The sequence below is a fragment of the Ostrinia furnacalis genome, unplaced genomic scaffold, assembly GCF_004193835.3.
Source record: "Ostrinia furnacalis isolate ACB-3 unplaced genomic scaffold, ASM419383v2 OfSCF0912, whole genome shotgun sequence".
NCBI classification, from domain to species: Eukaryota; Metazoa; Arthropoda; class Insecta; order Lepidoptera; family Crambidae; genus Ostrinia; species Ostrinia furnacalis.
Genome location: NW_021131151.1, coordinates 51,437 through 626,750, shown reverse-complemented (window position 1 = coordinate 626,750; position 575,314 = coordinate 51,437). Strand labels below are relative to the sequence as shown.

Genomic DNA, 575,314 nt, shown 5'->3' with positions numbered 1-575,314 from the left:
TCTGCTTCACATCTACTATGTTGCGAACGCATGAATGTTCAACTCTAACAATTTCATCAAAGTATGTTTTTCTAAATAGTTACTTAGTTATGTTGTACCTGGTATTAATTAATTGTTTTGCATGTAAATTCTTTAAAGTAGTAGTCTGCATTATATTTTCACTATGTAGGTGACAAGTAGGTACCTACTAGGTACTTGTCACTGTAGTGTAACATGTACGAACTGCGGAAAACCAAGCTTAACATTGATTTTTTTATCTGTATTGGTAGTTGTAATAAGTACGATTAGTCACAAAATGTTACTCTAATAATGCGGTCGACTGTACGTCAAACGAAATGAATATATTCAAACAAACATTCGTACGAGCGCTCATTACACGATGATCGTAATGACGCGATGACGGAGCGATGACGCGCGTCACTTACACCACACTTTGTGTAATTGTAGGCTCTGGAACGGACCATTATCCTTTTTTATTTGAACGTAACTTGTGATATAGACTCGTTTAAATACATATTCAAAAGTCAGGTTAGAAATGCTAAACACATTTAAGTCCTCGCACTAACATTTGTCATTGGAGGGATTATAATTGACAACAGCTTTAAAGTTTGGTTTGTCCAGTCAGTTCGTTCTAAGTAATAAGACAATACTTAGCACGAAGTTAGTGGACCAACCGAACTTAAACGCTGTTAGAACAAGTAACAACAATCCTTAGAAAATGTTACAAACGCTAGAAAGCTAACAAAACATAATATTTCATGATTAAAGTAGGTTAAACGACCTGACAAAGGTAGCAGGAAGGCGCTGGATGCAGGCCGCTACCAACCGTGCGATGTGGAAGTCATTGGGGGAGGCCTATGTTCAGCAGTGGACGTCCTGTGGCTGAAATGATGATGATGATGAAAGTAGTTTTCAGTTCAGTTGCTTTAGTTCCTTATTTAATTTATAATATCAATTTATTTTATTAGGTAAAGGGCAAAAGGGATGAACGTAGGTGCCATTATCATCAATTCAACCAAAAGACTTCCACTGCTGGACTGCCTCCCCCAATGTTTTTTAGATAAGCCAGTATCAAAACCAGCAATGAAAATGTAAATAAATATAAATATAAATATTTCTCATAGTTCCACAAACCGTAGCGAAACAAAAAGGTTTCCATTTCCTCCGGGGTGAAAGCACGACTTTTCCTCGGTCTATTTTTGGCCGGCTCATTTTCAGCTCATCCCGTACGTTCACATGCGTTTAAAGTTTCAACGGGACATCCCGTGAAGCGGCCAGGGCTGCCAACTATATAAAAAGTTATGTAAAGCCATATTTTACACTCCATTTAGGATGTGGTCTGAACTCCTGATATAGCACTGTTCGCATACCCACCAGAGTCAGCACTGAGCAGTTATCGATTTGCTATATCGGAACATACCCTTAGTCTTCACTGCAGGAGAACTATTTGCTCTGATTTACCAGAAGCAAATAGAGGATGACACAACGCCATAATAATCCCATTGTTACGAACGGCCTCTTTTGATAGCGTTTATGGTTTATACTTTTATATTTTTCTATATGTCCTCTTGTCATCTTGCTGTCTCTTCTATACCCTGCATTCCTGTATCTTCCTTTATTCCCTTTATTATTATATCGCTTTCCTTTCCTTGAGCCTGGGTATCATTTATTCCTTTTTTATCCCAATTCTTAACACCCATACTATAGATTTGCATTTTAACAGATACTTTGGTGTAGGTACCCACAAAATAGCTGAATTCTAAACAACAAAATTCGGTCGGGTTAAAAATGTGCCTACGTCAAGAAAAAAGACTCGATTTCTGGTGATTTAGATTTCAATAGTCAATAAGGTCACAATATTTAGTTCCATGAGCTATCGTCTGTACCTACTAATTTGGTTAAATAATGGATCATTTGTGTTACACTTATACATACATAGTTACAAACCTGTAGTTCAGTCTTACCTAAACCGTATGTTAGCAACCCTGCATCCGTGTGCCCTAGTGCTGTTTTTTTATTTATTCCCTCCGCAACGCAAACTCCGCCTTAGCACATTGATTTAAAGTCCACCATATGTGTAACTTTCACGAAGATTCTCCTAAAAGAAAGTACCAGGGAAAAAAGAGTTATGGAGCGCCCCAGGCGGCGGCGCGACGGAAACAAAATGTACAATTCATAATTATCGAGCTGTGCTGTAAGGATGTAATTATGTCGATGTATTGATATTGGACTTTTTTTATTTATTTTAACCAATTTCCAAGCAGGTACAGTTGAATCGTAAAAAACGATATTTAGCTCATATGGATATAATTAATAGCTTCCACGCATTTTACAAGGAAGAGATTTATGTAAACCGAGTTTTTTTGAGAAAATTTTATGATTGTATTTTTTCGTGGAGCTTCTTTACTGAGGTCACGGCCCTAGTTTCTGACTTCAAGCTACCATATTATGCGTCTGACATGATTGCTCAATTTATTTACGGATAATGATATTACTGCGGAATTACACTGAAAAGTATATCGCTATAATTATCAGTAATCATCGACAACATCACATCACTATCGCGAGCAATTACGCTCGCGATGAGCGTCACGTTTGCTTTACGCGCACATCAAAGACGGCAAGCCGCGCCGATATTCGCGCCAAAATTTCCCTTAATAGGCCGCTATTACCGGTACCACCTCACTCAGTAGCAATCGACGTTAATATTATTATAAATAAAAATATGCTTGGTAACTTAAGACAGGCACCTTCCAAAATTGACAGTTTCCTCTAATAAAATGCATAATGTTTCCAAAAAATATCCTAAAAAGCTATGTTTATGCTGGTTTTATTGAACAAAAAAAAATTATATTGTTTATTTAAACCTCGCTTTCGTGCTCTCTCCCCCGTTAAGTTAATAGCAACTAGTGACATGAATATGTAAATCATACTAACCAATTTTATTCTTTACAGGTAAATATCAACAATTAATACCTGCACTTCGCATCAAGGTGAGGCGGCGTTTTCTTTCACCCAAATCATTGCAGACCGTTTATAAAAGTCATTAATATCACATACAACGCAAAATGTAATCGAAGCCTTAATGAAAGTCTCGTGAGCATCAGTTCGTTAGCTCGCGCATGCGCGGTGTCGACAGCGCGATTTATCGACGCCGGCCCGCGACAAACTAATCGATATCGCCATGCTATTTCATCGAGCGGTGTACATCACTATTTTATTGTCTCGCCGCCTTCGTAATATGTGACGAGTATGATTTGTTGACTTTTTATTTTAATTTTGCAAATATTTAGCCGGTGTTGGATGGAATATGGAATACAGAATGCAGAGTAAGATGTATGGTATCTCCTAACATAATTTAAATATAAATCACATAAATACAAGTTATTTTGAACTCTAATATTATGATATTTTTCTGCTAAGCGTATTTTGTATGACAGAAGGTATGAACCTATTTTACTAAACGTATTATATGTCATGTACGTCTCTACATTTTACACATGAACAGGTTCGTGTCATAATTTTCTCTAGCCCAGGCTTTCAAGACTTAGGTATAGTAATCAAATCAAAAGTATGGACGGGTTTAAATAGTATTTTTTTAATCAGTTTATTAAAATAAAGAAAACTCATTTCGCAGTTTGAACTCATTAATATCCAGTTAATTGCACATTTCCCATCACAATACCAACGCAATTTCCTAATTGGAATTCGTTTGAAAACAAACCAATAGACAAAATAATTGGAATGCCTGAGCGTAGACGTCTCTATCTAACGAATTTCTAATTTATTGTGTGCGATAGCGCTCACCCCGGTTGTAAATCGTGCGCGCACGCATCTAATCTGCGGTGGCGGTATCTGGCGGCGGCTTTGCGCACTGATGCAGACGCGCCGCGCGCGCCAATATTTCTATTTGCTTTCCATGCGTTTGGACTTATCGGGTTTGCGCTTGGTGGTGATAACTAGGGCTGGCACGGACCTAGAAGATGGGATGAATAGGTAAGTTTAGGAAAGATAATTGAAAACTTCGCTAAACGACTTCAAAACTTGGCTATGTTGACGGGATAAGGAAGTTTGAAAGCAAGCTACTTGAAAAACCCAAACTAAATGTAGAGGGTCAAAATGATCATTAGTATCTTTCGTAAGTAAATAAGGGTCATCGTGTAAATGTTGATTTCTCTTATCTCAGTTTGTAGTGTTATCACTTAATAACAGATGAGAGAAGTCTTAGACCTAAAGTAGTCTCATAATAAAATAGATTATGGTTACTTCTTCTTCTTGTCTGACAGGATTGATGATACATGAGTTCCCATAAAGGTATTACAGATGTTTTCTTGTGATTGTAAAATTGACATTATCAATTTTATTGTAGCCGTTAATAGATGCATGTTTAACTTACATTCATTTTAACTAAGAGGATAGTTATAATTTTAAAAAGTAAAATCACCCATTCGTATTTTCCAAATATTTCAAATGTCCTAAGTTTGTTGGGTTGTAAAGCATCTTTATTCGTTGGGCTAATTAATGAATTGCACTAGAGTATTGGAAATAAAATAAGTGGCAAGTGGCAGCCCTAGTAACAAATGGCGGTTAGTATAGCACAGTAAGTGAAGTAATTATTTTCCTATAACAATGAACAGGTTAGGTCCTTGCTCCTGCGGCCACGCGTTTTGTCTCCGGACTTAGTTTTATTGTGGTTTTATATGGAACAAAGGTATTAAATGAACAAAGGGCTCTAAGGAAAAGTAGAAGATTATGCAAGTGTCTTTTTTAAATATCTAAAGCAGTGTATTTAGCTGAGACGGGGACCTTTTTGCTGCTGCAACGCCGCCTAACTTTCTCGATTAATTTTAATTATCATTCTTTTGACTGGTTCTGTAATGTTGACCGTTTGTTTTATGTATGTATGTGTAGTCATGTGGCAGCAAAATAAATGTTATTCTATTCTATTCTCTTTCATGTGACCTTAAAAGCCTTCTGAGTGAATTGCTATATTTTGGATAGGGATAGTAGCTTGTAATGTAATGTAAGTGTCTTGAATAAAACTATTGTCAAAAATCTGTAACTGGAGTTGTTACTTAATATAATGACCCCTAGCTGTTATAAAATAAATCATTTCAAAATATTTTTTTAATTTGTGAAGTTACAATACAGGAAACATAAATAACAACGTTGTCATAGACTCTACAATTTTAAATTAGTTCAATGTCCCAAAAAATGGTAACTAATTTCATAAAGTTTAAGTTAATTAATTAAAAGCGTTTTATAGGAAAGAAAAATCATTCAGTTTTCAAATTACCCTGAACTACAAGTTCTTAACGAAGGCGTTTATTACAAAAAGCACCGTCTCCTTACCACATCGAAAATTAGCCATAAATCGTGGCAAAGACCGAACAACACAGATATCAAAAACACTGCTCATCATTATCTCTAATTGACGTCCCCAACAATGTCGTCGTGCTAGTGGCAAAAACCGTAATCTATCGATGCCTTCAAGTATCGGTTTTTGCAACGCATGCCACCGCTCTCCCGATCAAATTGCACCAGAACAATGTCCCTCCAATTATAATATCGACCTTACTGCACAACACAACACTAACGGCACTCCGCACAACCAAAAAACCACTCTTATATTCAACCAATAAAGTCCAAATCAATTAAAACGCACCGAGCGTAAAACTTTATAAGTACTTATAAGCGCTTTACGCGGCAAAAAGCCTATACAGGAGTCATGAATAAGTCATGAGCAAAGACAAATAGTGTAGGTAAAGGTCAGTCGCTTTATTATAGATGCGTTCGCTCACCTGTTTGATTGGATGTCTTTGCCTGTGCTTGTTACCTCGTAAAAATCAAGCGCAGAAAAAATAGAGCAGTGTCAAGTCAACGATAATTTCAGATTACTCTAGTTTCCTATAGGCAAGGAATTCTAAGGAAAAAACAAAATCAACTCCTTCTAATTTCAAAAAATCATAATTAACACTGGCACAAAAAATAGGATTTCAGCCAATTAAAAATAATGGACTATCGCGCGTATGGTTGTTTAAAAAAGTTGAATGTTTAGATTTTTGTCTTTTATTAGTCTAATAAGAAATAATTAAAACCAATAAAGCATGTTAAAAGTATCGTAATGATCATTCATCATGGCTGAAAACACAAAATGTACCTACCTAAGTAATTTCAACAAAAAGTTTTTATTGNGGCTGGCAGAGACCTAGAAGATGGGATGAATAGGAAAGTTTAGGAAAACTACTTGAAAACTTGGCTGTGTTGTGTTTTTAAGGCTAAAAGGTTAAAAACTAAATTCAATGGTGGTCGTACAGACCTAGAAAATAGGAATTGATTAGACAAGTTTAGGAAAACTACTTAAAACTTGTCTATGTTATGTTTTTAATTCTTTATTAAAAAAGTAATTTTAAAGATGGAGTTTAAATAATCTTTCAGCACCTTTTGTGACTAAGTAATGGTTGCCGTGTGTATCATGAACTCTACATCAGTTTTAGAGTGTTATTAGCTTAATAGCAAATCTAATTTAGCCCATTTATAAATGAAAATTTTCTTGTGAATGTCAAACAACATTATTTATTTGTTACTAGGATAAGTAGGTAATAGCTATGATAAGCAAAATCACCCATTCATAGTTTCCAAGTAGGTATTTCAAATGTCTTAATTTTGATTGGATTGTCTTGTGGAAGCATCTTTATTCGTTGGATTACTTAATGAATTGCACTAGAACATTCTAAATAAAATAAGTGCCAAGTGGCAGCCCTAGTAACAAATGGCGGTTAGTATAGCACAGTAAGTGAAGTAATTATTTTCCTATAACAATGAACAGGTTAGGTCTTTGCTCCTGCGGCCACGCGTTTTGTCTTCGGACTTAGTTTTATTGTGGTTTTATATGGAACAAAGGTATTAAATGAACAAAGGACTCGAAGGAAAAGGGAGGAAATTATGCAAGTTTGTTTTATATCTTAGATGCTCTTTAATTTCACCTCTTTAATAGCTAGTATTTTTCATAGTTTTTTTATCCTTGGACATTTTACACTGCGCTTCTAGTCCCAAACTAAGCAAAGCTTGTACTATTATGGGTACTACACAACGGATATAAACATACTTAAATCCTTTTTTTATACATACATATTATACATAGTAAATAGGTATGTAGTTAGAGTGTGTTAAAAAGATTCTGAGTGAATCGATATATTTTAGAAAGAAAGAAAGAAATTAGATACCTTAACCTACCCAATGTAAGTGTTTTATTGAATGGGTAGGTACAACTGAATTGGTAAACTGGAATTGTTACTTAATAATATGACCCCATATCTATTATAAATCAAATTCATAGTATTTTTTGAATTTGAAGTTACAGTACAGTCCACATAAATAACAACGTTTTCATTGACTCTAAGCTCAACAATTTTAAATTAGTTCAATGTTCCAAAAACTTGTTAACTAATCTCATAATTAATTAAAAGCCTTTTATGAAAGAAAAAGTTCATTCATAGTTTTTACATTACACTGAACTACAAGGTCTTAACGAAGGCGTTTATTACAAAAAGCACCGTCTCCTTACCGCATCGAAAATTAGCCATAAATCGTGGCTAAGACCGAACAACACAGATATCAAAAACACGGCTCATCATTATCTCTAATTGACGTCCCCAACAATGTCGTCGTGCTAGTGGCAAAAACCGTAATCTATCGATGCCTTCAAGTATCGGTTTTTGCAACGCATGCCACCGCTCTCCCGATCAAATTGCACCAGAACAATGTCCCTCCAATTATAATATCGACCTTACTGCACAACACAACACTAACTGCACTCCGCTCAACCAAAAAACCACTCTTATATTCAACCAATAAAGTCCAAATCAATTAAAACGCACCGAGCGTAAAACTTTATAAGTACTTATAAGCGCTTTACGCGGCAAAAAGCCTATACAGGAGTCATGAATAAGTCATGAGCAAAGACAAATAGTGTAGGTAAAGGTCAGTCGCTTTATTATAGATGCGTTCGCTCACCTGTTTGATTGGATGTCTTTGCCTGTGCTTGTTACCTCGTAAAAATCAAGCGCAGAAAAAATAGAGCAGTGTCAAGTCAACGATAATTTCAGATTACTCTAGTTTCCGAAAGGCAAGGAATTCTTATATGGAAAAAAACAAAATCAATTCCTTCTAATTTCAAAAAATCATAATTAACACTGGCACAAAAAATATTTCATCCAATTAAAAATAATAAACTATCGATCGTATGGTTGTTTAAAAAAGTTGAATGTTTAGATTTTTGTCTTTTATTAGTCTAATAAGAAATAATTAAACATGTTATTGTATAAAAAAAAAACCAATAAAGCATGTTAAAAGTATCGTAATGATCATTCATCATGGCTGAAAACACAAAATGTACCTACCTAAGTACTTTGAACAAAAAGTTTTCATNTTTTATTGCGCGTCTCACCTCTTCGCTTGCCTAACTTTAAAAACTTACGTCATCGGATTTTGACATTCGCGCGCGCGGGAAAGACGTTTGACGCGTCTCATTGCGGCGACGAGCGCGCACTGAGCGCCACACCCCGCCCCGCCCCTCGCCCCGCCCACTCGTGGCCAACTTCACTACGTGGAAAGTGGAAACTCGGAGGCAGTGGGGCAAAGGCCCGAAGACAAGTTGGTGGGGCATGGAAGGCAACTATTCTTTTCTATGATCAATGCTCGAATGTACAGTTTTCTTGCGAAGTAGCTTCTACTACAACTACATTAAGACGTTTGTGTTTAGCTTATAATGCCTTCGTTTGTACTCTAGTAATATTGCTGTGTTGATTACGAACATTTGAATTCAGAAGGCTACATCTAGTAGTTCAATATGGTATGGTACGATTTTCTTAGAACGGCAAAGTCTTTGTTGTAATGGAAATCATAACAATTATCGTGTAGCTATTCTGAATAAGGTGTTTAAAGTTGACGTTTTTAATAAAGAATTGCATGGTTTCAGTGATACTAACTTACTTTTCTTCAATAAAATTACAGTTTAGAAGAAAAACGTTAAACATGTCGTACATTAATTAAGTTGAAAATTAGATTTTCATCTTGAAAATGAAACCCGAATTCGTGATTCGCTTTTTGGTTCTTCATTTCATTTTCGTTGGGGTTTTCAGAATTTCTGTGATAAAGCCAATGTAACTTGCTCATAACTTTACCTAATTATCCACATCATAGGTTGTCCAAAATCAATTCAATGTTTATATAACTACATATTTTATTTCTATGTCTTATTTTAATCAAAAAGAACGGTACTTTGACGTTGAAATGTTTTATGTCCTAGTGATTCGTCTGTCGCAGCGGTCGCGGATTTGTACCTCGTCAAATTCAAATTCAAATTNCGTCAAATAGTACACTGGGCAACGATTGGTCCATTTGTGGATGATTTTACTTGTAGCAATATAGTTAATTATTAAATTACGGCTAGGCACCGTAAGTTGACCAATTAGCTAAAATTCAATGCGTTAAATAGTACATTTCAACTGCCGTTTATTATTTTCCGAGAGTTGATCAACTACCTAGAAAATTGATCAACTTACGAGTCTTGTTATTTTCCGGTGACATATATATTTTGATGCCCATAGAGTAACAATTTTTTTGGAACAATGTTGTTCTCGGCGCAAAAGCATGCACCAGCCTATCAGGATCTCTAGTGTTCCTGGGGTATATCTCTGCAGCCCTTTTAAAATAATGCATATGTTGTTTCACAAAACAAGACATTTCATAAATGTATTAACGATAATCCCGGGCACGGGAGCGGTGCCTTACAACCTCTGTCTCCCGCCCGTACATTAGCACAGCTTCCTTCCTATCAAACCCTTATTATGTCTAAGTATCTATTGTTAGGCAGGGCTAGGGCTCTAGGGACTTAGTGTCTTAGGGAATAGGGACTCTAGCCTCACTAGGGAGTTAGTTCCCTTCCTGACCTCATATCCCGGGCACGGGACCGGTGCCTTACATACACTGCCTCCCGCCCGTACATAATTATATGAATGGCCCCTAAATGTTAAGTGATTTTATTTCAGGCATGCGCGCGAGGTGATTAGTGCGTATGGGCAGCCTACCGGACCTGACCGAGCGCTCGCGTCCGGCTGCCGGACGCGCCGCTGCCCGGACGGTGTCCGACCCGCACCGGCACCGAGCGATCATTGCCCAGGTAGGTATATAATGAATACATTACTTACACAAAAGACAATGCCGGAAATTGGCGTCTTTTTTTTTCGCGCGGCCATCGACCAAACTTTGTTTTTTGATTACAAAATAGTGTAATAAACCAAACTTACTATGACATGTATACCTCTAAACTCAGTCTGAACTGAGTTACGAGCATTAGAAGTTTGATAGCGCTATTGCCCACAGCGTCAAAAATTTTTGTAAGGGCAATTCAGTTTCTTTCAGTTCACTTTCCATACAAAATCATGCCATTTGTCATAGAAATGAGTGCTGGGGCATTTTTATAACCTAACCTAACCTTCGAGGTTAGTGCTGCTTTTACACTGCGCGGAAATTAGCTAAGTCAAGTCAAAAAAACAGGGGGGTGGGGTGGGGATGAAAAATGAATGAATTTCATCCCCACTCCTCTGTTTTTTTTACTTGACTCAGCTAATTTCCGCATAGTGTAAATCCAGCATAGGATTAGGAATTTAGGACCATGGGCGTACCGAGGGGAGCAGGGAGTGCAGTTGAACAACAGTTTCAAGGTCGTAACACACTTTCAACCCGGAAAGGGATCGTAACCGTATCAACTCGAGGCGGTCATCAGTACCTATTCTTTGTATGAAACTCCATACTGCTTTGACTTACTTGACTTATGGTTCTATGTCCCCTAGATGGGGCAGGGGGCGTCCACAACAGTCCTCCATCTCGTTCGGTCTTGAGCTTCTCGCTTGATCTCGCTCCAGGTCTTGCCGATGTTCTTCGCCTCGTCCGCTACAGTGCGCCGCCAAGTTTGCCTTGGTCGACCACGTTTGCGTTTTCCTTGGGAATTCCAATCCAGAGTCTGCTTGGGGATGTGATCGGGGTCCCTTCGGAGAGTGTGGCCAATCCAGTTTACTAACTTAACTTCATACTGCAACGCACACTTATCCGCACTTTAACGTCAACGCCTACACCTCGTGGTTGACAGCGTGCGAAAGTTGATACAGTGTTCATCCCTTTCACAGTTGATAAGTCTGCTATAACCTTTAAATGACATTCCTCCGCATGTAACTTTAATTACCCTAAGGCTAACCCTGAGTTGTACTATCTTAATGAGGGCTATCGTTTTTATACTTAACAGTTGGCACCCCTGGCGATTGACAGGACCTTACTCTACAGTGGCGCCATCTTGATGAGTGCAAATACGATAGTCCTCCTACCACTTTAGCGCTCACAAGTTGGCGCCACTGTCTTCGCTACTAGCAAGTGACAGGACCTTACTCTACAGTGGCGCTAACTGATGAGCGCTTAAACGATAGCCCTCATTTAACTTTAACAAACGTCAAACATCTCTTAGGCTGGGTTGCACCATCTTACTTTGACTTTAACAAACGTCAAAAATCTGTCAAACTCCATACAAAATACGCCGGTTATCGTTATAGTTAAGGTCAAAGTTAGGTGGTGCAACTCAGCCTTAAACTCCTTAGAAAAAACACCGGTTATTGTTATAGTTACGGATAAAGTAAGTTGGTGCAACTCAGCCAAAGGGTTTGAATTTGAGCATATTTTGTCAACAATTTTCAGATCCCAGTGAGCACGATATGCAAGAAGGAATGGCCGTGGAAAAAGCCGAAGACGCCGTCAAGAGCTGCAGTACCTGTCGCGCCGCGCCGGCGGGACTCCGCCACGTCGTCGCTCGGCGCCGCCTCCGTCCGCCGGCTCCTCACCAGACAACCCCCAAAAGTTCCCAAACCTGTCGTCCAGCGATTCACCCTTCTCTGTCTCTCCAGCGGTCTATGCGCCACAGCACTCCTCCCGTTCACTGCCTTCGCTGGAGCAGAAGCAGGGGCCATGCCACTCGCCATCATGCATGCGATAGCCGCCATTGTAGCTCCCTTCTCGCCACTGATTCTCCAAAAAACCGGAGTTCGAATTGTCATTGCCGCCTCCCACATCCTAGTATGTCTCTTACTGACCGCTCACACTGTTGCAACTCCACTGTCAATTCTACTACCGCTGTATGGCATTTGCGGCATGACTCTTTCTCCCATGTCACTGGCGCTGTACGTATCGGCGACATCGTTGTCCCAAGCGGCTGGCGATGAGACCAGGAGGAAGATCGCGCTCAGAAGAGCGTTAAGGGCGCTGAGGGCCGCTCAAGACTTCGGCCTTGTCGTCGGGTCGCTCATGCTCGGCGGAGCGCTGATGATCTGGCCGGAGGACTTGACGCCGCTCGGCCAGCTGACTCCGGCGCCGACGAACGCGTCTGTAAGATGGCCTCCTTCAGAAGAGTACTTTTTAGAAGATGATTATGAGGTAAATCTTGTTTGTTGTCACAATTCTCTCACCCATACAGGTACAACATAAAAAAGTTACATGTTTATTGAACACTATTTTTATTTAATATTATTTTTTAAAATAACATTTCCATACTAAGGCTGGGTTGCACTATCTTACTTTAACTTTGACAAACGTCAAAAACCTGTCAAACTCCATACAAACAACACCGGTTATAGATGACCCACGCTGAACTGTCCCGCCAAACTCAATGACAGGGGGGCGCTACCATCGTTCAACTTTATGGTTTCCAACATGGCAAAAATCGGAACCAGCGATTCGGTATTGACGGTGGCGCCCCGCTGTCAATGTCATCGATAGGACAGTTCAGTATTTTGGAACTATATCGTTATAGTTACGGTCAAAGTTATGTGGTGCAACTCAGCCTAAACGTATAGTTATAACACTCTTCAACGAGCGTATAACTTTCATCGGGGGTTCAGTATTTTGGGATAACCAAAACGGCATTTCCACGATACTTTGAATCCTTCCTAGTATCGGACGGTCATAATTTTAACAGGAACGGACATGCGGCGCCGCTGGTTGCCCCAACACCCAGTCGGTGGCCGGCACGTCGCTCAGCGCCGACGGGCGCCGGTGGCTGGTGGCGGCGTGGGCGGCGCTGGCCTTCGCCGCGATAAGCGCGGGCGTGTACGGCGCCCCATCGGCGCCGGCGCCACCGCCCGACTCGCGCTCCACCGTGCGCGACCCGAGGGCCCTGCTAGGGGCGCCTATGGGTCTCTTCATTGGACTGCAACAGGGATTCATTTATACTTCTTATATTAAGGTGAGAAACTGCTGATGTCCATTTTAAATACTAGACTATAGGACTCTAATCTAGCACTTAACTCAGTCAGTGCCTGAGGTATGGGAGCGGCACGACGGGAGGGTGTTTTTGGGACGTCAAACATCAGCGAAACTTCAAATGTACTTCAGATTTGTATTTGTATGCTCTGTCACGTCTTGATCCATGCCGTTCCCATACCTCAGACACGTTGCAGTTTCGTTGCAGTTGCATTTCACCGTCTGTTCTGGGCCTAAAGGATTACAATTGAAACTGTTTCAGTGGTACGGCGTGTGCGTGGGCGGCTGGTGGTGCGCCTGGCGCGCGCTGGCCGGCGCGGGCGCGTTGCAGGTAGGGCTAAAGCCTGGTCTGCGAGCACGTAGAATTTTGTCCAATGACCCCAAGCCATCCTTATCGCTCTCGCGTAATTATATTGCTGTCGCGACTGTGCGACGGGCGCCCGCAGTGAGTGACAAAATTCTACGTGCTCACAGACCAGACTATAGTAGATAATTATGCAATTATCATCATCATCATCTCAGCCATAGGACGTCCACGGCTGAACATAGGCCTCCCCCAATGACTTCCACATCGCACGGTTGGTAGCGGCCTGCATCAACGCCTTCCTGCTACCTCTATCAGGTCGTCGGTCCACCTTGTAGGTCGACGTCCCACGCTGCGTTTTCCGGTACGCGGCCTCCATTACAGAACCTTACTGCCCCATCGGCCATTTTCGAGAAGTGAGAAGGGGGGAGTTAATTAGCTAGTTAAAGGGTTCGCTGTCATCTGGAAACTAACAGGGGTTTGTGGAGCCGAAAGTTTGAGAAACCTTGATTTATTTGAATGTCACAAATTTTCACCAGAATTTTGATACCAAAACCCGTTCCTTTTGTTTCGCTTCACTGTAGCTCGATCGCTCGCCAGGCGTATTGACAGTGCGTGTAGGGTTGCCTGGCGTCCGGCTTTAGCCGGACATGTTTGGCTTTTTACGGTCTTGTCCAGCCAAATATTGTCTTGTCCGGCCTATCCGGCTTTTGTTAGGCATTTTACCCCCCTTTAGGGTAAAATGTCCGGCCAAATGAAGCACAGAGTCCGGCTTTGTTGATTTTGGACCTGGCAACCCTAAGTGCGTGTGTCGTCTTGTTTAATGATACCAAACTACCAACCCACATTGACTTAGCTTAGCACGCTCGCGTATTTGTAAAACGTTTATTTTAATATATTTTTTATTTCCTTCGCCCGCGGCTTCACCCGCGTGGAATTTTGTCTGTCACAGAAAAACATTATCGCGTCCCTGTTTCAAAAACCGGGATAAAAACTATCCTATGTCCTTTCCCGGGACTCAAACTATCTCTATGCCAATTTCAACAAAATCAGTTCAGTGGTTAAGAGTAGGCGCACACCGTTGAATTTTAGTTGGCCGATAGTTGTGCCCGATTTCAAATTGTATGAAGAATCGGCAAAATCGAATCGGCGTAGTGTGCGCACTCCCATACATGCCCATACTGATCAACAGCAACTAAACTATCGGCCGACGAAAAATCATATTCATTTATTTGCATTATGCATTTATATTCATATTCATTTATTTGCTCACTAAGTGTAGGTACATAAGGTCTTATAACTAAATACAGTGCTTAAAACTTAGTAACCTAGTTTAGGTATTGCAAATTTTTTGGAGGGCTGCATGCATGCTATATAATTATTTATTTTGTAGGTAAGTATATTATTATATTTTAAGTATTTATTTACAGTCCAGAGCGCCATTAAAAGTTATTCAGTTATAGTATAAGGAGATATAGATTTGAATGTCATAAATTTTCTCCGGGATTTTGATCTGGGAATCAATCGCAGGCGCTCGCAGCAGCCACCCTCAGCATGGCAGCAGCACGGGGGCGGCGGGGCGCGCTGGCGGCCGGCGGCGCGGCGGCGCACGCGTCGCTCCTGTTGGCGCTGCTCCGCTGGCGCGCCGCCCGCACCGACCTGGCGCTGCCCGCCGTGGCCGCTGCTGCCTGGGGCGCTTGCGCCGCGCTCTGGGACGTGCTGCAGGTAACACTAGCGACAGTAGGTCCCCGCGGGCGATCGATCACAGGTCTTCGACCTTCTTGGCCGGTTCGGGCGTCGAGCTTGTGCTCATGGCCCGTGCAGCATCTCGACTGGCTACTGCCAGTCGGTAGTTTTGTCGTCGCTTAGGCGACGGACTGCCTGGGCTTCTACCTGACACCACTGTCCCGCCCCTCGGCGCGGTACCAGCCCACCGGTGAGTCGACGTTGGTCGAGGCCCATTGAACGACCAGCGAGCGGGCGGTTCCTGGATGCCAGGGAGCTTTCAGGCAGTCATATGTTTGCAGTAGGTGTTGGTGCTGTGTTCTCTTGATGCGGGCGTTGGGCCGTCACTATTCTGAAGCGTGGCTTCGGTGCTGTGACGGCTGGTGCGGAGACGGTTGGTGCGGAGACGGGTCTCGCAGGCGCAGCAGGTAACACTAGCGACAGTAGGTCCCTGCGGGCGGCGGGCGGCGCACGCGTCGCTCCTGTTGGCGCTGCTCCGCTGGCGCGCCGCCCGCACCGACCTGGCGCTGCCCGCCGTGGCCGCTGCTGCCTGGGGCGCTTGCGCTGCGCTCTGGGACGTGCTGCAGGTAACACCAGCAACAAATAACAAGTAACACTAGCAACAAATCTCACCACCACAGGTTCTTCCTGCCTCACGGCGTACGAACCGAATCTCGGGAGAACGCGCGGGTACTTCCTCTGGGCTCCTTTCCCCGGGCGCTTTGCTTGACTCCCTACAAATTTCTCTGATCCATGTCTCTTCTCATAGTCAATTCTCCCCGTTCGGGCTTGACACCACAGATACGATACTTCGCGTCGGGCTGCTATCGTTGATAAATGTCATCGCTTCTTCTCAAAACTTCGGCTGATTGTGTGCCAGGAGTGCGCGAATCGCGCAGCGCGGTCCAGTCACTGCGACTACTCGTGAGGTCCTGGTGATAAACAGGTCCTTGCTCGGCTCTCCGTATCGCATCCAGCATCTTCTGTCGAGCTTCGTCATAGAGGTTACATTCCCAAAGTGCATGATCGCCGCTTTCTTCGACTTCCTCGCCGCATGGAATAGTGCAGACTCGCACAGCGTCATCTTGTGTAGGTAACACTAGCGACAGCAGGTCCCGGCCAGGCTGCCGCGGGCGGCGGGCGGCGCACGCGTCGCTCCTGCTGGCGCTGCTCCGCTGGCGCGCCGCCCGCACCGAACTGGCGCTTCCCGCCGTGGCCGCTGCTGCCTGGGGCGCTTGCGCTGCGCTCTGGGACGTGCTGCAGGTAACACTAGCGACAGTAGGTCCCGGCCACAACCCACCACCACCCATGGCCATGCCAACCTTGCGGTTATAACTGGCCGAATCGCGGGAGATGCGCTCGAAACTGCGTCTGCCGTAGCAGGTTGCACTCTGCCGCGCGCAACACTTAACTCCCTACAAATTCTTTGATCTATTTCCTTGTCCCTATGCGCTACTCTCCCCGTTCTGGGGCTGCGACTATCACAATAACGGGTGGCACCCTATGGCGCTGAACTGTTCGGTACTGTCCTCCTCGCATGCCACTTGTATGTACGCGAACGCCTTGAGCCGTTTGAAGTTCGCCTCTGATGCAACGAGATCGTGATTGTGGGACGTGCTGCAGGTAACACTAGCGACAGTAGGTACCCGCGGGCGGCGGGCGGCGCACGCGTCGCTCCTGCTGGCGCTGCTCCGCTGGCGCGCCGCCCGCACCGACCTGGCGCTACCCGCCGTCGCCGCTGCTGCCTGGGGCGCTTGCGCCGCGCTCTGGGACGTGCTGCAGGTAACACTAGCGACAAATAACAAGTAACACTAAAGCCCGGTCCGTGAACACGTAGAATTTTGTCCAATGACCCCTAGCTACCCATCCTTATCGCTCGCGCGTAATTATATTGCTGTCGCGACTGTGCGACTGGCACCCGCAGTGAGTGTGCGAGCGCGATAGCAACATAATTACGCGCGAGCGATAAGGATGGTTAGCTAAGGGTCATTGGACAACAATCTACATGCTCACGGACCAGACTATAGCAACAAATCTCACCACCACAGGTTCTTCCCTGCCTCACGGCGTACGAACCGAATCTCGGGAGAGCGCGCGGGTACTTGCTCTGGGCTCCTTTCCTCGGGCGCTTTGCTTGACTCTCTACAAATTTCTCTGGTCCATGTCCCTTCTCATAGTCAATTCTCCCCGTTCTGGGGCTTGCCACCACAAATACGGTACTTCGCGTCGGGCTGCTATCGTTGATAAATGTCATCGCTTCTTCTCACCGCGATTCCACCACTGACGCGCGTCGCGTTCCACCGCAAATCGCACCGTGATTTCATAGCCTTTAAAGTGAATTTGAAAGCCGTGTGGTGACGGCAGAAAGCCGTGTGGTGACGGCAGAGTAGAAGACATTTGTCACCAACCCCTACTCTTCCCGCGGGTGTCGTAAGAGGCGACTTAGGGACTACACATCAAACAGAGAATGGGCAGCAGCGCTCTCTGAAAAACTGCGATCTCCAACCCGCCTGCCAAGCGTGGAGATTATGGCAAAACCCCTCCACTATAGTGGAGGAGGCTCATAGTCCAGCAGTGAACTGTAAAGGGCTGTTGATGATGAGAGTGAATTTCTTTTCCGTCAGGCGGGCGCGTGCGTGGGCGGCGCTGGCTGGCGCGGCGCGTGGGCGTGGCTGCTGGGCGCGCGGCACGCGGGGCTGGCGCTGGGCTGCGGCGCGCGCCAGCTGCTATGCGTGCGCGCACAGCTCGCCGCGCTGGCCGTCGCGCTGCCTGCCGCGTTGGCTGCACACGCCGCGCTCGAGCTCAGGCAGAGGAGAGGTAATATAGCCCATCCATGGGTGATTCCATTGTCAAATATTTTGTAAAAAGGTTTATCTATATATATGTTACGGTTAATGTGATAAATTGAAAATTATTAATAATAACCGGTTATTATGAATAATTCCCGACAGTCGCGGTGAAAGTGATAAATTAATCACATTTAACAGTGATTATTTAATAATTCAACCTTAGTACTAACAAATTTCATAAAAGAGAACAACATCTTGTGTACGTGCTCGTGTACAGCCAAACTTTTGAACGTTTTGATATCATATATTAGTATAATTTGGCATAATGAGTTTGGAATGTTTTTTGCATAATATTACTTTTCCATGATGCCTATAACATAATGTTTTGATTTAAAGTGAAAAATAGGTTAAGGTGCGGCGGGGGTGGCCCTTGGGCCACCCCTAAGCCGCCTATTTAGTTTTATACACACATAAATGACCTCATATTAATCACATTTACCAAATCATGCGGTAATTATTCATAATAACCGGCGATTATTCATAATTTTCACATTTATCACTTTGACCGTAACATATATAAAAGAAAGTCGTGTTAGTTACTTTTGCTTATAACTCAAGAACGGCTGAACCGATTTAGCTGAAAATTGTCAGGGAGGTAGTTTAGAGCCAGGAGAAGGACATAGGATACTTTTTATCCCGTTCGAAATGAAAAAAAAAGTCTGCTTATTTATTGCCATTAAGGCGGAACAAAGTTCGCCGGGTCAGCTAGTATTGATAAAAAAATGTTATTATTAAAATTATTATTAATATAGCCCATCTTGGCGGGGCGCTCTACTGTACCCCGAAATATGTAGCATCTAGAACGTCAGATGACCATGACGCTGCCCGCCGCGCTCGAGCTTAGGCAGAGGAGAGGTAAGATAGCCCATCTTGGCGGGGCGCTCTACTGTGCCCCGAAATATGTAGCATCTAGAATGTGACCATGGCGCTGCCCGCCGCGCTGGCTGCGCACGCCGCGCTCGAGCTTAGGCAGAGGAGAGGTAAGATAGCCCAACTTGGCGGGGCGCTCTACTGTGCCACTACCTCAATACTACTACCTCGCCTTAGCGGGAGCTCTAACGTGCTAAAGAGCGTCTAAGACCAAGAAGGTGCCATGGCGCGCTGGCCGACACGCTGCCTGCCGCTCTAACTGCGCACGCCGCGCTCGAGCTTAAGCAGAGGAGAGGTAATATAGCTGATCTTGGCGGGGCGCTCTACTGTGCCCCGAAATATGTAGCATCTAGAACGTCAGACGTGGACAGACGTGTCAGCGTTGGACGTCCACCCACAAGGTGGACCGACGACCTGATAAAGGTAGCAGAAAGGCGCTGGATGCAGGCCGCTACCAACCGTGCGATGTGGAAGTCATTGGGGGATACCTATATTCAGCAGTGGACGTCCTATGGCTGAAATGATGATCATGATGATGAGAACGTCAGATGACCATGGCACTGCCCGCTGCGCTGGCAACGCACGACGTGCTTGAGCTCAAGAAGCGGAGACGTAAGATAGCTTGTCTTCGCGAGGCGCTACTGCTACGCTAGAGGAGAGCATACTGCGACAATACTACTACCTCGCCTTAGCGGGAGCTCTAACGAGCTAAAGAGCGTCTAAGGCCTCAGCCTCGAGTTTAGCGGGCAGCGGGGCGGGAGCGGCGGCGGCGCGGGAGCGGCAGGATCTTATGCGTAAAATGAAATAGACCGGTTCTAGAAAACAGCGGCGCGAGAGCGGGCAACAAGTTGGCCGTGCACGCCGCGCTCGAGCTTAGGCAGCGGAGAACTTGTCTTGGCGGGGTCTCTATTTTGCCTCGAGATATATAGCGTCCAACATGGGTGTAACAGTGTACGGTACCCAGCTTCTGGCCTAAGTCAGATAGTTTGACTTAGCTCCTTCAAAGCGAATTCCATGGATACGCCCATGGCGTCCAAGGTTACTGTCAGTTCACTTCTACCTACTCCCACAACCCATGTCTAGTCCGAGACAAGAGGAGAGCCAATATTGCCATCTCATCTTGGCGGAGACACTAAGGCTGGGTTGCACCATCTTATTTTGACTGTAACAAACGTCAAAAATCTGTCAAACTCCATACAAAATACACCGGTTATCGTTATAGTCACGGTTAAAGTTAGGTGGTGCAACTCAGCCTAACTGTACTTCGAGATATGAAGCGTCTAAAACGTCAGTCACTGCCCATGATGGCGGGGAATTAACAGAAAAAGGGATAGACTAGAAAATTCAATCGGTCTGTGGTCGCCACACGATAACTTCTACCCCAAACGGCCATCAGTTCTAAGGCCTCTGCCTCAAATTTTGCGAGCAGTGGAGCGGCGGCGGCAGAGGTCTAAGAGCTTTAAGTTTCCACCCACGCGGGCACGCTGGAACACTGTGAAATCAACTGGCGACCACATGCGTTTCGATTTACACGCCTCCGAGGAAACTCTGTGCAGATTCTGCCATACAGAAGAAGAAACGGCCATGCATGTTCTTTGCTCATGCGGCCCGCTTATGAGCAAAAGAAGTATCCATCTAGGACGACACATCATGCACCCGGATGAGATAGCAGATATCACGTTCCAAAGAATCTGGAAATTTATAGACTCAACGGGACTAAGCAGTGAACTCTAAAGACAAGGGCTTCCACAATAGATCAAACCTGGTCAAGTTGGCGCAAATGAAGGCCCAAAACCAATAATAATAATAATACACGCCTCCACTCTGAAATAAGCCTAATGCCTAATAAAATAATGAAACCACTCTTTCAGGTGAAGCTTTGCGCCACAGGTCCTAGCGAAGGGCCGCGGCGGCCGCGCCCGATGACGGCGAGGAGCTGCCGTGTCACGTGATCAGCTAGCGACCACCGTGCCGCAACCAAGACTCTGGCGTTTAGTGTGGTATATGCACAATGATTTCTACAAAATTCCCATTTGCCCCCCTAGGCTCTATTAAATGAATCGTTTTGAACCGGACGTAAGTCGCGTGTTTGCAGAACCGCACACGGAAAATTCTACTTGATTTGGAATAAAAATTACAATTACCAACAGTTACGTTACTCTAGCAGCCAAATCACAACCAAGGCTTTGGCGTCTAGTGTGGTTTATTAATTTATTATTTATTATACTCTATAATTACTACCAAATTCCCATTTGCCCCTAGGCTCCTTCAAATTGAACGTTTTGAACCGCGGTACAATAGCCCCGTAGTAATAGATCTTAGCAACAGGTTGCTAATTGCTACTATGGAAACTAGCACCACCTACCAGTTACTATGCAGTCTTGTAAAGCAAAACCTCGACTGACGTCCTGCACACAACGAAACATTGTCTCATTTGCCCCTATTAGTGGCGTTGATATACTCTGCAGCACTGCCATACCACGTGATAAGATTTTTTCCCAACGGACCCCTTGTGCTAAATGCCCTACTAAAGAATTTAAGTCCCAATAAATTATAATACACTCGCAAATAGAACAAACCGATAATAGATTCAGGATTATTGTTATTAACTTACTATAAATAGATAATTATTATCTAAGTCAATATAAATTTACGAGGCTATAGAAACTAAAGCCTCAAAATTGTGTACTAACATAATCATTGTTCATAATTAATGTAACGCAAAAACAAAAATATTGAATACTCATTTAAGGAAATGTTTTTGTGAATATTAAAATTTCTACGAATTGTTAACTTTTTCATACAAACATAATAATGTATAATTTATCTTAATTAATTAAGGTTTTTTATAACAAAGTAAGCTTCTAAGATTAAATTGTAGTAAGGGGGCGTCCATTAATTACGTGAGCCTTGTACGGGAGGGTGGGGGTCAACAAAAACCTCACTAAGTCTCACATGGGGGAGAGGGGGGGTCTCGGGAAATATCACGTAATTTTTTCCGCAAGAGATATAGTAAAATTGCCAGAAAACTGGGTTATCTTAAGTAAAAAAAAATATTTATGATGATAGTGACATTTTATTCTATACGGTATATTATGGTACGGTATACATATATGGTAGGGCCCAAAAGATAAGGAGACATGTAAAGTGCCCCATAAGGGCTACCTTTTATTTTTTTATTTTTTGACGTTCATAAGTGCCACGTGGTCTAAACTGAATAAATGATTTTGATTTTTGATTGATACCATCTAACTAGCTACATTATTAGTTATTTTTATTAGAAAGGTACAATTATTGTCTCACGTAATTAATGGACGCCCCCTAAGTGCGAATGTATTGAATTGAAAAATAAAATAATTATTATAAAGGTAATATTAATAATGTAAATATATCGAGGCCTTTCCTTAAGCCGTATAGGATAAACTGTGATCTCTTTCTATGTTCTTTTTATAAGACCAGTCTCGCTTTTAAGAATAAACACTTGCCCAATAATCAAACTAAAATTAAATAAATGAAACTCGAAATAAATTAAATCAGTCATATAAAAATGTATATTTGTAACACTAGTTTTAAGATCAATGAATACCTACATACTATGCCGCACTAAAACACCATAGTTCTGAGATTGGTTTAAAAATATGACCCTTATTATAACAACAATATGTTACCTAACTATTAATAATTATACTAATATAATAATACCCTGATACTCTAATCTGTATTTGGTATTTTGGTATATTATTTAGAAAATACATATACATTTCTTCCTTTTTCTTCATAAAATTACACTGTACACATTCTGATAGTTATTATTATACATAATAGGTATAGTAAAACATAATACCTGTTAAAATATTTGAAATTAGCGTGTATTTTTACACAAATTTTGTAAACGAACGCTAGTCAAGACATGTGAAATTGTGAACAGGTTTGATCATTGAACTCCTTTTTAAATTATGTAATGTATTTCCTTTAATTAATTTTATTGTTTAATCACTTCATAATGAACAAAATAATACAGGGTGTTCATTTTAATGTGTGCAGTATTATTGACGGCAAATGAGCGCATGCGAATTTTATTTAAGTTGTTAATTTCCTCAAAATGAAACTGAAACTGTAAGTATTCATTTTTTTTTAATAATCAACATGCTGTGCTCTAATTTTCCTAAACTTAATCTCAAATATTTGAATGTGTGTTGAATAACCGAACTGAATGTATAGACAATGTGTATTCGAGATAAAATTGTAATAAACTCCTTGTTGACAAAAAATATTTTGATTTTATCTGTCTTTCCCATTTGCCCCACCGAAAAAGTTTAAAAAAATATATCTATTTACCACTTAGTTATAATTTTTTTAAATTGATAAAAATATTATTTTCGTCATAGATATAAATCTATTCTGTTAAAAATAAAACAAAGAATTGGACTTAGGTATTACAATAAATGAAAACACATTTTCAACATTAACATTTATTTCTCGTAATATTTTAAATCTAAGCCCTAATTCATCGTCAATGATTGTGCTTGCTGCTGTTAAATACCTTTAAAAACATACATACATAGATAAATTTTTTGTGAATATTATGCTTGCAATGGATTATTATTATAGCTTAAGTTATTATTCATTCGTTATTTATTGAAGTTTCTTTTTTAATTTATATTTTTATCCGATTACAATTATTATGACTTATAACAAGCGAAACAAGGGAATTGTGTTAGTATTTAAATAATTCGGATATGATTTGGTTTCAAACACAAGAAACACCGATGAAACGCATTCTACTTTTTTTTGTTTATTGTAGGATCTTATATTGTTACTCGTTTGTGGCAAGCAAAAATCTACGACTTAGAAAGAGGGCGTATGATAAGTAGTAATGCAGACCCATATACATACAATTTAGTTAACATACATACACGAATATATTATTGTCTGATATAATTTTCGTCAACTATGCCTCCAAATCGTCAATTTCATTTCAGTGTAAAGTTAAAGTAGCAAATGCCCCTAATCTACAAGAAAACGTAGGTATGGTAAATGTTTACCTATTGTTTGTTTATATCTACTTGACTATGCCTTATTTTATAAGTCGTTACATAACTACTAATTCATTTTTGAACCAAAAAATGTCATCTTAGCCTTCATTCCCAAATGCCACCACTTGGTTTATCTCTGGGGAGGCATATGGGAATAATAGGCTTATAATAAAATTAAATGATTGTCATTTTTATACATACATTTTACAGTCTACCGTCATGCAAGCATATTTCAATGCAAGCAAATTTTAAGAACAAAACGAATTCATATTCGCATATTTCATTGAAATAAAAGAGAAGTAAAACATAAGGCATTTATTAATTATATTGGTAAAGTCGATTAAAAATGATATGTCGCGAAAGGAAACTTGTGAAAATAAAACATTCATACATAAGTATAAAAACAGGATATAAAGGAATAAAATAAAAGAAAATCATCAAAACGAGCCTTGTCTTTATTAAAAGTCTATTCGTAAAATAATCTAAAAATAGCATCACATAATTAATTAGCGAAGATAATGAAAACTATAAATCGCTTATAAATTAAAATAAGAAGTAATAACATTGTTCTAAAACAAAATACAATTGGAACTAAACGTACAACGAACTCACGATAATTTAGTAATACAGTAGTGACAATAGTTTTATCCATATCCATAACTGGCTTTGGACGCTTTCAAAATGTTTTTTTTTTTGAGCAAGTCACTTCATCAGTCCAGTCTAGTTCTATTCAGTAAAAACATTTTCTTCTGTGGTCGTGTTACGCCGTGACTGATTTTTTAAAAGAACTAGAAAACAGTGAAGTTATGACTGACTGAACTAATAATAATTAAACGTCATTATAAACATGGTCAGATTTAAAAAATGATAGCGTCCAATTCGCAGCTACGTTTATTAATATCGATCTTCTTACTTCACCTAGTTTGATATCCTGATAATTTATAAGATTGATAGTAAACTATCTAGTGATTCTGTGTAGCGTTAACTGCGTTTAGTCTGCTTAATAAAGCTAAATTGATCTTTTAAATCGCCTAAATTAGAATATCAAACTAAGCAGCATTTTAATATCAACGTTTTGTGACGGTAAAATCAATCCATAAACCTAAATAAGTGTAGGAACTGACCACAGTAATATCACGACCATCGAATGCAGTCGAGTAAAGGTCTTTCCAAAATGCAGTTTTCTGAGAAGAAAACTGTTTTGGCGTTAAAGTTTAAGCTCGACTAGACAAAGACAGGATACACTCAGCACGCCAAACACGAGGACTAGCTGTTCAAATGGTATTTTAACTTTTGCTCCGTGAATATTATTCCCAATCGTCCCCAACGTGAACACATTAGGGGGGATTTTGGGAAAATTCTAACTAGTTTTCGTGCTTGGCATATCAACTCGAGATCTATGAGATTAAAATACAGTCTAACTAAATCTAAAGAGTTATAAAACATGTAAATTAATAGATATTAAGACACTCGGCAAAAGTATTGATAATTTTAAATTTTGAGGGTACATATTTACATTGATTATAACTAAGTATTCAACTCTTATAACTCTTTAAAGTTTAGATTAAACTTTGAGACTCAGGTGTACACAAATAAATAGTCAGATCTCTTAGAGAATTAATAACGTAGTGTAAAATGCAAATAACGAACCACTTTCAAAAAATATTATAAAAATGCTCATTTGTAAGTAAATTGAGTAGATACGATTACAGAGACGACACGTCCAAACTAGAGATTCTGCCTAACTTCGATTCTCGAACAATAGAACATCTCGAAAAATAGAAAATATGGTAAGTATTTTCGTGTGAAAATCGAGTCTTACCGATTTAACACCGCCCGTCACAAGTCTGTCGCCATAACAACAATGTTAACAGCATTGTTGTGTTCCGGCCGTTTGAGGTAAGACAGCCAGTTCCTCTGTGGTTAAGTTTCGGGGTGAAGCTGGCTTCCACCTTCGGCCTGATCATCACTTACCATCAGATGAGATACAGGCCAAGAGCTTCCTCGTTGTGGATAAAAAAAAAACAAATTTTCAGCATCGAAAATCACTAATCCGCATTTTTTTCTATTTCGAGATTATCTCCATGGCACAAGAATCGAGAATAAAAGACGAATAAAAATGTTATTCCTTTGCCACATTATGAGCTACGAAAAAGAAAACTTTTTCCGCCTAACTCTATGGTCTCACGAATGTATAGGCGTTACTATTAGGGCATTTTAGTCTTTGGAGACAATAGAATATTGCCGTAATTTTGCCTTTAATGCGGTTTAACCTGACCGAGCTAAAGTCAATGTTCAGGTCGCGTGGACTGTCATGGGTCACGCTACCTGTCATTGGCCTTTGATCGCGCCGACTATGGCGATCTACACGCGTTGGTGTGGTTGAAGCATTAGTGAGACTCGCAATCACATTCCCTATAATTTTACTAACGATTTAATCATTCGACCAACAACTTTTTACATTACGAGTACTTCAAATCCCTAAAACCGTGTACCTATTACTCTATATCATTATTGTCCAAAATAAAACTTCGGCAAATAAAGATACTTTCACAAAACGGGCGCACGGCAGTTTTCCAGCCAAGTTGAAATCTGTGTGCATTGAAATACGAAAACTTCATATTACAATGGCATCCTAGAAATTATTTCAAGTTATTTATTAGTGACCGTTACAATACCGTTATCAGGTTGCTCAATTAAATTATTCACAAAATGCAACCTCAACAAATATTATCAAATGACATAATTATTGTATAATGGACGTAATGTTAAAACACAATGACTATTATTAAATTTAACATCAACTTTAAATGGCGATCTAAATTTACACTACACGAATAAGCGTTGACAAAAATCATAAATAATATTTTTTATAGTAAACAATACTGAACGAAGCATCTGACAACACTGTAAACGACAGAGACGAACGCATCCTGCGTCTCTTTTCCACGTATAAAACGTCAGTCATTCATGACTATGGCGTCCCAATTATAAACATTTTTATTGAATAATTAATAAATTAAATTAATTTATGAACAAATCAACAAAAATTTAAATTGCGAATTTGTTTGAATTCCGTTAAATATTTAAATGCATTGTTATCAAAAATTCATATCAATGACTATAGTGTGATGTCTAATAAATAAAACTTCTCACGCCATCCGTCGCCGGTGCACGGCAGCGCAGGCCAAGTTTGTAAAAAACTCCAACCTTACTACATTGAGACGCCATACAGCCCACTGGTTGACAGTCCACCCTTCGAATTGACACGCGGCAAATTAGATTCTAGCACACCGTAACACAGTTCGATTTACACTGGCGTATACTTGCCCTCTGGTTTGTAGAACATCTGTCCGGTGAATACTCGGCGGAAGATTTCCTTGAGGAGGAGGCCTTTTTCCTTCTTGATCTTCTGGAGGAAGCCGCGGTTCTCGTTGGCGCGCCGCGACAGATAGGGGAGGACCTCGACCACGGGGCCGTATGGGACGTACTTGTATGCTGAGTAGCCGGCTTGACCTGCAACAAAAACATTATTTATTAAGATTTTGATATTGAAGCCCTGGAAAACGAAAAAAGCAAAAAAATGGCGGCCATTAGGCTACTGTTTAGATCCGTAAAGCGAATTTGATAGCTGCGGTTCAGACCTGTAAAGCGAATTTGAAGAATGAGAAACTCATTGGCGTATTTAGTAGGGTTATTTTTAGGGACGCGAGCAGCAGCAGAATTTTCATCTATTCTTTGGACTGATCAGTTCACAACCGCAGTCAATGGTCCACTCCACGTGGGTACAGGTAAAAAAGGTCAAACATCTACATTCTTAAACTTCAAAGTTTTGTTCTTATGGAGCCTTTACATGTCTCATAATTTTTTTGCCCTACCAGCGCTTCGAAACCAACATTTGGCAAGTAGCTTTGCAACTAACTTAGTCAACATTCTCGGAAAGGCTGCAACCCTGGAGGAATGGCGACGGATTGTGAAGTTCGCCGTCAAACCAGGTCTGCCGACCAGGAACAAGAGTGTAGCAACAAAGAAGAAGATATACGTAATTAATTATACTATCGGAGGGACTTAGGGGGAAGGTGATGTGGTCGCACATACCCATATGCTAAATCTCAATGACTACTAAAACTGACTTAGCTGACCCAAAGTGAGTTTTAGCGTCCGACAATAACCCCCATATTCACTCAATATTCAATTCTTTATTGCATCTATAATGTTACAGAGGTGGTATGTATGGTTATGCTTGCTTAAGTGAAGCAGCAAATCGAACGCTCGAATGATGATTGAATAGAGCTCTGTGATTGGTTCGTAAGTCATCCTGTGCATCCACGCGCACTGTGAGACCTCATAGTAATGTTTGTGAATACGGGCGTATGAGTTTCGGGTCTGTTCTGCACCACCTGTCGCCAGTTAATCGACGTGGAGATCACACAGGTTAAAGCGCTACCTGAGTCGACGGCCATTTGGTCGTCCCAAGTACGCTTCACCACACGATCCTCTCCCATTCTTTCTAGGTATGTACCAATAAGAGTCTCCGGTCTGTTCTGTGTGAGTCGACGGCCACTTGGTCGTCCCAAGTACGCTTCACCACACGATCCTCTCCCATTCTTTCTAGGTATGTACCAATAAGAGTCTCCGGTCTGTTCTGTGTGAGTCGACGGCCACTTGGTCGTCCCAAGTACGCTTCACCACACGATCCTCTCCCATTCTTTCTAGGTATCCGAGAAGACTAGACCTCGTCAATGACTAATGGTGGTGTAGGGGGTACTTACCAAGGGGGAAGGTGATGTGGTCGCACATGCCCAGCAGCTGGCCGAAGCAGACGACCTTGTCTTCGGGCTTGATGCTGTGCTCCTTCATGAGCTGGATGGCGTAGCGGACGGTGTCTTCGTTGTGCGACGCCACCATTATGCCCAGTCCTGTCTTCTCAGTCTGTGGGTGGAAAAAATCAGAATTATTTAAGAGAAAATACATTAAACTTATAACGTATAACCAATGTGTGTTACCAGTGATAACTTATGGCTCGGAAACGTGGCCTCTCACTATAGGCCTTATACAGAAGCTCAAAGTTGCACAGCGTGCTATGGAGAGGGCTATGCTTGGTGTTTCTTTGCGAGATCGAATCAGAAATGAGGAGATCCGTAAACGAACCAAAGTCGCTGACATAGCCCGACGGATTAGCAAGCTGAAGTGGCAATGGGCAGGGCACATAGTACGCAGAACTGACAGCCGATGGGGCAGAAAGGTTCTGGAATGGAGGCCGCGTACCGGAAAACGCAGCGTGGGACGTCCACCTACAAGGTGGACCGACGACATCGTAAAGGTAGCAGAGAAGCGCTGGACGCAGACCGCTGCCAATCGATCAACATGGAAAGCATTGGGGGAGGCCTATGTTCAGCAGTGGACGTCCTATGGCTGAAATAATGATGATGATGATGACATTAAACTTACAACCTATGTTTTGTTATACCTACATGTATCAGCTAGCTAAGTAGGAACCATAAACCATAGCCTGAAGCAGTGCCACGAAAGTATGTCGCGCTTGCCTAGAATAGATTGTGGAGCGTACCCTAGGACACTAACTTATGCCATCTGTCCAAGTCCCAAAAAACTCCGGTCTTTTTATAGATGATAGGTCTCGCCCTCATGGTGGAAAGAAACCCAGATTACCAATTGCATATCGCATGAGCGAGATCGGGAGACTGACGACTTTGTTATCCGCTTTGCAATGGAGAGAAGTCGAATCTTAACTACGAACACCTCCTATGTTCTTCTGATTAATTTTATTGCGGGTCCAATGATAGTTAACTTTCCCTCGGAACAAACTTTACCCTCACTGGTTGGGTTTTTATTGGTGGTCAAGCTAGATCCTGGCTACACAGGAGTTGCAGCGGTGGGAACGAGAGGTGGGAATAGTCCCGTTGTATTTGACTCACCTTGACCCTGCTGAGGTTCTCCTTGAGGTAACGGTAGGAGGAGCCGGTGATGAGATACTAGGTATATGCTCGTAATCGTAACTTTCGTCCAACACAACAGATTCCGTTAAAGGCTGGTTTTAGTGTCACGCGGACCGTCCGGTGTGGACCCGCTTCGCACGGCCAATCTGTATGAACTTCTAGGGAGCGTTTTAGAGTAATGCGGTCCGGAGGAACCGCTCGCTCCCTAGCAGTTCATACAGATCGGCTGTGCCACGGTAATAATATCATACAGTATTGTAACTTCATATAAACAGACGAAACGAGAATTTACTTTCGAAATTCAAATCTCGGTATGCGCTCGGTATGCAAAAGTCGGGGATGTCGCGAATGTGCCGAATGGACGTCGGTAGCTAAGTGTTAAAAATAACAAAACTGATTGAAATTGACTGACAGTCATTTACGGTCAAAAACTAGTCACATTTTCATTTTTATTCAGTATGATTTGAAATAAAAATTATAATAATAAAATTAAAGTTTTATGCTGTGTTGCATAATTTGTGATTTTATATCGGTTGACGTTTCTTAATTTTTCATGTTTTTTGTAATATTTCCAATACGATAATGTTATTGTTTAAGGAATAAATGACTATGACTATGACTATGACTATATTGTATTAAACCAGCTTTTACCCAAGACTTCGCTCGCCCGAAATTAACGTCACAGCTCATTATGATTATTAAAGTTTCAAAATTATTTAAGTAGTTTTAAATAAATTAAATCTACTAATCACAAAACAACACACATATTTAACCTATTCCATTCACAAAGTATTTTGTTTGTCTAACTAAATAAAAAAATACAATCACAAAACAAGATAGAAATTCTAAGTAGGCAGATGTAATAAAACTGGGTACTGTAGGTGGGCAGCCCTATCGCATGTTGTCATACTGTGACGTACCGCGCGACTGTTGACATTTATTTGAAAAATATGGCCGAGTTGGAATACTGTATAGATAGTATTACCGTGGCTGTGCGGAGCGATGCGCACCGACAGTCCGCGTGACACTAAAACCAGCCAAACACTGAAAGTTTCAGATAGGGGGCGGGAGAGCCTTGTAAGTGCCTATTCACTCTCGTTTTGAATTGAAAAGGCCCGGATTATAGTGTTCGGGAAAAACTACAATGTAATGTCGGCCGTTTGGTGTAGTGGTTCAGAACGGGCTACTATGCCGAGAGGTCCCGGATTCGATTCCCGGCCGGGCAGAAATTGAAATGATGAATTTTAATTTCTGTGACGGGTCTGAGTGTGACTATGTATAATATTTATGTATTAAAAAAAAAAGTATATAAGTAGTATATCCGTTAAGCTAGCACCCATAACACAAGCATTAAGTTGCTTACTTTGGGGCTAGCTGGCGCTGTGTGAAATTGTCCAAAGATTTTTTTTTAAGGTAGGATTGTACGCTAACCTGCGTCTGGTTGAATTAGGTCGTGTAGAGTGCGTAAGTTTTAGATTGTGAGGCGTGACAATCCCACACTACTACTGTCCCTTTGCTACTGTTACTCGACTGACCTTGACCCTGCTGAGGATCTCCTTGAGGCAGCGGTGGAAGGAGGCGGTGGTGGCGTCCACGTTCTCGCACGTGGGGTCCTCGTAGCCCATCGCCGCCGCGCGGGCGCGCTCCTGCAGGAATTGAGATTTTAAGAAAGAAAGATACATTTATTACAATGGACATCACACAAATACAGGCAATTACATAGACATGACAGTGGCACATAATAATGGAAGAAGAAAAAAATAAAATAAAAACAGGAGTAAACTGAGCAGTGCCACCCATTCACCAACAAGATGCCCACTGCAACGGGACCCCACTCAGCATATGCCGTGGCCCACGGTGACGAAGGCCACGGCGCTGGTTTTCAGTGTGCCCCATGCCGAGTGAGGGTCACGGACCATTGGTAAAATAAATAAAATAGAAAGCTGCATAAAATTGTCTAGATAAACATACATAAACAGTAATATTAGTGCACAGATAAATACAAAAGGCGGGAAATCGGTAAGGATGATAAGACTACGTCTATTAAGAATACCTACTAATAAAAAGATAAAACTGTTTGTATAGGGGTTTTAGATGCATATTCTATTCTACCAAGGTTTTGTACAATGTTATGCTATGGAAGAGCGGCTTTCCTGTGACACAGCACAGATGCCTAAGTACTTAATCGAGGATGTCCACACTTAATTACCCTAAGACTAGGCGCAGACCACCGATTTTTAGTTGGCCGATAGTTGGTTCCGATCTTAATTTGAATGAAGAATCGGCCAATTCAAATCGGTGTAATGTGCGCACTTCCATACATGCCCACCCATACTGATCAACTGCCCGACTTAACTATCAGCCGGCGAAAAATCGATGGTCTGCGCCTAGTATAAGATTGCAGCGAATATTTACTTCACATTGCAACATACAACATTTTGATATTAAGGATTATTGAGGTCCGAAACAAATATTTTTATACTAATTTATTATATCAGAACATCCACGCGAATCTGAGTACGAGCGATGTATGAAAACAAATTTCGTTTAGGTGTGGACCTACATATAGAGTCTCGAACGAGCGCGTTTCGAGCGTTTGACTCGTGCTCGTTCTATTTTCGATTTGTTGGCGAACACGAAAGAATTGCATGTCGCAAAGGAAAGTGACTGTTATAGGCTCAATGTACGTCCACACTACATCGCAAGTACAGCGGCTCAGCTTGTACTGGTCTCATCTAGAATAGTTTCCCACCCACCTTTATTTCAAGGTAGGGTAAAAAGATTATGAGACATGTAGAGGTTCCTTAAGAGCAAAATGACGATTTGTAAGAACTATTTATTAGTCTACACAAATAAAGAAATTTTGACTTTGACTTTGACAAGTTAAGCCAGGTCTCCAGCGCCTGTTTTGCCCCAAAACATATTGTCAACATTCAACAAAATTGCCTGCAAAAATGTTGAATGATAAGATGTTTTTGTTTATTGGTAGGACAAAACGCGCTGGAGACTTGGCTTTGTTAAAAAACACAAATATTGAATCAATGAATGCTATATCTCCCCAATACATAAATGTAAATAACCCTTCTAAATGTATCTTTCTTTCTTTCTTCTTCTGGCGCAGGTGGGTAAAAACAGAGTAAATACAAATGAGTAGGTCATCTTCATAGAAACGCACGGGCGCGGTTTGTATGTGAGAGCGCCAACACGTATGCGGCGCGCACGCACACACTGGGAAAATTTAGCGGGGAGCTAGTCGTGGTTGCGCCGAATTTTGTCAGTGTGTGCGTGCGTGCCGCATGCGTATATTGGCGCACTCACACACAAACCGCGCTCGGTGCGTTTCTATGAAGATGACCTACTCATTTGTATTTCGTTCGTTCGTTCGTTTCAGCCAAATGACGTCCACTGCTGGACAAAGGCCTCCCCCAAGGTTTTCCACAATGCACGGTCCAGGCTCTTCCCGCGACCTTTACGAGATCGTCGGTCCACCTAGTAGGAGGCCTGCCCACGCTACGTCTTCCAGCCCGTGGTCGCCACTCGAGAACTTTTCTGCCCCAACGGCCATCGTCTCTACGAGCTATGTGCCCCGCCCACTGCCAATTGCTTTTTTGTATTTACTCTGGTAAAAAGGAGTGCCAAGTTCAATACAAAAATGCGCACTCACCTGCTCAATGTAAGCGCCGCGCACGAGCTTGGCGCCCCAGAAGAAGTTCTGCCGCGACGCCTGCTCCAGGTCCGTCAGGATCTCGTTGTACGTGTTCTTCAGGTACGTCTGGTACGTGTTGAATACTAGGAACTTCTCCTGTTCAACAAAAATGTGAGGTTTTAGAGAAGAAATAAAAAGTACGTCAAGAAGACAACATTAAGGGTGGGTTAAAATTAGGTGGTGCACCACCTAATTTTAACCGTACAGATGACCCACGCTGAGCTGTCCCACCAAACTCAATGACAGGGGGGCGCTACCATCGTTCAACTATATGGTTTCCAACATGGCAAAAATCGGAACCAGCAATCAGGTATTGACGGTGGTGCCCCACTGTTAATGTCATGCATAGGAAAGTTCAGTATTTTGGAACTATAACAATAACCGGTGCTTTTTGTATGAAGTTTGACAGATTTTTGACGTTTGACGTTAAAGTAAGATGGTGCAACTCAGTCTTTAAGATGTCCTGCACTAAACAGTCCCGTGACATTGACAAGGGTGCGCCACCGTCAATATCGGATTTTTGCCACGTTGGACAACCATATAATAAGACATTACCGGAGGGCGCTAATATCAATACTGGGTTTAGTTTTTAATTTTGACGTTACAGAATCGTGGGACTATAACTGTAAATACATACTACCTACGGTAATGTCAAAATGAGATCAAAAGTTGGTCTGTGGTTGAGGATTCCAAGTGATGCCCGCTTTCACCTTCGGATTTATCATCACTTTCACCTGATTCTGAAATGCCAGTGAATTTTGTGCATTACAGTAGTATGCAGAAATCCATTTTCATCTATCGGGTATACATGATACAAGCTATCTATCACAGAGGTACGTTTTCAACGATACTTGCATTCCGAAAACCTTTAGCGAAATAGGAAATATTTAGGCTTCCGAAATGAAATTACACTCGGCATCAAATAAATCGCACCTCCCGCGACAAGCACTTATCAAACGTATGCATCCCCACTTCCCACCAACATTGGTACCATTTGAAAGCCTAGTTCTAAATTTCATTTCATTAAAGGAAAGGTTTTTACCCCCAAAAAATGTGTCTATACAAGGATCCAGAGTCATTTCTGATTCAAAAAATAGGTAGTTACGCTATAGCCATTTTTTATGACTTTAAAACTGTTAAGTTGGGATTAATCGCTATCCATCTGTTAAAGAGGACACGTGAGATCTTTATTTGGTTTTATAACCATAAAATTGGTCTAATTGCTCCCAGAGGTGAGCCCAAAGTGAGGTCTATTTCCAAGTCACATTTATGGTAGGTATAATAATATGTTAATCATTTATTTAGAAACTAGCTTTCCGCCCGCGGCTTCGCGCGCGTAGACGCCTGGACCCTATGTTTTTCCAAAATAAAATTTAGCCTATGTTACTCATGGTTAATGTAGCTTTCGAATGGTGAAAGAATTTTTAAAAACGGTCCAGTAGTTTTTGAGCCTATTCATTACAACCAAACAAACAAACAAACAAAGTTTTCCTCTTTATAATATTAGAGTAGATGAAATGTATTTTTCTTTAAGGATATTTATTGGGCTTTCAAATAACACCAATATTGTTGGGGTACCATAATTGTGTCAGAAGAAAATATTTAAAGTTCGCGTCGCGGAAGGTGCGGTTTATTTGATGTTGAGTGTATTTGTACTGTATTAAAAGCTGTACTAACTTTGTTGTACCGGCGCATCATCTCGACGCAGATGCGCGATATGGCCGGCTGGAAGTACGTCTGCTCCGCGTCGATCATGATCCGCACGTCCACCTCGTTGGCTGCCTGCAATCATGATTAAATTCTTCATTTTATCATTTGGAAAAATATAGCATTTGAGCGGTTTGTTATTATTTTATTTTATTTTAACTTCATTATTTTCTGTACCTAGTTTCATTTAATACATAAATGAAACGAGCTTGTCTGTTGCGTGCACTTGCTGCTTATTTATTATAAAGTGTATTCTGTATTTTTCTTATAAGTGAATATAATTGTATTCTTTTAGAAAAATATATAATCTAAAACCATAAACCATAAACCATTAGTTTACAGGTATACGCTTCTAAATCTAGAATTCCCTACCACTACTTTGGGGAAACTGGGTACTCAGAGAGAAGTTATCATAATCAGTAAATATGATCATCGTCGTTTAAAACCCTGGATATTTTTTCTTCAATCGCGTTTTTGCTACAAAGGTTGAACATAAAGGCCAAACAAAACCTATGTTAAAAACCTACTACCGAAGGATAGGACGCGTGATTTTTATACAATATAGAAAAACAATTTCTTGCCAATATTTAAGACAAGTAGATGGAATCGGTCAACATTTTAAAATAAAACGAGACCTAACGGTCTTAGCAGCTCGCCCAACTATCAATTCATCTTACTAAAATTTATGAAACACTTAAAAAAAATAACTAATAAAGACACAATTTACCTGGATGATAACGTTAAGCCGACGGAGCATGTTGCGGAACATCTCCTCCTCCTTGGGGGATATCTGCGAGATGAGCCGCCTCATCTGGCCCGTCTTCGGGTCAGGCACCCGGAACGAGTCCGACAGGCCCATGTCTGCGTCCAGGATGTTCGACCACGGGAACAGATGAACGATACTGTGACGAAAGAGGTACGTTTACATTTACAATAGGTCATAACAATATCTTAGTACAGTAGTAACATAAGGCAACCATAGCGTTCCTTCTTACATCTGAGCATCGACTCTTACAAAAAAGTTTCGATAAACCACTTCAGTAGTACTAACATGCAGGTACGGACGGACTGTTCTTAGTACCTAGTAGTTCTTAACGATTTGGACAAAAAAGTAGTGCCAGCTTCCTTACTGAAGTAAAAATTAACAAGACTTAAAGACGTCTTATCGCATAAAAGAATACGAATTTGAAAATAATTAGACAAACAGATAGTTAACATGAATATAGATAAACTCTATAAAATCTCACAATCTATCAAAATCAAAATAACACACAAAGAAAATTATATCTGCCTTGTAGCTTATTTTAAATTAAACCCAAAAATTGCATTAGGCAGAATAATAATGAGTCTCAAGGGTCAGTTTCGCAGTATCAGCACTGGAGATGACACTCGGGACGTCAAGTACCATCCAGTCTGCATAGTTGATGACGAACAGACACGTCAGACCCATGTCTGGCTGGCGGCGAGCTAAGCGAGATATGCAGCCCATTAACAAAAACGAAATTAACGATGTAACAGAGGTTAATAATACAGAAGCTTCATCACTTAGGGTGCATTTTGATATCAACCGTTAACTTGCAACTGAAGAAGAAAAATGTTTTCTCTCAGATTTTGGAGTGTTAATAGTTACTAAAAGGAAGTAATCTCGATTAGCTAATAAGAATGTCTGTATATTTTACATACACGAGCTGCGAATGATGCCAAATCTTTAATTTCGATTCTATTTGAATATTTTGATAAGTCCCATAGTGACCTATCCTAACATACTTACTCTATTTTATAGATAAGCAATTTTTGATTACTATCATCCACGTCAATCCTGGAACGCTGCCAAGTGTGAGAGTGATTAATTGTCGAAATAACTCCGTCTTGGGACGTTGCCCTACCGCCACGCAACACGCGCGGAATATGACATAACGGAATGATGAGCAACAAACGCTATATTTAGATGTCATATCGACACCTGGGACTTGTGACCATGTACTTCCCGTGCAATGAACCCCGAAATCATAATATCAGCGCAGTGGTATTCACCATGATAAACGTGGTGGTGGTTCACTTGACAAAAAAAAACAGAATCAGATGGGATTTGAAATCACAACCTTTCGCTTGCACCTTTTCCTTCCGGACTTCCCTGAGCTTATGAACATAGAATTACGAAGACCTCGGTACACCTTGTCGAGATTTTACGGTGTGCGAGTACAATTTAGCAGGAGTATAGACCTGCTTAGTTTTCAATCCCACGAAATCATATTTCTTTTGCACCTCCAGCTCTATTATTATACTAGTTAAAAGACCATTATGTTTCCCCAAAATTGTGCAAATAAATATTTGAATTTAAGGAAGCTTACACGTTGCGACTTTTTGCAGCGATACAAACGGCTCGACTGTACTGCTGCTTTTAGTATCGTGTGTAGGTAGATGTTTTGCGCCTGTTACCTATTAAATATCGAGGCTGCATCGCGACTAAATCGCTGCAACATGTCGCAATGTAAAAGAGTTCTTACCCCTCCTTATCGGAAGTGATGCTCCTTATGAAAGCCTGCACCTCCGGCTTGGAGCTGTTGTCTCCGAAGTATCGCTGCAGATCCTCGATGATCAAGATAAACCGCCTCTGTGGTCTAGTGGTAAGACCACCTGCTTCAGACGCAGAGGTCCCGGGTTCGATTCCCAGTGGGGGCAAATTTTTCTGTTCGGTTTGGTTGGTGGTAGGGCTTGTTCTAAGTCCGCCTGGCTAGCTACCACCATCTTACCTAAGTCTGTCGCCATAACAACAATGTTAACAGCATTGTTGTGTTCCGGCAGTTAGAGGTAAGACGTAAGATAGCCAGTTCCTCCGTGGTTGAGGATTCCGCGTGAAGCTCGCTTCCACCTTCGGCCTGATCATCACTTACCATCAGGTGAGATACAGGCCAAGAGCTTACTCGTAGTGGATAAAAAAAAATATAAGATGAACCATATCTTACCCCTCTTTATCCGAGGTGATGCTCCTCATGAAAGCCTGCACCTCCGGCTTGGAGCTGTTGTCCCCGAAGTACCGCTGTAGGTCCTCGATGGTCTTGTGGTGCGTGAGCACGTTGCCGGTCCCGCCGGCTATCTGCTGCATATAGTTGCGTGCGCGCATGATCACCTCCGACAGTTGTAGCTGGAGAAATTATGAATGAAGGGAACACCGTTAGCTAATAAGTGATCAAATAAATCCTTTATTTAACCAAGGTTAGACATGTTGACACCACCAATCAATTGACGTACTTTTTAAAACTGTCAAAACGAAACTCTCCCATAGATTTTGTATGGCACTACAATCAAGTGACGTCACTATTTTGTCAACTCAAATAAACTACTTTTTTCAATTACAATGCGACCAAAAATCGTAATTTACAGGTAATTTGAAATTAATTAAGTTTTTAAGACCAGATTGAAGGGTATTTTTTAAAAAGATGTGGTTTCGAATTATTGGAGAATGATGTCAAATTGTCCATTATGAAGGGAACACTGTTAGCTAATATGTAAGTGATCAAATAAATAAATAAATCCTTTATTTAACCAAGGTTACAACTTAGTATTGCTAATGGTCCCCAAACTAGGTTACACCTGTCTCTTTTGGACTGGAGTACGAGGCTTGGAATTAAATGGCGTTGTAAATGCACTTTATACTAGTAACAAAAAAAAGACAATTTAAGTTTGAAAAGCCACCTATGCCATTGTAAACACAAATAAAAAGGAAAAAACTAATAAATAGTTATGCCCAATAATAAGAAAGTCTTTACTTTATGTGTAAGTGTGTGTTTTATGATGAGAGTGTATTATTTTTTTAAATAAAATTCCTGTACGATTTGTCTGCCACTTTTTTTACGTTATGCGTTCCAGCCAGCGACTCCCTTACCCTTAATGTATCTATATCAAACATTTCGTTCGTTTGTTTCAGCCAAATGGCGTCCACTGCTGGACAAAGGCCTCTTCCAAGGATGTCCACAATGACCGGTGCTGCGCTGCCCGCATCCAGGCACTTCCTGCGACTTCACCAGATCGTCGGTCCATCTAGTGGGGGGCCTGCCCACACTACGTCTTCCAGCTTTCAATCTTCTATTATTTCAAATAAAGAACTTACCAACAACTGCGGCCTTCCGAGGGCTGTCAGTTTGATAGCCATAAGTCCCGTGCTTTTGGTGATACCTGGACAATATAAAGAGTTTGATTACATTAAATATTACATTATTTTAATGATTTCAAACACAACGAAAGACCAGAATGAGACATTATTAATATTAAATAAATGGTACGAAATAAATGTTTTTTCTTTCTTTCTTTCTAAATACATCTCCAGGAATACCAAATGTCACCAGACTCACCAGAGCATTGATGGGATATGATCGCTTAGATTCCATTATCTCGTAGACCCAGGTTTAGATCAGCCAATATACTCGTACGTAGTTTTGTCAACGAGACCTTACAAATAAATACCTAACTGCTGAAAAATACTAACCGGCAACAGCGTCGATACTCTTCAAGAACGCTTCCATGTTCTTCTCGCAAGACGCCTCATTGAGGTAGAAGTAGGTCCTGGCGCTGGTGACCTTGTACCGGCGGTCCGCGAACCGCTGCTCCACGTGGTACTGCTTGAGCTGGCCCTCCTCCTGCTTGTCTCCGTAGGTGGACACTGAAGCGCTGCAATGGCCAGTGACAGTTGTAGAAGAACAAGTAGAAAGGGTGGAAAAAGAGGTGGGCATAAATCGTTTCATCCACGAAGACGCGCCCCACCAATTGTTGGTCGAGGGAAGCGCTGGGTGCGGGGAGTTTGATCCGAGCAATCCGAGCGTCATTACTGGTGTGCGTGTGCACTCATGGATGATTTAGCGTGTACCGATAACACTCAAACATTAACAGAAGAATGGTGGGGCGCATCTTCGTGGATGACACGATCTATAGGTATACCTACACTGTGATATATGTGGAATGAGAATACAGGATTTTTGACACAATCGAGGTGATTCTTGTGGAGAAATTCTTTTAGAATATAATATAACTAGCTTTCCGCCCGCGGCTTCGCCCGCGTGGAATTTTGTCTGTCACAGAAAAACTTTATCGCGCGCGTCCCTGTTTCAAAACCCGGGATAAAAACTATCCTATGTTCTTCCCGGGACTCAAACTATCTCTATGCCAAATTTCATTAAAATCGGTTGCGAGGTTTAAGCGGGAAAGCGTAACAGACAGACAGACAGACAGACAGACAGAGTTACTTTCGCATTTATAATATTAGTTGGGATATAAGATACTTTCTCCTACTTCTTACTGCTCTAAGTTCATTTAGAACTGGCTAACTTCAACCACACTAACGCGTGCAGATTGCCATCGCCGGTGCGATCATAGGCCAATGACAAGTCACGAGAACTGTCATGGGTCGCGCGACCTGTCATTGGCCTATGATCGCGCAGGCGATGGGGATCTGCACGCGTTGGTGTGCTTGAAGCTTTAGAGTAGTCCTTTCGTTCATATCATAAGATAAGTGAAAACCATACTAATGGAAAAAATTAGGGAATAGCGTGGCAATTGAATTTAAAATTGGTAAAGTACCATTTTGGCAGGTTTTTAGAATTTATGCTAACACGCTCCGGTATATTTTTTAACCCTTCCATTTCACGACTTTCTAAGATGAAGCGTCACTGTCTCTTACGTCAGGTTCTTAAGATCATTAGGAGTTTTAGCTTTTAGATATGGAAAATTTTGACATGTCGAACTTACAGGTGCATTCCACATATTTCAGCGCACGCAAAGGACGCGCCGAGAATAGTTCCGTCGACATAATAAAGTTGTTCGCTGCCAATTTTGCGGTTGACAACGTGCAGTTTTTGTACTCTATGACTAATTGCAGCAGACGGTAAGTCTATATTTTCAAAGGAGAAATGTAATTGCTAAGAATCATATTCATGCCAAAACAGTGGTCAAAAGGTGGGCTTTTTGAAAATATCTCTATAATTTTATGGTTCATAGTGTGCTGGTCACTAAAGCTTATGGTAAAGTGTTAGTCCTTTTAACAATAAAGAGAATTTTTTCAGAAATTGGCTACGTCACATTACACACAAGAAAATACATAGTATCTAGTATACCTAGTATAGTATCATTTCAGAGCAGTGTCTACACTGAGCTCTCAGCTTTTTTGCATCGCTGCGGCATACTTATACCTTAGCGCGCAGGATTTTCTTTCTTTCTCTTTGTAATGTACTATATCTTTCCTGCTACTCCTGTGTTTATTAATCTTACGTTTTGCTTCTTGTGTGTCAATGTGTTTTGCAAATAAACCATTTATCTATCTATCTACCTACATACGGTCAGAAAATTTGAACAAGGATCAAAAGTATAGAGTCCGTTTCCTACCATATTATGAATGTAACCAAGTTTTTTTGTGCCGCTTCTCCTCAGCACTTGTCCATTTATTGTCCCGAAGCAGTGGTAGGGTTAAAGTTATACGATGACGTGTAAAAGCGCTTTTTGCAGAAAAGAAATTACTTTTATGATTCCGGAGATTCAACTGTATAGAACTTTCAACAATTAAAATTGTATGTATTATGGCGTGACGCAAACGTCAATTGGCTTGCTGTTATTAGACAATTCATGTCCCTAAATTATTTCAAGAAGTACCTCTTTATTCACGAGACAATAGCCAATTTAGACGGGCGACATTATTGAACTGTTTTCGGCTGGACGTTAGCCAAATCATCTACGAGGTTGTTTAAAAGCATTTATTTGAAATATTACATTCTGTACGTACTTTTATGACTTCTTATTTTCCTTGCATGCTTTCGTCATTTGGCTTGAACAGTCGACTTCAAAATTCAAAGTGGAAAAACACGTCGACGTGTTGTCAACTTTTTGGCCACTTTGGGTGTCACAGACTATTTGACAGTGACTGTACATTTTTTTTTAAAACATAACCCTCCTTCTGGCGCATTCGGGTAAAAATACAGATAAATTGAACACAGAGCAACGAAGGCTGAAACTAAACTAATATTTTTAATTTTGTTCTCTCTGTACAAAATCTCAATCAACAAATTATTATTGCTTCATTGAATAACACTGACATTAATTTCACTACTTTCATTGGTCCAATTATAACTGCACTACTTGGCAATGCAAAAAACCTTGTGATTTCCTGTGCAGTCTTTATATCTACGTGTACAGAGTTCAAAATGTCTTGACAATCATCATTTCGTCTCCGAGAAGTCTGGCTGGGTGACCTAGATTGTGATATTGGGACTATTTTGGCACATGTTATGTGTCAATAACTTTCTCTAGAACGTGCTTTGGATCTGTAAAATAGTTTTAAGCCTATATTGAAGCTATCTCTATCTCTCTCTATACATTTAGTCCATACTTTCATACAAGACAAAGAACTCTTAGGCCCAGAACAGACGGTGAAACGCTACTGCAACGAAACTTTTGAGTTGCATCTAAGTTTCTGCCATAGCGTCCGTTGAGAGACCACACATGACGCATCCAGTTCGAAACTTTCAGTTTCAGTTTCATTCATAAGAATCATCAGAAAGTTGCAGTTTCGTTGCAATTGCGTTACACCGTCTGTTATTATGGGCCTTAGTTTCTCATTAAAAAATTTTGTTTATGAAATTGATACAATTTAGCGATAAATTGAACCCATGGTTTTGTCTCGGAAAAAAAATACAGGGACTGGAAATAGCGGAGCAGAAAATGTCCAAGTCACGAGCAAGAGTCACATTATACTGTTTCTAAGGGGATTCAGAACTCTCATAGAATAGCACTTTTGGTATGAATTTCTGTGACATACTGAATTTACGAGGACAAGTCGTTGACAGAAGCTAATGGCACCATAGATTTTGGTTGGGCAAATTAATTATTAGGCCAAGGTCACCTTTTATGTCACACCTTAGCTTAATCATACAGGAAACCACATTCATATCACGCTCAATTATAGTAATCAGTCACACATACCTACGCATACCGCTAGCACTTTTCATAGACGTTATTAATCTTCTTAGGCCATACCTAGCTCAGTACCACACTTCCCAATAGCTAGCTGTTACTATGTAATATTTGAGAGAGAAAATAGATGATTTCATCTTACTGATAGTGTAATAGATGATTAATTGTACAGTGACGTCATTGGGCAGAGAAGCCGTATCGGTCACGACATTGGTCTTGATTTTGGTTTGTTGCACAGTCAATAATGATGCAGTAATATTAGAAGCACCCGAGATGATGATATTAGTGGTAAACTAGTTATGGAAATCCTTGGGAAGGCCATTGTGGCAGTGGACGTCTTTATGCTGAAAAGAACGAACGAACCGGTAGTTTGAGGTGAGAACTTACGTGACGGCATTGAAAAAAGTTGACTTCAATATTTTGAGCAAACAAAATTTAGTCTATTCTAGAAGCACAATATTCTTGTATTAAAAGATGGTTTTTGATCGTTTTAGTTCTATTACTTAATTGAGTCAAAAGCAATCGGTTTTGAATAGGGTTTCTGATTTCTCGACCTATTTTTTTTCTCGAGTTTCGGGAATTCTCGAGGCCAAAGTCTCGAGTTTTCTCGGGTCTCGAGTCTTTTAATTAAAATTGTTGAAATCGGTTGAAATTTGATAAAAACACAGGTTTTTTAAAATCTAATATACAAATAAACTAAAACCCAACTACGTAAAAATGAACTGAGAAGATAGGAACACGACAAAGTGTTCACAAATGCAGTCGGAGACATAAATGACTATTTTTTTTTGTTAGTGATAAGTAGTTGGTGATAAGCCGTGTGGTGACGGCAGAATGGGCCTAATACATTTGTCACCAACCCCTACTCTCCCCGCGGAGGAGGCTCATAGTCCAGCAGTGGACTGTAAAGGACTGTTGATGATGATATGATGATAAGTGTTTGATCTCCCTCCTCCAACTACATTTGTGAACACTTTGTCTTATTTCTATCTTTTCAGTTCATTTTTACCCAGTTGGGTTTTTTGTTTTTATTTTTTTTACACTTTGTCTTATTTCTATCTTTTCAGTTCATTTTTACCCAGTTGGGTATTTGTTTTTTTTTTTTTCAATAATATTTTTATTTCCATCTTTTAGTTAAAGAGCATACATTTTGCAAGCTATTTAAAATCATTTATTGATACCCCACTCGATGGGTTTTGAGATATTTTTTTAATACATATTATGGCGCCAAAAGTCGGCCATTTTTATATTTTCCAATTTTGATATACCTAGTGTCACTCTCACAGTTAAAACAAATCTAACGATACCTCACATGCCATAGTTTATTGAGTTTCACAATATGGCATCCGGTAGTCGCCATATTGAATTTTTACTAACGTCATTTGTCTTTAGTGACACTCACCGGACTAAGAGAAATCGATTGACGTGCGAATCATAAAAATCGACCCAATAGTTTGGTCTCTATAGTGCTTCAAAAACATACATACATAGGCTGTTAGACACATTACCACTCCTTTGCGTCACGCAGTCGGGTAAAAAAGGAAAGAGTAGACCAGTCTAAAAGCAACGTTAACCTATTAAATAATTAAAAACTTACTTTTGTCTAATAAAATAGGCTTTCAAGAATATTAAAAGCTTCAAATTCGAAACTCGAGAATTCTCGAGCTCCGGTAATTTTTTTCTCGTCTCGAATGAAGCCAAATTTCTCGAGTTTTCTCGAGTTCGAGAAAGCTCGAGCAGAAACCCTAGTTTTGAAGCTACATGGGCTTGAGTTTGTGTTGAATTTGTAGCGAATTTAATTACGGTTGATTATAAAATTTTAAGTGTAGGTAAACAGGCCCCTTTTTCCCACTGGGCACTTTGGGCACGTGCCCAGGGCCCCGCAACCGAGGGGGCCCCCATCTGCTAATAAGACCTTTTTCCAGATGATAAGGGCCCCCCTTAATCCTTAAATGTCCAGGGCCCCTAGTAGGTTAAAGACGGCCCTGTAGGTAAATGTCTGATTTTTCCATGAGTCCTTTTGGTCTAGATACTCGATCGATTAGATAGATTTGAACTTTTGGTCTAAAGAAAGTACACTCTGACGAAATGTAAAGTTATGTTAGCATTGGCTCCATTCAATTTAATTCTCGTTCATCGAAGCCAGCAACTTTGCAAGGGTGATTCGTGTGCTCGTTTCCCTTCTTTTTCATAAAAAAAAGCTTTTTGAGCAAATACGGATCTCTGCGGTTATCTAAGCAATCTTCGAAAATGTGATGCAAGTAAATTGAAAACGCCTTTCTAGATTTCTTTGATTCCTAATTGATATTTAATGTTTATCGTTCGTAAAAAAGTAAATCAAAAGGCAAATGAAATGTATAAAAATGAAATAAAAAAATATAGTTAGCTCTAGTTTGAAACAAAAACTACCAAATAATAATTACGTACGTCAACTAAATAATAGCGCCAATTATACAAAACTTACAAACAACATTTTGTATTTAAGCAATCACTCAGTAGCTAACTGAGCACGAACAATTAATAAACGATGATTAATAAAACGAAGTTGAAAATGACCAACTAAATTGAACTAAAATGAAAAAATCTTTGGGGCTAAACGTAGGTAACAACTTTTTTGTATTCTCGATTTTCTTTATCCCTCTCACTCTTATCAAGATGCTGGTATGAGTGACAGGGACAGACAGATCCAAAAATACGAAAACGTTACACATTACCAACTTAAATACGCTACAAATCTAGATAAAAAAATGAAAGTGATCGTAAAAATACAATGACAATGACGAGGAACATTTCTTTTTTATTTTGCCGAACTGGTAACTTGTACTTTCGAATGAGACTAGCTACACGAAAACTAATAAGTAAGAAGCGAAAAAAAATGAAACATAAACCCAACGACAGCTATGTCGCGCAAGTTTCTTGGTCCGTTTACGAGCAACTCGTTCAGTTTCTCACTGGTCAAGCTGCCTCTGAAATAAGCGTAATACGTCCCTTCAGATCATCTGTTAAGAAAAAAATTTAATAAAAAAACCTATGGAGATCAAATCTGTTTAATCCGCCATCTTTTTGGCTGCCGTTTTACAACTTCTTATCATGTTTAGGAAGGATGCTAAGTTCTCTTTGAACGTTTATAAGTCGTGGATATATTTAATCTAAATTATTATTGACCGTAATAAAAACAAAACTGTCAGAAATTCGTCAATTTCCTAAATCAATATAACTTAAATTTAAATTATTGTAAATGTGAAGGTTTCTTCAGTTATTACAGCATTTAATAGCTCTAGCTGTCTGGGTTTTCGATTTCAAGACCCAAGGTATGGGATATTTTTCATTTTAATTACAAACAAGTATTTCTATGGACTTTGTCGTAACGAAAATGACATTCACCTTTTCTCATAAAATGTGCTTTAAGTAACTATGTTTCGTGAAGTTATTGTAGGAATTCGATTGTTGTAAGTGCCGATCGATCCTGGCTATTTACATAATATTATTGTAGGGGAGTTAATGGTTGGTTGCCTTAGCGATTATTCCATAACAGATGGAGTAAAAGGTATGGATTTCTGGACTAAAATGCTGAATAATACTGAAATATCACTTTTAGTCATCTAATATCCCGAAATCTAAAGAATTTTCCTTAAATATGACTAAGTACGTACACTTATGCGTCTTTATAGTTAGTAAAATTCCTCTCAGCCTCTTTAAAATCGTACAAGGATGCAATGTTTTCAGTAAACTCCGTCCACAATTATAAAACATTTGCATACATTAGACTTAGTTGCAAAGAAATCGCTTTTCAAAGAAGAAGGTCGAAGCTGACATTAGAATGTAAGATCACTATTTATTTACCAAGACATTTTAGCATCAGCCACAGTATAAAGGTATGTGCAGTATTGTGCAGTGCCTTTTCTTGTGATGCGGATTATGGCACGCGTGCGGATCTGGTCCAAATGCGAGCTGCCCGCATTTCATTATTTCGTATTTCATACATATTTTTTATATTACACGGCTACACGCACGCGGATTCCGCAAAGGACTAACGGCCGTATTCACAAACATACTATGAGGTCTCACAGTGCGCGTGGACGCACAGAGTGACACACGAACCAATCACAGAGCTCTATTCAACGCTGTGTCAATTTGCTGATTCATTTAAACAAGCATCGTTTGTGAATACGGGTGTAGTAGGTAAGACCCAGTTTCCAGTTCCAGATATGTTTTGGAAAACCAATGAGATTTCCAAAACGAAGACGAAATTGTTTATTCTTTCGTCTCCTTTCCTCTCCGCTTTGATGGAAACCGAGGCTTACACATACAATTAAACTGAATTAATTACATCTTTTCTTGATAAAGCCCCTATATCAAGCACATACAAAGACTAGTGATGACATCTGTGAAATTTTAAATTTGCCGTAGTACCTAACTGTACCCAGCTGTACCTAGTGTACCTAGTATTTAATTTCAGCAGTAGTAAATTAGGCGGCTAAGCTAGGCGGGCGATGAAAGAATTACTTCATTGAATTACTTCACCAAAGAATTGGCTTAGGTAAAAGTGATGATATAGGCATGTCATGTGCCTACAGCAATGGTGATGACCAATTGCAATAGGTAAGTATAAAATATACAGGAAAATCGCGTTTTACCGGCTCATAAAAAGTATACTTTGTCAATTAAATGACGTCAACTTTCCAACTGTGACAGTACACTTTAGTAAAAACTGTTTTGAAAATAATCCTGTGCTTATGCAATTAAAATTTAACTTTCAGCTTTTATAAAGTACGCAGACTTGGCACAAGCTGGGTGATCCACTCCATTCTACTAAACCCTTGCTGAAAGTTTAAACGTTTTGACAAATAGGTATATTCATAGAATAACTAGTGTATATCTACCTGACTTCTCTCTTCTCTGCCTCTTCTTGAGACAGGTCCTCTTCCACTGAGTAATCGAGGATCGATTTGACTCCAAATGAGCGCAGCCTGGAATGGAGAAATACATAAGAAATTGACATCGGTTGAGTTAATCACAACTTTGGTTGAGATAATTTAAGAGCTTTAGAAGCAGTAATAGTAGATAGACGGGGAATAAAACGGGTATGATTTCAGAAAGAAAGCTTCTTGATACCTTTGTGTAAAAAGGCACAACAGCTTTGACGTCGGACCAATGAAGTTCGAGGGTCCGATCCCCTTCGACCATTGGAATTGGGTGAATCCACTCCCATCACAGGCATCTATGTATTTTAGCTTAGCTACAGTAATGACGGAAGACGTAGTGTGGACAGGTTCCCCACTAGTTGGACCGACGATCTGGTGAAGGTCGCGGGAAGTGCCTGGATGCGGGCAGCGCAGGACCGGTTGTTGAGAAAATCTTTGGGGGAGGCCTTTGTCCAGCAGTGGATTGAATAAGTACCTAATCTATGCAAAAATGTGTTCTTTCATTGCCCTAAAAACTTTGTCATTTTGCGTCATACCTCTCGATGGTAGGCTTGATTTTGTTCTGGTCCTCGCCGGCGACGAACTGGCCGTAGAAGGTGGCCTTCATGATGGCCTCGAAGAGTCTGTTGCCCACCACCTGCCGCAGCCTCCTCATCAACTGCAACAAACAAGATTAACTTAGAAATGGCGTAGGTAAATAACACTAAACTTTACAACATTCATATCTGCAACATTCATATATGTTTTATTGGTTGAATGCTATTTTGCAACAGAAATATAGGTAAAATAAATATAACTCAAAGGTGACCGACTGACTGACATAGTGATCTATCAACGCACAGCCCAAACCACTGGACGGATCGGGCTGAAATTTGGCATGCAGGTAGGTGTTATGACGTAGGCATCCGCTAAGAAAGGGTTTTACGAAACTCCACCCCTAAGGGGGTAAAACGGGATTAACGCGTACGAAGTCGCGGGCGGCCGCTAGTCTATTATATTGTTGACAGCACCTATGCTTAACCATGTTTGGGGGCACGTTAATTAACTCGTCGGATTGAGCCCTATCGCCCCTGTCAGACGGATGCCTATGCATGTAGCAGTTCATTATAATTTGACCAGACAGGTCTGACTTGACCCACAATAATCTCAAATGGTAGAACGTGTATCGTCGTCGTTTCAGCCAAATGACGTCCACTGCTGGACAAAGGCCTCCCTAAGGTTTTACACAATGCACGGTCCTGCGCTGCCCGCATCCAGGCTCTTCTCGCGACCTTTCCCAGATCGTCGGTTCACTTATTAGGAGGCCTGCCCACGCTACGTCTTCCAAGAACGTGTATAATTAACTCAAATCGATTAACAAATGCAGTGCCTAGGTGCTCTGAAAACGTTATTTATTTTTTAATTACTACATTGCACATTGCCAGCCGCCATCCAAATGATTTACATACCTACTCATAAAATCGTGAATATTAAATAACGAGAACATGTGCCAAACTGACTCAGAAGGTAATCAAAAAGACTTATTACAAGCACCTAACTATGTTATTATTTATTTGACTAGCGGTGTTAAACAGTTGAAGCCAGGATCGTAACTGCCAATAAAAATCCAATAAGAAAATGGTAAGGTTGAGTTGCACCACCTAACTTTAACGATAACCGGTGCTTTTTGTATGGAGCTAGCCAGATATTTGACGTTTGTTAAAGTTCAAGTAAGATGGTGCAACTCTAAGTTTGTACAACAGAAAGTTAACCGCCATTGGAATTTGGATCCGCAACAAAAATGTATTTGGGCAGTCCTCCATTTGTCTCTGGTAAATTAGGTGGTTCTCCTGTTGTAGAGAAATGGCCTGATGATGACGTAAATACAAATAATTCAGTCTTATACAAACTTAACTTCATGTAAAGTGCAAAGATAGACTGTGGTAAAATAAATAGATTTTTGTTCTCCATAAGCATATGCGCAGACCACCGACTTTTAGTTGGCCGATACTTGGATCGGGTTGTTAATCAGTATGGAGATGAATGAACGTGCGCACATTACGCCGATTTGGTATCGGCCGATTCTTCACACAAATTAGAATCGGGCCCAACTATCGGCCAGCTAAAAGTCCGTGATCTGCGCCTAGACTTAATGCTGATAATGATGATGATGTAAGTGCAAAATGCAATATTTGATCTTAAACCAACATGTCTTACTGACTGCTTACTACTAACTACTACTGCATTCTGTACAACAGTCGACATTCCCACAACAATACCAAATACGCGCGCCCGAGAACAATTGACAGATGCGATAATGCAATATTGTTTTCTGTTTGGAAACGTCACGGCATCGGCACACCGCAGATTGGTCTATTTGCGTCCGCGAGTATTTCAAATATTTTACTACAAGGCCGCGACTAATGGCCCGCGTGATTCTAATAAGCGTCTTCTTGAAAACATTTCCTTCTTTTTTCGATGAATTCTTGTCAGTTAGGTAAATAGAGATGATCTAAAAATAAATTCAGGAAGGAAGGAAAAGACCCAAGTTCAGAAGGGGTATAAAAATTTCTGAAAATACTGATGCAAATTCTTACATTTTTGGGAATTGAAAAATGCTTCGGTATAATCCTTCCCAAATCGTAAATATATACGAAAAAGGATTATAAAAATCCTTTTATACACCTCTTATCATTTGCTATGATTTTTTTTTATGCAAGACAAGGCAGGTATTTGACCGCAATCGCACCTGGTGTTAAGTGATCCTGTAATCTATTTGGAACTTTTTTTCCAAAAATGAAGATGTAGTACATTTTTATCTTTTCTCAAAACTTTAAGATGTGTAGTAGATCTGTGTCACGAAAGGCAAGTTTATCTCTAGAAGCGAAATCGAAAGCGTTAGCGTGTTTGTCTACAATATTATATGTATAGCTAACTGACTTGAATAGACTTGGGTCTTAGCGTGTGACTAAAAAGTGATCATTTAGCAGCTTGTTCTTGAAGCGCGATTTAAAGATAATTTTGTTAAACCGCTCAGTTTTATCAAGTTAAAATTCAGTATTTACAATTTATTAGTTTTTCTGTGGCTCCGACCGCTTAGTTGGCAATTTCAAACAAGACTTTATTTCGGAGGGATGAAGATCAGTTCTTCTGTGGTTAAGGATTCCGGGAGAAGCTGCTTTGACTTTTGGGATGATCTTGGCTTGTCTTTGGCATCTGTAAGATGCAGGCCAAGAGTTTTCTCAGTGTGAAAAAAAACTAACATAATAATAAACTATACACATTACACAGGTACATAATAATAAACTATACAGACCGACTAAACTCTATAGAGACATAAACAAACAAGTTTTAGATGAAACTAAAAGCTATCCGTATAGCAACACGGTCTTACCTGGTCTGAAGGACACTCCAAGGAGATTTTTCAAATAAACCTTGTTTAAATTACAAAGTTACAAGTAGGTGAGACAATTAGAAGGATATCTTAGATTTGATCAAAGGCAGGACAGTGGAAGCGTTCATACTTGCGTCTTTCAATATCATTCACTTCAAAATCTGTTCAGTAGTTACTACAAAAATGCATAATATCTCATTGATGCTTACAAAAGTTAGCTAGGCTGTGACTTAAAAGTAATCTTTTGTCATTATTGTTCTATTCTGTAAACAACAATAATATTAGGCTCAACAAATTGTTGCAGATTTCAAGTTTCTAAGAAAAAATAAAGAAAAAGTAGGAAGGTAAAGATACTATGTTCCTTTATTATCCTACATACCGTTATGTTTAGAATATTAGCTAAATAAAATATTAAACAAATTCTAACAAAATGCAAACTAACTTTGCTCCGTGAATTAGGCAGGCCACTGTCATAGGACGTGATCGCCGCGTGATCCGAGTGTGCGAATTCGTTTTTTATTTATTTTGAATAGAGACACGCGGACTGCGCGTGGGCAGCTCTTAGGTGCACCCAGAAAGATCCTAATTCATGAATGAAACGGTCAAAACTAGAATCTGAAGTGTTTGTTATAACAAGCGCAAGAGCATTAGGTTTGCACTGGAGCAGTTTAACCTAACTTTGGACTCCTCCTATGTTCTTCTGATTGATTTCGTTGCGGGTCCATGGACAGTTTAACTTTCCCCGGGACAAACTTGACCTTCACTGGTTGGGTTATTAGTGGTCAAGCTGTAAGTAGATCCTGGCAACACAGGAGGCGCAGCGGTGGGAACGAGAGGTGGGAATAGTCCCGTAAGCGCATTATGTTAGGTATAGGTACTTACAGGTATCTACATTATGTAACAAACAAATTAACTTTCACATTATACTATCTCTTCATTGCAAAGAAGTGCTACTTAGTTACGTGGCATCATAAAATTATGAATAAACAAAAATAAAACATTAGGTAAACTTAAAAGCCAAATCTATATTGCATTCACATTAGTGCCACCTTAATCAACATGCACGTCTTACAATAACGGCCGGATTACGGGATTTTCCTGTCAATCATTGTTATTTATCACACCACAGTCATACAATTTAGTTATAAATCACCTTGTAAGCTACTATTGAAATAATAAACGGACTTGAATCTCTGATGAGATATCCTTCTAAATAAAAGAACACCCTAGAGATCCCTAGTAAGATCTCCCCTTATATCAGTGGTTTTCAACCTTTTTCATGACACGACCCCCCTAGCATGAAAAAAATATTTCGCGACCCCCCGACCACTCACTTTTTTTTTCATGCATTTTATAATGTTCCAAAGATGTTGTAGGGGCCGAATACTTCAATCCATACAACATTTACGCATTTTCATAATTCGATTTCTGATAATATATCTTTAAAACTTTACTGTTTTTTTTTACTGAGGTAGTTTTTACGACCTCTCGCGACCCCCCTCCAAAGGCTTCGCGACCCCCCAGGGGGTCGCGACCCACAGGTTGAAAAACACTGCCTTATATCATCGGGAAACCATCTCCTAGACTGCATCTCACCTAACATCAGGTGCGATTGCGGTTAAATACCTGCCTTGTTCTACATAAAAAAATAATCAAGGTACCTAAGGATGGTCCCCTGATTCCCATCTTTCACAATCCACATCTGACGAACGCACGAAGCAATTTAGGTTCTTACTTTAACGATTAATAAGAAAAATAAACTTAAAAACTTTCTAGTCTCTTTCAATACCGTCAGAATTTGAAAGAGAACACTAGAAGATCCTGGTTATAACCAGCATGCCTTTAAGACTAGATTGAAGTATTGAAGTATATTTATTATTGAGAAAGGAGTAAGGAGGACCAAAGAAAAGCCAGAAGACGTAGTGTGGGCAGGCCCCCACTACGTGGACCGACGATCTGGTGAAGGTGCCTGGATACGCACAGCGAAGGCCCGGTCGTTTTGGAAATCCTTGGGGGAAGCGTTTGTCCAGCAGTGGACGTTATATTTTAGCCAAAACGAACGAGCGAGCAAGGATGGTCAATCTTAGATCTCGCCCATCCAGTTAAGAATGAGCACAAGAATACACAAAACTTATAAGAAGACAACCCTATAGGTAATTTAACTGTATTATACGAGAGGCTACGGTGTGACGTAACGCCATTTCGGTCGTGTCGTGTCGCTTATCAAGGCCGAGGGGACAACAGCTATTTGATTGATATTAGAGCATTGTGGGCAGGTCATAACACCGTATTACGAGGCTCTGGGCCTCAAGGCTCGGATTTGCGAGGAAATTCTAGATAATACTCGTACATATTACAATGTTATCGGAACCATGGGAATTGTTGTACCTACAAGCATGTCCAATAAAATCCATTCATAATCCATTCAACAACAAATTACCTACTTACTGTAACGACTTGCTCGATGCGACAAAACGCTACACAATGCGACTAATGTAGGTAGTGCAGAGTTACATTTTTGTTGCAAAAATAGCACCAGCTATTATCACCAGCTGTTCCACATTGTTTGGTTCATGTGTAGTCATTTTCAGTACGTGATTTATCGCACCACACTTTCTCACCACTGCAGCCAGGCCCCTTTTTCCCACTGGGCACGTGCCCAGGGCCGACCGAGGGGGCCCCCTTCTGCTCAAAAGACCTTTTTCCAGCCCCTAGTAGGTTAAAGACGGCCCTGACTGCAACTACTGTATAGCCAGGATCTACAGCTAGACTTCCATTGCAACCTAACCAAGTCATGGTTGAGTAGTCCCAAGATAGCTGTCATTTTCAGTAGTGCCGTTCTTGTCCCATGCTGAAACTTACTATCTGGTCCTTTTTCCGGAGCCTTTCAGTATAGCGTAAAGCAGTGTTTTTCAACCTTTTTCATGACGCGCGCCCTAGTATGAAAAAATATTTTGCGACCCCCCGACCGCTCGCTTTTTTTTTCATGCATTTTATAATGTTACAAATAATATGTTGCAGGAATCGAATATTAAAATCCATACAACATTTATGCATTTACTTACATAATTAGATTTCGAATAAATCTATTTTAGTAACTACTATTTTTTAACTGAGGTCGTTTTTACGACCTTCTCGCGACCCCCTTATAGAAGCTTGGCGACCCTATAGAGGCTTGGCGACCCCCCAACCCACAGGTCGAAAAACACTGGCGTAAAGTATCGAAAGTAGCTAAGCTATAGAAGCAACGGTGTCGTACCCTGGTGTGGAGCTCAGAAAGACATCAGGACCTGACCGGAAAACCTCATATTGAACTAGCTACGTTTAACTTAAATAGGGCTGCAGGTTTTTGCACTGCCTTTTGGTTTACCTAGCATAACATTATGAGGCCTGGCATTATGATACAATCTCACTTTTTGTAATGAACTGATGATAGATAGATTAGGTTAATAGGCTTGATTGTAAGATGCTCACGCACGACAACTTAGACATTATTAATAATTATTCATCATCCGTAGGTAGGTAATACTGCCTGGTATTTTTTTCTGAATTTTCTTTCCTTATTTGTTCAATCAAATCACGCCTATATTTAGCTTTCAGTAGGGTAAAAGCTACCTATAAACAAAATTCGTGGTACAGTTTCCTGAAAAATACTAATTCTAGCTTTGAAATCGTAATTAGTTTTCAGTCAGTTTGCTTCGCGAACCTGACGCGACATTTGCTTCTCTCGATCGCTTGCAATCGATTAAGAGTTTGTGATAGCAATCACAACAACCATAGGGAACATATTTTAGCCTTTGCGCAGACCACCGACTTTTAGTTGGCCGATAGTTGGGCCCGATTTTAATTTGTATGAAGTATCGGCCGATATCAAATCGGTATAGTGTGCGTACTTTCATAAAAATCTCTCTCATAAAACTATCGTGACAGAGATTTCGAAATAGCTTCGAAATTCTGAATTAAAACTGTCACATAAGTATGTTATTTTGTCTACAGTTTCTGCAGGCTGTGGCCTGTACACTGTAAGTATAGTCACGCACGCCACATACGTAGATTTCAACGATTTAGGCGGTCAAAACCCAGTTTTCCAAAATCAATCTATTGAAAAATAAACCATGTACGCGGGTAGTACACACTTCCAGGAATACCATGGTACCTTTTTCAATGTTCAACGAGCGCAAATCTACCCTCTAGAGTAGTCTGAATGCGATAGTTCGCTTAACGTGTATGTATTTGTTTTCGGGCGCTCTTAAACTTACAACTTTTGTAAATTGCATATTTATTTTCAAAACCATTGTTTTCGAGTAACAGTGGTGGATTGCGATAATTAAGGATAGAGCCTATGTTTTTCAACAGTAATTTACTTAGTTTTTGTTTTCCTAAATATATTTAAAAATTGTCAAAGATAGCTGTATCAGAAATGAGATTTTTTTTTATTTTTTATTTTAAAGTGGTCGTTTAACTAACTTCAGGGTCCGTCCGAGCAATAATTTCTTTATTTTTTAATAGTTTACATATTGTTCTTAAAATCTGCAAAAAAATTTGCCGCGGAAACCCGCGCTTTTTTAAATTAACAGTATTTGAAGATTTGGAGAAAAAATTGAGCAAAATATCATTTTATTGCTATTTTGCATTAAATCCATTTACTTTTTATTTTAGGCCTGTCTGGTGCCTCGGGTACTAAAGTAGTTACTCGGAATTACTTATTTGACCAGATACAAAGGCAAAATTTACCAAGTTTCAGTGATAAACTTGATTTTTATGAAGATTTTCTTTTGAGTCGTTATGGAGACACAGAAAATGCTGAAAAGAGTTTGAAGCAAAGTTCTTCTTATGTGAAAAGCTAATTCAAGAAGAGGTGGATGAAAGCCAATAAACATGAAGAAGTGTTTTTTAAAAACAAGCCGCAGAAGCCCCGAACAAGCATTTCCGGTCATATCGGCTTAACTTTGCTAGAAAGTTTTCTAGAAAGGAACGCAATGTAGATAGGCTTTTATTAACATCAGACCCCTTGATCAGCTCCAGGAGACACAATAAGACCTTCTCGCAAAGCATTCCTTCCTGAAACAATGGAAATGTTGATGTCTGCCAAGCCAAGTAGCAAGTAGTGACCCAATGAGGAATGCTCTCAAAGTGAGATTGATATACCTACCTACTTATTGTTATTTTATAAAAATACAATAATTTGCCAAGTGCGTGTCGTTCCAAGCGCAGTGTAGAGTTCCGTAGTTGTCAGTCGTTACCATAATATATTTCATAAGCAAGCAATTACTTCATCTAAAGTCACTTTTAATATTTTCTTCTAAGGATTTTTTATTAAGTATGAAATTTTACACGAGTTAAACGACTATTACTCTTGAACTAACTGATCTATCTTAACCGTCATAGTTTTCTTTAAAAGTTCATGAAAAGCACTATTATTATGAATTTTTCCAAATTTTTCAAACCAACACTTTAGTTTTTAGAGGGGGGGGACGCCATTTTCGAAAAAAAAAATAACACTTTAAACTTTAATATTTTGCAAACGGATCACTAAATCAAAAAATAGTCTTAGAAACCCCTAAGTCATTTTAAATTACCTATCCAACGATACCACACACGATGGGGTATCAATGATAACAATGAAACTTTTTAATATACATTTTTTTTAAATTTCTATATTTAAGTGAAAAAATGTTTTATTATCATTAATAATAAAAGAAATCAATCAAAAATGGTTTATTTTAATTTAATTTTGTACTTATAACTAATTTCAAGCAAAAAATATTTTTGGCCGCCTAAATCATTGAAATCTACCTATGTGGCACGGTAATACTATAGTGGTGCAAGAAGTCTGCAACATGATCATGATCATTGACATAACACTTATGGCCTGCCATTCCTGCCAATGAACTCCACACAAGCGAAACTGGTTCCGCAACAGAAGGAATTTTAACAATCCTTCAGAAAACTGCAATCACTCGAAATTACACTTTATTGCCCAACGATAAAGTGCAAATAACATTCGTTGTTTACGCAGCATCGAAAATTGCAGGGGAACATCCATCACGCCAAAAGGACAACGCAAGGAGAAGTATAATTTATTTTATTTGCAACAAAGTTGAAAATGAATTGCTGATGAATATCCGAAACGAGTCTGACGGATTGGGACACGTGAGATTAATGGTTTTTTGTTCGGCGAAACTAGATTTGCAAATAAAACACATAAAGATACATACAAAAAGACTGTTTTGACGTGACACGAGAGTGGCATATGTGCGACTACTGACATAGTTTTTGATATTACGGTCAGAAAAAGAGCACTTGGCAACAAGACTAGTCGTTGAATAGAACGAAGGGGAAAATAATATTCAGATCACTGATGTCTTGGCTGGCTTTTAAAATTATTTGAAAGATACAGTCGAAGGTGACCATGACCATGACCATGACCAATTGACCATGATTCCTTGTTTCCCAAGTTAATATCATGCTAACGTCTAAGAAAACCTAATCTATTAATTTCAGGAAATAAATCCAGGTATGAAACCTTCTGGTTGTTTTCGCAACCTTGTTTGGTTTCGCACGCAGACGCTGCTGCCCGTCTTCTTCACCAGACGGGCAGCAGCGTCTGCGTGCGAAACCAAACAAAAAACTGCGATCGCCAACCCGCCTGCCAAGCGTGGCGATTAGGGCAAAACCCTCCAAAATGGTTGTACACACAATAAAACGGCCCCTAGTCCCCGGCGGCCCCACTATCCCGGACCACGGTAGCGGTCACGGTAACGGTGGGGCAAGGGGTGCGAAGAATCCCCGGGGGATGCCAAGCTACCAACACCGACGACCTCTGGCCCTGGCAACCTTCAACGCTCGCACACTGCGTACAGACGTGAAGCTAGTGGAACTCGAGGAAGAATTGAGCAGGTTACGGTGGGATATCGTAGGATTATGTGAAGTCCGAAGAGAGGGGGAGGACACCATAATCCTCAAATCCGGAAACCTGCTCTATTTCCGGGAGGGCGACCAGCAGTCCCAGGGTGGTGTCGGGTTTATCGTTCACAAGTCCCTTATCAACAACGTGGTACAGATCGAGAGTGTTTCGGCGAGGGTAGCATACCTTATACTCAGAATCACCAAACGGTATTCGCTGAAGGTCATACAGGTATACGCACCGACCACGGAACACCCCGACGACGAAGTGGAGACTATGTATGAGGATATTTCCAGAGCCATACATAGCTCCCGGTCCCATTTTACCGTTGTGATGGGGGACTTCAACGCGAAGCTGGGAATACGAAGCGATAATGAGCTGAAAGTGGGGCAATTTGGGTACGGAGAGAGGAACGCACGTGGCCAACTGCTGGCTGGCTTTATGGAGAGGGAGGGCCTCTTTATGATGAACTCCTTCTTCAGGAAGCCAAAACAGCGAAAGTGGACATGGCTGCATCCCAATGGCGCTACAAAAAATGAGATCGACTTCATCTTGTCGACGAAGAAGCATATATTCAATGATGTCTCTGTGATCAACTCGGTCAAAACAGGAAGCGATCACCGAATGGTAAGAGGCACATTGAATATCAGATAGTATAAGATCCCGCTATACAACGACCTTCACCGAGATGATTATTTGATGAAACATATTTTATATTCAATTTAACATGTCAATAATTATATTGCTTAAGGGTTGCCTAATAAATTTCAGTCCAGGATATGATTAATTAATCATTAAAAATAGATTTTTTTTTAAATATTTCATCGGTTTGACTATTAAACAAACTCCATACCAATCGAAAGTATGAAGCCCATAGAATATGCAAACGTTAGGTTGCCTATTCTTTTCCAGTCATAACTCTCGGGTTGCCAGGTATAAACAGGTAAATTGATAGAGCATTTTGCACCCGTCTGATAATTTAATCAAATTTAAATGAAAATAAAGATTATTTAATTATGAACACGGTGGTATAGGGTTGCCTGCGAAAAATCAGTCCTGAATGACGGTTGTCGAATTTTGTAAAGTGAAATTAAAACTGAAAGGTGACATTTTTCGAGTAGTTGGCAACATTTCGGAAAGACGAGTTGTATGAGGCGTTTGTGTGTCTTGTCAAGAGGTATCGCTTGGGTGAAGAAATTTCTCCAGTGTTGCCATGCTTTGGGAGATTTGGTCCAAAAATTTCGAAAGTGGAAATAACGACTTCCGGTCAAAAATTTGGATGACGCCTCCTGCAAAAGGGTCGTGCAAATGATATTTGACCATTTTCATCTCGATCACCTGGCAACACTGGCAGCTACGGGGAAAAGTATTTTTTTTCGACATGGGTGTCTTTAAAGTTAAGGACGGACAGAAGGAGATATGGCAGAAAAAATCCAAAAATGGGGTTTGGTCGGTTATAGGTACGACCCAGATTATTGGAAAAATCCGGAAATTCAGAAAATCAAGATGGCGACCGAGTGAGCGGTCATTTTGTATAAAGTTTCAGATTTCTGATTTTTCAAATGCATTTTTTGGGCAGTTGGCAACATTTGGGAAAGTCGAGTTGTATAGAGCGATTACGTAGTTTGCTAAGGAGTATCGTTTGGAAAAACAACATTTTCCAGTGTTGCCATACTTTGAAAGATTTGGTCAAAACATGTAAAAAATGGAAATAACGACTTTTGGTCCAAAATTTGGATGACGCCTCCTGCAAATAGGTCAAACTAATGACATTTGACTATTTTTATCTCGATTACCTAGCAACACTGGCAGTTACGGGGCCACAAAATTTTGGGACTTGGGTGGTTTTAAGGAATTGTTTCACGGGATTGGTTTAAGTAAGAAAAATAGTAAAAATGGGTTTCGGCGCGGAAAATGGTCTAGATTAAGCGAAAAATGCAAAAAGTATGGCAACACTGGAAAATGTTGTTTTTCCAAACGATACTCCTCAGCAAACTACGTAATCGCTCTGTACAACTCGACATTCCCAAATGTTGCCAACTGCCCAAAAATGCATTTGAAAAATCAGAAATCTGAAACTTTTTACAAAATGGCCGCTCACTCGGTCGCCATCTTGATTTTCTGAATTTTCGGATTTTTCCCATAATCTGGGTTGTATAACCGACCAAACTCCATTTTTGGATTTTTTCTGCCATATCTCCTTCTGTCCGTCCTTAACTTTAAAGACACCCATGTCGAAAAAAAATACTTTTCCCCGTAGCTGCCAGTGTTGCCAGGTGATCGAGATGAAAATGGTCAAATATCATTTGCACGACCCTTTTGCAGGAGGCGTCATCCAAATTTTTGACCGGAAGTCGTTATTTCCACTTTCGACATTTTTGGACCAACTCTCCCAAAACATGGCAACACTAGAGAAATTTCTTCACCCAAGCGATACCTCTTGACAAGACACACAAACGCCTCATACAACTCGTCTTTCCCAAATGTTGCCAACTACTCGAAAAATGTCACCTTTCAGTTTTAATTTCACTTTACAAAATTCGACAACCGTCATTCAGGACTGATTTTTCGCAGGCAACCCTATACCACCGTGTTCATAATTAAATAATCTTTATTTTCATTTAAATTTGATTAAATTATCAGACCGGTGCAAAATGCTCTATCAATTTACCTGTTTAAACCTGGCAACCCGAGAGTTATGACTGGAAAAGAATAGGCAACCTAACGTTTGCATATTCTATGGGCTTCATACTTTCGATTGGTATGGAGTTTGTTTAATAGTCAAACCGATGAAATATTAAAAAAAAAATCTATTTTTAATGATTAATTAATCATATCCTGGACTGAAATTTATTAGGCAACCCTTAAGCAATATAATTATTGACATGTTAAATTGAATATAAAATATGTTTCATCAAATAAGCATCTCGGTGAAGGTCGTTGTATAGCGGGATCTTAGACTAGAACGATGAAACCTTCTGACAATGGCACCTAAAGCTAAAACTAGCATTTTTTTGCTATTTTGCTTCGAAATGTAGGTATAATAAGGTGCTGTTACATACACGTCAGTCATTCATGTGACATAATGACGTCAGAAATGACTTGAACAGAACAATGTAGTAGGTGCCGCCGTATCAAATTAGACCATTAAACCACGTGGGCTGAGATTTGCCTTTTAGTTAGCACAATCTACTATAGTTACCATGCGACTAGCTAGTTTGAAGAACTGCTTAAAACCGGATTTAAAGAAGACGTACCAATACGGTCTAGACATGTTTAGCACCTACCACACGACAATGTAATACAAATAAATGTTTTTCACGAAGTATCCGAAAATTAGTGTACACGATTTTTGCATAAACTTTTCCATGGATACGCATGAATTTATTTGTTAAACAAACGAGAATCCATTAGATTTTCAATGTGATTGCTATTATCCTACGCAAATAAAGAACTTCAATCCGTTGCCTCCCAGCCAGCGTAGATAATTGTTTATAATCAAACAAACAAAAAAGGGATTTAGCATTTTAAAATTAATCTGAAAATTCGGAAAATTACGAAAATCGTGTCGCATTTCAAAATTATTCGTGTAATTTTTAAGGAAAACTTGTTTTCCTCATCAAAGATATCAAATAAAATTCATGGATTGCATCGCTAAGAAATGCTAAGGCCGAGTTGCACCATCTTACGAACGTCAAAAACCTGTCAAACTCCATACAAAAAACACCGGTTATTGTTATAATTACGGTTATAGTAAGTTGTTGCAACTCAGCCTTAAAAATGCTTTTAATGATTAGCACACCGTTGACGAAATTATTCACACAGTGACATTATACGACTTTTTGTCACATAAAAATTCACATGCCCCATTTAGAATAAGGCACTATTATATTGCTATTAGGTAGTACATAAGTGGGTAAATAACTAAAAATAATGGATGGTCACCGTAAAATCATACGTCAAGACATCTACGTCAGAATTACAATAGGTAATGCTGATCGGTTCCACAACTCATTTGTCGCTTATGAATAAATACCTAAGTAAACCATAGAAATATGTCTTTAGCTAACTCAATGCCAGTGTCTGTCTAGTAGACATTATGGTGCATAAAGAACTAGGTAAGTATCAGGCAAACATGCCACTATTTCTCTTCTTCAAAAGTTTCAAAAGTGATGGTGACAAAGAGCAATTTTTACTGATTTCTTTACGATTTTTATAGAATAGTTACTTTTTCAGTAATTACTATTTCATCATCATCATTTCAGTACCTATATGGCAGTCTATTGCTAGACTTAGTCAAGCCTCATGCAGCTTCAAGCAACACAAAGCAGCTTATTTATTATTTCTTGCTTTTTTCGTCATTACTACACTACGTTTACGTCATAGGTCAACTGGCAGATAATGCCTTATGGCTTTATGTAAGTATTTCGTTTTAGGTACCAATTAATCTGTCAAATCAAACTCCATACAAAAAGCTACCATTAAACTTAGTTACGGTTAAAGTAAGTTAATACAACTCATCCTAAGAATAATATTACGTAAGGTACCTATTCATTAATTATTCCATGAAAAAGGGCTATTTGAAAATAAGTGTCTAATAATAAGCCTATCCAATTGTGCTTACAGTCAACTGTAAGACAATTGAAACGTGACTATTGTAATGAACGTATGAAACTTTGTATCCAAGAAATAATCTTCAGTGATGCAAATAAAGAATCGTGATCAATATGTAGAGGAAATGAATATGTCCTTTTCTTTAGAAAATCAATGAAGCATGCTGATGTTCACTGATAAACTTGACAGTTAACAGTCATTGTAGTTATTGCTAAAGGAAAGATAAAACAACCACAAAGGTTACAGTATCTTTCCCTTTTAAGCTATGCAGTTATGCAATTTTAGTTAGGTAACCTACCTACGCCAAAATAAGTCATCCTACTTAACTAACTTTCCGAAATTTCAGAAGCAAGTGCAAACTGAGAATCGAACACAAGACCCGAGAATCCCGAAATCCTATTGGATGGACTATTAAGAACACAGATCATAAGGTTCGCGGAAAAAAAGTAAGTTCCTGTTAAAACAATAAAAAAGTTTTGTCTGAATTTTCTTAGTTTCAACTTTTTATTACTAAGCTGCTTTTACTTTAGCTTTTAAGCAAGCATATTAATTAACCGACTTCAACAAAGAGGTTCTCAATTCGGTTGGTATGTTTTTTATTACTAAAGTGTCTTTACGTTAGCTTTTATGCATAGGCGTAAGGCGATTCCTTTTTAAAAGTGGCTAGTTTTGGCACGCATTTTACAAGTAGGTAGGTTTCTTTTCCTCATAGAAACAAGCTGTAATTTGTCCATCCTTCGACAGGTTACGTAAACCCGGCCATGCCAAAAACTCGAAGCCGGTTCAGCACAGGTGTCTGCTCTCAGTCTGGGCTACCCTCCCGCGCGCATGCGTAGGGAAGCCTATCAAAAATCCATCGCCATTCAAGCACCGATTGCCTTCGATCTCCTCGATTACATGACAGCCTGGTACCTGCCTCAATCTTCAATCGATTGCCAAGATAACTCATTATGTTTTTTGCACTAAAACGAAGAGGAAAATTTCAGTTAGGTAACATTGTTAGACGCGCAGTGTAAACGCATCGCTGACTCGGTAAAATCACGCCGAAATTAGGCAGTCATTAATCACCAAGCGATCGCACAAGGACGGACGGAGAGTTATTTCAGACTGTAAACATTAACCATTGTTGTTACATAACGCATCAGCTGAGATCGATCAACTCACCATGGCGTTGTTCTCGACGATCCAGTTGACGGAGCATATCTGGTACACGAGGTAGGCGCGGACCAGCTCGCTCGTTTTCTTGCTTTTGAACGCATCCTTGGGGCTGTTGAAGTTGAGGTCTAGTTCGTCTCTCGTTGGGGGCGCGGAGGATAATACGCGGGCGCTCCGCGGCGCGTTCACAGCCAGACGTCGCAGCAGAGCCATCGTCGGAGCTCCGCGTTCACAAACACAACACGCACTCGCCGGCACCCGCTGACAACTGACAACTGGGCTGACGTCCGCTCGATACGGAGCCGGCGCGCGCAGCCGTTCCAATTTTAAAACTGTACGGAGGTGTGTCACCGGTGCGCGCTGCGATTGGACGTCTCGCCGGCCAGCACGCATTGAACGAAACAACACCAAGCACCAAGATCGCAGCGGGTTTTTTTTTTCGCCACATTCACAATGCATGAATGAACCAGCAATGGACAAAAGTTAACGGTCATTTCGACAATGGGATTGAGAAATAGCAAAAATCGATATACCCACGTGGTGCAGGGTAGTCATAACCTCAAAGTAGGGCACTTACATAATCAAACCCGTTCTGTGTATAAGAAAAGCGCAAAAATTACGGGGTTCAAGCACCCGCATTGACCTATAAACGCCGCAGAGCATGCCGTTTTAACAAGCAGTTTATTTCGATAAGGGCTCGGATAAGCATTCTTGTTTGGTCTGAGGAATTTTCTCACACCTGTATTCTAATTTTCTTAATTGCTGACTATTGTAATCTTCGAAGAATACTTCAGCAACAGAACTTCTGTTGGCCTTGTCTCGCATCTCAATAGATTTACAAAAACAATAAGACAAGTGAAAACAAGGTTTAGTTTATAAACTTGCGCGCATTTATTTACATTTTAACTACGAGCCGAGCTACGAGCGACCACCTCGGCTTTGCACGGCTAAATTATTGTTTACTCATAAGCCCTTGTGATTAGGTTCATGTATAAAGTTAAACCGTTCATTGTGGAAAACCTTGGAGGAGGCCTTTGTCCAGCAGTGGACGTCATTTGGCTTTGGCTGAAACGAGCGAACGATAAAGTTAAAACCTCGCCTAGAAGAAATCATTGGGGGAGGCCTATGTTCAGCAGTCATATGGCTGAAATGATGATCAACTGCTATATTGAGGAGTCATAATTACAATACAATTAAGTAACTACTATATGATCAGTTAACTTTAGACGCACCACTTGAAGGTAATGTTAACAGCTTTGTTGTGTTCCGGCATTTAGAGGTAAGATAGCCTGTTTCTTCGTGGTTGAGGATTCCGGGTGAAGCTCGATTCCACCTTCGACCTTATTTATTTATTTATTTATTTATATTAGGAAGACCATGAAGACTTATCATGAAGTCATGAGCGACTGAAGACTATCAATTGAATTTATACTTTTCTTGACTATCCTTTTCAGCTTCTTCATGTAAATATTAAGAAAACCCACAAGGAAGAACCGAAGAACATTGCTTCAAATATTACTTACACGAATAAATAATAAAGGTTTAATACCTACCTAACAAAAAAATTGCATAAAAGGTGAATATACGAAAAGTTTCAACGTTAAAATTTCAAAAAATACCTTCGTGTGCTTTATACAGGGTGGTAAGGACCAGCCGGATATTTTTTTTAAGTTGGTTTGGGGACCTATCTCACGAATTTTCATAACCTGTCAATAAAACCCAACCATTCTTCTTCTTGGCTGAGTGTAGTATCCAGGCAAACTGTGTCGTATACAAAAAAGTTACTATACTTACGGCGGACAGGAAAGTAAAGGTTGAGTTAATACCTATCACGTGAGCTATTGAGTATTTGCCAGTAATTATTTGTTGTAAATGAGGAGATCCGCAGGAGAACCAAAGTAACCGACAAAGCTCGCAGAATTGCTAAAATCAAGTTGCAGTGGGCGGGGCACATAGCTCATAGAGACGATGGCCGTTGGGGCAGGAAAGTTCTCGAGTGGCGACCACGGGCTGGAAGACGTAACGTGGGCAGGCCTCCTACTAGGTGGACCGACGATCTGGTAAAGGTCGCCGGAAGAGCCTGGATGCGGGCAGCGCAGGACCGTTCATTATGGAAAACCTTGGGGGAGGCCTTTGTTCAGCAGTGGACGTCATTTGGCTGAAATGACGACGACGATTTGTTGTAAAATCGCCAAAAATAGGGATATTTTCCGTGTCGTTACAGCAAAACAAATATAAATAATACCTACCTACCTATAGATCAGATATAGTAAACATCAAAAGTAAATAAGAGAAGTTCGTAGATTAATTCCTTACCTAGAATAATCTAGACAAGATGTATGGACTTACCTGAAACAGAAAGTGAGGGTTATATTTAAAGAGCGCTAAGGCTATGGCGCACGAGTGATTTTTTTGTACCTTTTTGTCACCGTGACTTCTTTTTACACTTTTATAAAGAGAAAAAGAGACATATTGTCACGGTGACAAAAATCATCCGTGAACGCGTGACAACAGTGGAGAATAAGGCCCGGTTTCTAAATAGAGATTTCCAGCTTGATTTATTGAATATATGAATTTATTATGAAAGTTCATAATTATTAAGTAAATGCAATAAATTGTTGAGTATTGGTTAAATATTGATATTATTTTACCCTGTAAGTGAGTAAATGTATATTATCACAAATACCTATTTAGATCAGCACCTATTTCAGAAATTTTTGAGGTAAATAACACATTTTTGTGAGGTCATGGAGGTATCATGAGTAGTACATTGAAATATTTATATAAGTCATACTTTCATGATAACTAAATAGTCATTTGGTGTATTCACTATGTACGAAATATTCATCACTGCGGTCTAAATGAAGTCATAAATAGCGAGTACCTAGGTAACTTGTATCGAAGCAGTGAATAAACTCAAAAAAAATATTTTGAACTCTTTTTACTTTTACTATAGGGTACAAAACCAATTGAGGGTTTTTAGGGGGTCGAGTGCAGTCGAATTACAACACTCTGATATTTAAAGATGTTTTGTTCTGCTTAATAAATGAGTCTTTGCGCGAACGAGTGACTTTTTGCACCTTTTTGTCACCGTGACAGTATACATATCTTTCTCCTTTACACTTTTTTTAAAGAGAAAACAAGTCACCCGTGTGCGCATAGCCTAATAATTAACAGAAACCACTAAATATGAATAAAACAAGGGACTTTCATGTATACATAGATATTTTTATTTGAAAAATACTTCGTGTAGCTAACAAACTAATCACAATATGGCATTCTACCGATAAGTTTTTACAAAATCACTTACTGCAAATTAATATAGCAGCGCTCACCGACACACACGACTGTCCACACGCACACACGTATGCGTACATGTACATTATCGCCGTCAATTTAGAATTTGTTATGTTGATCACATTCAAAAGCCTAAAGTAAATCGAAATATTGCTATCTTCGCTCTAACTGCCATTCCTTTTTGCATGGGCAATCTTTGAAAGAACACTTTTAGATTTCAATCAAGTCCGTAAAAAGTTTTTTGTAGATTTTTCAAAACTCACTTAAACCATCAAGACCTATGCCCAAAAACTAGGCAGAATAGTTTATGATCTTTGCCTGCTTACAGAACTTTAAACGCCAATTTGTGACTTTATATTTTTGCTCACATTCAATGTGTGTTATCTTCATTTGTTTTATTTTTATGTCAGTTATAGTAAAAGGTCTATTCGAGATCTTTCGAAGATTGCCTATTTTCTCTCGCCTTAACAATCTACTTTATATTTTCTAATAAATGCCGGTGTTCAACCCATTTTGGGATTTACAAAATACAGTTTTGGCGTTATTAAAAAAAACAACCGTTATATTTTACTTTACAGGTTCAGAAAATAAGCACTGACCTGTACCTCTAGCATGAACAACTTTCGTCTTCGAATCGTTTGCGTATTCGATAAAATTCGATACTCAATCTTTGAATTTAACGATAACGTGACAATTTTGATTCTCAAAATAAGTTTCGTGCAACCACATATCATACTAAGTTCACTTTACGACACGTTCACAATGGCGCTGTTGTAGTTTTCTTACTAAATCTTTTGATGGCGATTCGAGTACGCAAACGATATGAACTCGAAAGTTTTTCGTGCTAACCGTACTGCTTTAGAGACGTTTTAAACCTTACCAGCTTGATTTAAGATTCTTTATCGAAAAATCGCGAATAATTTTTGCTTCACTGATAACGTTAATTATTATTCGTCTCTATGAATAACTTTAAGTAGTATGTCTTTACTTTAATAAATATTTGAAAAATTATCGTATGTTCAGTACAATATTGCATCTATTAAATATGATTAATAAAGAATATTATTATCCTCAAAAATAATAATGTTCTATCCACCCAATCTATGTCTCACCCCTACAATATAATAATAATAAAAATAATTATAATCAAGTAAATAAAATCATTTTCTACTCATGCCTCACATATTGGCAAGGGAAATATTAAGCCGAATGGTTCAATAAAATATGTATGTCGGTGAAAAAGCATCTTTCTTAGGCTAATATTATAATATTTAATATATAGAATGACTAATATAATTCGACCAAATTTAAGACACAGCACACCTAAAGCCGCCCGCTGAATTTCGCGTGAAACAGTTTTTGCAATATCTCAAAGAATTATGTCGCAAATCGTTTTTCTTTCATGTGATAAAACAATCATCGGTCAGCCTTAAAGCCCGTGCGTCTGAGCAAATGGTCGAAAATTATCAATGTATGGTAAAACAAACACATCTAAACATATCTTACAAATACAAATATCTATTACATCTTAAAATAATAATAAAACTTAAAGCTAACTTTTAGATCTAATATGTACAATTTTCGTATTAAAAATGATATTATTGTGATTTTAGTCTATTTTCACGCTACATAAAAATATCGTTTGACGCACATACAACTGTAAGCTTCATACAATGTCGTAATTCCGCTTTTTACGTAAAATGTATAATAACGGAAGATGCACCGAAAATAAACTACACCTATCTTATTGCCAGCGAGTCTATTCAACAGAATATCGGCTACATCTATCTCTCTCACCTACACTAGCATTCAACAACGAGAAAGAGAGACAGTAGGGTCGAATAAAAACGAAATATTTCGCCTAGAAGGCCTAAGTTTCCCATTCGTTATCTAAAACTGCAACATTTATTATTATTTAATAAGGCTAATGATGAGTCTTCAAATATCTGACATTTGACAACAGTTGACACTTAATGACAAGCATGTCAACCAAGGTGTCAAACGTGCAGTCGCTAATTCATGTGTTTTGTGTCGAGTAAACGCAAAAATACACCGAATCCGTGCGCGTAGCATTGACATACACGATACAATAAGTTTAATGTAATATTATTACCACATATCATGGTTATCCAAGCACATAACATTTTTAATGCGAGAGTCTATTATTCTGTTATATTTCTGAAAAAAGATAGATGGGTTTTTTAAAGAAGGAATGAAGACCTTTTAGTGAACTCAAAATAAATGACATCCACAAAGGCGAAATCACGGGCAGAAGCTAGTTAAAAAAATAAGACACTATACACTTGCGTGACGTATTACGTGACGTATTGATTCGGTGTATTTCTGCCTTTAATTTGCTAAGTTCTGTTCTGAGTGAGATCAATCAACTTACAGAATGAGAAACTCGTATTCATTTAAACTAATATGTATTGCAATGACAACTACTTGGTTATATCTACAGAGAAATATCGAATTACACCCCCACTACTCGCTACTCGATATTATGACATAATCTGTAGTTAGGAGTAGTTATTAGAAAATGTGTAAAGAAAGAAATCTTGTAAAGTCCAGTCGCCGAGCAGATAGAATTTCGTACAATGACCCCAGGCTACACATCCTTATCGCTCGTGCGTAATCATATTGCTGTCGCGCTCGCACCCTCACCGCGGCCGCCCGTGAAGCATGGGTAGTTTGGGGTCATTGTACGAAATTATATCTGCTCGGCAAATATAATTTCGTAAATCGGTAAATCGGCTGTAAATGTGATATTTTGACTACTTTTCTGTTAGCTGCCTTGCACAAAATAAATAACCAATTCAAATTCCATTTTTCGCGAAACAACGCAGCTTCGTATTATTTCCTAATTTGTGCATGATTTAAATTTCAATACAGTTACATAAATAATATTATAACGCAACTCTCTGAAAGCTGAGATTCATCTCTATTAATAAATCTATATTTCTTTTTATCTTAAAACGTAATATCCTGCTTTAAATCCGTTTTAATATTAAAAATTAAACACGTCTAAATAATATAACGCAAAATAAGCATGTACTTATGATAAAACGTTCACCTTTTACTTTCGTTTCGAAATCGGTCTCTATTCGCGTATATACAAGGCCCAACTCAAAATGATAACTCCACTTCTGTACAAAAATAAAATAGGACACAAGACATACATAATATGTGTTAATTCTCATTATATACAACGCCTAAGTTACCTAGCTTACCGTATTGGTGTTACCAATTTATTGATAATATACTATTTTAATAAATTTAGTATAAAATTTTACTCCATTCAAAATACAACTTATTCGGCTATCAAAAGAACAGAATGTCTTGTCGCACACATAGATTAGTTCCTCATTATTATGTATTTATAGGCACAAATGAACAATATTGAGTGCCGTAAGCTTCTCACTATGACTACTTACAAGTAGGCGAGGGGTTATAGTCCTACATTAACGCTATCTATGTATAGATACGCCACGTTTGTATATGTTACGGTCAAAGTGATAAATGTGAAAATTATGAATAATCGCCGGTTATTATGAATAATTACCGCATGATTTGGTAAATGTGATTAATATGAGGTCATTTATGTGTGTATAAAACTAAATAGGCAGCTTAGGGGTGGCCCAAGGGCCACCCCCGCCGCACCTTAACCTATTTTTCACTTTAAATCAAAACATTGTGTTATGGGCATCATGGAAAAGTAATATTATGCAAGAAACATTCCAAACTCATTATGCCAAATTATATTAATATATGATATCAAAACGTTCGAAAGTTTGGCTGTAAACGAGCACGTACACAAGATGTTGTTCTCTTTTATGAAATTTGTTAGTACTAAGGTTTAATTTATCAAATTAATAATCATTGTTAATTGTGATTAATTTATCACTTTTACCGCGACTGTCGGTAATTATTCATAATAACCGGTTATTATTAATAATTTTCAATTTATCACATTAACCGTAACATATACACTACACTAGCTACACCTAAGAATGAGACAACTAGTGGTAAAGGCGTCTGGTTCGTAGAGCATTGTCTCTGTCATTATCCCCTTTAAAAGCAGGGTATATACATGAACGATTATTCGGAATATACATTAACAGAGAAATCAACAGTGTAAAATCAACTATATCCACCTCTTTCACAACAGTTTGTCTAATGTCATCTAATGATCGAAGTGGCATATCTATATAATAGATTTTTCTACACACATTTGGGGCAATATTCTTTGGACTTCGTACGAAATGTACAATACGAAAACGTCAAGAAATAGCTCAATATAAGGCAACCAGTTTTTTGTTCTTGACTGTATTTGTTATTACTGGAAATAATGAATTATTCATCTCATTTAGTCCGGCAACTTATTATAATGAGGGTTTTCGCGAATGAAAGATCCGCTAGATGGCGGGATGTGGATGTGGGATCTGACTGCTGCGTGATTGGTGGATTTTGACATACTTATCTGTCAATATCATGTCAAAAATAACCAATCATGCAGCATTTGGACCTCGCGTCTACGTATTGCCATCTGGCGGATTTTTCATTCGCGAAAACCCTCATTACTTATCAATAAAGTATTGAAAAATGTGACATTTCTTCAACCACTTCTAATCACCAGCCGATGTCCGAAAAAGGTGGTAAGGCAAGTTGTATTTGTATACAAAATGCCCTAAAAAGGTCTTCATACCGATGAAGTATAAACATTATGTGTCTGTATTGTTTTTCTTGACGGTTATCATACATTACATTTGGATACGAAGTCTCCAACCAAAGATAAAGACCGTACGTGAACATTGCCAAAAAAATCAATGAATATATTTTAATCTTTAAATATTTATGTTTTCAATACATTTATTAAAAATATTAATTTACCTATTGTTAGACCAACATTGTTACTCAAAATAGTAGACGCGATTCATTCTCACACCAAAAAAAGGGCAATGTCCACAGAACGACAGTAAAGTCAGCAGAAATAATGGATTGTCATGGCCGTATCCAGTAGGCAGTCTGGAAGTCGCTTTGAAGGAGCTAAGTCAGGCTATCTGACTTAAAAATCCGTCTTGCCCCCTCTTAGGCCAGAAGCGGGGTATTACTTGCCCCCTCCTAGGCCAGAAGCGGGGCATGACTTGCCCTCTCCTTGGCCAGAAGCGGGGTATGACTTGACCCCTCCCTGGCCAGAAGCGGGGTATGACTTGCCCCCACCTAGGCCAGAAGCGGGGTATGACTTGCCCCCTCCCGGGCCAGAAGCGGGGTATGACTTGCCCTCTCCTTGGCCAGAAGCGGGGCATGACTTGCCCCCTCCTAGGCCAGAAGCGGGGTATGACTTGCCCCCTCCCGGGCCAGAAGCGGGGTATGACTTGCCCTCTCCTTGGCCAAAAGCGGGGTACGACTTGTCCTCTCCTAGGCCAGAAGCTGGGTACGCCCATGTGGATTTTCATCAATCGATCCTTTCCATCATTTTTATATCTTAATTAATTTTTGACAATAACTGGAAGACGTCTCATAATGACAATTCTCATCTTTTCACGATTTTGTTAACTCCTCGTTTTCAAGTTCAATAAGAACCAATTTAAACAATCAATACTTCAATTTTCTGTTGATGATCCACTAAAATATACCATTATTTCTGTGACTTTACGAACATAATCCGTGCCCTATTTATTGCCTAAGAGACCATCTATCTAAGCGAAACCTAACACGCCTTTAAACTCTTTAACCCTACGAAATTGTCTTTTTTCCACTTAAAACTTTTATAAGTCAAAACCGTTTAGACCGAGTTGCAAAAAAGTGCAAAACAATAACTTTTTTGGCAGTAAAAGTATCACTGCATCCTTCAAATATCTTATAGATGCCAATTTTGTTGCGAGTAATAAAAAAATCCGCGCACACAAACTAAAAGTTCGTCTACATAGATGCAATGAAGAGTCAAGTGTTGACTAATTTAAAAATGAATCATAGCCAACATTTTGATGAATATCTATGACGCTTTACCATGTCTATTTTTCAGTCTACCATTCTGCCTACAGTATTACTTTTAAATAAAATACTATTGTATTATTGCATTACAGGCATCTATCTAGGGTTCACGCTTTGACATGTACTTTAATTTATAAAGGCCTTTAATTAATGCTTTGTTTGTCCGTAAGATATTAAAATACCGCTTAAAGTTTACAAAAACATATAAAGTATAGGGTTGCCAGATGACCGGGAAATCAGAGATTGTATCGAAATGTTGCGTCTCGTCCCGGAATTTTTACTAGTAGAATTGTCCCGGATTTGATAAGTTTCTACCTGGCAAACCCTAATAATGTACGCATTTGTGTTAAAAAATGCGTAGTCGGTTAATGCGCGTATACTAAAGTATAATTCGCAACTTCGTGAAACATTCGACTTATAAAAACATAGACTACAGACGTACCGTTTTCCGAAGGCAAATCTTTAAAACATACTGACTAATATTCCGAGGACTGTGTACATTTCGACGCCATTCAATTATCCCTACTTCTTTCTATACTGGCGGAGTCGCCAGTAGCCTATAATATAGCTATATTAATTTTCAAACACGAACTATTGTCGTAAGCAACATGCCCGCACGATTCATACATTCACACAAACTCGGGAACAGTTGCAGATTTAAAACTGTTCTCGGGAACAGTATTTTCAAATCACTTATTGATTAAATATGTGCATACGAAATGTAATAAGGGTAGACTACACCAATCAACTGATATCGTTTTGTATGAAAATAATGACGTTTCGTAAATAAATACGTAAGTATTTGATTTATAAATAAACTACGTTTTGAAATAAATCATTAACACTACAGTACACGCGCCCCTTTTTTTACACCAATACACGCGTGGCCTACTCTGGTAAGCCAATTTAAAATCACTGTAAATCAGTTTTTAAGCAATTTATAAATAAAATTACTATGTAAATGATAAAAGTGTTTATTAAAGTTCTTTTATAATCAACGTTTATTTATATAACTATTTGGGATAAAACATTATTAACAGATTAAAAAGTTGTAAATTTTTTGGACCAAAATTGCACTCTGAGATCCATATTAGCAGAAACAAAATTACTGAAAAAATATGATTTGTTTTTAATCTGTCATAGTATTCAACACTTTCTACTGCCTGGTACACGGGGTAAACCCATTTTTGCAAGTTTTTCGTTTTTTTTTGCTGAGTGATTTCGGGCTTTTGAGTAGACCCGCAGTTTTGACGGCCAATTTTAGAAAAGTGCGCAGACGCTAGCAACCCAAGCTTCATTGGCTTATTGACAAATTTAGTAAACGAGGCTTTCCTGGAATGCCAGCTCTCTGGCGCGAGTTTTTAAAAAGTTATAGCGTAAAATGTTACCCTGGTCTACTCTAGTAGGCCGCGCGTGTACTCTAGTGTTAATGGGTGACGCGTATATTGCCTTATTATTCATAAAACAATGTCGCTGTATTGACAGATAAAACTAGAAATAAACGTCAAATTCAACGTTAAACAGAAACTCAATAATATCGTCAACAAAAGTCTATGGATTATAATAAAATAAATTACTCCATCTCCAAAATCTGTTCCCGGCAACATAATCTGTTCCCTACTAAAGCCCGGTCTGTGAGCACGTAGAATTTTGTCCAATGACCCCAAGCTACCCATCCTTATCGCTCGCGCGTAATTATGTTACTGTTGCGCTCGCACACCCACTGCGGGCGCCCGTCGCACAGTCGCGACAGCAATATAATTACGCGCGAGCGATAAGGATGGGTAGCTTGGGGTCATTGGACAAAATTCTACGTGCTCACAGACCAGACTATACCATAGACTACCGTTCACAATCACTTTAAAATTTCGACACGAACCTAATATTAGTAGGAAAGAGCGCCACTAGTGTCCGGACCGCCGCCCCGTCGAAGCACTTTCTAGGGAGCGGCCCGCGCCTCGCTAGCTGTGGCCGGTCACCTGGAAGGAGAAAGCACGGGTTATTCGGGAAGAAATACTGTTAATTTAATGCTGAGTCGGTGGATGTAGTGTATGTATATCGATATAGGTACTAACTACGGGAGCAAATTGATAACACGGTGGTCCGCGACTGACTGGTTTATTTAGAAAAGAAACGCAGCGCGTCGACACTCGATACAATATAGATGCGTAGGTATAGCTATAGCATGAATACATCACAGTGGAGTAAAGTCTGTTCGCCGAGAGTTGATAAAAAAAAAATATCAGAGGTTCTAAACTCATTATAAATTGCAGCCCGCTTATTATTTTTGTCGATATAATGAAAAAGTTGGTAGATTATAATTATTATGTCTTTTAAATTTACGGGAATTATTCCGGTTAGGGCATACGTGGGGATACGGATCAAACACGTGGCGTCCATGTGTTGGATAAAAAGTATTTCATTATTATCAACTGGCTTATAGTGTATCCCAATGTTGGGCAAAGCCCTACCCACTGTCATACCATTCATTTCGGTCTTATGTAAAACACACATTGCGGCCCGCCGGCCGGGGCGCTTGACGACAGCTGCGTGCCTCGTACCATGGTACTCAGTGCGCGTTGTGACAAACGAGGCCCGCCATACAGAATGCGATAATTAAGCGACAGTCGCTATTGCAAGACATTTCATAATATTTATCAACTCTCGGCGAACAGACTTTAGGCATGGACGAACAGCATACTAAGGCTTGCTTAACTGAGTCAGTGTCTGAGGTATGTTAGCGACACGGGAGGATATTATGAAGCACATCTGAAGCCTCGCTGACGTTTGACGTATCAAAAATACTCTCGTGCCGCTCCCATAGCTCGGCACTGACTGAGTTATGCGTTCGTTCGTTCGTTTCAGCCAAATGACGTCCACTGCTGGACAAAGGCCTCCCCCAAGGTTTTCCACAATGAACGGTCCTGCGCTGCCCGCATCCAGGCTCTTCCCGCGACCTTCACCAGATCGTCGGTCCACCTAGTAGGAGGCCTGCCCACGCTACGTCTTCCAAGTCTGTTAGATCTAACTAAACATTATTATATTACGAGTGGTCACATGTAGTCGAGCTTCGGTGGGGTTCGATCTCGCGTTCATCGGATGTCAAGTTGGCCAGTCTTACCCCTTCACCATTCGGCTATCGTAGCTTTTAGAATCACCTCCGGGACCGACCGTTGTGGGAATCCGTGGGGGAGACCTTTATCCTTTATTTTATTACATGTTAAAAAAAGTTACGCAAGAATTCGTATCGTTTCTACACACGAACCGTATACGTACATTGCAAATTTTCGTAGCTGGGTCCGACGAAATTTTTGCCTGCAGCAAAGACGGTGAAATTTCTTAGCGTGTACAAGAAGTTGACCCTTAATTTCGAACTCCTATGTTCTTCTGATTAATTTCGTTGCGGGTCCAATGACGGGTTGGGTTTTTATTGGCGGTCAAGCTGTAGCTCCTGGCTACACAGGAGTTGTAGCGGTGGGTTTATTATACCTAGTCGGAGTCGGATCGTTGACGCTGGAGCGCAGCTTGGAGAGCGTGCGGCGCGCGGCAAACTCCCGTCTACCGTCTTCCTCGCTATGCTATGGGAAGTTTAAAGTCTTATATCCCACATGCCTAGTCGGAGTCGGATCGTTGACGCTGGAGCACAGAAGGCTCGCTGGGTTCTCCTTTGACGCCGCGCCGCCGCGATGTTACTTGTAGCGACATCTATCGACACGCCACCACATTCATCATCTAACAAATGGCGCTGAAACCTAACTAATGCCCGTTTTCACCATCAATTCCTAATTTTTAAGTGACCCCTATGGTAACACATAACAGGAATTTTGTTTTCATATGGGTCACTTAAAAATTAGGGATTGATGGTGAAAACGGGCATTAGTCCAACATTATTGTGATCCTTATTGCGATGGATCCTAAAATCCCACATATCTAAAATAGAGGGTCCCAACGCGATACTTTTTATATGAGTTACATATGTACTCACGGCATGTTAAACCAAACTCCCGCTCACCTAGGGTTGCCAGGCGTCCGGCTTTAGCCGGACATGTTTGGCTTTTTAGGAGCTTGTCCGGCCAAATATTGTCTTGTCCGGCCTGTCCGGAGAAATATTGTCTTGTCCGGCCTGTCCGGACAAATATTGTCTTGTCCGGCCTGTCCGGAGAAATATTGTCTTGTCCGGCCTGTCCGGAGAAATATTGTCTTGTCCAGCCTGCAGTTTTAAGTCTCATATCCCACACACCTAGTCGGAGTCGGAGTCGTTGACGCTGGAGCGCAGCTTGGAGAGCGTGCGGCGCGCGGCAAACTCCCGCCTACCGGGCAAACTCCCGCCTACCGTCTTTGGTTTGGCTTTGGTTCCTCGCTATGCTATGGGAACTAATAGGAAGTTTAAAGTCTCATATCCCACACACCTAGTCGGAGTCGGAGTCGTTGACGCTGGAGCGCAGCTTGGAGAGCGTGCGGCGCGCGGCGGGCGTGTCGTCCTCCTCGTCCGAGGAGATGACGATGCGCTGGCGCGGCTTCACGCCCGTCGCCTGCAGTTTAGAGTCTTATATCCCACACACCTAGTCGGAGTCGGATCGTTGACGCTGGAGCACAGAAGGCTCGCTGGGTTCTCCTTTGACGAGTGACGCCGCGCCGCCGCGATGTTACCTGTAGCGACATCTATCGACACGCCACCACATTCATCATCCAACAGATGGCGCTGAAACCTAACTTAGTCCAACATTATTGTGGACCTTGTTGCGATGGATCCTAAAATCCCACATATCTAAAATAGAGGGTCCCAACGCGATACTTTTTATATGAGTTACATATGTACTCACGGCATATTAAACCAAACTCCCGCTCACCTAGGGTTGCCAGGCGTCCGGCTTTAGCCGGACATGTTTGGCTTTTTAGGAGCTTGTCCGGCCAAATATTGTCTTGTCCGGCCTGTCCGGAGAAATATTGTCTTGTCCGGCCTGTCCGGAGAAATATTGTCTTGTCCGGCCTGTCCGGAGAAATATTGTCTTGTCCGGCCTGTCCGGAGAAATATTGTCTTGTCCAGCCTGCAGTTTTAAGTCTCATATCCCACACACCTAGTCGGAGTCGGAGTCGTTGACGCTGGAGCGCAGCTTGAAGAGCGTGCGGCGCGCGGCGGGCGTGTCGTCCTCCTCGTCCGAGGAGATGACGATGCGCTGGCGCGGCTTCACGCCCGTCGCCTGCAGTTTAGAGTCTTATATCCCACATACCTACTCGGAGCCTACACAGGATGACGCTGTGCGAGTCTGCACTACGCCCATGCGGCGAGGAAGTCGAAGAGAGCCGCGATCACGCACTTTGGGAATGTAACCTCTATGACGAAGTTAGACAGAAGATGCTGGATGCGATACGGAGAGCCGAGCAAGGACCTGTTTATCACCAGGACCTCACGAGTAGTCGCAGTAACTGGACCGCGCTGCGCGAGTTCGCGCACTCCTGGCACACGATCAGGCGAAGTTATGAGAAGAAGCGATGACATTTATCAACGATAGCAGCCCGACGCACACAGGTGAAATGTACGTAATTTGTGGCCAAAATTAAAAAAAGCAAAGTTACTCCGATTCTAAATTAGTAACCTAGTATAGGAACAAGACATATGGCGCCATCTATAAATGATATTTAAAAAGTTTAACACTCTTTATCCAGATACCCAAAACATTTGATTTAAACAGTTTTTCTTGTTGAGTAATTTTTATAATTTTTAGCTCTTGTTTAACAACTACGTTTAACTTTTATTTAGTTGATATCTATATATATAAAAGAAAGTCGTGTTAGTTACTTCGCTTATAATTCAAGAACGGCTGAACCGATTTAGCTGAAAATTGTCAGGGAGGTAGTTTAGAGCCAGGAGAAGGACATAGGATACTTTTTATCCCGTTCGAAATAAAAAAAAGTCTGCTTATTTATTGCCATTAAGGCGGAACAAAGTTCGCCGGGTCAGCTAGTTTGGTATAAAACATATGGATTCTATACTTCCAGGTTAGTTTATTATTTCTGTATTACTAAACAGTCTACATTACTTACTATGTTATAGATATATAGGTTTGAATAGAAGTCTATATTTTAAGAGTTTATTTTTTTTAAACAGTGAAAAAGTTCATGATCAAGCGCGATCAACCCGTTTCTTTTACATATTTCGAAAGAACATATCTATGGTTTTCATATGACACCAAAATTAGCTGCGTCAAACTGCGTCACCTAAACAAAATATTGCAAAACTGACAATTTCTATGAATTTTAAAAANCATTGTCCTTTACGGGAATTATTCCGGTTAGGGCATACGTGGGGATACGTATCAAACACGTGACGTCCATGTGTTGGATAAAAAGTATTTCATTATTATCAAGTGGCTTATAGTGTATCCCAATGTTGGGCAAAGCCCTACCCACTGTCATACCATTCATTTCGGTCTTATGTAAAATAAATCTATTACGTTTCACACATTGCGGCCCGCCGGCCGGGGCGCTTGACGACAGCTGCGTGGCTCGTACCATGGTACTCAGTGTGAGTTGTGACAAAGGACGCCCGCCATACAGAATGCGATACTTAAGCGACAGTCGCTATTGCAAGACATTTCATAATATTTATCAACTCTCGGCGAACAGACTTTATACATGGTTTTTTATTTTTTATAGCTTGAAAATATCTTAGACCTCCGTGGTTCTATCAGTCTGGCTCATGTAGCGAAGGCGAGGCTGTTCTTGAATAAAAAAGGAGTATTTTCGAACTGCGAAGTATGGCGTACTCTTAAATTCCAGTTTTGAAAAGTTTCTCGTGATGGTGTTGAGTAGATAGGTTCCAGAAGAAGACGGTGAGGCTGTTGAAGTGTCTTCTTCACAGAGAAAAGTCCAGTCTGCTTACCTCCTCAGTTCCGAAAGTAATAGTGTTGAGCAGACGAGCGCCCGTAGCAGAAGACTAAAAGCTCCCCTTTTAGTCTTCTGCTATACCTCCATACGTTGTGGTTACGTCGTGAGAGACAAGGAAGTGTGCGGCGATTCCGGTGCGGGCTTTCTTGTGAAAAGGGAGACGAGAAAGAAGCCTTTTTCTTTTTAGGGGAGCCTAAAATCTAGCTTTGCTTACCTTCTCAAGGTCCGGAAGCTCCTCCTAATAGTATTGAGCAGGCGCGCCCCCGTAGCGGTAGAATACGAAGGCGGGGGCGTGTACTTGGGCGGCATTCTCGTGAAAAAGGGTTCTTATTGACAGGGACAATGAAGTGTGCCTGTATCTCACTATGGTAGCCTCAAATCTAGCTTTGCTTACCTTCTCAAGATCTGAAAGCTTCTCCTAATAGCGCTCCCGTGGCGCTAGAGTAAGAAGACAGGAGCGTGAATTGAGCGTTGGGTCGGGCGCGATTGTTCTTGTCTTGCCTTTTTCTCTTACATCTTACCTTCTCAAGGTCCGGAAGCTCCTCCTAATAGTATTGAGCAGGCGCGCCCCCGTAGCGGTAGAATACGAAGGCGGGGGCGTGTACTTGGGCGGCGTTCTCGTAAAAAAGGGTTCTTATTGACAGGGACAATGAAGTGTGCCTGTATCCCACTATGGGAGCCTCAAATCTAGCTTTGTTTACCTTCTCAAGGTCCGGAGGCGTGTACTTTGTGGCTAATAGTGACAACAAAGTGTGCTTTCTTCTCTCATAAGGAAACTCTTACCTTCTCAAGGTCCGGAAGCTCCTCCTAATAGTATTGAGCAGGCGCGCCCCCGTAGCGGTAGAATACGAAGGCGGGGGCGTGTACTTGGGCGGCGGGCTGCAGTAGGAAGGCGGCGCGCAACTGTTTAGCTGACTCGTGCACGACCGTTTCTGTCTTCTTGACAGAGACAACTAAATGTGCTAGTATCTAAGGAAACCTGAAATCCAGCTTACCTTCTCAACGTCTGGAAGCTTCTCGTTGTTTTCAGCAGTCTGGCTGAAGTTGCGGCGAAGAAAGAAGAAGAATAGCCCCATCTCGAGAAATATGGTTTTCATGACAGAAAGAAAGTGTGCCTTTTTCTCTTGTAAAGAAACTTACCTCTTTAGGTCCGGAGCAGGCGCGCCATCGTGGCAGTGGAGTAAGAGGATGGGGGTGCTTCTCGAACCACAAAGAGTGCGAGTGAGTTTATCTCTACAGATTAGTGTTGCCGAACTATCGANATTGGCTGCTCAATAACAATTTTATAACTGCTACTTGTGCCTTTATAAGATAATTTGCATTATTGTGGTAGTCACTACTGTATGACAGTAACAATTTTGTTTGTGTGAATAGATGAAGTTTATACCTTTTGAGTGTAATATGTTTTTATGACTTTGTTATTGATTTAGTATTTTATGGAACAATCTTTATCACCTGTAAATATGTATGAAATGTAACTGTAAGGAAATGGTCTGGATATAAATAAATTAATTATTTTTGTTTGAGAGAATTTAATTTTCTTTCCAGACCTCAAGCCTTAGATGGGCCACCTGTATTGACATTTTATACAACAAATCCATGTCCACTGTGTGACATAGTTATGGAAGAATTAGAACCTTACAAAAGCAGAATTACTATTGAAAAAGTAGACATAACAGAGAAAGAAAATCTAAGGTGGTTGCGTCTGTATAGGCATGACATCCCTGTACTTTTCCTCAATGGAAGATTCTTGTGTATGCACAGATTGAACAAGGAGCTGTTTGAGAGAAGATTAAAATTAATTGAAGAAGAAAATTAAAATACTAGTCAAATGGCAATGGCGATATTCTCTAGAGCGTATGAATTTAGGCATTTAAGTATATGATATTAGCTACCAGTATTATCCAGTTGTTTGATTATTATCAAGGGTATCCCTTGAAAATGAATAACTAAAAACGGGCAACTAATCCTACTGCAAGACAGGAGTTAGGAGTATAGGTATTATTATAATTTTTAAACATTTTAGATGTAAAGGGCTTAGAAATTAAATTAATTAGTTATTCTGGATTTTTTTAAATTAATTTTTTTGCTTTATTGATGAATACATTTCGAAATGGATCTCCGCAATTTTTGGCACTCACGCACGAGATGCGTGCGGTCAATATGAGACTCGTGAAATATATGAAAATTGCTGCATTTATTTAGTTGAAGATATTTTTTAAATAGGTACTTAAAATGTATTTTTTTTCTGAAAACTGCGATCTTGTAAGTATATTTATGAAGGTAGGGAGGCATAATAATAATAGTAAGGTAGGATCATAAAGTTAAATATTAACTTTATGGGTAGGATCTATAGCACGGTAATAATAAAAAGTATACGCAACGCAAAGCAATCCAAGCAAATAAGGATAATATAAATATTCCTAAGTATATTTTTTGGTGAAAGCTACAAGGTATTTCAACCCATTTAATATTGTGTGTAAGGAGCATGGTAGGAGCGGAGCCTACATCTGCTGTCGCCGATATGACTCATAATCTTTCGATATATAAATTATACCGCTACCTACTCGTCAGACCTAATTCGAAAATACCCATTTACCTATTTAGGTAATCGACACAAAGCACGTAAGTAACAATATAGTTTGAGGTACTATTAAAGGTCCTGGGTTCAATCTATGGTGGGTCAGACAGGCTAAAATTATACTTAATGGTGATGATTGAAATCTACCCTACATAGTATTACTTTGTGTTGCTCTGTAATTTAGAAAAACTTAAGGTAGGTAGGTATACTTAAAGTAATTTAATGAAGCCTACCTAAAATAATTAGTTTTTCGCTCGCCGCATGTGACAGTGGCAACACGTGTTTCAGGTGTTTAAGTGGAAAAATCAAATTCTAACGTAGTTTAACTCAAAAAAAAAACTCAATTTTAAGCTTAGTTATTTTAATAAGTAACAACAGGTGACGGATTTATCTGGTAAAACAGTAAGTAGAATGGAATTAACTCCTCCCGATCCCCCGGATCCTCCGGATCCGGCCTCCTGTTCAATGGACATTTCTCAACCACTGTTTTCCCAAGCCGCAACAAAACGCCGCCTGGATTCGGAGGTTCCTTCTGAACCCGCGAAGAGATCCAACAACCCTTCTGCTGCAATGTCATCTCCAAGCAGCCAACCGGTGTACACGCACCCATCTCTTGTTATCGCACCAAAAGTCTACAGTGACCTTGACAAAGGCCCTTTTATTGTCCACGTGTCCCGCATCGAAACCGAGCCTAATGCCCCAACTTTCATCCAGCCAATTAGGTTTGGAAAATTTTTGGTCAATAACAAAATTAAGGACGTGATCAACGATGGTATCAAAAAAATTGGGAGAAACAGAATCTCTGTTGAGTTCACATCTGCCAGTGCTGCCAACAAATTTTTGAGTAGCGAGATTCTATCCCTTTGCAAGTACTCAGCAACAATCCCGACGTACAACGTGACCCGTATGGGCCTCATTAAACAGATCCCCTCCGATCTTCCNTAGTGTTGCCGATCGATAGTCGACTATCGATAGACTATCGATAGTCTATCGATAGTCAAACTATCGCAAGACTATCGATTGGCCTATCGATAGTATCGATACTGTCGATACTATCGATACTATCGATAGCTCAAAACGAGGCAATACTATTGAATATGTGCAATACTATCGATACTATCGATAGTATTGTTGCTCGTGAAGAATAAACTATCGATAGTATCGATACTATCGATAGTATTGTCGCTTTTGAATAAAAAGCTATCGATACTATCGATAGTATCGATACTATCGATTGTTCTAGACTATCGATAGTCTGTAAATTTGCAATAGTATTGGGTATGTTTAAATTCATTTTTACAATATTTCAAATGTTTCGCTTGACTTACCAACTAACTTATAACTAAAAATAATGATCTCACTTGTATTTAAAACTACCTGCATTAGTTAAGTACGGCAAATAAAATGTATTGCCAATTTTGGAAACACATAATTAAATGTTATGGTTAACTACATGAAATAATTCAAGTATTCCAATAACCCTATTGTTGTGCCTATTGACTATTATACCCAAATATTGTAAACGATACTATTGTAAATTGCCAAACTATCGATAGTCTAGAACAATCGATAGTATCGATACTATCGATAGTATTGATAGCTTTTTATTCAAAAGCGACAATAGTATCGATAGTATCGATACTATCGATAGTTTATTCTTCACGAGCAACAATACTATCGATAGTATCGATAGTATTGCACATATTCAATAGTATTGCCTCGTTTTGAGCTATCGATAGTATCGATAGTATCGACAGTATCGATACTATCGATAGGCCAATCGATAGTCTTGCGATAGTTTGACTATCGATAGACTATCGATAGTCTATCGATAGTCGACTATCGATCGGCAACACTACTACAGATCCAGTTGAAATCCAGCTTAGTTACTCAAAGAGGGGCATGTTTCTTGAAGGTCTTGCAGACGGGTTGAGTTTTTGAGAAGAAAGGGGTTTTTTGACAAGTAAATCTTACCTTCTCAAGGTCCTGAAGCTTCTCCTAATAGTATTAAGCAGGCGCGCCCCCGTGGCAGTAGAATACGAAGGCGGGGGCGTGTATTTGGGCGGCGGATCGGGCGCGGGCGCAGCACGGGCCGGGCGCGGCCCCACGGGCGGCGGGCTGGTGTCCGCGCCCATACGAGGCCGGTATAGGTTTTGGATGCGCTGGGGACGTGCGATGGTTAGGGTAAACTTTGGACACAAAAACTAAGTTTGCATCACAACATTAAAGGCAACATCAATAGGGATGTGTTTCCTGGGTAAAAAAGCAAGAGTTTTAAATTTTTAATTAGTCCGTCAGTTAGCTTATCAAAAACTACTCGACACGTATTTTTCACTTTTTAAAACTAATGAAAATGTAAAGAGATAAAGCGTGCCAAAGTTCTAAAAAAAGGCCCGTGACGTCAGAGTGCGTAAAAGTGCAGCACTTTGTGATGTCGCGCGGAACTTCAACGCACTATAATTATTTGTTTGATTGACAATTAAAAATATACGTGTCGAATATTTTTTTATATTAAAATTGACGGACTAAAAATTTTTTTTAGGAAACTAGCCTATTGTTCTTTGGTGATGGTGGACTTAGGGCCGGTTTCCACCAAAAGCGGAGATAAAGCGGCCATACGTTTTTTCTATAAAATTTGACGGCGGCGCGGGGCGGTAAAGAGAAATGGAAATAATGAAATCTGATTAGTTATTCAAAACACTTCTCCGATCCGCTCCGCTTTGGTAGAAACCGGGCCTTAAATTTTTTTTTTAATATGACGGGGACCCAAGAGTTAAAAATATAATTTACTTTGTAAGAGTGGGCGTTTAGAGCAAACATTCTCTCGGGGTTCGCAACTAAAACAAGTGACAGGTTTATAAATTTTTTGCCAATAAATCCCTCACATTCACTCATAACAGTTTAATATTATAAAAACTTACCACTTCTTCCGTGCAATTACTAGTTCCAAAATCCTAGCAGCATAAAATTAAAAAGAGTTTACAGCAAGCAACTAAGTTAGTAATTTAAAAGTTAGAAACAAATAGCTAATAGATCATATTGTAGTAACTAGTAACTAATCAAAGTAAGAAAAGTAGAAAGAGATAGGTAGATTTCAGACCAGGCGATATCTTAAATATGCATTACAAGTTAGTACCAGCCTAAATACATGAAGTAAAATTAGCAGGATTTTTAAATGTGCGTGATTATTTCAATATCCATTTCTCTCACTCTCATTTCGGGTTCAACTTGAGTGAAAGAGACAAACAAGCCTTGAATCTCACCTCTAGTATATCTGGGGGTCCTTTGTTCATGTAGCGCCATGTTTGTACGAATGCGGCTACGGGGATCAATAGAAGAGATCCTTGTTGTAACGCTACGGCAAGTTGACGGGTCCATATCGGCCAATATCTATAAGAAAAAACATGATTGTTAACATTCTGGCTTCGGGTTTACTTTTGGCTTAATTAAAAGTATTATTTCTCAGTCTATTTACCATAATATATGAACAAGAAATCATGCAGAACTTACCCAGCTTGTTTTCGCCAGCTGTAGAGTTGACGCTGTTGCCCCACACGGAAATCCATGACGCAGATGGTCTGAAATGAAATGGAAGCCATAAAACAGACATAGGTAATTTAAAAAAACTAAATTGATTGGACCGGCTAATGCTTTTAAATTCTCGTTAAAGTAAAGGGTCGCGCCCACGATGTCGAGCCAGTAGCGCGCGGACCACACGTCAGCCGGTCTAGGATGCGTGTCACGATATAATCTTATCGTCGTATAAGATTTTCGACGACTAATGTATGGGCTTATCGTTTAAAATCGATAAATGCCTCCGTAAAACTGACTAGCTGTAAGCGATACTTACGCACAATAACACCGGCAGCACCACAGTCCACGTGAAGCTCAGTAGCGCGGCGAGCGTGGCCGACAGTCGGTTGCGGGACGAGTATAGCGCCGCGACCACGACATCTGGCGAGTAGCGCGTGGACCACAACCACAAGTCAAGCAGCGATACTCACGCACAATAACACCGGCAGCACCACAGTCCACGTGAAGCTCAGTAGCGCGGCGAGCGTGGCCGACAGTCGGTTCCGGGACGAGTATAGCGCCGCGACCACGACCTCGGGCGAGTAGCGTGTGGACCACAACCACAAGTCTAGCAGCGATACTCACGCACAATAACACCGGCAGCACCACAGTCCACGTGAAGCTCAGTAGCGCGGCGAGCGTGGCCGACAGTCGGTTGCGGGACGAGTATAGCGCCGCGACTTCGAGCGAGTAGCGTGTGGACTACATCTGGCGGCGATACTTACGCATAACAACACTGGCAGCACCACAGTCCACGTGAAGCTTAGTAGCGCGGCGAGGGTGGCCGACAGTCGGTTCCGGGACGAGTATAGCGCCGCCACCACGACATCTGGCGAGTAGCGCGTGACCACAACCACAAGTCTAGCAGCGATACTCACGCACAATAACACCGGCAGCACCACAGTCCACGTGAAGCTCAGTAGCGCGGCGAGCGTGGCCGACAATCTGTTCCGGGACGAGTATAGCGCCGCGACCACGACATCTGGAGAATAGGGCCGGCCGCGGACCACGAATACGCCGCAAACCAGCGCGATGTGGATCACGCATTGCCACCACGAGCCGGTCCACACGTAGTCTATGAAGTGGACTATCTTTATGCCGGCCTGTGGACAAAGAATTTGCTTGTCAAAAACCAAAGCCTAATTTGATCGCTACTGTATTTGCCTCACTAGCATACAGTTACGTAATCTAATACCAGTTTATTCAAGATAAACAAAAACACGGATTAGCAAGTTGAAGTGGCAATGGGCGGGCACATAGTACGCAGAACTGACGGCCGATGGGGCAGCAACGGTCTGAAATGGAAACCGAAACGCAGCGTGGGACGTTCATCCGCAAGGTGAACTGACGACTTCATGGAGATAGCAGCAAGGCGCTGGATTTACTGGCAACTGGACTGTGGAAATCATTGGGGGAGGCCTATTGTCGGCCGTTTGGTGTAGTGGTTCGAAACGGACTACTATTCCGGAGATAGCGGGTTCGATTCCCGCACAGTACAAACATTTGTGTGCATGAACATAAATATGTATTTGTTTGTATTGGACTGGGTGTTTTCTATGTATAATAAGTATGTATTTACAAAAAAAAAGTATTTAAGTATGTTTATTTCCGTTGTCTAGTACCCATAGTACAAGCTTTGCTTAGTTTGGGACTAGAAGCGCAGTGTAAAATGTCCAAAAGATATTAATTTTATTTATTTATTTATATGTTCAGAAGTTTACGTATCGTCGTATCTCCAAGCTCTAAAGACTAAACTCACATCAGTGCTGATCAGCAATCCCATAGCCAGTCCAAATACGCAGCTTAGGAACGTGATGGTAGTTTCCCAAACCCGCAGCGCGTGCGCGTTGATTGCCATGACGCCTGTGATGACGCAGTGCCATATGGCAAGTTGCTGCGCGATGCCGAACATTATCAGGATGAAGTAGAAGATCACCGCCCATGCTGGGGACAGCTGAAACAGGAATTCAAATTCTAAAGGCTTATCTTAAAAGTCTAGGCCCAGACTACACTTTTAGTTGGGCCCAATTCAAATTTGTATGAAGAATCGGCTGATACCAAATCGGTANATCGGTATAAATAAAGGCTGATTTACACGTATTAAGTAGTTACATGTACAATAGGGATGTTTCCTGGGTCAAAAAGCAAGAGTTTTAATTAGTCCGTCAGTTAACTTATCAAAAATACTCTACACGTATTTTTCACTTTTTCAAACTAATGAAAATTTAAAGAGATAAAGCGCGCCAAAGTTCATAAGAAGAGGCCCGTGACGTTAATGCTTGCATAAAAGTGCCGCACGTTGTGACGTCGCACCATAACTATGTAATTATTTGTTAGATTGACAAATAAAAATATATGTGTCCAATATTTTTTGATATTAAACATGACGGACTAAAAAAAATTTTTTAGGAAACTAGCCTATTGTACATACTGTTTAAAAGCCCGATTAAACTATCGGCCAACTAAAAGTCTTGGCTAATGCCGCGCAGTGTGGCGCGAATTTTTTTATAACTTTGGGAATAATTTTAATACTAGCATAATACAAAAATAGTTATTTGGTTTAAAATTAATATCACATTTTCCAAGTAATCCTTATCACAATCTAGCTGGCGTTGGATTGAAGTCCAAAGGGAGCCAATATTTATCAATGTTTTGAAATCAATTTAAATAATATTAATAAATGCATTGTTCTATAATGCAAAGCGCCAAGCAGTAAGTTTAAATGTACATTTGCAACATTAATTAATACTCAGGTTGTCTGAAATATTAACCTGAAGTTGTTTATACTCGCAGTATGCATTTGAGCCTCTGGCACACTACTAATGCGAGTTCTACGTTTCGTTTAGAAATTTTAACAGCCATTTTTAATGCTATTTTTAAATTAAATCCCTGTCATCATAATTATATGAATTACACATACACATTAATGAAGGAATTACTATGTCATGTCAATGGAAACGTATAATATGGCGCCATATTATAAACTCGAGCTGTGCATCAGGCTTTACCGCTTGATAGCAGATTACCAGCTAATTACGTTCGTATTAACAAACTGGACTCATAATTTTGATCGCAGGTATATCGGTTAATTTAATTAAATGATACTGATGATACTACGAAGAGATCATTATTTGTGTATTTTGTGACTCCTAAAATAAGAAGAGCACAACGTGTCTCATAGATGGAGAAGCTTAGTGACAATGGTATGCTACGTTAAAAGAAAATGCAGTCAAATAAAGACTAACCCCCTTACTAATAAAACTTACACTCTCGTTGAACAGTGTTTTAAAGTGACATTTAGTATGGAAATGTCATTTTAAACCAGTGTTCAACAACTGTGTAACTTTTTATTAGTAAGGGGGTAAATACCGTGCTATGTCGCTAAATTCGCAGATGAGAGATTAATTAGTAAACTAGTCGTAACGTGAGTGTAGAGAGATATTACACAAATTATAATTATACGAAACGAATTCTAGATCCGTTTATTAATAGCCATAATTATGTTTGACACGCTCGCGTGACGGTATTTAAAGCGGCAATTTACTACAAAACGTGTTTTAACAATACCAGGTGCGTTAGAGAGGAAACTGGTTACGGTAAGTAGTTAGCTATTCGATATGTATTATGTATATTAAAGACGAGTCACATTATTTTCATAGACGTCTCACTTATAAACTACATAATTATGTTAAACTTCTGTTCTGTTATAATGTATGTATAAAATCGCTGGCTTTATTATTGCTCAATCTCATGTTAAACTAAGGTGTTTGGCGATTATATTATTATTCTTCTGAAAAGCGAATTTTTTGGTTACTTCGTTTTTAGGCAAGCCGCCAATGACAATTTCATCAATATTTTTTGTTTCTAAATGAATACTCACAACGTTAGCGGGCAACACTGCAAGCGTAGCCGGCACGACCTGTGTTGCCAGCTGCAGCGGTTGCCACCCGCTGATAGTTCGAGCGGTGTTGCCATTCTTCCACACCGTCACCCCGACCAAGCTGCTATAGTGGCCCATGTAGCGTACTGGCGTTGAAACCACGTTCCCTGGCATTGGTTCTGACATCGGCCACAGAAATTGCGATGATTTAACCGTTTCTGCAAAACAAATATCGGAAATAAAAGATTCATAGGAATTTACTTAGTACGTTATACCACCTAACGACTGCAACTTCACACACCAACATCAGGTAAGACGATGATGATGAAGATCACGGTCATAATATGAGTAGAATTTGAACAAAATTAATGATTGATACGAGTCTAAATTAATAACTATACTAATGCACATGGTTTGTAAAACAATGAGGAAGATGTAAATCAAAATTTATTCCCCTTTTTCAGCCCTAACAAAAACTTTAAGCTAAAATAAAACTAACTGTGAAAAAATTTTGTTGATATCACGAAAATTGAATATTTTATAAGCAAATCAATATGGGAACGCGCGAAAACTGATAGCACCCCTGGAATACGGGCGATGACGTCACACCGCTCGTTGGGCAACGACGGACGGGCGGCGCGGGTGCTAGCTGCGCTCTGTAAACTTATTTTCGTTCATTTCGATACATTTTTTATTTATATTAACCGTATCTGATGCCAACCAAATAATCTTCCGAAAGTAGATTTACTTATGGTTGCGGATACTTTCAGAAAACATGCAAAGTACCTATATTATTGCAGAAATCCAAGTGCTAAAACTTGCAAGGTAACAGGCGGATTGTCACAAGAATGAAAAGTATGTGTTAATACATTTTGTTCGTATAGATTTTTATCGATAACTCAAAGAAGCGACAACATTATTTTACCACTATAAAACATAGTCAATAACAAGGGCTAAAGTAGGTAGAGAGTTTTTAGTTTTGTCTTATTGTCTTTAAAGTTTCAAAGGATTCAATTTACTTTTTAAGTAACCCATCTGCGTGCGTGCCTCGTGTTTTGTTTCTCTATTTTTTGTCTACTGTTTCAAATAAAATGTCACTAAAATACTTTATAAAAAATGTGTAATGAAAAATATACAATGGTAGGTGTTTTGTCTTTAGGTAGGTACTCGCATTAAAATGATTTTTGCAATAATATCGACTGGTTTTTGTAGATAACGATTTCTCCCTTTTCGTTAACTTACACCATTTATGTATTTATCAGCTTTTCTTAGCTTTAAAAGTAATTTTCTGGGGCACTAACCATTGTATTAATTAGTATAAAAGGGTTACTATACAATATCTGCATGGTATTTTTTACTCCATAATTCTATAAAACTCGAAATGACTGTACGAGTCCATGAGCGCGCGAAGGAGCAATGCCATCCCGGCGGAGGTAACGGGCGGTGTGACGTCACGCGCTAAACGGTCAAGAGCGAGTTGATTTTTAAAACATCCAACTTTGAATGCCCATAGAAAATTCAGTTTTTGAGATATCGAAAAAATTCTTTCACTAATATTTTTTATATTTTATGTTTTATCTTTTTACATTATAAAATAATTACACTCATCTTCCTCATTAGAAATACTTCGTAAAAAAGAAATCTAATCAAGTTATTAATCGTAATTATTCATTTTTTCAACATAACAATGGACGCGAAAAAACTAGCGCATAGTTTTTCATTTAGCTTTAACATATCATTTGTAATTGCGCATTTTTAACCTCATGTTTCAAGCAAAATTGTACTGTAAAACTGAATAAATTCTGTATAATTTACCATAACTGCCAGGTATGTAAACGTAGCCGTAGTTCTTCAATATTTGCACACAAGTGTTCGCGAGGAATGCACCCAACAACAGAACCGCGAAGGTGAAGGCCACGATGCACGCGCTCTCCTTTTGCAGCATAGAACTAGTCTTGTTCTTGGCATTTTTGTGCGATGTTAACTGCATTATACACGCTCCTAATAACCCCCAAGTTAAGAATATCTCTTGAGCCGCCGCTGCCCAACTCTGTAAAATTTGAACCGTAAATTCAAACAGAAAACGTTCAATTTTCCTTAAAAAAATGTGTTCGAAATACTTACGTTACTGTTGATAAAGAATTCACTCCACTCAGTCTCAGAGAAAATATTTGTCACAGTATCGTACGGAATGAGCGTAAGTAATTTCGTGCATAACACAAGCGTGCCGCATATGGGCAAAAATATCAGCATGTAAACAGCCTGAAACAATTCAAGGTAATGTAATAAATAAAACATAATATGCGATCTTACATTACGGTACGATTTACGTAGTACTTATAATATATTATGACATGTTTACGTGAGTACGGATAATAAATTATTAAATTAAATCAATCATCTTTGTTAACAATTAAAAAATTAATTCAACCGTTTGATGTCGAATGCGCGATTCTTGATCAAAAATTATACTCAAGCTGTAAATTTTCGTTGATTACGATGCCACAGAACAGACAGATACATGTGTGAAACATGTTTTATTTTTCCATCTAGGGTAAAAAAGTGAAAGAGAACAAAAACCACTTTATTACACTTTGTTCGTTTAGTTAAACAATAAGTAACTAATGAATTGTTTATACTACACTAACATCTGCGATATACACAGCATTTACCTTTCCATATGACCGCAACCCTTTGCTAAGAGAGACGAATACAATCATCCACACTACAGCTAAATTGAATGCGACTTGAAACTTTATTGAGCCGAAATTCGAGGTATTGGACCCGATGTTCCTTTGTAGCACCTCCCCTTGGAAATACTGCGGCAAAGACTCCTGTATCTTGAATGTGCCGTTTTTTGTGCCAGGCTCTGTAATTGTACCAGAAATCAATCAGTAAACTTGCATCTGTATCTGGGTCGGCAAAAAGTAATTGTTTAGATGGAACGACCTTCACGACTACACTTCCGTTAGTCAAGTTTGATATCGACATTTTTTCATCAATAGACCGGGACGGAAGTTGAATAATTAATGCACTCACCTTCTAAACTGTAATCGTGTGGGAGTGCCCATTTGTATTTGTCATCTGACGTAATAAAAGAGTCTCTGAAGTACACGAATATCCACGACAGTCCTATTATGCTATAGACACCCAATACTGCTTGTATGATGAGCAATGACACCCCAACTCCTTGAAATATGGGCGATATTCTCCACATATCCACAGGGCCCGACTCTAGTACTTGGCCCAAACATAAGTATAATGTGAATAGTGGTATGCCAATCAATAATGATAATACAAAAAACTGTATTATAAAGCTCGCTGAAAAAGACGATCAATATTATTTAGAGTAAAACTAAAATAATTTTATCAAGTGAATACTTTTATCACTAATTCTTACCTCCGAAATGAACACTGAGAATAGCAAACCTTGAAATATTAAATATGCCTACAGTGCAGCTAAGACATGCCAGCATAGCGCTCATGCTGTGAGGCCACACTCCAAAAGGAGGTTCATCAGTCTCATCAATTCTGTAAAAGTTAGTAAACGTTAATTAATTTTAAGGAGAATCTTTATTACTCATTATACCTACTTCGTGCGTTATGATTCATAGGGCAATTTAATCGCAATTTTAGTGACACCAAATGACGCAAGAATCAAAAATTTCCTAAGGTGACTTTACCTCTCATCATTCAGACCAGCAGCAAGATGATTTGACGACGGAATAGCGGCCAATGAATCTATCGAGGAGCTAGATGTGCTAGTGCTCCTGGCCGTGCTTCGAGCCGTGTTGCGGCCGGTCCAGTCTCCCGTGGTGACGTCACTCTCTCCCGGCGACGGCAGCGAAAGAGTCCTGTTCATCAGCAGCGCCCTTCGACCCACGATCAAAGGGCCCGAGCTCCCATCAGCGCTCAAGTTAGCGGCCGTCACTTGCAACTGTATAGGTGCGCTAGTCGGCCGCACATTCACATGATGCTCCAAAAACAAAATAACTGGCAGTGTCAACGGCTCGCACGACTCCTGCGCCGAGACCGCAGGCAAAACTATTGGATCCAATCTTCTCATGGAATTACGCACATTGTTATTTGTTGCACTGGTTCTTTCCAATGACGACACCAAAGCTTGCCTGTTACTACCAGACAACTCTGAGAAGCTTTTGGACCTACCAAAACTGGTGAAGCTTGGTCTTTCATTAGTACTTTGTGTAAAATCTAGATCTTCTAACAGAGGGGCTGAAGGAGTGAGACCATGCTGTGCTACTACGACTTGGGTATTGTCTTCTATAGAGCTCTGCCCCTCGGAGACATCCGACGGTTCTTCTTGATTACCAATAACCTCTTTGATTTTGCAAATCAGATCTTCCTCATCACTATCAAATGATTTGGTGCCATCATCCAGACAAGCCAGTAAAGATTTATCCAGGACTTCATCCAAATCGTTTAAAATATCCATAAATTGGCACAGAGCTGTTGCTTGAAACTCCTCATCATTGATGTCACTGGGTGTTTGTGAAGAAAAGTTTGAATCAGATTTGTAGCATTCGGGTATTGTTTTCTGCAAGTCTTCTTTGAGGTCCTCATCATCTGAGGTTTTGTCTAGGTCGTCACTGCTATCGTTACTCTCGAAAATGCTGCTAGAGGCATCACTGTCTGCGCTGCTTCCTGGTAGATTTTCTCTTTGCTCATACCTACCGTCATTTACTACTTCCATTTTTATTGCATGACCTAAGTCATAGCCAGCTCTTTTTGGAGATAACCCTGCAACAATGGGATCCCAGATCACTCACAAACTATTCTCCACAACTATTATAACACACTTGTTTATTGTTGACACTGGTGGAATACATACAAAAATATTTTTTTGTTACAATTTTCCACAGCTTGTTCATACTAATGGGCAACTCAAAACCGTATGCTTACATATGAATTGTCTCACTAATAAGGCTAATTACAGCAACGCCCGTGAATGACGGACAAATATTAACATGGTAATGCAAACTTCATGGTAAACATGAGTAACTGAATGATTTGTTGCTTAAAACAGATATGAATCTTACTAACCCATAACTAAAGATTAATATTGTTTGACAAAATGATTTCACAGCATAAACTGTACTAACACAGAGATTAATGAAAGATGACAAAAGTTAAAAAATATTATATCACATCACACTGTAGGTATGTAAATCCATTGATGTCCTTACTTAGGCCCAGTTTTTTGATTCATAGTTAAAATAACAAATTGTTAAATTTTGCTACTAATGGTTAAATATTAACAAAATGTTAACTCATAGTTAAAAAATGTACTAAAAGTCTAGCTAACCATTGTTCGAAAAACATTTTTCTCTGATATTTAACCACTTGTCATTTGACATCTGTCAAACTTGACCATTGGTTATTTTAACTACGAATCAAAAAACCGGGCCTTAGTGTTAAAAAAGTATAAACAATAAATTATAGGACAATCAACATATCAGTGGTAACAATTAAAATAGTGCTTTCAATGCTTCTGTAAAATAGACCGTCTTTAATATTAATTCATTTATATTTTGAATTTTATCAATGTATGTTTGTACAGGCAGTATAATATGTAAGTAGACCACATTTTAACAATTAAATTTTCATGTAAAAGCTTTAGTTTTCGAAATTGAATTGAATCATTTCAAATAAATGACTCACCTCAGTTATGTGTGGTCAAGATTTCATTGTCAATTTAATCAGAATTCAGTCAATTAAGTATCAATTAGGTAATTTCTTATCAATCAATCAAGATAGGGCACAGATGCATCAAGTGCAATATAAATAAATACCTCGAAATGTTGCTGATAACCCCAAGATAAATGATAATATTATCTTTTATTACATCATCAGATTTCATAAAATATATTTTGCCATAAAAGAAAAATTGCTACCTACATTATTTTAATCATGAATCTTTTCAAAAATGTTTCAAGGAAAAACGACTTCAAACATCTTCTAAAGTCTCTGACATAAAGATCATAAGCATTATTAGAAATACATTGAAACTCTCTAATTATTTCTCTTTTGAAATTATTAAGTTACAGCATGTTTATAAATCTATATCTAAAAAGTAAATGTTTTATAAATTGTTTTACTTTCACAACTCAAAATAATAATTTATATTCATAACCAAATCATTTTAGACTACCAATCTTTTTAAGTTTTAAAAACATGTTACAATAAACAATCACTTTTGAAGATACCTCCTGAGTGTTTATTATAACAGTTTTTTCTTTAGATTCGATTAATTATGCATGTTTAATGAAGAAATTTAAAAAAAATAAAACGTTTTTAATAAGACTTACCTGATTTCCTGGCTTTTTCTAAGAAAAGCTAATGAATGTGAAATTAACGAAGACACACTCAAACTTAATTCACTTGACACAAGCACATCATTCCACGATAAAATGTTAACAAATCGACTTTTGTCGAACAATTAATTATGTGATTCGAATTCATTTGTTTTAAATTGTGATGATGATCGATAAATCTAAACTTAAAACTAAAATCGCGACCTCGGTTTGTATGGTCGTCAAAAATGGTCGTAATTAGTCGTAAAAGTATGTATCATGTTCCTTTGAATCCTAAATAGTCTTTATCAGTGTCTCAGAAGACTTCAGGTAACTTGCGAAATGTTTAAAGAGACCTCATTTACTGTGATTGTAGAACTTTTATGATGAAAAAGAACAGAACTTTTGACATTTTCTTCTTCTTTTATTGATGGCGATGAACTTGTGCTTTTTCGCCACTGTTCCGCCAATGTCACGTGCGCAGCTTTTACACAGTGATAGAATCAAATAAAATAAAATAAAAAAAAAAANGGAAAAAACCCTTTTGACATTTTTGAGATTTGACAAGTGACAGCTAGCTACGCCTGAAGTATTGCTAGCAACAAAAAATATTTTTAATTTATGTACTGTGGAATTAATAGAACAAAATAATTTCTTAATTATTTAGCTTTTGATTAAGATTACTAAAATAGTTATACAAATTGTGTTTGAACTCAATAAATTAGTATAAAATAACATTCCTTTCAATCTAGTTTGGAAAACGAAACGGTAAAATTCATTGCGACAAGTCAGGCATCCGGGGGTCAAAGTTTGTTTCAACAAAACTTGTTTTAGCAACTCAAGTTATCTTCGCCTTTATGTATATCGGAATTAGGGTGTATTTGCAACATTTATCAAGCAATATCTGTAGAGATAATTATATGTAAATACATTTTTATTTTTACAAAGATAAAGTATCATTCGCGGCCAGTTGTAATCATTTCATTTTACTTTTAGTTGCTTGTAGACGTTATCATAAGCATTCAAAATGATCTTATTGAAAGGAAGTAGCTTATTTAGCATCAAAATGCACCCAGTTCTGAACAAGGTACTTCTAACAGTTTTCCTTTTCGTTTTTCGTTAAATCCGGTACGTCAGCCAACAGTCGCTCATAAGTTGTCCAACTAGATAGCTGGCTGGTTTGCTGGTGGCCATACATTTCATTCATTTTTCGGTAAAACCCACTTAGTGTGTTATCATTCCAAGTTTTTGAAGTCATTACGTTTTTCTTTATTGTTTAGCAATTTCTCAAAGTGATGGCGGCGGCATATTCTTCAAAAGTTTCCCTCAACGATGTGGTGATAGCCTCTGCTGTCAGAACTCCAATTGGATCCTTCAGGGGAAGCCTGGCAACGATGTCAGCTTCAGAGCTTGGCGCCGTGGCTGTAAAGGCAGCCGTCGAAAGAGCCGGCATTCCTAAGGAAGAAATTAAAGAGGTTAGTTGATTGTGCACTTTCACTTAATTTTACAGTTATCAAGCTAATCTACTGTTAGAACTTTATGGTGCACCCAATTCCATTAAATGTAAATTTAATGTCATTTTAATCATGTGTAAGAACACAATAATTAGTTAAAAAAATAACATTTATGTAGGTGTTATCACTGACAGCAAGATTATTATCACATGATTGAAAAAACTCATTAATTTACAAATCAAAGATTATTACAAACTTGATAATATATCCATTTGGATATTAAGTATGTCAAGTGCTGAATGACGATTTTAATATTATTAAGATTTCATACATAATCAACATAAACATGATACATAATATTTAACTATTATTACAACATTTAACTATCTCTGGAATCTATGTTAGAACCAAAAGTATAACATTTTAATTGTAATCTTTACTTCTAGGTGTACATAGGCAATGTTTGCTCCGCAAGTATGGGTCAAGCTCCAGCAAGACAAGCAGTTATTTTTGCTGGACTTCCCAAGAGTACAGTCTGTACAACTGTGAACAAGGTGTGTGCATCAGGCATGAAGTCTGTCATGCTTGCTGCACAAGGACTACAGACCGGCGACCAAGATGTAATTCTAGCTGGCGGTATGGAATCTATGTCAAACGTCCCCTTCTATCTAAAACGTGGTGAAACCACATATGGAGGCATGCAGCTGGTCGATGGAATAGTATTTGATGGCCTCACAGATGTCTACAACAAATTCCATATGGGTAATTGTGCCGAAAATACAGCCAAAAAATTGGAAATTTCAAGACAACAACAAGATGATTATGCTATTTCTAGTTATAAGAGGAGTGCTGCTGCATATGAAATCAAAGCTTTTGCTGATGAACTTGTACCAGTTCCAGTGCCCCAGAAACGAGGAGCCCCACCAATTATCTTTGCTGAAGATGAAGAGTACAAAAGGGTGAATTTTGAAAAGTTTAATAAGTTGGCCACAGTTTTCCAAAGGGAAAATGGTACAGTAACGGCTGGTAATGCCTCTACTTTAAATGACGGGGCTGCAGCTCTTGTCCTGATGACAGCCCAAGCAGCAGAAAGACTGAATGTAAAGCCTATTGCCAGGGTTGTAGGATTTGCTGATGGAGAATGTGACCCCATTGATTTCCCTATCGCCCCGGCTGTTGCCATTCCAAAACTTTTGCAAAAGACTGGAGTTAAGAAAGACGATGTAGCCCTTTGGGAAATTAATGAAGCCTTCAGTGTTGTGGCTGTTGCAAATCAAAAGATACTGGAATTAGATCCCTCCAAAGTAAATGTTCATGGAGGAGCTGTGAGCATTGGCCACCCTATTGGCATGTCAGGTGCCCGTCTTGTGGTACACTTATGCCATGCTCTGAAGAAGGGAGAGAAGGGAGTGGCCTCTATTTGTAATGGTGGAGGTGGTGCATCATCCATTATGATTGAAAAATTGTAAGTTGGCTATTCATTGATGGATTGGCTGTTCAATAACAATTGTATAACTGCTACTTGTGCCTTTATAAGATGACTAGCTGACCCGGCGAACTTTGTTCCGCCTTAATGGCAATAAATAAGCAGACTTTTTTTTTTCGAACGGGATAAAAAGTACCCTATGTCCTTCTCCTAGCTCTAAACTACCTCCCTGACAATTTTCAGCTAAATCGGTTCAGCCGTTCTTGAGTTATAAGTGGAGTAACTAACACGACTTTCTTTTATATATATAGATTTGCTTTATTGTGGTAGTCACTACTGTATGACAGTAACAATTTTGTTTGTGTGAATAGATGAAGTTTATACCTTTTGAGTGTAATATGTTTTTATGACTTTGTTATTGATTTAGTATTTTATGGAACAATCTTTATCACCTGTAAATATGTATGAAATGTAACTGTAAGGAAATGGTCTGGATATAAATAAATTAATTATTTTTGTTTGAGAGAATTTAATTTTCTTTCCAGACCTCAAGCCTTAGATGGGCCACCTGTATTGACATTTTATACAAAAAATCCATGTCCACTGTGTGACATAGTTATGGAAGAACTAGAACCATTCAAAAGCAGAATTACTATTGAAAAAGTAGACATAACAGAGAAAGAAAATCTAAGGTGGTTGCGTCTGTATAGGCATGACATCCCTGTACTTTTCCTCAATGGAAGATTCTTGTGTATGCACAGATTGAACAAGGAGCTGCTTGAGAGAAGATTAAAATTAATTGAAGAAGAAAATTAAAATACTAGTCAAATGCTCTGTGATCAAAATGGCAATGGCGATATTATTATTCTCTAGAGCAGGGGTGGCCAACCGGTCGATCGCGATCGACGGTCAATCGCGAATATTACTTAGTCCAGTCGATTGTGGCAAGGCAAAAATACTTCATGATTGTGTACTAAACTGTGCTGTTTCATTAAAGATTTCAAGAAGTATGTAAGTGATAGATCGCCCAGGGTTTCGTTAGTAAACAGTAAATCTTATGTCTAATCAAGTTGGCCACCCCTGCTCTAGAGCGTATTTTAGGCATTTAAGTATACAGGGTGTCCCAGAATGGGCGAATCAAACTGATAGGGGAGGTAGCTCTACTATCCCTAAAAAATATGAAAAAAAAATAAAGCGCATGGACACAAAAAAATATTGTTTTGAAAAAGTGAAAATAAATCAGCTTTGCCTAAGTATCTGGCTATAATTGCTGCGTTTGGAGTTTATTTGTACTTTTTTCTTACTAATATTAATTGTACAATATGATCGCTTCGTTTATCTGTAAACAAACTTGAAAATAATGACTGGATTTCGAGTTTAGAGTACATTATTTATAAAAAATTCCGAACTCAATTTTTTTTCATATTTTTTAGGGATAGTCTTTGACGAATTAACCCAAGGGGATAGTACATTAGTAGAGCTACCTCCCCTAGCAGTTTGATTCACCCATTCTGGGACACCCTGTATATTAGCTACACCACCAGTATTATCCAGTTGTTTGATTATTAACAAGGGTATCCCGTTAGAAAATGAATAACTAATCCTATTTTAACATGTAATGCCAGACAGGAGCTAGGAGTATAGGTATAAGGTATTATTATAATTTTTAAACATTTTAGATGTAAAGGGATTAGAAATGAAATTAATTAGTTATTCTGGAACCTTTAAAATTAAATTAACAATATTTTTTCGCTTTATTGATGAATACATTTCGAAATGGATCTCCGCAATTTTTGGCACTCACGCACGAGATGCGTGCAGTCAATATAAGACTTGTGAAATATATAAAAAAAATTAAAATTGCTGCATTTATTTAGTTGAAGAGATTTTTTAAATATAATTTAATTTTTTGCTGAAAACTGCGTTCTTGTAAGTATACTCGTACTTATGAAGAAAGGGAGGCATAATAATAATAGGAAGGCAGGTATAAAAAGTATACGCAACGCAAAGCAATACAATCCAAGCAAATAAGGATATTATAAATATTCGTAAGTATATTTTTTGGTGAAAGCTACAAGGTGTGTCAACCCATTTAATATTGTGTGTAGGAGCGGAGCCTACATCCTATATGACCTGAATCACTCATAACTTTCGATTTACTTAAGGTTCGGCCAAACCAACGCGATCACACGCGATCAGCCGGCGTGCAGCGATGGCGACCAGACTTAAATGCATTGATCGCCATCGCTGCACGCCGACTGATCGCATGTGATCGCGTTGGTTTGGCCGAACCTTAACCCATTATTTCGAAATACCATAATATACCTACAGGGTGGAATTTTGTAATGCCACCTGGAGGGAAATTACTCTTAATACTGTAGATAGAAAATACTGAAAGAAAACATTCCTTTATTTTTTAAAAGAATGAGAACTGCATTCAAAGATTTTCGAAAATTTACTAGTTACCATACCATACAATTTTCTGTACAAAATTAAAATAATTTAAGATTTCATAGTTTTCCTTTCATTTCATCAAGTTTGTTAGAGAGATTTCATCCTTATACTTAACCCTATTACTTTTCTCTATGCTTAACCCTAACGATCGATGCAATAAAAATACAGGGTGTAATTTTTAACAGATTTTAGTTGGTTCGATTCCCGGGTGTGGCAAGCAAATTTTTGGAAATCTTTGAATGCAGTTCTATATCTTTTCAGAAATAAAAGAATGTTTTCTTTGAGAAAAAATCTATCTACAATATTAAGAGTACTTTCCCTCCAGGTGGCATTACAAAATTCCACCCTGTAAGTAAGTATACCCAGATTAATTCGAAATACCCATTTATTTAGGTCAGGGGTGTCCAAACTAGATGAGACCCAGAGCCAATAAAAATGACTAAATACATTGGTGGGCCGCAAAATATTTATAAAAATAAAATATTGGTAATAAAATATGTATCGTTATTTATTATGCACTTTTGCATTAGTCTTTTACAATTCTGTCAATCAACATCAACCTCAATATTAGTAGTAGCTAGGCGCAGTGCATGTTTAAGTAAAGTATATGTATTTCGATTAAATAAGCTTCATTGTTGAATATGCACTCTCACAAAAGTAGGTACTGCCCATCATCGAGCCCATTTTTTGCCCGAAATTCGTCAGTTTCGGGAAACGTTCAGCGAGGAGCTTAAAAATCAAGTCCTATTTCAGTTCTGCCCTTGTAAAAGGGGACTGATCGATCACACAGTTTCAGTTGATAATCAATCTTCACACTCTCAACTGCGATAGTTAATGGATGAGTGAAGAGTGCTATATCACTCTCAATTTTAAATCTGCAAAACGCCGTTCAAATATATTCGATGATTATTTCGTCCATGTATTTGAGGTGCTCCAAAAAATTACAGAAGATAAAAAAGATTCTACGGGCCGCAATAATCCAAACCGCGTGCCGCCGCGCCCGCCATGGTTTGGCCAGCCCTGATTTAGGTAATCGACACAATAGTTGTATACTACTAAAGGTCCTGGGTTCAATCTCTGGTGGGTCAGACAAGCTAAAATTATATGGTGATGATTGAAATCTACCCTTCATATAATTACTTCGTTGCTCTGTAATTTAGAAAAACTTAAGGTAAGGTAGAAAGTAATTTAATAAAGCCTACCTATAATAATTAGGTATCATTATTGTTATGCTCGGTGTTTCTTTACGAGATCAAATCAGAAATGAGGAGATCCGTAAACGAACTAAGTAAGTGCACTGACATAGCCCGATGGATTAGCATGCTGGAGTGGCAATGGGCAGGGCACATAGTATGCAGAACTGACGGCCGATGGTGGAGGCCACGCCACGTACCGGAAAAGGCAGCGTGAGACGTCCACCCACAAGGTGGACCGACGACCTGTTAAAGGTAGCAGAAAGGCGCTGGATGCAGGCCGTTACCAACCGTGCGATGTAGAAGTAATTGGGGAAGGCCTATGTTCAGCAGTGGACGTCCTGGGTATTTCGCCGAAACAGTAAATTTTCTGTGTCCAGGCAGGCGAACACATGTTTTTTTATATCTATCTGTATAAAACTATTTTTATGGGAAAGTTCATCAAAAGTTTTATTTGTTTTTGCTACTACAATAGCAGAAACTACAAATAATACCGTAGAAAAACTTAATCAAAAGTCGTTTTTCTAATTTCCTTGTTATGTCCATTACAGTTGTTTGCCTAAATGAAGGCTCATTATAACAAATTGAAGCGTAATTTAATTCTAATAGCACTCTCTTTACATTTGAGAAACGTTTGGCTATCGGAAAATAAAAACTTTAAATTTCAAATACTTATGGGAAGAAAATAAATTGAAGTTAAGTTCTTGTCCAGGTCAAAAGTATAATTTCCCTGGGTCTTCGTTTCGACCACTGTTGTAACGAAACGAAAAAACTTAGAATGTAACGCACTGCACCACTACACTCGGCCATTTCGTCCCAAGAGGCCATTGAGGCAGGACAGTATGTCATTGATCAGTTTCGCGACAAATCGCATAAATAGGTCCCTCCTTGGGTTTTTGTTTACTAAAAAGTCAATTTCTTTGGACGGTTTTTTGCAACTAAACAATGGATTAATTTTATTGTTTATTTACACAAATGTAGTGTCTGTAGGGGTAAACCCATGATTTAAATAGTAAATGCATAGGGTAAATAGGTTTTTGTCTGTGGTGTCTTTTAGGCATAAATCTAATTTCTTTGGTCCTAATTTCCTTGTTTTCCGTGGCATAAAATTACCTAGGAAATTATAAAAGACCATTAATAATTCGGAGTAAAGTTAAATTTTGAGTATTTCTTTATTGGAATAAGTTTAAAATATACATTTTAAGAAATAGGTATCAGAATAGATATAGAAAAACTTGTTTTTAACTCTTAACTCAATCTACTGCATTTATCTTCCTTAGTTGTTTAAAAAGGTCGTAATGATATAATATTCATTAGCATGAATGCTTGCAAAAGTACACAAAAATGGGTCGAACAAAAAAAAGCAAACCACAGAAGAAAACTTAGAGAAAAAAATATTTAAAATAATTTCCTTGGCTCCCAAAAATTTATGACCTCATAACTTTGTTTCTAAAACGAATTATGACACCCCTTTTAGATATATTACTTTAGTTTTTACTACTTAATGCAATGGGAAACAAAAAATAGTTAAAAACAAAAATAAAATTCGTGCCAAGGAAATTAGGCAAAATTGACCATTTTTGGCGAAATACCCTCCTGTGGCTGAAATGATGATTATTATTGCAATGATGTTGAAATTAATGACTGAGGTCATGCTGAGGTTGAGGAATCATATCAGGCTTTATTAATCTAAGCATATCAGTAATTATCTTGATTGACTAAGCAAGCAAATCAAGTTTCAGATTCATATTGTCCGGCAAAAGTATCTGCGATTCTGCGAGGTGCTGTGAGTGAGCAAAAATCTCAGCATATGGCCTTATGGCCAGCCCGATATGGAAATGGAAATCTTATCTAAGCCTTCTCCACATAAATGCTGACATACTGCAACTTTTTACGCTTTGACATGACACATCATTTCAGCTTCAGCAGTCTGTGGTGAATTTTTTTTGTATCTGTCATTAGTGTCAGTCGTTTTATTGCAAAAAATGAAACTCGTAATTTGGTAATTTTGTCGATAAAAATGTAATAAGTAAATCGTATTATTACTAATTACTCTTCAGATGTAGTGAATGAACTATTTTTAATTCATCTTCAATCAGTATTTTGTTTAAATAAAAAATAATAACATGGAAAACTCAGCAATACAAACATTAGAGACTGCTGCTCAGATGCTGATGGTAAGTTAATTTGGCTATTGTTTGTAGTTTTTAATTCAAATTTATATATCTACATCTTGCCTCTATTATGTAGAATAATTTCCACTTCGTGGTGTTTTTGTTTACCTATTATTTTTATAGGCACCGCCAGAAATGGTGTCATCGCAGCAGCGCCACCAGGCAGAAAGCGTATTCCTGGAATTCCGGAGCACTAAAAACCCCTACCAGCTGTGCAGGGAACTCTTGGAGAAGTCTTCTTCTGACTATGTGCTGTTTGAGGCAGCTGGGTTATTGAAGTCAGCGTTAATTAGAGAATGGAGCTTATTGTCTGCAAATGATATTTCATCCCTGAGGGAATACTTGTTGAATTTTCTTCTTAGGTCAGATACACCTCCATTCCTGAGAGAAAAGTTATTGCAGGTAAATATGATTGTCTGCAAAATTAAGGGAGTATTTTTTTTGGTTCACTGGCTAACAAATGTTAGGGTTATTATATAGACATTTTAACTGGATATTTAGTATTTTATATGTTACTTTCTACATGTTCTACATCTCAACTTATGATAAATTCATTAACCTCGTAAGACCGAAGAGCAAATTTTGTCGACTTCTAAGTATAGCCGAATGTGCTTTCAGAAGAACGAACAATTTGAAGTCGTAAACGCCGAGCACTTCGAGTAAAAAAATTTCTATGTTAGAGATTTTCTTTTGCACCCATATTTTCAGGGACCCTATATAATAGTGCATAGACCTTATTTTAGGTAAAAAATAATAAAAAAATGTTTTCTCTTAAAAGAACATTCGGTATTACAGACTTTAAAAATAAAAAGTAAATAAATTGTATTTTATACTTTTAAGAAAAACATTAATGTAACCTCCTTAATAAATTAATACTACATAAAGATACAATAATGATATAAATAAATGTAACTGAAAAGGCACAAGTATTTTAATTTTATTTAATGTTTCATTATTAGTACTTTTAAAAGTACTATCGGTTTTATAACATATAATAATGATAGGTTAGAATGTATAAGAAGTAAAGTGAATATTCATGTTAATTATAATATTTATTAAACTAAAAATCAGAACGTTCTCATGGTAAATTTTGTCAATCATATCATAATTTTAAAAGTCCAATATTCAATCCATCTCAATAGAAAAAATAAACAAAAATAAAACTTTCACCATCAAGACCGAATGTTCCTTGCAAAGAACTATTATTTTCAAACGAAAAAAAATCTTACAAAACTTCTTCGAATTGGTAAAAATAATTTTTTTGCTTGTTTAGCAGTATTTTAACTTAAATTATACTGGTTTTTTTATTTTTTTTTTTATTTGTGTTGAGCGGCTATTCTAGTTCAATAAAGTCCTAGTATCACTGCGACCGTTATCGATCTATTGTGATCGCCGCTGTTTTCCTTACAGTTCGCCTCCGAGTCCTGCATCCATTAGGAAGTGCAGTATCTTTTGGGGGGCGATATGTTTTACATCTTGTGGGCTTAGGATGTGTTTGCCCAGGTGTAAGCTCCGCTTGCGCATCAGAGGTCCGCAGTCCGTGAGCATGTGTAGTGGCGTTTCATCTGCCTCTTGGCACATCCTGCACGTTCTTGTTTCGGACAGTCCCATAGTGGACAAGTGCTTGTTTAAGCTGCAGTGTCCAGTGAGGGCTCGAACTAAGATGCGCATTTTGGTCCTACTCAGTCCTATGATCTGCTTAGAGCTTTTTCGATCATAGGCTTTTATGAGAGCTTTGGAATGAGTTAATCCTGGCGTGTCTGACCATGCCATAAAGGATTTGTTTAAATAGATGTTCTCCAGGGTCATTCGAGCGAGACTTTTGGGAACACCACAAAAGGGTTCTGGACCATATTGTGTTCCCTCCGCTCCCGCTCTGGCTAGTTCGTCGGCATTTTCATTGCCCTCGATTCCCGCATGACCTGGAACCCATCTCAGCGTTACTCTCCCGCCGCCGCCGCGCAGGCGCTGCAGCTGCTGACTACCCTCGCGCACGCGCAGCACAAGTATGTACTATTAAAGGCCGGTAGATCTATTCTCATAAATAAAACACTGGATACTAGAGATGAGACGTATTTACTAGAACAGATCCACACACTAGGTATTTTACAGTACTAGGCGAAGACTACTAAATACTTGATCCATCTAGTATTTTATAAATTACACGATTTCCGACCCTACCATCAAAGTAATAGAGGTTATTATTGCGTAATCCGTAGTCGTGTATTACGCGCACCTAGTATTTCTCGCTAAGCTTATGTGCGAACGTAGAGATTCACTCCGTCTCTGTCTAACCAAACAAATTTGAGCGCGACGAAGCAAACGCACACAAACGCAGTCAAACCATATTCATGTAAATAAGAAAAAATATGTAAATATTTTTATGAAATTGATATCTTTTAAATACGCCAACTTTTAAGTTGACAGTCCTAAGCCTGTAGAAGTATTCATACTACGGTTGTATCTTTTCAAAGAAAATTGTATTTTAAAGTCCTATTACGTGGATTAGTCCGCACTAGTCGCGTCAAGTATGCTAAATTACTACGTACTAGGAGGAACAGGTATTTGGATCGAGTATTAATAAATACTAGGAATAGGTGCACCTAGTATCAAATTTACCTAGTATAACCCATCTCTACGTATTCATAAAAGTTCCCACGAGTAGCTAGGGAAGTAATCGGTCACCCTCGGCAGAGCCCCGCATGCCCAGGGAAGAGCTGAATACTGCACCGAATCGCTCTGGTCTCGGGCAGGCACCGTTCAAGACTGAGCTCCCTCTCAGCCACGCGTTCATCGGCACGGTTCGCATCACACCTTGAATTAGGGGGAAATCGTCCATGGTACTTTCCCAAGGTAGCCATGACCACACTTTTTGAGGAGGCTAAGGACCTCAAGGTTTGTGGTATCCCTAGGAGAGGAAGGAAATGCAAAAGCAAAGCAGGATTGGGGTAGGAAAAGGGTGTTAAGGAGCATGGGATGCGTCTGACCATTTCCGTTACGTCTGTTTCATAAGGAACCAGACCAAAAACAGGCGGCAACCACGAGAAGGATAACAGTCAGGCTTGCCTTGAGGATCTACACAACCAGCGCTCTCCCTCAAGGCCAACACCAAAGCAAGCGGCCGGGACAGACCGTGCAATGAGCGAATTGGCAGCGTTACAGCGTTAAACGCATATAAGTAACACACCCTTTCGCTCGCCCCTTTTAATTATACTGGTTAGTTTTTCAATTAAACTACGTTTACGTGAAGAAAAAAAATTAATAGTACATCACGTCCTCTCGGAAGAACCACCTTGTCAAAGAAAAATGATAATTTGACAGTGACATTTTGTTTTTTTTACATTAATAAGTTCGGATACCTGATTTTGAATAGTTTAAGCCATATACTATAACTCTTTTTATTCAATAGGCGCAAATTTTTGAACTTAAAATTATCGCTAAAGTTTTAGTTCCTCTGAGGGCACATCCGGCGATACTTACAATTCACCTCCGAAAATGTCTCGGCGTTACTGACTACAAAGTTTCAGTTCCTTCTGAGGCACATCCGGGCTTACGAGGTTAAACCGAAGTGAACGTTTACTTGCTTATTATAGTGCCAATTCCAAATAAAATGCAACCCTTCATGAATTGTTGGCCTGAATGATACCTAAAATAAGTACAGAATTCTTGTTTTTTTCTTTTAGACTATTGCTATAATCATCAAGAGAGGCAGTATTGATGATGGAGGCAGAGAAAGGAGAGCATTAATTGGTGAACTAGAAAAAATGATTTTGAGCTCTCCTATAAGTCAGCAAAAATTGGCCTGCTCACTAATTTTAGCCATTATGCAAGAATATGCTATTACTGTAAAATCTGCCGATGTTGGGCTCATATGGGAAGTTCACTTTCGACTCAAGAAGTCATTTGAAGGAGTTGATTTGAAGAGGATATTCCGTTTTACTGTAGGTGTATTGGAGCAGATAGTACGCTCTGGACACCGGCCTGAAGGGGAGCAAGCTATGCTGACTAAGCAACTTCTGACAATTGTTGAAACAGTCTTGTGCTGGAGCCATGTCTCTCCTCTGCTGTCGAAGAGGTTAATCGGCGCATTTGAGGCTATATACGAAAGTGATACAGCCCCAGCATTGCGGTTAAGTCTAAGCTGGAGGGACACTATAATGCAGCCAGAACTCATTGCATTATTCTTCGAGATACACATGTACGTGAGGTCAAACCCGGAGTTAGCTAACCCGTCTTTAACCTGTCTAGTGCAACTGGCTAGTTTGAGTGGTGTTGTGGTCCATGTTGGTAATTTAAAGCAGCAGTATTTGGAGAACTATGTGAATAGTTTTATGAACATGATGGCATATGTTCAGCCAGTGGATAGGGAGATGCTTGGGATATCTGATATTCATAGGCGACTGATTCAGTTTTTCGCTCCCCAAATGATAGCATCTACTCCGCCAGCATTTCTGCAGAATTTGACATCTTTAACATGTACATGCATCAGGGCGTCAGTTGTTGAAGAAGTGGTAAGCATTTGGTGTAAAATAAAAAAAAAACATTTTTACTGTGTTAATTTTTAATTTGTAACTGTTTTTGTTTATTATTTTTTATACTTTTACAGACAAATGAAGACACAGTATGGAGGGAGTCTCTGAATAAGTTCCTGCACACATGGAGCTCCCTTGCCCACGATCCCGATGGATTCTCCAATGAGACCTTGATGAATCCTTGTATAGAAGTCTTCAACACTTACCTTCAATGCAGACTGGCACCCCCTGATGGGACTAGGTAAATAATTTAATTTATAATTTATTTAGAAACAAATCCTAACAGTACAATAGAGGAAAATAATTATTAGGTACACTTTGCATTGGAATAATTTGATTGTACAAGTAATTTGTTTATTTTCTAATAATTTTTGTTCTTCAACTGTTTCCAGAATATATTCATATTTTGGTTTGGTTTGAAGTTGATTGAGTGTGTTAATTTTATTTTTATTTAAATTATTCTTATCTTAGTTTTAACTTAACCTAATTTTTATATCATAGTAGAAGTCCCTTCAGGTTCAAAATTACCTAGTTGAGGAACTTGACAGTTCATGCTGGCTGACAGAAAAAACTAAATTAATCAACAGAGGCACAGCAGCTGAAGAAGAAGATATCAAAGATGACAACGAGGAAGATGAGCGGAAACTGCACAGCAACGTGTTGCTGACGATCGGAGCGATCGCCAGGAAGGCTCCAGCGCATTGCTGCCACGTGCTGTTTACATTGCTGCAAGATAGAAGCAAGAGGTTAGTAAAATATAGAGGTTAATAAAACTAAAGTCCGGTCGCCGAGCAGATATAATTACGTCCAATGACCCAAGCCTTCGTGCCTTCACCAAGCCAATCCTTATCACTCGCGCGTAATTATATTGCTGTCGCGACTGTACGACGGGCGGCCGCAGTGAGTGTGCGAGCGCGACAGCAATATAATTAATTACACGCGAGCGATAAGGATGAGTAGCTCGGCGACCGGACTTTAGAATCTTTTGCTTACTTGGCTTACTTCAAAGCAAGTCACCACTGAATCAGACCCTCTGGCTATTAATGATCCAAATAATATGAATTTGTTTTCAATTTGCAAAACACTTTTAATGATTCTGTCTGTACATCTAAATTACATACAGCATTTTGTAAATATTAAAATAATATTTTAATTTTTAATTACACCTCATTTTGGTACATACAATGTTAGACAAGTTTAAAGATTTGGCGCTTCTTATAGTTTACTAGCAACTTTGAACCCTACCACGCTACTAATAAATATTTATTTCAAAACAGGCTCGAAGGACAACTACAGCTAATGCACATGGGTAAACTGCCAGTAAGCAATGGTGAACAACTGGTGAGCCTGTTTGAAGACTTGCACTGGATCCTGATGATTACTGGTAAATATTATTTTGTCCTTGTTGTTTTCATTGTCATTGTTTAATTAAACGCTTATTTTAAAAGTGGGTTCATAAGCGGTCGACGAAGATCAGACTAGCTACCCTCGAATCCAAAGTCTGACACTGAAACTAAAGAAAAGTGGTTACTTGACTTATGACTTACTCAAGTAATGATAATCATTTGAATGAGTCAGCCGTCATTATTTATTTTTCATTCATACCAGGCATGTGCACTTGCAACATGTGTTATGTTTTAGATTTGGCATTTCCAATGCTTTCTTATGTATGTTTGCGGATTCCCCCGCCTAGACTCAATACGTCATAGAATGAGTAATTAGTATCGTAGGGAAACTTCGTGTTAAAAAAAAAAGTTGACGTAATACGGTAATAGGCTACTTTCCTAAAAATAACTTTTAGTCCGTCAATTATTATTAATAAATATTGGACACGTATATTTTTATTTGTCAATCAAACAAGTAATTACGAAGTTATGATGCGTTGAAGTTACGCGTGACGTCACACAGTGCTACACTTCTAAGCACGCCTTGACGTCACGGGTCTTTTCTTTTGGCTTGCTTTACCTATCTCTTTCAATTTCCATTAGTTCGAAAAGGTGAAAAATACGTATCGAGTATTTTTTGATAAGTTAACCGACGGACTAATTCAAACTCTTGCTTTTTTACCTAGGAATCATCCCTAAGGAGTAGCCTCGCAGGCTCACAGTAGTTTCTGAGATAACCGTAAATACTTTACCGAATTGTGTGTAAATCTTACGCGTCTCATTTCGATTTTAATTTAATTGAAATGATGAATTTTAATTTCTGTGACGGGTCTGGGTGTTTTCTATGTATAATATGTATTTATTTACAAAAAAAAAGTATTTAATCCTTAATACATAAACAATTGTTATGACATTAATTAATGCCGTCTGGGACTCAATCGGTTAAGTATGTTTATATCCGTTGTCTAATTCCTATAGTGTACAAGCTTTGCTTAGTTTGGGGCTAGCGGCACAGTGTAAAATGTCTTAGGATATTTATTTATTATTTTAATTTTATTTCAGGACATTTCCTAGCCATAGACTGCACAGAGGGTGAGACTGTGATGATACCACCGGAGATCATAAGCTACAGTATCAGAGAGAACGCCAATGTTGACGCTTCCCTCAGGTACTTGGTTGGGGAGAGCCATAGCACGGAAAATGTCGACCCGGTGTTGAAGTAAGTACATCATTTCTTATGTGAGCGAATGTTTTTTCTGTAAAACTGAAGTAAAGGGAAATAACAATATTTTACAGCATACACATGAATGACTAATGCCCGTTTTCACCATCAATCCCTAATTTTTAAGTGACCCCTATGAAAACAAAATTCCTGTTATCTGTTACCATAAGGGTCACTTAAATATTAGGGATTGATGATGAAAACGGGCATAATTCTATTTTTTTTATTGTAGGAAGCTCAACAGCTTTGTTTATAAATTGACATGTTACAGAAGGATCTACTTTTAACTCTAGCCAATTTCAGTCTCATAAAGCCTGGTCCGTGAGCACGTAGAATTTTGTCCAATGACCCTTAGGTAGCTTCCTAGACCCATCCTTATCGCTCGCGCGTAATTATATTGCTGTCGCGACTGTGCGACTGGCATATAAGTCAAATTGAAAGTAACAAAGATAAAAAACCTAAAAATAGTAATATCGTCACCTAAATGCATTACCGGTTACCTATGTAGGATTCCACTTACGCTTGTGAAGATCACCTTCAACCTTTACAAGTAAAGGATTGTATTGTTGTCATGCAAATTTAAATTCTGTATCTTTTCAACGGTTGGCTTTATTCTTGTAAAATCTTGATTTGGTCTCGTAAGTCGTATATTTTATTTCACACAATAGTCAACACTTAAAATGAATGAGACTGATAAGATAATAAGCAGTAAATAGACTATTCGCTTTTGTATACATAATTGTTTTGTATTCATGAATAGAATATGTAAGATCGCTTTGTTAAACTTTCCTCTTGCTTTGTAAAGAATTAGGATTGATGACAAAATACAAGGAAATCATGTTGACTGATCTGTTTTACATACTTATGCAAATCTTACATAATACAATTCAGTGAATGTATCTGATCTTCGTACACTTAAAATTTTTAGTATTTTTCGTCTATTCTTGCGCAATATTTTGAAATGAGCATAATAACATATTTGTATTCATCTGGGTGCTTTCTAAATAGATCTATATCTACAATGCTATCCATAAATAGCGTTAAGTTTTTTAGCCTTTATCTAGGTTGTTCGGACTTGTTCGCATGGTACAAGTTTTGTGTCTAATAGGTTCAAAAATACTAATAAATACTTTTCCTTTATTAGGTTGATGGGTGAAATCCTTCGCATAAGCGCGTGGGAATGCGCTGCGTTGGAAGCTGGTTTAGGAACGGTGTTCAGTCCAGAACTGTCTGCAACCATCTCTTGGCTTTTGAAGATATGGTCCAACTCTTATTTGATGCCGCAGACGTCAGTCTACTCTGAGGTTAGTTTAATAGTTTTAGGAAGAATTACTTTTGTGGCTATAATAAATTATAAACATGCAATGGACGGGGCACATGGCTGGTATAACTGTCAGTTATTTCTTGAGCCATGAACTGGAAAACATAGCGTGTGGCTCCCACTCGGTGGATCGATGATCTAGTGAATGAAGCATCTGGATGCGGGCAGTGCAGAACCGGTTGTTGTGGAAATCCTTGTGGCCCCTTGTGGGAGGCCTTTGCTCAGCAATGGATGGTAAAGGATTACCTTTGGTTGAAACGAACGTTTAGTTATACCAGTAATAATCGCCATAAAAGTTGTCAATAATTACCTTTTTAAAAAAATAAAACCGACTTCAAATGCGTGAACACAAAAAATAACTAAAAATTAAAAAAATTGCGTATAAAAAAGTTCATCCCCAATTTTCCACCCTTGGGGGTGAAATATTTTCTTCAAATTCGCATGAAATCACCCTTTTCATAATACCTATTCAACAAAAAAATAATCGTTCAAATTGATTTATAATCGGCGGAGATATTGCGTATAAAAAAGTTCATCCCCAATTTTCCACCCTTGGGGGTTGTTTTTTCTATTATTAAATTTAAATGGGACCACCCTTGAGGTATTACCTATACGCCGAAAAAAGATTTGTTCAAATCGGTTCATAATTGGCGGAGATATCGCGTAACAAACATAGAAAAAAAAAAACATACGGGTCGAATTGAGAACCTCCTCCTTTTTTGAAGTCGGTTGAAAATAGTATCGTGTTGTCATTTGTAATAAATTCAAAAGATTTTGCAACGTCAAGTGGCAAAAATCGGGACTAAAAGTCGTCGCAATTTTATCAACCCGGAAAGCGATCGTAACCGTATCAACTCGAGGCGGTCAGGATTCTTTGTAAGAAACTCCATACTACAACTTATCCACACCGTAACGTAAACGCCTCGCCTTGCGTTTGACAGCGCGCGAAAGGCGATACGGTGTTGATTCCTTTTCGAGTTGATAAGTCCGCTGTTAACTTAATAACCGAGTACCTATAGTTCCAAAATACTGGACTGTCCTATCGATGACATTGACAGTGGGGCGCCACCGTCAATACCGGATCGCTGGTTCCGATTTTTGCCATGTTGGAAACCATATAGTTGAACGATGGTAGCGCCGCCCTGTCATTGAGTTTGGTGGGACAGTTCAGCTTGGGTCATCTATAACAGTTGGCATCCCTGGCGATTGACAGGAGGACTATCGCATTTGCGCCATCTTCATGAGTGCAAATGCGATAGTCCTCCTACCACTTTAGCGCTCACCAGTTGGTGCCACTGTCTTCGCTACTAGCAAGGGACAGGACCTTACTCTACAGTGGCGCTAACTGGTGAGCGCTAAAACGATAGCCCTCATTATCAGACAAATGAAGCGTAATTATCTTGAACCCTGACCCTGATAAAATCAAGCTTTTATCTCAGATGTCGCCGATCCTAGAGTGCGCTTTCGGACGGTCGTCGCGCGGCGTGTCGTGGGTGGTGTCGCGGCTGGCCAGCCGCGCGGGCGCGTGCCTGCGCCACCTGGCCGCCCACCCCGCCGCCGCCGCGCAGGCGCTGCAGCTGCTGACTACCCTCGCGCACGCGCAGCACAAGTATGTACGGTCAAGTCCAGGGCCGCCCATTTGTTTAGGCCTCAGCCTCGAATTTAGCGGGCAGCGGCGCGGGAGCGGGGCGGGCAACGCAGACCCGTTCTCGAAACAAGCGGGCAGCTCGCGCGGCGCTTTAGCGGCGAAGTGTTGTGTTCGGGGTTGTGTTGTCGAGATATTTGTTTTTATTCGCAAACGAAATGTCTGAACAACGGCGACAATTTTATTTCGATTCAAATTTATTCCTAACCCTTGATTTATTGTGGGCAAAAGAAGGAGTGCGCTGCCCGCTCGTTGCCCGCTCCCGCGCCGCTGTTTTCAAGAACCGGTCTATTTGATTTTACGCATAAGATCCTGCCGCTACCGCCGCCGCTCCGCTGCCCGCTAAATTCGAGGCTGAGGCCTTAGGACCCCCGCCGCCGCCGCGCAGGCGCTGCAGCTGCTGACTACCCTCGCGCACGCGCAGCACAAGTATGTACGGTCGAGTACTTTAGACACACGCGCGGTCAGCTCGAATGGCATGGGTCGCCATATGAGGAGTTCATAATCAAACACCCGAACTGAGTCAATCCCGTTTATTTAATGAATGCTAAAATACAATGAAGCGACTTATATCTATAGGATAAATGAGCATACACATTAATACAAGGGTTGTTAGTACATACATCACATATGTACGGTCAAGTCCAGGGCCGCCCATTTGTTTAGGACCCCCGCCGCCGCCGCGCAGGCGCTGCAGCTGCTGACTACCCTCGCGCACGCGCAGCACAAGTATGTACGGTCGAGTACTTTAGACACACGCGCGGTCAGCTCGAATGGCATGGGTCGCCATATGAGGAGTTCATAATCAAACACCCGAACTGAGTCAATCCCGTTTATTTAATGAATGCTAAAATACAATGAAGCGACTTATATCTATAGGATAAATGAGCATACACATTAATACAAGGGTTGTTAGTACATACATCACATATGTACGGTCAAGTCCAGGGCCGCCCATTTGTTTAGGACCCCCGCCGCCGCCGCGCAGGCGCTGCAGCTGCTGACTACCCTCGCGCACGCGCAGCACAAGTATGTACGGTCAACTCCAGGGCCGCCCATTTGTTTAGGCCTCAGCCTCGAATTTAGCGGGCAGCGGCGCGGGAGCGGGGCGGGCAACGCAGACCCGTTCTCGAAACAAGCGCGGCGCTTTAGCGGTGATGTGTTGTGTTCGGATTTGTGTTGTCGAGATATTTGTTTTTATTCGCAAACGAAATGTCTGAACAACGGCGACAATTTTATTTCGATTCAAATTTATTCCTAACCCTTGATTTATTGTGGGCAAAAGAAGGAGTGCGCTGCCCGCTCGTTGCCCGCTCCCGCGCCGCTGTTTTCAAGAACCGGTCTATTTGATTTTACGCATAAGATCCTGCCGCTACCGCCGCCGCTCCGCTGCCCGCTAAATTCGAGGCTGAGGCCTTAGGACCCCCGCCGCCGCCGCGCAGGCGCTGCAGCTGCTGACTACCCTCGCGCACGCGCAGCACAAGTATGTACGGTCGAGTACTTTAGACACACGCGCGGTCAGCTCGAATGGCATGGGTCGCCATATGAGGAGTTCATAATCAAACACCCGAACTGAGTCAATCCCGTTTATTTAATGAATGCTAAAATACAATGAAGCGACTTATATCTATAGGATAAATGAGCATACACATTAATACAAGGGTTGTTAGTACATACATCACATATGTACGGTCAAGTCCAGGGCCACCCATTTGTTTAGGACCCCCGCCGCCGCCGCGCAGGCGCTGCAGCTGCTGACTACCCTCGCGCACGCGCAGCACAAGTATGTACTATTAAAGGCCGGTAGATCTATTCTCATAAATAAAACACTGGATACTAGAGATGAGACGTATTTACTAGAACAGATCCACACACTAGGTATTTTACAGTACTAGGCGAAGACTACTAAATACTTGATCCATCTAGTATTTTATAAATTACACGATTTCCGACCCTACCATCAAAGTAATAGAGGTTATTATTGCGTAATCCGTAGTCGTGTATTACGCGCACCTAGTATTTCTCGCTAAGCTTATGTGCGAACGTAGAGATTCACTCCGTCTCTGTCTAACCAAACAAATTTGAGCGCGACGAAGCAAACGCACACAAACGCAGTCAAACCATATTCATGTAAATAAGAAAAAATATGTAAATATTTTTATGAAATTGATATCTTTTAAATACGCCAACTTTTAAGTTGACAGTCCTAAGCCTGTAGAAGTATTCATACTACGGTTGTATCTTTTCAAAGAAAATTGTATTTTAAAGTCCTATTACGTGGATTAGTCCGCACTAGTCGCGTCAAGTATGCTAAATTACTACGTACTAGGAGGAATAGGTATTTGGATCGAGTATTAATAAATACTAGGAATAGGTGCACCTAGTATCAAATTTACCTAGTATAACCCATCTCTACTGGATACTCATCTTTCACATTATATTACCTTATTTTAGATACAATTATCACTTAGCACAAAAGCGCGCGGAGTCGTCTCCGCGCGTCCCTCTATTCAGACGTTTGATCCTACGTCCATATCACTATGACAGCATCTCATTGGCCACAACGATACCGTTATTTTAACGTTTTAGATTTCTCGTAATTAACAGTACGGTCAAGTCCAGGGCCGGCCATTTGTTTAGGACCCCCGCCGCCGCCGCGCAGGCGCTGCAGCTGCTGACTACCCTCGCGCACGCGCAGCACAAGTATGTACGGTCAAGTTCGTGTCTAGGGCTGGACCGTGAGTTTAGGACCCTGGGCAAATACTAAATAGACTAAGAGCTAGTGAACGCCAGACCTACGTCATTTTATACAATCTGAAAGTTTGTCAGCGTATGCTCCCAATAAAGGATATAATGTTGGTGAATTATGAAGTTTGGGTCATCGTGGCTTTGGGAGCTACCCTAAAAAAACTATCTGGCAAGGAGTTGGAACTGTCAAACCTGTCTGCCTGTTGGGGAAAATACTTCTAATTATTGCCCAAATATCATACATAAAAAATCAGATTTTATGGTACATATAACGTAAGTATAACTTTTACGGTGGCTTTTTCTGTATATTCAATAGACTGTAGTTCTACTAACGTTATAGGTACCATTAATAATCTGATTTTAAACCATTTAAGCGAACATTGTACAAAAACTGTCATTCTTGGACAGTTTTAAATAGTTGACATTTCAATTGTTAGTGTCCGACCGAAACAAGTTTTACGACCGAAACCGAAACCGAAAACGAATTTCGGCAACGGTGTCTATTTCGGCCGAAACCGAAACCGAAACCGAAAATTCCTTACAAGGCTCATATTTTGAGGGAAAAATTTCAGTTATTATAATCAGTCTTTATTATTTTCTCTTTGAATTGCATTAAAATTGAACTAAAAGTGCCTTTTTACTCTAAAAGGTATCAAATTATGTATTAAAAAAGAAAAAGAAGGATTTATAGTCTAGATTTTATTTAATTACTCGCAATATTCAGGACATCTACATAACCCGTCCCATGGTCGGGTCTTTTACCTTAATTTCTCAAAACAAAATTGGTAGTAGGTACGTAAGTTAGTATCTACTGTACTTGCCACTTGGATACCTTGGTGATAAATACCTACTAAAATGAACTTTGAAACTGAATCCATAATATTATCACCATGAAATGCACTAGATAGCCATTACTATTATAGTTATTACTACTTAACTAATGTTTGTTTACGTATAGCATTTGCGAACCAAAAAAAAATGTATAGGTTAGATTAAACTTGATTATACTTTTATCAGTCATATTGAATATTTTTTATGTTTACACCCGCTCTTATGTTATAACGACATAAAATGAGATAAAACATACCAAATTCAAAATAAATCACTCGAAAACTCGACACCACAACAAAACAAAACTAACAGCAAACAAACAAGCGAGTGAATTACGACATTGGCTCTGATCGGATTCATTCACTTATTCAACGCGCCGAACATGACCGATAACAGCGCGGAAACTCCCGAATGCACATTCGGTTTCGGTCGTAGTTTCGGCAAGTTTGCCGCCGAAAACGAAACTAAACCGAAACTCGTGTTTTTACCGAAACTCAACCGAAAACGAAACCGAAACCGAACATTCGGTCGGACACTATCAATTGTAGTTGGCTATGCAGTCGTAGTTTGAAGCTGTTGATAATAGCTGCTTCTAGCTGACCGTGTACGGCAGGCCTAAGTCTGTCTAGTGCCTTTCATTTGGTAAAGTGTATACTTCCACATTCTTCAATAAACATGTTCGATGTGTTTTCAGACAAAACCCCCTGGCCAGTTGCGAGGAGTTCCTCAACCTGGTAGCGTGGGAAGCTTCCGGGAACAACCTGCCCGGTGAACTGAGGAAAGAGTTGCACAGAGCTTTCGCCATCTGTGCCACTTATGCTGAAGGTTAGTGAAAAAGAACATTAATAAACAAGGCGAGAGTGAATAGGCACTTACAGGGCAGATATGTACCATCCTAGACTACATCTCACTTAACACCAGGTGCGATTGCGGTCAAATACCTGCCTTCTCTTGCATAAAAAGAATTCAACTGCCAAAATACTCGTACCTTTATGATCCAGAATAGGATAATGATTAAAGGATGACTCTAGACAATAAAATTGAATGCATTGCTTCAAAAATATACGTTTGTTTTTATCAACTTATCATACTTGCCCTTTTTTCACCAGGTTTTTTTTACCATCCTGGGAAAGCTCTCGGCTTCCATCTCGCCTGATGGAAGATGGAAGCGATTAAGGCCCGGTTTCTACCAATGCGTAGCGGAGCGGAGAAATGTTTTGAATGACCAGTCAGATCATTCTCCAATAATGAATGAATCCATAATGAAATCGGATTGGCTTCGCTTGGTGGAACTGGAAACCGGCCCTAATTTCCTTTCGTTCANTCACAATCATAGTACAGGAATATTTTTAGCACAAAGGTTACGGCTGTGACCTTTTTAGTTGTTTTTTTCAGACAGCACCAGCTTCTGCACTAGTCTACTTCTTGCACTTACATCTCACCATTTCCAGGCAAGCCTCGGCAGCTACGGGCAAACCGGTCCATGTAGGCTCCATCTTGCTATCGACTCTGGTCCACCCCCAACCAGTCGGGTAAAGGGAAGACTCGAGTCGGTTGCTTGCACCTGATCCTATACGCGAATCCCTTGATTAAAAAAATAAAAAAGAATTAAAAAAATACTTTTTGGTTTTTGTGAATTTTACTCAATATTTCAATTTTTTTGTATGAAAAGGCAAAAAGTTTGTTCTAGAAATAAATTCGCCATCCTTCAATTATCCGAAAATGATACCACACTTGCTATAATACCCATAGTTTTGAAGATATGGGCCTTAAAGTGAAGCGCGGCGGAAGGAAACTTGCCCCCCCTCCCCCTGCTACCACAGGGGGGGCTCCCGATGTCTACCGACGGAAATCCACTCAGGAGCACCCAAAGAACCACTATTGTAAAAATGAGCCTTCTATACCAAAGTGGAGGGGTTCTTGCACTAAATTCCCTACTAAGCGGCCATCAGCTCTTCGAGCTATGTGCCCCGCCCACTGCCACTTGATTTTAGCAATTCTGCGGACTATGTCAGTCACTCTGGTTCTCCTACGGATCTCCTCATTTCTGATTCGATCACGCAGGGAAACTCCGAGCATAGCACGAGAATTTCAACCTTGTATTTAAATAAACTGTTTTATATCCCTAGGAGATGTAAGGAATCGTCTACTATCCAGCACGGTAGCGCTACAGGAGAAGCTTATGAACCTGATCAACATGGAATCCGATACCGAGCCAGTGCGAAACATGCTAGCGGACACTTTGGATTGCTTCATTGGAGTCACTGAAGGAATGCTTGAGGTAGAATATTTTAGTGCATAATATAGACGTATTCACTCTATCACTCGTAATTTGAAACTATGAATGTCAGGTAATACTTGAATGAGAACAGAAATCACAATCTCTATTTTTTAAGAATAACCTTGCTGTCTTATAATATTTTTTCCAAGTATGTAAAGTTAAAATCTAGATGTGCACGCTAGACTATACCAAACTACCTACTCAAACCCAAGGTTTATATTTTTACTACCGTGTAATGGCTATGCATGCTCACGTGACTTCAAACGTCGAAACACAATATCCATAGAGAAGAAGAAGAGTTAAAATCATTTTGATGTCCTTACTATTTGTACAGCGCCTAGAACTTTCCATGACATTTCCATGTACACGTCCAAGAAGTTATTTATCAGCGTCGAAGGCAGAAAATATTACTTTTTTGGGAGAAAAATGTCGTCATTTGTTTTTTAGGTGGGAACAATGGACGAGCAGTTTATGATGCTGATCGGCGCCATAGACAAGGTCCCCGGGATCATATTCCGCTACCATAACTACCCTGGCGTGGTGTTGCCAGCTCTCAATCTATTGGCGAAGAGCGCCAAGCGGATGCTACACTCGGTACAGCCGCAGAATGTCAACAAGTACGTCGATGATTCTTATTGCGGTGGAATAAAGTTGTTTCTTCTTCATTGGAAAAAGCGTCGACAACAGCCGAGATCAATGACTTAACTTACACGTTATAAAATCTTGTTGCTTAGCTTTTTGAATAAAATTGCCATAAAATATTTCAAGTCAACTAAAAGTTATGTTTAGTAATTGTTATTTGTTCCAATAGGTTCCTAGAAGTGTGCAATACTACATTTGAAGTATACATGAGGTGGAATTCCGGGAAAATATCAAGCATTCCGCAAGATGCCGAAGAAGAAGCTTATGAGGTAAGGCCTCCGCCATAGTAGCGTCTTTCGAGCGTAGTCATATTGCTCGTACACGCGCAGCGTTGAAGCGGCGCTGACTCACACCCGTATTCACAAACGATGCTTGCTTAAGTGAAGTAGCAAATCGAACGCACAGCGTTGAATAGAGCTCTTTGATTGGTTTGTGTGTCACCCTGTGCGTCCACGCGCACTGTCAAACCTCATAGTAATGTTTGTGAATACGGGGGTCAGTGTTGCAGTGACGCCAATCAGGTGAGATGCAGGCCAAGAGCTTCCTCGTTGTGGATAAAAAAAAATCCGATCGCCGAATCTATGTAGCGCTGGCGTCGCCAATACAGCCGATCGTCGGATCTACGTAGTTTTGGCGTAGCTGCGTTGGTGGCCGCGTTGACGCTGCGTGGGCGTGGATAATTAAGATGACTAGGGTAAGGTGGGGCACAATGTTACACGGGGTACAATGTTACAATGCATATTTCTCCGTCCCTTTCTATATTTGATAGTTCAGCGGCTCAGTTCAGCAGCTCTTATGAGGTTGACAAACGTGTATACCAACATCATATAACTAATAGAAAGGGACGGAGAAATATGCATTGTAACATTGTACCCCGTGTAACATTGTGCCCCACCATACCCTACGCTTGAAAGACGCCTGTCCCTAATTAAATTGCATCCAACTTTCTATCTCTGAAGACTCGAGTGATTTTTGTCTTCGAATGGATTTTGGACCAAGCTTATTTATGTATGGACTTTCCAGGACATCTGCGCGCTAATGGAAATGATATGCTGCATCGCCCGTAGCGGGGCACAGCGGACGACCACGTCACCAGGCGCCGTCGGCGTCGGCGAGACATGTGCGCGTGGTTTGCGCCTGCTACTACCACTCATTACGCCGGCGCTATTGGCGCTGCCCACGCTCGCGCACCACGCCTACAGGATGCTGCGCGACCTGGACGCCGCCGACCAGGTGCGTGCCCTCCGCCGTGACGTCAGCACGTGACGTCACACGCGACACTGCTGGCGCTGCCCACGCTCGCGCACCACGCCTACAGGATGCTGCGCGACCTGGACGCCGCCGACCAGGTGCGTGCCCTCCGCCGTGACGTCAGCACGTGACGTCACACGCGACACTGCTGGCGCTGCCCACGCTCGCGCACCACGCCTACAGGATGCTGCGCGACCTGGACGCCGCCGACCAGGTGCGTGCCCTCCGCCGTGACGTCAGCACGTGACGTCACACGCGACACTGCTGGCGCTGCCCACGCTCGCGCACCACGCCTACAGGATGCTGCGCGACCTGGACGCCGCCGACCAGGTGCGTGCCCTCCGCCGTGACGTCAGCACGTGACGTCACACGCGACACTGCTGGCGCTGCCCACGCTCGCGCACCACGCCTACAGGATGCTGCGCGACCTGGACGCCGCCGACCAGGTGCGTGCCCTCCGCCGTGACGTCAGCACGTGACGTCACACGCGACACTGCTGGCGCTGCCCACGCTCGCGCACCACGCCTACAGGATGCTGCGCGACCTGGACGCCGCCGACCAGGTGCGTGCCCTCTGCCGTGACGTCAGCACGTGACGTCACACGCGAGACGCATTTCCGTTTCCATGGCCCCGGAGGGCATCATCGGGATGTAGTGGATAGGCCTCGCCTTTCCGGCGAGGAGTCTCAAATAACCCATTCGGCCAGAAAAAAAGAACTATTCCTAATTATAGCCATTGCCAGAACGCCACTGTTTTATAATTAACGCAACTTATTTTCTGTCCGCAGTTAACTACACTTCCGATCGGAGACTACAACATGGTGGTGACGGCACTACGCGTTGGACTTACCGCTGTCTCGTACGACGTGTCAACCCTCTGCTGCGACACCATAGTCGGGCTCGCCAACAAAGCGCGCACGCTAGGTGACGACAACCCATTCGCTTTGTCCCTTCTAACCCTAGCTGAACTGTTACTCATGCTGATCATCAAGATGGAAATCCCTCCGGACTCCATCCCAGCCGCGGGCGCCGCTATATACGCGCTCACGTGCGTCAAACCGGCGCTACTAGAAGGCCTCGCGCGTCAGCTGATCGAGGCCTTCGCGGTCAACGACCCCGCCAGCGTGCCGCGACTCGAAGAAGCCTTCGGCATACTCACCAACGGAGTCCTCTTCGACGGCCTCCGCCCACACAAACTGCGCTTCCAGGACAACTTCGATAAGTTCCTAGCCAGTGTGCACGGCTTCCTCATCGTAAAATAACTTCTAATAGACGACTGCATGTGATTTCTTCTTATCGGCGTCCTGTCGGTCATACGATTGGCGCGAGAGCAACAGTGGTATTTCAAAAAAGCTGAAGCTCTCGAACGCCGCGTACTTCCTAATATTGATTGTTTAACGACAATCGAACGAGGCCTAGACCTCGCCTTTGTGTAATCTCTAATTCAAATGCAGTAGCAACTCTGCAGGCTTTTATAGCGAATGACATTATGAAACGACGCCTCATTGGCGTCATCTGACATAACCTATTCATATCGTTAATGTTTTAACTAGATTTTAATTGTGATTCAGGACGAGCTATCTTAAACTCGACGCGGTGGCAAAATTAGCGTAATCTTAAAATATTAATGTAATTTTGGCATTTTTAGAAACTAGTTATTGAAATAAATTGAACCAAATGTTTTAAGAAGACTTGATTGTTAATATGATTTGCGTATTCGTGAGACTTTATTGCGTGTTCGAATGTTGATAAAATGTGTACTTAAATTAATGTCTTGAAAAGTCCCTCCACGGGCTGTGTAAACTTTATTTGTAATGAAACACTATTGTGTAAATTAATATTTGAGAGTGTATAATATGGCATATAAGCGCCATAAGCGGAAAAGGCTTGTTCTAAAGAAATATTCTTTAAACGTTTAATGGCCTAAACGTTAAACAGGGTGCTTTATGACTCCAAAATTGACTGGCTAAATTATTAATGACTCTTCTTTTACACTTTTCACAGTCGCATTTGGAGTCTGTAAAATTTTATTGTAGCTATTCTTCAAAAATTCTTTGCCAGTAACACAAAAAGTCAATTTTATAGTTTCGTCAGCAAATTGCTATCTTATGTTCACAACGAAAAAACAAACTATAACAAATCTTTAAAGTGGTTGTGAATGTGTAAAGTGCAGAAGTAAAGATTTACTGTGGTATTACATAATTATGAATATAGTTAGATTTATTAAGTACACTTAGTACTTACGGCTAGTTAGGAGAATTTGTGGTTTCTACTATGATAAGGATTTGTAAACTGTATTGAGTTTACATATTTTATGAGAAGTGTTAAAATGCACTTTCAATATTTATTGCAGGTTTTACTCCGTCTTATATATTAGCGTTAAAGTGTCTTCTGGAATGAGCCTCGTAATTTTTGCCATTTGGGCGGGTATGCTAATTTTCGATGCATTGTCTAAAGAAAGTTCTTTGTAATCTCAATTTCTTTCAGCCAAATTCATTAGAATACATGTTAAGTACCTCTTTGTCTCGTCACTGCACACGTAGAAATAAATGTTTCATAAAACTAGTCTTTCTAAATATTATGTCGCATCGCATCCAATATGTGTGATTTTACTGACGTTGTAAGTATTGATTTATCTGTTTTTGATATATTGTTAAGTTTATACCTTTCTCTATCTCTCTCTCTCTCTTTCTTCCTATCTATCTCTCACTCAGACATTTATGATGCAATCAATTTATTTTTAGACTAACAAGTCTACATTATTTTATAATTGTTTGCAAACTATGGCAATTTTTATTTATCATATCATTCCCACTAAGTAAGTTTTCAAACTTGTCTAATTGTGTGCCTATCGTTACTTGATAAACGAATAAGCAACTTTAATATTACTGAAATAAGAAAAAATATTTTCAAGAACATTTAATTTTATTAATCGTAAAAGAGAGTTGAGAGTAACATTATGTAAATCCTGTAGTTATCTCAGAGACTTATAGCAAACAATTTTATTGTATTTCTAGTTTCGAATATTCGTATTAATGAATTGTATGTAGCCCGAGCTTAAGAATCTTGCAATACCATAATTAAATAACGTTTTAATTACAGCCATATTAACATTGTCTTCCTGATATTTTCAGCCAACTTGTACCTGCTTGATATTTTAGTTTTATTTACAGTCAGGCTATTATTATAACACCTTGTAGCAAGTTAAAAGCTATTTAGTTATTGTTAATTTTATTAGGCGTAGAGATATTTAAGTTCCTTCGTGGAATGATTGTTTTATCAGTGAAACTAAATATCTACATAATGCCATGTTGTAAATACTCAGAACATATTTTAATACCTCCCTGGTAATACCTTTTCAATATCTGTATTGCATTGAATAAATTGTACAAATTTCATAAAGCATTCATTTGTTTAATTTTAAACATTATACCCCTCCTCTTGTTTATCTTCTGTTTTATTGATCAACGCATGCCTTGTTATTAGGGCCTCCGCTAAAACTCGGCCGGTTCTGTATCCAAATTAGAATAGAGGCCTGTACTCCAAATGGATTGAGAGAAATGCATGGAAATAAAGATTTAATTAGGTAGGAAATCAAATTCATAAATTGAATAATAAACTTTGGAACGCAAAAAATTCAACTAAAGTGAGCCAAAGTTTGGTTGGATCAATAGCAATTGCCTCGATCCCGGACTAATTGCACGAAAAAAAAGTAAATGTCATGACTGTCATTGTCAATGTCAATATCGTTATTATTTAAACGATTAATGTAAAAATTTATAAAATTAAATATATGTTGAAATGTATCAAAATGAAAGCTTTTTCGTAGAAAATTGTTTCTCGTGTTAGAAAAACATGAAAAATTGTCAAAGAAATGTAATTTAATCATAATAAAATTTCTTTGTCAAATAAAATTATGTCGTCTTGGTCGTTTCTCACGGAACGTTAAAATAGTAAGATTCTTTTATGTGTCATCTGTTTGTTTTGTTGTTTGTTATTTCCTCAAAAGTATTTTTATAATAAAAATGAGCCGTTTACAGCAAACCTCATCATTCAACTCATCTTCAGTGGCGTCATCCCATATTGATAGCCAAGACGACATGGAAACAGCAAAGGCTAAACATTTCGTCAAAGAGTTATTGAAGGCTCGCATTTTCTTAGGCCGTTACATTGAAAGGCGTTTAATTGACCAGAAGATTGGATACCGTGATATTATATTAGTGAGTGCCGCCGAAGTCGAGTTGAAGAGAGATTTAGTAGAAGCCCAGTACTCCTTAAGGTCTGCATACCCTAATACTTGGATAGGCATCGCGGAGTCTGAAACACTGGAGATCAACACGTCCGGTTTGTGTCTTTGTACGGAGATAGAAAACCAACCATTCGGACCTTTTTGGTTTCAAATCAAAAGTATTAAATTCAGAGATGTGGAAATTATGGTAAGCCTAAAATGCATCAGGTATATTTCAGAATCATTTTTGGAGATTGAACCATTACTGACTAGATCAAGCATAAAGAAAATCAAAGAAGCGAATGACACAAAACCAGATAGCAGTGTTGAAACATTGAGTGAGACTTACAATGATATAGTTGTAACATTAAAGAGTGCTTTATCCATCAGTAATGTTAAAGAATTTGTGACCTTTTTGTTTGCTTTTATAATAGCAATATTTACTGGAAGTACTGCATTTGTGAACTTCCTAGGAAACTTTATTTTGGCATTGATAAGAGAAATGTCAATACTGATAAAAAATTCTACACCCATGTTTCTGGGTTTGTTAGACTTCTTCAGTAAAATAGTTGGAGGATTTTACATACTGTTGGCTATGTTCTTCAAGCCAAGCAACCCAGTTCCACCGAATAAACGCAGCATTGCTTATAACCAGCGCTATCAACATCGCAGTAGCCACTTCAATGACGATGGACAGTTTGATTGATTTTGAATATTTGTACTAAGTACTTGATGTTAAGAATACATTTTTATTTTTATATTAATCATTCATAAAATGATTTGTATTGCATTTAAAAGGTTCCACTAGCATTTAATGTAGGTATCAATTGTAACTTCATATTTCAGCTTGCATCATGAAGGTTATCATAGTTATATTACAATACAATGCATTAAATATAATTTATGGATAAAATATCATATAGGTATTGGGCAATAATGAATTTCAATAGATTGGTGCTTGGTTAAAAAATTGTACAAAAATGTGTATAATTTTTCTCATAGCTGGTAACAAAGTTACAAATTCCCATTTAACATTCCTTCAGTTTTTGTACTAACCAAATATTCAAAGCTAAGCAGAAGAAAGCTATATTATGATACATCACTTTCTCTTTCCTAAAATAAAACATTTTTGTAATAATTTTGTAAAATAATAATATTCCTCATAAATAAAACTATTTGTGTATACAGTAAAGTAATATATTATTGTTATTGGTAATTTATTTAAATTTTATACTTAAAATTACAGCATTGTGATAGTGACACTCAATAGATTATTTGGATGTATTTTGACTGTTAATATTGTCCTTATTAGATGTTATCATTATTATTTATTTATTTTTTGTTGGGTGTTGTCTAATAGTCATTTAAAGTGCTTGTGAAATTTAATACCAAATTTTGAAAACTGGAACTATGTACACCCTGGTATGATTTATCACAATCTGGTATAATTTATTGATTATGCCAGAAACCCTGGGTTTACACAGTACCCTTAGATTATGTGTGACTGACTTTTATATTATGATTTTATTAGACTTTAGTTTTTATACTTGTTACTTTAGCAATTTGTTTGTTTGTGATATGCTTTTCTTTTTACTTTGAGTAAATATATGTATAATTTGTTCTATAATAATTCGAATTTTTCTTCAATGGGGACCACTATTACAGAACTTCTTACATCTGAAAAATAGAATAAAAATCGATATTAATGATGTTTCCAGAACCAGTTAAATGATCAAATTATTGGGAATTATTCCAACAAATTCTGGAAATTATAAAAAACGTTTTTTATGATGTATGAAATGCTTATTGGTTCTAAATGTTACTTTGAACAGTTTATTTGAAAGAAGTTTAATAATTACCTCTACTGAACTTTCTGGATCTACTGAGTAATCCTGAAGCATCAAAATTAGAAGCTGATGGAGGTTCAGGATGGGCAGATTGATGCTCTGAAACTAAAGAAAATAAGTATTAAGTACACAATATTACTTATCTTGTTTTTATGTAAAAAGTATTTTATCCTTTAATGGCTTACCTTTGCGTTTTGAAGTGTTTCGGAATTTATGAGGAGTTATACCCAAACATAATTTCGATTTGTTAGTTTTTCTTGTATTACCTTTCTTTATCGGAATTTGGGATGTCTGAGTCTTCATTTGAATAGGCTGAAAGTAAAATATTTAATAGATTTCTAAAAAATATTTATAATCGTGGAGAAGAATTATTTAAATGGTAGCTATATGTTTATTACCTCAGTTGCTGTGTCAGCGATTATAAGAGTTTTAGGCGAATCCGAATCCTTTTCTTTGACTACATTTTTGGATACAACGTTATTCAGTATATTCGTCACTAATATGTTCATTTCACTGTTATCGAACTCCACGAGCAGACGCTTGAACAAAAGCAGTAAAGTTGGTAAAAACGACATCAGTTCGAACTTCCCCGATTCTCGGTTGCTCATATTGTGCAAAAGTTCCAAATGAGTAAAAACTTCGTCTAATGTCATGAACTGCCGATATTGTACTAAAGTGTGCACTGTTTTCTTTCCAACACCTAAAAATAAGGATCTCCGTAAAAGTTGTAACATTCGCTGAAAGTGATTACCTTATTCATATGATTTCTTTACCTAAACTATGTTACAAGCACTCCGAAATACATAACAATTTTCTAATGTTTCGTACGGTGTTCAAATTTCGTCAATAAAGTCTGCTTGGCAAGACTTATTTCTAATATCAAATCTGCTTTGATCGTGGCCTAAGAAAAGTGTAGTTTGACTTTGAGGCCAAGTGCGGCCCTCGCTTTGGGTCCTGGTAATAAACTTCTTTTGTTTACCTTCATCGATTGGCTTGCAGTAGTAGGTTACATTTATATTCTGACTCAACGGTGGATTCAACAAGTTTAGGGTGGCATTTAGAGATTCTACCGTCTCGAATTCTATAAACGCAGACTTTTTTCTGATGACTTTCTTAATATCGTTAGAAACCTTTGAACTGAAATTTAAGTATCTTCTTCCTTCTTCAAGTTGCACAAGCTTGTAAAGAAATCCAGCTGTTAATGCCTGAAATATTCGTGTAGAGTTTTATTCCAAAACTAGAACTAGAAAAGTTTTCTCGTACTATTTATTTATACCGACTTCATTAATTTTTTTCTTACCTGAGTTACAGCATCTCCATAATAGTCGTTTTTACATGGCCACGAAATGTAATTTACAACTATGGAATGCTCATCGAATACGTTGCATAAATCAGCATGGGCGCAGCCTTGGGTTATTTCAACTTTTTCAGTGTGCGAGCAATCTGAAAGACCCTGTAGAAAACGAACCCATAAATAGGTAGTCATCTAAACAAACATCCAGTTACCAAACAATAAAGCCTAAATCCGATTTTGACCAAACCAGAAATCGAATCCGGGATCAACTACGTTCAAAGCTATTCCGCGCAACGCACGATAGCACGCTGGCACAGAAAACGAAGCATTCGTTTTAAAACTGAATGCACTTACTTCATTTAAAAATAAAAGCGCATTTTTAGTGTATCCTCCATTCATGTACAGAAACTTTTTGAGTATTCGCAAGTTCTTGATGATTTCTCCCGCCATACTGGTGCGGTATTTCGTGTCTTCGTTGAAGTGTATGATGAAGTCATTGTACTCGTGTTGGTTCATACAGTGACACTTTCTAGTCAGCCTTTTGTATATTGAACAGTCGTCTTCTTCTTCCTGGAAAATTCATCAATATACAGGATGTGCCAAAATTAGCGCGACACACACACTGCACACCGGACACGGAAGTACCTACATTGGCTTAAGGGTGCGTCCACATTGGGCGAACGGGCTCGCGCGGCAAACTTGACATCCTGCTCTATTTAAGAGCAGGGTGAGCAGGATGTCAAGTTTGCCGCGCGAGCTCGTTCGCCCAGTGTGAACGCACCATTAGACGCATGTAACAAGGCTGATTAAGTATGTCCAATTAGGGCCTAAGAAATAGGCTTGTTCGATGCGTCTATTCGTCTTGGCTTCATCTATTTTAGGACACCTAATATCGTGATAAAGTTATACCTGTATGTAAATTGAATCCAAAGTTTTGGCTTGTGCTTCAAGTTTTTTTATTGCGTTAGCTCCGATTACATCAGTGACGGACGGCAACTGTAATTAATTTATGAGGGCTTTTAGGAACCTTAAGTTCTAACTGTTCGACAGAACTTTCGGCATACGTAAGTACAAAATTGAATCACAAACCTCATTTGATTGGGGGATAGGTTTCAAAAGTTTACTCAAGTTGAAGGCATCGTTGGGATTGAAATTCTTAGCGTGTGTTTTGGATTGTATCTCTTCTAGAACACAAAGCAGCTTCCTTGTGCTTTCTTTGAGTTTTAATATAGTATCCTAGAACAAATGATGGATTAATTGCCTGTGCGGAAAATTACACTTAAAACGTGTAAATTAAGGAATGGTTTTCTAAAATAACATACATAGTTGACATGATATAGCTGTTCCGCAGAATCTTTACATTGAGAGCAGTTAATAGCATCTATGGCTTTCTGCTCGTTGTCCACTTTCTTCGACGACGCTGGACGCGAGCGCACACAGAAAGGATCAGCCTTCTTCGTCTGGCACGCAAGGGTAAGGTCTGGGTCCAGGTAGTCACCTAAATCACTTTCCTTAACTTTAGCTTGCTCGCCTGAACTCCTCTCATTTTGAACATTTGTGAATGAATACGTAGACTCATCATCTGTCTCGTAAGCTTCAAGGTCCATTAACATAATGAAATACTACTTGGGCTGAACTGTGGTTTCAGCGTTGAATTTGCAGAAAAATTTAAAAAGCAGGCATAACATTGAAACAAGTTTTTACATCGTTGAGGTGGAGTTATTAATTTACTTTAGTCATTTTTAAAGTTATATTAATATTTTAAATAACATTTTTCAATTTTGCCATTTTTGAATTTTGTGCCAAATAGAGATCTGTCAGTCTGTCAGTCAGATAAAAGATAAAATTCTGACAAAGTTTCTGGAGCAACTTCTAACTGAAGCTTTTGTCTACGTTTTTCGTTTTTCTGGTTTACGAAAATAAAAATCAATAAAAATGGTAATTTTGAGACCATTCTCAATTCCGTCCAACTATAATTACCTAATTATTACATTTATTGCTCAAAAATATGTTGACTGGTAGATAATGCCATGTGATTAGAGGTTTGCACCGGAGCAGTGAGTACCGGAGAATAACCGGTGATTTACCGGTAAAAGTAATCGATTGAAATAATCGGTATTTAACCGATTGATCTCCGGTGATCGTCGCATCTATTTTTTTATATAATAAAGTAACACAAATAAAAGACACATTCAACAATATTTTGTTTTATACAATTATTTAACATGCCACTTATTTACAACCTTGTTTCTTTCTAATTATATTATTTTTTCAGTCATTAATTCAAAACGGTCTTGTCCGTTTATGTGATTCATTTCACTAGCAAGTAACTGGCCAAATAATTTGTTGCAATGTTCGTGATTATTTTTGTAATTTTCTGTTTGCATTCCTTTTTCATTGCTCATTACTATGGGTTGCTTTTTTGGTATATTTCTAGCACAATCACCTTCTGGTTCTTCGTCAGAAAATTCATCCTTTGCGCATATTCTTCAAATAAATCTAAATAGAATAAAAAATAGGTAAATAAAATAAATTTAATAAATAAATAATAAAATAAAATAAGTAAAATAAAAATAAATAGATACTAAACGATAGAAGAAACATGTTACGCTATGATGCTGTTGACATGTTGTGTTTCTTAAATCAAAATCAGCATTTGCTAACAATATAAAACGTTTTTTTTTCTTAATAAATGATTATAATATAAAGTATATCAATCGCTTATTCTTATTTCATAATTTTGAATGTATAATTAAAAAATAGAAACAAAATTTCTTTATTCTCCGGTGATCTCCGGTTTTTACCGGAGATTGCCCAATCACCGGTGAATTCAATCGGTTGTTAAAATCTCGCTCCGGTGCAAACCTCTGCATGTGATTTACTGGCATTGTGATCGCGCTTTGTCACTAGGTTAGTACTTAATTAAGGTTTTAAATACCTAAAGATTATATAGTTCCAAAATACTGAACTGTCCTATGCATGACATTGACAGTGGGGCGCCACCGTCAATACCGGATCGCTAGTTCCGATTTTTGCCATGTTGGAAACCATAGTTGAACGATGGTAGCGCCCCCCTGTCATTGAGTTTGGCGGGACAGTTCAGCGTGGGTCATCTATACACAATGACATGGTATTCCTCAGTGATTTCCACTTCCAAAAGTTATGGTTATGGTCAACGAGTCACCTCGATAACAGAGGAGGAAGGGAACCAAAAGGGGAAGTTTCATCGTGATTGGGCATTGGGTAATGGGCTATAACGGTATTTGCATGTATGATAATCTGTGGTTAATTTGCTGTCAATGATTGTCAATGTCAGTTCCTATGTATTACTTTTCTCTATGGTCAGTTCCGCTGTCAAATTGCGACGCTTTTTTTGTTTACATTTCGCGTGAAACTTGTTGCAAAGTTTCTTGCTATTTTTTATAGTATTTCCAGTAATTTGTATGTTTATTATAAACTAGTTACTTTACTGGAATGATTTTAAATAAGCATGAATAAATATAAAAGCAAAATAAGTTACGAAAGTCCATGTGATTCAGATAACGATTGGACTAACTCTTCGGACGACTCGAAATACTCGGATTCTGAAAGGTAACTTTTGTTTAAATTCAGCGTAAATCAGAGTATGATCCGTTAAACAATGTAACAATGTTACGCTTATAAATCCACACCCTTTGATATATTTAATCACATCTCTGTGTACATGTACAGTTTACATTTAGGTTCTAATCTTAACTTAAAATATTTATAGTTCTGTACCTGAATGGGATTCCGATGTAGGAGAAGATGGTGAACTATTTTATATAAAAATTAAGCCTAATGATGAAGCAGGGAATGATGCAAAATCTCCACTTTTAGAGAACTGTGAAACTTTTAAGTTGAGGAATAATTTCAAGCGGTCATCCACCAGACGTTCCACAAAAGGTAATACAGTTAAAGCTATATTTCATTAATATGGTTGTAAATTTAATTAGGTATATTAGTAAGTACTCAAAAACTTTTAACTTTTTCAGGAAGAATATTCAAGGCATTAAAAGTGAAGAGAGCAAAGAATTTAGAAAGTAATAATGGACAAAAGAAAGATGCTGGTGGTACATCCGCTGCACAGGCACAATATAAAAACATCCTTGCAGAAGATAATAACAAGTTCATTGTTATACAGGTAAGTAAAATATAAGTGGTCACTTCTGACTTTCTAAGTGAAACTTTTCTAATGTTCCAATACTTTAATTTCAACAACATCAATTTTCAGGTCAGCAAAAATATGATCTTTACAAGTGAAAAAAACTGCCAAATTGAAAAATTATTTGGATTGAGCTTAGAAACTCATCCTGATGGCAAAACATTGATAGTTGCAGATTTCTTGGTAGAATCTAGAGCCATTTATTTACCAAGAGTAAAAAAAGGATACCATTTACAAAAAATAAATGGAATAGATGTAAACTCTTATAATATCAACAACATCTTACAAAGAGTAGCTGAAGATCATTGCAGCCCAAAATTAACATTCCAAATTCCATCTGGAGATTTTCATATTGGAATAGACAAATTGCTTACTATGAAAAATATACCAGATAATTCTCTCACTCAGTATTTAAAGGACTCAATGTGTTCAATATTATACATCTGTTGCAATGATGTTGAATACAACAGTAATGATGATAAAGGGGTACTGTATTGCTATCCTAGACCATTTAATCAGAACTTTTTGTATAATACTAGAGGTGCATATATCACACTCAACCATTTGGCTCCTAAATCATTAGGCACTAGTGAGCCAATCACTTCAACAGTTCTGCACAATGGCACACTCATAAATGTTTCATACACATCATACTATAGTGACTTATTGCTGATTGCATTTCCTAATAAAGAAGTAGACCTATTTGCTACAACAAGAATTTGTAAAAATATTGTCAGGATTTTAGATCTTTTGTATGGGTCTTTAAAAAGTTGTTTTACCAAGCCTAATAATGTTGATAAATTGGACAGTTTATTTTCTCTGATTTTTGTAACATCACTTGTTGGTATGAGGAATAATTCTGAAAATAAAACTGCTTTGAGTGTCACAAATGTTGAGGATTTGCTAGCTGCTCATGCTGTGACTTTGCCCTTGGAAGTTAAAGTACAAATTGATGATGCAATCACAGAATTGGAGGCTGCTGATTATCGAGAATGGGTATGTAACATAGGCCTTTTCTAAATAAAATAGAATCCAGAAAATTCTGGGATCAGAATAAGGAATAAATCTTATTGATTTATTTTTTTATAAAATTAATTAATTATTCTTTTATTGCAGACAGATGATGTGGAGAATTTTCAAAGACTGTATACTGTGATTGGGTCCTGTTTATATTACTCAGGCCACTTATTAAGTTCACATTTGCAAGATGATGACTTAAAAGAAATTAATGCCTATTTAAAACTGACTGGAATACTCAGACTGAGTGTGGAAAAGGAATTGGAGAAACTGGTGCTATGGAAAGAAGTATTTATCAGTGAACATAGAAAACAAAATAAAAATGATGGGAATGAATTCAGGTAAATAACATACATACAAGTTACATTCACAGTTAAGCAGTTGATTACTTGCTTAAGCATTTTTGTTACAAATAGGAACCCACATATTTTAAACATTAGATATAACATATCCCTTTTCAGAATACCTGACGGGCGGTGGTTTCTGCTTTTAGTGGGCAGGGGTCATTTCCTCTTAGCCACTTTGATGGAAGCAGGTGGATGCACAGAAGATGTAAGTATCAGCTAACGTAAACTTGTTTTATCAGTTTTTAGCGCGAACACCAAGATTCGGAAGAAATAACAAACCCATTCATCCCACCTATACAACACAATAGATCGTAGCAGATAGATTTCCGCTTCATTCTCTGGTCCACAATAGTTCCTTTGTTAATGGGGTATCATTCCTGTGTCATCCACACCACATTCAGTATTCCTATCTCAAATTGCAGGCTACTGGAATAACGCCACCGTCGCCTTTCTACGTGGAAGAATGCGAGAGCTGCTTAGACCTGCTGTACGATGTGGGCTTGAACAAGTACTTAGTGTCGTGGTTCTCATCAAACACGATGCCTCAGCTGGAGACATCTCCAGAGTACCTGACGAAAGTTGGCAGGAAAATACGAGATAACAGCAGTAAGTTTCAACAAATGGGTATTAATTATGACATTGTTTACCAATACTTTTTAGGCACGGGTCTATTCCCACCTCTCGTTCCCACCACCGCAACTCCTGTGTAGCCAGGATCTACAGCTTGACCACCACAAAAACCCAACCAATGAAGGTCATGTTTGTCCCGGGGGAAAGTTAAACTATCATTGGAACCGCAACGAAATTAATCAGAAAAACATAGGAGTTCGAAATTAAGGTTCAACTTCCCTCCATTGCAAAGCGGATGACAGATGACAAACAATGGTTTAAGTAAACCTTATCACTGATTGACTGACTGACTCATCATGAAATCTCAGAAACTACAAGTGCTAGGAGTCTCAAATTTTGCATGGGGCTTCCTTTAAGAACGTAGGTGCTCACTAAGAACGAATTTTACAAAATTCCACCCCTAAGGGGGTAAAACAGGATCCACGCATACGAAGCCGCTAGTCATCTATAAAATTAGATTTTTAGTTGTTTTGAAATGAGTAAAGAAAACAAATGACGCCATACATCTGTGCTGCTATAAATATGTTTGGAAAAACGCATAACAACTGCTCATAATAAGTATGTTATCTTTTCAGTTCACAAATCTGAGGGTACACTAAAAACTTCGACTCTAAAGCTTCCAAAGTTCCAGTCAGAAATGAAGAAGCGTCACAGTTCGTCTGAACAAATAAACATTGGTACGAGTACCAGCGATAACTCTACTAGCAACTTCGGCAGCCATCACAGCTTGTATAACCAGTGGTACAGTGCACCGCAGAAGCAGTATAGGCACTCCAGCAATTTGGATATCAGTTATTCAGAGGATTCTAACAGTTTGAAGAGCAATAGGTATTTTTAAAATATATTTTTATTATGTGCACGTTTCCTAAAATACCGGCACAACTGAAGCATATTGTTTACAGTAAATAGTGATAAAGCGTCATATTATCTTCTTGGACTTGTGACTCTTTTTCAGTCAGACTTTTCTCTTGCCGAGAGCGCATGAGCGATCAATAAATTCCTCTTGATGAGATCAATAACGGCTTATTTTAAAATAACAAATATAATTATATTTTTTCAGTGAAATCAGTGACGACAGAGTCCAAGGCAGAAGAGCGGACCGCGAAAGGAATCGTAGAGATTCGTCTGGATCCGACTCAGATTGGGATAGACAGGTGATAATAACAGATAATAACACATAACGTCAAGCCATGAGTAACTCATACTCGTATATAAAATGTTGCGCTGAGATCCGTGTTTTTCTATTTTAATAGATAATCGTTTCAACTAAAGGACTTCCACCGTTGGATTTCTCCCGCAAAGATTTTCACAACGATCGGTCTTGCGCTGCAGGTGCCCTCTGCACTCATAAGGTTGTCGGTACACCGATTGAGTGGGGGTCTGCCTATTCACTCTTCCGTGCTGTAGTCGCAACTCGAGAACTATTCTGTCCCACTGGTTATCAGTTCATATTAGAATAATATGGTCCCTGTGACATAAGTTTGGAAATTCTGCGGGTAATAAACAAGGTCAAAAACATTTTAAAAGACAGCTTAAGACAATCTAAGTTACCTTTTTCAGGAAGGCAGCAGAGCAAGCAGTAGCATTGATGTGTCTGACATAAGAAAATCCTTGCTAAATGAAATTGATCAAGTTACTACTCACAGGTTTGTGATTATTATTCCTTAGTTTTGAGCAACTGAGTGTACTAACACTGAAATGAACTAATAATAAAATCAGAAGGCTGTAATTGATTAAAAGCTTTTAAATAGAAACCGCTCGTAACGTATCTATTGTCATTTATACAAAAATATTTGTTCCAGAATAACAGCTGGCGAAGAGAACGTGTTATTTCACTTTATTCAGCTAGAGTCAGCAAAGGGTGTTCTGATTGCTCCCGTGAAAAATATTGAGGTCCAAGCCAATAATGTGTTATATTCACACATCATCAAATCTTTCAGGGCAGCCTGCACAAAAATACATGAATTATTGCAACACAATATAAGGTGATGACATCAAAATATTATTGTGTAGTTATTTAAGAAGTTGATTCAGTAATTTATGTTTTAATTGGAACTTATCTAATTACAGGTTTAAAACGAATCACGCGCCGGCTAATCCGTTAAATAAAATTCTTATCGCTGTAAAAGAATATGGAATGTTATTCCAAACACCGCCCAGTATTCTGAGCCAGTGTGGAATCAACAAGAAAAATGAGTCATTCCAGTTTTGGGCTGTTGGGTAGTATTATTTTATTTTTTTAATAAACTGTGTGTATTTTTAAGACGTTATTAATTAATTTTGTGTATTTTACAGGCGTGTTTTCAGCGAACCAGAGCCAAGAGAATTATATGTGTGCTATCACGAATCTGTTCCTCAGGATCTGACTGAAGTGGCGTATTTACTATCATATCTAGAATAATATTATTAATATGTACTCAAAATAAAATAATAAGTCTATTTTATATGAACAAACGCATTTTCAGTTACGATATGACCAGTGGCGGATTAAGAGTATCCGAGGCCTTAAGCACAGAGCCTGTGTAGGCCCTCTATTGCTTAAATGGAAATGGAAGGAATGGAATGGAAGGTATAAAGTATAAAATGAAAGTTCATCAAAATAGAAAGTGTAGTAGGTGAAATGTAAAACTTAAAACATTATTTTCCTTGCCTTAATCAGAGCAAACTCCGAGATTACATCGTCGAAATTTATCCGACGAAGTATGTCTGCCTCAATACACATTAATGCTAAATAATTAAGCTTGTCTGGACGGATTTTTGTTCTTTGCGGGTTCACTTTTTCTAATTTTATTTTTTTATGTAACCCTGAATAATGCTTCTGTTTGGAATTTATTGTACCCTTAAGACTCCGCCTTTATCNGGGAAAATCCTTTTGTATGAAAAATCTAAACCGCTTAAGTAGACCTGAAGTGATGCAGTGACCGCGCGCTCTCCGCCCTCTATCTCGAAAACGGTTCACCGTATAAAAAAAGTTTTTAAACAAAATTTGTAGAGAATTTAGTATTCTACAATATTGATAATAAATACAAATAGCAAAAAATCCACAGGAAATGAGATATTTCTAAAAAAAACGCAAAAAACCGATTTTTGTGATCGTTGACCTTGAAATTTAATAGTTGCTTACACCCTACCATATGTAGGTTTTGAGACAACTTTTAGGGTGTCAATATACACGTATTTACAGACTTACAGCTGGGTATCTCGAATTCCGAAGTGAACTTACTATAATGACTGGACTATTTCGCATTTATAATATTAGTAGGATTTAAACGGCCTTGTTGATATGCAGTTTAGTTTAGTGTCCGTGACTTCCACTCGGCATGGGGCCCACTGAAAACCAGCGTCGTGGCCTTCCCCACCGTGGGCCACGGCATATGCTGAGTGGAATCCCATTGCGATGGGCATCGCTGTTGCGAGTCGCAACCCGGTTGTTGCTCAATGGTTGTGAAACGAATCAACTTGCTCGATTTTGGTTCGTATATTTACGAAAGCCAATACACAATATTTTTGGTCGCTTTGCTTTAAAACCAGATTATAACAGAGGGACTTAATTAGTATAATAATTTATGTTGATTTATATTTATACAATTTATTTATTGAAGCTTCTCTAGCGCCAGTTGGTCTACCAGAATCTCATGGCAAACAAAAATATTGGAAAAGTGTGTTTTTCATATGGCAATTGTCTATGGTTTAATTGTCACCTGTCAAAGAAAATTATGAAATCTGTCAGCCGCTGCAAAAATTTTGTAATCTCTTCTTGACTATTTGTTATTTTTGTGAAAAAGTCGAAAAAGCTCAAGCAAGTCATATTGTTTTCAATGTGAATTGTAAAATAAGGCATAATTCAAAGTCAATCTCTGATTTTAAAGCGCGTCGTCGAGTTGACAGTAAGTTGGACTGAAATGTTTTGATACATTTAGTTTATTACCCAACTATTTATTATTATTTTTGGCGAATTAATTTGTTTCAAAAATTAAAATGAAAAAAATAATAATGAATTGAAAAATATTAAATATGCCATTCGATCCTATTATGTGTTCGTATTAATACCCTAGAGTTATGAGATATCAAAAGGAATACGTTGTATTTTAATCCCATTCAGAGAAATGTAGTGTTTTTAACATCAGGAAACTTCGCCATTGAAATGCTGGAAGAGCAATTTATTTACAATACCTCGTTATCTTGATCATCTATTGAAGAACAAGAAATGCAAGTGGAGTTCTTAGAATCGTTTTCTAGTTCTGAATGAAGTGATAAGTTAAAAGAATGATGCATTATGAAATTAGTTACTTAACCCATATATGCCCAGAGGCACGAAAACGACCCAACGGTACATGTTCTCTTGCGATGCCGATTAAAAAAAAACTGTGCTTTTGTTTTCTGTTTTAATGCCATAAATATAATCTTGAAAGAACTTCCTAGTCAAATATAACAGTTGATAAGTTCGTTCGCCTGCAGTTTTTTTCGAATTTGACATTGAACTTCATAGATTTTTTTGTTGTTGAAATTAGTGCACCCAGTCTCACAAAACTGTAAGTATTCTTTTATGTCTTCTGTTTTGAACGATTATTGCGATTGCAATAATGAAATGAATATATTTCTAAGGTAAATAAGTAAGAAGTGTTGTGAAAATATAAATATATGCTTTGTTATTTGTTACAAAAGTTCTGTTGGTCGAAAACGACCGCATGGGCATATATGAGACCAGAATGTATGTTTTCCTAGTATAAAGTATTTCAAATAAAAGTCGCGTTTTTTATATAATTAGTTTATAATTTCATCAAATTATAGCAAATAATGTAAAATAATGATATTTGGTTAATTTAGGAACTTTTATAATTACACAGTTAGTATACAATTTAGCCATGAAATGCTGCAAAATACTTGGTTTTTTTTTTGCATACTGCACAATTTCTACGAATCTGACCGGTGAGGATCAAATGCTCAGCACACATACCGCCTTTTAGAGGTATATTAGAGGGCATTGTGCGTGTTGAAGGTCCAGGCTGAGTTCGAGGCGATCCATTTGCTAGACGCAAAATTCTAGCAATTTACCTTCGAATCTCTAAAGTGTCTACAGATGCTTCAAGCGATCTCGCTATTATGGCAGAGTTATTGATGAGAAGGAAAAAAACGGTTTATGGTATTCTCACATGGTTGATTGATGTCACCGTCAATAATAACTCTGGAGTTTCAAAGATATATTGTTAGAAATTTGCTCCCAAAATATGGATCTCCTTGAACTCAGCCTGGACCTTCAACACGCCCAGTGCCGTCTAATATACTACTAAGTGTGAGGCGGTATGGTCATGGTGCTGAGCATTTGATCCTCACCGGTGAGATTCGTAAAAAATATGATTATGCAAAAACATTACTGTGAAGAAATCCAGTAAGTGCGGTATAAATCTCCATGAAAAATGTTTTGCAGCCTAAATTATACTAACTGTATTATTATTCAATTTCCTAAATAAACCAAATATGATTATTACTATACACTATTTGCTGTAATCTGTTCAAATTTGTGTACTAATTCTATCATGAATACGACTATTATTTGAAAATACATTATACCACGAACATCTATATTCTAGTCTCATATATGCCCAGGCGGTCGTTTTCGACCCACTGAAAAAAAAAATAGTTCCAAGTGCTGAAATCCAAAAACTCATCGTGGTTCATGATTAGGGGCATATATAGAGTAAATATACCAAATTACATAAAAATCTGGGACCTAAATAGATCTGGGCATATATGGGTTAAAGTAATATACGATTTATTTATTTTTCAAGACATTTTCCTATGTTAAAAACCTGATGTATAACAACATTCTTCATACACATACCTACCTAAAATGTATATTCGTAATTCATGTTCATTAATATTAAAGTCATAAAAATAAAAAATTAAACAGTATCAAGATCGTTTATTCCAATTTCCCCAGTATTGCTCTCAACAAAGTTTATTTTCCCTATTTGCCATGAGATTCTGGTACACCTATACTTGTAAAAATACTACATTATGGCGTATTGATTAAAGACCATAAAAATGCTTTCTTAAAGTTTATTTTCCCTCGCTCCAACAATGTACAAAATCAATGCGACAGCAGCGCCATCAGCGGAAATGATGTAATAAATATACCATAGACAGTTTAAATAATAAAAAATGCGTCATTACAATATAAGCTCTTTCAAGTTGCAATAAGAGTGATATTATATTTAGCAGATAAATTGTAGTGTAAAACCATCTTACAGCTCCATGAAAAAAAAAACTCAATGCTTCCGGTATCNAAAAGGTTAAAAATATCCTAATTTACCAATTTCCCGCACTTTCTACCATCACTCTATGTACCAATAGTAATTTATAACAGTCTTGCATGAAGCAAGTACCCAATTTATTTCTTACGATGCTATTAGATTTACAAACACAGTTAACACTGAAAACATTTTTTGTGAATACTGAAGGGATCAGAGAAGGGATATTGGTAGAAAATACGTTCTGCATCTGCTATAAATAAAACAAGGTATAGATGGCGCACCGGTTGTTGCTCAATGGTTGTGAAACGAATCAACTTGCTCGATTTTGGTTCGTATATTTACGAAAGCCAATACACAATATTTTTGGTCGCTTTGCTTTAAAACCAGATTATAACAGAGGGACTTAATTAGTAATTATTATGTTGATTTATATTTATACAATTTATTTATTGAAGCTTCTCTAGCGCCAGTTACTTGTAAAAATACTACATTATGGCGTATTGATTAAAGACCATAAAAATGCTTGCTTAAAGTTTATTTTCCCTTGCATTTAATCGCTCCAACAATGTACAAAATCAATGCGACAGCAGCGCCATCAGCGGAAATGATGTAATAAATATACCATAGACAGTTTAAATAATAAAAAATGCGTTATTACAATATAAGCTCTTTTGGGTTGCAATAAGAGTGATATTATATTTAGCAGATAAATTGTAGTGTAGAACCATCTTACAGCTCCATGAAAAAAAAAACTCAATGCTTCCGGTATCTGCCGCGTCGTGCGATTGGTTTCTGGAAATTCGATGCAGTGGCGAAATTCGTCATGGAGAAATAATTTTAGACCTCAATCAAGTATTGTTGACTCAAGGGACTAACTTTAAGTGTGTGTGAGTTTTATGCAGACTGTTAACCGTGAATTGAATTATGATAACCAAAATGCAACCTCAAGCGAATGTTGCCGTGCCACAATCTGTCACAACGCAGCCCCAACAAATAGTCGGTGTTCCAGCGAATGCCGTGATCCTGAAAATGTCGGATATTCAGCAAATATCTACAGTGGGTGAGTGTAAAGTTTATGTATTCATTTGTTTTCTATTTGTTAAATTTCGAGATCAACATTCACTTGTCATTGTCGTGGAAAATTTCGATGGTCATTTCCATGGGACAAGTTCTATTGTCTATCCGTGCGTTTGTAACGAACTAGATTTTATTCAGATGAATTATAAAGCTTGCTTTTGTTCAGGACTATTGGAACTGGCACATCGTGAGTACCAAGCGGGAGATTATGAAAGCGCAGAACTGCATTGCATGCAGCTATGGCGTCAGGATGGCACGAACACTGGTGTTCTCCTTCTACTGTCTTCCATCCACTTCCAGTGTCGCCGGCTGGACAAGTCTGCGCACTTCTCCACACTGGCTATCAAACAGAATCCTTTACTTGCAGAAGCTTACAGGTAAAGAACATTTTTAACCTTTGTTTACCTAGTTCTTATATCATGTAGTTGTATAACTTAGTTCACAATCCTGCTGAATGCTCAGTCATGTAATAATAACTTTTAGAGTAAGTGTATCATTTGGAACATTCATAATCTTATCAATCATACTTATCTTAAAGCCAAACAAATCCTATGAGTATGAAATGAAGATTTTGAAGCAGAATTTGTTTACAGCCTTGCTCAGTATTTTGCTTGTATTTCTTATTTTTGAAGAATGATTGGCAATGGGTACACATTATTTTGGCACCTTCTGACTATTAAGAATAAGGTCATTTTATTAGCAGGATCAATTAATCAATGCAAACATTACATCTAGCATTAATCTTATTAGTAAACAGCTTTAAATAGATAGCAAACAAGATGTTATCAATTGATACTAATTTAGAATTGATTACTCACTCACTGTATAGGTAATTATTAGAAATATGACGTTCTGAAAGTTGCATAAAAAGGCTTGAAAAGATGAATTTAAAATTTGTAGATAAATTTTATCTGTTACATCAGTTCATTAGGCAGTTATCTTTTTCACTGAGTTTTTAAAACCCACAAACATTACAATTTAAATCTTTATTCCTCAGTAACCTAGGCAATGTGTACAAAGAGAGAGGACAACTCCAAGAGGCATTGGAGAACTACAGGCACGCGGTGAGGCTAAAGCCTGACTTCATTGATGGGTACATCAACCTGGCCGCGGCCCTTGTGGCTGCCGGGGACATGGAACAGGCCGTCCAAGCTTACGTCACTGCATTACAGTATAACCCTGTAAGTATTTACAATAGAATAGTTTTTATTCAGGTAGTGGGGAAGCGCTGGACGCAGTCTGCTACCAATCGATCAACATGGAAAGCATTGGGGGATGCCTATGTTCAGCAGTGGACGTCTTATGGCTGAAATGATGATGATGATGTTGATGATGAGTTTTTATTCAGTACTAGGGCCTTTCTAGGGTGCTTATTTATACACACCCCAAATTTAGTTTGTTTATTATGTTTATTTATTATTTACTACATTGATATTTAATTTTGTCCAATAGATTCTTTGCTATCATATGATTATGTGAATGGAAAAATGATTCAAAGACAAATATTATGGCTTCTAGCTATACATACAATTATAGTATAAAAGTTGATAATGTGGTTTCAACGTTATGTAACTTAGGAAAAAAATATTAGTCAAGAGCAGAATATAAACGTTAATGTGAATCGGAAAATAACAAGTACAATCTGGCTTTAAGCCTTANCTGGCTTTATCATTGAACAGCTTATTTTTAATAATAACAAGGTTATTTTTGGTAAACATAAATGGATAGACATATAGATTGGTCATTGTTTACTTTTAAGATCTTTTGTGACCTTGAATTGTAGTTATAATCGTAACTTTGTCGCCGATTTCCGCGTCGATTACCCATTGTTGTTGGTTTTGTATGTCATCATCATACCCATTATAAATATTCCACTCCAAACTTCCACTGCCTGTTTACGTTTACGCTAAAGTGACACATTTGTTATTATGATGCCGGTGAAAAATGTGGACTAATTATTGTTTTTCAACAACATTTTTCTTTCACTCAGTTGTGTGAAGAAAGTTGATGTGTCTAAACTTAATAAAATACCTATTTTCTTTGTACATGACTGTGTTATTATGCATGGGAATATGATATTCTGAATGAACATTGCTTGTTGATTTTTAACAAATACAAAAGATTATTGTAATAACACTTCATCAAGTTTAGTCTGTTGTACAAATGAAAACAAAATATTAGAAAACTTAGCTCTTCTGCAATGATTTGGACCTGAGAAAAAGGCTTGACTATTCCATTTTATGAAAACTTGATGAGGCGTGAGCGTTTTTCGCAGCACGTGCCCTTAACGCGTACTCTGAAGCATGGAGTCATGAGTATTTTGTTATCAGAAAAGTCAGATGATTCAAGTATGAAATGTCCTAACAAAACGATACAAAGTGATTTCTTCACTTTATGTGATTCATTTTGAAAAATAACCATGAGCTTTGTCTATTTAAATGTAATCCTATTAATTCAATATGTCGTCGAGTCACGCGCCACGAACTTGATTATTAATAGACCTTGTAAAATGTACAGTTCTCATAATAAACAGCCGTCGGTTGCTAGTCTGATCGACGGCATAATAAATGCCTGCTCTTATTATTGGTGGCCTGAAAGATAACATCAGCAATATTAGTCTTTGGTCTTAAGATGTTATCTTGATCAAAGTTATGCTTACTAAGTTGATTGGAAGAATAATATGCCTTATCATATTTATTTTTATCTTTTCTCTACAAGATTTGTTAAGGAAGTTAGTATAACTATTATACTATACATTTTGCCAGTGCCGAAAGATGATGCTCCTTATGCAGGATTACACAGAATTTTATTGTAACTCTGACACATACTATTTATCCATTGCCTACCTACTTGAAAAAAATCGAGGGGACATTTTTAAAATAGCTTGGTTCATGGGACACTATTTCAGTAAGTACTTATTACTAGAAAGAAATAACTAATGCTATTCAAGTTGAATACAAAGTAATCTGTTTTGAAGATTTCAAATAATATTGTCAGTCAGTACAGTATCCATAAAAGCAGTCTAAACAGACCCATGAGCAAGGATTTTAATTTCGTTACTTAACATAGTTTGCCAGGAACAAGTTTTATGGAGTTCTTTCCGTGGATAGGTAATAACAGTGCTTATTGTTCCAGGACCTTTACTGCGTTAGGAGCGACTTGGGCAATTTGCTCAAGGCCCTCGGCCGCCTGGACGAGGCTAAGGTAAATACGTTTTGTGCGCCACTTTCCGGTTCGCTCTGAAGTTAACGGGATTCGCCGGCGGTTCCCTTTGTGCCCCAACAAATTAGTGAACTCTCCGTTTTGCCAGCGTACATTGCAATTGCGTAAATCCTCCTTCGGGACAGCATTTGGCGTCGAGCTCTTTGTAATGGTTTCAACAATGTCTTTCTATTTGAGCTATATGGAAACTCAGTTTCCGCTTGTTTAAACCATTCAAGTTTCTATGAGGACAAGGCGGAAATATGACGACTTTGCTTGCTGTATTAACACATTTTCTGTCTTGTCTCTCATTTTTCTTTTTTATATGAGTCGCAAAATATCTTTTAGTGGAGTGTGGTCGTGTATTGATATTTTGCGACAGCCATTGCGTAAAAAACTAAATCAATATTCTACACGTTACTTTGGTTTGGTCATGAATAAAATGAGCTGCATACTGACTTAGAATGTAAGGAGAATTCGAGAATCGATCCCGTTTTCTTTTATATTCATACAATCACGCAACTTAACTCAAATAATACTGAATAAATACAATGAGTTATGTGAATACGTGTTTCGTTGTTAAATTAAATGACGTGGTTTGTTTTTGTAATTACTTTAACTACAGGTGTTATTACACAACAGACATGCAAATGCATTATAATTGAATACTCGTATTAATTATTTTCCTTGTTCTATGTCAGCGTAGATTAAATTCTATGTATACGATGATGATTTATTTTTACATGTGTAGAATATTGGTTATTAAATAGAGGGTGCACTAATTTTTAAATTGCCATACTACTCACCATGACGAACCAGCCGTATGCGGTCCCGCTAGCTTCATTGTCTTATATTTAGTGAAATTTTCCTTGTGCTTGTAGTGAATACTTACTATACATTTACGAGGATCAAAGGAGTCAGTAGTGATAATATCATTTAGTGGTATGACGTAGTGAGTTTGTTTATTTGTAATATAATTTGGTCATTCACATTCACGCCTGTCGCTATACTCTGCTCGAGACAGCGAGAGTGACAATGATCCTCTTGTATCATAAATATTTTATTTGCAAATACAATTGTAAGTTGAAAATCGGGAACTAGTTTGACTCAAAATCAACTAATTCTATTATATTTTCACAAGGTGTTGTCTGGTAAGACAGTAGGTGTGACCGGAGCTGTATCTAGCTGGGTTACGGTTGGTACCACACTCGCATTCCCGCCGCGATGACAGCATGCCTGCAGCAGGTAAAGTGTGAAAGGTTTGAGGAACTAAGTTTTGACAGGTCATTGGATAAAACTCGTTCTCTTTGACATATCATTGTCGTGCATCTCTTCTCATCGGCTAGGAAGTGAAAGCGGTGGATATCGCTTCTCGCGTTGAAATGTTTCGGGTCTTGATATTTGGGTTTTAACACGAATCTGAATCGAAATTCTCGTCGTTTGCATTTCCTACTGATGTGTGTGGCTCTCGGCGTAGTATCGTGTCGTTAGGGTGCATTTGGCGTAACTATGTTTCTTGATTGGTGCTCGGTTATTTTTCTTGCTCACAATGACCTAGCGCCATTCAATGCATTTGGTGTAATTACTGCAACACTGGCGTAACGAATTTCAGAAAATCATCACTATGGATATATGCGGACCTGAAATTAACTTGTAATTTTTTCGTGTGTTTAGGCTTGTTACTTGAAAGCCATAGAAACGAGGCCAGACTTTGCAGTCGCATGGAGTAACTTGGGATGCGTGTTTAACGCACAAAGTGAGATCTGGTTGGCAATACACCACTTTGAAAAAGCAGTGGCCTTGGACCCTAATTTCTTGGATGCTTACATCAACTTGGGAAACGTTCTCAAGGAGGCGAGAATATTTGACAGGTAATAAGAATTAGAAATTAAATTAGTTCATAAAAGCACTGTCTCGATAATTTATAACATGCACTAAACCGTATTTTTCCTTTCGACAGGGCTGTAGCGGCTTACTTACGCGCTCTAAATCTATCGCCCAATAACGCCGTCGTCCACGGCAATCTGGCGTGCGTATACTATGAACAAGGACTGATTGACTTGGCTATCGACACATACAGGCGGGCCATAGAACTGCAACCCAACTTCCCTGACGCGTATTGTAACTTGGCAAATGCACTAAAAGAGAAAGGCCAAGTGGCTGATGCGGAGGAGTGTTACAATACAGCTCTACGACTATGCCCCTCCCACGCAGATTCGCTTAATAACTTGGCCAATATCAAACGCGAGCAAGGTTTTATCGAAGAAGCGACGCGGCTGTACCTGAAAGCACTAGAAGTTTTCCCAGAATTTGCTGCTGCACACAGCAACTTGGCCTCTGTACTGCAACAGCAAGGCAAGCTCAATGAAGCTCTTATGCATTACAAGGAGGCGATCCGGATTCAGCCGACCTTCGCCGATGCCTACAGCAACATGGGCAATACCCTCAAGGAAATGCAAGACGTGGCTGGCGCTTTACAGTGCTACACTAGAGCCATTCAAATTAACCCTGCGTTCGCCGACGCTCACAGCAACCTGGCTAGCATCCACAAAGACTCGGGCAATATCCCCGAGGCTATACAGTCATATAGAACGGCACTGAAGCTCAAGCCAGATTTCCCTGATGCATATTGCAACCTGGCCCACTGTCTTCAGATTGTGTGCGACTGGACGGACTACGAAGCGCGCATGAAGAAGTTGGTCAGCATTGTCGCTGAACAACTCGAAAAGAATAGGCTCCCGTCGGTTCATCCGCATCACTCGATGCTTTACCCGTTGACGCACGACTTCAGGAAGGCTATTGCGGCTCGCCACGCCAACTTATGTTTGGAAAAAGTCCAGGTTCTCCACAAGCCACCTTACAAGTTCCCGCGCGAGTTACAAGGCCGACTCCGCATCGGCTACGTGAGCAGTGACTTCGGGAACCACCCGACTTCTCATTTGATGCAATCGGTACCTGGTCTTCACGATCGTACTAAGGTCGAAATCTTCTGCTATGCTCTAAGCCCAGATGATGGCACGACCTTCCGCTCCAAGATCGCTAGGGAAGCGGAGAACTTCATTGATCTCTCCCAAATGCCGTGCAACGGGAAAGCCGCTGACAAAATATATGGTGACGGTATTCACATTCTTGTCAACATGAATGGTTACACGAAAGGCGCGAGGAATGAAATATTCGCATTGAGGCCGGCACCGGTTCAGGTCATGTGGCTGGGCTACCCGGGAACGAGTGGCGCGAGTTATATGGACTACCTGGTCACAGATGCAGTCACATCCCCAGTAGAACTGGCCAGTCAATACAGCGAGAAGTTGGCTTACATGCCGCAAACATACTTCGTTGGTGACCACAAGCAAATGTTCCCGCATTTGCAGGAGCGCCTTATTCTCAGTGACAAAGTGAAGTCTCATAACAGCTTGGGCATTGTAGCTGACAATGTAGCGGTGATTAACGCTACTGACCTCTCGCCATTGGTGGAAACTACGGATATCAAAGAAATCAAGGAGGTGGTCAGGGCGGCAAGGCCTGTGGAAATCTCATTGAAAGTGGCGGAATTGCCTACTACTACTCCAATCGAAACTATGATCGCTTCGGGACAAGTTCAGGTAAGATACATACTGAATCTGACAGTCTTAGTAATTTTGTTTTAAATTAGGCATTATCAACTTACATTTTTGTTTCATTTTTTCAGACATCAGTCAACGGCGTAATCCTCCAAAACGGCCTAGCGACGACTCAGACCAACAACAAAGCGGCGACAGGCGAGGAAGTGCCACAGTCTATCGTTATCACGACGCGGCAGCAATACGGCTTACCAGACGAGGCGGTTGTGTACTGCAACTTCAACCAGCTGTACAAGATCGATCCGCTGACGCTGCATATGTGGGTGTACATTCTGAAGCACGTGCCGAACAGTGTGCTGTGGCTGTTAAGATTCCCAGCGGTGGGCGAGCCGAATCTACAAGCCACTGCGCAGCAACTGGGTAAGAATATTTTAAGAATAACGACTGTTTTGTTTTTTATTTCAATTAATTTAAAATTATTATGTAGTCGAATCAGTAACAGACCTTCAATGTCAATAATAGTTTCAAGCTTTGAAAAGCCTCCTTATTAGCAGTTTACGAACGTTTTGTCGTCTTGCCAGCATCTACGCAGCGTTGACGTGGATCATCAACTCTCTTTAACCAAATAACGCGACGCCAGCGCTGCGTAGATCCGGCGTTCGGCAGTCGCTAAGCATTAGCGTCGCAGCGGTTTTGAGTTGACAAGATAAGATGACGACGTTCACACGGTCCCTATTTTATTTATCTTTATTAAAGAAACATACAGCCTTGTTTGATACATGCAGCTTAAAATTAAGTGGGTTACACATTGGCCTTTAAGTAGGTATTCATGCGATTCGATTTTAAGCTATCTTGTTTCCATGTAAACTTTATCTGACTAAATCTTATTTGCAGGTCTTCCGCCCGGCCGCATAATCTTCTCCAACGTAGCAGCGAAGGAGGAACACGTGCGACGCGGTCAACTAGCGGACGTGTGCCTCGACACGCCGCTGTGTAATGGACATACCACCAGCATGGACATATTGTGGACTGGCACGCCTGTCGTCACGCTGCCTGGCGAGACGCTGGCCTCCAGGTCAGTATAAACTACACTCGACATCAAATAAATCGCACCTCGCGCGACAAGAACTTTCAAACGTATGCATCCCCACTTCCCACCAATATTGGCACCATTTAAAAGCCTAGTTCTAAACTTCATTTCATTAAAGGAAAAGTTTTTACCCCAAAAATGTGTCGTTAGAAGGATCCAGAGTCACTTCTTCAAAAAATAGGTAGTTACGCTTGAGCTAACTTTTATGACTATAAAACCGTTAAGTTGGGATTAATCGCTATCTATCTGTTAAAAAGGACACGTGTGATAATTATTTGGTTTTATAACGATAAAATTTGGTCAAATTGATCCCAGAGGTGAGCCCAAAGTAAGGTCTTTTTTCAAGTCACATTTAAGGTATATGTTAATATGTTAATCGTTTATTAAGAAATTAAATGTGTTTTTCTTTAAGGATATTAATTGGGCTTTCAAATAATACCAATATTGTTGGGGCACTATGATTGTGACAGAAGAAAATCTTTAAAGTTCGCGTCGCTGAAGGTGCGGTTTATTTGATGTTGAGTGTATTACCCCGTTCGTTCGTTTCAGCCAAATGACGTCCACTGCTGGACAAATGCCACAACAACCGGTCCTGCCTTGCCCGCATCCAGGCACTTTCCGCGACCTCAAACAGATCGTAGGTCAACCTGGTTCGAGGGCTAAGCCTAACCACTACGTTTTCCGGCCCGTGGTCGCCACTCGAGATTTTTTCTGCCTCAGCGGCCATCAGCTCTGCGAGCTATGTGCCTCTCCTATTGCCACTTGATTGTAGCAATTTTTCGCACTTTGGTTTTCCTGCGGACCTCCTCATTTCTGATAGAAACTCGATAGAAACTCCTGAGCATAACACGCTCCATCGGCGAGCTCAAAGGGGTGTATGTAAAGTAAAAAATGAATTGGTTCAGTATGTTCATCATGACACAGAACGTGTATTCGTTTGTGATCTGGTATTTCCTTTCTACAAATGAAATAAACACGCTTACCGTAATGCATCATAGTTTAAAGCAAGCTTGCTCCCAAATTAAGCAATTGACCCCATTAGCCAATAATACCAATAAAAACTACTTCACAAGAAACAATGATGTCATAGATACATTAGCTCATAAAAAGTAAGAGATTGGCTTTGTTAAAGTTAATTTTATTGTTACAGAGTGGCAGCTTCACAACTTAACACACTTGGATGCCCTGAGCTGATTGCGAGGACAAGACAAGAATATCAAGACATAGCTGTAAGACTAGGAACTGATAGGGAATAGTGAGTATGGTTAACCACTGCATTTTTTTACACACCTAAGGTTTGAATTAGCTCGAATCACTGATGATTTATTTTCCATGACAATTACGCTATTGACGCCGCGTTGGTCCAACCTTTGAGGGTTCCATAGTCCATGTTAGAGCAGCGTATAGAGATAGCCATGATCATCATTAGGTCATTTATGCCCGTTTTCACCATCAATCCCTAATTTTTAAGTGACCCCTATACCAACAAAATTCATATTATGTGTTACCAATAGGGGTCACTTGAAACTTAGGGATTGATGGTGAAAACGGGCATTAGTCTCCATTGCAGGAGCCTAATGCCCGTTTTCACCAACAATCTCTAATTTTGAAGTGATCGCTATAAAAACAATATTCCTGTTATGTGTTACCATAGGGGTCAATTAAAAATTAGGGTTTGATGGTGAAAACGGGCATGAATGACCGTAAACCCTCCAATGAGGACACTGATTTACCGGAGGCAAATGGAGGATTTGGCCTACATTCCTCACGCTGGCCAGACGGGTTGGGGAGGATAGAGATAGTAAAACACGTAAAGTTTTCGCAGCAGCATACTAACCCGAACTCTTTCTTTCAGTTTAAAAGCGATCCGCGCGAAAGTGTGGACGGCCCGGACGGAGAGTCCATTGTTCGACTGCAAGGCATACGCGACCGGTCTGGAGATGCTTTACCAGCGTATGTGGCAGCGGTTCGCGCGAGGCGACCGCCCCGACCACATACAGGCCGCGGACAAATAGGCGAGCGCGCCCGCCAACTCCGCCAAGAAGCGACGCTGGTGCTAAGCGGACACAGACCTGATCAGTACGTTTGTTTTGTGGTAGTGGCTATATTAAGACTCGTGTACACATCAGACTAAATTTTAGTGCTAAAATCGCTCTTATTATTACTAAATAAGATGCCAAGTGTTTAGTTTGATGCCGTTGTGTCAAAGTATGCGCATGAGTTGGTCTTGTTGATGACTACGTAATTCCATGAGAAATACGCAATTGATGTCTCATAGCTTTGTCAATGGAGACGAGCCCTGAGACACGTGGGTAGCGAAGGGACACGTCCCTATTTTATACCCAGTTTAAATTCAACTCTTGCGCATATTTTATGATGATACAGTTGTTTAAAGTCCACCACACTTCCATTTGCACTGTAGTCTTGTCACTTATACTGGCTGGTCTATTAGAATGACAGCAGAAACGACGAGATTTATTTGTAACAACATTGTTTATTTGCTTATTTATAAACTGATCAGGTCTGATGTTATTGCTTGACAGAGTGACTGTGAACAAAATGACTCTTGAACAAAGTGATAAGTGAGGATCGTGCAGAAAAGAAGGCAGAACTGAAGGACATTTTGTAGTGTTAGCATTAACATTTTAAGCAATATCTAAAATTGGAAGCCACAGGATCATCCACAAACATGTCGTTTTGACAGTTTTCTAGTCAAGGGCCAACAAATAGGTTTAAAGCCTTTTGATCTAAAATATTTGCCCCATTGTGTAGTGATCTTTTGCTAATTGCAAGTAGAAAACTTATTTACTTTTTGTCAATATGTAACCATTAGAGTAAAGAGTTGTGGCCTTGCTGTGCTTACTTAATGTGTTGAAAAATAGAATTAATGAGTTTCCCAGTCAGATACTGAAAGAAAACTTACTCAAACCAAATTAAAACAAAAATTCAATGGGTTTTAAATGAACTTTAGTTTGAAAAACTCTTGGTAGTTGATATTAATGTGGCTGTGTGAAACTTATGTAAAGTTATTGCCAACATATATTTTTCTATTATCATTATTGAGTCAGCAGCACCATTATTGACTGCAGTTGTCCCACTTTGGCTGTTTACAAACTTTTGCTTATACCATTACCATAAGTATATTGTATTCATAAGAAACTTAGGACACCTTAGGCAACGTGTGAATGGTCATGGCCACAAATATTGAGAAAGTATCATCAACTACTAAGCAATACCATCGCAATTGGGATCTTGCTTTGAATGAAAGGAATTGAGAATGTATTTTGAAAGATCTGTCTCTTTATCTACTTGTGACGAAATTCAATTAACTTTAGGAATATCTATATTTTTTCTATAGAAAAGTTTTACTTAAAACTTTATTTTTATATTATATCGTGTGACTGCTTTTGTAGGTTTTAGCTGTGCGATATAACCATGAAATTGGAAGACATGATTTGTTATTAACTAACATAAATATAATTTATTTTTCTCTATTTTTGATTTAATGTGCTGTTGTGTTATGGATTTTTTTAAATCGTATCAAACATGTTGATAACTTTTTACTTTTCTCATTTACACATGATCGAGAGGATTGTTGTAAGACGACTGTAAGCCTAGGCGCAGAACACCGATTTTTTGTCGGTCGATAGTTCAGTCGGGCAGATAAGTATGGGAATGCGTGGAAGTGCGCACATTACAACGATTGATTCATACAAATTAGAATCGGGCCCAACTATTGGCCGACTAAAAATCGATGGTCTGCGCCTAGGCGCAGACCAATTTTAAACCTAAACCTAGGTTTAGGTTTTGACACATCACATTAGACAATAGACAACTGAGTTCCTTGATGATAAAGATCATAACTGTTTTAATATACATAACAGTTATTATAAAACACAAGTTGAGTAAAGAATGTTTTGCAACCATTCTCAGGCACTGAGCAAAGTTATGAATACTAGAAATGTTTTTAAACTGATTGAATGTAGAGTAGTATAATGAGAAATAGCTATTAACAATATTAAGTCCGCAACCGATTAAGACTGAATATCGAGCACTGGAGCTGAGGCGGCGAAATTAATTTCAGTGGTTTTTGTTTGTGGGTGACGTATAAGGGCTATATACTACGATTAAGTAATTATTTGTGATAGTGTGATATGAAAAGGCTATGCTGATTAAATTAAGACAGATATAGTTTTTTCTGATAGTATTAATATAGACGATTTGAATGCATTATGATGTCTAAGATATACCCATCGATACTCGACGCCATCAAAGTCATGTGTGTGATTGAGTATGAGAAAATGTATACAATGGAGAATTCATCGAATGGTGGTTTTTGTAGATAGTACTTTAAAAATATTTATGATGGTTATTTATTACGACATGATGAAATTACAGGATAAACACTAGCTTTGTTGATTACATAATACTAGCAATTGTTAAACGAATACCAGATTAAGCTTCAAATGTTATAAAGTAGATATCATTAAACTCTAATGAAATGTAATAAAATTACCTCAAGAAGAAAAGTAAGAAAACACGAGGAGCGTCTAAGATACATTTTGACATAATTATTTAGATAAAGTAATACATACGACATACACATGTATTAGACGACTGATGTTTTCTTTTCTAATCTAAGGAATAGTACCATTGTTAGAGACCTAAATCAATCATTAGTGTAAGCTATAAAATCGTACCTAAGCGATACCTCTTTCGTTTATGATTCAGTTGATTTTAAAATTGTAAATATGAAACTCTTTTTAACTCCAAATATAATAAGTATAAAAATATCATTGTTGTTTTACTTATTCGTTAATCCTTATGATTAGGGGCTTCTTCGAAGGCCCAGTCCAGTGACAGTGTGACGTGCTAATTTTGGGACAACCTGTATATTGTTAAGAGACTTAAGAGTCGACCTTTCGGTTCGGTTACGGATATTTTTTTTATTTCGGATATCCGAAAGTTTCGGTTACGGTTATGGATTATCTGTGCTTTAAATGCAAATTGCAATAGTTGTCCAACACGGTTCATTTACTACACTTACGAATAGAACGGATACAGAAGAGATTTCTTTGGCATCTGTCACGCTCTTTTCTTCTCACAAAAAAGCTTAGGTACATCTTATGGAAAAAGGCTCGTGCACTTCAAAATACTAAATCAGCGTATAAGACTTGCTTGACTCTGCCTACATCCGAAACTATTCGAAACTTTTGAATCGTTTAACATAGGCGCAGGCCATCGATTTTTCGTCGGCCGATAGTTTAGTCGGGCAGTTGATCAGTATAAATTCTTTAAATTATAAATTCTTTATTTCCACCACAACATTAAAGTATGGGCATGAATAGAAGTGCGCACATTACACACCGATTTGTTTTGGCCGATTCTTCATACAAATGATTAAAATCGGGCCCAACTATCGGCCAACTAAAAATCGGTGGTCTGCGCCTAGTCTTACGATTACGAATATTTTTTTATTTCGGATATCCGAAAGTTTCGGTTACGGTTACGGATATCCATAACATCTCTGATAGACATTGGGTGAATCCGTTGAAATCAAGTCTAATTATGCTGTGTGCAGGGTCGGACTGGGCCGGAAGGGCCCGGGTGGCTGATAGCGATCCCGAGGCCCGAGACTAGATCATGGTGATGGGATACTATCGAAAAATACTGAGATACACAAATTGAGATAAACAAACTGTAAATAATTTATTACAATACTAAAATAAAGTAAAATAATAAGTAGGTATTTACTAATAACAAATAATAATATAAAGCTAGCCAATCAACATTTTTTTTAAAACAGGAGAACTTTCAGCTAAGCAGTTAATGACTCGATCGTAAAAGCTGCTGTTTTCGTAATCCTTGATTAGATCCGATTCTGTATTTAATACAGTGTGAGTTACGATAAAGTGCACATATGAAATTAGGTGAAACTAGATCTATTTTTATCGACAAAAAACAGGTCAAAAATTTTTTGAGATTTAAAAAAAAATTAAGGATTTTTTTTTCTTCCAATTACTTATTGTAAAGAAAACGTAATAACTTTTAAACTAAGAGGTATATCCTAAAATGCAACCTCAAGCGAATGTTGCCGTGCCACAATCTGTCACAACGCAGCCCCAACAAATAGTCGGTGTTCCAGCGAATGCCGTGATCCTGAAAATGTCGGATATTCAGCAAATATCTACAGTGGGTGAGTGTAAAGTTTATGTATTCATTTGTTTTCTATTTGTTAAATTTCGAGATCAACATTCACTTGTCATTGTCGTGGAAAATTTCGATGGTCATTTCCATGGGACAAGTTCTATTGTCTATCCGTGCGTTTGTAACGAACTAGATTTTATTCAGATGAATTATAAAGCTTGCTTTTGTTCAGGACTATTGGAACTGGCACATCGTGAGTACCAAGCGGGAGATTATGAAAGCGCAGAACTGCATTGCATGCAGCTATGGCGTCAGGATGGCACGAACACTGGTGTTCTCCTGCTGCTGTCTTCCATCCACTTCCAGTGTCGCCGGCTGGACAAGTCTGCGCACTTCTCCACACTGGCTATCAAACAGAATCCTTTACTTGCAGAAGCTTACAGGTAAAGAACCCCTTTTTAGCCTTTGTTTACCTAATTCTTATATCATGTGGTTGTACAACTTAGTTCACAATCCTGCTAAATACTCAGTCATGAAATTATAACTTTTATAGAAAGTGTATCATTTGGAGCATTCATAATCTTATCAATCATACTTATCTTAAAGCCAAACAAATCCTATGAGAATGAAGTGAAGATTTTGAAGCAGAAAACTTTACAGCCTTGCTCAGTACATTGCTCGTATTTAATTCAATTTCTTATTTTCAAAGAATGATTGGCAATGGGTACACATTATTTTGGCACCTGCTGACTATTAGGAATAAGGTCATTTTATTAGCAGGATCAATTAATCAATGCAAACATTACATCTAGCATTAATCTTATTAGTAAACAGCTTTAACCTCGTAAGACCGAAGAGTAAATTGTGTCNATAATGGGTTAATTACGTAACTTGATTTTGCTAAAAGTCTGATCTGAGAAAAAATCAAATAGGTAAATTACACATTCTTTCTTTATTATTATGTATGATGTAAGTACTGTCTTAGGTACGATACAACTACGGATTAAGATCGTTTAGTCGACGCAGCGTTGAAATTGTACAGATAAATGCAGTTTGCGCACTCACTACGCGACGTCAAGCAATAAAAACCTAAAATTCGAACGTCAACTTTTTGCTACAACGCTCTTAAGCAATATCTAAAATTGGAAGCCACAGGATCATCCACAAACATGTCATTTTGACAGTTTTCTAGTCAAGGGCCAACAAATAGGTTTAAAGCCTTTTGATCTAAAATATTTGCCCCATTGTGTAGTGATCTTTTGCTAATTGCAAGTAGAAAACTTATTTACTTTTGTGTCAATATGTACCCATTAGAGTAAAGAGTTGTGGCCTTGCTGTGCTTACGTAAAATGTGTCGAAAAATAGAATTGATGAGTTTCCCAGTCAGATACTGAAAGAACTGACTGGGAAACTTACTCAAACGAAATTGAGACAAAAAATCAATGGGTTTTAAATGAACTTTAATATGAATACCATATGAAAACTCATTAGAAACTCTTGGTAGTTGATATTAATGTGGCTGTTAGGTAAAACATAAAAGTTTCACCTTTTATGTAAAGTTATTGCCAACATATATTTTTCTATTAACATTATTGAGCCAGCAGCACCATTATTGACTGCAGTTGTCCCACTTTGGCTGTTTACAAACTTTTGCTTATACCATTACCATAAGTATATTGTATTCATAAGAAACTTAGGACACCTTAGGCAACGTGTGAATGGTCATGGCCACAAATATTGAGAAAGTATCATCAACTACTAAGCAATACCATCGCAATTGGGAATGGGATCTTGCTTTGAATGAAAGGAATTGAGAATGTATTTTGAAAGATTCGTCTCTTTATCTACTTGTGACGAAATTCAATTAACGTTAGGAATATCTATATTTTTTCTATAGAAAAGTTTTACTTAAAACTTTATTTTTATATTATATCGTGTGACTGCTTTTGTAGGTTTTAGCTGTGCGATATAACCATGAAATTGGAAGACATGATTTGTTATTAACTAACATAAATATAATTTATTTTTCTCTATTTTTGATTTAATGTGCTGTTGTGTTATGGATTTTTTTAAATCGTATCAAACATGTTGATAACTTTTTATCAATGCCTAACTTTTCTCATTTAGACATGATCGAGAGGATTGTTGTAAGACGACTGTAAGCCTAGGCGCAGAACACCGATTTTTTGTCGGCCGATAGTTTAGCTGGGCAGTTAATCAGAATGTATGGAAGTGCGCACATTACAACGATTGATTCATACAAATTAGAATCGGGCCCAACTATCGGCCGACTAAAAATCGATGGTCTGCGCCTAGGCTTAGGATTTGACACATCACATTAGACAATAGACAACTGAGTTCCTTGATGATAAAGATCATAACTGTTTTAATATACATAACAGTTATTATAAAACACAAGTTGAGTAAAGAATGTTTTGCAACCATTCTCAGGCACTGAGCAAAGTTATGAATACAAGAAATGTTTTTAAACTGATTGAATGTTATGAGTAGTATAATGAGAAATAGCTATTAACAATATTAAGTCCGCAACCGATTAAGACTGAATATCGAGCACTGGAGCTGAGGCGGCGAAATTAATTTCAGTGGTTTTTGTTTGTGGGTGACGTATAAGGGCTATATACTACGATTAAGTAATTATTTGTGATAGTGTGATACGAAAAGGCTATGCTGATTAAATTAAGACAGATATAGTTTTTTCTGATAGTATTAATATAGACGATTTGAATGCATTATGATGTCCAAGATATACCCATCGATACTCGACCCATCAAAGTCATGTGTGTGATTGAGTATGAAAAAATGCATACAATGGAGAATTCATCGAATGGTGGTTTTTGTAGATAGTACTTTAAAAATATTTATGACGGTTATTTATTACGACATGATGAAATTACAGGATATACACTAGCTTTGTTGATTACATAATACTAGCAATTGTTAAACGAATACCAGATTAAGCTTCAAATGTTATAAAGTAGATATCATTAAATTCTAATGAAATGTAATAAAATTACCTCAAGAAGAAAAGTAAGAAAACACGGGGAGCGTCTAAGATACATTTGACATAATTAACTAGATAAAGTAATACATACACACACATGTATTAGACGACGATGTTTTCTTTTCTAATCTAAGGAATAGTACCATTGTTAGAGACCTAAATCAATCATTAGTGTAAGCTATAAAATCGTACCTAAGCGATACCTCTTTCGTTTACGATTCAGTTGATTTTAAAATTGTAAATATGAAACTCTTTTTAACTCCAAATATAATAAGTATAAAAATAACATTGTTGTTTTACTTATTCGTTAATTCTTATGATTAGGAAGTATCTACTCCATAGATAAAAGCTTGTAAAAATAGATATTTGAGAGAGCTGCACAAACTTTTCTATGGACATATAGGGACGTAATAGGCTTCTTCGAAGGTCCAGTCCAGTGACAGTGTGACGTGCTAATTGCGACACCCTGTATATCGTTAGTCTAGTCCACGACCTTTCGGATATTTTTTTATTATTTCGGATATCCGAAAGTTTCGGCTACGGTTATGGATTATCTGTGCTTTAAATGCAAATTGCGATAGTTGTCCAACACGGTTCATTATTTACGAATAGAACGGATACAGAAGAGATTTCTTTGGCATCTGTCACGCTCCTTTGCAGCTATCATCACATGGAAAAAGGCTCATGCACTTCAAAATACTTAAATCAGCGTATAAGTAGACATGCTCGACTCTGCCTACATCCGAAACTATCCGAAACTTGAATCTGTTACGGTTACGGGTATTTTTTTATTTCAAATATCCGAAAGTTTCGGTTACGGTTACGGATATCCATAACATTTCTGATAGACTTACTAACAGGATTATCCAGTAATACGATGTTGGTCGTTGATGTCTTTTACACTCACTAGTTGCGCACGCGACTCCACCCGTTATCTTATTTTAGATGAAGAAAACTTATCGATCGTAAAGTGATTATTAAGTTTGTTATTCGACGATATTTACCGTTTTCCAAACAACTACTCTCACCGGGTTATTAATTTATGCTTTACACTGCGAGTATTTACCTGTATGTACTCGTTCTCGTAGTAAGCAAATACACACGCTAACACTAGTTTTTGCAAAATTAAAAGAGTAAAGTTAGTATAAACTAAAATTGCGCGCGCCTCAACGAAATTCGTTCAATAAGCGAGAGAAAATTCTAAAAGTTTTCCCCCACGTGTTGAGACAAACACAGTCAGAGGGGCGCGCACTTTTACCTTTGATTTGGAGGTAATGTAGGTAGGTATGAGACTTATCAGTATGTGCCTACTAGGTACGTTTATATTTTCACATTACTATTGTTTTCTTACTTTTGTTTGAATGAAAATAAACCTATTGTAAAAAAGCTCTATACTAGCTTTTAGCAAGACATGTACTGACGACTGTATCGTCGTAAACTGGTTAATTTCTTCATTATATTGAGTTCATATTTGTATTGCTATTGACATAAAACATACTTATAAATAAACGGCAAACATTAAACTACGTGATGGAAGTCATATAAGTTACAAAAAGCTTGATTATAGTTTGCTCTACCTACATTCAACAAATTAATTAATAGGCTAGATGACAAAATTTCAATTATTTGTCCGTCAGACAGATACTTAATTAGAAAATATTAGACTCATATTTTTTATTTTCTTTCATAATTAAATAATAACAGTGCTAGGTACATCGAGTTGAAATGGCGCGATACGTCACGCTTGAGTAGAATTTTTACTCAAAAGACGTCACGCGACATTTCAACTCAATATACCTAATACTGTAATTATTCGATTATGGAAAAAATAAAAAATATGAGTCTAATATTTCGTAATTATCTGTCTGACGGACTAAATAGAATTTCGATTTCATTACCCAGTCATCATCCCTATTAAAAACGGGGTAAGTAATTTGGTACTGTTTTAGTTTTATGTTTGATTCTCTAGATATAATTTGATTTGATTAATATGAAGAGAGCAAAAATTAAAGGCCGTATGCCGTATTGCGTTGCGTTTGTTTGAAAGTGACATCTTTATTTTTTGTTTTTTAATTTCATTAATTTTTTTTGGGTAGTATTTAAACGAGTGACTGTAAATTTATGTTGTAAGTGTCAAAAATAATTAATGTGGGCTAAAGAATTACTAAGTGAGCGACTGAGTGCGAGTGACGAAAAATCAAAAGAACAGCAACTTACAAAGAAGAATTGAGTTCCTTAAAATACAAAATGAGAAGCTTCANGACGCTGGCTGTGTGTGCAAATAATGTTTATGCGGGAATCGCACCCGCAACCTTTGGCATATTTGTAATATTACTCCGAGCTCCGGTACGCGAAACTAAGCCAAACGGTTGAAATCCTTCTTCTACATGTCATTTTTGTTTGTTATTCTTGTTTACTAACAGGATTATCCAGTAATACGCTCGTCGTTGATGTCTTTTACACTCACTAGTTGCGCACGCGACTCCGCCCATTGTCTTATTTTAGATGAAGAAAACTTATCGATCGTAAAGTGATTATTAAGTTTGTTATTCGACGATATTTACCGCTTTCCAAACAACTACTCTCACCGGGTTATTAATTTATATTTTACACTGCGAGTATTTACCTGTATGTACTCGTAGTAAGCAAATACACACGCTACCACCAGTTTTTGCAAAATTAAAAGAGTAAAGTTAGTATAAACTAAAATTGCGCGCGCCTTAACGAAATTCGTTCAATATGCGAGAGAAAATTCTAAAAGTTTTCCCCCACGTGTTGAGACAATCACAGTCAGAGAGGCGCGCACTTTTACCTTTGATTTGGAGGTAATGTTGGTAGGTATGAGACTTATCAGTATGTGCCTACTAGATACGTTTATATTTCACATTACTATTGTTTTCATACTTTTGTTTCAATGAAAATAAACCTATTGTATTTACTTCAAGAAAAAAAGCTCTATACAAGCTTTTAGCACGACATGTACTGACTGTATCGTCGTAAACTGGTTAATTTCATCATTATATTGAGTTCATATGTTCATATTAAAAGTATGACTTATAAATAAACGGCAAACATTAAACTACTTGATAGAAGCACATAGAAGTCATATACTAAGGCTGGGTTGCACCATCTTATTTTAACTTTGACAAACGTCAAACATCTGTCAAACTCCATACAAAATGCACCGGTTATCGTCATAGTTACCGTTAAAGTAAGATGGTGCAACTCAGCCTAAGTTACAAAAAGCTCGATGATTCTACATTCAACAAATTAATTTCAATTAAAAACGGAGTAAGTAATTTGGTACTGTTTTAGTTTTATGTTTGATTCTCTACTTTGATTTGATTAAATATGAAGAGAGCAAAAATGAAAGGCCGTATGCCGTATTGCGTTGCGTTTGTTTGAAAGTGACATCTTTATTTTTTGTTTTTTAATTTCATTCATTTTTTTTTAAATCTTTTAAATCCTGTCCTTGACAATGTTTAAATAATGTCATATGTTATATGTAAGAGTAGACGCACACCGTTGATTTTTCGTCGGCCGATAGTTTAGTCGGGCAGTTGATCAGTATGGGCATGTATGGGAGTGCGCACACTACGCCGATTTGATTTGGCCGATTCTTCATACTTTTTAAAATCGGGCACAACCCGCACAACTATCGGCCAACTAAAAATCAACGGTGTGCGCCTACTCTTAATGTTACACATGTTACTATGTATAATGTCGATGTATAATCTCAATCAAGTCACATTTTATTGTTATGGTAGAGATTAGGATTGATTGAATCTAAGTTTAACTGTGGTTTAACTCTATAAGATTTCATGTAATTAGTAGTAATATTTTTGTTTATAATATGTTTTTGGTTTCCTGTTAATTTCTATAATTAACGAACATCGCATTATCTGGTAATAAGTAGGTATTAGACCTTTAGATTTTTTGCGAGTTTCGGTATAATTTAGCAAATGGGATCTTGATTACAATTCGTAACTACGGTGATTCTGCGAAATAATTTCAGTCCCCATAAAAATAACTAAGTAGCATAATATTTATCAACCTTGGACCGAATACTTTAGATTATCCATCATTATTTTAATATGAGTAACATCTCTTGGTGAGTTGTTACGTTGTTTAGGTAATTTATCTAACAAAATAAAATTTAGAAAAATATGTAAAGTGCCTTTCCGTTGCTTTTGTGCACAAACAAAACAAACTTCTGACTTTTTCAGTTGCATTTATTAACTCCGTCCGCAGGATCATTTATTTTAATAACATTAATAGAAACAGAGTCACGTAACGGTTTCCGTTTTGTACAAAAGTCGAAAACTACGGGGGTTACTTACTTAAAATGCGGCAGTAGAATGGTGCGATGGTGCGGAGTGTTCCCCGAAGGCGGCGCATTCATGGCATTTCTGATTTCATTGTACGCGGCAGTCGCGGGCCTGNCGGGCCTTCCTCCGCGGGGGGATAGCGTGCCGAGCGACCGCCGACCGCACGACCGCGCTATTTACAACCCCGTCACATCATTGTTATCGAAACCGTTCTCACAGTATCGCGTCGCGAACAGCTGAACATGAAGCAGCGCCGGTCGAGGACTAAATCATACGGACCTCCATTCATAGAAATTTGACAAGTGACGAAAATGACATGGACACAGTGCCGTTTAAAATGATAATCAACGCGATACTCTTTTGTTTAGTGATGGGCGCGGCGCTTACGGAAGCGCCTGACGATGCAGATGCCTGTTTCCGTGTGTCCGGTGACAGTGGTGCGGTGGAGTGCAATGTACGGACGTTGTCGTCGGACAGGGATGTCGTCGGTTCGATGCACTCGGACGGCGCGCTGCGGATTGCGATCCGATGCAGCCCGCTGTTCCTCGAGAGCACGCTGCGAGACCACCACTTCGGCAGGATGCAAGGTTTGGCGGAGATATCCATTAATAACTGTAAGATACTCCGGCTGCCCGGCAACGTGTTCGAGGGCCTGCGCGGGCTGAAGACGCTGAGGATCCGCTCTATGAACAACGAGTGGAACAACAACAAAGAGCTGGAGCTGTCCTTGGGCGCATTCAACGGCTTGAGAGAGCTGCACACGCTGGACTTGGCCTACAACAACATAAGAAAGATACCGTCCGACCTGTTCTGTGCACTGGAAAACATAATTTCTCTTAATCTGACGAGAAACAAGATCAAGTTTGTTGACGAGTTGGGTTTCGGGCACAAGTGCGGCTCGACGCTGCAGACCATCGACCTGGGCTACAACGACATCATGTCGCTGCCGGCGGACTCGGAGATATTGCATTTACGACGCCTCACGCAACTCTTCCTCCAAAACAATAAAATAAGCGAGTTGCCGGGTGACGTCTTTAGTGATTTGCTTTCACTCAAGGTTGTAAATCTGTCTGACAACGCAATAAATTATTTACCAGAAGGGTTGTTTTATAACACGAGAGAAATTCGTGAAATTTATATGCAAAATAACGAGCTGGAAACTTTGCCCAAGAGAATATTTAATCGGTTGGAACAATTGCTCGTTTTAGATCTTTCGGCGAACAAATTGAGGAGCGACCAGATAGAAGATGAAACGTTTGGTGGGCTAATAAGATTAATCGTGCTCGACCTGTCGCACAACGCGCTCTCACGGATCACTCGGAACATGTTCAAGGACCTGTTCTTTCTACAAATACTCAGCTTGAACAATAACACCATAGGGTTCATCGAGGACAATGCGTTTTTACCACTATTCAACTTACACACACTTAACCTGGGCCAAAATAAACTACACGTCATAGAAGACCACATGTTTAATGGACTTTTTATATTGAATAAGCTTAATTTAAATAATAACATACTTTCTTATGTCAGTGAGAATGCTTTTAAAAATTGTTCTGATTTAAAGGAGTTAGATTTAAGTTCGAATAAGTTAACTAAAATTCCCGAGGCAATTGTACAATTATCGTTATTGAAATCGTTAGACTTGGGGGAGAACTTACTAACTGAAATAATGAACAGTTCGTTTCAAAATTTGTCGCAGCTGACCGGTTTGCGCTTAATCGACAATCAAATTGGAAACCTTACAGCGGATATGTTCTCCGGCTTGCCTAGCCTGCAAGTGCTCAATTTGGCGAAAAATAAAATACAGTCGATAGAGACCGAAACCTTTCAAAGGAACACGCAATTGGAAGCGGTTCGGTTGGATGGTAACTTTATTTCGGATATAAATGGAGTGTTTGTGGCATTGACGAAATTGTTATGGCTAAATTTATCAGAAAATCATTTGGTGTGGTTCGATTACGCGTTCATACCAGGCAGCCTCAAGTGGTTAGACATTCACGCCAATTTTATTGAAATACTCGGCAATTATTACAAAATTCAAAACGAGTTACATGTAAAAACCTTAGACGCGAGTCATAATCGTTTAGTTACACTATCGCCGATGTCTATACCAAACAGTGTAGAGCTTCTGTTTATAAATAACAATTTCATTTCGAGCATTGAAACAGATACGTTTTTAGAGAAGAGAAATTTGACGCGCGTCGATATGTATGCCAATGAGATTGAAAGTTTGGACGTAAATAGTTTGCGTGTTTCGAGAGTGCCCGACGATAGAGCATTGCCAGAGTTCTACATTAGTGGTAATCCCTTCAGATGCGATTGCACAATGAAGTGGCTTCTGCTCATAAACTCGATTACGTCCAGACAGTACCCGCGCGTGATGGACTTAGAGAATGTGATATGCAAGGAATCCTACGTACGCGGCGTGAAGTATCTGCCGGTCAGTTCTCTGCTCCTCAAAGACTTTTTGTGCAAATACGACAATCACTGCCCTGAAAACTGCAATTGTTGCGATTTCAATAACTGTAACTGTAGAATTGTTTGTCCAAATAACTGTTCTTGTTATCACGACTCTACGAAATCAACAAGCGTCGTCGATTGTTCTGTAAAACAATTGAAATTCGTACCTCCATATTTTCCAACGGATTCCACCCATATTTATTTAGATGGAAATGTTTATACAGAGCTAAATGAAACTATTTTCAATTCAATGCGCGAAGCCCTTGTTATATATTTGAACTCCAGTAACATCATACATATTCATAACAACACTTTTAGTGGGCTCGGTGGTCTTAAAATATTACATTTAGATAACAACAAAATCAAACAATTGCGCGGATTAGAGTTTTCGAAATTGAGTAACTTGAAGGAGCTGTATCTTCAGAGTAATGTTATAGAGTTCATTTCCAATGAGACGTTTAGCTCTTTAGGTGCTTTAGAAGTTTTACGCTTGGATGGAAATAGACTCGTGAACTACGGATTATGGCATTTAGACAATAATAAAAAGTTGCAAACGTTATTCATTGGTAGCAATAGCTGGTCGTGTGATTGTAAATATCTACAAGGATTCTTAACGTACGTGTCGCAGAATGTAGAAAAAGTAATCGACGTTAATACCTTGTGGTGTATAAACGAGAATGTAAGGCCGGCGAAGAAGCCATTGAATTTAAATGTGACAGTTTGTAGCGAAATAAGCGATGGTTCAATGATAAGCGCTTTCTTCGTTTCCCACAACCTGCCGCTACTGGCATCGGCTCTCACCGGGTTTATGCTCATTTTGTTAATATTAGCTTTAGTATTTACGTTTAGATACGCTTGCAGAATGTGGTTGTATTCCAACTGTGGTATAAAGCTCTCGCCCCTCGCGGGTGCATTTAAAGATGCTGATAAACTTTATGACGCTTATATTTGTTATAGCCCTAAAGACGAGGAGTTCGTTGTGGAGTCATTAGCTCGGGAATTAGAGAACGGTTACCCGTCTTATCATCTCTGTTTGCATTACAGAGACGTTCCGCAGTTCGAAGCCACGTACGCCCAGTTCCCCGACCTGGTGGTCGAGGCGACAGAGGCCTCGAGGCGTATCATAGTAGTCCTAACAAAGAATTTTATCTCGACAGAATGGTCGCAGATAGAGTTTCGACAGGCCCTACAGAAAGCGCTTCGAAAGAACCCGCATAAATTAATAATAGTCGCCGTAGGGCTCGTCCCACGAGATCCGGAACTGAAGTCGTATTTCAAAACGGGTTTGGAGATAACGTGGAAAGAGAAACGGTTTTGGGAAAGGTTACGTTACGCGATGCCACTGTCGAAGCGCCACGGACAGAAGTTGAAAAGACTTAACTACGGGAGGAATTCTAATACTTATACTATGGACGCGTCTGTGTTGAACAGTACTTGCCAGACCCTATGCGGGAAGTCGGCAAACTCGGCGGAGCGCTCGCCGTGCGACCGACCGCTATCCGAGCACATATACTCCACGATAGATTCGGATTACTCGTCCACTGATTTCCATGGGCGGCACCATCAACCGCAGTCTGTGGTTATGCAGCACACTGTGCAAACGTACCTGGTGTAGAGCCTCCCTAACTCTAGGAAATTCGAACGATCTCGCTATAATTGATCCATAAGCCTTAGATAGCCTTAGGCGACCGCTATAAACCTCCTTTGTTACAGACGAAAATCGTCCATTGTAAATAATAGAACTTTATAATCTATTTCTAGTTTGTAACTTTTGTACAATGATACCAAATTTTCGCATTTCTGACGATTTGCTTCTTCGTATTTATTACTTTTTTAATAAAAAAAAACTCTTTAAGTATTAAATTGGAAAGACTGTAAATTATTGTGTAGATGTAATTATTCAATTGGCTGATGTTTGTATAGGTATGTAATTAAAGAAGTTTATGAAAGCTACTGAGATTTTTTAATACTATGCCTTTCTTCCGGATATACCAATTTTAGAATGAAGATATAAAAATGTTGCGAGAGCGGAGACATTAAAATATACATGTTTTATTCTGTTTTCCATTCAGTTTTTACGAGCCGGTCTAGAGATGGAGCAGCTGGTCCGCGTAAACAAAATAAAATGATCCGTATGTGGCACACACTCGCGGGCGTGCATTTGTATGTTTCATTAGTGCTCCAATTCACATCCCGGCTATTTGGCGAAAAAGGCAGGACATCTGCAGTAGCTATCATATCGCTGTACCGCAATAATGTGAAACAAACCCTTTTTATACCCTATTTACAGCCGCCCTCCATAAATAGCTTTGGCTGCTCATGCTCATATTATTTTTATATTAAATGAAAACGTTGAATCGAAGTAAAATATTCTATTGATGTTCGTCGGTAAGACACCAATAAATTGCATTCGCCCTGGCAATCTCGTATCTAATAAATATCAAAGACAGATGCCTCCAGTACGGTGGCGCCGACAAAAAGTGTGTATCGATTCTGTATTTTTTTAGGCAGGCTCGGAACCAGTCGACCGCCGAATGTCTTTATAAGAAAATGGAACTGCGTTATGCTGTGGGCTGCTTCAAATACACGTTGTTTATTTGAGCCTTTGATATAACCCTTCATCGATGCTGAATTCATGGAATTTTATCAGGAACCAGTTAGGCGTGTGTTATTTTTGGGGTCCCAATGTTTTAATATTAACTGATGTTACTTTTTCCTTATCAAAAAGGTAGCTGTAAAGGTGTACTATAGCTAAAGTAGATATCACGAATCACTATTTTCATTTATCAAGTGAAAGTCTGCTTTCATCTGTTTGTGGTAATTTCGTGATAAAGTATATTTGGATTTTGGATTGACCGCAAATCAAATAGTCACAATGAAGCAGTGTTATACAGAGTTGATTTAAAATGAATGATGTCTCGCATTGTTCAAGATTTTAGTATCCAGACAAGATGAGGGACAATCTGGATTCTGGATCAATCAGCGAGGTACACTCCAAATTGGAAACTGGAAGTCAGTCCAAACTTGATGCAAAATTCATCCGAGCGATCTATTAACGGTAAGTAGGTCAACATGTACGTAACTATATCAAGACGAATTTATCCTTTTGTTTGAAGTCCTTGATCTATTATGCTTAAGCACTTCATAATGTGTGTAGGCAGTATTTGTTTCTGGCGTAGGTGTTGCCTTGAAAGAAAGGTTTTAGACTAAAGCTAATCCTATTAGAACGATACTCATTTATATTTAATTGTTCAAACGAGTCAGGTTGTAAATTAAACAGTCGTCTCTATGCCATGTCTGGTGTTGTGTGTGTTATCCATTGTAATACTCGTATCATAAATGCGAAAGTAGTTCTGTCTGTTACGTTTCACGTCTGAATGGCTTAACCATTTTGAAGATAAGTATTTACATACCTGTTTTCTTTCGTAAAAATAAGTCGCAAATGAGTTGAAAAAGAAAATATAATATCGATATGTGATGAACCTTGAATTCCGAAAAAACCTTGATGTCGGTATGTGATCGTGAAATTGAAAACTTCGAAATCTACCTGTAAAAAGAAAGTAATTAAACAAATAGGAAGAAATAATGTTGGAAGTGATATTCAGAATTTTAATCCAATAGTCATTTATAAAAGCAGAAGTTTCTTCTAAAAGGAAATTTAATTAACTGGTAATGTAATGAAAATATTATCTTTCTTTTGCGCTCTTCTTAAGAAAGTGTCCCGTTTTCTTTTAATAACGAATCTCTCCCACTGAAAGGTCTTCTTATGTTTTCTTATAAGGATACGTAGGTACCTTGAAGGTAAAGTATATTGTTGCCTTGATATTAAACGAAAAGTGTGAGTCGGGGTGGCGAATATTCCTTTGTCAAAATTGTTTCGAGGCGCCTTTTGAAAATGTAGAGCATTCATATTGGGTTTCGACTTATTACGAAAATAACGCCTCTCTTGCTTAGTGGTTAGAGAACTCACTCCAGACGTCAATTTCAATGTGTTTTATTTGGAAATCTTCCCGGATTTCCAGATAATACTCACTGAAAAATATCTTTGTGTAAAATTGGTCCTTCTTGATACGACAGGTTTAAATCCAAGTAATATTCGAAAATGCTGTTCTTTATAAAAAGTCTGAAAATTGAAAGAGTATCGATCGATTTTAGACGTATCTTCATTACTAATATATCTATATTTTTTTAAAGATTATTAGCAATTTGTATTGCCCAAATTACTAATAATCTTTTACTATTGTAATAGGTCTAAATTCGTTTATATTTTATTATCAAATAATCTTTGAAACACGTGATATCCCAAGGATTCTTATAAAGAGAAATCTTGGAACTTCCTGGAATTAATTTCGGGAAAAACTGAACTTCCTTATTATGGTATTATGGATTTCTATAGAAAATTCTTTAGTGACAAGTCTCTTCAGTCCGTTTAAGGGGTAAATTAAAATAAAAAGTAAAAATAAATGAAATAAAGACACAACGACTGCAAAGATATTAAGTACCTAGGTCAGTAAGAAATTACCTGAAATCTAATGTTTTATTAAGTCTATTTTATACATAATATGATGCACGTATGGTATCACCCCATCCAATTTCTAAAATCAAATCAGATATTTCGCTCCGTATTTTACGATGGCCCTCCGACCCGACCCATAAAACTCAGCCTGGCTAGACCCGAAACAATGTAGATATCTATACCTGTTGTATTTATCTATTCACGGTACGCTGGCCATCCATTATAGTCCATTTACGAGTCTTCTTTTATTTACGTAGCGCAGTTACATTGAATTAAAACGCCGGATGCAGAGGCCTTCCTAAATTACATCACCATTAAAAGGGAACTTGCTTGTCATTGTGGTGTCTCTGGGTAAAAACTTCGTATTATTTTATAACTGGATTTCGCCCGCGGCTGTTTCGTACTGAAAACCACTGCCGTCCAGTGGAGACTGCTCTTTATATTTGTATCGCATTAAAACAGTTTATTAGATACAACCTACAACATATAAAGCTTTTTTTCTTGGATCTGAAAATGTTCCAAATTAGTTTTATAATTTTTTATCACAACTCATTATTTGCATCACGATGGAACGTGGTGATCAAGCCGAAGCTTCATTCGAAAGCCTCAAGCACGGAGAAGCTTTCTTACTTACATTGAAGTAATATTACTACGTAGTACATTATAACTTAATGCTTACTTACAACTTCCGAACACAACACAAAAATGCTGTTAAAATTGTTGTCATGGCGATAAACTTACCTTACTTTCAATAAACTTTTACATTATGTAGGTTACATTAATTTACGAAGCTCAGGTCTTTTTATATATTTTTTTAACTGCATAGTACTGTACTGTACTGTATTATAAATTGGCTTTTCAGTGAAAAGTGAAAAGTTTTTATTTAAGCTATTTCTTATGTAATATAATGGCTTGTATTAAGCACTAGGTTTTGCCCGCGGCTTTACCCGCGTGAAATTTAGTTTGTCACATATCGTCATAAATTATAGGCTATATGTTATTCTGGGTTATAAACAATAATACTGTAAAGTTTCAACAAAATCCGTTCAGTAGTTTTTGCGTGAAAGAGTAACAAACATCCAGACATTCAAACTTTCGCATTTATAATATTAGTAGGATAGTAAGTTTGCCCTTACGTATTAGAATCAGGTCAGACTTGTTTGGATTGTTGCTACTCTATTTACGTTCTTATCGCTAAGAGGTATAAATCAATAATGAATAACCTGGCGACTGCGACCTTTTACTGAACTTTAGTGACACCTTTGCAAGGTTAAAACTAAACTAAGTATAAGAGCGAGTGTAATAAGTTAGGTAAGGTCATTGAAAATTGTAAATGTTCAATACAATACATAAAAGAAAATGCTAAATTGAGAATAAGCAATTTACAATCTACGTACAAAATAAATAACAAGTAACACATACGTTTGCAAACTGCTGAGAAATTTTTACAAACAGAGTTTTACTCTTGCATAGAGTGAACTAGATTAGACTTTTAATAAAGCCTACATATTTTTTCATAAAAAAATGCCTGAAAGTTTGTTTGGGAAACCCATAATTTCCCAGCTTATTATACCTACAAATCAATTCAAATAAAATCAAATCTAAAATTCCATGTTTGCATTAGCTTTCCTATTCGTAGTATATTCGATTTCATATTCACATTCACACACTCATCTTTTGACCTGTGTGCCTACCATGAGTTTACGTTAGGTGTGCTCGCTAGCGACTGCGTAAAAAAATGACATTTAAATGTATGACATATTGTGCAGCGCCCCTAGCGGCTACTTTCAAGAAATAAAATCTTCATAGAATCTTTTGACGTATTCGCTAGCGAGGTCACCTAACGTAAACTCATGGTAGGCACACTGTACAAGAAAAGAAATCCCTACTTCACAAAATTACTACCAAAAGGTCTAGTAAGTTGTAGAGAGGGTACAAATTAGTTTTTCTAACTTTGAACTTTATTTGATGTCTTCAAGCGACGCCGAGTGGCTCCTACAGTTTTTCACGTTCAATACTAGACTAACTTATTGAATAAGTTTTTAAGCAGTAAGAAACTTACTTTACAATGTTAAGTTTATTCAAAGTTCTTTTGTTCATGCTTCAAAATATTAAGTAGGCTTTAGGCAATTTGCAAAAATAATTTTAAAGTGGCTTATTGGATAGTTGATTGCTTAAGACCCCACTAGTAATTTCCTTGGGGGCTATTCCTAAGCCAATGATAGAAAATTCGATTACGCAACTTGATTTCTGACTAGCTTCCCGACATCGAAAATCATCATCACCAATTTAGACTTTATTTTTTGGGTGTTAGGGTGTAGGGTGAAGCACAATGCGTCGCGTCACGTAACAAAATTGTCGCGAACTCAAAATTTAAGCGTGACTTAACCCCCTCGTGAGGGCCTATTAAATTTATTGCTTGTAAAACGAGCAGCTAATTTAGAGTTACATTTTATTGTGTTAGCTTAACTACTTTACTGGCGCGAGTGGCTCCACGGGTGTTCGGACAAAGCGAATTGTCACGGGTTAAAGAAAACAGCGGAAAAGTCGACTCTAACACTATTGGGTTAAGGTGCACTCGTTGGTCTAACTAAGAAATATTGATATTAGAATTGACTACGTTTATTGCGTTTTATTGGCCTTACCTCGTTGTTCTTCAGTAAAACAGTGGGGCGTTTTGTTTTTGCGTGAATAAACTCAATGACTTTTACTGTTGCGTTAAACTTTTTATTATTAAGACAAATATGTTTTTAATTTTCTATTTAGATGAAAACAAGATAGAGTAACTTTATTAGCGGTTTCGTCTGCCTGGTTTTGGTCAATCATAAAAAGCATTTTACCGGTTCTTAAACCGAAAGCGCAAAATATTTCTCTTAACAAACACTAAGTGCTACGAGTTTTCATAATATTTTTCATAGTAAATGAACTATTTCGTAAATGATTTGACTACTGGTATTATGAAGTGCACAAATTAGGTAAACAAAATCAAAGTACCAAGAGATTAGTCTTAGTAACGAAAGAATCTTTTTTAAATTACTTTTCTTTCTTTAGCAAAAGTTCATGAGAATCAATTTACAGCGGTCGATTAGTTCACGGGAGAAGGATACGAAAAAACAAAAGAAAATCATAAAATGCAGACATTTTATAAGAGAGATGGTTTTACGCGATACTAAGGGCTTGTTCCCACTGAGATATGCCGTCCCGTTTTTTGCAGGGACTGTTTTTAGAAGGATCCCGTTTAGTAGTTAGTAGTAGGTAACGTGTTTTAATTTTAAAGTTCACACGAACATCCCGTTTGCAGTGAAGTATCCCGCAAAAAACCGAGTCTATTTTGCGGGATTCTGTATTACTGTATCCCACAAGACTTTTGGGAACGAGCCTTTAGATAGTTCTACGCTATATTTAAAGTGGAATTTCGAATTAAAACTGACACCGGGTGAATTAAGAAGCAATGAGCAAGTCTCGCGTGTGGATTCCGAGCGAATGTGACTAATGAAAATCTTAAGTGAACGAATTTATGTAGGTCGAAATTGCTTTGCGACTAGTCAGACTTGACTGTGTAATTTTGCTGTTGTTCAGTCGACATTGTTGAAAGCATTTTAGGCACAATGACTTTGTTGTTATATTTATGGTAACTTGGTAGGTAAGTAATACGTACACGCTACAAGAAATTGGTCAGTAGAAAAACTATCAAAGTTTACGATGTTGTTACTACATCAAACTTTTTTCAAACATTTTTCTTTGCATCAAGGGTTTAAATGAGATTTGAAATTCTTCGAATAAAACGTTAAAACTACTATCATGTTTTAAATTTTCCTAGACAAAACGAAAGACGTCTACTTTCATACAAGTTAACCGCCACAAGACAATTTAACGCGAAGTTAGAATATTTTGCATGTATTGCCGAGGTTGTGGCAAGTTGTGGCTTTCTTTTAACTTTTTAGATTAACTACTCCAAGTTTCAGCGCTGAAAAGTTTTGTTTCATCCACTAAAGTATGCATGTAATAAGGGTTTATAAGTTTTCAAACAGTTGCTGCTAGTGTCGGTATAATCTGTATAAGATTAAAACTTTTAATTTGAACGAACATAACTCAAAGTTTTGAAAGTAAATTCAAATGGAAAGATTTTCTTTAGTCCACTAGGTTTACTTAATCTAGGATAATTATGAATAAGCTTTACTCTGACTCCAAATGATATTTTGTAGCGCCATATCCAGTGGCTAGAGATTTGATCTCTCTCAATCTTCGATGGGTTCGATCCCCGTAAGGATACACGAAGTTTGGTTGGTTAGGAATTTGAAGGGTTAAATTGCCTCATTTGATAGAGCCATGTCAGCTACTTATCTACATTTTTTGACTTCTACGTATTTCATAGAGTTGTTTGTCTAAATTATTATAGTACCTAGTTCTTGCAACTCACGAAGGCGAGTGAGCTTTACTTGTGTGTGTGACGTGTAACTACACAGAACGATAGTGTAATGTCTATCAAAACTTTTGAAAAACGAATGTAAAGCTCACTTGCCCTCGTGAATTGCAACAACTATAGGTACGCGTATATGCCAGGTGTAGTTTCTATTTCCACTTATAGTATTTTCAGAAATACGAACAACAGTAAAAACTCAATAGTTCAGAGTAGCTTTGATGTTATTTGCCTAGTTATTTCTGAACCTTACTATGGCACATACTCGGTATACATCGCATTCGCAGACGTATATTTTTGGCAAGTGTTAACTTTATCGGTACTTGCTATTGTTTCGAGTAGGGTTCACACTCGTCCAAAATACACCTAATATTGAAAGCACTCTCGTTTCACTTCAGTCAGGCCTCTAAGGGATGCACTTACATAAGAGCTGTATTTTAGCTCCGGGCTAAAGTTGTAGGATAAACCTATAAATATTAGGTTTACAGACATTGCTAAGGTATTGCTATAGGATTCTTGTCTCTATGTGGATAATTTACGGATTATAGCGAAGCTAAATTTAAATAATAACTCAAAGGTGACTGACTGACTGACATAGTGATCTATCAACGCACAGCCCACACCACTGGACAAATCGGGCTGAAATTTGGCATGCAGGTATATGTTATGACGTAGGCATCCGCTAAGAAAGGATTTTACGAAACTCCACCCCTAAGGGTGTAAAACGGGNGCCACGGACCCTGTAAAACGGGATCCACGCGTACGAAGTCGCGGGCGGCCGCTAGTTACTTATAAAACATATCTACTTTAAAATTATTATCGGAAATTCCTTCCAAGGACTTTAAAATATAGTGTTTGTAACACTACAGCGAATTCAATCAAATATTGAAGTTGCTTGTGTAAGAATGAGAATGTTCTTTGTAGAGAGAGATAATAGGTTTCACCGTTTTGATATAATCAGCCAACCCTGATAGCGATTGTATTGGGAACAACGCAGTACGCACGCGTCTGCCACGCGCCAACTATCCTAGTAGACTATTATCGCATACGAAACGAGGCGAACAATTCCGAGAATACATCCCTATATTTATAAACCAGACTCACTTTGGATAGCAGTTCAAGTTGACTTTGTAAATGGTTAGATGTCATGTGATTACTGTTGATTCGCAGTGTTTACAGCTCTCACGTAAAACGACATAAACACTAAACTACTATGGGTAGCTATCTAATTAGTGGTCCAAAATTATCATTATCATACGCGCCATCGCTTCTGAGAAAGCCGATACTTAATTAGTATTTAAATATCAGCAGAAATCATGACTAACAGTTAGAAATACAAAAGGTTGGCTGACTAAAGCCTTCAGCTGCTTGCTTCACCTTGTAGTGCTTAGGTAGGTACCTATGTCTGTGACTAAAAGGACGCTTCATTTGGACACAATGACCATTAACTAGAGAGACCCTCAGTGGAGATTCTATTATACGTACGTACGTACTCCTTCGGTAATTAATGCAAGATTTAAGAGATGCAAAGAAAAAAATCGTTACATTATTATCATGAAAATTCACTTAGTGATGATACCTAACGTTCGAGGAGCAATTTTTTTTCAGTAAATAATTTGTTTTCATACATTATTTTACTGGTGATATTGTTTAAAATATCCCATACGTAACATTGGGATCGGCTTATGAATACGTTATGGCTCGTTGTCCATATCAATTTAGTGTGGATACTGAAGTGCAAAGTGGGCGTGAAGTTCGTGTAACATTTATGTATTTGTATTCAGAAGTTGTATTTTAGAAGCCGTGTCTCAATTTGACGGCTATATTGTATTGTTACCTGTTGAATAATGAGGTGTCAAAATCTCTAATCTTGTTAGCGTTCTTGTCACATTATACTGCTGAAGATAATTTGGTTAAACAAGGCTGTTGAACTGTGCTTAATAGGCATAGTAGTGAAATAAGTACGAAGGTAGCTAACGTTTTAATGAATATGCGAGACGTCTAGACGCCCTATGTAGTTTTTACATAGTAATTATTAAAATTGGTTTTCAGTATTTTATGNATTGGTTTAATATACCTTACTTACCTACAGCGCAACAAATTTTCCGTAGATTTTAATGTTAATATTGTTTAATAGAAAGCCCTTTGTACGTTTTCGGCTGTAAATATACCTAACAAAGACTAAATTAAGATTAAGTTTAATATTTTTAACTAGAATGTTTAATTTAAACAAGCAACCAACAAAGGTCATAGTTAATGGTTTGATTAAATTTAGCGAATTGTTTCACCGTTATCCAAAATTTTCTCAGAAATAGAAAGGTAAAACCGCAGGTTGATCTTATGTAACCGTAAGAAAACATTCTATTGTTTGATATACAGGGTGATTTTCCAAGTAAGGTGATGGCTCTTGGTTAGGATACTTCATAAGAACAAATCAAATGATGAAATTTTTCCTGAAATAAATCGGTCCCGTAACTTATGCGATCATTTTTCGCTTCTTTTCATAGTTTTAACGTTACGTTTAAATAAAACTATCACCCTGTATATGCTGTAACCGTCAATTTAGCAGATATAATATTATTTTCATGGCAATCAACATTAGGTGAAATTCAACAATGCAGCGGGATAGCAAATTGTTTAGTGGTCCGTGTTTGGAAATTAAATTATAAACCGCTGATCAGCATTCTGCATCTGACAGTTATACTAACCAGTAAACTGGCCTAACTAAACTATTAACTGGCCAGATGTGGCTAATGACATGCATGGCGTAGTGAATTGTATTGAACGTAGTGTAGGTCCCAGGGGGAGTCCCAGGTTCGATTATTATTTGAGGCAAGATGAAACTATCTGGACTGATTTAAATCACGTCCTTTTATGTACTCTATATGTCTTAGGGATGCTCTATGATTTAAGCTGGGTTGCACTATCTTACTTTAACTTTGACAAATACAAAAAGCACCGGTTATTGTCATAGTTACTATTAAAGTTAGGCGGTGCAACTCAGTCTTAGTTCTTTGCTTCGAAGCGATGTCAATCATTTTATATTAATGTTCGTCTGCGTGAAGTAGACTCACAGGTTATACGTTATACAGGGCTAGACGCCTTAAAATAATAAATGAAAACTGTTTATTCATTACCATGCGGAACAGTCAACGCAAAACAGCCCGCGCTTGCCCATTTTTTCTTTCCCCGCAGTCACGTCCCCACTAATGGTGGAAGCTTGCATCTGATGATACGTGTCGCATTATTGTTATGTAACGACCTCCGTTACATGATAACGCTTATTTGTTGCGTAATGACGCTTGATTAGCGGTGTATCGTTACCGAGATGTCATTAAGACAATGCCAGGTGGCTTGAGTTAAACCTCAATCCTTGGTAAGTACCTACGTTGGTTTCTAAAGGTGCATTTCTGGAGCATTTATATGTAACGTTACAGACTCTAACATTCATCAGTGAGGGAGCCGAACCAAGTAATAAAGTGCGCAACCTAGGCTGTAACGTTAAGAGTTGAGCATTACATCAGTAAGGGAAGAGAACTGAGCATTCCAGTGCGCAACCTGTAACGTTACAGATGCGAGCATTACTTTGGTAAGAGAAGAGAATCTTCTAGCATTACAGTGCGTAACTTGTAATTTTTAGATTCCAGTGAAATTGGTGACGTAAGATAACCGAGTATGCACCTGTAAAGTAACGGAGAACCGAGTATTTCAGTGCATAATCTGTAATGTTACAGATTCGAGAATTGGTAAGGAAAGAGATTTTGCGCAAGAGTGCGCAACTTGATAATACCCTCCAAAATGGGAAATGTTACATGCAAAAGCTCATCAAGTCAGGGTAGTATTGTAATGTAAAGCTCAATATCTGACCTGAAATATTACATTACAGACGAATGCTCCAGATGAGGGAGCACCTTTAAATAGCCTGGTGGTTTTAGCAAAGCCACAAACCCACAACCTCAGTACTCGTTGATTCCAAGGTGATATTAGATTTGAAACCTCTTAACTATTTCATCCTCGTTAGAAGTTGCCCAATAACTGCCACAGTCTGGTATTTTGGCCGTCAACGAGATTGATATAGGTACAGTCGACGGCACTAGACTATAATATATTTTTGTTGCAAACGAGTACATATTTCAACCATATAAGTGCCACTTTCAGCTTGATGTGCTGACGTCTGTACCTTAGGCAACATACACAATGTGGCCGCCGACCCTTCGACTCAATATTTGAATGTGCTTAGCATCAGCCAGCAATGTTTCGAGGACTTCAATATGTACACTGCTTTATTTCTGGCTGTAGCCATATTATCAGAGAGTTACCTACTGTATATCGAGTCGAGTCTGCTTGGCTATGTTGAATTAGATAATTGTGTACTTATAACATGTACTTATAGGTATTTAGTACCAGGCTTTGATCAATTTAATATTGAATCACTCTGATTGCCTGTAAACGCTGTGCCCTAAAATGGCAGCTTGTTGAGTCTGACACCAAAGTTGACCTGAAAAGTAGAAGCTGAAAACAATTGAATTTAATTGAAGTGCAAAATATCTGCTGACAGTACTCAAGTGGTATCTTTAAATTCTTGTCTTAAAAACCGACTTAATATTTCCTGCTAGAGTTAAAAAGATAACCTAAATAGTCATAAAAGGCATAAACTAACAACAATTAAGTAGGCAGACGAATGCGGGTAATAAATTAATTGTCTCATTGCTGACATGATCAACCTATTTGCCGCCATTAGGATAATCCTTAGAACGGAAATTAACGGGACGGCCAATTACATACATCCGAGCTTAAGCAATAGTTGTCAATAATCGTGACGTATTAATTACCCATCAATCTTGGGTTAGGCGCTGAGTAGGTAATACACAAGGGAATATAATCGGTGTGTATCCTTGAACCTTTTTCCTGATTGTACAGGAGACTACAGGATATTTTTTGTAGCAAAATAGCACTTATTGTAAGCACTTAAGATGCCACAGCTTTTAAGCTCGATGTGGTGTCATTCGTACGAAAATTATGACCCAAAAATTCACGTAATAAAAAAATCAAAATCATTACGGTGGCGGTTAATTATGCGAGTGGGACATCTCAGATACTCGTATTAACAGAGAAATATAGAGCCATGACAATTGAACATTGATGGCATTTAAAGTCTGATTCAGAGGTGATCATCGGCATCATGTGGTTGCTGAAAAAGCTCAACTTAGGTTAGTCAACATTTTTGTTAACTTCAATTACTCGACATAATTGATGTGTCGTAGACTGCCATAAAGGCCGCCAGCGGAGGATGCCTTTTCATCAGACTTTTCGTTCTGGCCGTTTGATTATTTTCAAGACTAATCAAAGTGTGTCATTGATGTAGTACCAGATAAGGTAACTTGGCATCAGATCAGACGCCGCGTCCTAAAAACGATTACGTTCCCGTGTAACCTTACTGCCAGTCACAGACAGACATAGAGACTGAGTTATAGCGTTCTATAGTCGTCCGTGACGCTATCACGCCATTGTTCACGTCCTCACACGTCATCAATGCTGGAAACTTTGCCCATTGATAGTGTTTGACACAGTTACACCACATGCAGATTTATTTGAATAGTTTTGTATGGTAGCAGACTTTTGTGATAAGAAAAACAAAGAAGAAGTACGAGTACGTTTATCATTTTTGGGCTAGGTATAGGTATGACATTTTTTTTTTTTTAATAATAATAATAATAATATTTTATTTCCAAAAAAGATATACATATTCTTGACTAAAATAACAATGTATTTAAACTATGCACATTCAAACTATCAATGTACAATGCTGTGTACAGTTACAGTATTTATTTATTTATTAGTATAAAAGTTTTCCTAGTTGCATTAGGTGGAATAAAAAAGCTCAGAAGTTTGTTTTGCATCGCGAGTTTCTGTTAAAGTATTTAAAGGTGCCCGAAGAGAATTAAACAACCAAAAAGAACTAATTGGCTTAAAATAATGTTACTTTAGGATAAGCAGGGTTTGTACCTGCTTTTAAAGGAAGGAAATCCTATTGTCTACATAGGTTAGGTGGGATTGAAAAGAGGTGGACTGTGGAAATGGACTAAAATAACAAAGTAGTACTTAGTATGGAGTCCAATGTCTTAGCGTCTCGCTATAAAATGAATGCGCTGTAAAACCTAATTGTATCTTTTTTTATAGATAAACATTTTTTTTTCTATATTAACACTAAGATAGTTTTTAAGTAAGCTTTATTCAAGGTTTCTTGACTTTCATCGATAAAATTTCTCATTATATTCTTCCACACGTAGCACTGCGCAGTGCGCACGCGCTACGTGACTATTACTACCACCTGTCGTTCCCTCTATTATTACAACTCCTATACTCCAACTATTATTTCAGAAGTCTCATGAAGGGAAGTTGACATTTAAAACTGATTTCACAAGCAATTTTAATCGTTAACTAAAAATCAAAGTTCGCTACTGCGAACTAAAGATAATTGAAGTAAACAAAACATTAAACAACCGCTAGATCATCCAGGCACAACAGGTTATTAGTTCGAGCTAATCTTTTAATTCTATAAATGGCGTCTGTCGGTAATTACAAAGGGTATATGGCCCGAGCGCCGTTATACGCCGGAGTCTGCTTTTTACACTGCGCGAGCGCCGGTCGTTTTTCCACACATCAATATGTTATGAAGTCCAGTTGAGTTATCGGTATGTTTCTCGATACTCGAATGGACTTGCGATTTTTTGTCGTTATATGATTGCCAGTTCGATGTTTGACGTTGTTGATTCGTTTTGAAATAAAAATGTAGAGATGTTCAAGTAGATTTATTTATCACTGCCTTTGTGAAACGAATCAAAGAACTGACTGCCGGCATGGTATGTTCTAAAGGTGTAGCGCTGAAAATGGTAGCGTCATTGATGACTACAAAAAAGAAAAGATGTAAGTAGTTGAGACTGTACCTAGCATGCTTTGGACTTAGCAAGCTTGAGACTTAGGATAGAAGTAATTTAGACTCGTATCGTGAAACTCACTTACAACTGGATTCGCACTCAAGCTAAAATTTGATTTCCCATAATGTTTCAGGCAGTAGCGGTACAAATCAGCGTAGGCTTTGAAGCTATCGCAAATACAAATCAATCGCCTACCAAGGATAGAAATAGGCCCGTTAGCAGTTACTTAAAGGACTCTGACAATGTATTTACTTGTTATAACAGTCTCGTAGCATGACGTGGAATGCCGATTGACAGTCACGTAATATCCCTGACGGGTGCCCTGCGTTGGTGGCCTAACAAAAATATACTATGCGATCATTCACTGCGGCGCGAGCCGTTAAGTTATAATACTATTACAATGACTAGGGTTGTCAACTGAAATAATACATTTTGTAGAAATTTAGTTTCCTATAAAGTTCAAGAAAGGTTGTGAAAATATTGTATGATAACTAATGCGAATAATATCACATAATATGTATTTTTTCTTCTATATCTTTGAAAATGCATAATATTAGAATATGAAACCATACCGAATAATTTACCTACCTATTTCGAATCCTTATTTTGGAATAATAATAGTTACAATATTCATGGTCAACATAAAGTAGGTATAATATAGTAAGTAATCCTTTAATTATCAGTACGACGAATGTGTGCATGAACTTAATAATTCCTTCGAATAAAAACTTTATTGAAAAATGTATTATTCACCTAAAACCTAGGTATCTTAAAAGGAGCAAAAACCGCTATGTCAACCCAAGCAACAATAAGTCCTGCAGTTCAATCTAAAAATACAGAGCAACTAAGCAAAACATTGTATTTTAAAATAATGTAATAACTGTAATAATTCTTACGGCGCGAGTGTGCGTGTTGGGAGAGGCCCCCGTAAGAATCACGGCACCACAAGAATGTAGTTCCTGAGACCATGACGATTGGTGTTGTTTAAAATAATGCCGGTGATTTACACCTTTTCACAGCCCTACGGTAATAAGTAGTTTACCGTACCTCGCTTGAACCACGCGGATCACGTCCGAGGTACAATACCGATACACATCGTTGTTTTAGTTATACTCGGTTTACGAGTAAAAACGTTTCGTTATGACGACTAATTTAATTATATTATGTAGTTGAATTACCCTTTTTTGGTGAATTCAAGTAATATTTATTTGTAATGTAGAGTCGTTTAAAAACCGTCTAAATGAGCTCAGTAGTTTGCACTGTTGATTTTATTTAAACACTAGCTGAGCTAGCGATGTTCATCAGAAATAATTTAGGATTCTAATTTTGAAAGAATTATTGAAATCGGTCCATTACTTTCGAAGCCTATTCAATACAAACAAACAAAAAATCTAATCTTTCCTCTTTATAATATTAGTGTAGACAAACAAACAAATAATTATGTAATCTGATAAGTTTATTACGGGTGAAAATTCTTCAAAACCTTGAAAATTCGGGAGAACTCAGACAAAAGAATCTTTCAGCAAAGATAAGGGCCGTCTTTAAATTTCCCTTAGGTGGAATCTTCTTGGTGTTTTAGATAAAAGGACATACAAATATTATTTGCGTACATTCTATATTCTTCTATTATGTAGAAAGCCATGTTGGGCCACGCTCAATATAATAAATTAGAATATGGAATGGAAAATAAAATATAAAACGAGACTTACAAAAATGTGAGAGATTTTTTCCTTTCCCCATTATGTGATATCTATTTTGGATGATTTATTCAAGTTTCATGATTAAATCTATTAAAATTTTGAGTGTAGAGACGTTACCAGTCTCGACACTCAAAATTTTATTCTGTATTTTAGTTAAATATAGAGAACTAGCACACAAAAGTGTTAGTGAAGGGCCTTATTCACTCAGTATAAAATGGAGTTCTTATCTCAAACAATAAAAAGAGAAAACGTGCTAATATGCAAAGTGAAATAGTGTTTATGTCGAAGCCGTAAACTTTGAATCTCAGAACAACTATACTCGCAACGTGAAATATCGCATCGGTCAATATTTCGGAAAACAGGCCGCATTGTGTATGGAAATAAATATATTCCCTTGAAGTATTTCCGAATGAAATACACAGATATGAGTAAGTAGGTAATATTCTTGAAATACGAACATTTTCCTAGAGGACAGGTGTGAGCCCAACTTTATTTATGAGGGTCCCCAATATCGCCCGGCCGCGACGGAGGACGATTCTGTTTCATTTTTATAGGATCTATGTTACGACAATGTATGCCAAAATGATGCCTATTCAGGCATTTATGTGGACGTATAAATGTATTGATTTTAGGGTAAACACGATTCAGCAATATTTGTATTCGGATTCCGCTTGCAATATTCAACCAAATGCGCATAATACATTATTACATTCCTATATCGCATACCAAATGCGTAGAGTGAGACCGAGACTCTCTCGACTCAAACATTCTGGGTTTGATTCCCTGAAACTAATTTTCCCTAAACCTAAAACTAATTTTGTGTACTTTTGCCTAGTTTGTTTAAAACATCATAGCAAGCATGTCCAAAGAGAATATGTTCGTAATTTTAGTGTTAATGTCGGTCCGATTGAGCCATGTCAGACGCCTATGGCGACTCATAAAGCCCTATAGTTAGGTTACAAACCATGCACACGGTACGCATAAAGAGAAATATTTTTAAAGCTGGAAAACTTCTTTCAGAAGCGAGTTGAAAAAAAAGCATGAAAATGCCATCCAATTTCTGTCCAACGTGGAATAATTTATGAATAGACTAGACATTAAGTTCTTCAATTTAATCATGGAGGTCCTGGCCAATTTGGCATGGAGCTCGTCGCGTCAAGAGCCATCGAGCCGCGTGCCGGGAGAGGCGCAATTTGCTTGCCCTCCACAAACCAACGAGTGCACCAATTAGGTGAGACAAATTCCAATTTATTATTCGCCTCAGTATCATTCGATTGGATAACAAATAGCCATTCGGCGACCCGACAATCACGCACACTCAAATAAATAACGGAACTCTGATCAACTGAAGCCAACTACGAATGCTATTGTCCGAAGGAATCCCTATAAGACCAGAACATAATCACACGCCACGTCCCTCTCTACTATCACATACGCAAGAATTTCCCTCGAGAACTTTCGATTGAATCGAGACACCAGCCTCTGTTTCACTATTTCAATGTCACAATTACCGCCTCTTAGTTTTTTTGCCGAGTCATTATTAACCCATTCTTTCGAACGAAAGAGAAGCAGTATTTATAGGCGTATCTATTTCAAGAGGCAAGTGTGAACCGCGTAATCACCGGATATTATCTACAGTTACGTACAATAAATAACTTCTCGGATAATTTGTTAATTGATAGCTACAATCTTTAGCGGTGTCAGCTCCGGCCGCCCATAAACTGTCTGCTTGACGGCCGTGGTTAAGTTGGGTTCATAAGGGTCCGCGATCTTTTGATGAAACTTGACGTGAATACTGCTGTTAGTGCAAAATCCTGTTTCAGCCCCTGCTTCTTTCGCGTCAAAGGAACCCTAAATTGCTTTAGAAAACGAGGTTACAAAAAGCAGCTGCCGTATTGCTGCCACAAACAATTCGCGCCGGAAACGTATCTCTCACTGATACGAATAGATACGAGCACACTTATGAAGTGTGTTTTGACAAATGGAAGAACAAGTACACGACGTAATCTGTGGACGATCTCAGGTGTAATTAGAGCGACTGACTAAGCGGAATCTATGGGAGCGCCGGCTGACCCCTCAGCAGATTTAGAGGCCATTGTGGAGACTTCTTTATTGCACGCCGCGATTTAAAGTAATGGCCGGTGTACGTTTCGACTTATCGAAACTCGAGTCGATAACTCGGCGAATTTATCAGTCAGAAAATTGAATGTCAAAGCTTTCGACGGTAAATAATTCTCGATGCCTCCGAGTGCTAATTTGGTTAGCGGCTGAACGAATTACGTTATGGGACATTGAAGAATGTGGGCCTTTATGTGCTGGGGTCGGGCAAGGATTGTGTTTGTATGACTGTTTACGTTTTTTGTGGGTACCATTACGCTTTGCCGTTACCAATTAGTTATCTCGACGGATCAAATTACACTCCCGTGGGCCGTGGAGCCGTTACGTTGCCTCACAATAGATAGGTTTGCGGCAAAAAGTTGCCAGTCACCAACGAGTAAACTGTTCGGAGTGATACAGTGATCCGAGACTAGTGGGAGATGCTTCGTATCGGCTTCTTTATCTGCTGTGTCTAGACTACTTTTTCATTTTGTATCACACGCCTAGGTTGTTACTTTAGTCACTTCAGCATTTTCAATCGCTATTGTGTTTTGAACGATCTTCACATACAAAAGTTAGCATTGAGCGCTAAAGATTTATAATACTTTTATTTTAGAGTTGTAGCAATCGCAATGCAAGCTTAATGACCTTTTTAAGACATTTCAAGTATTTACATCCGTGAGAAAATGTATAGCAAAGTCAGTTTCTCGGAAACGAACACGGTCGATAAACGATTGGGTTGTATGTTGCTACGTGCTCATTATTGGTCTTATAGGGCACCATAAATGTTGTAAGTATCTGCGATATGTCTTAGAATGCCGCGTTTTAGGCCTCAGCCTCGAACTTAGCGGGCAGCGGCGCGGGAGCGGCGGCGGGGCGGTAGCGGCAGGATCTTATGCGTAAAATCAAATAGACCGGTTCTCGAAAACAGCGGCGCGGCAGCGGCGCCGGAGCGGGCAACGAGCGGGCAGCGGCGTGGGAGCGGGCAACGAGCGGGCAGCGCACTCCTTCTTTTGCCCACAATAAATCGAGCGTAAGGAATAAATTTGAATCGAAATAAGTTGTTCAGACATTTCGTTCGCGAATAAAAACAAATATCTCGACAACACAACCCCGAACACAACACTTCGCCGCTAAAGCGCCGCGCGAGCTGCCCGCTTGTTTCGAGAACGGGTCTGCGTTGCCCGCCCCGCTCCCGCGCCGCCGCCGCCGCCGCCCCGCTGCCCGCTAAGTTCGAGGCTGAGGCCTAATGGCCAGATGCTGCGAATTCGAACTCCTGCGATCGTGTTTCGATACTTGTTGTGATAAGGTAAATAATGTCATGCCAAATTAACAATGACATTGAAATGTTCGTATATCATATTATTGAATATTTTCTTTGTCGTGTCGATGTTTATTTCAATTGGCTTACATGAAAAAGTACAAAAGCGGTTATAGTAATAAGTACACAATACGGGACTCTACCTATAAAATTTAAAATAGTATAGGTACACTTTTTTAAACTATTACAATGACAACACATTTTACTTTATGTAGGTAATAAGGCCTACCTATCTTACATTATAATCTATTATACCTAGCCATTCCCAACGGCCTTCATTTCGCGTGAACTCCAAACTGAACTCGTTATTGTGCCCGAGACAATTTCAACATTCGTATAAATGGGTGAATATCCCAAACACGTTTTTTACGCGGCGGAGCTGAGAATCGATGGGAGAAATGTAACTAGACCGATGATTTTTTTTCTGTATATAGTTTATACAGCGTTTTACACGATAGCAAAGTCTTCAGGACAAAAGGTAGTTATTTTATGTACTAAAAAAATTTTCAAAGACCCAAAATCTAATAGCGGTGGCGCGTCCTAACTCTATTTCTACTCATAAATTGTGTTATTCCTTCTTTCTCGGGGATTCTAGTAATTTAANTTACCGTGCCATAAATGTTGTAAGTATCTGCGATATGTCTTAGAATGCCGCGTTTTATGGCCAGATGCTGCGGATTCGAACTCCTGCGATCGTATTTCGATACTTGTTGTGATAAGGTAAATAATGCCATGCCAAATTAACAGTGACATTGAAATGTTCGTATATCATATTGAATTTTTTCTTTGTCGTGTCGATGTTGATTTCGATTGGCTTACATGAAAAAGTACAAAAGCGGTTATAGTAATTAAGTACCTACACAATACGGGACTCTACCTATAAAATTTAAAATAGTATAGGTACACTTTTTTAAACTATTACAATGACAACACATTTAACTTTATGTAGGTAATAAGGCGAGTACCTACCTATCTTACATTATAATCTATTATACCTAGCCATTCCCAACGGCCTTCATTTCGCGTGAACTCCAAACTGAACTCGTTATTGTGCCCGAGACAATTTCAACATTCGTATAAATATTTGTTTATTAAACTTTCAAGCTTTAAAGCTTCCAAAATTGTGAATTTACACCGAATCAATGAGTGTACAATTAAGAAATTCGGTTAATTAAGGTGTGCAGTCGCGCGTGACTGCTGTTTGCGTCAACGACTGATGATTTGAATTAACTTTTACAGTGTAAATAATCTTTAATTAAAACGTTCATTGAACGTTACATTTATTAAGGTAGAGTGAGCTCACTGTCACGGGGATTCGATGAGAAAATAATAATATTAGAGATCGATTCTTTCATTGTAGAGTCATATCTTTTTTTCTTCGGTGTTTGTGTTTTTGTATAAAATAGAATTAATTTAGTTTAAAGATTTAGGTAGGAATAGATCTACAATAGTCTTCCACTATTAAAAAAAGACATACAAAGTAAACAAGTGTCTCTTTTCTGCTTGAAATCACAATAGCAGAAAGTATTATTTTCAGAGAGTACACAAATTGAAACACAAAAGAATAAACTCTGAATGTAAAATGTAATGTCATTTAGCTTTAAAAAGTTACAAAAACGCTAATTACGTTAAACAAAAAATGTGTTCTCAAAATATTAAAATGCAGAGTGCTTACAAACCGAGTCCCTAGCTAAAAGGATCAAGTAATGACATGTTATTATACTTTCAACTGACGCGCCACAAAATAATAGCTGGACGAATTTTAATGGACGACTTCAAATTATAGATTTTTATTATATACAGCCAACGCTCTTATTTATGACATAGATTAAATGTTCCGAGCGGTTATTTCCTTTTGATTTATAACGGAGTTGACCATAATAATTTGCTTTTTAATTAGGAGGATAGTAGTACGAGTATCTCGGCGACGGAGGCTTTTAGACGAATTATTTTTGTCGTTAAACGCGAATGAAACGCGCAGTTGGCTTTTATGGCGACCCCAACACGGTTTGATGTTCAAAACTTGGGTTTGACGATTCTCAACTGTAATATACGGGTAGCATTAGGAGGACATGTGGTGGAGCTAAAAAATAAATGAGACGCGAATTATTCAGTATTCATTTATTCGTAGGATATTATCTTGTATAATGCAGACTGTGGAAATGGTGTGTATTGCTGACCTGTGTGCTAACCATGAGTTTACGTTGGTGTGCTACTTTCAAGAAATAAAATCTTCATAGATTTTTTGACGTACTCGCTAGCGACCACACCTAACGTGAATTCATGGTAAGCACACTGATATATAAATACTTTAACATAGGTACTCCTTGTTGTGGAAGTCCTTTGTCCAGCAGTGGACGTCATTTGGCTGAAACGAACGATGAAAGAACACGCTGGTTACCTAGAAATAAAACTCATGCTTGCCACAAACGATCCTTTAATTTTTAGCTTTTTTTAGGCTTTACGGCTTAGTCATCATGTCTTAATTTTATCCTTTTACACTATAACCTAATACTAACTTAACTAGCTCGTTGAAATACAAGGGTCGATCACGTAATTCAATGCTCAAGGGAACTCAACGGGAATATCGATCCGAGCCAGACAAGAGCGCCTTTCTTTATTTCACACTTTTCTTCATTGTTCTTCGATAATGGCATTATTATAACTATTACCATTATACCACTGTCATTACCGCGAAAAACTCAATGAAATGAAATGAGAAACAAAGCCTTTTCTTTTCGCTTTCTTATACAAAACTGAATTAATATGTAGATCACTATTTAAAAGAATTATAGATTCCAAACGGATGTCAGTACCTGACAGGAATGGGATGACCACTCACTATAGTCCATACAAACACAGTGGATGTGCCAGTCAAAGTGCCGCTTACTTTGAATATAAATTGACTAGAATTAAAAGAATGTTCTTGTTTATATTACCTACATAGTTTCACCTCGTTTCTTAGTATAAACGTCTTAATTCGTGCCCTCATACCCTTCGTGGGCTCGCGGTGTAAAAAACTGACTATTTGAAACGGGCCTTTATATAGCTCAGATGTTACCAAAGCTATTTCAAGTATTATGGGCGGTATAGTACGATCTAGCTTCCTGGAGTTGAGCTAAATACCATTAACTTTGAAATGTCTGCTAATATTCCAAAAAAAGTTCGGAGAAATTAATAAAAATCGATCTTGAAGCGAATTTTGTTTAGATCTCAATGGATGGTAACCCTCTCTAGGTTTATTGTGGCATGCATGTTGCATGCATGTTTTTGTATGCAGCTGTCATTTCATGGGGCTTAAAATCAAGATCTAACGAGGAGCTACTACGACAAGTTTATCTTAATGAGGTTAACACAATGGGGACTGCGATAATCTGGTACAAATCGTTCATGATCTCCATTGCCTTGTACATTAGTACACATCAAACGAAAATCGCACTTTCCTTAATTTATTATGACTTTGGTTTTAATTAGTTTAGTGGGAAAGATAACGCACCTCTTTTGGTCGACCTTTCTGTTCAAGGGTTTTTGAGGTAAATAGGGCATTATCTCGTTAGCATTGTAAACCTACCCCAATAACAAATTATTATCATCTTTAAGGTCGTATGAAAGGTCTAACTATCAAGTCATTTATAAATTTTAATGTCTACATGACCCAACCTTTATAAAACTTAAATTGTATGAGACCCAGAAAACTAATCTAGAATTCCAGATCGAATTTACCTAAAAGTCCTTTGAAATACCTTTGTCGAATCTCGTACAGTCCGCATCAATAGACTTTAGCATTCTTGCAAACAAAGAAGGTTCATAAAGTTAGTCTATATGCTGTAGTTTTGATTGCAAAGAGGTGTAATTTTGAGTCCACCTTTATTTTATTAGAATGTTATTACGAACATCGCAAAGTTAAATATTGGCGTGGACTATAAGAAGTTCGACCTCAATAAAAACTTAGCGTCGACATAGAAGCACGAGATAAAGTCCGGTGCCAGAATTAGACCCCTGGTGTATTCGTCGCCGAGTGCCAAAACAGTAAATGCAAATTATTTCTACGATATGGCTCTGCAAAGCGCACTCGTAGCTAGAGATCTGAAAAATGTAATAGGACCATAAAACTTGGTTTCATAAAGATTTCCATAGTCTCTTATTTAGAGGCCTAAGTAAAGATTTTTCATAAAATACTTTCATATTGAAGATCATGTTACTCTCAATAACAGAAATTGACATTTATTGTCAACCCAGTCAATCCAGTCATCCATGAGTATTCAAAAGAACCAGTTAGGATGTACAGCCTTAAATTATTCCTTCTACATCTCTTTCCTTCTGCAGGTTTTTAATGGCGATGCATTTAGCGTTATAATTTTCGTAGCTCTACAAGAATTGTACTAACNTTTTAATTAGGAGGATAGTAGTATCTCGGCGACGGAGGCTTTTAGACGAATTATTTTTGTCGTTAAACGCGAATGAAACGCGCAGTTGGCTTTTATGGCGACCCCAACACGGTTTGATGTTCAAAACTTGGGTTTGACGATTCTCAACTGTAATATACGGGTAGCATTAGGAGGACATGTGGTGGAGCTAAAAAATAAATGAGACGCGAATTATTCAGTATTCATTTATTCGTAGTATATTATCTTGTATAATGCAGACATTGGAAATGTATGATGTGTATTGCTAACCTAAAAAACAGTAGCTTAATCAGTGCGATGTGAAAATTATAAGTAAATACTCATATAGCTGCTTGTTTTGAAAATCCTTGGGACCCGGCCTTTGTCCAGCGGTGGACGTCATTTGGCTGAAACGAACGAACACGCTGGTTACCTAGAAATAAAGCTCATGCTTGCCACAAACAATCCTCATTTTAAACTCTATTTTAAGTTTTACGGCTTAGGAGTCCTTTACCCTATAACCTACTACTAACTTAACTAACTCGTTGAAATACAAGGGTCGATCACGTAATTCAATGCTCAAGGGAACTCAACGGGAATATCGATCCGAGTCAGACAAGAGCGCCTTTCTTTATTTCACACTTTTCTTCATTGTTCTTCGATAATGGCATTATTATAACTATTACCACTCTACCACTGTCATTACCGCGAAAAAATCTTTGAAATAAAATGAGAAACGCAGCCTTTTCTTTTCACTTTCTTATACACAACTGAATTGCTCACTATTTAAAAGGATAATCGATTCTAGGCTCAACGGATGTCAGCACCTGACAGGAATGGGATGACCACACACTATAGTCCATACCACAGTACCTATATGCTACTGTGTCCACTGTCCATACAAACACAGTGGATGTGCCAGTCAAAGTGCCGATTACTTTGAATATAAATTGACTAGAATTAAAAGAATGTTCTTGTTTATATTACCTACCGACGATCTGGTAAAGGTCGCGGGAAGAGCCTGGATGCGGGCAGCACAGGACCGTGCATTGTGGAAAACCTTGGAGGAGGCCTTTGTCCAGTAGTGGACGTCATTTGGCTGAAACGAACGATAATACCTACATAGTTTCACCTCGTTCCTTAGTATAAATAACAAAAATCGCGCTCTAGGTCTATTGTGGCATGCATGTTGCATGCATGTTTTTGTATGCAACTGTCATTTCATGGGACTTAAAATCAAGATCTAACGAGGGGAAACGACGACAGGTTTATCTTAATGAGGTAACACAATGGGAACTACGATAATCTGGTACGGCTCGTTCATGATCCTCATTGCTTTGTACATTAGTAAACATCACACAAAAATCACACTTTCCTTAATTTATTATGACTTTGGTTTTAATTAGTTTAGTGGGAAAGATAATGCACCTCTTTTGGTCGACATTTCGCTTTTCTAGTTTCTGTTCAAAGGCTTTTGAGGTGAAAATAGGGCATTATCTCGTTAGCAATGTACCTAAACCTACCCCAATAACAAATTATTATCATATTTAAGGTCGTGTGGAAGGTCTAGCTATCAAGTCATTTATAAATTTTAATGTCTACATGACCTAACCTTTACAAAACTTAAATTGTATGAGACCCAGAAAACTAATCTAGAATTCCAGATCGAGTTTACCTAAAAGTCCTTTGAAATACCTTTGTCGAATCTCGTACAGTCCGCATCAATAGACATTAGCAGTCTTGAAAACAAAGAAGGCTAATAAAGTTAGTCTATGCTGTAGTTTTGATTCCAAATAGGTGTAATTTTAAGTTCACCTTTATTTTATTAGAATCTTATTACGAACATCGCAATGTTTAAATATTGGCGTGGACTATAAGAAGTTTGACCTCAATAAAAACTTAGCGACGACATAGAAGCACGAGATAAAGTCCGGTGCCAGAATTAGACCCCTGGTGTATTCGTCGCTGAGTGCCAAAACAGTAAATGCAAATTATTACTACGATATGGCTCTGCAAAGCGCACTCGTAGCTAGAGATCTGAAAAATGTAATAGGACCATAAACTTTGTTTCATAAAGATTTCCATAGTCTCTTATTTAGAGGCCTAAGTAAAGATTTTTCATAAAATACTTTAATATTGAAGATCATGTTACTCTCAATAACAGAAATTGACATTTTTATTGTCAACCCAGTCAATCCAGTCATCCATGAGTATTCAAAAGAACCAGTTAGGATGTACAGCCTTATTCCTTCTACATCTCTTTCCTTCTGCAGGTTTTTAGGTTGCAGGTTATAATTTGCGTAGCTTTAAAAGAATTGTACTAACACAACATCAGTCGAATTCAAAAATAAAACTGCAGTAGAAATACATTCTCGATATTTTCTGACTGAAAATAATTAGCGATCACTGAATTTTTGGCTTACTATGATTAAATTTATTTTATTACATGATCATTATGGGATCATTTCCGTGAAGTGATCCCATAAGGGATCAAATAAGAGGAACTTCCAAAAATAATATTACCAAACTCCTCAAACACTTAAAACTGATGTTAAAGATCCTGGATAAAACTTACTTAGAAAATGGAATTATAATAAACGTGTCTGGTGTCGTCACTAACCAGTAACTTTGTTATCTGCCATCTACAGAAACAAAAAGGGGAATTCACTTAGCGTAGTAACGGGGTTAGTGCCCATCACAGGCTAATTGCTATCATTTAAAATCACAATGTCAGTGCATCAAATGAAATGGAACGTTCGAGATAAAGAAAGCGTTAATTGGTAACTGGCAGAGTTGATGTCAACTGTAAGTACAGCGGTCTTTACACAATACGATGTTTGGATAACAAAAGAGGATGCAAGTATGAAATTAGGTGCCTCCTTTTGAACAAAGAGAATTTGCAACAAACAATTGATGTAGAGAAAAAAGATGATTGAACAGCATCGTCTTTTTTCAGTTGTGCTAAAGTTCTTCAAGTTTATTCTATTTTATTTTATTTTTCTTTATTAAGGAAACAAACAGCATGAGTTGATACATGTTTATATCAACATGAAAGTTCCTTACATTGAAAAGTTACTCGTAGGTACATAATTTAGTTCTAAAAAGTCAAATTTCACTGAGTTATTACCATATAATTTAATAATCTCATCCTGTAGGCTTTATTAATCTAATCCTGTACTTTATATTCAAACTTCTTCGTTTTCGAGTTCCACCGGGACAAAAACCAAACCTAGTCACCAACTGAACTAAAAACTCGTCCTATGTAAAGATTAACGTTTTTACTAGTACCCACCCTTCGCCGACAGAAATAGCACCTTTTTTCAGGCATGATACAGTCCATTCCCGTTCGCTGCTGTACGTCAGTGTGAGGTATCTTGTTAAGCTGTGGAGCTGCTAATTAAAGAGCTCCGGTTCCGTGGTTTTTGTAATTCGAGGCCGCGACACTTGCGGTCGAACCACCTACGAAGTAATGACATTAGTTATGTAATTTGTATGGAAATAATGCGCACGTGTCCATTGCTGTTGTGATATAGTGATATGTTATGATGGCAGATTAAATGCAGTTAAAAATTGCTGGTATAGGTTCTGCGTATTGAAAGAGTTGACTCGGTGTTCATTCGGTCACATTCCTGCCTGATAAACCTTTGTGCTTTTTGCAGTCAGTTAAATTTTTGTTTCAATAATAATTCACAAACTAAAGGGTTTGCCTTATTAATTGAATATTTATATTAAGTCCAAAGGGTTTATTATATTCAATGTCATATTACAATATGTGGGGATTTTCAATTAAATTCTAGTCTGATATGCTGTCGACTAGAGGAACATGAAACATTTTCAGTAACATTACTAACTGTACGCAAACGCTAGATTTGACGGCGTTCAAATTAGGATCGAAGCTGGAGAATAATAGGGGGTAAATTATTCACAATACAAATGGAGGGTAGTGGGCACTCATTGAAGTTTAGCACACACGGAGGCTATTCAAGTCTAATAGGGCATTGTAACATCAGACTCTACATTTTTGTTGCGAAATCAACCCTATTACAACTGCAGAAGATACAACAGTGTGTAGCGTTTGTACGTTCATCTATCACTGGTAGTCGATTGTGTCAATACTCGCTCATGCAGTGTGCTTACCATGAGTTTACGTTAGGTGTGCTCGCTAGCGACTGCGTAAAAAAATTACATTGATTGTATGACATATTGTGCAGCGCCCCTAGCGGCTACTTTCAAGAAACAAAATCTTCATAGAGATTTTTGACGTACTCGCTAGCGAGCACACCTAACGTGAACTCATGGTAGCTACACTGTAGATTGGTCGTTGCAAATATTTTAACTTATAATNGTTGAAAACTTAGCTAATCGAATCTACGCTCTCGAAACTCTATTTCCACCAAAAATGGGTTTTCTTGTTCCACTTTTGGCAAGTTATAGATCCAAACTTTCCATTGTAACGAATAGCCTTAAGGGCCATAGCAGACATGTAACTATTAGCATCGGCGATCGGCGATTTTGCGACCGTATCGATGAAGCGTCGCGATTTTGTTCGGAATCGGTATCAGAATCTAGCGTTTTAGCGACTCTACCTAGGGCCGTCTACAATCTACTAGGGGCCCTGAGTACATAAGGATTAAGGGAAGCCCTTCTCATCTGGAGAATGATCCTTTATGAGAATAGACATTCTAAAAAGCGGCTAAAGCGCTGATGCTGAATGTAGCAACGTGTGTTNACGCTCTTAAAGTTATACTTCAAAAGTTTTAGCACGCGACCAGAGCACTACCAAAACAAAAGCTAGCCTTATACTGTATTTCTCGAATGAGACACGTTTTATTCTCCAACTAGCGGCCTGCCCTTGCTTCGCACGGTTGCAATGGAATTTCTTCTTTAATATGCATGTTTTACAATTCGCATCAAAATTCGTTGCGCAGTTTTAAAGATTTAAGCATACGAGTACGTAGGGACAGACAGAGGAAAGCTATTTTGTTTTATAAACAGCTGAGATCTTGAAAAAGAACAAGATATTTTCTATCCAAGCTTTTGGAAGAGCAACATGCGTGTGATAATGTCTTTCTGTGACGAACCTAAACACGCTGTCGAAACCGCGGTTCGAAGCTGCCTTCTTTCCTTGCTTAGCAATCCTCCAACAATGTGATACAGCAGCTACCGTTCAACAAATTGATCTTTGACAGTTGCTACTATAGTCTGGTCTGCGGTCTGCGAGCACGTAGAATTTTGTCCAATGACCCCAAGCTACCCATCCTTATCGCTCGCGCGTAATTATGTTGCTGTCGCGCTCGCACGCTGACCGCGGGCGCCCGTCGCACAGTCGCGATAGCAATATATTTACGCGCGAGCGATAAGGATGGGTAGCTTGGGGTCAATGGACAAAATTCTACGTGCTCACGGACCGGGCTTTACGTGGCTTAATATGTCTTTATTCAACAATTCGGTTGCTTGTTCCCCAGGCGCGACAAATCCTTGAAGTGGAGTTCAGCAACCTACTGGCGGCAGGCACGGAGCGCGCGGCGCGGCCGGCGCACGCGCAGCCGTCCTGACACCACGCCATCAACTAGGCGCCGCCGCCGCCGCCCGAGCGCGCGCTGTGACGCCTACACCCGCCGAAAACGATCCCTCGCGAAACTTCCAAACTTGTCCCGAGTGATACGCGATCGCGACGAAGGGAGCGAGTCTGAAAGTTGATATTTGCATTTGTTTGGCCGATACCACGCGATAAACTGTATTAATTTTATTTGAATCCATGAATTGTTGCCTTTGATTGCAATTTAAATCGATCAAAAAAGTTCAAACGATAATTTATTGACGCGAATCAAAATATACAGTTTGACTTCTCCACCGTCGAAATAGTCAAAGATGATGATAAAAGTCATTGTTATTCATCATCTTCATATAAAAATTATTTATTCCTTGTTACGGTTGCCTTGAACTCTCGCATGTTTAGACATTGTACCGGCTGCATATTTATGCATACGTTTGGAGATATGCCGAAGTGAATCGGCATGGCGGCAGTGTCTGTGGTTATTCCCTATAATTTTTAACATGGCAACATTACAATAGAATTGTCGATGAATTTGAAAGAACGCATTACGTTTTCCGTTTAGAAATAGCTAATACAAATTTCCAGATTGATGAACTGCAAATGTTATAAACTTTTATAAAGAAGTGTTGCCGTGCTAAAATAATAAGTGTTGTTAATACAATAAAGTTTTCACTAATTGTGTATATTGACTATTAATAAAATATACAGTTGTAGCGAAGTTATGCTTGATATATCGATATAAATAACAAAGTGCTCTGATGCGGTAGTTTTACTATGTACTTAACATGTATTCCAGTATTTATTATTACGAAATATGTAAGTATGTACTGCGACGCCGCGTCTATGTGAATATACAGATGATTGTTTCTATACGTTATAGAATTTTACTATTCTTTTAAAATATTCTTATGTGTTACAAAAAGTGCTATGTTCTTATGAATTACTATAAATTTTAAATTGTCTGCTCAATTCCTTCATATGAATATTCACATGATGCGGTATAACTAATCGATCATAATCATACTCTGATGCCAAATATTAGTTACATTTAACTAATATATTTAAGGCTGATTTCATAGTCAGCTACTCACGTCGCAATCTGTCAAAATAACTTTATTCTAAACTTGATATACTCTGTTACTATGCTTACGTTTCGTTGTTTCCGTATCGCTGCGCGTGCGTTCCCTGACTATGGAGTGAGTCGGTTAGAGTTACGATTTCGCGACGAACTTGAATCGGACATTCGGGCGAGCTGTTGTCGTATTTTTGTACCGGTCCTCGATAGCGCTGCGGCCACAAGTGCCTCGCGAGGCGTGTATATACATAGCTTTACGTAGATGATTGTGTGCCTCTCATGTCGGTCCGTGTTCGCGCTTAGTGAACACGATTATAATAAGTAACGAAAGGTATTAAACGTTAACGTACAATCACAATACAAAGTAATATTAATACGAAGTTACTAATAGTCGCAATACGCTTTATCGCTTGTTGTTTGTTTGTGTGGGTACGTGAGTACGTACGGTTGGCGGTGAAGAGCACACATACTAGTCTTATGTACAGTGTTGACGGCATTGTTTTGTAATCTTCTATTTTATTAAACTACTTTATAGCGGAAAGCATAAACTGAGACGTAGCTAGGTATATTTTTGTTAAAACGTATACAAATAATTAAGTCGAGTGATCGTCTCACGTTGCACGATACTTGTCATCATTCATTGTTAACGGAAATTACAATCGGGAACTAATTTCAATTTATTTTTATTATAGATATCTGATACAAATAATTGCGGTCGATAAGATCGTACAATAAATTAAGTTATTAGTGTTATCACAAGGTTGTGCAACATGGAATGCTCACGATTTTCAGTTCAACAGCGGTGTACGATCGGAGAAATTACTCCAAAAAACAAGTACTGCATAATTTGTGTCTTTCAAACATTATTATCTGTGTAAGAAGGTATTGCTGTTTTGTAAAGACTTAATGAAATCGTGATATCTGCTTGCAATGAAAACAATATGTTCTGACCGCGTACCGCTGAACTAAGTCTTCAATAGTTAATGAAATATAAAAATTGTATAGCTAACCGATTTTAATTTTGTGAAATCTTTATTGGTAGCGAATATATTGTAAATATGGTTTCTATGATATAGCGTTTCTATCATGTGTAGTTAATGAATGTAGCAATATTTAGCTAGGATGTGTTCAAACGACTAGATTGTTAATTTTATTATTTTAATGCTTTATTTATTAAACTAGGACTTATTATTTATTAAGTTATTACTTATTAGTAACACTTGTCCATACATGTCCTAATTCGGTTGGAATATTACCTCATATTGGTGTTCGTCGCCGACGTCGCTGAAGTGGCTGCGATACGACGAGTAGGGCCCGTGAGTTGTGGTGTATAGTGTGTATGCGTAACAGTATTAATAAAATAGGGAAGATATCGTGTGGCCGCCGGTGTGAATTTGAAAATTAATATTTAATTTTTGAATCGTAACCGACAGCGGGGATCGGTCGGATCACGCGGTTTTCCAAATTTTATATCAAAATTATTCAATGTATTTAAATTAATCATAAATAATATATTTATCGTGCGTCGTTGTGGCTAAAGAAAGCGTCAAGCCGGGTGTCTTCGGGGCCCCGCGCCCGCGACCGAGCCCCGGCCGGTGCAGATCCGAGCATTGTGTATTCAAGGTTCACTTTTGTACTAACTGCCAGTGCCGGGGGCTCAGCCAGGGCCGGCCGGGGCCCGGCGCTCACAATATCATTTATACACATCAATCGTTTCACTATGAAGTAAAATTATATATAGCGACTACATAAAATTTTATAAATGCGAGTATGATACGTTTACGGGATGGTTATTTAGTTATTTGTTAGTGTATAGCTTTCGGATGTAGCTACGTTCTGTACGATCGGATGTAGAGTAGCGATGTCCCGGTTCCCTCGACAGTATTCCGTGAGGAGCTCCCAAGTGCCAAGCGCTCGGCGCGACGGGCGCGGTAAGAACAATAACTAGAATAGTTTTGTATCTCCATAACATTCCACATTCGATGTTCATGAGCCGAAGCCTGTGTCGAACAAATCGAGATATTTTTCCACGTCGTAGTCCCAGTGGCTCGCGCTACCAAAGAGTTAAGTTACCCCCACATTAAGAAATTAATGTAAAATAGATTAGTGAAATTTCGAATGTATATAATTTTGCATAAATGTGTTGCATAGCTTGGAATAGGAGTATGAGAGTTTGTACTGCTCGCGCCCCGGCCGCGGCCTGTCGCCACTTGCGGCTGCATTCCACTGCCCGCGGACAAAGCAACTTCGGCCCGAAGCCACTGCTCGCTGCTCACGCGCACGTAACTAAGATGGCGCGTGACTAGCTAGGAACTGATCGCCAATCCAAATCTTGCTTCGATATAACCAAAAGTGAATGTTGCTTTGTCTATGGGAGAAGCTTTCTGTGTCACGAGTCGCTTCGGCCCTCGACTAGCGCAATATACGGGTGTTCCCTTGTGGTACAGGGGCTTTTGTCATGTCTGAAATCGAAATTGTTAAACTAGACAGTGATTATTTTGACCAATGTAATCTGAACTACTGTGTAACCTTTGTAAAAATATTTATCAGATGTGCGATGACGACATACGTTATGCATAATGATAAGAGGTAAATACAATTTACACGATACGCTTTGTTTTATTTTTCCTCCTTGCTAGGTGCTGTGTGGGAAATGTTATCTTGTGGAGCTAATAAGACAATCTATTCTGTATTTATCCGCGACAGAATCCTCTTTGTTGTATTTTCAGAAAAAAGTAAATGAAATTCCGTAGTAGGTAATTTTATACAATTTTTATTAAGATTATTATCCTATCTACAAACACTTCTACATCTGAGGTTTCTTCTTATTACCCATTTTGCTTAGCTGTCTGCAAATCTTCTTTTTCAGTTCTTTTTGCCTCTTCAGCCGACGCCACTCCTCAGCCTCCATCTGTTTCTTGTGTTTGCTCAGCCTTTCTTGTGTGGCTTCCTTCTGAACTTCCTTTTTCTTTTCGAAATTAGTCTTGATCATCTTCATTACGTTAGAAACCTTCTGCTCGTATGGATTCTTGATTACAGCTATCCTGTTCTTCAACTGGTCTTTAGGATTGTTGCCGGAAAGTGTCGTACTCTTCTCTTTTGGCTTGAATTTGTATGGCAATCCTTTCTGCAGCTCTTTGGGTATCACCAAAGGCTTGAACACTTTCTGTTCCCTTTTTATCTCTGTGTACATTGAATCCGTGTTTGCGTCACTCTTGATATTGCGTTCTCTCTTCAACTGCCCCTTAGTCTTCATGCCCTGCCAAGCGTTTTTGTCTCCGACAGGTAACAATAAATTGACGACTGGAGCGTAAAATTTAGTGACGTCCACTTTGAACCACGTCCGACAGAAAATAATGTCACTCATAAGAATTTTGTCTTCAAATGTCGCTCGGAATGCGCCTTCAGGTTTATTCAGGGCTTTTTTAATTTGCCCTCTGATTCCGGATACCGTTTTTATCCTCGCTCCTTCGAATTTTGCTACTTCTAGAGTGCTAGTGAACATGTCTTGAATGAAAGCAGTCTTCTTGTAAATTTTCAGAGGTGTGCCTACCAACTTCAGTTTCTTTACTATCTGTGTTGATTTGTTGATCTCATTGACACTGCCTGTAGCAGCTATTCTAAATCCTAATTTCTTGATTTCACTTGAGTTGTTATTCACAGTTTGCAACGCTAGGAACCCAGTGTTCTGTGGAGTAACAGGCCCATAAAAATGCATGTTACAGGTGACATGCTCTGGTGTGTATTTCAAATATCTACACTTCAAGTCATCTTCAATCTTTGAATAAATCGGAAGTGTTTGGAATCGACGCCAACCTAAAGAAATTATAAGGGGGTCATTGGTTTTTAAGATCTTTTTATACCACCTGTGCTTTTTGACTTTACAAGAAACAAAACCAATATTTTGTTCAGCCATATTCAAAGATCCAATGAGTATTGGATAGCTTGAGTCAAAATTGGTTACAAATTCAGAAGGGACATTCTTGAACATCATTCTCACATACAAACCAGGCCGGAAACCTTCTACTTCTATCCTCAATCCTTCATCAAGATTTTCAAATACCGACTTATTAAGTTCTGACTGTTTCAAAGCTTCTGCTTTTAAATTTTCGTAGTAAGAATGATCACCTTTGATTCTGTGATCATCAGGGTTGTCATACTCTGCATCAAACTTGGCTTTCAACTTCATCTTTTTATCAAGGATTTCAGATTTAGTTGGTTCAGCCTTACGCTTTGTGCCTGTTTCCACTTCTGTATCTGAAGTTTTCTCTTTATCTTCCGCCGAATGTTTTTCTCCTGTCTCTAAATCTTCAAAGTCACCAAATAACTCTTCATCGTCCCCGTCACTGGCGTCATCAAGTTTAAGAAGTTCTGACGCATCTTCATCTGCTGATCTTTTGCCAGTGACAAAACTATTTATCAAGTATTGTTTATTGGCATCTGTACTCCAATCTCGTATATTTGGCTTATCCAATGAATAAAAGAATGAGCATTCATCCATATCCAGCCTTTCTTTTTCCTTCAGTTTCTTTTTCTGAGTTGCTGTTACTTTTTTAAACAGACCACCAATTTCTTCTTCATCACTTTCATCATCAGACACTTCTTTCTGCTCTTTAGTTTTATTTCCAATCTCAAATTCTCCATAGACTAGTTTCATAATGTTTCTTGAAGTTTTCTGTCTTTCAAAATATGCCTCAGTGGCTTTTTCACCCAATTTTTCTTTCCATTTATTCCCAAAATCTTGCTCATTTTCTGAGTCTTCATTTTCACTTTGAGATTTACTGTCTTTGTCATCATCATCATCTTTGTCTTCGCCTTCTTCTCCCGAGTTGTCCCAGGGCATTTTATCAGCTTTGCCAGCTTCTTTCTCACTTTGATCAATACCACTGTCGTGTTCAGAGTCTGAGCCCTCTTCTTCAGAATCCGAATCATCTGAACTTTCTGGCTGATTCTTTTTGTTCTGTTGTAAGTACTCATCATTCTTCAACATGTCAGGGTAAATAACGGCTCCACCACTGAATAGTTTGAAACCGGACTCCTGCATTTGTTCATCAATAGTTTCTGTTGTTTCAACTACATTTTTAAGCAGTGCCTTCTTCTCATTAGTCTCTTCATCCTCTTGCTTGTGGGAGTGGGATCCCTGGAGTTCAATGTAAACTGCATCTTTGTCATAGACAATGCCTCCTACTCCAGAGAAGGGGGCATAAATCTGCCTTTCTCGTTCCATCAGGTGTCGTTTCTTCTCACTGCTCGGCAATGGACATGGATCAGGTAAGTATGAAAGTTCACCGACTTTCATATCTCCAACACCTGAAATATTAAAAGAGAATGATTAAAATAATTAATTAAACATGATACACCAATGCAAAACCCAGACTTTGAAACACAATCTCAGCTATTATTTTTCCTACAGTTAATAAATAGTTTACATTTTGAAAGAATCCTTTTAAAATTCATTGTATAGTTATTATGTTCAACTGTTTACTTACCAGCTATGTGCACCATAGTTTCTTTCATAAGAGGCACCCCTCTCACATATCCATACAGAATGACATCTCTGTTGACTTTGGGATCTTTTCTTATGGTCTCCTGGTTAGTAGCATCTTCCATTCTGTCCGCAAGCACATAGGAATGAGTCATTCGCCAGCTCAGCGGTCGGAACTTCATCACGGAGATAAACCTTGCCAGATTCTTGATTTCATTTCGTAGATATTCCCCATGGACAATACCAGACAAATAAAACAGCTTAGCTCCTTGGTAGACTTCAGTCCAGAATCTGTGCTTCAGAGTTTTCTTAGTCATTTTTAATGTTTTAGCATTCTTTATCATATCAAGATGGGTGAGCACACCCATGATCTTTGGCATTCCATGCACTTGGCAGATGTTGAGGAACTCGAAGATTTCCATTTCGAAGCCGAAACTAGCGTCGCAGAGGAGCAGAACAAGATCGGCGCACTTCGCGATATCAATCATCGAGTTTATGTCGTTGTTGCACTCGATCAGAGTAATCCGGCGCTTCTTCGACGTGACGATGGTTATTGGCCCGTTGGTGCTGGTGACATTCGTCTTGATGAAGCTTTTGATGAGATTGTTGATGAGGGTTGTCTTCCCGACGCGAGGAGGCCCGACCACGGCGACGATGATGGGAGGAGGTTCCAGCGGGGTCTTGTCCACCTGCGGGATGTGCTGCTTCTTGGCGATGACATCTTCTCTGCGGCGGAACTGTCGCTCAGCACGAACTGCCGACTGGATAGCAAAAGCTTTCGGATTTCTTTGACGAGCACTTAGGTTAGATGTATCGATTTGGTTCTTCTTTTTCTTTTTGTCTGCCTTTCTTCCGGCTCGCTTTGCCCGGTGGGCTTTCTTCTTATCAAATGCACTTTCGTCTGCCATTATTTAATTCATTAATATTGTATTTGCATTATAAAAAACGAGTCTGTAAACGTAAAACCACCACGCAAAACAAAATTCTCTCACGTGGTGTTGTTTTTTTTTTCCTAACAGGTTTAACGGCTTCGGATAGTATCCTTACGGCCTCACGTGGTGTTGACAGTGACAGTGACAGCTGATCTGATTGTCAAAAGTACAATTTTTAATTTTCTTTCACGGCATTGAAACCGAACTGTTTTACCTATAATTCCGTTTTGTTTTTGCTAAACTTAGAGCCTAGCCTGAGTTCACCATGAAAAAATATTTTTTACTGATGGCAATCCCAAACGCCAACTGTCAGTCGCTAATGTCCACCGAATCAAAATCAATCTCATTTCTTTGTAATTTTGTGCAAAAAATCCTTTATTTGGATGATGATAGCAAAAAACAGGTCAGCTAATGACCACTCGCGTGTGCCTACCGTGAACGTGAATTAGAAGACACCGCTGAAACTATGGGCACCTCCGAATTGGACAGCCGCAACATCACAATTTCCATGTTAGTATTATTGACGCATTTCTACTAATTATAGAGTGATCACCTCGCTCTGTTTATACGTAGACGGTGCAAAACACTTGTTTGTTTTATCTGTTAGCAGATAAGAGGTGATCTAGTTGTTAACTAGATGAAATAATTAAGTTTACTCCGAAGGGGTCAATGCACTAAATAAAGTCTGGGACTGCGAGGCGAGCAGTGAAAGACAAATAGTTAGCGTAGTTTTTGTTATTTCGCTCTATTTGCGCCGAAACTTTGCTGGCTACAAACACTTCTTTTAATTTTGGGTGTTGTTTACATCAACACATTTCATGCTTGACTTAGATGTATCCAATTAGAAAATTACCCGACTTCTGATAAACATAACATTTGTACCCGCCCACAGTTACAAATAAATAACTTTGGCCTTAACAGTTCATAACAATTAGTGTGTTTTAAATTGTGGGAAAAATATCAAAGTGTGTGTATGCCAATCACCATTAGCTATTGATTAGTTTTACTTTATTAATCAGTTTATCTTGTAATAAGCTACTATTATAACACTTAATCCATGTCTATAGCATTTACTTTTTGTATTGCCTGATTTTGCAGTTTTTGTTATTTATACAGAATGCAAAATAATTTCATTTATCAATAAAGTGGTTTTGTTTTGCAAGTTTTAAATAAATAATTATTTCTAATACTTTGAACCAGTATAAAATTATGGTTTAGTAAAATAAGTAATGCAATAATTGTAATTGATGCATAAAGCTTCTGTTGTAATGTAAATCAAGCAGTGAGGTCAGCGTGGCTATGTATTATTACAATGCTAAACTATGGATGCAAATAAACATTAATTTGATTAAATTGATAAATAATTTCATGTAAAAATCATTTTCGTGGATAAGCAGGGACTTGAGTTAATATAAACCTAATGTGAAACATAACTTTTTCTTTATATTTGCTTATCTTCAATGACAGTATGCTTACCTATTTTTGGATGTGTATAATAAGAGCTCTGGAAAGGGCCTATATACTCAAGAAACTATTAGATTTGACTTGATATACATAGTGTCATCATAAATGCACATAATAATAATAAATTCTCTTTATTGCACACCACACAAAAAGAACAGAAAGAAAAGGAACACATAAGGTTTATTTTATTAACACTAGAGTACACGCGTGGCCTACTATAGTAGACCAGGGTAACATTTTACGTTGTAACTTTTTAATAACTTGCGCCAGAGAGCTGGCATTCCAGGAAAGCCTCGTTTACTAAATTTGTCAATAAGCCAGTAAAGCTTTGGTCGCTAGCGTCTGCACATTTTTCTAAAATTGGACGTCAAAACTGCGGGTCTACTCAAAAGCCCGAAATCACTCGACAAAAAAAATATGGAAAACTTGCAAAAAATGATTTTACCCCATGTACCAGGTAGTAGAAAGTCTTGAATACTATGAAAGATAAAAAACAAATCATATTTTTTCAGTAAATAATTTTTTTGCTAACATGGATTTCAGAGTGCAATTTTGGTCCAAAAAATTTACAAATTTTAAATCCGTTTATAATGTTTGATCCCAAATAGTATTTTAAAGAAACTTTGATTATAAAAGAACTATAATAAACACTTTTATTATTTACATAGTAATTTTATTCATAAATTGCTTACAAACTGATTTACAGTGATTTTAAATTGGCTTACCAGAGTAGGCCGCGCGTGTATTGGTGTAAAAAAAGGGGCGCGTGTACTGTAGTGTTAAAACTATCTTCTGTCTACAATTTGCTAAAATTCTATGTTTTGTATTATTCTCATGTTCAGGAGAAAATCAGTTGAGAATCTGGTGATCTCGTCTCAAGACGCCATCGGGCAGAGCATCAGTCAAGCCCTCACTTTCTCTGGAGTCATCACACAGCACGCCAACCAAATTATACAGGAAACCAGGTGAGCTACTTGCAATTTATTTTATTTCAAAAAATACCATATAATTTTTATACAGTAGTAATAAATGGTTAACAAATATGCTTGGCCAGGATGCGCGGGCGGGCGCATGGCGCACTCAAACATATGACATTATTTGAGTGTCCTTACTGGACACCCGCGTGTCCAAAGTGTCCTAGGAACTGAATAATGGCGACTTGAATAAAGTGTTCCTGTAAATCAAAACCTTTCGATGCATCTAAGTTCAGAGGTGCAATTGTGTAAAGCAATCGTAATCATTCGACAGTTCATAACGTACGATAGAGTCAGTTAAACAAAGCGTTTGACAGAATAATCGTACGTTATGAACTGTTAAATGATAAAGATTGCTTTACACAATTCCACCTCTGATTCATAACGCGATACGTGTGCTAATAGAGTACATCTGGCTTAAAATTTAGATTTTTGTTACTAAAGTCACGAAATTCGTCGTGGCCGCCTTATGTAACACATACCTACCAGAATGTTGCTACAATGCAAGAGCTGAGAGCTAAACTTTTCGTCTACTACATTTTAATTGGCCATTATAATTTTTACCGCTTTTATTGCTCTACATTTGACACATTACGTGCGTCGCTTTGTACGTGTACTACTCGCATTACGATTCACGAATATTAATTGAAAAAACCTTGGATGGATTAATTAGAGTAATCCAAATCATTTAAACTCGTACAATTTATGTGCTCGGCGATAAAATTAACGTGCGTCCCAGGATGGCCGTTAAAAACAATGACACTAAAGCCTGTACCTATGTCGTCGGACGATCGTTGAAATGGCCACATCATGAAGGGCCCGGGAAAATCGTGAAACACCGGCACTTCATGATTTGGCCGACGGACGACGCCTGTATTTATCACAACACTCAAATATGACTATTCTCCAGCCTGTGATTTCTTCCCAATCCTAAAGCAGGCTTGATCATAATATGTTAAAGATTAATTCGACTTTTGCGGTCATAGGGACACATGCGTACCTAAATCAAGTGTGCCTGCAGTAAATGGAAAGGTTAATTGACAACCTTTGTGTATGGTTCATTGCTCAACATCGTTCGATACGACTGAGCGTCGCTGTAGGCTTTACATGGAAGGGTTCTAGGGTCCTAAAGATCCTAAGATCCCTGCTTAAAAGAGGTACCAGCAATATGTAGCCCTCATCTAAATGAGAGTAATCAATTTCGTCCGTGTTCTGGTGCCAGGTCTTACGATCTACCATAGTCTTGATTTGGTAAATCTCATTGTTCATAATATTGATATTTTGTTTACCTACTTACGATGACTTAAAGGCCCGTCCATCTGCCGCCATTCACTATAACTATGTTGGCGGCGTACTCAGATAGATGCCCTCAATGTGCGAGGGGGTTTGCCGCGAAGATGGGCTACGTCAAGCCATCTTCGGAGGCACCAGTGCCGCCAAGACAGGAGTTGAAGTGGTCGCCATGCCCGAAATCGGTCGGATGAATGATTTTGTTTACTATAAGCAATATTTAAAAATCGAGTAATGTTTATTTATAGACCAGTCAGCGCGTACGTGCAGTGACAGTGCAGCCAGATATTATGCATGCACTTTAACAAAGATGAAGTAGCATACGCATAATTATAGTTAACACGCGTTAACTATTGTTTACTCGGAGCTGCTGATGATAGGGTTGTTGCCTTCATCAGAGTTAGATATTACCTAACCATTACGTAGGGAACTAATGCCCACATGGAATAAAAGTAGAGATAACTATACCTACATATAAGTAATTATTTATTGGATTAATTAAATAAAGGAAAAGATACGGTCTTGAGTTCAGAATACAACAGATAAGAAATAGGTAGGACATATTGTTGTTTGACACGTGCCCTAAATGTGTATACATAAAATGATTCTTTAGGGCCTGCAATGCACAGTGGTTACTGGACAATTCCTACCTTAAAAATTTTAATCAAGGAAGTTAGATAAGTGGAACGCTTCTTCGTCGGTAGAGCCTTTGCTCTTAAACGCACACCTTAAAAACTTAACAATTTTAATTGTTGCGTAGATCCAATCCAAAGGATGATATCCATCAAAAAAGGCCATAATTATAGAATGGTTCTCCTATCAGGACAGAAGATGCAATATAAGTGCCTACTTACTATTTGTGATTAAAGTTAAAACTCATACTGAGACAGTCCTGTAAACTCCTGTAGCTATATTTCTGCTACTGTTAGGACCTACTTATCATTTGAATTCTGTTGAAAGTGACCTTAGTTACGATCTGCCTTCCATGTCATCTCTTACTTAACCTACTCGAACGCATAACCCTGAGGTGCCAGCCAGTGGCATCGACTTGTAATAAATAATTAATAAACAACGTATCTAGTATGCGATAGCCCTACTATCTTCTCCAACACGCAAACGCGAAGCATTCGTATCACACAAGTAACATAAAAACGGTAATTTCAGAACTCTTAAATCCTTCATTGTTGTAAGATCTAGTTGTATACTCTTTAATTGGTGCTTGTCTTTTGTTTATTTGTTTTCTATACTTTCTTTCTTATATCTGTATATGTACAAACGGCATAGTAAAAGGATTATCTACCCTATCTTATCATTTGCGGTTGTTCGTATCGGGTGTGCTATTTGTGTGTTAATATGACTTTCAATTAAACGTGTGGTTAATTATGAACGTAGACAAATACCAGGTTTTCTATTCCCAGTGGGACTCCATGTGGAGAGTGCTCATTTTGAAGTAAGTGGGTTAGTTTAATTCAAACATCCAAAGGGCCTATTATTTTTACATATTAATGATGTTATGGCTTGTGTGATGTATGGCGTAATGATTGTTAAATACATTACACAATTTTGTAGCTTATTTGCATAATTAATGTGTTTTACGTTTACCTCAAATGTAGTCAAATTTTTAAGAATGAATGCAGATTGAAATGTAAAGTCAGGCTTTGTGAATCCATCCAATATTTGTAATTATTTCTTTGAACTCGAGGCTTATTGAAATGAAGCTGGGACTAGACTATTCCTACCACTCGTTCCCGCCGCTTCAACTCATATGTAGTGCAGCCAGGATCTACAGCTTGACCGCCAATAAAAACCCAAACAGTGAAGATCAAGATTGTCCCGGGGGAAAGTTAAACTGTCATTAAAGCTGGCTGTAAAAACCAGATGAGCCAGGAACTTTCGCTGATTGTGTTCCATATCTTACCGCAAGTGTTCTGCCTATTGTCTGTCCTATTTTATCTGTAAAAGCTGTCGCCAATTTTTTAAACAGCTATGAATAATGTCATGCTCGGTATGTTCTAGTATGTATCTCCGAAACTTAATTGTCATCAACAGCCAACCTTTTCTGAGAGACTAGCCTTTAATTAATATTGATTTTAACAATGGTTTTAAATTTTTGTAATGCCAACTATCTGCTGCTAGCTTAGAATCATTATCATGGTTGCTAAAACCAATGTGACAAATAAATAAACACTATTTACGACGTGCCATTATGTTCCTAACGAACACAAAGAAATATCGTTCCAGAGTTTATCTACAAGTCAATTAAAAACAAATTACTCATACGTAGACGTTAGGTACAGAGGTAACCTTTGTTTCGCTACTGTACTGATTGTTGCAGAATATTTCTGGTTTATTTATTTATTTATTTAACTAGATTTTACCGCGGCTTCGCCCTCAAGGTATTTAGTCTGCCATAGATGCCTTAGTCCTTATCAGAGAGCTGGCGATCAAAAACATGGAAGTCAAAACTATTGTAAACAAGATATCTTTTATTACACAACATAATGTTAATGGATTTGACTGATGGGTTCCAATGCTTTCATCTTCAAGTCCTTTTACGTCATGAACAGCCTTATCCTTCGGGATATACAGATGTACGGAGCTACCATCGTTTATTTTAGAGTCAATACTTTTGCTACAATTAATTGTTTGTCTAGCTCACCGTGAGATCCTATCCACCGGTTGTAAGCGAAGAGTTTACATGTAAGTGCAATAAGAATTCTGCTAAGAATACAGCTAGTTTTAAAACTAGTCGAAAACAATTTTGTTTGTGACGTTATTGACCCCATGACCTGCCGACAGGCTCCTAACGTTGCCTAGTGCTTACTGTGTTGTTGTGCTAAAAGAGTAATACATAAGTCCATGGTGTGTGTTTGACAATGTTTTTCCGCACGGATCACCTCCGGATATTCCGAAGGTTTGTACGATAAACAAATTTACATAGATAGGTACGTACTTTCCACATTCGTTGAGGGCATGTTTTGAAGCAACTGCTAAACGCTTGACAATCACTAAATATTCTTTTGGCATTGGGTTTTGTTCCTCTTTCTAGGCAACGCAACTTTCGAAAACGGTAAATGCATGATGATAATCCTAAGTTAAAAACTCACGGGCCTCTACAGGATTGATTCATCAATCCTCATCTTAGACCCTTTAGCTTCTCATTATTTTAGCTCTTTATTTCAGTATCTGATTATAACTTATCAAAATTAATTAAGCTCTGAATCAAACCGTACTAATTTCTCCTCGGGGAATTCCCTGATAATCAACAAAAGCTGAATCGGAAATTAATTGAAAAAGCTTTAGTTAAAGTTTCATTCATATCGCGTTGGTAATTCGTCTCGTCAACACATCTGACTATATTTATATGCAGTAAAATCAAATCCGATATAATATTACAAGTACATACAATGCCCGATTGTTACTCTAGCTCTATGTACTGTCTGATCAGTTCTAAAGTAAATAATAGCTCCAGTTTTCTCACTGCTAGCCTTTGCTGGTGCTGTGGTTGCGGCACCGAAACAAAGGCTCCAAAGTGAATGCCATTGCCAATTTCGCAAGTCACTTTTTGCTGTTTTGCAACAGAATCCGTGACTCACTCGGTTACCAACCGCTACTTTGTTGTGATTTTTATCTAGCTCTCGAAGCTAGCCGTGAACTTGTGATCGTGTAGTGCATTTTTGAAAGAAAGTGTCGTTTCTACACAAATGGATGCAGATGGTGGTGGGACGGCGATCCCTCGAGAGGAGACGGGACGAAATGACGAAGGGTCTGATGTTTTATTGATTTTATTCTGCTTACAAACAAAAACAGTCTAACTTGAAACGATTTATCAATGAAACATTTCCGATTGTGCTTAACTATCTCATCAAAATTTGCCCAGACTCCAGAGGAATTCAAACCCGCAACCGCCGCGGTACATACTCGTACGCGACCCACGTTTAATTTTCTCAGCTGCGTTCTATTCTTTTCATCATCATCATCATTTCAGCCACAGGACGTCCACTGCTGAACATAGGCCTCCCCCAATGACTTCCACATCGCACGGTTGGTAGCGGCCTGCATCCAGCGCCTTCCCGCTACCTAATCTATTCTTTTACTAAGTTATTTATTTACCTGCAAACAAATGTATGTAGGTATGTAGTATTCATCGAGGTTATATTACGAGTATGTTTGTTACCCGATAATTTCCCTATTGTCTTACTATCTCTGCAAATTGGGTTATTAAATATTGTATTAATTGACGGATATCTGCCTGCTGTCGATTACGCGTGACATTGTTTATTTACTTGTTTACTTGCACTCGACAGTTATTGTTTATTTACGTACATAGTATTAAATAGTGGGCACTACCGGTTAGAATATTTTATAGGTTAAAACTCCAGCATGTTTAGTTACTTGCATTAAACACACAGTTTGTCATGCGTCGTCTGCAGCTGTACAGCCGTTCTTGGTATGAGCTAGTCTGAAAAACTGGACTAACTTCGATCCAGTCTCGTAATAGTTACATAGTTATTTCATTAGGGACTTAGCTAAGTAAAATTCATTAAAAAGGTGTTTTATTGTATTCCAGAAACGTGTCCAGGCCTCCATCCCCATCAGTGCGTGCCCTAGAACCCGGCTTGGACACCTTAGACAATGACAAGGTAACTACCTATAATTATACTCATCAAATTCTCCTTTTAACTTATGTTTTATTTTACGATATATTAGTATAAGGAGCAAGTTATCTTACTTAGATGTCGGGTTGCGCAAAAAACCGGTACAACCCACCACGACTGCCAAGCAAAAGCCTTAGTATCCTCTGAAAACTGGAACCATGTTTCTTAGCCTAGGCGCAGACTGAAGACTTTTTGTTTAGTCGGGCAGTTAATCAGTATGGGCATGTATCGAAGTTTGCACATTACACCAATTTGTTATAGACCCATTCTTCATACAAATTAGAATCGGGCTCAACTATTAGCCAACTAAAAGTCGATGGTCTGCACCTTTACTTAATAAATAACTTGGTGGATTCAATGGTTATTACTGTCTAACTGTAACAATAAAAAACTGTCTGTAACATAATATCAGCACCAGCATCTAACAAGCCAAAGTCCGGCAACAGTCCCGATGATTCACACATTGGCCAATTACCATAATCTAGACAGGTATTAACCAGCATCGGTGAGGTTTGGCTGTTCAACTGTAATTGCCTTCGTCCGGCGCGTGTGAGGTCACACAGGCCTTCATTGTTTACGTCCCAAATTCATTGCCAGATGTAATTCGATGCAATAAATACATTTATTAGCTGCTTGGTACTCATGCATACTGAGTTCCGGTACTGGTGTAGATTTCTGGGCTACGGTTTTTGGTCCATTTATTAATTGATTAGACAGACATCAATTAGATCATAAACCAGACTTTTGGGATAAGAAATGAAGAAGAAGAATGAACTGAAGGCTCATCAGACTTGTAATCGTTAGAACCAAATCAATCAACTGTTTCCAGTAGCTTAAAAAGTCTCGGCTCAGACTAAAATTTTAGTAGCCCTTAGTTAGTGCGTGTGTTCTAGCGTAACTTTGGAAATTCGTCTTAATTGCAATAATTATATTCATTACAATAACGCCTTCTAACTGAAACGTTATTCCCGTGGTCATGAACCACTATATGTATATCACCAGAGGACACCTGTGCTGTCATTAGTGGGGGGTAGGCTTTCTTGATTAAGACCAAAATGTTTGTAGAGTCTAAAACGAACACATGATTGAGTGTGTTTAACCTCCTCTGTGGTCTAGTGGTAAGACCACCTGCTTCAGACGCAGAGGTCCCGGGTTCGACTCCCAGTGTGGGCAGATTTTTCTGTTCGGTTTGGTTGGTGGTAGGGCTTGTTCTAAGTCCGCCTGGCTAGCCATAACAACAATGTAAGATAGCCAGTTTCTCCGTGGTTGAGGATTCCGGGTGAAGCTCGCTTCCACCTTCGGCCTGATCATCACTTACCATCAGGTGAGATACAGGCCAAGAGCTTCCTCGTTGTGGATAAAAAAAGAGTGCTCATCTAGTCAGCTATGTTTGTGTAATACAGCTCTAGTAAAAATCTATAATCCCTTTTTCAGGGCAGCAACTCGTCCCTGCACCTGCCGTCGAACTCGGACTCGGCGTCGGTGTCCAGCGCCACTGACCTCGTCACCGTCATCAACGCCGGCAAGGGAGACAACCCCAAGGTATCCTCCACCAGACCACAACCATCGTTTTCGTTCGTTCGTTTCAGGTTTCAGCCGAAAGACGTCCACTGCTGGACAAAGGCCTCCCCCAAGGTTTTCCACAAAGACCGGTCCTGCGCCGCCCGCATCCAGGCACTTCCTTCGACCATCACCTGATCGTCGGTCCACCTAGCTAGTGGGAGGCCTGCCCACGCTACGTCTTCCGGCTCGTGGTCGCCATTCGAGAACTTTTTTGCCCAGCGGCCATCAGCTCTACGAGCTATGTGCCTGACCTTGAGCCTTCTGTGAGGCCCATAGTAAGCGACCTTTTTTAGAGTGCGAATACGTGCTCGTCTTGGCGTAACTTTACATGAACATGTTTTGATGGGATTACTTATAATATGGCATGAGTGCATGAACTTCACCTGCCAAGCTCGCAGTATAAATTCGTAAACAGAACTTTAACTCGGCGATCTAGTCAAAGTTGCGAGAAGTACCTGGATGCGGGTAACGCAGGACCGGTCGTCATAGGTGAGGCCTTTTGAAATGAGTTTTAAATTACGACCAAAACAACAATGATGCTGCAATCAAAATCATACCTTGTATTAAAGTAGATTTTGAATTACTAATACAAGTCATGTCGATGTATAAAGGTTTGAACGAATACGTTTTCAGGTACAGATCACATCTCCCGCAGGGGCGCGGGGGGCCGACGGGACCGCGCGTTCCAAGAAGAAGAGCTGGTACAACGCGCTGTATCCCACCTACAAGAGCAAGTCCGACGACTTCAAGCGGCTGTTCAAGGACTTGCCTGACGATGAGAGGCTCATTGTAGGTCAGTATACCGCCACAACTCTTCCAGCAGTAACTAGACAAGAAGAGCTGGTACAACGCGCTGTATCCCACCTACAAGAGCAAGTCCGACGACTTCAAGCGGCTGTTCAAGGACTTGCCTGACGATGAGAGGCTCATTGTAGGTCAGTATACCGCCACAACTCTTCCAGCAGTAACTAGACAAGAAGAGCTGGTACAACGCGCTGTATCCCACCTACAAGAGCAAGTCCGACGACTTCAAGTGGCTATTCAAGGACTGTGGAGTCAGAAGAAACACCGCAGCACGTGCTCATGGAGTGCAGAAGCGTAGCCGATCAACGGACTCAAGTTCTCCAATCACCAGCATCGCTGCAGGAGGCCTGTAGCGACTATAGCGGGTTGGTTGGAGTAGGAAGGTACCACAAATCGCGCACATTGACCCAATCAAGAGACTAAGTGCGTTTTTCGATTGCCCTCCAAAACTTAACTAACTATGCCTTAATACTTGTAAGATAATTGTTTAACATCTTCAAAACCAGAGGGGGGGAGGGGCACTGGTACATAAAATGAGATTTGCGATTAAGGTTCTGGAGTAGTACCATTTCCAGATCAACTGGCTTTCCCTGCCTTTCCACAACGATAGTAATGACTGATTGTTCTCCCTTTACTTTGAAGAAATAGTCTTCAAAGTAAAGGGAGAACAATCAGTCATTACGTGCGCCCTATAGAAGGACATATTATTCCACGGGCGACTATACGCGTCGCAGAACTACCTGTGCTTCCCTGTTCTATTTTGTCAGAGCTATTTGTCTGACCACAACCTCCAATAAACAATAATATTGAGCTCTCCCTTTTGCAGACTACTCGTGCGCACTACAAAAGGACATCTTAGTCCACGGGCGGCTATATGCGTAGCAGAACTATGTTTCTCTGCTGTGCTTGACCACCACAACCTCCAATAAACAATCATATTGAGCTGATTGTTTGCCCTTTTCGTTGCAGACTACTCCTGCGCACTACAGAAGGACATCCTAGTCCACGGGCGGCTATATGCGTAGCAGAACTATGTTTCTCTGCTGTGCTTGACCACCACAACCTCCAATAAACAATCATATTGAGCTGATTGTTTGCCCTTTTCGTTGCAGACTACTCATGCGCACTACAGAAGGACATATTAGTCCACGGACGGCTATACGCGTCGCAGAATTACCTGTGCTTCCCTGTTCTATTCTATGAGAGCTATTTGTCTGACCACAACCTCCAATAAACAATCATATTGAGCTGATTGTTTTCCCTTTTCGTTGCAGACTACTCCTGCGCACTACAGAAGGATATATTAGTCCACGGGCGGCTATACGCGTCGCAGAACTACCTGTGCTTCTACGCGTCCATCTTCGGCTGGGAGACCTCGCTGTCGCTTCGCTGGAAGGACGTCACCGCCATCACGAAGGAGAAGACTGCGCTGGTACGAACTATCACCATTCATCATCAGTTTCCATGCTTTTAAGCGATTTTGTGAAAAATATTAATGGCAGGTATAGTCCGGTCGCCGAGCACGTAGAATTTTGGCCAATGACCCCAAACTACCCATCCTTATTGCTCGCGCGTAATTATATTCCTGTCGCGATTGTGCGACGGGCGGCCGCAGTGAATGTGCGAGCGCGACAGCAACATAATTACGTGCGAGCGATAAGGATGGAAAGCTGGGGGTTATTGGACGAAATTGGCCCATTTATTGTCCCGAAGCAGTGGTAGGATTAATATTGGGACGTGTAAAAGCGCTTTTTTAAAGCCTATTTGCAAAAATAAATGAATTTTATGAATTTTAATTTTTTATTTTTAAATTCTAAGTACTTGGCGACCGGACTTTAGCTATAGCTCACAAGATAGGTCCCCCATAATTTATACTTACTGTCCGCTGTGCATATCTTTTCTTAAACGTTACTTAACCTTTGTTTTGTCTCCTGTCATCCGCTTTGCACTGGAGGAAGTCGAACCTTAACTTCGAACTCCTCCTATGTTCTTCTGATCAATTTCTTTGCGGGTCCAATGACAGTTTAACTTTCCCCCGGGACAAACTTGACCTTCACTGGTTGGGTTTTTTTTATTGGCGATCAAGCTGTAGATCTTGGCTACACAGGAGTTACAGCGGTGGGAATAGATGTTCAAAATCAAAATCAAAATCAAAATTATTTATTCAGTTTAGACCACAAGTGGCACTTATGTTATCATCATTAGGATTTGTCAGCAGCCATTAAAAGCTTTTAATTTTCTAACCTGTGCATAACACGATATTCGTCTCACTGCTGTAGCCAGTATAAAAATCTTTGAGTGGCGTTCATACATCCCCTTTATTTTGCTTGACTCAACAGTGTAATGTATAGAATAAAGAGGGTAGACTTAACACCACTATACAGTGTGTCCGGGCATGTAGTGATCAAACTTCAAGGGCGTAATCTATGAACAATTTTATCGGTGAAAATACTTTAAATTTGGGGCTTGACCCATTTCTCGCATATTTACAAGGATTTAAGTTTTTAATTTTAAGTTTTCACCTCTTCCTTCAAAAACAAGTGATAGCGTGGGTAACTTAACATTAATAAGCAAATATTTTATATCATGCGATAGCCAATAAAATTATCTTTTAGTAGAAGTAGAAAACAGACACAAGTTTCATACATTTTAAGGGAGTAAGAATGGATTTAATTAGAAACAAACATGATTTTTTCACACCTTTTTCAGTTATTTCCCAACACAAGAAAAACCAGGTCGTTAAGGTATGTTTTATTTGCATTGTATTATTAGTATTTGAGCCATTCTACAAAACGAATGTAAATTTATTAGTCTACGTCTATTAGTTTCGACGTAATTGTTGAACAGAGATACCCATTCCCAGCGGTTTCCATAGTAATCGGAATAGGTTGTGTGATTCTTTCAGGCAGTGCATTTTCGCATGTCGCGTGCGCTATGGAAACCGCTGGGAAGGGGTATCTTTGTTCAACAATTACGTGGAAATTAATAGACGTAGACTAATAAATTTACATTCGTTTTGTAGAATAGCTCAAATACTAATAATAAAATGCAAATAAAACATACCTTAACGACCTGGTTTTTCTTGTGTTGGGAAATAACTGAAAAAGATGTGAAAAAAATCGTGTTTATTTCTAATTAAATCCATTCTTACACCCTTAAAATGTATGATACTTGTATCTGTTTTCTACTTCTACTAATAGATAATTTTATTAGCTATCGCATGATATAAAATTTTTGCTTATTAATGTTAAACTACCCACGCTATCACTTGTTTTGGAAGGAAGAGGTGAAAACTTAAAATTAAAAACTTAAATCCTTGTAAATATGCGAGAAATGGGTCAAGCCCCAAATTTAAAGTATTTTCACCGATAAAATTGTCCATAGATTACGCCCTTAAAGTTTGATCACTACATGCCCGGACACACTGTATAAATATGTGTGCAGCGCCGTTGACAGTTTAGTCTTATAATGAACGCGATACGAATACACTACGGTCTTTGATTTCTCAAACAGAAGGCGCTGGACGCAGGCCGCCACCAACCAGTCAACATGGAAATCATTGGGGGAGACCTATGTTCAGCAACGGACGTCCTATGGCTGAAATGATGATAAGTTAACACCATGTGTTCCCCAGGTGATCCCGAACGCGATCCTGGTGTGCACGGAGAGCGAGAAAAGCTTCCTGACGTCGTTCTCGGGCCGCGACAAGGCCTACCTCATGCTGTTCCGCATCTGGCAGAACGCGCTCATGGACCAGCCCATGACCAGCCACGAGATTTGGCAGTGGGTATGTATGTACGAGGATACTAGACTACCGCCGACTTAAAACGCTCACACACACTTGACCGGGACAAACTTGATCTTCATTGGTTGGGTTTTTGAGGCGGTCAAGCTGTAGATCCTGGGTACACAGGAGTTGCAGTGGTTGGATCGAGAGGTCAGAATAGTCCCGCACCGCTCACTTATGTAACGCCCACACTACACTACCGCTCACTTATGTAACGCCCACACCACACTACCGCTCACTTATGTAACGCCCACACTACACTACCGCTGATGTATGTAACGCACACACTACACTACCGTTCACTTATAACGCCCGCACTACACTACCGCTCACTTACGTAACGCCCACACTACAGAATCGCTGACTAATGTAACGCCCACACCACACTACCGCTCACTTATCTAACGCCCACACTACACTACCGCTCACTTATGTAACGCCCACACTACACTACCGCTCACTTATGTAACGCCCACACTACACTACCGCTCACTTATGTAACGCCCACACTACACTACCGCTCACTTATGTAACGCCCACACCACACTACTGGCTTATGACCAGCCACGAGCTCTAGGCTGGCAGTGGGTATGTATGTACGGGGACACTACACTACCGCTGACTAACGTAACGCCCACACTACACTACCGCTTACTTATGTAACGCCCACACTACACTACCGCTCACTTATGTAACGCCCACACCACACTACTAACTTACGTAACGCGCTCATGGACCAGCCCATGACCAGCCACGAGATCTGGCAGTGGGTATGTATGTAACGCCCACACCACACTACCGCTCACTTACGTTACGGCCACACTACACTACCGCTCACTTACGTAACGCCCACACTACACTACCGCTCACTTATGTAATGCCCACACTACTCTAACTACTGACTTTGTAACGCCCACACTATACTACCGCTCACTTATAACGCCCACACTACTCTACCTCCTACCTATGTAACGCCCACACCACACTACCGCTCACTTACGTAACGCCCACACTACACTACCGCTCACTTATGTAACCCCCACACCACACTNGTAACGCCCACACTACACTACCGCTCACTTATGTAATGCCCACACTACTCTAACTACTGACTTTGTAACGCCCACACTATACTACCGCTCACTTATAACGCCCACACTACTCTAACTGCTGACTTTGTAACGCCCACACCACACTACCGCTCACTTACGTAACGCCCACACTACACTACCGCTCACTTATGTAACCCCCACACCACACTACCGCTCACTTACGTAACGGCCACGCTACAGAATTGCTGACTAATGTAACGCCCACATTACACTTCTACTGACTTATAACGCCCAGACTACACTACCGCTCTATAACGCCCACACTACAGAATCGCTGACTAATGTAACGAACACACTACACTACCCCTGACTTACGTAACGCCCACCCTACACTACCGCTCACTTACGTAACGCCCACAATACACTACCGCTGACTTACGTAACGCCCACACTACACTACTGACTTACGTAACGCGCTCATGGACCAGCAGCCCATGACCAGCCACGAGATCTGACAGTGGGTATGTATGTACGGGGATGCTACACTTGTACACGACCACCAACTTATTTGAATCTTTTTGCACAACATTTAAGATAAAAAAGGCGGACTTTGGCAGCTATCCTAAAAAAACTGTCTGGCAAGGAGTTGGAACTGTCAAAACTGTCTGGCTGACGAGGAAATTACTTCTAATTATTGCCCCAATATTTTATATAAAAATCAACTTTTATGCTATAACATCAGCCAGACAGTTTTGAAAGTTCCAACTCCTTGCCAAACAGTTTTTTTTAGGATAGCTGCCAAAGCCAAGATGACCCAAACTTCATGATTCACCAACATTGTATAGATGACCCACGCTGAACTGTCCCACCAAACTCAATGACAGGGGGGCGCTACCATCGTTCAACTATAAGGTTTCCAACATGGCAAAAATCGGAACCAGCGATCCGGTATTGACGGTGGCGCCCCACTGTCAATGTCATCGATAGGACAGTCCAGTATTTTGGAACTATATCCTATATTGGGAGCATAAGCTGACAAACTTTCAGCTTTTAAAAAATGACGTAGGTCTGGCATTCACCAGCTCTTAGTCTATTACATAAATACCACTGGGGGTACCCTACAAATAGTTTGACCTACTCTGACAACTCTACCATTAAAAAACAATAAACACACCCCTTTTTTGCTATCACTACATCACCAGTATGACACCTTGTATGGCCCCTCTAACGAAAAATACACCGCAGATATCTAAAGTTTAAAAATGGGTTTGGTATTAGAATATGATTTAGTTTAGAATCTGCTTTGTATACGGCATAAATATTAATCCAGTGACCTGACTCCATCGTGACCAACGTTCGGATATGGTAAGCTCGCGCATAATATTTGTCGGTGGTATTTGTAAACTAATCCAATAATTGATATTATTTTATAAAGCAAAACTTGAAATTATTTTTTTCAGATTTGAGAGTAAAATTGATTAAATTATAATAATGTTCATTTTAACCATATTATAAAAAAATTGTATCATGTCGAATTGTCAATGGAACCGGAATCAATAGGACGTATAATATGACAGCCTAGAAATAAATCAATAGCAAAATCAACTTGCAACGTACAAAAAACAACTTCTTATAAATAATAAACTAAACTTTTACGTGAATACTGTCTAAAATGCATCAGTCCCACGTTTTGTACAAACATTTAAGTTAATTTCTCGTTATTTTATTAAGAATCCAGTACATATTTATTTGCCATATGACCCACATAATCATCTCAGGTTACCAAGTAAAAAAGTTAAGATCGTGCTAAAAATACTGATGAAAAAGACCTTCCACGTTGTAAAAAATAATAGTCGCATAGATGAACACGTGAACTGCTCGCCGGATTAGAAATTGTAAACTATTGTAATGAGCAGGAGCGTTGAAATGACACCACTACAGCAACGAAAGTGAAAGAGCACTCCGATTATAAAACAGCTATATTTGTTGTAAAAATTTAAAATTGCGATGTTATTAGGACAGGGAACGGCATGAAAAAGGACATTCAGTTGAAATAAAAGTAGGGGAAGGAATAGTATATTATTTAGTATAGTTCTTGCTACTCACGAAGTAGGCGAGTGAGCTTTACTTGTGTGTATCGCCTTCGTGAATTGCAACAACTGAAAATTTTTATTGAAACCCATTAAGGAAAACAAAGTAATAATAACCGTGTAAATAGTAAAAACAATCACACCAATTACCTAGTTTGGAATAAACAGAACTTGTGCTAGATAACACATAAACATCCATAGTTAAATCTAAATATAAATCATGTTTTTAGACTTTTAACAGCTTTTTAATATAAAGTAAATTAAAAATACATGTAAATTACAAAAAATAGAGGTAATTCGTTTTAAGACAAAGTTTATGTGAATAAATATGAAAAAAAGACAAGGAAAAAAATAGCAAATCAATTCTAACTAAAGTGTGTTAAGATAATGCTCCTTCAATGGTTTCTTTAAGGCATATTTACATTAATTTTCGCACCTGAATTAATAAGTGGACCCATAATTCACAATCAAGCCTATTTCTGTTTATACTTTTTTTTAGTAAAAAAATATACCTAATCCCGTATATTATCCTCAAAGAGCCACGTTACTGTTATCCTTGACGTATGCTCAATCGTGCTGCGTCGCGCGGCCATTAGTCCGCGAGGCCCGATCGGCGCGCGCGCGTCTAAACTGCCGAATTTTATTTTTAACTTGTTTTTGTGATTTTGTCTGAAAAAAAAAACATACGGGTCGAATTGAGAACCTCCTCCTTTTTTGAAGTCGGTTGAAAAAAAGACTTTTGAGTTCGTGCGTTACGTAGGTTATATCTTATTGAAGTTATCGGGGTGAGTTTCGTTTATGGATTCAATACATTTACAGTAAAGTATGTAGTTTCAGCCGCGTAGATTTAAAGACCATAAAGCCACTATGTTAAATGGGCTCTGTTTTTAGCAAGAACTTTAAACAACAGCCTTAATATTTAATCATCTTTTTTATCGTTTTATCTGCGTTTAATACAAGTAGTAATGCTGAAACTTAATGAACCGCGCGCGATGCTAATTGATCTCTCAACACGTGCTAACTGGCTTGCTCAGTATCTCCAATACCCCACGTTGATTTAATCTATGAATATATTCGTAGTTGAGTTAATAGTCTTTTTGAAAATCAAAGTCATTATTAAAACTCATCCGGAGATTCTACAACTTGTCACTGTTTCTAGACAACCTTTTAACGCTGTACACTTACTTAACTGCACTTAACTGCAGTATTCAGGCGGCAACACATCAAACTTGCAGCTGTGACAACTTATACAGGATGTTTATGGAAAGGTTTTTAAAGAACTTAGGTCCCTTAGGAAAAGTAGAGGATTAACTCACTGTACTCGTATAGTTGTAACAGGCAGGAGTGGATTTGTAATCAAAACTATCTAGTCTGACTGACGTGCTGTTGTCTGTACAGTCAGCATCAAATAGTTTGTGACACCCAAAGTAGCCAAAAAGTTCGCAACGTCTTTGTTACAATTGGGTTGTGTTGTCAATTTTTTGGTCACTATAGGTGTCACGAACTATACTTACGAGCAAAAGTGTGGAATGATGGAATCACCCCGTTGTTTTGTTCTGTGCGATATTAACTGCCATTTTTATTTATCTTCTACTAGCGGCCGCCCGCGACTTAGTACGCGTGGATTTCGTTTTACCCCCTTAGGGGTGGAGTTTCGTAAAATCCGTTCTTAGTGAGCACCTACGTTCTAAAAGGAACACCCATGCAAAATTTGAGGCTCCTAGCATTTGTAGTTCTTGAGATTTCGTGATGAGTGAGTCAGTCAATCAGTGACTTTTCGTTTTTTATTTATCTTCTATGTCATTTAGTTCTTACGATTGTTCGGAACAAATAGGGTGATTCCATACTTTGCTCTTGTGTATTTGACGGCTACCTAAATAAACTCCGACAAGCGTTACTTCGACCTTATGTTACTCCGATATTACAAGACTACAAGGATATTACGCCTTTGTCTGAGTAGTGTAGTGTCGAAGTTAAGTCATGTCGATATTCAGTAGTGTCAGAGTAACGTAATGTCTTCTTCGGGGAATCTTGGATGCGTGCCCAAACAACTGCACGCAGGAAGATTTAATGAAGGCTACTGACAACGCCATTCTTGTGGCAGAGTTTTGGGCCGACGCTGTGTAGGTTTGTTGTCGACACGACAAGAAGAAGAACGTAATGTCGAAGTAACGTATGTCGGAGTTTATTTAAGTAGCCGTATTTGACGCTGCGAGTGGGGTTATGACTGCGGCCTGTCGGCAGGTGCACAGCTGCTACGGCGAGGAGCTGGGCTTCAACTCGGACGACGAGGGCTACGGCCGCGACTTCCCCGAGGAGCCGCCGGCGCTGCCGCCCGACAACATCTCCGAGGTACGTGTCCAATAATACGCCATGTAAAAAACACTGCTCAATGCGAACTGAGGCCTGTGAGTTTACATCAAACGTGCTCACTAGTAAGCGCGTTAAAAAAATGTATGAAAATTTTAGTTTTTAAAATTTCCGCTAGGGGCGCTGTACAATCTGTTACAATCTGTGACAATTTAATGTCATTTTTACGCGCTCACTAGTGACGACGTTTGATGTAAACTCACACTCAGCCCTATGTAATATAGGGACAAAAGACGAAGATTAAACAAGTTGGAGGAAGTGAAGAAGTGTGGCACGGTAGAGTGCAATATGCCGAAAGAACCACATCTTAAACCAAGAAAAAACACTTGTCTATACAGGGTGTTTGGTAAATGGATATATGAGCCGACACTAGCCCATGTTAACATGGTTATATAAATGGTATGGTGAAGTCAGAAAATTGATATCTTCATTTTAATTATTTTATTTTTTATACAAATCGGATTTATATTTTTTTTTGTATGAAAATTTAAAAAAATAAAATGATGATATCAAAAGACAATGCCGGAAATTGGCGTCTTTTTTTTTTCGCGCGGCCATCGACCAAACTTTGTTTTTTGATTACAAAATAGTATAATAAACCAAACTTACTACGGCATGTATACCTCTAAACTCAGTCTGAACTGAGTTACGAGCATTAGAAGTTTAATGATTTTCATACTAGATTTGCTTTTTGCGCGCAAAGTTTTGTAAGAAATTGCAACAAAATAGTGAGATTGTATGTATAAACAAACAGTACCATCCATTAAAGGCTCCAGACATCAGTATGGAGCAGAATCAGCGCAACAAAAAAATAGTGCAATATTTTGTTGCAATTTCTTACAAAACTTGCGCGCAAAAAGCAAATCTAGTATGAAAATCATCAAACTTCTAATGCTCGTAACTCAGTTCAGACTGCGTTTAGAGGTATACATGCCATAGTAAGTTTGGTTTATTACACTATTTTGTAATCAAAAAACAAAGTTTGGTCGATGGCCGCGCGAAAAAAAAAAGACGCCACTTTCCATACAAAATCTGGATTTGCCATTTCTGACTTCACCATACCATTTATATGCCCATGTTAACATGGTCTAGTTTCGGCTCATATACCCATTTACCTAACACCCTGTATACTAATTTAACTGAATAGCTTTTCCTATCAATTTTAGTCTCGTATAATGTTGTATTTCGGCACCAGAATACATTTTCAATTTCGAATTAAACACGGCTTTTACATGCTGTATACGGGCCTAGTCTTAGTATATGGCCCATATAATATGGGTCTATTTTAGGGACCTATTCTACAAGTCTTTAGAACTTGGATACATTGTACATTTTTATATCGAGACGAGACGAAATATTTAGTCCATCTCGATCAAAATTTGGCACATATGAACGTCCAAATACAAAAGTAGGGGCTCTTAACATGTCTCATCTTTTGGGCCCTACTACCAACGCCTTGAGACAAATTTAATATGTCAAATACTCAAAGGTGTATGTTCAAAAACCGCAGTTCTCAAAATATTTTGCTGTAGACTCCAAGTCGAAGAAGGGTTAACTAATGTCTGTTTTGATTATTGATATCAGTAAATAGGTGAACTTTACGTAGAAACTTAATATGTAACAAGCAGTAGTATTATTGTTATCAATACTATACCCTATCTTATCGTTCAATGATTGCGACTGAATCATCGTTTATAATCTAGCTAAAATTTTGAAAGAGCAATGAAAGAAATATCAAACACGCTTGGAATGTAGAGAAACTTTTATAAATTAATCATAGCAATGATCCTTAATTTTGACAAGTATGTAATTTTTTCCATTTGAAGCCATTTGAAGGGTAATTGATTTAATTACACAGCAGCTATTTCTCACGACTGATGTGTGACAAATCAAAATTACATTTCTATCTAATTAAACACAAATAAAAAAATAGCAGCCAATTTCCGCATATAATGTATTACTTGTTACATTAATCTTCGCTATGGGTATTAACAATATCATATCAACACCTGTTTATCGATAGTGATTAGTGATGTCCTCAAAATACCGATAAAGCATCGATGAAATGGATAAACAGAATCGACTCGAGAACACGCGTCCACCGTTTATACTCCAGTTGTAAAGCGAATAGGGACAGCTAAAATGGGTTATTATTTCTGTCTTATAAAAACAGTAACGCAAATATCAAAAGTATTATTTTAATTGACTAGTTGACTAGCGTTTAGATCGATTAAAACTAAAATTAAGACGGCCGATGGGGCAGCAAGGTTCTGGAGTGGAGACCACGTATCGGAAAACGAATCGTGGGATGTCCATCCAGAAATAGGACCGACAACCTCATAAATGTAGCACGGAAGCGCTGGATGCCGGCCGCTACCAACCGGTGGACCTCCTGTGTCTGAAATTATAGAGATGATGATAAAAATAATCCTTTACATCGAAGGAAACATTAGGCCATTGCATTTATTCTATTTAGCCATGTCAGACACCTATTGTAAAACCAGGTTGTCGTCAGTCGTTGTGATATCTCAGTCGTTACAAGATAGAAAAAGAAAACTAAAAACGAGGGAGTGATCACAAGCCTAAGTGTGTGTTCAAACACTATAATTTTGTAAAATACCTGTAACGACCCCGAGACTACGGATGCCTATGGGCGACGGTAATCACTTACCATCAGGTGATCCGTGTGCTCCTTTGCCTCCTGTCCCATAAAAATAAATTTTAAAAAATTGACTTTGAAGTCACACAGTTAAGGAATTCCTTAAATGTGCAGGTGTTAAATACAAATGTATCATGCCACAGCACTAGAAGCGATCGTATCTGGCCACGCTGATAACTCGTCGATAGCGGCAGTAGACAGTGTGCCAGCAACATGGTGAGACTCCCTCGCGCGCTCTCCACCAGGAGAAAAGTGAGTGTTGGTCTGGCAACCCAGCTATGCTATTATTGAGTGTTGCCAGATATGTGGCAACAAATAAGCGAAAGTGTCATGTTATTGTCATGCTCGTGTGAAATGTGCTGTGTCATCAAACACATGTGGAAGTGCATTTGGATTAAATTGTCATCATCATTTGAGCCACATGACGTTCACTGCTGTTCATAAGCCTCCCCCAAAGCCTTTTAGATATATTGGTTTCTAAATCGGTTCAATTTAGATCTAGATCTAGAATATAGACCAACAGCGGTGACTGTTCGTTGCAAAGCTTCTTCCTAGCCAAAAAGGTATAGGAGAAATAGTTATGACCCCTGTTAAGTTTCTTCAAGAGTGACAGTGGAACCTTTGAAGTCTTTTAGGTTTGTGATAGAGTAAAGATTTCAGTGTTTGAATCATCAAATACAACAAACCTAATTCAGTACCGCGCTATTTTACTACACGGCGTACTACGCTTCAGTTGAATCGAAGTTGAAAATTCAGCTGGATGCAATCAAACATCCTGAATTTTTATTGATATAAAAAATATTGTCTTTCTCAAACTTGCATGATGTTTATTAATCAATGAGATCCTTGCATACCTATATCATTGTATTGTAGATGTCTGTTGCCAGAAGCGTTATCTTTGCATTTAGATAATTTTTAGTGAATAAAGATAAAGTACACTTGACGAGGCCACATAATCCGAAATACTTGCAACTACACGGATATTGATTCGATTTAGTAATTTGACATTTGTCAATTTCCTCGACTCCTATGGGTCAAATAACTTCTGCTCGCAGCTTCGCCTACATGGTTTTCTGTTTGTCTCAGAAAAACATAATTGTGATTTTCATATTCAATATAAATTCACTTTCCCTATATTAACTCTATCGACTTTTTTGGCGACCAAAAGAGCCATATTACCTTTATTCAGCGGTTTATTTAAATATGTAACAGACTCGCATTTAGCACTTTGTACGTGCTTTAAAAATGAAGCTTATGAACAAAGCTCTTAATTGTTTAACTCGACCAATTCCGTGATAGATCACGAATCTAAAAATGCCGAATAAACATTTCAAGTTAAACGGAAGTTTAAAATTACGTTCGTCTATTTACAGTACTAAATCACAACATAATAACACGAAGTTATCGCTGTTATCTTTTAGTTAATTGTTATCAAGAAGTCAGTATTTAGCGGGTCCTGCGCGTCAACAGTTTCGCTAATGTGTCTTTTTATCACGAGGTTATTTAACTGTTCCGAGGACTGTGCCTAATATAATGTCCCATTGTTATAAATGTTGAAGTACTTGAGACCTCTGGGAAAGGATATGGTAATTTTATATTGGTTCCTCGTTATAGTTTCATCTTAAGATTATTTATTCAAACTTTAATGCAAATAAAATTTGAACATAAAGCGAACATTCGATAATTAAGTTAACTTTGTTTATTTTATGCTTGGCAAAGTAATTAATGTGTGGAAATGTATTATTTAACTAATGTGAAAATTAGTGAATAATTAATACCAGTTACATTAAATCAAATACAGATAATTGTAATTTACAACCGCGTATTCTGGTGATTGTGATATCAACTCAGCGGCAGAAAAGAGATTTCAAGGTGAAGTTTACATTGTGAGATTTTTTTCTTTCCAAGACATAGGTTACGCTTAGTACACCTTCGTCAGCTGCCGTAATAGCTACTAATTAGATTCGTTAGTGCGAAATTCAGGTCTAAAAGAATAAAGATAAAAAATCATATTAAGATTTAGTACACGTCTTTTAAAGTGTAACAATGTAACCAGCACCATTGTCCACAGATAGGTTCAGTAGTAGTAGTATATTACCTGTTTAAACTTGGATCACATTGTCAATATGGCCCAACGATACACAGGCTTCGACGGTTTGAGTATTGGACTTTCGATTCGAAAGGTTTTCAGTTCCATTCCGTCAAGCACCGGACCTAACACAAGCATAATATGTCGTAGCTCGGAATATAAATAATTTGTTTACCACATGCACTTCGAGCCCTTTGACTCGGGCACAATACCGACAACTTTAGGAAGTCGCGCGAAACGAGGCTAGGTTATTTAAAACTGAGGTTCGGTTTCCAAGAAGAGCGTGTTGGACTGTCAAATTTTTCAATAGAATTTTGACAGCCGTGGTGAGGTGGCGCGGCGCGGTTCGGAGAAGAGAAGTCGAATTATTGAAATCTGATTGGTTATTCAAAACACTTTTCCGCTCCGGCTTGGTGGAAACCGGGAATAAGTGCGTGTCAATACATCTACTTCGCTAAATGCGCGGGTAGTATGGCTGAGGTCATAGAGATATAGAGAGATGCCAACTAATGCGCTGAGTTCGAAACTCAGTGTCGCATTAGAAATTCACACACAAATAATTCAAAATATGTGCTCATTATCCACTGCAATATCAGTACTCACTACGCAAGCAATGTAAACTGGTATACATTATGACGTGGCTGCTGTCATCGTTGCTTTCACGAGCAATGTGTTCTGTTTTTGGGCATATTGTTGCGACACCGGCTCCGCCCCCTTGTCACATCTCGCTTTAGTTTCTGTGATCTGTGGCTGAGGTATTAAAGAAGCACTTTGCGCAGGACCTGGTGGACTCGTCAATGGACGCCAGCAGCGCGGCGGACGCGCGTGACTCGCCACGACAACGCGGCGGCCGCCACCCGCACCGGGACTCCTCACCACCACTAGGTATGCACCACCACATCATCTTTGCGCAGGATCCGGTTCCACCAAAGTAGAGCGCAGTCGAGCCGTCAAAAGACAATGCCGGAAATTGGCGTCTTTTTTTTTCGCGCGGCCATCGACCAAATCATTTACACATACAATGTCACTATTTTGTTGCAATTTCTTACAAAACTTGCGCGCAAAAAGAATCTAGTATGTAAATCATCAAACTTCTAACGCTCGTAACTCAGTTCAGACTGAGTTTAGAGGTATACATGTCATAGTAAGTTTGGTTTATTACACTATTTTGTAATCAAAAAACAAAGTTTGGTCGATGGCCGCGCGAAAAAAAAGACGCCACCTTCCATACAAAATCTGGCATTGCCATTTGTCTATAGAATTTGAGGGCTGTGCGGAGCGGAGACTAGATGTAGAAATAATGAAATTTGATTGGTTACTAAACACACTTCTTTGCTCCGCAAAATCCCAGAAAACTTGAAACAATTACATAATGTTATGTTTAAAAAGAAACTTAAACATTTTCTAATTGACAAGGCCTATTATACTGTACAAGACTTCTTGAGTGACAAAATTTGACTAATTTTAATTTTACTTTTTAATAATCAATTATCAGATGTACCTATTGTTATTATGAATTTTAATGTATTATTGACATTCTTACTTGACATATCATTTACATGCCAATATCTTGGTAAAACATGTTGTACCTATCACCTGTTAAAACTGTAAGACCAAATCATGTTGCTTTGTAATATGTTTTCACACATGTTTATGTAAATAAATATCCGCTCTGCTATGGTAAAAACTGAGCTTAAAACTATGCGCGAAATTGATGGAATCAGTGTAAACACGCAGTTCAGTTCGTTACGCCGTACGTCGCCCATACTTACGTGAGTGTGTTCGCGCTTGTTCGCTCAATTTCGCGCATAGTGTAACTGCGCCATTACAGACGTTAGAAACGGTAGTTTCGGCAAAGCATAAGACCACAACGGCCACTAGCATTCTTCTAGAAGCTTTAAAAGCCCCCTTCTTTTTACAGACTGTACGAACTCGGTGGACTTCTTTGGGGGAAACTGAATCGTCATGTATTAATTTAATATGTAATAATGGTGGATTATTAACCATGCATGACTGTAGGCAACTGAAAAAGCAGTGCAATATAACTTTTCAAGTTCTCTCAAGAAGTCCGTGTCAGGTTTCGGTAAAGTGTCATACTGAAACTCAAGGAAAAGGGGAATGTCATTCATCAATCCTCACTCTTATCATTACCTGACTCCTGCAAAGGAGATTAAATCCTCCAGCAGCGTCAATAATGCATTTCAATTAATCGCACAAATTAGGACTTCTAAAACTTATTAGCGCACAATAATATAATCTTATGCGTTTGTTTATGCCGCCATTATTATTAAACGACTGTAAAGTTCTATTTTTGTACAGATAACGGCACAGCTACCGAACACTGTGGCATTTTATTGCAATAGGTGTTATTTTGCAACAGAAATGTGTAGCCCGATCAGCCCGATGGGCTGTTGGCTGGGCAAACAAAGTTGTTTCTAAGATTGAACACGAAGGAATTACCGCGCCGAATAAAAGTAAAGGGGGATTTCTATAACAGTACCCCAGATGTTGTGGTGTTCGAATGAAATGAAAAAACACATAAAAAGGCTGCCTATTTTTACTTTGTTGAGGCACTTTCTTTTGACTGTAAAGGTACGTTCCCACCATAGTGTGCAAATGTGAAGTTACGACAGCGATCATGCGAAGCGAAAAGAAAAGCGAAAATTTATCATATTGGCATTTATCGACCCTTACCCTCTATAATGATAGAATTATTAACTTCGGTATCAAAATTTTGGATTAATAAGTAAAGCATTAAAAGTACTTTTATGCCTTGTAGTCAGTAAATAATCGTAATGCAATTAGTGGTGATGGTGTTTAAGACCTAGTTCGAAATTAAAGCTCAGTAAATAATTATAAAAAAAATAAAACCGACTCCAAAAAACATACACTAAAAAGTAGAAAAATAATCACTAATTACTTATTTATTAGGACGAATTAATATTTATGTATACCATGATTGATACTTTTGGAGTCGGTGCATTAAAAGAATTATCCTCCAACTCCTAAGCATTAAGGAGTTTTACTTTCTATCATCAGCTCATGAATTTGAGGTGATGATTTCCATGAGCAAATGCTTGAATAACTTAAGAAAATGTTTGAAAAACGATATACGTGCCTATAAAATTTGAGGGTTGCAGTCGATTTCCCTAGGATCCCATCATCAGATCCTGACTTGGTGACAATGGGACCACCTCAGAAGTATACCCTATCGAACAAAAAAAGAATTTTGAAAATCGGTCCACAATTGACGGAGTAATCGGTGAACATACATAGAAAAAAAAAAAACATACATACAGTCGAACATATAACCTCCTCCTTTTTTGAAGTCGGTTAAAAATTATCTGTATCAAATTTCTAATTTCAATACCTAGTGAATTTCATTTTTGCGTACGGAAGTTTCGTCTTTTCAGTTCAAAAAAATGTTTTACGCACAATACTGTGGTGAATACGTACCTTAAGCGTTAAACGGTGCGGGCCCTTAGTTTTAAAATATCGTAAAAATATCCACGATGTGCAATATAAGCTGGCATGACCGTCCGACTTGAACCAGTATACGCTTGACCATTGTTCAGCGCGACCGCGTTGATATATTCGCTGTCAATATCGGCACTGTGCAAATTATAAACAAACGAACCTTGTGAAGGAAACAAATAGTATAACTTGTGCTGGTTCCGAAGATAACTTAAAATAGCTCTGTTATTTTCATTGAAGTTTGCTTTATTTCTACAGGGTGACTGGAACTGAACCCGCCATAGCTAATACGCGTATACAGGAGGTCATTTGCTAACTATTGAACCTTACTTTCTATAGTTTAGGAGATATGTCAATTTTTAAACTTTTTTCAGATTTTTCCGACATTTTACCTAAAAACTGCTTAAATTTTTTTCTCGCATGATTTTAACCGTTTTTTTTATTTGATACTAATTTAAAGTTAGTAGTTAAATAAAATAAATTTCAGATCCAGATAATGATTGAATAACTAGCCACGAGCCGCCAAAGTTCAACAAAAGTACAAACCACGATAAAAAATTAAAGTTCGAATTCGATTTAAAAAAAGCTAATGGTGATAATGGATTGCCAATGATCTTCGGAAAAATCTAAAAAAAGTATAAAAATTGACATATCTCCTAAACTATAAAACTTTAGTCATAGAAAGTAGGGTTCAATAATTAGCAAATGACCTCTATACGCGTATTAGCTATGGCGGGTTCAGTTCCTGTCACCCTGTATATGTACTATAGAGGGACAGTAATTAAATTTTTGTGAATTCTTATCTGGAAGACATTAGATTAATCTATTCCAAATAACTTGCAGTTAGAGTAAATTGTAACTTGTAACAAGTTTCTAATGCAAATAACTTTTATTACCCAAAATGTTGTGTTCAGTAAACTGTGCCCGATTTTAATTTCGGCCCAAAAGCAGACAGACCTTAAAATAAGCTGCTGATAATGTGGTTAAGGTTCGCTTTGGACATGACGAGCGCTTTAGTCCACCGCGCCGCCACTTACTACATGATGTCTGACCTGCATGAGGCAGAGGAAGAGGGCTTCGTGAGTGTTACCAGGCGACCTTCCTTGTGGACGGAAGATGTCGTCGAAGGCTACGAGATAGCCACCCCTGCTATTGAACGTACGTTAAGTTCTCTTTGTATAATAGGTTTATTATTATGATGTCGACATGTGGTTTCGGCAGAGCAGAATAGTCACTCCCAATCTTCTCGTAACTCAAAAGAGGCAACTAAACATCCAGGTCTTCCTAACCCAACAGCTGGAATGGAAAGTATCGGCCAAATCCTCAATTTGCTCTGATAAATTAGAGGGTCGCGCTCCTGCAATGTAGACCAAATGACCTGTGGTGAAAACGTGGTAGGTAGCGTTTGATATTTTGATTTATCGACAGCTGAATTAATTTTGATTCATGATGAGGTAGTTTTCTTCAATGTTTTTTATGCAGAACCAGGCAAGTATTTGACCGCAATCACACCTCATGTTAGGTGAGATGCATTTTAGGATGGTAGGTACATAATACGTATTCACCCTCGCCTTGAAGAGGCCCGGGCCCCGGATTGTAATTTTTGGAAATACAGCAGCAAGCGGCGAATTCTGGTCCCTAGCTGTTCGTATTATTAAAGAATCTTGTATAATCTTCTTTTTGTCGTGTCGACAACAATTTAAATCTCACAGTGTCAGCGCAAAACTGCTACAAGAGAGTCGTTATCAGTAGCATTCATTGAAACTTCCTGCGTGCAGTTTTTTGGGCACGCGGGACACGACATCATGTGTTTAATCGACTGGGGAACACGTCTTGTGTAGATCGTTTCATCCACGAAGACGACCCCCACAAAGGACATTGTCAGAAACCGCCTAAAAAACCGCCAAAAAACATTAACCCATCATAATTATTTTCTATTTTTTTTAATACATTAAGCACCCTTTCGTTCTAATGGACACTTAAGCATTGAAAAATTACTTAAATAAGTCTTTTAACGTTTATTCCATAATACTATTACAACTTCCGGACGTTTTGGTGCGTGGCATGGTCTAAAACCTATAAAGTCCATAATTTTTGCCGATAAAATCTGTACGAGGCATTACCGTACTTTATTGCTGGGAGTCCATGTATANCTGCGACCGGTACCGATCTATTGTGATCGGCGCTATTAGGAATTGCAGTACGTTTTGGGGGGCGATATGTTTTCCATCTTGTGGGCTTAGGATGTGTTTGCCCAGGTGTAAGCTCCGCTTGCGCATCAAAGGTCCGCAGTCCGTGAGAATGTGTAGTGGCGTTTCATCTGCCTCTTGGCACATCCTGCACGTTCTTGATTCGGACAGTCCCATAGTGGACAAGTGCTTGTTTAAGCTGCAGTGTCCAGTGAGGGCTCGAACTAAGATGCGCATTTTGATCCTACTCAGTCCTCTGCTTAGAGCATTTTGGGTCATAGGCTTTTATAGAGCTTTGTAATGAGTTAATCCTGGCGTGTCTCACCATGCCTTAAAGGATTTGTTTAAATAGATGTTCTCCAGGGTCAATCGAGCGAGACTTTTGGGAATGCCACAAAAGGGTTCTGGACCATATTGTGTTCCCTCCGCTCCCGCTCTGGCCAGTTCGTCGGCATTTTCATTGCCCACGATTCCCACGTGGCCTGGGCCTGGAACCCATCTCAGCGTTACTCTGTTACGTTCTCCTAGGGTATTCAGTCGACTCATGCAGTTTTCTACCAACTTTGAGGTGATTAAGTTGCAGTTTAAGGCCATCAGCGCGGCCTGACTCTCTGTGTTAATGTAAATTATGTGGTTGGCATAATTTTTTCGCAGTAATAACAGTTAATCAAGTACATTATTCCAGTTGCTGCTTGGTCTAGTAAATAATTGATCGCGAGAGGCGCCGGTCCCTCTTGCTGTCAAGAAAAAAATACCCGCCTTCATCTGGCAGACAACCCACAGTATTGGACTATACTTTAAGCGAATCACTCACACAGAGATTGGCAAATATGTCTCAGAATGCAAATGGGAACCACAACCTCTGGAAGGCAATAAACTCATTGACACGGATAATCCAAAAAATCCTTAATTCAATCAAAAAAATAAGATCAAGCATTGGACTTGATCCGAGACTTGCAGCGACCGATTTCGGTCATGGTGACTTAGCTATCTTAGCGGCGCTGGTGCGCCTGAAGATGGCTTACATAGCCCATCTTCGCGGCAAACTCCTCGCACATTGAGAGTACCCGCCGCCAACATAATTATAGTGAATGGCGGCAGATGGACGGGATTTACATCATCGCGTTTTGCGTCGAGTTCAGTTGTGCGCTGCTCCTTAAATTCGCGGACTCGCCTCTACACAACACAATCTCCCGCCATTCTAGGTGCTGTGCTGCCAAACCTTCCCATTGTGATTTGAGAGAGCCTATTTTGCATCTTTTCGTATGCTGCTTCTGGACATTTTTGTACTTTTGTAATCTGAGGAGTTGACCGTCATGTTTCCGCTTACCCTCCTCAAGTTCAAAGTAGAAGATTGATTCCTACTACGCTAATTGAGGGCAAAAGACGCAGGAGGACAAAGTGACTGACATAGCCCACAGAATAGCTAAAATCAAGTGGCAGTGGGCGGGGCACATAGTTATGTGCTACGAGTTTGTAGAGCTGATGGCCGCTCGGGCAGTAAAGTTCTTGAGTGGCGACTACGAGCCGGAAGACGTAGCGTGGGCAGGCCTCCACTAGATGGACCGACGATTTGGGGAAGGTCGCAGAAAGTGCCTGGATGCGAGCGGCGCAGGACGTCTTTCGGCTGAAACGAAAGAACTAACGCTAAGAGAGATGGCTTAGCTAAAGAAATAGCCAAAATGGACCCTCGTTAAGCACTTGCGTTTGATCTGATCACCATGAAGTCCATGGTCCTGACAATGACCACACTGAGTGAGAACCTCGCAAGTCTCTTAACTTTGGAAATGATCCATAAGGCTGGCAAGTCGCCTAACGAATTCTCTTATCGCTCAATTAATTGTTAAAATTATGGAAAAGGATCATTCTTGCTCGTTTATTCCCTTGCCTAAGTATGACCCATGTAATATAGTAAACCCGAACATAAACTTTGGCAGAAACCATACCAATCATAATCAGTACAATGTTTGGTAAAGAAAGAATCCTGTACGTCTGCTTTCGCTGCGGCTTCAGCTGGGTTTATCATATAGCACTATTCTATGAAATTAAAAAGTACCTTCTAGCACACTTCTACTACCTCCCGATGGATTCTTATCTCAGTGACAGACAGTTTTAAATCAAACTCGGTGACAAAATATTATCTTTTTAGCTGCAGAGCGGGAGTACTCCAGGACTCTGTACTTTGTCCGTTACTCTATAACATCTACTAGTAAAGTAGCCCAGACACCAGAAAGCTGCGGCCTTCCTAAAATGTAACTGTGATCTTAAAGTGACTAGACTGTTGCAAACTCAGCTGCTTGGCTGACCAAGTGGCGCATGTAATCAAGCCCCGAAGTCTCACCATATTATAATTTAAGATGTGAAACTTATCCTCCGGCCAATCTAGACCTCGACACATTGCTGCAGTCAACCTGCATTAAAATCCTGGACCGTATGATGACATGGAAAGACCATAAATATAAATAAAACAGAACTGAATATAATATTCCACCGAAAGTCAGCTAATCCAACATTAACTATGTGCCTCAAAAGAGATCAAAAATACATGTAAAGGGTACTTTTATCGGCACACTGGTACGCTCGCCTTTAGGAAATACACGAGAACCTGATGTCAGCCAAACCCGCTATCCAAATATCAAAGTATCTATGATCAAGAGAGCTAATTTACTAGGGTTTACCACTGCTCTAGTGGCTCANAATATGTAGGTATTTTATAAAAGTGGAACCCCGAGTGATCTCCAAAACCCATTCTATTATTATATACGATTCGGCTTCGATATCTATAATACAATAGGAGTTTATTTCATGTGTCAGATGACAAGGGTGGAAACAACCTACGATTCATGTTGTTTATTTACGTGCAATATGTGGGCATATTATAAAAGTGGAATGCCGAGTTGTATTTCTAAAACTTGTTCTATTATTTTATACTATTTGGCTGCGACTCGGCGTGACGACAATACAAAACATTTTTCGCGAATCGGTGTTCATACATTCACTTAATACATTAGACGCCATGTTGTCATAAACGACATATTATAAAATCGCTGTGATTTAATATTCTTAATCATTAATTTTATGGCAAGTGTCCATCAGGAATCATTGTTCTTACACACAGAATCGTATTATTTCGCTTTCGGGTAGTAATATGTCAAAATTGTTGGTTCTTAGGCGAACAATGTATGGAGAACGAACATTGTCCTTTTTGGTCGAGGGAAGCGCGGGGTGCGGGGAGTTTGATCCGAGCAATCCGAGCGTCATTATTGTAGTGTGCGTGTGCACTCATAGATAATTTAGCGTGTACCGATAACACTCAAACATTAGCGGAAGAATGGTGGGGCGCATCTTCGTGGATGAAACAATTTATAATGTTATGTCGTTTGTTGCAGTGACGAACGGCGACGGGTATAAAGAGGACGAGGGCGGCGACACACTGCCGACAGACATGTCAGACACCAGTGACAGCGAGCCGGAGAAGCCTCACAAGTAAGTCAACTTTTTGTTAAGTTATTTTTTTAAGTTCACATGTATCAATTCATGCTGTTTGTTTCCTTGAAAAATAAAAAAAAAATAACCTTGCCTGATTTATTCCCGTTCTGTCTCCTAGGCTTTGATGTCAATTTATTTTTCCTGTATTATCCCCATCTATCACCGTGTGCCTGGGTCTGAAGCCGCTAAATAAAAAAACTCCTAAAACTCATTTATTTTTCAAATAGGCTTTTAAAAAGCACTTTTACTTTAAAATTTAAAATTAAACAAGTTGGGCACGTTGGAATAAAGGCAACTGCGTATTGATCTTAATATTATGTCAAATCACCTAAACTCCTAAACTTGACATTTTTAACAATTTTTCTCAATGGTTTGTCCTAACGACACGCCATAGTCTGGCATGATGTTGTATGTCCTGTTTCGCGTTATAATGACAAAGTTAATTTTTTTGGCTTGCTTAGATCACTCAATTGATTTACCTAGATGAAATTTTGACAGACTCAATTTCATGCGGGTGAAGCCGTGCGCAAAATATAGTTTTTTAATATCGGTTAAGTCATAAAAGTATTTATTTTCTGCAAATAGGCTTTTAAGAAGAGTTTTTACATGTCCCAGTTTCACTTTAACCCTACAACTACTTCAGGTCAATAAGCTGCAGCACTGGACTATTTCTGAGAAGAAGCAGCGCAAGAAACTCACTTCGTAGGCCTGAGATGCCCGCCACGATAAACAAAATATAGGGGCATTTTATAGATTTTTTACGATATGCCCTTACATTTATTGTCTAAAATCATCGATATACATTTCATCGGTGTACATTTGTTGTCTAAAATCATCGATAAGATGGCGCCCATCATAGCCCAACCATATCAATTCTTTTTCTTTTCGTGTCGACAACAAACCTACACAGTGTCAGCCCAAAACTCCGCCACAAGAGTCGCGTTGTCAGCGGCATTAGTCAAATCCTGAGTGCAGTTGCTCGGGCACTCATTGCACGAAATCAGATGCTTCATCGACTATCAACCATATCAATAACCAGTGCAAACGATTCCAGCGGCGGCTCCGTAGAGAAGTGCTCGGCGTCGCACGAGGGCCGCGCGTTGCTACGGGCGCAGTTCCCGTTCAACGTAGACCAGCTGTTCACCATGATCTTCACCAACTCCAAGTTCAACCTCGAGCTGCTGGCCGCCAGAGGAACCACTGATTACGTGCAGGTACGTGGCAGAGTCGTCCGTGTTAGGTGTGCAACTGCGCAACGGAAGAACAAAACAAAGGTAGACCGGACTATAACAAACAGACTAGACCTTATACACGTAACAAAACTTCAACGACAACAAATCGCTGAGTTGCGATCCTATCGAGTTATCGTTCTATCGAAATGACCCCTGTGAATATTCATTTAGAACTGTTTTTCAATGGGACGACTTCTGAACGTAAGCGAGATCTTGACTGTCAAAATACGTGAATACGTTAATTGAAGATCACTGGTAAATGACGGTTGAAGCTTTGATTAATGTAAAAAAATATTGGCTGCCTCCATCATTTTGTCATGAAGAGCCTATGTAATTGTTACACTTCGGTGTAATGGCTCACATACATTGGTTGAACAAAATTAGTAATGAAATGGTTGTCCAAATGCGGCGGGATGTTCCCTATGCTTTACAAAAGTCACCCACATTACAAATGCGGGGCCAGAAGGCCTAAGATGCGCGCCGCGATAAGCGGTTATCACGCAATTTTATCGATTTTCCCCATACATTTTGACGTCGATAAAAGTTATCACGGCGCGCATCTTAGGCTATAGAACGTCTAATGAAATTAACCATTTAACATATGTTTTTGGCAGACACCGTGGTACAATTAAGTTTGCCATCGAAGTTTCTATAATCTAAAAGCTCGTGCTCGTAACATTGCTCTTGGCAGGCATCGTGGCACGCCCATCACTAAATTCTGAACCCATAACTTTCACATTATAATCGTAGGATCTCGAATCTATTTCTATCTATTATCGCGATCGAATGTCGAGTCTTTCGTCATCGTAGTGCGCATTCGCTAAAATAATATTTTGTATATCTGAAAGTGTTGTGAATGCTTATACTAAAACGTTTGTTTTTATTTGTATAGAGAACAATAGTGTCTAGACAAACCTAAAGAGGATTTAGGACGCTATTTGGATCAAATATGTAATTGCTCAATAATGAATAATAAATAAATAAATAAATAAATTTGCTTCCGGCGTTGGTATAGTCTAACTAAAGCAACATTGTGGTAACAAAGTTGTCATAGTCTGAAGCAGTGTAACATTGTCTTATCAGGCGCCGTGGCAGCCGGCGGCGGGGTTGAAGTGCCGGCAGCTGAGCTACACGCTGAGCCTCACGTCCGGCCCCATCGGGCCCAAGGAGGTGCAGGTCACAGAGACACAGGTCAGATAACAAACATTACTGAGGTATCACGGTGCGCGTGGACGCACAGGGTCATACACGAACCAATCACAGAGCTCTATTCAACGCTGTGCGTTCGATTTGCTGCTACACTTAAGCAAGTATCGTTTGTGAATACGGGCACAGAATAATAATAAGTACTACGTACAGAAGTTTTTCTTCGCGAAGGTATTCAAAAAAATGTATGCTCAATGTCATCAACAATATGGTGTAATTTAGCTTGTCTTAAGAGTCGAGCTCCGTTTCGTTGACATATGTCAACGATAGGTATAGATGACCCACGCTGAACTGTCCCGCCAAACTCAATGACAGGGGGGCGCTACCATCGTTCAACTATATGGTTTCCAACATGGCAAAAATCGGAACTAGCGATCCGGTATTGACGGTGGCGCCCTACTGTCAATGTCATGCATAGGACATTTCAGTATTTTGGAACTATACTGTGCCGATGCCATAGGGTTGACTTCGGGAAATTAATGTGTGATGCGAAATGCCAAACTAATACATGTCATCATTATTAAGCGTGAATTGTTGTCGATTAAACATCGCAGGAGAGTACGCCGCGCGTGTTTTGTTTTCGATGCAAACTCGCGGAGATGAACAGGCCCGACACAAGCGTCTCTAATTCACCAGAGACAAATTGGTATTTTCAATCGCCATTTTTGGTCCCATCTCATCAATCAAAAGCGCCCTCTGGAGAAAGCAAATACGTTAGCCATCAGCCTATAATATTTTTGTTTCAAAATCACATCTATTACAAGTACAGGGTGGCCCAGAAATTCACTTGTGAAAATTTCAGGAAACGAAAACTGTACATTTTTGTAGAACTTTAATTATTGCAATTTAAAGGAAATTTCATGCAATTTATTTTTAAATTTACTATCTTTTTTTAATTTGATCGTACATGTTTCTCTTGACATTTACAACATTCGGTCAACATGTATAAACATTTTGGAAAACTTTCGTTAGAGTTACCTCGAAATGGATTCAGGATGGATGAATGCTGCAGAGTTTTTGAATTATTTGAGTATACACTGCTCATAACGTAACCCTACAAAAAGAAGTCTGCTGGAATGAGATAAGGGCTTCTTAATGGCAATGAGATTTCACACCTGCTTAATTGGTTTGTTGCATCGAAAGGATGATTAATTTTTGAGAGCGCTATACTGGCATGCTGAAAAGCTTCTTGATTTCAAAGTGTCAAGATTCGCAAGGCTACAGGAGCACTTGGTTTCATCAAGATGGGACTACGTGTCACACTTCAAATGAGAGCATTTGGATGGCAAGAGACATGTTCCCACAAAAAATAATTTCAGGCAGGGGTGACATCTCTTGGCCACCAGGAAGTCCTGATCTCACTCCAGAAAACTCCTTTTTGTGGTGTTACCTTAAGAATAGAGTATACTTTTATAATCTTACAACCATGCATCAACTGAAGCTGAACATTCGGCAAAAAATGGAAAATAAGTTCCGAGGTAACTCTAACGAACGCATTTCTAGATTTTGATGCATGTTGATCGAATGTTGTAAGCGTCAAGGAAATCTCCTGGACGATGTAATTTAATAAAGGTAAATTTAAAAACAAATTCCATTCCATTTTCTTTGAACTGTAATGAATAAAGTTCTACAAAATTACACAGATTTTTTTTCTTTGAATTTTCAAAAGTGAATTTCTTTCTGGGCCACCCTGTACATTTATCAACTATTGCGATCACACAGGTCATGAACAAGTGCTCGAAGCCGGGCGTGATGTACTCCATCGACTCCACCAGCGAGAACGCCGGCATCCCCTACGCAGACTACTTTAGCGTTAAGGTAAACATACAATTACTTCACTTATTATTTATTAACTAACCCGGAGACTTGACCTTCACTGGTTGGGTTTTTATTGGCGGTAGATCCTGTCTACCTGAGTTGCAACGATGGAACTATCCTGGGAACTTCGTACAGCCTATGTTCATCAGAGATGATGTAAGATTCTAATGGTCAAAGAATTTTAAAATCGGTCCAGTAGTTTCTGATATACAGACATTTAATATACAAACAATCAAATCTTTCCTGTAATATTTATTAGTGTAGATTATGTACAATATACAGGGTTTTCCTGTAAGTATGAATCATATAAAATTGTATTGTGATGATTGTTGTATGAAAAGTTTATTTTTAATGATTTGAACTTACAGGGCAGATATGTACCATCCTAGACCTCATCTCATTTAACACCAGGCGCGATTGTGGTCAAATACCTACCTTGTTATGCATTAAAAAAAACTTCCTCTTTTGAGGAAAATGGTTGCACATGAGCCGTAGAATCATAACTTATGTATGATCCACACTTACTTGTGGGTGGATGTATTTGTGTTGTAAAATATCTTCTGCAACCTGCCGACTGAATGTCCATAAGGTCCGTATTTTAGAGAAAACACTAATGTTGATTTTGAACCGCTTTTTACCCTCAGGTTCACTATTGCATGCAGCGGGTGGCGGAGCACGTGACCAGCCTGGCCATCACCGGCTACATCCACTACAAGAAGACCATGTGGCCCATGATCAAAGGTAACTAACTCGAAGTTACTCGTGGATATAGGAGATCGTTCATTTTGACCTGAACGCAGAACGCATCCTGTTACGAACGGCCTCTTTTGATAGCGTTTATGGTTTATATTTTTCTATATGTCACTTGTCATCTGTCTCTCTCTTCTATCCCTGTGATCCTGTATCTTCCTTTTATCCTTCTATTATATCGCTTTCCCTTCCTTGAGCCTGGGTATCATTTATCCCTCTTCTATCCCGATTCTTAACATTTTTGGTCCTTCTTCCGGCAAATTTTTTTCCCTTAATTTTTTTGCTTACCAGCCATTCACTCGGGCTCAAAGAAAAGCGCAAGATATTAAATCGGGTATGGCCGAGGCTAGGCAGCCCATACGGGGCTCCCCTCACGCTGCCGCACCCGACCCCGCACCAGTCGCGACCGCCCCCGCGGCGGCCGCAGACGCGGCATCTGTTACAGGATCGTCATCTTGTTCATCGGCCACCGTTCGGGCACGCACCCTCGCAGTGCAAGCTAAGTTTGCTCGCAGAGCTGCCGACGCAGCGCGAGCGCGCGCGGAAGAGGAACGCGTGCGTGCCGCAGAAGAAAGAGCGCGGTTAGCAGCTGCCGAAGCCGTGGCGAGTGAGCTTGAGCTGCAAGCGGAACTCGCTCATATAAAAGCTAGCTTCAGCCGATCTCGCTCCAGTCGTCACAGCAGCCGCAACCTTACGGAGTGGTTGGAGGATACGGCGCCTTCAAATCAGGCACCGTCTACCAGCAGGTTTGCCTCTCCGAGCGCGCCTATCTCTGCGTGCCCAGGTAAATCTGCCCTTGTTAACGTGCCTATTTCAGGACAACCTGGAGCTGCCACCGGGGATGGGCTGAAATGATGATGATGATGATGATAAAATGTTGCTTTATTAAAATTCCTACGCTAAAAATTATCCATTTGTATTTAATGCCACTATGCAGTCCTAGTTTAACTATTACGAGAAAAACTCATTTTTGCAGTTTTCATACTAGTTGCTATTCAAGTAGCCATAAGATAAAAATAATACAGAATACATAGGCTTGTGATACCTTTTTAGAATCTCAATTAACCAAGGAAGTTTTTAAAGTAATGGGCACGATGGTCTTCCTACATTTTTTTTACACGACGGCTGATCAAAAGTGCAAGACAATGAATTAATTTTTCCTTCTTCTCTGCAATTTCTTAAAATTTTCATACTTTTAAACTAGTTTGTTGAACTTTAATCTTTTCTTTTGATAGCCCAACTATCCCTTTTGATAAGGAAAAAAACTAGATTGAAAAGTATCCTCATTTGTAGAAATGGCATGAGAAAAAGTAATCGCAGGTGGCAATTTTCTAAAAATGCACAAAAACTAAAAAATCTTGAAAACGGTGATATTTTTACGGGGGTCGAAATTGGACGTTAGGGAGACCATGGCGAGGCCTATCGATGGTTACAGGGTTATCCATTGTTTTTGGGACACCCTGTATATAAATAAAATAAATAAATTGTGTAGAATGCCTTAGATTTTTCTAGACACCAACTATTTGTTATTTTGATACATTCTTGTAAAATGTAGAGCTCGGCTGCCCGTAAATTGATTATCCCTAATCTAAGCCACAAAAATATTGGTTTTAGAACAAACGAGTTATTAATTATTATTATACTTACTCCGATGACGTTCGCTAGTAAAATACGGCTAGTTTATGTTCAGTTCCGAGATTATAAATAAAACTGGTTCATATGGCAATACAAACCTGATCCGATCCGTTTTAAAACCTTAATATGCTTCCTGATACTTCCAGAATTGAAATATTTATTTGTTTTTAACAATTGTCTTGTTTAATACACTTTTACTGGTTATAAAGCGGTATTAATGTAAAAGTAATAAGTAATTAATTAACACCTTGAAATGGATTTAATTAAATGAGCGCTCGAGCGCCCAATAAACACATTTTGTTAAAGCGCCGATTTGTCAGACTTCCACATCGTCAAGTCGTAATATTAATAAAATATTTATTAAAGTATGATCCTAAAAATTAAAACTACTTTGTAGGATTCTGAACTCGGCGATAATATGGGCAGCTTAAAATGTTGCCTATTTTACAATAGTTTAAATAACTAAGGGCTGATTTTTCAATCGTCAGATATCTTTTAACTGAAGAATAAACTTGTCATTTTGACCCTATTTTCCATACTGAAACTGTCAAAGTGCCAAACTTATTCTTCAGTTAAAAGTTATCCGACGATTGAAAAATTAGCCCTTAATGTTTTTGTTTGTTTGTTCTTTCTACGAAACAAAATAATAACTGTTGCTTTTCTCTTCTTTCCAGGATGCATGTCGGCACTATGCATATTCGTGCTCTACACGAAGCATCTCATCATAGTGTACCTCTACCTCATGTCCGTGGGCTTAGTCTTCGTCTCGTACTGGACCAATGTATCCGCCATCAAGCAGATCCTGGCGCTCAACGCCACGGCAGCCGAGGCCGCCGCACCCACCACCAGCATCCTAGAAGACATCCTCAACCTCAACATGAGAAACCTCATAGATCTTGAAGGACCCGGCGTACTAGTCATACAAAACTTCGCTATACAATTCGTCCTAGCCATCATATTCCGAAACGTACACTTAGGACCACGACACGCAACCATACAAAAACTCCTACCCATGAGCTTCATGGCGCCCTCCTTCCTAGCGATGCTCCCGGTACCCCCGCAACTGCTGCACCATTCGCCGGTATTCTCGACTCTACTCCCGCTCTTCCTTGTCAAGTATGTTCTCTGGTCGTCCGCCTACAATGTGATACAAGTGATCTATGCCGGCTACCAACATGGACGCCTCTTCGTCAGCAACTACGGCCTGTCAGCGCTAGTTGAAACAGAGTGGATGCGACTGAACATACCTTGCGTTCTGAGAGTATTCTGGGTGATGAGAGTCGCAGAACACGCGATATTGCTCCTTATGGACAACTACGAAGATGACGCTGAAGAAGGCCTCAAAGTGTCCACTCTACTCGCAGTGCAATCCCTCGCGTCAATGGCCAAGTCGCTCCTAGTAACTGGGTGTGAAACCATCACAGCTGTTCTAGGCATGACTTCAGTAATCTCCTTCTTCTGTCACTACATCGGCAACTTTTTCCAATGGATCCTACTGACAGATGAAGAGGAAGACAAGAGTATAGGCGCGGTCTCCGCGATCCTGTTCTACATACTCGCTTTGCAGACCGGTTTGACCTCGCTCAACCCTGAAAAGAGATTCGTCCGACTGTGCAGAAACTTCTGTTTATTATTCACGGCTTTGTTGCACTTCTTACACAATATCGTAAACCCTATGCTGATGTCGCTCAGTGCGTCACACAACCCGAGTACACACAGGCACGTGAGAGCGCTAGGTGTGTGCGCGTTTCTCATAATCTTCCCGATCTCCTTACTGGTGTACTTATGGTCTCAACATACGATATCGACCTGGCTGCTAGCCGTGAGCGCTTTCAGCATAGAAGTCATAGTCAAAGTGATAGTAAGTCTCATGATCTACTCGTTATTCCTGGTGGACGCATACAGAAGCACGTTTTGGGAGCAACTGGATGACTACGTGTATTACATCCGCGCGTTCGGAAATACGATAGAGTTTTGTTTTGGGATATTCTTGTTCTTCAACGGAGCGTGGATTCTGTTGTTCGAATCTGGCGGAGCGATTCGCGCTGTGATGATGTGCATTCACGCGTATTTCAACATCTGGTGTGAGGCAAGAGCGGGTTGGTCGGTGTTTATGAAACGTCGCACCGCTGTAAACAAGATCAACTCACTCAGAGAAGCTTCCGTAGACCAACTGGACAGATTAGATGACGTATGCGCAATCTGTTACCAAGAGATGCACTCCGCGAAGATCACCAGGTGTAACCACTTCTTCCACGGCGTGTGTCTGCGGAAATGGTTGTACGTCCAGGACCGCTGCCCGCTGTGCCACGACATACTGTACAAGATAGACAACGACGTGAATAAAGACAACAATTCCGAGGCGGGTAACGAGGAGAACAGCAACAACCAAAACCTTCTTCTAGAAGAAGAACCAGATTTACTGCTAGGAGAGGGCGTCAGATGACTCTTGGAGTTTGACGACGACGACTACTTTCTTTTAGTTTAATTCTGTGTCAAGTCTAGAAATCGGCGATGTGAGTGGTATTAATTTGTATAGTAAGTTATTGTTCTTTTATATGATTGTATACTTATATAAATCAGATATACCTGTGATTCGAGTGGTTATGTTGTGTGAGTGCGCCGCGAGCGAAGGACGCTGACTGTTCCCACTAAATGTTTTGCGTTTATTAAACTTAAATAACAAAAATTGCGAGTGATTCTATTATAGCAAACAAAATACAAATATACGATATGTTTGGAATTTGTCATATATTTAGATGAAACAAAGCTATTTGTAAATAGTTAAGGTATTTAGAAATAGCTTTTAATATTCGATTGTAACTTAAAAGAAAATATAAAAATAGTAACTTTTCTCATAATAAACTGTAAATAAACTATTATTTTAGTAGCAACTGGTTCATTTTAATTGTTTCCATGGCATCAACTCACTTTTTGTTTAAAAGAAAACTACAATATAAAATGTATAACCATTTATTGTCTCGTAAAATGTAACATATTATTATTGTTTAGAAATTCTCACAAAAAATACACAATCTTCATCTCTTCAGTTGGAAAACAAGGCGATCGGGGAAAAACATCTTTACAAACTTTCCGTAACTCTTAATAACTATTTAGTATATCTTCTTCATCAAAAATGTTGTTACCTCGAAAACTCAACATTTTATAATTTTTAAAACATGTTACACATTTCCATACGAAGTAACTGGTTCAGGCAGTTTTACATAAAATTGTTTGGTAAAATGACTAGTTTCAAATAAGGCAGTAAGTTCATAATAAATATAATATCTAAATAAAATAGTATTTAAGTAGGTAATAAATTAAGTATAGTGCTTAAACGTCTACACCGTTCAAGATCCGCGAATCTAGACACAATAGATAATCAATTGTTATGACATTAATTAATGCCGTCTGGGACTCAATCGGTTAATCAAAGTAAGTTGTTAAAATGTAAGCAATAGATCAGAGGTGGCATCATTGCAGCTTTTATTCTTAGTGGTCTGTTCTCTTAGACCCTTGGTGAAAAGATAAACGTCGTCAAACAAGTTGTTCCACGGAGTTTAATTAAATATAAGCTCCTTATAGTTAGAGAGGAGATAGTAGTTGGACACGCGGCAGTTGGTGGAAGTCCGCACTACAGTGGTTCGGTCGGCACGCTCGAAGTTCGCTTTGACAATCTCGTAGTAGCGCCCGTCGCTGGAATAAAAATATTATGAAAGAGCGCACGTAAAATTTGGTCATTCTATTCTTATGATAGTCAGCCAAAATCTAATTATCATTTCAAGCGCAGAACGTCCTCTGCTGAACATACGGCTCCTCCAATGAGGACCATGCTGGCCGGTTACGGGACTATTGAATAGTACGAGAGGTGGGAATAGTCACTATTCCCACCTCTCGTTCCCACCACTGCAACTCCTGTGTAGCCAGGATCTACAGCTTAACCGCCACAAAAACCCAACCAATGAAGGTCAAGGTTGTCCCGGGGGAAAGTTAAACTGTCATTGGACCCGCAACGAAATTAATCAGAAGAACATAGGAGGAGTTCGAAATTAAGGTTCGACTTCCCTCCATTGCAAAGCGGATGACAGGTGACAAAAAAAAGGTTTAAAACCTTTAAGAAAAGATTATGCACCACGGACAATAAATAAAAATTAAGGGGGCCTATCTTATGAGCAATTAGCAACTACCTGCCAATAGTATTTTTCACAAAAAGCACGGATATTTTTCCTTGTCGCGACAAGACCGGTGTAATAAATTGCGGAAACTGATGTATGTTGTATTGAATTAAGCATTATATCACGTTCATGTTTCCAAAGATCACACACCCACAAGATATGATGGGCAGACTGCTCATGACTGAGATGACTGTAGGGGTGTCCACTTTGAAAAAACATCGATGTTTTTTTCGATTCGATATTTTAAAACTGTACATCGATTTCTTTCGATGTATTGGAAGAAAACATCGATGTTTTGTATAAATCGAGTACTTTTTTAAGATTTTTTATAATCCACTAATTTAAGCATTGTATTATTAAAAAACAGTAAAAGCCATACATGAGAAAAATCTTCATTATACAGTGTGAGTCACGTTAAAGTGCACATATAAAAATAGGTGAAACTAGACCTATTTTTATCGACAAAAAAGAGGTCAAAAATTTTTGAGATTTCTTTTTTAATTTTTTTAGAATTTTTTTTCTTCCAATTACTTCTCGTAAAGAAAACGTAATAACTTTTAAACTAAGAAGTATATCCTTATCAAATGAAAATAGTAATAATGCTAAATAATAAGCGATACAAATAAAATAAAAAAATACATAAAATATCTAGAAAATGCCAACAAATAATAAAAAATATACTTTTTGAAAAAAATCTGCTTTAAAATTCGTGTTTTTTGGGTTATTTGATCTCCAAATAATGCCCCCATAACAGGTGGTTTTTATTACTTTGTATTATTTTTTATCGTATTACCTTTGTAAAACCAAAAATCGCATGTCTCTATCCCTATCACAATGTTTGCAATGATCGTTTGAACTAAGCCTCTCCGGGCGGGCCATTCAACGCTTCGTTAACAACGAAACTGAAACTCGCTCTAGATTTGTAATTTTGATAAAGACGAGTTACATTTCAAATAAAAACAAAAGATTTCGAAGTAAAATAAGCATTTTAGTTAAAATTAAAATTGTCTCCACCTGTAGTGGAGAATAATGTGGTGGCAAACGATCATAGCAAATGTTGTGATAGGGATAGAGACATGCAATTTTTGGTTTTACAAAAGTAATACGATAGAGAATAATACAAAGTAATAAAAAATACCTGTTATAGGGGCATTTTTTGGAGAAATTTATCAAATAACCAAAAAAACACGAATTTAAAAGCAGATTTTTATCAAAAAGTATATTTTTTTATTATTTGTTGGAATTTTCTGGGTATTTTATGTTTTTTTTTAGTATCGCCTGTTATTTAGCATTATTACTGTTTTTATTTTATCAGGATATACCTCTTACTTTAAAAGTTATTACGTTTTCTTTACGAGAAGTAATTGTAAGAATAAAAATTCTTCAAAAAATTTAAAAAAATCTCAAAATTTTTTTGACCTTTTTTTGTCGATAAAAATAAGTCTAGTTTCACATATTTTCATATGTACACTTTAACGTGACTCACACTGTATATTAAAGTAAGAACAAAAAAAAACATCCGCATTTATTTTTATAAGTTTGTTATATCCTAAGTATTTCCAGTGTTCTTTTGGAAGACTTTGCAAAAACAACAGTTTATTTAAACGTTTGCCTTTCAGCCTATTTCTTTGTTGATTGACACAAAAAAACTCGCCAACCGACACGCGTGACACGACATTGACATAACAGTTTTTTTTTATTGTCACTAGAGACACTATTCACTGCACTCGTACGCAGTGTTGCCAACATTTTTAAAATACAAGTTGGGTGGTCCGTATAAGTAAAATTTTAGTGGTCAGACTTGAGTTTTATGAAATTTTAATTAATTGGTTATCATCGATTCGATGTTTTAACACTGAAAACTTAAAAACATCGATACATCGAGTATTTCAATAGCTTTTCAAAACATCGGATCCATTCGATGTATCGCATTGTAAACATCGATGTTTTCGATACATCGATGTATATCGAATATCCCTAGATGACTGACATCATCAGTGGAACACTCGCAAAAAGGAGACGGAACTAGTTTGAATTCGTGAAGTTTATGTCTAAAGTTGCCATGCCCCGTGAGGAATGCTGGCCGGTTGAAAACGGACTTCATACAACTTGTGCGTGGCGAAAAAGTTACATGAGGCATATAAATAGGAAACCGTTGACACCCGTTGGATAATGACGAGCCTCTCTAAACAAGATGGCCTACACCCCCACGCTGACCAGACGGGTTGGAGAAGGCAAAAATAATGCGAACATCAGCATATTTTGTGCTTTAGTCGCTTTACGACATCCACGGGGAAGTGATAGTGTCTACGGGGTTACTCCCAAAAACGTTACCGAAGTGTATCCCTCTCATGCAAAGCGAGATTCCAGCATGAGCGACGGCGACAGATAGTCCAGGAACTACATAAAATAACGTTTCGGAGTAGCCCTGCTGCGTAAAAGCGTACTGACCTGAGGACAAGGCATTTCAGCTTGAGGCACTTGACGCGCAAAATATCGATTGCCTTCTGGCTCTTATCGCTGAAGCGCAGGTTCTCAGGGTCCCAACGTAGTTCCAGCCGCTCCAGGTTGGGGCAGCTGTTCGCGATGCCGTCCATCAGCTGGAAACACCACACCATTGCTTATAACGGGACTGTTCCCACTTCTCGTTCCTACCGCTGCAATTCCTGATCTACAGCTTGACCGCCAATAAAGACCCAACCAGTGAAGGTCAAGTATGTACCGGAGAAAACTAAACTATCATTGGACACAACGAAATTAATCAGAAGAACAAGGAGTTTGATGTTATAACGATCATCATTTTTAATTTAATTTATTTAGTCTGCATTGTAAGGTGATTAGGTGACCCTCTCTAATTTAATAGGAAAAATTAAAATATAGCCTTCACTCCCCAGGCCTGATGTTCCCATATTTCTCCCTTAAGTAATCGCCTCTTACGATATCTCCTAAAAGTTATTCCACTCTCCCCCATTCAGTTCATAGCATTGAATGGAGATTGGTTGAAAACAAGTTCACGATTCTCTTTGTTGCTCGTTTGGGGCGAGTCAATGGGGGATAAGTATTCAGCGAGACATATTGGGAAAAATAAGAGCACGAGTAAGTTAGCAACTTACCTGATCAACATGGATATTCACACCTAGGCGCTCCTGTGTGCCCATGATGAGGATTCTGCAATTCAAAAAGGAACTTGTAGTTAGTCTAAGAATGAATGGTAAAAGTTTATATAATTTTCACTAGACAATAACTTCTTGCTATAGGTACTATAATATCCGAATGTTCTAGGCTGCGCCTTAAAATGTTTACTGAGTTATATCACACAGAGGTGTCAAAATCACTAGATACGAGTATGTAGGTAAAGGATATCGAAAACAATGTCAATTAACATTTGTTTTCCGAATAAAATAAAATAGGATCTTAACTCCCGTTTGTATAAACGATGCCTGCTTAAGTGAAGCAGCAAATCTAACGCACAGCGTTGAATAGAGCTCTGTGATTGGTTCGTGTATCACACTGTGCGTCTACGCACACTGTGGGACCTCATAGTAATGTTTGTGAATACGGGCGGTAAGTCAAGTAAGTGATTGCACTGTAATCAGTCTAATATCTAACTTGGTGTTGGTGAGCAGCTGCATAACGCTTTGCCAGAGCTGGTCGGTGATATGCGGCATCCCACTCAGCACCAGCCCCCACAGCTGGCTGCCGTGTCTTGAGAGGAAGCGGTGGAGAGCTTCGTCCGTCAGGCTGTCGGAGGAGTCCACGTCCAGGGCTACGAGGTTCCTGCAACGGAATTTAAGTTTACAAATCTAGGGTTACCAGGTTCCTGAAATGGAATTGAAGTTCACACCTCTAGGGCTATCAAGTTCCTGCAATTAGTTCAAGTTCACGCATGGCTACCAAATTCTGCAATAAGATTTAGGTTGGCAAGCACTGAACAGTGAACTTGCTAACAGTGTTTTTTTTTTTGGAAACAGATGATCGTTTTTTTCTGTTCCACATCCAGGGCTAAGGATTCGTGCAATGGTATATCCGGGGAGATTCGGTATTCATTCATTCATTACAATATTCTTGCAGAGTACGACAAGTTTGCTCACAATAAACAAAAGCACCTACTTATTTAAAAGCATTCGCAAAAGAACGTAAGTACCGTTGGGTCGTTTTCGTGCCTCTGGGTCTGGGCATGTTATTAGATTGGTATCTTAAAGTTCATTCGTACTAACATCTTTCATCTTCTCGAATTGGTAACCCAAAAATCCTGGAGAGCACCAGACTATACCCAACATATTAGTTAATTATGGTGTTACGCCACCACTGTAACTAGGTAGACCTACTCAAAAAACTGACCACTTTTCCTGTAACCAATCTGAACAATTTTACCGGATTTATGGGAGCTTTGAAAAAACGTGGTTTGAACTCACCTCGCAGTGCCAGCTTCCAGCCAGGCCTTCAGCACGGAATCATTGAATCCGTTAATCTGTCCCGCGCTCAGGAAGCGTAGATTCGGGATCCTAGTGAGCATGTCGACGAGACACTCGGTGGACAGGTCTGTAGCGGTGATGTCCAGCTCCTGGATGGAGGACTTCTCCCACTCCACTTGCATCACGTATTCGGATTGGAGGCCTGGATTTGGAGATGTTTGGATTGGGCATCATTTGTTTTACTCGTGTAGGTATGTGCGATGTTGAAAGACCTTATTATCATCCAATTAGAAAATGGGACGTTCATTTATATCTTAGATCCTTTCTCAAACTTCAATGAATCAGGGCATAAATAACATAAATATCGTGCCAAACTTAAAGAGAAGATAGACTTTTAGATGACCATCTAAGGTAAACGGCTACTAGTTCGTGATAGTACGTAAGTTCGTAAGTTTTTTTTCTAGCTCAAATAATAAGCAAATGGAATATTATTTATAAAAATTCTTCATTACTACAAAAACTCTATTATTTAAGCTATCTAAAAAACCAAGTACCAACATTGTGGCGCCAAAAATGAGAGCAATATGAAGCTTCAAACTCTCAGAGAGCCAAAAACAGCCGAGCGGCTTCCAAAGGTTGCTCTCACCGTAAGGTTAGCGCTCCAACTTCTTAAGCTTATAAAAAGGCGAAAGAACGTCCATTTAAATAAAACTTGCAATAGTGGTTTCATGTGTTCCTTGACAATTGATTTGGCTTAGAAAAAAGTTATATAGGTTTTGTCTTGTTAAAAGATACTCGGTACTTTTAAGGTGAGCGGTATGTTTCGTACCGAAATATATTTATTAGTTTCTTAATTTTAGTTTAAGATAAAACAACACAAACTGGAAGGAATTTGCTCTTTTTCTTAATTGCATTTTTTAATCACAAACTGGCAACATTCTTTCCAATCCTATGGAGCTAGGCTCGCGATTGCGATTGCGACGCCCCCCAGTGACGCAAGAGTTTTGAGTTCGGAAGGACGCCCGTGCGCAACAGCGGTGTGTTCTTTAATTCGGCAACCACATAAGCGTTTGTCAATTTCCAAAATCAAGTGAATCTAATGAGTGCGGGATCCAGCCCCTATGGAACTATGGTCTTTTTCATCAATATGTGCTAATACTTCACAAGCAAACTGCATTTCGGAGATACGCCGGGCCCGGCTGAGCACGCGGCTGGCACTGTGGAAAAGAGGTTTGTTCGCCGTTTGTTTGAAAATTTAGTATAGCTAACAACTTTACTTATACCTTGAGATTTCAAAAATGTGTGTGTGTGAGAAGAACCATTTAGGTACAGCTTGTTGTTTATTCATTCATATTAGCTACTATAGTCTGGTCCGTGAGCACGTAGAATTTTGTCCAATGACCCCAAGCTACCCACCCTTATTGCTCGCGCGTAATTATTTTGCTATCGCGCTCGCACACTCACTGCGGGCGCCCGTCGCACAGTCGCGACAGCAATATAATTACAATTACGCGCGAGCGATAAGGATGGGTAGCTAGGGGTCATTAGACAAAATTCTACGTGCTCACGGACCGGGCTTTAACAGAGTAAATACAAATGAGTAGGTCAATTTCATATAAACGCACGGGCGCGGTTTGTATGTGAGCGCGCCATCACGTATGCGGCGCGCACGCACACTTTGACAAAATTTAGCGGGGATTACCGGGGAGCCAGTCGTGGTTGCGCCGAATTTTGTCAGTGTGTGCGTGCGCGCCGCATACGTGTTGGCGCCTCACATACAAACCGCGCTCGGTGCGTTTCTATGAAGATGACCTACTCATTTGTATTTACTCTGCTACTAAGTTCTGGCAAAACAATGAGATATGATATTAACTTAGGTTCTGTAGGTGGTTCGAAAATATTGAACCTACCTGCATGTTATTCAACAGCACAGTCCAGTCACAGCGTTTGAACATGGCGGCCGCGCCGTCGAGCCGCGCCGCGCCCAGCCCAAAGCATACCACCACGAAGTATGCCATCACGTCTTTGAACAGCACTAGCTGGAAGTGGTAGAGAGAAGACAGTGTGATCATGTTTTTGAACAGCACTACGAGACTATTCACACCTCGGCTCTCGCCGCTGCAACTCCTGTGTAGCCAGGATCTACAGTTTGAGTTGAGCGCTAATAAGAACCCAACCAGTGAAGGTCAAGATTATTCCGGGGGAAAACCGTCATTGGACCCGCGACGAAATTGAACAGCATTAGCTGGAAGTGGTAGAATAGAAGCTCGTGTGTTTTCAGTGCTTACTTAGGTACCTATTGTGTTTAATGTTTTGAATGCGCGTGCGCTGAGATATAAGTAGCTAGTTTTTGGGTTCTTCTATTTGTTTAAAAAAGCCACGAGCAGCCTACTGGTGTAACGTGTAATTTGTTTTCAATTAAGTAGAAGATAATTCCTAAATTATAAGACCATTCTTTGCTTTCATGTGAATTCCATAAAGAACTGATAGAGAAGATCCGAGTCACTTCGTGGCGTAACACACAAATATCTGACTATACCTACCTTCGAATAGCTGTAGATCTTCTTCACGGCGATGAAGTAGATGAGGACCCAGGAGATGACGAAGTAGACGGCCAGCTCCCACACCACGTTCCCGAGGCCGCCTTCCAACCCGTCGCGCTTCAGGTTTAGGACGAAGTTACTAAAAAGAATTCGCAGTTTTTCCAAGATTCGTTCACATCGAAGTCAGAGTTCTTACTACCGGATAGGTAGGTATGGATTTTCCAGCAATGCAAGCCATTGTGATCAGATAGGTATACATATAGGTAAATAGACATAACTGACGGAGCATCTAATCAAAGTGCTCGTGAGTTAAGTAGAAGATATAGTCACTCACAACAGGACTATTCCCTGTCGTTACTACCACCGATGCAATTTCAGCATTCGCCATCAGATCAAAGCTTAACCGCCAATAAAAGTTCAACCAGTGAAGGCCAGTTTGTCCCAAGGAAAAGTAAATTGTTCACGAAATGAATAGGAAGAAAAAAAGAATGAGTTTAAAGTAGCTGATAGTGGAACGTGGGACGTCCACCCACAAGGTGGACCGACGACATCATAAGGGTAGCAGGAAGGCGCTGGACGCAGGCCGCTACCAACCGGGCAACACGGAAAGCATTGGGGGAGGCCTATTCAGCAGTGGACGTCCTATGGCTGAGATGATGATGATGATAGTGGCAACTAAAGCCTGGTCCGGGAGCACGTAGAATTTTGTCCAATGACCCCAAGCTACCCATCCTTATCGCTCGCACGTAATTATATTGCTGTCGCGACTGTGCGACGGGCGCCCGCAGTGAGTGTGCGAGCGCGACGGCAACATAATTACTCGCGAGCGATAAGGATGGGTAGCTTAGGGTCATTGGACAAAATTCTACGTGCTCACGGACCAGGCTTTACTCACAAGAAGAAAGACTGCGCAGGCGTCTCGCTCCCCTGCACTAATGGGCGGTGCCGCGCCGCGCAGGCCGGGCGAGCGGCGGCCGCGCAGTGCAGCCACGGCAGGAACGAGTGGCCGCTGTGCACCAGCAGCGCCAGGCACCAGGCGGCCACCGCGCCGAGGGCCAGCGCCGTGAACACGCAGCACGCTAGCATGGCGAAGCCGATGCCTGGTTACGGAGAAGCGAAAACATAATGCATGGCGAAACCGATGCCTGGGAAGCGACATTCCAAGAGTTATGGGGAAGATAAAGGAAATTCTTCCCCTACCCGCCTAGCCAGCGTGGGCTAAATTGTCCATTAATTTGTTCTGGTAAAATAGAGGGTGGTGCTCGTACATTGGGTTTAAATCACTTGGCGAAATCATTAGAGTAGATCTATGTTCACTAGTAGACGTCCTATTGCTGAAATGATCATGATTTGATTGTTAAAGTACAACGATGGAAATTTAAGCGATGGCCGCGCAGTGCAGCCACGGCAGGAACGAGTGGCCGCTGTGCACCAGCAGCGCCAGGCACCAGGCGGCCACCGCGCCGAGGGCCAGCGCCGTGAACACGCAGCACGCTAGCATGACGAAGCCGATGCCTGGTTACGGAGAAGCGAAAACATAATGCATGGCGAAACCGATGCCTGGGAAGCGACATTCCAAGAGTTATGGGGAAGATAAAGGAAATTCTTCCCCTACCCGCCTAGCCGTGGGCTAAATTGTCCATTAATTTGTTCTGGTAAAATAGAGGGTGGTGCTCGTACATTGGGTTTAAATCACTTGGCGAAATCATTAGAGTAGATCTATGTTCACTAGTAGACGTCCTATGAAAGAAAGAAAGAAAGAAAGAAAGAAAAAATGTTTATTCAGTATCATCGACAATACACTTGCAATACTTAACATTATTTAATGAGAAGGTAATTACAATGATACTGAAAAGGTATCCACTCAGCATGGTGTCGAATCGAATGTCTATGGCTGAAATGATCACGATTTGATTGTTAAAGTACAACGATGGAAAGCGATGGCCGCGCAGTGCAGCCACGGCAGGAACGAGTGGCCGCTGTGCACCAGCAGCGCCAGGCACCAGGCGGCCACCGCGCCGAGGGCCACCGCCGTGAACACGCAGCACGCTAGCATGGCGAAGCCGATACCTGAGAAGCAGTATAAGTAGCTGTTCCAAGAGTTACGGAGAAGCGTGAGTATAGCACGGTGACTGATGCGTGGGGAGTGATATTAACAGCTGTTCCAAGAGTTTTGGGCACTTTTCTCTGGTAAAATAGAGTCGTGCTCCTACATTGGGTTTAAATCTCTTGGCGAAATCTTTGGAGTTGATCTGTGTTCACTAGATCACTAGTAGACGTCCTATGGCTAAAATTATGATGCGATTGTGAAATGGAAGTACAAAGATGCCGCGCAGTGCAGCCACGGCAGGAACGAGTGGCCGCTGTGCACCAGCAGCGCCAGGCACCAGGCGGCCACCGCGCCGAGGGCCACCGCCGTGAACACGCAACACGCTAGCATGGCGAAGCCGATGCCTGAGAAGCAGCACAAGTAGCTGTTCCAAGAGTTACGGAGAAGCGTGAGAGTATAGCATGGTGACTTTGATGCGTGGAGAGTGATATTAACAGCTGTTCCGAGAACTTTGGGCACAAAAGTAATTTATTTTTCTGAATGGAAAGCCTCCCCCAATCAAATGACATTCCAAGATTTATCGGGAAGCATAAAGGTGGGTAAAATTCTCCACTTTCCTCTGGTAAAATAGAGAATCGTGCTCCTACATTGGGTTTAAATCTCTTGGCACACTAAAATTATGATGCGCTTGTGAAATGGACTGCGCTGAGGGTCAGCGCCGTGAACACGCTGCACGTTAGCATGGCGAAGCCGATGCCTGGAGAATATTAGATTAGATAGCAACAGCTGTTCCAAGAGTTATGGAGAAGCATTAGAGTAGGTACAGCAGCATGGCGAATTCAATGATTATTCGAAGACTAACGGGGAGGCAAAAAGGTAAGTAACTATCTATTTTCTATTTCGAAATTCCCCTCCTTAACCCGTCTGGCCGCTGGCCAGTGGCCAACGTGAGGAGTGTGGGCCAAATCCTTCATCTGCCTCTAGTAAGCTGAGGCAATGGAGACTATCTAAATGAAGTGATGATGATATGGAAATCATTGGGGGAGGCATATCTTCACTGGTGAATGACTTGCTGCTGAAAGTTGGTGCACGATAAAATAATGAGTGAAATGCAAGCGTCGAGAAGATTTAGTCACCTGCAGTTAAAATACAAAAACAAAACTTTAAAAAATTGGTCAAAAAACTTGAAGAAAGTTAATATTGGAACCACCAACCTCTAGCCATAGGCGCCATGTCCCAGCATCTCAACACGCCTTTCTTAGTGACCACGCCTACCGCCAGTTCGAGGTAGAACATCGGGTATCCAATGATGATACTGAACAGGTTGTACAAGAATATGAAGGGCAGCAGTTTCTGAAGGTCGTAGAGGTAGGGGTGCCACCAGAGCTGGAGAATTCCAATGCAAGAGGAGATGACCAGTTGCCGGTAGCTTATGTTGTTGCTCCATCGGTCTAAGACCTGTAATAAGGTACCTAAGTTAGGCATGTGTGCTTTATCAGGCTATGGCTAAAATCCTGCCCGAGTACCTAAATAAAGCTGGTAAGGTCGCGGGAAATCCATTCAGGGAGGCCTTTGTCCAGCAGTGGAAGTCATTTGGCTGAACGAAGCTGGTCAGAATAGAAATTGTGTTACTGAATTGTTGGCGTATACTGGCTTCAACTACAAAGCGATAAGACAAGGCTTGGTTGGGGTAAGGAAAGATTACATTCTCATAATTATTCTTTCGCGTAATAATTATTTGTTTTTACTTACAATAGGACCTTCGGTAGATAATGAATCTGCTGAGTCGGTCAATGTTTTGGTCCGTGTACTCTGCAACCAATATTTTGTGATACTTATCACCAGTGACGTTAAACCATTTAAATAATTTACTTATAGCCAACACTTACCACGCTTTCACTCATATTTGCTATAAAAACGAGTAATGTTTTACAAATAGTAAACTTGCTTCTAAACAGTCAAAAACGTCATCAAGAAGTGCAGTCAGATTAGAAATTTAAAAAGTTACAAACGCATGAGGTTGTGTATCATTGTAGTAAAAAGTAAGAATTATGGGTCTATACAAAGACATATTGCACAATAAAATCGCAAACCAGTCGAAAAAAAGTGGTCGAAAGGCTTTTTTTGTATGGAGTTTTGACGGATTCGATTTTCGATTCGATCAAAAAGTGCAACTTGTCTAGGGGGGTAGAGCTAGGATAGAGCATCATACACAAATCATACAAATGACAGAGCAAGTCGACTTTACACCTCCCGACTCCCAACGACTACATAAAATCTATGACTATCTACACCTTGCTACACAATAGTCTCTCGAGTAGAATTTAAATATTATGTTGTTTTTATGACTAAAAAAAAGTCTTTGCTAAACATTAAGGAACAAAAATAAAACACCCATACTTGTTAATATAACAAAACTTATATTTCCATAATAGTATTCAGCTATACACGTCCGATTTGTGGGAGCTAAATTATTTACTAATCGCACCAATTAAACTACTATTTGGCTTAGGCGTAATAAACCGACTTAACAAAATTAGCGAACATTATCAGTGATGTAGGTGACTAACGTACTCCTTAAAACCATAGGGTAAATACATCAAGTGTAATCGGGGTATTAATTAAACACTAATGCCCGTTTTCACCATCAATCCCTAATTTTTAAGTGACCCCTATGAAAAAAAAATCCTGTTATGTCTTACCATAGAGGTCACTTAAAAAATAGGGATTCATAGTGAAAACGGGCATAAAACAAATTAATCAAACACTAAAATTAGGGCTCTAATATACAGTTAAAAAAACCCTATGCGATCCGAAAGGCAAGGATTCTTGTGCAACATCTTTATGTGTTCTTACACATAAAGATCGAGAAAAAAAAACACTTCTTTAGACAAATTTTAAATTAGAATGAAGAAGGGTTTCCTTTTTTCAGGTTTCGATGTTGGTCTTGAACAAAAAGTTGTTTTGTTCGAGCACCAGAATCAACGCTTTTCGATTCTCACTTCTATCTGCCGCAGTATGAAGATCTGACATATAACAAGCTTACAAAATGACAAATTTCAGCAACTTGTTCTGAGCCTTAAGCTGTAGACAAAAGGTGAAAATATATTGAGGAAGTTCGTCATTTTATAGTATGTTATGCCACTGCATAGTGGTTCGATCTTCACTTCATCGGACGTTCGCGTTTCTACGCTTATTCAGTTCGCTAAATGTGCACGAGGATACATAATGAAATGTCATTTAAAATTATACCTAAAAGTCTAGTGGACATAATAGTCAAAAACAGTGATTTCAAACAAAATTAACTTACAGAATGATTTGTCAACTCATTTTATTATTCAAAATCCAATCCAGACAAGAATGAAAGAGATCATACTTCAAAAGGGCTTAAAAACACATTAAAACTCAATTTTATTATAAGCTAAAGGTATATTGACACTGCCTCATGTTTGTTGTTGTCGAGTCCCGCACATTACAACTATATGAATACAGCTTTAGTGTGTCTGCTATAGGGTAATTTAATAATAATACAGCCGCAGTCAAACAATTACAATGTCAAAACTTTAACCAAAAGTGGCATAACTTAAAACTAATTGGACATGTACGTTAACCTATAGATCTATGTCAAATCCTTAATCAGAACACTTTACGTTTAATATCTGCAAAGGCACCATTCTAATATACAATATGTATTAATTATAAGGTAAGAAAGGTGATACACGAGCGAGTAAGCCCCAAAAAATATTATTGCTAAAGGAGAATGCAATGTTCCAACTCAACTTAATATCGGCAGATTTATCCGAAAATGTATTATAGTGATGGATTAAAAATGATTGCTAAAGCCTGGTCCGTGAGCACGTAGAATTTTGTCCAATGACCCCAAGCTACCCATCCATATCGCTCGCGCGTAATTATGTTGCTGTCGCGCTCGCACACTCACTGCGGGCGCCCGTTGCACAGCCCGTTGTACGTGCTCACGGACCAGGCTTTAGAAAGTCTACAAACAGTCATGAATAACCCTCAAACCTAAGGTTTGATTCTGGGGGCGTAGTGTGAGTTTATGTCAAACGCATTCGATGTCGACTGCGTAAAAAACTGAAAGTGTATGACGGACGTACAGCGCCCCTAGCGGAAACTTTCAAGAACTAAAATTTTCATATATTTTTTAACGCGACGCTAGTGACGACGTTTGACGTAACCTCAAACTAAGTCCTCTGAAGGAAAGGCAATTTTTTGGCAAAGTGACTTTATAAACAGAAAAACACATACTTTGAGCTCTGTTGTTATAATAATAGATACCAAATTAATGCGAAAGGTCATAATAATGTACAATGATACAGGCGTACAGTACACACGGCCACAGTGTTAACTATCCATTACCGTTTTTGCTCTCGCTCTCATCAAATGGTGATTCTTTGCGATAGAACGAGATGACATGACCGGCAATGGGCAGTTAACACTGTTGCCGATAGTACATAAATGCTGTAGCAAGAGACGTTACACTACTATAATCTAAATTAATCTAAATAATATGTAATTGTCTGTAAATGTATTTTAGTTACAGAACTTGAGACAATAAATTACAATTTGAACATGGTTTTGTCATACAAAAAAATATTCAATATTATACTACAGTCTAATTTAACACGCAACTATCCGCGGATATACAAAGTCAAAGAAATATGAAAAAAACACACAAAATATAGTCAAAACTTAGTGAGCAGCTTACTTAGAATGTTATTTTGTTAATCGAACAGCTATGACTCAATCGTTTTAAACGTTTTATTTTACAATTCAAATATACAATCATGCTATTTTGATTTTATTTGATTAAGATAAATAACCCCGCTGATATCGATGGAAGACAATAATTATTATTTTATTGTTTGCATAAAAAAAATGAAAATGTATTTTAAAAGAATCGCCTGCGATAATTTTGACGCGAAAATAAAATAAAACTAATTTTCTCATCACACAGTGAAACATTTTTTTCTGTATTTTTATTATTTAGATATAACTACGGGCCTCGCAATACTAATTTCATTTATATGAAATCCAAGTAAATTAATTTTAACTACGTTAAATATTCTGTAATAGGAGATGTGAAGCGAGTGTGAGTTACAATTATTCCAATAGATGTATGTACGTACCTATGCTTGTTTAAAATTATTGTTTTAAATAGAGATTTTTATCTCAGATAACCCAATCAGTCATTTCACCAACAGAAAAGTAAGCCACCAAATTATGTTTAACAAAAACATATAAAGGGCATCATAAGGAAGGAATAGGCAAATCACGTTTTAATAATCAAGTAAGTAGTAAGAACCATTTTTTTATCAAGTTTCACATTGTCAGTTTTTTTTTCGTATTATAAAATAACTAGCTTTCCGCCCGCGGCTTCGCCCGCGTGGAATTTTGTCTGTCACAGAAAAACTTTATCGCGCGCGTCCCTGTTTCAAAAACCGGGATAAAAACTATCCTATGTTCTTTCCCGGGACTCAAACTATCTCTATGCCAAATTTCATCAAAATCGGTTGCGAGGTTTAAGCGGGAAAGCGTAACAGACAGACAGACAGACAGACAGACAGACAGACAGAGTTACTTTCGCATTTATAATATTAGTTGGGATGTCAACACAACTTACATAATTATCCACTGAATAAACGGGACTATACAAGCCGATCAAGTTTACTGTGCACCTGGCAGCCGTGACGTCACACCGACAGAGTACGTCGGGGCGAACGCGGGGTAAGTGCACAGTAGATAAATCGGGTTAGTCCCAACGGCCCCGGTGGATCTGCCCCGGCAACGGGGCGGATGGGAAAAAGTGTTTCAACGACCCCGGTAGTCATAGTCTTAGCGTTCAACGGGGTGGATGGAACACATCAAGTGTCAACCACCCCGGTATATCGTTTAACGGGGCGGATGGATCAAATCAAGTTTCAACCACCCCGGTATTTCACTAAACGTGACGGATGACACAGATCTAAAAGGTTCCACCTCGATATTGCATACCGAAAATAAAATAATACCGGGGTGGTTGAAACTTGATTTGATCCATCCGCCCCGTTAAACGATATACCGGGGTGGTTGACACTTGATGTGTTCCATCCACCCCGTTGAACGCTAAGACTATGACTACCGGGGTCGTTGAAACACTTTTTCCCATCCGCCCCGTTGCCGGGGCAGATCCACCGGGGCCGTTGGGACTAACCCGAGGGGGGGGGGGGGTTAACCCCCCCCCTCTACATTTCGAATGGTTATATAAATATTTTCACATATTGTTAGAAATAACAAATCAAAATATAATTCTAGACTCACATTAATTCTTATGAATATTTCAGGTAAATAATATCGTAAATTTCACATAATTATTTTATTCTAAATTTTTATTATGGTTTTTAAATTTATTAAACCCTTAATCATTATTAAAATATCCTAACTGGATGCATAAAACCTTATCCCGAAATAGGGGACATGAGTTCACGAACTTAGAAACAGAGCAAAATTTTGTCACGAAACAGGATCCAAACTAGAGGTCCGCAGAACAATTAATATAAAAAAAAATTCAAACAATATAACTATAAATTATGTATTAACTTACTGTCAAAAGACCAAAGTTTAGCATACAAAAGCTTTCATACTGATATCATGCTTGGTTATTTTTAAATAAAATGTTAAAGTCGTAAGAGCCTTAATATACCGAAGTAGGGGGCACTTACCTTACCTACTTAGAAAGAGCTTATAGTAAAAGTTCACATTTCAAAGATATGATTCTGTTCTGTGTCTAGATGGCCATCCATAAGTATCTTCTTAAGTGTGACATGGTCTTTATGAAACATCCTGTACATTTAAAAAAGTATCAAGTACCTAGTAGAGGGTAGTTTCACCTTTTCAATTGACATACTCATAGGTGCTGTCCAAAAGCGACTTGTCCTATGCTATGATATTGGCAACGTGGATTTTTTTTTAAAGTTGCGTCTTGGCACGGTAATACTATCTATACAGTATTCCAACTCGGCCATATTTTTGAAATAAATGTCAACAGCCCCGCGGTACGTCACGGTATGACAACATGCGATAGGGCTGCCCACCTACAGTACCCATTCTAATTACATCTGTCTACTTAGAATTTCTATCTAGTTTTGTGATAGTATTTTTTTTTATTTAGACAAACAAAATACTTTGTGAATGGAATAGGATAAAAATGCGTGTTGTTTTGTGTTACTTAGTAGATTCAATTTAAGAAAATATTATACTAAAATAATTTTGAATCTACTAATCATAATGAGTACTTAACGACCTGTTACTTTAATTTCAGGCGGATGAAGTCGTGGGCAAAAGCTGGCTTAATACAATATAATTTTTATTTCAAATCAAACTGACTGAAAATGACCATTTTTGACTGTTAATAACTTGTTTTTGACAAATTTGACCGTAAATAACGGTAGTCAAATTCAATCACCTTAGTCATTTTCAACACTAGCTAGGCCATCGACGTCCGTTCGGCACATTCGCGACACCCCTAACCCTAACTTTTGGATTTCGACCGCGTCCCGAGATTTGAAATTCGAAGGAAAGCTCGCGTTTCGACGGTTTATATGAAGTTATAATACTGTATGATATTATTACCGTGGTCTTGGTGTCTCTACCCAATGAGGGCTATCGTTTTTATACTTAACAGTTGGCACCCCTGGCAATTGACAGGACCTTACTCTACAGTGGCGCCATCTTGATGAGTGCAAATGCGATAGTCCTCCTATCACTTTAGCGCTCACCAGCCAGCGCCACTGTCTTCGCTACTAGCAAGTGACAGGACCTCACTCTACAGTGGCGCCAACTGATGAGCGCTAAAACGATAGCCCTCATTTGTCCGGTTGTTCTCCAGTTATCATCAGGTACCTATAAAGAATTAAACAAAGAAACTTACTGCATCCGTTCATGAGAAGGCAGGTGAGGCGGCGCGATCGCTGGAAGAGCGTCTTCATGGTGGAGCCCGTCACCTTGTTGCAATAATTCACCGCCAGGCACTCCAACTGTAAGATAAGAAACGTTATTCAACATAACCAAAACAGAGGTTCATATGTAGTACAACGTTATTGTTGTTTAATTAAGTATGTATACATACAGGGCGGAATTTTGTAATGCCACCTGGAGGGAAAGTACCCTTAATACTGTAGATAGACAATTTTACTCAAAGAAAACATTTCTTTATTTTTGAAAAGAAAGAAAACTGCATTCAAAAATATGATATAGGTAATTTAAGATTTCATGGTTTTCCTTTCATTTGATTTACTTATCATGTTTGTTAGACGTATTTCATCCTTATACTTAACCCTAACGATCGATGTAACAAAAAATTTTAACAGATTTTAGTTGGTTCGATTCCCGGGTGTAGCAGGCAAATTTTTGGAAATCTTTGAATGCAGTTCTATTTCTTTTCAAAAATAAAGGAATGTTTTCTTTGAGTAAAATTTTCTATCTACATTAGGTATTAAGAGCACTTTCCCTTTAAGTGGCATTACAAAATTCCACCCTGTAGGTATATTAGTAATTTAGAAATGTGGCAAAACGCGGCAGTTGTAATTTGGAAAGGTCTTCACTACGGCGTTTTTTTTTGCATGGAGTTACATACTTCGTTCCGTGAAGGGATTAGATTTTTGGAGCGATTAAAAAGTGCCACTTGTTTAGGGGATTGCAGCAGTGGCGGATTTACAAATTTGCCGCTAGTAGGCCATTCAATTTTTGCCGCCCCTACCCACTGACTTTTGAAATTCAATACGTTAGTTTAATCCCGTTTAGTCCCGTTATTAGTATGATTGTGAACTTAATGACATTTCTGTCAGTTACTAGATTATTATTGCAACCCGCATTGTAATGAAGAGTTTAATGTTGACCTAAAAACAGCAGTATGTACTAATCCTAAGGTAGGCAAAGGCATGACTTAAAAATACCTACACTATATGAACACAGACAAAATAATGTGTGGTCAGTAAACATTGTTTTTGGTAAATATTTTTTATTGGACTTAACAGTTTAAAAACAATAGGTACAAACAATTTCTATTAAAATATAACATGTTAACAATTCAGTTAATGGTGACAGAAAATGAGATCAAATAAGTTTTACATTATTTTCTTGCGAGATTTTAAATTTGCAAAATCATTAATTGTATCGACGTATGAAATCTTTTTCATAAGTTCTGACTCTATGCACAAAGGAGATAAAGCATTAATAGGCCAGAAGAATTAGATTTTAAATCGGAAATAATTCCTACAAAAGATTTTATTGCTTTAATGGCTTCATTTTTTTTGGAAGAGGGGCAGCCACAGTAGAAAGAAAGAAGAAAGAATGATTTATTTGGCACACAAAAAAGAAACAATAAATCAGGACATTAATATGGAAATAAAAAAATAAAAATAACAATAAAAATAACAGTAGGTAACACAGAATCGTTCAGGTGAGTGCCAGGAAGAGGTGCAGCAACCGCAGTTAAGGAACGGCTGGGACGAACAAGGATAAACGCATCCAGCTCGTAAGCCTTGATAGGGTTACACTGGTTGAGGCGCTCCTTTTCAAGTCTTGGAAGCCTGCGGGTAACGAGCCATTGGACGTGGAGAGGGTCATTAATTATACACATATTTTCTACTTTGCTGAACATTTGCACGAGAACGGTTTGTTCAAAAGATATGAATTTGGTCTTATTTAATGCAGGATTAAATGCCCTTCAACCGTCAGGAAGACCACTTTTCGATAGGGTAAGTCCTTTACGCGGTATAACCGGAAAACCGAAAATGCGCCCCTTTCGGGGGCCCCCACCACTTAAGCTACAGCTTTTCTTGACTTAAAGTAGATCGTAGATAGTTTTTAACCCGTTTTAAGCAAGAAAAGCTTCTCACCTGAATGTGCACAGAGCCATGCGAAGTGCTATATCCAGTATAATTAGCTAAGAACTTCTTAAAGGTAAACTGAAAGACCAAGGCTTCGTAATACAGGGTGGCCCAGAAGAAAATTAACTTTTGAAAATTCAAGGAAACGAAAACTGTACCTACATTTTTATAGAACTTTAACTATTGTAATTTAAAGAAAATTTAATGCAATTTATTTTTAAATTTACCTTTATTAAATTACATCGCCCAGGAGATTTCCTTGACGCTTACAACATTCGATCAACATTCATCAAAATCTTGGAATGCGTTCGTCAGAATTACTTTGAAACCTATTTTCAATTTTTTGCCGAATGCTCAGCTTCAGTTGCTGCATGGTTGTTGGATTATAAAAGTATACTCTATTCTTAATGTAACACCACAAAAAATAATTTTCTGGAGTGAGATCAGGGCTTCCTGGTGACCAGGAGATGAACCCCTGCCTGAAATTATTTTTTGTGGGAACATGTCTCTTACCATCTAAATGCTCTCATTTGAAGTGTGACACGTAGCCCCATTTTGATGAAACCAAGTGTTCCGGTCATAACCTTGCAAATCTTGCAGCTTTGAAATCAAAAAAGCAGTGGTGAAATCTCACTGCCTCTAAGAAGCGCTAATTTCATTCCAGCAGACTTCTTTTTGTGAGGTTACCTTATGAGCAGAGTATACTCTAATAATCCAAAAACTCTGCAGCATTCATCTATCCTGAATCCATTTTGAGGTAACTCTAAGGGCTCCTGCCTCAGATCATAGATATGATCTGAGGCTCCTGCACACGACGCTGCCACCGCGCCGCCGCCGCGCCGTCGCCGCGCCGCTACACTGTTCATACGCACCGAGTAAAACCGCCGCCGCGCCGCCACCGCGCCAACAAAGCATAATAAAATTTGGCAGCGCGGTAGCGGCGTCGTGTGTAATTGTGTATCAGCGCTTACGAAAGTTTTCCAAAATGTTGACCGAATGTTGTAAACGTCAAGGGAATCACATGTACGATAAAATTTATAAAAGATATTAAATTTTAAAATAAATTGCACTAAATTTCCTTTAAATTGCAATAGCTTAAGTTCTACAAAAATGAACAGTTTTCGTTTCCTTGAATTTTCAAAAGTGAATTCTCTTCTGGGCTACCCTGTAAAACAATATACACGAAGTTGTGGAGAGATGGTGCTCGTGCTAGGCTCCGAAGATCCTGTGTTACTCAAGAGTTTTTTATTTTATTTTTATTGAAACGCTATTGGAATATTTTAAAATTCATGATCACATAAGTTCCTAAGTATATCTGAAAGTGTTGTGAATGCTTATACTAAAACGTTTGTTTTTATTTGTATAGAGAACAATAGTGTCTAGACAAACCTAAAAAGGATTTAGGACGCTATTTGGATCAAATATGTAATTGCTCAATAATGAATAATAAAAAAAAATAAAAAAATATATATTACAGTGCGTTTATTAATCGTTTATTTATATTATGGATTGTGTAGGTATACGTATAATTATATTTTTTTTCCTGTATAAAAAAATTTGCTAAATTTGCCGCCCCTCTAAATCTGCCGCCCTAGGCACTGGCCTACTTGGCCTATTGGTAAATCCGCCACTGGATTGCAGACTGCAGTGTCGATACCGGGAAGCACCCTAGACATGGGCAGCGTAAGACCGGTCATTGTGAAAATCCTTGGGGGAGTCCGTTATACTTTGCCATTCGAGAAAGTACCTACTGGAGAATTTGGTCCACACTTTGGTGTGGATGCGCACACTTCCAAGCGATAAGCCCGTGTAGAGAGGGAGCAGTTTTTGTTATAGGCAAAGCTTGCCTGCCTACTCGACATTTAAGAAAGTTTGCTGGGAACATAATAGGTCGTGGCTGAGAGTGATCTTTTTTTTGTGCAAAACAAGGCAGGTATTTGACCGCAATCACACCTTATGTTAAGTGAGATGCAGGCTAGGATGGTACATCTGCCCTGTAAGTGCCTATTTACTCTCGCCTTGAAAAGGCCTGGATTATACATACATATAATATTGTTCAGGAAAGACAGCAGCAGGCAGCGAATTCCAGTCCCTAGCTGTTCGCATTAAAAAGAGTCATCGAAACGCTTAGCGCGAGCTGGTGGAATCTAGGTAGACCTTAAGATTATCAAATCTTTCCTAATCTCCATCTCACCTGAATACAGTTAGAGCTGAACGCGTCAATATGCGAGTCATCCACGAAGTTGATCCCGTATAGGTTGATGACGCGCAGATTCGGCGTTGCGGACTTCAGCTTGTGCACGTTTATCACTTCGTAGATTTCTTCCTCCTCCTCTTCTACCTTTTCGTAGGTTCCTGAGAAATGTGTGTGGAGTTGTAATTACAGTTTTGTAGTAAATGGTTCTTATTTGGTGTAGAGGGGAGGTGTATACCGTATACGTATGTGAAAGATGTTATGATAAGTGGAAGTAGTTATGTATATTAGGGAAAGTGAAAATTATTCGGTTTGAGAGAGATGAGCTGTATGAATATTATTTTTCGATACGAAGTCTTGTTCTTCTAAACTAGCGTAGCGCCTACTTAATTTTAAGGAGCAGTAATAAAGTATCCTCTGTGCTGCGATTGTCTTCGATGGATACAGGATAGGTAACGAAAATACACGTTTTTTGTCGCATATCGAAAACTACCCTTTTTCTCTTGATAGTGCTATTTTTATGGGATAGGAAGCAAACTAGAAGAGAAGAATGGACGACAGCTTTATTCATGATCATGCCGCCAATACTCCTACCCTACTCAAGCAAGTCTCGTATATTTCTAGTCTGCGCATAACTAATCCACTCACCAATAAGGTGGAGTATCTCCAGGCCGTTGATGAAGTTGTATATCTTCCTCATGAAGCCCTCCATGAAGATGACCTCCGAAAGACAGATGCAGAGGTACCGCAGCTTAGTGGGAAACGCCTGCATCTCTGAGAAGTCGTGCAGTTGCATGGCTGGAAAGAAAATTAAACAAAAATTTTGAATTAACCCTAACCAAGAGATTAACGCCCGTATTCACAAACGAAGCGCTGGACCAGGCCGCTACCAACCGGGTAACATGGAAAGCATTGGGGGAGGCCTAATGTTCAGCAGTGGACGTCCTATGGCTGAGATGATGAGACATGTAGAGGTTCCTTAAGAGCAAAATGACGATTTGTAAGAACTATTTATTAGTCTAAACAAATAAAGAAATTTTGACTTTGATAACCAATATTATGTAAAACCGCTAGAGGGTATTGCCGTTAAATAAACCCCGATACCTACTATTTATTACAGTGAGTTATTTGAGTGCATGGACCTATAAAAAAAGGCGGACGGAACTCGCGCTAAAACAAAACTGTGACGCAAAATTTTGGCGTTTGTCTATTGTGTGAGTGAATTTAGGGATGCCATGTTAGTAAAACATTTTACCCTTTTATCTTAAGAAAAACATAGATGGGCAGATATGTTACTTGGAAATGTAGACGGAATTATATCGTGCCATTTGAAAAGGATGAAAGATGAATACGTTGAGGTAGACGCGAAATTTTCAAATTTTCTTACTTTGTTTGCAAGTCAGTGTCAGGTACGATTCACGCAGTTACAAATTATCAATCTTGTGTACCTACGTAATCATAATCTTATGTATCATCAATATTATTATCTCTGATAGATTTTAACATACAACCTGAAAAATATAAGAAAATTTGAATTTCGCAGTTCCACGCCCTTGGGAAGGATTAAATCTGCCTAAGTACGAAAATATATCCCATTAAAACAGTTATTATGATAAATTATTTTATTTCAATAGTATGCGTAATAAACACCTAAAAAGTCTTAAAATTATAGATTTACCACTTTTCGGGTAATTTTCCCACGTTAATAACTAAGAACACTGGCCTTTGACGTATTATTTTGTCGAGTGATTGACGTTTGATTTTAATATTTTAATGTTTATAAAATCGGGGAAATAAGTGATTATATTATTAGTTTACCTGTGAAATGTGATTCCTTGATTTTTGTTCGTTCGATCAGAACGGTTTTTACACAATTTCACCACGCAAGAGATGTCGTATTTGTGTTTTTTTTTCGCCGCGTAAATGTGTCAACTGTGTGAAGTTTGCACTCGAAGTGGTGTATCAGGGTATGAATGTGTGCGTGCCGGCCTGTACGTACAGGAAAGCTGGTATATCCTAATGTCACAGTATTTTGTTGATGAGAATCCGTCCGACTTTTTTTATAGGTCCATGTTTGAGTGTTATTTGTGTCGTGACCTTCACCAGATCGTCGGTCCACCTAGTGGGAGGCCTGCCCACGCTACGTCTTCCGGCTCGTGGTCGCCACTCAAGAACTTTCCTGCCCCAGGCCGTCAGCTCTACGAGCTATGTGCCCTGCCCACTGCCACTTGATTTTAGCGATTCTGCAAGCTACTTATGTCAGTCACTCTGGTTCTCTACGGATCTCCTCATTTCTGATTCGATCCAGCAGCAATAACACATCACTAGCAATAATATAATGTGTCAATTTTAGGTGAGGGTAGCCGAAGATCTTCAAGGCTTGAAGGTCAAGCCCGCCCGAACAGACGATGCCATTGCCACAGCCGCTATCCACCAGTCTACTCTCACGGCTGTAGCAGCAGCAAGACAACCGAAGCATCAAGTACCTATAATTACCTATTGTACTTAATATTCGTAATACCTACTACAGAAATTATAAACGTCGCGTTTGATGTTTGTTATGAGTCTTCGTAGTGAGTGAAGACTTGATAAAGTAGTAAGACCTTATCAATGACCACTAGCGTATTTGTAACTACTACCCTACAAATAAGTTCTACTTCGGTCTTAAACAAAAAAGGATAGTAGTTACCAGAGAGTAACTTACCAGTACTAAAGTCCAGCAGCATGTGTGTCAAGTTGGGGCATTTAGCAGCTAACTCGTGCAGTACATTGTGCGTGATCAACTCAATCGGTAACTCTATGTATCGTAGAGATGGCCCGAACCTTATCGAAATTAGCGCCAAAAGGGACTCCAAGGAACCTACAAAGAATGAAATAAACCGGAAATGAGAATGAACGGCGCAAATAGTGACATCTATGATCAATTAATGTAATTAAAATGACATTTCAAGTTCAATGTTGCCATTTTCAGGTAACGTCTACGAAAACTGTACAAATTAAGAATTTCAAATATTTACCGACATGTAGACCAGATATTTCTGGCCGTAAACTGACATGAGTCCATAGTTTTGTATCGTATGCTACCATTCGCCAACGTTTGCATACTGTTGCCATCCGACATATTTCTCTATGTGTTAAATATGAGAATATGTTCAATAATACTTTATCGGGAAGCTTTTCTATTGTCTGAAAAGAGAAACACAATTATTTTAACTCTATAGTTACTACCAGAGTTTGCACGCATGTTCATTAAATTTAACTGCTGAATAACAAAGCTATGACAAGTCATTAATTTCTCTCGGCAGACTTGGAAACAATTTTTGCTCAATAGACAATTACTAAGTAAAATGAAAAGTTTAGGTTTAAAACATAATGTCTCTCTCTATCTCTATAGTTAATCACCCTTTAAAAAAAACAGCATTGCAGTTAATCAGTTTAAACATTTTCTTTTTGCCACGAATCTAATAGTTTGTTATAAGTGTACATTGTCTCAACTATCTGATTCTACGTTTCTCTAGGTGTAGATATTGTATAGGTCAAACTCTTCAATTACACAATAACAGTCACGGTTATTTCCTTCTTGGCAGAATACATTTGGCAGTTTAATCAGCTCGATGTTTCTACCGATGATTAGAAGATCCGTAATAAAACGCACTGGTTTATTTTCTAACAAACTACTTTACCGTGTTCGCAAAGGGACTCCTGACTTGACCGCCCTCAGTCAAATACACTTGACCAGCTTCCAGCGCCAGCTGACCCCAAATGTCAGTTGGTATATCCATGATTAACTATTTGTTTTCCACGCAAGAAACACTACAAATGCATGTGAAATGCCTATTTATCAATGCACTATCGTAATAGTTTACTTCAGACGCGCGGAAAGTACTCAGCGAATGGGAGATATGGAACGCTGTGGTTAATTTTGGAAGCGTCTGGGAGTGCACGAGGCCTCGGCACGTTGAAGGAAATATTTCGGGAATCTGTCGATTATTTACTTTTGATTAAACGTCTAATAATTAAATTTAAAAAAAATTGATAACTTTATTTAGGTTGTAGTAGAAGTGAATGAATATTTTATTTTCTGTAAATATGGATTTTCGATGAGAAGATATTTATAGTCTTCCTGGTTTTTACCTACTGAGCGGGAAATTTTGAATACACAGATCATACAATGTGTTCAATGAAACTCGGGAGTCTGTTTCAATTCCAATTTAAGTATTTATTACAGAATAAATACTAGTACTACAGTATTATTACCAGTGATATATTTTAGTGCACGAATTTATCTGCCTCAATTTACAAACCACAGGTGTAAGCATTTTGACGTATGTTTTGTTTACCTTTACGTTATAAACATAAAATATTAGTAAGTACCTAACTGTATCACTATAAAGTATTTGATTTAAGGTTTGCGGTTATAAAGTTGCATAGGTACGTATTATTAGTGCAACGATTCTTTCAGACTTTCATTCAACGAGACGGAAAGCGAATCTCATATTCTCATCGGACGCGTATTGGCAAACCAAAAGGTATTTCCTGGACTGTGACTCATTACCGCACCAGACTAAGATTAAGTCTGATAGTAGGTTTTATTTTCTAACTTATTTCTAACGACGCCATCGAATTTACTTTATTCAAGTGGTTTGGTTTGATTTTTTTACTGTCACTTACCCGGACAGACTGATGCTGTTTTATATCTTATCAAAACCCATGATAGTCCAGTCAGTAAAGCATTATAGATGGAAAACTGTAGAACACAATTTCTGACTTCAGGACTTTATTTAGACTAGTTAGGAGGTGAACATAGCAAAAGTCCCCGTCCTTAGCCCTTGAGCCGGCGGGGAGAGGGGGGTTTAAAGGTGCCACTTTTCGGTTTTTCGCTTAATCCTCGGAAACTATGCGTCCTAGTGACATGACTACTATGAACCAAAAAAAGCATATTCAATTTGCTACAGGTGAGATAGTCAACTTTTTTGATAAATTGTATAGTTTTCGCGGCATCTGCTCTAGAAGGTCTGTAATATTGGAAATTTTATTTTTGTCTTACATGTTCCCATCAGGAGAAAATCGACTAAATCAACATTGAGCAATCATTCTAGACATGCGGGAGCATGTTAAGCCTAGTTACAGGGAGGGGACTGCACCGTGCGTATATTTAGACGAACCACTTTGAGCCACTATTGACTCCTCATCACTCAAAAACTACTGTGCATTAACACTTCAAATTTGGCTCATGTGTTGAGACTTGCAAGATATACATCAGCTTCAAATTTCATAAATATGCCTCAAACGGTTCTTTAGGTATTGACGTCCAAAAATCTACATGTCTGACCTATATACCAAATTCTAACCACTTCCAGATGACCTCGAAGGTTCAAATTTGGCATCCAGAAAGGTAGTTATGNTAATGCACTGTAGTTTTTGAATGATGAGGAGTCAAAAGTGGCTCCAATTGGTTCGTATAAATATACGCACGGTGCAGTCCCCTCCCTGGAACTAGGCTTAACATGCTCCCGCATGTCTATAGTGTTTGCTCAATGTTGATTTAGTCGATTTTCTCCTGATAGGAACATGTAAGACAAAAATTAAATTTCCAATTTTACAGACCTTCTAGAGCAGATGCCGCAAAAACTATACAAGATATAGAAAAACTTGACGGTCTCGCCTGTAGCAAATTGAATAAGCTTTTTTTGGTTCATAGTAGTTATGTCACTAGGACGCATAGTTTCCGAGGATTAAGCGAAAAACTGAAAAGTGGTACCTTTAAACCCCCCTCTCCCTGCCGGCTCAAGGGCTAAGGGTGGGGACTTTTGCTATGTTCACCTCCTAACTAGGCTAAATAAAGTCCCGAGGTCAGAAATTGTGTTCCATGGATTTCTCTCTACACCGTCGTTAAGGCATTCATTGACTGGACTATGAATTGAAATGAAATTATTTAAAACGTGATTTTTAGAGTAGTAAGAAGAAGTATTTATTTTTCTTGTGTTAAAAATCGACCTACGTTTTTCAGTCAAATTAATTACAATCTTGTTCACAGTAAGTAGGTACCTACTAAGCGTATGGATGGATGGACCATCAAGTTTATAAATAGCTCAGTGAACCGCCACTTACGGCAGAAATGCGATGCGCTGAAAGATAATGGCACCATTGGCACCGCTTGCGCTCGCTGGAAAAGTCATAAGATTGCCCAATTCACTATTTAAGTAATAATGCTACATTGTTTACACTCAATTATGTTAAGTATTTAACTAAACATTTCTTAACACAAACAGTAGCTAACTGCGAATTTTCCATAAATAATTATTTTCACGTCAACCTTTGATTTAATCTTAACATCCTTGTATTTCAGAGTGTAACTATCTGTGAAACTGAACTTTACGGTGATTCATCAATGCATGCATACATATCGTGATTATTTTTCGGGCAAATGAGACGAGAAGACTATATTAAGATAACCGCATCATACAGATCGCAATGTGTAAGGAATGTCACCGACTCGTGTAGATATGTAATGTTTTGGTTGACCGAAATGTTGTTAATGTAAATAAACTTCCGCCATAGCGCGTTGATTACTTTCATTTTAGATTCTGAAATTCAACATCTGTGATTTTTCTTCACTTTCTGTCACTTTTCTATGATTATTAATACAGTATGTTTTCCGTTAGTACCTAAATTAAAAACTTTCGTATTCCAGTTTCAGAGTAGGTTTGGTTTTTTTTTCTTTCTTTCTTTCTTGTGTTAGCAAACGCCATTAAGTAGGCAGTTAAATCATTAGTCTCTTCGATTTTATATGATAAGCTTAGCTACATACAATAAAGAGAAGGTAAATAAACTTAATCAGCTTGCAGTTGGCTTTGCAAGCAAGTTTATAGTATAGTTATAAGTAATTTGAAATAAAATTTCGCTTTGTTTCATGTGCTCGAACGAAATATTAGTTGTTGTAGTCATTTCTCAGTATCTTTTCTTTGTTCTTTAGCTGTAATAATGACAATAGTAGAGGCAACAATTCTTATTCAAAGAAAACCAACGTGAATTATTATAGTCTGTTAAATGTTCAGCTTTCGTAGTTAAACTCTGTGCTGGAAATAAACATCCATTAATTTACTGCCTCGGCCTGCACCGCAATTATAATTCATCACCATCACACACTGACTTTATCAATTTATGGAGAAATCTTCATTATTATTATTATCATAATAACATCAAAATTTTAAACACGATGGTTTTTAAGAGTAGGTACCTAAGTAATAACATTTAAAAAGCTACAAAAATATTTTTTTAGAACGACGCGACGCGACGCTACTCTACAGTGATCGTAATAGAAAGTCAGTTAAAAGATTAGTTATTATTAATCAGCCTTAGTAGACGCTTTCTTATTTTTTAAATAGTTAAACTTTATCATTAGTTCTATGAATTTGAATTAAATTAAATTTATTTTTATTAAAAAAAAAACATTATTATAATAATGATCCTTAAATGCCTGTATAAAAATAAAAGATCATCGATATAATATTAACTGCATAGTGTGGCATCTTTGGGACTTATCCAAATAACAAAAACAATTCGTGTAATTTAACATTGAAATGATTTAAAATAGTCGTTTGAAAAATTAATTTTTCAAAAATATCAATTGATTGAACTTTTATTCGTTAAACAGACATATAAGTTTTAAACAAGTATTTTGTTACAATAAGGAAAATGTGTAGATGGTATCCTACCATAACTTGCTTCCGACGAAAACTGGATTGCATGTCATCCCTTGAAATTGCAGCTGCTGCTGTATCCACGTTAAGAATACCCCACGAATCCATTATGAATAATTAACAAACAATTCACTTCAATAAACTTTATTCACGCACTGTCTGCTACGTTCACTTTTCAAAACACACACGTTTGGCGCGAAAGCACATTAGTAGCACCAAATATCCGTCATGTATGTTGTCTTTCGCTTTACAAATGCGATTCAAGACTTATCTCTGTAAGACTGTACACCTATACTAGACATGTATGCTGTCAGTATTAAATTGGCAAGCCAAAATAAGTACGGCATTTCGCTTGAACTGGGCGCTGACCGTTGTGGCTGCCAAGAGGACTCGTATTGCATTCGTGCTACTCTTACCAAGAGATAGATGTAGTTGTCCGTTTAGCATCATTTTAACTAACGTGTTAATTATAGGAGGCAGCTCAGTCAGTAACAGCAGGCTTTTAATATTCGTTAACTGACTCGACAAAATTGCCCAAACAGGCATTTTTCATAGCATTCTGCTTAGAGCTCATCATCATTTAGCAAATGAATAATTTTAAAATGATATTTATTACGGTTTTATTTTAAAAAGTAACAACGAAGTACGTTATAGTGTTAAAAATATTTTATTAATAAAATATAAATTATAAAGAGGTATAAGCGAAGTAAATTATCTGTGGTATAAGCTCTTTCTATACTATACACTGTTCATTTAGTTAAAAATAACGTACTTAACTCAAATTTATTTTCATATTGCAAAAATTAACTGTCTGTTAATCACCAATCGTGCTTACTTAAATTAAGTACATTCATGTAAATAAAATATGTACCTACATTAAACCGTTAAGATCAATAGATCTCTCCTGTAGTACTAGCACTTTTCGTTTGTACTTACAATATAATTCTAAATTCTATCCCAAATATTGATTGCGAAAACTATCAAATTGGTACAAAAATATTTAGTTGCTGGTAACATTTTTTTAATACGTCAAACAAGCTTAGTGATGTTCTTAAAAATCGAATTATTCAAATCGATTTGAAGTATCGACACAAGGCTGTTAAATTTTATAGAAAAACATTTCTGATTAAAATAATTACTCTTAGATTTAAATAATACCTAGACCAGATTTTCAACCGACTTCAAAAAAGGAGGAGGTTCTCAATTCGAACCGTATGTTTTTTTTTTCTATGTTTGTTACGCGATAACTCCGCCAATTATGAACCGATTTGAACAAATCTTTTTTCGGCGTATAGGTAATACCTCAAGGGTGGTTCCATTTAAATTTAATAATAAAAAAAACAACCCCCAAGGGTGGAAAATTGGGGATGAACTTTTTTATACGCAATATCTCCGCCGATTATAAACCAATTTGAACGATTATTTTTTTGTTGAATAGGTATTATCAAAAGGGTGGTTTCATGCGAATTTGAAGAAAATATTTCACCCCTAAGGTTTGAAAATTGGGGATGAACTTTTTTATACGCAATATCTCCGCCGATTATGAACCAATTTTTTTTTGGTCTCAGTGTACTGCCTACCTTCAGTGGTAACATCAAGGTAATAATTAGTTAACTAAAAAGCAAAAAATTAATAAAATTTTATAAAAAAGATTATGAAACATGTAAAGTTTGCTTGCACCGACTCCAAAAGTATCAATCATGGTATACCTACATAAATATTAATAATTCGTCCTAATAAATAAGTAGGTAATTAGTAATTATTTTTCTACGTTTTAGTGTAGGTTTTTTGGAGTCGGTTTTTTATTTAAAAACATTTAAGTTAGATTCATTAATATTATAGTATATGACATCAATTAATCTGTTTTTTTTTGTTCAATGTAAGAAAGAAAAAAAGAAAGAATAATTTAAAACATTCGCTACTCACCAAATCGACTGTTCGTTTATCCTCTCTACTCGAAAATTTTCTTATTTATAAAGTAATCGATTTTGCCCTGTAAAATAATCGAATAAAATTATGGTAGACAACACTATCTTGCCTGTTTCATTGTCATTCATTCATTCACTCTCTGTCCTTCTGTCAAACGGCCAGCCATTAATGTTCATTCGTTCTATACTTTGTTTTGATATTTTCAAGTTCGGTATCGAGTTTGGTGGTTTCGGCGTGTTACCTTGGAATTTCGTTTGTACGCGTTACATAAATGCGCAATGAGCGGGTTTATTAAAATGAAAAAACATTAATTGGGAAGTGAAATCTATAGTAAGTGTTGAAAACGAAAATCAAACCGGCGGACGTCCTCAATCTCAAGTCGGACCGTATTTCGTCTCATGTCTTTATCTCGGAAATAAGCGTACATCTCTTGTGTACTGATTACTGATTTATTTAGTTCGTCGTGCGGAATGAGACGGATCGGTTGAGCTTCCTAGAAATGGGTCGCTCATAGTCGTACAATAAAAAAAACTTTTTGAAGTTCCTGGCTGGTGTTATTGTTTTTGAATTTAGAACGTAAAAAAAATTAACGCGATGAGTGCTGCGACGGACTCAGTTTTGGCGGGATATATCCCAGAATATTTGTTTACTCTGATGGAGGAGTTAGATGAACATCCGTGGTTGTTTGCCGCTCTTGCCTCAGTTCTAGTTGGACTCAGTGGGATCCTGCCTCTCCTGATCATACCCATCGACGAATCTGCGTCGTTTAAGGACGGAGGTGAGTGTTGCTTTTGTTAATTTTGCGAAATATTCGTCGTGAACAAGGTCCTATTTTTAGTACTGTATGTCATCCATGTCATGTGGGATGCCAACAACTACACATGCGATCCTTTGTTGCATCCATCGATACTAAGTGAGACTAAAAACATAATTCTGTCTTTTACATACAATATAATAAAGAAACAATTGAACACAACTAATTACTGTACTTAATAAAAACAAAACAATGTTAAAAAAATTCAATAGTTTTCTTATTGTTTCTTCATTTGTTCCTACTTAGAAACTTGAAAAACAAAACAATTTTTAATAAGAATCAGTAGTTGAAGTTTAAAATATTTTTTAATGAATCTTTACCTATTTATTTTCCCTGAAAGTATCAACAAATCAAACAGAAGTGTGTGATGTGATGTGTTATCTACAGCATGAATTATGTAAATTAGAACAACAAAATAAATTACCAATACAAAGTTGTCATTAAATATTTAAAGATATTATTTACCAAGTCTTGTAAAAGTTTGTTCACATAAAACATGCTTGCATTGTTTCAAAGTCAAGATGTTTAAAAATAACATGCTAGTATCAGGTTGTGTTAACCTTTGCCATACATGTTATAGTTAACCAAATAGGAAAACAGTTATGTCTCATGTAGTTGCAATGAGAGTAACTTTGCAAGAAAAATATTAACTTAGTCTGCTGTCGACTGTAGATTCTTTCTTTGTTTTTTTTTCTTTCACATGATATGGCTAATAATTTTATTTTACATAATTTTAATAATTTTGCATAACGACAAAACAGGGACAAAATCTATGTGGTTGTTATGTGTGTGTGTACCGAATGTTCTGGGATCTTTTTTGCACAGATCTGAATCATTTATAAATGTAGACAAATTATTTGGTACAATAAATGTGTGGTATTGTGTCTGTAAATAATCCCATTATTCCCAAAATTTCAAACTAGGAACATATTCAGATTAGGATATTGGCTACAACAAAAGAAATTAAATGCTTGGGAAATTCAGTGGTGATATATCAATTCCTATATCTGTACCTATAATAAATAAGATTTTAACATGTAAGATAAATAAAACAGCAGAGTCATAATATGTCCTACTGTTTTTATATTTTCATTTGTTGGTTTTATCTTAAAACAACTTCTTGTTATTTTGTGTGTAACTGGTTTTTTTTACCAGAAAACAAACTATCAACAGACTGAATGCCACATTTCATGCTATTACACTTTTTTAAGTTTAATTATTTTATCTCATTCTTAACTTGATGTTTTCTTATTAATATTTTCTTAGTTATAAATTGAATCTGATACTTATGTTTTGCCTAACCAGTAACCACTTCAGGTAGCAGTTTGAGTGCTCTTATGAAACTCAGATTAGGCAACTTATCTCAAACGCTTGACTGGCTGTGTGGATCACAATAGATACTAAAGTTTCACCATTTTAACAGATTTTTTGAAATCGAAAGCAACAAAAACAATTAGTCTAAGAAGTGGTCTATTTTTGTTTTTTTCTACTAACAAAATAACTAAAATAAATAAGGCACCATTCATTGTTTTTTTCCTTTTGATTACAGTCCAAAAAGAAATCTTCAAAAAAAGGTTACTATTGTTTTGTACCTTTTGAATGCATTAAAAAAAAAAGAAATCTTTACTATGTTCTAGTAACCACTAAACACAACCCTGATGTAAGACAGTCTTACACCAGTCTTTAAGACTTAATGAGCCGCCATAGGCCTCTGCCATGCACCAATCGAGACGAGACTTATTGTGTCTGCAGGACTATTCCCACCTCTCGTTCCCACTGCTGCAACTCCTGTGTAGCTAGAATCTACAGCTTGACTGCCAATAAAAACCCAACCAGTGCAGGGAAAGTTAAACTGTGACTGTCAAAGCATGAAACCTTCAGCAAACGGTTTCCAGGCAATAATTGATTATACCTACGCTTATGATAAACCAGAAGCCTTAGACTGCCCTAGAAAAAGTAAAATCCGCGACAGAATTAATTCCGAAAACGTTTTACGTTACGTGAAAATCGCCTGAAGTCCTAAACTATCACAGGGACAGATATAGAAATCCAAATAAATCTTCAAAAGAATATAAAAAAGCTAACTGAATGAAACAATCTATGATACACTCCCGTTAACCAGTTTTCTACCCACGAGAGGCGTTTGCGTCATACGCAATTTTATAGGTCACTGGATATCCAATAAATGTATTTATTGGATGCGCATCGGTGTCCTCCTTAATGGATTTGGTAAATAGGACTTTTGTATCGTTAAAGTCCTCAGATATTCCAGAATATGTCGGCACGCGGTAATGTTTGGTCACAAATTCACAATCGATGTCCAACCATCGAATGATCGAGGATACTCCCTCGTCAAAAATACCGTTGCCATGCTTCTGAAGAACCGTTGGTTGGTTGGAGTCAACTTGCTGGATCGTATTCTGTTTCTTCTTTCCATATCACGTCATGCCAATTGCAAGTCATAATGGAAAGAAACAGAATACGATGAAGTCAAGTGTTTGTAAAATAGTGTAATGTCACGGGTCTTTGGAAAACATCCGTGATGTCACTATATGACTGATGGAAAATTAGGTAGTCATAGTAGTAATTCAGACTTGTTATAAAGACAATGCAATATGCTGCGAGGTACAAATACCTCAGGCAGCATTAATTATTACCAGTACTGCTTGATGCCGAGACAACCGAGGCAATTGTTGCATCAATTTCAATTGCGAGTGATGTAAACGTTCTTTAACGTGGTTGTCTTATTTGAACGAAGCTTTACTTTGATTAATGTCGGATACCAAAACCCACCTTCTTCTTATTGTTTTCGAAACAAATCTGCACCAAAAAAACAATCCCACTAATTACTCTATCAACTTGTGGACCACGATTAACTGACTTCACATAAGTTATGAACTTCTCAGGCATTAAAGTCACTAACGCGTTAAATTTCGATAAACTCACCGTATCCGTTACACATGCAGATTACTCTGTAGGTACGGGAAATTATAATTACTGTATGCAATCGTGCATGTCAATAAACAATAACACTGCCCAGCGATATTGTTTCGATACGAATAATAATGTAAATACTCGGATTACTTGCATTAAAATTGATCGAGTCAATCAAATCTTTGCTGAAAAGTCAATTGGAGAGAATTTTGGACTATCCGAAGTTTTATTAAAATTCACGTACCCAGAGGATGATTGTATGCTGCTCATTCGTGATAATGGCCATAGAATCAGCGCAAGAGGTCGGAGAAACAAATGTGTTCTAACACAAGGTACTTATCATAATAGAAGCCCCAAAATCCGGATTAATCTAGATCGTCAGAAAAAAATCTGAAAGAAATCAATTGGTGAGAAGAATATAAAGTAACTAGCTTTCCGCCCGCGGCTTCGCCCGCGTGGAATTTTGTCTGTCACAGAAAAACTTTATCGCGCGCGTCCCTGTTTCAAAAACCGGGATAAAAACTATCCTATGTTCTTTCCCGGGACTCAAACTATCTCTATGCCAAATTTCATCAAAATCGGTTGCGAGGTTTAAGCGGGAAAGCGTAACAGACAGACAGACAGACAGAGTTACTTTCGCATTTATAATATTAGTTGGGATAGTTGGGATGTCTGGATTGATTTTGAATCAGAAGATCTACCTGGCTGCCGTACCTATTATTGCTGCAATTATCAACTGTGATATCCCATAGTTTTCCATGAGAAGCATCTTTTCTGTTAACCTACCGCAGTCTGTTTTTTTAATTTAATTGTCATATCCTTCCCAAAAGCAGGTGATTTCTCTTATCACCATCCTCGATTCAAGAACAGTTGCTTATTCCATTATCAGACCACTCTAATGCTATCACCGTACGTGCGGCGGGCCAACAATGATAGCTGATAAAATTTGAACTCTGTGTCATTGCAGTAAGGCGTTGTCGTACACAAATGATGCTCCACTGACAGATGATCATTGTTTTTTGTGTTATCTGTCACACTTTATTGTTGTGACTGAGGAATAATATAGCCAAACAGCGCGGGTCAATGTAGTCTGATGTTTCCTGGCAAAAAAACTAGCATCCTTGCGATTTTTTTAAGACTTGAAGAAAGTTTTTGTTTAGGAAAGCAAAGCGAGGAAAGGAAATTCTTCAGCAGTTTCGCTAGCATCAGCAGAATGCGATGCGGTGAAGAATTTTGGTCCTTCGAAATTATGGGTCCTTTAATTTGAACCTTTGATGAATAGCATTAATTATTATGAATAATAACTAGTGAATTGGTACACATAGTAGATGACATTGAGATAATCTGACAATCTATTTAAAGGACGTGTGTTACCATCTCTGCTGTTTCTAACCTCTTGAGATTTGAAATTTAAATGATCAATCCCAATAGCCTGAAAAAGCAGATCCAATGAAATAATTCGGGAATGATTTTTCTTTTTGAGTTAAAGTTTTTTAAAATTGAGCGTATTTTGGTTTTATCATCTTATAAGTTATCGAGGCTTTTGACTCTTTTAGGTTCACTAATCTTCAATAATGAATTAAAATAATACATTGGTGGTAACGCACGGTAAAATCTGTACCCAACTGAATGATAAGGCCTTAAGACCCAAACCTGATTAAGAACAAGCTTAAGATTGTAAACATAATTGATAAACTTATCATTCAATCAGTACTAAGCATAATCGATTGCTTCGACGGCTGATAATTTATTACATATGTACTACAACCTGATAATTACACGATATGAAGATTGTTAATGATTTTTTAAACCACACGTATTAAAACATTAATGAATGGTGTGAGTGACTGAAAAAATTCTTCAAAAAATAACAGTATTTATCAGAAATGCAGTATACCTAACATGTATGAACAAAATAATACTCGTTCAATACAGAAAATGATGATGGATACGAATTTAAACACAAAGAAACTACTTAAAATCACTTGATATTTTCACAATTTTCAGATACCATCAGTAAATCCATCATTCTGTCCATAAATTACTATCTAGCTGAATATTTGGAAATCATGCTACAATGTAAGGAGTAGGTAGATGCCCAGTTCACGCCGATAGCCAGAGATTAGGGTTTGATAGTGACGTCACGGATGATACGAAGATGTTACTAAGCGTGTCGGACACCCACAGGTGATGAAGGGATCATCGCGCGTAACGAAACTGTCAAGTCTATAATGGAAACAAGGGTTTAACAGATAAATCGGATCAGCAGAATATTCCACTACTTCTGCATAGTACAATATGAATTACATGATGAAAAGAATAAAATTACCCGAAGAACCTAGGTCTCAAAGACATCCAGGCATATGCCACTGCCTGGTCTAGATCCTAAAAAAGTCTAATCTAATACAAAAGAACCTATACCTACCTAATATTTGCCTTCCATCAAGGCGAAAAAAGCTACTGATAGTCAAGACTCTACATACAATTTTGAATTGAATCTCTATTCTTTTCCGTATGATTTAGGCCTCCTCAAGGTGAATGGGTGCGGTCATGTATAATACAATATGCATTACAGAAGCAATGAAAAACGTTCTGTATATTGATACAAGGTTTTATTATCGACTGTATAGATAAAAACACCGATTTATGATAATGCTTTGTCATTCGAAACAAGCGCCCCATTACAAAAACAACCGAGTTCTGTGTTCATGTGATTGTTATTCAAAGGGGAAATGTATTAAATCGATTGCAACTACCGTTCGTCGTTACCCGATGAAATGTTATGAAATTTTGCGTGTCCAATTGAAAAACATCTGGCGCTAAAGTCTATTTGTACGAAGACTGCTGTGCAAAAAGCAAAGACTGTAAGTTGACATAAAGAAACCTGTATTCATAAAAGACACTTCAGCTCTATTGTGATCTAGATACATAAAGAGGTGTAGGCTTGATTTATGAGGCTCCATTTGAACTTGAATTTCGATAGACCAGGGCCAGCTAGTCTATCGAAATCTTCGCTTTCGAAGTCCAGATAGTCTTACTCTTAGATGATGTTAATAAAAGAAACGTTTGACGATGTATTGATTGAATACGATAATAATAGAAATACAAATAGATATGTACCTACCAACAAATAATAATGAAACTGCATCCTTGTGTGGTATTTCGACTAGGCTTTGGAATTTCGGCATTGTCCCGAAATTTTTCGTCGTCTCATGTCTTAACTGTGCCAGAATATCCTCAATCTTTGTAAGATAGTTATCTTTTGCACTGACGGAAAGATTTCTAATCAATCGCACTTTTCAGCCAAATGACGTCCACTGCTGGACAAAGGCCTCCCCTATGAATTTCCACTAAGACCAGTCCTGTGCTAATTTCTAATCAATGGCGGTCTTCTTTCTTAGTCCCGGTCTCCCTGAGTAACTATTAGGTAACCATCTGTGGTCCCGATATTTGTGCATCATCAAAAACTGACACACGCAGTCATTCCCTTCCAAAGCATAGGTTTTAGTAGTTATCCATACCCTATCCTTTGATAAATGACGTAAACTATCTCCTACGCCTTTTAACATTAAATTATCTTTATTTACAGCGGGGGCAGCAACACTGCGAGTCCTGCTGAGCTTCGCAGTCGGCGGTCTGCTTGGAGACGTGTTCCTACATCTACTGCCCGAGTCTTGGGAACACGACCTAGCTGGCAGAAAAGGTAAGCTGTTTTACTTGTTAATATTATGATCTTTTAGACAAAGTTTTTAGCAGAAAATCATGTCTTATAAAAAGGAAAGATTTCGATTGTTTGAAATTAATGGACCTATTTTAAAAATTCTTTCACCATTCGAATCCCATATTATCCCTATGATGCACATAGGCTATAGAATATATGGATGGATAAAACAACATGTGAAAGATCGAAATTAACGCGGACGACTCCGGACGAATCAAGTCAGTCCCAATAACTTTTTTGTGTTTTAATCTACTAAACCAATTGTTTAATATTACCAGTAAACGAAATAGGTACATACAGTACAGTCAGTTGACGTTTTGTAGTTCAAAATCATATTCATTGTATGTATTTTTACATTATGAATGAAAGTCTAGGACTGTATGAATCCTAAATAGATTCCTAACATCACTGAATGAATTCCAAACACAGTGAAGTAATTAACTAAACGACGAACGAGTAGATGTTAAAATTGCTCGAATAGTTAAAAGCGTTCACTTATGAGGAAAATTGATAAAGTAGATACGCATAAAGATACGCATATTTTTCACATACAGAAAGCATAATACGAATTCAGTTCACTTTATTTGTCATGAAAAAATATTAATACATCATCATTTCAGCCGCAGGACGTCCACTGCTGAAAATAGGCATCCCCCAATAATTATAATATTGAAATATTAATTTGAAATATTCCACGTGTACCTAAGTAATATTCACTTTATAATCATCATTGACGCAATTTAAATTCAATATTCACTACGATCTTAAACAACTGTATCAACAATCAACTGCTACCTAAAACAATATACTCGTAATACTTATTAAATATGTGGTAATATCTACTTCAAATAAATTAATTATATCTTACACCTATAAATATCGAATTCGTTATATTAGTTTTCTTCAAGGCCGCAAAAGATACAGTTTTCTAAGATAAACCAGGAATCGAACGCTTGACCTTATTTCCAATTTTATTCATCGCATCACTTCGCTATCGAGCTATCGATCAAACTACAAAAAACAAGGAACAAAATAATAAACACTTCGTACTACAATCATCATCATCATTTCAGCCAGAGGACGTCCACTGCTGAACATAGGCCTTCCCCAATAATTTCCACATCGCCCGGTTGGTAGCGGCCTGCATCCAGCGCCTTCCTGCTACCTTTATGAGTTCTTCGGTCCACCTAGTGGGTGGACATCTCACGATGCGTTTTCCGGACTACATTTGCTGTTGCAAAGTTATGAGTAGAAGTGATGACATTTATCAACGATAGCAGCCCGACGCGAAGTACCGTATTTGTGGTGTCAAGCCCCAGAAGGGGTAGAATTGACTAAGAGAAGGGACATGGATCTGAGAAATTTGTAGGGAGTCAAGCAAAGCGTCCGGGGAAAAGAGCCCAGAGCAAGTACCCGCGCGCTCTCCCGAGATTCGGTTCGTACGCCGTGAGGCAGGAAGAACCCTGGGTGGTGGTGGGATTTGCTGTTGCAAAATAACACCTAAATACAATCGTATAAGATCCCATAATGTTTAACTTGATGTATCTGTCCATATTCCGATCGGAAGAACCCTGGATTCCCTCCGCCTAGCAACCGACCGATACAAGCGGCCATTGTCTGCAGCTACTTTGTATTATGTAAACAAACTACAGAAGTTCATCCATTGTCAAGTACTGCGAAGTGTAACTGGTTTTCCTTAACGTAGTATACAAATGTTTTTTGCGTTTTTTTGCGTACTTACTATTCTTCTGCTTTGTAGGCTGTTACTAAGTAACAATTGAGGATTAAAATTCATTACTGTCAAACATTTAATTTTGATTCTACAGCCCGATTCGTGAATCGTCGTGTTCCGACTTCTAAGAAAAAAGTAATCAGATTTCGGACATTGCAACTCTCCAATGTCCTACTAACTCCTAAGCAATCGGAGAATGACACTGAATTTTCTCTACATTTTTCTGTCTTGAGTCTTGCGAGCACAATCCACTACATGCTTCTATGCTGACTGCTAAGGCAGTTAAATTAACAAAAAGACTAGAATAATTCAAAGATACTGAACGCCGGCTTCTAATCATCAGGTACAGAGCAATGTACAGCACTTGAGTTGTCTTGTGGACAGTCAAGAGTGTTAATTTTAAATACAGTTTCCATGACACAAACAATCTCAATCAGAAGCTCATTCTGCCTGTGATCTTATGAGCCTAGTACTTACTTTTTCTTTGTTGCACGCTATTTTTAGTCCATGTTGCCTGTCTCGTGTTTTACTAAAGATATGTTTATAACTGTCATGATTCTTGATAAAAATGATTAATCGTAAATCCGCGACGCAAACAATGATTTAAGGAAAATCTTTAGATGCCATTGACATGTATAGAATTATTTATGTGTAACTGTTACGGTTAATGTGATAAATTGAAAATTTATTAATAATAACCGGTTATTATGAATAATTACCGACATTCGCGGTAAAAGTGATAAATTAATCACATTTAACAGTGATTATTTAATAATTTAACCTTAGTACTAACAAATTTCATAAAAGAGAACAACATCTTGTGTACGTGCTCGTGTACAGCCAAACTTTTGAACGTTTTGATATCATATATTAATATAATTTGGCATAATGAGTTTGGAATGTTTCTTGCATAATATTACTTTTCCATGATGCCTATAACATAATGTTTTGATTTAAAGTGAAAAATAGGTTAAGGTGCGGCGGGGGTGGCCTGGGCCACCCCTAAGCCGCCTATTTAGTTTTATACACACATAAATGACCTCATATTAATCATATTTACCAAATCATGCGGTAATTATTCATAATAACCGGCGATTATTCATAATTTTCACATTTATCACTTTGACCGTAACATAACCATTCACTAGAAAAAACCTGCAGACATGTCTATGACGAGTCGCCCTACTACGGCGGTTGAGGTTTTGCGTTCCATTCATTAACAAGTACACATTACAACGGTATTTAATGTTCTAATTTCATTGCAATAAAGTCGATGTTTGCACACTGCATGAATCATCAGGGTTTTGTTGTGGTTTTGTGTTCCAACTCATTATCGTAAGCGTGCGGCAATAGTTTGTTGACAAACGTGATAATACAAATAAGTATATTCGCTACTGACTTGGAGTAGCAATAAGGAAATTGTGGTTAAAAGATAGGTATATTCGTAAATAACTTTAACTGGGTAACGTTTGTTTACATTTTTTATAACGGAATGTGTGTTATTGACCGGTAGATGGGTCAATTCTTCAGGTTTGTCACGGCAAAAGCGGAACAAGATACTCGTATCCTTAGAGAATACCCTATCAGATTGGATAGCTGCAGCTTTTCCACGCTTTCCCAAAACTATAAGGGGACACTCAGTAATCTGAAGATGATGTATGTGGTAAAGATGTCAGAACCTTGCTGGTTAACTCCTGTACAGCCAGAATCTACTGTTTGAAGTTCCTGTATACAAACTGTAAAAGTACTAAGTAGACTCTTAGCGTGGATTCGACCAAACAAGAGTATTAATGTAAAATATTAACCTCAGAATAAATCGTCACTTATTCGACATTTCGACATATTTCCCATACTGAAACTGTAAATGTGCCAGTTATACCTGGAGTTATTCTCGAATAAAAGTTTGGTCGAATCGGACCTTAGAAGAATAATAAATAAAATAAATAAATAGCTTAAAAAAGAAAGGAAATAGTGGAAAAGACTTTACAGGAAGAGGAATTGCTTCTTGTTGATATCTAATAGATAGGTACTTGTACAGAAGTATAAAACAGTTTTACATAGCGATTAACATTACCATTATCATTTAAGGAAACTGTGAGTCAACATCCTTGTCGTCATCTTGCCAGGCCATTGACACCATAAATAATTCATTATTGTCGTTGATTGTCGAGTCTTGATTGATACGAGCCATGCTATTCAGGCAGTAAAGACTAGCAGACTAGTCCACTACTCAAATTAGATTAATTTCGTTGCGGGTCCAATGACAGTTTACCTTCCCCCGGGACAAACTTGACCTTCATTGTTGGGTTTTTATTGTCGGTCAAGCTATACATATAGACCCTGGCTACAAAGGAGTTGCAGCGGTGGGAATAGTCCGTTAGACACTAGTCAAGTATATGAAGCTGTTGTAGGACAGCAACTAGTGTGAAAAACACAAACATCATAAGGTTTCCACGCCAGTACTTACGAGAAATGGCGCGACCTTTCCCTAGGGTCTAGGAAGATTATCTCTCTCCCTCTCTCCAGTAGTCAGTTTAACAGTGCAACACTAAAGACAGTTAAAATAAAATAAATATAACGTTTAAAATCGCTCGAAAAATAGGCTTTATTGTCTCCAGGTTTTGGCTTTGCCCCATAGAATTGTTCATTCATGGAAAATGACAAGATTTCGCTAAAACTGTACTCACTTTTTCATTTAATGCTTGTGTAATTACAGCTTATAATTATCATGTCAACACACGATGATAAGTAATTGATACAAATAATTGCTATTGGAATCCAATCAAGATTTCTGACTATTTTTACATATTATGTCCGTAGATTTAGATTACTTAGTACATTTGTCCGACCTTTGTAACCTCTTAACAAGGATGTAGTTTTTAATTCCGATACAATAAAGGTATGTTTTCGATGTATCTTAATTTAAATTCTATTTAATTAAATACTTTAGTTACATTATTATTATCACATCTTTTCATTTTCAAATCTACCGCCACGAAACTAAAGGTCTTGTAGACCAAGAATTATGTATTAACCACAATTTTATAAATAACCATCATATCATTATATGGGCCTCTATGGGCCTCATAAGAAGGCTCAAGGTCACCCAAAGGGCGATGGAGCGGGCTATGCTCGGAGTTTCCCTGCGTGATCGAATCAGAAATGAGGAGATCCGCAGGAGAACCAAAGTAACCGACATAGCTCGCAGAATTGCTAAAATCAAGTGGCAGTGGGCGGGGCACATAGGGGCCGTCCATAAATTACGTCATCGATTTTTTTCAGATTTTTTTTTTTTTTTTTTTTTTGCATAACAAGGCTGGTATTTATTATTATATTATATTATTATTATATTATTAATTTAGATTGACGTAATATATGGACGGCCCCATAGCTCGTAGAGACGATGGCCGTTGGGGCAGGAAAGTTCTCGAGTGGCGACCACGGGCTGGAAGACGTCCTCACGTCAGGCCTCCTACTAGGTGGACCGACGATCTGGTAAAGGTCGCGGGAAGAGCCTGGATGCGGGCAGCGCAGGACCGTTCATTGTGGAAAACCTTGGGGGAGGCCTTTGTCCAGCAGTGGACGTCATTTGGCTGAAACGACGATCATTATAAACTTCTCGGGGAGACGGATACTCTTTAAGAAGTTTCTATTTTGGCCTGAGAGTGACTATTTGCATGCGAATGGAACAAATGTGTCTATGTTTGCAGAAATAGCTCTTCATGGCAATCTTATTTATCAGATAGACATTTATTTACAAGTGCACGTATTTACCTAAAAGTGCAACATAGTTGTTCCTCTCCATTAACGGAAGGTCAATTGCGGATAAACTGTATCAGATAGGCGCGTACATGACTGATAGCAACGTTTATCATTTGAATTTTATAATGCAATGCAATTGAGAGGCTAGTCATACTTTTTTATAAGGCCGGTTTTGTCTTTGTCACCCTCATCATCATTTCAGCCAGGACGTCCACTGCTGAACATAGGCCTCCCCCAAAGTTTCCATATTGACAGGTTAGTAACGGCTTGTATCCAGCGCCTTCCTGCAAACCAAAAAGAAAAACTTGATTCTCTTTTTTTTTTTTGCCAAAATAAGACATGATACTCGAAAAAGTGTAGAATATTAAGGCCCGATTTCCACTAAAATTGAAGGGAGATGTATTGAAATAATCAATTAGATTTCCGAACTGAAGCTGAGCGAAGAGCTGTTGTGAAAATAAAGAAATCTGACTGGTTGTTCAAACTCATCTCCTCTCCGCTTTCGTGGAAGCCGGACCTAAAGGAATACTTGAAAAATAAATTGGGTACTTTGAGATGCATTCAGACACGATTGAGTGATAAGAACTGATAAAGACGACGTGGCATTGATGGCTAACAAAATCTAGATAGTACCAGCCAAAGATTATTGTACTAAAGGCTCGACGTGCTTTAAGAAGGCGCGGTACCTATCAGGATCATATCGGGCAATCAGATGATTGCCTCGTGTTTAGGAAAACCCACACTGGAGAAAATAAAAATCGAAAAGATATAATTCAGATACTGATACAAAATCTTTAGACATCTAAAAAAAATATGAACTCATAAGATCTTAAATATCATAGATAAAGATATAAGGAAGGCGCTAGATGCAGGCCATTGCCAACCGGTCATCATGGAAGTCACTGGCGGAGGCCTATGTTCAGCAGTGGACGTCCTATGACTGAAATGATGATGATGAATAAGATCTTATCGTCGGTGCAACAATCAAATCCTTAACGTGCATTGCGTTTACACTGCGCTTGCCGGTACATGGCCTCCATTCCAGAACTTTGCTGCCCCATCCACCGTCAGTTCTGCGTGCTATGTGCCCTGACCACTTGCGCAGCGTAAGACGACCAATCACAAGTTGGATAGACGACCTTATAAAGGTAGCAGGAAGGCGCTGGATGCAGACCGCTACCAACCAGCAAAGCTGGAAATCGTTGGGGAGGCCTATGTTCAGCAGTGGACGTCCTGTAGCTGAAATGATGATGATGATGTTTGTTAATCTCAAAACAGGTTACAATTTATTACAAGTTCACAGTATACAGTGGGCCGCAGTTCCAGCTACCCATTTTTTTTTCTCGCTCTCATTAAATGGCTATTCTTTGCGATAGTACGAGACGACATGACTGGAAATGGCTGGAAGTGTGGCCCATAGTATCTGCACAGTTATGTTAACCAACTACAATTTCTGCAGTTATTCTTATGTCATTGCAGTTTTTAAATAAAATTTCTGAGCATATAGAGTTGCTACTCAAACTACTGGTTCATAAGAGCCATTTTACATTTTCGTGCGAATTTCTAAGATTTTGGAAGCATGAATTACTATCTTAAGCAACACCCAGAGATTATTTAATAACTGCGAAAGATAGGTCAATCCTTGGTGTTGACCATTAATGAAACGGATTTACTAAAACTCTTTTGCTTAATTCACAGTGCCCCATCTCCCACAACCATTTTACGGAAAAATTGCCGCAGACTCATTTTCAAAGTCCTGTATCTATTATTTATGCTCATATAATAAGCTTAAAAATATATAGTAATCATCGGACATATATTCTTGTAGTCCATTAATGAAATAGATTCTTGAATTTCATTACCATTATTGAGTAAAATCTAAAAATAATTTGGCAAATTTGAAGATTAACGTCACATTTTGATCGTGGTTTTTGGTTTAAAAACACAGCAATAACTGCAATAAAAGTATCCCAAAATAAAGAATATTCATTGTAGAATTGATTTCTACAGTTATTGTTTAAATATTAGTAACCACTTTGTCAAAATATTGATGTGAATATCAGTATAAATTACAATGCGCAAGCCGACATCGATTAGTATGGCGCGAGCGCCCGTCAAGGCAGGACCTGTGTCATTTTTCCCGCCGTGACGTTTACGTGCGTTCGTGTCGTAAAGCGGTGATTTGTACGGCGACCAAATACATTTGATACTATGCCGAGAGGCTGTTTCGAGTCGGCCGGCCGAGCAGAAATTGAAATGATGAATTTTAATTTCTTTGACGGATCTGGGTGTAACTATGTATAATATGTAGGTACCATGTATTTAATTTAATAAATAAATTATAAAAAAGTATATCCATTATGATAGCACCCTTAACACAAGCATATTGGTTGCCTACTTTTGGACTAGATGGCGCTGTGAAATTGTCCAAAGATTTGTTTATTTATTTATCCGCTTTGAGTTTTGTTTCGTGAAGAAGAAAAAGAAGCGTTTTGTTTTGTTGTTAAATCTATACTAATAAAAGAGGAAAGATTTAATTGTTTGTTTGTTTGTTTGGAGGCAATAGGCTCCGAAAAAAATTTCTTTCACGATTTAGAATCCTAATTTTTTTCTATGTAGGCTATAAAATATTTTCAAAAACTTTAGTCCAAAATCTTTGATAAAATTCGACGTTTAATAAATAAATTAGATAACATATTAATACTTTTTTTTTCAGTACGATTTTAGTACTTGTTTTTCAGAAATTCTACGATTTAACTAAACTTCTAAAGTGTTTATATTTTATGCATAATTTATTAACTTCTAAAATATACATATATCCTATTGATAGATGACGTGCTTCGTATTTTATTAAAATTATTACCTGACTAGGTTAAAAAGGTGTGGAATGTTATTTTGGAGATAACTTGGTTCCATAGAAATATAGAGAGATGCTAAGTAATGCGCTGAGTTCGAAACTCAGTGTCGTATTAGAAATTCACACACACAAAGAAATCAAATTATGTGCTCATTATCCATTGCGGTATCAGTATTCAACGTTCGAATAATCTTTAGTACTATGCAAGCAATATAAACTGTTTACATAATGACGTCGCTACTGTCATCATTGCTTTCACAAGCAATATGTTCCAATTTGTCCCTTGTCACATTTCCCTTTAGTTTCTGTGATCTGTGCTTGTTTCTAAGTTGATATCAATGAAATATTCCTTAGTACTTTTGATTTAAATTATTTTTTTTATTTTGACACGTGTTTGAAAAATCAAGGTCAGATTACAATAAAATAACAAGTGAAAACGTAACATTGCATTGCAACTCGCAATTTCGCAATATTGATGAGGAGATTCCATTGGAAAGTCTGTATTCATTCCTAGGATTCCCCTAACACCATCAAATTCAAGAGAATTCAAGAGAGTGCAGTTTCCCATCTCATGCTTAGGGACCACGGTTTAAAATAGTGTGGTTGCATAGAGCCTGCAACGGGCAACCGCGTGCGCAGCTGCTCATACTAATTTTCGATACAAAAGCAAGTGTTGGCGCCCTCACGAGTTTTAGCGGAGTTCCATATGGTAGCGGGAGTAGACTTAATGGAAATCTATGCTTCTCCGACGACCAGTTGTATGTGGAATACTCCAGAGTATGCGCACACAATAGCCTGGTGATTTTAGCACCTGAAGGAAAAACAAAAAAACATTGTTTACAAAGAAATCTGCGGCAGGTGTAGTGTTTTAATTTTGTTTTAGAAAGATCTCATAATTTTGTAAGTATTCAAATATTTAAACATAATGATGTGTAGATTTTATATCAAAAAATATAATCATTTAACAAAATTAATTTTCTTAGAATATTTTAATTCTATTAGAACCATTTTCCACTTCATCGCAGAAGAAGTCGCGGGCAAAAAGCTAGTATGAAATATGTAGTATTGCCCGCGGCTTCACCCGCTTGAAATTTAGTTTGTCACAGATCGTCATAAATTATAGCCTATACATTGTTATTCCGGTCGACGCCAGGGATGGATGAGCGTCGCTGTCGCTGGCGACAGGGTCTTCTGGTTCAGGGTTCATGGCGTAGGTCTCAGGCAAAATGAAATCCACTCGTAGAAATTAATAAACTCAGTGTATTCACGAAAATAATTACACACAGCACTAGAGTCGTATCGGAACTGAGTGAACCAAAGGTCTTGCGATAGGAACTTCCGACCCGAGTGATAGTTGAACACAGACTGTCTAGTACTGCTGTACTGTACTGTAAAGTTTCATCAAAATCTGTTCAGTAGTTTTTACGCAAAAACTACTGAACAGATTTTGATACTACTTTCACGCGAAAGTGTAACAAACATCCAGACATCCACACAAACTTTCGTATTTATAATATTAGTAAGACTAGTAAGAAGTAAGATAGTAAGATGCATTATATTAGTTATTTGTTTACTTATAATAATATTTATTTATTTATTTCTTAGCTCTGTCTGATAATGGATCTGGAGGAGATGCAATAGCCACCTCCGTAACAAAACAATAGAACCCTATGGAGTTTGGGCTTGTGTGATTCGCCTTGACGAATATTTCGTATCCAGGGCNAGAGAAAATTTTTTTTTAATATTTTTCACCTAAAATAAGCTCTATGCACTATTATATAGGGCCCCTGAAAATTTGAATGCAAAAGAAAATCTCTAACATAGATTTTTTTTTACTTGAAGTGCTCGGCGTTTACTACTACAAATTATTCGTTCTTCTGAAAGCACATTCGGCGATACTTAGAAGTCGAGAAAATTTACTCTTCGGTCTTACGAGGTTAAAACCAACGCGCAATTCTGAAAGTCCTTTATACGCGGAACTGTATGCCGTAACTGTTTCACTAATACACACATACAGCTAGCTATACACGTTCACATAGAGACCGCTGTTTGCCGTAAACAGAGACGGCGTCGGATCGCCTCGACCTATCTTCGTTATGCTTGAAGCTATGTCAAGACAATGTACACTTGGCTAGAAAAGTCGCTAAGACTTTACTTAAAAAGATTGGTTTAACTTAAACCGTTGTTTAGGTAACTGTAAACTCGCTACAAAACTAACGCTGTTTTACTAAACGCAGATGTCTTAAAATTTACAATTACATATTGATATTAAAAAGTTATAACCGTTGTAAGGCAATAACCAACTGGGTAACTCCACCAAATCTTAAATGTTTAATAGACGCAATTATCATAATTTTGATGTATCAAATTAACGCAATTACGTGGCTCTTATCTTTATGTAGCGACAAGATAACTAGCCGTGTTCGTTATCGAATGTACCCTAACGAGGGATAAAAATAAGTAAACAACTATTGCAGCCGACTGCACGCTAGTGATACCCTAGCTAGGTAGGGTAATTGCGCCGGTTTTCCGTCCAGCTCCTGTTTTCGTCCATTTGACCGACTTGCCACAAACAAATACGGATAATTAGAATACAAACCTAACTTTCCGTGCAAGTTTGGACTTGTTACAATCTATAATATCTAAGTAACANAATGGCTCTTAAGTAGCTCAGCTGAAAGAACAGTCGCCTGGCAAGCTCGTAGGTTCGATTCCTTCCTTAGGCATTTTCGACTTTTTCAAGTTATTTATAACTAGCTTTCCACCCGCGGCTTCGTCTGCGTGGAATTTTGTCTGTCACAGAAAAACTTTATCGCGTGCGTCTCTATTTCAAAAACCGGGATAAAAACTATCCTATGTCCTTTCCTGGGACTCAAACTATCTCTATGCCAAATTTCATCAAAATCGGTTCAGTGGTTTAGGCGTGAAAGCAAGACAGACAGAGTTACTTTCTCATTTATAATATTAAGTATATAGATTTTGAATTTCTTCTTACAGAAGGCGAGCACGTTTCACTAAAATGCGGTCTTTGGTGTCTCGCTGGCATGCTAGTCTTCATCGTAGTAGAAAAACTCTTCGCAGCGTCAGAAGGCGAAGAAGAACAAACCCCGCCAGCGAAGCAGAACGGATCTATCAAGCAGATTGAAATAGAAGAGATCGAGAAACTTCTAGAATTGGAGAGAAAACAACGCGGGGGGAATAAAGGGGGTCTTTGTAATGGAAGCGTGACTGCTAAGCAGCTGTATGACACTTGTGTGTTCAATAATAACACGAAAGGTGAGTTTTAGTAGCTTTAAGTTGAAGGTTGCAATGCAAACAAGTTGCATTGGTAGCAAGCAATAAGTCCCAATTTTACCTGCTTTTCCCTAATTTCAATGTGGTTTCGGCAAAGCAGAATAGGACTGGGTGGGTACTCCCACTCACCTCGTGAATGTTATAACTTCGCAAGAGGCGACAAGGGACAAATATGCGAACATCAAGCCTCCCCAACCTGTCTGGCCAGCATAGAGTTGGCTAAGATTTTCCTCTGGTAAAATCAGAGAGGGTTGTGCTCTTTCAATGGAGACCAAATGACCTGATGATGATCTATTTCAGCGGTTCCCGAATGGTGGTCCGCGGAACCCTGGGGTTCCGTGGAAAGGCCGCAAGGGTTCCGTAAAAAATATCCCACGTTTCGTGACCGACGTTGTTCACTCGCACAAGGGAGGGGCAGGGCGTGCGGGCGGAGTAGTACGGGGGTTCCGCTAGGAAAAGTATAATCAGTTAGGGTTCCTTGGCAAAAAAAAATTGGGAAACCCTGATCTATTTCATCAAGTGAAGGCGTTATCTATTTGCTTCTGGTAAATTAGAGATATTTGTGCTCCTGAAGTGGAGACGGAGACTAAGAGAATGGGCAAACGTAGAAATCACCAGTGAATCCTTGTGTCAATTTATTTCCACTTGACGCCATAAAACGACTCGGTGATCCTGATGTGTGCCGCGTCGGTAACAAAGTATAGATGACCCACGCTGAACTGTCCCACCAAACTCAATGACAGGGGGGCGCTACCATCGTTCAACTATATGGTTTCCAACATGGCAAAAATCTGAACCAGCGATCCGGTATTGACGGTGGCGCCCCACTGTCAATGTCATCGACAGGACAGTCCAGTATTTTGGAACTATATCTACATTTTGTCCGCCTTTAAATAGAACTAATTTTATTGACACAGAATAACTTAAAGGTACAGGACAAAAGAAATGTTAGGTAGCAAAAAACTGTCCCGCTCAGCATTTATCGTGACATGCTCGAACGAATAAGAAGTTGGTCTTTCGCGGACTTATTGATCAATGATGACTTGTTACCAGGTGAAGGCGGTTGCTGTAACAGTGTAGCCGCTTCGAATGGTTCAGTTAAATGCGGAGGGAAGGGCAGCAACCGTTGGATGGGCCGCTGTCTATTACGAGAGGCGAGAGAGAAGGCACTGAAGGCTACTAAAGAGAAGAGCGAGAAGAAAGATGTAAGTTATGATAAAATTTTGAGTACAGTAGAATCCCGATTATCCGGACTCATTCTTCACGGTTCTAATTATCGATTAAGGGTCCTCTGGATCCATCCAAACGACAAGGCGCCGCCACCGTAACACGGTGCAGCAGACGTCGTCTTGGTTCATTTTTATAAGAAATGGATTCATCCAATGGTCTATAATGATGTATTGAATTAAAAAAAACGTTTCTATTGTAAAAAGTTAATTATTGTTTGATTTTACTTTGAAATCGAGTATCCGGATTTTCGATTATCCGGAACACCCCTGGTTTTAATTGATCCGGATAATCGGGATTCTACTGTAGTAGTTAACTTCCCCTTTTACAAACTTGGCCTTCACTGATTTTTATTGGCAGTCCAGCTACACATGACTTGGCCCGTTTATGAACACCCACACTAGAAGTAGAAAAATAAGTTTGAGCCCTATAATATGTACATGGATGAGGCGACAATGGCCTGAATAATATCCATGTCGGACCACCAATTCGGTCTTGTACGGTACGTCCCATATTTGCGGGTTACTTATGCCCTAGGGGGCAACTTTGGCTCAAAACAAAAGAGGATTTAATTTCCCACCTCTTCATAGCAATATCAATAAACAACATAATTTGACATGGCATTGTTAGATAGCGTTACTAATGCATGTTTTAAAGTAAAAAAGTAAAAAATGTTTTATTTGACGAAACAGAGCGACATCACATTTACATAAATTACATAAAGAAGATAAACATTGTGCCCTGCTGTCAAATAGGGGCCCGCTCAGCATTAATCGGGGCATGCCATGGGCATGCGTTTTCAAGTTGCTTGCAAGATTGGCTCAATTGCAATACTATTTTCTCTAGCTAAAGTTGCCCTCTATGGCTATAGTAACCCGCAAATACGATACTCGGAGAAAGTAAGGGTTAATTAACTACACTAATTTCAATGTTATAAAATTAAATTAAAAAAAGTTGTATCTATCTATATATTCTGACCTGCATCCAGCACCTTCCTGCTACCTTTATCAGGTCGTCAGTCCGCCTTGTTACCAAGTCTACCAACAGTGTCAAAGTCAAAATTTCTTTATTTGTTTAGACTAATAAATAGTTCTTACAAATCGTCATTTTGCTCTTAAGGAGCCTCTACATGTCTCATAATCTTTTTAATCAGTGCGATGTGGAAGACATTGGGGGAGGCCTATATGTTGAGCAGTGGACGTCCTGTGGCTGAAATGATAATGTCTTATTTGAATAGTGTAATTGGTACTACTGTTACTACCGTTCTATTCACGAATAAATAATAAATAATGTTATCCGTTGCAGGTGGCGGGCTACCTGAACCTCATGGCCAACTCCATAGATAACTTCACGCATGGACTGGCGGTGGGCGGCTCCTTCCTCGTGGGCTTCCGAGTCGGTCTGCTCACCACATTCGCTATACTCGGTCAGTATAACAGTCTCAAACAAAATTATTTATTGCTGAAAAAACAACCCAACTGCGTAAAAACTTTGATTGAAACCTGAAAAGCAATTTTGATATACCTACTCAGTGTTACCCTCACAATTGAGACGAAGTCCCCTCAAGCTAAAATCCATCAAACGGCTAACTTGAAAAAAATCGATGAATTTTATCGGGCGTCTTTGTGAAATGAAATATATTTAGATGATTCTAAAGCCCCGTCTGCGAGCACGTAGAATTTTGGCCAATGAACCCAAGCTACCCATCCTTATCGCTCGCGCGTAATTATATTGCTGTCGCGACTGTGCGACGGGGTCATTGGCCAAAATTCTACGTGCTCGCAGAGCAGACTATAGTACCATTTTCTAACTAAAAGCAATTTTACGTACTTGATTTGTGGCTCTTTCGTTTATAAGCACGCTCAAGTAATTAATAATCGCACTTCTATTATTGCATTGATTGATTGGTCTTATTGAATAAAATAATTTTGATTTTTTATTTTGCAGTCCATGAAATCCCTCACGAAGTGGGAGACTTCGCCATTCTCCTGAAAAGCGGGTTCTCGCGGTGGGAAGCGGCCAAGGCGCAACTGGTATGTCTACATTTCTATTTTTTTACATACATACGGATATGTAGTTGGCACAAGTGTACAGTCAGCATCAAATAGTGACACCCAAAGTAGCCAGAAGTTCGCAATACGTCTTTTTTACATTTGGAATAAGGTTGTGTTGTCCACTTTTTGGCCACTTTGGGTATCACGAACTAATGAGGGTTTTCGCGATTGAAAAATCCGCCAGATGGCAATACGTAGACGCGAGGTCCAAATGCTGCATGATTGGTGGATTTTGACATATCTGTCAATGTCATGTCAAAAATAACCAATCATGCAGCATTTGGACCTCACGTCTACGTATTGCCATCTGGATTTTTCAATCGCGAAAACCCTCATTGGCGCTGACTGTACTTCGTCAAAAAATACTTGATTAAAATATCATAACCTTAATTTGTCTTGGGATGCCAATCAAAGTAGCTAATTGTTTTATTTTGTGTTTTCCAGGCCACCGCTTCAGCTGGTCTGATCGGTGCAATGACCGCCGTCATATTCAGCGGAGCCAGAAATGCGATAGGTAAGTAAACATTTTAGTCTGTTTTTGTATTTTGGGCATTTCGTATCTCAAACTGTCAGAAGTACCTTCAAATATCCTGTTTGATCTAGAAGGATTCTGATGTTCAAATACAACATTTTTTACGTGGCTCATATTGGTAATCTACAGAAATAGATTGACTTCCCAACCTCCCCAAACTGTTTAGTATGCGGTGGAGTGAAGGCCAAAATATACTGGTCATCACAAAAATCGGCCCACCTACGTTTTACAGGAAAACTCGTTTCTACTGACACAATCATGGTGCCCCAACAATATTGGTGTTATTTGAAAGCCCAATAAATATCCTTATAGAAAAACACATTTAATTTCTTAATAAACGATTAACATAAACGCGATATACAATAAATGTGACTTGAAAAAAGACCTCAATTTGGGCTCACCTCTGGGATCAATTAGACCAATTTTTATGGTTATAAAACCAAATAATGATCTCACGTGTCCTCTTTAACAGATGGATAGCGATTAATCCCAACTTAACAGTTTTATAGCGGGAGGGTCGATATTTGTGAGACCAGTGTATTATTTTTAATTGTGTCTGTGGTCAATTATGGTGGAGACTAAATGACTGTATTAACTATGACGCATTTTCTTGCAAATTTGATTTTTACTAAGATATCTAAGCCTATATTAAAATAACCAATTCATTCATTCCACAGAGGCAAAGACATCCTGGATAGTCCCGTTCACAGCGGGCGGGTTCCTACACATAGCGCTGGTCACAGTGTTACCGGACCTTCTCCGGGAAGAAGACAAGTGGCAGTCGCTCAAACACCTTGCGGCTTTGTTAGCCGGCATCGGGGTCATGGCATTTATGACGTATTACTTCTAGAAACTTCTATAAAGGTATTATTACTTGTAAAGTCCGGTCGCCGAGCAGATAGAATTTCGTCCAATGACCTCAAACTACCCATCCTTATTACTCGCACATAATTATATTGCTGTCGCGAGCCGCAGTGAGTGTGCGAGCGCGCCAGCAATATAAATAAATACTCGCGAGCGATAAGGATGGGTAGCTTGGGGTCATTGGTTGAAATTCTATTTGCTCGGAGACTGGACTTTACAAACGTCTATGGATACCATTGTCACTCCACTCAGCCACTCTGTTTTGTTGCACTATCATATACAAGTGGCAGTCGATCAAACACCTCGCGGCTTTGTTAGCTGGCATCGGGGTCGTGACTTTTATGACGTATTACTTCTAGAAACTTCTGTATAGGTACTATATTACTTCTAGCTACTTCTACGATGGTAGCCATCGCACGTGATGGAAATATGAAGATCAGACGAAGGTGCAAATAAGAATCATCCGGAACCCTAAAATAGAGAAACTGGTTATCTCACCTCCAACTGCCCAAAACACAACAATGCTGTTAACATTGTTGTTCTTGTTAGCTAGGCAGACTTAAAACAAACCCTACCAGGCTACCATCAACCATAACGAGCAGGAAATTTTGTCCCCACTAAAAATCAAACCCGCTGGGTCTAAGACTTAACACACCCGTAATATAAAATAACAACGGTGCTGCTCGCCAGTTCTGTTACTTGAATTTGGCTTGACACACTACCGCGTGTCTATAAGTCTGGTCTGTGAGCACGTAGAATTTTGTCCAATGACCCCTAGCTACCCATCCTTATCGCTCGCGCGTAATTATGTTGCTGTCGCGCTCGCACACTCACTGTGGGTGCTAATCGCAGTCGCGACAGCAATATAATTACGCGCGAGCGATAAGGATGGGTAGCTTGGGGTCATTGGACAAAATTCTACGTGCTCACAGACCGGGCTTTAGATCATCATATTTGATGTATATTCAAGCTTGAGTTTTGTTTCAGAATACGGGCCTGAGTCTAGTGAATCAACAGCATCACCACCAATATTAATCACGACTAAAGCCAGTTCCACTTCTGGGTTGTGTTGTTTCGGAAAAATGATGCAATCGTTAAATTATATACGTACAGCGCCATCTAACGTATTTCAAAGTAATACTAAGAGAAGATGATGAAATTATTATAAGAACCGTAAAAATTCGGGATACGCACGCTATGTTTAAGAGATGGAATTGCGCGAAATGTATTTAAAGTTTGATAAAACTTTACATAATAGAGAGAGAGCACGTTTTAGGTTCAGAAGACCGAACACAACACTGTAAATATGCAAACGCCAAACATTCTTTTACTCCATACATCACTACAAAGTGTGTCTAGCTACTATCGAAAGATATGAGGTGACATTGGAACCATGTGCCAATATTTTACAAGTAAATATTTACTATTATATAGATTTACTTGTAAATATAATAGAGGCAACGCAATGACATTCCGAGGTGACATACTAATAATGAAATTGATACATTCATAGGTGTACTCAGTAAGGCCTAGAGATATACTAATTGATCCATGATAATACACATAGCGGGTCATAAAATAGCATCACTTTTTATACAATAAAACATACCAATTGAGAACCTCCTCCTTTTTGAAGTCGGTTAAAAATATGGCACATGGTTCCCATTTCACTTGTCTTATTATTGAAGTCGATAAAAGTATTAGTATTTTCGAAATTTTAAATTTAGATTATGGTTACTGAAATCAACTCTTTAGATATTAAAATAATTTGATAAAATCACAAGCGATGTGTGAATAATAAAAACAGAAGTTACTGTAAATAAATTGATAAAAATAAAAATGGACGCTAGTAAAAAGTACCTAAAATAAAAGAAAAATCAAAAATTCATCATACATCATCATCATATGAAATACACGTAAAAAGTTCATTATATAGCCAAATATTTGAAACATTGTTATTTTACATAACGTAAGATTGTTTTTGTTAATTTTGTAACATAATTACGTTTATTTTTAGCAACTTAAGTCAGCTTTGTGGTAGCATTATCCACAGTAAATATTTGAATAAAATCAAGTAAAATAAAAATATAAATTATTAAGAAGATATAACAATCAATAATTTGATGTATTTGGCAGGTACCAAAATAAAAAATAGAGACAGATTTAGTGTTTAGTTGGTTGATCTCCACTAAAACTCATATTAATTTGTAGATTTATTGCAATGCATTTTTCAACACTTATAATTATTAATTTTAAAGGTACATTGTACCTTAAATCAAGTGACATACTGTAAATTAATGTAAATACTTATATTAACGTTTTGATAATATACTCAATTATGTATCGTTTAAAGCTAACCGACGACTTTCCTTGCGTCGATTGAAAAAAGAGTTTTCTTTTTAACACTCGCCAGTTGGCGCCACTGGTGTGTTAAAATCTTACTAGACTGTCGCCTGTATTCACAAACTATGCTTGCTTAAATGAATCAGCAAATCGAACGCACAGCGTTGAATTGAGCTCTGTAATTGGTTCATATGTCACCCTGTGCGTCCAAGCGCACTGTGAGACCTCATAGTAATGTTTGTGAATACGGGTGAGTGGCGCAAACGTGGTGATCGCAAATGCGATAATCCTATCGCTTCAGCGCTCACCCGTTGGTCACTGTCTAACTGCAAGCGACAGGACTTTACTCGCCAGTGGCGCCAAAAAAATATAAAAATCGGCGCCTGGGAAAGTTGAGGCTAGTGCATTCATTACCCCTTTAATGATAAAAACTAAAACAGTTACAATTTATTTATATCATAGCAAAAAATGCATTCAATATCTAAAACTGTTGAATTTTTATGATTATGGGGGTCAGTATTTACTTAACGTGTTTAAACATTAGTAACTTAGGTGATAGTACAAATCATCCCACTTCGATATTGTGATAGTTTTCTAGTTCTGTTGTATATACAGTCGGAATATTAGTTACTGCGGTGTAACACACTGGCCATGATATTGTCATATCAAAAGCATTTTCATTTATTTTACGTAAGCTATTATATTTAGCAAGATTATTATCAAAATCAAATATTTTTGAGATTTTTCATGCAAATTAACTTTAACATTATACTTATTTAAGTATTGTGTATTGATTTTCAATATAATCAAATCCAGTTTTTAAGCTAATATTTTGAATTTGAGACACTTTGTTAAGTAACAATTTAATTAAATTAAGTATGTAATGTGATAAATAATGCCATTTACGAGTATTCTAAGTCGTTGAATAGATAACGACATTGTAAAATTACTAGAAAAAGATATTAATAAACAAACTATTTATGTACTGCATGTTTTATTTACTAGAAATAGGTAAATAATCAACGTCGTAGAAATTAGTCAAATAGCAATCAAATGAACATGGGATCAAGGAGAGCGAAAGTTAAAGAAAAAACGGTTACTTAAAGATTAATATTTATTTTGTCAAATGTATCTTTGCATGTAAATGAGTATGATACAGGGAGACGTTATAACTATCATTACAATCTACTACTACATAAAACAGAGTAAAAAAGATAACAGTTAATACTTAAACTTGATCGTATAATAATATTGAACACAGCATTAGTTCAAATCAAGTCAAAATGGAGATCTTTATAATATCTTACATTGGACAAATTGGCAACTTTGAAGATTATTCATTTATAGTATAAAACATGATAATATACAAAGTTAAAAACATTAAACAAAGTTCCATTGCCGTTCATAGTATCAAGTTATTTGTATCTTCGTTACCTTTTACCCTATTTTTATAGAGACATCTCTATTACATATTTCACGAAATAGCATGCAAATTATAAATGCTGCCTTCTTAGCATGACATGCCAATTATAATATAAAATATAGGCATTACTAAAATAAATATTAAGGCAATGTATTATGATATCGGTCATTTATAAAATACAATGGAAAGATCTTGATCTATGTAAATAAAGATAATTAACAGACTACATAGCTCTTCTTATCGAAAAATAAATTGGTGCTGAATTCCCATTAATTAAAAAAAATAGAATCTTGTAAAAAATTGCGTCGTTATATCTCATTATTCTTATAAGAAACAAGATTATTATAAAAAGTGTTAAGAATACTGGCCATTTATAGGAATTAATGAAAATAAGATAATTAGGCACAAAAAATACGTTTATTGCCTTAAAAGTTTTTATAATGTGCTATGTAGTCTTTGAGATTGTTCTATACAAGTCTGAGTATAGAAAAGTGCGGGGTGGTTCTGGCTATAATAATATTTACATGTATAAAATATATTAGTTACATGACATAGACTTTCTCGACGCTCTTCATAGAGAACACTTCTTTCGTTTTCGGGCAGACGATGGAGCCGAGCTTCACCATTTCTTTGATTGCCTGAAAAAAGATACAAAAACGTAAAGTACACAAGAAAGACATCAAGAGCAATAAAAAGGAGAAATATGTGAACATCAGGCCTATTCAAATGTTGAACAAGTTCTTTATTTCATCTAGAAAAAATACACTAAATAACCTGATGTTGATGTCACCCAAACTTTTTCATTTATTGATTCTCGCGCGATTTGCATATTTACCCAGTGTCAAGTAATAAATCATCAAATTTTTTTATTACATCAGCCAGTTAGTGGGTTAGAAACGCGTCCTAGTGCCACCTCCCTGGGCTAGAGTGACCACTACCTGGGCTGGAGTGTCCCTTACCTGGGCTATAGTGTCCCCTCCCTGGCCTACAGTGTCCCCTCCCTGGGTTACAGTGTCCCCTCCCTGGGCTACAGTGTCCCCTCCCTGGGCTAGTGTCCCCTCCCTGAGCTAGACTGTCCCCTACCTGGGCTATGGTTATGTTCATTCAGCGGGCGGCCCGAGATGCTGCATACTAAGCGAGCAGTGCGCGTGGGGTAAAGTCCTCGCGAGCGACAACAGGCGAGTCTATGGACACTCCCACCTAGGCTACACTGCTCCCTCTATGGGCTAGTGTCGTCCCTAATCTAGTGTACCCCCTATTTGGGCTAGTGAAACACCCCCCTGGGCTAAAGTGCCCTCCCTGGGCTAGTGTCTCTTATGTAGGCTAGAGCGCCCCTTCACTGGGCATAGTGTCTCCTGGGGTCCACTACTTGGGCTAGTGTCCCCTCCCTGGGCCAGAGTGGCCCTTCCCTGCCCTAGGCTAGATAGCGCCCCCTTCCTGGCCTACAGTGTCCCCCTATGACCCACCTTTTCTCCGTAGACCTGTCCGTTAGGCAGCACCATCGGCTGGTTGTGTTCGTTCAGCGGGCGGCCCGAGATGCGGCACACGAGACGCGAATGCGAGCAGTGCGCGTGCGGTAAAGTCCTCGCGAGCGCGTTAAGCGGCGGCTGGCACGCCGGGCACGCGGACACGCGCGTGCTCTCTTTGTAGCACTGAGTGTGAGGTTGTTAAGGATATTATGTTGATTTTTGAAGGTGAAATTATAACTCGCAGACTTGTGAGCCTGTTACAAAATGTCAAGTACTTCATCGTCACCATGTTTCAAAATCATATAAACCCTATAAAATACGCTAGATCTTTAAAAATACGGTCCTCAAGGCATTTTGGCCTACCCCATAGGTTCAAAATCATTTGATATTCGACGGTTTATAGAATTTGTAAGATACGGTAAGTACAGAAAATGTACAAGTGCACGAGATTGTTGCAAAGGATATAGCGTGTTGAGCGCGGTGAGCTCAAAATGTCAAATTCTCAGTCAGTCCATCTTCAACCTAGACCATAAGGCTCAAAATTATGTGACACCCCGACTATAGTAAACAACGTAATCACAAAATCCCCTATGCATTTTGAATCTTGCACGATCATCGTAAGGCTCAAAATCATGTGACATCCCGATGCGTGAGCCTAAGCTAACCTCACCAAGCAACCAACCAGGCACAGGCCTGTGAGCCTGTCACAAAATGTCAAGTCCTCAAACAATGCATTTTGATTTGAACCTTATGCCATTAGAATAAGGTCATCATGTGACACCCCGAGTATAGTAAACAACGTATTGCAAAGGATATGGCGTGTTGAGCGCGGCCAGCCCCAGCTGCAGACACACGGGCAGCGCCGGCAGCCGCGCGGGGTGCAGCAGCCGCGGGACTTTGAACCTTATTGTCAATGCAATACGGTTCAAAACCATTCAGCCACCCGTCATTGCACAATACTAATACGCAATACGCTCTAGTAAGTATAGCAAAGGATGTGGCGTACTAAAGCCCGGTCTGTGAGCACGTAGTATTTTGTAAAATGACCCCAAGCTACCCATCCTTATCGCTCGCGCGTAATTATATTGCTGTCGCGACTGTGCGATTGGCAAGTTTTCAATACATTTTGAACCTTATGTCCTTACAATAAGGTTCAAAATCATGTGATAGCGTAAAGGATATGGCATATTGAATGTGGCCAGCCCGAGCTGTTTAACTTACAGGCCTGTGTTCCTGTCACAAAATGTCAAGTCCTCAGTCGATGCATTTTGAACCTTACGCCTTTAACATAGGGTCCAAAATCATTTGCTATGAAGTTTATTAGACACATGTATTGCAAAGGATATGGCGTATTGAGCGCGGCCAGCCCCAGCTGCAGACACACGGGCAGCGCCGGCAGCCGCGCGGGGTGCAGCAGCCGCGCGTGCTCCCAGCGGAACTGCGCCGAGGGACTGAGCCTTATAGCGAAGGCAATAAGGCTCAAAATCAGCCACTCATTTCATAACACTCCGATATGCCATGTAGTAACCGATATAGCGTGTTTAACGCGACGAACTAACTAAACTCACAGGCTTGTCCCTGTCATAAAATGACAAATCCTCAGTGGATGCATTTTGAACCTTATTCTTTTACAATAAGGTTCTAAATCACATGAGACCGCAAGCAACCATATTATGGCGAGCCGGAGCTAAACTCACAGGCCCGTCACAAAATGTGAAGTCCCAACATTTTGAACCTTACGCCTCTAAAATAAGGTTCAAAAGAATTTGACTGACACCCCGATCTCACAGGCCCGTCATAAAATGTGAAGTCCCAATGCATTTTGAACCTTACGCCTCTAAAATAATGTTCAAAAGAATTTGACTGACACCCCGATATGCTATGTGGTAAGTATAGCAAACACATAAGTATTGCAAAGGATATGACGAGCCGGAGCTAAACTCACAGGCCTGAAAGCCTGTCACAAAATGTCAAGTCCTCAATCGATGCATTTTAAACCTTACACCCTCATAATCATGGGACATCCCAAGTATAGCAAACAACGCATTGCAAAGGATATGGCGTATTGAGCGCGGCCAGCCCCAGCTGCAGACACACGGGCAGCGCCGGCAGCCGCGCGGGGTGCAGCAGCCGCGCGTGCTCCCAGCAGAACTGCGCCGAGGGACTGAGCCTTATTGTCAGGCAATAAGGCTTAAAATCAGCCACTCATTACACAACACTCCGATATGCCATGTAGTAACCGATATCGAGTGTTTGACGCGACGGGCTAACTTAACTAAGGCAATACGGTTCAAAATCGTTCAGCCACTCCTTTTACAACACACCCGTAACCGGTATGACGTGTTTAACGCGACGAGCTAACTAAACTCACAGGCCTGTGTCCTTGTCACAAAATGACAAATCCTCTGTCGATGCATTTTGAACCTTATGTCCTTATGATAAGGTCTAAAATCAGCTGCAGCAGACAGCCCGACTATAGTAAACAACATATTATTGCAAAGGATATAGTGTGTTGAGAAGAGCGGCTAAAGTCTGGTCCGCGAGCACGTAGAATTTTGTCCAATGACCCCAAGCTGTGGTCACCCAAGCCACCCATCCTTACCGCTCGCGCGTAATTATGTTGCTGTCGCGCTCGCACACTCACTGCGGGCGCCCGTCGCACAGTGGCGACGGGCGCCCGCAGTGAGTGTGCGAGCGTAAAATTCTACGTGCTCACAGACCGGGCTTTAGCCCCAGTTCAACTCACAGGCCTATCACAAAATGTGAAATCCCCAATGCATTTTCAATCTTACACGATCATCGTAAGGCTCAAAATCATGTGACACCCGAGTACAGTAAACAACGTATTGCAAAGGATATGGCGTATTGAGCGCGGCCAGCCCCAGCTGCAGACACACGGGCAGCGCCGGCAGCCGCGCGGGGTGCAGCAGCCGCGCGTGCTCCCAGCGGAATTGCGCCACTAGTGCTGTCCAGCGCGCGCCAGCTAGGAGCGACTGGTATGGCTGCACGTCTGGAAAAGAAGACGTGGACATGTAGGCAGGCGCTTGGCAGTAAAGTTGTGCCCCTTATCAGTGAATCTGTGTGCCTACCAGCACAACCTATGCCTATCCTTACACCTAGTAAACTCAAGTAATCAGTCCCTACCAATTAACCTGTACCTATATCAATCAACAAAACTTTATGTTTCATAGTAAACAATGTTACTCCTAGCGGAACTGCGCCGACCAGCGCGCGCCAGCTAGCAGCGACTGGTATGGCTGCACGTCTGTAAAGAGGAGTTGTGCTGTTAAAAGTGGACCTGTGCTGTTATTTACTTAGTTTTTTTTATGCAAGACCAAGACAAGGCAACCTGTCTTAAGTTCGTTCGTTTCAGCCGAGAGACGTCCACTGCTGGACAAAAGCCTCCCCCAAGAATTTCCACAAAGACCCGTTCTGCGCCGCTCGCATCCAGGCACCTCCCGTGACCTTCACCAGATCGTCGGTCCACCTAGTGGGAGACCTGTCCACGAGCCACTGCCCACCACAAGACAGGTATTTGACCACAATCGCACCTGGTGTTAAGTGAGATGTGTTTAGGATGGTACATGTATTTATCGCAAAAAGAATGAATTCTGTCTGTAGTTGGTACTGCAGCGGGGGAAATATTCAAATAAACAGGCAGTCTAACAGCTCTGCTTGGAACTTTGAGACGAATTTTCGAGAGCAGTTCTGAGAATCTATACAAATCTACAGTGGCGGCGTAGCATGGGTTGGCATCCGGTACGATCGAAGTAAATCTGTGCTCCTGCCAGTAAAACCTGTGCCTATCTCAAACAAAACGAAACTGTGTCTAACAACAAGCATTGCGTATGCACCCAGTAAAATTAATGTTTCTTAACGAAGTGTGTAATTCCCAGCGGAACTGCGCTTTCCAGCGAGCGCCCGCTAGTAAACCTGTGCACTTGACAGTAAAGTTGTAGACCCTACAGCAATAGTGAACATGTGCACTTAACAGTAAAGCTGTGCCCCTAACCATTAAGCACTGTGCTGCCCCCAGTAAAACTGTGCTCTTCATATTAAAGCTATGCCCCTCAACAATACAATACAATACAATACAAAATACAAAATATTTTATTCATAAAAACAAGTCACATAACAAAGTTTTGGATCTAATCTTTTAAGTTTTATCAACTTGTGTTAGGATCAGACCGCTCTGTCTAAATACAATAATGAAAACAGACTCGTTGAAATGACGTTAAATGTTACTTGAGTTAGTATTTTAAGTGAGAAGTAGAATTAAATAGACATATAAGTAAATAAATAATCTATACTAATAACAATAACAATAGAAACAACTTATGCCTCTACCAGTAAACCCGCTAGCTACGAGCATCTGCGGGGTAGTTAAACATACAATAAATCTGTGTTCTTTACAGTAAACCTGTGAGGCATCCCATACTAGCAATAAAGTGAACTTGTGTACTTAATACTGAACCTGTGCTACTACCAGTAGACATGTGCCCAACCAGAATAATATGTGCCAATACCAGTACATGTGTCTCTACCAGTAAACTTTTTATTCTCTATGAAGAACTATTAAGCTTCCATTAAATTCTGTGACAATGTTCCCAGTACTCCTTCCAATAATCCTGTGCTTTCGTTATTTAATTTTTAGCGTTAAGAGTCGCATCTCAAATTAAATCGTGGGTTGAATTCCCGCCTTAAGCAGTTCGATTTTTTCAAATTATTTACAGGGTGTTGATTTCAATCCTCGCCATATTTATTTAGGTGATCTATTATGACTTATATAAACGCATTATCCACCAAAAAAATTTACAAACTAAAGAGGAATTTTTAGCGAATATTTTCCATGCGAAATTAACTGTACTGTGGCTCGCAATACTGCAATAGTTTTCATTTGCGGCACCATTGAGCTACGCGGATCGCTTGCTTGTCATGTCGGATAACCTACTGAAGGAAGCCACGTAAAGTAGGTAGTGTAAATAGGTATTTTTCTTTAACTAACTAAAGTTAAAGTTCGTTTAAATTTTTTTTCCAAGTCAATTTTTATACTGATTCGTGATCAGAATAAGCTACTTAATCAACTCCCTAAATATGGCGAGTATTGAAATTAACATCCTGTATAATTTTCAAAATCCTGTGCTTCTGTAAAAGTTCCCCAGTAAAAATATTTAGGGCTCAAACCTGTATCTTTGGGAAAAGCGAGCATTCCCATGCAATGCTGAATGTCTTCCAGTTGTCCTTCCTCGTAAGTAGAGAAGTGCTTCTTGGCGTAGCGCACCGCCTCCAATCGTTTGTCCTCGCGGACTAGTTCGATGAATTCCTGCAAGTGAATAATAAAGTTTATATGTAACGCAGGAATATGTTTAGGAAATGCCTACATACATAATATTTTATGTCATACTAATAAATAATTGGATTTTATGCAATATAGTACACAATGTAGCTTGTACTAGCACAGTACCTGTGTGTGTAACAGTCAACACCAGCACAGATTACAATTTTGTTGCCAAAAGGCACTGGCAATAATATTAGTTGTTGTACATATTAAGAAAGAAAAATTTATTGCAATGGACATCACAAAAGACGAAAATAAAAAAACAAAAAAGACAGATGTAACACATAAAACATACAATGGAAGAGAAAGTTAACTGTGCAGTGCCACCCTGGCGCACAGGGATTCCCATCGCAATGGGACTCTACTCCACTCAGCATATGCCATGGCCCATGGTGAGGAAGGCCACGACGCTGGTTTTCAGTGTGCCCCATGCCGATATTAGGTACGTTAATGTGTAAAAATAGTGGTGAGTGTAAAAAAAATATACCACACGACACGAGTTTACCTGTATGCGTATCTTGAACTCCATGGTGGAGTTGAACTTGCGTAGTTTAGACTTGTTGTCGGCGCACCACTGCAGACCGCGGGCCGTGCGACGCGCTAGCAACTCGGCTTCGACCTCCGCCGCCGCGCAGTAGATATCTACAAAATATGCATTGTTTTGATTAGAAATCAATATTTGAGAAAGGCTTGTCCTTTTGAAAGGGACAGAGAGGACAGAAGCGGGGCGGAACGGAGAGAAGATGTGCAAATATTAACCAATCATCATCAACATCAGGATCCCCAAAAAAGCACTTTTTTACTTTAACAAATTGCAAAATTATACAACGTTTCAGTGATTACAACTGATAGTATTAATTGATTGACGGGTAACTGTGTTTTTTAGAGCAGTCAGTGGCCCCCTGGTTTACATGGAGAGTGCCCAGTGGGATAGGGGGGTCTGAAATTACTTCTTATTTATATTTTGTTTTTTTGATTGGCTATTCTACTGGTCACTGTGACCAGTATTGATCTATTGTAATCGCCTCCGAGTCCTGTATCTATTAGTTAGTGTAGTATACAGGGTGGAAACGATAAGTGATCTCACTCGATTATTTCTAAACTATACAATATATCCAAAAACTGATTACTGATCCTAAAAGTACTTCACGAGCTCTATCCAACGGTACCAATAATAGGTTACAAAATAAACTGGATCTATCTGAAAATTCAATGTTTTCAGCTTCCATACATTTAGTACAGCCACAGTCATGACACTCATGTCTTGATAATATTATAGCAAGCCTAAAATAAATATTATTAATGAATAATTTTAAATTACAATAAAAGGACAATGGGCAAAATGGTACCCGGCTCCAATAGATATGTGTCTAGTATCGTTTGAAAGGTCTTACCAAGATGAACAACTTTTACTATGACCACCAAGCTCAGATCTGGTTGTATACGAAGATATACATACTTTTTTGCAGAATGGTACCCGGCTCCAATAGTTATGTTTGTAGTGTCATTTGAAAGGTCTTACCAAGACGAACAACATTTACTATGGCCACCAGTCTCAGATCTGGTTGCGTTCGAAGATAAAGATACTTTTTGTGTAACCTAAGTATCATACAGTATGAAGGGGGACGCGCTCGGGGCAGGGCACCGACGAGATGGTCGGACGCGGTGAGGAAGACGGTGGCTAAAATGATAATGATGATGATGATGAAAGCGAATAAAGGGCTAATAGCTCGGCTAGTTCATCGTAGGTACCTATAATCCTTTCCTTTTCAATGCTTCTTTTAGTTATATTAATAGATTGTAGTTATAATACATACTAGGTATACATGGATGATTGTGTTATACTTTCATTATAATACTTAGTGGAATTACTGCTTTCAAAACGTGAATTAGAACTGGCCCCATAGCAGACATTTTCCTACATCTAAAGGCCTTTTAAAATATATATTGGTTATGGCTATTGGAGCGGGTACCACTTTCCATACATTTGTGCCCATCATCCTTTACGAGTTAATTTTAAGTGTTTATTATTTAAAATAAAAAAATTAACACTTCTAATATTGTGTGGCTGGCATAGAAGCATACATTTAGTATGGAGGCTGAAAACATTGAATTTTCGGATAGATTCTGTTAATTCTGTAATCTATTACTGATATCATTTGAAAGAACTCGTGAAGCACTTTCAGGATCAGTAATCAGTTTTCCGATATCTTATACAGTTTAGAAATAATCGAGTGAGATCACTTAACGTTTCCACCCTGTATGATGGCTGATGATGATGGAGCACTGACCGACATTGGTGAGGTCTCTCAATTCCCTGGCATCGGCCAGCTTGGCGGCGGACTCGTAATACCCGTTGCGTAGGAAGTAGTCTACCATTGTTGAAGTGGACATTTATCGATTTTAGACAAGTCCATACATTTGTCGTCTAAAATCGAAGATAAAACTATGTCGTGACGGACGCATGGCCCAGGGCGGCAGGCACACCTGGCATAGTAAGTGACAAACCCCCATATTCACAAACAATGCTTGCTATTTGAAGCATCAAATCGAACGCACAGCGTTGAATAGAGCTATATGATTGGTTCGTGTGTCACCTCATAGTATTGTTTGTGAATATGGGCGTAGGAAATTTCTGCTCACGTGCGTTCTAACCTGGTTTCCGCACTACGAGTATAGATCGTTTCATCCCCGAAAACACGCCCCACCATTCTCCCGCTAATGTTTGAGTGTTATCGGTACACGCTAAATCATCCATGAGTGCACACGCACACTACAATAATGGCGCTCGGATTGCTCGACATCGATTGCTTAACATCTGCGCTTCCCTCGACCAAAAATTGGTGGGGCGCGTCTTCGTGGATGAAACGATCTTTAATATTGGAAGTAACTAGGCTGTGGATAAAAAGCCTACTGCCTGATGATGGAACACTGACCGACATTAGTGAGGTCTCTCAGTTCCCTGGCATCGGCCAGCTTGGCGGCGGACTCGTAGTACCCGTTGCGTAGGAAGTAGTCTACCAGCATGCGGTCCAGACGCACCTTGCGCCACTGGTTCATTGCCGTCTGTGGATGAGATTATAATGTGAAGAATATTGGGCGTCATCAAATTACAGGAGAAAAGATAAGTCCAGTTGCAATGCCACTAACTGGGACAAACGCAAAAGGTAGTAAGCCTGCATCGCACTAAGCGTTTCGATAACTCTTTTATAATGCGAACAGTATGGCTAGCACGAAAAACTTTCGAGTTCGAACTACAACAGCGCCCTTGTGAACGTGTTGTAAAGTGAACTTAGTATAATAAATGGTTGCACGAAACTTATTTTGAGAATCAAAACTGTCACGTTTTCGTTTAATTCGAAGATTGAGTATCGAATTTTGTCGAATACGCAAACGATTCGAAGACGAAAGTTGTTCATGCTAGAGGTACAGCTAGGGACTGGAATTCGCTGCCTGTTGCCGTCTTTCCTCAACACTATAATCCGGGCCTTTTCAAGGCGAGACTAAATAGGCACTTACAGCAGATATGTACCATCTTAGGCTGCATCTCACTTAACACCAGGTGCGATCGCTGTCAAGTATCTGCCTTGTTATGCATAAAAAAATCTTCGCTTCTAGAAATTGTATGAAAACTTAATTTCTTATTGGTGCATATTCTTATCTCTCACTACACAGCTATACGGAATATTAAACAGTCATTTAAACACCAAGAAAGCTATCATGGGAGTGTAAACTTGGCAATGGTTTTACCAGCAAGCACCTGTACTACTTACCCTGACTTGTGGAGAGCTAGTCTCAGAGAGTGAACTGGCGTGTTCTTTGAGATGTTCTAGACGTTTCTTGCACACATAAGCTGCCTGCAGTTCCTCATTTATCGCTTCAGATGCTTTACGCTTCATTGTTGTTAACTTTTCTACCTGTTATAAATAATAATAAACTAGTTAGAGTATATCCTATAATTTTAGTAACTATTATGCCACATTGAGAGAAGATTCTTACAAAAAAATTTGAAACCTAACTGACAGTCATTGAAAAGTGATCTGTCATCTGTGGACTGTTTCTTGAACTTAGTAGGTTACCAGAACTTTCCTCAAGTATACATTAATCATTCTATAGCATAAAATAATTAACATGCCATTTCAGTCTTCAGCTTTTTTATTATTACAATACTATGGACAAAAACAAACTAGCTCCGTTTCTTACAATACATTAACAATATGACATACCATTCCTCCCAGCAGTGAGTCAATTTCTCCAGTTGGGACATTCTGGTTCTTCACAGCATTGTCTATTTCGGAGCATGCACTCGATACCTGCCTAGCTTCCACGTCTAGGACTCGCTGTGCGTTGCGGTACCGCTTGTTGAACACCTCATAAGGGACCTTACAAAGTTAAAAAAAATATTAGCAAAAAACCGCAACAAAAACAAAACAAAAGAAAATTTTAAATTCAAATTATAGCTTAGATTACTTTACTTAGATTATGAGACTCTATTAGCATTAAAAGTAATGCAAATGAGGTGAGCAACAAAAAATAAACAACCTTGTTGCCCAGTTACTACACCTTGCTTGGGACTAGCCACAAAGAAAATATTTTTTCACAAACCTTCAAAGTAGCATGCTCCAGAGACTTAATTTCGTTCATTTTCTTGAATTCGTATATCTCCAGTTGCTTCTTTAATACGCTGATGAGGGAATTTTGTGCTGGAGCAACTCGTGACAAAAATTCCTAAAATGAAAACAAACTCAGCTGATTCCACAGCCTGGCAAGGTGTTGTATGTGAAAGTGTCAAATATGCTCCTAGTCACTGAATTATTGGTTAAATCAGCCAGTTTAAGCAGTTAAATGCAGTTTACAGAACTTTTAACTGTTTTACCATAAATTAAAATTACAAACCAATCCAGAAAAGATACACGCACAAAATAATGCGATGGCAAAAATTACATTACTGGCAGATGTAAATATGTTTTGTTTCTTTCTTTCCCTACGTATTATGAACCATGAGAGAAAGAGAAAAAACATCATACAACATGGTGGAAAACTGGAAAGAAGAATGAAAGGATATTCAACGTTCGTTCAAAAGTGGAATTAAAACTATTGTAATTTAATTTAAATCATTAAGTTGAAAAAATATTTTACAATTGCCGCGGCAATAAATTATTTAAAAAAATTGTATCATTGTGTAAAAAATGCAGAAAAATGTCCATGCACTTAACACAATAAATTTTTGAAAGCATTAAAATGCATGCTTAACGTAGTTTTAGAACGTACGTTGTCCCCTTCATACCATAGACACAAACGTTTAGAAATCCGTACAACTAAAAAGGTTATTCAAGAACATCTTAAAACATCATAAAATGCCACGGGACGGGCACGGACCCCTAAACCAAGAGGGCCTCAGAGCCCCGATTACGGTAATTTTTAACGTCAACAATCCAGACACGCTTCTCGATTCTGCGATACGATTGGTCGTTCAACAGCGCACGTCAGCTGTTTTGACCAATCGTATTGCAGAATCAGAAACGCGTCTGGATTGTAGACGTTAAAAGTTACCGTAATCGGGGCTCAGGTCCCAGAAATAAAATGCACCATGTGCGTATACAACAGGATGGAATTTTGTAATGCCACCTGGAGGTAAAGTTCTCCTGTACTTGTAGTAGGGTTCCCAACCCTCCCGGATTGCCCGGGAGACTCCGGAAATAATGGTTAACCTCCCGACCTCCCGGAGAGCAATATTTTCTCCGGTATTTCTAAAAATTAAATGCATCCATTGCTGCTCGTACTTATTTATAAATTTTATCTTTAAAAGAACCAATCACCATGTGATTGGTTTACTAAACTCCAGGAATTATTAAATATTGACATAGATAGTGACAAATTGTACGATGAGTTTGGACTTTTGTGTGAAGAGCAACCACATCTTATTGAAGAAAATCGAGTGGATTTACGCTGGGTTCACTTCTTCACGAAATCGAAAGACAGAAATCCCTGTCCTGAATTAAAAAAANCCCCCCCCCACAATTCTCCCGGGTTGGTCCTTTCAAGAGTTGGCAACCCTAACTTGTAGTATAGTATGGTCTGGTCACCAGACTCTGGTGCAGGATGTTGGGCTACTGATTTTTAGGATGATAGTTGATAGTACTAGCTCATCAGCTATGATACTAATCGCTAATAACTGGCTATTCAAATGCTTTATTCAAATTAAACTACAACGTGACGGTTTTTATTGGGAAGGGAAGGGACCAGTTAATCTGTAGCGGTGCCGGTGTTAGGGTAGGGCGCGGTTGGGCGATCGACCAATTCGCCGGACAAAAGGGGCGGCGCGGCGCGCCGCAGGCCGCCGTAGAATTAACCTATGCGCGTATTAATGATAGAAGAAGATGATAATTGACAAGAGCGGCGCGCAGCGTAGCATGAGTTGGTGACCCATTCCATAAGATGGGTATATATAGCGGGTAGCGGCGGCGGCGGGGAGCCAGGGCAACCCAGAATGGTCTATTGCCCCCAGGATTTTTGATGACAGATCATGGATGTCAGTACTAAGTCAATACAATTGCAAAAATGCGCCTATGGGAAAGAACTAATTTGCGCGACTTAGTTGTTCCTCGGTTGTTGTGACACCCTGATGCTTGGCACCCGGGGCAGACCGCATGAATAGTAGGTAAGTAATAGAAGGAAAATAAGCTGTTAATCCGGCTCTGGAAGTTCCTGTACCATGGGGGCTCCCCCTATCATTGAATGGCTGAAATACGGCGCAGCTGCGGTAGTCAAGGTTTTGCGTAACCCATGCAAAGCCTCGACTACAGTGTGTCCATGTTGCAGTATTTTATTTATTTTAAATTCTCTCACTATCTTTATTTGCCAGTGTTTAATCAAATCTCGTTCTCAAATAATTTTATTTTAACGTTACAAATATTGTCGATGTATTTTTACGAACTCGGTTTCTGAACTGATCGGGCATAGACAAGAAAATTTGTCCATGCGTTTGCGGCGCGTCAGCTCAGCGCGTCACTTTCGTTACGCAAATCCGCCATTTTGTACGTAGCTGGCGGTGCTTCAGGGTTTACTTTGTCGGTTTAGTGATTATTGTCACGAAAAACTATAAACTTTGTTCAATAGACTTTTGAAGCTGACTGTGGACGATTTCGACTCTTCTGTGAAGTAATTTTGCTGCAATACCTTGTGCTTTCGTGATTTGTGAGTGCCCTATAATTGGAGCGCGTGGCTGGTGACTCTTTGTTGTTGGATTCGGCTTATTTACGGTGAGTTTCTGTTTGTATTTATGTATAAAATGAGGTTAAGATGAAGATTGAGCGCGGGATAGCATTTTAGTTGGTGTAAAAGTGTCTGAGTGAGTGTAATTTGCGAAAATGTGGTAGCGTCATGTAAGCGGCTCTTAGCGCGGCGCGGTGATTGCTGTGGCGATGGCTGACGGCCGACGACATTATTCTCGCGGCAGCGACGCCGACGCGTCACAAGTTGGGCGCGTAAGAAACGTGTTGGTTGTGAATTGACTTTCTAGAAGGCTCTATGTGAAGTTTTTGTCTAATAGGCGGCAAAACTGACCTACTTTTGATTGCCTGAATGTGATTTCGGTGTGTTGCTAGGATTATGTGAGTGCAAGTGGCTACCACACGAACAAGTACAGTGTTGTTGCTAAGATCTTGTTGAAGGTAAACTCTTTTTATGGTTAAGCGGTCGGTAATTTAGTTTTTGCCGGTCCATAAAACTTTTGTAGATTATAACCTAGATTTGGGGAACAACTCATAAGAAATTGTGTGATGTGGCTTCGGTTGGCCTAGAAACACCTGTAAGTTTAATCATACCTAATATCTGGATTATTTACTTTATAGAAAGTCCACTTTATTACTATTTGATGAATATCTTCAAGTTTGAGAAAAAGTCATTGTAACTATGCTTTTCAGAAACCCATTGTTCATCTTACAAGTTAAATTAGTTAGTATTGATTTTCCCCTCAACTAACTTTGAATGGATTTTGTTTGAAAGTTTTGTCTTTCATTATTCACCTATTTTCCTTCTGTACAAGTTTACTAAAGAATTCTTTCTGGCTTTCAATTTTGTTCGAGCCAACTTGTACAATGTTTGTTGTTAATTAAGTTTGATAAAACAAATGAAATCATGTTGAAATTTGTTTGTTGGATTTCACTTCAAAGGGAAAACTCTTATGAATAAACTTTTGTAATAAATCCAAGCAAGACTATAACTTAGTATACCAAAGAATTTATTGCTTTTGGTCAAATGTTTTTCAACAAAGTAAAATTTTATTGTTCAATTGCCGCACAAAATTTTTCAAACATTGAAGACAAAGCTAAGTCAATTAATTGTGAAACATATCAATCACCATATTCATCTTTATACAGTACTAGCTTTCCGCCCGCGGCTTCACCCGCGTGGAATTTTGTCTGTCACAGAAAAACTTTATCGCGCGCGTCCCTGTTACAAAAACCGGGATAAAAACTATCCTATGTTCTTTCCCGGGACTCAAACTATCTCTATGCCAAATTTCATCAAAATCGGTTGCGAGGTTTAAGCGGGAAAGCGTAACAGACAGACAGACAGAGTTACTTTCGCATTTATAATATTAGTTGGGATGGCATCCCTAATCAACTCTGCATAATCAAATGCAAATAAAATTAAAGTTTTTCTGATAGGATAGGTGAAGAAAGTTTGCCCTTACAAACCAAGTTATCCGTAAACTATTATTGGTCAAAATAATATCTTCAACTTGATCAAAAATGACTCCAGAAGAGGTTTGACTTTGAGAAAGACTTTGTTAATTCTTATGACAGTCATGTTTCAATTTCCATAAAATGCAACTCATCATGATCTGCATTTTTACTTACTATCAATCGACTATTGAGTTCTCAAATCAAAAGCCTAATAAAATAAACTACGAAGTTCCTGAACTTATTAAAGTAGCTATTAAATTATTGGAACCTTTATTTGAAGTACAGATTAGAGCTAGAAAACTAATTAGGTATTGTGCCTTTAATCAGTGTAGGCAAACTTTCTTCTCGACTTTAACCTCGTAAGCCCGGATGTGCCACAGAAGGAACTAAAACTTTGTAGTCAGTAACGCCGAGACATTTTCGGAGGTGATTTCGAAGTATCGCCGGATGTGCCTTCAGAGGAACTAAAACTTTAGCGATAAAATTAAGTTCAAAAATTCGCGCCTATCGAAAAAAAAGAGTGATAGTCTATGGCTTAAAGTATTCAAAATCAGGTATCCGAACTAATTAATATAAAAAAAACAAAATGTCACTGTCAAATTATCATTTTTCTTTGACAAGGTGGTTCGTCCGAGAAGACGTGATGTGCGATTAATTTTTTTTCTTCACGTAAACGTAGTTTAATTGAAAAACTGACCAGTATAATTTAAGTTAAGAGACTGCTAAACAAGCAAAAAAAATATTTTTCCCAATTTGAAGTAGTATTGTAAGATTTTTTTTCGTTTGAAAATAATAGTTCTTTGCAAGGAACATTCGGTCTTGATGGTAAAAGTTTTATTTTTGTATATTTTTTCTATTGAGATGGGATTGTCATTTTACTTCAATGGACCTACAAAATACAATGTTTTTTCTTCCAATATGATCTTTATTGCTATTACATTAAACATTTTAGTTTACGTCCACTTTTTAACAGTGATAAACCCATAAAAACCGTTAAAAAGATGTGGACGAAAACAAAAAACAGCTTTAAACGTTGTTGTGTTTTCGTCCATGACGTCATGAGCAAGCACTGGGGTGGACGAAAACCAAAATTAGCTATTTCTGTAGATTAGTTTTCGTCCATTTGTCCTTCGACCTATTGCAATATTTTCCTAAATTTAGGTAAGAAACTTATTTATATCTTTTTGATATCATTTGAAAGCTAACAAAATTACCTTTCAAATGATATACCACAATGCATAGTTACTGTATTGTAGAATTGGTTTTAACTCAATAATGCAACTGCACTCTTTATTCTACACAGTGGTCGAAAACTAGCTTACACTAGGACGAAAACCAATTTTTTTGGACGAAAACTAGCGAAATCGCCTCTTTTGCATAAAATATTTTTTATAATAAAAACCGTGATATTTACTCATTCTTATGTAATATTAACGTAAAGTAGACTATATAAGGACTAAAACGACATATGATACATATATGTAAGGGTATTTCAAGATATTCATTTCGCATCACAAAGCTGGCAACTCCGCTAATTGGACGAGAACCAACGTACTTACCCTACGTGTATGTGTGCTAGGTGACTCGGACTGCGTAGGGGTGCCAATTAGCAAAATAACACGTTAGTTTTTATAACCGCGCCGTTTTAATTAAAAGTCGTCAGCGCTGCTGCAATGTGACGTAATATGTGTTATATTCTCACATCTTTAAGGCTGGGTTTTGAAGGAAATAATTATAGGGAAGCACGCAGACGTGCTGCATGGTTTTTGATGTCTAATTAATGTTGCGTTTTTCTTGCGTTATCCAATCCCTAGTTAGAATATTTACTGTCTTGTAGAAACTGCGTGCGGTTTTCTTCGTTGAATTTCCGAGATAAATCGCAACTCCCAAGTATTACAAATTCACAAAGCTCGTAGGTATTAAATCTCAAGCGCATATTCAGTTCTGTGATTTATAATGCGGATCATATACTATACACTAAATCAAATCTCGTATTCTGTATGTCTTTGCGCATGTATATTGGCTGCAATCACGCTAGCTCATTAAAATTTTTACGTCACACGTTTTTGCGCGCCCAGCGGACCGTACTAACCACACTACTTTTCCCAGACATAGTTCCATGCGATTGCAAATGGCTAGCATTATAACGTTTACAACGACACGATGTTAAACCGTAATTTTCCATCTGTGCCGGATTGTTATTCGTATTACCTACGTGTTTTTAAAATCAATATTACCTTTTATGTAGAATGGAAACTTTCAGACATATTATTAGCTGAATAGGTTATGTAATTAAATTGCTCGTTATCTATTTATTTACATTTTTAATTATATTCGCCTACACGACAAGACAATCGAATGCAGGGTCATTCCATGACAAATGTTACCGAGGGTGAAAAACTAAATATGTTCTTTTCGCATTAAATCTGATGAATTTTGAAAGAAAACATTCCAAATTATAATGTGCAACAAAAAAAATCTGCAAGAAACAAGTAATTTTTAAGTTATTAGTCTTCAAAGTCTATACTTAAGTCAACTGTCTGAATGATCATTTTCTCTCTAATTATTGGTAATACGATTAAAAAAAAACTATCAATCTGTGAAACGTTTTGCCACTATATGATTTGAGGGTATTTATCATAGTATTGGTAGATAGCGCCATAGTCCCAAAAAAATTTATAATTATCAAGTTTTAAGTGTGTTTTCTTGTTAATTCGGCGATGTAACACCCGAAACAAAAAAACAGGTATTTGTTTTATTATTGTACCTTACACATGGATTAGGAAAACAATATTTGGTAAAAGTAAGGTCATGGTAGTAATGATTACAAATACTAACTAATATCTGAGCATGATACTAATTTAGTATGTTTCTTTCTTGATTAAAAACTGTAACACCCGAAACGTTTCGGGTATTACATTTTTATTTATATGTCGATAATGTGTGTATATTGCTTGGAGAAGTCATAAAGTATCACTGTGAGGGTCCTTCGACCTCTCACTAGCGCTGGCATCAAAAAAGGAGTCATATTTCTCTATTTATGACATTTTTGAAATGTCGACTTAACACTAAAATTAAGGTATTGCTAAAAAGTCTCGATGTTTGACATTTCCATTAAATATCGTAATTAGAAATTAAAGTAATGCTATTTCAAGCCAAAAACAATAGAAAAAGCTATATTCTGAGGAAAAATTAAACTTGAACTTTGTATATTTTTTAAGAAAAGCTGCTTCGTAATTTCAAACCAGAATTCGCTCTATTTGTGTTTATTTGTTGTACTGCTTATTTTGTAGTACCTAGAGACTAATAAAACACCGATTTTATCGATAAAACGCATTGAATTTTCGTACTCGTAACACCCGAAACAGAAGCATTGTAACACCCGAAACAAAGAAAAAAATTATAAAAAAATAGTAAAACGTTTTATGTAACAGTGATTGTATGTTACATGGTTTGCAAATTTCATACTTTAGAAGTCCTGTAAGTTTTAGGTATGATTCCTTAAGAAAATTCGCTAAATTTCGAGTAAATGCAGCAACAGTCAGAACATAGAGGCAAAATCTCGTAACGCCCGAAACGCACACTTTTCGACTCATATTTTCGTTATCCTACATTCTAAGCTGCACAAACTTTATTATTTAGATAAAACAGCTAAAAACGGACAGATTAACGGACGGACTAATATTATTAAAATACTAATTCAAAATACAAGAAATTGTTGAATATGTGTGTACGAACGTAACACCCGAAACGATGGAATGACCCTGCATTGAAAAGTCTTTAAGAAATACCATCTGCCAATAAATGGCAAATGTTGATGGATCGTTTTATAACAACGGGTAATTTGAATAAATTCACTCCCGTCTATTTTTATCGTATATATTTTAAAATTATCATATTCATTAGATGTGAACATAGGCGAGGTTCTCGCATCTGATAATTAAAAATGTAAAAAAGTTAAGTGCGGTTGATAATGATCGTCGCGACAACTGGTACGTAGAGCTAGTGATGCTAGAGACTCGGTTAAATGGACTTTTAAAAGACCTAGTTTTTAAGGGTCGACTACAAAGTAAATTGAAAGCTATAGTTTGAGATTTTATAATAAAATTAGAAAGCTTGACGACTCGTTTATGAATGACTCTATCATAAAAAATACGTGTTTTGTATCTTACAAACAAGTATTTCTGCACTAAAAATAAGAGTACTTAACGTCCATAATGATTATGGTTGTATTATTAGCAGGCCGTATTATGACTACCGAAACAAGTTATTTATGTTTTAACTATACAAGTTAAAAACAAATTGGGTCTTACGACGCTAATTATACTTGGGTCAAAAGACAAGAACTTATCGTAAGGCGTTAAAATATGTCGAGTCCTTTTGTAAAGTCTATAAAAAGGCTGAATCTCTTGCATCACTACAGGTAGCCCTGGCGGAGTGTGCGGACCACATCCGTTCGCGTATACACGGTTACACATGCTCGCACGTAACCGGCCTGCCCGTCGATCGGCTATCGATTGCGCTTCACAGGGTAGCCACTGGAAATAAATTTTGCAATAAATGTTAGGTACATTATTATTACTTGTTGTACGTAACGTTTATCGCTAAAGTAATTAACCACTAAATGATAAGGGTTTAACGCAATTCGAAAAAAACTCGCAGACTATGACACGTAATTACGAAATCACACAATTTGTTTAAACAAACAATAATTAGATGCGTTTAGACGAAAGTTTGACTTTCGCGTATCGAAATTAAGAGCGTTTACGCCGTTTGGCGCAAAAACAGTACTTTTTCAACTCGTTACAATCATTAACCAGTAATATTACAAATATGTTATAGGCATAAATAGATNGGCACAGTGCTGTGTAGTCGTAGAGCATCTTACGCGTTGAAAAAAGCGCAACGCATGATATCACTGAGGCACAGGCTGAGGTAATTCGTGGATACCGCATAGTATCCGCAGTCCGTCTATTCCCGGTTGTGGACACTGACTATGTCCCTACTGAGGATAAATGGGAAAAAAATATTATCATTAGTGGCGACGTATAACAATCCTACTTACTATCCTTCCTACTAATACATATTGGATGTCTGGATGTCTGGATGTTTGTTACTCTTTCACTCAAAAACTACTGAACGGATTTTGTTGAAACTTTACAGTATCATTGTTTCTAACCCAGATTAACATATAGGCTATAATTTATGACGATATATTACAAATAAATTTCAATAAATAAATAAGACGTGTCTAAAAAGCGCAATCTATCGTCATTGGTTAAAATCTACAGCGCTGGACAAACTACTGTTTTTGACGTTCGTAAATATTCATGCGGGGGAAGCCGTGAAACGCCATCTATCAACATGATATCAAACAACAGATTTTACGAACTAAGGAGTAAAACGAGGTCCACGCGTACGAATTATTAATAAAATTAATAATATTTGTATTCATCTGGTCTTACTTGACTTTTACTTTACGTATGTCATGCACGATGACATTTGTGTCAATATTTGTGTACGTCCCCACTAGGCATAATTGGGATGTATTTTTCTAATTTGTCATAAGTTGTGAGAAAGCCTGTAGCTACAACTGGGAAAGTATGTGTCACCACTGGTGACAATCGATATTATTTATGCCATTTATCCTCAGTGGCGACAAAGCTAGTGTCGACAACCGAGAATAGACGCCAGTTGCGAGGTGACCATAGGTCCCAAGGGGAAATGTACGTGTACGTGCACCACGAGAGGTGGAAACCAAAAGGTAGAGGCTTGAGGATCTAGGCCCTAGAGTGCTGAAGGGTACGCCTGGCCGTCAGCCAAATTTTACGTCGCACCATAGAGGCAGTTCTGCCTGTATTAGAGGAGTGGGTGCGACGGCATGATCGCCTCACACAAAGGGCGACCCAGGTTCTACCGGGCCATGGGTGCTTCGGGCCATTCCTCCACCGTATAGGCCGAGAGCCTGTAGATGGTTGTCAGTTAACACTGCAGTCTTGGCACGTGAGTCACCGCAGCAGACTGACACGCTCCAACAGTGCCCAGCCTAAGCGAACGAGCGGCGGTTGGAAATGACCTCTCCCTACCAATCGGGAAGAGGCGTGAGATAGATAGATAAACTGTTTATTTGTTGTAACACACTTTTTTTAATGCTTTTAACACACACATTATGTATAGTTGCTATTGAAATTCAATTCAATATCGAAATAAAGTTAGTCAAGAAACACACTAGGTGACACCACTGGTATTTTGTTACACAGGTTATTAATAATTTCAACAGTTGCAACATAACAAAAGTGACGAAACAACAGAAGATAAAGATGACTAGCGTTTCAAATAGTTCCCTGCGTCAGAGTGATGTGGCAGAACACTCATTTTCAGCTTTTGCTAGAGAACGCATGAAGCGTACAGGTACGGAATGAACCCGCTCGCTTTCGGAAACAATATCTACATTAGTATAAAATATATTCTTATGAGACAAATAATCTTATGGTATAGTGTGCTTACTTTCTGTGAAAGTGTTCTTTCACAGAAAGAAGCAGTAGAAAGCGGGAGCGAGAGGCCTCAGCCGACACTCCGGTTATCCGCCGCCGACACCCTGGGCGCAAGAGGACAGCTTATGGTCTCCAACTGTCCCTTCCTAACAGGCCTCGGTCGCTAGACATGGAGGTGTCTGGTGGCGGCTAAGGACGAATGCTACAGGCAACAGCCAATGGCGATGTCCCGCGTTCCCTCATATCACTCATATGGATGGATCATGGCAGAAACAGTCAGGTTTTTAGTGGGTGTAGGGCGTAGGGGCTACCCACCTTCTGGTAGGAAGAACCCCACATAACCCACTCCGCCCGCAGCTGGTGGGTATGAAATGTTATGCATTTTCCGGATAAAAAAAGAATAGTTTACAGGAAAAGTTTGTTTTGAATAGAACCGATTTGAAAAAATCTCTCACCATTAAAATTCATTTTTTTTCTGCTGAACATAGGCTGTATAAAACATTCTCAAAATAGTAAAAAACCTTTGATAATTTACTATTTGATAAAGAATTTATGTATTTATTATTTATTAGGACTAATGTATACCATGATTTATAATTATGGAGTCGGTGTTGGAAGATTTGAAGATTTTATAGTTTCCTTGAGCTGTCACTTGACAGCCTGGCACACTTTTACGGTGGTGGATCAAAGTATTTTGGTTTGACTATAGAACGTGAGAAAACGCACACAGTCACAATTATTTTAGTGTGAATAAAAATAGCATCGAAATTACCTAAACTTGACATGCCACGCTAGACGTAAACGCTCTTAATCAGTCCAATAAGAAAAGTTATTAATTTTGCAAAGTATAAAACAATACAACCTGTATAAAGTTCACAACTAAAGCTGCTTCGATGCTCACCTCGCCGTTTTAAGGATGCCGCGATCGTTTTTTGTTGTTCGATATAAGTTATTTTTTATAACTAACTTAATGCTTGGTGTTTTTCTAGGCCACGTGGAGTATTGAACTCGGTATTGACGATGCCATTAGCAATGGAAATGTATAGAATCACTTACAGCAACATTGAGTGGGTTTTTCTCGGTTCTCACTAAGTGATTTTCTTAAACTGCTCTGTGTGTTGTAATAATATCATAACCATAACCCCACGTGGCGTGTATTTCGCTTATACAGTCTGGTTTCGCCAGTTTTGCGATGTACCTAAGTAACTTTTTTAAACAATCTAATTTAGTAGTTGAAAATTCAATAAAGTCTACAAGCTCAGCAGAACTTCAGTTAAAGTTTTAAATCGCGTGTAATGTCTACATTCGAGTCTACATGTTAGTTATCAACATGACAGCCAACTAACTTCCAAGAATAACATTATAAAGTCTGGCTTGATATTTAATAATATTTATGTATTAGTAGGTACCTAAAATGAACAGACACATTCGTCTTGATAATTTTGCGAATGTGACATGCCGTGAGCAAATTCGTGAATAAATTGGAGTGCTTGTAATAAATGTATTTTGTGGCTAAATAAATAGGCTTGGCACTCTCAATTTAATTCAAGAAAACATTGTATGTTTAATGGTCACGTTTCCTTTGACTTCTGTCACCATATAAACTGGAGACGAGATGACGTCGCTCCCCGACAGTAAAGACGTGGTAAAGAAATGTGTAGTCATTTGTCTTTAATATGACATTTCCTCATATCGCTCGTCTTTTCGTATGCGTGTGAGTAATTGATGTAGGATCCCACTCACCCACCGTATCCATGATTGCTTCGGCGAAGGCTACCTTTCCAGCGATGACGTCACTCAACTCGAGCGCCGCCGTGAGTCATGCTCGTCTTTTGACCTGGATCTAGACCATTTTTTGTCAGTTCGATTCGGTTGATGTGACAAGTTTCAAACGAGTTTCGTTGGAACTTTATGACGTGGATACATTTAGTGTTGAAACTTGGAAGCGTTAATAAAACTTATTTAAATGAAGCTTGCCAATTCGCCAGAAATTTTATAAATGGCTGGAAAGTTCTAACAATTAATTTTATTTTAGAACAGTTAGCTCTAAATCTCATTACATAATTTTAGTCGTAGAAGGAACAAGAAGATTACTATTTAGGATTTATGATATTTGTCTGGCATCGACCTGTTAGAGTTAAAGAAATTAAAATAATTTTAATTTGATTCGAGTGACAGCGGATTTAGTAGAAGCATTCGCAATCTTTTTTTACCGTTTCAGTTAAAAGAACTTCGCCGAGTGCCTTCCGCTTACAATATCCACACGCAGTCCGTAACTTTCTAAAGACGACATATACTTTCCACGGCCTCCGAGTCAAGCCTAGTAATGTATGCGCATAATCGACGGCGGTCATGACACCGACGACATTTTCGGAACCGAACGCTGGTTCGTTCAAATCGCAAATTTGTTTCGCGTGGAGCGGTTTTTTTTGTTTAAATGTATGTTGTATTTAGTAGGACGGTAAACGGTTATTTTTTGGTTGAACTTTGTACTGAGTTAAACACATGATATTTCAAAAAGTTCAAAATAGGCTCATAATTTTATAAATATCTCATAATTAGATAAATCCATCCTAATGATATCAATTTTGTTATTAAAAGAAAGCTAAACTAAGACACATTTAGGTAAATGGTGTACATGTTGACTGCTGTTACAAGACGTGTGTGTCGAAGAAAAAATGAATTTGTATGTATACATACGGGATTTATCTAAGGAAAACGTCCCAAAAATAACGTTTCATTTTCATACGATACGCGGGCTCACTCCAATCACAAGTTATGCTCGGATGTCGGGCGCGTGCAACGGGTTTTCCCTATGGGATGTAAAATGTAATACGTTCCCTGTGACATTGATAACCGCGATATATTCGCAACGTTTTGAGGCGTGTTGAAAATACTGTTATTATTATTACATCGCATAACGACGCGTGCCATAAAGTCGCAAATACACAATTGAATGTTCAGGTATTTATTTTGTTGAGAATTGCACCTATTTTCAACTAATGCATAATGATGTGAAAAGCCGAACTGTTAAACTCGCCAATTAGTAAAGCAAATTGTAAAATTAATTTCGTAGTTTTTCTGTCCACTTTCATTTGATGATCGATGAACACAATTTCATGTTCGCGTGACACTGGCTTATTAATTATGCTCCTGAACTTCCGTTGAAACGTGCACGTAATGTGTACTTATCACTCGCTCGTGTCAATCAGAAACAACTTATTCTTCGAACAAACGTTTAAAATACATAATCGATGATCGAACCGCTCATGAAAACAGTCCGATAAATAAATACTGTTCACTCGAATCACCGTTCGGTTCAATGGCATTAGCAGAGATATAATTTGAGTTAGGTACGACTCCATTGCACAGTGTTTTAGAAACCCTCAAAATCGGACATGATTAAGTTAATGCCATGAGTCGATAGCTTCTTATGTTTCAATTACAAGAGTGAAACTCACGTGTGCTCATTTTACTTGGTTTTTGAGAAAAAAATTGTGAAAGTTGGCAGTTTTTAAATTTCCTAAAAATGAAAAAAATTTTTTTTTAATAATTAAGAGGGTTTGTAAACTTGTGATAAAGCTGATTCGATTGATCATTAAAAGACGCATGTATTGTACTTTATTTCATTTCTACAAGTCAAGTAGTTCCAGAGATTTTAATTATTTTTCATTATTTAGACTTTATTTTTTTTCTTCCATCCTAAACGGAATCCGCAATTTTATTTCATACTGAACAATACTTTGGTATAGCCTCTATGTAGAAATATTTTTATCTTCTGTGGATCGTGTCTTGTACCAGAGATGTATGAATTTTTATTATTTTTATTTTCGCCTATACAATTTTTTATAGCAATGTTTCATCTACGCATTGAAATATAATCTGACGTTAACTATACTCCGATGAAGGGTTGTGTGTGGCACGGGAAGGGGTCCACACTCGTAGGGCGATAGCTAAAACCCATTTAGCAAGTTAAATTGAAAAGAATACCTTTCTCTAAAGCAGTACTTTCATTACTTCAACCTTGCCAACACGAACACCAAGACACCGAAGATACTGGAGATACCGAACACAGTACAGAGGATGAAAAGTCCATAATAATATGAACGACACAATGTATTTGGCACGGGAGACACGTATTTTTGACGACGAAGTCCCCTTGTAATTATTCTTTAAAACGCCTTATCATATTCCAATGCGTCGATGAAACATTGCTATAAAAAATTGTATAGGCGAAAATAAAAAAAAAGAAATTCATATACCTCTGGTACAAGACACGATCCACAAAAGATAAAAATATTTCTACATAGAGGCTATACCAAAATATTGTTCAGTATGAAATAAAATTGCGGATTTCATTTAGGATGGAAGAAAAAAAATAAAGTCTAAATAATGAAAAATAATTAAAATCTCTGGAACTACTTGACTTGTAGAAATGAAATAAAGTACAATACATGCGTCTTTTAATGATCAATCGAATCAGCTTTATCACAAGTTTACAAACCCTCTTAATTATTAAAAAAAAAAATTTTTCATTTTTAGAAATATTAAAAACGGCCAACTTTCACAATTTTTTTCTCAAAAACCAAGTAAAATGAGTACACGCGAGTTTCACTCTTGTAATTGAAACATAAGACGCTATCGACTCATGGCATTAACTTAATCATGTCCGATTTTGAGGGTTTCTAAAACACTGTGCATTGTGCTGTTATTGCCCCCACCCCCTCCCACCGGGCCCAGCGGGCACCCCGCGCACTGACCGACCCATTAAAATTGTAATTAACCAACGAGCTTCGTGTATTATTGTCGAAACGCTGTCGTATCGATTCACTCGACTATATTTATTCTCGAGAGACGAAAGGAAACATTAAAACGGAACGACGCTCTAAAACCGATCCGAGATATCGATTAATCGTTATAGTCGAGGTATAATAACGCATTGTATCTTGTAATGGCATCTACCAATAACTCGAGAGCCTGGAAAGGCTAGAGGTAATCGATGTTATTATTTCTCTATCTGGGATAGTCTCAAATAATAAAGCTGGAGATGGGAACAGTTTCTTCTTAAGCACTGTATAAAGCAGAAATAGCTGTAACTTGATCTATACATTTATAGCAAGGTTCCAAGCTTCGCTTAAGCTTGAATTTTATTGCCCTTCGCATTAAAAGGTTATTTTAAAGTACACATTTGCAATATTATATTTCCGAAGTAATCCGATTGGTGTTCAGTTCCAAAAGAAAATTAATTCGTATCTAATACGACGAAAGACAAAACGCTTGCATAAGTAGCCGCCCCACTTAAACTCGTCGCCAACAAAGTAATGTAATTTTAACACAAAGGAAGGTATGGCTTTCCCAAGAATTTGGGAGGGACATGTCTATGCCCCAGAGGGTTTCTGATATCTAAAATTCCGATGTGACCTTGCCCTGCCCTCAGAACGTGGATATAACTTACAAGGTCGTGTTATACGTTACTTGCTTTTATTGCCAAGTTATTATAATCTACAAATATGATATTGTATCACGTCCGTTTTGATTACGATTCTTTGTATTGTAACTTTTTTATGTGTAATAAAAAGCTAGGAGTTCATAAATTATTGTAATAAAAAGAACAAGTAAAACTATTAAAATAGTTTTCTTTCTTATTTATGGCCGGAACTATAATATCCGCGTTAAAATTTTCTTAATTTACTACGTTATTTCTCTTTTCTTAGATCACCCAATAAGGATTTTACATATTTCTTTTTTAATTTGTTACTGTAAAGAGTCTCTTAATTGCATATATCAGTAAACTGAAAATAGTTTACCAGACACAACGCGGAGGCGTGTTGTGTTAGCGCATTGCTACTTCAGATTTAAAAATAAAAATGGCGCATCTATTCACGGATTTTTGCAAAACATGTGGTGAACACAGATTTTGGATTGAAAACTATTTGTCTACGTCAAGACAAAGAAAATGCGCTTTTAAGCTTCTACATTGTACGAGGGGCGGCTGAAAAGTTTTGAGCCTAGGGTATTAAAAATGCCGATAGAAAAGTATAAAAAATATATTTTCCTATTTAATCTCCCTCTACTACAACGGACTTCTTACATTTGTGTAAAAGAGCTTTTAACCCACTGAAAAAAAATTCGCAATCTTTGCCTTTGAAATGAGCCTTTAACGCCGCCTTAATTTCTTTGTCACTCAAAAATCTTCGTTCCTGAAGGTCTTTTTTCCAATTTGAGAATTAGACAAAATAGCTAAGGATTCGGACTAAACTGTGTGGTGGGTGATTAATTTCTTGAAATCCAATTTTACCCGAGGCAAGCCATGCAACATGCGCCATGTGCGCGGGCGAATTGTCTTGCAATAAAAGATTTCCATTCGCCAGTTTGCCTCTCAATATTTCAACAACCACTTGACGCACTCTTATCAACATTACAGTATAATAATCTCCGTTTATTGTAGTTTTTTTTAAAATAGGTAGTCAATGAATAAAATTCCTCAACAATCCCAAAAATAGTGGCTATGAGCTTGGGTGTCGATCGCTCCACTTTGAATTTCCGCGGTTAAATCGGAAATAATTCCTACAAAAGATTTTATTGCTTTAATGGCTTCATTGGTTGCCCATTAAGACTCTCCTAAGTTTTCGACTTCGACGGAGTTGTGCTTAAGTGGTGGGGGCCCCCGAAAGGGGCGTTTTTTCGGTTTTCCGGTTATACCGCGTAAAGGACTTACCCTATCGAAAAGTGGTCTTCATGACGGTTGAAGGGCACTTAATCCTGCATTGAATAAGACCAAATTCATATGTTTTGGACAAACCGTTCTCGCGCTAAAGTTCGGCAAAGTAGAAAATATACGTATAATTAATGACCCTCTTCACGTCCAATGGCTTGTTACCCACATGCTTCCAAGCCTTGTAAAGGGTCGCCTTAACCAGTGTAACCCTAACAAGGCTCACGAGTTTGATTCGCTTATCCTTGTTCGTCCCAGCCGTTCCTTACTGCGGTTGCTGCACCTCTTCCTGGCACTCTCCTGAACGTCTCTGTATTACCTAATGTGGCTGCCCCTCTTCCTTGTACCCTCCTATACGATTTCATTGCTTAGCCATGTGCCTGGTCCAAGGTTCGACGCCACAAAATCAACTTCGCACGAGTGAAAATAGTTTAAATACTATTTCCCGTGCTTGCAACATTTTTCTTTACTGCTTCGCCTCTATTAGTCGTACAGTGATTGTATATATCCTATAGCCTTCCTCAATGTATGAGCTATTCAACACAATAATAATGATTTCAATCAAACTAGTAATTCTTAAGATTAGCGCGTTCAAACAAACAAACAAAAAACTCTTCAGCGTTTTAATATGAACTTGTTGTTGTTGATTTTTGGCGTCGAACCTTAGACCAGGCATACGGCTAGGCAACGTAGTCATGTAGGAGGATACAAGGAAAAGGGGCAGCCACAGTAGGTAACACAGAGTCGTTCAGGTGAGTGCCAGGAAGAGGTGCAGCAACCGCAGTTAAGGAACGGCTGGGACGAACAAGGATAGGCGCATCAAGCTCGTAAGCCTTTTAATAGGGTTACACTGGTTGAGGTGGCCCTTTTCAAGACTTGGAAGCCTGTGGGTAACAAACCATTGGACATGGAGAGGGTCATTAATTATACGTATGTATATTTTCTACTTTGCCGAACTTTAGCGCGAGAACGGTTTGTCCAAAACATATGAATTTGGTCTTATTCAATGCAGGATTAAGTGCCCTTCAACCGTTATGAAGACCACTTTTTGATAGGGTAAGTCCTTTACGCGGTATAACCGGAAAACCGAAAAAATGCCCCTTTCGGGGGCCCCCACCACTTAAGCACAACTCCGTCGAAGTCGAAAACTTAGGAGAGTCTTAATGGGCAACCAATGAAGCCATTAAAACAATAAAATCTTTTGTAGGAATTATTTCCGATTTAAAAGCTAATTCTACTGGACTATAATAACACTTGAAGATACTTAGGCTCAAAACTTTTCAGCCGCCCCTCGTAGGTAATATCAAAATAATCAAGCAAAGGTCTTAAAATTAATTGAAAACCTTTAAAAGATTAACCTAACAACGACTAACCTTGCAAAGATTACAATCTATAAAACGAAACTGTTGATGGAATTACATTCTAATTGCATTTCATTGTAATATAACAATAATGAGATATCTGATATCAGTGGTAGGTATTAAGTTGCAGGTAAATTCAAGGGATTGCATTCGATAATCATCAGTTAAAATGTTCTCGTGTGATTGTGCATTTATGCACCAACAATATAATGGATGTTCTCAGTTATAAACATGTGAAGTAGCCTGTCATATTGTTATTGAGCCGCGTTATGAGGCGAGTCAATAAACGCTAGACCTTTCCGTTTATGCGTAATCGAGGTGGCAACAGCGTTAGGTTTTAAATAAATTGTGGGAATATTCTTAAACGGTCGCTAATGAGCAAATATGTTTTTTCCTATTGGTAAAATGTTGACATAATTATATTGTTACAACAGCGTAAACAGTCGGTGAACTGCGCAATGTGGAATCGAGAAATTCTGAGGATAAAGGATGGAAATAGAAACGCTCAGATAGTTTTTATTTGATTACAGTAGTTAATAACTAAACTGTAAGTTACATTTTAAGGGTTCCAGTCCTTTAGTTAGTAGTTGAGCCAAAAGAAAAGACAAGGACACTACTAACCAAATGGTGTCGAAATAATTATTTTCAATGGTAGACAATAAAAAGGGAACATCAAAGGCGCTTAATCGGAGCAAGTGCCAAGCTCTTGTATTCAGTCACACTTAAAATGGGTGCCAAGTTTAACTTACACAAACAGCTCTGAACCACATCAAGGTTGTTAAAGTGATTCATCTTTTTAAACTGTCCAGTGATTCTTACACATTTGGCAATGCAACTTGGCCTAAGATGGTCTTTTGTTAAGGGCATTTCAGTACCAAAGATCTCAAAATTGTCAGTGGAGATCGAATAACTTCTAACTAAGATCTCCCTGAGCAGATCGTATGGAATTTCAGTAATTTAACAAGTCTTGCCAGTCCATTGGGAGACTGCACACATTACGACTGCTCGTATCGGAGATTTCTAATCGCTACTCAAATATACGTCGGTAGTTATGTACAGAGTGCTCTTCGTTTAGGGTTAGCAGATGGCAGAAACCTTTAAGTTTCTTCAGAATTTTAATCTAAAGTAATCGTAATCTGTTGAACTGAATTATTAATATATATGTTTTGCCTTCTGTACGTTTACAACTAATAATAAATCATTACAGGAAGTCTTGATTTTTTGGGTCTGGCAGCCCTACCTCCGCCTAGCAACCGTCTATCGCCACAGGTGTTTTACGGTGCGCACTCGTATTAAACATTTACACCGCGGCGCGATCATTAAATGTATTTAATGGTGACTTGTATGTAAGCTGTTTTCGCAAAGCCAGTTCTCCCGGTTCGGTTTTTTACGGTTTCCGCTTATTCGGTCGGTTAATGAAAGCCGGCGAGATGGGTTACCTAATTGGATTCCGTTTTGTATCGGAAACCGGCGCGGCTGCGTTTCCGACGGTGTTATTCACCTCTTGAGCTCTTTGTTAACGTTTTAAGTGGAAATTCTGAAGGAACAATGTTTGGTTTGTAGATATTCCTTTTATTCTCCTCCTTAATAGAATATTACCCTCGTAATTGGTTTTTGAGTTCAGCAATACAATACGGCGCAAAGTTGGTTACACATTAAAGTTACATAAACGCCGGCAAGTGTTTGCAGTGATAGATGTGAATGCTAAAAGTTTGTTAATGTATTTCCTCGCCATTTGAACGTTACGCAACAATTCGCAGAGTCAAATCTATTCCGTCTGACTCGGCGAAGTTCTTGCTACCGACACCGCGCACTCGTAACATAATAGACGGGAGAAAGGAACTTTCTTTAGTCAAATTGCTTTCAGCTCACCTAGTGGCGACGAGAACCAACATTGCACGATGGGCAAAAACTAAGAATGAAAAACAAGGCAGTAAAACTCGGTTCAGTCACAATGTCGAATTTGATCCGGAGTCTGCTGCTGAGTCACACAAGTGGCGGTGTGGCGAGTCAGGGCCGGGGGGCGAGGGGTGAGGAAACCGCGCAACTCAGCCACCTATTGTAGTATTGTGGAGGCAGGTTGTTTTTGCGGAGTGGTGTGTTAGCGGCCGCAGCGCTAGGCTCAAATTCAACTTGTTTGAAAAAATCTTACAGGCTGCTTAAGCTGCCCGCTTTGTCTACGATATTCAGCGAGCGAATGTTCCCTTTTGTACGTGTTGCACCGAAATATCCCACGTGTGGGTGGACTGTACATTCCTTTTATGCACGACTTCTTACCGCGCTTTATAAGGATGCCTAATAAATGCCCCTAATTTATAATGCAAAATGACCGTCATTAGCCTTATACAAACCTGAACAGGCATTAGTAAACTTAAGTGGAAATTAATTTTGTTTTTTTTTAATGAGCATGTTTAGGTATCCGAGTAATTTATAGCAACACGAATAACTGTAGTTCTCTGACTGACAGAACTGACTGAATCTACTGACACGACCAAATAAAATATAATAAAGCCAAATAATTCGTACAGAACCAATTACGTATTACATATCTAGTTAACAATAACCGTTGTTTATTTAGCAGTAACTAGGTACATAACGTGTAAGGAAAATGACAAGGAAAACTCGAGTGGGTTATCGATTCATCGGTGTGTGAAAATAGAGTAGACAATGGATAACAATGCTAACAACTCTGCTAGAATATTGTACTTCGAACCATTGTAGTCTACAATACAAAAATAATCCTAACTACTTTTATTGTCGGGTTACTGTCGATTCGACACACTACAAAATTCCTTATATTGAAAGAAAGTAATAAAGACTAAACACATACTTTTTTCGTGACGTTTCAATTCTGTGGCAAATCTACTATAATACCCATTCTGACGATAGAGAAATCCTAAGTCGAACTGTACGTAATGAAAATCCCCCATACACCCTCACGATGTCAAGGACAGAATAAAGCTAATACAGGGTGTTCCACATAAAAATGGGGTTTATAACCCTCGAAAGATGCAGGGTGAGTCAGCGAGTAAGTTGCCTCGGACATCGTAAATGGCAATTACTTAGTCGGCAGAAACTTCTCGCGCTCGACGACTGCGCGGGGACCCGTTGTAACTCAGTTTTATTTTTATCGTCCAACTACACTTTCAGCTTTCTCCGTGTTGCGTGCACGAAATTTCAGTTTTTGCAACATTGTAACTTTGTTTTTTGAAACATTTTCCGTTGAACTGTCAAGTTTTTGTTATCAACAACCAAAAAAGGGTTAAATATAGCGGCCTCAGTAGAGTTTTAACTCAAATTTTACACCTATTTTGTGAAGTCCCTTGAGTATTTCTTACTTCCAGTATCAGACGGCAACGATTTCTATTATTCCGTCACTGCATTGTTTCAGTAAGATATCAAGAGCTGAAGGAATAAATAAGATAAATGTATAAATTGAATTCATGAATATTCTAGCAATAGGTATTTTCAAACGTTTCATTGTTGAGAGTGACGTCAATTGACCAGATAACAATTGGAATGTTGACATGGCTTTTCGTGTATTTCATGTATTATGTATTCTGGAACATTTTGTTATCTAACTAGCCTGTTATAAACGCGTTGAATCGATATTTCAAATCTAATTAAACATTTTTAATTAAATGTGCATTGGCTTTATGTAAGTGTTCAGCGCATTACATAAATAATAAATAAATCAATTTCCAGAAACCAGACTGCTAATTGTTTGTTATTTTTGTGCAATTAAAATCTAATAAAAACATTATCTTGGTAAATGTTTGTTTTGTACGTAATTATGTGCAGTATATTCGATTGCATAACGTAAACCTACATGCGTCGTCTCAATGACCTAACAGAGAAATTGATCAATTAAATCATTTTACATCACGAGTGTAGTGTTACTTTACTTCATTATAAGTTTGTTGATATTATCATAATGTATACTAACAAATGCGGATTTCGCTAGAAATCATCATAACTTTAATCAGGGTCTTGAAGGTTATCTCACAATGAGTTAGGAATAACTACCTAAAAGTTGTTACTGATAGTGACATAAACTAATGGTACTTCTGGATTTTTCTTGATTAATGAACTTCGGCGTAATTTATCGCTCGCGTTAAAACTGTTTGGTGAATAAAAAAAAAGAATGGTGACCGATGAAATTAGCAAATTGAAATCAGTTTCAAAAATGACGCGTTTTGTTTAAATCATTTAAGATTTGAACTTAATGTTCATAATTAGTTAACTTTATTTGCAGCCTCACATGGTTCACATACGAAACACTGTAAGTCAATCGAAACCAAAAGCATGGAATCGTCTTTGTCATACAACTATCAGTAGTCAAAAACTGAAGTGTCTTTATCTAAATGGGAACCTATTGCAAGCGATTCCCACCTTTATGTGCCTGATATTGTAAAGTAAAGTAAGTAGGTAGGGTTGAGAGATCAGTTCCTAACCAATAAATCATCAAAGCTTTAGTTTGTATGTTTGCACCAACTTCACGTCTATATTTTTTCATCAAATAAATCTTTCCGAACATTTTTCCTTTGTTCGAAATATGTTCATGTTTCATCCATTTGCGCTTTCCGATCACGAACAAAATGGATCTGTCTGATCTCTGCCCCGATATTCCGGGCCATTATAACGGCTGATGGCACCAAAGTGATGCTGTGACTGGTTAATTGGGGACTATTGTCGTCAATGACTACACGTTACAGCTGTATATAGTCATACAGGTATCATTAACTCGATCCGACGATGGTTAATATGGGTCTTAAAATTTTGTAGCCAATTCCGTATCATCCGACAACAAAACGATTGTGTCTATACTGAGAAATTGTGAATCTGCTTATGATTCGGGTCATGGGTCGTTACTACTGCCACACATGGACAGCGGAGGCGACACTCGATTCCGCTTACGTATTCGCCTCGCCAGCTTTATGTTATCTAAGGGAGCGACATTTTTCCACTGGCTCCGAGCTGACGCCAGCGAAATGAGCCCCCGATCCGACGGTCCCACGGAATTGTTTTCCGAATCGGTCGATTCGCTTACAAACACATTTGTGATCGTAAATTTTCATTAAGACATTCCCAGTCGAACGGTTTTTCGGTAGTGCAGACGTAAGATTTTTCTATAACGTTTGTTGGATGTTTGTTATGTGCTTAAATTACGTATTAGGTTTCCGATAATGTGTTTTTGGGCAATTTAGAACTAGGTTAAGCAATATTTTTCTATCATAATAAGGACAAAGCTGCTGCTTAAATAACTTGTGATTGTGGTCTAGGTTAGCTAGCAATTAAGAAAATAATATTCTGTTTGTCTACTTGCGTTTGGAGATCTGTATGATCATGGAACTAGTCAAAATGTTAAAAAAGCTAAATCTTATCCAGGTTATAATTACTTTGATTTGTTGTTGTTCATAGTAGATGTCTATCTTAACCTGCTTCAGACCCTTACTCTCGTTATACCTATCAAATAAATCATTTGAAATCGTGTTTCCGCTCCCATTGCCTGTAAATTGTAAATAGACACGAAGCGATTCAGATCTCGTTTCTGCGACAAATTATTCAGATAGATCTTATACTTGTCATTTGTCAGCGTTAATGGGACTTCTTAGTATTCCACGTAGATCGGATTCAGTTTCAATTTAATATTTAATCCGCAGATTATACTTGCCACTTGATTAATTCAAGACAAGATCTTTTCATTTAGATTGATTTGGGTTCCATTTGTATCTGTATAGTCGACATCAATATGTATCGTTTGTTACAATGCTACCTTACACGTGTTTGGTAGGGAGTGCGACATTTGTGAGACCTTGGTCATAACAAATTTCTGAAATTTCATACGTCGAGTAACGATGTGGCTGTACCTTTGACAATCCTTTTGGAATTGATTAAAAAGGTTTAATCATATTGAGTACTTCACTGCATTTTAGCGTCGACTCTACTAGTCTAGTCATTGTAATTCAGTGTTTCTATTACACAAACTATGTTATTTCGGTTTTCCTAGAAATAAATGGCTTTCAAACGAAATTGAGTCATGTTTAATAATGACAGGAAAATTATAGTGTAAATTTATCGTTCTTCTGGATTGAAGTACATAAGTATTAGATTGGAACTCTAATTTACTAGCGATCAGTAAACTGTTTTATGACTTAAGAGCCAATCAGGGTATCCAATCAACGTGACAAACGACATTTTACCAACAAATTGATTTCATGATAATCCCTACTTCCCTACTACTCGTAATATTTTAAATGCGAAAGTGATTCTGTTGCGCTTTCACGCCTAAAAACCGCTGAACCCATTTGGTATAGAAATAGTTTGAGTCCCGAGAAAGGACGTAGGATATTTGTTAACCCGGTTTTAGAAAAAGGGAAGCGCGCGATAAAATTTCTCTGTGACGGACAAAATTGCACCTTTACAGTAATCCACAACATTTTACCCGCGGTAGTTTATACATACATAGCTAAACCGATGTTCATTTGTTTTTTTTCCAATTGGCACAAACTGGATCCAAGACAACTGAGTCCTTCGACCACCTGGCTCAAGTATTTTAAACGGGTTTGCGGGACGCCATCCCTGCGAAGTTTACTTCGATCCATCGGATTCAATTTACGGCCTCATTAAATAATACTATCCGTTTAATTGCTAGACGTAATTGCTCAGCTGCGCACTTTGGAGAATGTGCATTATTATTTTATATAGAAATAGTTCTGCAAGCGGTTTTGCCTGTATGAATTTCAGTGTTTTGACTTACAGCGCGCTTGCGATCAAACAGCCTCAATTTTTTATCAAATAAGAAAAAAAAAACATATTTTCACGTTTACACGACAAATTATGGGTTCCCAGTACAAACTATTGTCTACTATTATTTCCCGTTGAAGGTTTATTTTTGGGACAAAAGTTAACCTAAATCCTTGTACTAAGTCTCATACATCTACATAAATGCCTACTATCCAAACGACACCACAGAATAAGTAATAGTACCAAGGTATACACTTAATAAATTATGTAGTACACAAGAGTAACAAACGTAACTTACGTAACGTAAGAATAAGTATTGCAAATTAAGTCGTTGGAATTGAGGAATACGTTTTAATATTAATTATCATATTTTCCTCCTGTAAGGCTGGGTTGCACCATCCTACTTTATTTTTGTCAAACGTCAAAAATTTGTCAAGCTCCATACAAAAAACACCGGTTATCGTTAAAAGTTACGGTCAAAGTTAGGTGGTTCAACTCAGCCTTAGTCTGTTACAAAATTATAATTAAGGAAATATGGGGAGGATAAAACTTATTAATCTCTCCACTTATTAATGCTATGATGTAAATTAAACATTGGCTTAATATTTTCTCGTGATCGCTTTACACGTGTCATCCTCCAAGTAAAGCGAATTATACAAGTGGTTTGTTAACTGAATAATAAATCCAGATTAACAGCCTTACTTATAAACGTTTATTAAAATTAAGACACAGTTTAACGGTCTATTAAATAATATCTTAACTTAAAAACGATAATTAGTGTTAACCAACGTCTTAGTGACTGCTTAAATAACTGTCAAGTTAAACAGCGTCGGACCCTTGTTTAAAGCCCTAATTACCAAAATGGCGGATCAAAAAGTTAACAGCTGATGCGTGACGTGCCATGCAACGCGCTGTGTTGCTGCGCTGCGCGAAGATACACACAAAAAATAGCATGAAACACATGGCAAAGGTTGACGCAAACATAATACAAAGTGAAAGTATAACAATAGATAGACATTACAACGGTTGGTGTTTCTTAATACCTACACAGTTAAAATAATTCAATGGACTAATAATACACCACATGTTACGTCGGCGAAACCCGAAACACTAAAAAGACTTGAGTTAAACATTCCGACAATAAAATCCTAAAGGCTTCCTAAGGGTGCATGTGCGTGAGAAACTAAAATTACCATGCCTTAAAATTGCGCTAAAAACTAACAAAGCATTTACATCTTAAGTTTGTACAAGAAGTATTACAATTATCTAGTGTATACTATTATAATTGGTACATAATTTTAATATGGCGTATGTGGGACATAGTCGCTACAGTACTTTTGTTTGTTTGTTGTTGTAGACTTGACAGTTGACTGACAGACAGCGTTTCATTTGACATAACTTTGACGTTTATTATTCTTAATTTTAGCATTGGCTTTCGGCATTTTGGCATTAGAACTGGGCTGAAGTTCGGTTCAGGTGGATTTAAAAAAGAAAAACTCTAATTAACAGTTGATTAGTTAAGTGACGCTTAAGCAGTGTTTATAAGTGAGAAATATTTAATTACTGATTAAGAAGTTAACGAGTCATTAGTTAATTAGTTGCTTAGACGTTGATTAGTTGATTTTTATAAGTAAGGCTGTAAATCTTTTGATGTTTTCTTACACGTGTCCCTTTTCTGCTCTCGTCACTGATAAAAGATTTTAATTTATACCCATAAAATATTATGTAACACGCCAGGGCACTCATAACACGCGTGATGCCATTCGAACCGCGAAGAAATGAGTCATTATAATAGAATTTATTTGCATTCGCGAGTTTAATGTGTGACTCAAGTAGGTAATAAACGTGATCGTAGTTCGTGATGCTTGCACAGCAGAAATAATAATAAATACCTATTACCTATGCACAATTTTATTGTCATGTGTTACAAATTACAATCGTAAAATCATGTATGATGTATGTACTCATCAAACACGTTTAGAAAACGTGTAAAACTTGTACCAAAATTGATGAAACTGGTTACGGATCATGGGCCTTGATCCTAAGTGGTGAAAACTATTAATTATTATGTCGTCGAAATTAGCTTTGTGTTAGTGTAGAAGTAGTTTTATGAACAACAAATTCCCAGTACCACAATTCCACGTTCCATTGCTGCGGATGGAAAACGAGTTAATCCACTTTGACAGATAAAAGATACGGTATTGCCATTCGACTCACATCCCTATTTGTATTCTTTTTCGCGTAGTTCGAGCGGATCATTCAATATTAATCGTTAAAACGAGCCCAGCTCCGGCGACACAGCTAGGTCGCAGTTAGGTTACGTCGGCAAGGGCGGTGACCTTGGAGCCCCCACCCTCACCCCCCTTTAACCACCCAACCACCCCACTGGGTGGGCACGAGATGTGCGCTGACTTTTGAGAACCCATTCCTTTGTAGCCAACTTCATACCTATCATAACTTATACACTTTTTATTTCGTCCTTTGTGAGAAGAATTTTCGAAACCATATTTTATGTCAAGTGTGCGGACAATGTTCTTGTGATTTTTAAATATGACTGTGACTTGAAAACAATCGTCTACGTAAATGGTGTGACTGACTCTACTTCGTATTTGTACAAACAACACACTTATGAGCTTTACCACTAGTAAATACGTGTATTTGTTAGAAATGTTTACACATAGCGTATTACGTGATGTCTGATGTGTGATTACTGAGCATATAACGTTACCAAGTTCTTCGATCCGAAGATTAAAATATTCCATGACGAACTACAAGAAACCATATTAACCAAAAGTTGCTGGAAAAAATGTGTCGCCAGTCGCCACATTTATCTTGAAAACTAATTTAGCGTTGAGACTGTGTCAAACTTTGACAGAGACTTGAATAATATCGGAACGCTTTTTAATACTTTTATTTTTGTTTTCAGGTAAGTACACCGTGGCATTACGACAAATGACAAATTGTTTGCGGTAAAACCCCGCTGTCTCCGCCTCGAGGGCTAAATTGAGTGAGTAATTTTCAGCTTTTAGTCTAATGAAAGCGTTCCCCACCTCGGCATTTGTTATTTTTCACCGTTATCACTTGTTATCTACTCGTGCCTGTTTATTGTAACACTAGCCGTCAGTGTGTCTTCGTCTGTGGTTAATTTGGAAGCTTTATGTATGTGCGGAGCGTTTAAAGCTACGCCTAGGCAACTGGCAAAGTGTATTTTATGAAAATCAGTATGGAAAATAGAGTAAGCTCCTACAAATATTAAAATTAAGATCTAGAAGATTTTTCTGTGGTATTTGATATTTGAAGTTCTTCTGTGTTAACTTTATCATCAATTTCCTTCAAGTTTCTACCACAAAATATTTTGTGTTTCTCTACTATCATTTTCGATTAGGATATTGTTATTAGGAGTTAAGGCGATTAGAGTCCTCAATGACCTTGGGCGTTTGACCTTCACGCCGCGAGCAACACCCGCGCACCCCGCACCAAAAACTCCGATTTGACACCGATCAAAAATACACGGGCATAGGTAGATACAGAATAGAAGCTCTTCATACATTACTGCCTATTATTTTAAACTTAAATTGATGAACCTTGACGTCGGTGTCATTTAACTCAGGTGTAAAGGTANTACTAGCTTTCCGCCCGCGGCTTCGCCCGCGTGGAATTTTGTCTGTCACAGAAAAACTTTATCGCGCGCGTCCCTGTTTCAAAAACCGGGATAAAAACTATCCTATGTTCTTTCCCGGGACTCAAACTATCTCTATGCCAAATTTCATCAAAATCGGTTGCGAGGTTTAAGCGGGAAAGCGTAACAGACAGACAGACAGACAGACAGACAGACAGAGTTACTTTCGCATTTATAATATTAGTTGGGATTTTTATTTGTCAATTAAACAAGTAATTGTAAAGTTATTGGTTTGGTAATTTAGGGAAGTTTATTTGCACTTAAACATGAAAAATATGGTATCAATGTACTGAGTACCTATGCGCCTTCAGTGGCAACAACAAGGTCTACTGAGTACCTACTACCTACCTATAGTCTACTAAAGGCATGAAATAGATTAATTTCACTAAAAATTAAAACCAACTCCAAAACGAATCACCAAAAGGTAGGCTGCCACCGACTCCGAAAATGGATAATTTTGTAATCAGTATCCAAATTTTTAATAAGCTCTATAGAACAATTCAATACCACTTTATCCTATTTTTTTTTAATGCGACAGAGGAGGCAAACGAGCAAACGGATCACCTGTTGGTAAATGATTACCGTCGCCCATAGACACCCGCAGACCCAGGGGCGTTACAGGTGTTATTTTTAATTGTGGTGTTTTCGCGAAGAAACATATTGAAAATCTAATTTTAATAAGTATGAAGAACATAAATTGTTTTCTTCACGTAAATCGATTAAGTTACAAATTCTGACTAGCTCCTAATTTGGATACTGATTGCAAAGGCCTAGTAAATAAATAACGTAATAATTTTTCTACTTGTATTTATCTAGTGCAGTTGTTTTGGAGTCAATTATAGTTTTTTTACACTAATAGATTCTATTCAGGTAGAAAATAGCGTCTGAGCGCGTCATAATTCAATTGTATCGTCTGACTGCACGTACTCTATGAACAATTCTGACATAAAATCTATTGTCGAACAAAAGCTGGGTTGCACCATCTTACTTCAACTTTGACAAGCGTCAAAAGTCTGTCTAACTCCATACAAAAAACACCGGTTATCGCCAAAGCTACGGTCAAAGTTAGGTCACGTCAGGTGGTGCAACTCAGCCAAAGAAAAAATTCATTTTGATCGCTAATGTCAGTTTGCAGCGAGTGACACAACCTCCCCGTCTGAAGGCCAGCGGCCGACTGCCGCCCGCACCCCGCGAAGGCCCCCTCAACAGCAAAACGTTCGGAATTTATCAAAAGTAAAATTTATGAATGAAAGTAATGTTCGATTGAAAAACGCAACGTGTCATTTAAAGATTAAAGAATTCCTAATCTATTCGTGCAAAAATCTTTTAAATTTACATAGCCGTTTTGGAGGAGTAGGGAATTTAAGTAAAAAATCGATGTCCCTTATTTATTTTTTTAATCCAAAACAAAGAGACGTAGCGAAAATTCAAACGTCACAAATGTAGTCCTTGAACTGTTGTATAACATATATTTTTTTGAACTATTTCTGTCCAGCAGTAAAAGAGGAGTAGGCTTTACAAAATGGCCATTTGGCGCGGATTGAGGACTCTAATCGCCTTAATAGTATAGTATTGACTTTATCATTGTTTAGCATTATAATCTTATCAAGTCTTATCAAGTAAAATATTTTGATTGTTTGTTTAGTCATGGTTTTGGCATTGTGGTATTCTTTGTTATAAAAATAACTGCCTTCAACTTTATTATATTATCTGTTCTTTTCACTACTCCAAAATTAAATACGAATTTAGAGTGCCTGCTTCAAGCGTTTAATTTCCTAAATCATATTACCAACTACGAAAGTACGAATATTCTGTTTATGTAAGTGCTGTTACAACTTCGCACATTCGTGTGTTACTTCGCAACTTCGGCCACAGAAAAGTTTGGATTTGATTGCACTTAGCGTAATGTATTCATACGAACTTGAACACTGAACTGAGAATCATATTTGAATTAGCTTTAAAACTAGACGGAATAAATTATTATTCCATTTCGGTCCGTGATTTATGTAGATGACGTGACTGTTATTTTCTATATTTTAAAGTCGAGATAAGTTTAATTCTAAAGCAGTATAAATGCCGTGATTTAAAATCCAGCTCTCGGAAGGTTAACGTACCGATGTGGAGCTGGAGATATCCGCACAGCTGCTGCATGCAGTTCCGTTCGCTTCAATTTACTTTGAACTATATTTTAGTGCACACTCGGGCGATTACTCGCAACTTGACGCTTGAACTCTCCCCCGCTCGCGAACTACGTAAGTACATACATGCGAAACACAAATTCACATTAACACGCGTTCTCAACTCGATCGTGTTATGTAATCTTGCTCGCTTTCTCAACCTCTAACTCGCTTCGCCGAGTTCGCAATTCTCATTGCATTCGCCAATATTATATCTATCCACGTACATTACTATACCAACATTGTCACCCGAAATCATACACGCTAATACACTCTTCCGCCACACGAATCTGTTACCCAAATTGGGAACGAAAGATCGTGTTTGTTCAATATTAATATTTCATGGAGTCGTTCACCTTGTACGCTCGAATATTCTGCACGTGTTGCGTCTTCCACACCATACAATACCGCGAAAACGGCTGTATTAGCAGAACAATCGTTATCTAGTGTTTGTACTCGGTCTCTATTATTATTAGTGGTCGTGGGTATCGCTAAGAGGAAAACGTATCTCGAAATAGCGCGATTGTGCGACTCGCCGGCCGGTGTGGCGTGGTGGCGCGACGGTCATTATTCACTTTTTGCAGCGAGTGCTAGCGTTCGACAGACGCTCGTTCTGTCGACGTGGCCTTTTTTGTGCGCTCTCGGTTTGATACGGCCGCTTTGTCATTTTTGGACGACCACTCCGATTTCCGGGCTAGTTACGGCCGCCGCGCAAATTGCAAATAAAAAACAAATCGGCTTTAGACGGTTGTTTGAACTCGATTCCCTCCAGTAGCAACTGTGATGCGAAATCGAATTGCTTCGCTGACGGTTTTTCTTATTATCTACCTATTCTCTTTATCAGAATTGTCGTTCTCGGATACACACGTCTCCTGCGTTTCATCTATCGTCACTTTAGAGTTAAATGGCTATTCATGCCCCCGTGGAGATGACATCTGCTCCCCAAATCTATTCGTCTCCAGACAAGCCAATTTAGACAATTCGCTTTATCGCGTGAGTAATACAACACTGTTAGAAGTTTCCGCCTCGTTTTCTGTTTAAATTGATTCCTTCGATTCCGAACACCCGGCTTGGCTGCGAACTTAATCGAAGCGGTGCATGTTTGTTTGCCATCTTGTCATTTTAATAGAGTGTTCCAATTTATAAACGTAGTCGCCCGAAAACAACCAGCGATAGTGGTAATTGGAGTTGGGGCGTTCCCCAATTAGTGCGATTAGAAATGGTGTGGCCGACGCCAAATTGGATTACATGCCCGTGAAATACTGTATAGTTCCTCGACATGCGACTCCGTGTCACCTTTGAGCTCTGTTTAGGCTGTAGATTACAATTTTAAACGTTTCGCGTTATCGCACGTTGCGCAATTCCCGCCTTTAATAAATACACGTGTTATCTCGCCGTTCGAGAAGCTTCGTGCGTCCGCGTGGCGCTGCGCTGCGCCCGCGTCCGATAGCGCATCGGGGACACGCGAATTGTGCTGGAATCGTTTCGCATAAACACTGCCGCTGGAGAGTCATAGTGGCGTGCACCGATCGTAAATTGCGTTTCGCCGCTGTGAAAGGCGACCGCGGCTGCCAGCGGTGCATTCACCGCTCACCGTATCGAATTTATCGCAAGATCGATACGCGCGCAAACCCGCCAACGCTGTACCTGCGCCTAGCGACGTCACCACACGTGGCGGCGGGGATGATGCGCGTGTGTGAGTGCGCCGCGCCACGATTATATGGAATTCACCGATTACGCCACCTACCTACGTACAGCCGTGCGCCGAGTGCGTCCACCGGTAATAATAATAATTAACCGCCTCATTATTGTTATTCGCGGCGGCGCGCTCGCTGTCACCGGCAGATAGCCGCTCGCTAGCAGACACCGCGCGACTGATTCCCGCGCGTTCATTGTGGCCATTGTTGTCGGACAAGGAGAAGTCCCCCTTTGTGTGTAGTCTACCTGGTCCCTAGATTGACGCGCTGAATTGTTTTACACGACCAAAGCGTCTATCTAGAAAACACAACAGCTCATCACTCGTAACATGTTGACCTTAAGTCCGCTCTTATTCTGCCTGAAATAAGAGTTACTTTTGCAGCGCAACTGTTACACTTGAGCTGTCAGTGTATAAACTTCACTTTGTGGAAGTAAACAATGGCGCGATTCCTGATAACAACGTCCCCAATCCTATGAGGGCAGAGCTACCCTGTACCCTTTACACGAGTACGGCGTTCACTGACCTTGTGCGTCACAGTGAGGTAAGTTTGCTCAAAAATAAAATAAGGAAATTTCCTTACTTTGCTTCTGACTCTGACCTTTTTGTCGGCTCGTGTTAGTTGAGTCGTGCCACTTATATTGCTAACCGGTCAACCATGTTCGCGATGTCAAATTGGTGTCGAGAGTCGTTCAATTTGGATGTTCTTTGATTGGAGTTACGTTGGCTGCTGCCGAGCGTTTGAAGTGGTTGCCCGATTTGTTTGACGTTCAACTTGTGGAAAGGTAACGATCGAAATGTTGGGCTTGAATTTGTGATAAAATCAACTTGAAAGCTTATTCCTGTTTTACCTATGATTACTAAACAGTAATCATACCTTTGTCTCTTGTTCTTAAATGAAGGGAGAACTACCTATCTAAAGGTTTTATACACCGCGACATACCTTCCTAGTTGTAATTGGATAATATTTTGAAACTGAAAAGTAGGTAGATGTTCTGGACTTTACCGGCTGAAGATGCTCTGCTCAGTTGGACACCTGAATAATAGTGGCCCATAAGTAAAAGAATAATAGAACCATATGCAGACCTATTATTAATTTCGAATATGACACAAATAAACTGCAGTTTGCAGTCGACTTTGTGCAAATGCATTTGATGTGCGAGCCGCGTCCGTGACGTGATCGATGCGGTGAAACGGGCGGGAGACGCGACCGACATAAATCCGATGCGGCGTTGTTTGTGGCACAAACAAAATATAACCGCCACGGCAAAGAAGGAATTGCTTTCGTATGACGTTTGACTTTGACGTCTAAACCACACAACATAACCAAAGGAATTCTGACTGTCATGGAAAAGTTCCTGACACAAGCTGACGTAAAGGAAACAAATTCATGCTTGCTTCCTCAAATTTGCCCCTGACCTTTTGGGGTTATTTTATTCTTGAATGGAAGATTCGTATTTCATTCGAAGTGTACCTGTTTACAGTTGCGTCTGAAATTGGGAATGTAGGTAGAGCATGAATTACAAAAATATACGCAACGCGTTAAACATGAGCCCAGATATAACAATATTTACTTTTGAAATGTCATTTCTAATTCTCAAATAGAGAGTCATATCCAAACTATGCTGTTTTCTGTGCACAAGGATATCTCAAGTAATTATTTAATCAACACACATTAATTTGTCATCTTCGTCGAGTGGACTGTTCTCCCCACACTATATGGCCCTGGGATAAAAACGAGCCCCCGCCAGCGATTTATGAAACAGCTCGTTTGATAGCGCTCCCGCTCGTTCCTTTTTCGAATTCGAAACGTCCTTCTAATTAATGTGCGCGTTGGAACGCGTTCGGCAAGAAGTTAACGTTCTGCGCAACCCATTTTGTATGGCCGCGGTCTGTCGTCGACTCTCGAGCAATAATTCGGACGGCGATTAACGATAAGTTGTGTTGTGACTCGGACGGAATTCGAAGTGAGATCGGTATATTAATCGGACTAACTACATCCCTATTTAACAACGGAACTGCGACTTAAGTCCTTTGTGTTATGAAGATAAAACTTCATTTACTGAAATCAAGGACGCTTTTTTTAGATGATCGGAAACTTATTAAACCCTTCACGTGTAATCGGGCTCTCATAGTTTTCTGAGCATCCCTGAGTGTAGGATTGTTCAGAGATGATGATCAAGGCTCTATTAACTTAAATAGTCTGGTGTCAAAAAATGTTACAATGATAACACATGATGAACCATTTTGGGCACATTACTTTGACTGAATGAAAATTTCTAATAAGTAAGTTTGCATCGGCCAATTAACCCAATAATTATTGTGTAATTGCACCGTATGAGGTCCAAATAGTTTGCAAAATCGCACATAATATGCAATATAACTGCGGTGTTTGCAGTAATCACTCAATACAAACACGGCTGTACATATTAACCTGATTGAAATGCCTGCCTGGCTAATTCTCTCACGCCCGTATTCACAAACATTACTGTGAGGACTCACAGTGTGCGTGGTCGCGCAGAGTGGACACACGAACCAATCACAGAGCTCTATTCAACGCTGTGCGTTCGTTTTGCTGCTTCACTTAATGCAAGCATCATTTTCGTTTGTGAATACGGGCGTCAGCAATTAATACGAAACGTGATTATTTTATAATCAAGGCAAATATTTCACGAATGATGTCATTATTATATCACACACGGCCTGCTTTTGTCTGTACCGACTGGTGTTATGTTAATATCAATATTTAATTTACATTTTATCTCTGATGAAATTCGTCTGTTGCATCGGTTTAATTAAAACTGAAGGTCATCTATATTATATAAAGCTCGATTACCACTGACTCACTCACTGACTCACTGATCAGGGGTATTTTTAGGGTATTTAGAGGGGAGAGGGGTAAAATTGTTAGTGTTTGTTTTTAACTAGATTTTTCGACTGCCAGCTTTACTAGATTTTTTGAACCAAAAAACAAAATGGCGGCATTTTTTGAGACATCAACTTTTTTGTGTCTGGTCCTGAATTTTTTCTTTTTTGGGTGTTGATTGGGGTTGCCAAGGTGTGTTCAAAAATGTAGGAAAAAAACGGAAAAACAAAATGGCCGCGCCGCCATCTTGGATTGAAAATGCGATTTCGGGGTGTTTTTAGGGAGGTGTCACTCCGAGATGCGCAATTGTTTTTGAAAAATTCTTTTGGGTATTTGTGACTTATATAGTCTGCTTCAAGGCCACATTTACAGATTNTCAAAAATTTAGATGACGCCTCCTGCAAAGGGGTCGTGCAAATGACATTTGACCATTTTCATCTCGATCACCTGGCAACACTGGGAGTTACGGGGAAAAGTATTTTTTTCGACATGGGTGTCTTTAAAGTTAAGGACGGACAGAAGGAGATATGGCAGAAAAAATCCAAAAATGGGGTTTGGTCGGTTTTACGACCCAGACTATGGGAAAAATCCGAAATGTCAAAAAATCAAGATGGCTACCGAGTGAGCGGCCATTTTGTAAAAAGTTTCAGATTTCTGATTTTTCAAATGCGTTTTTCGGGTAGTTGGCAACATTTGGGAAAGTCGAGTTGTTTGTGGCGATTGTGTAGTTTGTCAAGGAGTATCGTTTGGAAACACAAAAATTTCCAGTGTTGCCATGCTTTGAGAGATTTGGTCAAAAAATGTAAAAAATGGAAATAACGACTTCCGGTCAAAAATTTGGGTGACGCCTCCTGCACATAGGTCAAACTAATGACATTTGACCATTTTCATCTCGATCACCTGGCATCACTGGGAGTTAGGGGAACTCAAAGTTTTGGGGCATGGGTGGTTTCAAGGAATTGTTTCACGGGACTGGGTGAAGATAGAAAAAAAGTAAAAATGGGGTTCGGCGCGGAATATGGTCCAGATTAAGGGAAAAATGCAAAACTTTGGAAATCCAAGATGGCCGCCAAGCTGTCACCCATTTTCGTAATGGAACGGAGTTCTCCATACAAATTGTATGCAGGGGGCTTAGTTAACGTAGAAATAGGCGAGGCCGAAGGCCGAGCGATAGTTTGAAGCCTGTGAGTCGCCATAGATTTATTTTTAATGCGTCAAAAAAGGACTAGAGCCCAGTGACAGACAGAAAGGCGAGGCCGAAGGCCGAGCGATGGTTCAAATCCCGAGAGTTACCATAGTTAAACTTGTGTTGCGTCAAAAAAGCACAAGAGCACAGTGACAGACAATAAACACCCCCTGTAATTTTTGCGAGGCCGAAGGCCGAGCTCCGAATGCGAGGCCGCAGGCCGAGCGCCGCGTAGGGCGAAGCCCGGAGCGGCCAGCATCGCAGATCTAGCTTTTGTAGCCCGCGTAGCGGGCGACCAAAGCTAGTCGGTTTATATTAAAATTAAAGATCAATATTGCTCTATGAAATTGATTGTATTTCGTTCTCCAATTTATCAATATTGAGAGAATATTAATGGCTTGATTCATATCGTCTGTCTATTAAGTGTTATTTTTGATAAATGTATTTTTTATCGCATTAATTTAAAGAGCTTTGATCGGTGTAATGATAGACATAAGAAAGAAACTTAAGTAAGATTGAGAATGAATTTAAAAATAATTAATTTTAACACGCTCTTCTCAACTCTCACATTAGTCTCAACTCAAAGTAACAATTCTCATAAAACATACTTAATAATTAATAGCTTCTATTAAATATTCGTGATTTGCACATAAGTTACATACATACACGTGTGTTCTTGTGATACTAATTGTGTGTACTCTAAACTACGTCAATCAAACACTATTTGTATACAAATGAGTCGCATACATTTTGTTAAAGAATAATCGTATTTTGTCCACACCAGTTGGTGGTCTACACGTTTTTGGATCGTCAATTTTGTTAGCGTTTTCATGCTGTGAAGGCTGTATAAATTAAATTCTTTATTTAATGTTCCTTCTGTCGACTTACACTGCTCTGCATTTTGGTTGCAAAATGACACTCAACAACTCTACATAAGACGGCAGTGTTTAGTTTGACATGCTGTTGTCCGTACCTCAAATTAGGCTGGGTTACACCATCTAAATTTAACAAACGTCAAAAGTCTCTCAAACTCCATACAAAAACACCGGTTATGATCCTCAAATAAGGTGGTGTGCAACTCAGCCTTACGCCCGTATTCACAAACATTACTATAAATAAATATAAACAAGCGAGTAATGGACATGCAAAATTTTAAATATTTGTATTTATTCATTATTGATTTTAATGCACTTAAAGTAATTATTAATAGATAAATATACTAAGTCTAACTTACTACAGCCCCCTATTACCTCATTTCACGCTAAAACCTTTCAAACTAAAACATAAGTTTGTAGGTACCAGGTAGTCTAAGTTGTTTTTATTGTCATTATAATATTCACTACTGGTCTACTGGTTATCGCGTAAGATAGATTAGGTAGATATCTACCCTTTACCTAGGTATATACCTACTTCTTGGCACTTATAATACGGACATACATGATTAAAAAAAGTCTTCAAGAAAGAACCCTTGACTTCAATGGTTATGAAAGATTTTTTAACTTTCTAGAGTAGTCCTGAATAGATCCTTAAATCATTTTGACTGTCATAATCAATTACAGTAGGTAGTGGGTTCAGTAAGGGTTTCAACCCATATAGTAAAAAATATTTTTTATGGCTCTCCATTCAGTTAGTCAAATAATTCCACCACAAATGGAAATATCCGTAACCCTCTTCTACACATTATTCATCATCCATCATCATTTCAACCATAGAACGTCCACTGCTGAACATAGGCCTCCCCCAATGATTTCCACAATGGCCGCTTGGTGGTGCCCTGCATCCAACACCTTCCTGCTACCTTTATGAGGTCGTCGGTCCACCTTGTGGGTGGACGTCCTACGCTGCGCTTTCCGGTACGTGGCGTCCACTCCAGAACCTTGCTGCCCCATCGGCCATTAGTTCTGCATACTATGTGCCCTGCCCATTGTCACTTTAGCTTGCTAATCCGTTGGGCTATGTCAACGACTTTGGTTCGTTTACGGATCTCCTCCTCATTTCTGATTCGATCTTGTAAAGAAACACCGAGCATAGCCCTCTCCATAGCACGTTGTGCAATTTTGAGCTTATTTAGAAGGCCTATATTGAGAGGCCACGTTTCCGAGCCGTATTGCCACACATTATTGCAGATCCATTATGTACACCTCTACCTATAGTTTTATATGCCAGCTAACGTACACAAAAACTGCTGATACATGGTGCAGATAATGTGATAACATTTTGGTGTACTGCAAATCTGCCTATTGGATTCTTTCGGAAAAAGTAAGTATGTGAGTGACTTTGATTATTTTGAACACTCTGATCAAGATAAGTGAATAGGCTAAAACATCTTTCTTTGATTGTTTTTCGAACGAAGATAATAATTGAAGACATGAATGGAAGAAGGTGATAAATATCGGATTTCAGATTTTTCTCAGTTCGATGATTGGGTAAAAGCTTTATATTTGAGGCTACTTATAAAGGTGTTATTACAAGCTTTTGTACGTTGTCTTTTTAGATGAAGGGAAAGAAACTTACACCTCTTTAAAGGAGCCAAAAAAAAAAAGAATATTTTTGCAAAAGTGTAAGACTATTCAACAGAAGAACTGGAAATTACAGTTCTATCAAAATTGAAACTATCCCGCTACCTACTGTAATCGATTATGACAGTCAAAATGATTTAAGGATCTATTCAGGACTACTCTAGAAAGTTAAAAAATCGTTCATAACCATTGAAGTCAAGGGTTCTTGCTTGAAGACTTTTTTTAATCATGTATGTCGGTATTATAAGTGCCAAGAAGTAGGTATATACCTAGGTAAAGGGTAGATATCTACCTAATCTATCTTACACGATAACCAGTAGACCAGTAGTGAATATTATAATGACAATAAAAACAACTTAGACTACCTGGTACCTACAAACTTACGTTCTAGTTTGAAAGGTTTTAGCGTGAAATGAGGTAATAGGGGGCTGTAGTAAGTTAGACTTAGTATATTTATCTATTAATAATTACTTTAAGTGCATTAAAATCAATAATGAATAAATAAAAATATTTAAAATTTTGCATGTCCATTACTCGCTTGGCCGCGCGTGCCCGCAAAAAGTATTTATGTAGTAATGTTAGGCACCATAGGTACTTACGACTACATAAGGTTTGACCGCTACAGTTTGCAACAGTAGCCAGAAAAAAAATAAAAAAGATTTTTCTCCATACACATTTTCTTGTCATATTTTTTTTAAGCATGAAAGGCTCGTTTTATCGAAAAATGCTTAATGACAAATGTTGATCAGCATTCAAAATGCTATCCAAAACAATTTTTGTTTCGGTGAAATTATGACTTTCGATCGTATGTCCACCTTTTTTTAATATCAAACTACTGTGCGTGGGTCAATCCCGTAATATATTCCGAAGGGGGAAACCGCGTGCATGACCTAATATTCAAACGCGGGCAGTGCAGTTGCACTAAAACCGTTTATAGTCGCGTCAATATTTATTTGTGTAGAGTGCTCTTTCGTAATATTTTGCTGGCAGAATAAAAATAACATTTGGACTTTTCTCTTTGAACAGCATTTTACCTATTACTTTTTAAACACAATATGCTTCAGGTATGTTTTATTCGTTGGGAAAATTGTCCTGTAAAGGAATTTTCATTCAGGTCTACGTTATAAACCCTAATGATGAGACCGATTTATAAACAACTAGCTAGAAATCGAATACGTTAAAATGAAAAACCACCAAAGTAATTTACCCAGAAAAGTCTATCTAACCTAAACTTCTCACAACCACTCAATTAAAATCGCAACTGAAAACGAGCCGAGCAAACTTTCCACTCGCTTAGCAATAGACCAAAACGTCTTTCTTTACGTTACGTAAGTTTCACATTGCACGTATCTCCAGTTTCGACCTACGGCACTGCCACTTTCTTTAATAGCCGCGTGCTGTATACCGGCTATAGTGTAGTTGTGTTAGTGCCTAGCCTACAAGCGACCAGACCGGTTCTGCAGGCTTAGGTTAGGTCGGCTAGACTGGAACGCTGTGCATTCGCTGGCGTTATAGCACTGCGTGGATACAGTCGGTTTTGTCTTGGGTTTAGAGTTATCATTGGATAAAGTTGGTAAGATTATTTGGGGATAGCGGAGAAATTGTAGGTACTTATGTATTATTTGAATTTTCATCTATTCTTTGTCTCTAAGTCTTGGAAGAGTAGACTTATTTATTTAAGTCACACCCACGTTCATCTAAAATGGATTAAGAAGATTATTACAAAGAACTGCTTCACCAAATAGCGCATACTATGTAATTTTCCAGTTACAATGTCGCGAATCTCCTCGTGGTAAGCGATGAAGTATGAAAAGACACAATGTATCGTTTATGAGCATTTTAGTAGCTCCTTAAATGTAAGGTTAAAATACATTCTGATAAGAACCTACTTGATTCTGAGTAACAGTAACAATGTATTGTTTGTTTATTGGCTAATATTCTCCCAACTCCGGCCCACTTGTCCTATAATATCCCTCGACGACGCCCTTTAACTCCCTCGAATTTCCGCAAACCCTTTTCTCAGCATGATTAATACACCTTTTAGGATTACCTCTCAAATTCGTTCGATGTTGTTTAAGAATTCCATTACGCTGTTACGTAATTTTACGTCATTTTGCAAAATAGTCATTCTATAAATCATCTTGGGGTAGGAATGTCAGCACGGCAGTATGCTAGAATACCAGGAGCACGATTGCTTTATTCGAGATTTGAAAAAAAAATTGCTCTTGCATTGTGGTGTCGTTTGTTACCAAACAGTGGCCTTGGATTGGAATAAATGAGGATCAGTACTGTTGTAGAAAATTCNCGTAGAACAAAAATTTTTGCACTGTGTTTTAAGGATTTCTTAGCCCTATAAATCTGCATTCACAGCTAAAAATCGAAATGATCCTCATTGCAATGAATATAGATCTTATTTTTTTAATGGCGCCTTTAAGATTATCAATCAGCAGCTAAACATTATGCATACTCATCGAACGTGTCAGAAATGTAACAAACGTGAATCACATCGTATCGTCTCGTATCATATCTCTGATTTCGCCTAGTCATCGAAAACAATACTTTTTGCATTCCATTTTGTATAGACAACACTGTTGCTCGAAGACTTAACAAGCGCATTTGGTCGCAATTTACTGTCACTGTTGGAATGGATAGGACACTGTTGTAGGCAGACGTAGTTAACCTATGCCCCATGACATTTGCAGTGAGAACTTCACTCGGGCACAAAATATAACAGAAGGTAAACTCATGTATGTACCTCGCTTTGCATACCTCTCTCGCTCGCACGCTCGGCCGTCGCGCCAGGGTTGTCTTGTCATGTGTTGTGTTTATTTCGTTATGATAGAAAAATGTTACTCTTAATACTATGCAAGAAAGACAATAACAGATATCCACGTGTACTTATTTATATTTAGTACGTTATTATAGTAATAGTTTGCAAACAAATACACGAGAAGGAAGTAGTATTTAGTTGAGTGGTTGACACTATTATCCAACTAATATTATAAATGCGAAAGTTTGGATGTCTGGATGTTTGTTGCTCTTTCACGCAAAAACTACTGAACGGATTTTGATGTAACATTACAGTATTATTGTTTATAACCCTGAATAACATACAAGCTATAATTTATGACGATCTGTGACAAACTAAATTTCAGGCGGGTGAAGCCGCGGGCAAAAGCTAGTTATCCAATAATTCCTAAAACCTCTCTAAAACAATTCGATATTCCTAATAATTGAGTTGGCTTTCAATTTCAATTGAAATTCAAATAAATAACTTACTTACCTCCCCGAATCAACTGGTAATTTAAAAAATGAAAATTCGGTATTTAATGATGAGTTTAAGCAACCAAATACCGAATAATTATAATACGACTTTTTCTGTTCACTCATTTTCGTCAATTTCGCAAAACAAAATAATATCACAGGCGGTTGACCGGCGCGTGACTCAAGCGAACCACAGCGAACGTGTGGCGAACGTCTGTCGCGCCACGTCGCGCTCGCATTCGTCCAAGACAGTCTTGCTAGGAGCGGTGTCTATGTGTGCGTGGCTCGAGCGCGTTTAGTATGGAGTTTGTCTTCTGTTATATTTTGTGACTCGGGGCAGACGACTCATGGGAAAGTCGCTTGAGAGTTGAAACCTAATTTTGTTTCAAACATGATACTGACTCTAGGATCATTGGTCTTAGTAGACACTACATTGAAGTTTTCTTTCGTGTTTTTATAAACGGCCATTTGCAAAAAGAAATTGTTCCTGACCTGACAATAATAGCTACCTATAGAATGTTGTCGCCACTTTATTATGAAATCTTGTAAATAAATTCTAAGTAGGTAGGTACCTTTTTCTCTTTCTCTAGGCACAGTTATCTATCTTATTAATGCGACTTTGAAGTAAAGTTTACATTCCTAGAGCGTATCATATAAATAAGCATCAGGTTATTTATACCACATTTTTTGTTAGGTCGACGCATCCGAAACGAATATAGTGATTACGCGCAACGAAATTGCTCTGTCACTCTCCATCTAAAAATATTGCACTTGGCACTGAATGAAACGGCGTTAACTCTTTGAACTGCCGCCAAGTTATGTTTTATAAACGTGCGCCTATCTCGTACTATCATTGCACCTTGATAACTGAGTGGCTATTATTCGGTTGTACACAGTTTAACATTCCTCTCGATTTTTATTCAATCGAATCGCTAACATCTTCTGTTTTGAAGTGATCGCGAAATCTATCGAATGTTACATTCTCATCATTATTATTTCTTGTTCTTGCTGCTTCAACCTGACGATGGGGTTTTTCCTAAATACATTTTTTCCTCAGTTGATCATCATTATACTTACTTACATGATTGAGATTATACTCGAGAACACCTTGATCGCAAATTCTTGCATTTATGATATTAACTAACGGTACCTGAAAAAATAAGCTTGAATGAATAGGTCCTTTCTCGATTTCACTTTAAAGTTTACACAAAAATATTGTAACAGACAGATTCATACTCATATGGATATGACAGATTCGATATAAAGTCTATTTATTAGTGTTCTAAAGTTGTCAGCAAAAGCTGAGCCTGAAACTTTCGAATTTTCTGTTAGTTTAACTTTGTCTGCTCTCCATATTGGTCTAACTCGAGACGCACATGAATCTAAATTAAAACATTTATTAAACTAATTGAAATAGGGGCTTTTTTGCAATAAAAATGTCTATTTGGAAGTGCGGACAACTGTACAGTTCACGATTTTTGTCAATAATGGCTTGATGAAATGAACAACAAACTTGAAAAGGTCGCATGTCAACTCAATATTTTATTACTTTGTGAAGTTGTTACTGTTGTGAGGTCCTATTATTAACGGCACGTGTTTTATGTGGATATCGTCGACCCACAAGTTAAGATATAACCATGCGTTTTATATTTAACTTTAGACGTCTACGAAAAGACCGGTGAAATGTTACACAATTTATAGTTAAACACGAACGTCGTCGTCCTTTGTAAACTTACAAATAATTTCTGTAAGATGGAAAGGTAACTTTTATTAGCTTTTCCCATTGACTATTATAAGTACTATAATACAACTACTATAAGTATTATCTAATGATTTCAAAAGTATTTTCCATCATTTCATTCGGAAATCTTACACATAAATGATAAATTACTTAGCTTTTCTTACAATAATAATGAACGAGTTTTGGTGACAAGTCTCTTTGTGAACCACGTGTGCCCCACAGGATAAAGTAAAACCATGTAAAACTTAGCTAGCCACTATTTATGTTACACCAAAAACTCGCGCCGTAACCTTTACCCTCGAGCCACCATCAAACTATTACAACACGCCCTAATACCTTCAAAGAATAAATCCCCCGTTGAATGGAAAAGTTTAACTTAATACAAGTCCGGGCGGTGATCGGGCGACCTACGCGAAGGCCGTTCTCGCTTTATTGATTTTTTATGCGCATTGTCCATTTCGTCCGCGGGCACAACGGGAGCGGGCGGGGCGGCCCGATCGACACCGAACATTGGGTCAAGACCGAAGTGACAAAAGTAGCTGAGAAATGCCGAGGCCGAATCCCGAGAGGGTGTTTTATTATGGAATTAATAAGGATGGAATGTTCCGCTGTCCAGAAAATCCATTTGTCTATAGTTAATCTTTTGATTACTACTGACCAGATAGTTAATAAGAACCCTGGTGCAAAGGCTCACTAAATTTTTTAAATTGTTTTTACCTGTGGGAACCTATAAGTGGTTTACTCGTTGCCTATCTTATGTTATTATTACACACTGTAAAACCCTGGTTTTCCTAAATAAATAAATAAATAAATAAATTTCAACTAAGCGCTTCGACGACTCGTTTATAATGCGAACAGCTAGGGACTAAAATTCGCTGCCTGCTGCTGTATTTCCTGAACACTATAATCCGGGCGTTTTCAAGGCGAGAGTGAATAGGCAATCACAGGGCAGATATGTACCATCCTAGACTGCATCTCACTTAACACCAGGTGCGATTGTCTTGTCTAGCATAAAAAAAACTAAAAGTTCCTATATTCACGTTTCCTTGACCTTTAAATTCGTGCGCTTTAATAAGCCTTTTCCAAGGCTGTCCCAATTACTCGTACAATTACACCTACATCTTCATCGTATTGAAGGAAGATCAATTTTGAACTAACACGCTCGCTCTACTGGAGAAACCTTTATTGATGAAGCCATATAAATGTCACTTTCTACAAGTTCTTAGATTTTTAGTAAACAGAACGGCGGAATCTCTAAGAATAGAAGTTCAGCGTCCTTGTAATCCTACTACTAAGCAAGGAAATTTTTCGTCTAAAAATATAGAGCTCTGACAATATCATCATCATCATCATCATTTCAGCCACAGGACGTCCACTGCTGAACATAGGCCTCCCCCAACGACTTCCACATCGTACAATATTACATATTACACAATATGTACTTAAATAATAATAATAATAAATAATAAATAAATATCCTTGGACATTTTACACTGCGCTTCTAGTCCCAAACTAAGCAAAGCTTGTACTATGGGTACTAGAGAACGGATATAAACATACTTAAATACGTTTTTTTTTTTTGTAAATACATACTTATTATACATAGAAAACACCCAGTCCAATACAAACAAATATGTTCATGCACACAAATGTTTGTACTGTGCGGGAATCGAACCCGCAACCTCCGGAATAGTAGATATACTTTCGTAAATATTTTTGCAGTAGGTAGAGTTAGCAGTTTCATCTAAGCCTACGTTTATGCTTTAATTTATGTTTCTTGATTTCCATTGTTGCTAAAAGCCGAACGACCGTCTAACCATAAATAGGATTTCAGACTTCGCTATCTTTAGCGAGCTTCAAAGCATTCCCAGGCTCTCTCTGTGTCTGTTGGTTGTTTAACAAATTGAACATGATACTAATTTGCCCTTATTTTGTTCCAGGTTATAGTCGCTGTTGGATCAAATTGGACTACAAAGTAAGTTTGTTTACCATCTATATCAGATTAGTTGTGAATTATTACATCGTCTCTCGTTTGCCGTGCTTGCAAATTTAATTAGTCTCAACTCTCAACGCTATTTGAGGTCAATACTAATTTATAGTTAGAAACGACTTTATGTTAAGAAGCCAATATTTGAACTTTCCGAGTATTGTTAGTTCGTTAATTCCGAAGTCCTAACGTTTTTGCGAGTCTGCCGACAAATTAATTACCGATTTGTTGCGCCAACTAAGCCGTGAATTACGTGATAAATCAACAAGTTTCCAAATTTAGCTCTTGAACTCGGTAAATAATTCCTTTTTCTCTTGTACTGCCTTCATAAAACAAAATTGATTCTGAATTGAGGAAAAAAATCGATATCCCAATTCAAAGTCGGCGTTCGTGGAAGGCAAAATTCCTCCAGTCTAATTTCGTGTTTGCGTATTGGGGCGTTCGAGTTTCGGCAAAGAATGCGGTGTCGCGCGGGTGGCATTGTCCGCCACCACAGAATAAGTAATAGTACAGCTACAGAAGGATTACTCCGCAAGACGATTTAAATAAATGCGAGTCTTGCTACGACGCGATACAGTGGAATTCAGCTCGCACAGCACTAGGTACCTACAATTTTATTCACCTACAAGTTTTGTCTCTTTCTATCGCGTGCCTCTGAACTCTTCTTACGCTGTTAGGGTTGCTGTCTAGTAGTGTCTAGTAAAAAAATAATTAATCTACTTATTTGTAATGAGGTACGTATGTAGGTAAGTACGCATTGATTATGGAAAACCTTGGGAGAGGCCTTTGTCCAGCAGTGGACGTCATTTTTGACTGAAACGAACGAACGCATTCTGAGCAGTAGTCATGGTAGGTTAGGTTCCTATACTATCCTAAGAATTATTGATTACCTACATGGCCAACATACCTTTCAGCATCTTTGGGAAGCGAAAAAAAAGATAAATCCGGTAGATTTCTTTTCGAATTTAAACACCCGAACGCCGCACAATAATATTTCTTTCTCTTTATGTCCATTTTTAAATAATACTTCGATCATAGAATTAGGTACTACAACGCACGCCAGCGTCCTGACGGGCGCGCGCGTGACACTCGACTGATATAATACCCGCCGGCGGGGCGCTTCGCTGTAGGTAATTATCGGATGTACCGCGCGGAGTGAGCCAGGCCTGCCGCCACGCGGCGCACGCACACTAGCGTACCTGTATGTATAGAGTACATACATGCAGTGGTGTCTCATCGAACCCCGGCACATCCCATCGGCCATACCCACCGGTGACGCGTTTTCATATCGCTTGCCATTGCGATCTGTCTTTGTTCCCATGAGTTATGCCCGGTGTCTCTACAGTCCGCTAGATGAATGTTAACCGCGCTACAAATCATCGAGACTGCTAACTCACTCCGCAAGAACTTGACCCCCCTCCCCCCTTGCCCACCCCCGCACACCCGGCGCCGTCTTCCCGCTAATTCCCACCCCGAAACGACACATTCACCGCCGCACTCAAGCGATTCTCACACGAAAGCCGCAATGACGGAAACACTACAATCGCGCGCGCTTGCGACGTTAAAATTACATCGGGCCGTTTGAGCGCGGCACACACGATCATTAAACGTATATCTGTTAATAATAATTGCGATTGTCTGGTTGTACGTGCGCGGCAAGTTATGGCGCAGTTGCCGGGCGGCTCCCCTCCCCCACCCGTGACCCCGCCGATCTGTGGCGAGAGGCGCATCTTGAGATGAAATGGCATTCAGTTTCATTTTGCGACGGCTGAATGGGCGCTCGGCCTACATGCATCCGATGTGAATAGCGTTACCACGTATGCGATTCTACATGTACATACCAGCCAGGCTATGCCTACACCCGACCCGCCCCAGCGGCTCTTGGAAACGCGTTGATTCACACAGGCACACTTGAATGTCACATTCATTATTGTAATCTTATCAAGCGTAAGCCTCACAAAGACAATAACAGTCGCGACACGCTCTTATATGGATAAGTAATTGCGATAGGCATCTTTATGTTGACGTGCGGAATATGAATACCTAGTTTATATGCAACGGAAAAATATCCGTGTAATATGAAATTCTTAATTGCGTCTGTTAGTTCAATTAGTTGTGTAAGGGGCCATCCATAAAGTACGTCACACGAATTTCATGATTTTTTGCCCCCCCCCCCCCCTCCGTCCATGTCACAGGTGGTCACATTTCTGAGACCCCCCCTCCCTAGTGTGACGTCACATGTTTTCACAATTTCACATCGAAAAATTATTAAATTAACAGCAGTTCCGAAATTAGTTTTATTTTAATTTAAATTAAGTACTTTTTTTTAATGAAATCAACATTATATCAAATATTTGAAACAATTGAAATGTGATGTCACAAAACTTAGGACCCCTCCCACCCCTTGTCACACCATGTCACACTTTGTCAACCCCCTCCCCCCCTCTTTACGTGTGACGTACTTTATGGATGACCCCTAACAGTTGTGCAGTACGCGTTCTGGTTCGGTTGTTTTAATTAATCAACGTTAAAGAAATGTGACCGATTCGCAGATGTTTTATTGCTGGCCATAACAAAAGAAAGTCGCTGACACGCAAGCGAGTTTCGAAAAACAAAAAGCTCAGCACCTCTTACCGGTTATTCGCCGGGAGGTCGGTATGTATGTGGTGTGGGTACATACAGATTTTCCGTTAACTTGCACATTTTTACGATCACGATCGCAGCGGGCCTTAGTCGGTAATTTAACACAGGCCGGCCGGCGGAGGCGGCCTCTCACGACGACCGGTCCCCTACGTGATCTCCGGCGACGCTTGCAGACTCGATAATAACTACGTGTTAGTGATGCCCGCGAGTGTATCCGAGTAACGGATATTAATTAACGTTGCGAATCGCAACTAGGGCATGAATATCGGAATCTCGGAATCTCGTAATATCGGAATCTCGGACTGCGAGATCCGATATTTCAATTCCGATATTGAGCGACCCAATATCGGAATCAGATAAAAGTTTTAATTGACATTTTAAACAAAGCGTTTAAACTCGCCACAACCTGCCACAAAGTCCAAAGTACATGATTGGCAAAGATCAATGATTTTCTACTGTCTCTCACCATCACTTTTTGTTCCACTGCAAATATTTTAATATCTACTATATAAAAATAAGTCGGGTTTTCCTCCCTGACGCTATAACTCCAGAACGCACGAACCGATTTCCACGGTTTTGCATTCGTTGGAAAGGTCTCAAGCTCCGTGAGGTTTATAGCAAAGAAAATTCGGGAAAAGGGGCAAAACAGGATCCACGCGTACGAAGTCGCGGGCGGCCTCTAGTCTTTACTATTTATGGTTAATTTAACTTGTTCTAAATCTGCCCATTGCCACTTCAGCTTGCTAATCCGTCGGGCTATGTCAGCGACCTTAGTTAGTTTACGGAGCTCCTCATTTCTGATTAGATCTCGTAAAGAAATACCAAGCTTATCCCTCTCCATAGCACGATGTGCCCTATATTCAAAGGCCACGTTTTCGAGCCGTATATCATCACTGGTAACACACACTAATTGAAGACTTTCGTCCTTGTATTCCACGATTTACCTCTTTCTCGAAATTGCATCTAACTACCTAGCTGATCGTTTGTCCGAGATAGACATACTTACTTGTCAACAATCTCGAGAATCGAGCTCCTAACCGAAACTGGGTAAGGAGCAACATGGACATTCGACATAAGCTTAGTTTTTTCCATATTCATCCGAAGGCCTCCCTGTTGGGAAACTCGATTANGGGGCCATCCATAAAGTACGTCACACGAATTTCATGATTTTTTGACCCCCCCTCCGTCCATGTCACAGGTGGTCACATTTCTGAGACCCCCCCTCCCTAGTGTGACGTCACATGTTTTCACAATTTCACATCGAAAAATTATTAAATTAACAGCAGTTCCGAAATTAGTTTTATTTTAATTTAAATTAAGTACTTTTTTTTAATGAAATCAACATTATATCAAATATTTGAAACAATTGAAATGTGATGTCACAAAACTTAGGACCCCTCCCACCCCTTGTCACACCATGTCACACTTTGTCAACCCCCTCCCCCCCTATTTACGTGTGACGTACTTTATGGATGACCCCTAACAGTTGTGCAGTACGCGTTCTGGTTCGGTTGTTTTAATTAATCAACGTTAAAGAAATGTGACCGATTCGCAGATGTTTTATTGCTGGCCATAACAAAAGAAAGTCGCTGACACGCAAGCGAGTTTCGAAAAACAAAAAGCTCAGCACCTCTTACCGGTTATTCGCCGGGAGGTCGGTATGTATGTGGTGTGGGTACATACAGATTTTCCGTTAACTTGCACATTTTTACGATCACGATCGCAGCGGGCCTTAGTCGGTAATTTAACACAGGCCGGCCGGCGGAGGCGGCCTCTCACGACGACCGGTCCCCTACGTGATCTCCGGCGACGCTTGCAGACTCGATAATAACTACGTGTTAGTGATGCCCGCGAGTGTATCCGAGTAACGGATATTAATTAACGTTGCGAATCGCAACTAGGGCATGAATATCGGAATCTCGGAATCTCGTAATATCGGAATCTCGGACTGCGAGATCCGATATTTCAATTCCGATATTGAGCGACCCAATATCGGAATCAGATAAAAGTTTTAATTGACATTTTAAACAAAGCGTTTAAACTCGCCACAACCTGCCACAAAGTCCAAAGTACATGATTGGCAAAGATCAATGATTTTCTACTGTCTCTCACCATCACTTTTTGTTCCACTGCAAATATTTTAATATCTACTATATAAAAATAAGTCGGGTTTTCCTCCCTGACGCTATAACTCCAGAACGCACGAACCGATTTCCACGGTTTTGCATTCGTTGGAAAGGTCTCAAGCTCCGTGAGGTTTATAGCAAAGAAAATTCGGGAAAAGGGGCAAAACAGGATCCACGCGTACGAAGTCGCGGGCGGCCTCTAGTCTTTACTATTTATGGTTAATTTAACTTGTTCTAAATCTGCCCATTGCCACTTCAGCTTGCTAATCCGTCGGGCTATGTCAGCGACCTTAGTTAGTTTACGGAGCTCCTCATTTCTGATTAGATCTCGTAAAGAAATACCAAGCTTATCCCTCTCCATAGCACGATGTGCCCTATATTCAAAGGCCACGTTTTCGAGCCGTATATCATCACTGGTAACACACACTAATTGAAGACTTTCGTCCTTGTATTCCACGATTTACCTCTTTCTCGAAATTGCATCTAACTACCTAGCTGATCGTTTGTCCGAGATAGACATACTTACTTGTCAACAATCTCGAGAATCGAGCTCCTAACCGAAACTGGGTAAGGAGCAACATGGACATTCGACATAAGCTTAGTTTTTTCCATATTCATCCGAAGGCCTCCCTGTTGGGAAACTCGATTAAGGTCTTCGAGCATTGTGATAAGGTCTTCCAACGGTTCTGCCTTAGTACGCAAAACAGACGGACGATGAGGCAGCAATGTTCTGAAGTGGAGGCCACGTACCGGAAAGCGCAGCGTAGGACTCATAACCACAAGGTGGACCGACGACCTCATAAAGGTAGCAGGAAGGCGCTGGATATAGGTAGCCACCAACCGGCCATTGTGAAAGTCAGCATCGGAGCCTGTGTTCAGCAGTGGACGTCCTATGGCTGACATGATGATGATGATGGCTCGTGCTTTTGTGAGTTGTACATCGATAATCAAAAAGGAACAAATTACAAGCATATTCAAGTTTTTTACCAGTCTCTACAATTTTTGTAACACGTGATTTGAATGACTCTAAAATTCGTTCCGCCAACATAAAACAGGGTAATATAATGAAGGAGTAAAAGTTTGTTTGATACCTGTGATTTTACAAAAACACTTTAATTTATTTGCTAGTCCATATAGGCTCATTATCAGTAACCATTAATTATCAGGTGATCCGTCTGCTCGTTTGCCTCTTGGCACATAAAAAACCAACTGCAATGGATTCCCATAAAGTAAAAATGGTTTTTATGAAGTGCTGTTTTGTACCAAATTTAAGATTTTGATTAAAATCATTATTTTATTGCAAACAATCCAGAATTCTTACGATTATAACCAGGGTTCGAGGATATATATCAAGGGATATATATCAAGATATATATCGGATATATATCCGATATACAACGTGTCCCAAAATTCAAGGATAAGCCGGCGCCGCAGGGTGGACCTAGTCATGACTGCTTTAGGAAAAATAAGAAAAAAAATCTATCTCAATTATTTTTTAAGTTACACAATAAATTATGAAATTCGTCGAAAATTGACACCCCTTATGATATTTTACATTACCACGACTGCAATTTTTCAAATACTTCAGTTTTTTTGTTTGTATCGGCAACTTAAGTAGTGCTGCTGTCCACCCCAATTCTTAAAACCCTCAGAATCCTTGCAGTTTTTACACAAAAGTTAATCAAAATATAATATTTCCTTAAAATTTTGAACGATTTTTACTTACACTCCACTTTGACTCGTCGTTTTGTAAATAAACAGTATGAACACTACCGCGGCAAGTTTTTTAAAAAGTTGACGCAACTATCCAAGATTCCGAAATGGTATAATACACTAAGAAAACTAGTCGCAAAAAAAATATGCGTACCATTTTTACAAGCACTTCGCTTGTTAGTTAGTATGGGATAAATCTTGCAACTGAATTTAAAACCAGTTCTCCTTAACCAATTGAGCTGAAATTTGGTATACTTGTGTAAGTACGATGACAATGCAATATTATGGTACCATTGAGCTGGATGGAGTATGGAGGTGGCCATAAGAACTCTTAACGAAACGGCGGAATTACATCTAGTTTGGGTTCGTTGGACTTGACTTTTCGAGCACTTTAGTGCTAGATGATGTTCAGGGTCCTGATGATGAAGTCAAGAGGTGGCAGGAGCTGGCCATAGGAACTCCTAAACGAAACGGCGGAAGCTTATCGAGTTTGGGTTCGTTGGATTTGTCTTCCCGAGCACTTAGGCCATGAGATTGAGAAACAACTAAAAAGCTTAAAATAAAGTTGTAATAAAAAAAACTTATTTAAAAACAAGCTTGACTTCGTTTGAAAATTATAATTGACTTCATCATCAGGACCCTGGACATCATCTAGCACTAAAGTGCTCGAAAAGACAAATCCAACGAACCCAAACTCGATAAGCTTCCGCCGTTTCGTTTAGGAGTTCCTATGGCCAGCTCCTGCCACCTCTTGACTTCATCATCAGGACCCTGAACATCATCTAGCACTAAAGTGCTCGAAAAGACAAGTCCAACGAACCCAAACTAGATGTAATTCCGCCGTTTCGTTAAGAGTTCCTATGGCCACCTCCATACTCCATCCAGCTCAATGGTACCATAATATTGCATTGTCATCGTACTTACACAAGTATACCAAATTTCAGCTCAATTGGTTAAGGAGAACTGGTTTTAAATTCAGTTGCAAGATTTATCTCATACTAACTTACAAGCGAAATGCTTGTAAAAATGGTACGCATATCTTTTTTGCGACTAGTTTTCTTAGAGTATTATACCATTTCGGAATCTTGGATAGTTGCGTCAACTTTATAAAAAACTTGCCGCAGTAGTGTTCATACTGTTTTTTTACAAAACGACGAGTCAAAGTCGAGTGTAAGTAAAAATCGTTCAAAATTTTAAGGAAATATCATATTTTGATTAACTTTTGTGTAAAAACTACAAGGATTCTGAGGGTTATAAGAATTGGGGTGGACAGCAGCACTACTTAAGTTGCCGATACAAACAAAAAAACTGAAGTATTTGAAAAATTGTAGTCGTGGTAATGTAAAATATCATTAGGGGTGTCAATTTTCGACGAATTTCATAATTTATTGTGTAACTTAAAAAATAATTGAGATAGATTTTTTTTCTTATTTTTCCTAAAGCAGTCATGACTATGTCCACCCTGCGGCGCCGGCTTATCCTTGAATTTTGGGACACGTTATATATCAAGCCGGTTTTGATGATATATATCAACTTTTAAAATTTGTTACTGTATTTGTACTTTTTGACATAAGATTTTTATTTTTTTAGATGATTTTGCCGTATTTAAAAGAATATTTTATGTTTTTGCTTTATTTGTCTGATTATAAGGTGTATAAACATTAAAAACATGTGTATTAACACATATGCAATAGTATTCATGAATAATACAATAAAATATACTATGGCTTTCATACAAAATTGATATATATCAAAGTTGATATATATCGGATATATATCATAAATATCCGATATTTTGATATTTATAATAAATATCGGATATTTTCGAACCCTGATTATAACCAAATATTAATTTTGTAGCACATGAACTCAATTCCGATATTAATATCGGAATTCCGATATTGAGATCTAATATCGGAATCCAATATCGGAATTGAAAACCTTCCGATATTACATGCCCTAATCGCAACGTTAATAATCGAGAAAGAGTATCACAACTTGCGATACTCTTTCTCGATTTATCTCTGACGGGGGATCGCGCTGACTTGATAATTACCTGCTTTATGGTGAATTAGGTTTCCTGATCGATGCATATTTGCAGTCTTTCACAAGATGGAATAGCGCTTTCAAATAAAGTTTTATAGATAGTTTATGAATTGTATCGCAATCCATACAATCTTGACAAACCAGGCACGTGGATTGATTGGTTGATCCATATAACCACGTGGACGTGATGATGGTTCAAGGTTACCATTTTAAATTTTTTAAAATACATTGGTTTGTAAAAAGGTACTTATTTGATCATTGAAACATTTACTTGATACTAGGTTCCTGTCTATCAGCTCCTGCTGATATCGCAAAAATTTCCAAAAAGCAGTCGGATACCAAAATAACGGAACGGATATTATTGGCACGTCACTAATGTTAGGCTAAAAACGTAGGCACTTGAATACAGCCGCGTCGGCACTTAGTGCTTGTGTCGACTCGGCAGTATCGTGTGTACCGCGCTTTAGCGTTCAACTGGGTAATTGCTGAGTAAACAGTGATAGATGACTCTATTTTGATCTCCACTCGGCTAGCTTTGTCAACGTATTACGTGTACAATGGACATAGATATAGCTACATCTACGTACTATGTAGTTGTAAGCGTGTAACGTTTGTATGTGTGCGAGGCGTCTTTGCAGTTTTGCACATAGAGTAGGAAAGGGCAGAAGGTTTATTGCGTTTGTTATTATGCCTAAATAATAGTTAGTGTAACTCTACGGATAACGATTACGTTAGTTTTGAAGCAGATTTGTATGGTTAAAGGAAAATGTAGTCCTTATTTACTATAACTTTGGTAATTGTAGCGCCATTTCTTGTCTTGCTATTTAAGAGCTTTTGAGTCCAAACTAAGCAACTTTCTGTTTGTCGCTTCTTTGGAGATCTGAGTGTTGAATAGACCTGCTTTATTTACTTAAATTGTGTTTGGCACATAATAGCCGATTACTCGACACTGTGTACTCCGCTATTGCGTAGTTACAACGATATTTCGCTCTAAATCCGCTTCGCATTCAAGCATCGGTCAACCTCAATACAATTGCGTCATGTTTCACTTGCTTATAATATTTTATGGAATTGATCAAGGGTACGCTAATCGTGATAAAACGCTTCCTTATTATTGTAATACATAATCTTCAAAACTAAGTAGCAAAAAATGTACTGATTATTATCAGTCCTTATATGGTTATTGAAATAAAACATTCGTCCAATTAGACTCACAAAATATTTGTTATGTTATATTCGCGATGCTTTTGAACGATTTAATTCTTGACTTAACATCACACTTGAGTGGGCACAGTCTTAATGGACGTTTTTATTGGAGCGAGCACGTTCACATAGCTATAGCGGAGTAGGTGTTAGGTGGCAAGGAGGGAGGGACCTCACGGCACCCTTACGCCTCGGTTCACCCGCGTTGTGTTACCGCCGATATGCCTCGTATATCTACGAACCATGGCCACTACAAACAGGAAAATGCCACAGGCTTCTCCACTGGCCTCCATATCAAAAGAAAACACCCGCGACACTCGACTCTATTTCACACACTAAATATTCAACACTTCAAAAGGGCAAATATTCCACAATGTTGTAGAGAAACTGAAATACCGATAGATAAATGGACTGAAGAATGCTGACTAAAGTACTCGGATCGAACTCCCAGCGAATTATCATATCGACGCGAAACAAAATTCAGAGCGGGCCGCATTAAAATCGAGTTACATTCACGGAATAGATACCGTTTTGAATTCTGAAATTGATAGATTACCCGCCGTGCCTTTTGTACGATGTGATCCGTTTTAAAAACGTTACAAACGAGCGCGGATCAAATAATAAATTGCTTTCAGAGTAACGCTAACAAATGGAACTGGCCGGCGGAGTTGTAGTTGGGAAACTGGATGTAATAACTGAGCGAATCAATTAAAAACTATCTGGAAGTTGTGTCGCTGTCGCGTGATTTACGCGTCTAGGTGCAACTAACTAGCGAAGTTGGGATAGTTGCGCAACTTTTTGTTCCGAGTTTGTTTGGTAACTATATTTCTATTAGTATTATGGATATGGAGTTGAGCAAACCGGCAAACAGTGGTTTCAACTTTCCTGGATCTAATAGTGACACGTGTTTGAAGTCGACATTCGTAAGTAAACATTGATAGCAAAACACCGACACGTTGCGTGTTCGCTGTAGATATGAAATTAGCATTTGCTCCCGCCATGTTTTTAGCGGCTTGACGCGAACGGGCTAATACAATGTATCATCTCGCACAGAGGTGTCTAATCTGCATATACAAAAAAGAAGCGACTGTGACGCCTGTTCGTGAAGGTAAACATACTTTTGTTTCTAACGCGATGAAACACAATATTTTTTGTAGGTGTTCTGTTTGGAAAATTTTACAAAGTCGTCTAAATACAACGTTTATAACGCTGCTGTATTTGAGTCTGACACACGCAATTCTCTATTGATTTCTCGTAATCAAAGGATACTAAAATTAATTTGTCATTCCTCCGTCCCCAAAGTGGTCGGTTATAATGTTCGTGTAGTTTAGGTATGCTGCTGTGACTGTGTTCAGGAAAATTTTGTTCAATCCAGTTCTCGGTAAATATAAAACGATAAACGCTGTTTCACTTGTGTGTGCTCAGTTGTTGTTATTTTACCGGCTAACTTTGTGATCATATTTTTGTGCTTGATGACTAATTTTTAGTATGTGGTCTTTGACTTCTTCTTTATTATTTGGGGTGCCTTAAACTCGTTTTAAGCGCTTCGTTCGATCTTCTGTCTGATATTGATATAAACAAAAGATACCAAAGAGAGAAAGAGATTTGCTGCTGCGAACCGCGTGGTTAGCAACATCTATTCGATTCTGAAACGGTTCGCCAATCGTTTGGTCCATGAATGGTTCATCCTCAGTATTTTTTGCCCACTATCGCTTACCGCTTATTCCAAAGAAATCGAACGTTTCTCCCAATAACGATTTGCTGAGCTATGCCAGTGCTGAAAAAAACTGCAATTTGTTAATGAGACTCTTGTCAACCAGTAGTTAACAAGTATAGCCCACCCGCCGACGTCCTTGCCGTAATAAGCACATGATAAGCAACTACGCATAGCCCCAAGCAATAACAGTGTACACGACAGCACATCAGGCTACCCATTTTTGTTGCAAACTCGCTCCTATTACAACTGCACAAGAACCCACAGTGGTTACGTTGACGTGCCGCGCGTCGTCTGTACATCGAGAACGGCAGCCGGCCGGTGTCAGCCTTCGATAATCATACACCGCGGGCGACTACCGGCGGACATAACCGCAACATGATTAGTTGGTTACCGATTGTTGCTTGACTCGAGGCTAATCTTAGTTTTGAGGTAACGGTTAATAAATTAAGCTGGGTTGAACCATCTTAAGATTTAGTTAATTAACTTATTTAAGCAGCTAGGAAACTCGTTAATTGGCTTAGATTTAATGCTCATAAAACTAACACGATTATTGTAAAATAGCTGTTGAGTTTCTGAATTAGTTTAAACTTTAACAAACGTCAAAAATCTGTCAAATTCCAACATACACTGGTATAGTTCGGTTAAAGTTAAGTGGTGCAACTCAGCCCTACTGTTTTAAATCAAACGCGTTTATAAATATGACGTCACGTTATAGACTGATCTCAGATTATGATACGTTTTTCTTTTTATTCAAAACTTCAGTTACAAGTTCTGAATCCAATTTAGTAGTCATTAAATCGACCATAAAAATATGCATTGCCTATTTTGTTCAAAATTGGATTTTGTAATATTCAGAATTTTATGCTATCCATCTTTTACTGTTGTATGTTTAATGGCATCGATGCGGCAAGCCCGGCCAGTCGGTTTTCGAGTGAATGACCGTGTCGAGCGCAGCTTACGCATGCAAACGAGAACTCTTTCATACGCCGCCAGTGACGATGTATAAATAAAACCTATAACACTCTTAGCTGTAATGAAACTCATATTAACTGCTTCGTAAGTGCTTCTATTCAACGCGTAAATGAGGCAGCATCTGCATTAAACAACTTACAGCCCATTAAACCTATACATATCAAGTGAACCTTTGTGATAGCAAAGCCAAGTTTAGAAGCGTCCACAATAGAGATTATCAGTCTATTTATGTGCCATTCACTGGCGCAAGTTTCCTCAATTACGTGGCATCACGGTCCACGACATAATGCCAACGTGTCGGTCTAATACGGCAGACATCCTGCAAAGTTGTTTACGGTATTGTGCAGTGTTGAAACGACCTAGTCTCAAACTAAGTACGGTGTACCGTACGTTTGAAGGTTTTCAGACAGGTTTATTTATGGCTCCCCTGTTCGGAGGTTTTTAGAACTGTGTTAGAATTGTTCTTCTTTATCTCCTTTATGGCTATTGTGTTTCCACGTTTGCCAATATGTCTCATTCTTAGAACTCATAGTGTCTCCATAAAATGTCCCTGATAGTCTAGTTAAGCAGGTGGGAGTAATCTTGGTGAACGATAAAGGTTTCGCTCTGGCAAATAAAGACGAATTTTATCACCTTCGGCTGAATTTTAAGGAGCCTTATCATTCATACATTCTTCTTTTCGTCTGGACTGTAACAGTTTCTGTTTTGTAGTAATGTTGATTAAAAGGTATGCAATCATAGAGGACCTCCGATGTTGAAAGAGTACGCTCCTAACCACAAGACCACTGAGGCAATATTAGTTCTAATTCTATCACAACTTACAAGTCATAGAAGATTTTATAGCGCATGCATCGCAATATTTACGTTACCGCTTGCAGCGGATGTGTGGGAAGAGTCAAGAGGCTCACGGCGGAAAGCCGTTTGCTGTGTTTGTTGATGTTTTCCTGTCAACCAGCAGCCTATACGCCGGTGTTTACATTCTACTGGCAGTGCATGCGGCGATAGATGGGTTAATACTAGGACATAGCTAGACGATGTTCTAGATAGCTCTAAATATTAATGAATATAGCAGTTCTGTTATTGATCTTATTCTGTGGCAGTCTTGGAGGCTACTTATTTTTGTGTATTCTATTATTATAAGTAAAGAACTTCTATCTGAAAGCTGGAAAATGGCGGTAAAATTGATCATCTTTTAATAGCCTCTGAAAGAATGCAACCCACGCAACTATGATAGTTTAAAACAAACAATATCGTAATTTTATTAATTTCTAAGTTAACTTTACGTAGTTCCCTATTTTGTATTCTGCACACAACTAAAGCTGTTAGTTGGATTGGAATTGGAACAAAGCTAGCTAGCAGCGGCTACAGAATACAGATATGAACCATTTGTACTCTACATACATACATTCTAACGTTTATTACATAAATGCTAGTCCCCAATTTATTAATCAATTTATTACTATACATTGATTTTGAGATACACATTATTACACATGTCGAAATAATGTAAACCGATTCTACGGACCGAGAGCGCGGTCGTTCACCTCGGCAAAAGCGTTTTATGCAAAAGTGACCCAACAAAGCCAAAGCTAGTCGGTCGGCCGGCACCCGGAATGAAATATTCTCTATTATTGGGGCTAACTTTTGTGCCTTTTGTTGCGCCCGCGATAAATTTCCGACGTAACAATAGTTGAGTGGAATTAGGCGACGATTTCTTGGAGTTTTTGCCGAGGGCATTTATTTCAATGTACCGTCCCACTTCCCTTTTTGTCTTGGCAACAACTGGATAAAGTAGTTTTTCTTATGCTGGCAAATGACAATGGCTTGTAACGACAAACTTTTGGTTTCTTACTTCTCTTTGCATACATTTTTAACACCAAATTTTCCGAATTCAAAACCGCTGTGTTAAATATTTTTACCGCTTACCATCATCGATTATGAATGCATATTTAAATGGGCTTTTCCCTATTGTGGAACACCAATGAACCGCGAAACCATAATCGATACATTCGAATTTCATTACGTGCTTTCGAAATTATGGATTTACACGTTGTTTGATTCCGCAGCACGTCACACAGGCTCGTGATAGCATTTATCATCGGGCGAAAATTACGTGCGGTCGTGATGGGAGATAGCGGCTATCGACGATGCTCATCTCGTGGATAGCGTTTACACAACAAGACTCTTTCGATTAGTCGCTACCAGAATTTAAAAAACGAATTAAACTTTTTGCCGATGCTTGCGTAGTATCATTGCATCTAATTGAGGCTTGCTTATTGTGATGAGGATTAGTCGGCAGTTTTAGGCGCTCTCAGCATGATAGTAAAATACATATTATCACTCTTTTTTTATCGTTATAATAATACGTATCATCAGCCGCATCAAATCGAAATGGTAGAGTTGCGAATGCGATTCGTCAATAACACTGTCAATGTGTCCAATAATACAGCTGTGCTATTTATTATATCGATGCATTGAAAGAAAGAAAGAAAGAAAGAAAGAATGATTTATTTGGCACACAAAAAGGAAACAATAAATCAGGACATTAATATGGAAATAAAATAAAAAAAATTACAATAACAATAATAATACTTATAAATGTCTATAAAGGCGATGTGCCAAAAAGGACGCCCACTCAGTATATCCAGCAGGCTGGACACTGATTTTCAGTGGACGCCTTGGGCGTATAGATGACCCACGCTGAACCGTCCCACCAAACTCAATGACAGGGGGGCGCCACCATCGTTCAACTATATGGTTTCCAACATGGCAAAAATCGGAAGCAGCGATCCGGTATTGACGGTGGCGCCCCACCGTCAATGCCATGCATAGGACAGTTCAGTATTTTGGAACTATATGGGCATGCTGTGTTATAAAACTAATCAATAGAACGAAAAAAATTAAAAAAAAATAAAAAATAAAATAAAACAATTAATAATGAGCTCCAAAGCGTACAACATAATAAACAATAAAGATTCAATGTCAGTGTCACAAAAAAAAAAATAATAATAATAATAATAAAAAATTAAATCAATTTAAAATAAAACAATATTAATTAATAATAATGAAATAAAATTTGAAATTAAATGTCACAATTAATAAATTAATGAAATAAAAACGGAACATAACCTTAAAGTAAAACATACAAACAAATAGTTGCATCATTGCTTTCATATCAGGTTAAATTAAATGACTATCATAATGACTACTGATTATCATGTTCATGATTCATTATTAATCCGCTTCATTTTGATACCAGCACTTTTTCATCAGAATTTTACCTGTCAATTCTGTCATGTACACCTAATCAGCAGTCATCAACCTCTACTTTAGCTTCTATTTTCTTTTAACAAAAACGCTTGACAATGTGTCTAATTCGTCAGTTTTTTTTTTGCTTGATAGGCGTGAATAGAGCTAAAGAAATAAATGGTTTCAGTGACGTCTCTAAAATAAAATCGTCGCGTGTAAACCATAGTTGGACACAACCATACGACGCGACGGGAGTGGCGCAATGGCGACAACGAGAACGGGAAAGCGAGCCGACTGCTTTCGGACGCTTTCTCGCGGGTGCAGGGTTACCGATCTTATGCGAATAATCGTTTGCCACATCATCGATTATTTGGTAAAACGACACTGAAGAAGCAAAAAGCGGTGTTGAATTCCGCTCCTGCGTAAAGAATTAGAGGTACAAATACCTACGTGAATGCCGTATTCGTCGCTTAATCTTTCAGATTTTCAAATGAACTGTTGTTATTTAAAACTTTACATACACATACCAATTACCATACCCATGTTTTCAATGGCGGATAAGCAACATCATTTGCAAATCTAATTACAAATCGGCGGGTGCAGTACAAGTGTTAACCCTACCACTCGGCGCGCGTAGCAACAAGCGCTGCGCTTGTGTGCCGATCGCTAATTTACGTAACGGTTGACACCTGTCAGAGAGCGCACGCACACGCGCACGCGCTTATTGTTCCGTGCGTATAACTACACTATCTGTCATGGCGACACTTGTGTACAACTGTATTTATTTGAAAGTCTGCTGCTGGATTCGAAAACGGTGTGATTGAGTGTAATGACACTGCGCGCTTTTTAGCGTTATCTTTTTCGAGGCCACGTGTTTGTGATAGAGTTCACTGGCATAACATTTCTCTAAATTATGACTTAAGTTCATAATTCATTTCTATTAACTTGGATTAATAATTAATTCTATTACTGCCTGTAACTAGGATTTGAAAGGCAATCCACAAAAACCAGATGCAAATATTTATCTTCTCCCATGCGTAGAACAAATGGTCGCTCCATGCAAGGTAGAATTATTATTCTTATTTGCTGTTTAATGTCGTCCCTAAAGTACTTATATTGCAAAAGTGAAATAAGTACGTGTTTCTCGATAAAATAATGGACAGTCGATTTTACAACGGACTCATTATCATTCGTTATCGTGCGCCACCCGTCACCTTGATCGATAGTTGCCAGGCGAGCGCTCGTTCCCACGTTCCGATGCAGATGCACCTATATTGCAGTGCGTTGTGTTGCCAGGAATTTGGAAGACGGGAGAAAATACACCTTGATCATCGTCGGTGGCGATGGTTCGTTCGTTCAGTTTCAGCCGAAAGACGTCCACTGCTGGACAAAGGCCTCCCCCAAGGATGGCCGCTGGGGCAGGAAAGTTCTTGAGTGGCGACCACGAGCCGGAAGACGTAGCATGGGCAGGCCTCCCATTAGGAGGACCGACGATCTGGTGAGCGCATGACCGGTCTTTGTGGCGATGGTTATTTCCGAAAATATCTAAAAGTAGAAGCAATAAAAACTTTAACACATTCATTTCATTGGTCTGACTCTGCACTGTCTCACATAAATACGTAATGACGTCGCAGCGATAAATACTTTTCAATTGACGCTCCTAACCTAGTTTCAGCTCGATGTGCCGCGATTATGTATGGGTCAAGTAAACACGATTTTTAAACATCAAATAAATAAATAAAATTGGTAATTTCTCTAATTCACTGATATGATAGCAGATGTAAGACGAAATTTTTCTGGTGCTTTCGTTCGTTCACACAAAACTAATAAGACGGCTGTAGGCAATTTCAATGCTGAAATAACACGGGTGATCTGTTAATGTTATGCATTACTTCTAGCAAGGTCTAAGTATTCTTTGGAAATAGCCGCTGAAGAGATGTCAATAAAACTTTCCATCTAAAACTGCACAATGCATTCTTAGCTACACCACATCCCACATTGCACTGGCCATGCAAACGGAGTGCCTTGCGTGACCTGAGCGTTGACCCGTGACCCGCGGCGGGGGAGGTCGGGAAATGGGAATGCGATCTTTGCACTCCTGCTTCACCCATGTGTAGAGATGCCATTGGGATAGTTCTTAAGGCGGTCATGTAAGGTCTAGTATTAATCAAAAAGTTTTCAATATTCTAATGGCATTTTGTAAGTGAGGTTTCTAAGCCGCTTGCAATTAATGACATTGCCGCTTAAAGTAAAGAATAAGGGGTCACTTAAAAATTAGGGATTGATGGTGAAAACGAGCATATACCTAGTTACATATTTTTATTATTTACCAACACGTCATAGATATAGCTAATATCGATCTTACAGAGAATCGGCGAAAAACATATTAATATTTATTTACTCGTATCAAAGTTCCGTTTGGAACAACAAAGTATTTCTGATGTTGTCTGTAACTCAATCAAACACGCGCGTCTGTCGCTCGGTTCATAAAATATTACCGAGTGAACCTACACATATTTATTAACACGTGTTCAGAGAAATACGGATTTTACTGAAGATACACTTCGCTTGTGAGACAGGGTTGCCGGTTGGTACGAGGTCAAATAATAATAATACATACATTTGAAGTAAAACAGATTTCAATGAAATAGCAGAAGAGGTTTATTACGATCAATGGTCAGGATTCGTATGTTTCTTTTTTATTTCTCTTGGAAGTGTGACACGGCTGCGACCAATCAAATCTTAAAAGTCAGAGATACTAAGCTAACACCAGGCCCTTGGACCTTCGTTCTAAAATGCACGATGGCGTCAAACACTATTTCACCATTAGACTTTTCCCCCAATAATAACAAGCGGACAACCCTTGGCTTAACCGCAACAGACGTGTGCAGAATTGCAAATTAGATTTAGTGCGTCAAAGATACCCGAGTTTGCCGAAATTCTGCCTCTGTGAATGAGGAAATGGCTGTTTCATCTCCAACATCTGTTTATATTCCACCTAATTGGGACTATTTTTGGCTTCGTTAAGTGCCTCGGACCTCAGCGACATTCGTATTTTCAATTAAGTTTAATTTTAGTTTTGTAATTGTGTGTAGCTCGTAGACTTTGCGTCTTGAAGTGCTGAGCAATCAAGTCTCATGTTTGTCTCGCTAAATACTGGGTGGCGCAAAAGTAAAGACCCTATTTGGTTCAGCTATAACATTTTTTCTAAATTAGAAAACTAGATTTAGGTTTTTTTAAATGTATATTTGTGCCATTAAATTTCGTACCATTAGGATTTAAAGATGATGTCTTTTAAATGGTGACCTCCAGAGTTGATACACATTTGAGCCCTATTTATGACATTTTGCATAACTTGCCGTAACACTTCCTGCGATATGTTCGTTATTTCTTGACGAATGTTTTCTTTTAGAGCTGCGAGAGTCTGTGGCTTGTTCACATACACCCGAGATTTCAAAAAACCTCAAAGAAAGAAGTCTGGACTGGTCAGATCGGGTGATCTTGCAGGCCAAGGCAAATCGCCAAAACGAGAGATAACTCGGCCTGGAAAAGCGTCCGTAAGAACATTGACACAATTATTCCACGTTCTTGGGGAGTAAAACGGTCCATGTTTATTTTCAGTGTATTTTACATTTGTTCACTACACAATTTTCAACAACAAAATGACAGAAAATGTCATATAAAAAAATAAAAAGTATTTTCTTTAGTGCCAGTACTTTTGCGCCACCCAGTACATAAGAAGTACCTACTCGGAATTGTTAGCTTGAAATAACATTAAGTTTTTCACAACGTTCAATTTATTCAAGGCCGCAATGCTGCTATTTGTCACTACACTAACGTGCAATTCACATCGGCAAAAATGCGCGGCGTAATGCATCAGGGTACATTTCACGAGCGCAGCAAATCTTTGCTATTCATAGTGTACACGGAACGGCAAACGGTGCAGTTTCTAGGCAATAATAATATCTAAAGACATTCCGCTCGTTTCCGCTTGCTCCGCTGAAAAGGAATGCTGATTCGACCGCTCGCTCGGCTCGCAGTTCGCACACACATCGATTTATCGGCGACTCGACATTGACAACGCAAACGTTTTTCTGCGCTCGATGCCTTTGCCGGCAATATTTAGCCCTTGTTCCACTTTTCGCCCTGATGTGTCGTAAATATTCAATCACGTTACAACACTTTAATTTAGGCGCTAACCACAAGCTATTTCGAGTAAACACTCGAAATAACTCGCATACAATCTAATTCGTCACCTAACCGAGGTGAGATGGGGTCAAACGTAGACATATTCTACATTTTCATCGAATTATACGCAGGATCGTGTACAGCCCCTATAAAGTCAACTTTACATATTCCGATACGACCGTAAAAGTTTATGTCCGCAGTTAGCTGAGCAAGCAGTCATGCTTTTGCTGCCATAGCTGTTATGGTACCTACAACGCTTAAAAAAACAATTCCTGTGAAATAGCTTACAAAGACTTTTTTCCGAACCGTTAGAAAATCATTAACCCACATTCCATTTTATACCTTATGTGTATGCTAATTGAGCGTAAATTCTTATATTGTGAAGTTGGTGAGCATTTGTCACACAGAATGATCAATGATAGACTCGTGAGAAACATTCAGACCATTTTGTAAGACAAAAGGTATTCACGGACGTATCATTAGGGCGGCTTTTGTCCGGTGAAATACACGTTGTTAGCAAAAAAGTGAATAAATTGACTGGCTAATTCGTTCGTTCTAAATTACTGTAGATGTTTGCTTTTGTTTCGAAGTGGTCGAATCATTTGGGATATTGTCGGAGTTTCGGCTGAGAAAGTTTGGGGACAAAGCGGTGAGTAGTACGTTGCATAATAATTTAGGAGACTATTCCACAAGTATTCCTTTTGATAAATCGTTAATTCTGTCTGTTTCGAGTTTGCCAACTAATTAAATTATTAGTTTAGTGTTGTTCTAGACGAAGTTTTCGATTGTGTATTATGTAGAAAGTTAGCTAAGTTGTCTATTACTAAGCTGGTAACTTTGAACTAGCTTGGAAGTTTGACTTTGGTTTGTGTTATTTTTCCCCCGGAGGGTAATGCTCGTTTTCACATGGTAACACATAACATGAATTTTGTTTTCATAGGGGCACTTAAAAATTAGGGATTGATGGTGTAAACGGGCTAAGAGTCCTACGACTACGAGTAAATAATTGACGACAGCTCTGGAAAGATTTCAGCGTCGCCGCGTCGCCGCTTCCATTCACCTCGCATTGTCTTCGCGCATGCAACGGTGTCCTTTTGTTTGGCCGGCCCCGCTGCAGAAAAACGGTACTTAACGCCGCGCACAAAGACGCGCAGAAAACCCTCGGACGATAGTTTCATTCCTTTAAGAGATAGTTTTGCACTTGGTAAATAGATGAAACAATTACCACTGGGCGGGGTAATAAGGAGATTATTGTTTGGTAAAACTTATTCTTCTTCTCATGGCTTCAAAAACGCCCAATTCTTGCAAAAAACATGAAATTCATGAGTTCCCCATTCTCTACACCAGTGTATTGGCGTAAATGATACAAACATTAGTAATTGTATTAAAAAGGCACAAACAAGATTGGAGTTCTTGCAAAAAATGAATGAAACAAATGATATTAATGAATTCTCTTCGCTTCATGAGAGTTGCAAAGCAACAGTGTTGACTGAATTCCAATTATAAGGGCAACATTGTCATTATTACGACGATATTTTATTGAGCTTATCTCGAAATTATGGAAGGAATATAGCGCTTGAGGTCGTCGTTACATCATAAATTTGGCCGGAGCAAGTTATCCCTCTGCCCAGGGGACCTCGGAGGAAAGTAATGAACGTTATAAATGATAAACGCGTTACACCATATCGGTAAGATCGAAATTTTCGGAGATTACACTCTTGAATTATGTCATAAAATACGATTAACTGCGGAAGAATTGTACCTTGTCGAGTTTGGGTTATTATCAAGTTTTAAATAAACGTTAACGATGCATGTTGAATACTTTTATTTGTTCTTGGATGAGTCATTATCATATCCTTTTGAAAAACATGTAATGCCTTTCGAGGATGTACGGTACAATTACTTTTTTTTATTAGTCAGTGCTGAAGTGTTCGGTAAGCGGTTTAAGTATGGAACGGGACTATTCCCACCTCTTTCCCACCGCTGCAACTTCTGTGTAGCCAGGAACTACAGTTTGACCGCCAATAAAACCCTTTTAACAACTATACTCCTACACTACGTTCATTGAATCTAGGGCTTCAAGTCTGCTTTAGTTCACTACAATCCGTTCACGGAAAGGGATCGATCGGGTAAGCGGGGCATCTCTCGCCCACCTGTCTGCAGCCGGTCTCGTCACTAGGGCTACCGACTTACCCAGAAACACGCGGCAAAGTTACGAGGACTATGATAGGGTCGGTTACCTTGCGATGCAGGCAACGCAAATTGAATTTCCTGCGGGAAATATTCTCCGTAAAGTGTGTTTTCTCAAGCCGCGAGGTTGCTAGCTGATACACAGGATATTAGATTATATCTCTTTTTGATTATGATGTTTAACATTTTGATGGCATTAGACGAAGAAAGACCTCGTGCACATTGACTTACACACTGTAAGAACTTCTGTATTAGTTGGAAAAGAGAAATGTAACTTGCAAAAGGAAGGACACGTTGTTTCTTCCAACAAAAATGAGTTGAAAATAAGAATATCTGGAAAGTTATACTCAACTTTATTTACTCAGACGTTTACAGACCGTCATTGCACTTCCAAACAATAAGAGTAGGCGCACACCGTTGATTTTTCGTCAGCCGATAGTTTAGTCGGGCAGTTGATCAGTATGGGAGTGCGCACACTACGCCGATTCGATTTGGCCGATTTTTCATACAATTTAAAATCGGGCACAACTATCGGCCAACTAAAAATCAACGGTGTGCGCCTACTCTAAATGTGCTAAAACGAGTAGAGGGGCCTATCCCTGACTGCATGTGACCCGCTTTTCATTATATCCCACACAGGAGGGTTTTGTGTCACGTAATTGGTAAAACGTTTGCCGACTCTCTTGTGTAACCAGAGTTGATTCTTAATGTCATTCCTTTTGCATGGCTTGCGATGACATACACACACAAACTTGAGCGAATACGAGCATTGGGGTGTCTCATTTAATTAGATGGATTTTAACGAATGGGGTGGTGTTTATAGAGTTCATTTTGACACATGGCTCTTTTCAAATAAATTGCAGGCTCGATAGGTACACGGAACGTTTTTTTTTGTGCTAGTGCAAACGAAACGTTTGTCGTATTTTTTTTAATTGAACCAATTAACTAGAGTTGTATTATCGTTACTTTGTAACGGTTCGCAATTTATACTGTACTATTTTATAGATTGAAGTGATAGGACAATTTGGAAGCTGGAAGACGTAGCATGGGCAGGCCTCCTACTAGGTGGACCGACGATCTGGTAAAGGCTGCGGAAAGAACCTGGATGCGGGCAGCGCAGAACCGGTCATTATGGAAAGCCTTGGGGGAGGCCTTTGTCCAGCAGTGGAATCATTTGGCTGAAACAAACGAACGAACGATAGGACAATAATTTACTCTGGTGACAAAAGAACATCGAATACCTTTTAGAATATTGTATCGCGTGAACCGTTTTCCAACTCAACGCACGTATTCGTGACTGCTCATGTATGATTGCGATAAATACGCAGTTTGAAGGGCGAGCAGCTACGATACCTTAGAAAATTGGAGTATGGAGTGTGAAACATAAATATTTTAAAAAGAAACGTAACATCATCTGCTTAAATATTATTTCCATTCAATTATTTTTCTAAATTAAATAGTAACCCTGCCCTGAGATTAATTTGTTGACCATAACGTACTTAGTCTCAATGGCTTCTTATTGATGAAAACGTCTCGAGTAAAACGAAATCCAATAAAGTATTTTTAAAATAAATAGAAAAGAAAATCTTTTTTATATCGTAAGTTCATTGAAGGGTGCTTCACTAAATATTTTGAAATCTTTTGCATGAGACGTATGAATCTTTTGTGAGTTTTGTTCATTATTACAAGATGACAAATTAGCATGTAAGATCTTATGTAATGTTGTTTGTGATAAATTACGTCTGCGTATGCTAATACGGGTTTCGATTATCTATTGACATTATAATCATTAGTTCTGTGCTAAGCCATTGTTTTAACCTCTCAACGTATTCAAAATGTTGTTGAACAGCATTTTCCTTTAACCCATAATTATGCGCAATAATGGCTCCCAACGAGCATGAGAAAATCGAGAGTACTACTTTTTATTACATTGACGCAGCCAGCATTCTGTTTTTAGGTTGACAAACCTGTTTCTGCCATTAAACGCTCCGTTTCAAGTTGTAGATACGTATAATTATGTACATTAAAGTTATCTCAGTAAGATTAAACGATTCCGAATAGACCAAGTATTGATTTGTCATAACACGAAGCGCCTTCAGAAAGCTCTGTTAAAAGTAATGAGCCATTCACGGCTGGAGCCGGTCACATGTTCGGTCCGGCGGGCGGGGTGAACGAACTTTGCGCGTCCCCGCGATCGAACGCTCGCCATCGCGTAGCGTGGCCACGCGTCCGAGGCACCTCGGACGGGTTTCGCGCGCGTCCGAGCGAGCTAACTGTCCGGTTTGTGACATCGTTCGTTCCTGCAATGAAGCATAGCGATACCAGAAATGCAGGCGTCTTTGAAAAGCTTTGGGTTTTCTTTGTTATTGTGCGCCATGTAATATGAAAGGATAACTCAAACTTGTCCGGTCTCTTTATTATCAATGAAGTGACTTCTGCACTTGTGCGTTTGTCCCCGCGAGACGAAGTTTTAAGAAACTAAACAATGAGCGCTGTCTTTTAGCAAGCCAACAGTAATTAAAACTCCGATTGAGTTGTAAAGTTGGCGACTCTAGTCCCTTGCCCCACTTGCACTGGAGAATGGCTTTCAGCGCGCCGTAGAGTGGGCAACTGGGCACACTCAATGTGGTACCGTAATGGCATTGGGCACCCATGGGTATTCGGTTCGGACACTTCCGACATTATTGTGCATAACGTTACGCATCAGCAATGAAAGTCCAATTACATTAGGTTAGTTAACCCTCAACTAGTCAATGTTAACATAGTAACCACATTGCTTTTAACTTCTTTACCTCGTGTTTAGGTCAAATAATATGAAAATTTTTAATTAGGTGGTCTGATTAAGGGTTAAAAACACTTATTTATGAGCAGCGTCACGGAAATGCACCAAAAATAAATTTCATCGTTGCGAATCGGACACTTGAAATTGGATACGTTTTACTTGGCAATAATAACCCCAATTTGCGAGCGATTGTCGACACTACGTTTTCGAATTGCCGTGAGCGCGTCCAGATTTGATTAATGTGTGCAATGCCGAGTATTTTCGAGATGCCAGGCGTTTGTTCATTTTCACTGCATCTTGTTTCAAATTGTACGATTCTCGAAATTTATATCGATTCGCCACTCGATTGATGAGTTTTCGCACAAGTAAAGGGATCGTAGTAATTTTAAAAAGTAGGTTAAAGGTGGACTGATTATTGTTATTTCATATTTTATTATACCGTAAATATTGAAGTCGTAAAACAATTACATAACAATTTTTGTAAAGTTCAATGTTACGAATAAGTTTCTCAGGGTTATCGGTCGATAAAATTTAAATTAATGTGTGTGTTATTCTTATTATCTAAAATGTAAACCGGATTACATTAATAACTTGAATTAATTTATAAACGAGTTTTGGCAAAAGCTTCTTCAAAATACAGAAATATCAACAACTTTACCAACACAACCTAAAGTAATTTCAACAACAAAACTTTCTTTTGAAATCCCATGGCAATTTCTCCCCCATGCATGTTGCTTAGAAGGTACAGATTGCCAATTAAAAAGTTGTTCGTGACGGACAGACTAATAACATTATCTGTGTAATACGCCGTCACCGCAACTTGGCTTGTCGGCAACCGCGTCGACTACGCGAGCTGGTAACTGCGGTAGTTGGCTTAACGAGCATACACAGGGTTGCCAAATGACAGAGTTACAGACAGCTCGAAAACAAGCTTGTCAAACGTCTCACGCCCGTAAGCTCGTATTCACAAACGATACTTGCTTAAGAGTAGGCGCACACCGTTGATTTTTAGTTGGCCGATAGTTGTGCTCGATTTTAATTTGTATGAAGAATCGGCCAAATTGAATCGGCGTAGTGTGCGCACTCCCATACATGCCCATACAGTATTATATTATCTGTGCCCATACTGATCAACTGCCCGACTAAACTACCGGCCGACGAAAAATCAACGGTGTGCGCCTACTCTAAGTGAAGCAGAAAATTGAACGCACAATGTTGAATAGAGCTCTGTGATTGGTTCGGGTGTCATCCTGTGCGTCCACGCGCACTGTGAGACCTCATAGTAATTTTTGTGTATACGGGCGTTAGTGTATAAACCTTTTGTTGTAACGCGTCCGTGGTGTTTATGGTATCTTAATACACAAGTAAGCTCAAGTTGGTTGTTGGCGATTGTTGACTCGGCAAGTTATAAAGTTAGTTCGGAAGTTTGACTTACACGAGCACGCGTAGGGTTGGCAATCGACTGAGTTACAACAGATATTACTATTGATTACGTCACCGTTGTTTTATCGTGTAGATTGTTGTTAAAACATGGTGACATTTGTGTATCATTTGCTGTAGGCTTCCAGATTCCAGAGTACAATTAGAGCGACTGCTTAACATATTTGCATATTTGTGTTTGACATCCAAGCTCGCGGAAACATTTCTAATTTAAATTTCACGCATTTTTTTAAACCCCTGCCTATTTAAAACTCCGCGAGCAACCTTTCGGCTTTCCAGCGGGCTAATCCGTCAAAAACACGGAACACGTATCTCATGTTTTAACTAAGTTTGTTAAGTTACTTAGTTTAGCCCCCGGTTACACGCGGCGAAGTTTGCACCAATTTATGCCGCTATGTGTTCCATATAGTAGTTAGGGTACGATCACACACGTGTACGTATTTATAGTGTAGGTTGGGCGTTGCTTGAGACGTATTTCTCAATATCTTGTTCTCTCTTGAATAGAGAAGTCTTGATTGTCATGTGTTGCGTTTGTGGGCGGATGTCAAACCTCCGATGACATCTCGCTCGACCTCCTTTCCTGTTTGTGGTCTTTAAACAGACCTTCGCACTAGTTGTCTCCCTCACTCCACTCAACGACAAAAGTACAATTGATCAATGCAAAAAATCGCATCTGTCACTTGGGTGAAATAATTCCTAGGTGAACAAAGGCGATCGCTTTAGTCAATTCACTTGGAAAATGAAACTGGGTTCACTAAAAATCCACTTTGTCCACCTGGGTAAGCCCCCAGTTAAGCGTTGACCGTCTAGATCTAGACTCTAGAACACTAAAGTAGCTCGGTTTGTCACCTGTATGACTTGCGCCTTACTTCGGCGGATTATTCGTGACTGTAATTCGAGAGGGATTGGAATGGCTGATAAGCCGGCCGGTGCGATTGCGGGCGAAATTCGACGGGCTTACGGACCAGTTATGAGCCATTTGGGTTTTTAATGCCTGTGTGTGTGTGCAAATACACTTAGTTCTGCAGTGTGAGTACGTATTAATTGTCGGCACACCTTTTATGTAGATATGTAGACTGTTTCAACATGATGCAGAGACATGGTTTTTTGGTAAACATACGGCCTTATCGGTAAATAACGAAATCCACGAGGGGAGAAGCCAACGAAATTATATTGCTTTGAAAGAAAGAAAGAAAAAATATTTATTTGGTATCAAAGATCAACATAAAGAGCAAAAAAATAAAATAATTATTTGTACCAAATTGGTCTCTGCTCAATATGAGGCCATAACGTACTTGGAAGCACGTTACGGCCACTGGTATTCTGCAGACACCATGAGAGAGGGGCACGTGGCCCACAGCGAACGTTACAATTTGCTATTTTAACTAGTTTTTACACATTATAAAGGGGCGTCGGACTCCTTAAATCACCAATTTCCTTCAAATACACGATTTCCCAGACCGGTACTGCCCTAATTGCATGCATGCACCGCACACTCCTCCTACCAAAATCAATTTCAGGCGAGCGCCGACTTCCCGTCTTGTGATTCAATATTGTCGTTTGACTTCATGTAAGAGTAGGCGCACACCGTTGATTTTTAGTTTGCCGATAGTTGTGCCCGATTTTAATTTGTATGAAGAATCGGCCAAATCGAATCGGCGTAGTGTGCGCACTCCCATACATGCCCATACTGATCAACTGCCCGACTAAACTATCGACCGACGAAAAATCAACGTTGTGCGCCTACTCTAAGAAGCCGCGCACGTGACAACCTCTGACGTTAGTGGGTTGTACCTCATAAAGTATTAACAAAATACTAAAACGTTTTTATCAAGTGTTTACTTTCATGACGTGTGTACATTTGTAGATAACGTTTGGTTAACAAAACCGTAACGCAAATGTAAATGTTTGACCAGAACCAGAACGCTCGATTAAGATTTCATTTATTACTCACACTTACAACGCAGAACGATTCCACGAGTGTTCATTAGTTCATTACGTTCAATGCATATTATTATCATGGAAATTAATTTTGCGGCACGTTAATTACAAGTTACTATTAGATAACAGCCATTTGATTTCACAGCAGAGATAACCCAGTTAACTGCGTAGTGTATTTGTTGTTCGGTTATAAATGAGTTGAACCTCTTCACCTATACGTGGCTCTTAGTAAACAAGATTGATGAAACCCTTATATTGATTAGTATTTATAAATAGGTTTCAGTACACAGTTGGATTCCAGCTATGTTTATTTTTATGTTTGGAAATGACGTAATCATATTCATGGACCCATTATCCAAATTGACGTCATTACTATAATTAGAAACGATCGAGAAATTGTCCTTTTATATTTTCTAAGAATGGCTAATAGAGCGATTCGACAAGGTGCCCGTGTTAAACGCCTGTAGCACACCTCGAAACCACGACAGCGAAACGATTTCAGTATACATCTCTGCAATCACATCCCCACATTAGCAACGTGGCCAAGGAAACACAGAGGTGTATATTGAAATTGAAATCTTTTCGCTGTCATGGTTTCGTGGCGGAGGTGTGCTACAGGCGTGAATTGTTCTGATATCAAAATAGAAGTTATCAGTAGAGAAATTCAAACTTTAAGCGTCAGGTAAAGTTCCTGCCAACAAAGTATTTATAGCGGTTCAAAATGGTAATTTTCCAACACGTCGTCTATGAAATTTATTTTACCGTAACTCTGCAAGTTTGAGAATTTGTGGTGTATATAGGTAGAGTAAGTACAGACAGGAGTCAGCGGGGACGCGAAACTTAGTTGCAAAAGATTTAATGGAAGTTAGTCTCTCTTTGTCTAAGTTTGGCACTCGTCTGGCCGACGCTCCGCTCCCGTTTCATAACTTGACGCCAACTATGTAGGGTTGCCGATGAGTTGGTTTGGTTATGAAATCATTATTGTTGGGTGGATCAGTTAGATTCAACGGAGGGAATAAAGCGACAGGTCACAGTATTAGCAATATAGGGTTTAGTTTGAATTGAATTGGACGAAAGTTTGCGAAAGTAATAAGTAGTAGAGGTTCTTTGACTTTTTTATATCAGTGAGTTATTGATTTTGTTTCTACTTTATTTTTACAACTAGCTGACCCGGCGAACTTCGTACCGCAAATTCTTTAATCTATGTCAATGATAATGTAGGTCTCTAACGCTGAAATAATTTTTCAAACCGGTCCAGCAATTTCGGAGCTTATTCAATACAAACAATCGAATCGGCAGCCCTGCGCTCAAATGTATATCTAGGGGTTAGTCAAAAGGGAAGTTTTATTGCTCGTGAATTTCATTATAACTTTGCGAGGCTCTCTCCTCTTAATGTCTTTAAACGAGGATTGTTGTCTAATTTGTACGAATTATGTACAAGTTTGCTCACGGGAGTGGGTGTCGTGTATGGCTTGATGACGTGACCATATTGTTTCAAGGAGGACTAACTTATTTATTACTTCTCATAGGATTTTGGTTATTGGTTCTAATTCATATTGAATTACTTGAGAATGCTCTACTATATTTACCTGTGATTTCACAATAAAACAATTTAAATTTGAATATATTCATAAAACTAGACCTTTACGACTAAAACAGTGTCAAAAGGTTAGGAGTGCACGATGAACCTGTTTCTTCTCTCTCATAAAATGTCAAAGCACTCTATACCTGAAAATCAGTGCTAAAGCAATTTTATTATTGGCACGAGTTTTCGGAGGCACCTTCGCAAAGATAAACGATCTAAAATCGTGCGAATGGCGTATTGGAATTTATTGAGTTATTTCACTACGGGACATCTTTATCGAAATTGCGGCACCGCACCGCTCGAAATGTGGTGTGGTCACGTTACATAAATTCGTATACGAGTAGTAACAGCATATCAAACTATTTTATTGCAAAGTAGCACCTATCACAAGTACATAAAGTCTGTACAGTCATTACAAATTGTTCGTGACACCCAAAGAGGTCAAAAATTTAATAACACAACCTTATTCCAATGTAACAAAAACGTGTTGCGAACTTATTGGCGACTTTGAGTGTCAAGAACTATTGGACGCTGACTGTACGTTACATTCGCCTGCATTTGTGGACGTGACATGCATTAATCAGCATGACTCTGACTCCAGTTGGGGAGCGAACAAGGAATTACTGCGGCCACCGGCGAAATATGGGCAGGCCGGCCTGATGTATGCGCTCGTACATTTATTGTCTTGTGTTCAATATAAATTTCAATTGACTCTACCATGCCTATCAATATGAAACGCACCCTTGTATTGTCTGCACGACTAGTCTGCCTGTTGATTTTTTGTAACTATTGTATAAAAAACGTTTCATCGACGGGTTTTGATGTCCCACTTCTGTCTAAATAAGATTATTTTTCAATCATGCTTGAACAACGAATCTAGAATAACTTTTCAAACCTTATCATTGAAAGAATACGAAAAAAATGTCAGTAGACACAAGCCCGTTAGCCTGTCGCGTTACTCGTGTTTGCCCTTACAAAATCCCAACTAATATTATAAATGCGAAAGTAACTCTGTCTGTCTGTCTGTCTGTTACGCTTTCCCGCTTAAACCTCGCAACCGATTTTGATGAAATTTGGCATAGAGATAGTTTGAGTCCCGGGAAAGAACATAGGATAGTTTTTATCCCGGTTTTTGAAACAGGGACGCGCGCGATAAAGTTTTTCTGTGACAGACAAAACTCCACGCGGGCGAAGCCGCGGGCGGAAAGCTAGTGATATACATAAAAGGAGTTTCCACATAGTACATTGAGCACAAACGAGGGGCACCGGAACATAACATACGTTGTATGGGATATTATGACACATCACAAGTTACCCGTTGCCCTCCAAGAGAAAGTTTACTCGGGCGGGTTTGTTCAACCCGGGGGGCGACCCCCCACCCCCATCGCCACGGTCTGCGCAGTTCTGCAAGTTTACGAAACTGCGGGGTTATTCCGAAAAACGTTGGCCGAAGTTTCGAATGTTGCTATCCTTTTCGCAAAGCGAGATATCAGCATGAGCGACAGTGACAGATAGAGTTGAAATACGTAAACAGCGTTTCGGAGTAGACCCGCTGTATGTGCATTCGGAAATAGTCTTACTGGATGCGCAGCGCAAGTTTTCAAGTTTGTGGATGACTTGGATTATTGTAGGTGGATAAGTTCATTAGTCATTATGATGAGAATTTAATTTTGGATTTGCAGTCATAAATAAATGCCTTTAATGGGACTGGTGGTCTTATGGCCTTGAATGAGTTGGATGTCTTTTGTTCGACTTTGAATCTTAAAATTATACTCCTGAGTCCAAATAAGAATCTTTATCTTGGATCAGTTTACTCCATGTGATGTATTTGTAATACAAGGGTATCATTTGCGCTGCCAATTCTGGATATTTTCCAGCCGATAGATACGTGTGTAACCTAATCATGGCTTACAAAGTTGGTAAACATTGCCCGTCCAAGTCTAACAATCGGAATAGTTCCATCCAGCGTAGTAGATTTTAATTTTGGATCTGCACTCATAAATGCCTTTAATGGGACTGGTGGTCTTATGGCCTTAAATGAGTTGGAATTGGATGTCTTTTGTTCGACTTTGAATCTTAAAATTATACTCCTGAGTCCAAATAAGAATCTTTATCTTGGATCAGTTTACTCCATGTGATGTATTTGTAATACAAGGGTATCATTTGCGCTGCCAATTCTGGATATTTTCCAGCCGATAGATACGTGTGTAACCCAATCGTGGCTTACAAAGTTGGTAAACATTGCCCGTCCAAGTCTAACAATCGGAATAGTTCCATCCAGCGTTCATAGAGCCGCAGCGAGGCGTCGACTCGCCTGTGTAAGTACCTAACTGCGCAAACTTCGACAATTGTAAGGGAATAACGTTATCGCGGCACTTTTGGCGCGCTGACCAACTTACACTTCACCCCACTGTTGTCGGACATCGGCGGGTAAACAACAATAATTTGTGGGGAATGATCTAGAGTTGCGTTGTTTATACTTTTTCAGATAAACGCTATGATTAATCAACTACTAAGCCAACCTTTATCCTCAAGGCTAGGTTATTAAAATAAATATAGGGAGTTATGGACATAATTATGTTGAAATACGCCACTCGCTTGATCTAACTTCTTTAACATGTAACACAAGTTTAGCATGTACGCAAAACTTAGTTATGTCTGTAGTAGTGATGTAGATATAGTTTTGCTTGCACCCGAAACATTATTCAAACTACATCGTTACACGCGAATTCGCTGACTTCGGTAACATCTTGGCAAAGTTCTGTACCGTCTTAGACACAAACCCAGACCTATCAAACTCGGCTATACGTCCAATGAATATTCAAACGTCGATTCGGAACTTTAATACGTATTGCGTAACGATTATTTCAGAACGGCCGCTATGTAGATTGGGGATTACTAAAGCAATCAATAGTCTCCAGGGGATTGCTGTCAGTCAAAGATTATCGGGAGCCCGTAAATTACCGTGTTTGCGTAATGCGGCTGTCTTCGGGCCTGATAGCGGTTTGATGAGCCCGTTTAGTGGCGCCCAACGTGGCATTATGCATAAGCCATTTGTTATACGATGTCGATGGTACAGACAACTTAATTGTATGGGGACATTTATGGCTCAGCCATCCGAGATTGTAGAGCGATGTTTGAAGGACAAAATTAGTTATTCCACGAATGAGTAATATACCTAAGGGCTGATTACCGACTGCTGACTGAACCGAAGAATAAGTTTGGCACATTGACAGTAATGGGAAATATGTCAAAATGACAAGTAGTCATTTATAAATAGTGTCATCGTGGGAATAAAACTGTGTTCAAAGAAAGTCAATAAATAGAGGTAGATGTGTTTTTGATGTTACGGCGCTTGTTTGTTACTATCTTGCTCGCTGAGCACCAATTTCTTCGCTTCACAGGGCACAAGCCCGATACAATCAAAGGGCTCTAGCCTCCTGGCTTCGAGGCCGCATTGATCACAAGAGGCATTATGCATCGTATGTTAACTTGGAATGGAGTGAGCCCAACGGTTCTCAATAGGCAGGAAATTGAGGTACAAGAGTAATCGATGAAATTGTTAGTCAAGCTAAATTTTAGTTTCCAAGTCACTTGTGATTATTATAACATAAATATGAAGATTTAGGAGGGCTGAAGAAAGTCCGGATCTAGACTTACCTACATAAATAAGTCAAAAAGTGACAGTTCTCTGATTCTTAGCTCTTAGCTTAGCTAGGAATTTTTAACACCGTTTTTAAACTAGAAGACAGACAGTACTTGCATTATCATAGCGCCACCTAATTTGGCAGTATACCTACTAGGGCATGCAAACAGGATAACCGAAAAACCGGATTACCTACATAATTTCTTGAAAATCCATTTATCCAAGTGTAATGTGACTAATAAATCATTTTGCTAAAATGTTCAGAACCTATGTCCATACCAATCGCAGACAGACATCCGATCTGACCAGTGCTTTGTGGTCTACACGGCCTATTCTGCCGGTGAAAGGGGCTCGCCGTATAAGGAATTAGTTCTGCTGATTGGATAAAAACATTTTAGTGACTATGTATTGTCTAACAATTCACTCAGTTAGTGCCTGAGGTGAGGTAAGAGGTATGGGAGCTGTTGACTCCTGAGTCGTCTCTGGGAGACGGTTGACATTGACATTATTATGACGTGACAGAGCATATAAATCTGAAGGATATCTGAAGGCTCGCTGACGTTTGCACACTCGCAACGCAAAACACTCCGTGCCGCTCCTCCCATGCCTCAGGCACTGACTGAGTTATAAACCTATAACCAGAATGCTCGAATGTTTAGAACCTATGTCCAAGTCTATACCAATCGTCAGACATCCGATCTGACCAGTGCTTTGTGGTCTACACGGCCTATTCTGCCGGTGAAAGGGGCTCGCCGTATAAGGAATTAGTTCTGCTGATTGGGTAAAAACATTTTAGTGACTATGTATTGTCTAACAATTCACTCAGTTAGTGCCTGAGGTGAGGTAAGAGGTATGGGAGCTGTTGACTCCTGAGTCGTCTCTGGGAGAAGGTTGACTTTGACATTATTATGACGTGACAGAGCATATAAATCTGAAGGATATCTGAAGTCTCGCTGACGTTTGCACACTCGCAACGCAAAAACACTCCGTGCCGCTCCCATGCCTCAGGCACAGACTGAGTTATAAACCTATAACCAGACTGCTCGAATGTTTAGAACCTATGTCCAAGTCTATACCAATCGACAGACATCCGATCTGACCAGTGCTTTGTGGTCTACACGGCCCATTCTGCCGGTGAAAGGTGCACCCAGTAAGGGATTAGTTCTGCTGATTGGATTTGTTAGAACGGTTTTACGGCGCGGCTTATGCTAATGAACGATATAACGCCGTAACTATTAATAACGACGCTCGATACCTGCCGAGATTATGTTTAACCCACTGATACCGATCGGGTGAGGTTTAGAACTATTCGACAAATTTGTTGAAAGGATTTTGTCATGTTTTCTCTTTCTTATGCGTTGTCAGAGTCGATGTCACGTTCTTTTCTTTCGTTCTTATACGTTGTCAAAGTAAATCGTATGACAACAGAGTTCTTTTCTTAACCGCTTGAACCAGTATACGACGGTTGGGTTTTCGACCGAATAGAATTTTTTATTGAGGAAAATGACCAAACGATTTGGTTAAATGTTTAATGACACACTTTAAAAGACGCAAATTATTCCATTAGCTTCATACTACATTATAAATATTATTATTAGGTACTTTGTTTGTATATCTATTTCTGAAGAACACTTTAACTGTGATTCATATGGCTCGCTTTAACTGTTTGACTACTGTGAGTCATAGTAATCTACTATTATCATAATCAATAGGCTTACATCCGCAATTTTCCTGTATAGAATAACGTCTCGCCTTTTTCCTTAAGAACTCATTTAATCAGATTCAAACAAAATTAAATAGCTTAAGTGCACTTAGTTACTGCCCAATCTAATCTTTAGATCGCGCAAACTGGTGAGTGCATAATGTACCGCGGGCATTGCTATCGAATGGATCTTTTAATTGCGCTGAATGCTTTACAGTTACTTTCAACTTGCGATTTGACAGATTGCCAGTGATGTCGAAATTACGACATTATCGATGTATTCGTAATAGACTAGAATCAGCGGCCTTGGGTGAAGTTTTTGCAATGCTTTTAGTGGTTATGTGTGGGATGAATAAAGAAATCAGTATTCATAGATACACTTCACATGTTGATAGAGTTATAAATAGATCCTATGTTTACGACTCATATGCAAGTAACATACTACTTGAATACCCTTGCAATGATAAATGAATTGCCACATTCAAACCAACGTCAACACTGCCTTCATCAATCTTTCCAAAGAACATCTCTCACGCTGACGACACAAAAACAATAGCCGTTGACGTATCGATACTTTTTTCTTGTCTATCGAGTACATACCAGCACTAAAGTCGTTGGCGTCTCGTGCCAGGTAACGGGACTCGCCCGGGTAATGCAATGTGTCGTGTTCATGATTGTGCGTATCTTTATTTTCCGCAATTACATACTCGTTAAAGTAACAATTGGAACTCTTAGTATCAATTTAAAAGTACAGTTTTCGGCTGTCTTAATCTGATAAAGAATTCAATTCGTCGTGACTCAGAAAATGAAAATCAGCAGCAGGAAATGTACAGTTTGTAACAAATTATTTGGTTTATTTTCATCGAGCGGCAGACCCTTTGGAGTTATTTACTGCAGTGTTAAAAGGAACGAGCACATTGTTTCTGGCGGCCGTGCAGCCGGCCCGCTTCCTGCGATCAATGGCCCTTTCAATTAAAAGTTTACCCCAGCTTGCGGGCGCCCCTTGCTTTTTGCTCGAATTACGAGGGCTGTGCGAAATGAACACGATCTGTGTTGTTTGGTCACTGCCCATTCTTATGTCTGCCGAACCAGTTTCAGGTGTTGGGAACTCGTGTGTGATAATAATAAGTGTCACCTGTCGATGTGACGCTTACCCTTCAGTTAAGGTCCATATTCCATAAGTGTACTCGTGTGCTCTCTGTTTGGTAAACTGGAAATTTCAGTTTTCTCTGTGGGTGGTCTTTAGGGTGATACGTAGCATTATTATTAGTTGTTACCGCTGTTGCTAGACCAGTTCGCGACTTACCATTGAACTCTGAAATCTTTGCCCCTCTTGATCTTCCAACTTAGCAACGGATATACAAAAAACCACTCTGGAGTTGGACACCCCTGTCCTAAGTTAGCCCCAGCTCTATCTACGTCTGTATCTTACCCAAAAACTTTTACACACGACTCGGTCGCGCCATTGTTTCAATCTAGATTATACAGCGTTTCACCGCGCTATGTGAGCCGGTCTAGATTGAATACGTCGTTATTGGGTCTAGTGCACGCTCGGCGACCATTGTCTCGGATGGGGGAACGGGAATTGGAGCTGGGAAAGGGATTTTTCCTTTTGGTGCCACGCGGATTTTATTTGGAAGAAACCTCGGTGAATACGCTGACGTTGCTGTAATCCCGTTTATTGTTGCGGCTATGTCAACATTTTTTACATCTCTATTTTAGATATTGATAAAGCAGTAAATAAAACAAATGCAAATGTCTCCGCGAATCACGAGGAAAGTTGTAAACTGAGTTCGCGAGAACTGGTTTTGTGGGCAAAGCACATTCAAAAGTCGTAATTCCGGACAAAATCCACTGTGAACCCTCATGTTTACGTCGTTGTCGCCACTTGAACGCGCGACTTTGCGTATTATGGAAACAATGCAGGTAACGTAAAGGCACAATGTTGCCAACGGCTCTGCGCTTTATGGACCGTAAAGCATTACGCCGATCTCAGCCGGTACGAGTTGCGACCGAAGATAACATACTTAGTAGTTGCGCCGCACGCCGCATCCTAGCTTTAATGCAAGTATGTAACGGTCGGGTAATCTCGGAGGCGTACAATGTTTATATTGGATTTTAAACTAGCTATTATTTCGCGCGTATCGGTACTTAAAATTTACGACCATGTTTTATTAGACCGCCAGTGAAGGTCGGCTTAGTCGGTAATAGGTATCTTAGAATGTCTAATGTAAATCTTTCTGTAAGTAATAGAACTAAAATATTCTATTCCGGTCGTTAAATTAATGTAAATATTATATGCGTAACATTCAAAATAGGTGCAGGTGCACAATTTTATAGCCCACATCCGATTTATTATTGTTGCTATGACGTAAGTCCGTTACAAGATAACTCCCAAACATCGAATTCGGTGACCTAATCACGGTCGCCTTTTTTAGAAATCTCGTTCGTTTTTGTAGGCTAGTGGCTCACAAAATAGATAACAGAATAATATTCATTTGTTTTATTATTTTGTTTGGTTTTATTTTCGGACTCATTTAATTATTTTTTTCAAGTCTTATGAGACTAACGAAAGTTTTCTCGTTGTTCCAGGTGGTGTTTGTGTGTGCCCGTCAGTGAGTGAGTGCCAAGTGTTTGTGTCAGTGCAGTGAAGTGAGTTGTGCGCGCGCGTCCGCTGTGGCGGTCACGCGGCGTTCAAGTCAATGCGTGTGCGCCGATGGAGCGGTGATCGCTTGACTACGTCACAACAGCAGCGTTGGTGAGTTGATGATTCATTTTTTGATACAATTTCAGATAATAAGATGCCTTTTGGATGGTTAGTCGACAAAGTCTTCCGTCGACTGACCCAGCTACGAACTGCAGGGCAGGGCTACTCCGAAACGATGTTTACGTAGTTTCGGGTCTAGCTGTCACCGTCTTTCATGCTGGAATCTCGCTTTTCGTGAGAGGGATGGCAACATTCAAAGCTTTAAATATCGTTTTACGGAGTAATATCCTCCTGGACCCGCGGTTCCAGTCGACGGAAGACTCCAAGAGCAACGTAAGATGGGGTTTACGGGACCTATTCCGCCACACTTTCCCACCACTGCAACTCCTGTATAGCCAGGATCTACAGCTTGGCCACTAATTAAACCCAACCAGGAAAAGTTGAGTATTTTCGGGGGATAGTATCTGTTTTGGAACCCGTAACGAATTTAATCAGTAGAATATTTAGGAGGCGCAAAGAACACGCCAGTAATCCCATTCATATATGGTCATGCAGACGCAAGTGGTCCCACTCTCATTTATTTGGTCCCAAGTACGTTAAATCATGTAATCCTGGACATCACAAAAAAGACAAATTACACGACCAGGAAATGACTCACAGTGAAATTTAATTGTTACTCAGATTGACACTCATGTCAGTCGTTTATGGCGTCTCGTAAAGTCTGACACTAGGGTTATGACCTCAGTTGTTACAACCCACACGATAGTCTCCGACTCTTCTCCGAGCCATTTACATTTTGAAAAACGCATGTCAAAATCTAATCATAATGCCATTTTAGCCAATACAACTGTCTCTAACCCCCCCGGTTTCTGAATTGAATTAAGTAGGTACCTAGTTGTGAAAATTTTAAGGCTTAAGTAAGTTTTCTCACTTAAGTAGTAAATTAGCACGCTCAAGCTTAAAATCTAAATTCAGAAGCCGGAGGTTAATGTATTTAACTGATTAATTGGGAAAATCTGCCGTATTTCCTTTATATTAGGTATGTATTACCGGAACTCGAAAACTTGATCCAGAACAAGCATTGGGCCTATATTTAGACAACTTCACTACTAAATCTACGAGCCTTAAAAACGGAAAATATGTAAAAAATAACATCATAGCAGCACATATTTCTTATATTGGATCTGTGGGTCTTCTTGACAACAAGTTGTTGCCAACAACTAATTTGTTTCTTTTTTTATAATACTCATACTTATACTATAGAGCTAAAATAACGAGGCGGCTTGCCTCGGAATTGTTTTCTACTAGAAGTAGGTTAAGGTCAAATTTCCTTATAAGGGTTAATAATGCCTACCCCATATTATTTATAAATCCTAATCCTTTGTTTACGAAAGCCGCAGGTCCGGCGACATGTGCCGCCTATATTATTTGGAAGATTTCGTCTTTCGTTTATTTTTAAACAACTGCTCCAGAATGAGGGTTATTATCTGCATTAAAATATAATTAATTACTTTGAGAAGTTGAATATTTGGATAAATTATGAATCTGTAAAACTCTGAAACAAATAAGTAATCGTTTGTTGAAATCTTTATTCTGTTTGCATTTATTATTTTAACATTGATTGAAAACCCAAATGTTGATAATGTTGCATTCTAAGATACCATATAATGCTGAACCAAAGGTGTGGTTATAATCAGTTAGCAGATTGCATGATTATCTATAGTTTAATCTCTATAGTAAACATATCGCCGCCCCGTATCGATAATAACATGTACTAATGTGTGCAAAAAAACCCAAGCTACTTCACCATAATACTGACCAGTAAAAAACTCACTAAACACGTTGTTTTTGCTCTAGGTAAAGCTATGCGCCTCGCCAACCACCAGAGCAGTAGGCGACCGACACTACTAATGACATTACAATTGTGAGTAGACTCTTGATTATACTTCTTTAACTGGGTCCGACTCTGCAAAACGATTTGTGACTCTATTCAACTCTTACGGCTCTTTCAAAGTCGTTTTTTAGCCGAACGCTAGTCGTCCGGATGCAGTATTGCACACGGAAACTGCGTTGTAATTAAAATGACAATTATGTACCAGCAGTCACAGCGATCTGCAAACGCTGAACGCACGACTGCTACTCAAATCGTCTAATTTGAAAGAGCCCTAACACACCCTATATTTATCTGATAAACTGAAATCGTTTAGCTGAGTGGACCTCTACACTGAATGTTCTTCTAAAGCTCAAATATTCAGAATAATTTTAAGCTGTGTAGAGTTGGAGCTTAGTAACTTTAAACACTAAAAGCGTTAATTAAATAATAACTTGCCTTATCATGGAATATAGTCCAGGGTTGACTCTCCAATACTTAGCTTGCTAAACAATATTTTGTTCTAAATATCATTTTGTATAAAATATGAAAAAAAATTGAATAATGGGGTCAATTTTTCGCTGTTAAAATAATACATGGACACATTCGAGCACCTGGAACTGAAATCACAGCTATAATAATAAACCTTTTAGCTTTGATTTTCATAAAATGATTCATAGTAAACAAATACACATAGTCTGGGCTAAGTTAATTGCATACAGAGTGGCTGTATACTCTACAAGGTAAGTCAACTAATTCCAATAGGTAAATGTTTGAATTAGTAGCAATTAAGCTTACGCTCATTAGTGCATGTGGTTGCTATGGAAGTAAAATTTGAGTTTTATTAACGTTCGATGAGATTAAACAGATAAGATAGTATTTTATGCGCTTTGAAATAAAAAGGAAAATAAGGAGTTTGAAAAGTAAATTTGTAGCTCAGAAAACATAGCTCAATTTGAAATATATCGTACTACCAACCTACTTAACTTCTTACATGTACATTTTGAGATACTGCATCTCATCTTGAATAAGATGCCTTCGCATCAGGGTGGATAAAAATCACGATTTTTTTATTTTAATCAAAAAAATCAGATTTTTTTTTTTTTAAATCACGATTTTTTTGATTAATTTGATTTTTATTAGGTTCTGCGATCATTTCTTTAGTTTTTCTTACGGAATACATTTTTATTTAAGTAGAATTGATGTATGGAGCAGTCAACACCGCCAAAAAAAATTAATTATGTGGTTATCTGAAAAATTGCAAATGTTTCAGATTCTCTATACAAAACGACAATTTCATACATTAACACCTAATATTAACATTGTTTTCGAACATTACAGTTGATTAATATTAACTCCCAGTGTTCACAAGAACATCACTACGCCGCGTGCCCCGCCGCCCGCGCCCGCGGGGCCCCCGCGCGCGCCTGTCACATCTCTTTTGTTTTTACATCGTTCACATCAGAGCAACTACGCAATTTTAATGTATTTCCTTGTAACAAGATATTCTTGGTAGTAAACCGTTTGAAACACGAAACAGCGTCTCCTTCATCTATAAGAATCCCGAACACCCAGCCTTTCATTAATTCCATTTTCAGTCATTGATTTAAATCAATGAATTTTATTAAAAAAATCATGTAATAAAAATCGTGATTTCCCTGCTTCGCATGAAACGCAATGAGCTGGAAACTAACTATTCTTTCTTAGGAATAGACAATAGAATATTACTACCATTTCAATATTGTGTGTGTGTGTTCACCTTCACAACACAACTTCAATTTAACAGAAATGTTAAATGAAATCAACATAGTATGCATTTTCTACATGATTAACATAAAATGGGTGTCATCTAGGAGTCAAGCGTTTATATGCTAGATTTTTTACATTCCCACACATCTAAAGCTTTCGAAGCTAGAACACACAAGACAAAGAGCAAAACGAGCGACGTTCGTACATAAATGGATTTAATCAAACGGCACTCGGCTCGAGTACGGCGGCCTTTGAATTCGGGTTACACCAACGTAGCCGTCTGGCTTCAATGGAAATGCGATGCAAATCGCTTACACGCTCGCGTGTACTTAAAATAAACGTGCGATATGTACGGGAAATACGTACGTGTTCTACAATCAGCATTCGTACTTGTCAAGAGAGTTCGTAAGGCATTTCAAATTGAAATCCGAATAGATCAATTTGATGATTTGGTCAAAACTAAGGACCCTTTCCGACTAGGGTTGCCAGTTCCAAAAACACAAAAGCCGGACTCTGTCTTTAACTTGGCCGGACATTTTACCCTAAAAGCCTGACAGGCCGGACAAGTTCCTGAAAAACGGGATGTCTCCTTAGAAAAGAGGCCTATTACAAAAACAGTCCAAAGTTTTAAGTCGCAGTTTAACTGACTGTCACCTACTTATAACATCAAATTGCAAAGTCAACACAATTTTTGTCAACCTAAGGACTTTATGGTAATGTGGTGTAGTAAAAGGGGTGTACTTATGCTTGAACACGCTCGTGGCTGATAAATTGATAACAGTGAGAGCAGCGCTAAATGGGGCGGGCGCGTGCGTCAAGTTAACGTAATATTTTTCATCTTAGATTAATAATTCTAGATGGAAAGTCTTCATTTTCTTTAAAGACAAACAAGCTTCGTCTTACACACGTTTACACTCGCGTTTGACTTTGTCGACTTCAGAATGTATGGGAAAAACTAAGCCAGTGGAGTCTAGTTTGAAGTGTCTCATTTTTCTTGTTCTGTTTCTAGGCGTTATAATTCTTTTCAATACAGATACGCGACGCTACCCTGCACTCGCTCGGGGTTTAGAAGTCTTCCAGTGACTTGGCCCACTTTTAGCTTGGTATACTAGCCAAGTCGCCTGTTTGAATTTTTAAATAGTTTTTCTTCCAGTGACTGGGCCCACCTCTAAGATTCTAGAGTAGATCTTTGTTGATTTGGTGTTAAATTCATTAAAACATTGTAGGTAGACCCAGTCACTGGAAGAAAAACTATTTAAAAATTCAAACCAGCGACTTGGCCCAAGGACCAGGCTAAAAGTGGGCAAAGTCACTAGAAGACTTAGTATTCGCCCCAACCCAAGATTAATAAACCGAAGAATGAAGTAATCTTGTTATGTTGTATTCTTTCAATATTTGGCAACTTACGAATTACGAGCACGTAATATTTTTGTTTGTATTCGTGTTGTGATTCTAAATAATTATAAATCCTAAATATACCAATGAGGACTTATTTACTATACTAATAATACGAGTATTACGGTAACAAACACTCAATCTGGGTTAAGCATTCTGTTTAAAATTGGTATTTGATTTAGTATTTTTTCGCTTTGATTTTGTTTGAAACATAAATTGAAGTTCACCCCATTTTATTTATCGCAAACCTGTGTTGTATAGTTTTTTTTTGCCACGGGAATTAGCTTTTTCATTGATCGTAACGTCTGGCGTAGCATGTAAAAATATATCGTAGATATTATGTACATAGATAAGCATGTAAATTACACTTAATGTACTTGATATAACTGATAAGCTATTTTTGCACAATGTCTAATAATAATAATTACTAAAGTTTCATGCAAAAAGGACGCATTTATGTATTGTCCTGTCCTGTATTGTATATTAGACCGGCTGCTAAATTGTACCACCTTCATATTCTTTAAACAGCTACAATGGCAACACAGTCATACGCAAAAACAATAGGACTGATAATGCCGTTGAAGCAATTTAAAGAATATTCTACAAAATATTAAGGTGGTACAATTATTATTTAGCAGCCGGTCTAATATACAAGACTTTCCCATGGATTGCTTCCTCCAGCACTAGTTTAGTAATGGCAAATGAACTGGGTAATAATTTGGATTCACATAATGAACTTGATTAACTTTGGAATTTTGGATAAGCTATGCTTGTTTATTGCCTTACTACTAAAGCTGCATGCAAAAAGGACGCAGTTTTGTATTCTCTTGTCCGTTTTCTACCTGTATTGATTGATTCCTCCAGCACTAGTTTAGTAATGGCAAATGAACCGGGCAATAATTTGGATTGCATAACCTTGTTATGCCGCGGCTGTGAACTCGCCTCTGCGTCATACTCGTTCGCGGTCTGGCGATAACAATGATGTTATACTATTATAGTGTAGTAGACGCCGAGGCAATATGTATCTGTAATGACTCGTAAGTAGGGGAGACCGCGGAGTTGTGACATTGTCGATATTTGGAAACCTATTAACTATCAGTCAGCTCGCAACAGCGCGTATTTGTTAGCTCGAGACTTGAACTAAAAACGTGCACTGTTATGAGCTCGATAGTAATAAATAAGATCCAAAAAATCGACAATGTCACAACTCTCTGTCACTTTTATTTACAATATTTACAATAGTATAAGATGCAGTGATTAGTTTTGAACTTTTGATGCGCTGTCGCTGTCGTCCGTACAAGGTGCTCTGAATCAACTTTTTTGTGTTACAAAATAATGTGTAATGTTTAGTCTAGCTAGAATGTTATGTCACGTTTTATCTTAACTGCATGGTCAGGCAAAGAACTTCCAATATCATTACAAGGCTTTATTTATTGTAGACTTTTTACTATTATTTATTTTATTTCCAAGTTTAAGCCTATCTTGTAAATCTCAATGAATTAAAACATTGTCAAGGTCATGTCCATCAATATTATTATGAAAGCTTGTAGCGCGGCCGATGCCCATCCGACGCATATAAAGTTTATAAACATTCCTTTATTAATATTATTACTTACTTATAAATAGTTTTTATCGGTATTTCAAAGCCTTATTAATTAAATTTGATCCTTTAGGTAAATCTATCAACTAGTTAAGTTTATATGTGGAAGTCCTTGCATTTACATTGTTTACTTTGCGCTTTAATTTAACACGCACTACATGACCTAAAATAATTAGATTGACTGACAGATTCCCAGACATTTGGATTATAAAAGTGTATTGTTAATTGTTATTTTCCACCGAAAACATTTCAAATATTAATTAGAGTTGACAGGTTTTCCACGATGGAAATTTGTTTTGATATCAAAGCAATGTCATTAAATCATTTTGCAATTAACGTTTCAACATAACAGTTTCTAAATGAACTAATTAATTTCTTTAAAAGGTAAAAGTAACTGGAGATTAGTATCATTGTGATTTTCGTTAGGCGTGGTTGTTGTTTTTCGTGATACTACTGGTGTCTGATGTGTAAGAATATTGTTTTTATTTTCACTTAACGTTTTTTATTGTTATCAAGTGTGTCAATGTTTTTGAAAGTGTTTACTAAACAGTAGCGAATATCGAATTGAACCTACTTATCTAATGATCGGATTATCGTGCACTTATTGGTTTCAGCTTTATTATTACCTCTACATTTGACCTTTATCAAAAGGTTAATCTAAATAGTTTTCAAATGAACACTTGAAGATTGTTTTATGTTATAGGCTGAAATAATATTGTTTTAATGGTCTGTTTGCATGTATTGTTCTGTTATAAATACATACCATAATTATTTTACTGAAGTGGTTAAAAGCATGAAGTTGAAGAAAATAAGAGCAATATCCATTCACTACTTAAAAATAATACAATTGTTACATCCAAAGTATGCGCTACTTCACGTTGTACTGGCGAGTCTTCCAGTGACTTGGACCACTTATAACTTGGGCCACGGGTCAAGTCACTGGATTGAGTTTTTAAATAATTTTTCATCCAGTAACTGGGCCTTTTATGTTTTTATTAATAAATCACCAAATCAACAAAAATCTACTCTAGATAGAATCTTAGAATGGGCCCAGTTGCTGAAAGAAAAAATATTTAACAATTCAATACAGCGACTGTGCCCGTGGACCAAGCTAAAAATGGGACAAGTCTCTAGACCTAAATGTAGTGTTGCCGCCGAAAGCAGCAGTTAAAGTAAACAGCAAGTTGCAACCTGCATATTCAGAGCATCTTCAGTGTTTGCCTTTAGACGACTTCCTCCGCATACTCAGGAGTGCATTTTAATATTAGTACGCGTCTGAAACGAGTTCGTTCCGACACATTAGCCGAATAACCATTTGGCAGGGACCGTTTATGATGCCATTTAAGTAAGAGTAACAATATCATATTCAAGCAAACGTACTTTTAAGTTTCTTTTTTGTTAGAGCGTGTAGAAAGTAATTAAAATTGGAAATCGTACCAATATCTTGAATCTCTTTTTATGTAGGAGTAAAAACTAATTTAAACTTTGAAGAAAGTATAATTCGTTTCAATTTTATGAGATTAATATCTTCAAGTCTTCACTGACTTGAATTGACGATTTATCGTACTTACTCAAAAATATACTTCTTCTTCTTTTGGTTGTTGGCGATACTCGTCGAAGCAGACTTGATTTGTGCCATTTTCAAGTGAGGTGAGAGACGAGTTCAAAAATATACTTGTATCTGATGTAAGAAATAGCAGACTCGCTAAATAAATTAACACAGTCTGTTCATGTTCATACGGACGCACAAGCGGTGCCCTTTCATTACATCACTGACATTGTGAAGCCCAAGGCCAGGATGAATGCGCCGTTTCGGGGGGACAAGTTTAACCTCTTGGCCTTATTTTGTGCTTATCACGCGCTTCGAGGGTCAAGCTCAGGCTTACTGCCAATAATAGGGCACAGATGGAAGACTTTATTACATAATGTAACAGAATTTTCCTATGTTACTGGGCTAATGTTACGTTACATTATGTAGAGCGATACACAATTTGTTTGGATGTGTTTATATTTGCTATACGTTCAGGAATGTTTCTTAGCATTGGAACGCGCAAAACATTCTTTCGAAAAACCCAAGAGTAGAGTTCCAATAAGAGTGCCGAAATCTACCAATCTTGTGTTCGATTGCCCATAACCATAAATCGCTTTTTGACTTTTGTCTTTCCTTTGCACATTCGCTTCGATGACACCCATTTATCAATATCTCGGATTTCGATAACGATTGCGAAAATTGCGAGCTTTTCGTATACGATAGCGTAAATGCTTTTACTTTATTTCAACTTCTTTATAGCATGTTTAGTGACATAAATATCCAGAGCAGGGGTCTCCAAACTTTGAAGCCTTGGGGCCAAAATATTTTTTTCGGTGTGTTGCAAGGGCCATAACAATTTTAATTTTTCTGCCCACCTATGCAAACATAGGTTTAGTCTTAAGTTGTCGCGGGCCGTAGTTTGGAGACCCTGATCCAGAGCATACCTATAAAGTTACAGAAACTGCGCATTTTTGCTTGACCAATGACAGTTTTAATAAAAACCGCAAAGCCCTAGATTTTAGAAGGATTAGGACTAGTTCTGATAACAATGTTATTGTTTATGATGTCATGTATCTATTTCTGCATTTCGTTTGCTAATTTGCCGGTGTGTTATTCCAGGTGACGCGCTGCGGAGCGGTGGTTAAAGCGGCTCTGCCGCTTTAAATGGACAAACGCAAGATGCTGCCAAAGAGAGCGCGTATGGAAGGCATGCGGGGGGGTCCCATTGCAAATGGACCCCTGCAATCAAGGTCAGTACCACCACAACAATAATTGAAAAGTTATATAAAGTTTAGACTTTATAACGACAATTAACTTAAACGGCAAGTCTAATCCGATTATGAGGTAAGGGGGCGTCCATAAATTACGTGAGACTTTTAGGGGGGGGAGGGGGTGAACAAAAACCTCACTTAATCTCACGTGGGGGAGTGGGGGGGTCTCGGGAAATATCACGTAATTTTTTCCACAAGAAATAGAGAAATAGAGTTTGCCAGAAAACTGGGTTAAATCTTAAGTAAAAAAATTGACCAAGTGCGTGTCGTGCCACGCGCAGTGTAGGGTTCCGTAGTTGTCCGTCGTTATCACAATATATTTCAGAAGTAAGCAATTACTTCATCTAAAGTCACTTTTAATATTTTCTTCTAAGGAATTTTTATTAGGTATGAAATTTTATAATACATGAGTAAAACGACTATTACTCTTGAACTAACTGATCTATCTTAACCGCTATAGTTTTCCTTGAAAGTTCATAAAAAGCACTATAATCTTGAATTTTTACAGACTTATCAAGCCAACAATTTAGTTTTTATTTATTTATTATTTATTTTATTTATTATTCATTATTGAGCAATTACATATTTGATCCAAATAGCGTCCTAAATCCTCTTTAGATTTGTCTAGACACTATTGTTCTCTATACAAATAAAAACAAACGTTTTAGTATAAGCATTCACAACACTTTCAGATATTATACAAAACATTATTTTAGCGAGTGCGCACCACGATGATGATTTTAGAGGGGGGAACGCCCGTTTCGGACATAAATTGACACTTTAAACTTTAACATTTTGCAAACGGATCCCTAAATCGAAAAATGGTCTTAGAAACCCCTAAGCCATTTTAAAAGACCTATCCAAAGATACCCCACAAGATGGGGTAGAAGACGAAAAAATAAATCATCCCCACTTTACATTTAGGGGAGCTACCCAAAAAAAATTTATTTTCAAAATTTTATTCTACCGTTTTGTCGGCGTGATTAATATACATACCTCTACAAAATTACAGCTCCCTAGTGCCAATAGTTTCCAAGCAAAACCTCGGACAGACAGACAGACAGACATATCGAAACTATAAGGGTTCCTTGTCAGGACTAAAAATGATATTTGTATGATGATAATGTCATTTTATTCTATACCGTCTAAACAAATAAAACTAAAAATGCTTCCGTCTGCATGTGTGAATACTAAAATGCAGAATAAATGACGAAATTAAGAAAATTATAAAACAAGTTCTTTTTTTTATCAAAATCGATTTTGCTAGACTATTAGTGACTAGCGGCCGCCCGCGACTTCGTACGCGTGGATCCCGTTTTACCCCCTTCATCTATCTTACGCGGTTTAGATTTTTTCATACAAATGTTTTTTCCCGCTAACTCCCGTTCCCGTGGGAATTTTGCAATATCCTGTTGTAACTAAGCTTTAAATTTACTAAGGTACCTGCGTGCCAAATTTCAAGCGTCTAACTTAAGCGGTTTAGATTTTTCATACAAAAGGATTTTCCCGCTAATTCCCGATCTCGTGGGAATTTCACGAATTCCTTGTTGTAACTAAGCTTTAAGTTTACTAAGGTACCTACATGCCAAGCAGATACTTTCAAGAACTAAAATCTTCAACTTATAGATCTTTTTGATGCACTCGTTAGCGACAACGTTAAATGCAAACTCGCACTAAGCAATTTCGGATTTTTTTTAAATATCACGTGAGATTTGGGGGTGGGGGAGGGGGTCAGGCAAAATCTCACCAAATCTCACCATGGGGGGCGGGGGGGTTGAAAAATAGCCAAAATTGTCTCACGTAATTTATGGACGCCCCCTAAGCAGCTTAATAAAATAGGATCTTGAATTCAAGACGACCCGACGACCTCATTCACAATCCACTTTCGCTCTTGAATAAACACTTTTTTACCTGAATCTACCCGGGACTGGCACTAAATACCCTATTGTTACCAGACAAAACATCGTTACCAATTCAGGTTGATAGATTAGAAATTGTATTGTGCCCAGCCCTAAACTCGCAATTGTCAACTCGTAAACAGTTTACCAAAGATCCTCGCCCCTTCGTTTCGCATTCGGGGCGAAGCCTGCGAAACGCGGCGAGCCAACAAAGCAACGTCCTTCCTCTAGTGGGCTCACTCCACTTATTCTTTTCTGGCGCTAATCCTATTTGGTTTCCATCAAAACTTGCCCGAAGGGGTTGCGCCACCCGCACCCGTCGCCGGCCTCTTTGTTTGCCACCAAATCTGTTTTCGTTTGCCCCGGGAAAGTTTGCAGAATTTCTGAAAACTCCTTCTCCGCCCGGAATTACTTTCTCGTTTCGCCGCCGAAACTTTTCCCGGCAATAATAATAATTCCGCTTCGCTATGACGAAAGTTTAAATTATTAGTTTAATCGTACTGGCGCGCTTTAATTATCCGAAGGGTGGTCGGGGGCCTGTCTCCGTGATTAGGTAAGTTGGCCGGGTCTTGTAGCAACCACTCGGAGTGTTTGCTTTGAAACTAAATTTGTTCATCAATTTGGGGATCTAGTCGACCGTTAATGGGCCCCGCCGCCCGATTGTTTGTTTTCCAATACAAGTTGGACTACTAAATTGTGACGTCACAGCGTCTGTTTACAATTTTTGTTACGGTGTCAATAGTTCACTGGAAATAAACAACTTTGTGCAGTGTAATTAATAATATCGGTGTCCAATGTCATGATTTGGTCGACTTGGAATGTTGCCGCGTCGAGTTTAATGACGTTGATAAATAAATTGTGGCATTGACCTTGGGTTTGAAATATACACAAGGACAGCTAAATAATAAAGTGTAAGTATATTAGCTGCAACGTTAATGTTTATCAACAAATCCGTCTGATAATGCAATATTAATATAATTATCTATTAACTTTTGCCTAAACTGCATTCGTTTTGGATTTCATATTATAATTAACTAATTAAGTAGGTAATTAAACAAAAGAAACGTTTGAATCCGTGATTAGGTTATTATATCATCCAATGAACAAAACAGTTAATTTAATCTTTATTTCACATTTTTTAAATGCATAACAAGGTAGGTATTTGACCCCAATCGCACCTGGTGCTAAGTGAGATGCAGTCTAGCTAGCATGGTACATAATATCTTCCCTGTAAGTGTCTATTTTCAAAAACTCCACCGTTACAATGTAACAGTTACATCTACTGCTAAACATAGTTCTGGCAAGACCTGATTTAATCCACTTCTGGCGATAATGATTCACAGTGGTTTCCTCCACAACATTTAATTAGATTTTCCGCCAATCAGTCAGACGGTCGTGTCCTATTAATTCATTCTAATTTAATTAAAACACCGGGAACAGTTCTGAAATGTTAGTTATTGTTTTAAATCAAATCTACAACGTAGTAATTATAATTTCAGTGGGCTTAGTGTGAGTTTGCGTTGAACGTCGTCCTAACGAGTGCGATGAAAAATCTATGAAGATTCAGTTCTTGAAAGTATCCGCCAGGGACGCTGCACAATCTGTCTTACATTCATATCAGTTTTTTACGCAGTCGCGCGATGACGTTTGGTGTAAACTCACACTGTTGTACTTATTCACAAGGATGAGTCACACCTGTAATGGCAGCTCGGTTTACCCAAGCGGTGTTATAACAAGCTGTTTTTTGCACCGACCGATTACCAACACGTCAAATTGCCTCAAATTGCCTTATTTAGTTACTGCTATTTGCCTCGGGCAAATAATAGTTTTTGACGGCTATCCTTTATTTATGTGAGCGCTAATATCAGTCTGTAATTATAAAAGAGCAGGCTTATTCTTTGGTCTCATAATTAGATACTACGTATTACAAACAGTAAACAAATTATAGTTTATAAATATCATTCAGATAACCTCGAGATGATAAGAAAACCATCATGATTGTTCCATTTAGTCGGCTGACCATGACCACAGGACTGACAAATTTTCCACGTGAATTAACGATAATAGCCAAACCTCATAAAGTATACGATTACGTATACGCTGTGATTATTAAAAAAAAATAGATACAAACTAGCTTTCCGCCCGCGGCTTCGCCCGCGTGTAATTTTGTCAGGTCACAGAAAAACTTTATCGCGCGCGTCCCTGTTTCAAAAACCGGGATTGAAAGTATCCTATGTCCTTTCCCGGGACTCAAACTATCTCTATGCCAAATTTCATCAAAATCGCTTCAGTGGTTTAGGCGTGAAAGCAAGACAGACAGACAGAGTTACTTTCGCATTTATAATATTAGTAAGATTAGTTAGACTATCGTTATACACGTAACCAGTTTTGAAGCTTAACAGCTTCGTTAATTCTTTCATCCATCTTATTTTTATTCAGATGACAGATACAACAAAAATATCACGGAAACTTTCGTTTAACGCCTTCCATTAACATATCGACTGTTTGATAATAATAATATTTGAGTTGTGTTCGCTCGAGAGAGTGCGTAGGCGTCAAATCGAATGGCGTTAATCAAGCTTATCGATGTAAAATCGGCTCAGTCTGTCACACCATTACCAGCTTTCGATTTGATGAATTAACCCTCGCTGTACGAGGTGGGGTGTGACACACCCCAGGCCTTTAAAAATCGCCATAATTTTAAAAATTTGCAAGTACTGAATTTGAAATTCTCAGTAGCTGGAATTATGGCGCTGCTGCTTCGATCAGCGTTAAAAAATCAGTCCAGCGGTGACTACCAACTGAGTTACATGCCTTTAAAGTGCGTGTGGGTGTCACACACCCCACCTGGTACGGGACGTTGTTAAAAAAGTTAAAAAATAATATAACAGTTTTGGTATAATTAATATATTTTTAGCTTTGTTAATTTAATAAAATTCAATACAAATAACATTTTTCGTGATTTTCACGGAATCTGAAATTTTCAAGCACTTTTAGTCAAATGAGATGACTTTTAGTGCGAATCTGGAAGTTTAGTACTGAGATCCGAAGATGTAAGTGAACATACACTTATGGGCTACAATTTATACTTAGTGATACAATTTATGGGTTACTGAAATGGAATAGCATATTTTATAAATAAATAAAATTGTTACGCTCCCATTTTATGCATTGAGCATACTCATTTTCTTTCATCAGAATTGTAGTAAATTGAAAACCTATAATCAAAATAAATTTATACCCTTCCAGTTTTTAATTTACTTTTAAATTATAAGTAAATATCTTGTACTTTGTTAAATAAAACTGTTGTCATAATTAAAGGCACTAATTAAAAATTATACATAAGAAACTGATTCCTCAATTACAAGAACAACGGAAATTGTGTCTTTTTGTTATTTTATGATAAAAGTGTTATAATACACATTTTCAGCTCAGAGCTTTTCTTACACCTAATTAGCATACGTAAATAATCAATATTAAATATAAAATTCCACCTAAAGAATTGTTCAATAAAAATTTTATCGCTTTGTATATTGGGGTATGTCATACCCCACCTGGTACGGGACGTAACTTTTAGTCACCTCGTACACGGAGGGTTAAACAACTTTGTTCTTCATTATCCTAATGTACGACAGAGATGTAGATTGCGTTTGTAATAAACTACGTTTTGATTGATGTTTGTACACTGATTAACTAATCGACATGCCTAAGTTATTTTCGTTTTTAGTAAAGAATTAACATTGATGTTATTATGTCATTAGATTCGGAATGTTAGTATTAATTTGGTGAAAGTTTTTTTTTTGAAGATCTATTTGCATTAGGAGCGTTGCCAGTTTTTTTTTCGCCAAGTCGGGACTTTGGTACTTTTTGAGTGAAAATAGCGGGATTCTTCCGTCAAAAGCGGGACATAGTAAAAAAACGTATATATAATCAAAGGTTTTCAAATATTTCTCTTTTTATTTGATTAAAATTACGTTTACGTGACAATAGATAGCAAAAGTAGCCATAGAAAATGTATTTTAACAAAAAAATAATATTTAAAATTTACTGTATCGTCAAATTCGTCTTTAGAATAAAAAAAGAAAAAAATTAAAAAAGTTTTATTCTTTAGAATAATATGGCGTTTCAAACAATAGTCTGGTGAAGTGAGTGTCTCTCTCCGAAAAGCGGGACCGAGCCTGTCCCGCGCGGGACATTTAAATTTGATCAAAAAATCGGGACGTCCCGCCAAAATCGGGACGTCTGGCAACGCTGCATTTAGGAGGTACCTTCTGCTAGCTGCTTTGTTTTGTGATAAAAGTTGATAATAACTCGCGCTGGACTACAACGTTAGCAATGGCACAATTTATTTATCCTGCTGGGTACAATATTATTTTGACGAACAAGGACATTTGTAGCCTCTTATTATGTGTGCATAGGGCTGTTTACATGATCCTATGTAATAATTTAGAATGTCTAATACGCGCGTAAAAGAATTTACGCATGTCGGTGCGCGACCATCAGAATTTACTTGGCTTTGTGGTAATCGTATCATTAGAACTTGAATGATAATGCATATTGTTGATTTGGTCAAATCCGAGTAGGTCATGTGATTGATAGATTGTTTATAATAGAAATCCAATGATGACATAATTTATTTTACATTTCCAGGCCACTAGTGGCGTTATTAGACGGGCGGGACTGCACCGTCGAGATGCCGATACTGAAGGACGTAGCCACGGTGGCGTTCTGCGACGCGCAGTCCACCTCCGAGATCCACGAGAAAGTGCTGAACGAAGCCGTGGGCGCGCTCATGTGGCACACCATCATCCTCACCAAGGAGGACCTGGAGAAGTTCAAGACGCTGCGGATCATCGTGCGCATCGGCTCCGGCGTCGACAACATCGACGTCAAGGCGGCGGGGGAGTTAGGTGGGTTTTGATGCTTATTAACTAGCTCTTAAGACTCATTTTAGCGTACGGATGCGAGGCGTCGACCCTGATCCTTCAATAGGAAAACAAATGACGGTCGCCGAAAAGGAAATCCTCCGAAAAACTTGGCCCTAAACGCGACACGAAACGCGAAACAAGTGACTGTCGCGAAACCGCAAGACACACTTTGGGTCGCTGGGCCTTCGGAGGGAGCAGTAAGTATTTGTCCCACGTCGGATATCCACGAGAAGGTGCTGAACGAGGCCGTGGGCGCGCTCATGTGGCACACCATCATCCTCACCAAGGAGGACCTGGAGAAGTTCAAGACGCTGCGGATCATCGTGCGCATCGGCTCCGGCGTCGACAACATCGACGTCAAGGCGGCGGGGGAGTTAGGTGGGTTTTGATGCTTGTTTACTTGCTCTTAAGACTCATTTTAGTGTATAGTTCCAAAATACTGAACTGTCCTATCGATGACATTGACAGCGGGGCGCCACCGTCAATACCGAATCGCTGGTTCCGATTTTTGCCATGTTGGAAACCATAAAGTTGAACGATGGTAGCGCCCCCCTGTCATTGAGTTTGGCGGGACAGTTCAGCGTGGGTCATCTATACGGATGCGAGGCGTCGACACTGATACTTCAAGAGGAAAACAAATGACGGTCGCCGAAAAGGAAATCCGAAAGTCTTGGCCCTGAACATGACGCGGATAAATAATGTCAAACTAGAGGGACTGAGTTATGCTCGGAGAAACTAAGGCACATAGGCACAGTTGACTTGGTCATGTTGAAAGAACAAGGTGTATTTGGAGAGCAAAAAAGGCATTTTTTATCTCTGAAGGAATAAATTGTCAGTGTTTTGAACAAACAATCAGAAAGAAATTAAAAAAATATATCTTCCCTCATCAACTTAACAAAGTTCCATCCAAACCGCGACTGGAATATCGATGAGATGGGACAAAATTAAACAAGTTCTAATTGGAATTTTGATTAAAGGGTGAAATAAAATTGCAAATAAGGATCTTTACTCTTCATTCTTCATCTTTATTAAATCTGAAGTAAGCTATAGATCTCTCCATCCACGAAGACGCGCCCCACCACTCTTCCGCTAATGTTTGAGTGTTATCGGTACACACTAAATTATCTACAAGTGAGATTGCTTGGATCAAACTCCCCGTATCCCGCGCTTCCCTCCAGTGCCGTATTATCCATAAGGCACTTTAGGCCAGTGCCTAGGGGCCCACTATGACCAGGGGCCCAGCACTCTTGATAAAAAAATGGAAAAATAATGTTAAAGATTATTTTTATGCAACAAAACTCAAACCACCTCAAAACTTCGCCTTATTTTGGTTTAGGTACACATTCAATCGTCACATTTCGATATTGTGGAACCTAATTATTCATCTTCGTAACGTTGGCATTACTGCTTTGGTTTACATGAGTCATATGACAGGTCGACCGTCGACGCCCTTCAGAGGCTAAAAAGCCTCACTGCAGAGGCTAGGGAGAGGGGTGACCGTGAGGGTATGTTGGCTGTGTCATTCGATATAGCCAACGCTTTCAATACCATCCCTCATTCCACCATACTCTAGGCACTTCAACATCACAGATTGCCTCAGTACCTTCGAGCGCTGCTGGCCGATGACTTACGGGACCGTGAAGTCCTGTATGGCCAGCTCAAACGGCGCGGCGTAGCCAGCGGGGTTTCGCAGGGTTCGGTGCTCGGTCCACTCTTGTGGAACCTAGGCTTCAACTGGCTCCTCCGGGGCGTCCTTCTCGAGGGCATGAGTGTCATATGCTATGCGGATGACACTCTGGTCACTGCCCGGGGGAAGACATTTGGGGCCGCGGTACGGCTGGCGTCGGCGGGCGGCACATTAGTCGCTCGCAGAATACGACGCCTCGGCCTGAAAGTCGCGCTGGAGAAGACTGAGGCCCTCTTCTTTCTGGGGCCTCGCCAGCGCGCCCCTCCCGACGCCCACATTGTGGTTGAGGACGTGGAGGATTGACGTCAAAGGCTAGATGAAATATTTGGGCCTCACGCTTGACGGGAGGTGGCATTTTAGTCCGCACTTGAACGGGCTAGCGCCACGCCTCCTCAAGGCAGCCGGCGCACTGAGTTGGCTCCTCCCGAATTTGGGAGGGCCACCAACGAGGTGTCGTCGACTTTATGCCGGCGTTCTGAGGAGTAAGTATGGCGCTATATGGCGCCCCAATCTGGGCGGACGCACTCAACAACAGGGAGAATGCTGCCGTTCTGTGCAGGCCCCAGCGGGCCATAGCGCAGAAATTCACGAGGACCTACCGTACGGTAGGGCACGCTGCAGTGTGCGTCCTCGCTGATACACCTTGGGAGCTAGAAGCTGGGGTCTTGTCTGTCATCTATCACTGGATGGCAGACCAGAAGGTGCGTGGAAAGCGCCCGGCCCCGGAGCGGCGCGGCGCCGTCAGGCAGGAAGAGCGCGAGATCATGATTGACCGCTGGAAGGAAGAATTAACTCGCGCGCAGTTTGGCCGCCGCACTCTGGACGCTATTGGTCTTCGTACCTGCATAGGATCGGGCGAGAGGATTCCCCGCTATGCCACAAATGCGGCGCGGTGGATGACACGGTGTCTGCACAGGCTGGGAGGAGCAGCGCCGTGTCCTCACTGCGGTCGTGGGCGGGAATCTTTCGCTTCTGAGCCTGGTCAACGACACGCTGGTAAATGGAGGATGCTGGATGGCGGTCGTTTCATTTTGCAAAGAGGTCATCCTTCAGTAGGAGGCAGCGGAGCGCGAGCGGGAGAACGATCCTCTCGCCTCATCACTCCGCAGTCCGCACCCCCTTGGTGGAAAAGGCGGTTGTACGACCGTTCTACTCTGCCCCCAGGTGGCGGCCAGCAGGCCGGGGGTGCGGGGCCACCCTTGTCACCTCCGTCTGACGGGAACGGCTTGGCGTTTCGGGCCATTCCCGTCGGATCCCCACAAGGGGGGCGTGTAGGGTCCGCCGTGTAGGCGAGGCTCGTCCTTTTCAGGACGGAGCAGCGCCCTTTTTGGGCGCTGGGAGTCCCATACACCACCTTGTCCCCCGGCAGTGATGACGGTGCACAAAGCATTTCTTCCGCGACAAAAAAAGGGAGGCCCGAAATGAGCTGTGCCTAGGGGCCCCGAGATGGTTAATCCGGCCCTGCTTCCCTCGACCAAAAATTGGTGGGGAGCGTCTTCGTGGATGGAACTATCTATAGTCGCTAATTCAATTAATACAGAATTACGGAAAGAAAAATTGAAACACACAACAGCCTAACTGAAAGAAAAAAATTGTCGCTTCTCATTTGTAAAGATTACCTGAATAATTAAAATTACTTTCCAAACTATTTGTAAAGAAATTAACATTCAATAACAAAGTTAGAACAATGAAAAATCGACAAAAGAAGTTAAAAAGTTTCGCCCTTTCATTCAACCCGCTCGGGATCGATACTTATTATGTCTGTTCAAAGGAAGTTGTTTCACTGACTTCAACTTGCCGCCGAGTTTTCTCACAAACTTACGGCTTCAATTGAAACCGAAACTTAACGTTCTTTCTGATAATGGCTTTCTGCAGTCAAAAACTTTGTTTATCACGTGGCAAATTCTTTGGAATTCGGACAAAAGATACATTTTGTCTAATATTTGTTTGTGCCTTTGTAAAAGTTGGACGAACTTTTTTTTATTGTTGTAATGTTTTTGTTGACAACAAACAATTAAACAAAACAATCATGATGTTGGCTGAAGTGAGTGAGGTTTGTTTATGAATTTTTATACAGCTTGCGTACTGGACTACTGGTATACCTAGAGTTCCGACAGAAATATGTGCCTTACTTTCTTCTATACACTTTTGCAAGTTTTCTCTAAATTAATAGAAAGTCAGTCGTCACCATCCAATATTGTCGAACCAAAAACCGGTAGTTTGTTAACCTATTCTTCATTATTCCTTGGCTTCCAATTACCAGTCAACTTGTCTTCTATACAAGTCTGTTACCAAACAAGTTATAGAAGTTACAAATATGTGACCCTCACTCGGGATAGGGCACACTGAAAAACAGCGTCGTGGCCTTCGTCACCGTGGGCCACGGCATATGCTTGTCCCGTTGCAGTGGGCATCCAGATTGTGAATGGTTGGCACTGCTCAGTTCGCTCTTGTTTTTGTATAATAATAATAAATGTTTCTTTCTTTGAAATATTAACAAATGATGTATTTCTATTCCAGGCATAGCAGTATGTAATGTTCCGGGTTACGGCGTGGAGGAGGTAGCGGACACGACGATGTGTCTCATATTGAACCTGTACCGGCGGACGTACTGGCTCGCCAACATGGTGCGGGAAGGAAAGAAATTCACAGGTAATTTTCAAGTTTTATTGTCAACATGTCTTTCATTTATGATCACCACGAATCTGTCTTTAAATTGCCTGATCTTTGATTTACCCAGTATGCTTATTCACTTATAATTTACCATTAAACTTCCGGTTAGTATACGAAAAAGGTTATTTCAAACTCTCGTTTGATCACTTTCTAATATCTCACTTAAAGTTTTATATGTGTAAAAGTTTGATAATGACTTTCAATGTTTGTTTTCAAACATTTTTGGATGTAAGATATAGGTTAATAGTTAATTTATGGTCCTTAGATTTAAATCTGTAATGTCCAAACTGTCCGTAATGGAATAATAAATGTATTTAAATCTGGGCCCTGTTATTTGTTTACTTTAAATATTTGAAAGCCGTGGACACGGATCACTCGCTTCAGCTGCCATTCCATTTTCACACATCACAGTATAGAATTAGCTTAAATGTGATATGAAAGATATTTATTTTGGATCAATCAGTGTTGTCAAACATTTAGATACAACAGCTTGTTATTCAACTTAAAGTTAAAATTCTATACTGTGCTAGAGTGCGTGTAGTCTGTGGCAAACGACGTAGTCAATCTATACGGCAGCGGTATTTAACGTTTCTGCGTCTCATGATGACACACTACACGCGTCTCAACTGGCTTTAGGCCGAGTTTCCACTGAGGCAGAGTTCACTTTTTATATAAACTCCCGACTTCGCCCAGTTCAGCCTTAGTGAAAACGCAGCCTTGATGGCGCAGTTACACTATACGAGAAATTTAACGAGACAAAGCGCGAGCACGCATACCGAAGTATGGGTGACGCACGGCGAAACTAAGTTCGTGTTTACACTTACTTTCTTATTACAAAAAAGTTAATCCCGAGACGAAAACTGGTTTAAAATGAGAATGTCAATTTAAACCAGAGTCCAATGAGAGTTTAACTTTTTGTGATGAGGGCTATCGTTTTAGCGCTCACCAGTTTGCGCCACTGTAGAGTAAGGTCTTGTCACTTGCTAGTAGCGAAGACAGTGGCACCAACTGGTGAGTGCTAAAGTGGTAGGAGGACTATCGCATTTGCACTCATCAAGATGGCGCCACTGTAGAGTAAGGTCCTGTCAATCGCCAGGGGTGCCAACTGTTAAGTATAAATCCCATCAAAAACAATACTTGTCAAAAAAACCAAGTCTCGCAACTCAGTTGTTCTACGGTAAAAAGTTGTGAGATCCATGTAATACCAAGTCCAGGCCAGGAAATCTTAAACGTTTTACATAAATTATTGACTTGGCCATCGCACTAAATAATTGAATTTACACGTTTTCATGCGATGTAAATATTTGCTAGACTTAGCGGTTGCACTACCGTGCCCCCAAATATTTTAGTTTTTCCTTGATTCATACACCAAACACTACTTATATTCCAAATTTGAAGCTTCTAGGTCTGCTAGAAGTGCCTTAGAGTTTTGATGATCGGTGAGTCACACGCTCGGCATCGTCGGCCTGGGCCGCATCGGCTCGGCCGTCGCGCTGCGGGCCAAGGCCTTCGGCTTCAACGTCATCTTCTACGACCCGTACCTGCCCGATGGGATTGAGAAGTCGCTCGGGCTCACCAGGGTCTATACGCTGCAGGTACGTCTAACAACTGCCACTTGGCGAGCTAGTTCACGATTAGTTAAGATTCACTAAAGCCTGGTCCGTGAGCACGTAGAATTTTGTCCAATGACCCCAAGCTACCCATCCTTATCGCTCGCGCGTAATTATGTCGCTGTCGCGCTCGCACACTCACTGCGGGCGCCCGTCGCACAGCCGCGACAGCAATATAATCACGCGCGAGCGATAAGGATGGGTAGCTTGGGGTCATTGGACAAAATTCTACGTGCTCACGGACCAGGCTTTAAACACTATTGACAAAGGCCTTCTGCTGCTCGGAACTCTTAGAAGTACCGGTAAGAGGAACTCAGTCTACCTTGAGTTCCATTTTCTATTTTTCTGGGTAACTCTAGAAAAACAATGTGTGTGTGTGTGCCGTCGAATCAATAATCTGATTGTGATATTTTCTCTGTTTCAGGACCTACTATTCCAGAGTGATTGTGTGTCATTGCATTGCAGCTTAAACGAACACAATCACCATCTCATTAACGAGTTCACTATCAAACAGATGCGCCCGGGTATGTTCACTTGTTTATTATATTGCAATATTCTAATACTCTCTAATGTTGTTCTATTTTTGCATGGCAGCATTTTGCTGCGAGTAAAATCTAGCCATAAAGTACCCGCAGAACTAAAATTAACCGACTTCAACAAAAGGGCCCACGCTGAACTGTCCCACCAAACTCAATGACAGGGGGGCGCTACCATCTTTAAAGTGTAAGGTTTCCAATATGCCAAAAATCGGAACCAGTGATCCGATATTGACGGTGGCGCCCCGCTGTCAATGTCATGGATAGGACAGTTCAGTATATTGGAACTATACTTTTGTAGTATACAAGCCCTTGGTAAATATTTAGTTATTATTTTAAAAAAAAATGAAACCAGCCAGTCCTTGGGCACTTTATGTCTTACTACCATGTGACAGGATTGCAAAGCCCATAAAGGCACTCTTAATGCCACTACATTGTGGACACGTCAGATAAAAGATTGCAGTTGCAAAATGTCTCTTGTTCCCACTACATAGAGTATTATTCGCAGGCGCGTTCCTGGTGAACACGGCGCGCGGCGGGCTGGTGGACGACGAGGGGCTGGCGGCGGCGCTCAAGCAGGGCCGCATCCGCGCCGCTGCGCTCGACGTGCACGAGAACGAGCCCTTCAACGTGTTCCAGGTAACGCGACACATAGCATAGCATAGCACAGTGTTTTTCAACCTTTTTCATGACACGACCCCCCTAGTATGAAAAAAACTTTGGCGACCCCCCGACCGTTCGCTTTTTTTTTCATGCATTTTATAATGTTGCAAAGATGTTTGTAGGGACGGAATACTTCAATCCTTACAACATTTGCATAATTAGATTTCGGATTAATCTGTCTTTATAAGATTTTTTTTTTACTGAGGTGGTTTTTCGACCTCTCACGACCCCCTATAGAGGCTTCGTGACGCCCCAGGGGGTCGCGACCCACAGGTTGAAAAACACTGGCATAGCACATACGTCACGCATCACACGATACTCCACGCACAGCACCATTTTTTAAAACCACGATAGCCGAACGGAGAAGGGGTCGGACTGGCCGACTCGTGATCCGGGGAACGCGGGTTCGGTCCCCGCCGCCGCTCTCCGGTGTTCCGTCATTCGCCTTATGTGGGAAGGAACTGTGGGATTCCGGACAAAGCCTTCACCACAGTCTCTCTGGCAATTGCCTACATGGCAGGCCCTAGGGGAGCACCATAGGCTTATCCAGGAGGGGGGCAGGGGAGTAGCTACCCCCTTCCCCTGTAGAAGTCGCTTTGAAGGAACTAAGTCAAACTATCTGACCTAAAAAATCTGACTTACAGTTCGCACCACTTGCGAGTGACCGAACTTTACAGTGGTGCCCACTGCCTTAGCCACTGGCGAGGGATAGAACTTTACAGTGGCGCCATCCTACTAATTGGCGCAACTGTCTTAGCCACTGGCGAGTGACAGAACCTTATTCTACGGAGGCGCCAGCTGGTGAGGCCAAATACGCAGGCTCTTTGATCCACGCACCACATTTGACATCCCCGTTTAGTGTGAAGTAAGCTTCACAGGTTAATTTTGGCAACTCCAAAAGAATTGCAGTGGTGAGAACGTGAATTGGGAATGGTCCGCGAATGATGTAAAATGGAATTGGGAATGGTCCGCGAATGATGCTATGGAAGTCTGTGGCCTAGGCCTCTGCTTTGAATTTGCAACAGCGCGGGTGACGCAAACTCCGTGACTGTCCGTGAAATTCGATTCCATCTGAATCGACCTTACGGTTCATTTCTTTTTGCACTTTACTACATATACATAAGCCCTTGTATTTCGAACCTTATTGCCTCGTATGAAGGTCCAGTGTTAATTAATTTTATCGATTTCTCTCCCTCAGGGCCCCCTGAAGGAAGCGCCGAACGTGCTGTGCACGCCGCACGCAGCCTTCTACTCGGACGCGTCGGCGCAGGAGCTTCGCGAGATGGCCGCCTCCGAGATCCGCCGCGCCATCGTCGGCCGCATCCCCGACTGCCTGCGCAACTGCGTCAACAAGGTACGGGACTATTCCCACCACTGCAACTCCTGTGTAGCCAGGATCTACAGCTTGACCGCCGCAAAAACCCAACCAATGAAGGTCAAGTTTGTCCCGGGGAAAAGTTAAACTGTCACACATTGGCACGCGCCTCTACTCGCACGCCTCCGAGATCCGCCGCGCCATCGTCGGCCGCATCCCCGACTGCCTGCGCAACTGCGTCAACAAGGTACGGGACTATTCCCACCGCTGCAACTCCTGTGTAGCTAGGATCTTGTTGGAGTTTGGAGCGTAAGAAGGAAAAGACCACGAAGATTACCACGGATTTATTTTAGAACATACAGCACACAGAGACTACATGAGATCGAGTGATTGATCCAGAAGTCTGGAAACCTTACATTGACAGCGGAGTGCCAAATTCAAATATTCAAATATGCTTGCGTTTAAGAGCGTTTACGCCGTTTGGCGCAAAAACAGTACTTTTTCAACTCGTTACAATCATTAACCAGTAATACTACAAATATGTTATAGGCATAAATAGTTAGACAATTTCATCGTCTAAATAGTTAATTGAGAAAATATTGCGATTAGTTTAGTATTCAAGAATTATATCAAGATAAGTCCACACAGGTTTTGTAAATTTCCACTTTAGCGTCAGTTTACAAGCTGAAATTTTTATAAAAATACTGTGAAAACGATTTAACAAACATTTATATCCTATAGCATAGATCCTTGGGCAAATAGTTATCTGAGAAAATTTTTAGATTTAAGCATTTTACAATAAGAAATCACAAATTAAAAAAACGTGAAATACCCAAAAATCAAAGTGATTTTTTCACCAATATTCTTCCTTTATTCAACACAAAAATAGCTTAATACAATAGAAGAATATCTTATCTAAAATATTTACTTTGAAATTTAAAATAATTCATTGTAATTTTTTTTCTATGAGTATTTGAAAACTACTATAAATCGCCGCGCACGAATCGTTCAAATTCAGTCCGCCTCGAGGCGTTCCAGAGTGAGGTCACGTCGCTCGGTGCTAGACAAATAATCTTATGGTATAGTGTGCTTACTTACGTGCTGAAAGAACACTTTCACAGAAAGAAGCAGTGGAAAGGGGGAGCGAGAGGCCTCAGCCGACACTCCGGTTATCCGCCGCCGACACCCTGGGCGCAAGAGGACAGCTTATGGTCTCCAACTGTCCCTTCCTAACAGGCCTCGGTCGCTAGACATGGAGGTGTCTGGTGGCGGCTAAGGACGAATGCTACAGGCAACAGCCAATGGCGATGTCCCGCGTTCCCTCATATCACTTATATGGATCATGGCAGAAACAGTCAGGTTTTTAGTGGGTGTAGGGGCTACCCACCTTCTGGTAGGAAGAACCCCACATAACCCACTAGCTGCCCCCGCAGCTGGTGGGTATGAAATGTTATGCATTTTCCGGATAAAAAAAGAATGGTAAACAGGAAAAGTTTGTTATGAATAGAACCGATTTGAAAAAATCTCTCACCATTAAAATTCATTTTTTTTTCTGCTGAACATAGGCTGTATAAAATATTCTCAAAATAGTAAAAAACCTTTGATAATTTACTATTTGATAAAGAATTTACGTATTTATTATTGATTAGGACTAATGTATACCATTATTTATAATTATAGAGTCGGTGTTGGAAGATTTGAAGATTTTATAGTTTCTTTGGGCTGTCACTTGACAGCCTGGCACACTTTTACGATGGTGGATCAAAGTATTTTGGTTTGACTATAGAGCGTGAGAACACGCACACAGTCATAATTATTTTAGTGTGAATAAAAATAGCATCGAAATTACCTAAACTTGACATGCCACGCTAGACGTAAACGCTCTTAACCAAAAAGTTTCTAACTTTCCAACAGATCTAAAGTCTGTTCGCCGAGAGTTGATAAATATTATGAAATGTCTTGCAATAGCGACTGTCGCTTAATTATCGCATTCTGTATGGCGGGCGTCGTTTGTCACAACGCGCACTGAGTACCATGGTACGAGCCACGCAGCTGTCGTCAAGCGCCCCGGCCGGCGGGCGGCGGCGGCCACAGCGTGACCACTTTTAGTAGATTTCTACTTTTTTGGTAGATGAGGCAAAGAGAACGATGATTTAGTAGTGCGAAATCGTTTAGTAGATTTTGGTAGATAATTGGTATTTTTAAAACATTCTTATAAATGGTAGTCCAAAATTAAATTGTAACCGAGCCGAGAATCCAGGCCAAAAAAAAAGGCCAGGCCAAATAATCTACCAACTTTTTCATTATATCGACAAAATAATTAGCGGGCCGCAATTTAAAAGTTTAGAACCTCTGATATTTAATTTTTTTTATCAACTCTCGGCGAACAGACTTTACAGCTTGACCGCCACAAAAACCCAACCAATGAAGGTCAAGTTTGTCCCGGGGGAAAGTCATTGGACTGTCATTGGACCCGCAACGAAAATAATCAGAAGAACATAGGAGGAGTTCAACAAGGTACACGCGAACATGCGCCTTGCTGCGCGGGCACACGGCACACATTGGCACGCGCCTCTACTCGGCCGCATCCCCGACTGCCTGCGCAACTGCGTCAACAAGGTACGGGACTATTCCCACCTCTCGTTCCCACCGCTGCAACTCCTGTGTAGCCAGGATCTACAGCTTGACCGCCGCAAAAACCCAACCAATGAAGGTCAAGTTTGTCCCGGGGGAAAGTTAAACGCCTGCGCAACTGCGTCAACAAGGTACACGCGAACATGCGCCTTGCTGCGCGGGCACACGGCACACATTGGCACGCGCCTTTACGGACGCGTCGGCGCAGGAGCGGCAGTCTAGACACGGTGGAATCCACACGGTTGCTGGCAGTTCTCGGACAGTTTGCATCGAATTGTAATCGCACCGTTAGGGCCTTGTCAGAGCAGCGGCGCGGCGCGGTACGCTGCGTATTCGCGGCGAACACGTTGCGGCATTTTGCAAGCATTTTGGCGACCGCGGCGTGCCCGCCGCTCAGCTTGCAATCCGCTAGTGTGGCAAGGCCCTTACCGCTTTAGTGCCTCGTCAATGAGAACCATCCACAAACCAAGTGTCTAAAAACGCCTAACATCGTAGCCGTCAGTCACAAAGGTAAGCCCTCAGTTTCTTGTACAAGTCAAGAAATTTCACTGAGTCTATTCGTAATTCTTGTCGTTCCTACACACGAACCGTGTACATTTCTTCGGCGCTGATCAAGAAATAATTCTTGTCTGCGCTAGATACGACACGCGGCGGACGCGCATTATGTGACAAATTAATTTTCGTAGCTAGGTCCGACGAAATTTGAACGGACTAACGGCCCGATTTTTTCACCTGATTTAGCGGTGATGTATGGTTTATAATGAAGGTGTGCACATGCATCGAACATATTCGTAGGTCCGGTAAGAAAATTTACAGCAAACAAATCTTTTCTGCGGCAGACACGGTGAAATTTCTTATCGTATACAAAAGCCTAGGAGGCTGTTTCTATCATGATGTTACTGGAAACATCACTTATGTTTTTCTAAAGATAAATACGTTAATATAGCCTTGCTAAAGAACGCTTATGGCGTCAAGAATTCAGGACTGAAGCTAGAAATAACTTGAACCTCGGTTTGCAAGCAATATCAGTGTTGAGCTCATTATGAGTCTGTCAAAGTTCATTGACGCGAACCCTGATGCTTACGAGCTGCCCATCATTCTCGCCTACGCTAGTAACACTACTAACATAACACCATCTCCCGTTCCAGGACTACTTCCTTCCGGGCGCGCCTCCGGTACTCGCCGCGCCGGCCGCGCCGCTAGCTACTCCCGCGCCCGCCGCCTACAGCGAGGGAATGAACGGCGGTTACTACGCCGGCGCCGCCGCCCAGGCTGCGCATTCCACCACCGCCGCCCACGAGCCCGCGCCGCCGGTGCAGCCCTCGCCGCAGCCGCCGCTCTCGCTGGTACGTGCATCCTCAATAAAGCCGCAGTGAGTGTGCGAGCGCGACAGCAACATAATTACGCGCGAGCGATAGGGATGGGTAGCTTGGGGTCATTGGACGGGATTCTACGCAGCTCGCACACTCACTGCGGGCGCCCGTCGCACAGTCGCGACAGCAACATAATTACGCGCGAGCGATAGAGCGCGTGCCTCCCTTAGCTCCTACGTCACGCCCGCGCCCGCCGCCTACAGCGAGGGAATGAACGGCGGGTACTACGCCGGCGCCGCCGCACAGGCCGCGCACTCCACCACCGCCGCCCACGAGCCCGCGCCGCCGGTGCAGCCCTCGCCGCAGCCGCCGCTCTCGCTGGTACGTGCCTCCTGAACAAAGCCTGGTCCGTGAGCACGTACAATCCCGTCCAATGACCCCAAGCTACCCATCCCGTAATTATGTTGCTGTCGCGACTGTGCGACGCGCGCCCGCAGTGAGTGTGCGAGCGCGACAGCAACATATATTACGCGCGAGCGATAGGGATGGGTAGCTTGGGGTCATTGGACGGGATTCTACGCAGCTCGCACACTCACTGCGGGCGCCCGTCGCACAGTCGCGACAGCAACATAATTACGCGCGAGCGATAGAGCGCGTGCCTCCCTTAGCTCCTACGTCACGCCCGCGCCCGCCGCCTACAGCGAGGGAATGAACGGCGGGTACTACGCCGGCGCCGCCGCACAGGCCGCGCACTCCACCACCGCCGCCCACGAGCCCGCGCCGCCGGTGCAGCCCTCGCCGCAGCCGCCGCTCTCGCTGGTACGTGCCTCCTGAACAAAGCCTGGTCCGTGAGCACGTACAATCCCGTCCAATGACCCCAAGCTACCCATCCCGTAATTATGTTGCTGTCGCGACTGTGCGACGCGCGCCCGCAGTGAGTGTGCGAGCGCGACAGCAACATATATTACGCGCGAGCGATAGGGATGGGTAGCTTGGGGTCATTGGACGGGATTCTACGCAGCTCGCACACTCACTGCGGGCGCCCGTCGCACAGTCGCGACAGCAACATATTAGCTCCTACGTCACGCCGGCGCCGCCAGGCCGCCACTCTCCCTTAGCTTGGAGATTATATTATAGCCTTACAGAGACGTGGTCGCTCCTTATAAGAAGGCTTAAGGTCGATGGAACGTGCTATGCTCGGAGTTTTAATGCGTGATAGAATCAGAAATGAAGAGATCCACAGGAAAATTAAAGATCGTCAACCGACCACCTAGAGAGGTGAGGCTACAGTGGGCCTGAGTGACCGGGACACCTGGTGAAACAGAACCCCAGGCTCGCAGTAACAGGTTACAGTCTGCTCTATGCCGCTGCTCGGTCAACTCTGCTAATCAGAGTAGTACCAAGCGCAGCCTTACATACTTAAGGGGCAAATGCCCCGGCGCTAGCCCCCGCCTGAGAGGGATTTTTTTTATGCATGTCCCGGGGCAAATGCCTCGGCGGCCCCCAGCCTATTCAATAGTGGGTTACGGGTTGCCTGACAGGCTCGGCGAGCTGACGTAACCTACTGTGCAGATGTTGCATTCGGGGTCCTTCACCATCGCACCTCACGACTCGCGTGCCACTTTTTATCTTGCTTCTCATTTGTAATAGAAAATCCATATTTAAATCGCAAATATGGATTATACCACAGTAAATATAAGGATATAAGGATTACTTTTTATTCATACACTGGGCATCAAATAAATCGCACCTCCCGCGACAAGCACTTATCAAACGTATGCATCCCCACTTCCCACCAACGTTGGTACCATTTGAAAGCCTAGTTCTAAACTTCATTTCATTAAAGGAAAGGTTTTTACCCCAAAAATGTGTCTTTACAAGGACCCAGAGTCACTTCTTCAAAAAATAGGTAGTTCCACTATAGCCATTTTTTGTGACTATAAAACTGTTAAGTTGGGATTAATCGCTATCCATCTATTGAAGAGGACACGTGAGATATTTATTTGGTTTTATAACCATAAAAATTGGTCTAATTGATCCCACAGGTGAGCCCAAAGTGAGGTCTGTTTTCAAGTCACATTTATGGTATATGTTTAATCATTTATTTAGAAATGAAATGTATTTTTCTTTAAGGATATTTATTGGGCTTTCAAATAACACCAATATTGTTGGGGTACCATGATTGTGTCAGAAGAAAATCTTTAAAGTTCGCGTCGCGGAAGGTGCGTTTATTTGATGTTGAGTGTAGTTTTCTTTTTCTAATGAATGTTTTTGTCCACAGCCAATCAACACTTCGGACCCGGCCAATCACCAGTTGAACAAAGAGGGGAGCGCCGACGTCCACTAGGCGACGAGAATACGCTACGTTACAGTACCGTAAGGCGCCGAGCGACAAACTTACAAACAAACAATAGTTTTATTGATTCCATCGCAACTATGTCATAAGTACCTATGTCGTAAGCCAACGAGTGATAATTATGTAGCGGCGTTTGCATTGAGACCGGTGCCAGGAGGCCGGACAATAAGTGAGTGGATTCGAGTGAAGTGACTCGTGCGTGACGGGACTACGACGCTAGTGTGATACGTCTCAGTGCAAACGGCGCGTAATGAGCGAATAGTTGATTCTGTGTTTGTATTTGGTAAGTTGGGACAGCTATATATGAATACTGTATATGTATCGCGCGCACCGGCCGCGCCCTGCCGCTCGCTGCGTCGGCGGCGCCGTCAAGTGCGTCGAGACATGGCGGGTGACCATAGACAACTTGTTAGTAACTATTGAAAGATTCCTCTTTGGCCAAGTCAATGGATGGCCACAGATGAATTTTTCCTTCATAGTGGTGCCGTCATATTGCTCATATTGTAAGACGGATTAGAAAGATTTCTAAGAAACCACATTGTTACTTAAGTGGCGCGTTTCGCCGCCCCGAAAAGTTTTGTTTTTGGCCAAGAATGGTGTTTTTATTTTGTAGCGCAAGCAGTGCTTGCTATTTTTCTTGTATAATGTGTACGGTGAACTCTAAGCCGACTGTGTGCCGAAGACAATATGGTCATGGTCATGGTCAAAAGCAACGTTTTCTACAAAAGCGGTAGCGTCACGAATAATGGAAAAGGCGGACCTAATTTTATAAAATCTAGACAACTTTTGTGGCCCCAACTTGACGGCACCGCTGACACAGAAAGCTAGCGTTCGGCTCGCACATACAATGTTGCGAACCTCATCATTATCGTCCAAGCAGTGCTTCGGTGGAGTAACCAATGCTGGAACAAAACGATACTCCAAAGTTCAGGCTCTATTATAAAATGTTATGAGGCACAACGATTTGATACTTAGTCGCAATTATAGTAATTTGTTCACACTTTTGCCTTTAGAGTCGCTATTACTTTAAGATGCGATTTCTGGCTGGCGCGCATGCGAAGTTACGCTCATATTACCGATTCGTTTAATTTAAACATGGATCAGTATAAAAACCGTAATTAATACAATGAAGTGTGGTAAGAAACTAACGGAGCCTCAACTTACGAGTATCGTTATAGCGGGTGTTCTCCTTTACGCGATAGCCGTTTTTTCCGCTCTACCCGTCCCTTGTCAAGCCAGTTACAGCGTCACGCAAAAAGCGCTCTTAAGTTGCACTGTAATGTTTATTTCAGGGCGCTTTTTGCGTAATGCAATCGGCAAAATGAAAGGGACAGAGCATAAAAGTCGGTGACCGCAGGGCGCGCGCGGCGCCGCCCGACGCCACATACATACGAACTGTTAATTTTTAAGTATCGACAAATGGACTGTAGATTCTATCATCACACTTGTAAACGAGAAAACGGGAGGTCTTCGTGTTTTTTTTGTTTGAAATGTACAAAATCATGCTTTCATTTGATTAATTTTTTTTTCTAAATAGAGTTTAAGTGACGAATTTGTACATGAACGAACACCGTCGAAAGTAGACCGAAACGCAATAGCGGGGCGCGCCCCACATCCACCTGTTTGAAAATCGTGAGAAATTGGTATTTAAAATTAGTATTTACTTACAGTTTAGTTTAATGACAAAAACAATGTGTATATTTTATGAGAAAGTGAAAAGTTCTTAAATAAAACTATTGTTTTCGGATTAATTACTTTCGTGTTTTATTTAATTTCTAGTTGATCCCTAATACACAGGAACAGTCGTCGAATAATTCTATACACAACACATGATTGTAATTTTATTATTATCTTATAAAACATAACAATAAAAATGAGATCGAACTAATCACCGCAGTAATGCAACAATGTTAATTTAATTTGTAAAATTTTAAACTTGTAAACGTTTTATACAAATATCTAATTTGTATGTTGCATTTACCGCTACATATTTGGCTCAGTAACACTAAAGATGTTATAAACAACTGGGGCTCCGTTGACACATCGATAATACCTATAACTAGCTAGCACATACAAAATTCTCATAAATAATTGACTAGATACAACAACCCAACATGGTTTTTAATATGGCACAATCGGCCATACGTGGGTAGATAGAAATTATGCTATCATTTGAACTGTAGAAATAGTATACCTACAGCCCTTTAAAATCTTGTGGCCTGTGGTTGTAAATGGCCACTCGTAGGAACAAAGCACACTTGCCACTTTCATCATGATCAATCTTCTTGATAGGTTATCGAATTATAGGGCGCTCAACGAGAGTTGAGCCATCAACAGAAGCAAAGGTTTGTATCTGTATACGCTATCTGCGCTTACGTCTTGCGTAGTCCAACTGACTTATACTCTGATTTTTATTATTATTCTGTCTAATGGCTCCAATGGTGCGAATTTGAAGCACACTGGTTTTGCCAATGTCGAGTGTTTAGAGAGACACGGTGGACAGTGGAATTTGAAGGTTGCCCGGTGATAATTTAATTAATTTATTCTTCAATGAGCTTTTTACCACCTAAAACAATTATAGTTTTATTTTATATGTTTTTATATATTTAAAAATATATTTTATGACAGGAGAGGTTATAAGGGTTAATAAATAATTACAATTAAAAGGGCGGGGAATTTTATAGGGGAGGATATCATAAAGGGAAAGAGGAAAATTTTTACAAGCGAAGAAGATATGATCCGGAGTGCCCTCATCTAGGCCACACTCGCACAAAGAACTGTCTTTGATGTGCAGTTTATGAAGAAATACAGGGGTACAAGCATGAGTAAGACGTAACCGGCTGATCACAGATATAGAAAGTTTGTCCGAGTCACTCTGATTTTTAATTCGACGGAATTTTGACATTTCATAAGTGTTGTCAACATTGAAACATTCTCACTAAGAATGGAGAGCATTTTCACAAATTAAAAAATAATCCTTTCATGAATTTAAGGTTTCACTTGAAAAACTAAGGCTTAAAAATGTACTGATAATTTCAAAATGGTTATTTGAATTTTTATTATCATATTTTTGAAGTTACAAAAAAAAATTGGGACTTTTTATTTCTATTTCTGGACTCCCTGGCCAATAATCCATGGGTTACAAACCTTTTTTTATGAAAATCCTTTTTGTTAATAAAATCTTAGCTTCATAAAATAACCAATTTAACAAGATGCCAATTTTATAGTTGATTATGATGACGAATATGACGATAATGATGATTTTCGTTTATGATAATATGTTGTTTTACTGTGTTAAAAACACGTTTTTTTCTATTCAATCTCTAAAATGTACATAATAATTAGTGTACATTGAATTCACAAAACAAACAATAGTTCATTCTTGTAAGTTGTACTTGTAAGTTGTACTTGATGAAATTTCATTTCATATTATTTATTAATAATTCAAAGCAAAAAAGGCTTATTACATCTGAATTGTCAAAAAATTACAGCAGTCAGAATTCTGCCGATTTAAAAATCGGACTGTAGTGCTTTATGTCTCGCTTGCAGACATAAATGTCTCTCTTGGTAAACCAAGAGCGAGGTAGCTAGTGTATTTCGATTCTGTATCTCCAGTCTCTACTATCATTATGTCCCAGTTTTGGCCGAAAACATAGCGTTCTGTAATAAAAAACAGTACACTTTTATGTTCAGTTATGATTAATTAAAAGAAATGTCTAAGTAAAATTCTGGATTTCGATTCGCGTTTAGAATCATCCTCAAAATTAATTTCCTAGTGATTTTGTTTGCATAGGGGTCACTTAAAAAATAGGGATTGATGGTGAAAACGGGCATAGATCTCTGCTATCCCAATAAAGAAGCGAGTGTGCTTTGCCCTTCAAATTGGTCCATAACCCAACTACAATAACGTCCACAATTCCCTTAGTCCATCTGATGAGCGGACACCTGCGATGGGGGCGAAGGCACCCGCAAACGCCGCGCCTCGTCGGCATCCAACGCTCGCTTCATCTCGTAGTACTTCTGCTTGAATGAGAGGAGCTCTCCATTCACTCGCTCCAGCTCTAACCGTTGGTCGGTCACTTGCTTCTCACGCATGCTCAGCTCTGGTAAAGTTAGTACAATTAGGGCACCAGACAATTCACATCTTGAAGTAAGTAACTTAGAAGAGAGGCAATTTTAGGGCTATATTTCACCGGGACACCATGACGGCGCAACCAGTCGCCGCTACCAACAAAATGTATACAGCTTTGCGCAACCAAACGGACACCAGGTGAGTAACTCTCTATAGAGCTGTATACATTTTGTTGGTAGCGGCGAATGGTTGCGCCGCCAATCATGATGTTAGATCGTTTCATCCACGAAGACGCGCCCCACCATTCTTCCGCGAATGTTTGAGTGTTATCGGTACGTACACGCTAAAATTTATCAATGAGTGCATACGTATACTACGATAATGACGCTAGGATTGCTCGGATCAAACGATCTACAATCAAAAAGTTGTTCTGTATTTTTTTTAAATTCGACATTCAGACCGAGAAACGACATTATTTTTTCAATTTTTCGTCTATCATCGTCGCCAATGACAGCTGCTCAGTTAGCATGAGAGAGATGGTTAGAATGAGGATCAGTACTGTTGTAGAAAATTCAATAAAACTAGTATTTACGTTAATCTTTAAGACATAAGAAAGATATATCTTTTTGAATTATCCAAATCGGACCATTACTTACGAAGATATTAAGTAATAAACATAGGCCGTTTTTGCCGCTAAAAGTCAACGTACGCAAGGCCGCGTGACGTCATTATATCCGAATCGAGCGCAGCCGGCGTACTAATGGGATGGAAAATATTTTTTTCCGGCTAAACTATCAGTTTTAGAAAAAAAATTTTTAAAAATTACCTATCGATAGCTTACTTTATTCTGATGAATAAATGTCATTACAAGTTTTTCTCTAAAACTGATAATTAATTTAGAAAAAAATATTTTCTATCCACGCAGTACGCCGGCAGCGTTCGGATCGGATATAATGACGTCATCGTCCCCGCGCCTGGCGGTCAGTGAACTTTTTTAGTAATTTGGCCATAACTTCGTCAATTTTTGTCGTAGAACAAAAATTTTTGCACTGTGTATTAAGGATTTCTTAGCCCTATAAATCTGCATTCACAGCTAAAAATCGAAATGATCCTCATTATAAAATTCTTTTACAATAGGGACCTAGGTAGCTTTCGCATTAATCCAAGCTTAAATAAGTAGGTAGTTACATAATATTTTTACTACTAAACAAAAAATGTATTGGATAAATTAATCATAAAATATGCGGTTGACATTTATAACAAAAGAAAAATCCGCAAATACCTACACAAAGATTCTGATGTAACAAGACAGGGATATTAAGTCATTTACCTGCGATCAAGCACTTCATCTTAGTAGTCCTCTGAGCCAATGCCCGCTGAGTGCGATTCAAGGTTTGCTGCAAAATTAAATAAAATAAGTTATTTATCGGTCTTTCCTCTTAAAATAATCAATTGCCGACGCGATCTTCACGCGTTGGTTTGACTGAAGCATAATATAATGCATTGTAAGAATAAACTCACAAATAAGCAACTTATTTTTTAAGATATTAATCCTTGCCAAGTTTCATAACAGGCCTAGAAGTTGCTTAAGAGCTAGATCAGTCAGTTCGAGTGAACGAATTACGGACGACAAAACAAGCTAAAAACGGTGGCGTCCTATCTCATTGTAATACAGGCTAATATATTGTAACAGAAATGTATGTGCTTTCGAATGAAATAAATAACCCACCTGTATTTCAGGGCTTGGCTGAAGAGCCAGCATGTCTTTGACAGCGCTGTACAAGTTGCGCGTCTCCTTTAGCTCGCGGTCTTTCAGCACCAACATCTCACTTTGAGCCAGCACCTTTCTGGAGAACACACAAATTGAAAAATCACTAACAAGTCAACGTTCCCTAACATCGTGCAGTTAATTATTATTCATGGGATTGCTACTAATGCTACCATGTACCTTAATAACGAGCCTCCGATATTTCACCATGATCACGGAGTAACTGAAGAACTGAGAGAGTGACATATTATGATGGTCTACACTCTTTCGCAGTGGGCAGGCCTCCTACTAGGTGGACCGACGATCTGGTAAAGGTCGCGGGAAGAGCCTGGATGCGGGCAGCGCAGGACCGTTCATTGTGGAAAACCTTGGGGGAGGCCTTTGTCCAGCAGTGGACGTCATTTGGCTGAAACGAACGAACGAACGAACACTCTTTCGCGGGCCGGAAGATGTAGCGTGGGCAGACCTCCCACTAGGTGGACCGACGATCTGGTTGTGGGAAGAGCCTGGGTGCGGGCAGCGCCGGACTGGTCGTTATGGAAAACCTTGGGGAAGGCCTTTGTCCAGCAGTGGACGTCATTTGGCTGAAACGAACGAACGAACCCTCTTTCGCGGTCTTTTATTACGATTGCCTCCCGTAACTTACCGTGTTAGTGATCATGAAAGTTCAAAAAAATATATCGTGCAGTTAAAGGGAAGGCGAACAGTTTTTTGAAGAATCACAAAAAAGGGGAAGAGGAAGACCTCAAACCACCTGGATGACGAATGTCCAAAAGGACATGAAATTATTAGGACTATACGAACAAGACGTTCAAGATAGAATCAAATGGCGGCGCATGATTGGGAAAGCCGACCCCGCGTAACGGGATAAGGCGAAGCAGAAGAAAAAAATGACAATATCCACAAGTGTAATTTAAATTTTCTTCACCTTAATACAGGTAAGTTTGTTTACATTATGTATGAATTAAAGATTAATCGGGGTCACACTAAACACTTATAAATGCACCATTTAATTTTGTGAACAATTGCACTTATTTTTACGACTTAAAATGGAATAATTCAATTTATACTAATCAAATGATTGGGAAAGCCGACCCCGCGTAACGGGATAAGGCGAAGCAGAAGAAGAAAATGACAATATCCACAAGTGTAATTTAAATTTTCTTCACCTTAATACAGGTAAGTTTGTTTACATTATGTATGAATTAAAGATTAATCGGGGTCACACGAAACACTTATAAATGCACCATTTGTGAACAATTGCACTTATTTTTACGACTTAAAATGGAATAATTCAATTTATACTAATCAAATGCATGCATTTAGCAGTCGTATTTATGGCAACGTTTCTAGAAACGATTGGAATAAATCTTTGATAAGTTGAAAGCTGATCATCATTTGTCATCCGATCAACACAATGCAATGTTGCTTCAGTTGGCCTCGATACCGCGAAATCCCCATTAAAATTTAACATTCCACGGATTGTAATGCTAACTCAGAAATGAGTGTTATTTGCATTTTTAAAGGCATAATTCAAGAACAAGGTAAGTGATCATTAAAATATTAGATAACACCTACTAAGAGCCGGTACTGATTCAGCCTCGGCAGTCAATCTTCATCTTTGTGATGATTTAATTGGAACAATCTGGGCTAATTATTGGGTGTTTGTTTGTCGCCATTAGCAGCGTGTTATGGCGTAGTCTACAGAAGTGACTGTGTATCGTATATCTTGATAAACAATCATAGGAAAACAAATACTAAGTTGAATTGAAATTACCAAGCAAGAATCATTCTACTTGCTTGATAGCCATGAGGGTCACATTCACGCACGAGGCACCGATAGCCCAAGCTATAGTGCGTGCAAACAGTAATTTTGTAATTAAGAAATTACCTTATGGTAGATACATCTTTGGATCGATCTGTGAATTTATCAATGCATCAATCACACGGAATCGGAATCAGGAATGTAAAGCTACTTCATAATTTGTTGTTTGTAGAGTTTGGAGGACTAGGTATACGTTTTTAATACGGATAAATGTTTATTGTTTACAATTCGAAATATAGCTTCAAAGCAGTGCAGTGTGCAGTTGAGACCCAGACTAGGTTTACCTACAGCAAATATTATTTTAACAGTTTTTTTAAAGTTCTCTGGTCTGTTACGATTTATTCAAAAACAAAATGGTTGGTATTTTGTTTTACCTAAGTGTATCTGTTGAACAGATTAACTCTATAAATCTTTGCTAACCCAAGCTGACACAGATCGAGTACCTCCGCCCATTGCGTGTCTCTCAGGCCTCGTGGCAGGCGCTGCCGACTGCAATTACTTCATTACCCGCCGAAAGATCTGAATACAATGCACCGCCTTCGGAGTAAATTGCAGGGAAAAGTAGACCAAAGAAATGCGGCGTTTACCTGAACTGCAATGGAACGTGCCAAGTAATAGACAAAGGAAAATTGAATTATGCTAATGGTTATTAATCCGAAATTTTTGTCCCTTATTGAAAGTTAATCTCTATTTAATGGACTATAAGCCAATATACCTAGGTCTCATCAGTGGTGGACATTTGGACCACTTTTGGTCATTGTCCTTTGTTAGAAACCATATAAAGCCATATTATTATGGAACAATTTCAAAATAATTCATCATCAGCAAGAGGTGAAATCTCGTGAATGAAGGACTTTCCACACTAGCGTCTTTCGAGCGATTTCGTCTTGCCAGCGCCTGCGTAGATCTCCGCCAAATATATGCAGCGCTGGCGTCGTCTATTTTCACACTGATTGTAGAAAGCGCGGGCACTGGCAAGATGACGATTAGTACTCCAAAGACGTTAGTGTCCCTATAAGGGCTACATCAGATCGACTAGACTGGTGATTTTAAGAATGTATCGGTGCTGAATCACGTTTTGGCATCTCTGCGTTCATGCTTTTGGACACGGTATCGGAATCAAAATCGAATGCTGGATCGACAACACTCGGCTGGTGAAGAGGATACGTAAATGCCAAATCAATGCGAGGCCGGGCATCCGAATAGGTGCGGAGTGTAACGTTCATCTGATGTTGTGTCGAGCTTTCTAAAAGCGAATTAATCGCCGCGTTTGTAGTTATAAGTGTACGGTGTAGGTATAAGGTGTGGTCGTAATCGATTCAGCTTCTAAAAAGCAGCTAAATCGCTGATCGCCAATTTTAAAAGTGAAGTGAAGTGATGTGACCCTAAATAATCTTTAAACAAGTCTTACTTCTGCGTGAGCCGTAGCTTCTGTGTCAGCTGCACGCTCTCCGGATCGGTTCCCTGCAGCTTCCTCCAGCGGTGCACATTGAGTGGAGTCTCCAGGGCTTCCTCCAAGGCCCTGACGCGCAGTCTCTCGCGACCGAGCTCCCGCTCCAAGTTGAACACCTAAATTGAAGCGTAAAGTCAGCGGGTTTTGGTCGAATTTCATACGGCATTTAGCTGAACATTGGTCACTAATTGTAGTGCAGAATACTAAATCTCTAAAATAATGATTTTGCAAATACAGAGCTTGTACTTAGGTAGTAAGTTACATCCGTGTCAGATTAATTTATTTAATTTTGTGATCACTTCACGCAGTGGATTAATTTTATATGGTATAAAAGAAGACGTAGTTAAAGAAGGAGGAATCTTGCTCGGTGGACTGACCATCTGAAGATCACCGATAGCGCCTGGAAGTAGGTAGCGTAAGACCGGAAACTTTGGAAATGCTTGTGGGCTTCGTCCAGTTGGTTAGTATCATCACAGATAATATAATACTGTATCATTTTAGCGAAATACTTAGTACACATTTAAAAGAAGACGTAACGAAACGTTGGCGAAATTGAATCTGATATGAGGAAAACGTTATTTCAAACTCTATATACTATTGATAAATTCATAGGATATGATGACCGACTTAAAGAACATAGCAAAAGGAATTAAATGCAAATATCAATGTTGCATAGCTAACGGCGCATACAATCAAAGATATTAACCACCACATGCACGGTTATTATGACAAATGCGTGCATCAATGAATACAATCAGTAAATTAAATTATTGAAATTATAGTACTTATAACAAATCAATTCATATAAATTTTACGTGTGGCTTTGGCCTAATGATAATGAGGATACTTTACCTCAAGCCTCAAATCGGTCATGTTCTCAATGCCTTTTGAGAGCAAGTTCTTTTCCTTTCGAAGTCGGATAATCTCCAGTCTCAGCAAACGAATGTCTTCAACTCTTTGTTCGTATTGACGCTCCCCTAAAATAAAGATTAGTAAATCAGAATAGGGAATACGAGTATTTTACTTTTAGAGTCAGCGTCAAATACACTCAACATCAAATAAACCGCACCTTCTGCGACGCGAACTTTAAAGATTTTCTTCTGACACAATTATGGTACCCCAACAATATTGGTGTTATTTGAAAGCCCAATAAATATCCTTAAAGAAAAATACATTTCATTTCTAAATAAATTATGAACATATATCTACCATAAATGTGACTTGAAAATAGACCTCACTTTGGGATCAACTCTGGAATCAATTAGACCAATTTTTATGGTTATAAAACCAAATAAAGATCTCACGTGTCCTCTTTAACAGATGGATAGCGATTAATCCTAACTTAACAGTTTTATAGTCATAAAAAATGGCTAAGTATAGCGTAATTACCTATTTTTTGAAGAAGTGACTCTGGATCCTTGTAAAGACACATTTTTGGGGTAAAAACCTTTCGTTTAATGAAATGAAGTTTAGAACTAGGCTTTCAAATGGTACCAACGTTGGTGGGAAGTGGATATGCATACGTTTGATAAGTGCTTGTCGCGGGAGGTGCGATTTATTTGATGCCGAGTGTAGTTCGTGACACCCAAAGTAGCCAAAAAGTTCGTAACACGTCTTTATCACCAATGGAATAAGGTTGTGTTGTCAAATTTTTGGCCACTTTGGGTGTGACGAACTACTAACTAACGCGGACTGTATTATTGAAGTGATCAGGAAATCATTCATTGCTTTCAGGTAGCCATGAGTTGTCATGTAAAAAGTTTGTCACCGCATCAAATCAAATCAAATCAAATCAAATTCGTTTATTTGTGGAACATAGGTAAATAACATATTACAGGTGTTAAAAATGAGGTCGGTATCACTATGTTTGGCCCAAGGTCGGCGTACAAAGGATGATGGGCACTTTTCTATGGAATCTGGGCGTAAAACCAACAGAAATGTAACTACTATTATTTGTTAGGACTTAATGTTAGAAATATATTTTCATATAAATAACTACCAAAAACTCCCGGGTTTGCTTGGAAATTGACATAATGTATAAGGTAAGTGCCCCCTACTTCGGTATATTAAGGCTCTGACGACTTTAACAATTTATTTAAAAATAACCAAGCATGATATCAGTATGAAAGCTTTTGTATGCTAAACTTTGGTCTTTTGACAGTAACTTAATACATAAATTATAGTTATATTGTTTGAACTTTTTTTAATATTAATTGTTCTGCGGACCTCTTGTTTGGATCCTGTTTCGTGATAAAATTTTGCTCTGTTTCTAAGTTCGTGAACTCATGTCCCCTATTTCGGGATAAAGTTTTACGCATCGAGTTAGGATATTTTAATAATGATTAAGGGTTTAATAAATTTAAAAACGATAGTATAAATTTATAATAAAAGAATTCTGTGAAATTGACGATATTACTTACCTGAAATATTCATGATAAATAATGTGAGTCTGTCTAGCTAGGTAGGTACGTACCTTCGTATAAAGTTTTGATTTATTATTCTAACAATATGTGTAAATATTTATAATAAATGAATTTTATGAATTTTTTTTATATATAACCATCAGAAATGTAGGGGGTCCTTACCCCCCCCCCCCTCCCCTTCGTACCCATAAAATTTAGATTTTTTATTTCTAACGATAATATGTGAAAATATTCATCCAAGTCTAAATTTAAAAAATGTGGGGGTGGGGGTTTGGAGCTGCTTCAAGTGAGTGTAGTCCCCCTCCCCCTGAAAATAACCCCATATACGCCAATGACTGATAATAAAAATTAATTTATTTATTACTTAGGTAGGTAAGTATTAAAAACTAAACAATATGTCGATTTCTTTGATGTTATATGTCATACAAGTACCTAACACTATACATTTATATATCACGAACTTGGGAAAAAGTAACAATAATTACGGTTCCTTGTTTCGTGATACTGATTATTCCAAATTCCCCAAGTAAACGATTTATCGATTAACAATTCGATTAATCGATTTTATTGATTACCATCATTACTATCATTTGATTGTTAATTCAATTCCTTATTTTCAGCAATATAATCGATTATTGCAATCGAATAATCGATTATGATTTATTCGGTATACATACTTACTAAATCGATAGAATCGATAGTAAAATATGATACAATACTCTCAATATGATCGATAAAAGCAATCTAATTGACCTAATACTATTTTTATTACTCTAATGTGATGTGAAATACTATGGAAACTTTGCATATTCATCGACCTCTATCTCCGTATCCCCGCGTATTTCAGGATTGTTGTCATACTATGAAATAAAGTACTAGTATTAAGCTTTAATTTAGTATACTTTTTGTTTCTGTTGGTTTAACGCCCAATATGCCCATCATCCTTTATCGCATCACGCCTATTGCGTCACAATCACAATAAAAACTGACACTAGCGTCACTATTTACAACCCACACAGGTCTTCCCACGTTGCAATAATTATAATATTACGATATGGTTTTCTAATTACCTACCATAATTACTCATGTGCGTACGTACTAGTAAGTATCGGCATTTGAATTCTGTTTGAATGCAAAGTAAGTAGTTATTTATCCATATCCTCTCTATTTCGGTAACTTCTGTCAGAGTAAATACTGCTTCTGTCCAAAAAATATAGATATACGTACTTAGGCGTTGATCTGCGATGGAACCTCAGATCATAGAAGGGAATAGAATGGAACACTCGCGTGCACTCGCTCTGCTGTTCAACTGAAGGCGAGCTATTATAGGTGCTATAACGCTGCGCTGCATGTTTTCATAGTTGGTTAGACGACATAAGTAAACGTTTTAACGCTGCAGCGAACTTTAGTTTTAATTCCTTCCAGAATGGAGCAAGAATTTTGCTTACGATAGATTCTCTATGCTTTATGCCTAACTCTATGGCGTTGGAACTCTCTATCAAGCTGCCATGCTGTCAATAATCAAGGCAGTCAAATCCATAATCTTGTCTACCATTTTTGAACTGGAAATCACTCATTAACTAGCATATCAGTTATTTTCTGGAAGATTTTCATTACCTCTGTGTAAGGTGACCTCCAGTATGCGTATCTTCTCATACAGCAGCGAAATCTCGTCGTTCCTGCGCACGAGTTGCGCGCCGACCACGTCGCGCTCGTTCATCAAACCTTCTAACTCCTTCATCAGCTTGGCGCGGGCTGTGTCGCCTTCCTATGAGGGAAATTAACTTTTGTAATAACTACGTTAAGCCTGATTTTCCATTGGCATAGATGAGGAACTTAATCGAGGAATAGAAAAACTGATGTTTTAAAAGAAGATCAAATCTATTGTTACTGGTATATCAAAATCAGAGAGAATGATAGAGACAAATATCGAAAATATTGTAGAGTCAGTTTCTATATTTCCTACTGGATAATTTGAAGAATACAGTGTTGTAATTATTTTAATTCATAAAGCTACTAATATTCCAAGAATAGGTTCTATGGATATGGAATTTAAGGGGGATTCAGATTCAGTGGTAACGCATTGCCGTTGGTCTATTCAAGATATGACAGAGCCTTAGGGCATTGTCCTGTTTCAAGGCTCCTGTGTCCACTCTCGCGAGTCAGATCCTCAGAGTAGGGATAACTGGACAGAGGACTCTTAGCTCACCATCACAATCCTGTTAAGCCTCGCCTCCTCCTGTTTTAAGGCAGAAATATCCGCTCTCACATCGGACAGCTTGGTCGCATATTTAAGACAAATCCTCAAGGTAGGGGACAACATTAAGAACATTGCGCAAAATGCAAGAAGAACCTCAGCTTACCATAACGATCCTGTTAAGCCTGGCCTCCTCCTGCTTCAAGGCAGCAATATCCACCCTACCATAGAGCAGCTTCATCGCGCGATTATAACTGATCCTCAAGGTAGGGACAATAATAAGAACATTCATAATTCAAGAGAATCCCCAGCTCACCATAACGATCCTGTTAAGCCTAGCCTCCTCCTGCTTCAAGGCAGCAATGTCCGCCCTCGCATCGGACTGCTTTATCGCCCGTTCATGACGGATCTTTAGGATTGGACATTAAGAACAGTCATTATAATTCAAGAGAATCCCCAGCTCACCATAACGATCCTGTTAAGCCTGGCCTCCTCCTGCTTCAAGGCAGCAATGTCCGCCCTCGCATCGGACAGCTTGGTCAGTCCCGCCTGCACTTCGCTGCGGAGTTGTTCGTTCTTCTTGTTGCACTTAGCAAGGGTCCCTTCGCACGACTTCAGCCCGGACTCCTTGCCGCTGATGTCTTCTTTTAGCTGCTCGATTTGGTACGCTAGCATCTGATGATAAAGAATAGCAAATAGCAATTAGTATTGGTTTAATTCTTACAATAATGATCTTAAGATACAAGTTTTCTAGAGAAATTGGAGGTAAAGATCATTTGGGGAGCCAACATTTCTAGGCACAGGAAAATTATGGGTGGCATCACAAGAACCACAACGATCTAGCCCTGGCTTTTTCCGAGACTGTCTGTCTGTCGTTAGTTACCGCGAATTTTTATTAGTACATAAGAAGCGAAAATTTAAGTCGGCAACTTTAATGGCCTTTAAAATTCTCGAGGAAAATGGAATCCATAATGTACACCTGCACAAATAAATGCTGCAATTTCGTCGGCTTAATTTGAGTAATCCAAAGACCTTGAACTTTCAGAAAGAGAAACTTAGTAAAATTTTATTTAGTAGAGTTTGATCATATCCTTTGAGTCTCTCTTAGGCCTTCTAGTGTACAAACCTTGAGTTTCTGCTTCAAGTCCTGTATCTCATCCAGTGCCTCAGTATAGTTCTTGTGCAGCATATTCCTCTCGGCTCTCGTGGCGTCCAGCGCGACCGACAGCTTTCGGCTTTTGATCGTCTCTTCGCGAAGAGCCTTCTTCAGGTCCAGGATATCAGCCGTGCGGAGACGAACCTCCTCTAGAAGAATAAAAGGATAGGTAAGAATATAAAAGACCGCTTCCACATTACATGTGAGAAGCGCAACAGGTCTAAAATGATATAAAATGTAAAGCGAGTATGTATGACAGGCGCGAATCCAGCCCTCAAAAAATGTTGTGGTCACCGCTACCGGAAAGCCAAGCCCGCTATAGAGGATTATGAATAAAAGGATAATCGTACTTACCTGATATTTCGTCAATTTTCTCGTTTAATGCTATTGTTTCTTCTAGCATTCTGAAAAAGAAAGATACTTCTTAGGTATGTGTTTAAAGTCTGTAGTTTACGCAGTGCAGTAAATAAAATAAAATAAAAACAAATTGTGAATTAATTTTGGTAGCTTCTTTGATTAACGTTTTTAACTTACTGCAACAATACTTATATATTGCTAAACAAAACTTGTGTCGTTTCTAGCAATAACCGATTTTGTATTTCTTTTGTTGTTTTTTTGTTTTAGTTCAAGGCAAGCTGATGAGGAATTGAGGAGTAAAGGTGGCGAATGGCGATACACATCCCTTTAATGGTGCGTCCAGACTGGGCGAATGGGCTCGCGCGACACTCTGGTCATCCTGCTCACCCTGCTCTTGAGTGAGCAGGATGTCGTGTTTGCCGCGCGAGCCCGTTCGCCCAGTGTGGACGCACCATAAAGGTAACAGTAGCGTGCATGCTTGTCGACGGCAAGTGCAAGTACAGTCCAACACTCAACCGTCCCAGCTATGACATTGACAGGAGAGCGGTACTATCAATATACTGGGTTATTAGTTTAACCATAACTGGTGTGCAAGTGTACCTGTCCTTATCCTTCTCCAGCTGCCGGATGATGAGCCGCTGCTTGTTGATCTGGCCGGCGCTCATCTCGAGCTCGTGCTCCATCTGCTTGCGACGCTGTTCAGCCAGGTGCAGCATCTGCAGGTTCTCCAGGGCTTCGTCTGGGGATATAAGAACGCAGGTATTAATCGTCGTTCCATGTATTTATGTTTCAACCAAAAGACCGTGTCCAATGTTAGACAAAAAACTTGATAGTCTTGCTTTAGTCTGCTTTAGTTTTTTTTTATTTGGGCATTTTGAATTTCAGAGAGAGCGCGGCGCTTTCGGTTTACGCGTTACTGAGCTCTCCTACGTGATTTAGAATTTTAATTAAATATAAAATAAATAAATATCCTTAGACATTTTATACTGCGCTTCTAGTCCCAAACTAAACAATGCTTGTACTATGGGTACTAGACAACGGATATAAACATACTTAATTATATTTTTTTATTATTAATTAATTGTTGAAAGAGTCTGCTTTCGTTAGAGCCACGAGCAATGAGGGTATTGTTTTAGCGCTCACCAGTTGGCTACCGTAAAGTAAGATCACTGTCACTTGCTAGTGGAGAAGACAGTGGCCAACTGCTGAGCGCTGAAGTGGTAGGAAGACTATCGTATTTGCACACACCAGGATGGCGCCACGAAAGAGTAGGGTCATCCCAATCGCCACTGGTGCCAACCGTTACAACCCGATCTAGCTAACTCACCTCGCTGGAATGCGACTCTTCCTCCCACTTACCCGCACATCTCCCTGCGTTCGTCCTGTCTGTACCAGAGCGTCAATGTGACGTCAAAGCCGCCAGGTACGCAGTTAGCTTGACCAGTTTGTAAGTATAAAAATCTTCATTAAGCATAAACAACTCACTCTGAATCTTCTGCATGTTCTTATTCAGGATGTCTTTTTCCCGGTTGAGGTTCTCAATCTCCCTGCGGTCGGCTTCGGCCTGCTTCTTGCCCAGCATAATTTCGCGCTCCATCACGCTTACTTGCTGACGGAGGCGTTCACTGAATGGAGCCATTAGATTATTTATTTATAGAAATTCCAGAGGAACTTTCCGTTTCAAAAGACGTTCACTGCTAGACAAAGGCCTCCCCAAGGTTTTCATAACGAACGGTCCCGTAATGCCAACATCCTGGTACTTTTCGACCTTCACAAGCAGAAGACCCTAAGAAACTTTTTGTTTAAGAAAATTAAAAGGTTTTTCTCAATAGAGTTCGGATTGCGAAATTGAAAACGCAGCGTTGGGCTTTCACCCACAAGGGGACCGACGAGCGACCTCATAAAGGTAGTAAATAGGAAGGCGCTGAATACAGGCCGCTGCCAACCGGTCAATCAATGGGGGAGGCCTACGTTCAGCAGTGGACGTCCTGTGGGCCCTGTGACTGAAATGATAATGAAGATGAGACTAATATCATAAGTTTAACAAGATTTTACTTCAGCCTAAGGACGTGAGTGTTGACGAGCCGGTTTCTATCATATGCGTCAACAACCGCCCTAATAATTTGACAAGGGCTTTCGTACCGTTCAGATTCCACAGCAGCCTTGTTCTGTTCAAGCAGGGTGTACTTCTTCATCTGCTGCACAGCCTGCTTGGTCAACTTGCTGACTTCGTTGCGCAGCCGGTTGCCGTCGTCGATCATGTTCTACGGCAGGTTAGTGGTTAAGTTATTGATGGTGACAATTTTATAGTTAAAACATTACGTAGAGCGTTTCCAAGAGAGATGTGCGAGTATGCGTAGCGAGGAATGTGTTTTGTGTAAAGAATCAATAGAATCGCTTCATTTACCTATTATACCTATTCTATTCAGCCTATAAAACCTAACGTAATTATTAAATATTACTGTAGATCCTGGTTTCTAAGGGAATTAAAATAGAGAATCACAGGTCTAAACGCGACATTTTGTATGAAGTACATGGGTATACTTTAATTGTAACTAAACGCGAAAGTTTTAAATCTTTTAAGGGAGTTGTAGCAGCTGGTTAGCAGTGTAGTTTACTAATAATAATCACGTCTTCACATTAGCGTTGCAGTGGCACCACTTTTCTAGAATTTCTAGAAGATCTGCCCTTGCGCTGCGCAGTGCCAATCTTCAAAAAGCTACAATAAGATTCCCACCTTCAACTCCTTAGTAGTATTGTGCAGCGCTTGCTTGGTCTTCTCAAAGTTAATGTTGGTCAACTCCAGCGTCTCCCTGAACTGGGCCGCCTTGGCCAACGCCGCTTCTTCTTCAGCTCGGGCCGTCTCCAGCTTGTTCGTCATGTCTTTGAGCTGTCTGTCGCGGCGGTCGATGGTTTTCTCGGCTTTTGTTAGCTGTAGTAAGATTTTTATTAATATTAGTGGGAACTATTTTAATTTTGGGATTTGACGCAAGATTAAACAACTAATTATTAACTAACTTGTTTGTACCACATGAAGCAATAAAGATATTATGATTATGATATTATGATTAATTTCGTAACTGAAATAATATTGTCCAAGTGATAATTTAATTGCTTCTTTTTTCAAGAACAATTCATTTGGCAATGTAGTTGTTAGCGACGNGCTTCGAGATGAAGGATGAATACACCGGAGAGGAGAAGAATTCTCAAGTTGTTGCCACATTGAAGGTAACACCAGAAGTCACTCCGGACCCGAAGAGATTCTCCGATTGGACTCAACTGCTACCTCATCGGGAAGGCAAACTGGAGGACAACGCAGCGCTTCTGGCAAAGATGGCTAAAAGAGTACCTGCCAACTTTGATGCCAAGGAAGATAGCCGGACGGGAAACAGAAGACCCTCGAGTCAGCGACGTCGTTTTTATAGTCGACGTATCGCTTCCAAGGAACACTTGGCCACGAGGGGAAGTGCAGAGGGTATACCCCGCTCCGGACGGAAGAGTACGAGTCCTCGACGTGCGAACACCCAGAGGAGTGCTACGGCGACCGACGCGACAAGTGGTAGTCCTGGTTCCTGCCAAGACGTCGCATCCAGAAGAGGGAGTGCTTCGCACTGCGGGGGAGATTGTTAGCGACGTCGTCCAAGGAAATACGCTAACTTATTAATTAGAATCGATTAGCAACATTAATAGTCAGATAATGTTGTAAAATAATCAATTAGAGTCGATTAGAGATAAATAACATTCCATCTCTTTCTCACATTATCTGTCATCTCGCTTGCACATCAATTTACTCTTCCACACACTTCTGGAATGTTCGAGAGAAAAAGAAACGGGACGGCAACATCGGACCTCTCGCTTCGAACATTCCAGAACTATGGTCCAGAACATGAGAGACAGAGACAGGAATATCGGGAGAGAAAGGGATGGATATAGCCCGGGGCCCTATAAATACGGAGCGAGGCGCTCCGAGAGACAAGTTTGAGTTTATATGTATTGTTTTGTTCAGTTCAGAGAACAAGTGCTCCAAGCAACAAGTGATCTGAAGAAGCAAGAACTGAGAAAAGGAAGCGAATAATAAACGCGAGAAGTCTCAGCAAGTGAAATAGTGGTTTTATTCCTGCAAGTAGCACCTACTACGCCTGACATAGTAAGGGCAAGCTCTCAACGGCAGTCATCATCGTCCGGTCAGCGCTCTCGAACACACACAAACGCATACAGTCCACTGCAGTCCACCACAGTAGTAGTCCGGTCAAATTAGACATAAACCCTGCAATAATTCGCATACAGCTGAAAATTGGTACGAATTTTCGGAGCACCATTATAAGAATGAAACGTAAAAAGTTCACATCGCTCCGACTTGTGCTAAAAAAATTCAAGGTAAAAAAAACGTGTTTTTGAGATTTTCAGCCAAACGGTACCTAAGTTTTATCAATCAATCAATCACAAAAATATGTATGACAAGGTTTAAGACCATCTATTAAAATTGTCTATACACTTTCTACTAAGAGTCAGCGTTTCTGAGATTCGATGATCCCAGCGTAGATTTTCATAGCCCTCTTGTTCTCTATCCTGTTTTCTAAAGGTGTCGTTTATAGGAGATGATAATGATAGGAAACCATTATACGGCCATTCTCACGATTAGGCGTTCTCAGCCTAATTACCATATTATTTTTGAAATTTGGCTTAATTGACTTAAACGCATTTAAATATAAAACACATGAAAAGTACGAATTTAACAATCGTAAAGGCGTCAAATTATTCAAAACTGTTTTCGCGTAAATGAGATCCAAAAATTTTATGGTCACGGTAATTAGATAAGGCTAATACTTAATCTAACGGTAATTAGAAAATATATGTAAAATAGCAAAAAAAAAAACAACATCATGCATTGATAAATTTGTACACAAATAATAGCGTCATATAAAAAGCTGTAGGTACTCTTAATAGTCCTTTGCAAAAAGAAGAACACTAATTTCTATTATTTATTGTATCATTATATTTTCAGTATACTGCCAGAATCGAGGCTATAACAGGAACACTTAGTTTCAGCAAGAAGGGGCTATGTGTCACATTTAAAATGAGAGCATTTAGCTGAATCAGAATCTGAATTTTGCAATTTGCTTTAAATGTGGTACAAACGATGGATACAAATAATGGATCAGGAAATTTGACTTTTTGGATATGCATAAATCGAAAAATGTATTAATGATATTAGTGTTTTTTCCTCTTTTTAATCTATCTGTGAGCAGCCATCACCCATTATCAGACTAAATTGAATTTGTAATAATGACAGTTCCAGCTCTGCATATCCCATGATTTGTCACCTCGATTCTTTTACAATAAGTTTTCAGATTGATGCTAATCGCTTTCTCCTGAGCCTGAATGCAGAATTCTCAGAATTTAGAAGGGATGCAGCAAATAGATTTCATGACGGTCTAGTCTTTGTTTGTAAGCTTTACAGGATTTTTCTACATGCTCTTTGACGTTTGGTATCACTTCAGTGGACTTTGTAAACCGGTCGATGCCATAAATGTCTACATGGGTTTTAGGATGCATTTGTATTTTGTTTGTTCTCCAAGCTTCTTCTGCCCAGTATCCATTGCATATCACGAAGTTTTTTGCATAACAAAGCAGGTAGGATGCAGTCTAGGATGGTACAAAGTGCCTAAACACTCTCGTTTTAAAAAGGCCCATTGTCTGTTCATTTGTTCCCTTTTGTTCTTAATGTGATCACGCTAGGTAAGTGTTACTGTTGGACAATCTCATCTTCTTAGGGCAAAGTTAACATGGATAGATTTTAATGGTATTATATTAGAATTAATTAATGATTTAACATGTTAATATCAATTATATTAATAGTAAAAATAAATATCTGGTACGAGACATGTTTCACGCAGGGGACATCTCCTGGCCATCAGGAAGCCCCGATTTCACTCCAGCTAACTTTTTTTTGTGGGGTTACCTTAGGGGTTAAAATATACTCTAAAATCCAACAACCATGCAGCAACTGAAGCTGAACATTCGTCATGAAATCGAATCTATTTCGAGGTAACTATAACGAAAGCTTTTCAAAATTTTGATGTCAGATTGGAAGAAAAGTCCGTAAAGTTGTTATGCGAAAGTCTAGGTATTTTATAATCATACTTATTCAATCGTGAGTGCAATTTGTAGGTAATAACTTCATACAACGGTGATTATAAATATATGGTAATTAGTACATGGAAATTAGAAAACGATAGTTTTTCTTCAAAATTTCCAAAATCTGCAGGGTATGCAAATACTGTCTTACTATAACGTATGGAGGCCAAAATACTGATTCTATTTAAATCAACAACGTGGATCTACCTTCAAAAATCTAGTTTAAAAATAAGGACATGGTAAATAGAAAAATTGAAAACCAAAGATATGGTAATTATACTCTTACGCAATTCATCGACGGTACGCCAACGCAATAGACGTCTACTTGCTTACAGGTCATAGAACTAACTAAGGGCTCGCGCCGCGCGCGTAAATGATGTGTCAAATATTATTATTTAGGCTTGTGTGCCCAAAAACAAAAAACGTCACGGGAATTAGGATTTTCGCTCGGACAAGCAGTTTTTTAATTCTAATTATTTACAGAATGGTTCTATTGAATAGATATTTTGCCATGCATAAGACAATCTTTTATACTCTTTAAAATGTTGAATGGAGTAAACCAAATCTTTACGACATAAAAATTACAGCCAACTTTTAACATTAAGTCGGTGTGCGGACGCGTAACGGTAATTAGAGAACAGGGTTTCATGAAATTAATTTAGACACAAATACTTAAAATAGAGGCCTATGATTTAATGCACAACTGGATAGGGTTGTTAAGTAACATATAAAAATACTTGCATGTCTCTAATTTGTCATTTTTAACGATTTAACAGCCCGGACACGCAAAAACTAGCTCATCTGAGAATGGCCGTATACTAAATACTTACCTTGTCATTGAGGTTCCCGATAGTTATCCCCCTGTTCTCCACCTCGGATTTCAGGGTGGCACTCTCACCCTTGAGGTGGTCGACCAGACGGTTCTGACGGACTGCATTGTTGTCAGCTTCCTAAATTAAGAAAGAACCAACATTTCGTTTTTGTAGGTACTTATTTCAAAAGACTAACGATAAAATTAAATGTGATGTTATCAAAGTGTGTATTTGAGAAGGTTCTAATGTATCTTTTGTTAACCTTTTTATCATTTTACGCTAATACGGCTCAGTAGTGATGTAATTGGTCCAGTAGTTTTCCGTCTAGAAGTCTAAGAAACTTATGTATGGCTAGAAGAAATAAGTAGATCTATGCAGTGGCAGTAAATATGTGATGATACATTCATGTGTATAATGACGTCACGTTATAGATTTTTTTTTGAGAATGACTACACCAGGTTTGTTTGGAACCCATGACCTTTCGCTTGTCAAGATCTTGCTAGATAACTCTGACAAAATTTTAAGGTGGCTTTTAACACAACAGCTACATTGAATGGTTACTGAAGAAATTAAAAATCCAAGTGATGGTTCAGTTCCCTCAGTGGCAGTCGATCTTTAAGTACGCCCGTATTCACAAACATAACTATAAGGTCTCGCAGTGCGCGTGGACACACTGGGTCACAGACGAACCAATCACAGAGCTCTATTCAACGCTGTGCGTTCGATTTGCTGCTTCACATAAGCAAGCATCGTTTGTGAATACGGGTATTATTCTATATGCCTACCTCCAGCTGTTCCTCTAACTTGGCAATGGTCTCGTCTCCCACAGTGTTCCTCTGCTCCAACTCCTCAACGTATCCCAGAGCGTTGGTGAGCCGCAGCTTCACCCCGTCCAGCTCACCCTGGAGTCTAGCCTTCTCTTTCTCGAATTTCTCTTTCTCTTTCACTGCTGATGTCGCTCCCCTGAACACAAATGTTGTTTGATGAGGATTACTTATTTCAAAAGGATTTTCAAGGTTAAAATTATCAAGACATTGAGTCAAAATCAAAAAAACTTTGCTAACTTTTTGATTTAATTTTCTCCTCTCTCTTATGTTTAAAATTTTAAATAATGTGTTATAATTAACATAAATTGTCACAAACTGTCATTATAAAGCTGTAACTCCTGTATATTTTTCTCGTACCTACTACGGCTTCCAAAAAAATATAAACAAAAGCAGCTACAATAATTAAGGCATCGCAAGAAGCTACCATGAATAATTGCAATGACATCAAAGGTTAGAGCATTGCAACGTAATGTAATAAATTGTATAGTTGCAAGGTTAGTCTAAAATACCAATTTGGAATTCGTTATTAAAAAATGACGTAGGTATCTACGTCTATTAATAAAAATTGGTTCCTTTTCAACCGACTTCAAAAAAAGGAGGAGGTTCTCAATTCGACCCGTATGTTTTTTTTTTTTTTTTTCTATGTTTGTTACGCGATAACTCCGCCAATTATGAACCGATTTGAACAAATCTTTTTTCGGCGTATAGGTAATACCTCAAGGGTGGTCCCATTTAAATTTAATAATAAAAAAAACAACCCCCAAGGGTGGAAAATTGGGGATGAACTTTTTTATACGCAATATCTCCGCCGATTATAAACCAATTTGAACGATTATTTTTTTGTTGAATAGGTATTATCAAAAGGGTGGTTTCATGCGAATTTGAAGAAAATATTTTACCCCCAAGGGTGGAAAATTGGGGATGAACTTTTTTATACGCAATATCTCCGCCGATTATGAACCAATTTTTTTTGGTCTCAGTGTACTGCCTACCTTCAGTGGTAACATCAAGGTAATAATTAGTTAACTAAAAAGCAAGAAATAAGTAAAATTTTATAAAAAAAAATAAAACCGACTCCAAAAAACCTACACTAAAACGTAGAAAAATAATTACTAATTACCTACTTATTTATTAGGACGAATTATTAATATTTATGTAGGTATACCATGATTGATACTTTTGGAGTCGGTGCAGGCAAACTTTACATGTTTCATAATCTTGGCACCGACTCCAGAAGTATCAATCATGGTATACCTACATAAATATTAATTCGTCCTAATAAATAAGTAGGTAATTAGTAATTATTTTTCTACGTTTTAGTGTAGGTTGGAGTCGGTTTTAATTTTTTTTATAATCTGTACCTACAAGGAGGTGGCAATGCTAGCATGGATACGGCAAGAGGATCGAGCATTCACTGGTTGTGTTTCAACTGGCAGTCAAGCGGTAGATCCTGGCCACACAAGAATTGCAGCGGTGGAAACGAGAGGTAGGAATAGTCTTGGTTCACCCTTTCACGGGTAGAACCTAGCCACACAGGAATTGCAGCGGTGGGAACGGGATGTGGGAGGGAATAGTCCTGGTTCTCCCTTTCACAGGGTAGATCCTGGTCACACAGGAATTGCAGCGGTGGGAACGAGAGGTGGGTGAAACTGGTTCACCCTTTCACAGGTAGATCTGTTACTGTATTACCTATAACTGACACAATGAATGATTTATTGATTGATTGGGAATAATCCTGGTTCACCCTTACGCGTCATCGTCGCCAGCCCTCTTCCTAGCGTCCAGTTCCTTCTCCAGGCGGGTGACGGTCTTCTTCATGGTCTCCAGGCTCTCCACACTGGTCAACTCTCGTGCATGCATGGCGTCGGCCAAGGCGCGGGCCTCGTCTGGGAAATATATTATTTAATTGATAGATTCTTTCAAAAATCTGGTTCAAAATGTTTGATGGTTTTACTGTGCAAATAACACGTGACGATATCGCAGTATTGTCTGTAAGTAACTCTACGAAAACCCAGAATAAGATTTACAGTTTATCAATTAACAAATTCCTAAATTATTCCCTCAAATAGAAGCTAATTTCCTTTAATTTATACACATTGGAAAATTCAAAGAAATGGATTCCCTTTGATATCGTAACGTATAATGTGAGAACAGCAGTTTAATAGTTTAAAAAATTCGATGAAACACTAATTGTGTTATACTAAAACCTAATGTTTTTATTAACTTACTTACCGATGTCAGCTCGCAATTTCTCGATGGTTTTGTGGGAGTCGGATATTTCAGCCAGATATTCGTTGACCGTCTCATCGAAACGCTTCAGTCTGTGCTAAAAATCATAAAGGAAATATTTTTGAAACATCATTTTGAATTATTTATGTAGAATGAGTTCGTACGTTCATTCAATTCATGAAAATCCATGGGGGAGACAAATCGTGGGACAGAAATCTCGTCCTAACTTCTCTACTACTACTTTCTTTGGCTGTTTTTTTTAGTTTCAGATGAGAGAACTTGTACTCATTGCAAAATGATGACGTCATGAATGACGATAAAAAAAAGACTACAAAAACACTGTACTTATAAGGATCAATATCTATTGATTTAATATTGAGTTCTTTTAAATTAGTCACGAAATGATAGTTAATTTGTTGTTTTTTAATAATTTTCTATAAGGGTGACTATAGACTAGAGCATTTTTCTCGATCATTTCTATGTAATGTAACGTTCTTACGAATGGTACAATACCGGTAAAATGTACGACGTTTGGTTCGTGAAAGTATGATACACTAGCTAGAAAATATCATAGAGTGCCTCTTTGTGCTGTTACAAGTAAATGTTGCAGTCTATACACCTTTAGGTAAGTCGAGGGTTTGCTAAAAGGCTGTATTTCTTGTTAATCATCCAGCAATGTGTTTTGTAACAAATTGTTTGTCAATTTCCGCCTATTCGCATGTAATCTCTTGATACCTCATTGATATTGCAATCCATAATTATCTTGTTACATTGTTTCATTATTAACAGTACGTGAATAATACGTATAATTTATTTAACTGACACTGTAAAATAGGAACTAACTAGACAATAAATAAGTTTTTTAAGAGTTATTTCCTAGCATACTCAATACGAAGTAAAATTAAAATCTTTGGTACGAATTTCTCCGGACAGTAATCGAACTTGAAATCATTTCAGACGAGGTCTTTCATTGCACCAACTGGGCTGTGAGGTGATCACAGTTAACGTTTTTCCTATTTTTCTAATAAAGCTATTTTTTGTTATATTGCGAGGGCCGAGGAGGATCGAAGCAAATGGCATTTTACAGAAATTTCAACGATTTGTGTTTTCAGAGCGATTTGATGCAAAACTACAGTTTTTATAATGCTTAATCACTAACTATATCGAATAAAGTGCAGGCCAATTTATAATTCAAAATGTTTGACCAGTTTATTTACAAACAACTTCATAATTACTGAAATCTAAAGGACAACGAGTGCCAATCTAGATCGCAGGAAAAAGGAAATGACAATTTAATTAAGACTGAACAGCTGTAAACAATAAGCTGATTTTCTAAAATACTTTTTAATTATGAGGCCAGTTTTTCAGTAACAGTAATGGTGGAAAACATTCAGTAGGGCCTTTCTTCCATGTCGAAAGCTTTGGGATTCTTTTCTTTATTAAAAGGGGCAAAAAAGCTTCTAGGTCACCTAATGGTAATCTCTCGTATAACTGCCGGCCATTTTTGGAAATTTGCCAGTGTATTGGTTGACACTTTTCAGGAAATCTTGATACTTATAGACCGCTGTGTAAGAAATAGCTAGATTTCAAGTGTATTTTACAAGGTTTAATTTATTTTGGTGATTTTTACAGGGGAAAATATTTCAAAATATAAATAAATATAGCAAATAGTTCCTTAGTCAAAGGTGCAGTGAATCTGATTTATTTCAACATTTATTGTATTTTTAGCAACAAAAGTTTAAAAAACAATTCATTTTTGGATTTTCATGCGACAACATTGACACGGTTTTTTAAGCTTTTTTCGTACTTTCCTAGTTTCGTAGTGATCTCTAAGTTAAGGGCTAGGTCTAGTTAGCTAAAACGATCTAGGATGTTCTCAATTTTTTACAATGTTTTTAACCCTTATTCAAACGCGAGCTGGTATGCATTTTTTTTAAAAAGTTGAAGTGGATTTTGGGTAATTGTGGGTCACTTATTTCATATTTTTGATCAAAATTTATAAAAAAATAGGGGAAGGGGTAGTTTTTTGGGTGGTAAATAATTTACCATTATCCATTCATGACTACGAATTATTAAATGTTGGTGGTAAAATAGTTACCATTGTCCGTTTTGGTTTATTTTTGGTTCTTGACTAGTGACTTCCTCTTGGTTCTACCTATATTTTATTAAATATTTTGGGAATGAAATAAATATATTGTTTTTATATTTATTAATATTACTTATTATGCTTACAATTAGGATGCTTACCTTGAGTCTGAAACTAACAATTCACTAATTACGTAACGTCAAAACGTTACGTAAATAGATATCAAAATAACTTACAATTTCTCCAAATATTTATTTAGTTTTATTTGTGCATATACAAAAAACAGCAGGTTTTTTATATATCATCAAACTTTTGTCAAGACGGGATCGGACAATGGTAAACTATTTACCACTTCTTTAAAATGTCTAAATTATATGAATAAATCAATTGCAGACGTTGTCTATAAGTGAGATTATACAATAAATGTTATAGTTTAGGAATTTGAATCCAAAAAACACTTATCAGAATTTTCGTTGAACAAAGTTTCAAAAATACCAAAAACGCGCGCTAAAAACTTGAAATTTTTCACACCAAAACCGTTTGGTTGACTTTGACATTACCTGACAGTGACAAATGACGTTGAAAAGTTGTAAAATGGCATAGATAAGTAAAAAAATATATTTAAAAATATAAATAAGTGACCAAGATATCTTTAAGTATTACCATATCGAAAATTAGGATTTAAGATCTAAAAGTGGGTGCCATATCTTAATTTTTGATTGAATAACAAGCGATCTCAGCAATTACTTTGTAATACTTGTTTCATTTACCCCTTGGTCATTTGGGAAAGTTCAACATGAAAGCGTTATTGGCTTATGATAAGCGCAGTATAATTGCATTATTACTGCGCATTTAAAGTTTTGATAAATTATTTTGATTCACACTCCCACTCATAAATGCAGTAAGTTGTAAGGATACGGCGCATTATTATATTACGTTGTAAGAACTAAAATTTAAATCAATCATTTAACACATGTACCGTAAGTAACGAAAACTACTGATAAACGCAGTAAGGAACAATCATACTGCATTCATGGGTAGTAAGTATCGAACGAAAACGAAGTTAATCCATAACATAAACAGTTTTTTATTAATTTTAAATACAAAATATTAATTAAAATACAAAAACCTCATATCAAAATAAACTTTGAGTTTAGCTCTATAAGCCTATATATTTTTTTTTTACAAATATTTGCGTAACTAATTGTAGACACTCCAAAATAAAATTTCAACTTTGATCGCGTTTTTCTCGAAACTGTTCACTTGTTACTTACTGCGTTTATAAATTGTGCGGCAGAATAGCAGCCGGAGTTTAATAAGACATCTGAATTAGAAATGAGGAAATTGGATAAAGTGGTCGGTGGGATTTTGTGGTAGCGAATCAACTTCGGAGAGAAAAATATGGATGCAGGAAAATTGTCTAAAATAAATAAGTAGGTAAGTTATTAACTAAGTGGATGTTCCCACGTTTGTACCTACGCATTATGCTTATTTTTGACTTATACCTACCTTCTTTCTTCGGTTAAGCGGAAAGGTCATCTTGTAGTCCTGTAGGTCGATAAGCTTTTATCGCGCCATTTTATCAATTTTACGCGATAGTTCTATACATTTGTCGTCTAAAATCATCGGTAAGATTTTATCACGACGCGCATCCTAGGCCTAGCCCGAGAACCAGGCTCGTTTATTTATCTTGTTAATCGATATGGCTATCGTGTCATACAAGTTCTTAGCAATGATGATTGGCATAGGGCGGAATGAAGGTGAGAAGCAGCGTAGTTGATGATGAATATGTCATCATAATGACTACTAGGAACATAATATAGTTTGCTATTTCCGAGAAGCCATGCGCACTAGGTTTCCATCCATCATTTGATCTTTATCAGTCAAACCATATGACGTGTGTAGCTTTCCTTAGTTATGGTATGCGATGATTTATACTTCAACCACATCAACGCGTGCAGATCGCCATCGCCGGCGCGATCATAGGCCAATGACAGGTCTCGCGACCCATGTAACAGTCCACGCGACTAGGGTTGCCAGGTCCAAAATTACAAAAGCCGGACTTTGTGCTACATTTGGCCGGACATTTTACCCTAAAAGCCGGCAATGTGACGGGGGGGGGGGGNATGAGTGAGTACTATCATCATCGGTTGGTAATAAACATCCTGATGCGTGCGCTTCATATGATCGACTTTCGCCTGGCGCGGCAAAAATAAAAAGCCGGACAGGCCGGACAAGGCAATATTTGGCCGGACAAGTCCCTAAAAAGCCGGACGCCTGGCAACCCTACACGCGACCCATGTAACAGTCCACGCGACCTGTCATTGGTCTAGCTATGATCGCGCTTTACATTAATACAGCAGTGTTATTGCGCAGTTTAGAAATCGTTTTCATAATATTGAAAATGAAGAATCTTAATTTAATTTATTACCAATATTTATTGGCATATTAGCAATATTTCCAGCTGAAAGAGACATTCCAATTCCAATTCCAGATTTACACTGCGCAGATTTAACAGTGGAGTGGGGGATGAAATTAATTCATTTTTCATCCCCATGCCACCCTACTGTTTTTTTGACTTGACTTGGCTAATTTCCACGCAGTGTAAAAGCGTCTTTATACTTACGTCGAGCGACTCTATCTGCTGTGTATGGGCGATGTTCTCGCCCTTCAGCTTGTAGTACGAGTCGTACAGCTTGGTATACACGTCGGCATACAACTTCAGGCCTTCGGCTTCTCTCATTTGTTCGAGAACCTTAAAAAGTACATTTTTATGAAAAATCTATTTAACTTCGCAAGTATGTTGAAGTCTTTCATCATCAATAGTAAAATCAATCAAAAGTGTATTGTATTACCTATTAGTGCTCATATTTGTAACCGGTTTAATTATATTGGTAAATTTTCTATACATCCTTGGCTAGCTCTACACATTTTCTTTGGTAGACCCGTAGCCTAAAACCGGATGGCCAGTAACAGAAGTAGTTTCAAGGACTCTTCAGGCCCACTAGCAAAGGGAATTTCCTTGAAGTTAAGAGTGCTGGTTTGTATTTTAGTAGGCCTTATTGACTTGTGGATAAGGTCCGATACTATGTAATTATGGGTTAGTCATCTGTCAGACGTCAATTTTACAAAATAATGATAGTGCGAGCTGGTAGTTTATAGCTGTAGCTACGTAGGTGTGTCCCAGAAAGTTAATTCTAAGTTTATATTTTAATCTGATAACGTTAAGTGCAAAATAAAAGGTGGTATTTCGTAGGTTTTCATTGTGTACCTTTTCAAACTCCCTTTCAGCTTCGGTGGTCTCTGACCCTATGTTTAGGGCCCCCCCGAAGGGCTCATCCTCATCCGGGTCCATCCTAACTACACTCTATAAAACACAAAAACAACAAACGAAATGTAAAGCAAAATAATGTAAAAAACTACGGGAGCGGTAAGTTATGCGGTTGCCATGGTGACGGCGTCGGTGGCAGTGACGTCAAGTGACGTAGGAAAAGTAAGTTTAGCGTGAAGGAGTTTGGCTAAATGAGGTTTTGTATTTTTGTATACCAAAATAAAAGAACTAGTTATTGATTGCGGCTTTGCTTGCGTCGATTTCGATCTAAATGATGTGTCCTGCAATATAATTAAGGACGTTTTATTTCGTACCAAAACTATTAAAACTCTTTTTATTTTTGCAAATAGGCTTTTACACTTTCACACGTCCCAGTATTATTAACCCTACCACTGCTTCTAAAAAGCTTAAAAATATGAGTTTTCCTGAAACGCACTGAAATTATTATTATAATTACTAAATTAAAAAAAAAACTCAAGCAGATGTGTGCCTCGAAGGCTTTAGTCAAGATTAATATTGTAGGTTCAGTTAGAACGGATTGTCGTAACCAATGATATTATAAAATGTTGTAATTAACATTAAAAGGAGTGTAAAATTAATTTATATCACGTTATGATTATGTAGTTATTTCTCGTGGGACAGATGAAGGTAAATAAAAGCTTGTTTTAGAGAGAATAATTTATTAAACAACTAATAAACTACACATAATTGATGTTATAAAGTACCATGTATGAATTATGCAATTAATAATTTTAGAGTACTTGAACGTTCTAGATTTGATTGAGGTCAGACTAGAGGTAGACATAATTGCAAGCACTTAATCGTACGGCTGTTCTAAACTGGATAACTACGGAGATCCGGGGGGTCCCAAATGCTGTCATCAAAGCCCCACTCGACTGCCCTTCAATCAATTTAGCTAATTACCTATTGTACACTAACGGCCGCTCGCGACTTCGTACGCTCGGATCCCGTTTTTCACCCTTAGGGGTTGAACTTTGCAAAATCCCGTCTTAATGAGCACCTTCGTTATAAAAGGAACCCTCTGCAAAATTTGAGACTCCTAGCACTTGTAGTTTCTGAGATTTCGTGATGAGTGAGTCAGTCAGTCAGTGACCTTTCGCTTTTATAGATAATAGATTGATTTAGGTGCGGGAAGCACCTGGATATGGGCAGCACAGGATTGATCGTTGTGGAAATCCTTGGGGGAGGTCTTTGTCATTTTGCTGAAAGTAATGAAATCGCAATCTACTAGTAAGAAGAGCGTTTACGCCGTTTGGCGCAAAAACAGTACTTTTTCAACTCGTTACAATCATTAACCAGTAATACTACAAATATGTTATAGGCATAAATAGTTAGGCAATTTCGTCTTTTAAATAGTTAATTGAGAAAATATTGCGATTAGTTTAGCATTTAAGAATTCTATCAAGATAAGTCCACACAGGTTTTGTAAATTTCCACTTTAGCGTCAGTTTCCAACAATCCGTAATGGTGTGCAATTCCTCACTCCAGATCGCATCTCTTGGGTCTTCCGGCAGTTAATTTTGAGCCCCGTGATGCCCGCCTCTCGATGTAGGTCATCAATTTTGGATTGCATATCGTGATGCGTGTGGCTCAGCAAACAGAGGTCATCAGCATAATCTAAGTCTTCTAAGACTCCGATTATACCGCACTCTATTCCACGCCGTTGGTTTTGATATGCACGACACATGATTCTTCCACCCAAGACAACCAGAAAGAGAAGCGGCGAAAGTAGGCAGACTTGCCGGACGCCCGCATGCACCTCGATGTCTTCGGAGATGAGGCTGTCGTGAGTGACAGTACATGAATATTTCTTGAAGATGGCCTTCATTAAGTAGATGGATATTTTTCGGCGGGACACCAATGTCAGCGAGTCTCGACCATAATAATATGCTTGCTCACTTTAGCGTATCAAAGGCTTTTTCAAAGTCCCTTTGCCATTCTGATGCTTGCTCCAAGATGACACGCAAAGTATTGATCTGGTCGGTGCACGAGCGGTTCGGGCGGAAGCCAGCCTGTTCCCGACGCAAAAGAGGTTCAACGGCTCCCGATAACCTATCCAAGATAATCTTGCAGAAAACCTTTGACGGTATCGAGAGCAAAGTGATACCTTTCCAATTGCTACACTGGCTTAGGTACCCTTTGGCACAGTAATTAAAAGCCCCTTATTCCAGTCGTCTGGTAGTTCCTCTTCCATCCAGATGTTTTCGATGAGAGGTGTCAGGACGTTGGCGGCGGAGTTTACGTCGACTATCACTCAATCAACTCAAAACGAACTCGCGCGCGCGTATTTTGAATTAAACGGCGCGTAAATTTTTCTATTTGTATTTGTTTTTTTATTATTTTACTAAAACCGAAAATACCGAAAATCCCGGTTTTTGTGAAATGAATACCGGTATTAATTAGACCTAAATTTGGCCCGGTATTCCGGTATTTTCGAAATTCGGTATCCCGGTTTGCGACCCCTAGAAAGAAGCAGTGGAAAGGGGGAGCGAGAGGCCTCAGCCGACACTCCGGTTATCCGCCGCCGACACCCTGGGCGCAAGAGGACAGCTTATGGTCTCCAACTGTCCCTTCCTATCCTAACAGGCCTCGGTCGCTAAACATGGAGGTGTCTGGTGGCGGCTAAGGACGAATGCTACAGACAACAGCCAATGACGATGTCCCGCGTTCCCTCATATCACTCATATGGATCATGGCAGAAACAGTCAGGTTTTTAGTGGGTGTAGGGGCTACCCACCTTCTAGTAGGAAGAACCCCACATAACAGCTGGTGGGTATGAAATGTTATGCATTTTCCGGATAAAAAAGAATAGTTAACAGGAAAAGTTTGTTTTGAATAAAACTGATTTGAAAAAATCTGTCACCATTAAAATTCATTTTTTTTTCTGCTGAACATAGGCTGTATAAAATATTCTCAAAATAGTAAAAAACCTTTGATAATTTACTATTTGATAAAGAATTTACGTATTTATTATTGATTAGGACTAATGTATACCATTATTTATAATTATGGAGTCGATGTTGGAAGATTTGAAGATTTCTTCTTCTTCTTTTATTGATGGCGATGAACTTGTGCTTTTATCGTTTCCTTGAGCTGTCACTTGACAGCCTGGCACACTTTTACTATGGTGGATCAAAGTATTTTGGTTTGACTATAGAGCGTGAGAACACGCACACAGTCATAATTATTTTAGTGTGAATAAAACTAGCATCGAAATTACCTAAACTTGACATGCCACGCTAGACGTAAACGCTCTTAACAACCTTGGTAATTTTTTTTATGCAGGACAAGGCAGGTGTTTGACCACAATCGCACCTGATTTTAAGTGAGATGCAGTCTAGGATGGTACATATATTAAGTAGTTTTTATATCAGTGTGCCTACCATGAGTTTACGTTAGGTGAGCTCGCTAGCGAATACGTCAAAAAATTCTATGAAGATTTTATTTCTTGAAAGTAGCCGCTAGGGGCGCTGCACAATATGTCATACATTTAAATGTCATTTTTTTACGTAGTCGCTAGCGAGCACACCTAACGTAAACTCATGGTAGGCACACAGAGGAAGCTCTTGGCCTTCCTTTCACCTGATGGAAAGTGATGATCAGGAAAAGGTTTTCCAGATTCCCGAACCACAAAGGAACTGCAGGCTATCTTACGTCCAACTGCCAGAATCCCAACAATGTGCAACATTGCTGTTGTGGCGACATACACAGGTAAGATAGTGGTAGCTAGACAGGCTGACTTAGAGCAGTGAGTTTTGCTATTGCTGACAGACCGAGACAGAAACCTCATATTTTACATGTGTTATTATGAAACGTGACTAATTGGATCTCATAAAGGTTATCACAAACACTATATGGCTATTTTTATCCACTTAATGTTAGCCTTTCAAGTCTGTACAATAACATTTACCGTTTATTTTGTCTCGGGGCTAGATTCCGATCATAATTTTCAGAAGGTCAACTTACCTATATTTTCAACAACTGTCGCAATCTTCTTAGACACGAAACATTTAACTCAATAGTGTTATGTAGAAAAATAACTTTACCTAATTAAATTAAGTTATTTTGGCAGCCTCACATTGTACTTGGCATATAGTTTTTCAGCTTCGCTTCTTCTTTGGTTGAACTGAAAAAGTAAAAATTAATCTTTTTAACTTGCCCTTCACGTCAGGAAGTATAATGGAGTCAATCTGTAGATCTTGGCATGGTGGAAGTGGGAATAAGAAGTGTGTAAGCAGTCTGTAGTCCTGAAGAATCAATCGATTCGCAGTACGTTTCAACAGTACGTTTCTCCAGAAACTTCCTGTCCCGTACAACCAAACTGTGGAATGGACTGTCGTCTGCGGTGCTGGGTCTGCGGGTGTCTATGGGCGACGGTAATCACTTACCATCAGGTGATCCGTCTGCTCGTTTGCCTCCTGTCACATAAAAAAAAATCTCAAGTAAAGCGTAAAGGTTTAGGCTATCTTATCATAGCTTTACATAAACTTTAGGAGTTGCGTAGTGTTTTTTATCAGGGAACACGCTTGCTATAACGACTCTATGACAGGCGAAGCCGCAGGCACAAATAAGCTTGTTTTTTTTTTGGGATGGACTGAATAAGCTTGTTATTAAGCTCTAGCCCTCATATAATTACGCTTATCACCTACGAGTAGCTGTAAAATATTGATTTCAGCGCGATAAAAAGATAAAGAACAGTATTCCAGTCACAAAACCGTTTCAGTTTTTTGAACAAGCATAATTTATTTCCTTCACAACATACCTATAGGATGAATTGATAGTCCGGCAAGTCAATTAGGTAATTGCTGAGGCCTCTAGCGGCCATCTAATTGTGTTGCAATGAGGAAGTTCGCCGTTGTGCCGCAATCATACTCGTTAGAACAGATTTGAGGGACTTCGTGACGACTGATGTCTCTGTACAAGAATATACAGGCCATATTGTAAAGGGTATACCAGCAGTATGTGGCATTGGCCTAATTTTATCTAAAAGCATTTTAAAGAGCTGTTTAGAGCCTACTCAAAGAAATAATTACTTTTATAGCAACGCTCCGTGGAACAGTAGAATGGGACGCTCTCGACTCAAAGGTTCTGGGTTCGATTTGTGTGTGTGACAGTGGTGACAGTTTGGTTAGGACAAAGGTACCTATGTTCCACAAATAAACGAATTTGATTTGATTTGATTTGATTTGAATCAACCTGAATCTAAATATCTTAAATATATAAAACTCAAAGGCACGGTAATACTATCTATCAAAGGCGACTGACATACCTAGTGATCTATCAACGCACAGCCTAAACTATTGGACGGATCGGGCTGAAATTTGGCATGCATGTAGATGTTATGACGTAGGCATCCGCTAAGAAAGGATTTTACGAAACTCCAGCCCTAAGAGGGTAAAACGGGATCCACGCGTACGAAGTCGCGGGCGGCCGCTAGTGTCCCATAAAGAAATACGAGTGCGTCCGTGTTGGGAAGACACTTTAGACGCTTTGGAAGCACAATATAGGACTTTAGAGGACCGATAAACGTTTTTTGTCTGTTTAGCCCGTGAATTAAAACAGTGAATGCCTTTGTGTTAATTTATACAGCTTTAAAGATTAAATACATAAAACAAACTCTCACATATCATCATCAACAGCTCTTTACAGTCCACTGCTGGACTATGAGCCTCCTCCACTACAGTGGAGGGTTTTGCCATAATCCACACGCTTGGCAGGCGGGTTGGAGAGTTTTTCAGAGAGCGCCGTTCTCTGTTTGATATGTAGTCCCTAGGTCGACTCTTACGACCCCCGCGGGAAGAGTAGGGGTTGGTGACAAATGTAGGTATTCTACTCTGCCGTCACCACACGGCTCACACATCATAGTGATGATTTTCCAGCGTTGCCAGACGTCCCGATTTTGGCAGGACGTCCCGATTTTTAAATCAAATTTAAATGTCCCGCGCGGGACGGGCTCGGTCCCGCTTTTCGGAGAGAAACACTCACTTCACCAGACTATTGTTTGAAACGCCATATTATTCTAAAAAATAAAATTTTTTTTTTTATTCTAAAGAAGAATTTAACGATAGAGTGAATCTGATTTAAAATATTATTTTTTTGTTAAAATACATTTTCTATGGCTACTTTTGCTATCGATTGTCACGTAAGCGTAATTTTAAGTCAAATAAAAAGATAAATATTTGAAAACCTTTGATTATATCCGTTTTTTTTACTATGTCCCGCTTCTGACGGAAGAATCCCGCTATTTTCACTCAAAAAGTACCAAAGTCCCGACTTGGCGAAAAAAAAAACTGGCAACGCTGATTTTGACAGTCATTGTTGTGTGTGTGAAACGACATGTTTTCTTAATCCTTAATGGAAATATTTTGGTGCACTGTTTTTATAACTTCATAATGACTCGATGCAACTGGTTTAATCGCATCTTGTTTTTGTCAAGTTTTTAAGACAAGGTCTCATCACACTATAATATACTTATAATACCTACATTATGTTGCAAAATAGCATTTTATTCAAACTAAATAAGGTGCAACAATGTTTCGCTTGAGGTATGGTCGTTGCATTATTTTACTGCTTGGTTGGACTTCTGACTCACTAATCTTCTTTAATATAAGTAAAAATGAATCGCAAAATGTGTTGGTAAGCGCATAACTCAACAACGCCTGGACCAATTTTACCAATTCTTTTTTTTATGTTCGTTGAAGTCCAAGGATAGTTTTTACAGCGAGAAAAGTACGAATAATTTCCGCGAAAACCCTAATAAAACTCGAAACTTCACCCCTGGGGGTAAAACGGGTCCACGCGTATGAAGTCGCGGGCGGCCGCTAGTCTACCTAAATAAATGATCCCTAGAATATCTTTATAGCCTTATTTGCATCCTGTCTGTCTGTTAAATATAGAAGTAATAGATAAGGATAAAAGTAATTATTTGTTGCAAGAATAATCTGTAAATGAAAATAGGGGATGACAATAACAAATCTTTTGGGCAAATCAGTTTTAGAGTAGCGACCACGGATCGGAAAACGTAGGGCATGGCTCCCACTCGGTGGACTGACGATCAAGTGGAAAACGTGACAATTGTAATTTCGGCAGGTTTTGTACATAGGTTTTGATTTTCGGAGGTTTTGTATACATAGTTAGTTTACCTACTCCGTGAAGGGTTTTGATATTTGGATCGATGAAAATGTGCCACTTGTCTAGAGCCCTTGATGGTCTAGAACAGTGGTTCTTAACCTTTAAGTCATGAGGGACCATTTCACCAAATTTTTGTCTTGTCAGGGACCACCTCATAATCGGTCAAAACCAGTTTGACTGCAAAAATCAGTTAAAAGTGGTTTGGACCAAGGTGTGCAAGTGCACTTCGTGGACCACTTGGAATGCTTCCAGGGACCACCAGTGGTCCGCGGACCACCGGTTAAGAACCACTGGTCTAGAATCACAGGTAGGCCCAAGATAACCTACTTAGGTTTTCCTCTAAGAGCTGATTAGCTAAAAACCTGTATTATGATGTGGGCTAATCCTAATTATCTACTTTGATTTAAGAGAGTCGGCGGGCTAAACCCAGGCTAAAATTACTAAATTATAGCCGAAAGGACGTTCTGGTAACTTTTTCCTTGTACCTATCCTTTTTATTGATTACTACTTACCTATGTAAAAAACAAAGTCAAATTGTTTGACCCTAAGGCTTATGACCAGTTTTTTGATAATGGTAAAATATTTACTATGCGATTAAGCCCTACGGATTATATCATAAAGGTAGCAAGGAAGGCGCTGGACGCAGGCCGCTACCAACCGGGCAGCATGGAAAGCATTGGGGGAGGCCTATGTTCAGCAGTGGACGTCCTATGGCTGAGATGTTGATGATCATGATGAAGCCCTACGGATCAATATATTGACCCTTAGTAAGGCTGTAATGGTCTGAATTTTGAAATGTGTTACATGTGGGTTAACCACAATAGACTGGCGACAGCGGGGTTCGAACCTGCGTTCTTCGGTTCTCGATTCGACCAACCCGAAACCGACACCATTGGATTATTATCGCTATAAACTTGAGGTCGTCTTAAAATACGAACTAGATAGACGTCATACTTAGTAAAACAATAAAAATCGTACGGTTTTCCTGATCACACAATTTAAAATAAACATTGCGGTGACAAAGTATTTTATATTTGAATAGCAACTAATCACAAGAATTAATTAAAGTCAAAGTCAAAATTTCTTTATTTGTTTAGACTAATAAATAGTTCTTACAAATCGTCATATGCTCTTAAGGAGCCTCTACATGTCTCATAATCTTTTTACCCTACCATTATATTTATTAGGCATTCATACCTATTGCAATACGTCTTAACCCTTTAACAGTCATAAAATAAGGTCAAAAATATGGTGGGAACTATATCCCACTGCCATAAAAAGGATTAAGTCTAGCTAGACAAAACGTAAATGCGCTTTATAAAACGTCATTTGAAAACGAAATGTTGCTTTTAAAACGCAAGGTTTAAGTACTATACCTAGTTAAATATTAACTGTATGTTAAGGTTAAACAATTAAACCGAGATCAGATGGTATGTAAAAACGGCAAATTCGTTGGACTGTAAAATAACCTTAGTCTAGCCATAATAGGTGGAGGTGCAGTAGCTTCAGAGTACTTCAGACACCTTGCATAAAGTTTGATGATAATCATACATCTAGTGTTACTAAAAACCAAGTAGTAAGTAGCAATACTTTGTAATTTACTCATTCACTCGATTGCGGTTGTAGGTAAGAGATGAGATGATGTGTTTCTAGGATGTTAGAAGTTGTAGCCGATAGGTTTCAGGAGTTTAGCTGTATTTTTATAATTCCAAACATCTTAAAAGCCAACAGAATACAGGTTCCAAAGCGCTTATATGACTACTATATCGATTATTTTTATTCCTGGTTCTTATCAGTTTTCTTTTGGCATCTTCAATCTTCTAAGAAAGAAAGAAAAAACGTTTATTAGCCTACTATAAAAAAAACAATACAAAGAAACTTAAGAACAGTAGCAGCGAGCTTACTTGCTTTATCTGCACTGTAGTCGAGCGGTTAAACGTACCGTTACTTTTATTTTTATTTACATCAAGGATTTTAGTCTGTAAATAATCAATTTGAAGTCGACACAGACAGACTTCATGATTTTAGTTCATTGTTAAGTTTATGTTATATTTTTGGACTTTTTATCTTAAGCTTAACATGACAGTAAGGAACATAAAAGTAACCAAGATGACAATAGTCTAACGGTGAAGGTATCGGACTGGCCGACTCGTGATCGTTGTAACACATGCTTTAAGTATACAGGGTGAAATTTAAATCGTCTCTATTTAGCTTTACCATGAGGGGTTAACGGGACTATTAGTAACTAGCGGAAGCCCGCGACTTCGTCATAACATCTACCTGCATGCCAAATTTCAGCCCTATCCGTCCAGTGGTTTGGGCTGTGCGTTGATAGATCACTATGTCAGTCACTCAGTCAGTCAGTCACCTTTGAGTTATAAAAACATGTAAGACAATTTAAGATTTAAAGTTAAGGGCTTTAAATTACACAGCCTGTGGCAATTCTACCTACTGATTTAATAGCAGTTGCTCCAAATAACTACCAAAATATACATTAAGGAACATGAAAATCGCTATTTATCATTCAAAATGATAATGCCACGCATTAAATTTTCTTGATCCGATTCTAGAAAATTATAATGTCTATTAGAACCTTGAGTTTATGCACACGTTTAGAACAACTTCGATAAGAGTATGCGCACACCGTTGATTTTTAGTTGGCCGATAGTTGTGCCCGATTTTAATTTGTATGATCGGCCAAATCGAATCGGCGTAGTGTGCGCACTCCCATACATGCCCATACTGATCAACTGCTCGACTAAACTATTGGCCGACGAAAAATCAACGGTGTGCGCCTACTCTAATAGTAACATAACTGGACTTTGAACTGTCACAGTTCATTTATGTCTTGTTTTTGTGAAAGCTTTACCTTTTAAACTTTCGCGTTCTATTTCAACTAGAATAGTAAATAATTATGCCTGCTTTTGACCCCGGCTGTAGCAAGCCGAAACCTCAAGCCGTGAGTACATACTCGTATGTAACTCATATAAAAAATGTCGCGTTGTAACGTGTGTTTCTCTATTTTAGCTAAATTATCTTTTCTCCAAATTTCATTAAGTCCTAAGCTAACATTTGATCCATTCATAAAATAGTCAATGGCAATAGATTGCATATTATTTCAGGTAATGACAGCTCTGGTGGTGACCACGGGCTGGAAGACGTAGCGTGGACAGGCCTCCCACTTGGTGGACCGACGATCTGGTGAAGGTCGCGGGAAGACCCTGGATGCAGGCAGCGCAGGACCGGTCTTAGTGGAAATCCTTGGGAGGCCTTTGTCCGGCAGTGGACGTCATTTGGCTGAAATGAACGAATGAATGACAGCTCTACCACACGAATGGGGGAAAATGCTATCATCCTCTCGTTCCCACCGCTGCAATTCCTGTATAGCCAGGACCTACAGCTTAACCGCCAATAAAAACCCAACCAGTGAAGGTTAAGTTTGTCCCGGGGGAAAGTTAAACTAAGGAAGCTAAGGAGTGCCACAAAACATTATTAGATTATTTTGTCATCCCGCTTCGTTCGTTTGTTTTAGCTAAAGGCCTCCCTCGTCGTCGATCATCGGTCCATGTCATCCAGCTAACTGCATATTCTTGGAGTAGTCGATCCATCGAGTAGTGCAGCGTCTTATCGAAAACCAGTTCTCTCCATCTGTCTGCGGCAGGTAATACAGTGGAATCTCTATAACTCGAATCTCAAGGGAAATGCAAAAAAAATCGAGTTAACGAGTTTTCGACTTAACAAGAACTTCGAGATACAAGGACTTAACTGCTGAAATTTCGACTTGTAGAGGACGGACAAGCTCCGCTATAAGTAATCGTGTCCTGTGGCGACAAGGACAAACATCACGTTCACAGCTGTGTTACTTAGAAAGTTTCATTGATGTATTCTTTCATTGCACGTGTACAAGACAAAAACAATCGATTAGAAGCCCCGAACCCGAACATTTATTTTGGATTTTATTGCTATTATTTCGGGGAATTCCAAGTAAGAAGTTATTATATTTTACTAACTACGACTTACGGAGTCCCCTTTTTTTTTTCGAGTTATAGAGTATAAATATGTATCATCAATACTTCGTAGGGAAATAACATTTTGTTCGAGTTACAAAGTCTAAATAATTCGAGATACCGCGTATTTAGGTGCTCAGCGGAAGGGAATGGCAATTTTTTTCGACTTACTGAGGATTTTGACTTAACGAGGTTCGAGTTATAGAGATTCCACTGTAATGCCAAAACACAAATCTGTCGATATAAAATATTACATTTGCGTCAGTAAGTATAAAATTTTCTAATTCCATGCATTTTTGCTTTTTCAAAGTATTCATGAGGTTTTGGAATGTCCCGTAGGTGACAGTTCAGTAAAGAAGTGCGTAAGTCAATAAATAATGATTTCGGAGAACTATACTGCATTGCATACCTACCAACAATAGGTATTAGTGATTTTTCCACCAGCTTCCTACATTCGTCATGACTTTTAGAAATACAAAATTATGACAATAGCTTAAAGCATTTCCTGAAAACATTGTGTGCGAAATACGCACGACGGTATTAAAAAAAAAACTACATAAGTGCAGTCGGATACAAATAATTTCAATGATACAATTTGGGATCAGTCATATCATGGAGCTGGTCTGATATAGAACTAAAAGACTAGAAGGTACAAAAGCTAGCCGTAAAAGTCAATCATTAATTCTAAAAACCACCTGCCTCAGAGAACCCAAAACTTTTCATTTGCTAGACGAAAGCTATAACCTAAAGCTAAAACCACTAGGCTTTGGGAAAACATTGGTAAACATCCTAATGAAAAACCATATTTGACATAAAATTATTTGGCATTATAAATAAACCATTACAAAAATTCCAATAATTTGTCGTTCACTTTTTATTATTTGCAAATAATGACGTTGTTCAGAATATCCCCGTGGCAGTAAACCGTAAGATCAATATGACATTCTTTGACATTATTATGAACTTTTAGGATCAATTACGTCAATTCTAGGTATTATGACAGCTCAACGGGAAATTGATCTCAATGTATGACGTAGCAATGTTGACATTGTAATGTATGCACATCTTAGGCACGCGCACACTAAAGTGTAAGTGGCCAAGCTATATAAATAATTAAGTTAAATACAATATTGATTTTCCGTTTATAAGTGGTTTTTTTTTAGTAGAGCACATACAAAAATATGACTTTGTATGCTTTTTAACGCGTCTTTGTAGCAAAGTTTTGAATTGAAAATTTGAAGTACGACAATTAACTCTTATAGGCTATAAGAGTTATAAGTTACAGCCTCATACCTACATTATCGTATAGATATCGCATCGCTTCGCGTAGGTAGTGTGCCACAAGTTTTATACTTAAATGAATTTATGAATTAATTATGGACGTTTTGTTGGAACACCTTCTTAAATTATTAATTAGCTTTGTGGTCTGGCTATGGGTAATTACTTTTTAAGTATCGAATGGTTAACAAGTAACTATCTATCTATGCATTGCACTTCATTAATCATGTCATGTGTGCAGTGTAGTATAAATGAAAAGTGTAATGAAACATAAATATTATTGCTGAGCTTATTTTTATATGTATGCGATAAATAATCCTCCAAAAATCCTCCTCTCGCATAGGTTAATAATATAAGGAAAAATTGTTACTAATCCCTACTAACAAACTATGGATGAAAGTCTGAAATAAAATATTTATAAACTTATATTACTCAAAAATAAAAGTGTGTCCGTGAGGCAAAGAGGCGAGAATGCTGGCTGCATTTCCTCGCTGAATGGCAATACTAAGCCTTTGTGCAAAGAAAGAGCCAGCATTTAGATTTTCCGAAATTTTAATTAATTTAGGGGAAATGGTCCGAAACATTACACTATCGTTACAGCGTCACACAAGTAAAGCTCACTCGCCTTCGTGAGTTGAGCCCGTGTAATAGGAAAAACCAGAAAACGTATGAAATAAAGAAATGCGGGCGTGGCGAAATCCGCATTAGAGGAAAAAGTGGTATCCTTCCGTTTGGCCAAATTACTTTTCGCCAAATTTCACTTCGCAAACAACTTATCGCCAAAGTTTCATTTCCCAAATGAACTTTTAGCAACTGTACTTTTCGCAACTAATTCATTTGGACAAATTATCATTTGGCCAAATTTTACTTGGCAAATGTTTATATAGCAAATGTTTTATTTTGCCAAATATTATATCCCAAATAATTTGTTTGGTCAAATCGACACTTCACATACTTACCCACAAATCAAACCATAAGGCAGAGGCAGATGATCATGGTTTTCACAAGAATGTTATGTAAAACAAAGATATTGCAGAAAATAGTATGGTTGCAGAAAGTAGGTATTGCAGAAAATAGTAGGTTAGGTTAGGTTAGAACAGTGACCCTTAACGCGCGAAGGCGAGCGAAGCGTGCCGCGGCAGCGGCCGCCGAGCGCTAGAATCACCTCTATTGTTAATGAATCATTTGGAAATTTCGATAAAAAGAATGAAATATGAAAAATTAATATAGAACAAATTTTATATTAACTACCCACTAAACAAAATAATAACCACTTGTTAATTTGTACTCCATTCTATGCACCAATCAAATTATTTTGTAAATAGTGTATCGTGAAATATTTTTGCCAAATGAAACATTTGGCAAAACATACTTTGCCAGACAATAATTTGCTAAACAGTAATATGCCAAAAACGACATTTGCGAATTAAAAGTTTGCAATAAGTTGTTTTGCCAAATAAGAATTTGCCAAATGAAAATTTGCGAAACGTTGTTTGCGATGTGATAATTTGGGAAACGTTTTTTGGCCAAACATTAGTAATCCGGAAAAAGTCAATAAAACTCATGAATCTGTAAATTAAGTAGGTACCTACCACTAAAAAACCTCGACTAACGCTTGAAATTTAATTGTACCTATGTGTTTTTAATATAGCCCTTTTAAGTACCTATTAATAGTAGGTACCATACCGTACCGTAGCCTTTCTCCGTCAAGGGAGTACCCCTTAACCTGTTGTGGTTTTCACAGCAGAAAGTACCTACATTATAATTTCATTGAACATCTTCCGCGTAAAAAGAAGAATTTTAAAACAATTTTACTGCGACTTGTTGCCTTTATTGACTTGCCATGACCGCTGCTGACCGGCAGTGTTTCGGAAGAAGATTTAGAAGGTAATTAAAATAAAATGTTAATGCAGATTAAAGTGCTACATATTAATGCAGCCTGTCAGAAATGATTGAAAACTTGTTTATGAAAACATAACTTACAGACATTGACCTAGGTCTTGTCTATCAAAACAAGCAAAACTAGTACTCAATAAAAATAGCACTCAAGCAAAATTACCAATAAGCATTCGAGGCCACATTTTTTTTGGGTTATTTATAATCTTCTTAGAATTCTTTTATCAATTAAGGGTTCCGTTCGTTCGTTCGTTCGTTTCAGCCAAATGACGTCCACTGCTGGACAAAGGCCTCCTCCAAGGTTTTCCACAATGCACGGTCCTGCGCTGCCCGCATCCAGGCTCTTCCCGCGACCTTTACGAGATCGTCGGTCCACCTAGTAGGAGGCCTGCCCACGCTACGTCTTCCAGCCCGTGGTCGCCACTCGAGAACTTTTCTGCCCCAACGGCCATCGTCTCTACGAGCTATGTGCCCCGCCCACTGCCACTTGGTTTTAGCAATTCTGCGAGCTATGTCGGCTATGAGGGTTCCGTACCCAAAGGGTAACTTCGCTGTCTGTATCTCATTAACTTCCAGGGTCTTTTCTGGAGCAAAATAAATATAAATATGTATTAAAACAAAGATGCACAAATCGTGGCATGCAGTCCCCTATAAGAGCGGCCCGCCCCAGTGCCCTAATAAAAATAGCGAAATTGAACCTATATTATTTTGTTTTTATTTTCTACGGCTTGCTTTTAGCTCCTGCCCGAGTGGCCCCTGGTCACAGTAAGTCTGTGCATCTCTGTATAAACGTTTTCCAAAGATTTAAGTATCACTAACTACCTACTTAAGCATTGAACTACCTGAAAAATCCTACTTTCTACATGAAAAACACTACTATAAACTGAATGAGTATGTAAGTAGTTAGCAATTCTCGAGTCCATCAGAAACTAGGTAGTATACAATATAAAAAAATAATCTTTAAGCTATATCCTCTGTATGTCCTAATGAAACTCGTCCCTAATAAGACCTTGAGTCTCTGACCCTTTTTTAAACTAACTAACTAATATAATATAAGTAAGAAAGAAAGAAAGAAAGAAAGAATCACATTTGTGCATTGTTTTGACTGATCGAATTAAATGCCACCGCTCTCAGTCAGTCAGTTCCTACGGAAGGTCCCCTCATATCCCGATTAGCACCCATCCGAATGCAGTAGAAACATAAATCTCAACCGGCAAGTTGAGAGCGGCACGCGTTGCCCCAGGACGATATAAACCGCTGATTCTACAAGGACCATATAAATTGTTCGTTGTCCGGCAGCACACGAAGTGCGCTTTGCCCGTACCGCGTTTAAAAAAACAATTGTCAGATATTACTGCGGTGCGCGGGAAAATACGCGAGTGCAATCGTTTTTCGGCGCGCGTTTTGACAGTTTGTGACAGTGTGTGATTTTTGGTGGTTTTTTGACAGATACTGTGAGTACCAAACTTTTTTTTAATTAGGGTTAGGTTTAAAATAAGGGTCTTGTAAATTTAAAAAGTGTAGAATTAAATTAATTAGCATTAAAGTCTAAAAAATATCTTTACGCCTAAATTTAAAGGGAAATATAAAAAATAATAATTAAGCCTTGCTAAAATATATTTTTTCCTTGAAAATATTTAAAAATAATTTATTAAAAATTAAATAATACTCAGTTTAGTATATTGCAAATGATTTTAAAGGAAGACTGACTGCCTACTTGCTCTTGCGCGCTAATAAATTTCACAATACAATTCCTAAACAAAATTAACAGCAACAACTTTAACTTTAAATAATAAATTCCTTTTTAATAATGTATGGACAACTGCTAATACAAACAAAACAAAGTTTACTTATTTTAATTTCCATAGCAATTAAGGTATAGCTTTTTAGACAAATATTTTATTATTAAAAATACGTAATCACACTCCACCTTTTTATTTGATTTAAGAAAGAAAGAAAAATTGTTTATTCAGATTTCGGATAACCTACCTATTACAATCAGACTTTATTCTCTTAATCAAAAACTAGCGGCCGCCCGCGACTTCGTACGCGTGGATCCCGTTTTACCCCCTTTATCTATCTTACGCGGATTTGATATTTTCATACAAATGTTTTTTCCCGCTAACTCCCGTTCCCGTGGGAATTTTGCAATATCCTGTTGTAACTAAGCTTTAAGTTTACTAAGGTACCTACATGCCAAATTTCAAGCGTCTAACTTAAGCGGTTTAGATTTTTCGTACCAAAAGGATTTTCCCGCTAATTCCTGTTCCCGTGGAAATTCTTAAGTATCCTATAACCTGCCCAGGAGTATGAAGAATAATTGTGCCAAGTTTCGTTAAAATCCGTCTAGTACTTTTTGTTTCTATAAGGAACATACAGACAGACAGACAGACAGACAGACAGACAAAAATTTTACTGATTGCATTTTTGGCATCAGTATCGATCACTAATCACCCCCTGATAGTTATTTTGAAAATATATTTCATGTACAGAATTGACCTCTCTACAGATTTATTATAAGTATAGATATATCAGAACAAAAGCTTTATGAATACCTAAGTAAGATGATGCACTAAACATTAATTAATACAAAAAAGATAATGGATGCACAAGAAAATTAATTATCTTTTTCATATGAATGAACAATACCTACGGCTGGCATGCATCCTCAACAACATCTAAAACATCATTTAGGCACTTGAATGCCAAGACGTTGATGATGTAGACGACTTTTATTCGTCTTTAGAACAAATTACATTTAGAATCTAGATTCTATCTATAGCTGAAGGTCATCTTAAATTTTTGAAAAGTCAATAAGTTATGTGTTTTTGAAAAAGACGCATTATAATTTTGCATGTATCATGATGCAGAAAATTAAAAATGCAATAAAATATGATTCATTACCAAATTAATAACTTCCTATTTTACAAACTGCAGATTTATTTCAATTAGTTATTTGTTAATTTTGATTTCCTGAATAATAAAAAAATAATATTTCCAAAAATGACATTTTATGTGAATTAATAACAACCTATATTTCTTGCTTCTTGAAACTATCATTAGTTGGTAATTATCTTTTTATTTTAATTCATAATTGTATCTTTTTTATTAAGAACAGAATGTCCATTCAATTTTAAAACAAAATCTTTGATATAATATACAAACAAATAGGTAGGTACTTCCTATATAAAGTTTCAGTGGTTTATATTTCTGTTCAGAATTAAAGTCTAAGCAACTAATAACAGGCTTTGTTTCCATAAACAAAACAAAAAAAGTTCGTAAATCTCCACACAAAATCTAATCTGTAGTCTGAAATGTGCCTGGTTATAAAAAAAAACAAGAAGAATAAAACTAATGTGTGTTTATAAACATGTTTATTTGTTTACATTGTAAACAATTGTAAAACCACACGCATACTTATGTGTTTAAAATTACAGACTGATCCGAATAAATATGTACAGCCTTCGATAGATGCGCAAACGAGCCAATGTAAATATGTAGGAAGTCGTTGTAGATACTATGGTTTGTGGTATATCGAATCAGAAATTCAAAATATGTTTAAAAATAATCAAAAATGAATAAAAAAGGTCACCACTGTGTGCCAATTGCAAATGTATCTATTTATTTGCAAAAACCTTCCATCTATCATTACTGCGGTTATATCAATGCGATAGTGTGTTAAAAATAAATTTTAGTAAGCATAAATTATAACGAACTATTGAATATTCATAAAGAATTAAAAAAATGATTTGTTCGTAAAAAAATGAGAATAATCGCCTTTTTAAACGACAATAGGGGAATATAGAGCTACGAAACGCTACTTTAGTCCAGTAAATTAATCGTAACATATTTTTCAATAATTTTTACTCCAACGCTTACGATTTAAGCAATCAATTAGAAATCCTTATTCGATTTTTGCGATTTTTTTAAAGCTAATTTTGCAAGAAGCCCTTTCGAAATTTTACTCACTTTGGCGCTACTGGTGAGTAAGGTCCTGTCACCCGTAATTCTTATGACACTGAAGGGGTTAACCATTTTGGAAAATTAGTTGACTCAACCCTGCAACCCTAACTAAACTTGGATCGCATGATTTTTCCAATATGAGTAAATAAATCAATCGATTATTTCCTTAATGACACACTAAATAGGTTTTTACCGAGTAAAATTCCTCTGCCACGGCAGAGGTGATGCTAGGTGATGCATCATGTAGAAAAAAATGTGATCAAACATCTAACACTGGCATATACAAATAAATACTTTATGTAGTAGATATAGGAGCTATTTTGCAAGAAATGTGTAGTTCTGAGGAACGCTGGTCAATAAAATACCATGGGCTAAAAACTTCTTATCAAGCGCATTATAATGAATGACCTTATAAATAATATAAATAATGTTCTCACTCGATAATTGGTACATTCACCCTTTTTTGCAGTATTGCAGCATCTTATTATTTAATATTAATGCCAGTAGTATTTTTAACTTGTGTGTGTAAATAAAAACATAATAAAAACACAGCCAAATAAAAAAACAGTTTCGTCGAGACAAACAACGTTTAGCAAATTCAACTTAGGTATGCTAAAAAATGTAGTCTGTTGTTGACTGGTCTTGAAAAAACATCTGAAAACACAACATCAAAAACACCTGGTTGAATTTGAATTTGAATTTTCCACCATGCAGGGAGTCCATCTATGTATTTCACCACATTTCACTTTCACTTAAGGCTTTTTCTTCTTTTTAATGAAACTATTCGTGTTTTTACTGAAATCACATTAAACTGAACCTACCATGTTGCGATAAAGGTAGATTTAGTGAAGTCTACTGACAACGCCACTCTTGTGGCGGAGTTTTGGGCTGACACTGTGTAGGTTTGTTGTCGACATGACAAGAAGAAAATTACGATAAATACAATATTTGCGACAAAAATTATAATATACAGTATACAGTCGCCAGACTTTACATAAAGTAAATGTGCAAAACTGCAAAGACTATTGATCTAAGATTTATCATTAGAAAACCGGTTTTGGAGCGCTTGCATAGATATTTACGTAGATAAGCTTTATTTGGGCTATTCGCAGTAGTTTCATTAATTAAGCTTTTCTTTCAGTAAAGTTATTTGTCGAAAAAACTGATTTTGACCGATATAAGTATTGATACTTACTAGCCTTTGCCCGCGAATTTGTCCTTACTTTTGGATAACCAATAAACTCAGTAACATTTTAAATTATTGAAATAAAGTCGCATTAGCATGACCACCTTTTGTATGATGGTCATTCTGCAATAAAGTTTTTAATAATAATTTGTAAGTATCCCCACTACCAACCGGGCAGCATGGAAAGCATTGGGGGAGGCCTATGTTCAGCAGTGGCCGTCCTATGGCTGAGATGATGATCATGACGAAGTATCCCCACGCAAGCCTTTATAAAGGACCGGGCCACTTTTGACCCGTTAGTTTCAAAGCGTACAAACATAATATAGGTTGTATGTTTCTTTAATAAAGATAAAATAAAAAATAATAATTAGCCTATAGCCTATTCAACAATACTTTGATTCAAACTGAAAGTACAGATTCTGTCCTGAAAATAAATATAAAAAAACCGTAGATCGGTTTGTTACGTGTTTTAGATTTCTCAGTATATTACTCATAATCAGGTAGTTAAATTGCCATTTTTTCTTGTTAGCCAAATTCGAAACGGTCTGTCTATTGTTAGATTCCTAATCTAGACTTATTTGATTAGTTTCTAACAATAGCTGGCGATTGTACTTAGTTACTTTTAACGAGGAAACTAAATTAAGGTGTGTTTTATCGGCTTAAATGTGATTCAAATCGGTAAAAAATCCATAGTTAATTTCACAATTAAGTATGTAAATTTTGTACTATGGTGACTGGAAATCTGACATACATTCGGGATAAATACGCCACAAGTAGCCTTTCATAATAATATAGATGACTACTTAAGAATATTCATGGATATACATTATTATACATAACACTTGCCCTGAGAATTGAATCCGCAACTCTATGTAGAGTCATAGTCCGATTAAGAACTACGCCTCGGCGTCATTTAGTTAATAAGTACATACCGTTAATAAATAATGTAAGTAAACCTTCGATGGTGTATATATTGTAAGTGCATTTACCACTTGATACATCGTTATGTACCTACAACAGGCATAAAGGGTCGAAAAAGAGGTAAAGGGGTCATTCACCGACTACCTGCACGTACAATGACATCGCATGTTATGGCGGAGAATCACACAAGTGGAGGTAAAATAAGAACAAAGTTTATAATAAGCACTAGCGGCCGCCCGCGACTTCAAATCAAATCAAATCATTCATTTCTTAGAAAGTACACGTACGCGTGTATTTAGTTAACCCCCGATATACACCCTCAGGGGTGGAGTTTCGTAAAATCCGTTCTTAGCGGATGTTTACCCCCTATGAGGAACCCTATAAGGTTTCTGAGATTTCGTGATGAGTGACAAAACCGTAAAAAATGATTAAATCAGTGCCCGGAAGTCATGCAGATCCTTGTGAATTAACGTGCCACAATAGATATGTTGACACCACAGTCAATTGACGTACTTTTTAAAACGGTCAAAACGAAACTCTCCCATAGATTTTGTATGGCACTACTAGCAACTGACGTCACTATTTTGTCAACTCAATTAAATAACTTTTTTCAATTACAATGCGAACAAAAATCGTAATTTACAGGTAATTTAAAATAAATTAAGTTTTTAAGACCAGAATGAAGGGTCTTTTTAAAACAGTTGTGGTTTAGAATTATTGGGGTATGGTGTCAAACTGTCTATTCATAATAATAATATGAATTAGACACACTTCTAGACTATTGTATGATTCAGTAGAACTAGGAAATACGGGGTTTCCCGCATGGTGACAAAAAGTCTAAATTAGTGCAATACGTTTCAGATTTCAATTTAGATCTCTTTATGTGACTGATTAGGTCTTTTGTTGTGTGACTCATGCTGAAATACTTATGGGATATATTCGCCAATAAAACCCAAGGCCCCGAGGGACAAGTTATTCTCGCGGAATTACATTTAATTTTGTCATTTGCAACGATATAGTAGATTAGTAATTTTAAGCTGAAAATTGAAGATAGGGTAAACTTCCAGTCATTGGACAAAACTTTTTATTTTATTTTATTACGAACGATGTATAATTATGTTCAATTACAAAACTAATTACCTTTAATATAAACTTCTTAAACTGAAGACACTACTGATGAAAACACTCAAATAGGGTGATATTTTCACTAATAAATTTTTATTTACTTCGTGATTTCCTCTAATGGTCAAGGGTGTTAACGCCTCCATGGTCTAGTGCATAAAAGAGAGATTATCTCGATCCAAGGTTCCATTCTCAGATGTAGCGATATAGCGACACTTTAGTTCCCAGTTTGTTTAATAAGAGTAAGCGCACACCGTTGATTTTTTGTCGGCCGATAGTTTAGTCGGGTTGATCAGTATGGGCATGTATGGGAGTGCGCACACTACGCTGATTCGATTTGGCCGATTCTTCATACAATTTAAAATCGGGCACAACTATCGGCCAACTAAAAATCAACGGTGTGCGCCTACTCTTAAGCCTCACTCTTTTTGTGGCCTTTTATATGTTTACAGGGTGTCTCAAAAAGTAGTGTCAAGCCGAAGCCCAGAGATTAATAATAATAATAATAAAATCAGGCATGTACCTTATATCCGCGCCACAGTGATCAAAAAAGTGCCTAAGCAAAGAAATTTAAAACAATCATAACTCGAAAACTATCAAAAATCGCGGAACATACATGGGGGTGATTCGGATAGTGATGCTCTACATCTAGGCTTCAGTTTGACACTACGTTTTGGGACACCCTGTATACTTAGTGATGAGCAGAACCTTTAGAGTAGGCGCACACCGTTGATTTTTAGTTGGCCGATAGTTGTGCCCGATTTCAAATTGTGTGAAGAATCGGCCAAATCGAATCGGCGTAGTGTGCGCACTCCCATACATGCCCATACTGATCAACAGCCCGACTAAACTATCGGCCGACGAAAAATCAACGGTGTGCGCCTACTCTTATGGTGGAAGGAACGCCATGCCCTATCATCTATCATTCTGACCTACTACCGTTGCTAGTCACATTGCATGTTACTTCACCAACTAGCTGTACTTGACCTGGTCCAAAGACCAGCTTATTCGGTGATCTCATACAAGTATAGCGATTGAAGATCGTTTGATCGAGAGACTTCCTTGCATAAATTGCTTGCCCAATGTGGTTCAATGATCTAATTCAAAGAGTTAATGTAGAGCGAGTGTGCGAGATTTAGAGATGCATTTTTGTTTAATATTTTTTTAGGTTTTTGACATTTTATGAGTACCTACTGAAATGGTGCGAATTGTTTGGTTTACAAAAATATAATTTAGTACACCTAAAAGACCTAAATAAAAGTATTATAAGGACTAATGCATTGCTTACCAATGTCTTGGTAGCTTAGGGGTAGAACCTCAGATCATAGAAAGGGAAGAACAGTGGCAAACGGGATCAAGAAGGTCTTGGGTTCGTATTCGTGCTTCAAGAATCTATAATACTGTCAAGATATAGGTACCCAGACCTAGAGAATATGAAAGCACTCAGGTTATAACATAACTTTATTATTGCAAATGTGATGAAAGTTCTACTAACCTAGCACACATTTATATCTATCGAATTTAGGTAGGTACCTACCTAATGATAAACATTCATTGTATTGGCAGTCTAAAAACTGTGTTTGTTTTTTTATGGTTCTTAAATTAAACATTAATGCACACCTGTAAATTTAAAAACCAATCGATAAGCATCTCAAATATTTCCATTCAAAGCATTATTATTATTATTTAACCCGTCAGCAGCCAAACAAAAACTAGAGGTCACGCGAAACGTGCAGCAAGTGTCTCGACAATATTTGACTTGGCAATGTTGGCATTATGTAATTAGGCCAACGACCTTAACCCTGGCCAGTGTTTTGTGTTGCCCTCGCACCGGTGCGTGAACGGGTCGGACCGTGAACTGGTTCGACCTTGGTGCGATATGGTGCGAAGACGCTGGCTTTGTTAAAAAAATGCATCATTGGATTGTAATAAGTATTTTGTTGAACACTTGTCACTAACAAATTAATAAGCAAGCTTGTTGTATTTTACTATAGGTACATAAAATAAAATCATCGGATCAAATCAATTAAGCTTACGGACAGATATAAAATTATTATTTTTTTGGGTCTCAAACAATAATCTTCGCTGGAAAATTAACCTAATAATAACCTTAAATCAACCTTTATTTTTTGTCAAAAGATGGATGGGTTTATGTCTTGTTGTTTATTTAATGCATTTGACTTTAAGGTTTAGCATGCCAATTTATTTTGGTATTTTTGTGCTGCATTTATCATTATTGTTAAATGCTTATTTTTTGTTCTTAAAAAATCCAGAAGGTTTGACTTCAAAAGACCTTTCCATTACATTTCAATATTTGTTTGTAAACACATTTTCAGCCACGGTCAATATTCTATTGTTTCCTAATTGATAAATTGCTTAATTGTCAACAATCCAATTTATAGAACAATTCTTATATTCTATCACTTTTTGCCTCAAATGTACAGTTAAAAATGGTATTTTAAGCCTTGACCATGAATTTTTTTGCCCTTGAGGGTGCCCGGTTAAGGCTTGCAGCCATCTTGCAAAACTGGCCCGACGGGTTTGCAAGGGGTTAACGCATCACTAAAACATGGATTCAAGTCTTAGCCGATGCAGGCTTACAAAAACTACTTAAACTTGTTCTTTGCTCTTTGGTATGTCATTCCAAGTTTAGTTTTTAAAAAAATAGACTGCGTTAACGGAATTTTAAGCTTTTTGCAACAGGTGTTTTTGGTAAAAGTTTAATGAAATTTTGATGACTAAGCCAAAAAAGGTTAGATTATTTTTAAGAAGTAAAGATTTCAGTTTTCTAAAAGAGTCAGTATTAATATTATAGAGATAGTTAATAAGTTAACATATCCATCCCTTCAGTGTAGAGGAACGACGATACATTCACACACGGACGATAAATTTATTAGTAGTTAGAAGTAGGAACGCAGAGATTTTAAGGAATCCTATTAATTTATTGGTTATTCCTTTGCTCCTTTAAAAGCTCCGCTCCAGTGGAGAGACGGCCTTATTATTGATATACTTTAAATATATTATGCACATGACAAATACTTACTTATAAATGACGCAGCTAGGTACACACCATAATTAACATGTTCAAATAAACTAACATAATGAATGACATCTGAAGAACCTTCCAGTGCCTGATGCGGAACCGGTTATTTACTTAGTGACAAATACATAATATAGTGTTATAACTAGGGACAATCAATTACATAGTTTTCCTGGTTGTGAAATGTTTTAAAGTGCAAAATTGTTATTATTACAACCTGATTGATGGTATGAGGTAAATGCATTTATTAATGCATTTGACGAAAGATTAATTGGCCAAATAAAACATTTTGAAGTTTAATTAAGTCGGTATTAAAAGAACAAAAGTAATAAAGCTTAAAGAAAACGTCTAGACAGGCTGTCGACTTATCATAATTATTTTTATAGAGTTACTAGCTTTTGTCCACGGCTTCGCCCGCGTGAATTTTTGTTTAAAATCTTATGTCCTTTCCCGGGACTCAAACTATCTCTTTAACTACTTTAGATTAGGGATAGGTATTGTCAAACATAATAAGTATAACAGTTGCGTGTGAATTCAGTACTACAACTCGAGTAGGTTTGCATACTGCTTAATACTAGATAGGTATCAACTAAATGTAAACGTAATCGCTGAAAAGTTCTGAAAGAAATGACCTGAAAAATGGCTGAAAGGGTTGTTTGTGCCCAGGGCCATTAGTAAGTTGAAGATAGACCTGCGTAAATATTCTGCAGTCATTTCACTTCAGTAAAGTTTAATAGTGACGTCATTTCACCGAGTTTCCCCGCCGATTAGAGAAAAAAATCTAGGACCTGCTCCAATTTTCAGTCATTTAACTTCAGTAAAAGTTCCTCCGTGGTTGAGGATTCCGGGTGAAGCTTCCACCTTCGGCTTGATCATCACTTACCATCAGGTGTTACAGGCCAAGAGCTTCCTCGTTGTGAATTAAAAAAAAAGTTTACATTTAGTTAAATACCAACGTCAATTCATAGAGTTTCCCTGCTGAGTCGAGAAAAATTACTAAGAATTCATCAAATCGATGGCATGACTATGCCGATTATAGAAGAATGGTTAAGTTTCTGACGTAACTAAATTGATGACGTACCTATACTTATATTAGCGTGCCTGAAAAAAAATCCTCTTGTTCAGTGTAGCACAATTTAAATCAATTCACTTAACTAGATCGTAGAAACATTATTACATTTTAAATAGCATTTAAAACAGCAAAGACACAATACAGTGTTTGATGAAGTGATGTCTCTATCTTCAAATGTTTGTGATGTACACCTAACGACGTCGTCTGTGAATTACCAACACGCGATGTAATTATTTAAAAAACCTCTCAAATCATTTCAAGCTCTAATGTTTGAAGTGTTAAGTACAAATTGGTGTGGTTCCATTGGCTGCAAGTGACCCAAATAAAGTTTGCCGGCCAACCTTGGACCCCTCACTTCCGAGGCGTCCAAGGCGAGCCCAAACAGTGGTTTTTGTGTTTACAATGCACTTTATGCAATTGTTATTTACGGTTATTTAACTAAGTGACTGTGTGACGTACAGTCAATGACATAAGTAATGACTTAATGATAGATTTTGTTGAAAGATATTGAGCTTTATGTAGACAGAGTAAAGAACGAGATCAATCAAAGTTTGCCAGATTCGTATTCATTTTACTTAATTCTCTTATTTATATTGTGGTGGTAGTCGGTAGGGGTCAGGCATTTTAGAATTGCCATTCATTTTCACCACTGCAATTCCAGCATAAAAATAAATTGAAGGCTTGAATGAGCCTGATTGTCCGAAGAGAAATCGTACTGGATGTATTTTTTGTAACCTATCTAGGAATCGAACCCAGAACCTAAAAACTATATTTTTCTACCAGATCATGATATCATTATAGACAGTAAAGCTAGTGTCTGAAGTTAAAATTTTCGATTTTTTGTTGTTTGAATGAAAGAATACTTGTTAAAATAATATTGACTGTGGTTTGCCTGCGTTACCTCATATCCCGCCATACGTTTTTGCAAACATAAGTTATCCTCACACACAGTAAATACTTAAATAAATAAATTCACTTTGTGAGCAGGTTTCCAAAGATAGACTATAGCGATATAAATAAACATGAATAATACGGGGAATTCGCAAATTGCTCGCCAGGCTAGAATAATAAATCATTGAAATAAATTACTCTATTGGCTTCGATATTTTAGTAATAATTACAGACCAGATTAATGGGTCAAGTAGTAAAATTTTATGGTATGAACTCTAGTGATTTTTGTACATACAGGATGGCCATTGAGTTGACGTTCAAAGCTAAGATTCCTTACTTTAGTATGTATCCAAATCACCCCCATGTATGTTCTACGATTTGTATAGTTTAGGAGAGAGTTAATTTTGTGGTTTTTCGCTTTTACTTATGGTTGGATTTTAATTTTTTTCTCATTCATGTGAGCACTTTAGTGTGTTTTATTGGTAGTAATTATTAACAGCAGCGCAGGACCGTTCATTGTGGAAAACCTTGGGGGAGGCCTTTGTCCAGCAGTGGACGTCATTTGGCTGAAACGAACGAACGAACGAATTATTAACAATACTCACAAGTACCACCCCAAAATTACTATTTGTCTAAGTATTGAAGGAAAAAATCTAAAACTCTAATGCCCGTTTTCACCATCAATCCCTAATTTATAAGTAACCCCTATGTAAACAAAATTCCTGTTATTTGTTACCATAGGGATCACTTAAAAATTAGGGATTGATGGTGAAAACGGGCATTACTCTCTCTCCTAAACTAAGCTAAATCTTAGAAAATACATTATGGGGGTGATTTGGATATCTTTTGTAGGGAATCTTAGCTCTGAACGTCAACTCCCTAGGCACCCTGTATTATATTATAAGACCTACCGGAATGTTAGTTTGCATGCCTCTAAATAGACATTAGTATACAAAGCCAATAAACTGGTTAACGGTTCATTTAATTTTGAGATGAATCCACAAGGGCGTGGCCTAAAACATGCGATTGAATGTGCAGTTGATGACGCTGGATTATATAACTTTAACCTCGTAAGACCGAAGAGTAAATTGTGTCGACTTCTAAGTATCGCCGAATGTGCTTTCAGAAGAACGAATAATTTGAAGTAGTAAACGCCGAGCACTTCGAGTAAAAAAATTTATATGTTAGAGATTTTCTTTTGCATTCATATTTTCAGGGGCCCTATATAATAGTGCATAGAGCTTATTTTAGGTGAAAAATATTAAAAAAATGTTTTCTCTTAAAAGAACATTCGGTATTACAGACTTTAAAAAGGAAAAGTAAATAAATTGTATTTTATACTTTAAAGTAAAACAAAAATGTAACCTTTTAAATAAATTAATACTACATAAAGATACAATAACGATATTAATAAATGTAACTGAAAAGGAACAACGGTTTTAATTTTATTTAATGTTTCATATTTAGTACTTTTAAAAGTACTATCGGTTTTATAACATACACTAATGATAGGTTAAAATGTACAAGAAGTAAAGTGAATATTCATGTTAATTATAATATTTACTAAACAAAAAATCAGAACATTCTCATGGTAAATATTCTCAATCATATCATTATTTTAAAAGTCCAATACTCAATCCCATCTCAATAGAAAAAATATACAAAAATAAAACTTTCACCATCAATACCGAATGTTCCTTGCAAAGAACTTTTATTTTTAAACTAAAAAAAATCTTACAAAACTACTTCAAATTGGGAAAAATAATTTTTTTGCTTGTTTAGCAGTATTTTAACTTAAATTATACTGGTCAGTTTTGCAATTAAACTACGTTTACGTGAAGAAAAAAAATTAATCGCACATCATGTCTTCTTGGACGAACCACCTTGTCAAAGAAAAATGATAATTTGACAGTGACATTTTGTTTTTTTTATATTAATAAGTTCGGATACCTGATTTTGAATACTTTAAGCCATAGACTATCACTCTTTTCTTTCGATAGGCGCGAATTTTTGAACTTAAATTTATCGCTAAAGTTTTAGTTCCTCTGATGGCACATCCGGCGATACTTCGAAGTCACCTCCGAAAATGTCTCGGCGTTACTGACTACAAAGTTTCAGTTCCTTCTGAGGCACATCCGGGCTTACGAGGTTAAGGTTTGAAAACTGGTTTTAAAGCATCTTTGCGTGTGCTAGAACACGAGACTAGGGCTGCCAGATATAGTTTTAATTATATTGTAATAGTTACTTTTTGATTGAATGGGATTCATAAAAATCTCATTCAAATGCCATCTCTATTTTTATGGATGAATGAATGAAGTTGAAACGAATTATAAAACTAAATGAATGAAAAAATAACATTTAAAATGAGCACCTTGGGCAACATTGAATTTTTCAGGGTCTGATACGCAAGATACCTAGGTACCCTGAAATTCAGGTCCAAAGGTACTAAGTAGCGGCCGCCCGCGACTTCTTACGCGTGGATCCCGTTTTACCCCATTAGGGGTTGAATTTTGCAAAAATCTCTTCTTAGTGAGCACCTACATTCTTAATGGAACCCCCATGCAAAATTTGAGACTCCTAGCACTTGTAGTTTCTGAGATTTCGTGATGAGTGAATCAGTCAATCAGTGACCTTTCGCTTTTATATATTTTTTTACTGATTAAAATTACCCAAGTTGACTTATTACTATTCTGTGTTATTACCGAGTTAAACTTATACGAGTATACTCGTAGGTCCAGGAATATCCTGTAAAATTCATGAAGATTCGTTTTTAAACTCTACATCAAAAAACGAACTCACGGTACTGTTTAAACTTTGCCAAGCCTTTAGACCCATACTAGTGAAAACTATTAACATAAATAGGTTCGAAGTAGCTGGTCGAAGGTGAGTGACAAGTCATTAATACGTAATGACCGCATTAAATAGCTGATGATTTGCATCTTATCTTCTTACTACGAATAAATTGTGAGAAAAATCGCTTTGAAATACTTATTTATTTAAAACTTTCTTACTTTATCATCACTTTACACACTAAAGTAATCACCACTACATAGTATAAAGTGCTTTTTAGCTGTCTGTCCCAATGTATGCTTAAAACCTTGGGGGAGGCCTTTGTCCAGCAGTGGACGTCATTTGGCTGAAACGAACGAACGAACAAAAGTTAGTATTTAATGGTAATTAAATTCAAATAAAATAAAAGGTTAGGCACAAATTACTTTCATGCACCGCACGCATAGAGTCAATCAAATGGTTAATCGATCAGCTAACTTAGATTGATTGATATGTTACCTATAGACTAAGAGCTAGTGAATGCCAGACCTACTTATTACGTCATTTTATAAAAGCTGAAATTTGTCAGCATATGCTCCCTATATAAATGTAGGTTACAATGTTGGTGCATTATGAAGTTTAGGTCATCGTCAAACCTGTCTGGCTGATGAGGAAACGACCTTTCAGGGTAGCTACCAAAGCCACGATGACCCAAACTTCATGATGCACCAACATTCTAACCTATATTGGGAGCACCTACTAACAAACTTTCAGCTTTTATAAAATGACGTAGGTCTGGCGTTCACTAGCTCTTAGTCTACTACTATTACATATCACATATCACGCTGTGAATGACCTGTCACAACAGTTTATTTATTGCAAACAGAGGTCAAAAACCTTTGGCCATTAACTAGGTACATACATAAATATAACCTAGATACATATCAATTACTTTGTTTTCTCAGTAGGAGGTCAGTTTTCACCTTGCAGCTTATTTCCGCAACTTTAACTTCAAAATTGAACCTTCAAGGCATCGGAAACTTTTAGCAGTAAGAACGGTGGTCATGAGTATATACGGATTAAACTGAAGGTTACGTAATTGGAGTACAATTAAGTATTAATTTGTTCGTGAAGATTTCTTAATTGCAGCCAGTGGCTTCCAAAATGCGGTAAGGTCCGGTTTCCACTAAAGCGGAGCGGAAAAGACAGATGTGTCGTGTGGACTCGTTTTTCTATAGAATTTTACAGCCAGCCAGTAACGGGCAGCAGATGTGGAAATAATTAAAATTGGTTATTCAAAAAACTTCTCCGCTCCGCTCTGATCCGCCTTGGTGGTAACCGGGCTTTTGGCTCGGAAAAATTTCTTTGGAAACCGAGTGTATGGCGTTTGATTTGCTTTATCAAATACTTACATACAGTCTAACAAGGTGATCTAGTTGAGCTTTTAAGTCGCAACACAGATAAATGTATCTAGGTTATAGATAAAATAACTTCATGAACTAGTAAGTGCCAAATATTGGTTTAAATTGAGTAAAGATTTTATTTTTCATATTCAGTGTAAAATGGTAAACTGATTCCATCTTTGTTCTTAAAGAGCTGACACCATGATCATCATCCCATACTTCAATTTCTTTTTATAGTAAAAAAAATATTATAAAACTATTTATTTACACATTTGAATTATGTTATTGCAATCAAACGTGTACTGTGATAATTTATATCTGGGGGCACGGCAGTGCCCCCACCAAGTCGAGCAAAAAAGCGGCACGGCCGTACCATCCTTTTCTCGAAGCAATTCAGGCCATTTTCGACCGCCTGTAACTTCGTTGTGGATAAAACTAGAAGGCTGAATTTTCATTAGCTAGGCAGGCATTGTAAAGACACGGTATATTTAAAATTTCATTCAATTTGAACCAGTAGTTTAAGAATTATAACGGGTCAAAGTTACTTAATTTTGTCACTCACTGACTCACTGACTCACTGACTGACTCACCGATCATCAAAATTCTAAGGCACTTCTAGCAGACCTAGAAGCTTCAAATTTGGAATATAAGTAGTGTTTGGTGTATGAATCAAGGAAAAACTAAAATATTTGGGGGCACGGTAGTGCAACCGCCAAGTCGAGTAAAATTTTTCAATTTCGGTCCAGTTTTCTAGATACATAACTGCTGTCTACAAAATACAAAAAGAAATGAGATTTGGGGGCACGGTAGTGCAACCGCCAAGTCGAGTAAAATTTTTCAATTTCGGTCCAGTTTTCTAGATACATAACTGCTGTCTACAAAATACAAAAAGAAATGATATCCCATCAAAAACAATACTTGTCAAAAAAACCAAGTCTCGCAACTCAGTTGTTCTACGGTAAAAAGTTGTGAGATCCATGTAATACCAAGTCCAGGCCAGGAAATCTTTAACGTTTTACATAAATATATTGACTTGGCCATCGCATGAAAACACGTGTAAATTAAATTATTTAATGCGATGGCCAAGTCAATGTATTTATGTAAAACGTTAAAGATTTCCTGGCCTGGACTTGGTATTACATGGATCTCACAACTTTTTACCGTAGAACAACTGAGTTGCGAGACTTGGTTTTTTTGACAAGTATTGTTTTTGATGGGATATTTTTGTCAATTCACGATCTGAAAAGTTTAGGAATCGGAGATCTCCCAGATGCACTTTTAAAGTGATGCATTTTTTACACGTTCAGCTTATTTAATAAAGCAAAAAGATAGACGGATTACGTTTTAAGGCTTTTTTACGAGTGTGTCTGAAATCTTAGTTTTTTGCTGGTTCTTTATAAAACATTTAAAGATTCCGATGCAGTATCTATGAGCATTGTATTCTAGAGTCGTCTTTGTAAATAAATAAAAAATAAAGTGATGTATCTATTATGTACTTTTTATTTCTAAGTGTTTGGAATGTATATGTAAGATAGGCTGGTCATCGATGGTTTATAATTTTAAAACATGTGTGAAAAGAACTGACATGAACATACTTCCACCTTGTAAATTTCAGCCTTGGTATTTTGAATGTAGGTAGTAGGTAGTATATTAACAACATCATCAAAATTTATATACCTACTCAAAAAACACATTAACGACCATTTTGTTAAGTTATGTGACTTCCTGAGGTTAGAAAATTATATAACGTTTTATGGAACGAGTATGGTGCACGTGGAGGCAATTGTCGGAAGTAAACGGAAAATCTTTGATTAATAAGCAATAAAATAATCTAAATCGATATTTTGAAGCCTTGGGAAACGCGTAAGTGTTTTTTTACAAGAATAGTAAGTACATACAATCGTTAATAATTAAGTGCCATATTTTTTTCTGATTACGAAACCCTTGACCATTTGCGTGCTACGCAACTCAATGCTTCTAGAAGCATTAATTAATTGATTATTTTATTTCGCTAGCTAGCAAGCGAAATAAAATAATCAATTAATTAGTTTTAGGGGGTCGATATCTCCTAAAATAACTTTTTTAATATGGATCATCCACTGAGGCCGGTTCTTAAACACTTGAAAATTAATTACATACTTACATTGTTTACATTTCGAGGCTAATGACCTGGTGATAATGATGACTCTACATTTGATTTTTATCCAATCACTGAGCCTTTTGACAAGTACTTAACTGTTAGACAAAATAGCAGTTCAAACTAATCTACTCAAATATAAAAATGAAACCCTATTTCCTTTGGTCATCGCATCACGCGTAAACGGCTGGACCGATAAGTAAAACAAATTAAGAAAGATGCGCAGGAGATTCAATAAATTGAGTAAAGTTAACAGCCATGTTAACTTTTCTTAAGGCTGGATAATTTCGGGGTATCTACTTAGTTAAAAAATAAAAGTAATAGGTACTTGTTGCTTGACATTTTTAGCACCTAGGTCATGTAGGTGCAGGTTGTTCCGTATTTTCAAAACTTCGACAAGTATGGCCTCGGTCGAAAGCTACCGAAAAAACCTGACTACGGATGTGTGTATTATTTCCTGTAATATTTTTAATTTCTTACCGCGTTGGTGTTTTCATTATTATTAATTTACTTAACTTTAGCTATAAATTAACTTACTCGATGTACGCTTATGCTATATGTTCATTGCAAATTGGCATCTATTTCCAACTGTATAAGATGCTACAGTGTTTACCATGATGTGCCATCATCTGTACATGGATAATTTCCTTATAGAGATTAGAAGATAATTCAGGCACAAGCGGATATAAAAGACGAGTGAGGATGGAAGGATGTTTGTTACTGCTTCATTCATATTTTATTGCCCAGGGGAACGCTTTATTCCTGCTCTACGTACGGGACTATTCCCACCTCTCGTTCCCACCGCTGCAACTCCTGGTGTAGCAAGGATCTACAAACATGACAGTTCAACTTTCCCCTGGGACAAACTTGACCTTCACTGGTTGGGTTTTATTGGCGGTAAAGCTGCTCTACGTACCACTTTGTATCTCGAAAGTTCGGAAAAACTTTTTTAAAGTAATAGACTGCAGTCTAAACTAAATGTTTAAGATAGCATGATTAGAGCCCCATAGCACAGGTAACATTACCTATATCAGAACCATGGCAACGGAGCTTCACGACTAGTTCAATATGCTTGCTGTTTCAACGAACTTGAACTCCAAGATCTTGAGCATTCACTCTCTACTGGTTTCATTTACATATGACTCACTTCTTTTGCATACATTTTGACAGAAAGGCCATGCAATTTGACAAAGAAATGTCTGAAGTAGTTCAATAATAGTATAAGGCTTCAATGATTTTAATTGATCGATGAGAATAATGAATGAGTCAAGGCGCCAATAGGCAATTTAGCACGTTGACAGCGCAGTGTATCATATGTGGGTCACGGCTATATTTTTGTCTTGTTTGCGCACGCGCGCAGTGAAAGGGTTTAGTTTATAGACCCCTACAGAGGACATTAGTCTTTTTCCAGGTAGGCACCAAAATGCAGTTGAACCTCTGTAAGTCGAACCTCGATTGGTCAAAAACATCCGACGAAAAAATGTTGTGTTCTCTTCCCTTCAAGCCCTAAAATCTACATTGCTCAAAATACTCCTCTATTGAAGTCAAAAGATTTAGAGAGTCCACTACAAGTTAATTCGGTCGGTACATATTTTCCCCTTTACTCGAAAATACAGGATGTCCCAAAATTTGCACGTCACACTGACACCAGAGGTAAATGAGCTTAAGACGCATCTAACAAGTAAGTACTCGTATATTAGGTAAGTCCATTTTTTAAAATAACTAATATGAGTCATAATTTCAAAACTCATCAAACTTAAATAAAATTGCTCATATTATCATAAAACTTATGAAACTTTTGGATTGGATATTAAGCTTGTTCAATGCGTCTTAGACTCAGCTGACTCCAGTGTCAGTGTGACGTGCTAATTTTGGGACACCCTGTATGACCTCAGCATATCGAACATAGCGATGTCTGATTTGACTATTTTTAGCATTAAAACACAGTTTGCAAGGAAGGCACTACCTAATAGCCCTTATTAAATCTGGGGTAAGGTCGTACAGTAAACCGAAGTAGGTATTGGACTTATACCAAAAATGTAGCAACTTAATTGGCAGTGGGCCATATACAGAGAACAGATGAAAAGTGCAGTAAACGGGTTGTTGACGATGGCCACCTGAAGTAGGTACAACTTAGCTAGATTTAAATATTATTAATTAAAATGGCTGCTTATGAAACTAACTTACTAATACCTTATTAGATTTGCTTTTCATTTGTATGAATATGTAACTGATGGTGCCTGAATGTAACCTATAGGTAATATTATTAACCTACTAAACTTACCGAAGTCTTGTGACTTACCTTGTATTTTGTTTATATAACCTGAAATCTATTTAATACATAAATGTGTAATCTATATCTAACTAACTAAGCCAATAATGTCTAAATGTTTTGCTACATTTACCTAAATGTTGTATTGTTGTGTTATGGCAACATTAAATAAGTAAGCGAATCTGGGTGCGCGCGTAGGTAATAATATTATCGCGCGCCTAGAACATTCCGAGCTAGCCGTTAGCAATGCGGCCCGCTGATTGGCCGGAGGCCTCTCGCCTTTTATGGTGAGAAGCTTCTAGCGGCTCACCGCGCCGCACACGCGGCCGAGAGCCGCCAGTCGTCGTCGAACTCTCACCCTCTGCGAACGTACTAGTGCGCACACCCGGACTCGCCTTCATTTTCAACGTACCTACCTGGACTTTCATTTCATCTATCACCTACGTTCACCCATCGACCTACATCGCCTACAAAGTGGTCCTACGAGCCGAATTTACGATAGTGAACACACAGTGATCCGCCAAAATGTCTTTGCTTCGCTCCCCCCGCGGCGCCGCTGTTAAAACACGCCGACAAATGATGGACGAAGACAAGACAAACAAAGTGAAAGTCGCTAGTGAAGTGTTGAATAGTGAGGGCAGCCAGTCCACGACGTGCACAGCCCCCGAGTGTGACGTCGAAGGTTGCGGACTCGGCCACCATCGCCTTCTACATTGGTCGAACCCGCGACCCCAGCAGCAGACGGCATCAGAACGCGACGAACAGCGTCTCAGTGAGAGTGACTGCGAAACCGTAAACCATACCACCGCGCTTCAGTGCAACGACAAGTCCCAAGTACTACTGAAAATAGTGCCGGTTACAGTGTTCGGTCCGAAAGGCAGTATGCACACGCACGCCTTGCTAGACGACGGTTCGACCGTATCGTTAATCGCGTCGCGACTCGCGGATGAGGTTGGACTGCACGGGGAGCCTCATACCATGCGCGCTCGTGGTGCATGGAACAATGAACTGACATGTGAGACCGAGATCGTGAACTTTGAAATCGCGAATAGGGACAATAAGCGTTTTAGTTTACAAGCTAGAAAGATATCTGAGCTTAATTTGCCATTGCAAAGTGTACATAATCTTGATTTTTGTAAATATAATTGTGTAAATATCGATTTGTGTAAGTGTAATGCCCAGCCTATGTTGTTAATCGGGCAAGATAATTGCGACCTAATCGCTCCTATTGAGTGCATAAGGGGAAAACCAGGTGAGCCATACATGACAAAGACGTGCCTAGGATGGTGCGTGCACGGGACAACAAAAAAGGTAATTGATTCTGTTTGCTTTACCACAAACTTGTGTTTTGAATCCCGTGAACCAACTCAAACCGTCGCCGCCTGTTGTAATAATATCGACGCGCTGCCTGGTAGCGCGGTCCCGCTCGCACTCGTTGCATGCGAGCAGGCCCCAGTTGGGCCCCGCGTGCATAGCGACGCGCTGGCCGATAGCGCGGCCTCCCTCGCACTCGGTGCGTACGAGCCGCCCCCACTCGGGCCCCACGCGTCTGCGGACGCCGCTTACATACCTACGGCGGCGCGCGCGCTCGATCTTACTTGCGACGACGAGATTTTAGGCAATGTAGTAGAGAACTTATCAACTTGTTTAGTTACGAAATGTACGAACGGAGAATCGTTGCCGCGAACATTTGACACTGTCGAATGTAGTAATAGCTTTGTTGATTGTTTAAAACACGATCGGTATGTTTATGACTTGTTTCAGTTGCATGAGTTAGTTAGAAATTATTTCTCATTGGAATCTATAGGAATAATGAAGAAATCGTGTAAATATAAAGATGATTTACTTGTAATTGATATTTTAGAAAGTTTAGGTAAACTTGTTGACGGTCTTTTCACCGAGGACTTCCTGTGGAAGCATGACTTTGACGTCACTAGATTGCTGAACTCGTATCAAAATGTTAACCGCTTGAAAAATGGCATTTTAAGTCATTTGTTCCTCCGTAAAGAGTGCGCCTTGTGGCCGCAAGATCCTACTTAACGGAAATATCTACTGATGTTACTTTATTTGATGAACATTTTGATTACTACTAGTTATTTTATTTGATGAACATTTTAATTACTAGTTGTGTAAGAATTTCTTTGTGTGCTACTGAAAATTTTACTTTATTTATAGTTTACTGTTTTTTTACGACATCGTCCTATCCTAATACCTACCTACTTATGGAGACTTTGTTAGAACCGCGCGACGTTTGGCTAAGCCACGCTTGAGGCAACTGGCACTATGGTCTGGGACCAACAACGGGTGTGATGAAGTGACCAGTGAGTGACGCGCGTAGTTTTAACTTTGGTTATGAGTGTCGCAAAGCGACACTAGGGGGGAGGATGTTGACGATGGCCACCTGAAGTAGGTACAACTTAGCTAGATTTAAATATTATTAATTAAAATGGCTGCTTATGAAACTAACTTACTAATACCTTATTAGATTTGCTTTTCATTTGTATGAATATGTAACTGATGGTGCCTGAATGTAACCTATAGGTAATATTATTAACCTACTAAACTTACCGAAGTCTTGTGACTTACCTTGTATTTTGTTTATATAACCTGAAATCTATTTAATACATAAATGTGTAATCTATATCTAACTAACTAAGCCAATAATGTCTAAATGTTTTGCTACATTTACCTAAATGTTGTATTGTTGTGTTATGGCAACATTAAATAAGTAAGCGAATCTGGGTGCGCGCGTAGGTAATAATATTATCGCGCGCCTAGAACATTCCGAGCTAGCCGTTAGCAATGCGGCCCGCTGATTGGCCGGAGGCCTCTCGCCTTTTATGGTGAGAAGCTTCTAGCGGCTCACCGCGCCGCACACGCGGCCGAGAGCCGCCAGTCGTCGTCGAACTCTCACCCTCTGCGAACGTACTAGTGCGCACACCCGGACTCGCCTTCATTTTCAACGTACCTACCTGGACTTTCATTTCATCTATCACCTACGTTCACCCATCGACCTACATCGCCTACACGGGTTTTCAAAGATGCCACTTTTCTGCAAAAGTAGCGTACGTAGCACGTACCTACATCATCTACATTTAAGAAGAGTAATGCCCGTTTTCACCATCATATACCCAATCAATCCCTAATTTTTAAGTTTTAAGTGACCCCTTTGAGAACAAATTTCCTGTTATGCGTGTTACCTAGGGGTCACTTAAAAGTTAGGAATTGATGGTGAAAACGGGCATAAGAATCATGCTGGCAGTGGATGATGATGAAAGCCTGTACTGTATGGTTTACATCCAGGGTGATCTCAGATAATCTTGGCCTTCAGGGAATGAGAGAAGGGAAAAGTCCCGTATCCGGGGTGGTGAGCTTTAAGCATTATGTTCTAGATTCTAGTCGGCCGTTTGGTGTAGTGGTTCGAAACGGACTACTATTCCGGAGGTAGCGAGTTCGATTCCCGCGCAGTACAAACATTTGTGTGCATGAACATTATTTGTTTGTATTGGACTGGGTGTTTTATATGTATAATATGTATGTATTTACAAAAAAAAAGTATTTAAGTATGTTTATATCCGTTGTCTAGTACCCATAGTACAAGCTTTGCTTAGTTTGGGACTAGAAGCGCAGTGTAAAATGTTCAAGGATATTTATTTATTTATTCTACCATGAGCATGACACATGAGGGTGCATGAGGTTATAGGTTCAAAAAAACCAATTCATGCACCAAATCAAAATTAAAACCAGATGTGTCATGCTCTAGGATAGAACCTAGAGTCTGCAATATTTTGATGATTTTGAAATATAACCAATTTTCCTTCCTTCTTCTTTCTTTTCTTACAAATCGTGGGACACTAAAAGTGAAGCTACCGACGCATACGCAGCGCAGCTTAAAACATAATATAAACATTTAAGACAGGCCTTAATCTAAATCTATAAAAGCGAAAGGTCACTAATTGACTGACTCACTCATCACGAAATCTCAGAAACTACAAGTGCTAGGAGTCTCAAATTTTGCATGGGAGTTCCTTTTAGAACGTAGGTGCTCACTAAGACGGGATTTTGCAAAATTCAACTCCTAAGGGGGTAAAACGGGGTCCACGCGTACGAAGTCGCTGGCGGCCGCTAGTTAGTTCCTAAAAGTGAAGCTACCGACGCATACGCAGCTTAAATCATAATCATTTTTAACAGGCCTTAATGACTTTATAACCATGCCATTGTTATGTTTCCACTACACCACCGGAACAGGTGGAGCAGTGTTGCAATCCGAAGGTTGAGCCGGCCGAGCCACGACTGCCGCGAATGCGTTGCGAAACATCGGCTACAGAGATCTACTAGGCTAACTGGAAGTAGATTCAATTTTGAGGCATTTAAAGCGAGTTACTATCGAGTTTTGTATGAACCGAGGCGAGGTAAATGAAGCGATTCTATTGGTTCTTTACAAGTACGCACACATCCCTCGCTACGCATCCTCGTCCATCTCTGGTGGAAACGCAGCCTTATTTACTAAAAACGCGGATGGAACTGCTAAAACAATTGAATAAGTATCAGGTAAAACAAAAAAAACATCGAATCACCGATTGCACATTCTAACGCAAAAAACAATTGAATATCAGATAGAACAAGAAAATTTGAAAAAAAAAAAAGCTATTCGACATTCTGAAAACAATGGAACATCGATTAAAACACCGTGATAACACACAAAAACTAGTGAATATCAGAAAATCAATAGATTGTGATAATAATGTAGCGTCATTTTATCCTACAGTTTTTTCTTTGACATCTCTAACTGGCTGTTGAAAAGGACTCTCAAATGTTAAGTTGGAAGCCAACAGTAGGTACTGAAAGAATTCGCCTTTTAGGATGATTTCATACAAATATATAGTACTAGCTTTCCGCCCGCGGCTTCGCCCGCGTGGAATTTTGTCTGTCACAGAAAAACTTTATCGCGCGCGTCCCTGTTTCAAAAACCGGGATAAAAACTATCTTATGTTCTTTCCCGGGACTCAAACTATCTCCATGCCAAATTTCATCAAAATCGGTTGCGAGGTTTAAGCGGGAAAGCGTAACAGACAGACAGACAGACAGACAGACAGACAGACAGACAGACAGACAGAGTTACTTTCGCTTTTATAATATTAGTTGGGATTAGTTGGGATGAAGCTGCATGAAGCAGGCAATGTTGATATTGCTCCTACACTTTTAAAGTGAGCTGATATCAATTTACTTTAAGTGTGAAGTAGTTACGATGAGATAATGAGAAATCATAGTAATTCAGTTCATAATTTAAAATTAAAGTGCCCATTAAAATTGAATATAGAAGTCTGTACTCGTAATAAGATTATTAAAGTGTAAAAGATAAAACTCCTTCTAAAGATCATAATGTAATAATTTACGACAAGACCAAGGCAAATAAATACTTTATTAAATTATCGACCAAGGTATTATTTAAGTAGGTATGTAGAATGCAAATGCTAATTGATAGTATGGAGTTTAACTGGTTTAACTAACAATATAAAATCTAACTTAAAAAATAAAGAGTTTTTTTAAATTGTAAAATCAAAAAAACATATTTTGATGGAAAATAGCCTATAAAATGCTCAAAATATCCAGGCCAAGTACTCGTACATTCATTGAATAAACTACGAAAACTGACGAGGTATAATTATACCATACTATTAGGTAAGCGCGGTTACTGACCTACCATAACACATGGACTGGAGATGTATAGAGTCGTCGCGTTCACTTTCTATTTCTAGTTTTTTTTTGTGTTTTTATTTTAGTACTGTACTTTTTACATATTACTACAAAGGATGTGGGTAATATTTATTTTAATATTCAATCAAATCTGAAGATACTATAGTTCTTGTAATTTGTAATAATATAATTTAAGTAAGTAGATACAGCTGTAGTGGATGAAACTTAGTTTTACTGTTTAATTGTGTTTTGATTTGCTCATTTTATGTTCGGACAAGATTTAAAACATCTATCCTATCTACCTATGTAGGTGAAAAAGTGCTATTTTGCTAAGCTGTCAATTTTTGAGCGTTACTAACACTAACATACCCAGTCAAAATTATCACGATCGTCACGCTCATGGCCTCCCTTTCTTTAATCCTGATGTCACTTTAAAACTCGTTAAAACAAAGTAACCAAGGCTAATTAACTTGCAATCACTCACAAAAATTGAACCAATTGCTCTATTAGTCTTCAACATGTTTGATTTAGCAGCAGTCAGTATTATTGATCCATAATAATCACTACATATAAAACAAAGTCGCTTTCCTGTTTGTCTGCCCCTATGTATGCTTAGATCTTTAAAACTACGCAACTGATTTTGATGCGGTTTTTTTTTCATAGATAGAGTGATTCAATTGGAAGGTTTATAATATGTATAAAACATGCATATTATTATTATAGAACAGAAAAGCCAAGATATTCCATTTCAACCATGCGAAGCCGGGGCGGGCCGTTGTCTATATTTCAATCATGTTTAATAGCTAGTGATTTACATTATTTTAATGAATAAACTGATTTTAGTGTATAAATTGACGTACTCTAAAATAAGTAACCTGAAGGCTGTATTAGAAAGGCAAGATAATTTAAAGCCTAAAGACTCTACGTATTTTACTGTTCCATTATGAACCAAGACACTTTGCGATTTTTTAAACAACAATTGGGTCAGGTTCACTGTTGTTACGAGGTTTGACTAGAGGTCTTTTATAATGTACGTGTTGCAAGAGCGACAACCACAGATTAATAAATTAGGTGTTTTATTGTGTATTCTTTACGTGATTATGTCAATGGCCGAAGGTCTGACTTATTTTAGGTCCAAGGCAGGTTTTATTAATTTAAATAAATAAATAAAACGTGTGATTCATAATTTAAAAACACTACAGTCTACACCTTCTTTTAACCGACTTCAAAAAAAGGAGGAGGTTTTTTAGATCTACTGTTCTTGTGTTTGTGATCTAATGTTTTTGTGTTTTGTTTCTTAATTATTCTCAATGACGAACGACGAGACTAGTTTTTGGGGGAAATAATTTTGATACCGCTTTCTTCTTATCCGAATCCATTTACACAGTGAAAAACTGCCTTGAACATTGAAATACCTAGACTTGGGTTCGAATCCTGTAAAGGGCAAACTCTTTTTCAAATGCTCGTACCTTTGAGACTAAATTGCCTACCTTAGCTACAAGTATAAATAAATATCAATGCAAATACGTCTACGTGCTAAAAGATCGTGGATAAACGAAACTTCTCAGAAAAGAATTTAACATAAATATGTCAAGTTTGATTCAATAAGTTATTCAATCCATACTAGTAAATTGTGACAACAATGATAATTTAATCATTCCTTTTTTAGGTTATTTTGTTAACAACGTTTATGCCCACGGTTTCGCCTATGTAAAATTCAGGCTACCTACATAATATAGGTAGAGTGATTTACACGCATACCTAACCGCGATTATAACAAGTCATCGAAATATGAAATTTCATATCTTTTACCTTTTTTTCTTTAAGAAATTTGACCTCATCTTTTCACCTGTAAAATGGTTTCAACAAAACGTAAGTAAACACGCAAGAAAGAAATACTTACGTAATTTCATAATTTATATTTCAAGTACACATAAATAAAGATATAAAATAAATCATTCTTTAATGGGAGATCAAGAATTGTTACTATTTAATAATCATCTTCCATTAGGTAATCAATAAATTGAGTGTTGACTTGATAAGTTCTTAATATAATGTAATTTAACACCGATAGAGGAGCTCTACAGTACAAACTAACTTACAATTTTACTAGCTACGAGACGCTACCGTTCAGCTGGACAGTTTTCAGCCATAATTGAAAAAGAAAACGCAGCGTCAGACGTACATCCACAAGGTGGACTGACGACCTCATAAATGTAGCAGGAAGGCGCTGGATGCAGGCCGCTACCAATCGGGCGATGTGGAAATCATTAGGGGAGGCCTATAATGTTCAGCAGTGGACGTCATGTGGTATCATCATCAACAGCCCTTTACAGTCCACTGCTGGACTATGAGCCTCCTCCACTATAGTGGAGGGTTTTGCCATAATCTCCACGCTTGGCAGGCGGGTTGGAGATCGCAGTTTAAAAGATTGATGTTTTTCAGAGAGCGCTGCTGCCCATTCTCTGTTTGATGTGTAGTCCCTAAGTCGCCTCTTACGACACCCGCGGGAAGAGTAGGGGTTGGTGACAAATGTATTCTACTCTGCCGTCACCACACGGCTAATGTGGTATATAAGCCTTTTAATTGTTTTTTGTTAAACCTGGCTTGCTTATAAATATAAGTTTTATTCGGTTTTTATTTCAGACTTTCAGTTTTATTGGGTACTATTGTTGCTCTTTACTATAATTTTCATTTTAATTCACCTTATATTTAATCGAAATCTAAAAATACTACGTTTTTAGTTTATTCTTTACGCGATAAGTGTGCAGCAGTTTGTTCATGGGTAAAGAATAAAAATCAATTCTACATTATGAGTCTAAATTATACAGGATGGAAACGATAAGTGATCTCACTCGGTTATTTCTAAACTATACAAGATAGTTACTGATCCTGAAAATGCTTCACGAGCTCTATCAAACGGTATCAATAAATAGGTTACTTAATTAACTGGATCTATAAAAAAATGTGTTTCAATTCAGCTTCCATACATTTATTACAGCCACTTATAATATTTTTATTGTTTCAAACTTTTTGTTAAATGAATAGTAGGCAATGAAAGATTATGCATTTTTAAATAGATTTTTTCCAGTTTACTTAGGGCTGATTTTTCAATCGTCAGATATCTTTTAACTGAAGAATAACCTTGTCATTTTGACATATTTCTCATACCAAAACTGTCAATGTGCCAAACTAATTCTTCAGTTAAAAGTTATCCGACGATTGAAAAATCAGCCCTTAGTAGAGTGCTTTTTCTTTGCGGTTGTAAACTAAGGCAGTTTAATTTGTGTTTTCAAAAATGACATAATCGGTAGGTATTAATACTCATTATTATACTTACTATGGTATTATGCTGGCACGTGTCAGACTGGAATGCAAGCAAAGCTATGTGTTTGTTTACAATGATATGTAAGTAATTATAATTTTAATTGAGATGAATGATTCTACTACAACTAGGATTAAATTAATCTCATTTATAGCAAATGTTTACGTCCAATAAAGAATTGTGATCTAATGGCAAGACTACAACTGCAATAATGTTAGTATTTTTAATTAATTTGATGTTTAGAACAAAACAGTAGGTAACAAAGAAAGTTTTACAACGGGTAGATGAAAACATTAGAGTGGGGTAAACGTAAAGTGAGACTAGACAAGAAGGATTTACCTACTCATAAAACTCATAAAAAACTAAATTCAAATTCAAATTATTTTATTACATGTCATATGGGTAAGGGCGTTTCTAGACGCTCTGATGATAATGTTAATAAATTGATTAACATTTTGACACAGTTTGCGAAATCAGGCCTGGTCTCCAGTATTATAAGAACAGATTAACTGAACTGAGATTAAGTTACGTGTTTTTCTTCAGAAACGCCTGTTTTTCCATTCTATGGCTTTAAGTATACTCATAGATCGCTAAACCCTAGACTTATCAGCAAGACATTAATATCAATTTAGAATTTATTAATTAAGGTTTTCCCACGAAATTGGTAATATTATGATTCTAGACTATGGGAATAGGGTTAATTCACAAATAATTATACCTTTTTACTGCGATTCGTGCACTAATCGAGATGGTTAAATAGCAAGGAATTTATTAGCTAAGAACGTAATTGATTTCTTGGGAGGGATTAGTTATTATGTCTTGTAATGAATAAATAATAAATCTCAACAATGTTAGAAGATAAGTTGCAGCTTGAATGACGCAATGGGGGTTGATGGGATATCAGTGCGGCGGTTAGGTTAGGATAGGTTATATGTTTCGTAAGAAAGGCAATATGATTTTGAAGAGGAAAGTATCATAGAGTTGGGGATGTTCTTCTTACTTGATCATTAAAATTAGGTTTACATTAATGTGCGTGAAAGAAACGTGGAGATGCTAATAGTGCATGACAAGTATTTCTATTTAAGGAAGTACCTTCTGAAGAGAAGGATCCGTATCTAGGAGATACTTATGATCTGGAAACGACATTGGGTGAATTTGCAGAACTTATGTAGCATAGAGTTGTATAAAAAGATCGCAAGACAAGAATCTAGGGTTGCCACACTGCTTCTTGCGACTAATAAGCACTATCTCCTAAAACCTAAGATTAGAAACAACATTTCTTAGGTACCTAAGGGCGATTAACATACAGGGGCGGTAAAGTAAGGTCAGGTTGATCTATAGGGAAGTAAAAGTACTAGCTTGAACACCTGTGAGATGTAATAATATAAGTGATGTTACATTTCCAGATTGTTGCATCAGAACATCATTGTATGGCCTCGCATGCCACGGTACTTCACATTGATTCAGGGGTTTATAGACATTTAAAGTGCATGGTGCACTTTACTAGGTACATCTAGGTATACGTGAAAGTTGTTGAGGAGTATTTACTTCTTCACGCAACTGAAGGAATTTGTCAAAACTTTACAATGCAATAAGCCTATAAGAACAGACATAAAAATGGCAGGCTAACTATTTTGCAAATTTTATCGAAATCCACGCGGAAGAAGTTATCATCAGGTCATTTTGTCTCCATTGACCATTGCAGGAGCACGACCATCTGTAATTTTCCGAAGGCAAATGGAGGATTTGGCTTAAATACTATCCATGATGGCCAGACGATTTAAGAAGGCCTGATGTTAGATCATGTTCTCTAATTATTTTTACGCCTGTGGATAGCCATATTCTGCTGGAACCAAACATACTAAAACTACTCGTAATACAGTGTGAGTCACGTTAAAGTGTACATATGAAAATAGATGAAACTAGACCTATTTTTATCGACAAAAAAGAGGTCAAATTTTTTTTGAGATTTTTTTTAAATTTTTTATAGAATTTTTTTTCTTGCAATTACTTATTGTAAAGAAAACGTAATAACTTTTAAACTAAGCGGTATATCCTGATAAAATAAAAACAGTAATAATGCTAAATAATAGGCAATACTAAAAAAATACATAAAATACACAAAAAAGGCCAACAAATAATAAAAAATGATACTTTTTGAAAAAAATCTGCTTAAAATTCGTGTTTTTTTTTGTTATTTGATAAATTTCTCCAAAAAATGCCCCTATAACCGGTGGCTTTTTTTACTTTGTATTATTCTCTATCGTATTACCTTTGTAAAACCAAAAATCGCATGTCTCTATCCCTATCACAACGTTTGCAATGATCGTTTGAACTAAGCCTCTCCGGGCGCGCCATTCAACGCTTCGTTAACAACAAAACTGAAAATGGCTCTAGATTTGTAATTTTGATAAAGACAAGTTAGATTTCAAATAAAAACAAAAGATTTTGAAGTAAAATAAGCATTTTAGTTAAAATTAAAATTGTCTCTACCTGAAGCGGAGAATAATGTTGTGGCAGGCCTTTGTTCAAACGATCATAGCAAATGTTGTGATAGCGATAGAGACATGCGATTTTTGGTTTTACAAAGATAATACGGTACAGAACAATAAAAAATAATAAAAACCACCGGTTATAGGGGCATTTTTTGGAGAATTTTATCAAATAACCAAAAAAACACGAATTTTTAAGCAGTTTTTTTTTTCAAAAAGTATCATTTTTTATTATTTGTTGGCCTTTTTTGTGTATTTTATGTATTTTTTTAGTATTGCCTGTTATTTAGCATTATTACTGTTTTTATTTTATCAGGATATACCGCTTAGTTTAAAAGTTATTACGTTTTCTTTACAATAAGTAATTGGAAGAAAAAAAATTCTATAAAAAAAATTAAAAAAATCTCAAAAATTTTTTGACCTCTTTTTTGTCGATAAAAACAGGTCTAGTTTCATCTGTTTTCATATGTACACTTTAACGTGACTCACACTGTATAGTCGTGGAGCTCAATAGTTATATTTTTTTACTGTCAGAAATTCAAATATCTTTGCTACTTGTTCAGAACTAGACTTGTCATCTCAGAGTAACTGATACTCTGATATATAAGGCAATAGACTCTCGCTTTGTGTCTGAATGGCGAGCAAATTGACTTCAATTTGTACAATGAATATTTGTGCTCCTTGCTCAATCTAGGACTTGCTTGTCAAAGCGGTTCCACAGTGTAGTTGGTGTTGACGGTTGGTCCAAATATTGGCGATATGCTGAAAAAAGACTGCACAAAAAAGGAATTGGCCCAAATGTTTGTTAACAGTATGTTTGGCCAGCATTTCCACCAATATTATGCTGATAAGAGATTGCACTAGAAGGAGGATATGCCACTTAACAAATCACAATACATTCCAATCAGATTTTTAATTACGACAAGTTAATTAGCATATTAAGTTACTATTCATTCAATAGAAGAAATAAATTCTACAGTGCATATCGTTCATTTGGAGCAATAAATAAATTCTATTCTTCTATTATATTCTGGAAGTAAGTCCCGACCAAGAGAGTCACCACTTGTTGATAAGTCCCTGAAAGCCTATTTAAGAACTTATCAGTGAAATGAAAAACAACTTTTTTTCACATACATAACATTCTCGTATTTTTGGCATAAAAGTCAAGCAACCTTTATTGTGTTAGTAGATGTGTTATAGCCATCTGAAACTCTTTATCGTACTGGTAAAATCATGAAAATATAAATTCATGCTCTGTAAGTTCGTACGTACTCTATGGCGCAGGATGGAATAATTTGAATTGATTTGCAGTGCAGCGCGGGCGCAGAGTAATTTATTTGATGCATTTGATGGTAGCTGGCAGTCAGTGTTTATGAGTAGGGAAGCAACATTCGTCATATTTACGAGTATTTATTGGGGCTTGTTACATAATTTTTTATTATTAACTTTCGGCTAAATTGTCATTAAGAACTCTAGACATGGAAATTATTAATTTGCTTATTGGACTAAATAAATAAAATAATTTCAAAGGCTAAAATATTTAGAATGGACTCAAAATCATGAGAGGTAAGTCCTCGTTTGCTAGTCTAACTAATCCAAAGAAGGAAAGTCCTTAGGGCATTAAATGCCTTGATGATCTTGATGTACGCTGAGCGGGTGCCTTTTTGTCAGAGGGGCACAAGCAGTTAATTGTCCACTTGTTTATTTCTCTCTGTTTGAATCTAGTTATGTCTTGCCTGCTTGTATACCTTTCTTGCAAATAAATAAAAAAGTTTTCTATTCTATTCTATTCTTTACGGGATTAGGATCTATCATGCACAAAATATTCCCCTCCAGCATGCTTGTAATTATTGTTTCAACTAGCGGCCACCTGCGACTTCGTACGCGTGGATCCCGTCCCGTTTCAGCACCTTTTGGGTGGAGTTTCGTAAAATCCGTTCTTAGTGAATACCTACGTTCTAAAAGGAACCCCCATGCAAAGTTTGAGACTTGTAGTTTCTGAGATTTCGTGATGAGTGAGTGAGTTAGTCAGTCAGTCAATCAGGGACGTTTCGCAATAGATTTAAGAACGACGTTTGTTGCAATACCTATGTGTTTGATGTTCGTTCGTTCGTTCGTTTCAGCCAAATGACGTCCACTGCTGGACAAAGGCCTCCCCCAAGGTTTTCCACAATGAACGGTCCTGCGCTGCCCGCATCCAGGCTCCTCCCGTGACCTTTACCAGATCGTCGGTCCACCTAGTAGGAGGCCTGCCCACGCTACGTCTTCCAGCCCGTGGTCGCCACTCGAGAACTTTCCTTTCCGAGTGTTTGATGTATGTTTGTCTATTTGTTGCAGTCAGAATGGGCTCCCTGCCTCGGGTCTCAGTGGCTACGGGTGCGCGTGCGGCGGTCCCGGCCGCGCCGCTGCCCAACCACCTCGCCAGACTGTCTGGCAGTGACAGGACCGCCTTGGTGTATGCAGGTAAATACAAGGAGTGACTTAGTCTACACTATGACACGACTTTTAGTCACGCCAGTGTCAGGTGATAGGTAGTGTGGCAGAGAGAAAGCTGACAAGACGAGACAAAGTGTCTCCAAGAGTGTGCGTGTGTCCGACACACGTGTGTCTAAGAGCGTTTAGCTTTCTACCCAACCACAGAACTGCCTTGGTGTATGCAGGTATATACCGATCTAGGAGACAATTGGAATAAACTGGTTTAGAGTGACTCTCTGTCGTGCTAGTATCAACAAAACGTCGGGGGTTATTTAATTTGATAGAGAGTGCGCTCTACCTTAGCATCTTGTCATACTGGATGGAAGTGACCGGACTGCCTTGGTGTATGCAGGACTATACCAGTCTCAAAATCAGGATATTTAGTCTCCACTACAAGAGTAGGACTCTCTAATTAACCAACAGCAAATGAAGAATTGCCTTAACTCCCCAAAGCTAGTCAGACAAGTTTAGGGGAGGCTTATACGTAGAATGAATGAAGTCTACGTTGATGGCGCGATTCTTTGTCATGCCATTATCACATACCTACACCTATTCAGTGACAACGATATACTCAATACAATATTTTATTAGAGTCTACTCATGAATGTACTCTTTCCATGTCAGTATCACAATATAGTAGAGACAAATCAGTTTGTCCCTGCAAAAAGTTATAAACTGACACTAAACACGCAACAAATTAGAAGAAAAATGAAATATTAGGAATTACTGCTTTATTACGTGGAATTAATTTGCATTCTGTCTAATTAGTGCCTTATTCTGATTGTTTATGACGCAACTAATTATAATTTTGCATTAAGATGAGCATCTTATAATGACCTAACCTTTGACAAATCGTCCCGATGACCTCGGGAATCTTTAGTGCAGTTTGATTGCACATTGTTAAGCACAATGATAGTCATTATTGCCCGTGTTAATAGAAACTGGCAATTTTATAAAGCATCATCATCGTCAGGTCATTTACTCGTAGTTAACATTGCAAGAACATCGCTTATGGCCGTTTCAGCCGAATGACGTCCACTGCTAGACAAAGGCCTCCCCCTAAGATTTCCATAACGAAAGGTCTTCCGCTGCCCGCATCCAGGCACTTCCCGCGACCTTCACCAGATCGTCGGTCCATCTAGTGGGGGGCCTGCCCTCACTACGTCTTCGCCCGTGGCCCGTGCAAGAACATGATCCTTTCCAATTTACTAGAGGCAAATTGAGCTGGTCAGACAGGTTGAGGAGACCTGACATTAGCATATTCCGTCCTTAGTTGCATCTTGCGGCACTCACAGGAAGAGTGGAAGTGGTCCTATTCTACTGTAATCGGACCACATGGCTATTCTTATCAGTAATGATAACTTCCTAAACAAATCTCTAGATAATTTTATTGCGGGTTCAATTTCCCCCGGGACAAATGTGGCTTCACTGATTACTTTTTATTGGCGGTTAAGCTGTAGATCCTGGCTACACAGGAGTTGCAGCGGTGAGAACGAGAGGTGGGAATAGTCTCGTAAATCTTTAAATACAAAGCCAAATCTTTATTTTTGTTAATCAGGTTTATTTTTTAGATTATTTTCTATTCTCTATTGGCGCGAACGTGTCAAAGCCTACTGCAATCATCGATTTACATCAGCAAATTATAACCACGAAGGCTAAACTAGTACTAAAAGATATAGTAATATAAATCTGATAATAGGTTGGAGGGTCGTAAAAAAATATGACCGTAATTTTGCTAAAAATAAGGAAGTCGATTTTTCAAAATGGCGCCTTGAAGTCTTGGATGCGAGATCGATTCCTAGACGACCTCTCATAAATTGGGCAACTAATAATTAACAACAATCAATAAAAGCTATAAACAATAAGTACTATGCACAAAATATAAGCCTAGAACCTTGCTTGTCCACCCACAAGGGAACAGACGACCTAATATAGGTAGCAGGAAGGCGCTGGATTCAGGCCGCTACCAACCGTCCAATCTGGAATTCATTGGGAGAGACCTAATAACTATTTAGAACAGAGTTCAACTACTTATAGACTGCACATTCTGGAAGATGTCTAGATGGGCAACTTTGGTGAGATCTCTCAAATGCCACTTATTTTCCAGATGAAACCTGCAACGTTCGAGTCAGCTACGCCGAAATGGCGGCCAGAACGAACACCCTGGCTAGAGCCATCGCAGCACGCGCCAGGACCACTGGAGCGAACAGGGATGGAGACTATGTCATAGCTGTGTGCATGCAGCCGACGCACAAGTAAGAATGTTTGAAACAGATGAGAGTTTAATTACATAGATAGATAGATAGATAGAAATAAAGATAGAAAAACATTATTGACACAACACAACGAGAAGAGAGCCACTGCGCCAATAGGCTCCCCTCAGCATATATGACATGCCCTTACGAGCATGTATTCCGCGGGCGCCCTTGCTATAGACTCGAGTTCGCTATCCCTCAGAAGGGTGCGCAATGCAGGGAAATACCGTAACACACCACCATCTTACAAAACACACATGCATTTTTAAACAATTACTTTTACAGTCATATTATTATCTGTCTCTAGCTTTGCAACGGAGGGAAGTTGATATAATACTTCGAACTCCTCCCATTGCAGGTTCTTAAGACAGTTCGCTATCCCTGTGGACTACTCAACCTTCACTGGTTGGGTTTCCTTGGGAAGGCTACCAAGCTGTAGATCCTGGATAAACAGGAGTTGCAGTGGTGGGAAGTTAAGGGGACCCGAGTTGGAATAAGTCCTGTTAGACGTAGCGAAGCGAGAAATGGAATATACCATTTTCAAGATAGAGACCCAAGCTAAGAGGTTTAGACTAGCAATAAAACTCGCAGAAGTTGACTTCCGCAAGCTGTCACCACTATGTAAATCTTGCAGAAGTTGGCTTGCCACAGCTACATATTTTCAGAGTGTGAACAGTTTGCGGAAGTCAACTTCTGCAAGTTTTATTGCTAGTTTAAACCTCGCATAAGATCTTGTCATCATTTGCCCAAGCTATACAAGAATATCCTTCAATAATTGTAATTCTTTCCAGCACAATCCTGGCTCTGCTGGGCACATGGAAGGCTGGAGCAGCATACGTGCCAATGGAGCCCACCTTCCCGCAGGCGAGGATATCGCACATCCTAAAGGATGCTGAGCCGTCCTTAATTATTTACGATGACACAGGTAAGCTCAGTTAATAAAGAGTAAAAAGTTAAAAAGTAGGGTAATTTTTTTGTCACCGCATGATGAAGTTGGTTTTATGTAGGTACATTTATTGAGCCTAGGCGCAGACCACCGACTTTGTAATTTGATGCAACTCAGCCTTGAATTCTTATCCACAAACAACCGGTGCAACTTAAATTATTTAATCACGCCTTGGGAGATACACGCGAAGGAAGAATAATATGCCAAAATAATTTAATGAAACATGTGTATTAAAATTTATACAATTGGGAGAGTTGAATTATAATTATAATGTCCTACTTACTTTGAGGCTAAATGGCGCTCCAAAAAGATGTTATAATATAAAAAATGATGACATAGATACGAGTATTAATTTATGGATGTAATTATATTTAAAGCACTTTAATTAAATGATATATTTGCTCAGATATAATATACGTTGGTAAATATCCATAAGCCAAGTGACTAAATTAACGACTCTACATTCTACCATTACTACTATTTCTCTCACCTACTCTGATACGTATACGGGACTATTCCCGCCTCTCGTTCCCACCACTGCTACCCTGTGAAGCCAGGATCTACAACTTGACCGCCAATAAACACCTAACCAGTGAGGTGCGGGTCCACAACGAAATACGTATGCACATCGCACACGTCCTGAAACCTCACTCAGTGCTCATTTTTGTAGGGATTTTAATACAGTCTTTTAATTATATGCCCTTTTTACAGCCAACCCCTCAATGTTCTCCGCAAGCGGCATTCCAGCAGTCTCCTTCGAAGAGCTGGCGATCGAAGCCAGCGGGATGTCGGCTGATGACGTCAGAGATGCAGAGACTCTGTCACACCCTCGGGTGGAGAGCATCGCGATCGTGCTGTACACTTCTGGCAGCACTGGCATTCCTAAAGGTAGGTGTTGGTTTGGTCCGACGAAAGATAGGATAGGCATCATATATCATCTTACGTGAGGAGAGTCCTTGAGGAATTCAAAATTCCTGTGAGAACCTGGCCTAATTTAGAGTGTTTTAATTCATATTGTGATGTACCAATTCCTATAGAATAAAATGGTTGTGTTGGTATGGTTTGAAAAAACAGAAACAGAAGAAGTAAACTCTGTATTTTAAGCTGGAAAATTTGATGAGTCCTTAATTACTACAGCTCTTAGGGATGGGTCAGCTCTATGAATAAGTCTAAACACTTTACCAACAGCGATAGAAGCTAAAAAATTTCATGTTTTCCACAGGTGTTCGTCTGCCCTATTCAGCAATCTGCAATCGTCTCTGGTGGCAGTTCCGCACGTTTCCCTTTTCCTCCACTGAAGTGAACTGCGTTTGGAAGACGGCTCTGACCTTCGTAGACTCTGTCTGTGAAATCTGGGGTCCTCTATTGCATGGGAGAACCTTGGTCATTCTCTCTAGGGAGATGACCAGAGACCCTCAGAAGCTGGTGCGGATCTTAAGCGAGAATCAGGTTAGTAGAACAAATTAAGGAGAATACATAATTTTTTATTTCAACTTTTTTTACACTGAAAAGTAGGTAGTACAGCTGATAACAGCTGAAGGAGTAAATGTCTAGCATTATCTATCAGTCAAGCTTGAGGCTTAAAGAAGGTAAACTTAGAACTATCTAAGGCTATGGTTGGTAATATTAATGTTTAATTTCAGGTCCAAAGACTAGTTCTAGTGCCAACACTTCTTCGTTCCATCCTCATGTATCTGTCCCTAAACCCATCGGAACGCCCGCTCCAACTCCTCAAACTTTGGGTATGCTCTGGAGAAACCCTTAGCAAGGAATTGGCTCTGAAGTTCTTCCAGTATTTTGGAGACCACGAAGGATACAAACTGGCGAACTTCTACGGAAGTACTGAGGTCATGGGTGATGTGACATTCTATGTGCTGGAAAAGAGCGGGCAACTGGATGTACATCCTACGATACCAATTGGTAAGTGCAATTTTGGTTTGCATTCTGGTGTGGGTAAAGAACAAAGCACACTTATCAACCCGGAAACGGATCGTCACCGCATCAACTCGACGCAGTCAGAATTCTTTGTATGAAAATCCATACTGCAATGTAACGCACACTTATCCGCACTGTAACGCCAACGCCTCGCTTCGTTTGGTTGAAAGGCGATTCGGTGTTTAATCCCTGTCCGGGTTGATAAGTGTTCTATGACCTTTATCACCTCAAAATGTTAGTCAAATGGATGATTCACCAGATCAGTGTAGATGATTGTTATCAATAGTATTCTCCTCGGTTATTTAAAAGATCTCCTTGACATTTCCTTGAAAATATCTTCAGTCAGATTCACAAAAAATATCTTTTTAGGTGCACCATTGGACAACTGTGCTGTATACCTCTTGGACGAAGAAATGAACCCAGCCCGTGAGTCGGAACCTGGAGAAGTGTGGGTGGCCGGTCACAACCTCGCCGCTGGCTATGTAGGCGCCCAAGGAGCTGATAAGTTCTGTGATAACCCACATGCTCAGCATCCAGGTTAGTAGCCTAGATCTAGTGGAAAAGGTACATCTTTGACGTGAATATTCGTGGCACAACTCTATTAGAAAGAATCGTTTTAGGAACACCTACCTTGGTAGCTAGTCTTAGGATATTTACTGATCGTCCTACCAAAGATCGTGAGCGCTGAAAAAGTTTGATATCTAGACACGCGGTAGCGGGTCAAACTAAGTTCAAGTAACAGAACTGGCAAGCAGCACCGTCCTTCTTTCTTCAAAGGACCAAGTAGGTAGGTTTCAGTCCACGCACGATCAATACAAATTCTAGGTAATTTCAACGAAAGCTATCGTTGGTTTTCAAACAATCTTAGAAGTGTTTTGGGGTATTCTACTTACTCTCTATTATTTTCTAGCTGTTACATATTTGATTGATTTTTCTCTTTCAGACTTCAGCCGTCTGTACCGCACTGGTGACTTCGGAGTCCTTCAAAAGGGGGTTATTCTGTACGCTGGCCGTACTGACTCTCAAGTGAAGATTAGAGGACACAGGGTCGACCTACAGGAGATTGACAGAGCTGTTGCTGCTGTTCAAGGGATTGATAAATGTAAGTTATAGGTTGGGAGAAGGAATACGAGTAGAATTAGATCAGATATTTTTTATTGCGCACCACAGAAACAGCATACATAATTTAGACGGTCTCGTGAAAAAATGAGCCAAGATCCACCACCATTACTTTTTGTCTTTGACTGTCTCCAGGCGTGGTCCTCTGCTACGGGCTGGAGCGCGGCAACCCTGAGATCCTGGCCTTCGTCACAGTACAACCAGAAGCAAGACTGGGCGCTCACCATATTGAGTCCAAGCTGAAGAACGCGCTTACACACTACATGATACCTCAGGTCAGTTACTTGTTCCTTGAACTGAAACCCTTGCAAAAAAACACTTATCCTCCCATTACAAGGTAGTATTAAAGGTGCAAGGCATGCACTTCATCAGCTAATACATTTCCAAGTTCGTAATGGATGTTTTGTTGTAGGTGATCGTGATTGACAGCATTCCTTTGCTAGTAAATGGAAAAGTAGACCGCCAAGCCCTTCTGAAGATGTACGAGAACACAAACAATAATGGTAAGTCTCTTTGCAAATAGTAGCACAGTAGTTAGTAGAGTAGGTATAATGTTCATGGTCAAACTAGATACAAGACTTGCAACAATGAGGACCATTAAAGAGACTCATTGGATTTCATTGGATCGGAAGTGGCCAAACTTACTGTCAGGTCGCAAATTACCATTAAGACCTCTGACTAGCCTTAACGACTACTACCAACATGATGTTTCAACGTGCCTTCCTGAGCACTTGTGATAAATTACCATATGCTCGGATTCGTCACTCATCATTTACCGACCGTGGCGTAGCTTGCTTAATCTTTGGAAATCGCCCCCAAAATACTGTCGCCACTGAACTACAAACCTTTCCTACAGGTTTAAATGATAATCTTCTTTGCAGACGACTCCACAATTCCTCTAGAGATAGACTACACGGGAGTAGCCCCTGAACACATGGAAGCAGCCAGGGTGCTCTTCGAGACGGTGGGCGAAGTCCTAGGTCGCTCCGTCAGGGGTGCTGTTAGCGTGCGAGCTGGCTTCTATGAATTGGGCGGGAACTCACTTAACTCCATCTATACTATTACGAGGTTGAGGGACAAGGGGTACTATATTGGTAAGTGAGGCTTCTGTCTATGTATCTCTGTTTTAGTCAGTGATACCAGCATATCACTTAAGAGAACAGAATGTGCGTAACAATGGTCCGGACTGTGTCTTCTGTTAATGCAAACCCAATAAACCAAAATTACTTTAGACATCTCGATCTAGGAGATGTGTTAAGATTTGTAGAGGACTTTCTGAGGGACCAATCAAAATCAAAATCAAAATCAAAATCAAAATCAAAAAATATTTATTCAGTTTAGACCACAAGTGGCACTTATGAACGTCAATAGAAAATAATAAAAAAAAGAAAAGGTAGCCCTTATGGGGCACTTTACATGTCTCCTTATCTTTTGGGCCCTACCAGCGCTTCGAGACAAACATATGAGATAAACAATGAGGTGAGAGGAGGAAAGTCATAAAGGATTCCAAAATCGTGACGGTTTGAAGTGCACTATGCGTATTATAATAGATACGCCAGTAGAATAGAAGAAAGATAATTGAAAGATGGAAGGGTAAATAAATACGTAGATCAGAACGGTAAATGCGAGTAAAACGTATGTGACTGCTTTGCCAATTGCCATTACTGCATTCAACCCTTAAGTTGTTCCCACTAACCGAGTTTACCCCTTATTTATCGTAAGTACTTCTTTCTCTACAGAAATCAGCGACTTCCTCAGCGCAGCGAACCTCGGCGAGGTGCTGTCACATCTCACGACCAGCCCCGACAGCGCTGCGGAGAGCCAGGAGCCCAAGTTCGGCGTGGAGCTGATCAAGGAGGAAGATGAGCAGAAGGTTATTGAGTAAGTGATTTTAAAAGACTACATTTTTGTATCTTTTGGATATCGCGACGGGATAGACGAAAATAAATCAGAATAAAGTGTAACCTAGGCTACACTTATTGCTTTTTTTTCCAGTAAACGAACAGACATGACATATCAATACTTTTTCAATAGTAATGTAATTTTTTTTATTCGAATATCTTCGTCCTAAATTCACTCATCACAAAAGGTAGGTATCATTCATTACGGACTCTTATGATCTATATGTATGTACCTAACTAATGGGTGTTTTCTAAGCAGAATAACATCAAAATAGAGCAGTCTATGTATCAAGACATAAGTAAAACCTATTCTGATTCTGATTACCTAGGATTTGGTTCAATAGTCCAGTGGACAACGAGGATCGAAATAGCATTCCTCGAATGTCGAAACGACAATTAGACGCCAACACTGATGGGCTAATATCGTCTTTAAGTTTATTTAGCGACTACAAAATATGTGCATATTGTCCACAGCATGATAGTGTCTTCGTTCTACGAGAAGGCAGAGTTAGAAGAATTCCTACGACACGAGATCGCGACGAGCGATTACGCGCACTGCGTCCACGCGTGCTGGCCGGCGTTGCTGCGCGCGCGCCTTAGCGTCGTGCTGAAGGATTGTGAGTCTTTTAATACAACAACATAGAGTCTATTTTCACTATTGTACCGATATTTGAAGTCCTGCTGAAGGATTGTGAATCTTATTACAAGCATATCTAGAGACTATCGCCATTATTGCACTTTAGGTTCCTAAAGTGTAAGTATGGCTCTAAACTACAATTTTGGGTTCGTCTCGAAATTGAATAAAAAACTGGGCACCATCAGACGATTGAGATTGATTGAAGTACGCCACTCAAATCAATGGGTGGGGGAGGCTTATGTTCAGCAGTGAACGTACGTCCTGTATCTGGAAATCTTGATGATGACGAATATGAAATATCATAAGATTGACCTGCTAGGCTAAACCTACATCATTTTAGGTTGTAAGTGTAATAAACTTTACCAAACTACAATCCTTAATCTCCTTACAGCAACCGGCAACCCAGTAGCAGTAGCACTCAACTTCGATGCTCGGGATGAGCCTGAAATTGAACTGGCTGGTGGTCTGGCCAAGATCATGGCTTTCTTGGAGTACGTAGAGGGATCTGTGAGGGACACCATGCTGCCTGAAGGGAAAGGTAAGAGGACTAATGATGACTTTTTCATTTGGGACGTCTTTTTTTTTGTGATACGAGGGTTAGGTAAACTTTAGTGGACTCTCCAAGATCATGGTTTTCTTAGAGTACGTGAAGGGCTCCATGACGGACATCATGCTTCCTGAAGGCCAGAGGGCTGATGATGACTTTGACATTTACCTCGACTATGATAAAAGATATGAAAAAGCCAAGATCGCCTTCTAGGAGTAACATAATTATATCGAAGACTTTGTAAGAGATACCATTTTGTTTGAAGGAAGGATCTAAATAGTTAAAGTTAAGACTTGCCTGAGCAAGTTAGCTATTAATTGGTGAGTAAGATGATATCTGGCTAACTGAAGAAATTGGAAATACATCCTCATAGTAGTTAACTGGCTTCTTTCCACCTCGCGTTGCCCTCTGCTGCGGAAGCTCCCAGGGAAAGCTTAGCCGCTAGTTTTTAAGGTACCCCTATGAAAACAAAATTCCTGTTATATGTTACCATAGGTGTCACTTATAAATTAGGGGTTGATGGTGAAAACGGGCATTGAGGTCCTAATATGTCCCCTAGATGGGGCAGAGGGCGTCCACAACAGTCCTCCATCGCGTTCGGTCTTGACCTTAGCATTCAATCTCGCTAGTGGACTAACAATGAAATAAATCTCACGAAAAAATATTCTATCTTCATTTTAACCACTTGCTCATCTTCACAGGCGCCATTCTCCACTCATTTATGATGGCGACCGACGCCAACCTAAGTCCTCGTGACAACGTGGCGGCTATCAGGGCTCTCGAACACGCCACCATCCGTATAGCAAGGGAGAGACGGTTCAAGGGTGTCTTCACTACTAATACCAGTCCATTGACTCAGGTAAGCTATGGCCATTAAGCTTTTAATTATGTCTTCGAGAAAACGCAACCTCAAAATCCTACTACTTAGTGGCAAATTAAGGATTTGGCCTACACTCCCCACGCTGGCTAGACCGGTTGGGTAGGTCTAAAATAATCTGAACATCATCAGCTTTAAATACGAGTAAAGCGTCAATTTTTTGGACTGACTGAAAGCGTCAACCATGCTTATAGTCATGGCATCAGGGTTTAAAATTATGATCCTTATTATTATCTTCGAATAACAATCGTACAATCAGAATCAATCTTTCTCAATCAGGAACAATCTTTCAGGTCTTTGAAACACTAGAATTTACACTTTCGGACCGGCCAGACCTTTTTCCTGTTTAACAACCACTATTAACTGATAATTTATTATTTTTTCTACAGCAACTAGGCACCGACGTGCTTGGCTTCCAGACCTTACTCGATTATCAGATCAACCAGTACGTAGACGCAAATGGAGAGAGGCCATTCGGCAAAGCTGGCGACGAGATGAGAGCCATCGTCTGCTGGAAACCTGTAGACTGAGTCACCAATCAACCTTAAAGCCCAGTGTTTAGACAGGAGAGTAAAGGTCATAGCAGATTTATCGACTTGAAAAGGGATCAACTCAGCCGCGCTGTTAACTGCGAGTAGGCGAGGCGTTGACCTTCGGTGCGGATAATAGTGTGCGTTGCAGTATGGAGTTTCATACAAAGAATATTGACTGCCTCGAATTGATGCGGTTACGATCCGTTTCCGGGTTGATAAGTGTGCTACGTCCTTAACGCGTATAGATTTAAAAGAAAAGCAATGGAGAAGATACTGTTGTATTATAGGTATTTTTATTTGGATAAAGTGTCAAGAAGATGTAGCAAAAGTTTAAAACAAGCTACCTATGCAGGACCTCTATAAGTAATTTAAGTTAGATTTTTAAACAATTCAAGCGAGATAATATTATGTAGGTCTTTACTACATAGGTATTTAAGTTGTAAGTTTAAGTTTTATTCGAAACTGCGTAGGTTTAAGTACCTATTAGGATATAAACTGTTTGTATCATTTTCTGCATACATTTATGCGCGTTTCAAGTTCAAATGTAACAGTAAACTGTCATTGGGTATTTTATGTAACTGTACACTCAAAAAAAATAATTTTTGATTAAAATAGATTAAACAAGAATCAAGCTTACTGCACTACAACTTACCTGTTGACCTTTAAACTCGTTTTACAATAATCTAAAAATAGTTTAGTCAGGAAAATGTTTAATAGTAATTCCAAACCAGTGTTATACCTAGTTCTACCTAATTTTAATAAAGAAGTAGGTACCTATGTGTATAAAAATATACGTAAGGTACAACCTAATAATGCATAATTTTATCTCTGTCTAAAAAGTTTAAAAAACTGTTTGCACTTTGTTTGTAGAGTAAGTGAATGAGTAAGAATATTTATTATGCTCTCTTTTTCCTTTTTTATAATGCCAGTGATGTTTTCTTATTTAATTCTTAGTTTTAGTATTATGTTTAACTGATTGATGTATTTGTATATCAAATATTTAGATAGCGTATTACGGTTGTAACAGCTGCTATGTTTCAACGAAAATGTAGAGTCTAATTAATATGTTGACGACTGACATATTTGCAAGTTTACCCAGATAATACTTATTTCAATATACAATAAAATATTAATGTAATATTAACATAATATCCTCAAGCCAGTGCAATGTTTAACAAAATTACTTGTATGTAAATACCTATCTATTTACTTATTTGGTAATAATATTCGCAATATTTTGAGCTAGAAAACCTTCCTACACCTATAATGTGATATTTACAATATTAATTTAAGTAATTAATTAGTAAGTAGTAGTTATTTGATAAGTATTTTTTAAGATAATAATAATAACATTTGCCTACTTGCCGTAGAAATAAGATAAGCTTTAAAATATTTATAGTTGAAGTTATTGTTTATTTTACTTTATGTGAACTATTAATAATGTCAAAATTATTATATTACTAAAGAGATAGTTTTTAAACATAAATTAATATGTACCTATACTAGATCTCTGTGTTATAGCTATAGTTTTAAAATGTTTTTTGAGCTATGGATTTAGTTTTAGTAATATTTTCCTATATTACGACACCTTAAAATTAAATAATAAGTACAACGAAGTGTACAAATGGATTGCCGGCATAAGAATGGCGAAAAATTGTATGCCAGCATTTTAAATTATTACAATATTTTTAGTAAGTGAGTACTCTGCTACCATTTAAAATTGAAACTAAATTTTATGTAAGCCAGTGAATGCATGTATTTACAAGAATAAAATGTATTACTGCTAAAATGTTTGTATTTTTATCATTTACTAGCTGACCCGGCGAACTTTGTTCCGCCTTAATGACAATAAATAAGCAGACTTTTTTTTGTTTCGAACGGGATAAAAAGTATCCTATGTCCTTCTCCTGGCTCTAAACTACCTCCCTGACAATTTTCAGCTAAATCGGTTCAGCCGTTCTCGAGTTATAAGCGAAGTAACTAACACGACTTTCTTTTATACAATATATAGATTTATATTAATTCTCAGTGCAAATAAGGTAGTCTACCAGTCATAGATATACAGAATAATAATAATGTACTGGTAGTAGGGTAAGAACATAGTAAAGAGTAAAAAATAAATAAGAAACAGGTGTGCTGTTTGGATATGTATTTTATTGCATTAAAATTGAAACATTAATTATTACCACATTTATGTAATATTTGACTATAAAAATTGACTAAGTAAATAACAATAAATGCATATTATTATTGTAATATAAAACATTTATAACAAAGAACTTATTAAAACCGTCAAAAATAATTTATTAAATGTAACAATGTAAATTCCTTTATAATAATCTAAAACTTTAGTTAATTATACATTATTTTTAAAATATAAATCATCAAAAATCTGTTTTAATAAAGTAAACTCAATAAAATTAATTTTATTCTTTTCAACTTTGCCCACTTCCGGTGATTTCGAGAGTCAAAGTCAAATTGACAATTTATTAGTAAAAAAATACTAAGTATTATACCTATACCTTAATGTTAATAAATACTTATTCTATTAACTATTTTCTAATTCGACTAGAACAAACAGCAGACTGATGCTAAGATATTAAAATATTTTCATCAACATGACATTGTAGATTTTAGGATAGTGGTACACTAGGTGCATTATCTGCAGTTCGATAAAATTCATTAAACTTTTAGAACATCAATTTACTAAAAATCGACACTATTATTGTAACATTGAATAGACATCGATCTACGTTAATAGTTAGTATGAACTAAAATTAGGTTTAATTTAGTAAATGTATTACATAGTTTGTTAGCTAATCACTTGTTAAAGGCTACTAAACACATTCTTTATCAATTTAGATTCGAAAAAGTCGCATCATAAATATCGAGATTTATAGTTTTACTTTGAAGTACGAGCAAAGCGAAGCTTTCGAATCTAAAACGAATAAAATAGTCTACAGACACAGAACTAAGTAAGTATAATATTGTCAATCTACCAGTAATACGGTGCCATATTTAAGATAAGTTTTCCAAATCATTTTGATATGAAATGGATGCAGAATTTATCCGTGTTTGAAATTGCTGTTGTCGTCTTTCACTGTCGGTGCCAGAATCTATCCTGTGCCCTGAGCACGAATAAATATCGTTCTTGTTATGGTAAGGTAATCGTTTTTTTTTAATTAAAATGGCGTCGTTACCTTTATGCAAGGAGTACGATTATTAAATGCGATGCAAGAGTTATTCGTGCTCAGGATTTGTTGTAACCATGTTATCCCGTCTAACAAAACCACGTCTTGACTGGCGGCTGGCCGTCAACGGAGACCTCATGTCAAATCGGGCCAGCGATCCCAAACTTAGTCAGGTCTGGTACATCAATATCATCTAGATTCTTCATTGACACGTATCCATCAGTCTTGATCGGCACGTAGTCGTCAGTCCCATCATTGAAGTCAACGATTGGTTCTTTAATCAGGTTGAGGTTGTCGAAGTCATTGGCGATGTTAGCGTCATTCAGTAGTTTTAAAGATTCTTCCAAAGCAAGATGAGTGCGGTGTTCAGGAGTGTGGCTGGTTGGAGGAGTTTTATCGATGTTAGCTGAGCGGCGGTTGTGAAGGGAATTGGTGTTGGAGCCCATGTATGGCGGCGGTTGCGGGCGGTTGTAGTTTCCAGCCAGGTTGGTGGTGGAGCGAGGGCTGTAAGGCCTGACCAGGCTGTTGTTGGGGCTATGAATAAAATTGAAAAGTGATATTTATGTTACCTTTACTTCACTATCGTATTGGGTTTATCTTGTCATGGCAGTAAAATGTTGTAAATAAACTAAGGTTCTGGTACACTTGCGTGAATCCACATGCGCGAAAAGACATTAGCACGAATGGATATTTGCCCGAACGATATTTTTGGGTAAATCATTCGCAATACTTTTATCTGCTTCGCACAAGTGTCTTACGCGCAAATGTCTTTCATGCAAGTGTCCTGACTGATATAATTGTCATGGAGTAATTGAAAAAATTATTGAGGACTTACCTAACGCCTAGACTTTTGTTGCTGGTGTTATCCGCGACTTGTGTTTGATCTGTGTTGCCCGTGCCATACCGACAGATTTCCACTTTACTATTTTTGTGAGCTCTGAAAATTCGTAAATTAATATTTTTTAGTCTAACATCAATTTAAAAACATATTACTAGGTACGTGAACAGACAATGATGTCATGGATTAATTTCCCAATGCATGCGAACAAACAATAAATATTGGATTATTTATTTAGAGGCTATAAATAACATTAATAACATAACTTGAATGTACAGAATTTACCTACTACACTTCGTAAAAAATCCAATTATAATTCACAAGTTGTTACTGTGTTAGTAATTACAAATATTACGAGTACACAACAAACAAAATTCAGGTTAATAATTAGATTATTTAGTAATGTAAGTCACGCAAAGTATTTCATGATACGAAATAATACCTCTTTCTATTTCTATAGTCAATGCACACGTGGAAAATGTTTTCTAGAAAATATTCTGACTCAGGATCTCGGCTGAAAATAATGGAAACCAAAAATAAAATAAAACGTAATTCCGGTGGTACCTGAGTACCTACCTAAACAAACAGTAATTGGGCATAAGATTATAATCGTGCACGATGATGCACATAATAATTAAGGTCAACTAGTAGAGAATGCCATAATATGGCATTAGGTTCGCTTTTTGTACTTACTTCAAATTTTGTGTGAAATAAAGTTTTATAATGTGTGGTTTCCCTGATAAAAACAATCGTTCAAAGTTGACTATCGAAGTTTGTACGAGAAAACACTTTATGGTAATATTTCATAGGCGTTGTATACTTACACAGCCGCATACTGGAAGAACAAGACGCCAGTTAACGTAGCGACCGAAAGCACCAGCATCGCCAGCGGAACAGCCATGGCCAGTGCCAACTGTCCCGTGTAGTTTCGTTTAGGCAGCGATCGCTTGCTGGGAGCAGTCCACGCGTCGTTGGTTGACAGCGCTTTAAAAGACTTTGCTGACTTGCTATTGTTGGGCAACTCGGTCAGGTATTCGAGGTGCTCGGTGGTCCGGTCTTTGTAGATTGTGTTGTACTGGAATGAAATTTGTTTTATGCATAGTTGACTGGCAGATAATGCCACCTGGCATTAAGTCCGCCACTGTACAATTGTATGTGCAAAAGTGTAAATAAATAAATAAATTAATAAATAAATAGATGAAATTTTCTTCCATCGTTTAGGTTTGATAACTGAGGTGACTGAGGACCTATGATGGTGGCAGCGTTAAAGATCTCAATAATATTAATATCTATTTGCTGTAGCTTGAAATCAAAATATAAAATTAACTGTGATTATTATTAGTGGTAGTGCAGGGCCGGTCTTTGTGGAAATCCTTGGGGGAGGCCTTTGTCCTAGACTGGATGTCATTTGGCTGAAACGAACTAATATTGATTAATCCCAAAACTCACCAGCTCAAAGTTGCACCAGTCCAGAGTGAAGCCAGCATCCCTGAACAGTCTCTCGGATGTCGTTCGCTTGTACTCCCTCGGGCAGCTGGGAAGGCGAGATAGAGGGCGAACCTCCTCTCTCAGCCACTTGAGTTGAGTGGAGAAAGGCATTGAGCTGCCTAGACGAACCACTAACCTGTAAAAATATGTTAGCTATTAATATCTCAGAGGTTAAACCCTGGTAGATCTGGAGACATGTTTTATCAGCAGCAGTGTAGAAGCATAGTCTTTAAGTATTACTTGATATTTTACATTTATTTGCTCGTAAGTTCGTAACTTTAACTACTTACTTAATTTCTATCAAGAAAAAATAGGTTTTATTGGAAAAAAGGTGACTTTTTAGCTATTGCGAGACATAAAAAAGGAATTTCAATTCATTACCCTTCACCATCGCTGGGTCGCAGCGGCAATCGAGCCCCTAAATCGATGGCTGAAGCCAGAAACGTCGTGTAGAGGTCTTGGCTGCTTTCTGTCCAGAGCCTGGTCTTCAGGATGTCCTTGAGACGAGTCATCCTGAAAATATTTAGAAAGTTTTAGCGGAAATCTCTTAAAAAAACTGAATCAGGTGGGTAATTTATTACGCACTGGACCTACCTGTGATCATCCAGTAAATCTTCCACATTCAGATTGTCGATCTTCAGTTCAACTTCATGTCGCGCCATGCTTTCCTTCGGCTGTACTTTGATGGATAACAGAACTCTTCGAGTTTCATAATCTTGACGATTTAGGCCTATGACTTCCAACTGCAAACAAAATTAACATAGTTAAATAATCCTATTACGACAATTCCTATCTTCTTTGTTCTGTAGTTGCGGCATATGACGTATTTTTTAACGATTTAGTATTCTATTCGCATACGAAATCGTTTAAATTGCATACAAGTTGCTACCTGTGTAATTTTAGGCCAATTTGTATGCGATTTGGAATTTTAATGAATAAAAATTATCTTCCTGATGTCAGTCTAATCGTGAAGATCGGACTGACTATAAATTTTATTAAACGTTTATTTTAAAGTCCATTTTATATGTATTCAGTATAAATTACAATAAAACACGTGTAGCTATTTAAAAATAAAGTTTAAGGTAAAGAAATTCGAAATAAATAATAAATTGTCTTGGTGTATCCCCATCCTAACTTTCGAATTATTGACATTTGCTACCAACATGACAAAAAAAACAATTTCCTGTAATTTGAAAATAATTAGGCATTGATACTTTACGGTTATCGGTTTGTTGGTCCCTCGAGGTGGAGTTCCGAATATGAATCCCGAGTGGTGTCTTCCACTGTAGATGTAACGAAGCCATGACGGTAACTCAGGTTTCCCGCGCATTGCTGCATGAAAACGGTACTGCTGGTCGAATTCTAGAAAATGACGCAAAATAATAATAAACTATTTTACAATAGAATGGTCCTACTTTAATATTTATATTAAGTAGTTAACGAATTTGCGTAATTGGATAGTTGTTATACTATAGTTTATTTAAAAACATAACCCTCCTTCTGGCGCAGTCGGGTAAAAAATAAATGAGCACAAACCTTGATAAGTCCAGTTAAACAGATTGGGGCTGATGGGGATCGCAAACATTTCTGTTTCAACAGCATTGTGAACGTGCGTCGACGCTGTTGCTGACGCTACTATCAATAACGTTAAAAACGTATCATTCCCCATTTCGGTAACCTGAAAAAAAAACAAAAGAATTCGGTTAATTTTCCAACTTTTTTTAAATCCTTAAAAAAAGTAAATAAGGGAAGTTACGTCGCTAGTTTTTCAGTTTTCAGCGGCCAGTCTTACCTACATAGTCTGCTAATGGTCAGTATTTAGTAACGAACGGCTCACGTCAAAAGCACTGGTACTAAATAAAAAGATGCCGACCCAATTCACCAACAGAAACAATTAAATCGATTTCTATTTTAGCTGTATACAAAAAGGCTACTGGCTGAATACGGTCCGCACATGTGCAGTACGAACGCCCCACGGATGCACAGGGAGGGATTCACAGCGCAGGCGTGCCTTCGGTTATTGATTTTTCAGACTTTAGTACCCATCTAGCTAGATGCATAGAGTTATTTATAGATCTATTTTTCCAAACAATTGATAGTAGAAAACATTAAGCCCCTGACACTAAATACGACACCATTATACTGCCTAGAAAACGATTGCAGTAAATTTTTGTTACAACTTTTATTTAGTTCTTGTCAAAGAACTTTATAATAATGTGCTATATTATAATTTGTGCAATTTTGACTTCAAACTGGGCTTAATTCGGGAAGAGCATAGTTTATTTATGGCAACTAATATTAACAAAATCCGGAACTTTCTTAGAAATACAAACAACGACATAAATAAACTGAATACTAACATTCATGATGATAGCTTCAGATTAATGATGCTATATTTATTCACTGTGATCACTATTCGATGCCAAGACGAAAAACAAAAAATATAACATCTTAGTTACGTTAAACTTCCGTGTACGTTAAAAATAAGCAAGTCCGTCCCTGAAAACGGGGCGTGACGTAAATCCTGAACCGACGTCATTGGTTATAACCCGACCAAATTAGGATGTTTCTGTAAAAAGAAAATTACGTTCCGTTACACGGAAAAGCTGATTTATAATTGTATAGCTTTTTAAGTTTTATGCAAAACACTCAGAATAGATAATGTATTTGTCGATAATATTGAATGCATCAATATACTATTACACATTTTATATGCATAAATGAAAAATCACTCCAATTTCACTGAAGTTTTAAAAAAAATCATACTCATGAAGCTAAAGATAAAAATGGAGGCCAGACTTAGAATACCTACTTGAAGCACAACCTATGTATCACTATCTCGCTCTCTGTGGGCAGGCTCTCTCTTTCTAAGTAGGGTAACCTTTTATTTATTTTTCTCAGGACGACAAAGACTGATTTACGTTTAAACAGTGTGTCTTGATAAAGTGCACTTAATNATTTTGCAGCGGCTGACAGATTTCATAATTTTCTTTGACAGGTGACAGTTAAACCATAGACAATTGCCATATGAAAAACACGCTTTTCCAATATTTTTGTTTGCCATGAGATTCTGGTACACCTATAACAATGATCCACTGTCAGAAATCACGAAATAAACACTTACGCGTGGAATTTTATATCACTTCCAGGACAACACGAACTACCGCAACCACGCACTATACAAATTTGCACCATTTCTTCAGACAAAACAATGATAAGGTCCCTTGAAAAATCTCAAACGAAATCAACTGCATAGTAAACAACCGCCATGATGGGCCGGATTCGGCCGATGTAGCCACAGTACCGATACCTCAGAACTTCGGAATTGTAATTCCCTGATNCAACGTACCTACCTGGACTTTCATTTCATTTATCACCTACGTTCACCCATCGACCTACATCGCCTACAGTGTTGAGGAAATGGGAGCCTCATTGGGAAGACGAAAAGGGTTTTAATGTATGAGTTAATGATCTTACATTAGTCATTTTAGAAGCTTCTGTTCGTTCAATAATCTGGAGACGCTAAGCGATGGAAACCTTTAGCACGGAGTGGAGGAAAAAAAGGCCATATTTTTTAATTAAACTGTATTTTCGGGGTCTATCTATCCCTCTCGCACAAAGCGAGATGCCGATAGACTAAAGAACATCCTCCACCACAGTGTTACAAACGTGACAGAAATTGTAATAGGGATGTTTTCTGGGTAAAAAAGCAAGAGTTTTAATTAGTCCGTCAGTTAGCTTTCAAAAACTACTCGACACGTATTTTTCACTTTTTAAAACTAATGAAAATGACAAGAGATAAAGCGTGTCAAAGTTCTAAAGAAAAGGCCCGTGACGTCAGTGAGTGCGTAAAAGTGGAGCACTTTGTGACGTCGCGCGGAACTTCAACGCACTATAACTTTGTTTGATTGACAATTAAAAATATACGTGTCCAATATTTTTTTTTAAATTGACGGACTAAAAAATTTTTTTTAGGAAACTAGCCTATTCTGTAATCGTTTCGCTCTGGCATTTATTATTTGTTACTTCCCTCCGTGAAGCGATTTCGAAATTAAAGCACGTAGCTGGTAGACTAAAGAATACGTAGTCTAACATTGTTCTATTACCGCTAATTGCAGGCACCAGAGATGAAACCAAGCTGTCTAACATCAAAGAAGCGATCTCGATATTCGAGAAGTTCTTAGACGACTTCGATTCTATGCATCTGAGCAAGCAGAATAACCCGTACTTAAGTCTGGGCATCGTCAAGACCGCTGCCAAGCTCGCTGAGAACGTGTCAGAACAGCAGGTACTTACATCAGAGTTAGAGAACTTAATGTAAAGCCCAGTACGGCTAGCACGAACAACTTTCGAGTTCAAATCGTTTGCGTACTCAAATCGCCATCAAAAGATTTAGTAAGAAAACTACAACAGCGCCCTTGGGAACGCGTCGTAAAGTGAACTTAGTATGAGATGTGGTTGCACAAAAGTTATTTTGAGAATCAAAATTGTCACGTTATCGTTTAATTCGAAGTTTGAGAATCGAATTTTATCGAATAGGTACGCAAACGATTCGAAGACGAAAGTTGTTCATGCTAGAAGTACAGAACACACCAGTTTGAAACCGGTTTGAAATGGTCGCGTCATGTGTGGTCTCTCAAGGGAATCTAACTTAGATGCAACTCAAAAGTAACTAGAAGTTGCAGTTTCGTTGCATTTGCGTTTCACCGTATGTTCTGGGCCTAAGGCTTACATATTTATTTACACACGGCTTCAAATAAATCGCACCTCCCGCAACAAGGACTTCTCAAACGTATGCATTCCCACTTCCCACCAACATTGGTTGCATTTTATGCCGAGAGGTCCCGGGTTCGATTCCCGGCCGGGCAGAAATTGAAATGATGAATTTTAATTTCTGTGACGGGTCTGGGTGTGACTATGTATAATATTTATGTATTTAAAAAATATATATGNAAAGAGAGGTAGGGCCACAGAGAGCGAGATAGATATAAGTAGGTATTTGACTCAAGTTTTGTTCCCAACTTTGCCCTCCATTTTTATCTGTAGCTTCATGATCATACTATCCATCTTAAATTGGGCGGATTATGATCTGTTTATACACTACGGGTGTGGGCGTAAAAATGTCATTCATTCATTCAATTTCACAAATGTCAAAAAGGGCTGGGACGAAAACGGGCGACTTCGGGATATCGTACAAAATTAATTATTTACACGTGAAAATAACAAAGTAAACTGTAATAATGTGATTAAAAATGTTTGTGGACTGGGCGTGCGTACGCCGAATCGGCTAAAACGGCGTAAACTGCTCCCTGTGTGGACGTTTAACCTCGCTAGTTTTGGCGCAATTGTTTTCTCATTTATCGTTTTGGTATCATGTTGAAATTCAAAAAGATGGGATCGGATAAAGTGCCATTGCTTCTGGTGACCGCCAACGTGGGATCAATATTCGAGGAAGTGAGTATTTTGATTTTTATAATTGATTGTCCTGATTCATTAACGCTTCGTTAACAGTCGCATAAATTTAATTAAAACAACTGCGGGACGTGACAATGTGTGAGTGGGAGTTCTAAATTTGAATTTCGATTCAATTGTCTCCTTGACCTGGGGACAATTTAATTATAGAGCGAAGTTAACGCCCCCTGAAGTAGTCTGGTCTTGTCATTAGATAATAATCAATCAACTGTAAAATAGGTAATTTTGATGCTCTACCTAGTCGGCTTATTTTGAATATCTATATGATTATAGATATCGTCACCGTCGTGGCAGAATTAAATAACTGACACTTTTGGCAAAAACCACTTTTTCCATTTTTTGTATAGTAGAAAGTGTTACCTATATTTTGATCTTACTCTCGTGGCAATATCTATGATATTAAGTAAGTAAGTAAGTAAGTAAGTAAGTTCTTTATTGTGTATAGAAACAAGGTTACAGAAAGATCTTAAATTAATTACAGAGTATCACTTGATCCTACCCTTTCAGGCGTATACACATTTTTAATTTTTATATCTAAACATATTTATTTATAATCTAGGTATTCTTGTACACTATAAAAACATTTTTTAGTTAACCATTCTTTAATAACATTTCTAAATTTTGAGAATTTTAGTTCTTTAAAATCGTCTGGTAGTTTATAAAATTATAAAATAAAATTAATATTTCCAAAGATATCTTCAGTTTAGTGAAACTATTGACCATAAATTACAACTCTGTTTGTTGTAGAATTTACGTGGCAAAACTGAATAAGTGACTTTATTTAATTCTGCCACAACTCAATCCGAAACATTGCTTCAAAATACTCGTACAATTGTGTTTTTGATTTATTTCATTTTTGTAACATTACTTTAAATGTTACTTTTAATTTCAATGTTCATTACTCAGATGTTGAATCTGGATAGTTACCTTCATCATTATCATCATTTCAGCCATATAGGACGTCAACTGCCGAACATAGGTCTCCCCCAATGATTTTCAATATGAACGGCTGGTAGCGGTCTGCATCCAGTGCTTTCTTGCTACCTTTATGAAGTCCACGTTGTGCTTTCCGGTACGTGCCCTCCACTCCAGAACCTAGGGCATGAATATCGGAATCTCGGAATCTCGTAATATCGGAATCTCGGACTGCGAGATCCGATATTTCAATTCCGATATTGAGCGACCCAATATCGTAATATCGGAATCAGATAAACGTTTTAATTGAGATTTTAAACAAAACGTTTAAACTCGCCACAACCTGACACAAAGCCCAAAGTACATGATTGGCAAAGACCAGTGATTTTCTCATGTCTCTCACCATCACTTTTTGTTCCACTGCAAATATTTTAATATTTATATATTATGGTTAATTTAACTTGTTCTAAATCAATTTTAGCATTTGCCATAGGTACTTGGTCAACAAAGAATGACATCTTAACTCCCTTTCAAACATTAATTTTACTGGACTATGGACCGTCAGTTCTGCGTACTATGTGCCCTGCCCATTGCCACTTCAGCTTGCTAATCCGTCGAGCTATGTCAGCGACCTTAGTTAGTTTACGGAACTCCTCATTTCTGATTAGATCTCGTAAAGAAACACTAAGCTTATCCCTCTCCATAGCACGTTGTGCCCTATATTCAAAGGCCACGTTTTCGAGCCGTATATCATCACTGGTAACACACACTAATTGAAGACTTTCATCTTCGTATTCGACGATTTACCTCTGTCTCGAAATTGCATCTAACTACCTAGCTGATCGTTTGTCCAAGATAGACAGCAAGCAAGATAGACGATGAGGCAGCAAGGTTCTGAAGTGGAGGCCACGTACCGGAAAGCGCAGCGTAGGACTCATAACCACATGGTGAACTGACGACCTCATAAAGGTAGCAGGAAGGCGCTGGATGCAGGCCTCCACCAACCGGCCATTGTGAAAATCAGCATCGGAGCCTGTGTTGATCGGATGATAATGGCTCGTGGTTTTGTGAGTTGTACATCGATAATCAAAAAGGAACAAATTACAAGCACATTCAAGTTTTTTACCTCTCTCTACAATTTTTGTAACACGTGATTTGAATGACTCTAAAATTCGTTCCGCCAACATAAAACAGGGTAATATAATGAAGGAGTAAAAGTTTGTTTGATACCTGTGATTTTACAAAAACACTTTAATTATTTGCTAGTCCATTTATAGGCTCTTTATCAGTAACCATTCATTATCAGGTGATCCGTCTGCTCGTTTGCCTCTTGTCACATAAAAAACCAAATGCAATGGATACCCATAACGTCGCGGGAAGTACCTGGATGCAAGCGGCGCAGGACCGGTCTTTGTGGAAATCCTTGGGGGAGGCCTTTGTCCAGCAGTGGACGACTTTCGGCTGAAACGAACGAACGAACGAACCCATAACGTATAAATGGTTTTAAAATACTTCTTTTTTATGAAGTTCTGTTGTGTACCAAATTAAAGATTTTGATTAAAATCATTATTTTATCGTAAACAATCCAGAATTCTTACGAATATAATCAAATATTAATTTTATAGTACATGAACTCAATTCCGATATTAATATCGGAATTCCGATATTGAGATCTAATATCGGAATCCAATATCGGAATTGAAAACCTTCCGATATTACATGCCCTATTACCTACCACTAGGTAGGTAATAATTTAATCACAAAGTCAAGCACCTAAAATCAGTTATCAGTAGATCATGAAAATGTTTTTTTTTTAAGATACGATTAGCTACGATACGATTAGATTTATATATTAGATTCAGAACAAGACAGTCATGCTCTTTTACATCAGTTTCTTTTACAGACGACTTAAATATTCGAAGCACTGATTGATATCATACGGATCGTTTTTTTTATTATTTATGGGACCATATTAAGCAGTTTAAATTTCGCATTCGCAAAGTAGGATGTGGCATAGTGCCATTTTGTAGTAAAATGGCTACGGCATTTCCTAATTTATTTGCGCAATTAGCTAGTTACGTATTTGAGTAATTAAGACTCGCAAAAAACTTTAAATGTAGTGTACGCACAATGTGTCATACCATACATACAGGGTGTCCAAAAAAATTATGGTTAGGACTTAGCATTGTTAGCATGTTGTCACACTGCTGTATTGATACCGAAGTGTGGTGTGATATTACGATGATACGCTGAGAACCCAGTTTAAGACTGTCGAGCCCTTGAATCTTTAACCATTGGACCATAGAGACATGTTTTTCATTACGGCCAAGGTAAGGTAACAAACAAAGCAGCTAATCATCAATTACCATAGACTCGTAGAGATGGAACTGTGTTAATTTTAGCCCGCTGCTATATTCCTCTCGCTATTGTGTCGCATGCGACGGTTTCGTTATTTTGCAGGTAATTATCACCAAATACCTATCTGTTGCTAACGGATTCGCGAACAATAAGAATCAAATTCGGATTCAAATAAGTGGCGATCGCAGCACGATTGCCTCTCTTTTAGTACGCCGCATAATCCTCTTCAAGCGAATGCATTTGCTTGAAGTGGACAGTGCGAGACTTGCGCTACGATTTTGTCGAAGACGCAAATTAGAAATCAAAAAATCAAATCATTTTTTATTTGCAAACATGCAGTACCAATACCATTAATTATGAATAGGGCCGTGTCGGCATAAAATAGTTAATTATTTCATTATTGGTGAAGGCCTACCATCACAATAACATTGTGAATATAATCGAAAACGCGTGCATTTAACTACATTCGTTAAAAAAAGTTAATTGAAACAATATTTATCAGATGCAGCTGCATTAGCTATGTAAAATAAGTGCATTGAAATAGAAAGGCCATTGTTATTCAATAGATGTTACAGTGTACCATAGAGAAGGCAATTTTTATTGCTTGTTCTTATTAAATTATTAACTAGAGTACTGGCTTTGCATGCTAGTGTTTATGATACATATGTAGACCGTTAAATTAAGTTAAACATGTCTGCTTCACTGTATGCTGATGGAAAGTATGAATTTAAATTGAATCTATTTTCAAAACAGTGTAGCAGGTACAGAAAAATGTTGATTTAGATTATTTCTAAAAGATTATTAAAACAATTCGAAACTTGTACATACCAAGTACTGGCAAGTACTCGTGGAGGAGGGTGTCGTCAGCAGCCATTTGTTTCTCCATCTTCCGGANAATTATGAAGTATTAGCGGCCAAGTGAGCCGATGGACATGTGTCCTTGATCCTTGATTTTAATTATGAAGCGTTAGCGATGTGTTCATAGTTGGTATTAGTTTCTATTCTTAACTTGATGACTAACTTTTAGCCTTTTCAGTTTCTTTTTTTTATGTAATGAATACCCACCTAATATTGACGGGCTATTTATGCCCATTTAGGAGACGTACTGGGTGTGCTTGCTGACTTCCAGTAAGATTTTGCTGGTAGATATGTCAAGAGAATATTAATATTAAATAATATTACTCTTAAATATTAATAATAAATATTAATAACTATGTCAAGAGAGCCATCCAATCGTCACAAAAGTTGTGCATGAAGGTTACACTGAGTAAAACACAAACATAAAATCTTTATTTGCGAAGAATCAGTAAAATAGTTACAAGTAACAGTGGAATTACCATGATTTGCTCAAAAAGCACAAAATAATTGTCAAACAATAGATTGTTATTAAATTTTTAGCGTTTGGAGTCGCATCTCAAACTAATTTGAAAATTATAAATAAATTGAAAAAATCGAACTGCCTAAGGCGGGAATTGTGGGTTCAATTCCCGCCTTAGGCAGTTCGATTTTTTCAATTTATTTATAATTTNAAATGAATAAATCAACATTTAGGTCAATAAAAGTGTGGCAAAATTAAACAAGTGTACTTATTCAATGGAAATATTCGTTTTTGTAATACCTTGGTTGTGGTAAAACTAAATAAGTGACATACAAAAACTAAATAACTGCAAATTTTTTGTAAAATACGGTTGTGGCAAAACTAAATAATTACATTTTTATTTTTTTATTTAAAATAATACAAAGTAACATCATCGAAGAATATTGAATTAATAAAGGTAAATTTGCTGTATAAAATATCAAAAGACCTACAGTAAAATATTTTAACCCTTAAAAGTTATCGCCATTTTTAACGAAAAAAAACACAAAAACGTGAATATCTCGCAACTTTGGTTTTGTCAGTTATTTAATTCTGCCACGACGGTGACGATATTGGATTGCAGAATATTTGCAGCCAGCAATCTTAACATTTCAATTTCCCTGTTAACTTCTCTGTCTAATTGCGAACTAGGTATTTCAAATCGTCACTAACACTGTTAATACATAGCTTACCAAATGCCAAAACCGAAGAGACTTAGGTGTCCGTTTCCAGTTTGTGATTATTTCTTGTACTTTTTTTCCCATATTAATAATGGAAATTGATAATGTTAATCGGACTTTCCGAGGATTTCACTTTTTACTTATAACATTACATTTATGTATAACGTATGTTAGAAAATCAAGCGAAACTCTGTGGCATCTTATGTAGCAGGAATAAATGCCATTTTCAAAAAAAAGTTTTTCCGTCTTATTAATATTTTCATTGTAAAATTAAATTAAATTCTATACTTAATTATAATTATAATTTCTATAATTATATTTATAACATATTGGACTGTAAACGACAAGTTTTAAGTATATTAGGCAATTACACATGTTGTAAAAATTGCCGTAAAATAAATACTAAATTCTATGCATCTCCTGGACAAGCTTGCTACACCATAAACAACTTTATTCACTTAACTAGCGACCCCCCGCGACTTCGTACGCGTGGATCCCATTTTACTCTCTTAGGGGTGGAGTTTCGTAAAATGCTTTCTTAACGTCTTATGTCATAAAATCTACATGCATGCCAAATTTCAGCCCGATCCGTCCAGTGGTTTGGGCGTTGATAGATCACTATATCAGTCAGTCAGTCAGACTTTTAATTTACCAAATTATACCTTGAAAATGCTGTGTGAAATTAAGCTCATAAAGTAAAATAAACTTCATTTAAGCTTGTGTTAAAATTATTTCATAACTACAAAGATTTTGATGTTGATTATAATCTAATAGCCATTTTTCCAAATATCGGATCAATATTGAAATATTTTTCCAAAAATTCTGTTCTTCTGAAAGAAGAAGAATTTAAGTTGTCAGTAAAAACCTGATAATAAAGAAAAGCTCGTAGAGCTGAATGGCCGCTGGGGCAGGAAAGTTCTTGAGTGGCGACCACGAGCCGGAAGACGTAGCGTAGGCAGGCCTCCCACTAGGTAGACCGACGATCTGGTGAAGGTCTCGGGAGGTGCCTGGATGCGAGCGGCGCAGGATCGGGCTTCGTGGAAATCCTTGAAACGAACGAATAAAGATATCAGCTATAAAATGTCTGCCCAAAAATATTGGCTCATGTATGCATTTCAAACTGTTATTATTGAGCCATGTTAATGACCCTTGAGAGCAGGTGTTGATGTTACACGCTTCTCTTATCTGTACAACGATTTGCCGCGGATCTACCTGTATTTATTAATTTACTAGCGGCCCGCTATTATTAACAAAAATTGAAGAAATATGAATGTAAGAAAAAAATGAGGATTCTAATGGTGAAAGAATTTTTCAAATCTGTCCAGTAGTTTTTGAGTTTATTCGGTACAAACATACAAATCTTTCCTCTTTAGAATTATCTTCAGTTTCGCGCGCGTTATGCGGCGCAAATCACTTCGATACTACATAATTTCCTGTTCGTTATCATGTCCAAAAATACACTAATGATAGTTTTTTCTATTATCTTTTGTCATCAATCATTAATTAAGGATATTTTTATTTATTTATTTATATGTTGATTTGTAACCAGTAAATCCTTACTTACTATATTATAAATGCGAAAGTAACTCTGTCTATCTGTCTCTCTTTCACGCTTAAACCACTGAACCGATTTTGATGAAATTTGGTATAGAGATATTTTGAGTCCCGAGAAAGGACATAGGATAGTTTTTATCCCGGTTTTTGAAACAGGGACGCGCGCGATAAAGCTTTTCTGTGACAGACATAATTCCACGCGGGCGAAGCCGCGGGCGGAAAGCTAGTTATAAAATAATTATCTATTGTCCTCGCCCTGGCTAGCCAAGTATTGTAACCCTGAGCCCTAGTAGTGTATTCCTAAAACATCCGAATTCCAATTCACGTACGAAACTGCGAATACACGAATTCCTAACGAAGGATCTAGCAAGTGTCAGCTTAATCCGCTCAGTCACTAAGCCGACCTAAAGTCTAAAACCCTGTTAAGCCGTCTGGGTATTACATGTAACGGTATTCATGACATGGATAGGCCAAGGATCCCCCAAGGACGCTTCACGAGTTCAACGACAGTCTCAAAGCGAAGCTAAACTCGGTAAAGTAACCCTTTGGAAAAAGAGTCGAGAGAGAAACTCTTTGGATTCCGCGAAAGAATTTGAATATCGAGCAAATCTTATTTTGTTTCTTTTTTTTCCAAATCCAATAAGGTTTTCTTTTTAGCCGACTTCAAAAAAGGAAGTGGTTCTATGTTCGGCTGTATGTATGTTTTTTTTTTTGCGATTTAGAATAGGTCTTAGCAAGTCTACTTCGCAACTAGGTTCTTAGGTCCAAACTCGATCGATTCCATCTCAGTCAAAGCACGTCATAGATTCTGTCTGGACTCTTGTGAGCTATATTATTGAAATTCAACCAATCAAAACGCTCGATCTATGTCGGCATTGTGAAAATACCTGGGGCATGTCTGTGTCCAGCAGCGAACGTCATTTGGTTAAAACGAACCAAATGCCGCTGCGATACAAGCTTATACGCTTAGTGCAGAGACCGTCAGATTAAAATTGTATCATCAACAGCCCTTTACAGTCCAATACTGGACTATGAGCCTCCTCCACTATAGTGGAGGGTTTTGCCACTATCCCCACGCTTGGCAAGACGGGTTGGAGATCGCGATTTAAAAGATTGATGTTTTTCAGAGAGCGCTGCTGCCCGTTCTCTGTTTGATGTGTACTTAGTCCCTAAGTCGCCTCTTACGACACCCGTGGGAAGAGTAGGAGTTGGTGACAAATGTATTCTACTCTGCCGTCACCACACGGCTAAAATTGTATATTTGACACCTTTTAAAAAACAAAAACTTTTGTAACTTTTTGGGCGTCTTTATGTAATAATACGTAATACCAAGCTAAGACCTGTAAGTGATTACAGATTAGCATTGCTAAACGTTTAAATTATGCTTTCGTAATGAGCCTACGACAATAGAACTGGAAGTAGGCGCGCCGGTAGGTAATAGATCTATGTCATCAACAGTCGTCCGTCACTGTTGCTGACGTCATGGAATTGTGACCTATTTTTAACCGATTGATGAAAGGGGCAGTTACTAACCAGGAGCAGGGTTTCTAAAGATTTTTGTAATCGGGGTCTGTCTGTCACTGTCGTTCATGATACATCTCATTAGAGGAAAAGGGGTGGACACGAAAAGACAGAAACATCTTAAAAAGTAGCCCCGGTTCTACTAGGGCTACCATCGGAACGGAAAAATCCAGTATTGACCGGATTATAAAAGCTCAGACAACACTTCACGTGGATTTCATCCAAGAGCAGTTTTTTCTTGACGCTTGAACTTGAAAACATAATTAACATCGACGTGTAACGTGAAAATTCACGTGATTTTTTGAGTTCCATTTCATAGCGACTGCATCTGCCATCAGCTTTTGTTATTCTCAATGTAGAGCCACTTGGCCTAAGCAAACCTATAAACCTATTAAACACACAATAAAGGTTAACAAGTCATAATTTTCTGCAATTAGCTTTTAAAAAGCACTTGTACAGGTCTCAGTATTACTACTTTAATCCTACCACTGCTTCGTGACAATGGGCGAGTGCTGAGAAGAAGCAGCGCAAGAAACTACGGATGGACGACTATGGATTTTGATCCAGACGGCTATTTACTACAATATTCAAACTTGAAAAACAATAACAACTTTTTATAAATGCTACGTTAATTAAATAATATTAATTTGCAACAGTAGTATAAAATAACTCCTAGTTTTTGTCCAAACTATTCTAAAAGGCCATAAGGTCGAATTTGGACATGTACGATACAAAAAATAGTATGACGTCAAGTTCAGATATAGTTTTTATTGCCATTATGTGGGCTCTAATTAAATATAATTAACGAGTGCAGAGCAAATCGTAAACATAGGACAATATAAGGTAAATGTTTGAAAATATTGCGTATAAGTAAACATGATAAATCTGTAGTTTGTGTATAATATGCAAGCAAGTCTCATACAGATAGCGGCAAGAATCAAATATGTATAAGATGTTTTTTATTTTATTTTTTGCGACTCGTATTATGAATGAATGAAATGACGTTCGAGACTTGATTGGCGTACAACTACCTACTACTCACTCAAGTATACAGGGTGTTTCTTGTAAGGTGTCAAGCCGAAGGCTGGTGATAGGTAAGGATATTAGACCTATCGATTTCGCCCCCATGTATGTTCTACGATTGACATCCATTGACACCTTACAAGAAACACCCTGTAGAATCTGCTTTAAACAAATGACGATCTACCAGATAGACTGATGTCTGTCTCGTTGGAAATCAATATGGCATCCTGTATTCAGGAATCAGGACTATATTCTCCTGGAATTCCTGTGTACCTAGGATCTACAGACAGTATGACCGCAAATAAAGCCCAGCCAGTGAAGTAAATTAATCCCATTTTCCTGTGCTCAGCAGTGGACATTCATGTTCAGAAGTTTTAATTCCTGCCTAAGTAAGTATGTATTGTACTTCTGTGCACCTACCATGAGTTTACGTTAGGTGTGCTCGCTAGCGAGTACGTCTTTCGTTACGTTTCTTGAAAGTAGCCGCTAGGGGCGCTGCACAATATGTCATACAATTAATGTCATTTTTTTACGTAGTCGCTAGCGAGCACACCTAACGTAAACTCATGGTAAGCACACTGTTTTTAGGCTAATTTTCAAGTAAAGCTCGCTTCGTCATAGATAGCTCTACACAACACACATAGAAACTCAGATATGGTCACTAGGGTGTCATAAAGTAAGAGTTGAAATTATCCAAGTCCCTTGCTTATAATTATCATTAAACATTTACAAACTTAACTTAACCAATTAGCCCTTTGACCTTTAGTCCTTTACAAAGTCCAAATTATAGCACTCCGAATATTTACCTTGTTATTATGTGTTTATTCTGTGCTCGTTAGTGTCGATTTACATATTATTGTCCCATTCAAGGGTCCTTTAATTTGTGAAGGACGAAATCAGAGCCGTTTGATCGTGGACATTTTCAAGGGCTACCAGTGATTGGTTTATTCGACGCCTATTAAGAATCTTGTTTGCTTTTTAACATTAGGTAACCTTTTCAGCGCCATTATGGTCTTTAGAAGCCAAACAACGCGCCTTAGCTTGATGCCTGCTGGGACACACCGCGCCACCGCTTTTGAAATGGGTTGGCGGCTAATAGGTTAATAGGTCAGTTTCCCAAAAATAGCGATTTTTAGGCATGGCCAAACAAAGGTTATGTGAAAGTGAACCAACTTAGGTTCGAAGACCACAACGCCAGGAGCGGTTTGAAAATGAATGGACATAGACTAAAAATGTAGCAAAGTAAAGTCAACCCAGTGAAAAGTAAAGTACCACCTCTCAACTACGCTGTAGATCCTCGCCATTAGTGGCCTTTTGTACCATTGCCCGTTAACTTTTTGAAGTTCTTGGTGTATTGCTCCTTGGATAAACCTTATGTCTAGGAGACTGCCATTATTGGCAGAAATTATGAAATGATTACAAACATGTTTTTTTTTATCCACAACGAGGAAGCTCTTGGCCTATATCTCACCTGATGTTAAGTGACGATCAGACCGGAGGTGGAAGCGAGCTTCACCCGGAATCCTCAACTACGGAGGAACTGGCTATCTTACCTCTAACTGCCGGAACATAATAATGCTGTTAACATTGTTGTTATGGCGACTGACATAGGCAAGATGGTGGTAGCTAGCCAGGCGGACTTTTTTTTTTTTTTTCGTCAGGAAAATACATTGACTTAAAACAAGCCCTACCACCAACCAAACCGAACAGAATAATCTGCCCCCACTGGGAATCGAACCCGGGACCTCTGCGTCTGAAGCAGGTGGTCTTACCACTAAACCACAGAGGCGGTTGAAATGTTTAGCAATACCTTCCTGCAGTATTGGCGCTCGATCTAATTAAGTTCCAAGTTTGTTGTTTGATACTGTTTCGTATACTTCCGCTGTTTAAAGCCATTTTCGACCGAACTGCCATAGGTTTATTCTTGGCAAGAACGGGAACAATGTATGAAACATGAATGAGGCTGGGGAGAGCTTCCTTCGCGTACCGTTACTGATGAATTGATAATATTGTATGGGCCTTAAAAGCATCTTCTGATAAGGGTCATTTCAAATTCAACAGTCAACAGTAGTGAACAAAACGTATTGTGTAAATAGGTCGTGTGGTGGTCCTTTATATCAAAGATAGTTATTTTTCTTTGACACGAGTACAGATCTGCAAAATATCTTCTGGCGTCTCTCTTCCCGCAGTTCTAAATCTGAGTGTCTCTAAGATACCTTCCAGAAAATATTCAAGCACGTTCCATCTTAGATCGATCATCATCACCTGATGTGATTGATATATTATGTACTGTTTTTCCCGTGTAAAAGCTCTTTTTAAAAGCCTATTTGTAGAAAATAAATTACTTGACCCCCATCAAACCCTAAGGGCTATATTTCACCGGGACACCATGACGGCGCAACCAGTCGCCGCTACCAACAAAATGTATGCAGCTTTGCGCAACCAAACGGACACCAGGTGAATAACTCTCTATAGAGCTGTATACATTTTGTTGGTGCCGCCATGGTGTCCCGGTGAAATATAGCCCTAAGAGTCCGCGATAACACTATTGTTATCCGCGAATCGAGATACAATAGAAATCTATATTTCTATTGTATCTCGATTCGCGGATTTATCTAGTACTATAATAACGTTTACTAGGGTTACATAAAATTGACTTAAGTTAGTATATCTTATCGTAACATTAAATATCCCAATTGTTTGCCCAGTGCGCAAATATGTAATCCCAACTAATATTATAAATGCGAAAGTAACTCTGTCTGTCTGTCTGTCTGTCTGTCTGTTACGCTTTCCCGCTTAAACCTCGCAACCGATTTTGATGAAATTTGGCATAGAGATAGTTTGAGTCCCGGGAAAGAACATAGGATAGTTTTTATCCCGGTTTTTGAAACAGGGACGCGCGCGATAAAGTTTTTCTGTGACAGACAAAATTCCACGCGGGCGAAGCCGCGGGCGGAAAGCTAGTTATTAATATTAGATGTATCTCGCAGCTTTCCTATTGTTGGACGATAAAATAATAACAATACGCGAATAAAATATATCTTCCATCCTGTGCCCCTAATCAGAGCCCGAATTTGGCATTGGTACAGTGATGGCTTGTTAATTAAAATGATAAAATTAATCCTAAATAGTTAACTGAATGATAAAAACTGTTTTTTACTGGATAAACTTCAAAGTTTAGCCGTTGACGTCCTATGACTGTTAAGATCCGTAATTAAAGATCTACACTACCTCATTACCACCCACAAGGTGGACCGACGACATCATAAATGTAGCAGGAAAGCGCTGGACGCAGGCCGCTACCAACCGGGTAACATGGAAAGCATTGGGGGAGGCCTATGTTCAGCAGTGGACGTCCTATGGCTGAGATGATGATGATGACTAACTCATTAGAACTTTGGAAGTACACCTTGTACTTGTGTACAGTCGACAGCACATCAGCCTATACATTTTTGTTGCAAACTAGGTAGTCTGTATTTACAACGAAATAAGGCTACTGTGTTTAGCTTCATGTGTCGTCTACATAAAAAACATCCAGGATCGCAAAGATAATGACCACCTGGATGACGAATGTCCAAAACGACATGAAGGTGTTGGGACTCCACAAACAAGACGTTCAGGATAGAATCAAATGGCGCATGATCATGCAAGCCGATCCCGCGTAACGGGATTTAGGCGAGGCAAAAGAAGAAGGTCACGAAGATAATGAAATTCCATATTTTTCACATAAATACTGACCGCAGTCTAAAAATAGTCTGCTAAATGTCGTAGCGCCAGAGGAATTGGATTGGCGCCAAAATAAACTAATAATTCAAAACAACAACAGTTTTGGCGTAAAAATGTACTGCTGAAGGAAAATTGAAAATTGGGTTTTAAAATCCAAGGTTTCTTTGATCTCTTGCTCAACAAATTGATTTTACCACCACTCTCGTTCAGTTTACTGCAGATGACTTTTGGTGAACTTAAATGCTGACGATTAGAACGATTTGTTATGGCAGACTACTTCAGGCACTTAGAATTCACCCGATCAGTTTCCGCCCAAAAAATCTTATATCCTATCCTCATGAGTTCTTTGAGCTACTTTAGCCGTTTTTTTGTATCTATCACAAAATTAACCTTTGAAAAAGTCAAATTCAACTTCAAGGATTTGGATAAATAGTAGGTACTTAACTAGGGAGCGTGGGAAAGTGATCCTTACTGATATTAATGAATTTCATGATTATTTATTTACGAATCAGCTATGTTTTCGGATACTAACACAGGTCTTATGCCATTTCTTCTCAACACCAGCCCATAATGTTGTCCCGAAATGGTGGAAGAGTAAGTTAATTTGGGACTTGTATAAGTGCCCTGGAAAGGGCCTAAGTGCTTTATAAATGATTTGATTTAATACAGAATTCATCATATTGTCCATTCTCTATTCCAGCCGTCAGTGATGCTGCCAATATGGACGTCGGAGTTCTTGCAAGCAGTAGCGCGAATGGACCCGAAGTTCATAGCGCTTCACCTCCAAGAAGTGGGAGGAAAAGCATACGAGAAGTCGATGCAGTACGTCCAAGACTTCGTACAGAGGCTGATGGATTGCCCGGAGCTGAGACTCTTTGACAAGATCAGGATTTTCCTTGATGAGGACTTCAGTTCGCCGGAGAAATTCACGGTAAGTTACTTAAGTAAATTGCTCCATTCGGGGCAGTTTTGACGTCACTCTTGGCAAAGCAGCATGTGGAGTGATCACAGAATATAAGATTCCTCTTGCAGCCTCTAGTATTCTGTAGAAAACATCATAGCTTTACGTCCCAAAGTTACTAGTTCTCCACCTCCAAGAAGTGAGAGGGAAAGCGTACGAGATGTCGATGCAGTGCAGTACGTCCAAGATTTCGTGCAGAGGAGAAATGTGGAACAATTCAGAAAGAAACTAGACCTCGTCGCCAGTTTGGGGCAAACTGCTGTAAATTCTGGATACACAGAAGTTATAGCAGTGAATAGAACAGGTAACAAGGAATAATCCCGTTTCAATCAATAAGTTGACCATATTATTGTCTAAGAGCGAGTCAATTATATGCCGTAGATATGCATTAGGTATACATGTACCAATACAAATAAATTATGAAATGTTTATTTCTCAACCAATCGGAAGTTTGCTAATTAGGAATAATATGTGCAATATTGGCTGTAATTAATTGGAATTACTCCTTCATTATTATTAAATTATGCTACTTAGCAATTATTGCTCAAAACATTGCTTGTGAAAGGGCACTATTATGAAATTTATTTGTTAAATGGAAAACCAGCAGAATACTTCCTAAAACCGTTTTATTTTTAGATATTTTTAGTTTATAATGCGAACAGCTAGGGACTGGAATTCGCTGCCTGCTGCTGTATTTCCTGAACACTATAATCCGGGCGTTTTCAAGGCGAGAGTGAATAGGCACTTACAGGGCAGATATGTACCATCCTAGACTGCATCTCACTTAACACCAGGTGCGATTGCGGTCAAATACCTGCCTTGTCTAGCATAAAAAGAAAAAAATTGTCTCTAGCTGTCACTCATTCACATCTTGCTAATCTCGCTATACTTAAGGCTAGTTGCAGACCCTGACTTTTAGTTGGCCGATAGTTGGGTCGGGCTGTTAATCAGTATGGGCAATATGGGCATGTATGAAAGTGCGCACATTACACCGATTTGGTATCGGCCGATTCTTCGTAAAAATTAGAATCGGGTCCAACTATCGGCCAACTAAAAGTTGGTGGTCTGCGCCTAGGCTAAGTGGAAGCGATAGAGAGATCGGAACATACAGGCCTCAGAATTATGCCCCGCAGATTCAAATTAAATGCCTTGAGGCAAAAAATTACAAAAACTCAAACAACCGCAGAAACTCTGCTTAGTTAAGATTAAGTTTTCGTGCGTTATTTTAGAGCTTATGACTCATATTATTGCAGGAAGCTCACAAATCCTGTTAATATAACCACTTAAAATTGCGTGCATGCTGATTATACATGCACTCTGCAATCATAACAATGCAGTTTATAAATAGGTTGACTAAATATAAACGTATGAATCGTGCTCGTCATTTTGAAACGTTTGTAGTCCTAATTACGAAATTTGAAGCTAATTAATATTTATTTTACCATTTTTTTTCTGCACATGAATTCGTTGCGCAATTCACGGATGTCATTGGTTGTAATTATCTGGTATAAATCAATTTTCACTTGTCATGTCACTCAAATATTACTTGCCGATATGTTATACTGAAGTAAATGGTACTTTTCTTATTTTTGTCTAATTCCGATATTAATAAGATGAACCAATCACCAATTTTGACACCAGAGAGTCCCAAATACTAGCAGCGTGGTTCAGCTTTTGCTGAGTAAGATGACCATGTAGGTACAGTCGCGGAATGAAAAGGTTCGTCACCTTAGTGTCGGTTTTCGCTTGCACTAGGTACTGTAAGAGTCAAACCTGCCAACATAACAGTGCAAGAAACAGTGCTGCTAACATTTAAATAAACATGACGTTTGCTAACGAGGTATTGCTTGTATATTTTTCTATCCCATCAGTGGGTCTAGACAATGTGCAAATTATAATCGCAAACCAGTCGAAAAGTGGTCGAAAAGCCCCTTTTTTGTATGGAGTTTTGACGGATTCTATTTTCGATTCGATCAAAAAGTGCGTTTTGTCTAGGGGGGCGGTGCAATGCAATGATGACATTGACCAATTGACAATAGTTTTTTTTTATTTTATAAGAAATAATAATGGCAGGTTGAACCAACAAGAAGGTTTTAGTTTATCAATCATAATAATCTTCTAGACAAGATAAATCGTCAAACAACTTTGATCTGAATAATTTTGAACTTTACTGACGAACAGTTAAAGATTATTTTCTCTAACTCGAGATTATTCTGTAACATAGTTTCAAAAGGTAATATGTGCTCGCGATTCGTTGAAGGAATCAATTTGAAAACTGACGAACCTTTTCATTCCGTGACTGTACCTATAGATCGTTTCATCCACGAAGACGCGCCCTACCATTCTTCTGCTAATGATCCATGAGTACACACGCACACTACATCATAATGACGCTCGGATTGCTCGGATCAAACTCCCCGCAACCCACGCGCTTCCCTCGACCAAAAATTGGTGGGCCGCGTCTTCGTGGATGAAACGATGTAAAACTCCAATGTTCACGCTTAGGTAGGTATCTATTTCAAAGTATTCCGCGAAAGTAGGACAGTCTTTAGCAATTTTGTGATGAATATAGAAAGAAATCGATTGAAAAGCTTCAATTCTATGCTTTAAAAATCTATTATATTCTCTTGCAGGCTCTAGGCAACATGTACTTCGCTCACTCGTCGCTCACCGACCTCAAGATTTGGGACTTCGAGCTGAAGGCGTACGTGGACGCGGCAGGCAAGGAGCTGCACAGCGGGAACATCGAGAAAGTGCCCACTAAGGAGAAGGCCAAGTTCCCGCAGCATTTCTTCCCCGAGGTGAGTTTTGGGAGAGTTATAATGAGTTTTCCTAGGCACTATAGTCCGGTCGCTCTGCACGTAGAATTTCGTCCAATGACCCCAGGCTACCCATCCTTATCGCTCGCGCGTAATTATATTGCTGTCGCGACTGTGCGACGGGCGCCCGCAGTGAGTGTGCGAGCGTGACAGCAACATAATCACCCGCAGCATTTCTTCCCTGAGGTGAGTTGTAATGACTTTTCCTAGGCACTAGGCTACTTAGGTACCGAGGTGGAGCGGAGCGTTTACATTACGTTGCGGATAAGTGTGTGGCTGTGTGGAGTTTCATACAAAGAATACTGACCGCCTCAAGTTGATATGGTTACAATCCGTAGCCGGGTTGATAAGTGTCCTTCGTCCTTTACTAGGCTCTATGCAACTTGCCTAAGTTGTTGGGTTGATACGTGTCCTTCGTCCTTTACAAGGCTCTTAGGCAAGTTGCGTAAAGCCTTCATGTTGCCTAGAGCCTTCTAGCATGAGCATACATGTAGCCTAGAGCCTTCTAGGCAACATTCTTCGCTCACTCGTCGCTCACCGACCTCAAGATATGGGACTTCGAGCTGAAGGCGTACGTGGACGCGGCGGGCAAGGAGCTGCACAGCGGGAACATCGAGAAGGTGCCCACTAAGGAGAAGGCCAAGTTCCCGCAGCATTTCTTCCCTGAGGTGAGTTTGGTAGAGAATTATATTACTATAATACTATAACGACTTTTACTAGGTTCTAGGTAACATGTACATTAGGCCCATTTTCCACTAAAGCGGAGCAGAGCGGAGAAGTGTCGCATTGGTCATCATTCATCATTGGCTCACTAAGGAGAAGGCCAAGTTCCCGCAGCATTTCTTCCCTGAGGTGAGTTTTGGGAGAGTTGTAATGACTTTTCTCAGGCACTAGGCAGCTTAGGCTCTAGGCCAGCGGTTCCCGAATGGTGGTCCGCGGAACCCTGGGGTTCCGTGGAAAGGCCGCAAGGGTTCTGTAAAAAATATTAACCCACGTTTCGTGACCGACGTTGTTCGCGGCGTGCAGGCAGAGTAGTACGGGGGTTCCGCTAGGAAAAGTATAATCAATAGGCGAACATTGACTCACGCACGCGTATTCTTGTGTATGATGGAAAAAAATAAAGAAAATCCCTCTGGACACGTGGTCCGACTGCTTTGTCCGATCAATCGGACCACGTGAACTTTTTTTTCCTGTTGGTTCGATTAATCGGACTACAAGGAATCGCAATTCCACTTCGTCCGACTAATCGGACTTGAAATAAATTAAGGGTGCAGGTATGCAACAAAATCGATCCATGGAAACTATTTCTCGTGTCAATTTCATATTAACTACCAATGCGATGCTCTTTGGTCATAATAATAACAAGAGCTTCCTCGTGAACGGCTTGGCATGGAAAGGTTCACTATTAAATAAATTTATAATAATAAATTTAAATCAATATTGATTTGAAAAAATAATACAAATATGTTAAGGTATAAATATTTTTAATTAAAGATTGTTTCATTCAATGTAAAACGACCTCCTTTTAGTTCAATTCAAAGTTCAACTGAATTGAACTTTCAGGAAAAAAACCGTAAAGTCAACTTTCTTCAGTAATCTTTCAAGGAAGTTGAAATACACGGATTTTTTTTATAAACATTTCCTAAATGTTTATATTATTATAGATAAGTAGGTTATGTAGGTAGGTATTCATTTGTTTTCCAAATTTTCAATAGGGATGTTTCATGGGTAAAAAGCAAGAGTTTTAATTAGTCCGTCAGTTAGCTTATCAAAAAATACTCGACACCTATTTTTCACTTTTTAAAACTAATGAAAATGTAAAGAGATAAAGCGTGCCAAAGTTCTAAAAAAAAAAGAAAATGGTGTACTAAATACTGTGCAGTATTTAACTGCCTAAATAATAATAAAAACACAGAATGTACTTTTTTAAGTTGCCTCAAGACACTGAGAGGTAAATAAGTAGTTAATATTATTCATGATAATTCATGCTAAATCATGTATTTCCTCCGCCATTTTCTGCAGATTGGCACCTCACGTCATCACATCATTTTACCGAAGTCAGCCCTATAGCTTCGGCGCAGTACCGATCACTGACGTTTGTCAACAAAACTTCTGACAAACTTGCTTGACTCTTGAGACAAGCTAAATTACACCATATTGTTAATGACATTGAGCATACATTTTTAGGGTTCCGTACCTCATAAGGAAAAAACGGAATCCTTATAGGATCACTTTGTTGTCCGTCCGTCCGTCTGTCAAGACCCTTTATCTCAAGAACGCGTGAACGTATCAAGCTGAAATTCACATGAAATACTCAGGTCTATTGTCCCTTTAAGCTGTGAAAATATCAAACTTCTAAGCCAAGCCAATCAAAAGATACAGCCGATTATGTCGATATTTTCAACAAATTTTCGACACTCGCAAAGGAATCAAAACCTACAGGATACTTCATTTTTTTAGTTATATAATATAATAAAAATATTTTAATAAAATGAAACTTACTACCTTATTTCTCACGAACGAATAAAGGTATCAAATTGAAATTTATACCAAATACCTAGATCTATTGTCCCTTTAAGAAGTAAAAAAATCAAACTTCTAAGTTAACGCGATCAAAAGATACAGCAGTTTATACCGACACCTTAGACGAATTTCCGTCACACGCTAGGGAATCAAAACCTACAAGGTACTTCCTGTGAACTCAGAATCTTGAAATTCGGCACGAAGCAACGTTATATAGTACAGATAAAGGAAAAATTGCGAAAATGATAAATTTGAAGTTATATAAAATTTAAAATATTATTTTTGCTTACATGACATAAAATATTTTTTTAATAATTATAAACTTACTACCTACCCTTTTTCACATGAACGAGTAGAGATATTAAAGTTGAAATTCATATCAAACACTTCTTAAATCTAATTCTTCTTGCAGGAAATAAATGTCTTTAAACCTTTTGTTCCAGTGCAAATGGTCCCGCAAAGGCTTCCTGCGTACGCGCTGGCTGATCCGCGGGACGGCGCTGGAGTTCGTAAACATCCACCTGTTCCACGACGCCAGCAACCTGCTAGCGGTCGAGCCCTTCCCGTCTGTTGGTATTATTTTAAACCCCTTAATTTCAAAATTTTAAACATGCTGGGAAATATATTCCCACTACCTTACAAAAGTGTTAATTTAATTTTGACCGTTTCATTTTGACCCTAAGATAGTGGAATAAGGTTTAAGCTATGGTGGGAAATAGGTTCCCATTAAGTTATAAAGGTTACTTTCACTCAGGTTAATTTCAGAATTCCAAATTGTTTTTTGACCTTGAAGACAAGGGAAAGAGGTTTAAAATATGGTGGGAAATATATTCCCACCATCTTAAGAAGGATTACTTCCGGAAATATATTCCCACTACCCTACAAAAGGGTTAATTTCACTTTGACCTAAGCCAAGGGATTAAGGTTTAAACTATAGTAGGAAATATGTTCCCACTTACTTAAAGACTTCCATTTTTTGATAGAACTGCTGGTTGATGGGAACATCTATTTTATTCTTTCCTACAGGTGTACTGTCGAAGCAGGCGGCGGGCTTTACGTCACACGCTGAGACACTTGCACTCGGACGTGAACGCTGCGCCTTACTTCATATTCGGGGACTTTAACTTCAGGACCGATACTGGAGGCGTGGTCAAGGTGAGTAGATACAATAAGGTTGAGTTGCACCACCTAACTTTGACCGTAACTATAACGATAACGGGTGTTTTTTGTATGGAGTTTAACAGATTTTTGATGTTTGTCAAAGTTAAAGTAAGATGGTGTAACCCAGCCTAAGCCTAGCCACGGATTATGGACTATTTTCTGCCGATAGTTTGGTAGGCTTCCATCGAAGATTGTATGAAGAATCGGCCATACATGTTCATACTGATTAGCAGCTTGACCCAACTATCGGAAATCTGTCTTTAGTCTGCCAGTCTGATTAGGGATTGATAGTGAAAATGGGCATAAGTCACGCGACCAAATATCATTGTGGTTTCGTGATAAGACCTCCTGTCTCAGGCCCAATAAATCCTCCTACCAGTGAGGATTCCTGGTAAAGATCGCTTCTACCTTCGGGCCTGGATTATGGCTGGTTTTAATGTCACGCGGACCGTCCGGTGCTGACCCGCTCCGCACGGCCAATCTGTATTCAAATTCAAAACGTATGAACTTCTAGGGAGCGTTTTAGAGTAATGCGGTCCGGAGGCATCACTCGCTCCCTAGCAGTTCATACAGATCCGCTGTGCGGAGCGATCCGCACTGACAGTCCGCGTGACACTAAAAGCAGCCTATCGATTTCCATTAACATGAGATCTACGTAGGTTCAAAATCAAAATCAAAATTATCTTTATTTGTTTAGACTAATTAAATTAGTTCTTGCAAATCGTCAAATGCTCTTAAGGAGCCTATACATGTCTCATTCTTTTTTTGCCCTACCAGCGCTTCGAGCCAAACATTTGGCAAGTGCTGAGAAGAAGCGCCGCAACAAACTCAGTCACCACTGTCTGCCGGTTTAAAAATAAAAAAGTAGGAAGTTACATACATTCAGAAGCAAGTTACTTACCACGCGCTCCCGTTGATAGAAGGTGGCCTTTAAGACGCCCATCTAGCACGAGACCGCGTGGCAGTTTTGAATAAATTTCTTTAGTGCCGTGCTAATTTCTAGGTTAATTGTTGCGTTTTGATACATATATTTTATGTCAGGTATATCTTTCCTTGACCAGTCCCCGAAGGCAGCGCCTGTTCACAGACATGACGTGTGAACCAGCCATCGCTTCACTCGACCATATTATAGGGAATGTAACGACCCGCCTCACACGCCACTACCCCAGAGACATTTTAGTGAGCATGACAAGTCTAAGATATCCTTCTGGCTAAGTGCCAGATATAAAACTATTTAGGAGACAAGGCAAGAAAACTCTAGAGAGAAAAGCAAGGCACCATAACAAAACCGTGTGGTAGTTTTAAATAAATTGTATATACTTATATTTAATGCCGTGCCACTGTCAAGTTGATTGTTAATTGTTATGTTAAAAAATTTAAGGTAGGTATATCTTGTCTTGACCAGTCCCCGAAGGCAGCGCCTGTTCACAGACATGACGTGTGAACCAGCCATCGCTTCACTCGACCATATTGTAGGGAATGTAGCGACCCGCCTCACGCGTTCGAAAGAGCGGAAAACCGTTGTGGATCATTTTTTATACAGAACAGCCTTGGTATTTGACCGCATGCGTAACTTAGTTGTTCCTACATGGCGCAGCGTTAAATAACCAAAATATTTATTTATCGTCACCAGAAAATAACCGAAGAGCTGACAGCGTGCCGATTACAAAATGGCGGCAATGCGGACGCGTCCAAACTGCAGTATCGGTCGGCGACCGACGGCCGCGTGGTACTAACGGTCGGCAAGAAAGAGTTCTCGCATCTAGACCACCAGAAGATCTTTAGAGAGCCTTGGGTAAGCGTATACTGATCATTTTAGGAAGTTCGACGAAGCGAAGGAAAGTTGTTCGAAGCGAAATGAAGTGCGTGCAACACTATCTACTTAGATTAACTTCGACCAACTTCGCGAGTAGTGTAGTGGAGGTATTTAGCGTCCAAACTGCAGTATCGGTCGGCGACCGACGGCCGCGTGGTACTAACGGTCGGCAAGAAAGAGTTCTCGCATCTAGACCACCAGAAGATCTTCAGAGAGCCTTGGGTTAGTCCAAACTTGACCCTTGTTGTTGTTTCAGCCGAAAGACGTCCACTGCTGGACAAAGGCCTCCCCAAGGATTTCCACAAAGACCGGTCCTGCGCCGCTCGCATCCAGGCGCCTCCCGCGACCTTCACCAGATCGTCGGTCCACCTAGTGGGAGGCCTTCCCACGCTACGTCTTCCGGCTCGTGGTCGCCACTCAAGGACTTTCCTGCCACCCTTGACTCGGTCGAAAATACCGATACTTCTCGGAAGTTGGATGAAGCGAAGTGAAGTGCGTGCAACGCTATCTACTTCGATTAACTTCGACCAACTTCGCGAGTAGTGTAGTGGAGGTATTAAGGACGCGTCCAAACTGCAATATCGGTCGGCGACCGAAGGCCGCGTGGTACTAACAGTTGGGAAGAAAGAGTTCTCGCATCTAAAGCCCGGTCTGTGAGCACGTAGAATTTTGTCCAATGACCCCATCCTTATCGCTCGCGCGTAATTATATTGCTGTGGCGCTCGCGACTGTGCGACGGGCGCCCGCAGTGAGTGTGCGAGCGTGACAGCAACATAATTACGCGCGAGCGATAAGGATAGGTAGCTTGGGGTCATTGGACAAAATTCTACGTGCTCGCAGACCAGACTATAGACCACCAGAAGGTCTTCAGAGCCTTGGGTAAGTAAACTTGACCTTAGACTCGGGTGAAAATACCAATAACTCTCCGAAGAAGGAAGCGAGGTGAAGATGTTGGAAGCGAAGTAAGTGCGAAGAATTCTGAGAGCCTTGAGTAAGTCCAAACTGGATTCAATGCTAAAGCCGTGTTCACCCCAGTTGAGTTTGCTCGCTCTCGGCTAAATTACCTACTCGACTGGAGTGAACTAAACTAATCACAAAAAAACGTTCGCACTTTGGTCGAGTATTGTCATAAGGGGGCGTAGTGTGAGTTTACGTCAAACGCATTTGATGTCGATAAAAAAGTGACATTAAATGTATGACGATTGTACAGCGCCCCTAGCGGAAACTTTCAAGAACCAAAATCTTCATATATTTTTTAACACGCTCGCTAGTGACGACGATTGACGTATACTCACACTAAGCCCTAATATCAAAGATCGAAAAGCAACAAATAATTCAACCAATCTTGCTGATACGACGTTATATTTGTTTCCCATTTAGTGTCCGCTGTATATTGAACTTTATATCGTTGTAATAAAGTCTTTGTTTTCAGCTGCAACGATACGACCGCGAGTTGGAAGCGCTTCGGCCGCACTTGTACGAGTTTCCCGTAAAGTTCCCGCCGTCCTACCCCTTTGAGGAAGATGTCCATCTACCCACTCATTACATGAAGACACGGTAAGATTCTTAACTATACTGTAGTGTTGCCGAATAATCGATTATGCCTCAAATAATCGGTATCGTGTAAGTAACTAATAACTATCGATTATAGTACACAACTAAGAAAAATTTAAAAATCGGCCAAGTGCGTGTCGTGTCACGCGCAGTGTAGGGTTCCGTAGTTGTTGAGGTTTGAAATTTTATAATACATGAGTTAAACGACTATTACCACAGCTATTACTCTAGAACTAACTGATCTAACTTAACCGTTATAGTTTTCCTTGGAAGTTCATAAAAAGCACTCTTACTATGATTTTTTATAGATTTTTTAAGCCAACAGTTTAATTTTTAGAGGGGGAGGAGGGGACGCTCTATTGCTATCATTCATGGTAATATCTCGCTTTAAAACCTTTCAGAGAGAAGGCGCGGGCGTTTCTAATGAATTAAAATGATTTAGAACCACATACGCGCAGTCAAACGCTATAATATATCACTGTGAATGAAATTCATTTGAATTTGAATGATTTAGGCGGACGGAGCCATTAGAAACGCTCGTGTGATTCACGCGCCCGCGCCCGTACATGCTCCTTCATGTTGAAGGACGGGTCTCACATTCCAAGGTTGTTCCCTAATTTGAATGAAGCCTAAAAGTGTTCTCCTTCATAACGGTCGGTCAAAAGAGAGATGCAGGTTATGGCGTGAGAGAGCTGATCTTCCCTGCCCTTTTGTCCCTATGTCTGAGAGTCCTCTGCCTGGACATGAGCTCCCCTGGGCTACATGGAAATCTTTAAATAGACTTAGGACGCAGGTCGGCCGTAGTAAGGACAATCTGTTCAAGTGGGGATTCTTGGATGGCTCAAACTTGTACTGCAAGTGTGGATTTGTTCCCCAGTCAACGAAGCACATGACGTCGTGCCCTGCGTGTCCAAATAACTGCACGCAGGAAGATTTAATTAAGGCTACTGACAACGTCACTCTTGTGGCGGAGTTTTGGGCTGACGCTGTGTAGGTTTGTTGTCGACACGACAAGAAGAATGAAGCCTATGAGGGATGGTTTTAAGTCAAGTGACGTCATTATTTTCACAGGTGCCCGGCGTGGTGCGACCGCATCCTGCTGTCCCAGTCCGCGAGGCTACTAGTCCAGCAGGAAACCGCGCGCCCGGCCGAGAACAGGCACTTGCACACTTCCAGGTGAGAACAGGCACTTGCACAGTCCCAGGTGAGAACAGGCATTTGCACAGTCCCAGGTGCGACCGCATCCTGCTGTCCCAGTCCGCAAGGCTACTAGTCCAGCAGGACGCCGCGCGCCCGGCCGAGAACAGGCACTTGCACACTTCCAGGTGAGAACAGGCACTTGCACAGGCCCAGGTGAGAACAGGCACTTGCACAGTCCCAGGTGCGACCGCATCCTGCTGTCCCAGTCCGCGAGGCTACTAGTCCAGCAGGACGCCGCGCGCCCGGCCGAGAACAGGCACTTGCACACTTCCAGGTGAGAACAGGCACTTGTACACTTCCAGGTGAGAACAGGCACTTGCACAGTCCCAGGTGAGCCCGGCGTGACGTCACTGTCCCACAGGTGCCCGCGTGGTGCGACCGCATCCTGCTGTCCCAGTCCGCGAGGCTACTAGTCCAGCAGGACGCCGCGCGCCCGGCCGAGAACAGGCACTTGCACACTTCCAGGTGAGAACAGGCACTTGCACAGTCCCAGGTGAGAACAGGCACTTGTACAGTCCCAGGTGAGAACAGGCACTTGCACAGTCCCAGGTGAGAACAGGCACTTGCACAGACCCAGGTGAGAACAGGCTCTTGCACACTTCCAGGTGAGAACAGGCACTTGCACACTTCCAGGTGAGAACAGGCACTTGCACAGTCCCAGGTGAGAACAGTCACTTGCACAGTCCCAGGTGAGAACAGTCACTTGCACACTTCCAGGTGAGAACAGGCACTTGCACACTCCCAGGTGAGAACAGTCACTTGCACAGTCCCAGGTGAGAACAGGCACTTGCACACTTCCAGGTGAGAACAGGCACTTGTACAGTCCTAGGTGAGAACAGGCACTTGTACAGTCCCAGGTGAGAACAGGCACTTGCACAGTCCCAGGTGAGAACAGGCACTTGCACAGTCCCAGGTGAGAACAGGCACTTGCACAGTCCCAGGTGAGAACAGGCACTTGCACACTTCGAGGTGAGAACAGACACTTGTACAGAAGTTGGACAGATGACCTTATAAAAGGTTGCGGAGAGGTGCTGGATGCAGGCCGCTACCAACCGACAAATCTAGAAATCATTGTAGAGGCCTACGTTCAGCAGTGGATGTCCACTGGCTGAAAATTATGATGATCACTATCGGTCTTTACTACTTTGTGTGGTGTTTCCAGTGATAACGTAAATGGGGATGTTGTCCTTTAAAATAGGCCTCATAAGAAGTCTCAAGGTCGCCCAATCTCAGAGTTTCCCTACGTGAAATAATCAGTAATCCTCATTATTAATCCGTTGTAGAACTCCAGTTAGTCTTAGGTCCATATTTTGACGGATTCTGAACGAATCTAGTGTGAATCTGCTCTAACAGTTGCCCATCTTTTCGACTACTGCACGAAACTGGACGTATTTAATAATTTTCTATTTTATTCTTCAGAAAATCAGTAGCAGAGTCTACAGACAGTAGCAGCGGCCGAGTGTCGTCTTCCGACAGTAGCCCGGCGAGGTCTGGGTCGCCCGTCAGGCAAAATCACCAAGTAAGCCACATTATGAATGTTATTTTATTTGTTGTCCATTAAAACTTATTCATTTTTGCAAATAGGCTTTTAAAAAGCACTTTTACACGTCCCAGTATTAACCCTACCACTGCTTCGGGACAGTAAATGGGCCAGTGCTGAGAAGAAGCAGCGCAAGAAACTCAGTCACTATTTTTTTTTATGCTAGACAAGGCAGGTATTTGACCACAATCGCACCTGGTGTTAAAACTTTGTTAAAACCTTTGAAAACTAGGGTCAGCTTTACAGATGCACCATAATAAATAATGTAGAACTAGATTCAATCTCAATAATATCTCTATCCAAGACTAGTGAAAACAAAACTTGACAAATCCCCACCCAGACCATAGGCCTAGGATGCGGGCCACGATAAACTTTTGTAGAGGCATTTTTAATTGGCGATTTCGCACGATAAGCCCATACATTTGTCGTCTAAAATCGTCGATAAAATTTTATTATGGCGTACATTAGCCCAGCTGGAAAACTTCTCACTTGATAAAATGATTTCAAATTAATTTTCCAGCACTGAGCAGTTTTTGCAGCACTGAAGTGTTCATAGAGACAGATATTTGACAATAAGCTACTTGTTGTATCTTCTTGGACATTAATTTTAACTGTAACTTATTCGCTAACCTGTCCTTTTCTTTCCAGTCTAGTCCCAGTAAGACTTTAGAGAAGAAGAGCAGTGTAGCAGACTTGGACGCGTTGTCCGTGCCAGGTATCACGGTCAGCCGGAAAAGTATTGCTGACCCTACGAGCGTGCAGCAAGCTATTAACGCCAGGTATGTGATAAAACAAAATTACATCTTATCTATACTTATAATAAATCTGTAGAGAGGTCAATTCTGTACATGAAATATACATTGTGTCACGATAAAGTGTACATTATGAATTAAGGTGAAACTAGACCTATTTTTATCGACAAAAAAGAGGTCAAAAATTTTTTGAGATTTTTTTTCATATTTTATAGATTTTTTTTTCTTTCAATTACTTATTGAAAAGAAAACGTAATAACTTTTAAACTAAAAGGTAGGTATATCCTGATAAAAGAAAAACAGTAATAATTCTAAATAACAGGCAATACTAATTAAATACATAAAATGCCAACAAATAATAAAAAAATAATATACTTTTTGAAAAAAGGGGGTAAAACGGGATCCACGCGTACGAAGTCATGGGCGGCCGCTAGTATAAAATAAAAATAGTTTCAAAGTTGATTGTTAGTGACCCTTAGTGCATTGTTATAAGGTTTTTAATGTAGATGAGTATAATAGGTTGCGCAACGAGAGTTGAGGCCATTAACACATAAAGATTTGTATCTGTATACGCTGTCTGTGCCGACATTTTGCGTAGTCGAACAGACACTTGCTTTCTATCTCGCTTGCAGACATATAACAAGAGCGAGGTATAGTAGGGAATTTAGTGCAATGATTTGTATGGAGACCCCTCCACTTTGGTATAGAAGGCTCATTTTTGCACCAGTTGTTCTTTGAATGCTCCTGAGTAGATTTCCGTCGGTAGACATCGGGAGCCCCCCCCTGTGGTAGCAGGGGCAGGGGGGGCAAGTTTCCTTCTGCCGCGCTTCACTTTAAGGCCCATATCTTCAAAACTATGGGTATTAGGGCAAGTGTGGTGTCATTTTCGGATAATTAAAGGATGGCGAATTCATTTCTAGAACAAACTTTTTGCCTTTTCATACAAAAAAATTGAAATATGGAGTAAAATTCACAAAAACCAAAAAGTATTTTTTTAAATAAACGTCGTTTACTTTTAAACCACTGGAGATAATCTAATAAAAAAATATGTCCTGAAAGCTACATTTATCAGGATTATAAATATATACCATTGTATGGTACTTTTTTTGAAAAAAGTAGGTGAAAAACAATTTTTCTTCAGGACACAGCGGGCGTTGTTTCGTATTTGTGTGAGTTCACCACAATGATCGAGCAGTGTTGGAGTTCGAACCTGTGTTCCTCGGAACACGAGTTCGCTAGTCCGACACCTTTACCTTTACGGTTCTATCTAAATGACTTAGGCTGAGTTGCACCATCTAACTTTGACCGTAACTATATCGATAACCGGCGTATTTTTATATGGAATTTGACATATTTTTGACGTTTGTCAAATTTCAAAGTCAAAGTCAAAATGTCTTTATTTGTTTAGACTAATAAATAGTTCTTACAAATCGTCATTTTGCTCTTAAGGAGCCTCTACATGTCTCATAATCTTTTTGCCCTACCAGCGCTTCGAGACCAACATTTGGCAAGCGCTGAGAAGAAGCGCCGCAACAAGCTCAGTCTGCCGGTTAATATAAATAAATAGAAATAGCAGTAGTAGGTACATTCGATTCAGGAGCAGTTCACTTTTTTAAAGTAAAGATGTTTTTTTTATGCAAGACAAGGCAGGTATTTGACCTTACCTTATCTTTTATTTTACCTTTTCCCAGGGTATCAGAGAGCGAAGGCTCGCCGAACCGTCGCAAACTAGTCCGCAACCAATCGGAAGGCTCGCCCAAGCCCTGCCCCGGCGTGTCGTGCGAGCTGCGTCGGCTCGTGGACGCGCCCGCGCGCAAGCGACACGACTACGGCGTCATCGGGCCCGCCGCGTGCATGGGCGACCACAAGGTAACCAGACGCGAGCCTGTCGCAACCGGTCGCAACCAGAGAGGGCTCGTGTCGTGCGAGCTGCGTCGGCTCGTGGACGCGCCCGCGCGCAAGCGACACGACTACGGCGTCATCGGGCCCGCCGCGTGCATGGGCGACCACAAGGTAACCAGACGCGAGCCTGTCGCAACCGGCCGCAACCAGAGAGGGCTCGCCCAAGCCCTGCCCCGGCGTGTCGTGCGAGCTGCGTCGGCTCGTGGACGCGCCCGCGCGCAAGCGACACGACTACGGCGTCATCGGGCCCGCCGCGTGCATGGGCGACCACAAGGTAACCAGACGCGAGCCTGTCGCAACCGGTCGCAACCACAGAGGGCTCGCCCAAGCCCTGCCCCGGCGTGTCGTGCGAGCTGCGTCGTAACTAAAGCCTATTAACCTATTAACTAATATTGCTGTCGCGACTGTGCGACGGGACTGTAATTACGCGCGAGCGATAAGGATGGGTAGCTTGGGGTCATTGGACAAAATTCTACGTGCTCAGAGACCGGGCTTTAGTCGCAACCAGTCAGAGGTAGCAAGGATGTTATTGCGGCATGACTTTAAACCGTATCTATTTATCACTGGGGTTAGATTGCTGCAACACTTCTGCGGTAACACTGTGACTGCTACGACATCGCTGCAACTCTACTGTATTGTGACTTTGACGCTACTATGAATGCCACTATGACACTGTGACACCGTCATGACACTGCCACAATAACTACCTCTAGTATAGTTCCAAAATACTGGACTGTCCTGTCGATGACATTGACAGTGGGGCGCCACCGTCAATACCGGATCGTTGGTTCAGATTTTTGCCATGTTGGAAACCACAGATATGTGTTGGAAACCATATAGTTGAACGATGGTAGCGCCCCCCTGTCATTGAGTTTGGCGGGACAGTTCAGCGTGGGTCATCTATAACTAGGTTGAGAGTCTTGGGCGCTATTTTTTAGTGCAGTCACCTCGCAAACCACCGGTGTGACTAAACTGTGTTCAAACTTGTCATGACTGTGAACTACTGCTTACTGGCGATTCTTTTGAATGCCATACTAATACCGCTATAATTTATCTGTGAGGCTGTAACTGATCTTTGCTTTCTGATGACTTTCTGGCATCAGAATCAGAATTTAGACTGAATTTTAGAAGAGAGAAGAGTAAAGTTTCTGACAACAGAATTAAAACATTAGCATTAAACGAAAATAACAGTATGTCCATTGTTTCAGCCGATCTACTTACGCGTGATGCTGCAATCGGACCGAGGTACCTTAGAGTGTTGTGACAGCAAGCTCCCCTGTCTCCTTTGCGGGCCCCCTCGCGCTCTAACACGTCGTCCCACGCACCCCGACCTCCTCAGACCCCCCGCTACCCTCCCTAAAACCTCCCCCCTCCATAAAACGTCCTCCCTCCACGACATAACCATCCCCCACGTCGAAATAACCAACGCAGACTATTGTAGTTATGACGGTATATTCGTAAATGACATAGACAACACGCTGCTGACAGTTCGTCAGTGCGTTGACCCCTACACGCCAGAGAGCATAGACTCCCACACGCCAAATATAGAAAGGTCATCGTCGGATGAAATTACGGAGATCGCGTACGTCGAACCGAAAGCGAAACTTAATCGGGATAGGAGCGTATCTCCGACGCAGTTGAAGAATCGATTGGATGCTTTAATAAATGATGGCTTTGAAACTAAAAGTAGGAAAGTTTCAAGGAGTTCGATGACCGATAGTAAAAGAGGTTGGAAGTGCTTGATTTGGGAGTGCTGTGGGTTATGTCGTAGGAGAGACAGCGAGAACGATAAAGGCCCGTTGCGGTGACGATGATGTTACGATATGCTTGTCAGGAACATTTAAAGGTCATAGCACACTAATCAACCCAGAAAGGGATCAATACCTTGCCCCCTAGACAAAACGCACTTTTTGATCGAATCGAAAATGGAATCCGTCAAAACTCCATACAAAAAAGGGGCTTTTCGACGACTTTGCGACTGGTTTGCGATTATAATTTGCACTTTGTCTAGACCCACTTATCGAATTTCACCGCGCTGTCAAATAAGGCGAGGCGTTTACGTTACGGTGCGGATAAGTGTGCGTTGCAGTACGGGGTTTCGTACAAAGAACACTGACAGCCTTGATTTGATATGGTCACGATCCGTTTCCGGGTTGATAAGTGTGTTTCGTCCCTATGACGTGACATTAAAAAAGAAAGACAAGTAGTCATTTTTAATATTAATTATATAGAGCTACCTATGAATAAGTTTGCCAAACACAATTGACAAAATTCTGACAAACTATTGCACGAAAATCGTGTGTTATGATGACTAAAATCTCGAATATATCGATTTTGAATTGACCATAGATAAAGCATAGATACAAGTCTGTGATTCGTTGAATACCAAAACCAAAACCCATCCCAAGTCCTTCCTTTTGGCGGAACCGTATGTGCATTATCGTGTAGCTTTACGTAGTAGTAGTCTAATGTATGCCTTTTAAATTAAAATGTATCATAAATACTGGTAATAAGGACTGAATTTCGTTAACACAAATTTTATTGACCACCAGGGCGCGCCGCCCTGTAGTTTTTATTTTTATTTTTCTGGATTTTATTTGACAAGTACGATTAACAGCGCGTCGAGCGTAACTGTGAAAAGCCCGATTGTGCAAATAACATTATTTGTAGACATAATATGCACTGATGATTATACATGATGATGTATTTTAATACTTTTAATTTAAAAGGCAAAATAACTGCACATTTGCACTTATATTAGTATTTTTGTTGTGTTTTGTTGTACTTAGGGCCCACTTAGACGACCAACTTAAAAATAATTCGTAGACTACGAAAGGTATTCGTCTTTGCAGACCTTAAATAAGTATAGATCGTTTCATCCACGAAGACGCGCCCCACCATTCTTCCGCTAATGTTTGAGTGTTATCGGTACACGCTAAATTATTATCCATGATTGCACACGCACACTAGAATCATGCCGCTCGGATTGCTCGGATCAAACTCCCCGCACCCCGCGCGACCGAGACCAAAAATTGGTGGGGCGCGTCTTCGTGGATGAAACGATTTATACCTACTTGACCAATGGCATCGGTCGTTGAACCTGAAATGATAGTGTTGCCAATTTCTCATTGCTTGTGTGACGTTTTCAATACAAAGTTATTGATACTGATTATTCAATATTTATCTCGAATAATTGAAGTCTGAATATTTTTACTCGTTTGCGATTTAACTCCACTTCTTATACAAATCAGTAGAAAAAAAAGTTGGTCAGAAAAAAAGGCATTTTAACGGAAGTATACTTAGGCTGGGTTGCACCATCTTACTTTAACTTTGACAAACGTCAAAAATCTGTCAAACTCCATACAAAAAGCACCGGTTATCGCCATAGTAACTTTTAAAGTTTGCTTTGACAACATTAACGATAACCAGTGATTTTGTATGGAGTTTGACAGATTTTTGACGTTAGTTTAAGTGAGTGACCCCACAAAGTACTCAGGCCCAGCCATAAGTGAAAGTCACTCAGATCAATTATCAATTGTTTCGTGTCCCTTACGCGTAGTTAAACTAAAGTTACCAAATAATTTTACTGTTACCCAAAAAACAGTTTTGCATGGATGTTGGTTTGATTTTAAAATCGCATGAATTAGTTGTTTTCGCTTACTTAAATTAATAACTTGCACTATTAGGAAGTATTTTATAATTTTTTTAGATTTTCAATCTTATCCAATTTTATAACACCTTTCTCCAACGTCCAATTTACTATTTAAAAAACAATCATTTTTTGTTGTTGTTATTCTAGCATTTATCGTTTTGAAATGATACTTTGTATATTAATTATAACAAAGTAGGTACTAATTCGCCTCAAGCGATTTGCAATTTCAATTTGTAGATACTGTTTTTAATTATGGCAATATTCGTTTTAGTGGTTTTACAGCGTTGCGCTGCGTATATAATAATGCAATATTTTATTTACATTTTTTGTACAGAACAATACAAATATACCAAATGCTTAAATTGTTCTAGTCTAGCACTGCTCAAGCAGATTGTAAGCTATTCTTAATATCTTTGTATATACATAAGTAGACTATTTTTACATTATTTTTAATATCAGAAGTGTTCAACATTTCTTACCAAATTAACTAAGCTTAATATTTAGTTACCAAGCAAAAAGTACTACACTACTATATAGTATTTAGTGACTAAAAATCTAATAATGTAGTAAGAACACTTACTGACAAAAAATCATCAAACTATTTTATTTCACTCATGTATACATGTGTATTATTCTAGAAATATTTACCAACCCATGTAACCATATCGCTTAGCGCTTCGCTTACAAGTAAATATTATTTGAATACATATATAAATATATACAAATTATATACAAATTGTTGCAATATAGCCACGCTTTAACTTCCAAAGTTAATATTTATAACTAAAGTCACTATTTATTAAGACTGTAAATCAACAAGCAATGCAATGTAAAATATTCAATATTAATAGTTGTTTTCCATTTCATTGCTCGTAAGTGTAATATAATGTAGTTAGAGTTTTTAATGTTTGCAAGGTGCAGTGCAATAACGAAGTGGGTTAATATCTTAAGTCGCGTTCACACATTGGATAATGTATCTATATAAAATTAAATATACCTACAAATTAGACAAAAGTATTTTTCCCTTTTCATTCCGGGTGGCACAGTGCTTCTCCCACCGATGTTATCCGAAGTTTCGAATCAATCCATCCCTCTCACTCAAAGTGAAAGTGTCAGATAGAAATGAAAATACGTATGCGTTGGTGGCTGTATGTTACTATTGTGATGTAAATAATAACCAATGTGTGGCTCCACGCGGCTTTAGATTCTGATACAGAGATGTGCAGTAAAAAAGACAATCAGAAGATACCCAATGGCTAACAGTACATTTTTGTATTTTAACAGTCAACTGTTAACTTTAAAAGCACAAAGCCAGCGTTATGTTTCCATATTTATTTATAAAGCATTCATTTGGTAATATTGTCAATTAATCACTGGACATCTCTAAAATACGGGCTTTAATTCTGTAAGTATTAATTCTGATTCGTTTACAAATAGGTGATACACCTATTATAATAAGCAATTCACTTGAACGGTTCCCTTTTTAAATTAATTTATTTTGTTTTCCGTTGGCTTGAAAACCCGATTCCTTGTAACGTGGTGTTAGAATTTATATTTAATAAACATTCCGCACTGATTTTGTTTTGTTATTTTGTATACAGTAAATAAGTATTTGTATATCATACCATGTGTTTTTGCATATTATATTATTTATAAAGTAGTGCTAGTTCTGATGACTGAACCTTCAAAATTTACAATATTCTTTTTGTTAAAGAATCTCGGTTAATACAATTCAGAATTAGCACTATTATAGATTGTTTTAACCGCTTCATAGTCCCTACAGTAGCTGACTTGCGTAGTGTCCCTTGCTTGTAAGTATACATTTGTTTTTATTTGCACATTTTTATTAAAACCCTGTACATATAGTATTTGTGTTATGTCAGTTGTGTTGTTGCAAATAATTTTTACGCCCCAAATAATTGCATGTATTTTATTAATTCTAAGATATAATTTACCTTTAACTGATATTTATCTTGATTAATAACATTTTCACAGGTAATTTCCGCCAAGAATTCCATTCAGAGACATCGCCAAAGCACGCCAAAACTGACGACACCGAGAATCAAACCGAGAACGCTGCGGAATCGCCCAACTCACGGTACATTCACTTTAATTCTGACAATCCTAACAATATATTCAAAGAAACCGATATTTAATTAATCGTCTATAACTGACGGTGATTATACTACTGAATGTAGATTATTTTGTTTGTTAGAAATATATTATCAAAATATATCAGCAACTAGCCAACAAAATTTAAAGCAAACCGTGACATATCGTAAAAAAATATAATGCACTGTACCTAACATTACTTGATTCAAATAATTTATTTATTGTCAAGACAGCTATTCTTATAGAAAAACCCTATTTAACTTCTGAAGACTTATCTCATCTTGCCAGGCAAAATAAAATTCAAGAAGCTTTAGCAAATTAAATATTTGTATACAAATGGTTATATGTGTATAAGTATAATACCCTTTATTGGGTGATAAATTAGTCACATTCCAATTTGGTTTGATGAATATAGAGTGCTGGTTAGTTGACATTATCATAACAGTCTCTTTGTTTATTATACTTTCGTTTACAATTCTCGTATACATTTACATATTTTGTAAATGTATTTAAACAATTAGTCTTCCTTGCAATTATTTTATCAAAAAATACTTCTTAATAAAAATATATTATGCAATAATTATTACTAGTATTGCCAGCCCAAAAACATATTTATTTAATATATTTACTTAATACTCGTAAATAGTTTTAATACTTAGCAGCTTCTACTTAGTAGTGGTTTGTAGTAGGTATCTTTACATAGCTAGTCTCAATGTAGTCTTCACTTTACTACCTTATAAAAATATATATAAACGTATTGTTCCACCTATAACACCAAGATATAAGATTTTAATAATATTGTTGTCCATATTTGTAACTTTAAGAGTAATAATTTACGCTGTATGTTGGGCAATAATTGACATGCAACACGTCACAACAGTGCGTGAGATCACTCTGCTTCAAAAATCAAATTAATGTTGAAGGTCAATTGTTGCTTAACAGCTTTATTAGTATCACTGCCAAAACTAAAGGCATAGTAAGGGCAGTTATATAATTTATACATAGATATATGTTATTTATACTGAATATTATATTACAACATTTCTTAAGTACTATATATTAGCCTATAACATAGTACTTAAGAAATGTTGTAATATAATATTTAGCCCATAATTTATAATTTATAGCCCATACCTATAACGTCACAGGGTAATATAATTTGCCATACGTTGTTATAAATAAATTAGTAATTTTGTTAATAATTAGTATAGGAAAATACACTAGAATTTTGTTTACATGTGTGGAAAATAGCAAAAACCCATACGTCATTTTAAGTCAACGTTTAAATTAATAATTTATTAAATATGTACTGTACTGTTATTAAAACTGTATAAACAATTAACATGATTGGCCCGAATATTAGAGAGCACATACGATATGATAAGCTACATGGATAATATCCTAGATACGATTTATGCATTATTATGTATCACCAAAAGTTTTTGACTGCTACCGCGCAGGAGTAATTTACTCTTATAATACCAATTTAAATTATTTTATCAATATACATAAACTAGTGAAGTATAGAAATTGCAAAAAAATGAAATCAACGTAATTTATTGAATAATTTTATTCTGGCATAATAACGTAGAGAGTAATTTTGGATAGTCATGCAAATATTAATGTACACAACAACTAATACATAAACAATTCACCAAAAATGAAACTACATAGATAATAGTAACTTAATATAATTTACATAATTTTAAATTTTAAATGACATAATAAGTTAATTTAAAATTATAATAATAATAAACTAGTTTGAATTAATCGGTGTCTATAAATTATTCCATGTAAGTATAAGTTTACCATACTTTCATATTACGAGTATACACATTCGTATAAATTATATGTACAACAAAATTATGTAGTACACGAAAGCACATGAAGCTTTAAGCAGCAACTTATGTTGTTGTAATATATGTAATATGATTATGCATCAAAAATAATGTATATTAATCTGATGTGCTCGATTGTACCTACTTAAAATATAGCAACGTTGTTCCATATAAATGTGAGTGTCAATTTTTTAAGAATTTACTATTAATTTTTAGGGAATAATATTATTATATCAAATTATTATACATAAATAGTTGAAAGTTTAAAGTTAGTATACAGGGTGTATAAAACAAAACCTGTAATAGGTACGGTCGACAGCACGTCAACGTAAACACTGTGGTATCTTACGTAGTTGCGATAGGGGCGAGTTTGCAACGAAAATGTATAGCTTGATGT

The 575,314-nt window shown here is 38.7% G+C and overlaps 22 protein-coding genes and 1 long non-coding RNA gene across 32 annotated transcripts; 14 read left to right on the top strand and 9 right to left on the bottom strand.

Moving 5' to 3' along the window:
- The first annotated feature begins 10,054 nt into the window (after nt 1-10,054).
- On the top strand, nt 10,055-21,966 carry LOC114350530 (uncharacterized). The gene is made up of 7 exons (XM_028301369.1): nt 10,055-10,183; nt 11,749-12,480; nt 13,022-13,288; nt 13,568-13,636; nt 15,140-15,334; nt 17,959-18,151; nt 20,925-21,966. The coding sequence occupies exons 1-7, from the start codon at nt 10,079-10,081 to the stop codon at nt 20,948-20,950; spliced, it is 1,587 nt and encodes a 528-aa protein (XP_028157170.1). The 5' UTR covers nt 10,055-10,078; the 3' UTR covers nt 20,951-21,966.
- A 2,018-nt stretch (nt 21,967-23,984) lies between these two features.
- On the bottom strand, nt 23,985-64,704 carry slgA (proline dehydrogenase slgA). Of its 2 annotated transcripts, XM_028301304.1 has the most exons (13): nt 64,399-64,704; nt 48,877-48,998; nt 48,299-48,385; nt 39,946-40,127; nt 39,571-39,635; nt 38,509-38,604; nt 37,967-38,049; nt 36,187-36,361; nt 35,430-35,534; nt 33,711-33,848; nt 31,582-31,692; nt 28,862-29,021; nt 23,985-27,605 (listed from the first exon to the last, which is right to left on the bottom strand). In XM_028301304.1, the coding sequence occupies exons 1-13, from the start codon at nt 64,600-64,602 to the stop codon at nt 27,400-27,402; spliced, it is 1,734 nt and encodes a 577-aa protein (XP_028157105.1). In that variant the 5' UTR covers nt 64,603-64,704; the 3' UTR covers nt 23,985-27,399. The 2 variants fall into 2 exon arrangements, with proteins under 2 accessions (XP_028157105.1, XP_028157106.1); XM_028301305.1 differs by lacking the exon at nt 37,967-38,049 and having other exon boundaries at nt 38,426-38,604; nt 64,399-64,702.
- Nucleotides 64,705-85,104: 20,400 nt separating this feature from the next.
- bdg (sodium-dependent transporter bedraggled) lies at nt 85,105-97,165 on the bottom strand. Its single transcript, XM_028301336.1, has 13 exons — nt 96,929-97,165; nt 94,286-95,360; nt 94,003-94,133; nt 93,642-93,923; nt 93,275-93,471; nt 92,727-92,864; nt 92,418-92,652; nt 90,603-90,820; nt 88,482-88,676; nt 87,601-87,825; nt 86,660-86,727; nt 86,413-86,539; nt 85,105-85,311 (listed from the first exon to the last, which is right to left on the bottom strand). Exons 2-13 carry the CDS (start codon nt 95,311-95,313, stop codon nt 85,120-85,122), a joined length of 3,036 nt encoding a protein of 1,011 aa, XP_028157137.1. The 5' UTR covers nt 95,314-95,360; nt 96,929-97,165; the 3' UTR covers nt 85,105-85,119.
- A 600-nt stretch (nt 97,166-97,765) lies between these two features.
- On the top strand, nt 97,766-100,270 carry Acat1 (Acetyl-CoA acetyltransferase 1). The gene is made up of 4 exons (XM_028301342.1): nt 97,766-98,000; nt 98,194-98,388; nt 98,814-99,908; nt 100,106-100,270. Exons 1-3 carry the CDS (start codon nt 97,941-97,943, stop codon nt 99,834-99,836), a joined length of 1,278 nt encoding a protein of 425 aa, XP_028157143.1. The 5' UTR covers nt 97,766-97,940; the 3' UTR covers nt 99,837-99,908; nt 100,106-100,270.
- Nucleotides 100,271-105,418: 5,148 nt separating this feature from the next.
- LOC114350500 (exportin-4) lies at nt 105,419-126,873 on the top strand. 2 transcript variants are annotated; one of them, XM_028301329.1, is made up of 15 exons: nt 105,419-105,617; nt 105,738-106,016; nt 109,298-110,125; nt 110,221-110,387; nt 110,734-110,892; nt 111,424-111,530; nt 112,594-112,750; nt 113,898-114,057; nt 115,514-115,683; nt 119,993-120,123; nt 121,428-121,579; nt 122,027-122,196; nt 122,391-122,490; nt 123,245-123,423; nt 123,540-123,872. In XM_028301329.1, the coding sequence occupies exons 1-15, from the start codon at nt 105,567-105,569 to the stop codon at nt 123,601-123,603; spliced, it is 2,874 nt and encodes a 957-aa protein (XP_028157130.1). In that variant the 5' UTR covers nt 105,419-105,566; the 3' UTR covers nt 123,604-123,872. The 2 variants fall into 2 exon arrangements, with proteins under 2 accessions (XP_028157130.1, XP_028157129.1); XM_028301328.1 differs by lacking the exon at nt 123,540-123,872 and adding an exon at nt 124,260-126,873 and having other exon boundaries at nt 105,567-105,617; nt 123,245-123,454.
- Nucleotides 126,874-127,424: 551 nt separating this feature from the next.
- LOC114350522 (uncharacterized) lies at nt 127,425-128,782 on the top strand. Its single transcript, XM_028301361.1, has one exon. It carries the CDS (start codon nt 127,497-127,499, stop codon nt 128,403-128,405), a length of 909 nt encoding a protein of 302 aa, XP_028157162.1. The 5' UTR covers nt 127,425-127,496; the 3' UTR covers nt 128,406-128,782.
- LOC114350521 (uncharacterized) lies at nt 128,756-132,552 on the bottom strand. Its single transcript, XM_028301360.1, has 10 exons — nt 132,163-132,552; nt 131,930-132,076; nt 131,750-131,836; nt 131,195-131,410; nt 130,847-130,999; nt 130,526-130,751; nt 129,945-130,246; nt 129,732-129,858; nt 129,559-129,651; nt 128,756-129,376 (listed from the first exon to the last, which is right to left on the bottom strand). The coding sequence occupies exons 1-10, from the start codon at nt 132,451-132,453 to the stop codon at nt 129,321-129,323; spliced, it is 1,698 nt and encodes a 565-aa protein (XP_028157161.1). The 5' UTR covers nt 132,454-132,552; the 3' UTR covers nt 128,756-129,320.
- Nucleotides 132,553-134,190: 1,638 nt separating this feature from the next.
- On the top strand, nt 134,191-139,448 carry in (inturned planar cell polarity protein). The gene is made up of 13 exons (XM_028301362.1): nt 134,191-134,431; nt 134,592-134,764; nt 134,854-135,002; nt 135,093-136,019; nt 136,140-136,381; nt 136,502-136,592; nt 136,810-136,993; nt 137,593-137,845; nt 138,078-138,171; nt 138,578-138,663; nt 138,820-139,002; nt 139,088-139,237; nt 139,313-139,448. Exons 1-13 carry the CDS (start codon nt 134,331-134,333, stop codon nt 139,416-139,418), a joined length of 2,739 nt encoding a protein of 912 aa, XP_028157163.1. The 5' UTR covers nt 134,191-134,330; the 3' UTR covers nt 139,419-139,448.
- A 4,569-nt stretch (nt 139,449-144,017) lies between these two features.
- LOC114350524 (O-linked N-acetylglucosamine (GlcNAc) transferase sxc) lies at nt 144,018-155,727 on the top strand. 2 transcript variants are annotated; one of them, XM_028301364.1, is made up of 11 exons: nt 144,018-144,331; nt 144,515-144,725; nt 145,346-145,529; nt 147,484-147,552; nt 148,691-148,794; nt 149,224-149,420; nt 149,510-151,151; nt 151,238-151,529; nt 152,004-152,184; nt 153,350-153,454; nt 154,055-155,727. In XM_028301364.1, exons 5-11 carry the CDS (start codon nt 148,774-148,776, stop codon nt 154,212-154,214), a joined length of 2,598 nt encoding a protein of 865 aa, XP_028157165.1. In that variant the 5' UTR covers nt 144,018-144,331; nt 144,515-144,725; nt 145,346-145,529; nt 147,484-147,552; nt 148,691-148,773; the 3' UTR covers nt 154,215-155,727. The 2 variants fall into 2 exon arrangements, with proteins under 2 accessions (XP_028157165.1, XP_028157164.1); XM_028301363.1 differs by lacking the exon at nt 148,691-148,794.
- Nucleotides 154,705-161,648, bottom strand: LOC114350527 (uncharacterized). Its single transcript, XR_003655703.1, has 2 exons — nt 159,893-161,648; nt 154,705-155,214 (listed from the first exon to the last, which is right to left on the bottom strand). It is a non-coding gene; the product is annotated as an uncharacterized LOC114350527 (long non-coding RNA).
- LOC114350526 (UDP-N-acetylglucosamine--peptide N-acetylglucosaminyltransferase 110 kDa subunit-like) lies at nt 158,279-158,976 on the top strand. The gene is made up of 2 exons (XM_028301365.1): nt 158,279-158,395; nt 158,579-158,976. The coding sequence occupies exons 1-2, from the start codon at nt 158,365-158,367 to the stop codon at nt 158,791-158,793; spliced, it is 246 nt and encodes an 81-aa protein (XP_028157166.1). The 5' UTR covers nt 158,279-158,364; the 3' UTR covers nt 158,794-158,976.
- Nucleotides 161,649-165,817: 4,169 nt separating the features above from the next.
- LOC114350506 (toll-like receptor 7) lies at nt 165,818-170,112 on the top strand. The gene has a single exon (XM_028301338.1). It carries the CDS (start codon nt 166,013-166,015, stop codon nt 169,772-169,774), a length of 3,762 nt encoding a protein of 1,253 aa, XP_028157139.1. The 5' UTR covers nt 165,818-166,012; the 3' UTR covers nt 169,775-170,112.
- A 32,823-nt stretch (nt 170,113-202,935) lies between these two features.
- On the bottom strand, nt 202,936-206,639 carry LOC114350512 (ribosome biogenesis protein BMS1 homolog). The gene is made up of 2 exons (XM_028301345.1): nt 205,658-206,639; nt 202,936-205,478 (listed from the first exon to the last, which is right to left on the bottom strand). The coding sequence occupies exons 1-2, from the start codon at nt 206,559-206,561 to the stop codon at nt 202,975-202,977; spliced, it is 3,408 nt and encodes a 1,135-aa protein (XP_028157146.1). The 5' UTR covers nt 206,562-206,639; the 3' UTR covers nt 202,936-202,974.
- A 252-nt stretch (nt 206,640-206,891) lies between these two features.
- LOC114350486 (protein Aster-B-like) lies at nt 206,892-246,129 on the top strand. Its single transcript, XM_028301312.1, has 16 exons — nt 206,892-207,095; nt 208,892-209,014; nt 214,884-214,956; nt 216,406-216,513; nt 217,168-217,235; nt 217,378-217,469; nt 218,613-218,770; nt 220,973-221,125; nt 226,512-226,619; nt 232,165-232,270; nt 240,438-240,534; nt 241,592-241,751; nt 242,853-242,960; nt 244,698-244,793; nt 245,438-245,534; nt 245,894-246,129. The coding sequence occupies exons 1-16, from the start codon at nt 207,052-207,054 to the stop codon at nt 246,127-246,129; spliced, it is 1,827 nt and encodes a 608-aa protein (XP_028157113.1). The 5' UTR covers nt 206,892-207,051.
- A 1,716-nt stretch (nt 246,130-247,845) lies between these two features.
- Trc8 (TRC8 ring finger protein) lies at nt 247,846-249,745 on the top strand. The gene has a single exon (XM_028301306.1). The coding sequence runs from the start codon at nt 247,858-247,860 to the stop codon at nt 249,622-249,624; it is 1,767 nt and encodes a 588-aa protein (XP_028157107.1). The 5' UTR covers nt 247,846-247,857; the 3' UTR covers nt 249,625-249,745.
- A 619-nt stretch (nt 249,746-250,364) lies between these two features.
- Nucleotides 250,365-280,520, bottom strand: FipoQ (F-box/LRR-repeat protein FipoQ). Of its 2 annotated transcripts, none has more exons than XM_028301344.1 (11): nt 280,164-280,520; nt 275,463-275,631; nt 275,150-275,305; nt 273,094-273,243; nt 272,446-272,606; nt 268,292-268,397; nt 255,769-255,970; nt 254,963-255,130; nt 254,467-254,521; nt 253,805-253,953; nt 250,365-250,874 (listed from the first exon to the last, which is right to left on the bottom strand). In XM_028301344.1, exons 1-11 carry the CDS (start codon nt 280,254-280,256, stop codon nt 250,739-250,741), a joined length of 1,545 nt encoding a protein of 514 aa, XP_028157145.1. In that variant the 5' UTR covers nt 280,257-280,520; the 3' UTR covers nt 250,365-250,738. The 2 variants fall into 2 exon arrangements, with proteins under 2 accessions (XP_028157145.1, XP_028157144.1); XM_028301343.1 differs by lacking the exon at nt 280,164-280,520 and adding an exon at nt 276,129-276,370.
- A 1,725-nt stretch (nt 280,521-282,245) lies between these two features.
- Zip99C (Zinc transporter Zip99C) lies at nt 282,246-307,458 on the top strand. Its single transcript, XM_028301302.1, has 9 exons — nt 282,246-282,855; nt 289,415-289,528; nt 300,895-301,173; nt 302,245-302,396; nt 303,724-303,844; nt 304,366-304,451; nt 304,917-304,986; nt 305,682-305,868; nt 306,856-307,458. The coding sequence occupies exons 1-8, from the start codon at nt 282,672-282,674 to the stop codon at nt 305,852-305,854; spliced, it is 1,179 nt and encodes a 392-aa protein (XP_028157103.1). The 5' UTR covers nt 282,246-282,671; the 3' UTR covers nt 305,855-305,868; nt 306,856-307,458.
- A 1,886-nt stretch (nt 307,459-309,344) lies between these two features.
- Kaz (E3 ubiquitin-protein transferase Katazuke) lies at nt 309,345-321,448 on the bottom strand. Of its 2 annotated transcripts, none has more exons than XM_028301300.1 (10): nt 321,338-321,448; nt 321,047-321,169; nt 320,668-320,823; nt 320,215-320,358; nt 319,378-319,507; nt 316,947-317,083; nt 316,288-316,426; nt 313,963-314,113; nt 311,101-311,290; nt 309,345-310,272 (listed from the first exon to the last, which is right to left on the bottom strand). In XM_028301300.1, the coding sequence occupies exons 2-10, from the start codon at nt 321,083-321,085 to the stop codon at nt 310,177-310,179; spliced, it is 1,182 nt and encodes a 393-aa protein (XP_028157101.1). In that variant the 5' UTR covers nt 321,086-321,169; nt 321,338-321,448; the 3' UTR covers nt 309,345-310,176. The 2 variants fall into 2 exon arrangements, with proteins under 2 accessions (XP_028157101.1, XP_028157102.1); XM_028301301.1 differs by having other exon boundaries at nt 321,359-321,381.
- Nucleotides 321,449-323,437: 1,989 nt separating this feature from the next.
- On the top strand, nt 323,438-438,196 carry CtBP (C-terminal binding protein). Its single transcript, XM_028301310.1, is given in 13 exon segments — nt 323,438-323,703; nt 367,517-367,551; nt 405,299-405,464; nt 407,271-407,337; nt 414,678-414,808; nt 421,378-421,637; nt 425,863-426,013; nt 427,421-427,610; nt 428,050-428,149; nt 428,670-428,800; nt 430,023-430,178; nt 433,922-434,119; nt 436,368-438,196. Coding segments are annotated over 9 exon segments (1,338 nt in total). The 5' UTR covers nt 323,438-323,703; nt 367,517-367,551; nt 405,299-405,464; nt 407,271-407,337; nt 414,678-414,722; the 3' UTR covers nt 436,434-438,196.
- A 1,745-nt stretch (nt 438,197-439,941) lies between these two features.
- On the bottom strand, nt 439,942-467,140 carry LOC114350482 (cilia- and flagella-associated protein 58). Its single transcript, XM_028301309.1, has 20 exons — nt 467,057-467,140; nt 466,412-466,540; nt 461,703-461,796; nt 461,221-461,356; nt 459,429-459,606; nt 458,662-458,781; nt 454,431-454,625; nt 453,836-453,957; nt 453,179-453,318; nt 452,294-452,432; nt 451,691-451,740; nt 451,307-451,485; nt 450,646-450,855; nt 449,601-449,751; nt 446,413-446,537; nt 445,519-445,676; nt 442,244-442,361; nt 441,845-441,911; nt 440,388-440,545; nt 439,942-440,102 (listed from the first exon to the last, which is right to left on the bottom strand). The coding sequence occupies exons 1-20, from the start codon at nt 467,138-467,140 to the stop codon at nt 440,070-440,072; spliced, it is 2,586 nt and encodes an 861-aa protein (XP_028157110.1). The 3' UTR covers nt 439,942-440,069.
- Nucleotides 467,141-482,720: 15,580 nt separating this feature from the next.
- Nucleotides 482,721-528,685, top strand: e (nonribosomal peptide synthetase ebony). The gene is made up of 17 exons (XM_028301330.1): nt 482,721-482,903; nt 516,077-516,202; nt 518,322-518,469; nt 519,261-519,394; nt 520,127-520,303; nt 520,638-520,864; nt 521,059-521,335; nt 521,720-521,887; nt 522,294-522,452; nt 522,605-522,744; nt 522,882-522,972; nt 523,351-523,563; nt 524,209-524,350; nt 524,845-524,987; nt 525,399-525,545; nt 526,256-526,413; nt 526,821-528,685. Exons 2-17 carry the CDS (start codon nt 516,082-516,084, stop codon nt 526,959-526,961), a joined length of 2,586 nt encoding a protein of 861 aa, XP_028157131.1. The 5' UTR covers nt 482,721-482,903; nt 516,077-516,081; the 3' UTR covers nt 526,962-528,685.
- A 312-nt stretch (nt 528,686-528,997) lies between these two features.
- Scgalpha (sarcoglycan alpha) lies at nt 528,998-534,987 on the bottom strand. 3 transcript variants are annotated; one of them, XM_028301331.1, is made up of 10 exons: nt 534,842-534,987; nt 534,018-534,159; nt 533,701-533,843; nt 533,076-533,224; nt 532,863-532,994; nt 532,443-532,617; nt 531,818-532,068; nt 531,436-531,507; nt 530,991-531,092; nt 528,998-530,689 (listed from the first exon to the last, which is right to left on the bottom strand). In XM_028301331.1, exons 1-10 carry the CDS (start codon nt 534,845-534,847, stop codon nt 530,296-530,298), a joined length of 1,566 nt encoding a protein of 521 aa, XP_028157132.1. In that variant the 5' UTR covers nt 534,848-534,987; the 3' UTR covers nt 528,998-530,295. The 3 variants fall into 3 exon arrangements, with proteins under 3 accessions (XP_028157132.1, XP_028157134.1, XP_028157135.1); XM_028301333.1 differs by lacking the exon at nt 534,842-534,987 and adding an exon at nt 534,274-534,473; XM_028301334.1 differs by lacking the exon at nt 531,436-531,507.
- Nucleotides 534,988-537,604: 2,617 nt separating this feature from the next.
- 5PtaseI (inositol polyphosphate-5-phosphatase A) lies at nt 537,605-574,131 on the top strand. Of its 3 annotated transcripts, XM_028301349.1 has the most exons (14): nt 537,605-537,935; nt 551,788-552,018; nt 554,682-554,849; nt 557,834-557,959; nt 558,417-558,545; nt 560,185-560,280; nt 560,524-560,589; nt 561,800-561,924; nt 562,993-563,097; nt 564,541-564,640; nt 565,310-565,440; nt 567,105-567,282; nt 568,524-568,560; nt 572,963-574,131. In XM_028301349.1, the coding sequence occupies exons 1-14, from the start codon at nt 537,855-537,857 to the stop codon at nt 573,121-573,123; spliced, it is 1,734 nt and encodes a 577-aa protein (XP_028157150.1). In that variant the 5' UTR covers nt 537,605-537,854; the 3' UTR covers nt 573,124-574,131. The 3 variants fall into 3 exon arrangements, with proteins under 3 accessions (XP_028157150.1, XP_028157148.1, XP_028157149.1); XM_028301347.1 differs by lacking the exon at nt 572,963-574,131 and having other exon boundaries at nt 537,606-537,935; nt 568,524-569,228; XM_028301348.1 differs by lacking the exons at nt 560,524-560,589; nt 572,963-574,131 and having other exon boundaries at nt 537,606-537,935; nt 560,185-560,346; nt 568,524-569,228.
- Nucleotides 574,132-575,314: the final 1,183 nt, after the last annotated feature.

Coding starts and splice junctions, on each gene's coding strand:
- LOC114350530 (XM_028301369.1), top strand. CDS start 10,079: ATGGGCAGCCTACCGGACCTGACCGAGCGCTCGCGTCCGGCTGCCGGA. Junction 10,184..11,748: donor ACCGAGCGATCATTGCCCAG/GTAGGTATATAA, acceptor AACAATTTTCAG/ATCCCAGTGAGCACGATATG. Junction 18,152..20,924: donor CGAGCTCAGGCAGAGGAGAG/GTAATATAGCCC, acceptor CCACTCTTTCAG/GTGAAGCTTTGCGCCACAGG.
- slgA (XM_028301304.1), bottom strand. CDS start 64,602: ATGGCTCTGCTGCGACGTCTGGCTGTGAACGCGCCGCGGAGCGCCCGC. Junction 35,535..36,186: donor GGCTTAACGTTATCATCCAG/GTAAATTGTGTC, acceptor TCATGATTGCAG/GCAGCCAACGAGGTGGACGT. Junction 27,606..28,861: donor CCACATCACCTTCCCCCTTG/GTAAGTACCCCC, acceptor TTTTTGTTGCAG/GTCAAGCCGGCTACTCAGCA.
- bdg (XM_028301336.1), bottom strand. CDS start 95,313: ATGGAAGTAGTAAATGACGGTAGGTATGAGCAAAGAGAAAATCTACCA. Junction 93,472..93,641: donor ACACGATTACAGTTTAGAAG/GTGAGTGCATTA, acceptor GTACAATTACAG/AGCCTGGCACAAAAAACGGC. Junction 92,865..93,274: donor GGTTGCGGTCATATGGAAAG/GTAAATGCTGTG, acceptor GAATTGTTTCAG/GCTGTTTACATGCTGATATT.
- Acat1 (XM_028301342.1), top strand. CDS start 97,941: ATGATCTTATTGAAAGGAAGTAGCTTATTTAGCATCAAAATGCACCCA. Junction 98,001..98,193: donor TGCACCCAGTTCTGAACAAG/GTACTTCTAACA, acceptor TTTATTGTTTAG/CAATTTCTCAAAGTGATGGC. Junction 98,389..98,813: donor CTAAGGAAGAAATTAAAGAG/GTTAGTTGATTG, acceptor CTTTACTTCTAG/GTGTACATAGGCAATGTTTG.
- LOC114350500 (XM_028301328.1), top strand. CDS start 105,567: ATGGAAAACTCAGCAATACAAACATTAGAGACTGCTGCTCAGATGCTG. Junction 112,751..113,897: donor AATGTCGACCCGGTGTTGAA/GTAAGTACATCA, acceptor TTCCTTTATTAG/GTTGATGGGTGAAATCCTTC. Junction 123,455..124,259: donor ACCTGGACGCCGCCGACCAG/GTGCGTGCCCTC, acceptor TTCTGTCCGCAG/TTAACTACACTTCCGATCGG.
- LOC114350522 (XM_028301361.1), top strand. CDS start 127,497: ATGAGCCGTTTACAGCAAACCTCATCATTCAACTCATCTTCAGTGGCG.
- LOC114350521 (XM_028301360.1), bottom strand. CDS start 132,453: ATGTTAATGGACCTTGAAGCTTACGAGACAGATGATGAGTCTACGTAT. Junction 131,837..131,929: donor CTATCCCCCAATCAAATGAG/GTTTGTGATTCA, acceptor AATTAATTACAG/TTGCCGTCCGTCACTGATGT. Junction 129,377..129,558: donor ATCCAGAAAGTTCAGTAGAG/GTAATTATTAAA, acceptor TCTATTTTTCAG/ATGTAAGAAGTTCTGTAATA.
- in (XM_028301362.1), top strand. CDS start 134,331: ATGAATAAATATAAAAGCAAAATAAGTTACGAAAGTCCATGTGATTCA. Junction 136,382..136,501: donor AATGATGGGAATGAATTCAG/GTAAATAACATA, acceptor ATCCCTTTTCAG/AATACCTGACGGGCGGTGGT. Junction 136,994..137,592: donor GAAAATACGAGATAACAGCA/GTAAGTTTCAAC, acceptor TTATCTTTTCAG/TTCACAAATCTGAGGGTACA.
- LOC114350524 (XM_028301363.1), top strand. CDS start 144,196: ATGATAACCAAAATGCAACCTCAAGCGAATGTTGCCGTGCCACAATCT. Junction 144,726..145,345: donor TTACTTGCAGAAGCTTACAG/GTAAAGAACATT, acceptor TTTATTCCTCAG/TAACCTAGGCAATGTGTACA. Junction 151,152..151,237: donor TCGCTTCGGGACAAGTTCAG/GTAAGATACATA, acceptor TCATTTTTTCAG/ACATCAGTCAACGGCGTAAT.
- LOC114350526 (XM_028301365.1), top strand. CDS start 158,365: ATGTCGGATATTCAGCAAATATCTACAGTGG. Junction 158,396..158,578: donor TCAGCAAATATCTACAGTGG/GTGAGTGTAAAG, acceptor GCTTTTGTTCAG/GACTATTGGAACTGGCACAT.
- LOC114350506 (XM_028301338.1), top strand. CDS start 166,013: ATGGACACAGTGCCGTTTAAAATGATAATCAACGCGATACTCTTTTGT.
- LOC114350512 (XM_028301345.1), bottom strand. CDS start 206,561: ATGGCAGACGAAAGTGCATTTGATAAGAAGAAAGCCCACCGGGCAAAG. Junction 205,479..205,657: donor AACTATGGTGCACATAGCTG/GTAAGTAAACAG, acceptor TTAATATTTCAG/GTGTTGGAGATATGAAAGTC.
- LOC114350486 (XM_028301312.1), top strand. CDS start 207,052: ATGGGCACCTCCGAATTGGACAGCCGCAACATCACAATTTCCAT. Junction 242,961..244,697: donor TGCAGGTCACAGAGACACAG/GTCAGATAACAA, acceptor GCGATCACACAG/GTCATGAACAAGTGCTCGAA. Junction 244,794..245,437: donor CAGACTACTTTAGCGTTAAG/GTAAACATACAA, acceptor TTTTACCCTCAG/GTTCACTATTGCATGCAGCG.
- Trc8 (XM_028301306.1), top strand. CDS start 247,858: ATGTCGGCACTATGCATATTCGTGCTCTACACGAAGCATCTCATCATA.
- FipoQ (XM_028301343.1), bottom strand. CDS start 276,227: ATGGATATACCAACTGACATTTGGGGTCAGCTGGCGCTGGAAGCTGGT. Junction 272,607..273,093: donor GGAGATACTCCACCTTATTG/GTGAGTGGATTA, acceptor CACATTTCTCAG/GAACCTACGAAAAGGTAGAA. Junction 250,875..253,804: donor CTGAAATGCCTTGTCCTCAG/GTCAGTACGCTT, acceptor TTTTTATTCCAG/CGACGGGCGCTACTACGAGA.
- Zip99C (XM_028301302.1), top strand. CDS start 282,672: ATGAGTGCTGCGACGGACTCAGTTTTGGCGGGATATATCCCAGAATAT. Junction 282,856..289,414: donor TGCGTCGTTTAAGGACGGAG/GTGAGTGTTGCT, acceptor CTTTATTTACAG/CGGGGGCAGCAACACTGCGA. Junction 302,397..303,723: donor AGAAGAGCGAGAAGAAAGAT/GTAAGTTATGAT, acceptor TATCCGTTGCAG/GTGGCGGGCTACCTGAACCT.
- Kaz (XM_028301300.1), bottom strand. CDS start 321,085: ATGAACGAAATTAAGTCTCTGGAGCATGCTACTTTGAAG. Junction 320,359..320,667: donor ACTCACTGCTGGGAGGAATG/GTATGTCATATT, acceptor TATTTATAACAG/GTAGAAAAGTTAACAACAAT. Junction 314,114..316,287: donor CGCTTTTCCCAAAGATACAG/GTTTGAGCCCTA, acceptor CTTCTTTTCCAG/ACGTGCAGCCATACCAGTCG.
- LOC114350482 (XM_028301309.1), bottom strand. CDS start 467,140: ATGGACCCGGATGAGGATGAGCCCTTCGGGGGGGCCCTAAACATAGGG. Junction 452,433..453,178: donor GAACATGCAGAAGATTCAGA/GTGAGTTGTTTA, acceptor TTATATCCCCAG/ACGAAGCCCTGGAGAACCTG. Junction 441,912..442,243: donor AGCCAAGCCCTGAAATACAG/GTGGGTTATTTA, acceptor TTAATTTTGCAG/CAAACCTTGAATCGCACTCA.
- e (XM_028301330.1), top strand. CDS start 516,082: ATGGGCTCCCTGCCTCGGGTCTCAGTGGCTACGGGTGCGCGTGCGGCG. Junction 521,336..521,719: donor ACATCCTACGATACCAATTG/GTAAGTGCAATT, acceptor ATATCTTTTTAG/GTGCACCATTGGACAACTGT. Junction 526,414..526,820: donor ATACCAGTCCATTGACTCAG/GTAAGCTATGGC, acceptor TTTTTTCTACAG/CAACTAGGCACCGACGTGCT.
- Scgalpha (XM_028301331.1), bottom strand. Junction 533,225..533,700: donor GGACCAACAAACCGATAACC/GTAAAGTATCAA, acceptor TTTTGTTTGCAG/TTGGAAGTCATAGGCCTAAA. Junction 530,690..530,990: donor AACAAAAGTCTAGGCGTTAG/GTAAGTCCTCAA, acceptor TTTTATTCATAG/CCCCAACAACAGCCTGGTCA.
- 5PtaseI (XM_028301347.1), top strand. CDS start 537,855: ATGTTGAAATTCAAAAAGATGGGATCGGATAAAGTGCCATTGCTTCTG. Junction 563,098..564,540: donor AGGCACTTGCACACTTCCAG/GTGAGAACAGGC, acceptor TTTATTCTTCAG/AAAATCAGTAGCAGAGTCTA. Junction 567,283..568,523: donor CGTGCATGGGCGACCACAAG/GTAACCAGACGC, acceptor CCATTGTTTCAG/CCGATCTACTTACGCGTGAT.